The sequence below is a fragment of the Anopheles marshallii genome, chromosome 3 (assembly GCF_943734725.1).
Source record: "Anopheles marshallii chromosome 3, idAnoMarsDA_429_01, whole genome shotgun sequence".
Classification (NCBI taxonomy): Eukaryota; Metazoa; Arthropoda; class Insecta; order Diptera; family Culicidae; genus Anopheles; species Anopheles marshallii.
In genome coordinates, this window is record NC_071327.1 from 15,679,819 (window position 1) to 16,190,506 (window position 510,688).

General features: G+C 44.4%; 28 protein-coding genes across 28 annotated transcripts; 13 read left to right on the forward strand and 15 right to left on the reverse strand.

The window, feature by feature from the left end:
• Positions 1-15,063: 15,063 nt before the first annotated feature.
• LOC128711089 (uncharacterized) lies at positions 15,064-16,761 on the reverse strand. The gene has a single exon (XM_053805952.1). The coding sequence runs from the start codon at positions 16,759-16,761 to the stop codon at positions 15,064-15,066; it is 1,698 nt and encodes a 565-aa protein (XP_053661927.1).
• Positions 16,762-17,542: 781 nt separating this feature from the next.
• On the reverse strand, positions 17,543-18,740 carry LOC128714517 (secretion-regulating guanine nucleotide exchange factor). Its single transcript, XM_053809392.1, has 3 exons — positions 18,729-18,740; positions 17,697-18,637; positions 17,543-17,624 (listed from the first exon to the last, which is right to left on the reverse strand). The coding sequence occupies exons 1-3, from the start codon at positions 18,738-18,740 to the stop codon at positions 17,543-17,545; spliced, it is 1,035 nt and encodes a 344-aa protein (XP_053665367.1).
• A 439-nt stretch (positions 18,741-19,179) lies between these two features.
• Positions 19,180-19,989, forward strand: LOC128711092 (uncharacterized). The gene is made up of 2 exons (XM_053805955.1): positions 19,180-19,402; positions 19,469-19,989. Exons 1-2 carry the CDS (start codon positions 19,180-19,182, stop codon positions 19,987-19,989), a joined length of 744 nt encoding a protein of 247 aa, XP_053661930.1.
• A 347-nt stretch (positions 19,990-20,336) lies between these two features.
• Positions 20,337-21,750, reverse strand: LOC128711095 (zinc finger protein 268-like). The gene is made up of 2 exons (XM_053805958.1): positions 21,631-21,750; positions 20,337-21,551 (listed from the first exon to the last, which is right to left on the reverse strand). The coding sequence occupies exons 1-2, from the start codon at positions 21,748-21,750 to the stop codon at positions 20,337-20,339; spliced, it is 1,335 nt and encodes a 444-aa protein (XP_053661933.1).
• A 919-nt stretch (positions 21,751-22,669) lies between these two features.
• On the forward strand, positions 22,670-33,108 carry LOC128711207 (protein pelota). The gene is made up of 8 exons (XM_053806073.1): positions 22,670-22,710; positions 22,794-22,890; positions 22,951-23,097; positions 23,178-23,585; positions 23,651-23,720; positions 23,798-23,990; positions 32,831-32,937; positions 33,008-33,108. The coding sequence occupies exons 1-8, from the start codon at positions 22,670-22,672 to the stop codon at positions 33,106-33,108; spliced, it is 1,164 nt and encodes a 387-aa protein (XP_053662048.1).
• Positions 24,142-27,299, reverse strand: LOC128711208 (uncharacterized). The gene is made up of 2 exons (XM_053806075.1): positions 26,647-27,299; positions 24,142-24,262 (listed from the first exon to the last, which is right to left on the reverse strand). The coding sequence occupies exons 1-2, from the start codon at positions 27,297-27,299 to the stop codon at positions 24,142-24,144; spliced, it is 774 nt and encodes a 257-aa protein (XP_053662050.1).
• A 2,431-nt stretch (positions 33,109-35,539) lies between the features above and the next one.
• LOC128711652 (maternal protein tudor) lies at positions 35,540-41,513 on the reverse strand. Its single transcript, XM_053806535.1, has 6 exons — positions 39,634-41,513; positions 39,410-39,550; positions 38,658-39,334; positions 38,362-38,590; positions 37,526-38,288; positions 35,540-37,432 (listed from the first exon to the last, which is right to left on the reverse strand). The coding sequence occupies exons 1-6, from the start codon at positions 41,511-41,513 to the stop codon at positions 35,540-35,542; spliced, it is 5,583 nt and encodes a 1,860-aa protein (XP_053662510.1).
• A 1,541-nt stretch (positions 41,514-43,054) lies between these two features.
• Positions 43,055-44,992, forward strand: LOC128713481 (ran GTPase-activating protein). The gene is made up of 3 exons (XM_053808341.1): positions 43,055-43,160; positions 43,280-43,602; positions 43,670-44,992. The coding sequence occupies exons 1-3, from the start codon at positions 43,055-43,057 to the stop codon at positions 44,990-44,992; spliced, it is 1,752 nt and encodes a 583-aa protein (XP_053664316.1).
• A 171-nt stretch (positions 44,993-45,163) lies between these two features.
• LOC128715385 (uncharacterized) lies at positions 45,164-45,841 on the reverse strand. The gene is made up of 2 exons (XM_053810277.1): positions 45,546-45,841; positions 45,164-45,479 (listed from the first exon to the last, which is right to left on the reverse strand). The coding sequence occupies exons 1-2, from the start codon at positions 45,839-45,841 to the stop codon at positions 45,164-45,166; spliced, it is 612 nt and encodes a 203-aa protein (XP_053666252.1).
• A 493-nt stretch (positions 45,842-46,334) lies between these two features.
• On the reverse strand, positions 46,335-50,198 carry LOC128711098 (uncharacterized). Its single transcript, XM_053805961.1, has 4 exons — positions 49,876-50,198; positions 49,669-49,804; positions 48,040-49,601; positions 46,335-47,982 (listed from the first exon to the last, which is right to left on the reverse strand). Exons 1-4 carry the CDS (start codon positions 50,196-50,198, stop codon positions 46,335-46,337), a joined length of 3,669 nt encoding a protein of 1,222 aa, XP_053661936.1.
• A 789-nt stretch (positions 50,199-50,987) lies between these two features.
• LOC128713617 (uncharacterized) lies at positions 50,988-54,002 on the forward strand. The gene is made up of 7 exons (XM_053808476.1): positions 50,988-51,266; positions 51,336-51,482; positions 51,553-51,705; positions 51,768-51,909; positions 51,976-53,306; positions 53,379-53,481; positions 53,545-54,002. Exons 1-7 carry the CDS (start codon positions 50,988-50,990, stop codon positions 54,000-54,002), a joined length of 2,613 nt encoding a protein of 870 aa, XP_053664451.1.
• Positions 54,003-54,371: 369 nt separating this feature from the next.
• On the forward strand, positions 54,372-55,951 carry LOC128711936 (serine--tRNA ligase, cytoplasmic). The gene is made up of 2 exons (XM_053806826.1): positions 54,372-55,730; positions 55,799-55,951. The coding sequence occupies exons 1-2, from the start codon at positions 54,372-54,374 to the stop codon at positions 55,949-55,951; spliced, it is 1,512 nt and encodes a 503-aa protein (XP_053662801.1).
• An 893-nt stretch (positions 55,952-56,844) lies between these two features.
• Positions 56,845-58,031, reverse strand: LOC128713535 (palmitoyltransferase ZDHHC23-B). Its single transcript, XM_053808396.1, has 4 exons — positions 57,826-58,031; positions 57,170-57,757; positions 57,022-57,097; positions 56,845-56,952 (listed from the first exon to the last, which is right to left on the reverse strand). Exons 1-4 carry the CDS (start codon positions 58,029-58,031, stop codon positions 56,845-56,847), a joined length of 978 nt encoding a protein of 325 aa, XP_053664371.1.
• Positions 58,032-59,642: 1,611 nt separating this feature from the next.
• Positions 59,643-62,476, forward strand: LOC128711575 (pre-mRNA-processing factor 40 homolog A). The gene is made up of 3 exons (XM_053806457.1): positions 59,643-61,781; positions 61,863-62,177; positions 62,255-62,476. The coding sequence occupies exons 1-3, from the start codon at positions 59,643-59,645 to the stop codon at positions 62,474-62,476; spliced, it is 2,676 nt and encodes an 891-aa protein (XP_053662432.1).
• A 271-nt stretch (positions 62,477-62,747) lies between these two features.
• Positions 62,748-65,667, reverse strand: LOC128713821 (uncharacterized). Its single transcript, XM_053808690.1, is given in 4 exon segments — positions 62,748-62,895; positions 62,952-63,106; positions 63,180-65,517; positions 65,519-65,667. Coding segments are annotated over 4 exon segments (2,790 nt in total).
• Positions 65,668-65,781: 114 nt separating this feature from the next.
• Positions 65,782-66,887, reverse strand: LOC128715115 (lactosylceramide 4-alpha-galactosyltransferase-like). Its single transcript, XM_053809997.1, has 2 exons — positions 66,202-66,887; positions 65,782-66,142 (listed from the first exon to the last, which is right to left on the reverse strand). The coding sequence occupies exons 1-2, from the start codon at positions 66,885-66,887 to the stop codon at positions 65,782-65,784; spliced, it is 1,047 nt and encodes a 348-aa protein (XP_053665972.1).
• A 1,746-nt stretch (positions 66,888-68,633) lies between these two features.
• LOC128713670 (lactosylceramide 4-alpha-galactosyltransferase-like) lies at positions 68,634-69,768 on the reverse strand. Its single transcript, XM_053808532.1, has 2 exons — positions 69,065-69,768; positions 68,634-68,997 (listed from the first exon to the last, which is right to left on the reverse strand). The coding sequence occupies exons 1-2, from the start codon at positions 69,766-69,768 to the stop codon at positions 68,634-68,636; spliced, it is 1,068 nt and encodes a 355-aa protein (XP_053664507.1).
• Positions 69,769-105,217: 35,449 nt separating this feature from the next.
• Positions 105,218-154,524, forward strand: LOC128711768 (nitric oxide synthase). Its single transcript, XM_053806654.1, has 19 exons — positions 105,218-105,613; positions 121,748-121,884; positions 134,006-134,168; positions 137,574-137,665; positions 138,465-138,606; positions 138,711-139,025; positions 139,119-139,300; positions 139,418-139,532; positions 140,152-140,246; positions 145,354-145,498; positions 148,621-148,725; positions 150,578-150,985; positions 151,049-151,303; positions 151,761-151,908; positions 151,975-152,144; positions 152,228-152,659; positions 152,728-152,865; positions 152,945-153,136; positions 154,417-154,524. The coding sequence occupies exons 1-19, from the start codon at positions 105,518-105,520 to the stop codon at positions 154,522-154,524; spliced, it is 3,438 nt and encodes a 1,145-aa protein (XP_053662629.1). The 5' UTR covers positions 105,218-105,517.
• A 22,230-nt stretch (positions 154,525-176,754) lies between these two features.
• Positions 176,755-185,456, forward strand: LOC128714654 (uncharacterized). The gene is made up of 6 exons (XM_053809529.1): positions 176,755-176,896; positions 181,942-182,058; positions 182,281-182,406; positions 182,589-182,672; positions 182,852-182,959; positions 183,088-185,456. Exons 1-6 carry the CDS (start codon positions 176,755-176,757, stop codon positions 185,454-185,456), a joined length of 2,946 nt encoding a protein of 981 aa, XP_053665504.1.
• An 8,419-nt stretch (positions 185,457-193,875) lies between these two features.
• On the forward strand, positions 193,876-194,160 carry LOC128713600 (uncharacterized). Its single transcript, XM_053808460.1, has one exon. It carries the CDS (start codon positions 193,876-193,878, stop codon positions 194,158-194,160), a length of 285 nt encoding a protein of 94 aa, XP_053664435.1.
• A 3,253-nt stretch (positions 194,161-197,413) lies between these two features.
• On the forward strand, positions 197,414-200,321 carry LOC128714292 (spermatogenesis-associated protein 20). The gene is made up of 4 exons (XM_053809168.1): positions 197,414-197,655; positions 197,860-199,470; positions 199,550-199,758; positions 199,843-200,321. Exons 1-4 carry the CDS (start codon positions 197,414-197,416, stop codon positions 200,319-200,321), a joined length of 2,541 nt encoding a protein of 846 aa, XP_053665143.1.
• Positions 200,322-205,158: 4,837 nt separating this feature from the next.
• LOC128715117 (AP-1 complex subunit gamma-1) lies at positions 205,159-220,405 on the reverse strand. Its single transcript, XM_053809999.1, has 16 exons — positions 220,386-220,405; positions 215,077-215,138; positions 213,992-214,322; positions 213,662-213,900; positions 212,852-212,928; positions 211,373-211,390; positions 208,294-208,389; positions 208,015-208,175; positions 207,551-207,935; positions 207,277-207,487; positions 206,695-206,833; positions 206,337-206,634; positions 205,718-206,257; positions 205,518-205,658; positions 205,326-205,433; positions 205,159-205,260 (listed from the first exon to the last, which is right to left on the reverse strand). The coding sequence occupies exons 1-16, from the start codon at positions 220,403-220,405 to the stop codon at positions 205,159-205,161; spliced, it is 2,928 nt and encodes a 975-aa protein (XP_053665974.1).
• Positions 220,406-224,053: 3,648 nt separating this feature from the next.
• LOC128711440 (T-complex protein 1 subunit epsilon) lies at positions 224,054-225,960 on the reverse strand. The gene is made up of 2 exons (XM_053806316.1): positions 225,853-225,960; positions 224,054-225,568 (listed from the first exon to the last, which is right to left on the reverse strand). Exons 1-2 carry the CDS (start codon positions 225,958-225,960, stop codon positions 224,054-224,056), a joined length of 1,623 nt encoding a protein of 540 aa, XP_053662291.1.
• Positions 225,961-227,018: 1,058 nt separating this feature from the next.
• LOC128711102 (TGF-beta receptor type-1) lies at positions 227,019-294,023 on the forward strand. Its single transcript, XM_053805965.1, has 9 exons — positions 227,019-227,042; positions 229,856-230,243; positions 258,439-258,654; positions 261,174-261,291; positions 267,467-267,612; positions 292,631-292,864; positions 292,942-293,175; positions 293,263-293,786; positions 293,862-294,023. The coding sequence occupies exons 1-9, from the start codon at positions 227,019-227,021 to the stop codon at positions 294,021-294,023; spliced, it is 2,046 nt and encodes a 681-aa protein (XP_053661940.1).
• A 9,367-nt stretch (positions 294,024-303,390) lies between these two features.
• LOC128711105 (gamma-butyrobetaine dioxygenase-like) lies at positions 303,391-305,234 on the forward strand. The gene is made up of 3 exons (XM_053805969.1): positions 303,391-304,220; positions 304,536-304,847; positions 304,919-305,234. Exons 1-3 carry the CDS (start codon positions 303,391-303,393, stop codon positions 305,232-305,234), a joined length of 1,458 nt encoding a protein of 485 aa, XP_053661944.1.
• A 1,653-nt stretch (positions 305,235-306,887) lies between these two features.
• On the reverse strand, positions 306,888-471,493 carry LOC128710817 (protein Shroom). The gene is made up of 12 exons (XM_053805670.1): positions 471,047-471,493; positions 415,744-416,240; positions 396,406-396,626; positions 386,184-386,778; positions 385,101-386,120; positions 383,959-385,032; positions 320,466-320,786; positions 312,387-314,149; positions 310,412-310,541; positions 310,149-310,278; positions 307,233-307,499; positions 306,888-307,151 (listed from the first exon to the last, which is right to left on the reverse strand). Exons 1-12 carry the CDS (start codon positions 471,491-471,493, stop codon positions 306,888-306,890), a joined length of 6,729 nt encoding a protein of 2,242 aa, XP_053661645.1.
• Positions 471,494-484,384: 12,891 nt separating this feature from the next.
• LOC128713622 (spatacsin) lies at positions 484,385-492,957 on the forward strand. Its single transcript, XM_053808484.1, has 5 exons — positions 484,385-484,582; positions 485,037-485,421; positions 486,422-488,136; positions 488,953-490,911; positions 490,978-492,957. The coding sequence occupies exons 1-5, from the start codon at positions 484,385-484,387 to the stop codon at positions 492,955-492,957; spliced, it is 6,237 nt and encodes a 2,078-aa protein (XP_053664459.1).
• Positions 492,958-500,334: 7,377 nt separating this feature from the next.
• LOC128711665 (dual specificity tyrosine-phosphorylation-regulated kinase mbk-2-like) lies at positions 500,335-503,520 on the reverse strand. Its single transcript, XM_053806548.1, has one exon. The coding sequence runs from the start codon at positions 503,518-503,520 to the stop codon at positions 500,335-500,337; it is 3,186 nt and encodes a 1,061-aa protein (XP_053662523.1).
• Positions 503,521-510,688: the final 7,168 nt, after the last annotated feature.

The window sequence follows — 510,688 nt, forward strand, 5'->3', positions numbered from 1 at the left end:
TCTCGTTCACGGTGGATGTGTTTTTATTTCCCGGAAGAGGGTTTCCTCTCAACAGCTGCGTATGCGTAAAAGATTCTTCGCCGATGATAAGATGCGCAGTCCATAAATAATGGTCCATGCTGTTCACACTGTATGCCCCTTTTAAGGCAGCGAGCTAAAAGTGAACAGAAGAGGCTTGTTGGGCTTGTTTTTCTAATTCTAGTCTTTTTTATTTGTTTTTATTGGGTTACCCAAACATCGGGATGTTTACGTGAAAACCTTTGCAATTTCTTTGGTGTAGGCGTTTAAGCCTCTCAATTTCGGGACCACTTTTGGTCCATGATTCTTTTCTCCGTTGTTGTGGCCCATTGTTAACGAATTTGTCGTAGACTGTTGTTTGGGCGAAAAATTATTTATACAACGTATTGTCCAGCATTTTTATTCAAAGTGAACTATTTAGATTTTTTTGTCATGTTTCGCTTCTCAATTGCCAGCCCTCTGTGCAGCAAAATTGATAAATACCGGCTGCTACTAAAAGCTCTCTGTTATTTCCATTTCAATCTTCCCTCCCCAATGCAATGAAGGCTCTAGAGAGATTTGTCGCTCCTTGGGGATGCGGACCGGAATCCATCAATTCCATGTTTATCATACCAACCACACCCTGCCAGCAACAAGTTTCTGTTCCATCGTAAATAAGCTGAAATTACGACCGTGGCACGGCTCTTATCCCTACGCCCAATATCGCTAACTGCACTTCCGGCCACGGCAACTCACACGGCGTAATGCAGTGGCTGTTGTACGGTGCAAAACGCACACCGCACAACCAGAACCGGTGCCATTTGATAGCCCGCAGCCACCATCATCATCATTATCATCATCATCATCATCATCTTCTTCTCCGCCATCATCATCGTGAAACATTGGCTATATCCGTACGAAGACATTACTACCAGCTCCTGCCAGCGCTCCTGAGCTATTGGAAACGCATCACCTCCCCCCAAACAAGAAGCAGACCTTTTAAGCGAAAACGAAAAGAAATAACAGGCCCTCCCTGTCCGCGAAGATAAACTTTACCATCCAAATCTGCGTACATCCGTGGCATTCGTGCGGAATGCCATCATCGGTATGCGCTGCCGCTTAATGGCACATGAAAAATGAATATCCAATCTTTCACTAGCAGTTCACTTCACGGCGAGCGAGCACGGCCCTCGCTGCAGGATACGCATTTTGCGGAAGTAGCGAATGGCGCTCGCTCGCTTCGCACGGTTGTTTGTGCACCAGTGTGCTACGGGTTCGAATTACCATTTCCCAACGATACGGTTTACGGCCGTTATAGGCCAGGGATGGATGAGCGAAAACACAGCCGTAAATCGATATCTGCTCGGTGTGCACACTCACAAACCGGCGCTAGATAAGGCACAGCCCGAGCGCAAAGATTATATCGATGAGTTAATTCTTTTCCCTGGCACTGGCCCTGGTCTGGCCCTAGTCTGGATGAGCGAATCTGCCTACTGTCAAACAGTGAATGTCGAACTTACTTTCACGAGCTGCCGGTGGCATTTTGCCCCGGGTCGGGTCCAATTATTTTCTTTCGAATTTTGATTTATAAAAATGTGCCTTCCGGTGAAGTCGGAGCCAGACAAGAGCGGAAGCACACCATTAGTGGAACTTAATGCCTACGCACATAAGAAGCACAACGGCTGGCACATTGTGACGTCCTATTCAATTAGGATTTAAGCAGCAAGATGATGGCAAAGTCATAAAAATGGTTTGATTGATTGACATTCATTCCCGGTTGCTCTGGGTAACTGTCTGGGTAGGGCCTCGAGCAATTCATGTCCCCAAGCGGTACAACAACAACAAACCATCGTAATAATCTACAGCCATACACACACACAGCCACAAGCTCCACAAGACAAAAAAGGGGTTGCGGTACAAAAAATAAAGCAGCTTTCCACATCATTTACTCTTCGAAAAATTTCAAGAAAGTAAGGTTATGTGCTCAAACCCTCCGTCACTTCATCGCTTCCCCCCCGCACTTCGATAATCGACCACCACGCGGAAAGTCGGATGAAAGCATAGTGGAACCCGGGGACGGAAACTCTCAGACCCGGCGAAAATTTATCATTTACAGACAACAAAGAATGACAGCGTGTCAGCGTGGCACTGACAAACATTGTGTCCTGGCGGTGGGCTGTGTGTCTGCCGGAGCGCACAACCCGGAAGCACTGGCACTGGCATACACGGTGGTGTGGCGAAACTGTATCATGAGCATCGTGAGCAGCGATAATGGGTGGAAGTAGAATTTTCCACCGAAAAAAAAAATAAACATTAAAGAGACCTATGGTGGGTGGCTTCTGGGGGGGGGGGGGGGGGGATGGTTTACGCCGTCTGGACGAGACGAGGGAAGTTTATTATAACTGAGATGAAGGAGAGAGAAAAAATCTCAATTCTCCCTTCGCTATACACGTCCCCGAACAAATTCATCCGTGAGGTTCTTTTTTTCTGTTTGTTTCGTCGTCTATTTGTTTCACTGTCCTTTTTTCCCAACTCCTACAAACACACACACACACACACACACGTCAGGATATTATTGGGCGGCTTTATCGTTGCTCATTTGGCTGGGCATTAAATGGGGATTTTTTTTTTGTGTGTGCCGTTCTGTGATGCTGTGAGCCCGTTTTTCCGGCTTCTTTGCAAAAAAAACTTTGGAAAAATACAAACTGTCTGAAAAAACTGTCGAAACGGCGGTGTGAGGATGAGCTGATTTCGACGATGACGCGCCCGTATGATGTGGTCGCCTGGTGGAAATGACATATTTTTCTTATCCGTGCGATTGCCGCTTGTTCGCCAATCTTGCTGCTGCGTTTGCTAAACGAATATAGTAGGCCACACATCGAAGAGGGGCGTACTTATGGAAATGTAACGCTTTTGTGTGGTGTTATTAGACAGTTAATAAGATTTTGCAATGTGGAAGCTATTTGCAAAGGAAATTCTTTCACTTCTCGTGAAAATATCGTTCGTTGGAGATAAAGACTAATCGTCGACTTGGGTGAGGATTAACGATAAGAGGATTATCTTGAAGGTTTGAAATATTTAGGGAAATATTCAAGCAGGCATTGAACAATAAACGGGAGCACTTTTTACAATCTTTAGCAATTAAATTGGGCTACAAGAGCTTTACTGCAGCAAAAACTGTGCTTCTTACAACTATGGATGAACCCCTAATTCTTCTCAAAGTTGTTGAAAAACATGTTGTACCTTCAACCTTCAACATGTTGGAAAACAATTTCCATGTTTTCTGCTCCGTATCTCGTGATTCCACGAACTACCTGCATGAAATCAGGCCCACAGAACAGTGAAAAGTGCATGTACAAAATGCAGCATGGTAATAAAACTTTCCAACCAAATTATTCCTCGAACACGATACCACTATCATCATCATCGTGATATCGGAAACCTTCTCGAAAAACTTCCACCCTGCCATCGCGCTTGTGGGCAATTTATTAATACTAACACCGCCCTACTAAACGACGACCTCAGCACGCAACGGATAAGTTCAGTCTCTAATAATCTTCTTCTTTATCTCACCATTTTTTTTTTTTTTGGGTGCGCACGCTTGGATGATCAACACTGCTCATCCCACGTAAAGGGTAACTGGTTCCACCCAAATCAATGCTACTGCTACTGAACCATTGAGTGTTTCCCTACATCAACCGGATGTCGAACCAACCACCTCCAAATAGGCGAACTCCTGGAGCAAACGTACGGACGTAGTGGGGCGGTTGCCATGCCGCCATTTTCCCATGGCTTCACTGAACCGTACCATCTCGGGGAAGGATTCCGTGACGGAGAAATTAACTGAACTGTGTAGCGCAACTTCATCCACAGCTCCATCGTCTCAACCCCCACGTGGTTGTGGGTGCAGCGCATTCACTGGCCATAAAAAGGGATATCCGAGGAGTTTCGCAGCCTATCCGCCAACTTCAGAACTTTGAACCTGCCTGTCTCGTATGGGGGGGCGGGGGCCCTTATCGATGACTCCCCCTGTATGGTGGGCGATACGATGGCGATGATATTTGCAATATCCGTTTTTTGTCCGATCGTTAGCTAAGGTTCCACATCGGAGAGTTCCCACACGACGTAACCCTTGCTACGAAGAAAGGCATCGTTCGCCCCCAGCACGATGCACACCGTGTACACATGGCCCTGGAAGGTACGGCGACGCTATAATCGATGGCAGCACACATACCAACCGCAGACGCGACGAACACCCGTACCCATCTGTTTGTACAAGGAATTACCGGGATTGTAGTCTGGGATCTTGCTACAGCTCCTTTTTTCTTTTAGCTTATGCCGGCACGGTGACTAAAACACCACCTGACAGGCACGCCGATAAAGGGCAACGCCAACTCTCAGCCCACTCGGTGGTTTTTGTAACCGAAACGGAGGGGGGGGGGGGGGGGGGGTATTGGGATCCATGGAGGAGTTTCAGAGGAGTTGCAAAAGTCGTCGCAACTCGAGACTAAATTTAGCGTTCTTCGCCCTACTACACATGGACGAACACGGCGAGGCGCTGCTGTGTGCAAACCGTGGTGCTTGGCCAAGGTTTCTTCCACCCATTCAACGTTCCACTGCTAACCGCCCGGTGCTGACGTGGCGGAAACAGTGGTAGAGGATTATCATTCCGAGATCGAAATGTAATATCTTATCAAAATAAACCGTAAGCCGTTTTTATGAACTTCGATCCGTGTCATCTTTGGAGAACTCTTCTCCAAAAAGAGAAAAAAAAACAATCACGAGCCTCCCTGCTGCGTTACGAGACGAGAATTTCCTGGAGAGCACAAAAAAAATGGCTTAGCTGACATACATGCCCCTAAAGATAGCATAAGCCGTCTCGCAAACCATAGGTGTACAAATAGGCCCGGCGGATTGGTAGAATTATAATACGCGAGCACGAGCGCCATCTCGCCGTACGGCTTATGGTTCGAGTTTTGATATTCGTATGACGGATTAGACTCCACCAGTAGGCAGATTTCCCAGGCGATGTTTCATGCGCGACATGAATAGGTAACACTGACAGAAACCACAAATGTCAGGATGAGAGTTTGGTTTTGTTAAGCTCCCTCTCCGCTGCTCGCTGGATAAAGGGGTGGGTGAATAAAGGTCCCAAAGGGAATATCATAATTCACTCCCCACATCCGGCAGACTATTTTGGGTGAATGTGTAGATGATGGAACGTTTATTAAAATTTTAATTCATCATCTTCATCGCTTCATCCATCCGACCGAGCGGGATGGGACTGCCTAGCCTACTCCACCAACCTGTCAACTGATTATCAAAAGAGAATTTCCATTCAATTTCAAGAAATGCATAATGATAACCTCTCCCCCAACACCGGTAGGCCCGGTAGTCGCCCGATCCAATCATCAAAAACCATTTCCCACCCGGGGATGGGCTCGGAATGGTGGGATTTAGTTTTGGTGCGTTGTATTTGCTTCCGCACTTTATCTTGCACACCCTTTAGTGTACGGTACAGCCAGCAAGCTTTCCCAAAACCTTTCCACAGAAATGCATTTTTGCAGGGGGGTAACACATTTTGGCTTTCCACCAGTAAGTCCTTACGCCCGCATGCATTGGAGCATGCGGTGGATGTTCGTTTTTTGGAGACAGTAGAATCGGTATGCTTTGTGCGGTACATTTCGGTGGTGCACATATGTATGTTCAGTCATTACGAATATTTATTCATATGATGATGGGATGCAGGAGTGCAACGGAACAGGGCAACGAGATGAAGCTCGTAATCTGACACCGAACAGCAACCGCCAACCATGCATTTGGGACGCAAGATTTGGGTAGTGCTACACCTTCACATGACTGCTGCATGGCTACCCCAAAAATGAGTGAATGAGTTGCAGCGTTCGGGAATGAATGCAGATGGCTAAAACTGTCAGTAGACAAACGTTGATACAAAAGGCAAAATTTGGCCAAGCCAAGACCCAAATGTGAGCTTTCCGTGCTCCGTGCTCACTGTCTCCGAGGTTTACCGTGTGCGGACGGCATAGAAATATGCATCCGGTACCGAGCAGTTAAAGTAATATGTAAAATAGTTTTACCTTTCCATCTTTGTTTCACTCACCTCGCCGAGTTCATGCTTTGTTTTCTTTCGCTTCCTGCATGTACAACTAACGCCCATTGTGAATGCATTTCCCGCCCCAGCAACACATCCACACGGACCGGCAGCACCGGGACATTTGGCTATTTCCTTTACGAAAAACCCGGAAGAAAAAATCATAAATCTCCCACAGCAACAGCAACACACGGCACACCGTTGGTGGCAACGATGGGATACACTGGCTGGGTTAAGCCGTGTCCCGTAGATGGACTCCACCTGGACCATTTCGATGTCTACCGGTGTAGACGATGAGACCTGTCCTGACTGCCAGTCATCCTTAAGTAATAAATGACGTTGATACGTTGGAATCTTAGCACCGCGTGTGTGTGTGTGTGTGGGATCTTTCCAAGTGTTCCGACTGTGAGAGAAACATTGTGGTGACGTAAGGGGAAATGCTAGTTGCACCAACCATTTGCATTGCCGCATCTTGTTGCTCCCCAAACCGTACATCGAGTGATATTTCATATGCATAAATCTAATGAACGAAAAGGAAGAATGCGGGAGGTGTAGGAAGAGTGGGTCTGCCCAACACTACACATGACACCACCGCTAACGTGAGCGTGCTGTGTACACGCCAACATACGACCCGCCTGTCGTAGACGAATGTGTAAAACAGTACTTACTTCTTAAATGCATACTAAATCGTTGCACAACAAGACGAAAACAAGCCCATTTTAACGATCGAGCCTTAGAGATCCTGGTACCGTTGAAGGGATGTGCGGGAGGTAATTCTATCGCACTGTTAACATCGTCCACCTTCACCTACTCCGCGCTAGGGTCCTTTGCTTTCCCACTGCCCAGCAAACGAAAAGCAACCATCCGCAAAAATCGCTCCCAGTGCACGGTGACTCGCTCGAGTTTATCGGCCAGTTATCAAAAACATGTTCGGAAGATGTAATCCCACGGACCCCAAATCGGCCTCCCATAATCTCGCCCGTTGCACAACAGAGCGCAAGTGACTGCGACATGTGGGCCACATTGTGAGATTATTTATGGCTTCGAGGGATTATACTGTTACGATTTTGGTACGAGCACCGGCAATACCGAACACCAAACACTACGTAAATGTACTTGGATTACTGTAGCACTGAGTCGGAGTGGTAGCCTCCCGTAGGCTGTGGTTTGGACCGGGATGGCACATCCCGAACAGCAACAATGCTCCGGGTACGGAAATGTTATAGTACATCCATCGAGGTTACTCGATTCGATTGAACATGGACATTGTGATTTTATTGTTTTACACTAGTGGTGGCCGTGTCGGAATGCCTACAACAATTAAAGCTTACAGCTATTCTGTCGTGTAGGTACAGAATGGTGTCGGATAAATTTTTATCATGCACTTTAGACCGATTGCACTACACCCCGGTGTTTGATTTATCAACTTTAATTACTACTGACACTTCCCTTCCGACTACGCATCAGATTCCAATATGCAAATATTTTGCCATGTGCCGCTAGCTAGAGATACTGCTGGGTGCTATGCTGCGTATTGTTGAACATGACAACAATAACAAAAAAAACGGATTTGTTGGTGCTGTGTTTTCCCTACATTTCTGTCGGGCCAATATTTGTGGTACAATATCCATCAGCATAGTCCCATCTATTGCCCAGAATAGGAACAATTTCATAACGTGCCCAGTACAACACAATGGTTTCGATTCTTTGCAATCGATATACCAAAATGTGACAAACGAATGAATAAACCGGCAAAACGAGGCCTCCCATCGATTCCAATCTGGGAGACCTTTGCTGGCGTAATCCTATTCCGTCGCGAAATTCCACACCCTGGACCATCGGTCAGCAAGCAATAAATGGTCGACTAGCGACTCCGAACAAACCCGCACAGAATCGAAATGAATGGATTAACCGGGATTGTGGAGGGGAATGGGGAGTTTCGGTCGGAACCCTACGAGAAAGATGGTTCGGCCCAAGAGAGCGACCAATATAAACCCACGGCCATTGGTGGCACTTACAGCATGATTTACGGCCCCGTCCACTTCCACCACCACGAAGGTCGGCCAACGCAGCAAAGCAATCAAAGAAGGCGATGTCTACAGCGGGGTCCACAATCGCTCTAATCCGCGTCTAAAATTTGGCCGTCTATTTTTGGCAACAAACGATTGCGCAGTTATGAATTTCGGAAAATTCTCGCCCTTGGCTGGTCCTCCGTCCCGTTGTTCATTTATTGTTCCGCAAATGCAAAGAAAATTCGCCACATAGGTGGGGACTCCGGTGAACTCCGGTGCAGTGTGAGCACATCTCGTTCGGACATTCTGGATGCCGAAATTTATGACGGATGATGAAAACGACAACAAAACCATCCCCGGACATCTCTGCTCAGCTCACATGCGAGTGGTCGGTGGCGATAGCGGATGCTTGGAACTCCTACCCCCGTTGCATCCCATCGCTGAACGACCGGTCGGGCTGGACAACGCACGTCAATCCTTTCCGAACGACACTCTACACGACATGCGACTTAATCATAGTGCCGTTTTCTGGAAAACAGTACTAAAAAACACGGACCACGGTCCCGGTACGCACACACGTGTGCCGTAGAGCCAATGCCAACACTCCATCATTGGAGGACAGCCAGCCAGATCCGGTGTGGCAACAATGTCATCCCGTACGCTGCTCGACGATAAAGCGACTAAACTTTCGGTTGCGAAACTGTCTGGACGATCCAACGGCAACGTCCTCTCGAATCCGTAATCCTAAGTGTGACATGCTCGGCAGTTTCCAGCCCCGAAGAAGATGAGTTTGAGTAAACAAAACCTCCCTCCCGCTGCCCGTGGATGGGTATGGGCCAAAAACCAGGCACGGTCGTGTGAACCTCACCGGTAAAGGGATTCAACCAGGCAAAGAACTGAGGAAAAAAAACACATCCAGCGACGACTGACGAGTAGCTCCACGGAACCCATTCGCAAACGGAACCTTCACGTACACGTTCGATTTTGATTTATAACCCGTGACGGGCGCACGCGACCCTCCTTTTTTTTTGGTGCGCCAATGTTTGGTGAAGAAAATTAAATTGAACAGTATATATGCATTTTACCCCGTTTTGACAGACACACAGAGATTCCACAGATCTTCCCGTACCGGAATTGGTACGAGGCACGGGTGAAGTTTGGGAAGGTAGCCTCGGGTTTGCGTCGGAGTGGATAGTGACCGGGCGGAAGAGGGGCAGTACATCATCACCGTCTACTTTCACATCCCGATAGATCAAATGGCAGCATTTTGATGGATTTACGCTTGTGAATGCATCTACAGATTATAGTGATAAGCTTCAAGATTATCGAGAAGCGTCTGAGCTTTGATGGATTTGATGGAGCTTTAAGCAAACATGCTTGTATCTACACCATTTCCAACATCGAATGCCAACAAACATCAAGTTTAATTAAAGATATATTTCGCAGTATCGCTTGGCCAAACGTTTCGCACAGCAGACGTAATGACGCTACTATCTCTCATTTTTACTGGAGCACAAAAAAAAACCCAAAGCCAATTCACGTGTTTCTTCCCATTGCCATCCTGTCAACATGCCAATTTTCTCGTTTCCAAGTGATCCATCAAGGACACCCTTTCGAATCGTCAGCGCTGTCCTTAATTTGTGTCATTTCGCTTTGACGTTTCATTCCGTGCCTACTTCCACAAACCGGAGCTACCCCGTTTCTAGTCACCGCACCCGGCGATCCTCCTGCCCGCGTTGGGGGGTATTTTGCACTGTGAAGTAATTGGACATTCTCGCCCACACTGCTGCACCCACACTTGAACGGCAAAGGTACTCGGTATCGATAAGAGCAGAAGGCACTTTACAGCAAACCGTACATCAGCCCCGTTGCATATACCGGTGTTTGCCGAGGTTGCACACCGCCTGCAGTACGAAATCCTCCCCATGACTTCCGAAACACACGGTCGTACACAGAGGTCGATGCGAAATTGATTACGCTCTGGGTAAATATTTCCCAAGTCGCCCAATGCCCGACATGCGGTCCGGGTATGTCCGGTCTCGAGTATTGTAGTTGTAGCGACCGACTGCATCCTTATCGATGGAATCTCCCAACGCTTCCGGTGCACCACAAGTTCGATGCAATTATCTCGAAATGCTTACCTTACGTGGCCCGCCTTGGGGTGAAGTATTCTTACTGGATGAAATTGAAGTACCCAATTTCCAAAAAAAAACATCCTTGGTAGTTTGTGAGGACCATCAGCTGGAGCTCGACACATTCACTACAACAAAGCAGCTCAAAACAACTGTGAGGTAACTGGTCTATATTATCAGAAACTACACCAACAATCCAAAAGTCCCCATGTCCTTCCTGCACACTCCGAGATGTCAACTATCACGAACAACGCGCTCAGGTTGCGAGGACATCCACTAGCAACATCCACTTGTCACGACTGTTACAGGACGACTAACCGAAACAAACTACGAACAGATGAACCATTATCATCCGTCACGGGAAGGAATTCTCTGCCCCAGTCGGGAAAATTGAGAGCAATATCTCAAAAGGGGAAATACCCATGGCAAGGATCCAGCTGCTGAACGAGATGGAGCATATCACATCGGTGCGCTAGAAGAACAAGGACACAACGCGTGGTGAAACAGGTGGCAGTTAACATTTGCGAGCATTTCCAGCATTTTCTCTTCTGGAAAAGGGGATCCTCTCGCGCGGGTTTTCCTCAGTTCCCGGACACACCGAGGTGTGCCGGGTGGGGCTTTGTTGATGTAAAACCATATGTTCCGGCAGCCCTCTCAAAACGGTCCCACGGAGAGAAAATAGCCACAACAACAGGACAGCAACGCATACAAGGGGATGGTACAATTTCGGCAAACCGGCTTACCACGCGGCCTTTTTCGTGCGTTTGCGCAAAAGAAGGTAGGGGCACGAGAACGCATATTTACCTACTCCTTAGCACGCGCGTTTCGCGACGTTTTTCATTCACAAGAAAAACCCGGTGGTTCCGGATTCAGACCCTTTTTTTTTTGTTGCTGCTTTGCTCGTACGTGGAGACGAACTACCTCTCGTCTTTAATCGCTTCGTGAACTCGTTCACCCTCCTCAGAATTGCATTATTTATACATGTGCTTCAGCGTTTCAATGACCATATGGGTGAAAATGACACTTTAAAGCTCCACTTTGCTACAAAACGCATCGCCAAATAAAACGTCCTGTGGAAAATAGGCCGGAAAAGTCAAACCGATTTCAATTTCTCCGATAAGCGACAGCATGCAGACGTTAAGAGTCGTTTTTAGACCTACAAATTTATGTGTGTATGTGTGCGTGTGTGTAGTTTTTTTTTGGTCTCTCTACCTCTCATTCAAACCTGGACACCCAACCCCGGAAATGATGTTCCCGATTCAATTTCCTGCATCATGCTGCCACCGTTTTTCCAATACCAATCCCGCCACGGCACACACCACGGTTGACAGTTTCCATTTCGGCGACACGGGGACCGAACACATTTCAAACGGAAGCTGTCAACCGCGCAAGATAAAAAGGAAGTCCGTGTTGCTATTTGCTTCCTGTGCCTCGCTCTGCCGACCGATCAGCAACATCCACATTGTTGGGCCAGGCCGGATATCGCAACTCCCTTTGCGTAACGCGCCATTATGCTAATTGAAATTGGGTCGAAGCGTTTTCTGTGGCCGGCAGAATTGGGTGGCACGGCCCACGGCTTTATGCTCGATAAGCCGCAATGAGTATGGCGAACGGTGCATTTAGAGCCTCATTAGAGGTCCATTAGCACATGATCCTGTCAGCCCGGTGCACGATTAGGTTGAATGTTTGCTGTAAACGCTTTGGTATAATGAAAGATGCTCTACGAGAAATTCTCATTGATCCAGCGACCAACAAACTGACAGGAACAGGCATTTTAGGTCGCATTCTTCAATAATATGTTCAAATTGTTTCAATTTTCCCGGCTTTTCCGGGTGGTTTTCAGCTATCTTGTGCTGAAACATCCTTATGAGTATTAATGAGCTTAGCGCCTCAAAGATAGGCAATCCTCATTACAGAACGTTCACTCCACGCGTATTCCTAGTCAGTCCCACGTGTGTTACAGCAAAAATGCCTTCAATTGTTGTAAAACTTCTCAAGATCCTAATGAAAAATGCACCCCCGTCACTGTAGAACCGAAACCGAATTTCCACCCTCCACTAATTGTGCTTAATAACTGTTAATTGGAAATCAATGATGCAAGGGCCGATGAAAACCAAACAAAAAACAACAGTCCCCTAATCGTGATGGTACACTTAACATGAATAAATGAGAGCGACAAATTAACGAACCGAACGACAAAACCGTTCCAAATGCAAGCGAGGGGATCAACGGGGTCGTTACCATCAGTTTTGTCGCCCCCTTTGCGACTAGACGGACAGACGGACAGACAGATTCTTACCCACATTAGCGCCAAGCGAGCAGCATAAACGGAATCGTCTTCACAAAGAGCAAATTAATACTACGCCCAATGGTAGTCTGAGATGGTGGGGTGAGTTTTGCTGTTAGTCCTTTTTTTTTACATTCATTTCCATTGTAAAGAAATTCAAATCAAGCCGATGTCTGAACTTTTACTGTAATACAAAAAAAACAACAACAACAATACACTAAACCAAGCACCGTTTTATTTGTTTGCAGATGGTCATTGTTGTTGTTTTTTTTCTCTCTGCCTCCTTCGATTAAAGTTCCATTTCTTCTCGAAACCAATCGTAAACCTTTCGATTTTCATCGTGGTTTTTGTTTCCGCATCATGATTACTACAAAAGCTACACCCTCCAACCAGCGCGGCCGGAAAACAGATTGGAAATATCTTCCCGGTTTACGGTCCGGTGTGCCGATAATGTTCGCAGAATATGCAATCGAAGAGGGAAAATGCGAATAATTAGAGAACCCAACGTGAATTAATTTTGCTTTTATCGACAGCAGCGTCCGGAGTACGAAAGTACGGTTAGGGAGAGAATGAAGTAAAACGAGAAAAAAACAGCGGAAAAGATCGATTCCTTTACCGTGGAAGGAGATAGCATCCCATTGCTGGACGAAAACGTGGAAGTGTTATCAGCAATCTCGGCACGGAACGGGAAGGAATCCAAGTGCTGGACAGGGTAGGACGAAAGAATTCTAAATCTGTGTCAATACACTGGAGCAGTATCAGCCGCATCGGAATCCTTTCACTCGAAAGCTTTGAGGTCCCGGCGAGAAAGATTGCTGCCGCCCGATAGTCGGGCAACGTCGCGTGATTAAACGTTTATCTTACAGCTCTGAATAAGCGAGATACGAAAGATAGTGATAAGGGACATTAATTTAGCAGTGTTAATCATTGCGAATTCTTCAAGTCCAGCGTTTTGAAGCTATTTTTAACATATTATTTATCAAACAATGGTTTTCCTGGTCTCGGTACGATAATCTTTTCAATATATTTTACGCCTGAAAGTATGCCATTTAAGACAACAGTGGATTATTATGCCCTGAAGCGGTATTTCTTGCTAACGTGAAAACAACCGTGTAACTTAAAACATCATATTTATTCTTGAATAATTACAAATAAATTCTTAAAACCCAAACGCCAACACAACTAACTGGTGGCAGATGACCATATCTGCAATGGCCATTTGGTAACGGATGTAAAACACTGCCCACCACCCGTTTACAGAGAAATATTCAAAAAAAACCCTCACGCTGCCCTCTAAAAAAACACTGTCCAAATGACACAAACGCCTTTTCCATCCCCAAAAAAAGGAATGATTTTGTAATTAGAGCACAAAACCTCTACTAATCGCCCGGAAGCGAAAGGGTTGTGTGCTTCAAAGGCAAAGAAAATCGATTCCGACCTAATTCTATTAACCACCGGAGAGGTTTGTGCTTACGTTTTAACGCAACTGTCGTCGGTAAACAAGTACGTGAAAAGCGAGTTGGAATTTTTGGATTAAAAACACTGTTTCCGGTAACATACCGGCAGTAGCGCAGAACGAAACCACCGCACCAGGAAGAGAAAAAATCAATCGTCATGTTTTACGATGCAACCGGGCAGGGTTATCAATTAAAACACATCAACCAATCGGGCGCTATTCACCCGGAAAGCGAACTCAATTGATCGTGAATCTCGTCCGACAGGCCGAAGCCCGGAACGAATGGTGCTCCGGCGAGTGGTGCCAAAAAAAACAACTACATGCTACATAAATAAATAAACAGAAAAAAATACATTCCCCGGTAGTTAGGTTGCCAGAATTCAAAAGGTTTGCTGTACGTCTGCTGTGGCCCTACCGTTTACAGCTACCGTACGCGTTACCTGCCTGCGTGTCGTCGCTTTCACTACGTACGCGTTTTCCCGTAACCCAAAATCCGTTTGGTTTTATGTTCGATTTGGCCTCGGCAAAACTGAATTGAAGCTTTTATAACCAATTGCTAGCAAAATCACACCGGTATGGAAGCTAGCGAGAAAAAAAAAGCTAGCATACTTCACTAACGAAAGGCTGCACCCATTCACTAGCGGCGTCTGGGTACCGGTAAGGATGGAGGGATGTAGGATGTTGAATGTATTTTCCAATTAAACAACACCTTTATGAACATGGTGAGCGGGTTCGAAGAATGGAGATGAGGGTTCAATACCAATTTTCAAATGGAGATAAATTTCCTACCGCTGAGTTTTATCACGGACATGTCCAGAAAAACCCTGTCCTAAAATATTAAATAAAAGATATAAAACCATCATATACCAATTTTTTTTTCATCCTCATCTTTATGTTTTATTACTTCCTTCTCTCCTTCCATCGAATGAAATTACTTATATTGCATCGTCATATTCCTTTTATCACATTAATTTATTCATCCCTATACCTAAAACATGATCAGAAAGCCTCTAGCTCTTTGTCAATTATAACTTTCCCGCAAAACCGAATCCCTATCTACTTATCGTCTACAAATTAACCGTCCCTGGTGTCGCGTAGTACATGCCGACATCGTTCATGGGTGTTGCTGCCGGTGGTGGTACCTGGCTGTAGTACGGTGGATGCGATACCACCGGCTGTCCCACTGCAACTGGCCGACTATAGCTCGGCACCGGTTGCACCATGCCCTGGTACGGCATGTGTGGATGATGATCGATGCTGGCGTACTTCGGTGGATAGTAATCGGGTGCAATGCTGGGAGAGATGGTGGTGGCTGCCGGTGAGGCAACCGTTGTCGGATTGTGCCGTATGTGGTGATGGATGAAGTTTTTGCTCGGCGAACGTCCCTTCGTTGGTGATGACTTTTTACTGCGATCGGGAAACTTGCGTGAAAGCTTCTGGCAGAACAGTAACCACAGTGGCGTTGAAGCGGATGTCGGTGAGGGTGGTGTTGGTTCCCGCGGTGGTATCGATGCCATCGGTTGATAGCCGAGTGAATAGCCGGGATGGAGGTAACCGTCGTGATACACTGGGACTGGCGCGTAACCAATCGGTGTGACGTAGTGTTGCTGCGGCAGATGCTGATGAGGTTGATGACCGGTGTAGTAGGTTCCGTGGTAGTAGTAAGCAGATGGATGATGCATTTGCTGCATGTAATCACCGGCTACCTGTGTGTTGGGCTGTGGATGGTACTGTTGCTGGATGAACGGAGTTCCGGAAATTCCCAAAGTCGTCGGACAACCTTCACACTTGCGTCCATGTCGACAGGCGGCTGTATCATGAGAATGCACCTGTTGCTGTTGCTGCTGCTGCTGCTGTTGATGATGGTACAGACGATAGAGGTCTTGCTGGTGCTGTTGAAGATACTGCTGGTAGGGTGTTGGCCGTTCCTGTGTAGCCTGATTCATGAGCTGATACTCGTGCCCATAGCCCACGATGGGATAGTAGTACTGACGCATAAAAACTGCCGGCAGTGGTGGATTTTTCTCCAACATTTTCTGCTTGATCGCTTCCGGCTTGGTGTAGGTGTAGGCCGGGAACCAGAACGGTGTACTGTTGCCCGACACCGCCTCCGGAATCTTCGGGATGTACTGGGGCCTTACGGTCGGATTCTCCAGATCACGCTTCCAGCGCGAATAGTACGGTCCATCCTCCGGTTTATCGCCCACGTACAGACAGCAACGTTCCCGATGATCATGATCACAGTGAAAGCAGTAAGCCGGGCTCGGCGTCGAGCAGCGCGCCATCGGGATATTGTTGTTCTCACTCAACATCCGACCCTCCATGCGCAGATTTTCCTCCACCCGGCGAATGTCACTAATGCAAGCGTCCGCCGCATTCACCATCGGTTCACCGTCGGCAAAAGAATTGTTAAGACGCGAATCGATCAGATGACGATGCCGAGACCGCGATTGACGGTGACTCGTATGACCCAGCGGTGCCTCCATGCTCTGCCAGTTGTTACTGTGCGCTGTGTTGTACTCAACGAATCCACTGCCTATCGGTACCGTACTCGTCGCCATGCCGCTGGAAAACACTTCCGTGAACTGCGGTTGAAACAGGGTGCCATTCGTCATTGTTCCGACGCGTTGAAGATCACTTTGCTTTGCTTCAAGCGTACACTGTTGTTGGTCTAGCTGCGGTTGCCGTTGCTGTGAGCCTATTAACTCCGAACTTGTCTTTATATTACACTTGGGCGAGGCTATCACACTGCTTCCTAGGCCCATCTAGTTAGCAAACGAAGATCACACACGGACCAAAGAGCGGTCGAGATGTTTCTCGAATAACGATCACGAGAGGAATGGTGCTGTCGTCCTCCAAGGCACTGGCTATTAAATCAAACCCCGTACGCTCTACCTTTCCGGACGATATGCTACCTGTGGGACGACGTATGCAAAATTCGGCACACAGGTTCCATCGAGCACAGTCTCCTGCATCCTAGGTAGCGGAGGTACAAAAACACAGCCATAGAGGTAGATTCTCCAAACAACAACGGAGGAAAAAGGAGTTAGCTAACTTCTCCACTCCAAGGTAATAGAAAATCAATTCTACCAACATCGAAGGCGTGCCCGTTGTTGTTCTTTACTAAAAATTGCCATCACGTTCAATATTGCCCCCGTGGGTGAACGATCCAACATTACGATGTCCACGAGTTAGGTGATCAACAAATCTCCAAATATTTGCTATATTGGCTTTTCTTATGCCTATTGTGTGCCTTGTTCGAAATTTCGTTAACACACACTGGTGTCATAAAGCGGTAATGGGCCCGTACTCCGTTCAAACCCTATAAACGATCGTATTCTCGGGCACAAAAAAAGGCGTTCCGTGGGTTATTACGAGCGTACGAACTATTCACTCGGAGAATTGTGCTAATGGTGGGTTATTTTGATAGTTCTGTGTACCTTTTTATTGCTTTCAGATTCATCGCTGTATTCATGCCCGTTAATAAATGGGTTCGATGGTTCGTAAATGTCTCGTGGCTCAACGACGGTCAACAATGAATGATTGTTACGTGAATGCCATCGTAAAACCAGCACCACATGCTACTCTCGATACAGGCAAGGGAAGATCTATCGCCTTTGGTACCCATCTGTAAAATGAAAGTAAGAGAATATAAATATTGGAAGTGGAGATTTATTTTAATGAGATTATTCTAACTTACACATTTTCTGTTCCTCCCGTACCGCAGTTACCATGCTCGTTCCAGCCCCAACAGTACACACGTCCATCGTTCGTCAGTGCAACGCCATGTTGCGATCCTAATCGTATGTCCTTCACTTCCAAATCATTCATTTCCAGTCGCAGCTTTTCAGGAATTGCAGATCCTGCTCGTCCGAGTTGCCCATAATCGTTTCTCCCCCATAAATATATCGTACCACTCGCGGTGAGACAGCCGGAGTGTGTCCACCCCGATTCTAGTTTAACAATATCTTCCGGCAGCATGTGTGCATCCAAGCATTGGTTGTGTTTGTTGTCTCCGAGGCAATTAATTCTCCGGTCGCCGATGAGCAGTACTAAATGATTATCTCCACTGACCACATCACGAACTAATCCTATGTCCGAAAGACATCGTATCGTTAACATTGTGTCCGGTTCTAATGGGTAATGCTTTGATACGAATTTACATTTTCCCAACACCCATACTTTTCCACTCTCCATCAACACAGCCATGTACTGTAAACCGAATGCGACCCTCAAAACTTGTCCTTCCACGGGTAGGGTAAGTCGCGTTGGTATCGGTATATTTTTCACACCTGATTCTGCTATCTGTTGCCAAACGTTCGATCCCCAGACAAATAGCTCTCCAAAACCATTGATCCCAGCCGAAACATCCCATCCGGCGAACAACTTTCGAAAGCCATATTCACCAACAGGCTGAAAGTGGATACAGTCATCCAAATGGCCCACTCCTAGCTGTCCACGATTGTTCCAGCCACAGGCATACAACCGCCCGTCGGTTGTTGCTATCAATGTATGACCTCCACCAGCAGCTACACTTTCAATTTCATCGGTACGAAACGGTACACCATCGGTCAATGGTTGTGGTTTGTCACATTGCTCCGTTGCATAGCCGAAACCCAGCTGGGCATGGCTATTAGCTCCCTGCGAAAAGAAAAAGCATAATTCAATTAAATCACACGTAAAAATCAATAAACTTAAACAAGAAATCCGGGTTTCTTGCAGAATATCCTACCCAGGCGAACATGCGTTTTGTTTTGCAAACCGTTTGTTGTGATTCTACCATTCGTTAAAAGTGTCAAAAGTACCAAATTCAAATTAGTCAAAAGGGGCTGGCAAGGCGTTAAAAAGCACGACAGAAAATGTACCTTTACTTCTTTTTTAACACTCGTTCAGGACTAAATCAAGTCCTTTTACCCGTGAATAAGCTTAAAATTAAAGATTAACTCTTTTCCTACCTTGTTTAGTACCTGTGCGCTTAGTGCTTCGTAAAATTGCACGTACCGTGTGCGCCAAACAAGCCCTTTTTGTAACCCTGTTAAAACCATCTGTTTGTTTACATTTGGTGGTTCAAGCAGGAAAGTAAACAAAAACCAATTCGAACATTTTTCTTCGTCGGCTGGACTTTTGATTTGTACACTTTCTCTAAAATACGTACTCCATTTGGTGGTATATTTTCCATTAAAATGCCCTGCATGTTCGAGAGCTGTAAAACAAACCATCAAACGATAAAGCAAAATAATCAGGATAAAATTCGCTTCATATCATTCCCCACGACGGATTTCGCAAATGATGAGATGAGAAAACTGGCCAAAAAGCGGCTTTATTGGTGGTGTCGAGTGTGTGGGGTAGATTACACTACGACGCTCATCAATCAGCTTCATATATGTTCACGGCACTTCTTGAAAGGTAAGGCTCTTAGCAATTGGAATAGCTTGGTTCGGCTGTAAGTAATTGAATGATATTCTCCCGCAGGAAATTGTGCTCCGCTCTGGGACGTACACAATCCGGACTGGATACCAAGTTTGTACATTCCCCAACAAGCTCGTCAATCAGTAAATGTAACTACGGAAGAAAATTGTGTAGAATTCTTACGAAACGAGCAGCTTACAGAGCAATTGATCGCAAACCCACTGCTGGACCAAAACCCCGATAGTTCCGCGCTTCGATCGCTGTTAATTGATGAGATCATTGCATACCCGATCGGACGAACATATTTCCTGTTAGACAATGAAAGCAATGAGTTGAAAACTGCCCCATACGACGCCAAGCAATTGTCGAAAGAGCTAAAGAAATGCCTATCAAAATCAACACCAATTGGGCGCATGGTACTGGAACCGCATGCACCGGACTGTCCACCGCGAATGTTTTCTTTCAATGACACGATCACAGAATTGGACCTATCCATACCACCCCGGTGGGAAACGGAAAAGATCATCATGCGACTGCAAAACAGTGTGCTGGAGCTGATCAATGTGTTGAATGAGGAATGTTAATCGACGATAAACCGTTGACCAGCTTGAAATCGATTTATTATTTTGCTGAAATTTTATTTAAAAAATAAAAGAGAAATGCGATAAAGCGTGTGAGTATTATGTTTTGTGCTTGCTGATAACGAACGACACAGGGAAACATTGTACACACTATTTACGATATTAGTACGAACGTAACGTGGGGCTACTGTTTCCCTAGCGGAACTCGTTTCCCCCCCGATCTACAACATCTAGATCTTCAGCCTGCCCAGCCACAACAAGCCAATACGCGGCAACACTATGCTTTTTTTTCTTCTGACACTTTACTTCAATACAAAATAGTACTATTCGGCAAAGCTTCTACTCACGCATCAATCTGAACGATTCCTATGCTGATCGAGGGAATGAAAGTATAATTTTCCTCGCGAGACAAACGTTTCCGCACAATCCTGGCAACGGTACGCTTTGATGCCGGAGTGCGTACGTTCGTGCACGAGCAAATCCGCCCGAAATCGAAATCGTTTCGAGCAATTCGAACATGTATATTTTGCTTCCAAATGGTCCGATGGAAACTCAACTTGCTGCTGAACATTGCAGGCTTCAACTTCATCATCCATGACTTCTTCCTTAATCTCCTGCTTGACCATCGTCACTGGTGGTTGCTCATCGATGGGTTCCTCCTTAATTATCACATCTTTCTCTTGCTTTACTACCACCGTTGGTTGGCACTCGGATTGATTGACTATTCGTGTAACGGCCGCATTGTCGTCTTTCCTATCCCTCTCCTCTCTTTCCCTTACCATGTGGCACAGTGGATGCTCTTTTACCTGGGGCAACTCTTTCTCACCACTTACCGATCGCCTAGGGATGATGCAATACTCGAGCATTATACCTGTACCGGTCGCAAGTCTACCATCGGTCGAACAGTCGATCGTACCGCTGCTATGCTCGATAATATCATTCACATCCAGCGCCTCGTAAAAGCTGTCGTCCAGTGTCATGGTGCTCTCTTCAATCCGGGGCGACCGAATAATGTTGATGCTCGGCTCAATGTTGGCAATGTCGAATGACTTCTCGTGTTCCAGCTCGTGCAGCTTTAAGTATTCCGCCGAATAGAACTGCTTCGAACAGTGTTCACACTTGCCTACCGGTTCCTTCTTCACCTTGTACTTCATCGTGTACGTCTTCTCGCACTTTGTACGATCAAACGTAATGTCGAAGATGTCTTCGCCTTCCTCTACCGTACAGTCGAGCTGCACGATGTGTTCCCCGTCACCGCCCTCTTCATCACCTTCCTCACCAAAGTCATTCACAAACCAAGCATTCTGCTTGAGATTCATTTCTGAATCGGCCGGTTCCTGGCGCAGATCGATGTCACATTTACCCTGCTCTGTGTGCGATTTTTCATGCAGCTCAAGAAAGTCCGAATTGGCGAAGCATCTGCCACAGTCAAAGCACCTGTACAGCAGACTTTTTCGTAGACGCAGCTTTACATTATAGGTGCGGACCTTCGTCCGATCGATACCATCCGTTTTTTCGGAGCTTTTCTGCAGCGATGCTATCTTGGCAAGCACTTCCGCCAGTTTCTAGCAAAATGCAAAAGAAAAACATCTTTTTAACACCTCGGTTCCAGCAACACAACATTCCATTCCGATCGCTTCTTACCTCCTCTCCCGTCTTCAGCGTTCGCTTCGATCGGTTCCGATACTGTCGGATGGGGTTGACCAGTGGTTCGAAACTTTCGAGCGATTCCATCCTGAAGTCCGTGCACGGTTCCTTTGCCATTGTTTGGACGGCGGTGGGTGTTGCAGGTGCAGTTGTTTAACGCGACCCAGCGCTGTGTTGTAATTCGTGTGCGTCTGCTCTTTCTTATCTTTTTTTTTTCTTTTTGTTCCTCACGTCACACCAATCAACCAAGGATCGGGCAAGGATTTGCAATCGAGAAGAAGCAACACATCAAAACCAGATGTAAACAACGCTCGTTGTCACAAAAGTGCATTTTAAATGCCACAAAAGCTGGGTGATTATGGTCGATGATCCGATTCTTCGACTTATTTATGCCCGTTTGGAACGGACCCAATGGAAGAAGATGCACGTAAATTTACTTCCATATCTGGTTTGGTTCGAATTGCAATAATTATCGGTGTAAAGTTGTGGCAAAAGAATTTTGTAAGGAAAAAAGTTCTCACAAATCGGTTGTCTTCCACGCGACTCTTTTTGATCCCGGATCATGGTACATCAATTTGCAACGACCACACTATCCGCAAAGTTCGTCGGCTCTTTGCGGACCATTCTCTTCAATAAACCGACTAATTAGTGATGAAAAAATACTTTAAAATACCAAAAACACTCAATATCTTTGCAATACAAACTCCAATAAGTTAAATAGCCAATGCTGGGCAAATAATCCATAAACTATCCCAACATGCGAACTGCCTTGTCTCAAATGAAACGTCAAACAAAACTGCAGCATACTGTGGTCGCCGCTTTACGTCCTGCTGACATTTTACCAAAACAGCAAATATTTTCGAACGTGGAAAGTTTCGGTCGACGTGCTCTTGATGCGATCAAAACAAATTACCGGCAAAAATGTGCAGAACTTTACCGAGAGCAGCCTACCGCCAGCACTATTTGTGACCGCCTAATGACTAACCGTAACTAGAACCTAAACTAGCAAGCCGACACACACAGTGTATCTTCAACGATGAAGCTTGTTCGAAAGAACGTCGACAAAACGGGTGATGGGTGCGTATTTACCTGCATCATTGAATGCTGTATGAGCAGAGCTTGTGCTAAAACATCCCATTTGTTTCATTAATATATTGCAGCAGTGTAACCCTGGTACCCGAAGAACCGGAAGATATGTGGCATGCGTACAATCTCATCGCTGAAGGCGATCAAGTTCGTAGCAGCACTATTCGGAAGGTATGATTTGGATTTGGGACTGTTAGGGAGGAAATGTGACCAACGCTTCCTTTTCCATAGGTACAAAATGAAACCGCTACAGGATCGTCTAGCAGCAGCCGCGTTCGAACGACACTAACGATTGCAGTTGAAACGATATACTTCGACACGCTGGCACAGGTACTGCGCTTAAAGGGTCGCAACATAGAGGAAAACCAATTCGTAAAGGTATGATCAATAAGTGGAAAACTATGAATTGTTGTAACCTTTTCTCCAATCACCAATTACGCTTCATACCATGCCTGCAGATGGGAGCATACCATACTATCGATCTCGAGTTGAACCGTGCATTCACACTCATGAAGCCAGAATGGGACACGATCGCGCTGGAACGCATCGAAATGGCTTGTGACGTAACGCAGAATGCGGACGTAGCCGCGGTGATCATGCAGGACGGTTTGGCCCACGTCTGCCTGATAACGGCCAGCATGACGCTGGTACGGAGCAAGATCGACGTGGCGATTCCGCGTAAACGAAAGGGAAACGTCCAGCAGCACGAGAAGGGTCTGAACAAATTCTATGACGCCGTCATGCAGGGTATACTGCGGCATGTAAACTTCGACGTGGTAAAGTGCATCCTAATCGCGTCACCCGGGTTTGTGAAGGATCAGTTCTACGAGTATATGTTCCAGCAGGCTGTAAAGACTGACAACAAGGTAAGTGTTGGAAACGAATTCGCACATACGCAGATGATTCGATCAGTTTGTTATTCCCTTCCCAGGTGCTGATAGATAATAAAAGTAAATTTATGCTGGTTCATTCGTCCTCAGGATTCAAGCATTCTCTCAAAGGTACAGCAAAAAAAAACCCCAACTGCAACTGCATGTTTTTTTTACTAATGATTCATGATTTTTCGTTACTATTTCAGAGGTGCTACAAGATCCAGCCGTGATCGCAAAAATGTCCGACACTAAGGCGGCAGGTGAGGTGAAAGCGCTGGAAACTTTCTACTCTACGTTGCAGTTCGAACCGGCAAAGGCTTTTTACGGCAAAAAACACGTTTGCAAGGCGGCCGACGCGCAAGCCATCGAAATGTTGCTGATTTCGGACAATCTTTTCAGGTCAGTGAATCGCTTTTGTTTTGGATTTATTTTTATTAATACGTTATTCTTGCTCTACGAGATGCTTCGTATCCGTGGAGAGGGATTCTAAAGCTAGTACTTATAAAATAGGCGTAGGAAGTGTTTGATATCATTCATTAAGTTTCACGATTTAAATTTGCAATGGTGGCAGTACGAACTGATCCATGCGCTGATCGTACCCAAAGATGTTCCGATCGTAGCTTCGCTGATTTGTTAACCGATTGTCGAGCAATTTGTAATGATTGGAATATCTGAAAAGATAGTAAAGCATTTAAATTGGTTAATGCATTGATTAAAACACGTCTAGTAATCAAAGAATAGTAAATTCTTTATCAATTTCTTGACAATAAATTAAATTACATGCTTTCAACCAAATATTTATATAAGCCAAATATAAGAATAGAATGCTTCAACCAAAGATTTATTGGCTGTATAGCAGTTTCTTTCCCTACCAAGGACATCGGACACATCGGAGGGAATTAACAGAAGTTTAATATACCGTGGCCTTATCGTCTTATGCTACTCACCAACGGTACATATAAGGGCACGCTTAAACGGCGGGTGTGCGATCAATTGTTATTCAATATCAGTTCGCTCTTCCTATCATGGCCGTTTCACGGCAATGTCTTGCCCGAACGCTGCTTGCGCCCATAAAAGGCTACAGCTGTTTCGCGTCCCAAAATTAAAGTGCCAACGAAAAACAAAACTGCTAGCGAATTTTGTTTCATGTATCGCATCCGCAAAAGGGAAACACCACTCTCCCGATATCCCTCCTTCCCCGCTTGAAGATGAAGAACCAATTTACCATTAACCAATCGCAATTGATTGAATGTCTTATGCACTTAATTTGATTACCGACTCGGCGTGGGAGACGTATCGATTGTTTCGGTCACGCTAGGATTGTTCGAGTTGTATTTTAGAACCCCCCCGTCACCACCTCTATGGAGGATAGTTTCGCTTTGCGGGGAAGTAATCGTTGCTTTTGAATTGATTGGGAACACTACACACCCTGCAATTATTGTTTCGCGAAAGATTCGCTACCCTTAAGCTTGTGTGTGTCTGTTGAGGCATATTGGCGAGTAATAAGCATACGTCATGATGGCAAATAAATTGATCAATTGACCGGAGCAAGAAGAGATTCTCTTCTGCACTAGACGGACGGACCTCCAAAATAAAGAACGAGACATCCAATAAACACGCTGAAGTGATCCACTTCGAGCAAAGGCACACACCCGGCGGAGGAAACCTCAAGTACTCTCGCAAATCTTAAGCACGTTGGATCGATAAGTCACTGAAGTAGCTGTTCTATTAGCTCAATTACTGTACGGTGCTTATCACCAAATCCAACTCGAAGCCAAGCCGAAAGCAAGAAAGACAGATGCAACCTTAATAGACCGAAATGTTCAATTGGTATCAGTGCAAAACAGGCGATAAGAAATGAGCAAACAGTTAGTCGAATATACAAAATAAGGACGGGGGATAGTGAGGGCAACATTAAGCCTTTCCTTATCATTTCAGTTGTCTGCTTTGGACGACATACGACCAGAAAGTGAGCCCCGTTTTTCCAGCTCAGTACGATACATACTTCCGCTATTTCTTGATTTAGCATTTGTCGTTACGTCATCACTGTTCGATAAGGCACTGCTTTGCACGGTGGCAGTTACGCTATCGGTGCATGTTTTTTTGCAGTACCGCAAGCTTTGGGCGGCCCTCCTGGCAATTCTTCCTCGTTGGGTATCGTTTGAAGTGTTGATAGTGCGGTACTTGCCATTGGAATTGTTGGAATTTGAGCAATTTGCTGGTCCTATTAGTAAAGGTGTCCGGGATATCATTAACAATCCACAGATAGCTTTTAAAAGCAAACAAGTAGTGTAATTTCTTTTCAACAACTTTGAGGAATGCAGGAAGATGTACAGCGCATGATACTCCAGTAATGCGCCAGGAAGAAATAGGTTCGCTTCATAATCGAAAACGTCGATGTTTTTCATCATTTCAAACAAACAAACACTTCGTTCATTTGCCATTGAAGCAAACCAATCTTCTGGGTCACTTTCAAATATGGGTTTGTTGATGGACCATGTTGAAAACAATGACGGGACCACCCTCTTCCAACTTATTATGCAAAAAGCCTGACTGTTTAGTGCGATTTAAAGCAAAACCCCCAGCAGTAGCCACGCTGAACGGGCACCACCATATACACTACACTAACCTAATCCACCATCTGTGTTGTGTGACCCATTTGCATACTTGCCAGCAGTGTTTTTTGCGCTTTGTTTTTTTTATGTGCCAATGATACTGCACCTGCCTAGGCACATTTGTTGCGCGCACGATTTAAACTGGTTCATCCCCCCGTGCCACGGTGGGGTTTGGTTGAGCACTGGGTGTAAAATTGAAGTTGTTCTACTTAGAAGCCAGTAGGTATTTGAATGCAAATTGATTCACAATCGAATTCCTCACAGTGCTATCAAAACTCTTCCACGTTTATAATTGTGTGACCACCACGATCAATCAAAACCCCACCGTATCTTGTGTGAGTGTGTCTACGTCTTATCTAAATAAATAGTAGTTGGGGTGAGAAAGGGAAAAGGTGTTTTCCCTGTGGATTGCTTGGTGCCACTCCGTGCACGTTACTCACCTGCACGGTTGTTGTAGAACGAGCGAACTGTCGGCGACTTCTGGAGATCCCCTACTGGACCGTTTTGTGCTGGTGGTATTTGGCCGGTACTGCTGCATACTGCTCCGAGCGGCAAGCAACCGCGCAGAAGTCGGTGACGTAGATGATCGACTTCGATCAGTCGGCGACCCACAGTACGAACCGGATTTTTGATGAGCGTTAGCTATGGAACACCACCCGCTGGCTGGTCCAATTGAGTACCGACCGGCATCACTCGCACGAGTTGATCCTGAAATGTGTGGGAGCGCTACACTACAGCGACCTCCGGTGGTGCTGTACTTGGGTATCGTTGTTATATCATTTTCGTTTTTATTGCTAACTCTCCTGCTGCTGGTGACGATGGATCCGTGACGATCGCTATTACCGATGGGAATTGCTCCTCCTCCTCCTCCTCCACCATTCCGTACCTTGAGATTGTGTAAGCATTTGTTGAGCTTGCTATTTGTAACTACATTGTCCGATTTGCTCTCGTTTAAACGATCGGTTCGATGCATCGCAGTGAAATGGGATGTTAAAATGGGCCGTCCGGTAGTACCGATGAAGTAGTCCGGCTTTCGTTCCGGTATTGGTAGTTGACTGACTGCTCCTCCACTGGCCTGTGTGCTGGAAGGCATACTTTCAACCGGTAGAATCGTCCACCACCTTAGCGGAAGAATGGAATTCTTTCGGAACTTCAAATGGTTTCCCTCCGCTTCTGGTACTTAACTTCAGCTCACTGACTCCAAGGTCATCGACTCCACGAGATCTCGGGCGTGTTGTGCATCGGAGTTGCCCGGCCAAATCTTTTCCGTTGCGGTGTCTTATTGTTGTAGCTCACTGTTCGCTCGAAGCGACTCTCTTGCCGACAGTGTGTGCTATGCCGTGGAGAAAAGGTTGAATTCGCCTCTGGTGAGCTTTGGGAAAGAATAATGGGAGCAAAAGAAAAGGTAATTCAGCATTATTAAGCTGGTGAATCGTGGGAAGGATGGAATGGGTGCGAGATGCGCACTGTTCACCGTCAACTGTTGGGCGGTCAGATTTGCCTTAACTTAACAATATCTCGCGCTTTTGTTCTGCCATAATATTTAAAGACTAAGATCATTTGTGACTTGAAATAACCATAACAAAATACTCAAGTTCCGGAAACCCTCTTGTTAAAGAGAATGCGTGCTCCGTTGACTCGCAACCATGGACGATCGAATGAAAATGTATCGAGAGTAAGGGAGATGCTTAAACTCATTGATGCAAAACAGACCCCTCTCAACCATAGACACGCTATCTTTAATATCTCTAATTACAGTGTTACGATCTTTGCTGGTCCAATTATACGTCTCCCTTTTGCGTCGGTCTACGTCTAACGGCACCTTGCTGTTTGTGTCGTATTGAATATTCGTTTTTATCAACCGCTCCCTTCCGTATGGTGCAGTTGGATGATAAGGGCACGGCAACAGTGGAAATAAAACTTCTTCTCTTGTACAAGAAATTCAAAATGTGATCTACCCCCTCTCGAGAGCTTTACAACTGGACGCAAAAGAGAAACAGTCATCCTTTCCCACGTATTTGTCACCATGCTGCGTTCAGCTGCGATCATTACATTACCGGTTGACTCAACACCTTTTACTTCGCATCTCAACACGAATTTTACACGAACGTTGTGCACGTTGTGGAATTCCAACAGACCTTGACAGAGAGAATTTAACCCGTGAGAGACACTAAAGGACGCGATAAGAATTTTAATCTATCATCTGTATACACATCAAATCCGCAGCTACCCAACAACAAATCACGGGCAAAAAGCTGTTACCTACACGCTATGCTGCTCTAGTGTAGGCTGCAGGACGTGCGGGCAAACACACCACAACAAAAAAAAAGACAAGCAAAAAACCTGATCGTCGAATCTGAGTGACTTTTTAATGGAGCTATGACACGGCAAGAGCGTGGAATGTGTAACCGAATTGTGTGGGGTTGTTCTATCTCGAGCGTGTAGCTCTCACCTTTGTATGTCCAAGATTGGACAGGATTTGCGTACTCCCACTGCGTCACTCTTGGGGCGGACATGATTCTAGAATCACGCACCAAACGGTACCAAGAACATGAAGAATTTGTTCACCCTCTGTGTGGTGATCATATATCGTTGCAAGAGCACTAGAAGAAACTCCCTTCGCGCATAGAAAGAGACACGAAGTAGTAGGCCATGATGCATTCTATCACGGAGGTTCTATTTGTTTCTACTGGGCAGATACGTTTCGTTGGACGTTAAGTACGGAAAGAAACGCGGCCATTTGTCGAACCGGGTACAGTTGCAGTTAATTACCAGTTCCAGTGGTCTGCGGCCTCCTACGACTAATTACAAGCCGTAATGTGATAAATCTCCGCTCGATCTTCGATTCATCAGTGGTGGAGGTATGAGAGTGGGATTAACGTGCCATTTGCGCATAAGTCCACAGTTCCAGTTGTCTTTCATATGAGACATATTCAAAATGGAATTACAACTTCCTTCAAACCCGGTGGTGTATTAGTATCGGCGCAAAGAAATTCACTATCTTGCTCTCCGTCTGTGGTAAATAAAGTCTAATTAGCCAGAATTTGGCCCAAACAATTGAAGAACTTTGAAGTTAAACTTTGGGGGAGTTTCAAAAGCTCCCTTTTCACGACCCACTATGAAGAAAATACACTACCGTCTCTTTGTGTTGTTTTGTAGGTCGTTATTACGGAATCGTGCTGGTTTCCGCACCTTTCCCGCAGAGAAAGCCCCAGCGTGACAGATCGCTTTTTATGGGTTGGTTGTTTTTCCGCTGTGCTGGTTGCCAGTATACAACAATTAACCAACGATCGGGCGACGAAATCTCGCTCGGGGTGCAATTGAAACCCATAAGCGCGCATCATTAGCCGCCTGGGAACCGCGGAAGGGAGAAAAAGAGACAACCCAGCAGCATAGGAAAGCATGAAGGAACCATGCGGCGCACGCGACTTTCTCCACTCTGGCGCATTAAAACTCCTCACTCTCTACAGACACACGGGTGGTGGTGTTTGATCGCCACCCAAGACGTGCGCACAATAGAGCAACAAAGTGGGCGACGAAAATACACCACACACCGCACAGTTCCTCTCTTGGTGGTGCTGCTGCAACTGTGTGTTTTTTTAGTGTTCCTTCACACGAATTTAAATCGTAATACGTGACTTTCGCGACATCCGCGTTTTGAGAAACATTTTTGTTTACCTGTTCTTTTTTTTCTGTTGTTTGATGCAACTTTTACTTTTCTTGACTTGGTAAAGGTTATTTACTCATTTAACACACTCTTTCTTTCTTGCTGTTTCTTGCGGCAGTTTGAGTTTCTTGTTTCACTTTTCGATGAATTTAATGTTGTCACCGAACTGGCAATTCACTGTGAGGCGCTTTAACGTGCTGTTATGAAACCCGGAGTAAAAAGACTGGAGCTTTGTCTCACGATAGGCTCCCGCGGCGCGTTTAACCGGTTGGTACGATCCCGCGTCCGTCACTGTTGTTGATGTACAGCGGAAAAGTACGCGCGTACGCAAGCGGCCCAAGCGCAGTATTTGCTAGTGATGGGCATTCGGTCGACTCAGTGAAATGAACGATGCGGACTGCGAAGAATAATAATATGATCCAATGTTTATAATTATTTCCATTCTGAGAGTTATGAATGTTGTACAAAAAAGAATATAAATTGAAGGAAAAAATATTGTATTGGAAAATACTATTATTATGTTCACAATGTGATTTATATTCTTTGGATTCGACTTGCCCATCTCTAGTACCCGCTCAAATCGGTAGTTGCAGACGAGAGAAGATATGAACCGAACCGGTTCGCTCACGGAATTTTCTCACTCTCGCTGTTTCTCGCGCTCATCCAACGGAGACCGGTTTTCGGAATGTATGTGGCGGTAAACCGGTTCAACAGTGGATTCCCGTTGATCCACACATAGAAATCGTGTGGCTGTGATCTTTCATATATAAGAAAAGGTAAAAAGGGCATTATGATGCTCAAGAATCTTCATACTTTTATCTTCGAAGATCTTCATTAATGTAAAGTAAGAAGCTAAATTGCTTCTTTTGAAGATCTAAGCCTGTCTCAATAGACTTGGGCTATGATTTAAATGTTTTCCATCACCCGGGCCGGGAGACCCTGGGCAGTCATTGAATCAGTGCTGATCTAAATGGCATGATTTGGTCGAGATTCCACTTGATCTGACTATAGAGAAAATCAACTATGATCTTCAATCAAAATAAAAAGTTTGCCAAAATAAATGCTTTCCTATTTGCTGTTACCCGCGAATCTGCGCTACCCGCTAACGCGTTAAGCAAACATACCTCACAATCAATTACTATCCCATTTTTAACGGTCACATCCCGCATAAAACCGGTCTCTGCAGCAAAAACAGAGGGACCCTTGCTTCTCCAGCATGTAGTGCGTAGCGGCTACTAGCGCAACGGTATTATGTTTTGTTCAACGAGAGCATCACCGTGCGAGTAGCCCACTGACCACTGCAAAAAGAGGGTAGCTTCTCTCGCTTTTGCTGGACCACACAACCTCCAAGGTGACGGCACAGAAGATATCACCTCGCGTTCGCACACGGTTGGGAAATGCAGGTGTACCGAGGGCTATAATTGCTTCAGCCAACAATCCGCGCGCTGCAAGACTCTCGCCCCGTAATCTTCTTTTCGGCCGCACACGTACACCCCGCCCGGGTGTCCGAAAATGGTATCCAAATTATTTGAGACCATATTCGAAGATGCCGTTGCACTTTGTCGCCGCGAAGGTGTGGATGCTGAGTACGGGAGTCTGTGGCAGATTAACAAAGAATGGATTGTGTGTCATTTAAGTGTGTCAGTTTCTTCTGTGGTCCAACGGTGGATTAATAGGAGCGAGTGTTGCGTTTAATGAATCTTTTGAGAAGAGTTAGCGAGGAGTCATTCAGATTCAGAAATCGACTCTCAAAAGATACATGAATCCTCAGAGCAGTGGCGGATTAAACCCCATGCCGCTCATAGGTGGAGATCATAAATCTTAGAGAAATAGAGATTTTGATTCATTCATTCCGACTCGCAGATTCATGAATCCGAATCAGATTCACTCAACACCAATAGGAACATCTGGACACTAGCATCCGACAGCATCAGAATGCATCGTGAGGAATGCAATGCTCTCTGCTAAAGTAGGCTGTTTCACCATCCACACAAACACACCCACACACACGCACACACTTTCGCTTTTAAATCGATTGCTGTAAACAAATTAAATCTGTTCGCTTTCTGTAAGATTTACGCGACCAGTGTTCCCCGCCAAGCAGAAGATCGCGACTCGCGTTGTTTATCCGCTTCTAGCGAGGATCGATTTTATGGAGAAGAAACACACCGGCAGAAACCTGAAGACACACGGTTTGATGCCATAAAGCACATGGTGTGGTGGTTTCGTCCACCTCCATCACCACACCACCGATTGGGCGACGAACGTGTCTCGTGTGTGCACCTCTTCTGCATGGTCGGAAAAATGGAAACGCTAGCAAGAAGAAAATGGGGTTGAAATTTGAAAATGACGGGTGTTATAAATAGAACCGTGTCTACCCCGCCAAAAAAAAAAAAAAAAACAACACCGCTCATAAATCGTCATCGTTGCGATGGTCACGTTTTCCGTGTTTACTAGATTGCGAGCTAAGAGTTCTATGCTACCGAAAGGGTGGAGAGATCAGGTGATCCATGCCCTGGTTCCTCATAAATCGATTTCTAGCTCCTTTATCAGGCATGAAATGAATGCAGCAACATCTGTGCGAATAATACACCTGTTTTATTTGCAGGAACATTAAAAGAAACGCTCTTTCAAGACAACATTTTGGGTGTAACCTTTAAAAGTGATTCATCGCTTAAATGGCTGTTTCGACGCAGCGTCGGCTTCCCTATTTTTAGAAGATCTTGACTTGCTTGCTTTCCTCGATTTGTAATGTCTAAATGGCGTCTAAGACGTGATGGCGTCTGGGTAGTTGAAATCCCCGTTGGACGTGCCAGATTTCGTCACAAACACACGCCGTAAACATTGGCCCAATCACTGATGCTACTAATAATTGGGGCGCGTTGATCATCTGCACCCCGATTTGATACTTTCCTAAAACGTTTTCTCACCTCTTAAAATCTCTTCCCATTTTATAGATGCCAGGACGTGGCTACGCGCAAGGAATATGTCCAGCTGGTGGAATCGGTCCGTGACTCGGGTGGTGAGGTTAAAATATTCTCCAGCATGCACGTCTCAGGCGAACGTAAGCGCGATCATCACTTTTATGGCTGTATTGTGCGGAAATGTAATGAAAATCCGTTCTCTGGTTTTAGAACTCGCTCAGCTAACCGGTGTGGCGGCAATTCTGCGATTTCCTATGCCAGAACTTGAGGACAGCGATAATGAAGGCAGCGACGGTTCGGATTCCGATTGAACGGGGAGCAGAAGATTGGTTTCCAGACACGAATGTCCTCGCCGCCCGTATGCGTATATGTGTGTGGATGGCTTAATTGTCTTGTATTCGTTTGGAGTGTAATTATGCGAGGTCAGATTATTAGGCGTCCATTGGCTTAGAAGAGGGGTTTGTTTTTTTTTTTATATTTTTGATGGCAGCAATGTAATACTTTTAATATTCAAACCACTTGCGGATAAAGCTCCTTTTACAACTTGAGCGGAATATTAGCCAGGGCCCACCAATAGTCGAATGAACGGTTGACAGGAAGGACATCAGAAAGAAGAAACCCCACTAACAAAACAAAGAGGGATAGTGGACGGGCTGAACTGTTATAAACCTTTTTTTTCCTCTCGCCTCGGTCTCTCCCTACCGCTTAAGTATCTACTGGTTGTTGGCAAGCAACCATCAGGCCGCTTATTCCTCTCTTAGGAAGGTCCGTCTTTGATGTTTATACGCTACATTTTTTCATCAACACACTAATCAAGAAAATAGAAAAGAAAAAAATCATAATTGCTGACTACGGATTAACTTCAGGGACACAAGCAATATATTAGCTAGGTATTACATCCACTAGACGACAAGCTCTGTTACGGTTTTAAAATTCCTGTTGGTGTAAAAGTATTCTTTGGCCCTATTAAGAAATCAAATTTATGTATCCTTTTCCTGTTCTATCTTTGCCAATCATTAAAAAGAAGTGACGGATGTGAGCAAAAGCGCGTTGAACCCATTCAAAACTCCATGCTGCAACTATTGATATTATACGCGACCGCAGCAAAGGGGGATGCAAAACGTTGTAGGGTATTAGGGGAATAATATTGAAACGACACATCAGGATGATAGCTGCACAGAATGCGCTTATTATCTTGTCTGTACTGTAAATAAATGTACCGTTCCGAACAAAATGGAAACACTCAAAACGATAGCTCAATGTTGCAGCCTATTAAACTATGGAAAAATGCTTGAAAGAGATCATAATACCCAAAACATGAATAGTAATGTACAGAGCTCTACTCACACACGCACACGTAACAGTTTTATAACGACCAGTAGGTGGAATTAATTGCGCGAAAAGAAAACATTCGTCCAACTTCAATAGCCAAGCTTGTTTCTCTGTTTTTTTTTGTTACAAAGCATTTGAGAAATTGTATCTCCTTAATTTCTTAAATTTCTGTTCACTTTGATACAATAACTTTATTAACGATGTTTTTTGGACGTGGTTTAGTACAACAGTGCTGAGTATAATTGTAACGAGCGATTGATAAACAATTTGATTTGCGTTTTAGTGCGTCTCACGCATGATTAATCTTTTTCGCGATGGTTTCCTTATTCCGTTGCGGGCCTACCAGCTGCCTACCGGACAGTATTAATTGTATCCAGCAATGCTGCAACAACAGAGTTGAAACGGGCAGAAGTAGTTGGTGACATTTGGTTCCCGTTTGAAACATTCCCTTTTGTAAGGCACTTCTTCTTCTTGCACATTTATATAATTGTCGTTTTATAAAAATATTGGTGCCGTTCAACGTAGCAAAAAGTAGAATAATAATAGGTAGAGATTTATTCTCAACTACCTCACATGCTGCCCGTGGAAAACATCGACCTAGACACATATGTAATGTAAAAAATAGAAGATTAAGGCTGGATGCTCTTAGCTGCCTCCTTCATGCTGTATTATCTAGAGGTAGCTGGATGTATGAGTTATTGGAAGGCACATTTTCTATCCATTTGAGTTTGCAGTTCGCGAAAAGATTTTTCTCTTTGTTATATGCTGCGTTATGCACCATTCCGATTCATAGTTAATAAATTGGTTTAATGCAACATAACCTCTTATCCACCGACTGAGAGTACAATTCATTAATAATTGTGACATTAATTGTTCCTTTTTTTTGTTACTTTTGAACGTTTTTGCTCCCATTTCTAATCACGTTTTGCAATGTTCGACTAGGTGATAAATAGAGTAGCTAGTTCAGTATTGTAGTGAGTAACAGGATAACAATGTGCATTAAAAAATCGTGATATGAAATTGGGATGCATATGCGTTCATGTAAATTCGTTCGAGTCTATTAATTCGTTTCAGTAAGCAGGAGAAAAAGGCTAAACGATAAGAAAAAAACCAACGTTACGCGTATGAGCGCATATAGTGATTTAAACAAAACAAAACACATAAACAACTACGTAACTACTTATACTGGGGTTTCGATTCCTAATGTTATGCGTAGAGAATTATTTTTCGATTCATCGTTACCGTGTGGAAAGGGAAGAATGTTAAAACGAAACCATCATTACCCGTTCTCCTCTTGGTGGTTTGAAGCATCTTGCAACTTCAAGCAGGAAACGGAATGATCGATCCATTCCCCTCGGTAACGGTCGTTTCGCATTTCACAGCATGCCATCGTACAACACGCGCAACAGATCAGTTGTCTGCATTCGTAAACTGCTGACCCAACGATGTTGGGGCGGACTCACAGTTCTCCAGAAACTCCAGGTCGCTGTGTGCCCTGAAGAACACCTGTTTCGGTTTGGCTCGCCGTAGCGTTTCTCCCGCACTACTACTGCTGCTGCTATTTTCCGGCGTGACGAGATTGCAGAACGAGTCCTCACCCACAATGTCGTCGACGTCTTTCTCCCGTAACAGATCTTCCACGTTAACGCCATTGGGCGTAAACAATCGTATGATGAGTGGATCGCAATCGTTACGCACAATTTCAAACGTGAACACTACCTTTCCCAAGTCGGCCAGCTCCGTAAGACGACTGCGCAGCCGGCTCCAACGGGCTGCACCGAGCGTCACCTCATCCGTTGGCAAATAGTGCTCCAGGCAGCACTTCTTTGCCAGCCGGGACATTTCCTCAATGCTGGGAGGCATCTTGCGCAGATCCGTTGCTGCCGCACGATATCCGTAGTCGACCAGCAGCACTAGATGGTACGTGGCCTGCCCACCGTGCACCTCCGACAGGACCAGCGCACGGCAATACTTACCGTTGTGTACTAGCTGCGCCAAACAAAACAACCCATTTCTAATATCACCCTCAGCGATCGATTCACAGTGCTTTGCTTTGGCCGCTAGCAATTCGTCCATGTTGCGCAGCGCATCGAAACTGTTGTTGAACTGGATGAAAAACTCGGCCGGTGAGTTCACATGGCTAATGTGCACCTTGTCGTCTTCTAGCTGGTAGCTGTCATCGAGCCTGTTATCGTCACCCAGGAAGAAACTGGAGCTCATCGCATCGGTCGACGAACCGGGTCCTTTCTCGCACAGCGCAACCAACTGGTCCACAATATTCCGCCCTTCGAGGAACAGTTCAACTGTAGCAAACGATGGTCCGGGGCTGTGCAGCTGTACGGTGAACACGGTCTGGCCCATGGCCGTCAGCTCGATAAACTTTTCTTGTGCCGCTGCCGACCAACTCTTCACGTTTTCCGGCAACCGTAGCGCACACTTCGTACAGAGTCGCGTCAGCTCGGCGATGCTAGGTTCCAGCTGTTTCAGCTTCTGCACCGTAGCACCATTTCCATAGTCCAGAAACAGTACCTCGTATGTGCCCGGTTGCGGTATGGACAATACCTGTACCCGGTACCACAGACCATCGTCTGCAAACTCCGCCAGACATATCATGTCCACCTTTGGATCGTCGATATCGGCAAACTTGCTCACATCCGCCAAATAGTTGGCCATCATATCGAGTGGATTAACATCGCGCTCCAGCTGCAGGTAGAACTCGTCGATGGATTCCGTGTGGCTCGTAAAGCATCGCTGACCGGAAGGAACGTACAGCAAACGGGTGGCCAGCTTTTTCTCTACCAGCATCTCGGCAATGTCTTTCTCACTGCTACGCACACTGATGTAGTGCACGCCTTGCGCTTCGGCCAGAAACTGCACCTCAACCTCAACCAGTGCACGCAGTATTGTTGTGGCAACCTCCTTCCATGCAGCCATTTTCTTACGTCCTCTGGATGAACCAGCACTCGCTGAAGCACCATCAGCACTGACAACTTCCAAGGACATGGGTTGTACAAGCATGGCGCACTGTTTCGCGTAAATTTTCCACTTCATCAGATCATCGTTAATGTCGCGCAGTGTACTCTTCTTGTTGCTTGTCACGATATCCGTGTGGCCAAAATCCACAAACTGTATGATCAGATCATCGTGACTGTCGATTATGAGGGCCCGGTACCAGAGATCGTCGGCCGAATATTGGGCGATGCAGTAACGGTCGGCAGAAAAGTCACGCAAGGGTGGTAAGGATGAGGCAATGATTTGAAGAGTCTCTTGCAGTTGGTTTAGATCTTTTTGATCACTTTCGAGCTGTTTAGGTGAAAGGGAAACAGCGAGAGAAAGACATTATTAGTATCCGCGTTAAAAATTGTTCCAAACATGAAGATCACTCCCAGCACTCACCTGTATAAACAACTGGCTCGGATTATCGACGTGACATATTCTAGCCTTAATCTTCTGATGCTTCGCCTCATGATCCTCGATCGATGGCCGTACGGGAGCTCCGGGTGTTGGTGTCGACGATTGGCGCTGATTGAGTATGGTCTCATAGTCCAAATCCGCCACCAACTGGCGATCCTTCAGCACGCTCACAATGCTATAGTCGTTCGAGGTGATGTCCACGATCCAAATTCCATTTCGAAACTCGACCACTTTAAGCGACAGCTCGTGCGATTCGGTCAGTTTACCGATTTCCGTCTTAATATGCTCCTCATTCTCGTCAGCGATTGCTGCCATTGGTAAATACACCCGATGGGCAAACGCACTGTATTCGAGGAACTTAGGTTCAAGCACCTTCAGCTCACTGTGCTTCACCTGCTCGCGATACCCATAGTCTACCAGCAGCACTTCGATCTTTTCGATATCTTGCAACGATACGATTTTTACACGATACCAGTTACCGTCGTCTTGTGATTTGGCGGCACACATTTCATTAATCGCCAGATTCGCCACAGGCACTAACTCTTGTTGTTTTTCGTAAAACTCAAACAGATCGTTCGCCATGTTGGTGATCTGCTCATTCCAGCGCGCATTCTGCACGTACAGGCAGTTCGTGCTTTCTACGTGGGTAACGTACACGTTAAAGGCACTCATCAGCACTGGCATTTCGGCTATCGTTGGTTCAGGTTGGCCCGTTAGCGATGGTATCAACAAAGACAGTATCAATCTACAATTACAGAAATGACCGTCAATAGAAGGGTATAATAGAAACAGTGTAATTTTTGTTCCAACGTACGCACTTTTCATCATTCGATACATCGACCACTTGTGCCAAGCAGTGCTGATTGAGCCATTGTTCACGAAACTTCACCATAGCATCCGCCGTAACAAGGGATGTATCACAGCCATCATGTCGGCAACTGAAGATCGCCTGATGTCCGAGCAATTTCACGCGGAAATCGTTTAGACTTTTTAGCTCTACTAGCTGCACCTTTAATGTTTGTCCCTTTAAACGACCGAGATCTATGTCTGTAACATTAGCGGAAAAAAAGCTTTAAAACACTATTGCATCTTGGGCATCGCTTCGAAACCTTACCAACATAAACCTGTGCGATGAGATCATCTTCCAGCAGATGCTCCTTGAGATCACGTCCGAGCGAGTCCACCTCACAGTAATACTTGCCCTCAACACGCTCCAAAAACACTGTTCCGAACTGTTTATCGTTGCTGATGTACGAATCGATGCGGTTCTGCAGTTCCTTCACCTCGCAGCGCAATCTAACGTCGGGCAGAGCACAGGCAATAGCCATTGGGGCGAGCCGGGTAAAGCGACGCTCCACCAGCCACAGATCGTTTATCGATAGGGCCAGTTTGTTGCCCCCGTCGACCAACTCTACCTTGTACTTTTGAACGGACTCGTTGTACTTCAACACACGGCCACGATAGAACGCATTGTGTTTGGGGTGACGTACGACAACGATTGAACCGGTGGAGGGTTTTGCGGCCTTTCCGCTGGTTTGTTGTTGCTGTTGTAGCTGTTGCTGATGTAGCTGCTGATTGCTCTTGTTTCGATAGTACTTTTGCAGCTGCTTCATCATATCATGGTACTTATCCTCATCCGATCGTAATCTTACGTAGAATTGTTCCGGCGAGTACCACCAAGAGAGAACGACTTCGAGCTTACTGTTCATCGTTACTACTTGTTCCGGCAAGGTACTACGATACGGCATAAACTCATCTGAAGATTGCGCGCTGCTGGAGACCACCGGGTTGCTAGGAATAGAAATGAAATAGAAATGGAAGGGAAAGCTTGAGAGTACGTAGTTTAATCAAATATTTCAACCTTACCTTTCCGTAGCAGCCACTGGAGCGTCCATTCTGTTTCGTTCGTTTCGCTTCGCTTCATTACCGGCCAACCCTACATTCGCTGGAGGGCTGTTTGGATCTGCAAACCGATCATCGTGTTCGTAATAGTACGGCATTTGGACGCTGTAAACGAGATTGAGTGTGTGAGTACACAATTCCTGCTTATGAATGAAACTTATGATTTCATTCCACACGATTTCCCTTACCGGTCCTTGTTGAACCTTGGAATGTCATTACGGACCCCTGCCGTTGTTCCTACATTGTTGGCAATTCCCGGATTTCGCTTTGCCTCCTGTTTGTTGTTGCCTGTCGAATGGTCACGGCTGCTATGGTTACTATCACGCCCATATCCGACACCACCACCCGAACGAGTATTGTGCGGAGGAGTTTGCACATTGCCACCCGTTTGCAGATCGTACCCCGAACTTTGATTTCCCGGCAGTGGTGGACCACCGCTCCATTCGTCGTTAGTCAGATCGATACAGTCTCCATGGCCAGACGAAATGCCACTTGACGAAAGAGGCGCCTTGGCTGAGTCGACAGTCGTCCCCAATGGATCAACACCATTCGCAGCAATTCCGCCAGACAGTCGTTTGTTTTGCTGCTTCTGAGTATTGCTTAGAGGTTCCTTTAAGAATTTTCCCGGCGTGTTCAACTTCAGCAGCTTCTTCGACACGTTCAGTACGGGCGTTTCCGATTCATCCAGCAGGTTTACGATTGTTTTCCCGTCCCGTATATCGCACACGATCAACTTGAACGGTTTACGCTCTCGATCCGCACCTTCCGCCAACATTTCCAGCTGATCCGTCGACAGATCAACGCTGGTAGATCCTTCGAACCCTTCCAGACAGCACTCGATCGCTTCCGGCCGCTGATGGAGAAAGTCCGGCGACAGACGCTTTAGCTGCCCACGTTGCGTCGTGATGCTAGTGCCATAGTCGACTAAGCGCACCTTAATTTTAGGGTTCGTTTCAAGCACCTCCGCCCGGTAGATATCGTTCGGATCGAGGCTGACCGCGTAAACATCGCCAACGTTCACAACGCCCGGTACGACACTGCCACTGCCCTGATAATGCACTATCAAATCATCCATCATTTTATCAAACGTAGCCACATTGTCCAGTCGATGGACGAAGAATTTCGCGCAAGATTCAATGTAACGGATAACCACCCGATAACTGGATCCCCGTTGCAAAATCCCCGCTGGAGGATACTTGTAAACCTGATCCTGGCATAGTTTTTGCAATCGTAAGAAAAGATTGTCGCCATTTTCGTACAGCTCACAGTACGACACGAATGCTGCACCCTCCGGGGGAGTAACTTTCAGCTTCAGTACCTTGCCTGCGATCATCTTGGAGAAGATACCAGCAACGTCAGCATTTAAATCCTCGAGCCGGCGCACATTTGAGAGCGCAAAGCGTGTGGAAAAGATCTCGTAACGCAGGAACTCGGGTGGAATTTCGTACAAACTGCTTGGATGCACCGTTTCCGAATGGCCATAATCAACGTACGAAACGGTACAGTTTCCATCCTGTCCTAGCGCTGTGATGAGCGCACGGTAGATCGTATGGTTGTGCGAATAGCGTGCCAAACAGGCCATTCCGAGCTGCAGCTTTCGATTGATGGAACGTAACGGCACCCGTGCCAACGCAACCATCATTTGCTTCAGTGCGGCTTCCGCTGAATGTAGCTGCACCATGAACTGCTTCGGACCATTCTGCACGTACGAAACGGTCACCTCATACAGAGAGCCGACAGTGAGCGTACTGGCGTTGAATGTTAAACTTCCCGGAGAGAATGCAGCACTTGACCGACCCGCACTGGAACCGTGCGATCCATGGGTCGGCGGCGTACGTAGCACATCGTGTTTGCGCGACTGACTGCTCGATCGTTGGTGAGTTTGTGCTGGCAAATTTCCGTGCTGATTCCCATTGTGCATGTGACCCCCACGGGCCTGGTTGGAGGTGTCCACCAGATGGGGCGGATAGCCAAAGTCGCCGAGCGCATTCCGGCCGGCATTTGGTGCGGTACGTAGCGAACGTGCCGGTTGCAGATTTTTTGCCGCCTGGTAACGATTAATATTCATATTCACGAAAACGTTCGGCAATGTCGTTGTGCAACTATGAAATGTACTGCTCTAAAACGAAAAACAAAAGCAAAATGCATCGGAAATGAACGACGTGACTCTTTGCGTGGTAGATGAACGGTACGCAACCCAAATCAGGACTTACATAGCCAACCGCGATTCACGGACGGAAATCGAATACTACAAATCAAGGTGTTGCCGCAGTCTCTTCACTGGCGATACATTTTCCACCGAGCTTTCGGAAGGAGATGGTTTCCCTCCCTGCTCTCTTATTCCTTCGCTTCGTTGGCTGGTGACTGCTAATATGAAATCGAGAAAAGCAAACACAGTGCGTAACTAGGGTGCAACACTACAATGCGAATGTAATCAAACGAATGCGAAGAGAAAACTGTAAACGATTGAGATTTTTTGTTGCTTGTTGCTCCTTTGAACGCATCACTTCTCTTCTGTTCGTTTTGAACGCTTTTCCACAATTGCTTGCACTTCAGTATTCCGGGCAAAAGCGAAGGTATCGACGAATGCCACCATGAGGAACAAAAGAAGAAATTAACCAAAGCAACATGTACCGTTATCATGCTTCGTACCGATTTCTTTAAATGATCACTGAAAGCAACATTCAATCGATTACGGGGGCGGAAGGCCTTTCTATCGTTTAATTTCCTTGCATATCATTGTTCTTAATCGGCAATGCCTTACGCTATTGTAATCTTTTTAACATTCGATTGAATTATAGATCGCACAGAACAAAACGTGGCGCATGGCCTACTGCATATTGTACGCATTCCAATGCCGGAGCCATTGTACTTTTTCATACCCTGAGTATCATACCAGTCTCCGTTTTTTTTTCTTCATTGCACTATCATACGGTTTTGTTGACTAATTGCCGTAGTCATACTCTGGGGTATTTGGTTTACTTACCAGAAAGTTACGAGTGATGATGAGCACAAACGTTTTCGTAACTTGATTGCTTCAATTCCGACTGCCACCTGGTTATAGTTCTGCACCTATATTCCGCACAAACGTTTCTTCGAAATGCGCCTATTCGATGGAATGCAACAAATGATAGTGAAGAAAATGAAGTAAGCAAATCTGCCAACCACCGAGTCGCAATTGTTGGAACGAGATAGCAATACGAGGGTGGAATTGGTTTGAAAAGGGTTATGTGTATCAAATATATAGAGGCTTAGTTTAATAAATGGAAAATGGCTTGAAAAACACATTGCTTAGCAAAGCGCACTATAAAATCCTGAGAATTGTAGCAAAATAGTGGATATAATGATAATGAATTCATTGAATTTCGGCCAAGAAACCGAACCACAGGCATGGCTCATTCAAATGTCAGTCATAGCGGCAAACGGCCATAAATTTGACAGCTGCAACATCAAACAAAAGGAATCAACCGTAAACATAACCTCCCGCTCGTTTTGTACCGAAGAAAAGCATCCATCGATCTACCTACAGCATAATAGTTGTTTTGCATATCGTGAAGATAGTGCATTATAGTGAAAGTGTAGTAACTGTTCAGGAGGCTCACTCGACAAATGGCGTCCTTTAATTTTACTTCCATAACGAGCGCACTGTCCGATCTCGATCAGCACGGCGTTAAATGGGTTGGCAAAGCGTCAAAATGGGGAACGGAAGCGGAAGGTAAATGCACACCTGCCGGTTGGCGGTAAAGGCGCAATTGCAATGATGGATCGATTTATTAAGATTTCTGCATGTTGTTTTTTTTACATGTTTTGCATTGCAATAATGGCCTTCTGCAGCGAAAGACTTGATAGATGCGATAAATGCCTGCAAGGATATGCGTTTCCTGAATCTGGAAGGAAACACATTGGGCGTGGAGGCGGCAAAAGGAATCGGCAAAGCGCTGGAAAAACATCCCGAGCTGAAACAAGCGCTTTGGAAAGATCTATTTACCGGGCGCATGAAGGAGGAAATTCCGATTGCACTGAAGGCACTGGGGCAGGGTATGATTACGGCTGGTGCACAGCTTACCGTGCTCGATTGTTCCGATAATGCGCTCGGTCCGAACGGAATGGTTGGATTGGTGGACCTGTTAAAGAGTTCCACATGCTACACGCTAGAGGTTTGTATGGTAGCATATTGTCGCTGCTTTCCAAGTTCGGTATAATAATGTGTCCCTTTCATTGTAGGAATTAAAGCTGAACAATTGTGGGCTGGGTATTCAAGGTGGAACAATGCTCGCCGAAGCGCTACTCGAAGGGCATAAAGCCAGCAAGAAGGTGGGCAAACCACTCGCACTGAGAGTGTTCATTGCAGGAAGAAATCGGTTGGAAAACGCGGGCGCTAAAGCACTGTCGGAAACGTTTGCCACCATCGGTACGCTGGAGCAAATCGAAACACCGCAGAATGGTATCTATCATGTGGGAATAACCGCACTGTCCGAAGCATTCAAGATGAACAAGAATCTGCGGATTCTGAACCTAAACGATAATACAATTGGCCCGAAGGGAGCCGCGGCATTATCGGTCGCACTACAGGATCTGCCCAATTTGCGGGAACTTAACTTTGGCGATTGCCTGCTGAAAACTAAGGGAGCAACCCTGATTGGAGAGGCTCTGCACGAAGGACACACTGAGCTGGAAGTGATGGACTTTGGATTCAACGAAATCGGTCCCGATGGTGGTTTTACGCTGGTGAACGCGGCCGCCAATAAGGATAAACTTCGCTCGCTCGTTCTGAACGGTAATCAGTTTGGTGACGAATGCTGCGATCAGTTGCAGGAACTGATGCGGGACTATGAGCGCAACGGTGTGATGGAGCTGGAAGAGGACGCGGGTGACATGGAGGAAGAAGAAGAGGAGGAAGAGGAAGACGAGGAAGATGAGGATGAAGAGGAAGGAAGCGAGGAGGAGGACGATGAAACGGTTGACCAGGACGATGAGGAAGACACCGACGAGGAGGAAGATGCGGAAGAAGCTCTTCTAGCCCGATTGAAGGAACGCAGCACAAAGGCGAACGGCACCAGTAACGACTCCGCGCTCGATGTATCTACCGTGTCGATCGATCTCGATTCAACGCTCCCGAACACGGTCGATTCCTTCATCCGGCAACACTATCCCTCGGAAACGATGTTCCAATCGCTGCCGGACAAGGATAAAGTGGCCGCTTTCCGCGAGTACCTCAATGCGATTCCAAAAGACGATTATTTGGTACACACAGCATTCACCATCATCAAGTGTTCCGAACTCTGCGAAAGCCAACCTGAAGCGCTGGATGTAGCGCTAGCCCTGTACAAGGATGCTTTCGAGTTTGCGAAGACGAACAAACGGCTGAAAAGCTTGCGTGATTTCGTGCTGATTCAGCTCGGCTTGCTAAAGCCGGAAGATCGAAGCTACCAGCTGAAATACAATGTGCAAACGTGCCAGCGGGCACTACGGGCCGCTATCCAGCAGAATCTGATACCGAAAGAGGAAACCGAAGTGTTCGAGGCGTTCCTCAATCGCGTAGGATAAACCTGTTGAGGTGGGTCTGGAGTTTTGTACATGTACATGAGATTTCTTTTACTTTTTTATTATTTAAAACATGAATTCCAAAAAGAAAGTAAGAAAATGGATAAATCTCGCTTAAATGTATCCTAAGAATGACAATACTGATAACATGCGTCTCGTTACAATAATTTTCCGCTAATATTCCGAAACGTTCCAGCAAGCGTATGACGTAAAACATGGCTGCTGTTCATGATCCTCCCGGCGTTGATCGTTTTCGACTGTTTGCGTTGCTACCGGTAAATATCTGCGGCGGAACTCGATCTTCGTACAGTGGATGATCGTTTCCGTTTTCAGCTCAGGGTCGAGGCAAGCGTATGAGCTTGAAACCATAGAGACGGGAACCATGCGGGGCACGTAATACGCCATCGATGTAACGGCATTATCCTGACAGTACAGCCGTCCGATTGCTAGAAATCTTTCGGTCGACACCGATACAGTTTGCTCATTCCTGCTGTAATAAGCAAAGGATAATGACCCCAATCATGAAACTTTCGACCTGTGGGTGGAAAACACTTACAGTGTAACGGAGCATCCTTCGAACAGATGTAAAGCCAGCAGTGGGGATCGTTCGACAGCGTCCTTCGAACCTTCGTCCGGTATCGGGATTGGCTTGTAAATGCAGGCCGAAAGCTTACGACGCTTGCCCGATGGGTTGACGATCGGTAGCAGCAGCTCATTGTTGTTCTGATCTGCAAACTGGTTCGAGTTGCTGGAGAGAGTGGACGAGTAGCGTCTTCTGCGCATCCGGCTACTGAAAGGTGTTGATCGATCCACATAATTCATGCGAATCATAAACGGGTGCAGCGATGCCATAATAATGGATGATGTGCAATAACTTTAATAACAACGATAATTTAAAACAGAACAAACGTATTGCCACCGTAGACTAATCACTAATCAGGCACTAAGTACGGCTGTCAGTGATCGAGCAGCGTGGCTGATAGGAAAGGTCGGCTACATGCATCCAAAATATATGAAAGGAGCAAATATTTATCTTAACTCTTCGTATGTTTAATTGTTCAAAGTGCATTCCTTTATTTTGAACGGATTTTGTCATAATTTTGGTAATGTCTACATAGCCCCCAGCGGAAATCATGAATGAGATTATTTACTCTATTCTCCCTTGTGGTCCCCAAGTGTTGTTTGACATCTCTGGTAGTGCACAGTGTATACAGGACGCTCAACAGTTTTGCGGGACTATATAGCGAGCGAGTTAAGGTGTTTTTATTAGATATCTTTACACTAAATCATACCTCTATTATTTACATTATTTGAAAAACTTCAACTCAACATTCTACTTGAAAGTTTATACATGGTCTACCTCTGGATTTTCCTCCGTTGCGCGATCGGACGACGGAGCACGACGACGCTTGAAAATTTGCATCAACACACTATTACCACCGATCGGTGTGATTCGTCGTATTTTGCGTTCCTGTTGTCGTACACCTATCTGTGTCTGCCCAGACGGCACAGATTGACTCACTGGTATTCCATTCAAACCCGTGCCCGTGTCAGATGTAACGGGAGACGGAGCTGGCATTATGGATTCACTGGAACTGTTGGACGATAATAGTTCAAGCAAGTTCAGCCGGATAAATTTAATCTGTTCATTGCGCATATACTGCAGTCTTTCCAACTGCTGATCGATGTCCATCCGTTCTCCCTGTAGCTGCATTATTTGGGTGTCAATTTGCATCTTGCGGCTGTACAGTTCCATCGTTTGTGTCTCGAGATTTTGTACCATGCCCTCGGTAATTTCGCATAACGACTTCAACCGGTCAGCGCAGTCGGCGGGAAATGGGGTTGTAGAATGATTAGCAACATGCGGTGACTGTTCTTTTGGATGATTAACGCCAACATCAGGCAACGTTTGTCTAGAGATGCTCTTTTCCCCGGGATCATCTCCCAAGATATATTCCTCGGCTGGTATATCGGTGGTCAGTGGTTGTGGCGATACAATCCTCTCTATTCCTTCCTTACTTTCCGCGTTCGATTCAGTCGGGAGATTCCAGTCGGTCAGATTGCCATCGGAATAATTATCCGAAGGCGCACCATTTTGTACACTTTCTTCTAAAGTTTGGGGTGTTGCAATTGTTTCTTCTTTTAGCTCAGTTAGAGATATTTCCATCGGCAATTGTATGTCGGGGGTGTTCTTAGTGGTGTCTTCATTTGTTGCACTTACTGTTATGGCTGAGGTCGATGAACTCATTTCTTCTGAGCCCGAGATCGAACAAACTTTTGCAATAGTAATATGGGTTTGTGGTTCCACTATTTCTGGTGCGGGATTGGTAAGATCCTTGTTTAAATACTGATCGTACGCATTGTTCAGTATATGATCATCGTTAGGTTTTTCTTCTGTCGAATGCAATGATGGAATCCGCTCTACTGTACCCGCAGGAGGCACTACCGGCACATTGCTAGCATTTTCGATGTTATTGGCAGGTTCAAAACGACTCACCTTACGTTTTTTCTTTTTTTTGCGCAACTTTACAACCGCGGATGGATCATTGGTTTGATCATTATTAGTCTCGTCTGCTCCGAAACCTTGCTCCATATTTTGAACCTCCGTAGTAGTACTTGCCTTAGTATCATGCGATGGTACACTTGCACAAACCGTGGAAGGCAGACGATCGTTTTGCTTGGGACGCTTTCGTTTCTTAGTTTTTTTCCCTATCTTAGCAGGTAGTGGTACTGGTGGGCTGAGAACAGATAGTAACGGCTGTGTTCCTTGTACCGTTGGTTGATCTTCAAATACTGTTGGCATTGTATTATGCACCAGGGTGCCGATACCAATTTCAGCGGCTTGATCTATGCTCGTTCTTCCTCGTTTGCCATTATTTCTGTTCTTCCCTACAGGTTCCACTACAGGGTTAGAGCTTTTCTCTACCCTTAACACATTCGTAGTACGATTGATCGGATTCGTATTGCACACAGGTTCTGTTTGTTTCTTAGGTGTAGAAAATGAAGTGAACAGATGGCTGGAATCGAACATAGGGGTATCATCGTGAAATTGAACATTAGAGCAATTTGGTTGTTCCTGGTATTGCACCGTGAGTAACGCAGGACTCTGTGATCGATGAGCATTGTTATTGCAATTTTGGGTACTTTGCCAGCGAGGATCAGCGGCGTTTACTTTGCTGTTCTCACTTGAGAGCAGAAGCTCTTGAGTGAACAATCTAATTCCGGCGTCATTTGTATTGTGAATAGGAATCATGGTTGCTAATCGTTCATTGGCATTTGGAATATTTTCCTGTAATAGTCCTCTTTCCGGTACAACATTTGTTGGGTCGACTTCTGGTACCCGCTGACTTCCAAGGTTTTGCATACTCGGTTGTTCATCCAAACGTCTGTTCAACTCTTCTACCGTACTAACTCTTAGCAGTGATACATTCTTTACGCTCGAATTTGCATCTCCGGGTATAGGATCAGCATTGTTGGACGAAGATACTTTCAGAATGATATTGGTATCTTCCTTCGCAGATTGTCCGATTTGAGAAACATCTTTTAAGCTTGGAACCGACGTTATTTCAAATGGTACTGCTGCTGTAGTCTTGACTAAGTCCGAAACTTTAGTCTGTACTAAGTCCGAAGCAATATTTTCCTCGCCGGCGTTCTTCGAAAGCAAAACGAAAGTTTTTTTCTTAGGAAGCGGTTTGCTCACTTTGGACTGCAAAGTAGATGCGACTGGGTCTCGTACTACAGCACTGTTTCCGACTTTTGTATTAGACGACTTGCGCAGCATAATTTTCTTTAAGTGGCCTGGCTTCAAAGGTGGGGATTTAAGGGTATTTGTGTTCTTCGTGGACATTTTTCCCGGAGATCCAGAAACATTAGCTATATTTTGTTTCACATTACTCGCGCTAGAACTGTGTTCAGTAGAGGGGGTACACATTAACGCGTGTTGCTCATGTTCGTCCTTTGCTTCTGGCTCATTAGAATTAAAGGTTGGATTTTCCACGGCAGCCGGCAGCTGTTCATTGGATTCAATCGATTCGGTTTGTGACAGGTCAAAAAGGTCTACATCTAACGCATGTCCAATTTGTTCCAACAGTGCAGGGGGTATTTTGTTCGCATCAATTGCTTCATCCGACTCAACCGTACCATCGTCTGTTACAAATGCGCTTCCGAGCTTCCCCAAACCGAAATTTTTCAGCTGTTTCCTTACCTCGGCTCGCAGCTTGCTCTGGGCGTGTCGGTTTAAAGCCGTCTCATATTTACCGGCGGGATTATCAATCATATGCTTCAAATCGTACTTGCTCATGGTGGAAAGTTGACTAAGCAGCTTTTCCGTCACCTGTTCGGCGCTTTTTTGCAACAGTGCCGAATTGGCCGCACTGACCGTAGCAACTTTATCGCCAATTTTATTATAGATGGTATTGTTTTCTTCCTCCTGTTTAGAAGTTTCCGTTGCATCGCTTGCCGGTACATTGCTGGCTACCGCTTCAGACGCTTCGCAGGGTGTATTAAGTGACGTTGCTTCACTTGAGGAGGCAGCAGAGAGCATCCGCATCGCTTCATCAGCAATTAATCTGTCGATGAATGACATCGGTCTTTCCAGTTGCGATTGGTCATTCTGTGAATGCGGAGGAATGAATGTATCGTAAGCGGGACCACAATAAAATAGAACAAATATAACAAACCTGGTTGCAGACGGAGTTTATGTGCTGGAAAATAATACTAAAATTGGATTGCTCGGAATAAGCAGACGAACTATATGGTGCAGTAACCAGTGGGGGAGGCTGCCTAATCCATGGATGTCGTTTAGTTGTGGGCAGCCTGCAATAAATCAAACAAGCGGTGAAATGGAAAAGAAGTTATACACAAATAAAATACATGAATATACTCACACAGTGGAACTACTACTCCACGCACTTTTACTGGTGCCCTTTCCCACATCACTTTCAGTTGACGTCGGAACTTCGGATTTTTCGCCTACATGTTGCTCTTTTTCATCGGAAGCATCCGGCTTTTTTTCGTACCTATACCGGCTATGATAGGCGGAATGTAGCCCAGTGTAAGGGGTGCGGTTGTTGTAATATCTTCGGTCTTTATAAGACCGATATCCTGTAGGCGAGTCTGACATTCGGTTACGATTTCGTTCCGGAGAATCTCGGCCGCTGAACTCAGACCTGTGCGACTTCCATGGTGTTCTTTTGTCATGGGAGCTCATACTGAGGACACTTTTTAAGGGGGATTGCAAACATGAAACATTTTCATTAATAAGTTGCTTCTTAATGTTACCCAAGGTGAACAACAATATTACCGCTTTCAAACAGTACCGTGGTGCGATGCGCATCTACATTCCCGCGAAGGTTACCGTCAGAAACGTCCTTGGGGTATACACTTGCTTTTCGTAGCTAAAGTCACAAAGTAACGATGTATCACTTATTCCCAGCATTCAACTAATGTTATCACTTTCACATCAGTATTAACTATTATGCTAAAGGAGAGATATGGTAAACAAAATAAAGTTTGCAGAACTAGAACGCACCGAGCTATTGCGGAGTTTAAGAAATGTCAAATGGTAGAATGTTTACGATTATGGGAACTTCAATAGTGTGCGTGTGTGTAATCAACAATAGCGGGCACATTAACACTGCGTTCGGTCAAACTAAACGGTACAAAAAAAGGGGAAAGAGATAAAGAATAATTTATTCATAGAGATGTTCCATGCAATTCATTTATTTCATTTTAGAAGTTCATAACATTACCAAAATAATCGTGTGCAGTGCATCATATTTTCTGAGATATCTCGGAATTCGTTCGCTAGGATTTGTTTACCATGCTAAACTGACAGCCCGACCAATTAAATTGCCCCGATTCCGAAAGTTGTTCGAGAGCAGTTTTAGCCGGTGTTGTGTGGAAAAGCAGTGATTTTATCAACCGCAACAAATGATACAGACAGTTTAAAACGAGACCACTACTTATTTTACGTCTTTTGCTACTGTTTGCTGTTGGAATGCGGATGACTGGCACTATGAAACCAAGTCCGAAAAAATCCTCTTCGAAGGTGAAACAACGCACCAAGTCGTCCAGCAATAGCAGCAACAACAACAACAGCAGTAGCATCCTCGGTACCAATCAACAACTCTCGGCGGGTACGACGTTAGGTACTTCCGCCTCATCATCGAACGCCAATCAAACTCTGCAGCAGCTAAATCCACCGCAGAAGCAAACAATACCACAGAGCGATTCCTCCGGAAACGATGCATCGAACATGGGCTCTTCCAAAGAAAAGGTGTGTCGTCTAGCAGCAGTGTACAATTGCGAGCAGATTATTCAACAAGGTTCCTCCTTTACTTTTCAGTCTTCCTATAAATCGTACGCCGGGCTAAGTTCAAGATCCGTGCGCACCGCCTGGGAGCAGCACGATAAGCAGGAAACGGAGGTAGCTCCCGACGTGTACACCAAGCTAGCGGAGGATGCTACCTACAAACTTTGGGAATTGGCCAATGTAAGAATGGCGTTGCTAACCGTGTCGAAAAGCAGATAAGTTACTCATAAGCCATTGCACATGTTTACAGAACATAAAAACATACAGCCGGCATTCCAGTGGGCGAGTTACATGTGATCTGGTCAACGAAGTGCTTAAAGATTCCGATGTACCGCCGATCGTTGGGGCAAACAGTCAACCCTGGGACAAGATCGAATACGATGGAGCATACTTTTTCAATTCGGTCAGTATGATGTTGGTGCCGGTGGTAAACATACACATAAAAGACGTAACTCTTCATTATAGGATGAAGTTCTTGATTTGCGTGAGGAGTACATTAAACACATATCGTTGGAGCAACATAACGTGCCGGTTCTTACCACCACATGGATGGCCGAGGCAGACATTGCAGAGGATCTGATAGCGATGCACAACAATATATGCGATGGTAAGCGGTCAGCAATAGGGGGAAATTTGGTTTGCAATTACTTATTATTACTCGATCATTTTGTAGCAATTTTCATTGGAGATGAGGAGTGTTTTAATACGGCTATCGACATACTGCAGTACAACCAACATACACCCTCTCTGATGAAGCTGTTGCTAACGAAAGCAATCGAAATGCTAGGCTTCGAGTATACGGAGGAAACGTTACGTCGCGCATTGGAGTATTTGGAGGCGCTGGTGCAGAACTGCCACGTTGCCCATTCGGACCTAACGCTGGAGCTTAGTCTGCTGAGCCAGCTGTTTGTTAACCTGCTGCTAGGTCCTGCCGGCTTCGTTCATGCAAAATTACTGCAGTCGAACGAGCTAGTCCATAGACCGGTGTCAACACTCACCGGTACCGATCCGCAACATCAGCAAGATCAGCAGCAACAGCAGCAACAGGTACTGGACACTATTTCGCCACTTTTCACCAACCCGATGTCGCTGTTGGAAAACAATTTACCGCCAGCGGAAGATTCGAACAATTCCAACTCGAACGCAACAGAGGAACTTTTGCGCAGCATAGAAAACATAAAGGACGGTGCGGATGGGATCGATCTCAACATTAAGGACGAGTATGAAGCTCTCTTCTCGATGGTGCAAGGGCTGGGCAAGCAAGAAAGTGTGGATGAAAGTATGGTAGGCACGGAACCGCTTGCCGAAGGTGTGGTAGATGGGTTTCAGGTAAAAACCGAATACGACCCCGATTCGTATGATGCAAATGCGTCAAACTTTATTGTACAGCAGGCGGCTGGTACGGTAGTGGGATCGGGTGACCCCACCGAGCATTCGACCGCACTGCACGATACTGGTATTCTGACGAATGAAATGTTGAACTCTCTAGCGGCTAGTGCTGTCGCTGCTGCTGCTGTGTCAGGTACAGCAGTGAACAATGCTGTGACGATGTTTGATCTCAAACCGGATACAAGTAAGAGCAAGAATGATACCGGCACACCGCCCACGATCATTGACGCAGATCCGGAAGAAAACGTAAGCTTACCGATGTCGGAAAGTAGTGACGGCGGTGGCGAGGTGAACAATCCCAACTCGACCACGCTGGAAAGCGAAAACATAACAACGTTGATTTGTGAGGATTATCTCGTGGAAAGTGTCTGCCGGGTGATAGGGTTGTGTGCCAGCAAATGGGGCTTCGTCGAGCAGGAGTGCACCTTTCTGCTGGTGGAGCGTTTGCAACGGTACTTTCAGGAAAAGAAAACGGCCACAATCGATTACAACTGGTTGTCGCGCATTTTCCGAGGCTTGTGGGCGATTGGAGAGTTTGCCCTGCGAGAACTGCTGCCCTATTTCTATCACATCGACAGCCAAACGATCCCAGAGTATTTGGTACCGCATTTTTGTGTGAGTTGGATTGCAAGTGTACAACGTTAGTAAATGGGCATTGGATGTTAATAGTGCTTCTCTGTTTTATAGACTGCAGGAATTTTCATGAACGGGCGTTCCGATATCTTCTTCTACGAATATTTGTACGACATTTGTGGCGATAGTTTGATGCCGTTCATGTTTTCATACGATCGTAAGTAACAGCAGCAGCACGCTTGTATGGACACTATTGGGAACTAATTTTACTATTTTTCAGAATACATCGAAAAGCAGTACTTGAAGTATCACAAGAAAAGGTTAAAAGTTTTGGCCACCAAGGATTGTTACAAAGTCGTATCTAAGGTAATTCCGAAACGGCTTCCATCCTACACCCCACGGACGTCTTCAGCAAAGCCCACACTTCAGGCGGCTTTTGAAGATTACACTGATAAACGATTGCAGAGCCTATCTTCTTCAATACAAACTCCAATCCCACGGATGGGATTTAGATTCCCGGGCTGCCGATCGATTGCGTTGAAAACAACAGGATGCGGTCTGCCGAAAGCAACGACATTTCAGGGTGCCGAAACGAGCGTTGTTGGAGTAAAACAAAACACAGCTCTTTTGAGTGCTTTTAACTCCAAAATAGTCGTAGCCAGACGACGATTACTTGCGCCAGTTACAAACGAACCACCGAAGCAACACGTTTATAGCTTTGGAACATGCACATTGTAAAAGTTTGTTATCTTAGGTGAGCGGAAGCAGTGCACAGAAATAAGTAAACGCCCTTAATTTCAGATAATCGTTGTTAAAGATTCTTTTGCATTCGAATGGGGCTCTTGTGGTGCGTTTTGTCTTCCACGTTATCGTATGCGGCACAGAGAATTGATAGTTCTGTCATTTTAAAATCAAAACAAATGCACCCAGCTGTCAAACACGCTGGGCATGTCAGCCACGTTTATTGCAAAGCACTGCACTGTGAATTTCGGTACGGCGTTGCGGCATTTGCGTTAAAATCGGCTGAAAATTTCATCATCCCACCCGGATCCCGCAGTATTCAAGCAATAGTTCTTGCCGACCTATTTTCTTTGTAAATCGTAAAAGATGGTGCTAGATTTGGACCTGTTTCGTAGCGACAAGGGTCATGATCCAGAGAAGATCAAGGAGAACCAAACGAAGCGATTCAAGGATGTGGCACTGGTCGAGACGGTTATCGAGCAGGATAAGGAGTGGCGCCGGTGCCGCTTCAACATGGATAACTTCAACAAACTGAAGAATCTCTGCAGCAAGGAAATAGGCGATAAGATGAAAAAGAAAGAACCGCAGGGTGACGAAAACGAGCCGGTGCCGAAGGAGGTGGAGGATCAGCTGCGCGAGATGCAGCTGAACTCGCTGAAAGAGCTGACCGTGAACCAGATCAAGAAGGTCCGCACGCTGATCGATCAGGCAGTGGTGGAGAATGAGCAGCAGATGAAGGAGGTAGAGGCGAAGCGGAATGCCGCATTGCGTGAAGTGGGCAACCATCTGCACGAGAGCGTGCCCGTGAGCAACGACGAGGATGAGAACCGGGTGGAGCGTACGTACGGAAACTGCGAGACGCGACTAAAGTATTCGCACGTTGATTTGATCGTGATGATCGACGGTATGAACGGCGACAAGGGTGCCGTTGTGTCCGGTGGCCGAGGATATTTCCTCACCGGTGCGGCCGTATTTCTGGAGCAGGCGCTGATCCAGCACGCACTGCACAGTCTGTACGCCAAGGGATACACTCCACTGTATACACCGTTCTTTATGCGCAAGGAAGTGATGCAGGAGGTGGCCCAGCTGTCCCAGTTTGATGAAGAGCTGTACAAGGTGGTTGGAAAGGGTAGCGAACGGGCCGAGGATGGCACCGTGGCAGACGAGAAGTATCTGATCGCAACCTCGGAACAACCGATCGCCGCCTACCATCGGGATGAATGGGTTCCGGAAGCTTCGCTGCCTATCAAGTACGCCGGGCTTTCCACCTGCTTCAGACAGGAAGTGGGATCGCATGGCCGTGACACGAGGGGGATCTTCCGAGTGCACCAGTTCGAGAAGGTGGAACAGTTCGTGCTGACCTCGCCGCACGACAACAAGTCATGGGAGATGATGGACGAAATGATTGGCAATGCGGAAGCGTTCTGTCAGTCGCTGGGCATTCCGTACCGTGTGGTGAACATCGTGTCCGGTGCGTTGAATCATGCTGCGGCGAAAAAGCTCGACCTGGAGGCATGGTTCGCGGGTTCGGGCGCTTTCAGGGAGTTGGTATCATGCAGCAACTGTTTGGACTATCAGGCCCGTCGGCTACTCGTACGCTATGGGCAAACGAAAAAGATGAATGCGGCCGTCGACTATGTGCATATGCTGAACGCGACAATGTGCGCAACGACGCGCGTCATCTGCGCTATACTCGAAACGCATCAAACGGAAACGGGTGTCAAGGTATGTTACGGCCATCGAGACCCACGAATGGAGAGCTATTAATCGAATCCCATATTTTCTTTCCACAGGTTCCGGAAGTGCTTCAGAAGTACATGCCCGAGAAGTATCGCGAGGAAATTCCGTTCGTCAAGCCAGCACCAATCGACGTAGAACAGGCGGCCGCGGAAGCGAAAAAGGGAGCCAAGAAGGGTGGCGAGAAAAAGTCCGGAACGGCAGCATAATATGTAGGCTAATCGGAATAACTCTACTCTAGCGACAATTTAAGCACACACAAGTTGAAAACCGTCTTCGTCTAATTTATTTCAAATCTACTCAGTTCTATGAAAACCGCTGGATGCATTTAGGAGGTGCATTTGCTTTGCACGAAGCTCTATTGGAATAAAGTCTCCCGTTTGTTCTCGTGGTCGCTTTCGCAGCTGCTGCTCAAGTGAATCACTAAGCAAACATGTATGGTCGTACCCTTTTCATTCCCAGGTTCCGAAAAAAATTGAAAATGACTCACATCGTCCAAACATGAATATATGAGATTAAAATTTTATTGTGCAATTCTTATCCTACTTATCTCTTTAAACATTTCATGTTGGTAAATCACGCCCCCCTTTCTTCTGTGGATAGGGTACTACAGCTAAGTTAAGTTGGAACCAGGCAACAAGAGCTAGAAAGAATGTACACGGGAAGCTTAACCTTCGCCGCCTCATGGTGTTTTGTAGTTGTTTCGAAATTCCGAATGATGCCTAAAAAAAAAACGAATTACACTACCCTACTGCATCAATACTCAGGTTCTTATTCGCTTGTTTTTAGGGTTAGTATTAGTAAGGAATAATATCCCAAAAGTGTGTATTTGGAGAGTATGTAAACAATATCATCTTTTGTAATAACTATAATAAGTGTGAGACAAAACTTTCGCTTAACTGGCTAAGTGGAACTAAATCGGGTAAATAACTCCGTTCTACTATTCGGCATATTTGGGTAGGAAAAGTTCGACCCCCTAGCGAAGATACTACAGCTTCAATGTAAACTCAATACAGTGTTGTAAAGAGAACATAACATACGGCACACTCTCTACGTAGGACAGTGTGCGATAAGTATAAAAAGTAGGGAAAGGATTTTCCATTTACTGGCCAAGGCAAAACGCTTTCCAATTCCAAAAGCAATTCCGTCGTTTTACGTGATCTCCACGGCGCCACTCGTCGTAAGATGTGCCGAATGAAATGAAGCAGACCTGGAAAGGGCAAAGCATAATCATTAAAATGATTGAACGAAAATTGAACGCCAAGAACCATTTACAAACCTGTTTCAGTATGGCGACGCTTATAGCAAAAGCCATCATTAACGCGTACAACGACCCTGTGAAGCACAGTGCAATACTGGAAAATTTAAGAAACAGACAAGAATTAGTGCACCCATCCCTTCAATAGTGTTTGTTCCACGCAGCTTACTCATATTGGAAAAATATGTCGTTACAGTCGTTCGGCATCATCACAATTACTCCGTACACCGTAAAAATCGGAGTCGGGCGACAGACGGCCGTCATCGAGAGATTCGCAAACACCAGCAACGCCAACAGTGTAAAGATGCATCCCGCCAGATACAGTCGGTGGTTCGATTTGCCGATGCAGCAGTTCAGCCACACATTGTGATGGTCTTGCCGTACCATGCAGACCGAACAAATCTTGCAGTGGTACGTCCTAGGCGGTACGTACTTACGGCAAAGCTGGCATGCCAGCCGGCCACCTTCCGTATCGGTGGAACCATCATCCGAATCGTCGCGATCGGAAAACATAACGACCTGTGTGTCTTTCGGAATTTTACAATTTTCCATCTGTGAGTTCACTTCCGGTAGACCGGCCAAATCACCGATTGCGGCCCGTTCCTTTGCCTTGAACAGACAGAAAAAGCCCAACGTCATCAGAACGACCAGGCCGATGTTTTCCTGGGGCAATATTTCTAGCAACGGAACCGTCAGCTCGAACAATGCGAGCAGATACACACAGCTGCCGAAGAACCATACAATGAAGAATTTTGTCCTAAAACGAAACAGGAGCAGATAAGATTATTGTTGCTAACTTTCCAACCAACTAAGCGCGCTTCTTACTTGGATTGAGTCCGTCCACAAAACCGCTTAATGTACATCAGTACAAACGGAAGACAGAAGAGAAGGACCAGGCAGAACTCTTTGCTAATCGCTGTCATCAACAGTGTCGCGATCAGTACCACCAGCGTGACCACCCCGTCGAGCGTAATTTGCTTTGCGCCACCACGCCATGGAATGCGCAAACGGTCCTGGAAGGTGAGCAGCATGTTTCTGGCTGTTTTTTCGGTCAGTTTGCTGCAGGACAGAATGGAAAAAAAATGCATTAGTGGTGTTAGAGTTACGAGCCGTAATGGACACACACACACGGGAAGCGAAAAGGCGTTCTGAATGATGGACTATGTGAGAACAGTTGGAGAATAACATTCTCACCTACGAGGCAGCAGATAGTTAGTAGTAGAAAGTAGAAAGATAGTTGGAATGATAGCGTTGTTTGCTTCACAATATTTACCCTCGTTTCTACGGGAACGTGTTATCGGAATGGGGAACCGTTTGCCGAAAGAGGCTCTCGGAGGAAATGCGACGTCCTGCGTATCGGGAACAAACGCAGCGATGATGATTGAAGCCGAACACAAATGGAACTGAAGTGGTGGTAATATCAGCAGCAAGCGCGTAGCCGGCTCTCAAGTATGTGACCTTTGCCGATGATACACCACAAGTTGAATGCACGAACACAACACAACGCACGCAGAAAAAGGGCTCGAAAGCAACGCTTCTTGGGCAGTACTGTACTCCGTCGCCTATCTCTCGCTATGCTCGTTCGAAAATCAATTCCTACGTATTCCTCCACCGAACCGATCGATCCCTTCTCTTAGGTGGGAGCGTTGGTTTTTTATTGTACACTTCGCAGAAGGTACATGGGCTCTGGTTTTACGGACATCTTTGTTCTGCTCTTGCTGCAATCGGAACAACTGTGCAACTAAGGGGGAAGGGAAAGATACGAATGTGCAGTTTCGACCGTACAGGAACGAACGGGTTTGGGAATGCGCTTGCACTATTTGCACACCCTGGGGCAGTTGCGGTACACTTACCTTCCCGTGTTCGTTTCGGACGTCGATACACTTTGCGGAGCGAAACAGCAGCAGCAGCACGTTACCAGCAGATGGTTCCGTTCATGGTTTCGATCGAAAAACTCACAACAGCACAGTGGATCGATATCGGTGCGGGGATCGTAATCATAAAAATCTGCCTCACTGTAGTGTGATCTCATGCTCCCCGGGAACGAAGATGTTTGACTTTTTTCGGCCACCCTCTCTAGCTCTCTCTCTCTCCTGCTCGCATCCTTCTCTTTTGTGCTAAAAAAACACAAACAAAAGATTGCCGGTCGATGAAGAAAGGTTTATGCTGCACAGTTCGGCGATCGATGCGACAGCACGGTGAGAATCCGGTGCAACGAATGTCCACTGCACAGAACATAAAATGTAGTAAAGTTGCCATTTCTCATTCAACAATCGTGAACTGTAATTTTCAAAACATTTGGCAAGTGCGTATCAAAAAAGACAAGCGTTTTCAAATCATCAATACGCACATAAACTGGATTTTTTGTTGCAATCAATTGTTTCTTGTTCCCTGATTTAAAAAAAATCATTTCCTGTCAACGAACTGACCGGTTGGCCGACCGCAGTGCGAAGTTTGAACCCCAGGCTCTGATACAACCCTGCACGCAATCTGTCAAGAGTGGAAAATCGGGACGGGACGCCTTTTTCGCGGACGAAAAGTAAAGAAATAAAATACACAACTACGGTGCGAAGGTCGAGCGCTGTATTTACGGTTCCGGCGTCGAAGCCCTGGACAAGGGACATCTTCTTCATACCAGCAACATGTCGGTGCCACCGTTGGCCGGCACCCAGCCATTTGCACCGTCGCTGGTGTCACACTTTAACATTCCCCCGCCGGGTTTCGGTGCTCCCGGTGGGGGTGCAGGTGGTCCGGTGGCTCCCGTAGCTACCGCAGTGGCCCTTGCTGCTGCGGCTGCTGCTGCAGCGGCGAATGGCACGATCGTAGATCCTGCCGCCTCTGCCGTGGCACCTGGCGCACCGCTGGCGACGGGCATCGTGAACGAATGGTCGGAACACAAGACACCAGAGGGCCGCACGTACTATTACAACAGTATCACCAAGCAGAGTTTGTGGGAGAAACCGGACGAGCTGAAAACACCGGCCGAAAAGCAACTGAGCCAATGTCCATGGAAGGAGTACCGGTCGGATTCGGGCAAGCTGTACTATCACAACACGGTCACGAAGGAATCACAATGGGTAGCACCGCCGGAATATCTGGAGCTGAAAGAGAAGGTCGCTGCAGAACAAGCAGCGGCCGAGGCAGCTAAAGCTGCCGCTCTGAAAACATCCGCCATGGCAAGCAGCATGCTGATGCAGTCCGTGGTGCTGCCCGTCGTTTCACCGGCCCTGGCCGGTGCACCGGCGGCAGCCACATCGAGCACCGTACCAGCCACCGTAAGCGAGGTGCCACTTGGGCTGAGCTCACTCTCAGGTGTAACGCCCGGGTCGGCCGAAAATTCGTCGTCCGCGCTGGATCAAGCGATGGCAGCGACCCTGGCCGCCATTGAAGTACCGGACGATCCGATTGACAAACGTGATGATGAATCACAGCCGGGCCAAACGGACGAGGAGCCGGCGATGGAGTTCAAGGACAAAAAGGAAGCGATCGAAGCGTTCAAGGAGTTCCTGAAGGAGAAAAATATTCCCTCCAGCTCATCCTGGGAGCAGTGCGTGAAAATCATTCAGAAGGATCCGAAGTTTAACGTGTTCAAGAAGCTTAGTGAGAAAAAGCAAGCGTTCAATGCATACAAAACACAGAAGCTAAAAGACGAACGCGAGGAGCAGCGACTGAAGGCGAAAAAGTCGAAGGAAGAACTGGAGAAGTTCCTCATGTCCTCGGACAAGATGAACTCCACGCTCAAGTTTTACCGGTGCGACGAGCTGTTTGCCAACCTGGACGTGTGGAAGTCGGTGCCGGAACAGGACCGGCGCGATATCTACGAAGATTGCATTTTTAACCTGGCCAAGCGGGAAAAGGAGGAAGCGCGCGTGATGAAGAAGCGCAACATGCGCGTGCTGGGCGAACTGCTCGAAGCGATGACCTCCGTCACGTACCAGACGACATGGTCGGAGGCGCAGGTCATGCTGCTGGACAATGCGTCCTTCAAGAACGACGTCAACCTGCTCGGTATGGACAAGGAGGATGCACTGATCGTGTTCGAGGAACACATCCGCGGCCTGGAGCGTGAGGAGGACGAAGAGAAGGAGCGCGAAAAGAAGCGCCTCAAGCGTCAGCAGCGCAAAAACCGCGATCAGTTCCTTGCCCTGCTGGACACACTGCACGAAGAGGGTAAGCTGACGTCGATGTCACTCTGGGTGGAACTCTATCCGCTTATATCGGCCGATTTGCGCTTCTCGGCCATGCTCGGTCAGCCCGGTTCGACGCCGCTGGATTTGTTTAAGTTCTACGTAGAAAATCTGAAAGCACGGTTCCACGACGAAAAGAAGATCATAAAGGAGATTCTTAAGGAGAAGGAATTTATTGTCGTGCGGATTACAACGTTCGAAGACTTCGCAACGGTAGTGTGCGAGGATAAGCGTTCGGCAACGCTCGACGCCGGTAACGTGAAGCTGACATACAATTCGCTGCTCGAGAAAGCGGTGGCTGCGGAGAAGGAACGGCTGAAGGAGGAGACACGCCGCATCCGGAAGATGGAGAACGAGCTGAAGGGTGTGTGGCTAGAGGCCGGTCTGACCGCGGTGGACAGTTGGGACACGGCACAGAAGCTCGTGATCGATCGCGAGGTGTACGAGCTGTACGAGAAGGAGGATAGGGTCGAGCGGCTGTGGGAGGACTATATCAAAGAGGCGGAGGATTCTTGTAGCCATCACCATTCGCGATCGAAAAAGTCGAAAAAGAGCCGAAAGCACAAGAAAAAATCCCGGTCCTCGTCCAAATCGGTAAGTCTGATTGTGAGTCGCCTCTTGAACGAAAGCTAATGATTTTTGTTTCCCCTTTTTCGGAACCGATTTGTATTCCAGCTGTCGGAAGCGTCGGATATTGAGTATGAAAAACCATCCTCTAAGAAGAAGCGTAGATCCCGCTCACGAACTCCACTTACGGCGAGCGATCTGTCGGAGAGTGAGCACGAACTGCACGACGAACCGATGCACCATCATAACGACCATCACGGTAGCGACCGGTTAGATCGTAAGCGGAAAAAGAAGAAAAAGCACCATCGTAAACCGTCCCGTTCGCCCTCCTACGAAGAAGTGCTTGTGATGGAGAAGAATGGCGGTGGTGGTGGTGGTGCGTCACGTTCGCGGACACCCTCACCGGAGATAGAGAAGAAAAAGGTATGTTAATGGAATTGGAATTGGTTTCGATTCATTGCACTGCCTCACACAATTCCTTTTTCTCTCGTTTCGCCCAGAAAAAGAAGGACAAAAAGAAAAAGGACAAACGCCGAACGTCCCGATCGATTAGCCGGGCCAGCAGCGGTGGCCGGATTCGCAGCCCGCTGGACGAGGGTCATCGGAGCCGGGGCGGCAGCAGATCGTCCAAAATGGCGGACGATGCGGCACTGAGTGAGTCGGAACTGGAATCGCAACGGGCCGCGCTGTTGGCGCAATTAAACGAACAGATGGACGAGTAGCGCGCGCGTGAAATCGCACCACGGGAATTTGCAAACACGAATGCACACAACCGACCGTGTCTTTTCTAGTTCTTGTACGAAGGATGTGGTCAAGATGGGGTGTATATTTTACGCGAAAAAGTCTATAAAAAATCAGTTCTACACAATCGTACACCGGGTGGTAGTAATTTGCGTTCTAGAAGGAAAAAGTTCAAATCGACTAGCAATAGGGAGTATATCCCTAAAGTAATGCTTGTAAAATGGTTAAAAGATCAGACTTATGTAAGTTACGTTAGATATCTTCCTCGATCGGTTTGTAGTCGGGCAGCAGCTCCCAAATCTTCATACGCCAACGCTGGCGCCGCATTTCCGTTTCCTTTTCGATGCGAAGGATAATGTGCAAACGTTGCCACCGTTCAAAGACTTTCCATTTCAGTTGCCTGTGGGAGGATGCGGTGAGTATTGTAACAAATTATGGAAAGATCATCATGCTTACCATTCATAGTGTGAAGCAGCGTGGGATATTTTGCCCTGCAGTATCATCAGCGATTGTTTCGTCTTCCCGATCCATATTGAAATCACCTTCTCAGTCATCCGCACCTCGTACCAATCGATGGCCACCTGCAGCTTACAGCGTTGCTCGTGCATGTACTGAAGGGGTAGGAATTTAGATAAGAATGCCATTTAAACTATAGATCCTAAACTATAAAACTATATCACTTACCATCTTCCAGTGCCGTACAGCCAACCGGTAAAGTTTGTACTCGTGCAACCCATCGGCCAGCGCTTTCTTACTCTCCCACAGTGCGTTCGTGTGCGACCACCATTTGCGGAAGTACTTGCGCTTGTAGTAACGCCTCCGGTACGCAATCGAACGCCGCTCATTCTCATGCCGTATGCCCAGCAGCAGCTTGAACGCGTGCATTCCAAAACGCTTCAACTTTAACAACCGGAACTCCTTCGCAATCTGGTTGTTCGCAATCCACGCCTGCCGTTCCTGCTCGCGGATAATCTTCTGCAGCTTTTCCAACTTGCGCTTTTCGCGCATCTCCCGGTAGCGACGCTTCCGGGCATCCTCATCCTCCTGGCGTTTCGCTTCCTCGGCCGCCTGCTTCGCATCCTCCCGATCTTTCTCCAACCGCATCCGGCGCTCTTTGGCCTCCTGATGCCGCTGGCTACGCTCCAGCGCACGCTGCTGCATCTTGGCCAGGAACTTCGGTATCATCAACCCCTGTGCCTGCAGCTTACGCATTTCGTCCTCCTCCGAGGTGTCCGCCTTAATGTTTCCCACTATCTGTATGCACTTCGCTTTCGCGCGCAACCGCACGTGCCCGGTACGGGCTGCCTTCAGCAGTTCGCTTTGTATCTCCATCTTGGAGATTTTGGACGCTTCGGAAAACTTGGACAGCTTCAGCTCGGTGATGATACGTTCCTGGCGCTCGAGCTTTAGCTTCTGCAGCTCAATAATGTCCTGCTGCACCTTTAGCCGGTGCTCGTACTCCTTCTTGACTGAGGCAGGCTGGACCGGGTCCGCCCCCGGTTTGCTACCACGCAGCGATCCCTTCTTCCGACTGTGCCGGATGTTGCTGATAAAATCATTGATGCGCTTTAGCTTCTGCTCGCGCGTACTCGTAACGCCCGCGCCTTTGGAAATTTTCTCCAAGATCGTGTACTGCAACCACTTGAAGAAGTACTGCTTCAGGATGGCACGATCGTGATTCTGCAGATAGCCCTCCTTCAGCGCGTTACTGATCACTTTACGCGATTCTTCCGTCAGCTCGACCCGATCGTCCTTGCTGTCCGGGTCGGGTTTGTAGTTCGTAACGCACAGCTCACTGTAATCCTTTAGGTCACACTTCCGCACCACGATCGGGTCCATTTTGGACAGCTTCTCTGCGGACGGTGCAATCTCCAGCAGTTCGGACTCTTCGTCGTCATAGTTGTAGGCCAACTTTTCACGGCTAAAGCCCGAACTGCTGTCATCCTCCTTCGAACCACTTTGGGACGTATCGAGACGGGATATTGTGAGGCATTCGCTGCTGTCCGTCGGCAGTGAGTCGCGCTTATTTCCCGCCGGTTCCTCATTCGCACCCGAGTGCTCCGCAGTACTGTCGGTTGATTGGAATTCCGTCTCATCGAACTCGTCCACGTCCGAGTCTAGCGACTCGAGGAATAGATCGTTATCGTCAAAATCATACTCCGATCCAAGCGAAAAGGAAGAATCGTCCGCCGGGAAGGTAATGACTTCGGTGTTTCCAAACCTCACGATCTTGCTATCCTCATCCTGTTCGGCAGGATCTTCTTCCGGTTCGTGGTGGTTACCGTTCAGAGGATATTCTACCACCAAATTCACCATTGTATCCTCTTTGATATCTTTCTCCACCACTTGCTCTTCACGATCAACAATCTCTTCGATCGTAGCCGCCTCTTTTAACGCCTCATACGGTTCATCCTGGATTTCCTCCAACAGCTGCTCAGTTCCCTCGATCGCACTCTGGTAAAAGTGTGTCGTGTACCGTTCACACTCCTCCAAACTCTCATATATCATCCCATTATCAATTTTCGGTATGTTTATGTACAGGATGCTACGCTTCTGGGTGCTAACCTGCGTCTTCTTGCCCTGTCCCGCACCGCCCATCTGTTCGAGCTGTTTGCGAAACTTGTTTAGCTCATTTTCGCACAGCGTCAGCTCAATCGAACGGTTGTGATTTTCCAGATTTTCCTGCTGGTACGCTTTGACCGGATCGATGGAAGACTTGGTGCGCGCTTCCTCCTTTCGGCGGATCATCTCATGCCGAATATCCATCACTAGCACCGGATCCAGAATTGGTTTCGTTGCACTGCCTGCACCCTCACCGGACATTAGCATCCGCAGCTGGTTCTCATCGACAAAGTCCATGTTGATGAACTTCTTCACCGTCTTGGACGTTACGGTCAGATTGTTCAGGTGCTTACGGCGGATACGATCCCAGCGCGTTTCTTTCGCACGTGCCTTCCGTAACAGCTTCTCCAGTATCACATCCGGATTATTATCCTGGTCGTTCTCGTTGGCGGACATGGCAAACAAAACAGAACGATGAGGAACGGTTTATGAAGGAAATGAGTTGGTGCCTTTTCTTCGTCGATTACTTTGCTGCTTCAATGTTGTCGATAAACAACAGCTTACCGGTTGCTACGGACAACGAACTTGAAAGCAGGGTCGATGGCGCCATGACAGGCGTTACGAAGCGTTACGCTGTCTACCATGTGATTACTATTGGGGTTGTTTGGTTGGAAAACGCATTTAAAAACAACTATATTTCTATACTATATCAGCCTTTCAAGTGCTAAAAATCACCACTATTATCTTCGTACACTTTTGGACAGTAAGTTTTCGCTATCATTTGATAACCCGTCATTTTGCCGACGATTCGCAGCTTCCGGCTGGTACGGTGCAGCATGTGGACGATCATCGCTTTCGAAATACGGCGCTTGGCCTCCTCCAGCTGGCCAGAATCGAACATTATGTTCACGTTCGTTTGGTCGAAGGGATGGAAGAAGCTCTGCGTGTACACCTCCAACAGTCCACCACATCCGCCGTTGATGACCTCCTCCAGGGTGAGCTTCTCGCAGGCTTGCACTATCTGGTAGGTGAGCAGAAACGAACCGTTCCGGACATTGTTTTGATTTTCAAAATATTTGAAGTTACTAAAAGAAACAAATGGTTGTATAGTAAATGATTGGAAAACGGAATAGAATTCACTTACTGGAGACATCTCTCGGCAAACGTTTGTCCGTAACCGTGCCGTTCCAGCCCTATCACCGACGAACCGACGAGCCGCGGTGTTTCAGCGCCGAAAAAGTTGGGATTGTAAAAATTGAGCGTCTTCAGCGTCACCACATCGAGATCGAGATAGATGCCACCGTATTTGTACAGCAGCACCAAGCGCAATATCTCGGACAGATATTCGGCACCGTCGGCACGCTGGTACAGTTTGTCCGATCTGATCACCTGCTCGACCGGTGTACCTTGGGCAAAATGTTCCAAGTTTAACCATCGAAAGTGAACGTTCGGCAGCTGGACGAGCGTTGCTAGATCGGGAAATCGCACCCGCCCCGGATCGGTTATTTCTTTCCACGAGGCAAACAGTACGATCACCTTCCGGCGTGGATTGGCACGTGCGGCCGATTCTATCGCACATGCCTGTCTCGGTTCGACTGTGACAACGTGCTTGAATGGTGCGGACGTTTCGATAAAGTATATGCTGCTGTACCGGTGTAACGCTTCGTCAGTGTCGTACGATCGTAGAAAGCCTGGATCTACTTTAATAATATCCGCCGGATTGTACGATCGTTTAGGATGCTGAACCGGAATGAGACGAATGAGTATAAACAACAAAAATGCACAAATCACATACCGCATATAGCGGTACCAGCAGTTGTGGGAAATCATTTCTGGCAGTGGTCAAAGTTACGGTAACTGGTTAAGAGGTACGGCTGTGCGAAGATCGTATCACCAGCTCGACATAGCTGGTTCAACTGTTCACGATACACTAACTCTGAAGTTCCATTTGGGAATACGTTGATAACCCACATTGGATTTGTTTAAACAGCTTTGTTGGAGTTCTTCCACGATCTTGATTTATCACTAGCTTAAAACTTTCTGCATGTATTGTGAAGGAGAAATTTTGTACATCTTCACGAAAATTTGGAAACACTCAAAGATGGGGAACGCTGGACGTTTCCATAAAGTGCAGTTAGTTGGTACGTTCCAGTATAAAGTTTAACCTTCGGCTGGGTACATTCAATACTTGACATGTACATGCCATCAATATGATTGTGAGTGCAAACGAGTTTAATGTAACTATATTTGTTAAAGAGATGTGATATGCGTCGATAAATAACGTTTTAAACCATGTATTACAAACTATCGATGATACAACATTGTTTTATTTTTGCTTCTTGGTTAGTTTCAAATTACTGTGTCTTTGTTGCACTAATGTTGGTCAGTTTTTCATGAAAAAATATGATATTAATTACAAAACCATCCATGCGTATTAGTGTCGGAGGTGGTGTTCAAACAATTGCAATCCATCATGTTGCATAACGATTTAAAAGAGTTCGAAAGTGATGCAAATATTTATAACCTACGGGAGCTATGCTTTGTTTACACTGTTGCATTATGTGTAAACGTAATACGAATACGAAGGAATTGCGACAGAAGATTCTATTGGTTAGGCAAACGGAGAATTTGGAGTTACTATAACGTTAGGAAAAAATGGCTGACTGTAAATCACGAAGAAAAAAAAGTTAAATAAACCTTCTAAATTGACATTGAATTCTCTAAACATTCCGTTGGCGCTTGAACCAAAACGTAAAAGTTAGCTTCTAGGTTGTGGCTAGATGAGATTCTCAGTTTTTTGGTATCTATCATGACATTTCTATCGCTCTAGCAATTTGGCGATCAAAACTGAAACAATAAAGTATATAATACAACAAAAAGAAAAAAGTTATCTCCAGTTAGCTGCAAGACGATCACGATATCACACGAACACCCACATTCACAACAGTTGCCTACATCGAAGGGAAAACATATTGTGGAATGTGAAAGCATTTCACCATATTGTCTGTTTTGAAAACAACAAAAAAAAAAACCTTAAACCTGTGCTACGACGGATTCAAATAGTTTGTAACATCAATTGCTACTAATACTAGAACAAATGCAATCATCTGTACTTACTTATTGTATGAGTGTATACAATTGGTGGTGCAAGATGAAATAAGAATAAATAAATGAAGTGATTTTAACCTATTTGTAATTTTTGTTTGTTAGTTTGATTGGATTAAGCTGCACCTGAATATCACGATTAACTGGTTGTTTCATTTTGCGGTTTCAAGTAAACCTCCGCGCAAGCTAAAACTGTGTAATTGAACAGTTCAGTCACTTGATATGCTTGAAAAACAATGTAGCACAACATGAGCACATCAAACTAGTTAATTTACTTAGGAGACCTTATTGTTTCGTTCGAGCAGTATTAGACTATTAGGCACCGGTAGTAACAATTCCCTAGCAATAGGATGCAATTTCGCAAGAAGAACGTGCAAAATTTAGTTCCCGTGTTGCAACAACTATGCTTTCGAGGTTAAAACATTGAACAAAAACTGGGAGAAATGAATAAGCACATAAATGTTGGCAATGTTAGAAAACGGTTCCACAAGATTTGTACACCTTCGGACAGTGTTTCTCGGCGAGCACACCATAGGCCACCCGGGAACCAACTCGAACCGGATGGGTCTTACTAAACTTGTTCCACACGTGCACCACTATCGATTGGTTGAGCGTCACAAGCGCCTGTTCGAGATATTGCTCTTCGAAAAATTGCTTGTAATCTTCATACCCGATCGCGTAGAATGCGTTGATCGGATACACGGTAAAATGGCGACAGCGTTCCCGCGTCATGTGGACCGTCGAGCGGGTGTGACAGTACTTCTGCAGAACGCGTGTCACTACCCCGGGACCATTGTTTCCCCAATCCTTACCGTTGAAGTTAGCTAGCAGATCTCTAAAAAACAAGCGAATACCGTGTTACAAGGCGAGGTTAAGGACAATCGTGCATGTAAAACACCTACCTAACGCACATATCCGCCAGCTCATGACCGTGCCCTTTCGGATGGAAGTTCATCACACCGGCAGCAACCCACCGAACCGATTCAGCACCAGCGTAGTTTGGTTCGAGTTTCTCAAACGATCGCTGCACGATCACGTCCAGATCAAGGTACGTTCCGCCGTACTTGTACAGGGTCAGATAACGCATTACATCGGACAGATGTGAGTTCATGTACAGTGAGCGAAATATTTCCCCGCTTTCCATCCACTCTTCTAGCGGCGTTTCGTTCGCGTACGTCGTTAAGTTAACAAAGCGCAGATGTACGTTTCGGTAATCGAGTAGCGCATCCAGTATCGGTCGTGCCGTCTGGTTTCGGAATCCCACCGGCGCCGCAAACAGCACGTAAATGTTCCAGTCAGGATTGGCACGAGCTGCCGATTCGACTGCACACGCTTGGCGAGCGTTCAGTCTAACGATACCGTCCCTGGAGCAGGAAGTTTCATGAAAGAAAACATTACGTCCGTCGTCGGTTGGTTGCGGTGCGGATTGCTGCACGTCGTCCAGCAGCTTTTCGTCCTCGAGATCGACGCCATGGACGATCTGGAAGCAGTTGTGCACCGGTGTATCTGGGAACCTGTTGTACACGACGTAGATAACACTCGCCACAAACAGCAATCCACAAGCTATCCGACGTCTGTATCGTTTTGGTTGTAGCCAGAAAGACATCGGGCGTGTTTTCGAAGATGGTGTGCGTATCTTTGCGATCAACACCGTGGCGGAGTGGTGCTGTGATTATGCTAATTAATTACATTTCTGTACAAAGAGCCAGTCAGTGTGCTGAATGTAAATAACATAAACATTGTCGGAACAAAATGATTTCGTACATGTTTATCACAGCGCTTCAGTACTTGATATCCAGCTGTTCATATTTATTATTTTCGTTTTTAAAATAGAAATGAATTAAGAAAAACGATCAAAGGAGCAACGATTTGTTGCCAATAAGAAATTTTGTAATGGAATAATTCTAGGAAAAAAACAATAATGAAATATTATGTGTATAAAACGAGCATGTAAAGATGAAATATGAAATCAAGTACTAAACGTTATGCTGTAAACATCGCCAGCATCGTTCAGACAATTAAGCTCAATTTGAACGAAGGAGAAGCTTTTTAACGAACAGTTTGATAAACCGAAATGAGTTTTGGCGCAAAAATTATTTGTGTCTATGTTTTTTCTTAATGTTTCAATAGTTGTTTTTCGTAGTTGATAAATTATCACAATAGTAAAGAAAGGCAAATTTAAAAATTCAATGGCATTGGTTTTTTTCGTAATTCATATTCGCAATTCCTAATATTTTTTTCTAATACATGGCGATGGTGGTGATAGGTAAGTGCAGCGTTGTGACAACGTCCTACGCACGCAACCTACATAAAATGAATATTTCCGCAATTAAACAACTATAAAACCAAATTTAGATCAGGATTGACATCAGTGACTAACAATGCTGATTAAATGTAAAATGTTCACCAACGATGCCGTACGGTTTATCGCCAGGATTTAATTGCTTTAATTGAATTAAAAATTGGGTTTGTTTTGAAAATAAGCAAACTCGTGGTCAGACGCTCCAAATATGGCACATTTCGTAAAAAAGATATCCTTAGTGCCATGGAGATCAAGGGAATGATGAATATTTGACGCTACCCTTTTACAGGCTTCACAAAGCCAATCAGTCATCGTAATTTCTGACCAGACAGGCCACCAAAACGAAACAGCCAAATGAGGTTTTTACGGTGACTGATGCAAAGTTCTCAACGCCATTGTTGGATTTACACTGCTGAATTTTGGGTTTACGGTGGCAAAGTGACTGTTAAGGACTGTGATGTTGACTGTAGATGTGTAAACCCTTTTAAGGTGTTTAATTCCAAGTCGAATAACCATTTGTTTTACGATGAGATTAATAGTGCTTACGATGATGTTAACAATACTCATATTCTGCACAAATACGTACAAACTATGCAAACACCATACGTTTGTTTGTGGTATGTACGAATTGTTTACAGTCTAGCAAGTTAATGTTTTGTGCGTGTTTCGCATTCTTTATGTTTCGAACTGTGTTTGTCAATATTTTCACACTTTGTTCCACATTCGCAATACTTTTACACTGTTGTGTAGTACAGCTGCTTTAAGATAAGTAGTTTTCCACTGAGCTTCTGACTTGATTTACTTTTTTGCATATCAAGTAATAAAACTGTTTTACTCTGAATTGAAGTTTTCAGCTTGAAGTCATGATACACATTTCCGTAGTAAACTTTACAAACAAAACAAACCTAACAAACGATGTGCTATTATATACTTGATAGGGTTTTACAGAGTTGAATAACTCAATAAATCATATTAATATCAAGCATCGAAGCTGAATCGAAGTGGAAAACCCTTTTGAAACAAAAAAATACTCATATATGAAGTCATGCCTGGTACAGTACGTAGCTTCCATGAAATAAATTAAAAAAAAAAAACTTAAAAAATAAAATCAGACCATTGACTTCAGTGATTAATCATTACACAAATGTGCTAAGAAGAAAATGTTTCATTTCATTATTCATTACTATAATAAGTATTTCTGCAAACTTTGTACAGATGATGCACAACCCGTACATCCCCGATCTTCTTTTGTTGAGATTTCCCGCGTGTGGGCTATTGCGAAGAACTCGGCACGAAAGGTTAGTCATGGTGATCGTAACATGTGTACAGCGAACCTATCCAACCACAGCAGCCGTGTAGCTTCCGCGGAACGTCCACAATCAGCTGTGAGTACAAACGGCTGCATCTAACCAAACATAAGTTCGAAACGTGTTGTTTTGCTGGATTTTTTGCAATGCCACTCATAAGGGAATTCCATTCCATAGTTCCTTTTCGAAGGTTTTACGTTAGCAATTAAACAATACTCATCTGCAAACGATTAGTGGCTAATTGTCAACTTCCTGTCTTGTTATCAATATCTTGATCTCCAAACATGATACCATTCCGCATTGTTTGAAGCTCTTGTAGATTTGTTGTAATGCAAATGAACATGTTATTCCTGGCACAAGATATAACCCCAGACTGAGTCATCTAGTCTAATCACGCCCAACCGGTTGGGCTTCTTCAGGCACTCCCTTCTCCAAAACGTCGGATGTGCTTAAAGTGGCAATCAAAGCCAACGATTGCGATCTTTGAAAGATACTTAAAAACGCATACTTAAGTATTATGTTTCATGACAATAACCTGTCAGCGGGCGGGTAACTAATGGCAACGGAATTTATGAGGTCAGTGTGAGCGCCATCTGTCAATCGGCTCCTAGACGCTGTTTAACATCAAAGAATAAATTATTTAAACAAACAACTACAGTGAGGTACCCATTTTATCTTCATTGCGTAGTACAACAAATAAAATTAACTCAATTGTGGAGTATTTATTTTTAGAATAATTGTTTAATTTGTGGTAAAGTTAATACTTAAGCAAATAGTTACCAGTATTAAATTTTACTCAGTAGATGCATTATATTGTGTTGGTGATTGTGCATAGGATCGAATGTAATTTATGGCACGATCGGTTGCACATCACCCGCTTTAAGGGATATTGATTATGCGTCGATCGTCTCTAGACTATCTGCAGGTGCCGGTTTGCTTTCGCATATCTCAAAAACAATAAATACACAAGACCACAACCGTCTCGCGCGGTTAAAAGTCTCCTCGAAAGTTCGGTTTTGTTTTTGTTTCTTTGCAAGCAAACTAAATCAACCCGTACGTGATCGGTGACAGGAGTCGAACAAGCCGAAAGTAGTAGTCCTTCCCGATAGCGGTAGCACGCTGAATGGAGTGCGTACACACCATTTACGAAGCCCCGTGCCACCGGTCGGTACGCACAGAGATCGCGCTAAAAAACATCTGATTCAACCGAATGGAGCCGCCGGAAAACGGTTCCAAGCAAGAGAGTGAGCGTGCGAGCGAGAACGCATCAAGCACGCGAGAGCGCAAACAGCATCCCGTTCCGCTTTTGGTGAGCTTTGCCGGGAAAAGTGACCCGCTCCATCGCGTCCACCATCCACCGATCCTGCGTCACCGGGTTGTGCCGTCGAACAGAATGGAGTAAAAGTACAGCAGTCTTTGGTTAATTTAGTCAGTTGGTTCGTGCTAGTGCTAGCGTTCGCATCGAACATCCGGAACAAGTTGGCCGGTCGTGGTGTCTCGTGGCTTTCGAGCGTTTGTTCAGTTACATTTCGAACGTCGTATCGCTAGGTGGTGTTAGACAGGTGCTGTAAAAGTTAAAAAAAAAAAATTATATTACAAACAGTGAAAAAGTCAATATTTTCTGCTAAATAAGCTACACAATTAATGAAATTGTTACATAAATTGTTCAAATATAATTTAGTAACAATAACAATTAGACATTAAGATACTTCTATTAAGTTTCAAGTGAAAATCTTCAATGTGCAGTGAACAAAACACCGATCTTGTTTATTTTTATTGCCATAATAACAGTATATAATATAATGCAAAAAAGCGAATAATTTACCATTCTTTAATGAGTTTTGCTATTCTATCGGATGCATCGGTTCATCCTACAAAGAACAGCCACGAACGCTAAATATGCAAACAGCAGAGCAAAAGCAACGGTTAGAAAATGAAACCACGAACCTGCGGTCAGTTTCGGTTTTTCGATCGCGGAAAGAAATAGTAAAATGTGGGAAAAATAGAAAAAAAATACATGTTCTAGGTGAGGAGATGGGACAAAAGTAGCCGAGCACGTGATATGCTTCCGATGGCGCTTTAGTAGTTTTTAGGCACTTCGCGGAGGATTATCACTCTGTGCAGTATTGTACGGTGTGGTTTATCGGTATATTTTTTTTAAAAGATGCACTAAATAATGTAACTGCTAAGTATCTTTTTACCCTTCGATTAATGTAACAAATAGCTTACAACTGAGGATGAAAGTTTTCGACGCGGCTGAAGAGTATAATGGATGAAAATAATAGTTTTACCTCTTTTGACAGGTCAATAAAGCAAGAAACTAACGAACCGAATTCACTGCGAAACCCGCCTGCTGTGTGCATTTGACGAGTGGATGTGGTGTGCTGGGGTGTGTTCTACTTGGTTCTAAATTAAGGAAAAGTGATTTAACGTGAGTTTTCTTCCGCAAGTAATTAATATTTCCGTACACAAAACAACAAGTGCAAATAGCTGGCCAAGACTTTTGCGTCAGTCAGTAACGAAATAGTGCGCAAAAACGGCCGGTAAAGGCCCTTCGCTCCATCGCTAGTGACTAGTTGGTGGTGAGTTCGCGTAGCAGCACGGTGGCACGGTGTAGTAGCTTGTGCATGAGTTCCGGCGTTGGCCAGTTTTAACCATCTTGCAGCAAACGAATTTCAACTCGCCGTAGCAATTCGAAGCAGGTTTGTAAGCGTTTGTTTTGTTTTGTTTGTTTTATTGACTTTATTGGTACGAATAATGCCTCAGCCTCAGGGTTCGACAGGTCGGTCAAAGTCTCGCCTAGTGGAGAGGGCAATAAAATCATGTTCAAAAGGTACACGGATTCGGACAGCTGCCGGTATGGTTTTATTGTGCTGACGGTTTGTTTTCGCCATCTCTACCGCATGTGGCCTTTTTGCTTTTGCTTTTGGGGCTCTGGTCATTTATTAACCTTCGGGTGGTTTCGGAAGGCGCATCACATTATCGAGCCGTAACGCAAGTGTGATTCCCACCGTTGCATAAAATCGGAAGACATCATTAGCTTCCCCGTCAGGTTTAAAATCGGAGTTATTGATGGTGTGTCATAAGGCGTGTAATTATGATCGATTTGGTAAAGTTATTCTAAAGACTGCAGTAAACGTTTGTTTGCTGTTTGAGTCACCTTTGACGCCCTTTGGTGCGCTTTTCCTTTGGATAATCTTGACAAATGTAGCGTGGCAATTTTTGGGGTATTTTTGTGTGTGTTTGACGTACATATGTGAGAATAAATTATATATAATTTTACTCTTGCTTCTTATTTGACTGCTGAAATACTTAAACATGGTGCTAGTGTAAAAAGTAAGAGTGATTTAATATCAATAAGTAAGCAAAGAACTTAATAGCATTTTGTTTAAAATTACTAAAAGTTTAAATGCCTTTTTTTAATGAAAAAGCAATGAATTAAAGATGTAATTCTTTATTTTAACGTTTATAAACTAGGGAAAAATAATACACGTTATTAAATAACTCTTAATTACCTTTTTAAGAAGCGTTAGTGACTAACAAATGTTTATTGCATCCTCCTTCAGTTCATCAACGTATATGAATTACACCACACAATGCACAACCGTCATTGGCTGAATTTTAATAAAAAACAATCCATTAGTAGACCGTCCATGTTGATTGTTTTGGAATTTTAATAACGAAATTCATTCGAGCCTTGCCGCGTTCGTTCACCTTATCGCTCATTTTTGAGCTTCAAACGGAATTTATGATTTTTTAAAATTGTTTACTTTATTTTCCGGATATACACCGGCGTGATCCTATTCATTTTTACCTTCATTAATTATGCATTCTCATGGAGTAAACATCACTCAAACCATTGACCTGTTCGATTGTAATCGCACATTTGGTCGCGAAGTGAAAAGCGATATACATCGGACAAATGTTTCCTCTCCGAAGGATGAAAATCACAAAATTCGGGCACCTGACGCATCCACACGTCAAAGCATGGCGCTTTTCGTGGTTTCATTCCCTGTCAGCATCTTTGGGCACATATTTAACGTGCAATTGATTTTCCCACGCAAAGTTTTCCACTCTCTACGGTTTGGGACGGGTCTGTCCCTCATGCGCTTCAGAATCCACGCCAAAAGCGAGTTGTGGTCGTGCCTACGCTACTTTGGGTAAAGGAAAATCATTCGACTGGAAAAAACAAACCATGCACAGCATCGCTGCCGACGAGCGGTGCCGGGTGAGGTGGTTGTGGCCGCATGTTGGAAAAGTCAATTTTTTTTTAGAAAATGGAACAGCATGATGGTAAATGTAAACCTTGTAATGCTTATTATGCTCCTCCCAGTCTCTGAATATTGATGCTGTGGGGCCGGAGATCACCGCCCGATTCGTCTTGGACATGTTGGTTGACTGAATTTCTTCTAGAATTTTTCAAAATCATTCGAATCTGGCTGTTCAAAGCATTCTACACATTCTATTTTAAAACAATTTTATGGACATTTTTTTTATTGTATTTTAAGGCGTATTTTGTGGCGAATTTAACTTAATTAATCCTTTTGTTACTGTTAACCGAACCGAACGAATTCACATTTCATCACTGTTATGAGTCATCTATTTCATACTGTATTCATTTAATCAATGAGTTTTTTTTTGTTCAGCAATTCCTCAAAACATTTTGACATTGCACGAAAAATTGAATTTCAATTTAATTTAACTGGTATTTGTCTTCCACCAAACGAGCAACTTTCCTTGTCGAGTTTCTTCGGGGCACGATTTATTTGAAAGAAAATCGTGCTGAAAGCATCATCCATCGAAAGCGTCTTCAAGCCGTCTTGTATTACACTGCGATCTTTCAGGGCTTTTATTTGCTTTGCACCACTGCGAACCAAAGTTGTCGTTCCTTACGCCGAAACTCACCCAAAGAATCGACAATTCTTTGAGCATTCGTACGTGGCGTAACCTTCAAGAAGTGAACGATTATTTCATGATTGAACTTTCCCGCCACATTTTTTGCCGATCGTGTTAAATCGGGAGAAGTAAAAAAAAAACAAACGGTAAAGTACACGAATGGCTGTGTAAAAAATGTTCCGTCGCAAGTGAAACAGTTGTCGAATTTATTGAGGTTAGTCTTGTTGATTGCGCGCAGCTGGTGGAAAAGAACAAACAATCAGGCAAGTAATGAATTCACAAAATGGTTCTTCCAACCGTGTAGGACCCGCGATATAGATGGGTAAATTTTACAGTCCAAACCGCATGTAGCCGAGGCAAGAAATGGCCGCTAGAGGCTCGTATTTGCTGGGAAAAGTGCAAAACTTTGTGGCAGGTGTACGGTTAAATGGCCACGGTAGTATACACCGGTTGGGGAAAAAGTAAGCCAAATGTTTACGTTAGACTTGCTACAGTTCGATGTTGATCTTTTGCTGTTGCCGAACGGAAGCAAAAGTGCCACAGAACGGAATTTACGTTTTGTGGCGAGCGAAAACGTCCCGGCAAGTTTTCTAGTGCTGTTGTGGCTATAATCGAACTCCCGTAAATTGGGAAGTTAAACAGATGAAAACCAACAAGGTGAACGTATCACTGTGCAAATCTTTATTTATTATTCGAGAACAGGGAGATTATGGGGCGAGTGTAAATAAACCAATCAATATAACACAACAAGCACACAGAAAAAATGCAAAAGACTGATTGGAAAATCATCTTGTAAACAAAAAAAGTTGCTTTCTTGTGTAAATACAATGCTTATCATTGTTGTGTGTTAGTGTGATTTGTGATTTTGAAGTTGAAACATTAGTGTGACTTTCCATTTTATTAAAAATCGTTAAATTGAGTTCAAACTATTCATAACAGCGCTCAAAACAAATCGCTCTAAGCTTATTAATCAAAACTGAGGGGAAATGCTATAATTTTTTATAGCATCATCAAGGGACGAGTTCCACGCGATCCTTAATTAATTAAAGTTACCAAAAGCTTCATTACAAAAGGCGCACGACAGTTCATGTTTTTCAATCAGCGCTGAAAATCGTTTGGCTCCGCTTTTAAACTCGCAAAAAGGGCCTTGTTTTTCGTGAGGTTTCTTTGCAGGCGTCGGCGACAAACGGACCGTTAAGATTCGTCCAAAGTAACCGCTAAGTAAATGCAAAATGTAGTCCAAAAATTCTCCAGCACGCTGTTGCCTACGCAATGTGGAAACTTCCCCGACAGAGGCCATCCACCAAAAAGGTGAAAAAGAGCTCCAACAAGAGACACAAAACGGTACTCAACCGTCGAAGGTTAATCAACAGGCAGAGTACAGTGGGGAGTTTATTAGGGAGGGAGTTGCGATTGGTCACACAGACTGAGCATAGGAAAAGGATTCTTATGTTGAAGATTCCTGAGCCGATGGAGAACCGCTTCCTGGTTGGACCCGGGGAGAACCTTTTATGCCCCGATACTTCAAGAAATGCTTTACCTCTGAGTGGGCTCATTAAATTTATTGCAAATAATGATGCTGAATCATTTCACGCACCCTGCTCCCCAGCTCTTTTTGGCATCCGGAAACAATTTGCCAATGTCCGTTCGGGAAACACTCAACCCACGCTCCATTTTTTTCTGTAGCAGCCAACCTTAAACCTTTTTTTCTCGTAAGCTTACAGCGACCCAAAAAGATTCAACCTAATTCAGTTAGTTTGCGAGCCACAGAGTAGGGCTGTGCTTTTCTTGGACGAGGATGGCATTTTTGGATGCTTCACATCGGAATGTGAACGTGATGCCAAAGAAATTCCAACGCGCTACCACACCGACAGCTTGGCCCGGTACAGCGCACATCGAGACCATGCCTCACTTGCGCGAGCTACAAAATGGACAATGGTCAGTGGTTTAAGGTGCAAAGTTTTCTCATTTTCATAAGCCGTAATATAAATCCTAATTTGCCAAGCTTTGCCGTACTGATTTGGGGTGAAAAATGATTATTAGTTAAAGTTTATTCTCGTGCTTAGGATAAAGAATGGGCATGGGAATAAGGTTGTTTGATGCAATTTTCACCAAAGCGAGCCACTTCTGGGTTTTAATTCATGCTTAGCATACTAACGAGTACTAGAGCTCCCAAATATTACTTTTCTCTGTTCTAAAAACAAAAATTACCTTATCAAATTCTATCATGCAAAACGTCCAACATTCAAATATTGTTCAGCGATTCAATGGTTTGTATACCCTTCTGTTCTTTTTAAATATTTGATCGTAACGGATTCGGATTTCCTCCCATGCAAACCCAATCCGGCGAAAGCTTAGACGGATGCAAAACCCCAAATACTCAACCCCAGCTACGCAGAAAAGGACTAATCGCAGCTGTTTACAGTATGCCTTTCTTTGCACTGTTTCCATTATCCTCTTTCGGTTGACTTCAGAAATTCTTTTACTCTAGGGCCACAAACACAACACAACCCGTTCGGTGTAAACCCTACTCGGCTGCGTAGGACAAATAATTGGATTTATCATCGGATTTGTAACGATTGAGCCTTTATTTTTCTTTCGTTTTGAGCGACATCATCGATCGGTTAAATGTCATTTTTGCATGATTGAATGGTTCGATGTTTTCATCCCCGTGGGAATCTGTATGGCGTGCGGTAAGGGCTTACAGAAACCGGGTACGGGGAATGTAAATTTTTGAACACATTTGACAGGGTAGTGATTTTTGATAGAAATGTATCACGAGAACTCTTTTATTATCCGCAGAAAAACTCGATATGTAGCAAACCTTCTGCTTTGAATCTTAAAGCTCTATCCTTTCTTGTTCTTTTCCTGTAACTTTAAGCAGTTAGCGCGAAAATACAAACCAGACAGGCATGCTTTGATCGTAAAATGAAAAAAAAACCCTTGTAACACATGGCACAAAACGGTTACGATGACCGTAATATCATCAAATTAATATAAATCATCCTAAGCTATCGCAAAGCGACATCGGCCTTCTGGTCGTTGCCGGCCCCCAGATGCAACGGTCAGTTTTGTTACGCTTTCTGACCACACCACGCAAGATGTTTGTGGTGTGGGGTTTGGAAGAATGTAAATCATAACGCTACAATCATTGGGCACATTCCTCTCAATCACGTCGACATATGCTGTGACAAGATGATTTTTTGCTCCGTCCCACTTTTCCTTCACCCGTCCGTCGTTTGCCTCGCGATCGCGCTTTAGTTCTCACCCTATCGAAACGAGCGGTGCGCTTAGAACTGTAGTAAGGGTAAGGATTCGGCTCGTAAAGTTCCGTGCTCATAAAGATATCAAGTTGCAAAGTGTTGCCAGTGCAAAATCGCTTCCCGGAGCACTTCATCATAATACGCCTCATTTTGTCGGTAATTGGGTGAAAATTAATGTCCTTTGTTTTGCTGTACCGGTAGAGGAAGCGTTCGGCGAAAAATATTAATACCGGCCACTCAAGTGGTTCCGGGGACACTGGGTTCAAGGATGAAGAATAAAAGAGGCATGATGGTATGGGATTTTCGTTGAAGCTCCCGTATCAATTAGCAATTTATGCAATTGACGGATGGATCAGCTTGGATTTATGCAGTAAAATATTACGAACTTTTGACCTTACAATGGCTTGTGGATTTTTTTTGTCAATTGCATACATTCGGGCGTTTCGTATGACGATCAAATTTGTAAATGCATTGTACAGTACCCGACATTGATGCATAAAGCAAAGAAAAAAATACTGCTCTGAAAGCAGAGTTGAACTATTGATTTTTACTTAAACAACACACCACCATTTATTACAGACTTAGATAGATAAGACTACCCTTGATAACGCTGCTTGATAAGCTTGATTGATGATTTTGCTCACTGCTGGCGTGATTAGCATCGCGCTCATATCGTATGTGATGGGAAACAATCGTACCACAAGACACTTATCCTCAAATGCTGCAAGTAACATTGTTACCCAAAGTCTGCACGGTACGCCATGCAGATGAAAGCACCGAGCCGCAACAATAATAATTAATTAATTCTGTATTAATTTCCACTGCGAACCTTGAGCCGTACGTGGCATCTGTTGGCATTTTCTCATTCCCCCCCGGAACAAAGAATAACCATCTTGCACGAACCGAATGTTTGATAAAGTTCACATTTCGACACACAAACGAGCGCGCGCCACAAACGCCGTGCCGTGCGTCACATTAGCGCGTTCGGAAAGTCACATGTTTGACATTGGCAGCCCGCCGGGCCCGACAAGCTCATCTTGCTTTCGCTTTCATCGGGTTGTTCTGCTTGCGCTATGGATTAAATTCCGATTAACCCATTAACCCACGCACAGAAACGATGGAAAGAAGCTGATGCGACAGATTAGAAATAAATTAATTATTGCATTTAGGCAAATGCTCGTGGGAGGCCTACGAGTTGTTCAGCCACATTAGAAAATGTTCAAAATTGTGCTAAATGGGCGAAAGTGTCTTAAAGACCGCAAATTAGCTTTAAATTAGCGTATTTTAGGCATGGTTAAAAGTTCTCTTTTCATGCAGATTTCATACGTGTTTGTGAGGGATATTCGCCTGAATGTATACTATTTGCATGTCACGATAAGGCTTTTAAATTATTACAATTATTTATCAAGCTAACACGAAAACTTTCATGAAAGAAGTGAGCCTACGGTTTCTTATACTGGCTCTATCAGTCTGTTAGTCATTTTCATTCATTTCATACCACTTTTTGGTATATTAAAACATATCCGTTGCGACGGGATACCAAAGTATCGATGTTCCTTTCGAACACCGTGCTGTAAAGCGTACAGAGTGGTATATGCCTTGTACCGACGTGTAGCTGTGTTGATCTTCGATAGCAAGTCAGACGTAAATCCCATCGAGAACAAGGTTTTAATCTGCCACGCTCGTGTACCGGGACCGCCCTTAGACTGTGGCGAGTGCCGTAATCCGTACGAGATTACGAGATATAGAAATGTATTATGCACTTACCTGGACGGGCGACTCCCGTACGGGTGGGCCTTCTCACCACAGTAAACCGGTGCTGCGTGTGGAAATTCGTTTCATGTGGGTTGTTCGAGGTGAGCGGCCGGCCCGTTGGTTTTTGGACCAGTCAACTCTCAAGCATACCGTAACTACATTGTACGAACATGGGATAATACGCGGGAGACAAGGGAATAACTGCCGTGCCGACCCGACCGTAACGTCAAATTCTCGTAAACGACAGCGGCTATATTTTTGCTTTACTAGCATCCCGATCTGCATCACGACGGCCTATACACGTTTCACGGTACTGCAAGGGGTTCTTTTTAGTATCCGGTTCTCCCAACCATGATAATGCCTCTCACGGGATTGAGATCAAGGACTATTTGCTATCTGACCGCAAAGACACACCAAAGGCACACCAGACCGAATCGGTGCAAATCGGCTACATTTTCCCAGAAGCGGGAGTCGATTTTCTCATTTTTTTGTTGCTGTTGTTGAGGAACAACGATAGTTTCCCACAGCGTCAAACCAACCACCACCGCAAAGCTGACAGAAAGCTTAAACCCGGTCGTTAACAGTCCATTGGGCTTGTCCGGGCAAGGAGGACCGGATTTTGTCGGATTGGTCCGGAACAAACGTGCGGCGGTCGGGGTGCGCATCGCTGTGCTTACTTTTCGGGGGTTTGTTTTGTTTTCAGGCGCAGGGAGTACAGTCCTTCCAGCGAACGACGGATCCCCCAAGGGGTGGTGATGGTAAATACTGACTAATCGTGACTAATTCGGAGCTTTCTGTTTTATGCTCGGGTTAAGCTGCAACAGGACGATGGCGCACGGTGCGGATGGTTACCGTTAAGTAGCTGTCGCTATTTCGGGTATGTGACGGTAGGGCTAATGACCTGTGAGAGTGGTAGATTAGATGCTTTAAGGTGGACGGTTTACAGGTGTTGTACATGTTTAAATGATTCATTAAATTTAATTATTTAACACTCCAATATTGAAACATGTTCCTCGAGGTGGAGTACAAGCTAGAACTAAAGGGCAATAGCTTGCTAATGGAACTCGTGACTTTTTATTCATAGTGAGATTCTGTTGCAGTTCAACTAAATTGGTGACGTCGTGAAGAAGTTCATCCCTGACTTTTGCTGGCTTACAAAGATTGTAGTGTGAAGCTGACAAGACCCAGGACATGTCAGTTGTGGTAAATGCCGCTTGTTGTTTAACAAACCAAATGACATCTTACGATTCATACTCCTCTCCACAGATGTCGCTTTCGCGAGCCAAATGTGTTGTACTCGAAGACTAGGCATAGGCATAGAAAAATGGGACATTTGATTAGGAATTCATGAAACGCACAAACTGCGACATGTCGATCAAACCGGTGTCTTGAGTTTTGTTGCTTTGCTACTCACCACGCTAAGCGCCAGCTTAAGGCACGAGCATGAGTTTCCCAACCAAACCCCGTGCCGATGAGTATGGGCGTATCTTAGGCAGAAGTTTGTTACTCGAGAAAAAAAAGCACATGAAATCGAGATCGTTAAAATGTACTTTTTGGCGAAAAACTTGCCCGTTGTGAGCGATGGACGGGAAAGAATCGTTTGATCACGCAAACAATTTTTGCGATTCGATTCTATTTTCGGTTGCGGTTGAGTTTGTGCGCTCACCGTATAAAGTAAGAAATATTAATGGGCAAAAGTGTGGCAAAATTAGACATGTAGAAGCAAAAGTTAAATGTAGCAAATCCTTACGAGTAGCGAAGCTCTTAAGGTGAGTTTTTAATGGGTGGTAGTTTTGTTCTTTTGCCGTTGCAAGCACGGCAAGCACTTACACATTCATAAATCAAACTTGTGCGTCATACATTCCGTCGATCCGTCAGTAATATTTTGTAGAACCCGAGTCTTTCCCGGTGACGTAAAGGATCGATGGTACTTGGGTGGTTTGTTAGTGGCACGGATGTGCATTTGTTACGCCCATTAAGATGGAAGTTGTTGCTTAGTGTGGTACAGATCCATTATTAGCTCGGTCTGTACAAAGAACTTGTCACGAAGCATCCAGCTCCGTAGCTCCACTACACTAGCAGTCATACACTAACCAACAACTTCCGACAATTGCATAACTTCAATGATTAAAATAACTCAATTCAACTTTGTTTTCCTGTTCCAAGAACGTTGAATCTTTTGAGAAAGATTACGTTGTGACGACTGCTTACGTTACAGGCCTATTCAGTGCTGTTTATCCACGTATCATCAAGGAAAGGTATATGTGGCAACAAGTTTGTCCCCAGTCGTAGGGCAACTAAAAGTGACCATCGTAAAGAACAGCACAACTTGAAAGAAACTATGAATACAGGACGGTCTGAATACAGAAGACGAATGTGTACCGTTTCGTCTTTGCAACACGGCTCCAGACATGAGCGACAAGCCGAAGTTTCCATCATCAAACTATTTGAGGTCTGTTACATGTACCGCACCAAAACCACCAGATGACGATGGATTGGCAGCGGCTGAGTTGCAGCAAGTGCCGGAAGTGCTCGTAATGAACGCAGATGGTATAACTTTTGCTCACATGCGCCGGATGTCTGGAACCACGCACATGTCCGCGCGAGGACCTTGCGGTATGATGGTTGTACAGCCAAAAAACATGATTCTAGAATCCATCTCTTCTCGGCGGGAGAAGTTTAATACAGCATCGTGCAAGCGAGTAGTGTACGCCAACGGGTTTAGTGATAAGGGTCTGTCAGAGCCCGACGGTAGAGGGTTTGGAGAGCTTGTAACAGCAAAAAAAAAACATATACTCCTCTTAACCAGTTGCGTCAAACTCGGGCGAAGTAAATTTATTTTGGCCAAAATTTCATTAATGTGCTAATTCTCGACCCACGACGGAAGGGTGGGTTCGCTCACACCAGGGATGAACCCCCTTGGGAGGGGTTGAGAGTGAAAATTAGTTTCTGCCTTAAATTGTTACACACTATGTCGGGTGCCGAAAAACTGGTAATCGTAGCGAACGGAACGGACAAAGTTGTATCCTTTCATTGACACCGAAAGATGGCGTGACATACGGTATCGTATGGTTGCTTCTGCTTGACGTGACTGGAAAAAGGGTAAGCATATGACAGCGACTTGGTAGTGTTTACGGTATTTTTATCAGAAAGGAGAAGTTTTCGATTGCAAGCAGTAGCTTGTTTGATAAATGTGTGGCAATGAGTAGTTGTGGCGCTTTATGAGGGATGTAGCGCGGTTATTTGTAGATTGGACTTGGCTGGAAGAGACAGTGAAGAGGATTATAATTTGTGGACGATTATCTTGTTGTTTGTTTGTATTAAGTTAATTAGTGCTATTTTTGATGAATTTTTGCAGTGTTTTTCACCTTGAAATAGCATAAAACATTTAGAAAAATTAGGTTAATTATGACATTCTTTTAAAGCCAAGCGTTTTAGAGCTACTAAGACGAGTGTTGAGCACACTAGCACCATCTTTTGGGAATGATTATAATAAAGCAAAGGTGTAGTATTTTTTAATGAACAGTGAATAATATTGTATTTTACCACCATAAAAATGCTACAACACTGCACAACATCAATTCTGCACAGTGCCTCGGAAAACTCGTTACGCTCCCGCACTAAAACTCTACCAATTAAATGCTTCAAGTTTCATTTTCGTTCCCACTATGTTGCGCTTTATACGACCGGGGAAAGTAAACCAATACTCGACACTCATGAACTACCCAGTGAAACGCATTTAAAAAGAAAACGTACCCTATCTACCGGACAGGAAAACCCCATGTTCTGCGGTTTCTGCCTCGCTTTCCCGGACACTATTTTCAGGTGTTAAAATCACAGCTCTAATAAATTTCACCTCATGCGCCGGGCGCAAAATAGTACAACAGCACCAGCTCGGATACACTTGTGGAATGTCCCTGGTCTATTTTTTTTTCTGTAGTTTGCACCCCTTTCCGTTCCCTAACGTGGTCAAACGAGCAGTATCAAAAGAACAATCCGATGATGAAGCGGTGTGTTTCGCTGCCTTCGACTCTGTTCTGTGTCGATGCACCCGGTTTCTTCGGTTACTCAACTCGCGCCGGGGTTTTTTTTTACGATCTTTCAACCCATTTGCTGCTATTCGACGAATTGCAACACTTTCGGGCTTGGGAAAGATGTGAGCAAAATGGGTGCTCGCGAATAAAGTGCAAACTTTAGTATGTCACACCGTACCATCGTGCCGTCCATTTACCGGAACAGGACAGCGACAGAACTTGGTGGTCGCGGAAATTATATCACTTTTCGCCGGTGTGCTGGAGTTTGTTGATAGACCCAGTGGTGCTGTATGCGCCATACTTTTTAGGGCCCATGTTTGCTGTACCACCGTGCAATGGACTTTACTTTCTACCGGTGGAATGTAGCAAAAACGGCAGCAAAAGAAATCGCAGCAGAACGCATTCATTTGCAGCTGGTTTACTTTTACTTCTCGAGATACGCAAAAATGGGTGGGTTTTATTTGCGGTTTATGTGTTGGACGATTTGTGTAAGGGGATTTATGTTGTTGTTGGAGTTTTGTAAATAAGCTAGAGCAATTATAGTGAGTGTTGCATGATTCTCGCTTATCCTAACGGTGCGCTTTTGTGATGAAAAAATTGGGAATTAGTAAAGTAAGTGACTAAACTGTGAAAGAATTTTGACGAGATTAATTTTATTATTTGCATTACAAAAAGAGCACTACAATAAGTGATTGCTGTACAAAAATAGCAACTGATTTCCCTTCAAGCAATTAATGAAATGTCACATTTCATTGTCGCGCTGGCTAGACGAAAAAAGATTTTATGATTGATTTCACTTTGCGCACATAACGCACTGCTTTGGTAAGAGCGTAAATGAGCAAAAGTTTTTTGGGATGTGGAAGGATAATGCTCTCCGTTAATACCCGGGAATGCAAAACCTTCATCAACGATAACGAGTTGCAGCTGATCGCGCGCGACGACGCAGGCAAAAGCGTTTTTTTTTTTTTTAAGAAGGGACATTTCTCATTCTATTATTATCATTTCCCGTTCAGACTGTTTATTTGGGATTGTTTTAAAATGCGAGGCAAATGAAACGATTTGTTAATTTGAGCTGTTTGCATAGGCGTCCCCTTTTTTTTGGAAATTTTTTCCCCTTGGTCGTGGTGCTCTTATTAACTTTTTAATTACATCAAAACTTATTTCTAGCATTAAATTGTCTTCGCAAAGTGGAGATTCCGCACGTCTCATTATGAAATTGCTCAATTATAGCTCTCAACATTGGTTGGTGCTCAGTGGCCAATTTTGAGGTGTAAAACGAGCGATCTTTCACCGTCCAGCAGCCTGTTGAATTGTTGATCCGGCTAATGGATTCGAATTTTTAAGCTCTGCACGGTACGAAGAATCTGCCCCCTTAACGCCATCCATCCGCCATCGGCGTATTAATCAATATTAGCTGCGATGGGTTGATGTTCAATTTTATCGCCTAATTCATTGCCGCGCCCAAGCTTAAAGCACGCTCAATGTGCCTGTGCAAACTGGTTCGGCTTCCGCCCAAACTACCGCACTACCGTCCCAATGGAGCCGCACTGGGATGATGCTAATGTACCGTGAAACCTTAACTCCACACAAAAGCCCCAGCTCTCCCCCCCCCCCCCCCCAACGTTCGCTTCCGCTGTAAAGTTACCTCCTGGATCATGAATATTTACCACCTCCAGGGAGTGTAGTATGGTCGACAGTCGGTCGTTGTCTCGTTTTTCCGAGCGGTAAAGATTTTCTGCCCACAGGTTTGGGTTTTAAACGTTTCCCTACATGATGACACTGATTGGAGTAGGTAATCACCGGTAAATAGCATATCGGCGCTACCGCCGCTAAGGATGTTCTGTCGCTCAGTTCCTTCCAGCGAGAGGCTGGTAGAAGACTAATCACACAAAGTGCATCGTCAGTCGGCGGCTGTAACGTTACCCTCTAATGATCTATTCTATGCCTCGTGCAGTTACAGCACAAAATGTGACTCTAGCTCAAGTTGATTGGTGTTGAGGTAGGTTTTGGTTTGTGCACTGTAAAGCAAGTGGAAGATTACGTTTCCCTTCGGTTGTAACAAATTGCCATTAATTGAAATTAATTTGATCGAAAAGCGTTTCCGACCAGGCGGAAAGGATTGAGATGGATGATTATCCTCCGGTACGGCTCCATCCATTACCGGGTTAGTCGCTGAAGTGTGTGTCAGATTTAGGGGTTTTAGCTAGAGTGCTTTAGAAAGAAGCATTCGCTTCCTGGAAGCGCTGAATGAAGTATCGTTCTATCATTCAAGCCACCTAAGAAGGCTCGTCAGAATCATCGTGTCAAGGTGCATTTATATGTTTCCCATTTGCAACAAGATCTGTTCCATTTTAAACTGCATACATGTAACGCACTGAAGTCTGCGGGAGCTGTACAGCACCAGTTGACGGTAATGAGTTTAGCTAAAGCACTTTTCAAATCTACCCCAAAAACAAAATCAAAATAATACCACACAACAGACTTTGGGTTGGATTGCTCCGAAAGTAACATACCTCGCAGCAAAATCTCGGAACGCTCCCAGCTAAGCTAACCGTAGCCGCTTCGCATTCCGATCCAACCATAAAGTGCGTTACAAACAACCGTGAAACTAATTTGCATTCATCTGAATAATCATGATCAGATTTTCGACGATACCGGTGATAGCTCGTAGCTCAAACATTCGCGCGCCCGCGTTAGACAGGACGCTAAAGCGGGTGGTTGATGTGAAGGTGCCTTCATCTCACATTACCGGGCGAGTATTTTGCGCGCTGTATCGGTTGTCTTCAATCTCTGTGGCGGGTCGGGTAGTTTGGAACTTGTTGGCTGGATCAAACCGCGGTTTGATTTGAATAATGAATGAGTGGCAGGTATTAGGTTCGGTGCTGTCCCTGTTCGGGGAACCTTTTGTAGGTTAGATGATGCGGGTAATTGTGGTCCGCTGGTTTGGGTAGTTTCGGAAAAAGGTGGTTTTGTAGCGATAAAGTTTTGGTAGATTTTTAGTTAATAGTAATTGAAGGGCGGAGATGCGTGGGTGTGTTGGGAAGGAAATCTGAAGGAATTGACCTTAACAACCTTATGGGAGCTTAATTTTAATGATAATTACATCCATTTTTCCCAAGATATCCCTATTTTCCAGGCCCTAAGTTGTTCTTCAATAAGCCATTAAATCACAAAATGGTAACGTAAATTAAAAGGTGTTTAATTATCCCAAAACAAGGAAATCAATACAGCTTTGTAATGCATTTTGCATACTTTAAGGCGAATTCATCAGCCAATTTGTCTGTTTTGCTTTTGCTTGTTATTTGCTCATAAAAGACTCGGTTTTTGGAGAGTTAATTATTGTACTAATTGAGCTGAATGAATGTTTCTATAAAACAAATTTAATAGGCTTAAAACTGAATCCGCATCCTAATTACCTTTACTTTACTATTTCAACTCTATACACAATGTTAGTCGCGACATGTCACGTGCTTATAGCACCGCGATCGGATACACGTTACCATCGATACTATTATTATTACATTTATCAACACGTTTCCGGTTCCAGCTGTCACTCGACCGGGAAACTGGGCTGCTGTGCTACCAATCGCAGCATAATTTGTATGCCCTGTGATCCAACACCGCAGTCAGTTCAGCCACCGGGACGTAGGACACATTTGGCAACTTGATTTGCAACAAATAATTAGTCGATACACGTTGATGCTATCACGCCCTTCTGTGACCTGTGGGTTGTCACTAATTCGCGACAGTTTCATCGCAGGATGGAATGGTGTGACTTTTTGCGTCAATTGTGGCTGCAATTGATTCGTCGATTCAATTAGAGCTAAATGAGGTTTTGTGAAATTGATTTCGTTGCTTCTAATCATCCACTATCGTAACGACCAATCTTCAGCTCGTGGCGCTGAGGTTGTACAAGTGCTTTGCAATTAATTGCACTTGTGATTTGAAACAAAGCCTCCTTCAGCTAAGCAGCAAGTGACTGTAAGTACTTGCGCTGTATAATCTATTGGTTTCGTAAATTATCGGTCTGCGGAGGCACACACGGGGAATGTGGCGATCGTCTCCGATATATATATGCGAGCGAAATCTTGCGTAACGTTGCGAAATGGTTACCGCAAGTGTTTAAAAAAAAAGGCTTCTTACAAAGGATTTGCTTACATCGCTACTTCCATTTCTGTTGAATGTCAATAGGCTGAGGTTGTACCCGGGCGGTGTGCCATTGCTTCACGGCTTCACTTATTTGTTTCTCGATTACGGCTCCACTCAAACAGCAGCCATTCTCTTCGTTCCGGTTGTAGCGCACGGTATTAATTTCCCCATCCGGCGTAAGCCACTTCCGACAAGGTGCTTAAGGTTGTTGAAGTTAGTATTCCTAGAGCGACTAAGGGGAGACAAGAGACGACGAACAAATAGCGCCCGGGTGTATGCAATTCGAAGTTTACATTGAACCGCTCGTGCCCGTTTATCCACAGTCGAGTGTCATCGATGCTTCGGTATTGGCTTTTCCAACTTGCCCAAAAGATTGAATGGAGAGATATCGTTTGTCTTGTGTCATGCAGCGATTTGAAGCGGGCGGGAAAAGAGAATGCCACAAAATAAATACTCGTGAAAATAAACTTCCCCACGCTAGGCGTAACCGGATGTGAGAAGGCACACGTTCGAAGACACACAGTACTCACCAGTATTAAGAACAAAAATATCGTGCCTTTGCCGTTGTTGGGAGAATGTGACTCCACGAGCAAAACAAAAAAAAGAACAGTTTGCCAAAAATAAAGGCCGGAGGTTTGTGTATGGGAGCGAAACAAAAATACTGAATTTTATTACAGCAATATTGACAGAGCGAAGATTCCACCGTTGCCGAAGACAACGGTTGACAGATCGGAGCGGAAATCGGTGATTTGACAAGGATTTGACGTGGAATTGATTTTCCGACGGTTTGTGGATGAAAGCGGGTGCTAAAATCGAACGGGTTGGGTTTGTTATTTCGATTCCTGGGAAATCGAAGCTTTAAGCAAGCGTGTGCCAGCGGTGTTCTATGTAGCGATAGCACAGTGTCACAGCATCTGGTAGAAGCGTATGGTAAATCTGGTCCGTATTGAAAAGTCTGTAACGAATGCTTATTGCTAAAGGTGACACGTTCATAAATATTTTTAAAGAGCTGTCACCGGAAGCTATAAGGCTGAGATGGAACAGCACGGTAGGCAGTCAGATTGATCCAGGTGCATTAAATTCATATTTTCTTGGAAATTGTGACAGTAGAGACACGTTTTGTCAGTGCAAATAACAGTATCAATGGACCACAGAAGCTGATAATAACAATCACAATAGATGGATTGCCTAATACGGTAACAAATCAGCCTTACAGTATGCAATCTGAACTGTATAGCGCCCAACGGTATGCAATGTGAAAGGTAAAACATTCTTATGCCTTTAAGCCTTTATTATCAATTTACTACAAGATTACAAGATCTGAAACAAAAGAAACTCTTCCGGTAAGTGTTGTGAATACAGAAAAGAAGTCGAATATTAATTACCAGACATGATGTTACACATCCAAATTGATGTTCTAGGATGAAACAACATTCTTCACAGCGGAAGGAAAGAAATATCGCTTTCGTATTATTTCGCCATAACCACCGGCATCGATGGATGGTAAGGAGATGGTACTTGAGTAATCATTCATCATGTGAAACTATAAGAACTTCTCTTCCATGCCGCGCATGAATGGTGATGAAGCATGCTCCATTAGAAAGATTCACTTACATAAATGCTCAATTCGAATAAATATCAAATATGTTATGCGTGTGAGTCCCTTCATCGACATACGCCTGCAGAGGGTTGTTATGATTCCTTTCTCGTCATGGGTTTGCTTTCAAGGATGCGTTCCTCATGAACGCTAATTGAATCACATTTATCACACACATGATGCCGCAGAGCCTGACAGCTGCCTACGCCATCACAGGACCTTTCAACACCCGTAAAAGGGCCCGAAGTCAATTAATTGCAACCATATCGGTCTCATCATCGTTCCTTTACACAATTTCCTACCTCGCAAGCATCCATCGGAGAACCACCCCGAAAAAAGGACGATTAATTGACGGGTGGCAAGCGTAGGCGTCAAATAGGTCCGCTCGTGCTATCGTTCTATCAGGGAAGGTACCGAGAATGGGGCTTTTTTCCGGTGGAAGGAAAATCATTGCAAACGAGTCGGATCTTTTGAGGTTCCGGTGGATGGTTAAAGGCAACTCGTCGATGGCATGTGTTTCGGTGGGGATAAAAGAACGCCACGAATGCTTCATTTTATCGATGAGGTGTCATCGTAGGACCGGCACGATTTCATCAGCAACGCCTACAGCAAAAGGGGGAAACGATGAGAAATTAGCCGCATCGTGGCATATCATCATCTATCATCACACCATCATCGCTTGCGAAAATGATCATGGAAATTGGATGAAAAATCACTCGAGTTGTGCTTAACATGCAATCTCAACCGTCTGTTTGGTGCAGAATTTGGACAAGATCGGCAACCATGATGACTTCCAAGTATCGACGGACATCGAAAGTCATTGGACGTGCCAGACAGTGGTAGAATGCATGAAGTGTAATGGTTGCTACACTTTCACAGATTCATAGCCGTGCTGTGACTATTTTGTTTTTCGGTGATGCTCCGTATGCTAGACAAACGCTGAACGACTCTCGACGCAATTTGCCAGCTTCCTGTCTGCGTAGCGTAGTCGTGCGTCTCGAGTACCTTCAAAAAAGTTCACCATCAATTGATGACCAAACGTCTCTCGAGGGTACTATAAATCGATAGGGCAAGTTTGTGAGTGGATTTTTTTTTGTTTTGGTTGGTGCTCCATCGTAGTCCATCGTATTTCTCCGTTCTACCGACGCAATTCACCAACGAGGGGATCTTTCATAATATGATTATCCGTATCCTTGGGCGTTTGATAGACTTCGATTCTTTGTGGAACGCTAGAAGAAAGAGAGAGCGAAGGAGAGAGTGAAAGTGTGTAAGAGACACACATGGAGTGTTGCAAAATCTGCCAATTCTTGTTTTCATTTTCTTTCTACCTATCAGTCCTTTTATGCTCCACAATTCCAGTGGTGAGGGAAACTGCAAGCCACGCGTATGTCGTAGTGCTCCAAATTGTTTCCGGACATCATTGTGCGAAGCAAATTTCGTCCCCTACCAACGGGCGTTTCGTTCCGTTCGCCGTTTGTCGTTGGATCGGATCGTTCACGGAAGCGTACCCTCGGAAGGAAAACTTATTCGGCTGCAATCATGTAAACATGGTGATAAAAAAAACCGGATTCCTTCCTCCCACTCCGCCACTTTCGGAACAGCAAACGAACGATCCGTTTTACGCCACCAGGGGGAGATGATCCCTCAAAGTTAGTGTTGCCACACTCAATTTTTTTTTTGGCTGGTTCTTGCAGCACTGGCTGTTCGGTTGACGACGTGGTGTTGAATCGGACCAGCCCTGTGTGCCGTGGGAATATGGGTGCAACTTTGTTCCCCGTTCGGTGCCATTGTGGACTTTTGTGGGATGTACGGAACTGGCCGGAAGTTTATTCTGTCAGCTACTTTCCGATTAACCTTTCCTCTTCTAGTCGAGCATGATGTAGAAGATGGTAAGAGGCATATTGTTTGCAGAGGCCAAAAAAGCATGGCAAAGTTATTCTTCTATGAGATTGACGGAACCAACTAACTGCGGACACGAAGAGGTTGGTGTGGAAAAATTTGTTTATTAAATATTACTCTTCTCGTACTGTTTGTTGGGAACATGTTTGGGTTGTTCATTTTTTTTTCTTGCTATTCCAACAGACTACCTGTTGTTTGGCAAACAGTTTCTCGTTAAAGCTGCTTTAAAAGGATGCTGTTTACCTTGCGTTTACTTTTAATGCTTTGAACTAGTTATCGACAAACTCTTGAGGAGCTCTCGATTCGGACATCGTCTTATTGTTCTTTCCGGACAAGACGGAAACATTTTCAAAATTTATTTTTATACTTTCGCTAGAGTAAACTTAACTCAGATAAGTAAAAGGTTCCTGCACACGGAAAACTTTACCTCATTCTCTCACGCTGCTGCTTGTGTTTCCAAGGAGGATGCTCTTTTTTATCTGTCCCGAGGACATGCTAATTAGGGGAGCAAAAACTTTAAAAATGCACCGGAACGAGCCCAGGAAAGGAACGGGTAACGTGCGGGGTATGAATATTTTGAACTGCATGATTTAACGAAGGTATGCCCTGGAGGAACTTCCGCGAATTCACACTGACCGTTTCGAAAGCACCGGAACGCTACCGGTGCTTCTGGGAAAGTGAACCAGCGCTTAAATTGTTTGCCTAACCCGCTAAGCCTGTGTGTGTGCTGTTGCGAGTAAAGTTTGCGGAATTTACAAAATCTTGGCGCGTCTTTGAAGTTGCAGGTTAGTGAGAGCTTTAAGGAATGTTTCCCAGGGCAGGGTCCGCTTTGGTTGCTCCGTTTCATGGCTTAAGGAATGAGCAAGGCGTTGATAGTCTCTAATGAACTTTGCACGTAGCAAATAGTTTTAATCAAGCATCACACATCGTTGCTCATAATTGGAATGGGAAACTATTTGGCGATGAAGATGTATGTACCAAACAATAGAAGATCATGGGTATTAGTGGTTTGAGATGATCTCAAAAATATTCGAATAGTTCAAATACTACTCTCTCGATTGGAATGCATGTTTATGGGGCCCTAATTTAGGAGAACTGTTAGATTATTGATGGTATGTTTACTCTAGGATGTTCCGATAACAATAGCTTGAATTGTAAATAATGGAGTTCCGGGTAGTTGTAAGGATGTATTGTGCTACATGTTAAGCCATAAAAATAAATTACATACTTTCATGCTTCTCACGTCGAAAATTCCACTTTTATTAATGTTTAAAGAAGCCGAAGTATTTTTATTGCATAGTTTCAGGCAAGATTTAAAGAAAAACGCCTAAAGTTATGCTAATAGTAAACCAATACCTTTATGTTATGAATTAGTTTGTTTTAAAACTTAATTTTGTTCAGAAAAATGGAAAAGTGTTGTGTTGTCAACATTGCCAATCCTTTATGTTACACTTTTTGTTGTAATAAATCAATTAAATTGCTTTCACATTCCCAATCGTTGGCAGTAATTTGACCCATTTGTTGAAACCGGTATGTGTGTCAAAATAGCAATGTAACATACTTCATATCTTTTGCAGTTATTTGCATACGGGCAGTGATACGTATACGTATCTAGTATTTCGCGACACTAACAATGTGCTTTGTAAATAATTGACCAACATGAGAATGTATATTGAAAAGTATGTTGCTTTCTATCAGCTGTAACTAAAATGGAATGTAGGAACGAAGTGTTAGATGGACATTGGAATTTAGATGCGCGAATGAATTGCTATAAAAGTCAATCAAACTTTGTGAGCATTTATCATGACTTTTTTTGCTCTACTCTCTTATTTTGATTTTTTTCTACTAAACGAATACGTTTCTGTACAAAAATAATAAAAAATTCGCGTTTACCCTACAGCTGTGAGTTTTGTTTGTGCATTTTGTACTCATATTTCCCGGACCATTATCAGCGAGTATTATTGCACTAAAAGAGGCTTGGTTTATGACACATTTGCTTTCAAACACTCGCCTCGCAGTAACCGTGACACGTAAGCACACCCTGCCAATCCGAAGAAATAACACATTTTCCGATGCTTTCCCCTCCAGTTACAAAACCTTTGAAAGCAAAATGGAACTTTAAACACCGTTATAAATACCGAAACAATGCCAGCGCAACCCGTACCCGGGTGTGGTTTCCTTTCGGGGATGGCAAACGATTGGTAACCTTTAGCTGTTTTTTTTCTTTGAAGCTTGGTTTGCGTCATTGGAAGCATGTTAATGCTCGCAATGTGTTACACGAGATGGAAAAGGACCGGTTGAAAACGGCGAAAAATCTCACATGTTGACAAACATCGTTTTCCAATCGCTTCACAATTTCCGGCCCGAGCACGGCCTGTGGCTGCTTGCTGGTGCTGTGTTGGTGTGTGGTTACTGGCCGTTTGCACACTCGGGTAAGGATATTCACCAGGTTGGGTGAAAGCGCTACCAACCCTACGATTCCTTTGTCGCTCTCTTTTCGCTCAAGACTGTTGCACTCAGTGTGTTGCATTCGACATGCATCGTGGTGCATGATTTAGTACGAGCAACTGTTATTTAGCAACATAATGGAACTTTGAAATGGTTTTGTGGCAGTACGAAGCTGTAGCGGCAGCTATTGTTTTAATTTTGCCCGACATTTAAAGCTATACTTTGGGCGAATTACTTCTTTCTGGTTTTTGCAATTTCATCAAATGGGTATCGATTGAATTGTGTACTGGAAGGGCTGTTGGTATACGATGTTATATACATCTTTGCTCCTTTGAATTTAAATTTGATACAACAGTTTTGTGGTTGTTTAGTTCGTTGGAGGACACATTCAGCATAGATTTAATTTTCTAGATTTATTTACATTCGATGAAATGTTTTCGTTTCGTTGCATAGTTAAAAGCTATTGCGGTGTATTTGAGGTAGTTTGTTTACTGCAATTTTGTTGTGTTTTGTTGCATTAAGCGTCATGTTAACTGATATATTTATTTAATTTATAGAATAAAATCCACACAAAGCAGCTTTAAGGTAGATTTTATGCTCTCTAATGATTCTCCCCAATTAATTTGTATGCCTTCGTTGATTGGTTTCTGATTGTTAACAATAAAATTGCTAAGCTTCCACAACACTGAACGACAAAATTGATAGAGTGATAGACGCCTGCCTCCTCCTGCTGGTCACCGTCCAGTACCAACCCGTCGCACCTACAGTACGCAACGCAGAGCTGGTTAATGAAAGCCAAAACACCGAACCGGTGGCAATACGCACCGGGGGTCCGTTCCGGTTGCGTTCAAATCAAATCGGTTTAAGTGAAATTTATTGGCCTCGTAAAACGCTACCGAAACCACCACGTGGCCGGTGGTACGCACTTTTATAGGTTTGTTTTTATTTTCTAATAAAATTTCACCCAAACGGTTGGGTTTGCGAGAGTTTTTTTTTCGACGTGGGCCTGTTAGTTCCAGGATCTTCAAATTTTCATTCCCGAACTCTGCCCGAATCGGTGAACCGTGGTAAGGATTAGATCGATTTTCGTACCGCGCGAAAGATAAATTGATTCGACCGGGTTTTGTGAGGAAAAAAGGCGAAATGGGCAAAAATCAAACAGAAGATAAAGTTAGACATGCAAATCAGCGGTTCGGTGAGTTAATGAAAGTTTGCTTTACATTACACTTACACATTTACTTTCCGGGACTTTCGGACGGATGGTTGCAAACGGTTGGGTTGCTCTTTTTCGGGTCGGAGTATTTTTGAGGTTAATTAAAGCGTTGGTAATTAAGATTTTAAATGCATTAATTAAAGATAAAGAGATATTTTAGTGCTAATTTCATATAAATCAAGGCACAGTGCCTTGTGTACCAGATTTTCCCTGAGCTTTAAATAAACATAGCATTAAATTAGGTAATCATACCACAATTTATAGCCTTCTTTTTGGAACTTTAAAACAATGCACATCAACTGCTGGTAACTAGCACACATCACATAAAACCACTTGATTGTTTTTCATACCAAGAACAAAGCAAAACGAAACTTCTTCACAAAGAATCAACATATTAAATTTTCCATTTCAACACCGAACATATTGCTCCACCTATAATCCTATCAGTGAGTTTTCCAAAACGGTATGGAAAAGTTGTACAAAGGGAACCAAAAACGAAAGAGCAGCAAAAAAAAAAACATATGTTCCGAAAGGGTGTACCACCACCCATGATCGGGCTGCTCGCAGCATACGCGATAAAGAGATGGCAAAAAAAAAGAGTTGGCATCCTTTAAACACTCACCAGTTGAACGTACCCCCAGGGGGTCTGTCGGGCAAAAAAGGCACTAAAAAAGATTCTCGCTGAGCAGATTGGCATGTCGGGGGTTCGCTAAAGTGAAGCAAAAATATTAAAAAAAAATAAAAGAAATCCCAACTGAGAATGGATATCCGATGGTAGAAGGATGAAAAATTAGGTTAAACTCCATGGAAGGACATCGACAGATGACTAACGTGGCCTGTTCGCTTCGCTGTCGTTAGTAACTTTTCGATGGAAGAATGGTCACGTTTTTATGCCTTTTTTTTGCTGTCCTGTTGAGGTCACTCGCATTGCTGTCTTTCACCAATGTTGTATGCGATCGTGAAGCTCTGCAAACTGTTGCCTTCTGTCGAATTGTGGGGTACTCTACCAACGGTAGAGAAAAAGCTGGAATAAAATGAACACACGACAGCTAACTCAACCGGGGGAAATGTCATAACGGTAGAAAATTGGATAAATGGCCGAAAATTGAACTTTACAGCCGTACATTGGTAGCAAACGGAGGAAAGGGTTTTGGAGAAACTTTCCAAAAAATACGACCGACCGATATTCTGCTTATCGACCAGGATATCATTTTTACGTGTTGCCACATCGTAAAATAACCCACGCTGGAAGGTGAACACAAAACACGTTATGATAAATGAACTTTCGCTCGCCGGAACCGTTTTTGAATGACAATCGACCACGTCCGAACCCCCCGCGTAAATGGTCAACGAGACGCTAATGGTGTTCCCATCACCACAACACCGTGTGATGAAATATGCAATGGTGTGCCGTGGTGAGTATCGGTGGGTGGAAAAATAGTGGAACATTGATTGCAACAGGACTCCTGCACGGAGGTCATAAGTGTCACGCTGTTGGATTACAAATCGATCGCAGGTGTTGAAGTTCGACCACCGTCGAACCCAACTGTTGACAGACGGAGCTGCTCCCCAACGGGCATTGATTGGACATTCTCCTCATGGAATTCTATCCTTCCCGAACCGCATGAGCATAGAGTGTGTGTGTGACTATGGGTATGTAGTTTGCGGTTAACCACGAATCGTCACCTACTGCTCTCTTGCCAGAACGTGGGAAATCAACAAGTGACGATTCGAAGTCATCCAGGGCCGGCTTTCCAACGCGTTGACTTGGTAGACTGACAGTACGCACACGAGTCGGCCTCCACACACACACACACACACATACAGAAGGGATGTTCCGCAAGACCAAAAAAGGTGTCCCAATCTCATCCCATCCACTCTGATTCTCACTTTGGAATATGCCCTCAGCGGAGTATGCTTCGATCCGTCCCTCGGGGGAACGAAGAGGATGTTTCCTGTGGTTCGTTTGTATTGAATCGTTGGTTTTGCCGTACATCCGGACCAAAGTTGGGCGTTGATGGAAATTCTTGGACAGTGGTCTGGTTCGCACCGTGGTGAAACCGTGCCAGGGTGTCTGAATAGATGTCAAACTGTCAACTGCAACAATATTGGGCATTATTGGTTAACCAAATGGCAGAACGGAACGGAGTCCAGTGTCTGTGTCGGATTGTGAGCAGGCAAGTTGTTAGCCTCTTGTGCAACTCCGATTAGATGAGGTGTGTCGATGCACGGGCTTGCACTTGTGTAGTGGAAATTTAAGCATGTCCAAGAATTGATCTGAAAGTTGGGACTACTAACGAGAGCACTTTTATGGTTCCCGGTTATGCAGCGTACTTAAAGTTGGCAAGATAAATTTATATAACGTCTTTAAGATACGTCAGGGTTGGAAGACGTTTTAGGTGTATAATTGATTTGAAGCCAACTTTAAGTCTCTCCGTAAAACCCATTAGCCGACTCAAAGGCTGCCATTGAAGACTATGTCTCAGCTCATCCGGAACCCCGTTCCAGCTTAAGCACGTAACCGAAAGTGATGTGCAAAGACACCTGGTACGACTGCACTGCACTGCTTTTTCACCACCATAAAAGAGCTCCCGCTGACCGTGAACGAATCTGGAACTGCAAGTAAAACTTTGTTTCGAGTTCTTTTTCTTTCGTGTTTTTTTTAGTGCCCGTTTCCACTCACTGGCCAGCCGATATCGGAACGTTGTAAAGGCACGTGAACATTGTTCGGTATGGACATTCAAGGACATATTCATGCAATTTTTCGGTTTCGTGCGGTAAGCGGTGCGTTCCGGTTTTGGGCAGCTCGAGAGGAAGGGACAATGTCCGGAAGCATAATATTTTCCCTGACAGTCGTGCTTCGGTGTGGGTTGCATTTCTGGTGGCTTGCTTTTTTTGTTCTTTTGGAGTTGGAGGCAGTAGTTGAGAGCCGAGTGCGCTGTTGCAAGCATGAAGGAAAGAACTTTTCTTGAAACATCGGGAAAACCCTTCGAGTGCCAGTTCTTTAAAGTGGCGATACCGTGAAGACGGTTTGGGTTAAGTCGGGACAACATTTGATGTCTGTTGCCTTTAAGATCATTTCCAGTGTATCAGTAAGTTGTATAGTTCGGGAAAATTCAAAACAAGTTCAGGAGAATTACGAAAATTGCTTTCAATGTTTAACATACGATTTTGTTGTGAAATACCTCTATCAGGTTTTCTTTCAAGTGCTATTTTTGGACGCGGTGACATCATAACATAAAAAAATGCTAAAAATACTTGAGGATAACGAGATGGATGACTTCTACACTCGACCAAGAATTTCGTCTTTCATCTTATGTCTCGCTGGAGGAGAAGCGTTCAAAGGACGGTCCCACATTTCAGATGAATTGATAATCGTATAAAGCTCAGGAAGCTGGTCGAAATCACCGTTGCTCCGTTATCATCCCGTTACGACACCGCGTTGGAACGTCAGAGATATGCCATACCGTAAAACTGAGTTGTTACGTGGTTTACTTTTATTAATATTACCCACCGAAGTAACAATAGCACCGCAGCACCATTGGCGGGTAATGCCTTCCATAGGAGAATTATTTCGGTCAGCTTCTGCGGCGGTTATCGAAACGAGCGCTTTTTTTTCGATAGCGTGTACCATTTTCTTGCACTTGGAACGAGCTTCCTTGTAGCGGTTGAAGCTTGTTTCTCGGGTGCCTTTCGGTCGCGTAGAATTTATGGGGAGAATTTTATGTACTAGTTTGGTGCTATCCATTGTGAGTATTTCAAAAGAAAGGAACGAGTTATCAAGTACAGTGCAAAACTGTTTAGAACAAGAACTTGAGCGTAACGTTAGATCTGTCTTTTGTTCATGTATCGAATGATAAGCTTTTATACATTTTTTTTACAGTTTGGGTTTAACGGCGGGAGTTATTTGTTTACTTTTTATTTCTTAAGTATCATGCTCTTTCTCTCTCTCTTCTTGGCGTAACGACCTTCTAGGTCAAGGCTGCCATTTCTGGCTTACTAGACTTAATTTTACCACGTAGCCGGATAGTCGGTCCTTGCTACAGGGAATCGCCTGGTTAATTTCAACAAGTCCGGATGGGATTGGCTGGATTCAGGCTAGATTAGTGCATTCCATACGAAAAAAAAATTAGATTACTCATTGTTGAGCGCTTTTCTCAGCTCAAGTATATGGTTTAGGTAAATTAGGAAAAAGCGAAAAAGGTTAACAGAGCAAATTAACAGAGGAGCATAAAGAATCGCTTTATGGGAAAACTTCCCAAATTAGCCTCTATCAATGGCCATGTACGATCAGTTATATTATTTGAAGTTATATTACACTTCGCTTGGCCATGCTACTTTAATGTTTCCTTGTTGTCGTGTGTCCTTGTTGAAATTTTTTAGTATGAGGTACTCATTTTTTTGGGAGTTTCTCTTGTTTCTTGTTTTAAACAATAATCCTCTTTATTGAACTGGCTTAAATTTTTTTTACCAGCCGTTCAGGAGGCTTCAAGTTTATCGAAGATTTCAAATAAAACACATAGAATTGTTCTTAAAATCTCTAAGGTTGATGAAAATACAAACAAAAAATCATTTTTTTTCTGAAATCCTCATCCTGTGCAACATCTAACACTGCGCTCGATACAAACGATGACAAGATTACAGGAATAGCATGTGCTCGCATTCCGCGAAATTATTTTCGGCCCAATATCCGGTTCAATTCAAACAAATCCAAAGCCATCAACTGTTTGCTTAATCATTGTAATGAAAACTCATTCCCACAGCCCACCCGAACAAACGACGACGAAAGCCCACAAACCGAATCCGATAATGTTTGTACGGCTTTTTTTAGCCACTTTAATTTGGTAGTTTGATACAAGTGCCTTTGTTTGTCGGAGTGTGGTCGTTTAGAGTGGTGTGTGCACGCCTGCGGATGACACTGATGATGGGCGCGATTTGAAAGGCAAACCTCCGGCACCAGGATCTCGCTTTGCATCGGTTACCGTCAAACGCACCGCGCGCGGCAGACGGCGGACGACCGCGTGTCGCGTTCGTTCGATCGCCCATTAAACGCTCGATAACAACACAAATATTTCCCCATCATTAACGGGATTCCAATCTGGGTGACGCGTGTTGCTTCTCCCTGGAGCAATGCGATTGTTGACGGAACTACAAACTCCAACCGAGATACCGCGCGTACCGTTCCCGGGTGTAAGTGAGCGAATTAGACGCACTGTTCAAACTGGCGCAACAACAACAACCCCGCCTGACCGCGGGGTGATCTTTGGCTGTGTGGAGAGGAGTGATGATGCAGGGCATCAAGATGATTTGTAGACTTTCGTTTCCCATGAAGATGTGGCATCCCTACCTGGAGGGTATGTTTGAGGGCAATGTTTACTTTGTCCCTGCAACTAGAAGACACATGCCTGCGGTGATTGTGTTGCTAGCGTAACAAGCGCGAGAAGCTGCCGATGTCGTTCGCATTACTTCGGATGACAAGGGCAATGTGTACAGAGATAAAAATGTCACGAGTTTCTCCCGATAGTTCAAGGGATACTAATAAAAATAGGTACACAGCGGAGCGCTGTTTGGAACTGCACGGTGCTACTAAACGGACCATGGTGAATTATTTTTACTTTTACGATGTCCGTCATCAAGGGCTATAGGAATCACTTAATAACGTTTCGATAGCTATCTGGATGATGATAGTATCGTGGTAATTACACGGTACATCTTGATCTACCACCTCTCCCATCCACTTTCCACGTTTGTTTTAATTTGATAACGAACTTGTAAGCTTACAGAGCTATCATAACACACAAAGCTCCATCGCAGGAGGCTTCGGTGGTGGTGTTTTCCCTGTAATGGTCTACATTAATTGAATCACCACCTGGTGATGGGTATTCGGGGAAAAAAGTCACGCAAATTTCCCACTCCCGTTCGATGCTATAAATAAGCCAACCGGCAGATATAGCAACGCAGCGCGATCCAAAACTTTGTGGCCGTGGGAGGTGTTAATTGTGGGTGACTTTTTATCGAACATTTATAATCTATTTCAAGTGCGAATTGATTGGCATTTGATGGATGGTTCGGGGAATCGACTGGAGTTGGGGCTGGACTGGCTTACGGTGCTAAAGAGATTTAAAGAAACGAGAAGAAAAATAATGACATCAAGCTGTCGGACAGGGTAGAGCAAGTTATCGGAGATAATCTTGATTTTAATGCTATTGATGGCAAGCTCCCACACTGTACAAGTGTTCTGGAATGGGGCAGCCTGCAGATTGCTTCACTGCGGTACAGTCAACTGCAGACGCTTCTTTTCATGGCATAATGACGGGTACATTGTGCTGAAGTATGCCTTCCCGAACACAAAAGAGTTCTGAAAGATGTGATGGTTGCAGGTTAACGTTGACGCTAGAGCGTTTAAGCTGATGCCACCAGGTGTAGGACGATAGGAAAGCTTTTTATCGGTTCTCGTTGAACGTCACCGTAGTACGACAAGCATCATTTTACATACTTCAATCGATCTTGCACCAAAGCTCGTGACGGGAAAGGCGCATTGCGTACTGGGCATGACACGGGTGAAGGCATGAAAAAGATTGATTCTTGATTAAAGTATGAAATTTAATCTCACTTTATTATGTTGATGTATTTGTGGAAGTTACCATACAGTGTTACGGAAGGATATGGACTTATTACTTATCAAACGTTAAAAACAATTGATTTTTTTACCGTATAACAATTTAAAAGTTGTAAAAAGTATGTTGCTTTTAAATAACATTTAATTATGTTAAATGAATGGACCCACACAGCGAAACCCTCTGCCACTAAACGCAACAAGTGTTTAATCATATTATAAAGACACTTTATCCACCAGACACAACGAATTACAACGTTAAACGCTCTCCAAACACATCCTGCCCGCAGCAAATGCCATTGACCAAATAATTGCCAAGCATGACAGCTCCGACACAGATTACGCTTTTATGCACAATATCAACATTTCGGCCTCCTGATGTGTGTGTTACTATGGTGTACCACCATAGCAACCTGGGAGAGCAACCTGACAGGCTGTTTGATTTTCATTGACATTATCGGCACGCTTTTATGCACTTATCAAACATCAAAGAAAAACAATTATGTTTTCTGCGGTGCACAAACATGTTAAGTCATAGCAGGATGAATGCAGCTGTAGGCGTAGGATAATGCCCCGGTGACACTGTTGTAATTCAATGAGAGGAGGGCTTGTTTAATTGACCTTTACGTGATTTATGTGCTTAACGTGGTTCATTTATTCTTTGATGAAGTCCGGACAGTAAATGGATTTTAAGAATTATTGGCTAAAACCAGGATACAATCCGGCGTGCATAAGCTGTCGGGTTTGATCGGTACAATTTCGCTCCTATCGATACTTTAAAACCATTTCATCAGGCAGCGCACGATTGGAATGAAATTGTAATTCACCCCCTGTAAGTTAGAATGCATTATTCATGCTACATAGTAGCGTTGCTACCCAATTCGCCACACGAACGTTCCCTACCATTGACCTCAATCGGTTCGATAATTATAACTGCATGTCACGCATTGACTAATCCGACGTATTTCTCATTATTTCAGGTACCGCACACGGTGCGGCCACAGTTCATTGCTACAGCCCTGCGAACGAGTTGCACGATTTCGGATTCCTCCAGAGTACAGGCGAAGGACCTGCTGTAGGTCGGACGACAAAATCGGACATGAGTGCTAATCGACAGCCGTCAATATCGATCCAGCAGTAGTGTGTTCCCGTTCGGTGTATTTGATATTTGGTGCGAGGTTTGTGTTGTTTGGACGTTGCCTTCCTGGTGGTATATCAAAGCATCCGGTTCTGCTTCCCTTCGTAGCGTGAAGCGTACGGCGTCGAGTGGAAAATGATGTCCCAGCATCTTAACTCGATGCTGGAGCACCTTAAGATGGGTTCGCTGATGAGCAAGGGTGGCTCGAGCGGCAAACAGCAGCAACAGGTTGCACCCGTTGCGTCCGCCGCCAATGGCAGTGTTGCCAGCGCGAGTGGTGCCCCGAACGGCAGCTGCACTAACAACAATTTGCACTGCAACCATCACGGTGGTAGTGGGAGTGCCGGGCACAATAACAACAACAACACCAGCAGCATCAATGCAAACCACAACAACAACTGCCACAACGGTGGCCCACTGGCAGGTGGCAAGCTGGCGGACACGACGGTACTGGTGGAGCGGCGTGAAGTTGCCGAAGGGCGTGAGAGTAGCAAAGCGAACCACATCGGTGAGGAGCGCCGCGGGTACGATGTGTCGCGAAAGAGGTGTAGCATATCGGTGCAGCAGCACGGCGGTGGCACGGACGGTGGCGGAAACATACGGACCAACTATCGGGAGCTGTCACCGGCCTCGTTACGGATCCATCGGAAATCGTCGCATGATATTCGCAATACGCTGCTCGGGCCGGACGGTGAGGTGTTGCATCTACATGACCCTTCGGGCAAGGGTGGTGACGGGATGGGCAAGATGCCGGCCGTCGTCAAGCCGATCAAGCTGAAGAGCATTGTCACGAAGGCGGAATCGTACGATACAATGCACGGCAAGGCGAGCGATGTAAGTAAACGTTGGTCTTAACGAATCATTACTAAAGATTGACATACAAACCATTTAAGGATGGTTTGGCATAGTTATTGGGAGTGTTCTTTCTTAGTACATCATTTAGTACTTAGTACTTCCAAGGAATTATGACAATCATTACCGACGTCTTGTGTATACTGTTCCCATTATGAATGGATGTAATGTGTGCTATCGTACAACACAATACGCACTAAGTTGTTCGATCATCAGTAGAACGCCTCGGGCCATTTAGCATGCCTGGCACATCGACAAAGGATTACTTCTTTCCTTTGATTACTCACGTTACCATTTCTGCATTCTTGTCACCGAGACTGTGCACTATTTTTTCATTTAACGATTTACATACGCTTGATGCAAACGCCACCAGTGTCGTCGGAACTTTGCTGTCCCGTTTTGCTTCCGAGATTCCGACAGCTTGCAAACAGGTCACAATGTTAGCGTCTCCACCTCCTGAACGACCTCACGCCCTATCCTGGCAGCATCATTTGCCGTTCGGTATCGGTGTACATGCAACAATTGCGGTATTGTTGATGAAAATTTATTATTTGCCCCGATGAGTTTATACGGTGACAAGTCGGATCGGGCGACGGTCACGGGAACGGGACGGGTTGATGCTTTTCACTATCGCTGATCTGGCAGCTGTTCTGGCACTGTTGACATTCTTACCCCCTTCTGCTCTTATTTTGTCAGCACCTTACGTTCAAAATGGGCCAAGTTCCCACACACACACACAGAATCCCTTCGTTGTGCTTTCATTTCGCCACGTCTAGCAAATCCTTCTTCCAGTGGGAAACCACTCGGAGTGTCTCGCTCGGATCGATCCGACGAAAGGCGTACACGGTGGCAAAATTCCATTGCTTATCTTTATCTGCGGGATAGCACATCTAGCCACCAAGCAATGTCCAAGGGGGAAAGCAGTGCAAGTAGCGAAAAAGTCCTTAGCCATCCTTCCGGTAATGTAGCGATAATCGTTTTCGACACAAATATGCCACGTTGCCCACATTAACGCATGGTTAGAAGCGGGGCAGAGGAGCAGAAATGTTGGGAATGCTAGCAGCAATGCAATGGGTTTCTGTGGCGCTGTTCTCACGATGAAAGAGTTTTAAAGTCCACATGGTGTTCTGGGTTGGCATATCTGCTGCCGCTCTCCGAATCACTGGAAGCTTTAGAAGACATCGCTTTAAATCAACAACCGGTGCGCTGCCATCCATGATGGACGTGTTTAATTTAAATATTTTGCTTTCGAACATCCAACAGGTGGTTGAAGAGTTACGACCTCGCTGAAATCCGTGCCACGAACGCTTCCATCCATGCGGACTTTAATTCGTGGTTCTGTGCGGGATTAGCGAGAAGCTGCTAAAAACTATACTTGAAACATTTGCAACCCCGTCAGACCGTCAAAAGCACATCTAGCGCTTTTTTTGATGTTCTTCGTTTAAGTTTCACTTCCTTAATGAGGAAAAGTGCGCTGCCAGTGGTGGTCCAATGAATATGGAATTGAAAAACCAACGATGGCACGATGGTTCGGGTGCGCGCAAGATAACATGAGTTGCATTTTAACTTTCGTCGACATCGGTGGGAAAACTTTTCCTCGCGACAGTTTTTCGTACCACCGAACGAGAACTTCGGAAGTTCTAGCTGAGGCCAGAAATATGTGTGTGTGTTTTTTGTTTTTTTGGTTGCTCCTTAGGAAACCATTTCCGTTCCGAGAGCCTTCATCACAAGAAGCATTTTGGACTGATGGTGATGATGATTATGATGACGACGGTGGCAGTGTTCCGGTGTTTTTTTCCGCTCTTTAAGGTGTTTTTCTCGCTTTTTTAATTACTTTTTACGATCGTGTGGGGTCAGTCGTGTCAGCTATTGGAGCGTGGGAACACTCATTGACGCTGAATGCACTCAGCGGGATTCGTTTGTTTGTTTTCCTGTGGAGACCTTGTTTTTTTTCTTCCTGATGAGCCATTAGACGAGAGGTTGGAAAAGAAGCTTATAAAACTGTCTTCTCTAATAAATTACTTGTAACAAAAGCTCTTGGGGTGAGCAAAAGAGGAAATTAAGGACATTTAGTACTCGTACCGAAATCAGAAAAATTGTCACTTTGTTCTTTGTGTTTTTAGTAGAAAAAAAAACATTGTAACAAGCTTCTTGTAAACTTTTTTTTGTAACCCGGAGCCGGTGTAATAAACGATTTAAAGATCAACAATGTCCTGGTTAAATCTTGATTGTTTATCATCCTACGGTGTGGCAACTTTATTTCACATTTTCCTGAACATTAGCCTCGCACAGTGTGGTAACATGAAGCGGAGTAAATAATAGCTTAGACGAATAGACAGTTCTGCACAATCATCGCGTACCAACGCACCTCGGTAAAGGTGAAGACGTCTATAAAAATGATGCTTCCTTTGCACAGAACGTCACTGGCAGCTCAATTTATATCGTCCGCACAAGTGATTCCGAGCGGTTCGCTTAAAGCTGCCGATGGTTTACTACTGCTACTGACAGCAGGCTGAAGTTTGTCCCCTTCAGCACCACCGAGAGCCGTTCCAAAGGACCGCAAATGAATGGTAAGTGACTGTACTTGTCGCCATTCACAAGTGCGCGCCACCATCGTTAGCGTGAAGCAGGGAAGGAAGTCGACCGGCCGCACCTGATGTTAAGGATCGCCGTTAAAAGAGAAGACACCTAAGCACACCTTTTGTGACACACGTCGGGTGGAACGACAGGAAAAAAAAATGGGGCAAAATCCCTAGAAAAAGGGCAACTGACACAGCTGGTCTCGTACCAGTGTTCGGGTAGTTGGGTAGATTGTTGGCTGCTCGTTTCACTTGCGGTGTAAACGTGTCCGAACGACGTTCGGCCTGGTGGCCGTTGGCTGATGGAAGAAACGTACCGTAACCGGCTCGTGTCATAAACGGGCGTAATCAGTTTCTTTTTCCTTGCCGACAGCAAAAGACAGCTCGTGTGTGAACAAGGGGAAATACAGATACTGGGTTGGGCTTTGTCTGGGCATCACTTACACGGTCCGCTCCGTGGTGGTAATGTGATCTGAATGCTAATTTTATGTTGCAACAACAATGTTTCCAAATTGTGAAGGATTTACACATTTTGGTGTTGCAACATTTTGGGAGTGATTTAAAAACGAGCCATCAAACATAATCTTGAGGGAGCAATAAATTTACTAAAATGATGTGCAAGATCATTCCCATACATTCTGATGGATATTAATAAAACTCTTCATTGCTTCTCTTTAATGGTTTCCCGAAAGCTCAATACTTAGCTTGCAAAACTAATGGTCCTCCTTCCAATTCGCATTATCGAGAACGGCATCATCGGGATGCTCGTATTAACATTTCACATAAATTCTGGGAAGGTCCAGCTTGGTAGCTAAAAGCGATTCGGATTTAATTAAAGCAGACATCGGTCCAAAGAGTTCCATGTCCCTGCTTTCTGTCCGGAACCTAATCGCATTGATTTAAGGATATTGTCAATTTGTACAAGCTACTCCATATCCTTCCGAGCGACGTACTACCTTCATTCAATCGTATCGTTATCCTTGTCCCCAAAACAAGGGCTCTCATATTGGTATTCACTTTCTTTGGGGACATTTCTCATCGTTCAAAAGTGATACGCTCGTCTAAATATGTCACCGGGCCATCCTTTTGAAGTTTAGAGACGTTGTACTAATACAAAGCTACCGCTCTTGAAACCATTTCAGGCAAAAGAAAATATCGTCCCGATCGGATGGGGATTGAAGTTTTTGAAAACTCCACTTCATCAATCCAACGACTATGCGTTAGTTTGTGGAGCGCTAGCGTATAGAAATATGTTCATTTACAGCAGCTCCTAAGTTTTTGCCTGTCCCTCCAGAAAGAAGACAATGGCTGCTTTCCTTTAATGCATCGGGCGGAAGAAAACGAGCCCGATCGTTATAGTTTAGTAAGTGATTTTATTACACCCGTTCCACCGTACGGCACACACCGTAAAGGATGAAGTTCCACAGTTTCTGCTACCGATAATAAATCGGTCAATCGATCGAGTAAAGCCTCCCTCTGTCACCCTTGCTACACTGGCATCGATTTATGTTAGTAACTTTATTACCAATTATGGTACTCTTTCCCAAAGTTCCGAATGCCCTTCATTCATAATCGGGTTGGAAGCTACGTCTCGGATATTGTCCAGGTTCACCGATGTATTGGGTGGGTTGAAATGTTCTTGTGAAGCGAAACTTAATGCCACAATCGGTTGTGATGACTTTCGAAGCATGCAAAATTTCTTCCTATTCGTCCCCCCTCGATGGAGGCATTTCCATCGAACATTCCTTGGTTTCCAATCAATCAGATAAATGATTACCAATTACTTGCGCCTCGAAGAGATATCGAACTGGAGGGATGGAAATGTTATACCGAACGATTATATTGGTTCTCCAACGGTATGGTATTGGACAAGAAATATGCAGCGGAGCGTTTATTCGGTCTGTGAGAGCAATTACGGTCTTTATCCTTTACTGCCTGCACTTAGCGTTATGTGCACAGCAAGCTTTAAAATTAAATTAAACGTACTACAATGATGCAGACGGCACCAGTTGACCAGCTATTTGAGATACGTTCGTTGGAGAACAATGCGACGAGAAATTCCTCCCCGGAGGAAGCCTTTATTTACAATTCCTCCAGAGTCTTTATTGTGTCTGATGATGAAATCATCTCAGGTGCTCTAGACACTGGGCATGATATTAAATGGTTCGCCTACACTGCCTTCACTCTATGAAACTGAGCCCTCGCACTTATTATTGCAATCCGGTCACGGTAGCTGGTCTCTGTTTCCAGCGTCTTTATCAGGATGGTGTCAGAGGCCAGAACTAGCATCTCACCCGGTCCCTCGGGGGACATCTTAATCTGCTCCTCTTTCTGTGCGCTTTCCTTCTTCGGTAGCACTCTGTTTACTTTTTCCCTGACCATCGGAATGCTCCCATTGAACTTCGCTCCCCAAACCCCCCCACCATTCAAGGATTATCCTGGTGGAGTTGGGCATCCTTTTGGACCGTCAGTAGATGCCGGAGATCTGTTCGGAAAGATAGCCGTATGAAGCAAACCGTTCGCCAAAGTTGCGCCATCGGATGACGGATGACGGTAGCACTTCTGGTTCTATTAGTTTGTTTACGTGTCAAATCAGGTCGAGCACGTTAGATTAGACCATTTTTCACACCGCATTTTCTTTCTTTTCGGTCGTACAAGCTTGAGCTTTTGTGGGCGGGTGGGTGGAAGGTGCGTTTGCTGCTAACGTGCTGTTCCCATTGTACGTGGAACCGGAGGTCAATGAAAGTGTACTTAGAAGTTACATCGACGATACGGGAACTGATGATGGAATCTGTGAGATGGAATCCATTTTTTCCGCCCCAACAAAAAGAAGTTCCTTGTCCACAAACAAGGTGCCGCTCACAGGCTGCTGTCGTTGCAGCAGTGTGTAGTGGAAAAGAAATTTACTTTTATCTACACGATGATGCCATTTGCTTCCGCTATCGATAATCTACCATTCTTGCGTTGGAAGAAGATACACGCCTTTTTCCAGTGCTGTTCGCAAAGGCAACAAAGAGCTCAACCGGCAGAAGTGATTGTAAAGGGGAGAAGAAAAATTATTAGTATTGTCACTTCGCTTTCACCGACGGTCGGGTTGTTCCGTCTGGTGGAGTTTACAAGACGAATACTCAACCCCTTCCACACCGAGGAAAGAACGCATTTTCTTTCGCGTTATCTTGCCAGCGTGGGAAAAGCGTGATACTTTTGCTTGTTTTACAATTCGTTATTCCAGAAAGAGAATCTCACTTCACCGGACGAATAAGTTCTGACGTTCATCTGTTTAAAAGAGGCACCACCACCGCGCACTAGCGCGTTACTTGTCGCGCTGTTTGATCTTCCCATTTAAAGGAAAGGCAATTTTTCTTTAGCTCTAAGCGATTATCGAGATTTCATGCAATACGGAACCATACTTTGGTTTGGTAGTGTAAAAATAACCCCAGGCAATAAGTGCTACGGCACGATGGATGGTATACCTTTAAGCTGATCGTGTTTGAATGCTTGTCACTGACTCGGTCGCTGACTGACGGTTAATAAATTGGATCAAATCAGTACACTTTGATGGTGTACAATTTGTCCGCAGTTTATTGTACGTTAATTTTAGAACACAGTGCGGAAGTGAAGTGGGTCGGCGGAAGTGTATTTGCTAGATGGTGACAATAAACGAAGGTAATCTTTTATTCGCTTTCAAATTTGGAATGCTGTTGTATTGGAAAGAAGGTTTAACAGAACTTATGCTTTAATATAATCGGTATTTTATTTGTTTAGGGTTTTAGATTTTCTTGAGAGAAAGTGTATTTTCCTATAATGGTTTATTTGTTGAAAGTGTCTTTAACTTGGCCGTCTGTATGTATGAAGTTTATTAAACTCCCTGAAAGTTTTGTTATTATTGGATGATTTACTTTAACAACCCTATTACTTTTATTTCTCTAATCCTAATAAAGAGTTAAAATCTACCTTGAAATGCGAATTGCATTTTTTCAGGAAAAAATCTCCATTGAATTACTGTAATAAAAAGTTTTAGCCTTTTTGCATCCTATTAAATAATGCTTCTAAAAAATATTCAAAAAATGAAACAAATTTCGATTTTCAACGAGTTTTAAGTGCTCGTTTTTATTAACAAACTTTATTACACACTCAGTGCGAAGACATACAAAGCAATGGATGACCCATTTTCTTAACTTGACACAATGTAGAATGTTTCAACCAACAATTTGTTTCCCATGTCAAGCGGGAATTAAATGTTCTACAGCATCATTTTATCGTTTTCATATTATTTTACCATCACGTCTTGGTACGGTAGAGACCAAAATAAAACTTGCCCTGTTGTGCAAAGCAGGAACCTTTCCGGTAGCGCTTTACACTTTCTTTTTTGACAAATTGAAAACAATCCTTCTACAAGCGCCACAAAACATTGTCCTTTCGCCGTCTTAGCTTATTACATGATCGTAGCACTGTTTTCGCTTTCCTTTCGCTTTCCTTGTCCTTTGTTTGGGTCATGACAAAAAGGCCAATGGCAAAGGAAGGAATAAAATACAAACACACTTCACCCTGACAGCTGCTTTTATTCGATCGTGCGGTTGTGAGGCGCCTTTTTCAAAAGCTCCCGCCAGATTTAAAGCATAAACCTTGCGAAAAGCTTGTGAATGTGAGCCGCAACGGTGTGAGAAGATTTTCCCTGAGTTTTTTTTCTTTATTTTACTTTTCCACTTTGCAACGTGAGGCTGGCAGGAAGAAATCCAACCGGAACAAGCGCTCGTACAAAGTGGATGAAAAGTGACTGGAATTTAATGAGATTGTACTTAGGCAATTACCATACGCACTTACGGCGTCTTACTACGGGTACGTCCTTCCCGCACTGGCAGTTGGTTAAGGAGATTTGTAATCATTTTGTGCAGTTCCCACACATACAAACACACGCCCTGTTCGCACCACACCACACAACCCACGCAGGGATTTGTTTGACTTTGTCGGCAAAAGCTTACGGACCAGCAATTGGGGGTTTTCCTTTTTATTTTGGCAACACAGTGCTACCGTTCGGTGTAATTCAATTATTTTCCCCATGCCACGCTTACTCAATTTGGAACGCTTATGTTAATCGTAGAATTTACATGTGCCCTTCGATGGAATGTCGGGTAAGCAAGTGAAATCCTGGCCGCATATAGGCACACCTCGGCACGATATTCATTGTCTGTTTTGCGTGTATTTACGCGCTTGAATGAAAATCTCTGACGCTTGAATGTTGTCGGAAGTCGAAGGCGATTCAATTGCAGATTAACAGTGTTATTTCCTCTGCCGTTTTTTTTCTTTGAACAGCTCGCGGATATTTCTTACACCTTCTTGTTGTATTATTCATGTGTTTGAAACCCACCAACAAAACCTCACTGATTGGGATTTTTTTCGCCAGAATTGGAGGAAATAGTAAACTTCAAAGCTTTTCTCGTTTCCTTTTCACAAATGACGTACTTGGCGTTGCTCGCTGGCAGATCTTAAAATCAGATTGTTTTTGGGAATTAACAAAGTTTCTTCAGTAAGTATCGGTTGAATAGTTCGGTATCAGTATGACTTGCATGTAAACTTTGGGGAAAAGTCGTACTAAACAGTAGTCCTTCCAAAGAATTCTAAACCCATAGAATGATAAGGCAAGTCCTGTTGAGAACCTGTACATAAGTACACGATCCTTTTGTCCCCATGATTGTCAAGTGATTTTCAAGTGTGTTTTTGCTTATAGTATCCTATGCTCCTAAATGTATACATGGGATCCAGCAAGGAGTCGGTCAGCATGGGGGGATGTACTTCCATCCTTGGCCAGAATTTCAATCTGAAACTTGCTCATGCCATATGATCCAATGGTAGAAAAACTTTGGCCAGCGAGATCGGATGACTCTCGCACACGCAGCAGCTGATACTGCTCTACCGCCAAGGAAGAGTACGTCTCGGTGCCCTAAGCATGACTTGAGTCTTAAGCAGCAATCTTGTCCACTTTAAGTTTACCAAGGTACTAAATAGTACCTTCGAGGTTGAACAACGGAAGGAAGGTAAAAGGGTAGAGCGGTGCAGGTGACGAGCATTTGTGGTGCATATGAGGTGATCAAATATGCATCATGCGCTGGTCTCATTATTTCATTCCCTTGAGGGTTACTAACGTGGTGAAGGTCTGCTAACGACACTCGTGCTGTGTTTTAAAGGCTTTCCCTTCCGTGCACCGTTCATTTGTTAACTTTAACATGTACAAGCAAATACTTGGTGCGATTGTTTGCTGCTGGAAGGATTACATTCCGTACCATAATGTGCGGTCTTATCCGGATGGAGTTTTAAATAATTTTAATCCAAAATATTACAGGTGAAAGAATAGATAAAAATCTCAGCACAAGTGCGTTTGGCAGCATCCGGAACCTGTACAAGTTTTTCATTGCCGATATCCTTGGCCTGATGCCAATAGCCTACCTGATTGTTCTCTTTTTTCCACTTGGTTTACAAGGGCTCTATTTTCTTTAAGTGGGAATCACTGCATGGAATTTTCTCAATACCGTAAGCAGTTGCGGTTTAGGAATTTACATCTGACCCGCAACCTTCCTTTGCTTAAAGCATCCTATTAATCCGATACTAAGTGAGTGAGAGAGAGAGAGAGAGAGAGAGAGAGAGAGAGAGAGGAAAAAATAGCTTGCTTAACATTAATGCTGCCAGGTAAAAATTAGATTGCTCCCCCAAGATAAAAACACCAACGAAGCGACACAGCAAGGATGTGAAATGTTCAATCGATTTTAGTACCGGTACACGAAAGCGTAACGTAAAAATTAACCCTCAAAATATGAAGACATTTTCTGCCGCGTTTGTATCGAGTGACGTTTCGGGAAATGTCCTTTTTTCCTTGAGAGGAGTTTCAAGAATTGAAGAGGAGAAAGCGTCTCATATTTCTTGATTTTCTTTTTCCACCCCAAGTTGATGTTACGTTTAGACAACATAAAATGACTGTTAAATCATTCTCCGGGACAGTTATTACCTTCCGCTGTGGTTTGCTGCCATCCAAGCACAGGAAAAACCTTCTCATACATCCAATGGAATGGAAATTTCATCTCACCCAGCATGGTTGGTACAGGTGCACATGCTATAGGGGCAGGAAGAGCTGTCTATTATTTTATCTTCATTCGCAAATCGAAACCACCGAAACGTCTAGTCGAACGGAAGAACACGGCCTAGCGCCATGTTCGGTGTGCGCTAGATAGTAAATTTAAAGCACCAAAATGGCAAGCAAATCATGAAAGATGGTTTGTAGGAAGCGAACAGACAATACGATGCCAACGTTGTAGATCACCGATGGAATGGTTTTAATTCGGTTAAAGATGGTTTAATACCATTGGAATTTTTCGGACCGGAATCGGCTCGAAGAATACTTCGCTAGGTTGTGGTGAAAGTTGAGGTGAGAGCATCATGGTAATTGCTACATCGACGCGAAATAAAAGTCCTTTGTTCGGTGGGACTGTTTTTATTCTACTCCTATTTTCTGATTCGCTATCGATTCTGGTACGCAATTAGTATTCTGGTGTGTTATTTCGGGAAGGATTAGATGAATTGAGGTCGTGGGTCATATTTTGCGACAAGCCTTGTTAAATTATTCGCGATCTTTTTCGGATTGTGGGTATCGAATGTGAATTGGAATGAATATTCAGGGAATTGTCGGCAAGGAATTCAAGGCAAAATATATTAACGTGTATTAGAAGTTATTCTGGGTGGCGTTCAATGCCATTAGCGTAATTCAACCAGGATTATAGTCCTTAATTGGACCATTTTCGTGGGATAAGGAAAGACTTTCTCAATATTTTGGCGATGGAAAAATATATTACATGATATCTAATTTCACTCTTAATAATATTCTATCCTCTGAACGTTCGTTACAAACCCTTTTCCTTTTAAACAATCTTAAAGCGATGACTTATTGCCTGTCGCTTTTCAATTCTCCAGTGGTGAGTTTCTCTTATCATCTGCAATTGCAGGTTCTTTCAAATGCTAATCAAGTTTACACTTCTGTTAGAAATATTATTCATATCGCCCGAGTCAACAACGGTGTAGAAGAGGTTTCACTCGAGGTAGAAGTATTTTATTCATGAACGATTCGGAAAGTGAAGCGTAAAGTCCTGGACCGTCTCGAGCAACAGGTCTTCTACCGCCAGTCGGTCAGGATGGTTCGGGAATGGGAGCAGAAAATTAAAATGCAACCAATGAAACACGAGCGACATTTCGTTGTGATGACAGGAAGATTCCTTTTTAACGATGAGCTACGTCTCTTGCGCTAGCGAACGGGGTTGAAGTTGTTTGACTCTAGTTGAACCATTTATTTGAACATTTTAGTATGATTGGGGAATAGCTGTAAGAACACAGAACAAGAACACGAAGCTTCTTAAATAGATGACTGTTGTGTAGTGGGACGCAGTAAAGTTTGGGTAGACTTTCTTTCTGGTTGGGTTTCCGATCTTCGTTGAATTGTGCTTAATGTGTAAACAAGAAACAGCTTTAAGACGTTGAAAGAACTAAAAACTAATTAAAGCAACGTTTTCTTAACTGGAGCGACGTTTCATTGAAGTCATGATGCAGAAACGCTATAGCTTTATTTCCCTCAAAAAAATAAATGCCTGGCGGATTATACCGTCACAAAATTCGTAGCACTTTTTGCTACATTAGAGAACGTAACATTGGGAAAGGATTTACATCCAAATCATTCGCCATTCATTCGCCATGAAGCTCTTATTCCATAACTCTGTGTGGCACATGTTTGATAATGTTGACCTCTAGTTTATGAACTTTTTCCCGACTATAACTAACAAATTAACCCCATTTACCATCGACCTCCAAGCGGTGTAATCACTTCCCTTCAGCATATAATAAGGAACTAGGAGCTGTTTCAGAAACGTCCAGTGGCGCTGAATCTTGCTGGCGCTGCAATTTTTCCTCCATTGACACGGATGACGATGGAAGTTTGTTTCCCTTTAGCGTGCATCCGACCGCACTGCAGCGATGCAATCGTAAACTATCTGTTAATGCACTTGGAGCAAGTTTTTACATCTTCCTTCCTTTCGCATGCCACGCCAATCGTACAAGCGTGTGAAAAGTTTCGCATAAACCCAAATCATAAACTGGATGAAATGAATCGAAGAAAGCACCGAGCTTACAGTAGGGTACATGCACTGCCGCTGGAAGATGTCAATCGCATCGTGCAAGGGGGCGAAAATTGTAACTGGTGTATTACGATGGGGAGGAAAAGTAATTTACACTTCAATTTAAACTTAGCCAAGCTGTGGTGTGGTCTGTCAAACGATCTTTTGCGCTTTGAGGTTTCACTAGTACTTGAGTACTCGATCGTCACTTAAAACGACTCCACCTATTTGTGGTGTAACTTCACCAAGTCCGAATGTAGTTACTAAATTGGTAGAGAACGACTCCAGTGGGGATGCTTTCCTTTTTGCGATTCATTTATTGTTGAAGATGAAATAATTAAGATAATGCACCCGGAAAAGTGGGTTGTAAAGGTCACGGTAAATGATTCCAATATGCAAAGCATCCCGGAAGGCTACTATCTTTTATAAACATAATTAGACTTTTAGACAAGGGAAACATATTTAGCTACGAAAGGAAGATTCATAGAAATTTGAAACACGATTACAAGGAAACCATAACAAAATCTGGTCAAACTGGCTCTTACACACGGTACTTAAACCTAAATTTATGATCAATTCGAACCTCTGCCCGAAGTAGAAAAACAAGTGGGGCCAAAACACCACGGGGCAGACAATGCGCATTTTATCGTCTACGACATTAAACATAATGTTTATCTTCCTTTGACCAGTGTCCCTTTTTCGCCCTTCTTTATGCTGCCATGTGAGCGAGAAAGATGCGCTAGATAGAGCTAACAAAGCGGTGACCTACGCACAGTCCTTAGGGAAGAAACGGTACGGTGGCGTCGCACGGGTCCTCCCGTCACACACTCGGCCCATCGGTGGGTTAGCAAAAGCGATAAAAAATATGCTCCCGCAAATGGAAAGTTTACGAGCGCAAATGAGCTTGCCCATTTGCTCATCATTAATAAATTATCGTACGCCTCCGGTTACCAGCCGGTTTCGTGTGATGTGGTGAGGTGTGTGGATGTTGGATTGAGCATGAGAGATGAGGTTTCTTGCCAAGCAATGAACTTTGCAAGCATGTGCTAATGTTTGTTGCTTCCAGTAGAACATACTGCGCCGTAAGGGCACGTGTTAAAGCTATGTGTGTTTTTGTTGTGCCTGTTTTTTAATGGTGTTTGGTGAATCTTTTCAACTTTTGTTGATCCGTGTGGCATTGTGGACATCGTTTAACGATACTCCTTTCTAGTAAGGGAAGAAAACAAAAATATGCATTTTTTTTAGACGAAACATTAATTTCCCACTGGAAAAATAAAGAACCTTCAATTCCCGTCTCTTCCCACTCATAAATCTAGCTTAAGCCGATTTTTTTTTATTACTTTTTACTATGAATTCGCGCACTTTCCTTTCCAACAAGAGCGTGACGAAATGGTTTGCGAGATAATAAATATTTTATTTCCAATCATTTCTCTATTAAGCTCGACTGTGATTTCATGTCGGGTGACAGATGGAAGGAATGATGGCAGATTGAGCTTTAAATAAAAGCTCATTGCTTTCTCGGCTGAAGGGTGGCAAAGGTAAAGGCAAAGGATATGGGAAAAAGTCTCAAACCCGTTAGCGTTTACCCTTGGGAAGGTTGCCACATTGAATTAAATTAAATTGAAATGATTTGATTTATAGCTTTGAGCAGAAAATAGCTGCAAATCGATTGGACGATTTGAGATTATTGTTTTGGAATTAATTTAATGGTAGTTATTTTTTAATTCGTTTGAAATACGCCAGAAGATATGTAAAAACAGAATAAAGCAACTTTTTGTGTTTGCTCTTTGCATTTGTTCTGATTTTGTCATGGGGAGTGCATACTTTGAGGCGCTTATACTTGCAGTTTATAAATTATTTGCTTTCACACCAGCTTAATGCTTAACACTGATTGAAGTACAGTTGATTACAAAACTAAAATGGAAAGTAAGTTTCTGTAACTTACTTAAGAGTATTTCTATCATATATGTAAGAAGGAGAAGAGGCCGAAGGCAGGAGAGTAAGAGAGAAAGAACGGAGAGGAGTTGATAGGTTAGGTAAGAACAAAAATTGAAATTGTTATCAGTAGCGATTTGAACTTCAATAAAGAAACAAATCTCTCTCCTTACATATATTAGATTATTTTTTCAACTACTTTAAGTTGTTTGTATTGTTAAACGTTAAAGCATACATTGCTGCATGTTTCTCATTAGATCATTGATCAGCAGTATTATCACACTCAAGCCACATATTCAAGGCTTCACATTCCCACGATAAATACCTCGGTGCTGGTAACGAGCTAATCTTTGGCATTATAGAGTCCCAACCACGTTCGAGCACATTTCCACCATCCACCGTATCGAACCACCACAAACCACCGGCATGCAAATAATCGTCCACGTCGGCACAGCTTCTCGACTATTTGTATATTCAAAACAATTTTCGCACAAAATGCGTGCCCACGTGTGCTGTGTTTGCACACGGTGCCACGGTGTGGGTTGTATTGTAGCCGGTTCGTTTGGCCCTTTCACGGAACGACTTCTTCGCTGAAGCTGAACAATGTTTATGCTAATGCTGCCGGGTTGTACCGGGTTCGTCTCTGAGCGCGTTAGAATGTGTGTAAACGGTAGAAACATCCTAGTCGCAATATTCTTCCCGAGCGCGGCTTATGTGTGCGTGGTTGTGTGGTGGTTTAGGAATTTTTAACCATTCCAACGGCCAAACTCCGAACCGGACACGGAAAACCCGGCGCCGGGTACGTTTGGCCAGATTATGTGGCAAAGGATATATGTGAGAGTGTAAACAGACCGAAATAAAAACGAATCCCAAGCATGATGACGTTGGCTTAACCCCGGTAAGCACCTGTTCTGCAGCGCAGTAGTCCTTTGGGAGATAATGTTCTACGGGCCTGGTGGTGATGGTGGTAAATTCGGGCGAGCGCTTTGCATCTCATTTTAGAACCAAGCGCGTTCCTCCTTCACCGAGGATACAGTTAATTCCAGCACCAGCTGTAGCACGGCAAGACACACCGTTGGCAGGATGGAAATAACAATAAATGAAATGAAAATTGTCATTGTTATTGGTATGGGGTCGCACACGCGAGGGAAACTTTTTCTTTACCTACACCGATGGAGACGCCCGGTTGACCCGCACAAGCAATATCCGGTGACCAGCTGTACGCCAGCGGGTGGTGTCCCGGGAAGGACACGAAAATTGAAATTATGCTCGAGAGTATTTGAACGGTTTACTTTCGTGCTTTCATTTGACCATGCGGTGTGGAAAAGGCGAAGCGTTAGTGGCGTGTTCCTGGAATTTCGTTTTTATTATTTCATGCCTGGGGAGGAAAAATGTCCTTTCTGCAGCGTGTTTGCGTATCAGATTGAGGATCGAAAAATGTTTTCACATTCACAAGCGTCAATTTGAAAATGAAGAAGTCGTCGGGTCGTTCGCGTAATATTCCGCTACCGTTGACAATACATTCGAATCGAGGCGGAAGCGTATTTTGTATATTACAAAATTATCGGCAATATTGGGAAAAAGTATCAATTGTTGTGCGACAAATCGATTAAGTTTAAATACGGAGATTAAGGTTAGTTAACTTTGTAGCACAGCTGCTCTTTAAGAGTAAAAAACAGTCAACCTTTCGTTTGACGTTTTAATCTTTCTCGACTACAAACTGTGTACGAATGTTTTTCTGCTTTGTTGTGCCCAAGATTATACGGTGTATGATAAAATGTGACAAAACACAATCCGTAACTGCCAGCATAAGCAAAGAAAATGCCATCGTTTGTATAAGTATTTGCACACACTTGCCAGAAAAAGGAGATTTAAATACGACTTCATTTCGTACTTTGCACTGGTTGCATACAATTTCACATGCGGGCTGCTGAGATTTGCTTCTGTTTCAAGTCATCAGGATACGAGCCTAGGCAGAGAACGAAAAATCATGTACACACACACAAAACTCACCACCAGTCGTTGGTGTTTTGCAGCGGAATGGTTCATCGCAAGAGCTACTGCTAAGAAAAAAAAAACGAGCGAACCGTGGAACGGTCGGATTGGTATGCGAGATTGTGTCAGTAGAAGCACCGGAAGCGATTTAACATGTCGCTGAATTTAATATTTCTCATAATTCAACCCGCTAAGTTGATGCCCCATGCTGCAGCCTGCATCACCCTACGAAAGCTCACTGTAAATTACTCCCGTTCCATACCGCCTGCACTCAAAACACAGACGGGCGGCTCAATTTTTCATCTTGAATCACCCGCGAGTGGGACTGTAATTCCCGGGATCATTTCCACCCTAGCCACGCTTTACCATAGGTGATGGGAGCACCACAAATCCCTCGAGTTGCGTCGGTTTCTGCTGGCTGGTTTTTAATATCTGATTCCTTTTTCACTATTTTGCAGGTAATGTCGTGCTCGCGGGAGGTGTGCATGGGAAGCGTTATGACACCGCACGTCATCGGCACGGAAACGCGCAAACCGGAAATAGTGCAGCAGCATGCGAAGGACTTCCTCGATCAGTACTATTCATCTATCAGACGGTACGTAAGCGATTGATTCGATTATTGGCTGATCAGAGGTTCCTGGAACTGGGAGGGAAATCAATGAAACATTCAACGCCTGCAGATAGGCTAGACGCATTACAATGGATGCTAGGCAGGTGCAAAGAGAGGAACGTGCGTGTTGTTTTCCATTTGTTTCTCGTTTGAAACATCAGCATCAATCATACATGTACCGTACAGGGTAGCATAATTCAATTGTATCCCACTCTTGTCAGAAAAATATTTGCCTTCCAATCTGTTTTCAGTGTACCGCCACATTCATGTGCTAGGCAGACCCACATCGAGCCAAACAAATGCTACGTTAGGCCTTTTTTGGGTTCCACCTTTACCTGCCAGTGTGTCTGTGCCTTGCATCCATGCCTGTTCATTCCATTCAATACCCTGAACGATGCTCAGACGATGCGCTTACCTTAAGTGATACTTTCAGTCTCGTTCCTCTCGCGTGCTGTGCGTAGCAGAGAGCCTCGCACGTGAATGATATGATAAACACTCATCCACACACATACACAAGAATGCTGGGTGTACGAAACCTTGCAGGAATTCCCATGCAAAAAGCACAAACATATTGGCAAACAGTGGGAAGGAAATGGACGATCAGCGCTCTGCGCCACATGGATGGTCCATAGTGAAGAGATCTCCATTTATGAGAAGAAAACCACGGTACGTGAGTGTATTTCTCATTGATTCTTTTGGGTATTGTAGTCGAGTCACACCGCACATCCGTCGTAGTGGATTGCTTTCACCCTCTAGCAGCATAACTGGGAATGAAAACCCGCGGGAAGCTAGGTCCTATTTCCCACGCTTGTTTAGCATGGAGCGATCCTTCCGAGCGTAGGAAGAACGCTGTTGTTTAACATGTGGGAAAGCAAAAAAGAGTAAACAGGCAAGCAGGGAGCCTTTAGTGCTCTTTTTAATATTGCCATGTTGTGCTGTCCTTTTCTGTTTTCCGAAGGGATAAAGTGTTGCAGGTTTTGTACTTTTATTTACACCATTGCTTCTTGGGTATTTGAAATCTTTCCGCTGTTGAAACGAAATACATGCATGAAAGGGTTGTCCGCAGATGGTTTGAAAGTTAATCCCGCCATTATAATGATGGGATTGTTTGGTATGAAGACTTTTAACGTACGTCATTGCTGGCCATTTGGTTTTGTAATGCGTTTCATTACATGTGGAACGATGGCGTTTTGTGTAGCGAACGAATGTAAAATGAGGTCATAAATTGTACGATTTAATGGGACAGGTTGTCTATTCTCCAACCAAGCGTTAGAGACCCTGGCATATGCTGATGACATATATGAATGACAGCAAATCCTAACTTACGCAGTGGGGACTTGCAGATAGGAGATCGCACTTTTGAAGTTGTCCAAAATGTTGCCTATCTTGGGTCAAAGGTTAGCAACAGCTTTAGTTTCAGTTCGTATAGTTCCAGTACTGACTATTAAACTAAGCAAAATTGTTTTAGCCACGTTTGAGAGGAAAATGTGTTGAAGGATTTTTTGCTAAGTATGTATGGAAGGACTCAATACGTAGCAACAACAGATAAGCAAGTAAATGACACGATCAAATGGCACGTGGGTTAGTTTAAACTCATTTACCTTCGCAAAAGCATACATTTGTTTCAAAATGATACAAAACCCATCTGATTTGGTTGCTTTACCGCCTAAAAGTATGCTATCTGAATTACAAATTGTCTTTAAAAGTGATTCAAATTATGATATTGGATTTTTAAATTATTATTTTCTCGCAGCGCATGAAACAATTAAGTTGAGTTATTGGTTGGTTAGTAAAAACCAATCCTATAGATTATAACAATCATACTTTTGTTACACAAGCATCCTTTTATTATCGCTTCATTTGTTTGCCGAATGGTAGATGCGCAGTGAAAGTTTGTCTTCAACACCAGTTTTAAACTTACCACTCACATGTAAACATACCCCAACACTTCTGAAATACAAGCAAACCCAAACAATCCGCCCAAGTATAGATTCTGTTCGTTGCGGTCGTGCTTACCCTGCAAAGCTACCGTAAAACCATCCAATGTACCATCTGGAGTGCGTCCTAACCCAGTAACCGGCTTAACCATCTGCTCATTAGCGTGTCCAATGCACCATGCTCTAGCCGCCAGCTGGATGCAACTCGTTGTGAAAGTGCACGCTCATCAAGAACCCAAACCCGTCCGTTATGTCACCGAAACCAACCACCGAATGCATCACGGTAATGATGCACCGTTCTTTCGCAAACTTCCCGAACGCACTCACACTCGTCACGGGCCAACACTTCACGCACATGCTTCCGAGCGACAGCAGGAACTTTCTCATTGAACCGAGCACCCCGAAAACGCGCGTCTTGAAATGGTGGTGAAATGTCATTTACACATCGAACGTCGGATGCGAAATGTCCCTGTGAAACCACACCGTGTGGAGGTAATGGATGGGATAGGGAGCTGAATATTGGGCAGGAAATAATTACAGGCGCGTTCGTTTCGGATATGGTAGTTCGCAATCGAATGGAGGAGTTTGTTGAAGGTGTGTTCCTTAAACAGCGACGCAGTTAGGCGGTGGTATATGGGCAGGAATAAACCCACACTATTCGGAACGCACTCGCTGTAACGTCTGATGATCAGTTGCTCGTTTACTGCTTTGTTATGGTAGGAATTATCACACGGCATGTGTGGCATGCCTGTCGGTAAATGAACTAAACCATGTTTAACCTTTGTGTAAATTGAATAGCAAATGGTTTTAATCAACGTGTAAGTTTGTCACGTTCCAACTTGTGGTACCGTAGAATCTTCACATTATCTGAGAAGAAATTATACTTTCCTTATATATTTCTAAATGACGCCTACATTTAGACAAAGAGAGGAATATTTACATAACTCCGATCTTAATCCTTTTTCAAAGTTCCTTTTAAGCTCCACTTAACCTCTACCGTACCACTCTATATTGCTCTCAACTGTAGGAGAATACGTCCCATGAGTACTTGACGAAAAAGAATCCGAAAAAGCTGCATAAAGATAGCATCACCGCTGAAGTGCACATCAAACAATGTGCAATTTGCATGGTAATTGCAAGAAAACGTACGATTTGCAAAGAATGCAGTGATGCATTTTGCGACGATGGCGTACCAAAGCGACGCCGACGAATGTAGTACCTGTAGTGATCGACATGCCCGAGATGCTGTTTTGTGCATGCGAAACGAATCGATGCCATTCGTTTTAAAAACATGGCCGAGAGGTTTTGGCGCTGGATTCCGAACGGAATAAAAGATTGGGATGCATACTTTCTAAAAGAATGAGAATGCTTCACTGGCAGTCTCGCAAAGTCTAAAGCCTTCAGCTTCTTGGAAGCGAACATTTGCTGGAGTGCACGCGTTGAAATAGTTTATTTGACATGTGTCATATTAGAATGAACATTTCCGCTTAAATCGTGTCAAGTTTTCGCACGTCGAAAGCACAGATTGCTAGAGAGATTTGCGCGTATTGAGTAATGCCGTTAATGTTATGCAATGTTTGAACAGTTGATTGAATGAACGTAGCGGAAGGTTACGTTCTCTCGAGGGGAACATTGTGTTGACGCGTATTGGAAGTTCAGGATGAGTGTCGTTAGTTTTTTATTTAGTTTTAAAATGTTTTTGAACTGTACAAGTTGCGTTTTACATAGCCTTATTTCTTACGTCTTCAAAAGGGAGCACTCGCTCATAAATCATAGCCTAACTTCAGGCGTCAACACCCTTGAACCGACATCCTTTCAAGAATATTTCCACCTACCCAAACAACAAAGGATCGATTTTCGAACGAATAATGAAACAAATTGATTATCGCACACTACCATCGAACCGTCTCGTACGTGGTCTATTGTTTCAGCCAAACTAATGTCGATAAAGAGTTCGAGCTCGAGTGGATAAAGTCACTCCAAAAAGCGGCGAGAACATTGTAGCCGATGATTTCTTCATTTCTGCCACAATCCGTATTCGAACCACGTCCAATGTTACTGGGAATGTTCGTTCGCTGTTTGTGCTTCGGTCTTGGCATCAATGGCCACCACAAAACGCTACACAGGAAGGATGCTGTGTGGGCGGTGTTGCGGGGAGGGAAGAGAATTAATTTTCATTGGCTATCCAGCCCATTGAAACGAGCGATAGGCAGCATACCCATGCAGGAGAAAATGTTATGTTTATAATATTAAATCTCTTAGTGCTTCCAGATCCCAACGTTCCTTCCAACCTGAATTCCCAACCGAAATGGAGCGGATATGTTGAAGAAACGAAAGTGAGAGTGAAAAACACCAGTCAAACACAAACAAAGCGGTAAAGCTCTATTTCCCGTCCGTGGCTATGTTTAGCTTCGGGGCCTGAACGGTACAGAAGTCACTTGCTTGCCTTTAATTTCAATCATTTGCAGTACTTTCGAACCGAATTGCGACCGATAGGGCAGTAAATAAATCACACCTGTCGACCTTCGATCGACTACAAACGGCAAAGCGGCAGGACCCTTTTCACTGATTGTTCAGCGATTTTGTCCATTCCATTCCATTGTTGTTTGGCTGTACGGAGTATTCGGTTTGACTTGGAAGGGTTCCTTTGTTGTGGTATGGTGGCAGTGCAAATTGTGAAAGTTGCTCAGCATCAGACCACGTGGAGTTTATTTACTCCCGATGCTAGTGGGCGATTGGAAAAATATTTGCTTTTGACACACCTCAACCACACGGCGCCACACGGGCACGGATTGTGGTTTGTTAATAAACGGTCTCATTTCATTTCGACAGTATGTTGCTTGTCTGGCTGTCCAGAAGGTTTTTTTGTTGTTGTTCGTCAGAAGACTTTGTTTTGTAGCAATAAATTGATTAGTAGAGAATTTTTCCGATATCTTATTTATATCAATCAAACTATGCTACATGTTTTTAAACATACTTCCATAAAAGCGCCACCGAAGTTATAGCTAAAAGTATTTTTTACAAAAATAACTGTAAAATTAAAATAATTGTATATTTTTCCGTCTGTCTGCGTTATCAACATGGGTGAATGATTTTCGATTGGTACTGATTTGCTCTATTTGTTCGTACGGAATCGTTTTTCAAAAAGCCACCAACCCGTTGGTTTGTATCTTATAAATAAATTTCCATCCGATGAACCATACCGGACAAAAAAAGGGGAAAGGATTTACGACTCTGGCCGGCATTTTTGTAGCCATCCATTTTTGCTTCCCTGCTTCGCTTTTCAGCGCCGCCACGGGTAGCTGTCACCGATTGGGGGTTTTAGAAGTAATCCACCACGAAAGCATAAAGGTATTTTCCGTCGTTTGCTTTGTGCGGTGGACCTTATTATTCCACTAGTGTGTATTGGGGTTCCCAACAGGACGGTGGGCGAAAGGCTATCGCGGATATCCAATGTGTAACTGTCGGTATTTTGGACAAATTTCATCGGGAGCTGCAATTTTCACGGTAAGGAATGGAATTTGCACTTTTGACGTATAATGGCTACTGAAGTAAACGTACAGCATAAAAAAAAAACAAACAACAATAACAATGTTTTACAAACATAGCGATGCTTTGTGTGTCGATCTGTTTAAATTCTTTCATGATATAATTTATGGAAAGGTTGAAGATCTTCACCTCGTTAATTTCATTTGACAGCCTCACTATTTGTCCGTTCTTTTAGAAATTTCTTTACTATTTTACTCGCAAACAAAAGTATTCTACCGGCAACGTAAGAGGTTTACTTGTGTTCACACCAGTCACAATCCTATTATTTTCATGTTTCCTGCTAATGCTTTTACACTCTGTTGCAATTTGAGAACAAAAATACACCGCTCCGATATAAAGCTGAAACGCAATACAAATGCGTCGTTTTCCAACTTTGGGTGTAACGCGTATGAATTATATTTGTTTAATATCATTTGGTTCGTGTTCTGGAAAGCTTTTCATTGGGCGTAGAATTCCAAATTGGTAGAACTTCATGTGAATTTACAACAGCTCAACATCACGCAAGCGCTTCGAATGGATATCATACAGATAATGTTGAGCAAATCCGATAGGATTGATGGGTTTTACTTGAAAGCGAATATTCAGTTCCATGAAGGGATTTAAGCGAAACAATTGTTGAAAGAGGATTACAATGTAGATGTAGATAAAAAATAAATGTGTACCGTTGGTAGGTTGTATTTGTGGAAAGCTTATTTACTGTAAGCAATTGCACTTTGTGTTGCTAATTGCATACTGTTAGGCGAACATCCTTCAAACTTTGAATAGAGTTTGGTAAAAATTATGATGAACCTTGTAAATCAATTGTAATATTGTGTTTAAAATTTGTTAAACCTTATTGTAAACGGTGTCGGCACAGCAGGGCATAAATTAAATAGAATTAGCTAAAATATACACTAATTGTTATGCTTGCAGCAATTGAGGTAATTGAGCGCAGACATTTTCTGCAAAAAGTTTTGTAACACCATTAACCAGAATGGGCAATCAATTCGCCGAAAGGCGTTCCCACCGTACACTCCTCTTCAGTGGACCAACGTTATCCAAATCACGCCAGTAAATACGATCGTTATCGTTTGCTCTATGCTATGCTCATTGGCGTGCGGGATGTACCGCCCCAAACATTACTGTCCAAAAACATTATATTCTATTTTCCACCGACCCTGCACTAATTCAATTTGCAACGCGTGGAAGTATTGGAGTGCGTGCTGAGTTTCATAAATTTCATGAAGTACCGTCGAAAAAGTGTTCGGTTGATTATGAATATTTCCACCGTTTTGCTAATTAGCATCCGGCTGGATGGATGGCGTCAAATCGGCATAAAATTGTGTTAAAGAGTGGATTTAATTTGTTTACAGCGATGATGCTTAGCGAGTGAGGGCATGGGATTGGAAAACAATTTTTTTGCGAAACAGTGGATGCATCTAAATTGTTTACACAATGTGTAAAAATGGAACGAGAGTGTGTGCATTGTAGAACAAACATGGATTTATTTAGACAAAAAGTTCGATAGAAATGCAAACAAAACTTATCGATGGTCCTCCAATAACGCCGATGCGATGAAGCACATTGTGCATGAATTCAGCAGAATTATACTCGAGTTTAAGTACTTAATTCAAACTCGTTACAACTTGTAAATGAGCTTTCCTCTTTTTCTTGATGCTTTCCTAGGAGTGATCCTTCCCGCATTTGTTGATCTGTATCTTATGGAAATAGCGAGCAAAGCGAGAATTATTCGAAGAGAAAACGAAATGAAAAGCGAAGTTTTCTTTGTTTAATAGAAAAACTGGGTGGAAAATGGAGTTGAAATGGAAAATGACGAGCTTACAACTTAGAACAGTCATCAAAAATTCTATAAATATTCAATGTTACCACCTGATAACATTAGCAATGTAAACAACGCTCGTTGGACTTAACAATCCTATATCCGATATATCTTGCCCACAAAAGTTGTGTGGATTTGTTTCAGTTGTGAAAGCTTTTATTTATGCAAATCTCGCGCTTTCAGCTCTCGTTCCGTGGTCCATTTAAACCACTAATCGAGCAAACGAAACGATTTTCACTTACGAATCGTCAATCGTCAACACTGTCCGTAACCGAAACCGCAGCCGTGAGCGTTGTAAATTTGTTGGTCAATTGTTCGGTTGAATGGTTTTCGGTTAGAATCGCATTTGTCAGTAACAATTAAGCCGATGCACAGCGCGGGAACAGGGAAGAGCGCGTGCGGTGTGCTTTTCCAGCCACCGGTTGATTGTGAATCAATTGCCGTTGGCTTCCGGTTTGGCTGCCGATCCGGACCGTTCGTATGTGACCATTCATTGGACAATACCGCAACACTTGTTCACACTTGCGTCGAAAAGCGCTGCGATATGCACGCTCGGTGTGAATTGCCGTACGAGCGAACACACTCCCTATCTCACGCTGGATGTGTGTTTTCTGTACGGAAACAAATTCCACACCATTCGAATGGAACAGGCAGGATTAAAATGTTATCAAACCGGTACGAGTTCCACTGCTGTGGGAGAAAACACATCTCTAAACGCATTCCGGTGCACCAAATGGTTGGATAGTGCGGTGCAGTCAGAACCGCACGAATTGCCCCGCAGCTCAACCATCAGCGCGTAGTTGGTGGAGTTTTAAAAGGGCGTTAATAATTCCCACTCCGTTGTGATGGGGGGAAAAGGGATTTACTTTTTTATCGAGGCAGCCAACAACGTAAACGAATTATTTGATGAGAAGCACAAATTGAGTAAAACATTAAGCATGGGTGGGAAAATATGTAACCAAGCTTATGATTCGTTTTGTAACATCATTTCCGCAGATTTTTTTTGCTATCCTTTTATCGTTATGACAAGCATTTTTAGCATTCTCTAAAGACCGGAAAATTAGTTGCAACAGTCAATGGTTGAAAACAAAGCTGGCGAAAGGGTAACAGGGGACCTAGATGACTGTTGTTTTCGTAGCAGGATGCATGATGCACGCTCTAATTAGCGGGTTAATGGTAGTACCCTCCCAAAAGTACGCCATGTGATGAAGGATTTGTTTTTTAGTTCTTGCATAACTCTTTTCAAACAAAATGCAACGCAACCACTATGTTAAGGCATGTTGTTTTGGGGGTATGTTTTTTTTTCGCTTCCAGTAACCAATGTAAACGAAGGAAAATAAATACACTTCTCCCTACGTGAAATGCTGGCGGCAGATTGGAAACAAGAACGGAAAACGGAAGCCTGCAAAAAACCATCAGCTCGCACTGCTTTCGTACGGGGTGTAAAGGATCAGGAAGTATAATCGTGGATAAAAAGAATGTTCACTACAGTAAACTTAAATATCCGACGGCTATAGGGGTTGCTGGTTTAGCCTGCAACAATGGTGCAAGCGAAAGAGGTATATCCCGCTCTGGTGTGTAATTATCTACCACGTAAACATCCCGGGAGATCAGTACCAAGCCTTACGTTTACTATCATGCTCTGAAATGGATACAACAACTGACGGATGGATTGTGGATTATGTAGATGGAGTTAATTTGAAGCTTCAGCTATTTAAGATAAGCTTGCCCTCTGAGACAATCAACCAAACGAACGAAATTTTTAATATTGTTACATGAATTGTTTTAAAATTATTAGTTTAACATTTATTTCTAGAAAACTTTCTTCTAACAAGTTTATACTCAAAAAGGTGTATTACCAATTGCTCTTGTGTTTTCTTGACGCTTAGCGCCTCAATGTATGCAATTCTCATTCAATTCAAAAGCAAAACTAATACATTACATGTTCACTACAGATTGTTTACAAACAAAGTCATCGCCACGAACATTGCACACATGAAAGTCTAATTAATGAAAATGCGTGCGTATCATCGACGGAATAGCATCATTTGGATTAGACATGACACACCATTAGCTTGAGTATGGTCGTCCCCCTTTACTGGAACGGTACAACAATCATTAACAAATCATCATCATTAGCAGCGATTGTTATGGTGATCGTGTCGCTGCAACAAAGCAGTTTAATATTCTAGCTCCATTACGCGGCCAGCGTTGTGCAATAAGACAGCCAAAGGACCAGGCGTGCGTGCGTCCAAACGACAAACTTTACCTTTACTACGCACCCGAAATGTACACGCTCGTCTCAATTACATCCGGCACGAAGATGCTGGTGACCGTATTCGACCGTACGTCTCGCCATCATAGCCTTCTCCCGCATCTACCCGAAAGGGATCTGTGTTATAGAGCGTGTAAACGATGACACATAGCGTCCTGCCAGGATGGTAGGCAAAACATTCCCACGGACGCAAGAAATCCTGCCCACGCTTCCCCAGAAGGGAATACCCGACGAGATCGTCACCGAGATTTAATCAGAGCTAGGAAAATTGCATACGCAAGCAGGAAGGAACGTGAAGGCGACAACATGATGTTCTGAGCCGGTGCGGTTGAAAACGCCCGAAAGTAGGCTTCACGCTGTGCACTGGGCGCGTTACGGAAACGGGACCAACACTGTGGAAAGCCGTCCCACTGAGATCTTCTCGTTCGTCGGTTACATAAACCCACCAGCCCAGTCCATTTTCCACCGGGCAATCCGGCAATCGAGACAAATAAAACCGAATGAACATGGGACGCTTCTCGCTGACCGCACCACGGTACATTCCGCCAGGGGACCTTAAGGGCTACAGGAAATCTCTTTGCGATGAGCTCCTGGATGGATTCGTCCTCGGTCTGTCATCGGGACGTTTCATTGCCCCTCGTGTTGTGCCTTTGCCTTTGATGATGCTGATGGTTACGACTGCTGGTGGGAATGACCTGTACTGCCTAGTGTTATTATGGTGGTAAAATCCGGAACGCACATGCATTGTTGATGTGTTCCTTTTTCTTCCACACCCTTTTCCCATTCGGTCGGCTAAAACCGGTATAAATATGTCAGTTATCCTTTTGCCAGCTGTAACATGGCTCGTGCCGATACAATCCTAAGGTCGCATTTAGTTGCTGGATTCAGAAGTGTCCCTTCTGAAACGTAAGCACCCTTTAAGAAACCTTCCTGAAAAGTAGCAAAAGGTATCCGTGCCGGGACTCTGTGTGGAAAATTCTTACGTGTCTTGAAAGTTTGCAAAACGTCTTAAGAAAGGTCTATTGAGTAGCATCGTAGGAGCGCAAGTATCCTTCCCCACGTTTGTTTGTTTAGTAGCGTAGCACGATAAGCATGATTAGGTAAGGAACACTCACGCAAAACTTTGTCTGGCGTTGGGTCTAGAGTGCACATCATCTGGCTGTACACACATACTGTGTCGCCTAACTCAACAAGTGCTTTCGGTACAAATCGGTATCATCAGCAGCAGAATCTATAGAAATTGTTTATTGATAGTTTTCCTTTTGCAATAGAGCAGTCTAATGGGCTCGAAAGCACAGACATCGTCAAGCAAGAGAACCATCTGTAAACGTATTCTTCAACGGTTGTTCTCTGCTTCGTCCCATTTGCGTGTTAAGGAGATTGTACGGGTAAAACACCGACTGTTGAACGTTGAGGACGTTTATAAACCGGTTAGCTGTACACATTGTCAGTTTTGTTTCGCTTCCATTTCCTTCGTAATCGTTGTAAGGATGTTATTCTGTGAAGAAGAACAATCTCTCATCTCATTAAATTCAATTGATTGAACGTTTTTTATTCCAACTCGAATGTTATTTGAAGGACATGGACGAATTACAGGATGATGGAATGGGATTTAATTTTAAATTGCATATTCTTATGCTTAAGTGAGCTAAAAAGTAAGTTAAAAAATGTTTGCAGATACTCTCCATTACATCGTTTTAAAGTTGTGTATTATTATTAAATATCGAAACTATTTTATCGCAGCACATCCATCAAAGGAACAGTTCCTCAGTAGCACAAATTTTATATCAAACTGTTTAACACCATTGCTGGAGTGCACATTCAATTTGTCAAAATTCTTACAAGCGACCGCATCACGAACAAATACGTGCCGGTGGCAATCAGTGAAATGAACGAAATGACCCAATTTCGAGTGCGAAAAACTTATATAAAAAAGCGCAGAAAAACTTTCAACAAATTATCTCCCACTTCCGACCGCCTGTTTGGTGCCCTTTTTTCCGCCTGCAAATGACCTCGAATGCCAGCGTTTAGTAAGCGAAGGAAAAATTATGCCAGATTTTTGTGCGCGTAAAAGAAAAAAAACACGCACACACACACCGTGCTGGTCTGGTTGTGGTTGGTGTGCGCGTAAAGCAAGGCATATTTAATCCGGTTTCTTGAGAAAAACGAAAGATGCGAGAAAAAAAGCTAAATGGTACAGATTTCTTCAATCTGTTTTCGAGATAGCCGACCCGTAGTCAGCCGGCTAGCCGGAGCACTAAATTGTTCGCGATAACCAGCGAAATTACGAGGCACTTGCTTCCGGTTGCGGGTTCTTTACGTTGTCTTATCGTGAGAAGGGGGATGTTTTGTTCATCTTGTTTTATTTACTGGCGAATTTCTTCGACACAACGCTGCTGCAGCGTTCTTGCTACGGTTTGGGTGGGGTTTTGCTGCCTGCATTCTTTTGTCTGGCGGACGTGTTGTCGATCTCGTGCCACACTAACTCTACTTTCTTGCTGCACTTGTCCAATCATTCTTTCGCAGATTAAAATCACCCGCACACGATAGCCGCTGGCAGCAGGTGCAGAAGGAGGTGGAAGCAACAGGCTCCTACCATCTGACGGAAACCGAGCTGATCTACGGTGCGAAGCTGGCCTGGCGCAATTCGTCCCGTTGCATCGGTCGGATACAGTGGTCCAAGCTGCAGGTAAGTCACCGACAAGAAGTCGATAGAATTATCGTTTAAACGAACCAAAACACGCCCGAGACAAACAGTGCGGATGGAGACCAATAAAAAAAAATGGCAATCGTTTTCTTCGTACAGGCAAAAGCACAACAGTGGCTTAGTAAAATAAGAGGAGAAAAAAAAACCCTCTTCAACGGTAAAGCACACAAGAGAATGCTACATCAGTTCGTTGAAAACCGAACCCAACGGACATGCAGGACACGCTTGGCAGAGGGTGATAGTTAAAGTGATTAATTATTTAAATTGAGAGTCATAGTCTTTATGTAATTAGCGTACCCCTCGTGCTCAACCGGCACCTAGAAGATAGAAGAGAGCCACCCCGACGATGCCGGTTCTTGGCGAAGACAATTTCCCTGCCACTACTAGGAAGCTCATTGAAAAGCTACAAAATGAAGCAGAAGCAATGAATGGAAATGAAAAGAGAGGGAGAAAGGAAATGAACACAAAAAAAAGCCGAACACCAAGCAAACAGCACGCGCCACCAACGATGAAAGCATGTGCTAGAACTTGGCCACCCGTGCCGAAGGCGGCAATGGGGCCACCCAACAACAAGGGTGTAAATTAAATGATGAAGGAGGAAAAATTAAATTATTTTCATTATCGCCTGCCCTGAGCATGGGACCATGGCGTGTGCACACGTCTTTTCGCACACTGTGGTAGAGAGAAGGAGAAAGAGCGAAAAGAAAGGAACGTAATTGGGTTCTCGAGGTGACGGGTTCCAACCAGTAGCGGAATGGTGAAAAATGCAAAGCAATCTAAACGTTTTGCTGTGCGAAAGATAGCCTCGGTCTGGGGGTATACGGGCGATTGTGGTTGTTTCTCTTGGGTATTGCTACACGCTTTACCATTTCCGGGTTTGGCTTTCGAAACCATGCTCGGTGGAAGTTGCCGCATTTGCGTATGCACAATTAATCATACTGCCACTGCGCTCAGGGAAATAGAGTCCGTGTTGTTCATAGATTGTAAATGATCTTTATAATGCAAGAATGTAACATTGATTTTTATGGGTGATTTGCGATCTACTACTTTGAGTACTTCCGTATGCGATTATAAGATGTTTTTGATTTATGTGAATCGTTAATCTTCGTTGATTTACCTCTTAACCGATCTTCTTTAATCGCGCAGTTTTTCAGATGGAGACGCCTAGCTCTTTGTAGTAACAAACTGGGCGTCTCCATGAACATTAAACGTCTCCATTAAACATAACATTAAACATAATTTACATGATGCATAAAATAGTCAAACAAACTTAAGCATTAGTAAAAATCCTATAGTTAAAACTTAATTTCTAAACAGACATAAATTATTTAGCATGAATTTACTAAACATTGCATCGCAGATAATTTCAACGAAATGCAAAATAATCATAAATGATTCGCTTTCATCAGCATAGTTTTCTCATGCTAATGAATTCATTTGCTTCGGCATGCTTATATTTAAATACTTTTTCCCGAGATAAGCATCCATATTTAGTACAGCAACACCACCTTCCACCTCCATGAATGATGAAGTAGTTGCGCTGGAATGATAACCAACAAATTACACCGGTCAGTGAAATCAACCGCTTTGTTTGGGCCAACTCGAAATTCTAATATCAGCTGGCGAAACGTACCGTAGCGAATGCCTAAACACAAATCCGTTGATGCTCAGAAAAAAAGGAACCAAATGCAACAAGTCCGAACTGTTTTTTTTTTGTTGGTCAGTTTCATTTATTCTAAACCTTCCCTAAACTTCTTGTCATATTTCAGCTTCAGTCGCGCAAGACGAGTGGTCAAAGTTGTGGAACTTAATTAAGTCCTTTGCTGCAATTTCATGCATCCATTCTTCTTTTGTAAACCTTAGTTTTTGTCTCCCGAAAGAAACCGGTTGCTGCTGAAAATGACAAGCCATGTAAACGGTCGGTGGTAGCTAGGTATCTGTATGTGTATCGTCTTGAGCTCCGCTTCACCTTTACCACAAACAAACTGATGGGAAAAGGAACAAATGAAACACCTTCGTTTTAAGATGGAACGGGTAAACTTCTTCTGCCCCAAAATGGCTCACTTACCGGACTTTGTATGCCACCGAGGCAGGAGTAAGCCGGTGTAATTTACATTCGCATAAGATAAACAGCTGGAAAATCGTAGCTGGACTTAGCCAAAGCCGTACAGCAAGGCAGCGGAAGAAGGGAACGGAGTGGAAAACCAGCTGACCACCTGTAAATGTGAGCGAACGTGTTTCGTATTGGGTCAATATCGTTCCACGGGACGAAACAGCTGGAAGCTTTTCCGGGAAAAACGACTCCTCGTATTTCCTGATCCGTTGCTTTGCCTGAAGGTGCAGTTGGGCTAGGGTATCCTTTTGCATAACATCCTACGAAAGGGACAAATCTGAACCTGATGGTAAAGGATTATCCTAGCAAATATACGGCATCATCTCGTCAACCACTGGTTGGTTTGGTTTTAAAGCTAACCGACAGAGGGATATTAAGGGCAACAAATGTTTTAAGCCGGTACTTCGCTTTAAGGAATTTAAAGTCGATGGTACAAAGAAAGCTTGTTCAAAAATATTAGTTTTTATTGTTTGGGAAAACTATTTTTGATGTTTGTTTAATGTTTATTACCAGAAATTAATCTGGAAATCCACTTAAAAATGTATGTTTATTAAACTCAAAATGTGTATTTGAATAATTAAATATTGGTCCTTCAATGAAAAAAGCTCCTACGATCATAACATATGGAAAAACTGGTTTATTTACTTCTGTGCATGATGTTCCTACCCTTCATAAAACCCTGAATCTAAAGATAATCTTTTAACGAGTTTGATGCTAGCAAGCACTAAACGTGCTCAATATACCATGAGCTGAAATGAAATAGCCGGAGAGCTGCACCAGACTGTATTTTCCTGTTTAACCTTTTTATCCGTAATGCACTACTGATTGGCTCATTTCGATTTTCATCACATATACAAGAAACATCAACCATTTACCAACCGGGTGTTACTCATCAATCGGTGCTACAACACCGCAATGCACTTTTGATGCTTACGGAGTATGCTTGCTTTTTCTCCCTTTGGTGCCATTTCCTTTTCGTATCGTACCTTATTCAACCGGATGCCACTACATTACGTTGCATCCGAATCGCAAACACCGGTAACGGTTGGCACGCGAATGCAATCGACTGCATAATCCGATGATCCGATCACAGCTGATGATATGGGCGATCTCGGCACCGATAATACACCGGTGTGTCGGAGAGCACGTTGGAAGTGTACTTACAATTTTTTTCTTTGCCACCACTACCGCACAATATTGCACACTTTTCTCTTCCCGCATCATCCTGTCCCGCTCTGATCCTGTCGTGCTCTTCTCCTTTCTCACCCGTACAGGTTTTCGATTGCCGATACGTTACGACCACCAGCGGTATGTTTGAAGCGATCTGCAATCACATCAAATATGCGACCAATAAAGGAAACCTCAGGTATGCTCCACGTACTTTATCGTTTGTGTATACCGACGTTAATCTTGTGACAGGGCTTGGAAATAAAGCTTGTGCTCGTGTGTGTCTGTGTGTGTATGAGTTGATTTTATTGCTCACGTCCTTACTTTAGCAGGTTCACTGTAGAAATATCTTTTGTTGAGTGGTGAAGCTCAGAATCCTTTCCCTGAGAGACGAGTGTACTTATATTGACACCTCACACACTCGGGCTGTGATTTCTTTCGCTTTTTATAATATAAAATGGAAATCTCGTTTACGACATACCTGGCTAAGTAAGTGTGGAATTGTCAATTTAGCCAATCAAGGGCAGAATATTGTATTCGTTATCTCATGCTGATGGTACTGCTATATGAATGGTAGATTATCGTATAAAAATAGAAAAAATCTATAAGCATTCGCCGTGAGTTATGCAATCGGCATGTCAAAATAAGACTATTTTAGAAAGTAAAAATAGGTCCTCCATTTGATTGATATAAAGCTTTTTAAAATTAGACATCATTAAACGCAAGCCACTACAATTCAATCAACTTTTTATCACATTGACATTGATTCCCACAAACAAAAACGGAAAATAAATACCCCTCTCCCAATTGTCAAACTAGCACCACATGCACACCTTGACCGAATTCAATAGAGCAAAATCGTTGTCACAAGATAATCGAACAGATTCAATTTTTCACTAATACCCACGTAAGCCCCTCTTGCAAGGGGACACGATAAAGCCGTCTGATCCGGTTCATCTTTTTCGCTTCACTTTCACCACTTTTTTCGCCACTTCCAGATCGGCCATCACAATTTTCCCACAGCGAACGGACGGCAAACACGACTACCGCATCTGGAACAATCAGATTATCTCGTACGCCGGCTATAAGAACGCAGACGGTAAAATTATCGGTGATCCGGCCAATGTCGAGTTTACTGATGTATGAAATCGAACCCATGGCGCTCGCCAAACCGCCCGCACGTGATGTGCACCCGTACTCATCTTTCGGTTTGTTCGCGTTTTTTCCCTCCCGTTTGATCTCAGTTCTGCGTTAAGCTTGGCTGGAAGAGTAAGCGGACGGAGTGGGACATCCTGCCGCTGGTTGTGTCGGCGAACGGGCACGATCCGGACTACTTCGACTATCCGCCCGAGCTGATCCTGGAGGTGCCGCTCAATCATCCACAGTTTAAGTGGTTTGCCGAGCTCAATCTTCGGTGGTACGCCGTGCCGATGGTATCGTCGATGCTGTTCGATTGCGGTGGCATCCAGTTTACGGCGACCGCTTTCAGCGGTTGGTACATGTCGACGGAGATCGGTTGCCGCAATCTGTGCGATGCTAATCGTCGAAATCTCCTGGAGGTAGGCAACCCGTGTAACATGTGACAAGGACGAGTAGATTAAAAAGCATCGCGAAAATTTCTTTAAAATCTCACCTTCAATGCCTTTTCCCAGCCAATTGCCATCAAGATGGGACTGGACACACGAAACCCAACGTCGCTCTGGAAGGATAAGGCGCTGGTGGAGATTAATATCGCTGTGCTGCATTCGTTCCAGATCCGCAATATTACCATCGTCGATCATCACACCGCCAGCGAGAGTTTCATGAAGCACTTTGAAAACGAAACCAAGCTAAGGTAAATGTTCCACCGTGCTGGGACACCGTACAATTGTTTCTGTCAATGGAGGAAGAAAAATAATCCGCCTTTTTGCCACAAAAAAAAAAACTGATGTTTTACACATTCTTCTTCCAGGAATGGTTGTCCGGCCGATTGGATATGGATCGTGCCGCCAATGTCGGCCTCAGTGACGCCAGTTTTTCATCAGGAAATGGCCGTCTACTATCTGCGACCATCGTTCGAGTACCAGGTAGGTAGCTTTCCAAGTGGATTGGTAGTACAATCGGTCATAAATTGTGGCGCTTCTATTAAAAGTAATAAATTGATGCTTGTTTTCCACGCACGATACAAGCTATTAGTGGTTGCAGGTGGTGATACATATATAAGTTCTCAGTTTGATACCTTGTAAAAATAAAAAAAAACTCTTTGGAATGGTCACTTACAGCTAACAAAATCTCTACAAAAAAAGGTAAAAGTTTGAACCGGAAGTTTTCCAAAAAAGGATTTAAGTCCCGAGGGCATTCAAAGGATTCGATTATTTAAACATCTCTCCGATGCTCCCTATCCACTTGAAATGACATAAAAATAATGGATCCAAATCAATGGGAGAAAACTTTTTCTACAATCTGCTAGTAATATGCGCCTCAGGATATATCCGTGCCATTTTATGTATTCCTGGATGGATTGAGAACAAAAATCAAAGTTGGTTTTTTTGCACCAACTGATTTAAAGCTTATCTTTACTTCTTATTTTTCATTTTGCCCTGCAGGGCATCTAGGGAGATATTGTTAAACTGGCAAATGACACTTTTTTTGTACTGATGATAAAATTCGGTATTTTAAAACTTTTTGGTTAACATCCTTTTACAGGAATCGGCCATGAAAACGCACATCTGGAAAAAGGGACGAGATTCGGCGAAAAATAAGAAGCCCCGCCGAAAGTTCAACTTTAAGCAAATAGCTAGGTAAGAAACTCATTGTTTACGGTATTTTAAGATGCATTTATTTATTACATGAATTAACTCACATAATTACGTTTGCTCTAAATAATCTGTTCATACAGTAAGGAAGGAATCATGCTCAACATGATTCTAGTTTTAATCTCATTTTGTTAGCTCGACCCAAATGATTTGTACGGATTCATTTCCTCCTTTATCGAAGAAAATGAAAAATAAGCACTGGATTCATAACAAAATGTGAAATGAACCAAAAAACCACACAAAATGATCATTCACGATGTTGTAATCCCATGCACTGAAAATGATAGAAGAGAAATTGAATTACCGTTTGATCACTACGACATTGAACAGGTTATGAGCAACCTGTACTAGAAGGTTTTCATTCTTTTACTGCCACAAAAAAAAAAAAAACAATCACAAATTCAATATGTCTCCAAACAATTCACCTTTTGTTGGAAGGATTACGTTGCTCTGTCCTCTTCGTTATGAAATAAGACACTGAGAATCAATAGAACAAGCAGAGAGCTGCGGAAACAATCGAAAGGACTGGAAAAGGAATTCCATTCGTTAAATAACCTAATAAAAGCCTTAAATTGTTCGGTGTAAATCGACAATGTCGCGTTATGTCTCTTGCAATCTAGTTCAATTTGCACCAAATTCCAAATAACTTCCTTAACATCAGCTATAAAATATAATTTACTGTAATACATACGTATTGTAACACATTCTTCGCTGTAATGGGATTAGAACTCGTTACACTAAAGCAATGATTAATAAACCTAACAATGATTTCCTTTATTGAATTCGGGCGAACCATCTTCTGCTTCGGACGGTACGCGAAACGCCTCGATAGCAATCGTCGAGCTGAGGAAGCAAAATTACCCGCTGGCATTAGCTTCGATTGAATTGAAACTTCACTCGTGTTAAAGGAGTTTAATCGAACGGACAGGGTTAATTTGTACCCACCAGCTCGTTTCTTGTTCGAAAATTCCAGTCAAACGCACACACCCGCACACAATCCAACATCAAACGAACCGTGGATTGTGTCGCCGGAAAATGTGCCACCCCATTGATCCCATTCATGCTACGAAAGCGACACGAAGACATTCCCGCTGCCAGAGCAAATGCGAAATCAAAGTGCAACGGGTCGGGAAAATCGGAAAAAGTCATAAATTTAATAGCCCAATCATCGGCCACAGACCGATCGATGGTGGTTTCGGCCGGTGTAGACATTGTCGGGACGGGTCTTCCGCTTACACCGGTGATGTGATCGCACAGAAATGTTCGGATTTTTTTCCTCGTTTGGCACGGTACATCAATCTCATCCCGGAACACTGCTGGTGGCAGGTTCCGATACCATTGCCACGGGTATTGGGCGAGTAAAAATTGGTACATTCTGTGCAGGGAAAATTATTCTTTCGTAACGCATCACCAGCATCATCATACTGTGGATTGGTTTGGCTTCTTTTTTAAGCCGTATGTACACGCACACTTTGTTGTCGGTCGGATGAAATGGGTGAAATTCAAATTTCTTCATATTCGATTGAGGTTACAAGGTGGCAGCACAAGGGTCACATATGTAAATACCAGAGTTCATACATTATTCATCGATATTATTTCGAATTGAATATGCTGTTGGGTTTTTGAACTTAAATGAAACCGACAGTTTTTTAATAGTATATTATGCTCATTATTTTCTGCTACAAAAATATGGAGTATTTTTTATAAGGATCAAAGTTCGTGTAAAATCTTCCCAAATTTTAAACAATTAATGTTCAAATAATCTATTGACGATTATGTTATCTACACATTACACTGTACCAAATGATCCCCGATAAGCCATATACCTTTTACGCTAATTCGAATTCATCTCCCCGAAAACTCCCCATCGGAAACATACCGTACCGGTCAACTTTGCCAAATTTGCCAATAAATATTTGCAAACTCTTCCCGCTAATGGAAATGCGTTGAGTGCAATTTCGCTTCCCACCCCGAAAAGGCCACTCAGTCGCCCGCTTTTACTGTGGCACCGTTTGCCAATAAATGTTCATCCCCAAAAAGCACCACCTCTGAGCATCATGATCAACTGTGTTGTCAGGTGCACAGTACTCCTTCCTGAACTGGTGGTGCGCGCCAACAACATGAACACGTTCCGAAAACATTCCAACCGAGTGAAAATTGTGTTTGGTGCGAGCGAAAACCACCACTGCAAGGTGACCGATCAAGCGAACGAAAAGTGTGCCGGCTTTTAACTAACGATTGGTTTTAGGTTAGCAGCTGTAATAGCAGCAAATGGACGAAGGTTACCGTACGGAACTTCCAGGTTCGATTTTACAAGTACTGCTGCAGCAGCATTCTGCTGACGATCGAATGTGCAACCGGCTGCAAAACTACGCTTCTGTTTGATATTTGAGAGGAATTTTCGTGTACCACGGATTGGGAAGGAATGGCTGTTGTGTCTCGCCCACGAAACATTCGATTGTTTGCAATCGCTTGAGTTGGGGAAATTATTTTCCTCCTCTTCTGTGAGAGCTCTTTGAAATAATGGAAATTTCAATAGAATCGTATTGAGTTAAGTTAATTTCGGATTGATTATTACGATAATTTGTAGCATATGAAGGAGTATGGAACGATAAATAATACTTCCATGAAGCATATCAATTTATAACAAATCTCCACGAACTGATAACTGACAAATCCCCCACCATCAATAAATAATTGAAGAAGATTGGCTGGCTTAAGTCTGAATGCTTCATCGAGGACCTTCAATAATCGCAATGACCCTGTAACGCTTCATGTAACGCTAATACCATTCAACACTAAGAAGAAGTGACATTTCATTATGGACGCCACCGAAAACTGGCCCTGAAGATGACTTAACCCCTTCCTCGAGCTTTGCTAATTTGGAATTCAAATTCAGTAGATAAGGTTGATCTAGGCAGGCAAAGTTGTAGAGCCCTTGTGTGGCAAACTAACTCAACACCCTATTATTAATTTATAATATAATTCGAACCTCTTCAAGTTTGTGTTGGTTTGAGACTAATTGATATTAACAGTTTTTTTTTTCTATGTCACTCAAAAACAAAACAAAACATGCCATGTAGACCCTTACAAGAACGTGTTTTCCCATTCCAAAAATTCATGGTCAACGATGCACGACTCAACCGCGCTTCAGTGACGATCGCTTAATACCCGTACTAATAGAGAGTTTAATGCTGGTCATAAAAATAATATCCACGCTACATCATTGCACGCCATGCTGAAGTACCCTGACCGGCTACACCATCGTACGCCATCATACAACCACCTGTTTCACGGCCCACGTTCAGCTTGTTGTCCGCTGCCAGAAAAAAAACACAAGCAAAAAATCAAACTAATCTACCGGTCATGAATGAATGGAAATCACTCTACATTAAAACATGAACCTTCAAACTTGTGAACTCCACTAACAAAAAAAAGGCAGAATCAAAAGACATTTTGCAAACACACGAAAAAATGATTCCAGCTTCTACGCTACTTGGGATTCTGGGTAAAAGGAGAAGAAGAAAAAAAAAGAACCCAGGCCGTGATGAGCAGGAAGTACCATGCTTCTATGCCATGTTACTGCCATCATCATCAAATTGCTAACATAACAGCCAATTTGCACCATTCATTCGTTCGCATCTGCACCGGGACCGGGGTGACACTTGCTGACCTGCTCCCGGTTTGGCAGTTGGGCGACAGTTGAAGTGACTTTCAAACAGACGGGGAAGCGTTCAGATCCACTCGCTTTCCGAACGCACTAGGGGATGGTCGTGGTGCTTCCGAGGAAAACGTTCACTTTTCCGACACGCTTCAATGGAGATGGCAATTTTTGGGGTGATTTTTTCCCATTCTTTTTTTTTTTGTCAATCCTCCTCTTCGTTTTGCTCTCTCTTCGACGAACTGTTTTTTTTTTGCTGGTTGAGATAGAATGGGTCTCTGGGCGAAAAAAAAGAACGCAAGCTTCACCATTTATGTGCTCGTAAGGAAAGCGGTCAAAAGTGAAACCAATAAAAATGTCATAATAATCAAATTCAATGACCATTTTGGGGACAAACATTGCTTCAAAGGAGGAAAAAAGTGAAATGGATAAAATGACCACTTTAGAAGCAGGAATGTGCTAGAGCGAATAGCTACCATTAAATGCATCGTTACACAAAAATGATCCTTTGCATAGCAAAACAAAGATGAAAACGGAAATGTGTAGTGTTTTTAAAGAATTTAAAACATGTTTTGATAGCGACAGAATGCGAATAAATGTGTCTGGAATGGAGAAAGCTTTACCAAAGTCGGTTTGTATGCCATTTGAGCGTCATTAATCTTGACTTAAGCACCTTTTTTGACGAAATTTTAAGAACTAGACGCTAGAATCATATCTTATTTTGGTTTCCAAAAATCACATCTTCTTGCAAAACGTTTTTACTCTCAGTTGCTAATGGAGCGCTCTCAACAAAGTTGTGAACAATAGAAACATAAATAAAAACTGCCCAACTATTTACGCTTTCCATCGTAATTCTTGCTTTAGCTCTTCGCATTTTTCTGTCGTTAAGCATGCAATTGCATCTTTAACGACGCGTTTTCTTGAATCTGGCAAAGAAAAACAAACCAGCACGGGGTAAAGATATACGCTCCAACGCTCCGATGCAGATGTGCCGATTCGTTTTACACTTTGATGATAGATGGCGCAAAACAAAAACAAAAAATAAACGAACTTTTCCACAATCGCATATGCATGCTGCACTGAACTGCACACCCGTGAGATGTGGCAAGAGTTTCGCAGTCCTTGGAAAAGAATGGAAAAATCCGTCTCCACCAAGTAGCGAGTGACACGACTATGCGACGTGCCTGCAGAGCGGACTCCATGTCCGTGTTGTGCTACTGAACACTGCCTTTAGCTGCACTGCAGGGCATTCGTTGCAATCTCATGTTCGATGTTTGCTGGTTGCGTTTTTGCGCTTGTTTTTTCTCCCTACCGATATCCCAGTAACGATCAGGATTCACATTCTTCATCTCCATTTTGTGCAGTCGCTACTTTGGCGTAGGGTTTTCTTCGTACCAGTATCACTCCATTGGTTTTTTCCTTCTCTTCCAGAGCTGTCAAATTTACATCGAAACTGTTCGGACGCGCTCTGTCCCGTCGGATCAAGGCGACGGTACTGTACGCGACGGAAACTGGACGTTCGGAACAGTACGCTCGTCAGCTAGTGGAACTGCTCGGTCACGCGTTCAACGCACAGGTAAGTCCACTTGATTGAGAAACCTTCCAGCTTGTTTGTTGCTCTATTACCCGTGCGTGTACTCGTCGATAGTTGAGTCAATTTTGGGTTGGGCCAGTTGGTTGGTTGAGATGATTGGAAAGAATGCGGATACGTGGATCGGAACGAAATAATGCCCGGTGGCATCGTGATCTGGTCGTGTAACGTGTCGGTATGGATAATCTCATCCAGTGGGACATCGGTAGCTAGGGATAGGGACGAATTCATGTTTACTAATCGATTTCGATGGAGATATCACACCAGTTTTGGTAGATAGATTGCGAGACTGATTGCCAATGAATAGAAACAGCATCTTGAAATCTCGGAGATTGATATTTAAAATCGTTTTCTTTGAATATTGCAAAATAGGATTTTAAAGTTGCTTGATTTTCAATAACCAAAGAAGATATTCAGGTCCCAAATATTCTTAAAGTTCTTCCGCAAAAGGTATCAAACCAAATAATTAAAGCCACTGCCTGAAGTACGTTCATCAATTCTCTAAACTTTGCTGATTCATAGTACGATTCAGAAGTGTTAACCTTTCACCATTTTTCACCGCATCTTTCTATCAATAAACAACAGCGGCAAACCTCACAACAGGTAACCGAGAAGGAAATAATTGAATTATCTCTACTGGGTTTCCCCGTTTCTGAGCAATATCCTCACACCGCAGCGCCGTGAAAAGAATGATTCGCTCATCCATCGCATCGCTCACAGCTCTCGAATATTCAGCGTGCACTCTTTCTCGGTTGGTGCAGCGTCAGTACAGCGAACGAAGCATTTTTGTTTCCATCCCAGCGATGCCAAGCATGCTTACAATAACATCTTCTTGAGACTCCCCCGAGATGTTCACGAAAGCTCTCGTCTCCCTGCACCGTCTTCCGTAGATATCGACTAAAAGCGAATCACCTTCACGTAAGGAAAACGCTTTACTTCAGAACTCACTGGATGTGTGTGTTTTTCACCAGAGTCACCATTTTTTTTTTGTAATGTTTTCCTTCAAAAAGTACTCGAAGATGTACAACTCACTCAGAAGGTGTTGTGATGTGCCAGCGCCCCAAAGAACGTGTACGTCTTACCGTTCTTTTGGCAAAATTTAAACTCACCGAACACTCGCTACTCGAAAGCGTACCGAACATGTTGCATGTTTTCCTGCTCCCTTCGTTTGCATGTGGAAAGCGGTACGGAAAGGACCTGTACATTCGTCCGTAAATGCTGCAAACACTAAACGGCACAGCGCAAAAGTGGAACGAGCAGAATGTTTGACGACAAGCGCAGGTTATGTTGACGTTAAAGCTTGTTTACGTTCTTGGGATGATGGGCTCCCATGGGACGGGAACACTTTCAGCAATGGGGTAAAGAATTAGCCAACTCATCGTTTTTCACCAAGAACCCTTAACTCGTTACTCGTTCCACCGTCCAGATTATTTTTGGTGCGGAGAGGAGGAAAATTTTATGTTTCCAAGCAGGAGAGCAGCATACTATTTTCCACTATTTTCCATTATCAACCGTCGCTTTTTAAACCATTACACTTTTACACGTCAAATGTTGCGTGATTCTGTGATCTCCCAAAGGGCAGAGGGGAGAGCGAGAGACGGATGCACTCAGGCAGCTTTCGTTTCGAAATTCAATCTATGTCTTGCCGGGCTATCAAGATTTTGTAAAAAGGCTTTAAATGTGTTTATAGTTACCGTTCCGCAACGTTCGTTTTTCGAACGACCAAAACCAATCATCAACAGGGTGAGTGAGTTTGTGGCGCAATATGTTTGGCTTGCAACAGCATGTTTCTAATGATGCTTGTTGTTTGGAAATGGTTTTGGGGTTTTTGTGTTTTGACAAATATTTTTTCTGCTTAAACGTTTAGCACACATTTGGGTTATCTATACTCAGACACGCCGCAGACAGCTTGCTTAGGTGTTCATGTTGGGATACTTCATGATTTTCACCATTCAGTTGAGTGTTCTGTTGTTGTTTACTATTCTACAGCCAACCGGATCATCCATGCTTGTTTGTAGGTTAATTGTTTTGCTGTGTACATGTTTTCTATAATGCACATACCGAGATATCGTCCAGTTCAAAACTCTTTCAAGTACTTTGGATTTTGATACATTGTACTTTTATGATTCAAAAAAAATTGTTCATTAGGAGGAGCACCCCCAGACTAAGGAATAAGATTCTATAGATAAAAGCAACAGAGCCCTTTCTTGTGAGAAAATTATAGACATTTCTACAACCTTTCAAGTAGAAGTAGAGTATTAAAAAGTAGATGTAGAATCCTTCCCATTTTAAGGATCTTTTTCCAAAATGAATAAGCTTCTGCCGAAGGATTCTCAACTAACACAATTGTATTGTCATAAAACTCTCCTTGTGTTTGTCTTGCAAAAACTCTAGTTGCGAAAGGTGGACAGAATCAACATCTACCTTTACACACTCCACTTGAACTTGTAAAGAATCTAGAAATGTTTCTTACTTTACTATTTCATTTATAAAACCTATTTATTTAGTAAAGTACCCCATCTTGAGTATATTTTGGAATAAAAGTATATCTGTGGATGTTGATTTTATGTACAAAATAACTCTTGCCCACGTAGTGTGAGCTAATCGCTCGGATATCTTCCTCACAATTTCCTTTTCATCTCCGCTGAATGAAAATTCATCCGCAAAACGATGATAAGCCAATATCTACGACAAAAGGGTTTTGCTACGGAGTAGTTCAATAATAGCACATCCAGCAACCAAAGCAATCATGAGTCTTCCTGGCGCATGAGTCTTCCAATCCGTCCAACGACGGAAAAGAAATGAAACAATCGTACTAAACGCTTCCATTCTCATCCCGTCCAACCGCAGACCCACCAATCCGAAGCGAATTTCAATCGAGCAGAACATTTTCCGCTTCACGAAACCTAACTACAAACACAAATCGTCGACGAAAATTGGGCCAACGTGGAGAATATTTATCGTTCGTTGTAATTTATGTTGCCAACCCACACGCGTGGTGGTAAAGGGGCTAACATGTTCATTTTCTTGCATTTATGTTTCGTCTTTCGGTTGGTTTGCTTCATTACGATTTTTCTCATGTTCTCACGTTTTGTTTTCCGTTACAGATCTACTGCATGTCGGATTACGACATCTCATCAATCGAACACGAAGCCCTACTGTTGGTGGTTGCTTCCACCTTCGGCAATGGTGATCCACCGGAGAATGGCGAGGTAAGAATGAATTGCGCCCATCAGCACCACCCACCATCAGCATCGTAACCCAGCGCTCCCAGTGCGACTAACGTGTGGCGTTTTTATTTCGTCGAACTAACGACTAATAGGGCTGTGTGTGTGAGGGACGAAGGGTATCATGCTTCTATCGAGGGTGTTTAATTAACCACACTTTCGATGTAAAATAATAACCTCAAATTAGCAGAAACGGGTCGTGTGCTATGGTACGGCCTCCTCTTAACGCTAGTTGTAAGAGCAAGCACTAACATTACCTTCCGAGAAGAATGTTCTTGGTTTGCGGTACGCATCCTTTCTGGAATCGAACGTTCGTTGCGTTGGGTTGCACCAAGTTTGACTTTTAGATGAGGAGAAATTGCAGACGTAAGACAAAAACCGCAATGATGCTGGGGATGGACTAAGCAACATATTTTGGCTACATTCGTCTTAGAAAATCGTTCTCGGGAAAACAGCTAACGAGTAAAGAGTGCTTGGTGGTAGTGAATTGTTTGTAACCGCAGCCCAATTATAGAATTTTAGAAAATGATCATTCAAAGGCATTGTGGCAAGCAAAAGGTTGCACAGCTTGATGGCAAACATTACTGACAGCATTTCGTGTTTTGAGGTTATGGTATCACTAAGTGAATTTCAGAGGCTACTAATCAATTTTAATCTTCACTACATACATTGTTTTGTTCCCCCATTGAAACAATAATCCCTCACCAACAATAGCATCAAACAGATCAAGAGAGAAAAGACCGATCGAGAGCATCATTAAAATTTGCTGTCAAAATTGACAGCACAATACAGACACCGCCATACCACAAACTTCTTGTTCAACGTGAGGTTGCTCAAATTATATTTTCATTAACGCTCGTTTCGTTTTACTACTTCACACAACTTCACACCCTTAAACTCCGGCCCACCCGTGTGGTGAATGCATAATGAATGGAGCTTTGCTAGCGACCGAAAGAGTGCCAGCAACCCAAACAATCACACGTCAACCGGTGGTTTAACATCACACGCAAGACTTCACCGTTGTGCGTACGACAAGGCAAAAGCCAGCGAACGCGGCAAAAGGATGTGTCATTTATTTTCAAACAAAGCGAGTAAAGCTTCTGCCACCAAACTTCGCCAACGGTGCCAAATTTTCCAACCCCCCGGGTCGGTCTCGATAAAGCCATCGAGCTGTGGACGCTTCGCCTTCACGACACACTGTGAGATAAATAAAACCCGATGTCGTTCTTTGCGACAGTGGCGAAAGTAAAAACAACTTCAACCAGTTGTGCCATCATCATTCCGGGGGGGGGGGGGTGGCGAGTTTATTCATCTTTATTTATGAAATGTCACCGTGTCTGATGCTTACCACGGCACGGCAGAATGTATTATGGTATCCATTAACACGCAGCTTTATACACATTCGTAAACATCTTTATTCATTTCTTAAATTCCCGAGTGTGAAGAAATCACGCACCAGATACACGTGTCGATATCAAACAAATTAACGACCATCATTTTAATCCAGTGTTTTTAACACCCATTGTACAAGAGTTTGCTTTCGTGTAATTAACAAGCTTTCTGCATGGTATGGGAGCGGATTGCAGTTCCTCCTATTAAAAGGTTATTTATGATTTAATTTCTTTTACTTTTATTTTCATGTTTTGTTTTGCAGTCTTTAAAGGCCATGTTGGATACAAAAAAGAAAAAAATGGTACAGTAATTTTAGAAGTACAGAAAGCAGCCATTGGGATTCGGATGTGATGTGAATTGTCTTAGGGCAAATCTTTCAATTTAAATTTTGATCATTCTGTTAAGAAAAGCATGAAACTGCATACCTTCCAATCTTATTTTGCAGCTTTTCGCCCAGGATCTATACGCGATGAAGCTACACGAAAGTGGCCACCATCAGGCGCACAGCGAACTGACGATTGCCGCTTCCTCCAAGTCCTTCATCAAGGCCAACTCTCGCAGCGATTTGGGCAAGTACGGTCCAATGGGTGGTCGTAAAATTGACCGACTGGATTCGCTTCGCGGCTCCACCACGGACACGCTGTCGGAGGAAACGTTTGGCCCGTTGTCGAACGTACGGTTCGCGGTGTTTGCCCTCGGTTCATCGGCCTATCCAAATTTCTGCGCCTTCGGTAAGTACATCGATAACATTCTCGGCGAGCTGGGCGGGGAGCGTCTGATGAAGATGGCGACGGGTGACGAAATTTGCGGCCAGGAGCAGGCGTTCCGTAAGTGGGCGCCGGAGGTGTTTAAGGTAGTGAGCATGCTCTGATCGTAATGGCTGTGGATGACATTCCAACCTTCTTACACCACACAGATCGCCTGCGAAACGTTCTGTCTCGACCCGGAGGAAACGCTCTCGGATGCGGCCTTTGCGCTGCAGAGCGAGCTGTCGGAAAATACGGTCCGCTATGCACCGGTCAGCGAGTACGAATCGCTTGATCGTGCCCTGTCCAAGTTCCACAACAAGAAATCCATGGAATGCTCGGTGAAACGGAATCCAATCAATCTGCACTGCGAGATGAACGGCACGGAGCGGTCAACGATTTTGGTTGAGATTATGGCCGAAGGGGTAAGTTGAGGGTGAAATGTAAATGGGGTTTGTTTTGCTTCGGAAAACTCTCTGCAGGTTTGGATTCTGCGAAAAAAGCTCTCCGGAGAGTGAGTGACCTGAGCGAGTGGATGCACTCACGTGTTGCTTTCCCAAATACACTTGTTGCTTTCTCATAAATTTCAATTAAAAAATTTGCTTTGCTTTATTGAAAACAAGTAATGAATTATAGCGATAAACAATTTAGTAAGTAATATTAAGAAAATTAAAACCTTGATCAGATTTCACCACAAACAAAAGAACAAAAATAATCGTTAAAAGCTACTTCGTTGGCACTCACCAATGAGCACCATTGAAAAGCTCTGCTCAAGTTACTTTTGCGAGAGCTTTTCGATGCAGAAAGGAACATTTGTAGGGTTCTACTGGTGTTTAACGTCAACCGCAAACTAAAAGACGGATCTCTTCCTTCCATGCACAGATTGATTACGAACCAGGAGATCATGTTGGTATTTTCCCAGCTAATCGAAAAGAAATTGTGGAAGGTATCATCGAACGTTTGACTGGTGTGAATGACCCGGATGAAGTGCTGCAACTACAAATTCTGAAGGAGAAACAAACACAAAATGGTAAATGGCTTGAGGAAGCGTTAGTTGAAGGATGATTTTTCCAATAATATAACGTCTATTCTACAGGTGTGTACAAATCATGGGATCCTCATGAGCGACTCCCCGTCTGTACGCTCCGTACACTGTTGACCCGATTCTTGGACATTACTACACCACCGACCAGACAGCTGCTCACCTATCTTGCCTCGTGCTGTGGTGATAAGGCAGATGAGGAACGACTACTGATGCTGGCTAACGTGAGTCACTTCAGACTGATTAAATACTTATTCAAAATTATCTAATATCTCTCCTCTTTATTGAACTTCATCGTTTACTCCAGGAATCTTCGGTGTACGAAGATTGGCGCTATTGGAAGCTACCACACCTGCTCGAAGTGTTGGAAGAGTTCCCCTCCTGTCGTCCCCCGGCAGCCGTCTTTGTCGCACAACTGAACGCACTACAGCCACGGTTCTACTCCATCTCTTCTTCGCCGAGAAAGTACTCGAACGAAATCCATCTCACGGTAGCCATCGTCACGTACCGTGCGGAGGACGGCGAAGGTGCCGAACACTATGGCGTGTGCTCGAACTACTTGGCCAATCTGCAATCGGACGATAAGATGTACCTGTTCGTTCGCAGTGCACCGTCGTTCCACATGTCGAAAGATCCAACCAAACCGGTCATTCTGATCGGTCCCGGTACGGGTATTGCACCGTTCCGCTCGTTCTGGCAAGAATGGGACCACATCAAGACGGAAATGGTCGACTGTAAGGTAATGGTAGAACGATGTCGGTATAATATCAACAGGGCTTAAACAAAGCGGGTGGATCTTTCTTTCAGATTCCCAAAGTATGGCTATTCTTTGGCTGTCGCACAAAGAACGTGGACCTATACAGGGACGAAAAGGAAGAGATGGTACAGCACGGGGTACTCGATCGGGTGTTTTTGGCACTGTCGCGAGAGGAAAACATTCCAAAGGTTTGTTGACCATTGCCCGTAGGCTCTTTTTGTCTGTTCTTTATAACCTCTATTGATGCTTATTTTATCAAACTTTCAGACCTACGTACAGGATCTCGCCCTCAAGGAGGCGGAATCGATCTCCGAGCTCATCCTGCAGGAAAAGGCACACATCTACGTGTGCGGCGATGTTACCATGGCCGAACACGTGTACCAGACGCTGCGCAAGATTCTGGCCACGCGCGAAAAGCGCACGGAAACGGAAATGGAGAAGTACATGCTGACGTTGCGGGTAAGTAGCGTGATCGTGATCGTATCTCATCGCATGCCATTCGTGCGCGGTTCCGTATCTTCAGTGACAGATGAGCTGTAGGAATGTTAATGCAAAACGAAGCATCTTCACTCATCGCGTCAGTTTTAATTTGTTTTGTACGGCCGATTCGTTTCTTTGCGTAACCCAACATGAACGATGCCACGTGTCCTTGCGAGACGGTGGGCTGGGCGGGTGTTTTAATAATATTGTTTACAATCGTGCACCACGAGAGATGGGACGGGTATCTGACTAGACGCCAGTTAATTGCCAGTCGTGTGATTAGATACGAGCGATAGGAAAAGATGTTTTTAGTTTAATGATCGATTGGGCTTTGTCGAGTGATCGTAATTCGAATGAGGATGGGACTGGCACTCCACTGACAAACCACCTCATGCGATGAAAGGTGAAGTTTCGAAAATCATTTATTTTTATTTTTATTTCATAGTTTCGTTACAAATTGCATTCACAAACAATTTAATTGTTAACTGTGCACCTTTCTGGTGAACGTGCGCAATAAATCTTCCCCACCGGCACTCCATTTAGCTAAATGAGTGGTTAAATTTTATGAGCTGGTAACACCTTTGCCGCCTTCACACAACCAACCTGCGCTGCGACCATTTTAAACTCACATTTGTCAGCTCGCAGTAATAATTGAACCATTTTGTTGCGACCGTCACTGAACGGCATGAACTCGGACGTTCGATTGCGTTTTCAAATCATCCCCTTGCATTTGAAATTAGTGTGCAAAAAGCTGCGAGGGGAGGAGGGTTTGTCACCCTGCCCCTCCCCCCCCTCCCTCCCCCTTCTTTCTTTCAGCATGCTCCACTGTTGGTGCTCACCGAAGGTGCCCCAAGATATTCGCCCATTGATAGAGACATACATTAGTTCATGCTTGCACCTTTTTTATTGGTTCGACCAGCGCTCATTCGATTGATCCGTGGGGTGGTTGGATCGATTCCGCCAGCATTACGATCACGTACTACTCCTGGCCGGTGAAGGTTCCCACTATCTCTAGGTCGGGATCGGGTGATTGAATGCGTTTGTTTACGGAAGAGCACCGAAGAACAATCGATCGTTGCATTGCACCGGTTAAGTCCTTCGGTTAGGTTATTGCCTTTCGATGTTGTCATAATGATCGTACTATCCGCAAATGCATTCAGAACACTCTAAAACGATTTTTTAACTAACACAACTAACATACATTTTATATAACGCTGAAAGTATTTTTCTAACACGATCCTTCTACCCTTCCGTTGCAGGATGAAAATCGTTATCACGAGGACATTTTCGGTATCACACTACGTACGGCCGAAATCCATAACAAGTCACGTGCTACTGCCCGCATTCGAATGGCTTCTCAGCCGTAAGCTTTATTCGCTTGTACTTTTATCGTTGGGGACAAGTTGTCCCACCAGAGCGATGACGCACACGGGTGCAGTGTTTAGGCATAAGCGAAAACTTTACATTAACTACTTACGACACGTGAATGCGAATGTTGATGTTGGACGTTGCTTTTTAAAGACAAATTAACGGAAACTGTTTATTCCACTCTTAACACCACGGAACGTCGCAACGAATCTATAATGCAAAACGAGTTAGTGTTGTTAAGACGTTTGATTTTCCAACAAACAAGAAAAAAAAAACAGTTTATTTCGGATAAGTTTGTGGAACATATTTAAGGATGAGCACGTTCAAGCACCAAGGACACTGAAACTGTTCTTCAAACGATACAATTACATTGGTTCTTTAACTGCTGAAAGGCGCAGTAAATCCACAAAGTTAAGCTTAAGTATTAAACCTCCAAACTTTCAGCACCCTTTCACAAAAGCTTTGTTCTCTCAAGGCACTTTCCACTGCATTTTCTCTTGATGTAAATGAATGTTTCCCTGCTAATTCCTGCACAATGCAAATGATGCGAGCAATATTAAAAACAGAGACATATTCAATACATCGAACATGACATGTGAAGCTGCTCGGCACCGCTTTTACTATCAATCGTTTCTGTTCTCTAACTGTCTGTCCATTAAAGTAAAATAATAATTGCAATTCCCAACACATTGCACAACATCTTTAAAAATGCACATCGGTTAGAAGGTTTTTAATGGCAAGTTAACAAACGTTTCACTGTTAAATTTTATCGATAAATCTATTTCAAAGCTCTAAAAAAGAAATATTAATAATTACTATAGCACACACACACACACCTTCTTGGTGTGTGGTGGTAATGGAAAATGTGGTGATACAGTAAACAGAACAAAATAAGCAGAATAAGATGTCGGTATTGTTAGGATAGGAAATCCTTTAAATGAAACAATTTGCAAAAGCAACACACACATAAACAAACTAACATAGCTAGTTACGTTTCATAAAACAAACAACCAAATTCAAACTAACTCTAATGCACAAACTGTAGTTAAATGTGGCAAGCGTTTGTAACGTGCGCAGGCCGGGCGAGGAAAGTCCTTTTGAATGAAACTTAAGAATGTGATCATGATTGTAGCGGAGCAAAGGATGAAAGGAAAATATTATCTTAACAAGTTTATTCAACACAAGTTAATCACAAATAACAGCAATAAACAAGTGTTGTTTGATTATTCGGTAATGCAAATGCAATACACAACTATAATTGATTGTTTCGTTTAATCTACTTGTTATCTAACATCATATTAATGCAACAAAAAACAAAAAACATAGTTTTTTGTTAAGAAGTATTTTAAAACTAAAGTATCCAATATTTTCCGTAAAAATCAAATATTTTAATAATAAATTTCTGATGAATAGGGAATTCAGGATGAAGGAATTTAATTCAGAACAAACGTGGAACATATTTTTTTAACTATTTTGAAAAGAAATTTTAATCATGTTTGCAACTCCCACTAAAAAAACGCAAGATTATTTACATGTTTTAGCATAACAGCAAAGCAGTTAAATCGAACAAATGTTGCGAAATGTGGTGTCGGAACACAGAATGGCACCGTACACCCAATCGCTAGTTACACCCTTGTCTATCATTCTCAGCTACTCTCAATGGATGTGTGTGATATTTGTAAACTATACTATCTGATCATTTTATCTAAAAACCAAAAAAAAAGAAGAAACACTAAAACTGGAGCCAGCATTAACTCTACCAAAACACGAGACATGAGATGCAAATAAGCCAAATCAAACAAAGCTAGCTATACAGATATATTATACATATATAGATATACACATATATACATTTCGATTATATTCTTATACACACACTCTTCAGAGGCGTCTCCGTGAAACTTTACTTACAATCGATGCACAAAGCTACGTTTGAAGCGATTGTGGAAGGAGCAACTGTTCAAAATTCCCCAAAGAAGAATGGCTACAATATTGCCAGTAAGTAGAAGGCGATCAGAATCATTATCGTTGTTCTCGTCCGATCCAACTTTCTTTACCACCTCCCGCAAAAGCGCATTGAGAATGATGAAAATTGTCTTTGAAAGATTAACAAGTGACGGTTGGTGCCATCGGCAGCAAACACCACTGAATGGTTCGAGCGAAGCGATACTTTAAAAGCAAATAAACTCACAAAAAAACACCCGGAAAGCCTAACAGTCGTATTGCAAAAGCTAAATTCATCACAATTGTGTCCGTGTGTCGCGATCGGTTTCGGAGTATGAAAGAAATTATGTACGAATGCTCCATTTTTTTTTTTGTTACATTTCGAAGCGGAACACTAGCACGGTGCACTGTGTTCCGGCACATAAAACATTGGACCCGGGTGGAATGGCTTGCAGAAATTGACCACTAGCACGAATGTTTTCTTTACCTATTTTTTTCCCAGTCGGTTTTTGGGCCCTCATTCTTCGTACTAAATATACTAGTGTACTACACCGTGCAGCTCATTTATCTTCCGCAGGGTCAGGAGCGTGCTCTGGTACATGCCGCTTTAGATGTATCGATTTTGCCTGCCGTCCATTCGGAGTACCTTCGGAAGCGGTCGTGAAATAACAGGCAACCTTGACTGTGAAGACCTGTACGCTGCTGCCCTATGCAAAGGAAGGAAACAATTTCCAACTGGCGGATTGGTTTGGAGTCCAAAAATATTCGGCAGCTTTTTTACTGTTTCAAATAGTCAATACACCCGAAGGAATAATCATAGGATAGAGACATTAATTTGAATACGTATCTAATACTTCCTTCCGATCATATCGGCCTAGTAACACAAAGCATTCTCAAACGGCAATCGTTAATATGTAACCATTTGTCATCCTGTTCATTCATGACTCCACACAACACGTCAGCACGCTTGTTTACACAACAATGTGTGGTGTAATATTGCGCAACCGTCTCGAAAAAACCGCCCTCTCTGGGAAAGCCAACCAACGGAAGCACATGTATCAGCGGGCAAAGATGCCGAAGTTCTAAACAACTACTAACCTACATTTTACAGATGCGTTGTAAGTTGATTCTGGTACCAGTTTATAGGGTAGTTACTGCTAGAGAGAGCTGTGACGATAATATACGTTCATATGCAATACTTCTAATTGAATAATTTGCAACTCTTATTCGGCAAACATTGCCAAATACACTAATATTTGATTTGAATTTCGCCATAAGCTATGCAATTCGCATCACAAAGTGTTCAATTTCGTGCATCAAAATTTTAGATTAACCATTCTAACTGGACATTGTAAAGCCTTTTACAATCCATCCCTTTGAATTGTGTCACCAGGGGAGTTGCCGGGATGTGGGAAACTTAAATCCCTCCAAAACAGGTTAAGCGTGGCAAGCATCACGTCCAGATGATCGTATGTGTATTCTCGTTGCTAAGACGGGTGGCTAAAACAATGCTCAATAACGGTGATTTGTCGCTCGGATTCTAGTTCATGTATCGTGGCATATTTCTTTGCCCATTCATTCACAACCATGCGGCATCGAATATCGAAGCGCGCCAATTTGTCGTGGGTCGTCGAATTCGTCCAACACCCCGCCGGATAGCTTCCTGTTCGGACGAAATCGGACCCCAAGACGCTACGTTTCCTTTTCCCAATCGCTGGGAACTGCACAAAACCGTCATGTCAACGTCTCGCGTGGAGAGCGTACTGCCAGATCGATGTAATTCTATGAATGGACGAACCGCATACCGTGCCGATTATGCAAAGCGATGCACTTGCAATTCGAGCGGTGGCATCGGTGGCAATGGTTTTGCTGGATGGGCGGACAACCAACCATTGGTTGTTATGCATGCGCACGAATGGACATCGGATGATTGTCCGGCTTATCTTGTGGTGTAAACCGGCGGCAAGTGCTACTATTGCAAGTTTGCGGGTTTCGCTTTTATTGTAGGTATTAAGTTCAGGACGCCACCGACGTCATACCACCGGTTCTGCTGAGCTAGCTGGGACAGTACGCACTGGAAGCTTCTCAGACACAGTTCTGCTGTCGATGTCAATTCTTTCTCCAATATTGATGAATCGAACAACAGCCGTTTGAAACGATTTCATTCAAGTTGGGGCAGTTCACTTTGCTTTTATTGTTGTCAATTGTTTCTGTTTCAGTAGACATTTTGGCAGCAACCAATCAATAGTGTCGTTCGATGATGAGGTGATTTTAGTTCCCAATTAAGTTGGGGGGAAGTTTTGGGAAACGATTCGTCAGCTAAACCTAATTGCTAAAAATAAACTGATGGAGTGGTTGTTGTCAAAAATAACAGCATTGTGTAAAAAAAGCTTCAACGGTCATCTGAAAATGGTTCGGCTGTGAAATTCTGCTAATTAAGACAAAACGACCAACGAAACCACATTTCGTAAAGCTCACTTAGCTTTTTCTTTCAAAATTACACGTGAAATTTTAATCAATTTCCATGGGCATGGTTGATTGAAGGAGCCCTGAAGGAAGATGTTACAATCAAAGCAGCACCCAATAGTCATCCGTCGGGTTCATTTATCATCCCCAAGACAACCTTTCCCACAAAAACAACCAACCTAATCGTGGCGCCAGTCACGTGCCCCAATATCCGGTAGAAAGCCATCACCAAGCGTCTGACGTCTAGCGCACCGGTACTTAGTGTCCACACTCCGTAGTGACCTCCGGCTCGATTCAATGTCATTTTGGTTGTGTATGAAAAATTAGTCTCCAGAGAGGAGAAAAGAAACAGACAGAGAGATAGCGAGAAGGAGCGATACATCGGATAAGGATCAGTTAAATACGACCCAAATCTTCGTCTTGTTCGTCAGACGTCTGACGTCAGGGTTTGACGGTTGGCGAAAGACACACAGTTTGGACCCGGAGCATCGACAACAGGAAGTGAAACCCGGTTTCGTTGGCGCCTCGACTCGATCGAAAGAATCCGGAACACGCGGCTGGATCGGACGGGTCGGGGTACGACGAGGCAAGGGAACACGTTATTCCGCTAAAAATATCCTCCGGTGTAAGATGCAGACGTCCCGAAGGCTGCCTTGCTTTCGACGGGGTAAAATAAACGAAAGAAAGAGACAGGATGGGGGATGCTTGGAATGTCCTCCAATTGAACGTTCATGCCTTTCATTCCACTCCCTTGGACCCGGGTCGCTGCCTGGAACGGAATAAGTCCGTTATAATTCTTCACTGTACAGCCGGCCAACCGCCGGTTACCGGTTCGTCTGATGTCGGTCCACGAACAGGTTTGTTTGGTGTGTCTGCCGCTTTTCTTCTTCTACAACTACCGTGTGCATTCTTCGGACCTTCCCATCCATTCGGGAGTCCTCAGACAATTAATCAACGTGATCGTGAGGTGTCTCACGCGAGGTTTCGCTCGCATACCCCTGACGACCCGGGGCGACCCGAGATCCCGGCGAGGCGCCATAAACCCTCGATCGCTGATCGAATTCCCAACTGATCGAGCATGATGCTGCAGCTTCTGCCATGCCGTGTCGTGCGGTGTACCCTCGGGTCTCGGGCGCCATTACTGATCGACATGTTTTGACACATCGGACGCCGGTTGGACGCCGGTCGATGGCACGATCATTTCGGGATGATTAATGGAATTGATCGATTCCGTCCATCATCGGGTAGCTGTTCCCGCCCGTTCCTGATCGCTTGATCGTTTGATGGCCACGTGGCTCTGGAGGAATTGATCGACATCCCTAGAGGATAATTCGTTAATTTTGTGTCATCTTCATCATTACATAAAGTTTTCAAAAAGTAATTTATGCTATTTAATACAATTTTGTCCAATTTTATCATCGTTTATCTATTTATTCCCATACAGGCCATCACATCTCCTTACTTAGGAACACAGCGAGAAGATCACTCACCTTGGGTTTTCCCTCGAGCATAGAAAATTCCGCATAAAGTCGTCAAGATTAATCGAACGACTCAAACCCCATCGCTACCTGCATTCCTGACGTTCGCCGTCGAAAGTGTAAAGTCGTGGTCTATTCGCACACCGTAAACAACCGTGACCGACAAACTGTATGTGGTCAAGATGGCGCCCACAACTGCTTTCGGTCATGGCCATTCAACATCCCATTGCAGCGGCAAAACGGGATAGCCGGATTGGAAATAACTATACCCGGTGCATCTTGTCGTCTTTCGATTCTTGGCTTCGTTTGCGCTTGTCTGTTGCTCATCCGGCTGACGGAATTAGAACTTGTGCGCCCGGGCTGGTCATTTTAACTGTAAACCCCACGTTCCCGGGGACGCGCCATTAACGCGTATCAATCAAACTTTATAATATCGATCATCAGCCACTATTCTGCACTCAATTGCACTGCATTCGCAGTGCGTACTTTGGCGCAGACTCCGGCCTCTCAGGTTGTGTCTTGTTCGGGGTATCCGCGGGCTGACATTCCTTTCGGTGTCTTGCTGATTGGGGTGTGTTTGTCTCCAAGGAGGAGCAAGCAAACAGGCAGCACCTTTCTTCCTGGTATTTAAAGCCATGAATAATCATCTAAATCAGCTAATGAAGAAAAACGAAGTTAGCACAAACCCTAAATGAACGACCATCGATACCGCCAGCGGGTTCCATCTGTTAATGAGCACACTGGCGCCCGTCGTTATTCATTCGTCGACATGGTTAGGCCGCAGTCTTTAGGCTTCTTCACTACCAGCCCGGATGGTGTGAATTCCTCTTCCCGAGCACATTTTATAATTGCCTTGCAAAGTGTGCCATTTCTTCGCACGTGGCTCGGCCACGAATGGTGCTTTGGGGTGGAAAGAATGATTTCACCCGAAGCGACACCACCGCCACGATCGGTTGGTGCAATAAAATAGAAATTCCTGTCCATCCAGTGTTCCACTCGTTCGCGAAAGCTTATTTTTGCTATTTCCGGGGAGAATTCTCGACTCTTTGAATGCTGTTGTTCGGGTATGGAATAAGCGTGTGTGTTTTTTTTTATAGTACCGGATAATTACACCGAGATTTGTTTTTCACCCTTTGACAGTGATTATATTGTTTACAGTTCGAAAATTGTTCAAATGGTTCTATGGAAATGATAGCTCCACGTGCTTGTAATAGGTGTTTGGAGATTTCGAATTAGAATGGTTAATTTATCGGCAGTATGAACGAACTCAAACAACACAAATCGCTCTTAGACAAAATTAGAATTTAATCTACCACAAACTTTTAGAATAAAAATATAATGAAATAAGATGACTAAATTATTAGTCCTATAATTCTCCGGTTATTTATTATTATAGTACAAAGGCTTCAAACATGGAGTTTTATAGCAAAACATACTCCTCTTGTAATTTGCACCTTTGCAAAATTACGATTAACGACAACAAGTTTAAGAAGTGCGAGTGCGTTCCCCTTCATTTGAAAAATCATCGGTTCGGTATCCAAGAGACTTGTGTTCGACACCCTTGACGAATGGGCAACGTGAATGAAAATGAACACGTTGCTGTGGCAACGACTGTTCCTGCGATCGAAGCCTTTGCTCAGCACAAAGCGTAGAGAGAAATGGGGCAAAATTGCGAATACGACAGAATGTTTCATTTTACATCATAAACATCGTACTGCTCTGTTTCTTTAGTTGTTAGTTAAAGTAAACTTGTCTAAATAACACATCCTCGCATTGAAGCGTGATTAATACTCTCAATACAAAACCTTATTTCCGCTACGGTTAAATACTTCAAAGCGTTTGGGAGGTATATTTTGCCCCTCGTTACTCTAGCTACAGTGGTGCTCGTAGGAATAACAATGCCTGTTATTTAATTTCTTTAAAACATTCTGCAATTTATGAAGTTAACATAGACTTTAAAAGGCCAGTGTCGTGAAACTGCAAAAAATGTAATTAAATTGTTAAAAAATATTACGATTCTTATTCGATTATTTACAGCATGATATTTAGCTATTGTAAAGAAACATAATGTCAAGTGACATGAATTATATTTTACCTCGTATTGAGGTACTGCGTATTAAGGCCATGCTTAAAATTATATGAAACCTTTAAAATTCTTATCATTAATTTTATGCCAAAAAAATATTTAAAATAAGTGCCTTAATGATGAAACTTTGAAGGCAAACATATAATAAAGATAGATAACTTTGGGTGATTTTTTACAACTTACTTTAGAGATCAAATATTGAGCAGTACCATAGCTACACCACACACTGTACCACACAACATAAAAATGCCGCAACCTTCCTACGGTGAACACAGTCGTGAAATGCAAGCCGTAGTCGAACGCAGTCGTGCTTCTTCGCGCGCGTGAACGGAATTGATTGTTCGGTTGGTCCGTCTTTCGATATTCTCGCATATTTCCTCCTATCATCAGTGCCAGTGCTTCGTACGAACGGGCCCGGTCCAACGTAAAAAAAAACGGAAGTGTACAGTAGTGAAAAACAGACAGATCAAGCAGGTTAGCTTTTTTTTCTTTTGCTTTACGTTGGATATTTTATTAATTAAAAACGATAATATTTACCGGAAATACGCGAAACGGCACGGTACGTCCCGCTGCAGGTGTGTCTTAGAAGGCTGTGGAAATTAATTCTCCATTCATTTGTCACCTCTTGCGAACGATTCATGTTGGTCGCAATCGTCCGGCTGTACTAGTGTGCCCGTACCGCGTAACGAGAAAATCGAATTCCTATCGGTTAAGCGGTGCTACTACCAAACGTGTAATCATCGCGAAATTTTAGTTTGAAGTGTTTCGGTTTTAATTTGTTTGTGTGTGTGTGTGTGGCTGTATGTGGGTGTGTTTTATAGTGCATGTGAGAGGAAAACAAAACCCTCTAAACCGGGGCAGAAGCATAGAAAAGTGCAAGCTTTCCCCACGCGCACACCGAAAACCGGCAGAAGAGAAGGAGCAATAGAGAGAGGGAGTTAGAAAAAAAAAACATCCCACCCCGCCTTTTGGGACAACGTGCATTGGAGGGTGTGTTTTACTTTTTTGTTTGCTGTTCAATTGTTGAAAGGGAAATTAGTGAAAACGCGGTGTACCTCGTACCGCGTGAGCGTGCAATGTGTGAACGGTGGGTGTGCGTGAAATAGAGAAGCGATCCTCAGGTGTGTGCGTCTGGGGGGCCGAACCGTTGCTTTGCCCGAATTCGAATTAATTTGAATTAAAACGGTTAATGAAGGTGTACAAAACGTGCATACCGCAGCAACACGACGTTCCTCCAATTCCCCGTGTTTAGATGCACCAGAGACGGAGCAGGCTACGAAAAGAAAAATCCTAAAACACTTGACATTTCGTTCCCTTCATTTGGAGGACATTGAGGACACAGAGGTTTTGCTGTTGTTCATTTTGTTGGTGAATAGTTTGGTTTGAATTTTGCATTTTCTGGTGGAAATTTGCCGAAGAACGTGGAAAAAGTCCTCTAGCGCAGCCGAAGGTGAGTGTTGTCTCCAGTCAGCGCAACTTCGGCAAAAGTTAGCAAACGCATTGCGAAAGATACAGCAGTTAACACGGCATCAGCCCCGGGGAAAAACTAGCGCAAAACTATGCTTGATTTTAAATATTTTATCGACAAAACAAACCAGCCTTTTGGTAGCCTGGTAAGCGGAGGGCTGACACCATCACCACCAACGGGTGGTTGCTATGCGCAGGAAGTTTTTCCAACATCGGCTCACCAATTCTAGCCTGGGCAGGGACGAAACAGCCCCGGTTTGGAATGTGCTGCTCAATAACTACTCAAAAAAAGGGGGCAAATATATTAACCAACCAGCAGTCAGTGTGTGCCACACCGGCAACCGAGTGTGTGGTAGTGTGCGGAGGCATAGGACTATCGCAACGGTTGAAATTCAGCGTGCGAGTGCTCGCAGCGTGTTGGTTAACTTGGCTTCAATGATTGTAGATGCATTCCTGTTGTTTTTTTTTTATTCGAGTTGTATCCGTGCGAACAGGTGTGCTACGGGTATCATCCTATCGTACGACAGCTCGATAGCCTATGAAAATGAAATTAGATTGGAAGAAAACCAATCGCGTCTTTTCCTTGTATCCTGACCATCACTGTGCCGCTGATAGCAGAAATGAGGACGAATAGAACGGCAGTATCAATCAGTCGATGGATCAGTCGTGTGGTGGTAGTAGTTGTAGTGCTCTGATGCATTTCGAGCAAATGGAAACATTCCAACCGTCATTGCATGCTCTATTTTCAATTAGTACGACCCGACCGACATTCGCTTTTGGGGGAGCCGTTTTGGGCAACTGGAACGACCCAGCGGAGTTAAGACGAGCCTGGTTTTGTTCCTACTTTACCGTGTCATGGACATTTGGGCAAGACAGTGTTTGAGATTGAATTATAAATGACTCAATTTCGATGTCTTTTTCGTCTAATCGATAGGCACGATTATTTTGCTTAGATTACGACTGTATTGTGCTTTTGGGGGTTTTTACAATTCGATGAACCTAGCGTTAAAGCGTCGCTGCAGGAAGATAGTTGTTTATGTAACTTGTGGTCACATTGAACATTCAAGTTAATACTTTTAAGTATTTATTTTTCACAATTTTTTGAGAACAACTCTATTCTCTTACTATTATATTGGGTTTTCTTGCACCACAAAAGCATGTCTTTATGAATATTATTTCGTAATTGTTTGTATAACATTTTCCCAACGATTTACTATCATCTCTACGCCTATAAACGCCATTTTAGCACATAAATTGTTCATCAACATGATTGATCCGCCTTTCCATGAGGTTTTCCAGCTTTGTCTGACGGTGGAAAATTGCTCTCCACACAAAAGCGTCAAGATGACTCAATATCACTCCCAGCCCACAAGATAATTCCAGGGCGCGCTTTGAATATTTTTGGCAGCATTGTTTTATCCTCCTCACCGTACTGCCTCACGTGGCACGCTTTTTCGCTAAATGAACAACAAAAGGTATACACCCTGCGAGCCGGCAGAGCAGTACCGGCAAAAGCCCGACTCGTCTGGAAGAGCGTAACTCCATCGTGTGTTGGGCAAAGTTTTTCCTTTACATAACTACATTAAATCGACTAGCAAAATCACCATTCGTAAGCCACCGAAACATTCCACCCGGTTCGCCGTTTTCCGTCCCTCTTTTCGGGCGTTCTCTGGAACACAACCGTTTTGCGAATTTATCATTTATTGAATCATTAACGGATAGCGTTTTTCTTTTTTCTTTCTCTGGGATTGCGCTATCTTTTTATGTATTTTTTTTTTTCGTACGGGCATGGTAACTTCTCCATCGTTTTCATTATTTTCTACTGCACCATTGTGCTTTTGCTCGTTCGGTTTTGTTTTTCTCGATCCACTGTGCTGTGGCTGTGTGCGAATCTGCTGTATGTCGCCCAAAGTTTTTGTGGTTTGTTGGACGAAAATTTTACCAACAGCGCAGTGGAAAAATTGACGTTCAACCGGGCAACGTAACTGACATGTGGGGCTGGAAGCGATGTTATTTCGTTTCGTACCATCGTAGTTGCCTTCTTTTTGGAACATCATCCTTTTGTGCATTATTCGATCCCATTTCATATCTCCACTTTCCGAGACGTCATCTGTCTCGAGAGCATCGTTCTATCCGATAGTACAGAGTGATTTTGTGTGTCGGTTGTTACTTTTTGTACAAGTACGATTGAAAATCGATGGTTTCGATTTTCCCTTTACGTTTTGTTCTTATATACTTGCTATGTACGGTCATTTACCGAGCAAAATGTGAGCAAAGTGATTAAAATATGAAAGGACGATAAAATAGTCTTTAAGCGCATTTCATAGAAAATTTTATGAAAATAAATTGTAATTAATTTGAAAAAATGAAGTTTATTACAAAACTTCAAAACTAATATCTAAAGATTAGAATAAAAGCACGCTTGGTACATGGAAATTGCATCACATTTCAAGCCATGCAATCAGCCATAGAAATATATTCTCTCCACCAGCGGCGAACTTGAGCATTCCATCAAAGATTTTGCCATCTGCCATGCTGCCGTGTACGTCACAGGAATGCACAGCTTCTACCTACCATCTCTTCGCTTCCAAGAGTGTCAAGTTCAAGTTCAGTATCCTTTTATTGCATCATCTCCCGAGGCAAGCGGACTGGCCACTTATTACTGCAATCAGTCGTCCACCCGCGGTACCATGCTCGTGCCACTACGCTGTTTTGTCGTACTGCATGAAAGATAGGTTGCATGCATACCTTTGCGATCGCGATTTATGTAAGAGATCGAGATCGGGCGAATGGCAGTGTTGGGGCCGGGGTCCTAGCTTTTCTCATTCAGCGCAATAACTACGTCCTCCATAATTCTCGTCCATTCCCGTGTGTGTGTGCTTTTTTTTATTCCCTGCTGTGGAGATTTTCCCTTTTTCCTCTTCTTGTCTAGTGGCGTACATTGCAGCAAAGGAGGGCCTCCCGTTCGATGATCGTACTGTAGTCGGGTGTTTACAACTGATGCCTACAGCATACCCACGTAACAGGCATGGTGACCACAGCCTCCGTTCGGCAACCAATCGATCCTACCGTGGACATGCGTGGTGGAGCTGTAGGCTCGATGGAAAGTTCATTGATTCCTGTACTATGTGATAATTGCCAGGTTGAAAACGAAGGAAAACGCTTCGCTGACGACGGGAACCGACGAGGAGTGGTGTCCGTCCGGGACATCCCTAGATGCTTCCCCACGTTGAACCGGGACGTGATCTTTTTCGCCAATTTTGTCCGTCTTTTTCACTCTCTCGTAACTCTTCGTCATGCTGCATTCTTCACCGTATTCCATCTAGGCAGAGGCAGTTACAGCACGGCCTGTTCTTTATGTGCGGACCGTACGCGAGCACGACCCTGACTCTGATTCTGCTACAGCTGGCTGGGATGTTTTGCACACCGCTTGCTGAAGAGATGATAATGATGTTAATGTCGAACCGAAGGTGTTTGCTACATTTTATGCCTCCGGTTTCCACCAAACCCGCCATTGCGGGCAGGTGGTCAGCTGCATCACATTACATCACCATACCTGTGTGGAAGGAATTCCCGAAGGCAAGGACCGGGCGTGAACAGTCTCACCCAGCCGCTCTCTGTTTGCCCTTTCACGGCTAGCGCATCCAGAGTTCCAGATGAAGATGACTGAACACATCAGTGCCTTTGGAAACGATACTATCTAACCGCAGTATCCAGCTCGAAGCACCGAATGAAATGCTCGCAAAGATTTGTACAAATATTCCTCATATATTTTTTGCATTCTCGGTATTCTTGGGTAGCTATTTAATGCAAGTTCGTTTATTTTGTCAAAGAATGTGTACGATACGATACATTCCAGATGGAGGAAAAGTAAAGAAGTGTACTAGGTCGTTGGCTTGATGGTGATGTGGTTACTCCTCCTTAAATCTGTTTCCCAGCTAAGATAGCTGGTCCTCACAAATATTGAAAGAGATCCTTCTCTAATTATCTCCTAACTTGCATGGCGCACTCCTATGCAATCAATCTTGGGCGTGGACGAAACATAAATTGCGTTCTATTTTTAGCATCCAATACCTTCCAGCTGTTGTACGTTATACATCCTAGCGACGGCACATTGCGACGAGTAGCACAGAATGAAGGTGTTACCTGAATGCAAGGTTCTCGCTGTTCGGACCAACTTCAAGCTACAAAAACATCGCCCATCGCCGTCTCATACCAGCTGGAACTAAATCAGACTGACAGCTGGCTAGCGACGGACGATCTGCCACGGCGCAACCTTCCACAAATCACGAAACGCTCAATGTCCTCCCGATCGGAGGCGTGCACTACACGCTATCACTGTACGGTTTCAGCTTGACGTCCGTGATTTATTCGCTCATTTCGAGGCTTGACGGTTCGAGAAAGAGATGTCGCCTGGCGGACCAAGCACTGCAACGAAATACGATTCGGTTGCAGTTCACTTGATTTGCTTTCTACTATGTTTTCCCTTCGACTTCGAGTCATTTTGCACTGTATTTTTGAGGTTTGTTTGGCGAAGAAGTTTTCTACGTTGCAACAAAAAAAACCCCAACCGTCCAGTATTTGACCTGAGGCATTTGACGGGTTGGAGCAGATAAGAATGATGAATTATGTAGATCCGATCGTACGATGTGCGAATTTCGCGGCTAGACTACTAACGATGGTCCGGTGCACAATTGTGACAGTTATCCAAGCAATGACCGTCTCGAGAAGGCTAGTAGTAGTGCTGAGGCCACAGTGTGATAATGCGTGACTGCACAAGGTTCAGATGAGAGAGCACGTCTCGCGCACAGTAATTCGGATGTAAATGTGCGTCACTCCCAGCACAGCTAGCAGCTTCTATCAAGCACACTTTGCACCACCGCCGAAGACAATTCGTACGGTCGTGGTGTCTCTGCAGTGCGTTCGGTATTGATAGGGCAGATTTCGAAAATGGGAGCATTTGAACGGTGGATAATTGGAACTATGTGTTGTGCTTGGAATCAAATTTTAATTGCATCCACGCTAGCTCTGGCCGGGTACTCTGGCGATTGCTTCGAGGTAATGGAATTTTGAAGGTGATCGTGATTGATCCCTCGTGAGCGCCCTCGCTCATAGTTCTTTTTCGAACTGAGCGCCAACAGACACTACACGTGTACAAGACAATTACAAATTGACGTTCATTAAACGGCAACTTGACTTCCTCTTTTGGAACGGTGCTATTTGATCGCGGCACCCTTCAAATGCTAGGCAAGAGCGATTGCTGTCTCGAGACGCACGACGACGTACCGTTCGTTATACCCATCATGTCCGAAAACATGTCCAGATAAGAAGCAGGACTTCCCGTACAGTACACACCCACACACAATGTCAGCAAGGTAACATCTCATTCGAGCGTAAAACAAAAATCTCACATTCAAAAGGTTCACGTACGATCGGGCAACTGATTCATTGGGCAGGAATTCGAATAATTCCCGCTGCGCAAAGCCATCTTCCGATCCAAATACCTTCGCAAAGTCATCCTCGAATCGTTGACCAAAACGGGAAACGGACGTGTGCTGTTTTGCTCGTGTTTTTTTTTCTCTTAATTCTTTTTTACGATTCCTTCTCTGCGGCAGAGGGACGATGGCGTGTGTACGTGTGTCCGGCGTGCCTTTCCGTGGGCCAGGTCTCGTACCACACGAGGGCGAATGTCAGAAGACGTGATCTAACAACACATAATTTGCCTTAACGATCACCGGTGTCGGGATGGAGATGCATGTTTAACTGCGCCACTGTGGAGGGCGGGGAAGGTTCCGTTCGTCATCTTCAGCACAATCTTCACCTTTCTGCATTCCGCTGCCTTTGGCCATGCGTCTACGCTCGTTGCGATCTTGATCTTGGCAATGAACTGAAGTGGCAATGGCAGACAAATGCCTGCGATTCTGCGCATTTTACGCGAGATTCTAATTCCAGTAGCGTTAGTCTCATTATCTGTCTTTATTCTTTGATTCAATCGCTCAAGCCCAATGGACAACCTGTCGACTCATCGCTCTGTACGATTTAGAGAGGATCGCTACGGGTAGTGGATGTTGCGAATGATTCATTCTTTTCCACCTGCTATATTTTTGTGTCGCATTATTTGTACAACAAGACTACTACAAGTTGCCTGTTCTATAGGATAGAATTCATTCCATCATGCCCTTTCTATATTATTTTTCACTGTAGGCTTGAAGTTTGGCATAAAAGTCGTTATCGCTCTGATAAAGTCCAAATAATATCTAAGATACTGTTAAGATAAACAGTTGAAGATGTTGTCACTCATAACAGACGACTGACTTGTAGCAATTACATTACTTTAGGCCTCAGAAAATTATATTAAAAATCTACATATTACGAAATCACATCTCTAAATAGGACAAACTGCGAGAAAAATGCGCATCAGTCCAACGACATCGCAATCGAGACGTCACTGGAAGCGAACGATGTCACATGCCTATGCCCTGAATAAAACAACATGTGCGTGAACGGCACATTCTTTGACCATCGAAACTGGTTCTACCGTGAAGATAGCTGCCTCACCTCCCTTACTCTTTTCATCAATTAAGACTGCAATACCCCTCCCGTACGGTCCCAGATGAGGTCGCTGAAGAAAACGCTTGACCAACTCCTCAATCCGCCCGTATTGAAATGAACTCGATCGAACTCGATCGTGCGTTGAATTCCTTCGTTCGACGTCACCGTTCCGGTTCCGACTTGGAGGTTCATTCGATCCACTTCGGTTCGTTGCTTGTTAAGCGCCGGCATACTGGAGACTCTTCCCTGACGTCACCGATGCCGATGAATTCCTTTGCCAACGCATCGCTTACATCCAATGCCAATGACACCGGCATACCTTTCTCCGTCTCGTTTGCCCAAGCTCTCCTGCTCTCCCATACGCACGAACCAACTGCACCGGGGACTGGTAACGAATTCGCAACAATTTCCTCTCAAAATAACGGCCCGCTTCTACCGTCCTGTCCGCTAGCAGCTCCTTGCTTCCAGCAGCAGTCCAACAGTACGCTCCGTATGTGTCACATTGCGTAATGCGGCCATATTTTGCAGCCTTTCTGTAATGGGTGGCGTGGCGATGGTAACGGAAAGGAAAACACACACAATCTGCGCCGAAATTTTTCATTCCCTGTGGTGCTGCTTGCAGCATGCCGTGGTTGTGTGTTGGATCTTCACCACTTTAGTTTTGTATCTGTCAGTTGGAAAACGCGTTCACGCTCTTACCAACCAAGCAGGCCATGCGATAGGCAGCTCATAAATCGATCAATCACTCACGAATTAGTCATCCGGGAATGATGATGATTTAATTAGGGAATTACGTTAGGTAATTCTGTCTGGCGGATATACACGAGATGGCGTGAAATAAACCCACGTACGCTGCACTGGTATCGTTATTGTTATCTGTCAGTAAAGTAGGAGCTTTAGTTGGTTATTTCCTTTGTATCTTTGCCCATAACAGTACATTCGTAGATAAGAGCAACGGCAGTTTTACATTTCATTGTGCCGAGATGTTTCCATTGTTGCTACGGTGCGCTTTTATGTCTTCGCTGATATCGCCTTTACGCCATTTATGATAATTAGTCTCCAGTTTGCAACGGGAAAAACGAAACAAACGTTTCAGTAAGTCTTGTCTTTGGATGCTTTTCACCAGTTTTCCCACTACATGTGGTGGTAGCTAACGATTTCACGGTAACTAATTACTCATTAATTGAAAAACCCCACAACAACATCTGACTAAACAAGAGCACGCGGTGTCTGTGCCGCTGACGATGCTGGTGATGTTTGTTCACGTTGTTAAATTTGTCCTCACAAGTTGTTTGTGTTGTTGATTCGGGAGATACTGGTGCTTTATTTCACCACCACCACACACAGGCCTCTTCCATAGCTCGACAAGCGATGAGTGCACTTAATTCAGTCAGATAACAATTGACGAACATCATTAGAATTGCACTGGATATTGCACAATGAAGAAGTGCGTACTTTGCACCTTGGTATAGTGTGTCTGAAAAAGTACCCCTCTTCGTATGCTATCAATTGAATGTCATGGAGTCATCAGAATTAGAATCTATTTCTGGAGCAAAGCAGACACGCCACTGTTGTGAGCGTTTCCTAATTGAATTGTTTCAGCACCGCAGCAGCTTCTAATCGAATTGTTGCTTAATCGTACAAACGGAAATACATGAGCGACATCGTCATTTATTGATCATCACTTGATTGATATTAAATAACTCATCAGTGAACCAGCTATAAATGGCTCGAAAGGTGGTTATTGATCGCACAATTTTGTACAGAATATGACGAACTCCTTTATTTGCGTCTATGTCCTTAGCCGAACATAACAACATGCCTTATTGTCCCGTAAATTGAGCTTACAGCCAGTCCGTTCGGGTTTAGACGTACCACATCCGTTTACCTAACTACTGTGCATAATAATCTCGTGCAAACGTGCGACTGGCGGTAGCAGACACGATCAAGAAGGTCTCCGCACATGTGGATGAAAACTCGACCATGGTTCACGAGCCGTAGCTCACATGAATTATGCATCGGCCACATCGGCTGGATTGTCGAGCAGAAGGTGTTTTGAGGACGCTAATAGACACTCGCAGATGGGTACTGACTATTCGCAGAGGGTGTGAATTACAATGGTTTTTTTTTTTATTTTCGTTTGTAATAGGAGAAATTCGCAAAGGTATTGCAAGTTTCAAGAGATCATGCAAGGATCATTAATTAGTTAGCAATCGCATTTTTTATTAAGTTAATTCCAACAGGTTAGACAGATGTGGTCTTCCAGAGCAGCATGTTGTGTGCTGTTTTTTTGTGGACATTAAAACACACTGTAACACCCGTTTAAATATGAATGAATACAGCAATGAATGGATACCGTGTGTCAAATCGTAAAAATTACATGTGAGTACTGTGTCTGCCCCAGTAGTTAGAGTGGTTATTTTCTACTTAAGAAATAACGATAGACAGCAGACGTTGGTGTGTGGTGTCTCTAGTAAGAAGTTCCCCCTACAGAAGGTGCAAACATATTCATACACGTGCGCACGATTCTGAAGTTGGCTGGGAGCATATCGCGGACACCATTCGACGAAATCCACGTCACGTAACGCAATCGTACTTCTTCTGTAATTCCGCTTTTTGGAGGTCTTGGGCTGACAGAATGCGATTAGAATTGTAGAATTGTAAGCCCTCTTTACTACTGCAATCTCTCTTGCCTACATCTAATTTTAAAGATACTTCAAGAAGTTTCCTTCCTTAATAAGTGTTTGAGTTCAATATTTTGTTTTCAAAAATGTTCGTCGCCTTATTTCACATATGCTCTGAATGCAGTAGTCTTCGGGCGGAAATGCACCCCACAATGGCACACAGCGTTTCTCACTATTGAAAACTTACCCTCACACACACACACAAACTCCCCCAAAGCAACGTGGTCATCGTCGAAGGCTAGTGGACCGAGGACCGGGCCAAACTGTACGCTTCCAAGTGGTTGTGTACGTGACCGACCACCGACCGCAATGCGTGCCCATACGCTGGCGATCAACTACGAACAACCCGGCCCGGATCGATCGCACGGTCGCGATTTCACAGGGCACAGCCTGCAGTAGTAGTAACAAAGTGCGCACACGGCAGAGAGCTGCAGGGACATAGTGACATAGACGTGGTACGCTACATATATCTTACGTTTCGCGGGGTTTATAGCATTGACCTTGCCTGCTGCTGTTGGTTGCCGGTGCCCGCTGCCGATACTCTGTCACCGGCAAACGAGTCGCGTTGGTGACGGATGTTGATGCCGCATATTTTTTTCTACTCTCCGGGGCAATCGTTACTCCACCCAATGGAACAAACGCTCGAAACGCTGGCGATATCGATGTGTGATGTATACCCATCTCGCTCCTGGCTTTCGATGTGGTGTATGACGTGCAATAACAGCGATGGAATGTAAAGGCACAGTTGATGTGCGATCCGAATTTGGAGATTGTTCCGTTAGCGGCTGTTAACAGCAGCACATGTACTTCCGCTAGCAAACTTTTCGCAACCCCTGAGCAATATCGTTCACTCCTTTTTGTTCCGTTGTGTTGTGTTGCCAAACAGTGTTTACACTTAACTCATTCCGTTTACTTATGAAAAGACACTGGCGAGGGAAATTTGTTTCATCTGATAAGTTTACCTTCACGGTGATCATTATTTACCGTGTGTCCATTGAGGATGGATGGTCTGAAAATGGGTTCCAAAAAACATTATTGAATAAACAACCAATGCGTGTGCTTCATTTGATCGATTTTGGGTGCAAAATTTCCCGAAAACATATAAACAACGGAAGAGGGCACTAAACGCTAACCACACATAAACCGAACCATACGAGCGACCCGTAATCCAAATTCGTTAGAAGGTCCTCCGTGCTAAATGCCAAGTTCAGCCGAGAGTGGTCTATTTTCGGGGTTACGATTAGTTACGATTTTCTCGTAATTAATGGGTTTCAACTTCACTTCTGCACGTGCTGCCCTCTTCATTTGACTAGTTTTGTGTTCGTGTTTGCTTCACTTTGCAACAATAGTTTGCTTGCAGTTTTCAGTGTGTTTTTTTTTTCGTCTCTTCAGTGTTACACTTCTTTTTTTGTGTCTCTGTTTGTTTATGGTTTGGCTGCCATTTACACAACCGATACCGGCGTGTTAGTGAAGACACGCAGTTATGTATGATGGTTTTCGCGCTTTAGTTTTCTTTCCTGCACACATATCTAAATGTCTATCAGCATGATTTATTTCCGACCCCCGGTACCGGGGCGGAATCCGTGTGCTCCGCCGAAGGGTTTGGTCGTCAGGTCACGCTGAAAAGTGAAGCCTTGCGCTACTCCACGTCACGAAACTATTTCATACGCGTTGATACGGATAGTTGACGGGCCGCGGGACTGCTGTCTTTGCAACGCAGTAACTTAGTATACTTCATCCTTCCGGTGCCATTACGCCCGGTTCCACCTTGCTCCAGCGGACGCGGGTTATGCAGTTTTTGGGTGTGTTTGTATCCTCACCATGGTGAGCTTTTCCATTATGGCACTTGTTTTTTTGTTCCTCGTTCGTGTAGCTGTGTTTTCCCACTTCTTGCGCACGCTGCCGATACCGTTTGCCTATCGTTCGATAGGCATTTCGATGCTTTACTTTGTTGTTGATAGTGCAGGCGATTAGATTTCAGCTTTTTTTTTACCCATCGTTTCCATAACCCTACCGTCACCATTTCGCCACGGTTCGAATAACCCTCACACCTAGATGACCTAGATTTTCACTTTTTATGTTGCTGTTTTGTTGATAATTTTTCCCGTCAGTAGGTTGCTCCTAAGCGACCTGGACGTCGGAAGTTTTCCGATGACACTCCGAGGTGATTGTTGCTACGGGCTCGTTCAACCACAAAAGCGGTCTACATTCACTTTCTAAACCACATCGCTGGTACTGAAATCATTGCCGGATTTACTGAAATGTCTTTAATAGAACATCGTAGGTTCAAGCCAGACCGCAGCATTTGCAAATTCAGACGAACAAAAGTGTCATAAAAATTGGAAATTTCGATTATTCAGCTTCAGCATCCTTTCAAGTCAATATTTCTCGATGTCATAGATGATATAGAATCTATTCCCATTCCCTTCAATTTTGAGCACTATTTTCATTCATTCCTACCACTACATCTGCCCAGCCGAATGGACAGCACATGCTTGAATGCGTCTATTTCGATCAAGTTGCCCATTGTGACATAATAAACCATCCACTGTCACGTTTCACCGGCTCATGCAGTCGGTCAGTGAGCGAACTCGTAAAACTGTGCATGTTCCCGCGAGCGACTACGATGACACTGTACGAGCGTCCCACGGGAACGGGGAACCGGGTGCAAGCCGGACCCGCCAACGCGACCCTCAACCGATGTGTGGAAAACGCAAAACTTGCCAAACTACCATCCACGGAACGGCGGGCAATAAATTCTCTTGACCTTTGGATCGTGTGCGCCATGCGTTCTTGCTGGCGTTTGATGTAGCGAGGGACGGCCAAGTTGCGGTGGTTCATTTCATGTCGCAAAGTAGCGTCATTTAGTCTCGGTGTAAGACTTTATTGGAGAGTCTTTTTTGTTTTGGTTCCTTTTGCACCGGTACTGACCACTCCTAGGTCGGGACAATGAAGGCTAGCTACAGTAACGTGCCAGAAGTAGGTGGAATGGGTGTACGTAAAACCGTCTTGTCACGACTATAACAAGAGTTTGATTTCGACGAGTGCCTTTTTTTTTGTTTGTCCACTGTTCCTGCGGTCTAGCTCCTGCCTACCTGTAACCAGCTGTATCCCGAAGCTTTCACCAGCTGTTTGCGCGCACGGGTTTGTGTAAAGGCCTCGCCCGACCGGCACTCGAAGGGTTTGGCCGTCCAAGTTCACCAACACCTTCGCCTTCGGCATAGCGGTTGTTTCATGCCATGCTTTTTTCTTTCGTACCAACTAACACCGCACTTCAACAGAACCCACCAACCACGCACCTAATTGCAGCCAATGGGTCTTTCACTTTTCGTGATCTATTTCCGACCGATTCTATTAATGCGATCGTGGCGGTGACTGCCCGCGGTACGCCTTCGATTAGGCAGCTTGCCTATTCATGCTTGCCTGCTGACAGCATTAGTATATCGTAGTTCCACATCTAAACTTTGACTTTCCATCCTGTTTCCTATCCACTTCCAGCAACGACAACCGCATCGACGGCAGCACAGCGCAGAGCCCTCGAGACCAGTGAAGATGGGACCGGTAGATAAACCGACCACCACCAGCCGCCCACCGTCGGCGGTGCACGTCCGCCGTTCCGCGACGCTAGCACAATGCGCATCGGTCGGTGTAACGATGTGTCTATTGCTTCTCACAGCGTCCGTCGTACAGACAGGTGAGTAATTGCATCAGCGTCACGCAACGCGCACTCAGTGCCTGACTGCCCCGACACCTTCGCGGCCAGGGGTGCGATTTTGAATAGAAATTAGAAATGAGAGTACGGCCGAGAGCTTTCCCGGGGTGAGGCGAGTTCTCATGATGTTTCGTGGCTGCCGCTTCTAATCAGACATACGGCTTGGGCTGCTAATGCAAAACGGACCCGATAAAAGCAACTATAGCGCGCTGCACGTGCTGACCAGGAGCCATTTCGCTGTCGGAGGCAGTAAACAACTTAATTGGGCGTGTGTTTTGTATGTACGCGAATTTGTTAAAAGGTTGTCGAGATATTGGAAAATTGGATTACCGAGCTTTTGTTTCTTTTTTCCTGTAAACAATATTACAATCATTGTATTGGTATAAAAATCGCAAACACGGATTCATATTAGAACCTCAACGCTCGACAAAATTAATCCCAACATCCTTCCAGCGACCATCAAAGGCTAATTTGTGTTTCATCGCATTCGTTTTTGATTTCCTGCTTGCACACCTCTGCGTCACTGTACTGGGGACGGTTTGCTTAACGCACACAACGCAGAATAATTTATATCCTTCAAGCTGCATCAGCCATAACTTACGTGCGGATGAATTATGCTTAATTTGAATGCAATTAACTACGCCGCGTGCACCCGTACCGGATGGGACCATTAGGAATGCGTCATCCTTGGAGGTAAAGGAGCTGCAAGAAGTCTCCAGCAAGAGTTTAATGTTTTTGTTGTGAAGAAATGCACTCATTGCACACGGTCTTTATGGTTTTGCCCAGGTTGTGGAATTTATTTGCAACTCCTCGATTTCCTGAGGAGTTTAGTGTTCCTATTAAAACCAGTGTTTCGAAAGTCTAGAGTAGATGCTTTCTTACTTGAGCAACGAATTGTTGGCTAGCATATGGTGCAAACTGTTCCGTCTGCTGTGACCTTGAACCGGGTGCGTCACAGTACCGGTGCCAAACAAACAAATGGCGCTATAAACAGAAAACGGCCATATTTATGCAGCTTTTTTTTGTCAGGTCCCCCGTGTACCGGCATCCCTAAAGACCGAACAGTCTTTCACACAGCACAACTGCACAAAGCGTTGCTGCCGCTTCTCGATTCCTGGACGAATAACCTTCGCAATAGACCCGATGGCATAGGGCAGGGCTTAATGTGTGTTTGCTAATTACGCTTGCAAGGCACATCCACACGCGCCGACTACTAGCTCTGTCTCCGATGATAATGACCGAACGACGATAGCGATGATGGGTCACAAAATTTGAAACATTGTCACGACCCTATACGAGCGGTGGCAGTACCGCACCCAAGGTTCGGTTAGCACCGCCACAGTACAACGGCACTCCGACGGTAAGGTAAAGGTCACCGGCGGGGATGACTTCCTGTTGCACGGTAGCACGCTGTTAACGATTTGCAGAGTTCAATTCAATCATTTTCGCTGACAGTGCTGATACAGTGCACTGGGAGAGTTAGTTCTTTTTTTTGGAAATTCTGGAGGACAGAATAGTTCCGGGAGTGTGCGGTAGCATCATAATCCTGAAGGTCATACGTGCCATGGTCGGTTGAGGAAGATGCCCTTGGGAAAATGAGGTTCACGAGCACTCGAATCTAAATGCATACCAGAAGAAGCAGGTTGACTCTTACCTCAAATACCTTGTGGACATTCAGCTATTGGACAGGTTACGGATATTCCATCCATTGCTAGTGAGTTAACCAAGGATACGAATTGATCACCAACACGAAGCACAACATCCTGCCTGGAAATACCAGTTGTTATTCATCGTTTGCTTAGCTCGTGTTTAAACCCACGCATCGTTTAATGGATTTGAGAGTAATTCCTAGAGATTCATTGATTCAATGACACGATGCAACGTTGTTATGACGCAGATATGCACAAGTCCGGTGACAACTCTGACTTCTAGAAGTTTGTATCTTAATGCCAGTTGCTGAAGATCGAATGTTACATAGCTATTGTACAGGCAACTCACGTAAATATATTTTTCCAACTCCTTTATGGAGCTCAGTAAATGACATTAAAGTTGCGGTTTGCGACTCGTCTTCTGAGAAAGGAATTAGAACTGAGTTTCTCAAATTGCGCCTTGTAATCAGTGACCACCAGCAAAGAAGTATGAATGAAATAAACCTTGGCAATTACACACACCAATATCATACACCCTAACTACAACGCTACAACAGCTGACCACTGCTGAAATCTGAACCTTCCTCAACAAAACACTGAAACCACCGTGCCGCTTCTTGTTGCATTTTTATTGCCACCTCGTGCAACACCGTCGCCCGCCCAGGAAGACACATCCCGGTGGGCCGACACTGGCCTGGTAACCTTGGTGTATAGGCAAGTAAACCAAGAAGCCAGCTTTCCTATCGCCGCTACTGTAGAAAGAGGAATGCAAATTATGCAAATTTCTACGACTATCTCTAACCGCCCATCAGAGGACGATGACGTCCGGATGTCGCGCACGGTTTTTTGGGGGGCTGACCGCAAGCGGTTGACGCAGGGACGGTTGTGTCTTGGGGTGTCTTGTTTCCGTTTTGCTTGAAAATAAACCCATCGTCACGGTGGATGGAAAGTTCAGCGATTCCGGGAATGCAACCTCTGTGAACTGGCTGTTCAAATTCTAGGATTTTGAAGGTGGGGGCACAAATGCCCCACCAGTTCCATTATCTGGAGGTCAATGTCAGGTGTTGAATAAACGGTACAATTTTGAGCAGGGTTGTATGCAGCTGGACTAATTATTATGCAACTTTTCGATCGATTTCGTCAGGTAACTCAAGCAACTAGAACCCTAAAATGTCATGAAGTAACTCTGATTCGCTAAATTGTGTTTTCTAAACAGTCGATGCTTTGTGTTTGGTTTATTTAAGGCGTAAACAGTAAAGGAAATTTTAAGGTTTTCCCTCTCAAGTTCATAGTCAAGCGGTTAGTTTGAAGTTTTTCATGGCTTCGAATGCGATATTTACACCTCAAACACATGGAGCTGCAAAGTGTAATGCAAAGCTTAAATAAACCTACGTCCCTTGGCATGTGGAATAGCCGCGGGAAAAAAGGATGACGATTGGCGAACATGAATGATGGCTGTTTTACCTTTAGCATGCTCCTACAGATGCTTGCCAGTCTGCAAACGCAGAATGGTCTGCAACGGCCCCCCCCGTCAGGGCGCGAACTTATTGTTATAGGTGATCTCTGATTAATGAGTTTTCAGTCACTCGCCAACGACCTCAGAGGAGTCGTTGTTGAAGAAAATCAATTTCTCTCAAACAAAACGAACCCCCTTTTTCCCTGTTTGCTGTTGCCCTGCAACCCGTATGTGACCCGGAGGTGCTTTTAATGTTGTTCTGTTTGTGCGGTGTGTGTCTTGTGTCATGGGCTCCAACCGTACTATTTGTCATCGTTCACGCGGCGTATTGTTTGCCCGTGCCGGGCCGTGTCGGCCAACCTGGCAGCATCGTCGTTCTTCATGGCCACTCTCTACTAACTTCGTGCGGGAATTGGATGCATTCGACGCGCGAATGCACAAAGCAGAATAACGCTTATGCGCGAATGCGTTAAACCATGGTTTTTGTTTGTCTATTTGCTCGCCCGGCGGATGTTTTTCTTCTTTGGCCAGTGCGAGCTATTAACGGATTTGCCGCTGTACGTTACATCCACTACACCCGGGTAATTGTGGTATGAAATTGTGGGATTTTTTTTGCATTTGAAAAATATTTGATTCCGCTTGCGACATGAGTCGATTTGATTGGACGCAACAATTTTACCGCTGATGTTCTAATTTCCCGTGGAAAATGGTTACTAGGATACGGCTGCAAAGATGCTTTTAAATGTCTAAACTATACAGCACACTTCCCTCGGCTCGGTACTCATTTAGTGACTCTGCAGATATTCAGAATCTTCGAAGTGCTACCGTTACTCGCTAGGAAAGATGATCTCATCGCTCAGATATGTCTGCTAGGTATTCAGAGGCCCTTTTTTCTGACCAATGACACAACTACCGCGACCACGATCGCCGGTAATTGTGATTAGGGAAAATTATAGGTCTTACACCCGGCAGATGCTCGAGTACCAATCAACCCTCGGCAGAACTCTGCTGTCAATGTGTTTTGCTAACCGGATCTTAGACTCCACTTGGGGCACTATTCTTTCCAACCACTCGAACCACACATTCCATACGGGATGACGGGAGTCATTTGCTAATTTTCTAATGTAAGCCCCCTCGCGGAAGTCGCGATATTAAGATCGGCTTTCGTCTCTTTTTTTGTGTGGTCCAACCCGCATGATCAAACACGAGCGAGAGATCGAGACGCGGCAGGAAGACAATAACCGGCTGCTGCGGACTACCTTGCCAAACGAATTGTGAATTAAACACCCGGCTGTGCGTGCTACTGTCGATTAATATGGCAGGTTGGGTTGAGCATGAACACAATAGCTATTTATAAGTAGCAACAGGCACAACATTGCTTCCATCCGATCTGAACACATACGGGTATTGTAAGAGTCATGATACAATGTGAAAGGTGAGAGAGATGCGTGTTCGTGACTAGATCACGTGCTGATATGAAAGCGAAAACAAGTAAAAAAGTTGATCGTCTAATTAGATGATAACAAATTCTAAATCATCGCGTCTACATCTTAATTGATCACAAGTACTGTAAACATAATTACGATAAAGGTAAAATCTTAATAAGGCGCTACCTGTATTCAGGTAGTTGTCCAAATAATCTTAGACTAGTCAATAGAAGTAATTTCTATTTCTCTGATATAATTGATACACTGCAATCTTGAATTCACACCGAGGTGACTTGAGTAGAGAGCACTGAATATCTTTGTACGTGATACACATACGTCTTTGGTCACGCAGATGTATTTTTACAGGAAAATATTAAATAAGCGAAACCGAAAATCGGTTAACGAATATCAAATAATCGGAGTAAAAGAATCAAAATTTTGAAAAACATCGATCATCACACTAAATCCTCTGGTATCTCTTTCATTTTTCTGCAGGACCTGTGATTCGATCACGACGCATGATTCGCGAGATTTACGTAGAAAACTCAGCCGCATCGCCGGCGGTACAGGAAAATACTTCCTCGGAAGTTCCCACCAGCAGTAACAACAACGGTAAGTCACAGTCGTATGCGCTACCACCCAATTCGTTTCCGTCGTGCCGCTAGTGACGGCGGGGAGCGTATCGACACGCTGAATTTGGCTTAATAAAAGTGAAAACTTTCATTAAAATTCCTTCCATCTCTATCTTTCTTTTTCGCTCCTGTGCTTTCTCCACTTCTTTTCATGCCATCTGGGGCCGATTGACCGATCAACAATCACGCTCGACGGCCACAGCGACGGCAAGTGACATGTGCCTATACGATGGTTCCTACATTGAGCGATCAGCGATAGCATGCGAGAAGAAGCACGGTTGCCGTGCGATTCAGAAGACCGGTGAATGCTGCCCGGATTATCAGTGTGGTACGTATGTGAGGGAGAAGGAGCGGAATCGTTAACAAGTTAGCGGGATTTTGGTACGGTACCGAGCCCTTAGCCCTTTACACCAGGGCCATAGAGCATGGCTGTCCATTTTATCAAGATGAACTATATTTATGTTATTAATTGGAGTGTGTTATTAAATAAGCTTTTCTTTGCATCTGCAGAGTGTCAACGAGACGGCAAAACGTACACCAATGGTGAGAAAGTCTTCGACCCGAATACGCCGTGCCGTGCCTGTTATTGCCAGGGTAAGATGAATATTGATTTTAATAAGTAGCGAGGTGATTATTTTCTAAACAATTTTCCCACCTACCGTCATTTACCAGGGGAATATGCGTTTCATCACAATACTTTGCCCATGGGCACTGAATTAACTTGTTATGTTTACACACATCATTGAACATTCATCATTTTTTCTGCTTTGCAGGCGGCGAAATAACCTGCAGTGAGGTGAGCTGCTACAAACGCAACGACTGTGACCCTAAGTACATCCCTGGCCGGTGCTGTCCGGAGTACGATAATTGTCCCCCGCTAGGTAAGTTAGGGGAAGTGCAAACGATTACTCCTAAAACTGGACCCTCCAGGCAGTATGGTCTGCTGCACTTCCAACACATCGCTGAACATCGGAATCAGTCTGAGATGTAAACCCTTTGCTTTTTACAGAAAACTTCAAAATAACTGAGTCCGGCAAGAACACAAAGGATGCAGTTGACACCGGGCGACACGATGAGGAAACGAACGAGGTGAAGGGAAACTATGCAGCCGAGGCGGAAGACCTAGCAGGACTTCAAAAGCAACAAACATCGACAACGACGACGACACTTCCACCTGCCGTTACGCCGTCGATGGCAAACGATAACCCGCTCGGTATCAAGATCAAAGAAATCACTAAAGCGGAAGAGATTCGTCTGACCGACAATCGTCCCAGTGCGGAAGAACAGCAGCAGCAGCAGCAGCAATTGATAGCTAGTCGCGAAACGACCGCCCAACCATCTTCAACGCAAAGTGAGGAGCTCGTGAATCTCGAACACTTAGACGTCAATGTGCCGGACGATGATGGCGAAAATGGCACGAAAATTGTCCGTCACACTGATGGCGACGGGATGCGATCGGATTTCGAAGAGGAGAGGAAGGAGTCCAGTGCAAGCGACGAATCGCTCAAAACTACTTCGGCGGAAAATCGACTAGAATCGAACGAAGCTTCCACCGTTGGTTCGGTGTCATCGACCTTATCCGAATCAGACGAATGGATGGATGTGAAGGAGTTTGCCGACTCGTCCGCCTGGTCTTCAAGTTCGTTCGCTATCAGCACCACCACTCAGGCGCCCTCATTGGCACCCTCAACCAGTGGACCGCCACCACGTGACGAAGAAGTCGTGTCCGAGGGTAACATGAAGCCATCGAAGCAGGATAACGCCCTGCCAGCAGTAGTACAGATTGGCGATAAACTCGTGATTGTAGATCACAACCAGCCCAAACCCATCACCGTGATACAGGTAGAGGAGGTAGAGGGCTTACAGCGAGGGGAGGACGATAGTGTGTACGACCAGGAGATGTACACTGAGCGCAATCTTCCTGCAGCAGTCGAGAGTGGACGAGAGTCATCAAAGAAACTAAAGCTGCACCATTCGGCAGATTTGGAACAGGAAACGCTTTCAACCCAGGCGGATTCTAGCGCGGCTTATGAAACGGTCTACCATTCGGGATCCACGGAACAGGCTGGAGGCGGCTCGTCTGAGGAGATTTTTGAAACGCAACTGTACACCGAAGGACCGGACGATGCCGCTGTTTCGGTGGAACGAAACGATACACAGCAGGGAGAACCATTGTCCGTGAGCAGGGAAGAGTTTCTTCACATGGGAGACTCCCAGGAACCAGCAAAGATTCAGCAGGAGGAAGAACACACGACTGCAAGTACTGCCGTCATTGGATCCAGTACGTCCTACAGCAGCATCGAGGAGGGCAGTACAACAATGTCCGATCTTCCAGTTTCCCTGAGCTCCGAAGCGTCAGGCGATGAGATGATCTACGATACACATTTTTACACCGAAGGACCAAACACATCTTCGGAGGATCATGGACCAACGCTAGGAACCGGTTCGGAAGAATCTTCAACTGCTGGTTACATCCCGCGTCATCCCGCTCCCGTAGCGGACGAATTGGCTCCTCAGCACGAAACCTACATTGAGGATAACGAGCATGAACTCATCCACCCGGGATTCCAGCCTATCCCGGAAGATTTCAGTCTACCCCAACTTGACCAACCGGCCATGGAAATGGAAATGGAACATCATGCTGCATCGCCAAAAGAGGCACCAGCGAAGCAGGAAAAAATTCTCTCAGAAGTGCTAGATTTGAAGCGCAACATGACCTCCACAACTTCGACTCCAATGAGCAGCTCGGAGTCTTCCAATGTGGAAGGCGTTCCGTCAAGTCAGGAGGAAACGTCCAACTCTCCCGCTTGGTTGAAGGAAGATCCTCAGCCTCAGCTGAGATCACCTGGCGAACCACTACTAATTCCCGAGTGGGAACGGAAGAACAGTACGGGCAGCAGTGGCAATAGCTCCTCGGAGGAAGAACTGGATCAGGAGGCCAGTGGAGCCGGTAGTGCACCCAGTGATTTCCAAATGCTTAAGATGGGATCGGAAGAGTACGTAGACGCTGGTGAGGGCAGTGGGTCTGTACCTTCAACACCTACCACTACATCGGCAAAGACATCAATGGCCGAAAACCGTTCGGAAGAAGAAGTGGACGAAGGTAAGGTGAAGGAACCAATATCTAGTGGATTGGAATTAGGCTCTGCGGCGAATTCTCTGCTCGATATCGATTCTCCAGCCTCGACAAACGCGACAGACGACCAGTCGGACAGTGTCAAGCATAATCCAAAGAACGACGTGGAGAGTTTGAAGTATGATGAAGACGAAAACAATGCCACTGCGGAAGAAGCCATCCCGAAGAAGGTACAGCAACTGGAACCAAGTGAGCGAGAAGTGACTGGCGGTGTACATGCGCCCACGCTGACTAGCGTCTGAGTGCGATGTACCCAAATCAGCGGCAATGCAGGCCATGCAAACACAAAAATCTTGGTGCCAGTTTAACATTCCCTCTTGTAACACAGTGACGCTCCTCAAACTTGGTAAGGAGCACCGACTGCTGGCTGGTGTATCTGGTAGTATTTCTGCTCCAACGTGCAGACGTGCCATCAAATTGTAGATTTCCTCTAAAACGGCAAAGCACATTCACCTCAAACATCGAGTTGTACGGGAAGGGATAGAATGTAAATCTGAAACAAAATACGCTCTTTATCCGTTTGGCCCTTTGCAAGCCTGTATGTACAGTCTTGTGTGGTGGGTTCAAATTGTTTAACGTACAACATTTTGAATATCTTGTGCAAATTATTTATTCCCGCACCACACATTGTTCCATTTGTCGTTCTTCTATGCAGTGCTTATGGCAATGGTTTGCATAAGATCGTGCTCCGGTGAATGGTACGTCAAACCGAGACGTACTGTAGATAGTGTAAGACATTATTTTATCAATGTCCACATCGGTGCCTCGTATCGGTGATGACAGTGGTAACGAAACAGAGATCGTTCTGTAGAACAGCCAGGTATGTGATAAGCGTGACGAAGGATCGGATAAGAGTTGTTGGAAGCGTTCCGTTTTGTTTTCCGTAGCCATGCATACCGGTTTTACTTTACATTTAAGAGACTGTTGTGTTAGGCGTTAGCAAGTACGTATTTATTAATTGTCATGCTATTTATATACCGCCGGTCCCGTTTCATCAACATTCATCCTGCCACGGCCATTTCCACTCACAGCAGTGGGTGGACCACAAATTTCCTTTAAACAGTTCTCCTAGGGGCTTCTCCGTGAGCAGATCGGAGCAGGAGCGAATTTCATAGACTTAAGGCTAAACTTTAGAGCAAATGATACGTGAAATCAGAAGTCATATCTTAATCTAACTGGTAGTCTCTCTGTGGGGAACGAATGGTAAGTTAGTAAAGCGATGGATCGAATGTTTCTCTCTGTTGCCTTATGCATGTATGTATGCAAAGGGTGAATGTTGCTGGCGCTGATGCTACTTCGATGAACAGTCCATGCAATTGAGGAATCATATAGACAATTTCCAGTAAAATTGGAACGGAAGTTAGTGATGAAGCATTTTTTTTTATTCTGAAAAAAGAAAACATTTCAATTAAACAAATTTTTCTAGTTTCTGGAGCATATAATATAAATTGAAGTAAAATTACATATTACAATTTCAAGTATAGTTATTATCATTAGTGCGTAAAAAAGAGGTATCTGTTGAGTGGTAAAGGAACTACATGCAGTAAATAAGCCTAAGAGCATTGTAGTGTAGACGAAGGGTAGCTAGATAGTGAAATTAGCATTATTCAAACAAACTGTAAAAACAATCTATGGCTACATGCGGAATGGAATAAATATTTCTATGACAAGGTATGACACCTATTCAAAAAGAAAAGAAATAAAACACTGTTTTAATCCACAACATTAGAAGTTAAATTGAGAAAAATAAGGGTATTCAAATTGTTAAAGAGCCCAAACGCCACATTAAGACCAGACGCCATACGACCCAAACGCCACATTATAATGTGGCGTTTGGGCCAATTACAGGCATTGCATACTTTTAGGCGTTTTCCTTCGTTGAAGAAAGTTCGTCGCTTATAAATTATGTCCAAGTCTTTCGTTTGCACTTGATTTCTAACAGAAGAATCACTGCGTAAACCAGTCATTTTGGCAATTAATTCGTTACTTTTGCCGTAGAGATTATTTTAAATGCATAGAAGAACATGTTTTAATGTTGGCGGTGTATTTTTTTCGTAATTATATTTTTATGATCGAGCGAAAATAACATTAACGCATCTACATTTATCCCTGAAAAATGACCTTAGATGAAATGCATTACACAGTGCTCATCAAATGTTTTCGCTCCAGCCGGAGGACGAAATAAATTTGACCGAAATGATCTACCCAACGTCGGCTGATGACGCCCGCTACATTATCTTTTGGGCCTGGCGTCTGTCCACAAAAGGGTAGCTGAAAACTCTTCAGCAACCACTAACGGCACTCCATCCGCCCGGTAGGAAACCGTGACTTCCGAACTTCAGTCGCACAGTCGCACGGCACCCGTCGAACCAAACCATGAAACGCTACCCTTCGAGCGGAAGGCCGTGCCTTGGGTGGGAAAAATGAGAGTGAAAGTTGACAGTTTATCACTTTTTGGATCGTGATCGAGGTACGCGATCGATCGCAGGGAGCTCGAGCGATAGGGCAACTAACACATTCAAGCAGGTTGTGGGGGGGGGGGGGGGGGGGGGGGGGGGGAAGGAAAATGAGAACGTGTGAGTGTTTTTCAACGCTGTCGAAGCATTTCCAGCAGCACGCGCCATATTTACGCGGTACGCATGCACCAACCAGTACATGCAGCGATGGGATTGCTTTGATGCTCCTCATATCCGTCGGCGCTCAATAGGCAAATCGTGACGTTTCGCTTATGTACGGGGTAGCGATCGGTGGTGTTTCGCTTTCATTCAATCGCGCCTTCGCTTCCGTTCCCGCGCAGCGATTGATTTGCCGTACCGTACAATTTCTGCGAGCTTTAATGCACGTTGCGTCCCATTTCTTTGCTTTGTGCCCCGTTGTTCCGTTGCGGTAATTGTGAACGCAGGGGAAGTATCGCAAACAGTTGCTTATAGGTTTCGGTGGCGATTGCGTATTATTTTAACAGTCATTTTTTTTCTTCCTCTGCTCAACGTCCGCCACTGAGATTATGCAACGGCCTGCCACCAATTTGGCCCGCAAGCCACTTTAATGAGGGCTAATACTACCCGAACGCAGTGCCCATTTCTTCGCTGCGCTTTTGAAGGTCAATTACAAAGATAAGCAGTTTTTGGTTGATCCACGTCGATCGATCTTTTTTGTTCGATTGGTGTTCATGGCATTAGGAGAAAACTGGACGCGATGCAGTGTAATAAAATTTCGAACATCCAACAGAAGATGATTTCTATCAAGCTATATAACCGGTCTTGACTGAGCTTTAGAGAATTGCCACAAAGAACAGGTAAACGTCTGCAGCTGACCACCAGCAGTCTAAATGCAGGCTGAACGTATCCTAATCTTACACATTTGATGGCATCCGTCAGCATGGTTTGGGTAGTTTATTTATACTTCCAATCAAAGAACATTGATTGGCAAACTTTGACTTTGAACTCAAACTTTGAAGATGACACAATCTATGGAGCGCTGCTTTGTGTGGTACATCGGGCTTCTAGCTTTTGGCGCTCCATATAAAAATTCTTCCAAAACCTGTTTACGAGTAGGAAGCAACCAGGTAAAGTGTTTGCCTGTAGTTCCAAATTTAACTCCAGATGGTGTTAGCCTTGATTTCCGATGAAATAAGAACGGTGCGCGATGCTAGGAGCGAAGAAAACTGTCCGAGAAGTGCTGAGTATCCATGTTTGACAGATATTTAAATGATAATAACATGCAAAATTCAATAGCTTCCATCCACAACACGCCCAGTCTGATTCAAAATTTCGTCCGATCCTTGCCTCGTTAACACAGGAGAGAATATTTGATTGTTGGCAAATGCAAGTCAGCCATTGGGAGGGATGGAATGGAAAATGAACAATCAAAATGGTAGTTTGAAAAAAAAGGATATCTTGAGAAGCACTCTCTAATTCCACACCCATCATGCATAGAAATAGATGATGTCACGTAGCAAGTGTTTGTTTACTTGCCGTGTATATGAGCGCTACTCTTCCGGAACAAGTCAACATCTTCGCACACCATAACGAGTTCCAGCGATAAATCATCAAGAACGTTGATCCCTACACACCACACTCACAGGGAAACGCTCAGATAAAGACGATCCTCCCAGCGGACGGCTTCGAATCGCTTTGCAGACATTCCAGAACTACAAAGCAGCGGGAAGGGAAGAACGATGAACGTTTTCGATGGAATATTTTAATTTCAGATATTTTACATCCTGCGGACCAATAAACTTTGTGCATAAGCTAACATGCAAAAAAAGGAAGATGCTGACAGGGAAAAAAATCCAGTACCCCAACAGGTTCATCGCTCAGTTCCTCTTCTTGCTCGCCACCCTAGCGCAAGACGATCGCTTCCCAAAAAGACGTACCGCGAAGTATCTAAGTCTGCGCCAAGGAGCTGCGCAGGAAAACAAGAAAAAAAAACAACATCAGCAAGGTTGAAAAAATCCACCAATGGAGCCAACCGAAGCATGTTGGTGTGGCAGCGTTGGGTTTTCATTTAAAAATCTCATCAATAAATGGTGCAAACAACAGTGGAACCCAAAAAAAACCACAAAAAGACAAACAACCTAAAACTCGCTCTAAATAGTCGTTTTTTTTTGCCTGTCCGCTTCTGCTGCTTTCGAATATTCTTCCCACTCTCGTATGCAAAATTTGTCTTCACGGTGGTTCACCGCATCGGTAGTGTTTAGCTTCGCAAGCACCCATACTGTCACAGTGTGGGTTGTTTCCCTGTGTTTTTTTTTATCTTGTTTTTAATTGATCTTGGAACGCTGAAAGATGCAAATTAACTGCCCGATCGTCTCGCTTCTGCACGCACGCTTGGCGGGAATGATCGCTGTGTTTGCTCTTTTTGGCTGCTTGATTTCGGACTCCGGTTGTTTGAACTAAAACCGTCTTCAGACGAACTCATCCTCCCAAACACACACACACGCGACCGTGATCGTATCATATCCCATACACGGCGGCATGATATCGGTATGTGATCAAGAATTTCGAGAGTGGGGAGCGATTCATATAAAGCCATCTATCGGCGAACCGCTGTTCTATCGTTTCGGATTACTGCACTGGATAAGGTAGGTATATCGTCGGGACTCGCCACCACGAAGAAAGAGCGACGGCTTGGCCATTTGCCATCGAGCGTGCGGTGTACGGTGTTTGTAACGTATCCCGGTTGTTTTCTGCTTCCCAACAGTATCCTACAGACGATGAAGGTTGCCCTTTGCCTGCTAGCAGTGCTGGCCGTCGCACTGGCTAGGCCACAAAATTACGCCCAAGAGTTCTGGCCGGAGGCACTACAACGCGCCCAACAGCAGGGTATCTTGCGTCCGGACGAAACACTCGTTACCGGGCTCCAGGTGGCGCCACTCGTCAACCAGCTCGAGAACGTGCCATTCGAACGGCCCGTGTCGATTGACCAGATCGTGGTGCCATTCGATGAGCCGCAGGTGTACTCGTCGCTGCAGCGCAGCGTGAGCGAAAACTTGGCCACCTACTAAGCCCGTCTAGAGCACGGGGAATCCTTCCCAACGCTCCACACACTCAGGTTAACTAGGCTGCAAGCTTTAACGTGCGATATGATGTGAGAGATGGTAACCAGGACGCCATCATTAAACGATCCCGATCACTGACAAACCCCGCGCAAACGTCACCCGGCCAACGAGATGGACTTATCAACCGCTAAGAAACACTCACCATACCGTTCCATACGCATCGTGTAAGGATGTGAGCGATGGTGGATACCTGCCCTTAAGGATAAATAAGGAATCGATACAACAAAAACACACGCTGGCTTCTTAACTGTAACCGTCAACTGTACAAATAAGGTGAAACGATCTCTTGCCGTACGATGGGCGCGGCAGCACTGTCGGAATGCACAGCCGGATAACATCTACACACATGCTGCCGCCGTTTATCGGCTTTTGTCGTTACGATCACTGGTTTAGTATCAAAGATAGCAAATACTAGAAAGGGAAAATAAATATATTTTAGTTGTTACTCTACTCTCGCCTCATTACTGGTTTCATTCCAAATTGCCTCCGTACCGCGGAAAGATGCGAAGTTTTGAAAGAGAAATCTTCTTTTTTGTTTGTTGTTTTCTTCTTTTCACGAAGATTTCGTGTGATATTGAATATAAATGAAGCTTAAGCTCGCTTCACGGCCATTAAGTCATTATTGTATCGTATGCTTCCCCAATATGTTTAGCGTTCTTAATGCATCACAAGGCAGTTTTTTTTTGTGTGTAGTGTATATTTTGTACAAGCTACAATCGAGAAATTTATAAATTTGCCCGTATTGAATATTGACGATTAGATTCTTAACCGCTTCGTTATCTTATCATAATTTGAAAACTGTTCTAAATGAGTATCCATCACAGAATGGGTATAAAATTCAATTCATATCGATTGTTCTTTACAGAGTTTTTTGAACAAATCGAATACTTTCTCAATTTACAAAGAAGATCCAACACAATGTATATTATACATCGAAATGATATTGATCTTTCGTCCGAACATGCTTTTAAATGAGCAAAGAACAAAACTAAACGCCCTTTTATAGCATGCTAAGTAAAAGTAAGTTTTAGTACAATTGTACTAAAAATAGCCTGCCAACAAAAGGGAAGTTGTTTACTGTTGGATAACAGAAACTATGAACGATGCAACACAAATTTAAATGATAGAAAAATCTTAAACATCCTTTTCGAAATGTCAATGTGTTATGCGAGTGTGAAAATAAACACTTTTCTCTGTGTTAAATTGATGCGTTAAGTAACTTTTACCCAAGAAGCAATGAAAGGAATCATCAATCAATAATGGCTACCGGTTTCGGAAGGTGTCATCCATTGCTGTGACGATCGGCGACTGCTACCGTGTTGCATGGATTGAACACTCATCGATCAACAAGGATTTAGAGGCTCATGTACAACTTGTTGAATTTGTCACTTAAACATCAACTCATTTGATCGTCCCGGAATGGTGGCTGTTTAGCACCGCACAGCTTCGATACCGGTTAGGCATGATGTCGGAATGATTCATGAAAAAAGCGCCACTGATGTCTTCTTGGAGACGGTTGGTGGCTTCCTAGTGCATTGTGCTTTTTTTTTTATTTGCACTACAAACAGTCAAAACACCTTCAAGCTCACAGTATCACCTTCCAATTCGTAGTTATTGTAATACTCACTTATGTGATTGATGGTTATTGGTTTCGCGGGTTGTATCCGTGGGGTCTTTGATGGTCCCAAAAAAAAAAATAAGCCACGGTCCCATCAGCGATTACAACAAAACCACACATTTTCATGTGCTCTATGTCTACAGTTCATTCCCAAAACCCTTTGGGGAGCTTCAGCTTCGAGGCGAACTCCAAACGATCATTAGCATCCAAATGAGCCGGAGATGCTGAAGGAACGATGGGATGAAGCAAAAACCACAAGCATAAGCGTTGCTATCTTGTGTGAAAGAGTGGAAGATACAAACCGGGCAGCGATGGAGGAAGCACTGGGATAGCACGTCGACGGGGAGCCATCGCTCCCTCCGAAAACCTCTACCCAAACGCACACGGTCACTGGTGCCGCGATGGTGTGGCAATGGTGGGGATCGAAGATATAAAACCAACCGTACCGATGGCGCCAACACTTTAATCGTTACCTATACCGTGCGCCGTCACAGTCATCTCGTAGTCGATCGTCTCCAGGACTTTCCACAGGTACGTATCGTTGGAGGGCAGATCAACTTCTTCAGCGCGCTGTTGGGGTAGTAACGTGGTTATATCAGGCGGTATTAGTCCAACCAACGGTGAAGTTAAGTGAAGTTATCCGTAGTGTTTGTTGCTAACGATCATGTGGACAACCCTTGTACAGCGCAGTTGATTAATGAACGGTTTGTGTGCCGGCCAGATAGGCAGAGATAGAGTGCGCAGAAATTAACTACCCTAACGTAACCCGCAACAAATCGATCGATCTGGAATCGTAGCACGGAATACAAATCCACTGCCGGGAGAGACAAAAAAAAAGCATAAGCCGCGTGAAAGCTCAATGCCATCGAAAGTGAAATTGTTAATCGTTCTCCCGTACGGACCCGGCGGGAGTTGTGCGGTGCCATGCCCAGACGAATGAACGAAAGGAAAAGGAATCGTTCGTGGCCACCGGGCACCGGGTTCAGATGGCGATGAAAGGAACAAGAAACACACTCACTTACGTCCCAATGCTGCCGTCTGTCGGCAGTGCAACATAACGGCACGATCGCAGGAAGCAACACAGGTTTTGGGTTTGGTGCTTTTTTTTGTCGTCGGATAATGATGATCGGCAAAGGAACAACACGAAGAGGAGTGGGACATCCAGCGAGTCTCGAGCGCTCGATTACGAAACTCCGTGGCCCCCAGACAGACCCGTTCGTTTGGCTGCTTCGTGCGTTCGGTGCATTGCCTTGGGGGGATGCCCGTTTCGTTCACCTTCTCGAAGAACCCTGCAGTCGATCGCGTATTCCACATTCAGCGTCGTTTTGAACATCTCGGCAACCTGTGAAGGGTTTCTGGCATCTGGCGCCATTTTTGGTGGAGCCTAATTTCGTTAGTTATAGAATCTAGTGTATCTGATGTTAAAATGATTGTTAATTCCAATTCCATATTACTGTGTTCTCTCGGCTCTGTAGGTCTCATCATGAAGGTTGCTATCTGCCTGTTCGCTGTCATTGCCCTGGCCCTGGCTGCTCCCCAGCGCGACGGAGGTGCCCTCACCGATGAAGCTATCCGGCAGGCACAGTCCCAGCAGCTGATCCCGCAGGACGCACAGATCCAGGGTGTTCAGCAGGGTATTCAGGTGGCCGCCCTTGAATCGATCCCCGGAAGCCAGCGTGTCGATCTGTTCCAGCTGCTCGGAGACCAGGTCCCGCGTGAGGTCATCACCAACCTGCAGTCGCAGGTCGATCAAGTTGGCCAGGTCTAAGGCAACTACCCCCATCCTACCATCTATCTACGAATCCCACTTTTCGGAGCACCTGCATTCTCCTCGTTCAACAAAACGGGACGGGGATGGTTCTATTGCCGAGCGCTGGCTATTCTTCCACGAAGGTGCCAACTGAAACTGTCTAATGTATAAGACCTTTTCGTACATTTGTACTACGAAAAAGGGTGTGCGTGCGTGCGTGTTTGTTTTTTTTTACTATGTTACAAATGTTGACTTTTTTACACTTAATGAGTGAGAGACAGAGAAAGGAAGGAAAAGAAATATGAAAAAAAAGTCAGAGATGAGGAAAAATTGAAGATGAAACAATAACAACAACACCGTTCAAACAACTTTCGATGTGTTTTATTTACCTCTGTGCAGAAATTACGTGATCGGATGATAATATTTACACGATACGGTCATCGGTGCAAACATCCATTTGTACAGACACTCGCTTGGCTTGGCACTCGTCGAGGACCTTGAACATAGCAAACTAACCGTTACTGGACAAACAGCAAAATCTACGAGCGCTGAGATGAACTTGACCAAGGAACTTGCTTAATATCCAGGGGTTTTTTTTGGCCCATTAGCCTGAATTTTTTCTAACAATGTCGTCTAAATAAAAAGCCTCGCAAAATTCTGCGGTTTTTTATTCAATTTCTTGCCGCTTTGTGTGTCTATATGACTCGTAATTCGTTCACTGTCATAGCACTGTTCCACGTTTAATGCTCCACTGGTGGTTAGAAAATGTCTGTTGGCGTAGTTTTACGACACCATCTTAGTCTTCATCTGAGGCATTTATAGCTCCCAACAATTCAAAACGACTGCACAGTAAAGCTAAGGGAGGTTAAGCTCATTATTGTGGTTTCATCTGAATGCCGCAACCTGAAGCATGATAGCAGTAAGTGGAAGACTGCAAGACACATTTCCAAAACTGTCACCTAGATGACGTAAATTGAGCTCCTGCCAGAATACCCGATTGGCAGACACACCGAAATGGACGGGACATCTTCATGGGGCAACAACGGATGTATTAATATGCAACTTCGTTTTTTCTTAACCGGAAATGTTACCATCCTAAGCCCAAATTCGCCCAGATTTGGTGCCATTTTGCTCTGCTACATTTAACGTGGAGATTAACATTTATTTTGCTTGAATTATGCAAAATTAGACGCCATACAAATTAGACTTTTAAATGAGCGATCGAGCGAATGAGCAAAACGATAAGGAAGTAAAACATTCAGCTCTTTCATCGTTGCAATTGCTTATCAGGGGCAGGAGTGTCAAACTGATGTTGCACAAAATGTCAAACATTTGTGAGGTTAACATCCAGCCTTAGTAGTCAAGGGAGATCACTTTCGTTTGATTGAAGTATCTTTGGTTATAGGTGGTGATGAAGTGAGAGCATGCCAATGGGAACAATATTAGAAGGAAGGCTCTAATTTCCAACGCGTAATTATCCAACCGATTGCACCGATCCCATGCAGCGAAACCATTGACGATACTTTCTATCCAATCTTTGGTGAAGGTGTTACCCGCTGTTTGTCCTTGCGATGTACCATACTTTGGCCACAAAAACGTGGTTTTATTTTTGGAAGGAAAAGCTCAGCGGGCTCTGAAAATTACCATAATCCTCATCTATCCAAGCCAAGGGCAACTCGCGCCTGGTGCCTCGATCTTTACCATTTCTCTATTTCTCCCTCCCCTCTCTTTGCAGTCGAACAAACCTACTCCACCTTTCACATGGGCAGATCGTTGAAATCAAAAGTGTTATTGTGCGCTACTGCGTCCATCAATCGTTCGGGTGTCTACGGTCACTTTTACCATTCGTAACGTTTGTTTCACCGCTCGCCAAAGGTGATGGCTTTCCCCTTGGCCGTGGCCAAAGATCTAATTAGTTGATAGAATTTTACAGACACGTCGCGTTCATCGCCGACGTCGTCCGCGGTGGTCTCATGCCGGGTGCCATATTTTATGCTAATTAGTTTTCTATCTGCGCGCAGATGTGATCGTTCACACAAAGTCAAGGAAAAACTGGCATCGTATAGTGGCATCGCAGCAGACCGAGATGGTTTAAGTGGGGGTTGAAATTTGTTCTTTTATGGTGTGGAACGTATGGGACGATACTGAAGCCGGTAGGTATCACATGAGACCGGCAGATGTTGGATCCGGTTTGGATAAGTTGTTTTTTTTTTCTGACGATAGGAATAAACTAGTTTCTTACAGCAAAAGTAGAAGATCTAGTTTTGATGCATATCTTCAAATTTCTACAGTATTCTTACGATCGTCGTCTGTACTTTAAATTTCTACATCGGGTGGATTGCTGATATGCGATCTCAATATGGAAAGAAATAGGTTGGAATTAAAATGCTTTTTCCGTTCTGAATCCGATCCCTTGAAATGAATTACATTGAAATGAAAAATTACCAGGCTTGTGGAAAACAAACAGAATCTACTAGAACATGTGATGTGATGATGCGTTGATGATCACGCTGTTCATAGCTATTTTTTTGCTATTTAAAGATTTTTGGATAAAATTTGTTGGCACTTGTTTGCCATGCGTCTGTAGGGTTGGGGTTATTTCCAATTGCACAACTGAATAGTTAATTGTGCCCTAGAGAAGCGCGTGCCATTTGAGATTCGTACTCATATCTAACGTTTTGTTGCATTACAAGCATTACCGACTATAACTTTATGGCTTAGTACATAGCGATAATATACCAAACATGATCAATAATGATAATTTTTACTATCGAATTTGAAGTAGGTCTGGTTCCTCTTGCCGGTAATTATTTGTCATCCAGCCGATCAATCGAGAGCACACCTTATTGAAACATTGAACAGTGTGCTATAAACGGATGAAAATCAGATGGCAATCGGGGTATTTTGACAACACAGAAAATAACACACAAAATTCGCAAGAAAATCGTACGGAGTCGCAAAATTTGCGAATAAACTTAGCCACAAACCAGAAATTAGAGTGCATATGGCGGCTATCTGTAGCCGATGTAAATGAAAAACTCGTTCAAAATCCCGTGACGTAAGAATTATTCACTTATCGCTTGAATTATTCGGTAAAAGTGTAATCTGAATTCCGAAACACTCGTGCGTGAGTATTGATAGCGTGATAGGTACTGCAATCGCAACAATCGATACCTTGTGGACGGTGGCCTTTAGTTAGTGCGAAGTTTCCAACGCTTGCCGGAACTCTCGAACTCGAAATAATCGCGGGGCCGACCGAGGAGCCTATGCTATGTTGCATAGCGTTGCCAGACTCCCGCTAGCGAACTATTTACGTTGCTGCACACCGACCAACCATCTGCGAAAAGTTCCCCGCACCGGCGGCTTAAGCAGCAGCCAACTCGGTTTTCAGCCTGCGACAGTTGACTGTTGTTCCCTTTCAACAAGTTCCCCGTTGCTGTTTCACTCGATTCCTTCTCCGCCGGCATCACCCCAACATCAGGCTTCCCATCCCCTAGCGACAACGCAAGTGCGGTAAGATTATGTGCACAACACCTGCGTCTGATTGACGCGTAGTTATCGATTTTTCATAACTAATCAAAACTGTTTCTGTTTTTATCTTCACCCTGTCTCGTGACCGGAACGAATTCCCAAACTAACGAACTGTGACGAAAATATGGGGCACCTGCCACGGCATTATGCAACCCGTACGTGGTGTTTTCCATTCATCGTCGCTAGCTCTTGTTCGCAGCATTCGAAAGGACCGACCAGCGGCATGGAAGCGAACTCGAGCGGTGGTGCAGCAGCTGAACCAAAGTTCACCAACCGGTTGAAGCAGGAGAAATCTCCCTATCTGCTACAGCATGCGCACAATCCCGTCGAATGGTACCCGTGGGGCGAAGAAGCGATTCAACGAGCACGGGCGGAAAACAAGCTGATTTTCCTCTCCGTCGGCTACAGCACCTGTCACTGGTGCCACGTGATGGAGAAGGAATCGTTCGAGAACGAGGAGGTTGCCAAAATTATGAACGAACACTTTATCAACATCAAAGTGGACCGGGAGGAACGGCCAGACATCGACAAGCTGTACATGATGTTCATTCTGCTGATAAACAATTCCGGCGGATGGCCAATGTCGGTGTGGCTAACACCGGAGCTGGCCCCAGTTACCGGAGGGACCTATTTTCCACCGAATGATCGCTGGGGTATGCCCGGGTTCACGACGGTTCTGACGAAGCTAGCTAGCAAGTGGTCCACCAACAAGGAGGATCTCGTATCCACGGGTCGGTCCGTAATTGAGGCGATTCGGCGCAATGTGGACCATAAGCGAGCGGACGAAGCGGATGATGTGACGAACGTGGAGACGCTGGAAGCGAAATTTAAGCAGGCGGTCAACATGTACCAGCGTAACTACGATCCGGTGTGGGGTGGGTCACTCGGTGCGCCCAAATTCCCAGAAGCATCCAAGCTCAACCTGATGTTCCATCTGCATGTGCAGGAGCCGAAGCATAAGGTGCTAGGCGTGGTGTTGAACACGCTGGACAAGATGGCGGCCGGTGGTATACACGATCACGTATTTGGAGGCTTTGCGCGATATTCTGTAGATAAGAAGTGGCACGTACCACATTTCGAAAAAATGCTGTACGATCAGGGTCAATTACTGTCCCTGTATGCAAACGGTTACCGGTTGACAAGGAAACCCTCCTATCTGACTGTGGCGGATGCAATCTATCGCTATCTGTGCAAGGACCTGCGTCACCAGGACGGTGGATTTTACAGCGGCGAAGATGCAGATTCACTGCCTACGGCGGACAGTGAGGAAAAGATCGAGGGTGCCTTCTACGCGTGGACGCACGATGAAATCAAGCAGATACTCCAAACGCACGTGGAAAAGTTTGGTGATCTGGGTGGGGTCGATCCGATGGCCGTGTATGCCGGACACTACGACGTGAAGCAAGAGGGCAACGTGAAACCGACCAGCGATCCACACGGACACTTGCTTGGCAAGAACATTCTCATCGTGTACGGATCGGTGCGAGAAACGGCCGAAAAGTGCAACACGACGGTTGAAATCGTCGAGCGTATCTTGAAGACGGCTAATGAACTGCTGCACGAGGTGCGTGACAAGCGACCGAGACCACATTTGGATACAAAAATCCTTTGCGCCTGGAACGGCCTGGTCCTTTCCGGATTGTCACAGTTGGCTTGCGTGAAGGATGCACCGGGAAGGAGCGTGTATCTTGCAACCGCCGAACAGCTGGTCAAGTTTATCCGCACAAATCTGTACGATGTACAGGCGAGAAAGTTACTTCGCTCATGCTACGGTGGTGCCGAAGAGACGTTGACATCGTAAGTTGCGTTGTTCAGACCGTTTGAGAGAGAGCAAAATTTTATGTGGATTTTATTGTTTTCTCGCTATACTTTTAAGGGAACGACCCATTTACGGGTTTATCGACGATTATGCCTTCCTGATTAAGGGGTTGATCGATTACTACGTTGCCTCGCTGGACGAACACGCACTGCACTGGGCGAAGGAGCTTCAGGACATTCAGGATGAGCTGTTCTGGGATCCAAAGCATGGTGCCTATTTCTACTCGGAAGCGAACTCTCCGAACGTGGCCGTTCGGTTGAAGGAAGGTATGTGAAGAATCGAATCCATAGCGTGAAAGGGATATACAAAATACAAGCTAATTTATGGGTTCTTTTATATTTACTCACCAGAACACGATGGTGCTGAACCGTGCGGTAACAGTGTCGCCGCACACAATCTCCTCCTGCTCAGCGATTACTTCGAGGAGGAACGGCTCAAAGAGAAAGCGCGCACACTGTTCGACTACTTTGCGCAAACGGCTCACTTCGGGTACGTGCTGCCGGAAATGATGTCAGCCGCCCTGCTGGAGGAACAGGGCCGTAACACACTGATCGTGGTCGGTCCGGAAAGCCCCGAGGCGAATGCACTCGTCGATTCGGTGCGCGAATTTTACGTGCCCGGTATGATCACCGTACAGCTAAAGATCGACCAACCGCCACACATTGTGCGGCGCCGCAAGTCGCTGGATAACTTCAAGATGGTAAAGAACATGCCGACTGCGTACATCTGCCACAACAAGGTGTGCCATCTGCCGGTGACGGAACCGGAGCGTTTAACGGAAGAGTTCCAGCCACGCTACACGTTCGACTACCAAGAGTACGAGAACTGATTCTTCGAGGCCTAAGGTTTTCCAAGCAAGTAGCATTCCACTCACCGTTTGCCGGGTTTGATGTGGGGAATCGACTTTGGATGGAGGACTGGTGGCCGCAGCTGGCGATATCAAAGGAAAAAAGGCAGACACACTTCGGTACGCGAAACGAAAAGGACGACGCAAACTGTGGACAATTAGGTTTTATAAGCAAACTATATGTGATGAATAGAAACGCGAGTCGAATATCAAACGAACGAAATCGAACCGCCAGGGGGAAAAAAGGGATTATTATGGAGATCGGAACGAGTTTCATATCAGCTAACAATCGTCAATGGTTGACAGACACACGGAGACATACAAACATTGTTAGCTGGCATGAAAAACTGCGTTAAGACTTCACAAACACAAAAGCAAAGCTTCTTCGTTCGTTAGTTAGGCTTCCGTTGCGAGTTCCCTGATTTCATTGACATTACTCAACTCAGCGAACCACAGATTACGACGGGTTTTAAAACGGTAGAATTCGCATTCCGTTGGTCTGTTTACTTTTTGTTTTGTTTTTGCTTTCACTCGGCACAGCACGAGGGAAGTAAACTCTGTTGGTCGTTACCCAAGAACGTCTTTCTGCGCTTACGGAGTGGGATTGGTTTTATCGTGTTATTGTTGATAATTTATTATGCCCTGTGCGTAGCGTGTAGAACAATGCACCGGTGTATGTTTAGTTCGTGACGAATTATCGCTTTAATTGAGCGTTCCACTTGTGTACGCATTAGTGTGCACGGGCGATGTTTTTGCACATGGGAGATTAAACCGGATTTGGTACCGGATTGTTAGGTTAGCGAAGAAAAAGAAACAACCGTTTGCTAAACATAATTCACTAGAGTAGTAGAGCAATCTGCTGACCGCTTATGTGTAGTGATCGATAATCGATTTCTTGCCCCATTTTTTATAGAGCACCCGCCTCTTCACTTATAAGCCAAACAAGCTACGATATTAAATGCGATAGATTTTACCATTTGAACCGAATTCTAACCAGGAGTTTTTTACAAGCAGAGATCCGTTTTTTAAAATACACACAATGTTCAAGTAATTAGAGGGCTTGTTAGAGTAAAGTGATGCACAATTTTGTAGTGAGTTTTAAAATTATCGAAAAAAAGTACATAATCAAAATACAGATCAAATAATGGCTTCTAGAAATCAAACCACGACACAAGGGTGAGGAATCTCTAAAGAACCAAGCACACGACGTTGCAAGCTACCGTAGCGATGCGTTTTAATCGTTTTTCAGTCAAGTTTTGTAACTTGTTATACAAACGTACAGGATACAAACGTAACAAATGTGGCAAAATGGTAAATAAGACGTTTTTGTGCGAAAGTCTCGAAAGGATTTAACGGCCAAACTAGCTGATGGTGCAACAAAAACTGTCGTTTTATCGATGGGAAAAAACAGAAAACAACCCAGTCAACACCACGCGCTGATTGATATTAAGCGATTTTATCTAGTTTTTAATCAACTTCTATTTCGACATGTGAAATAAAACCGAAACGTATGAATAAAAGAAATCAATTTAAAGTGATGGTTTATCGGGTGGTTAATTAACTCGATTGTTCATGTTGATTAATAATATTGTTAAATATTGTTGTACAAAATCGTTATCAAATACCGGATGAGTGGTTCGTTGCTTGCCAATTCGTTTAAGTCTCTGTAATGTCCTACAGTAATCAGCAGCACTCCCGCCACAACAGCAGAACATCCACAACAGGGATGACGTTTCGGACAATTTCGGAACCGTACGTAGTGATTTCTTACGTAATCCTTATTAAAACGCAATACAGAACCATTTAAACCACCACACCACCACTCAACGTTGAAAGCAGCAACAAAGGTTACAATAATGTATCATACATTTATTTATATTTTCCATCATTTGCATGCCGTTTGTTTTCTTGTTTTGTTTTTTCCAGTTCTCGTTCACGCTCTTTTTGGGGGAGGGTTATGGTAATTAGTGTTTAGTGTGTTTCGTTTGTTCCTTTACTTTACCATTTCCTACACAACATTACACACTTGCACAAGAAAACAAGAAAAAATATAAGCCATCGCAGTTAAGTAAGAATGCTTCCTCTTTTTTGCTTTCTCTCCCTCTTTTCCACTCTTGTTTACAACACTTTGTTTCATCCGTTAACATCGTTTCTCGGCGTAATTTATCCCAATAATATATAGCTAACATGTTTCGTGTTTACATGTCTGCTTGCTGTTAAGTAGTTTGCTTCTCTTACACTGTTTTTATCCCTCGATTCTATACAACCATCGGGGTAACGAGGCACAATAACCTCAAAGGAAAATACCCACAGGATAATGTTCTGCGCAACGTTGTTTTCGTTTTCTTTTATTGCTCGTTCTAAACCATCATGCGACCGTTACGCAGCAATTGCACAACGGTGGCCATTTTGTTCCATCTGTGCTTTAATTGTTAAGTACCACTTTCGTATTTACGTAACTCATTAGAGGAGGTAATGTATATGCAAAACCAATAGAAAAAAAAAAAAAACAAAAAATAAATTAAACTAAAAGAAAGACATACACAAACAGAACAGAACAAAAAGAAACCCAAGAAGGAAACAATTACTAGCGCTTACGATTATATTTTTTCGAACATGTCTTACACACGAGGGAGTAGTTAAGAAAAATGAAAAGAGAGGTGATTTTTTGTATACAGCCCTTAAGTGTATTTTTCGTCCCTGGTTACACACTGTTGCACCCTTTCCATTGAATTCTCATAATTTTCGGGGTTTTGTTTTTTCTTTGTTTTTTGGACGGAAAACAACACCAGCTCCGGTGGCGTGGCCACACTAGAACTATCCTCCTTTCAATCCGCACCGGCGCAATATCTCTTCCGTATATTCACTAACGGTTACCTCACTTTCCTCTTTGCGATTCTTATGCAATCGGCACAAATGGAACTTGGCATCCAGCGTTCATGATGCGGGATGTTACGTTGGTTTGTGTGTGTGTGGAAGATCGTTACAGAGGGATCGTGGCTTTAATGGACACTACACACAAACGCACTACACGAACACGCTAGAACCGAATGTGTGAGTGTGTGTGTCGGTGGAGCATCTAAACAATCAAGGGTGGGGGGGTCAACGCCCCCAACCCTCAGCAACACCAACAAGGACACAAAGCTGCTGCATCACAAACACGATCAACAATCAATCTTTCAAGCCTAGTGTGTAGCTCCATTCTACATGCCCTATTTCTGATTCACTTAAATCCTGTTTTTATTTCCTATTTATGTGTTTGGATGTGTGATTGATATTTATATTGTATGTTTCCCTAAATGTGTTCTGCGTATATTTTCTAGGTTAACTCATTCTGGTTTTTTTTAATATTTCTTTCACACATTTGTCTGCACTATTTCTTTTCCTTTCTAAAGCTTATATGTATAAGTTCCTTCTTATGCAATCGTTTTGTTACATTCGTTTAGTTTTCTTCTTGTTTAGTGTAACAGACTGATTATTTACAGGGTTTTCTTGTGGAGTTTCATATCAACACTTCATTTATACAACATCAATACATCTTTTTACGCTCAAAAGGTCCATTCTGATTGCAACAGTATTACATTGAGATTATACAAATGTTACGTCGATATCAAATTCCGGCATATTAAACCCCTTTTGCGTTTTTCATACAAGCTATAATGAGAGGCGTTTCAATGTCTTTTACTCTTTCACCCACACTGTTCTCACACCGTGGCGCGCTAGAACAGTATGAGTGTAGAATGTTAGGTAGGATAATAGCGTAACCAAAACCTTATTCACGTACAATTATCATTACTTGTTTTAATGTTTTCCCCCCTATTTCCATTTCTATTATGCACAGCAAATGTTGGTATGTACAAACATGTAACGCGTTGATACGTCGATTTCGCTCCAACAAACCACATTCACACAAAGACCACAACACACATACACACTCGAACAAACACTTGTACCGCTTGTTAGAATGCACATTCACACGGCACCTTGCAATCATTCCTATCATACTTTCTCTATCTATATTGCAGAGCTTTACGGTACCATCCAGAAAGCCTTTTAATGGGTTAAGAGGATTACAAAATGAATGGGGGATAGTATCAAATTACACATTAATGGCCTTTCCCTGCCGCAGTTCAATAAACGCTTTTCAACGGCACGACCACTGTTCACACCCTAAAACCGTTCCTTTTCCCGCCCCAAAAACACCTTGAGCAACCGTATCGTGTTGTCTCTTTGTCGTATTGATTTGTTCTAAATTGCTTTCTAAATAGTGGTTCCATTGCTGCGCGGCTCGCAGGAAAAGGATAGCAGGAAGTAGTGGGGAAAGCAGAGTGGCGGTGGCCTGCTCGGGGTAGCTTAGGCTTATCATCTTTCTACACAGACGCGTGCGCACGCGGAGAAAACGTTATGCATTCGCTCCATAGTTTTAGCATATTACAAATAAAATAGTATTGCGTCGAATCCTTAAAAACGTAAACTTGATGGATGGAAGTGGATAGTGAGATAAAACCTTGTTTTTTTTCGTATAAAGCTATTACAATCTATACAATTCAAAAACCCTAAGCGCGAAGCATTTGCAACAGGGCGTGGCAAAACGCTTCGCATCAAATAACACAATAACATAAATTAAGCTCTTGAATTATGAAAGACGCGCACATTCATGCCCCCGGAAGGGAGTGGGTTTTGTTTGGCAACGCAACTGCAAATGGAGAGAGAATACTTGTTTTCCCCCATCCTTTCAAACAACCGCGGGCAATAGCAATCGTGTGTGCTGCTGTAGCGCTGATGCCGTTGGTGTATCGGGCCGGTTCTCATTTATGTCTCATTCGGTAGGCTCTTCCGGAAAGCCGGACACTTCCGTTTGCTCTTGCACTGGATTGCCGTCCGACTGGTAGGATATTCGCAGACGCATCCTTAACGTAGCCTGTGTATTACACATAAAAACAGATGTATAAAAATGTATTCTATTTCATTGAGAAGCTTCATTACCTTAGCTGTGCTAGTAATACGCATTTCCTGCGTTATCGTTCCACCAGGCGGTAACGTTGAACCGGATGGCGAAAGCATCTGCAAGGAGAAACTTCTCGGAACGGCCGCCTGTAATAGAGGGAAACAGAAGTAAAGCATTTAATAAAGTTAAACCACCCTAAAACAACCTGATGGATCGTTATTGCACCATACCTGGAATAGATACTGTTCGAGGGTGGTGAGTGAATTGTTGGTTGCCGTCATGAGAATTTGCAATGCACCACCCGTATGCTTCGCGGACAGTTGCACTAGAATGCCATTTTTATCCAGTGCCGTCAGTAGCTTCGCATGTTCCTAAATAATTGACACCATGATAATTAATCAACCTTAACGCTTGTTAAATCTTTACATACATCATTATTATTGATGGCTGCTGCCGAAAAGTCACTGAACAGACTGGTGCTACCGTTCGTGGTGTTGTTCACGATCGCCGTCGGCGAGGTGGGACTGGTAAGGCTACCCAGTCCCGCCAACGGTGATCCCATACCTGGCAGGGCCGGCATTGTCGGCGAGAGGTTGGAATTTAGCAGATTATCGAGGCCACCGAAGGAGGAAGAGTTGGCCAGCAGGTTTGGTCCACCGGTACCATTTTTGATGCTATTATCATTGAGACTGTTTAGATCGAGCCCGATACCGCCTACGCCGAGTGGGGTGTTTGCACCGAGCGACGAATTAACGGCCGCCGGTGGTGTACTCGCCGGCATATCTAAGCTGCCGAGCAGATCGAGCAGATCCTGATTGTTGCCGGTTGCGGTAGGTAGACTGCCACCGACCGCCGGTTTACCGTTGGTGGTGGTGGTTGTGCTACCGGAAATTAGCACATCTGCGGTCGGGGTTAATCCAAGACCATCGATCGGATCGTCACCTCCACCGAGTAGATCGAGCAGTGCGCGCTACAAATTTAAACCAACAAACGTCGATTAAAAAAAAGTAACTTCTGAACTTTCCCATCTGAAAAAATCCCTAACTTACCGAATCTGATCCCATCTTCCCAACCATGCTACCGGTCGTGTTGATCATTAACGAGGAATCACCATCATCACCACCTTCGATCAGATCGATACTCGGGTGCGGATCGTCAAATGCGCCTCCACCGTCCACGTCGGTACCGTTTGGAAGTGTTTTCTGTATTTTGGGCATTTTTTCTAACAACGCTGGTCGCAGATGACTGTAATCCTTGAACAGCTGGGCGAATTCTACTCCCCGTTGCTGTAGATCGATGTTTAGATGGGAACCGAACGCTTCAATCATTTGCTTCACGCGCGTTTCCCTGAAAACAGTAAAGTGATGCAATTAGTTAAAGAACTGCACTCATTGCTTCGGTACTTACTCTTCCTTCGAACGGATGCGCGTGCTTAGCTTGGCCAGTGACACCAGTGCGTACTGTTTCGTCGTCGTCGAAACCGAGGTAGACCAGAGCAGTCGCTGGTAGACATCTACGAGCTGATGTTCTGCAGGGATTTCAACATCTTTGCGTGTTTAAATTCGACATATTGCGGACAACGTGTTGGTGCGAGGGAATGGTGATGAGATAGCAAGCAGTACCATACCGTATGCGGGATGTGTTGTGGTGTAACAGAGAATGGGAAAGAGAAAACACAAAACAAATACTACAGGATTCGGCAACTACAAGGTAGATAATCATCAACGGGATTGGTATCCATTCGTTTTCTTATGCACTGTAAAGCTAGTACGAATCGCAAACTGTCGCTCGGTCTAATAATAATCAAACAATTTACGCATCACAAAGGCGATATCAGCGATACTGAGAACAGCTACGAAACTATCTAAACAACGCTTCGACTATTACAGAAGCAAGTGTGGGAACGTTCCACCACCAGGGCTGTGTTGCCGATGCATTCGATGGACAAATCCACAGCTCGCTTTCCCCTCCCAGCGCACCAAAACCTACCTTCGATCCGTTCGGAACTGAGCAGTAAATCACCGTACTCTCCGATCGTCCATACGGCCACCTGCAGGAGTGGTTGCTTCTCCTCCGAATTGGCTACATTGTGTACCGAGCTCCAGAGCCGCAACCCAATGTACGCTTGCTCCTCCGGTGGACTGTTGAGAATTAGGTGGATCGTTGACGACACCACATCATCGCGCACGTAATTACCAGCCTGCGGAAATAAGCGAAGAATGTGTTTAGCGAACAGAAACCACAGTTTGCGTATTTCACTTACCGCAATCAACACACTCAGTAGCGTATCCAACCGCCAGCGAATGGAAGTTGCGTACCGTTCCGCCACGTGCACCATACGGCTACTGCACTGGGCCTTAAACTCCGGGTCAGCTTTCTCCAAAAACACGAGCAACTCCTTCGACATTGCCCGTATGTTCTGGGAGTTGATTAGCGCAAACGAAAGTTCCATCGCGCGCCTCCTAATCGAAACGTCCGGATCCTTCAGGCACTCCAGTATCGTGCTCCGGTGGCGCTGGACGGCCGAAATGTCTGCGTGCACCGTCCGCAGCAGAGTGTTGAGCGCGACGTAGCGAATGTTTTTGTCACTGTTCAGCAAGAACCGGCCAAGAATGTTGACGGCCAACACGCGAAGGCCACCTTCGGATCTGTTTCGTCGAATCGAAAGAGAAAATCAAAACGGGTCAGTAAAATAAATAATGAAAGAAACAACCAACAAGTCCTTACTTTATGTCCATAATGGAAAGCACAGTCTCGTACAGGATGGTGTTGCCAACGTTTTTGCTCGTTTCCGTGTTGGTTGCCACCTGTGCCAGAATGTCGTTCATCGCCTCCGATGCGTCCGGATCGTTGTGTCCAAGAATTCTTAACAGGCGAAGGATTTTTACCTACAAGAAAACGGGGATGAAGATTAGAATCAGAGCTCAGAATCAGAATCAGGGATGCAAAAACCCCTCGAAATGTCACAGCGAAAATAGACGTGCAGTTAAAAATGTGACGGCTTACCTGCAGGAATGGATCACTAACGCCGCTCACGTCGTGCTCCGGTGAGTATCCGGCCAGGATAAGATTTTTCAGAATTCGTACCAGATTCGGCACAATCTGCAGCCGTCGCCATAAAACGGGAAAAGAAATAACACAGAGCACGGGGAAAAAGAGAATAACGTTAGCGTTCAGTGTTGGATGGCACGTGAAGGCACACAGTTGCAGCAGGATATTGAGTCTTCCAAAAAAAAAACCGGGCATGAATGTGGGAGGGGGACAGAAACACACGTGAAGGAACAGCATTGCGCTTTTAAAGCTTTTTTTGCATTTTCTTATTGTCTTTAGACAAAAGATGCATCGACTTTTGTGTTTTAGAGTAGTGTATGATTCTTGTACCGCTACATAAGAGCCATGTGGAGCCACGATGATGACACACAGAGACAAGAATGAAGTGTCGTTTCGTTCTGTACAGAGAGGAATTATTCGTTTCTTCTCGCCGTTATCCTTCTTCTTTTGTTTTTAAGAAGGCATCAACATGCAGGTAAGGCCACAGGATATGTACATAGGATAGCGTCACGAATCACGAACGACGGACGAATAGTGTGAGGTTGTGCGAATGGAGTACGTACGAGTGTTCGTGGCACTTGGCATGAATGGGATGGATGTGAAGACGTTTAGATGTTCTGTTGGTAATGAATTTTTATAGCACATATACGGTACGGATTCGTTCGCTTTCGTCGACGGTTCTTTACGCGCGGATGGGCTACACCAAAGTGCTGCTATATATTCACATATTTCCAACAGAATTTAACGTTTCAATGTAAGTAAAAAGCAATTCATTCTTATTGAGATGCGAGAAACCATCGATTCGATTGCATACACAAATCATGCTCAATGGTTTGATTCAAGCTTTATATAAAATGGATTTTTTTTACATACAAACTGCTACACTTGTTCATTGTAAACATAAAGTGGGGTAGGCACTGACCTCCCCCAATTGACGAGGGAGAAAAGCAACATTTAAGCTACACCTAATAGAAACGTCAATATACCGGTACACTAATAGATACAGCTGACCGTTTGTCGGAAGCAAGCCAAAAATGAGCTTGCAGACAGCAAAAAAAAAAAAGAAATTGCAACCATAAAAGCAGAAAAGTGATGCAGCAGCAGCTAGCATAATGGACGAAAAGCATTAGCTTTAGGAGGAAGGTATGAACATGAATAAATCATGCTTCGAAGCAGATGCACTAGAATCGTTCAGCATGAAGCCAATGTGCACGGTTCAGCAGTGGAGAAGCGTCGCAAGAACGTCGAAAGGACGAATCGGAGGGCCGGCAACGCGATCGCAAACGAAATTTTAAAATCAAGTCACAAAATAGCACCAACACCAACAACAAACTCGTTGACCATTTCATTCGCAGGACGAAACGGAAAACCGAACCGAGCAAAGGAAAAACTAACAGAGGGAGAGGGAATAAAAAAAAAGGACGGATCAAATGAAAAATGTTTGCCCAGCGTGGAAACCTGTCTCAGAAGCCACATTGGGCCGGTAGATGAACGGACAGGCAGGGCCAAATAAATCCTGACGAACATGACGGGGTACGGACCGGTGGCTTGATGGTCACGGGTGGGGACAGACAGACCCGTTTGAGCATAACTCTTGCTGCACACACGTATGCATTATGGGAATGATGAATATTTTAAGCGCATCAGCAGCCTATACGAGCTGGGCACAACATCGAAACGATACTGAAACATACACACATGGCTGAATGGCCATGCTTATGCTTGCGAGAAGGTTGGCCGGAGAATTGGCATGCAATTGAGCGGACGGTGCACCGGAAACGCAACCAGCAGTAACGAGTAAGTGTGGAAGAAGCGTATTAAAGGGCCACTAGCATCGGTTTTGATTGATTGGCGTAAGCTATCAGTTATGACCGATCATGGAGCGTACACGGCATAAACATCAATTATCGGTGGATTTGCTAATCTGCATTTAAACAGCATTCATATTTGTATCGATAAACGATCTTTAAAGAAAAGGACAAGGAATATGTTTCTAGCGCTCATTGTAAGGGGCGTTTTTAAACCCATTTTAAATGGGTTATACCATATACCATCAACAGTTATAAAAGAGGTCCGGCCCTCGCCAAACAAACGAATCAAAATTACAAAAACCGTACGAAAAAAAAACTTTCGGAAAGTCGTCCAGCAGAAACGGATAAACAACACCATAAACAAGCATAACAAACAAGAAGTGGTACAAAGCTACGGACAACATCCACCGCCCATCCCATCCCCCCACAAACGAGTGTCCTGTTGCGTGCACTGAGTTCAAAAAAAGGAGCGAAGAAGTGTAGAAAGTTTTACAACTTTTTGGCTTAAACGAAAAGCGAAACAAACAGGAACAAAAAAAAAAACAAAACGTTAAAGCAGCTTGGAATTGGAAACAAAATTCTGTTAGTACATCGATTGTGGCACATCAAAAGCGTGTTTTTTTGTTACTGTGGAGTGTGAAAAGCATTTACGAAAACGCAACAGTTAATTTCATGGTCAGTAAATAACATCAACGTACATAGTAAAGCGTATACAAAGCTGGTGTTTGCACTAGCAGTATGAACAGCCCAAAATAAAAGAAAAAGAAAATTCTAACTTAAGATCCGATACGTTCCACAGCAATGCTCGTGGTAGGAACAATTCAGGCCAAGACAGTCTTGCACACATTCCGTTGAGTGATGGATGCAACAGTACAGCACGAAAAGCGTAGGAGAGATGGGCATCAACAGTTCGTTTGCCGTAGAACCGAAGAATGAAGATGGGTGACTATTGCTAGCGGCTATCGGCTTTAACTTCCCTGCCGGGTTTTATACACCGGGTTTTAAAGGACCACACAGTCAATGGGGGATTTTAAATGCGGGATAGTTTATAAACGAAAGCACCGCGTCTCGGGACATTACAATGAAGGTACACTAACAGATGAGAGAATGGAGATAGTATCTTGAATGAAATTAAGTAAGACCAGGGAAACTGGAAGAACGATAGTTAGCGAAAGAAGGAGAGCGAGATAGAGAAAAAATGGAAAAGATATGTGGGGCATTACCTCTTGATTTCCACTATCCTGGCAAGCAATGAGCAATGGTTCGGGGAGGGGAGTAACAGCAAGAAAACGGTTAAAATACGTAGTACGGATGATGGTTACTTGCTATTTGGTTCTGATTGTTTCGTACGATGGACACATCGCATTACGCAGGATAAATCTATTTAGCTATCGGTTAGTCTAGATCGAAGAACGGCACATGTGTAGAGCAAGGATGCTACGCATTATGGGAGCAGCAGGTTTTGTTTAACTTCTCACCAAAAAGTCACAAATTTCAAATTTTACTTTTGAAAAAATGCCAATTTTCTTTTTTGCCCCAGAGCGTGGAAGAAGTTTAAACAAAAGCACATACCAAAAAACAGTTGGTACCAAAACAAAAAAAAAACCGGAACAAAAACCCAAAAAGCCACTGAAGAATATAAATGTAAAAAGTAAAACAAAAGTACAGTTTCACTACTTTCAAACACTACTTCATTACTGTTTGCTTTACAGATGCGTCCAAAAAAAAAGGTGTATGAGTGCTTACTTTTTCGGAACAAAACGTGTCAAAAATGTATGGCAATTAGTGTGAACTAGAAAACATAGTTAGAGAAAAATCACTATTACTAAAATTACTACACTGCGTCCATACACTACAGCCCAAACATTGTTGTCGATCCTAAAGAAATGATGTAGTACATGTGCGTCTGTGTGTTGCTGGAAAAACTAAAGAGCAACCTTTTAGTGGGAAAAAAACGTACACGACAATGTTAATAAATATTGCTACTTTCAAAAACTAGCAAAAAATACAGATAAAACTAACGATATCAATTCTAACATTCGAAGGTAAGATGCTAAAACCTTTCGTTTTATAAAAGAACTGTGCAATGAAGATTCTATTCAAGTATATAAGTCTAAATACCTAATTGCTTAGCGTAGTTATCCATTCGATAAAGTGAAAACAAAACAACTAATTCTAACATTTGTACGTTATGGGGTACATGGTATGCACTAAAACGTCAACCGATTGAAGGAACGAACAATTTCCTCTAGCAGAAAACTTATATGCTCGCCAGTAGTAGCTATACTAAAATAATTCAAACGAGAGTGCTGCTATCGCACAATCATTTAGCATCACCTAATGTAAAAGTCAACTAGACTAAAAATAACAAAAGTATACCGAAAAACATGACAAAACCCAAATAAATAGGTAATGAAAGTAACAAAACAAACACAAACAAACAAATTGCAAAACAGTACTGTTCAAGTAAAGATAAAACGAAAAGTCTCCATTAAACCCAAGGGCACGATGAGTAGAGTGCTCCAATAAAAAGGTACATAACATTAAATGGGAACTCTCCTTGCAAGTGCAGCTTAACTGATAAACAGTGTGAATGGTATGCCACCCATTGGTAAACCGTGTAGCGGGATGTCGATGAATAGAGGTGTCTGTACGGCAACGGTGAATAACGCGTGTGAGATGATGTCGCCAAACATTCTTACCTTTTTAAAGTGATTCAAGGTGTCGGAACTCTTTTCGCACATCTCCGTAATAAGGGTAACGCCAGCGATGAGAATACCTGCCGATAAAGGATGAAACCGTTTAATAAATAACTTTCTAGCTCACACGTTTTAGCTATTGGTGCAAAATGTCGCTGTTTACACCGATGACTCAAACGTATGGGGAATATTATTGCCACCGATGCGCACAGCTTAAAAGGTTTCACTTGTCTTAATTAGCCAGCATATAGTCTGGGCCGCAGGCAAACACACCAGTATCTTCTCTCCCTCATGGCTTCCGTCAGCTATGCTGGCGTATTGACCTTAGCGTTAGCCACCAGTAATGCGGTGCTGTGGTTCGTTGGCTGCCGATGCACAAGCTAATTTTGCCAACCGTGCCCTAATGAATATATCAGCATAAATTACATCCCGCCTGATACGGATGGAGTCTGCTGTTTGCCGGGTGGTCACATTTTACACCAGTTCCAGAGATCCAGCTAACTTATTATCGTCCCTTGAAGGGACCTTGTTTTCTAGCTCTCTTTTGGACCGTTTGTTAATTATCGGCGTCGGTTACAACCGTAAATGGCTGTGTAAGGTAGTTACGTCACACCTTCGGTTTAGTACCATTAAGAAACAAGTTGCTTTTATTTAAATACTGTCGCAACGATTTTCTTTGAAGCGCTTCAAATTGTACTAATAGTTAGTTAAACGGACCAAATAAAATCCTAACTACCGATTTATCTCTCTATTCCTAACATGCAATACGCATTGCTACGATGTGTTGTACAGAGACAAATGCATTTCCATTACCGTGATTTTTCTCGTTCAGCAGCGACCGGGTAGCCGGAAGAAAAATTTCCATCAACTCCGGCACCCGCTTGATGATCCGGAACGCACACAGGGCCGCCTTTTTCCGGATGTATGCATTCGGTGAGCGCATTAGCTTTTCCACCTCGCCCGCCAAATCCCGGGCCATTTCCGGTGAGGCGATCGCACCGAGCGTGCAGAGCGCCAACCCCACCACGAACTGTGTCGGACTGTTGAGGTCACTGTGTGAGCAGGAGGATGAGAAAAGAGAGACGATTTTAGTAGGCGGAACATATTCAGACCGTATCTTCCGGTCGCTGGACCAGTACTTACTTCTTAAGACAGTTGGTAATCAGCAGATGAACGTCCTGTCGTTCGTCCAGCAGCAGCATCGCGCCCAGATAGCCAATACGCTTGTCGGTGAACCGTGGACTGGCGGTCAGCTTGAGGCACTCGAGCTGGCCGAAATGGGCCGGATAGCCGAGCATGTGTATGTACAGCAGCTTGGCAATGTTGCGACATCGCCACACCGAATCTTCCTCCCGGAATGTGCTACGAATGTAGGCGCACTCGCGGTTCACCACGGCACGCTCTTCGGCCGCCGTCCGGGCGGCTCGGATCTGTCGGATAAGATCTCGCAGGCGGGTTGGCGTTGGAATACGTACTGAAATAGCGAAGCGTGTAAAGGGAAATTAAATTAGAAACGGCGTTTAATATTGATTACACTTCCAGGTGCTAAGCTCCGCATCGTTGTCACCTTAAAGCGGAGATTAAATGAGTATCATCCGCGAGGGAAACTAATTTTCGAAAAATTATCCAATCTTCAATTACTTTCTATTAATAGCCCCTCGAAAGAACTTTTGTGTGTACAAACCATCCAAACTAGGAGTCTGTCGTGCTTCCGTACGCCCTACCACCGGAGAATATTAATTAGTTTCAATCGATATTATTATCAGACCTAAAACATCAACCCAAAACCTCAATACCCGGCGTATTGCATACGGGGGACAGAAAAGAACTGCCCCGCCCGGCGGTTCGGTACAACGAACTTCCGGCGTGCGTTGTTCAACGGTGGATAATGTTCATTCATTGGTTTAATGTGGAAAAGCATTCGGTGTGCCCATTGTGGTAGTGGTCGTAGCCAATGAGCCGCACCCAAAAATAAAATTCTCCATCTCCCGGTACGACAGACAGCGTTCCTTCGACAGCGCCATACGATGCTTAAAACAAGCTCATTCAACGGGTTTGACGACAAAAAGCTACCGAGAGAAAGAGTAGCAAAATTATTTTCGGTGTCATTTTTTCCCCCATATGACGGCACTGAAAATGGTTCCACAGTTCAGGCTCATCATTCCGTCCCAGGTTGACCATTGTCGTTCGTTTGGAATCATTCATCCGTGGCGCGTGTGTTTACTCACCTCGTTCTATCGTCTCGTTGATGGCTTGTCGTATGGTGGCCATATTAAACGCTGGATTGAACCTTTTGGGAGAGAACAAAGAGAGAGAAAAAAGAGACAAAAAACAATTTAAATAAGTATTTATGTAACAAAATATCGAACGGGATGGGTTCTTGGAGACGCGTCCAATTTATTCTGATTTAATAAAAAAGCAAAAGGTTTTTCCCATAAAATTGGATTTCCCATAAGAGTGCCCCATATAATTACAGTACCAGGATGTCGCATGACATCGCTAAACGGGAAGTCGAAAATGATAAATTAATAGTCTGGGATGGTAAGTAAGCTGTCGATGCACGATATGGAACAGAGGATAGCGATGCAGGGAAATAATTAGGCAATTAACACACCAGGTGAAACTATGCGGCTGCCGAGGAACGGGACCCTTTATTATCCCACAATGTGCCCTGAGGTGCCATCAACAAGCCATCATTGGCAGGTTTATTTGCAGTTTGGAATATAATTGACAATTAAATCTCGAAATTTATTCTTCAACAGTTCACTAATCGACAGAGTTGACAAGTGTTGGGTAAATTTTATTATGATTCATGAAATGGAATGAATCTTTGGAATGAGTTGAATGAATCTGAATCTCTATTCCAAAGATTTATGAATCCTCTAAGAATCATGAATCCCCCCCCCCCCCCCCCCTCTCTCCTCCCATTTAGTTATCGGTGGCCAAAGTACCATTTTGCTTCAAGGCGTTATGAGGATTCATGAATCTTTTGAGAATCAATTCCTGGGTTAAATGACTCCTCGCGTTAAAGATTCATATGAATGGCTCTTCTCAAAAGATTGATTCATTCTTCTTCTCCCCTCTGATTATCGGTTACCATAGTATCAAGTTGTTCAGGGTCTCTAAGGAGCTCTGAGGATTGAATGAATCATGAATCTTTTGAGAATCGATTCCCGATTTAAATGACTCCTCGCGCTACAGATTCTTAGGAATGACTCTTCTCAAAAGATTCATTTGGCACGACACTAGAATTTATTTTGTCAGATCGTATAAACACCAATATATTAGAGCTTTTTATAAACTAATCACCAATAGATTTTACTCTGTTCTCAGTCAATTCTTCAAAAGGTAATATCTTTCCTATTCCGCTAACCAAAGAGACAAATCACTAAATTATTATATTATAAAATACTCAATCTATTATTATATTAATAGAAATTAAAACGCCAATAGCTGTAAGTATTCTTGCTTCGTATCTAAACTCGCCAAACGCCACTGGTAATGATGGACTTCAAGAAAATGTCGACATATCAAGCGTGCTGCTAATCGGTCCGGTATGCATCATACGTATCAAAAACCCATTATTCCCTCCCATGGAGGGGAAGAGATGGTGGCTGAAAACAGCATAATATTTCAACGATAGTCATAACCCGTGTCGATGGCGCAAGATCGATTGGGTTGAGGTGTTCAAGTGGAACGGATTTCGGTTTTCCGCCAGGGTCACAAACACACGAACCCGCCGCCACGAAATGCCACACCGACGTCGCAATAGAAGGATGTCTGAGAAAGGGAGAAGTGTTAGCCTTTACTCGAACCTATATGCCCTTTTGGAGGGCTGAGCCGAACATATGCGTAAATACAGGGAGGAACCGATACGGTAACGGCCAAGGAAGCAGAAAAATTGATGTCGATACGCACGAACAAATGGTAAATAAAGGTTTCAAAATTGTGCCAACCGAAACCCGATTGACAAAGGTGTCTGTCCGCACCTGGGTGGAGTAGTTGCTGAATGTGACAAAAATGTCCCGGAAAGTAAACAACAAACCAAATTTCGAAGTGATTATTTGTGTGCTGGAGATGGTTGCTTCACGCAAGATCGGAAGGCGCTAACATGGCGGAAGGTCACGGCAGCCAGCAGATGCGCTGCACTTCAATGACATGCATGTTTGTGTTTTGGCTTCTTCGACTGATCGTAACGGTCACGATCATTATCGAGGCAATGCAAATCAGCTTAAGTGAAGGAAAGTTTTTAAGCTCATAAAACAAATTTTCTAAAGAATAAACATCAATCATTAAAACAATGTCAAGAGTCATGCTCTGCTCCAAAAATGTGGGCAAAATGCTTCCGACAAACGAAAATCTTTGTGTCAAAAATGAAACGAACCCAAGGGACCGTTTTGATGCTCCACCAGAAGTATAATACTATCCACATGGGACGGTCCTTAACCCACAACACATACACACACACAAACTTGGCTGAACGAGTACAAAACCCCGGACAAAAGCTCCACCACAAGTTGATCTAAGATTATTTTCCACTGGGACACCTCAGCCGGTGTGTGTATGTCACTTACTTAGTCTCCATCCTGCCGTCCCTTGTAATCCCTTTAGGTCACGAGGCCATCCAAACCTCACAACCAAGCGAAACACACTAGACTCGAGGACCTTTCGGCAGCGTTACTACTTGCTCCGTATGTCCTTGGAGGGCAGCAGAAAGCATTGGACGAGCACACGACGAGCTAGGGAAATTTTAATCACGAACGAATCCCCGAACTGAATCGTCCGAAATCCCAGTCAACGTCACGTACGGCACGTAAAATCAAGGTGTGTACGAGAGACGATGATGATGATGCGGTTTTGTTGGCAAAGCTGATACAAAAAAAGGGCCAACGCCACGGCCCAAAACTAGACGTCCATGCCCCATTTTCTATGCCAGGAGGTAAAATTTGATGATGATGATGAAGATTACGATGGTGGAGTTTTTGTTATTAATTTTTTAATTTTTTAGGGTTAGCCAGCTGGCGTGTTGCCCACAGCAAATTCGGTAGAATTCGGTGTCAATTCATTGAGATACGTCCCATTCTGAGCAGGGGACTGCATCGTAGAAGTTTTTGAAGATGTCTATAGTAAGGTACAGAGTAGGGTGTTTTTTGAAGGCAAAGAAGGAGTGTTTTATTAACTTTAAATATTAAAATTTTGATGATATGTCATCAGTAAGTGTCTGGAAGGGAAGTTTTCGATCCATCTGGACGTCCAGTGGATTATGTATAGTACACTTTTGTGCCGATAAGCATCAACAACAAACGGGAAAATATTTGCCTTTCAGTGGCAAATATGTAGAACAATTCTTGAAACAACCTATGATTCATTCCTAGAACCAGAAACGCAACAGACACCTCGGTATGGCTGCTACTGGTTAAACAAGTTGTTTGGGTCGTTTAAGATGCTTCAAATAAATTGCGCTAGTGTAAGGGGACAATTCTAAAGATTACATTCCATATTTCTAGCCCAATCGACTTTTAAAATCCCAATATATTGTACATGAAATCACTCATAAAATAATCTCCTGGTAGCAAAAGTGCAAACAAAAGCTTCTAGATAAGCGACGCAATAAATCACACTTGGCGTGTGATTAAATAATCGTTTTATCTCCTTTAATGCGCCCCCTTCTTCACACGATGCTCCTCACGTAGGTATCAGATAAGGTGCTCAGTTGAAACCGGAACATGCCTTTTAAATATAATCCAACAGTCTACCTCCCCGCAAGTATGGCACACGTAAGGGAGGGGAAGCTTTAAACAGGTATTCTTCTAGCTGTAGTGAGCAATCCGGTGTTAACATTGCGGCGATAAACCCTAAAAAGAAACGAAGCCACAGTGTTTGTGCACGTTTAATCCACCTTATTCATTAGCTCCCGGTGGATGCATTTAATCAGCTTCCATCCGGACCGGGGTTCCGGTGTGTAGAATATAAAACCACCAGGTACACAACACACCAGTAAAAACCGGTAGTGCATCTGCCTACTTACGCTGACAACACAAGTCGACCGAAAGTCCCGTGCTTGCTTGCTCATATTGCACAGAAAACGTAGCAACCACCGGACGCGGGTCTCTCGTTTCCCGCGTAGCAAACCCTTTCACAACACACGCACAAGTGTTGCGGTGTTGCGGGATTCACAAACACAATACATTTATGGGAGGAAAAATGGCATATGGATAGAACTATCTGACGGACAATGCCACAGTTACAGTGATATCAGTGAGCAGCAGCAGCAGCAGTTGATGTAACTATTGGAGGTTGCGTTGTGAGAAGTTGTTGTTGTACAGCATTGCAATTGAGTGATCTCGGTGAGAAATTCTATTATATTATGTGAAGCTCTGTAGCGTACACCTTACCGGGGGAGATGCATTGACGTACCTAATGAATCTTTTCAGAAGAGTCAATCATATGAATTTTTAGTGAGGATTCATTCAAATCAGGATTCGACGCTCATGCGAAAGAATGGCGGATCATGTTCCTTGGTGGATCATGGATACCTAAAGCGGAATAACAGTTAGGACCATTTTTGGCAACTGATAATGACCCAGGGGGGATGATTGGAATATTAGGATGAAATCATAAATCTTAGAGAATTCACGAATCATTCTAATCAGGATTCAGATTCCTTCATTCGATTCTATGACTCATTCAGATACTACCCGTTTCAGGGAATCACGTTTTCTACCAAATTTCTTAGTTACAAGCCCATCATATTACCCTCATTGACCATAATGGACAGTTATACTACAAACTTTGGTGAGTAGAAGAACATTAGAACTAACAAGCCTTTTGAGCGTTTTTATTAAAAATACCAAACTCCTATCCGGAGCAAACTGTTCTACGCCGGATTGACTATCCGGTTTCTGGTAAATAAAGTCAAAGTATGCCAAATGGCAGACCTAGATCTCTTGAGGTTGTTGTGCCGATAATGAAAAAGAAGTTTAAATGCATTAATCTGAATCCAGATTTGAAAGATTAATAAATCCTCTAAGATTCATGAATTATTTGCTTGTCCGTCATGTACCAATTGTTTAATCCGAAAAAATTAATCGATTAGAAGTAGCGCCAGTCTCCTAAAAGCAGATCCGGTAGTTCTAATGGTAAGCTACTCTGAATACTGAACTGAACTGAATACTCAAACAGAATAAATTTATGACGTAATCAGCAGATTCTAATATAAATCAATATAAATTAACTTTCAATACCATGAAGATAATGTTACTGTTATACATTAGGGTGTTGTGTTGGTTTGTGTTGTAGTTTACGCCAAGGAAATGTTTAACCCACTCCATCTAATAAATTGTGAATTGGTTCCTTTTCTCCAGGAAATGGGTTTCGCGAATTATAGAACATAAATATGGAACCAAATCTGGGCCAGCTCTAAATCAAAATTGTTCCGAAAGGCTCGAAATGGAGCATTCGCGTCCGTACCGAGCGGGAATTAAAACGAAATCCAATCCACCGAGACACACCCACCCACATACGTGCCCCCACTTACCCATGATCGGAGGCATTCATCCTGGCACTTGGGCCCTACAGCAGCCGTGTCTAAGTTATCGCACGATGATTAATGTCCGGCGGGGGTTTTGCGCTGAACGACTTCGCGCGGCTCTGGCCAGCTTTGCGGGGGCCAGCAGCTGAAAACAGCAGGCAGGTGAAGGTCCGTAAGATTTCCTCTCGATATATCGGACCCGTTATTTCCGTTTCACTAACTTTCACTCACTATACACACACGTGCACAGGAAAATAAATAATAACACAAAACGCAGGAAACGGAGGCACTGTGATACACTATTGGACACTTGCCACCGGAAGCGAATGATTCCGGAGCGAAATGATAACTCGTAACGAACCGAAGGTTAACACCGGCCAAGACGCTCACATGAATGAAGGGGTTTTATCTCTGTTTCGTCTCTAAGTAGGCCGGTAAAGGTTGCACTGAACTCCTTTTCGCTACAAATCAAGTGGGATGTAATATAAAAATACAATTCAATCTTTTTCTTCTCAAATTGAAATTATGTGATACAAAGTCTAGTTCCGCATAATATTCCCTTCTGGTTACACTCCAATGTGCGGTTAATTGGAATGAATATAGCATTTGTCGTAAGTTAAAAACACCCAAGGAAACCTAATAACCCTAACTGGAACTGCTTGAATTTGCCGCGTTGATGCGTACATTTTGATGCGTTTGATTGAAACTTAACGACAGCAATGAAGCAAATCAATTGCTGACGGGAACTTAAAGCGTAGTGCCATGTCTGAGATGCATCACATTTAATTGGACACAAGCAGTACCAATAGGCATCAGTGTATGACTCTCGGTGATTTGATCAGTGCACGTGACTTGATTCAACTCTTCGCATGATATTATTCAACAATTTTGACAAGGTTTTCTGGTTAACAGCATTTGGAATAATTGTGTTGTTGTATTGTTTTTGTACATAATAACTAGGTCTGTAATGTAATGGTAATAACTAGGTATAATGAAACTGAGTCAATAGACGTTAGTGAGTTGTTATTCCCTTCGCTACTTCTATGGCATGCGTGTGATGGTTGGATGTGACCGTCTCTTGTCTATTTTCACAACCTTCCTTCCCAAATTATATTTATTTAACACTCGAAAGTTCTTCTTCCAGCGCCAAATGACGTCAGGCAGCTGCTTCTGGAACTGAAACCCTTCCCGTTTGGCTTCCTTCTCCTTTCGGCTCGCAACGTCTATCCGTCCGTGCATTGTAACCCGCTCGAAGGTGACACGTTTCGCACATCAAAATGACAAATCATAAATTCTCGATCGTAGCAACACACTGCAAACATTCGGTTTGCTTCTCCATACACACTGCACTTTTGCACTGGGGAAAAGCTTTTCTTCAGCTTCAAACCTTCATACACGGACCAGATGGTTTACGCGTTAAAGGAAAGAGCTTCGTCGAGGGTTGGCTTTTGTTTGTAGTGGTTTGTCGCTTAATTTTCATTAGCGGTTAGCGAAACGAAACCACCCCAGTAAAAGAAAAGTAGCAAACGCAGCACCTGTGTCATCCTTTTTGTCGCACTTTACACTTGTTCGCTCTGTTTCTCACACAACTTCACAAAAAACACAGCGAATGACGACAATACACGCACACCGTGTTTCGCACTAATCCTTTGACCTGGGGCTATATGCTTTTGCTTTCGGCAGCACGTTATGCACATTATCGGAATGGGGTCGTTTTGCAACATTAAGCGTGGGTTGTGTATTCGAACACGTTCTCACTGCCGGTTCGAAGGATACTGCACTGAATATTGCATTTCAATATGTACAGCTAGGCGTCTGATGGACGGTGAGGTTTTTACAATGCTTAGAGAAAGTGAAGGCTATTCATTTTTCTCCAATGACTGCTTGGTGAAACACCTCCCATGCCCGAGGTCAATATTCGAATGCTTCATTGATCCTTTTGTAGTGCCCTGTGGGGGAGGTGTTCTGGGTAGGTTTATGGAAACAAACATTCTGAGCGTTAACATACACTGCCTGCTGGACACGCAAAGTAGGCCTTTGACAGCCAGCAGACACACCAACACACACGCACATGCGCGCATACCAACACACACGTCAGCACGGCAACTCTTTCCACGGAACCCCGTATGAGGTGTCTTAATTTGGAGTGATTCGTGCCTTTTCGAATCGACTTTACAATGGCCAACCTTCCTCGGGAGGGAATACCCCCAGGGTGGCCCACTTCCCTGCCGCTAACCACAGTCTCCTCTTCGTCCAATCTTCTGCTGGAAACTTCAACTACAGCAAGCAGGTCACATCTTTTCTTAGCATCCTACGGCTCCGTTGCAAGAACCTTTGCAAATCTTATGTGACCCCCAGCACCAGCAGCGTTGCAATTCGCGCACACTTACACACGAGATGCGAGATGACCGGATGGTGATGATGATGACCGAGAGAATTCCACTTCTGCCCACCGTAACTTGCTCGTGTGGAACGTTTAGTCTACACTGGCACCGAGCAAACTGCAAACTTCCGCTATTTGCTAGGACACCTGAACGCGAATCGGCCCCGGGACAACTGGGTGTTGAGCCAAGGAGCGAGCTTTTTGCAGCAACGAGACCGATTTTGGCAATAGTCCACGCAAACACACGAGAAGGCAGAAAAAAGAGGTTTCGTTTCTTTTTCTTTCCACTTTCTCCAAAGTGTGACCATGAAGGAGGCGCATACAATACTGTACTGACTGACATAAGCCTACTGTCAGTTGAATAACCCTTCGGAGCGTTTGTGAGCTGATGACAATGTGTTCAGTAGATAAAAGAAGACTTCTCTTTGCAATTTTCAATTTTGTGAGAAAATAATTTGAATAAGAATGTATTTTTGCAACCAAAGTCAATAGAATTTGGGCCATCGAAACTAATGCAATTCACCTTTATTGTCTGCTTTGGGTTTACAACATGGACCAACCTTTCGTATGGTCAACTTGCAAATTTGCAATGACGTCGAATGACAACTGTTGGCACAAAGAACGATCAACCGGACATTGTCGAGGGAAATAAAAAGACAATTAATTCATGCTTTTATTAAATTTTCATCATTGTAGATGGTAAAGCTGTAAAATAATTCCAACAGCGAAATAAAATGTATATGAAAGCTGTAAAGGCTTCAAATTATTGATTCGATGATGCAATTGGCGTATTAAACTCTGCGAAACGATTGCAAGTTCAATTTTAAAAAGAGTTGTTTTAATACTTGACTAGATAGATATGCAGCGACAAAGAGCGTTGTTTTATATTACCAACAAGTCATGTTTTCGAACTGTATCTAGATAGTACACTTGCTCAATAATGGTATGGAAACGTTTCCGTTTATTGTTTAAACGAGCATTAGGAAAGCGCTTAAGTGTTAAGTCGTTTCATCAATACGATCGACGGCGACCGTTTTTTATCCTTTAGTGCTGGTGTATGTATGTGTGTGATTTGACCATGACGGAGAGTACATTGCAGCCTCGTCTCAAAACGAAATGCAGCTGATGCAACATGAGGTAAACTTAAAAGGAAAGGAAAGAATGCTTGTTCTCCGAGCTCCGAAATGGTTTGTGTGTTAGCGAATGAAAAAACCTATCATACGTGTTGCATAGATGCGTGCGCGTTATGTGCGAAATACATAAAGAATATTCTCTCCTTCCAATTTCGAACTTAACGATCGGACGGGGTTCGCACATCATCGATTTTCAGAATCATCTTCACAAGCTGGGTCGCGAGTACAATCTGCTGTTTCTTCGAGTGCAGCGATTCGATCACGTGATGATCCTTCATGTCGGAATTGCCCGTCAGCATGCAGTCCACACCGAACGTGGAACTGTTCTCCGTTCCTTGGCGTGCCTTAAGCTCAGACAGCGTTTCAATCGGCGAAAGGCCACTGTTCTCCGCCAGAGCCAGCGGAATCGACTCGAGCGCAACACTAAATGAACGGAACGCATACTGCTCCAGCGTGGACAACTGATCGGCTTCGCGAGCCACCGCCAGGGAGCAGCTAATTTCTGCTGCACCACCACCATATACGATACGCGAGTCACGAATCAACGAACGGACCACACAGAGCGCATCGTGGATTGATCGCTTCGCTTCCTCCGTAATCATCCGATTGCCACCACGGATCAATACCGTAACGGCGCGCGTATTCTTACAGTCCTCAATCACCAGCATCTTGTTCTTGGTCGTACCGAAGCTTAGCTCCCGCACAATACCTGCCGTTCCAAGTTTATCGGGCGTCAGCTCTTCAAACCGCGGCACAATCCTTCCACCGGTCGCAATAGCAATCAGCTCAATTTCCGGTCCACCAACCCAACGGACGGCGGGCAATTGCTGCTGTAGCAACAAATGGTTCGCCTCATCATCGAAGCCCCACTGACAGATGGCCAAGGTAGCACCGGCATCCTTCACCTGCTTCACCATCTCCAGGAACTTTTCCTGCTCGTACTCGCGCAACTTACGGTAATCTTCCGCCGACGTCACATCGAGCTTATGCTTGGTCTTGGGCTTCGGTGGCTCGAACGGGCAGGTGAGAATAGCCAACTTCACGTCCTTCAGCACGGTCGGCATCTGCGAGTGACTCATCGTTTTATCCACCACCACACCCTTCACCAGACAGGTGTCCTCCATCCTTCCGCCCACCTTACACTCTAGCTTGATCAGCTCGAAATTCACATCCTTTTTCTCGAGATCGGCCACCGTCAGCACGGCATCGACCGCAATTTCTGCCATCTGCCGGTGACACTTATTCACGATCTTGCTGCCGAGCGTGGTCATGGCGACACGGATCAGAGGGTCCTTGTTGTCACGCGACACCGGGAAGGGTTGCGCGATCGTATCCAGATGCTTCACGGCACACTGTGCGGCCAGCTCAAACCCATCCGCGATACGAATCGGATGAATGCCCCGATCGAGCAAGGATTCGGCTTGTTCGAGTAAAGCTCCCGCCAGCACAACGACTCCCGTCGTACCATCGCCGATTTCGTCGTCTTGTGATTGACTGAGCTGCACCATCAGCTTACCAATTTCATGGTCCACATCCATCTCCTTCATGATTGTGGCGCCATCGTTGGTGACCATGACCTCACCGTCACCACTGACCATCATCTTGTCCAAACCCTTCGGTCCAAGCGATGAACGAATGATGGAGGCAATCTGCTTCGCTGCCAAGATGTGACTCTACGGAGATATGGGTGCGTAGGTTGAACGAGAAAACAAAGTGAGGTTAGGTTTGCTTGCGGTATTCCGGCTGTGTGTCGAAACAGAATTTTAACAAAGAAAATGACTACAAATGTGTCATTTTGCGGGGTAATTTGAAGGATATCACCGGAAAATTAAATATTATGTGAATATATACAGTAAAAACGCAACTTCTTTTGCAACACAACAGCATGATCAATTTGGGAAGAGGCGGTCACGGGGTGAATCACTGCAAGCGAAACAACACCCGGACTGAAAATTACCTTGATGGCCTCGTTGCCGGTCAACCGCTTCTGGTTCTCCTGGTCGCGGAGCACGATGAACGGACGCCCATATTCGTCACAGGCAAACGTTCCCGGTAAGGACATCATCTTGAATGATTTTCTCCGCAACAAGCACACTACAATACAGGAAGGAAAAGAATGAACCAAACCACATGAAAATAGTGCTATATTGAACACAACTGTACGAAACATGGTTAAGCGATGAAAATTTAACATACCAAAAACGAAAAACGAGGTGAGTCACACTTTTTGGGGAAATGAAAAACGAATTTTCTTTCCGGCAAAAAGCAGAGTGTGGTCTACTGGCTGTTTCCACTCTTTCGGTTCGCGTGATTCTTTTTGTTTTTCTTTTTTCCCCGCTGACGTTCGGAGGCTAAGTTTATATGACAGTGTGCAGTACTGCATTCCGGTGGTTTTCCAGTTTTATGTTTTCTTAATTTTTACTATGACCATTACCAGAATTATAAAGAACTGAAATCGTTGAAAAAGGTGTTGAAAAATATGTTGTTAGTAATTTACACTTTCATTAGAATAGAAAGAAAATGAAAATAAATGGTTCGAACATCAATACAGTGTGCCTCTCTCTCCAACGCCGTCAGTGCATCTCGCTCTTTTTCGAACATGATGACGATTTGACAGATCGAGATGATAAAAAACAAAACCTAGCGCAACGAAAAAAAAGCGACACACAAATTTGCCTTTCGGTGAAATTGGGAGGCATTTTTTCTATTGTTTTCCGATTCGTTGTTGCGTGCGGTTGCACCGTGAATGTGTGTGCTGGGCCGTACGGGTGAAGTGAAACAACATTCTTTCCATGGTTTGGTGTAAAGTGAGCAGAAAACGCGTTCGCAAAATTCAGGCGTAAAAAACGCAGAGCATAAAAAGTGAGCAAAAACCAGCATCAGTACAGAAAGGAGGAGTAGCAAAAGGTGGGTTTCCATCTTTCGTCCGGAAGAAGAAAACGAGTGTTTATTGGTGTATTTGCGTAAAGTTGTGGAAAAATTGCAACCCCATCAGCCTGCTTCGGGCCCGGGCCCCCCCTCCCGTAGAAAGTGGTTTAGTGGTACCAAAAAGGTGAAGGAAACTGCTTTTCTCGAAGCAGCGCCACGATTTCCACCCGGAATTTGGAGGGCAAAGAGCTCTCGATGTTGCTCAATGATGATGATAGGGTGAGATAGTGGCGTTTTATTGTTGGAGGTTAGTGTCGGGGTGGTTTTCAAGTGCGTATTGTGTTCTGTTTCGTAGCGAAAAGTGCGTGCGTGTGTGTGCGCGGGGGTTTAAAGAATTTATTCTTTTTGCAGTCGTTTTCGGTAAATCGCTTGAAAGAGTTGGTTGTGTGGTATTGCTTTTTGACCGTGTCCGTGCCTGTACGTGTTCGTTGTGTGAGTGTGCGCGCGTGCCCATCTTGCGGAAGATTGCATATTTCCTTTTCCACCCTCCCCAGGGTATGCTGCTGGGTTGAATTCATTCCGTAGTCCAATGTTTACTGTGGTGGTTAAGAATTTTAAAATTGTTCATTGCAAACATCCACACCAAAAGTGTTTACCCTGTTTTCAATGCATCCCTGGCGGTAGTGTGTTGGTGTTCCTTGAAGTTCCATAAATCGTAGGAACGTTTTACAAAATAGTGAATCATTTTAGTGGTAGCTATGATTGCAGTGGCAAGGTTTTAGTATTATTTATCGTTTGTTCATGTTTTAGGTAAACGGAAGCCTGAAACAAACAAATGAAGCGGTTCCAAATTTTCACGAGGAAGGGTTTCTTTTCCGTCAGCATGAGAAGGAAATTCAGCTTCGGCTGCGTACAAAAAGTAATCGAAAATTATGTGCGGAATATGTGCACAAACACTAGCAAAGTAAGAGGACTAGGCAGAATAGCAGCACCAGCAGCAGCAGAGATGGAATTTCGTACGCACGCATACCAGTTGACATTCCGCGTTTTCCGTTCTTGCAAGGGTGCAAGGGAAGGGAGGGAAATGGTGCCTTTTTTAGAGGATGGAAATACTGCCCTTTCTCTCGACCCGGTCGTTTGCATTTCCTGCGCTATGAATTTGGATAATTTTCTTTGGAGCGTTTGCTCCAAAGTGAAATTACGTTGAAGCGCGTGTGTTTGTCCACCGGTTTCGATGTGTGCGTGAAAATGGTACCAAATTTTTGGGGGAGATAAATAACATCGAGAGCTGGCAATTTTCGCCGGGGAAAAGGTCACGTTGCTAAAAGAATATTTTTCACCTTCGGAATTATTTTACTTTTGGTGTTTAACTTCAAAAATTACAATGCAAAACATATTTGTGACAAAAATACTTCCGCACCCGGCATTTCGTCCCCCGGTTTCTGATGCTTCCTTTTCCGTTTTATTCCCTTTCTATGCTAGTGTGAGTGTGTTCAAAGTCCCTCCACCCCTCATTTCAACACGCACACACACGCACACACTGGCGAAAAGCAACCCGGTATCCCCCCCTACTCCACAGCAGCAAAGAAAAAGGATACACACCACCAGCGTAGGTTTCGCGCATGTGTGTTAGTGTTGAGGGTCCCCTTGCCTGCTGCTGCTCTTGGCCGTGCGTGGTCTCCACAAAAGCACGGAGAGCAGTGAATGGTGTGAATGAAATTTTGGGAACACGGAACACGACGCGAAACAGTGCTCCGGGTTTTCCGTCTCCGGTTTCTATTTTTTGGCCTTCCGCCGCCGCCACAACGACGTTGTTGTTGTCGTCGTTGTTGGGTGGAAGAAGTTCGAAGGATACTGACGCCTGGTCCGCGATGGCGGCGTGTTAGTGTTTTGCTGCCCGCGAGAATGCGAGGACGAACAAAATTGTGATCACACAAGCCATTTGCTACCCCTGGGTGGGAAATGTTTATTTTTATAGAGAATTTATAATTTGGAATTGTTTTCTTAAATTTTGCACCCAATTTGCGTGAAGGAATTATAAAACCTAAGAATCACACGGTGGATCGCATTCCTCCACGGTGGAATGAATACGGTGGAGATTGAATAACGAGATTGATTGCAACCATTTTTGGGTGCATCAGTGTGCGTGCGTGGATAGTAAATCGAAAGTGGAAGATTAACGGTGGGCCGTGAAAATCCTTTTTTTTTTTCGGATGAGACACGTAAAAGTGAGCAAACAATACCATCACCAATCCCCAAAACCACGTAATCAGCTCACAATCCGTTTTCCGTGACGGTATCCTGTTTGATTGTGTGTACGTTACTGCACGTTACGTTCTGGGCGGTTGTATGTATGCAGGGCATTGCGTTGTTTGCAAAAAAGAAATAGATTTGTGTCCCAAATCGACCACATCCTTTATATTGTCCATCCAAGTTATTTGTGCGTGAATAATAAGGGGCGGTGTGAGAAGGGTCGGTGGTGAGATAAATATCTCACACAGTCGTTTCGGAATAAGTAATGTGATCGATTCGATGTTTAGTAAAAAGTGATGTCAAAATAGAAACTTCCAACCCCGCCGGAAGTACATCCTGTATGAGCATATTCTTTTGTTCCGCTTGGTGACTGTTGCCTCGTGAAAAAGCGTGATTTAAAATGTGAATAACAAAAATTAATGCATAAATAGTTTGTTCATTGTTCGACAGAAGTATAGAAAGTGTAAAAAAGCGTGTATTTAATTCTCAGTGAGCAGTGTGTGAAAAGTGAGATATAATTAGTTCGAATTAGTATTGCTCACACGCGGAAGCAGCTCGCGAGCAAATTGATCATGATGTTGCTATACTGATTTCCAAACGAGAAAAAAAATTGTTCGCTTTTGGAAGCCGTCCAAGTGTTGAAACCGTGCAAAAGAGCATAACAAATCTTAAAAGAATAACACGGAAAAAAGAGGTAATAAATTAGCCCACTACAGTGATACTGCACGCAAAAAAAACCATACACACATACACCGCCGGCTAGGTAGATGGGGGGGTGGGCGAAGCGAAAAAGTGGTGGCGAATAAAAATAAATAAAAGTGCTAATCTTTTCTGATGAGCAAAAATTGTCGGTGGTGCGATCGCGAGTTCGAAACGTCTTCGCCGCCGTTGCTGTGGTTCGTTTCCGGTCGCCGGTGGCCGCCGGCGAAACCGAGCCAGCAACCGTGAACCGGAGCAAAATCCCGCAAATGACGCAGATCGCAAGCATTACCACAGCGACGATCGTGATTGATCGTAAAGTGGAAAAACGTAGAGCAACCACCCGTGCCGGAACGATGTGGAACAGTGGGGACGGGTTGGACGGTACGGCGGGGCACGCGGTGGCGGCAGCGATGAGAAGACGAAGAAGGCAGAATAGTCGGCGGTTGCATCAGTGGACGGTGCTATCCGCCGCCACCATGATCCTGCTGTTGCTACCGAGCATTAGCGATCGGAGCTCTGCCAAAGGTAAGTGGACGACAGTTTTAAAACCAAGTGTTGGAGGGTTTGGAATAGAGTAGAGATTTAGAGTCCTAAGTCCTGGGTTTTGTTGTTATTTTGTTGTTGTTTTGTTGCGCCTTATTATTTATTTAACCGGCACTTACTCTTCTTAGGATGTAAGTCTGCTTAGACTAAATTAAATCGGTAAAAAGTTTAACTGTGTCTTTCCACATGTCCAATTTCGCTAGGACACACGTCATTTATGTTCACTATTTGTGGTTTGTGGAAATACCTATCCGAAGCATGACTGAAATTCTACAAAAGTTCGATAGAAGTTTCAACCTTTTAGGGAAATAGGGTGACTCAAATTTTAAAAGAGCAAGTTCGATTAGTTAAGGCAAACATTCTGCGAGTTCGTTAAGTTGATTGTAAATGCTCATTTGTGTATGCTCAATTGTGTTCACCTTTGGACATGGGCTTCAAAGATATAGAAATCTTGGATTTGGAAGTTAGAAATCCTTGGCTATGTGTTGAGGAAATAAATCTCACAGATACATGCCATCTGTTATTCGCTAACTTTAACATTTGGCTGCTCAGTAATTTTATGGCACAAAAGTCGAGTAAATGAGAATAGAAAAGACTGATATCCTTCTAATTTATGGCAATAAAAGTGATTTCAATTTGGTATTAGTTTTCTTCTGAAGAGTCGCTTGAATTGCTGAATACATTACGATCAAGGAAGGAAACTGATTCATAGTCTGTCTAGACAATCCGATTCACTACACGCCCATATGTCGTATATTTGGGATATATGGACAGATCGGATACTCGAGATATCGAGGATCTTCGTAGATCTTCACGGTTCGCCGGCATCTCGGGAACTTCCTTCACTGGGTAGTCCTCATACAGTAGCCAGCCGCTGTCTTTGATTCGAGACGATTAACTACCAAAACTGATACCTTCTCTTCTTATTTATCGGCACAACAAACTCAAGAGGACTAGGTCTGTCATTTCTGACTTTTTTTACTTTATTTACCCGTAACTGGATAGTCAGTCTTGCGTACGGAGGATTGGTCCGAATGGGATTTCGGACCGGTGCTGTCGTGTGAAGACTGGCGTCGATACCAATACACCACCGAGCCGCCCCAAAACTGATACCAATTTAACTAATTTTAAGAGCGTTCAAAATTCTACAATTACTGGACCTGTAGATTAAGTTGTTCTTGCCCTGTACGCGAATTAGTTTAATTTCGATTCTTACATCTTCAAATTTTTATTGCTTTTTGCTAAGTTATCCAAAGGCGATCCATTTCTCGATCAAAGTACATTAACACCCGTTTACCATAACCATCGATAAGCCAATGCATAAACAAACACCGATAAAATGTAAAATCCCAACCAACCATTACTACCAGCCCGATACGGTGAACACCATTGCTCGCGGTACGGTGAGCTTTATCGAAGCGCCAAATAAGTAATGACCCCATGCTAATCGCCCCCATTTTCCCTAATCAATCGCGAAGACGCGAATCGCCGTCGGACCGGAATTGGAATCGGTTTCGATTTCACTTGCTGCAGCCTCTGGCTGGCTGGCTGCCTCCACCAGCCGTCTTCCGGCAATTGAATCGGCATATCTTTCCGCTTTTCGCACGCCTGTTCTAATCCCGCCGTTGCGTCGCCAGACGTTCGCGGGTGACGATATTTTTAGCGATGACGGGTGCGCCGATGGGCACGCACATTGCGTCTCTTTCTCCACATGGAAATGGAATTGCTGATGTTGCGTGCGTGTTTGTCTGTGTGCGCCGTGTGACCCGCACACGGGCACGGCTAGCTGTCAATCAGCCGGTAAGGGGTGGTTGTTTATTGTTCGACGTTGCTCATCATTAGGTGACATGCACTTTTATTTGTTGCCCTTTTTGCGCTGCTTCGTTCCATCCACCTGTGGTCATCAATAAATTCTGTGTTGTGTTTCTGTAAGTGTAGCTTCCATTTCTGCAAAGGGGTTAACCCTCTCGAAATGACTTTTTTTTTTACTGGCTGAGCTATGTGACCAGCTACATTGTAGAGGCTATTGTGCAGAGTTTAAATAATGCATTCAAACCGTTTACTTTAACGTGTACGACTCGAGCATCTAGTTGTAGATTGTGTTCCCATCCGCCATGTTTTGGTTTTTCAAAAGCACTTCCGTTTGAGAAGTGTGTGAGATTCTTTGCCCGATTGTTTTTTTTTTTGTCCAACCAATTTGTTCATCGATAAGGATGTTGATATCTTATCTTGTGCTGTGTTTGTTGGTGGAGGAATGCGAAGCTGAGTTCGCAACATATGGCGGGGTCTGTCCAGTTTTGTCCACGCCGCACTGGTGAAGTTACCGATAAATATAAAATTTCCTCACCGTCGTGGGTCATAAATATTCCGCGATGTAGAAATTGCAATGAATCGTACGTAGACTATCCTTCAATTTAGTTTTAATCCGCTTATCGTACCTGGTCGGCGAAAATGAGGGCATGGTGGATTGTTTTGATTCATTGCTTTTTGTGCAATTTTGGCAAACTCTTAACGAGTTTTTATTAGCCATTCCACTCTGGTAGGATATAGGCAAGTCATACGCCAAAGTGACAACAACGTTTGTGCTGCTATTTATGGTGGGACCCATGGGGAGTTTTAGTACTGTGAGCTTCATGCATAATAATTCGTAAACGTTTGTGTACAACATTATGGATTCCACCACAACAATGCCTCACAGAGATGGGAAGATAATTACAATGTTAATGTTAATTTCAACTTGCTATTATTATTTATTTTGAATATCTGTTGAATCTTTCATGATCGTGCCTGGACGGAAATGGATCGAAAGCAAACCCGAGCAACGGGGCAAGAATAATAACTCAGCATTACTGATTCATCTCGCAACAGTTTCGCACCTCGTATTTTCTCTCCCCATATGGAGTAGGTACTACACGATCAGATCGGTAGTAGATGATCAGACGGTCGAAGCAAGCTGCAAGTAACCGTCCAACCGGGACGAATGAACTGCAATGACCCAGTTTCTGACGCGAACTCTCCTCGCCCGGTTGTCGAAGTGCCAGACACAGCTCTATTCTATCTTGAGATCGGTACCAACGTTCACTGGCTGGATGGTGTGAGCCGCAACTGCAGTGCGCCAGCCGGAGCCCCGGGTGGACGCGGGTGTACTTCGATTGCATCTTGCTACCAAGCACGCACGTGTCGGGTGCATGTGCATGCGTGCCAGCGCAAACGTGCCAATCGGTTTGCAAACGGAAGCGCACGATAGCAGCAACCTCATCACTAACGCGCTCTGGCGGGCGGGTTGAAGTGCAATTGAGGTGATCGTGACCAATTGTTTTGGAGGCCTTGCACCGTTGCTCGGAGTGTGTGTCGGAGTACGTTTCAATGGAGAGGAAATGATTATAATACCAATACTTTAATATCGATGGTTGGGTGCTTTCCAAAGAAGCTTGATCATGTTTTAAGTAATCTGCAGTTGGGCAAACAACTTTCGCGCCAAAAAAAAAACAAGCAAAAATATTCATCAGACAAAATTGAGAAGCAAGAAATGTCTAGCTTTACGGTGAACGAACGAAAACATTCAACAGGCGCAAACCGTATCACCGTATGCGCGGCGGCTTTCCACGTTGCTTCCCCGCCCACCGCACATTTCGTCACCGGCCCAAATTCCGACGGTATTTTATTTCCCTTCCGAACGGGTGTATGCGCGCATGTGTGTGCCGCCATGTACGGCACTGTCTAGTTCATAAATCGATCGAAATCCATCGCAGCCAAAAAATGCAAATGTCTGCAAGTTGGAACCGCTAGCGCTTGAGTCGCGAGTTCGGCGACTGTTTTTTTTTTTTTGGGACGGTTGTTGTGTAGAAAGTGATCGCCGTAACCCAGGGAGGCAGGGAGTTGATCGTCTAAATGGGAAACAGGTTTTCGGCAGACGGCAGCTGTCTGGTCTTGGTCTGCATTCACACACGCATTCGCCTCCCTGTTCGTTAGGGGTGTGTTTGTCTCGCTTTCGCTAGTCTCTCGCTAGTCTCGCTAAGGGTTTGCACCGTTTTCCCACCGTTGCCGTCGTTGTCTTTGCCAGCTGTGTCTAGCCTTGCCGTGGTGACGATCGCGCCTAGACCGGCTTTCCGAGGGCACATTTGTTATGTAGACGGTGTAGTTATGTGCGCGCAGACTGTACGGCTCTGCTGCCTGAACGCTGCGACGGAATGTAGGAAGGGTAAGCATATGATGGTAATAGGAAAATGTGGCATATTTCAACATATTCCGTCTGTGCATCACGTTAGACGATCGCGACGAGACGAAGTTGTTCTTGTTGCTCTTGATGCAATTGTGATAGGGCAGCAAGGGCTTTGTGTATGTTTGTTACGGCCGTAAGATACTCCGGTGAGGACGTTATTGTTATTAATTTTTCACGTTTACCTTAGTGACAACATTTTTTTATAGACCTCTGTTTTCGTTATTATATTCGTGTGTTTTAAGAAAATAACATGCATTTAACATATAAGAAACCTTTTTTCTAAAGTTCCAATCATACAGTGAGCATACTCAACTGAATCGCTCAAAATTATAAGATAAACGCGTCAATTGATACAGAATTGCGTGCATATTTTAGTGAATGAGATATATATAGGTGGGTTGAGATTGAAACCATGTTGGTGTTATGTACATATCGGCGTGTTTAAGAGTGGACATGATTAAAAAGAATCAACAAGATAGGAATTGAGTATTATGTTTAGTAATAAATTGCTTAATTTTTATTGCAATCCTTGTTGTTATTATGATAAAAAATGTTAGTTTATTGAAGAAATATGAATAATTGTTTCAATCTGAATCTGTCATTTACTAAACTGTGCACGCAATTCCAAATCAATTGCCGCGTTTATCATATTCGTTTTGAGATTCAGTAATGTTTGGTCGCTGTATCCCAGCCATTGTGGTACACTTTACAACTGTCCTGTTCCGTTGTGAGCAGACGCTGCCTTTCTGTAACTATCAATATTTAAGCATTGGTCGTTTTTATTATGATTCAATCTCGTGAAGACTAGCTTCCCCCTTAATCCCATTCCCAGACAGAGACAATCGAATTGAACCGTCTCTCACACGTTCCGGGTCTCGAAACCGGTAGAAGATCGAACACGTCATTTCGGTCGTCAATATACGCGGGTGATGGATTGTTTATGCACCTTGAGAAACGAGGTACGACCAACGACAACGAATTGGGGTCGCCACAATGTTTGCGCAAAGTCTGCGCAACGATGATGGATTGCACAGGAGGCGGCCGGTGAATTATTCTTACGCTCGATACTTTCTCGCCCCGGTGCGCGAGCGCTGGTAATAATTGGAAAGTGATTATTTTAAACATTTGCTTTTCATTAAATTAGATTCGACGGTGGTGGTGTTGAAAGTAAGCTGATAAAGTGGCACAAAAAATGTGTTATTTGTTGTAATCATATTTTTACCACTGGGCACCCAAGTGTGAACGTCATCATTTTGCGAAGGTAATCCACTCCGACGCGACAACGGTGGTGGGCATATGTTCAAGGATCACTTCCACTTGTCTTCAGACGTATGACAAATTGGTCGGATTGTCTGAGTACGATACGCGAATATTTCATTTTTGACCCATAAGGTTGTCGTGGGTTGAGGTAAATAATTTTGAGGTGTAAATTATTTTTTAAATTTAACAGTATTTTTGTAAACCACCAGTTCATGTTACTTTAAAGAACATTATGTTTTTTTACTGACAGCAAACATATTTTTAACAACAAACGCAAAGAAATTGCCGCTATAAATAACATAATCTTTACTTTCTTCTCCCGTAAGAGGAACGTTTGAGTGGGTCGTTTGGAAGATTAATACTAATAGCGTCTAATTAATCTCAAACCAATTACGATTACGATTGCATTCCATTCTTGGCCAACCCAAACTGCGTCCCCCCGGTCATGGCGGTACCTTTCCGCCATCCGATAGCCCACATAAATCGGCAACCCTGCCAAGGTTTAACGACCACCATCGATGCAACGCTGATGCAAATCAATTAAGCTCGCCTGCCTTCATTCGTCTTCAGCTTCCCTTTCCCGGGGGAGAAGAGTGGTACGGTGAGAAGGTTTCGGAAGGTTGCTCATTTCCTTGTTAGTACAGCCATCAATCGAAACCAATCATGAACACAAATCGCCTTCGCGCGTTGGCGTGTGCTTGTGAAGTAAAACAAAGCGAAAGCGCAAAAAAAATACACGAACGGCAAATGAACTGCTTCTTCAGGTTCTTACGCTGGGGTGTTTCATTTACCCCACTGCATTACCATCTTGATCCTATCCCTGGGCATTCCACTGGTACTAGTTTGCAATTGCTGCTTTCCTGCTTTGGTGGATGAAGGAAGAAAAAGTAAGTTGAAAATGGAATTCAGCTTACACTTGTAGATGGTTGTGTGTGGCAAGATGGAGAAGCATGGTGTGGTATAGAGAGGGTGACCTGATGATGTTGTTGGTTGTCTCTTTAGTTATTTTAGGTTGTTTATTCGCTCTTCCGACATTTTTCCGACATTTTTAGTACATCAATATAAGGGTAATGTACGTTTTGGAAGTTCATCACAAGTGAAAATGGTTATGATAAAAGTTCCGACAATTCCGACACTTCCGACACATTGTGCTATCGATCTGTCGCGAATGTGACAACCGTTTTTTTTTTGTTATCCACGCGACCTGAATATAATTTCGAGTTCTTTTGAGTAAAGAAAAGGTACATTGACAAAAGAAACATAACATTACTTTCCGTTTGCAATGCAACCCGCTAATGGTGCTCATTCATTCATACTCAATTTAGTCCTTATCTTTTTCAAGGGTACGGCTCGCCCCGGTGTTCGTGTTTCGGATTTGAAATCAATGCATTTATTGCCCTTTTATTTTGCACCCTCACCGAAACTGATGAAGGTGACTCAAAAAAAAAAACGCCACTGTTTGTGTATCGCTCGCAATCGCCCCGTTGTTTGTTCAAATTGCAACCCCTCGCCCCGCTTTCGCTTTCCACGTTCACCGTTTGTTTATTTGTTTTCATAAGGCAACGCACCGGTCCCTGCCCGTTCCTTCCCGTCTGCCCGCACCTGTTTGATCCGGTGGTAGAGAGTATTTTAATTTGCAATGCTATTTTAATTATTGCCTGTTCTTTTTGCCGGCACGCCCGTTGTATGCTGCACAAACACCGCATATGCAACAATCATGTCTCAGTTGTGTGTGTGTGGCGTCTGTACTGTATCGGGAGAGAAAATTCGCTTAAAAAAGGGCCAACAAAACGGCCACAAACACCGTGGCAGGGAGAGTAATGGAAGGTATCCCATAACGTATCAAATTATATGGCAAACTAATTGAAACAATTATTAGTCGAGTGGAGAGTGCTAGTTTGTGCGCATATATACTGGTTCGGTTGTGATTTGAGTTCAGCCGTTCTGGAGGTTGAGTGGTATTTTTACGATTTAATTGAATGCGGGATGGATTTCGAGTGCAGAAAAAAAGGTGATTTGTTTTGCGTTTCGTGTGCCGAGTGGCTGGATGGAGCACTGCCTTTTAATGCGATCGTTTTAGGTGGGTGCATTGTCGAACCATTGGGCTGTGGTTTAATTGATATCGTGCATCTCCTGGTGGTTTTAGCCGAGCTAGTAAATTAATTTTACAGCTTTAAGTGTATTGATTTAAAATGTAAATCAAGATCCTATCGTTAATTTGTGCCGTAAAATAATCTAAAGAAACATAACGTACACAGGGAAACGATCGAGTGTAGCAAACACGATGCGATCATGCGAAGAGGAAGTATCTTGCTACCCTTGGTCTTTATCCTAATTAACACTCTTTTACCGTAGTTTGGGTCGTAACTGCAGCCCTTTACAATGCAATACGAAGCATTCGAGAGCAACGTAGCATAAAACCCGGACACCGGACACAGCAAGTCGAGGGAAGGGGTGTGTTGTTTTAATCCGACCGATAACAGACGCCACTGTCGGCAGGGTGATTGATTACGTGCGTTTGTAGTACACGCACAAGAAAACGAGTTCCTTTGAGCTGTAGTTTGTTGTTGTTGTTTGGTTTCGCACCGAACACCTCGTCGGGTGGGAAACATATCACTCGGTTAAGGTAAGAGAATATGCAGCGGTTTTTCTTTTGCGACCGTTGGGAAATTGCATTCTTAGCGCAATGCAATGGCGAGGGGAAGAAAATGATGATTGGGGATGGCAGGGAAACATCAAAACAATGTTGTAATCTAGGCTTAAAACCAAACGATGCCATTAATCATGTGCTGTATGTGTGTCTGTCTGTTTGTGCTTAACAAAATCCGCTATGAAGGGTGAAATGAATAACATTTTATTCATCTGTACCGTTACCGTTGTTTGATGTAGTGTAATCGAACCGGTTTAGCATAAACTTTCTCTAACAATCTTTAAATAATTCCAACTGTTTTGTACACTTTATACTTTATGTTAGTAGCAATATTAGTCCAAATATTAAGTACTCCACTCGATGGAGCAGATAATTTAATTATTTCCTTTTCTGTCGGGTTTGTTAACTTCCAAGCCGCTTTGCTAGCTTAGTTTTCCACGATAGTTGCGTGTTCTCAAGTGTGGGTATTTGCCTCATTGCATATTCCTTCTGCTGGAACGTTTACGTGTGGTAGAGCAATTAATCATCGTTGTATTCAATGATATACTCCAGCATATTGTTTCCATTTCATTTCCTCGAATAGAAAACATTACCTTTAATTGACACGGCGCAAGTCTTAACGAGCTTTTACCTCTGTTTATTGTGTAATATTGTTGCCCTGTGGTTTTATGTTCTGTTTGCATGAATGATCATCAGACACAAACATTCATATACAATTTTTGTTCGTTCTCATGTTTAAATTCAACTTGTCTAACAAGAGCTTGGTTGATAACTTCCAGGTATTGCTTAAAAATAATATTTAAATTGAAGGAATTATTCAAATTTATTAAGACTATTGCGATTAATGCCTTAGTATCGATATCATGCTTGATTAAGTTCACAGTCATTTCCTCATATCGAACTGTCTTATACCAGCCTTATTGCAGCTTGATCCATAGCTTCAATATACGCCGGATGTTTTTGGCTCTCGTACCCGCAGTAGATGGGATGACTAATTCTCCAATAAGTTAAGGACTTCTCTCTGTTCTTCAACTTATGGCTTAATGCGTTGTGTGCAACATTACTTAGTTACTTGCCAGGCGCTACAATTACTTGAGATCTTGGCCTGCTGCAGGAGTCCTTTAATCCGTTTCTATACAGGCCTACCACACCTCTGACCATGTGAATCACCTAAAAGAGCTTTACGGGTCGTCTGGTATCATTCTATCGACATGAACATTTTGTCGGAGCCTGGCAAGTCTAATCCACTGTACGATAGTGAGTTTGTCGTATAGCTCGTCATGATAGTGGCTTCTTTATTGTCCTGTAAACAGCATTGCTCACGTATAAATCAACAGACGGTACAACACCGCTTGAAACACTAACAATAAATGAGGGTAGACAAGTTGTCTGGCGAATTTGAAGATAATTTGAAGGGATTTAATTTAGGCGATATTAAATATTAGATTCGAAATGGCGCCGGCAGTATTTATTGATCTACATGAGGTTATGTCTTCTCAACAACAAAAAGCTAACCAAAAATTAAGAAACAAGAGCTCCAACAGCAGGGAAAAATCTTCTAGACAGCGGACAGAAAGAGCACTAATACGGTCGTCCGACTAGATTCAAACTTGAGTGAAGATTCTTGGTCGAAATAAACCACCAATCTACCGGCAAATTTGTTTGAATCCGGAGAGACCTGGAATACCACCCGTTCGTTCATTCCGGTCTGTCAAACCGAATGCGGCATTCATTTCATTTTCATTTGATTGGGAAATCTCGTTCCGCTTTTGTCGACCGATCGCTGATCCTGGACCGACGCAATGGGACATTATTTTTTTTCTTTCCCTCTCTCCCGTCTAATCTCATGTTCGGCAAACTTGCGAGGGAGTGGAGTCACGAAGAAAGACGCCTTGGTGGTGATGGTGGTGAAAAACGAAAGAATCGCCACCGCTCGGATAGGAGATGTCCTTAAATCATTAAGCACACAAACATACCCCACCTACTCTGCATACACATTTTCCCGACGTAAACCGGAGGCTGGCGCCGATGGCAAGGACATCAATAAAGAAACTAAAAGCTCTGTTGAATTCCCCTGACGAGGGTCGCCATGGCTGTCCTGTGGGTTGCCTTGTGTGTGTGTGGGTGAGTGTGAGTTGTATGTGGAATCGTCTTCGGATACTCATCCTCCAACCACAGTGCGCTTTCTCTTAATTTCATGTTGTGTTTTTTTGTTTTTGTATTTTCTTGTCCCGCCAGTTTCACTGTGGCAAGTATATCGAAGATCTTGGTCCGGCAGGGTTCATACGCGTGCTTTCATTACCCGAAAAAATCCCTAATCACATTTTAGATTTCACTGGTGTAATTTCTTTCGTTTGCCACCGGGGGAGTTCTGGGGAGTTTCTGTTTCTTTCGTGGCATTTCGTTACATTTCATTCTTTTTTTTTGACGATCATCGAATGCTGACCAAAGCTACCCAAGGTATTGGCAAGCTGGTGCGTTTCCGTAATTTAGTTTCCCTGTTTCACCCTTTTTGTGGGTAGAGAAAGTTTCTTACCTTTTCATTTCTCTCCGATGGTTATTCCTTAACGTTGATGAATTAAACGCTGGAGTTTTTCACCCGAGATCATTGTACTTTGTGGGTATATTCGGTAAAGTAAAGTACCCAGGGCATCTTCTTAAAAAGTAATTAAAGAGCTTTATTTAACATTAAAGGCTTATAATCGATTCGGAGTAACGAAGACAAGAACTTTGAGGACGAACTTGTATGATAGGATCAAAGTTCTAAAGCATCGCTTAAGAGTACTTCATACTTTGATATTGAAAAGGGTATTTGTTCAAAATTAGGTAGAAGATTTACAAAATATAATGCTTCCTAAGTTATTTCTTTTAGTCTGATCCACTCAGTTATGGAACCAAGCTTCGCCTACGCTAATTCTTTCCTTTTTGTAGCGTTCGCATGTGTGTGTCTCTATCCTGCAACTTACCATGATTGTGTGTAGAATTAAAGTCTACGGTGCAGCATCATTAGCGATGTCTGATGCACAACCTCTCCATCAACTCTGTCATCCTGCAGTAATTCATTTCCTTCGCTTTTTTCCGGCATCCCAACATCCTGGTGCGTGTTTGTATCCTCAAACCGACGGATCTATCCTTGTGCGTACAATGATGCGTATGCCTCACACTTACACACCTTCAACAATACGCACACTAAACACTGTATAAGCATCGTCTACCCTCCCCCAACATGACGGATGGCGTTTGTGAAAGGTCATTTCCCTTTTGTCCCGTGCAGCTCGTGGCAGCTAGCAACGTCGTCGGGTACGGCGCTGATGGGTGACGACGTCGATGACGTCGTCGGTTGTTCCGTCCGCCTTCACAAGGAGTTTTGCTTGCGTAAACTTTTCCCTCCTTTCACACCAACCCATCCAACCGTACGGTTGTGTGTTCTGGGCTGTGGAACGCAGCTGCAGCGACGACGCGTTTTGGAGCCGTCAGCTACGGGTGCCCTTTTTCCTCCCAGGCTTCATGAGCCCTGGGTGGGGTGAAAACTGTTCATTTTTCCTGACGTGTTTCGGTTCGATTCCGTTCCCTTGATTATGCCGCCGGGCGTCTCTGAACGGTGGAGCGATTGTTTTTAGTTGTTGTTCTTGCTGGATGTGCGGGTGGGATTGTTTTTTTTTTTTTGTTGTGGATAGCGATCGTGCGTGCTGTAAGAATTTGTCTGGAGGTTGACTCTTCTGATTGTTTCGCTTCTTGGCGGGAGTGTGTGTTAGTGACACTACTGCTAACCGAGGGGAAATTTAGCTACTTTCGTTTACGTAACATTTATGCTTGTTTGTTGTAGGCTGCGAACGATCGATAAGCAACAATTTCGGATTAGTTCAAATGTGTGCTATAAAACATGTATAATTTAGAGCTCCTAAAGATGCAACCGAAACAAAGCGATTCTGCGTTGTTGGCATGCATCGCAACTCATTTGTAAGGAAAATTCCATAATCTTTTTAATGACACGCAACAAAAGCAATGCATAATGTATGAAATATGGGTTTCCATCCAAACCATACGTTGCACACACGTATTTTCCATGAATCAATAATTTGCTCCAGGGCAGAGCATAGAAGAAGCATTGCAGGAGGGCCGTCCGGACGAGATCTACTCTTAATTACTCTACATCGACTCCGGCAAATGATGCCGGTGTTCCACGTTGCGAAAACCCTTTAGCAGGATGATGAATGATGGAGAAATAATTGCTCGCATTAACACATATACGACTAAATGGCACAGGGATAGCTTCCCGATTCGGTCTAGGCCTATCACACACTATCTCTCCCACCGACGGTACGGTTTTGGTGCTGCTAGTTTTTACGCTACAGCACGTGCCTCCCGCAACACGTACTATCGTACGAATACTCACAATTCTTACCGAGTACGCGCTTATCCTTCAGCGTAGAAACGCGAGATGAAACGCTACATCCCGTGTTCCCGTTCCCGGGATTTGAATGAAAAAGGACACATACACAGTCATGTGCGTGTGTGTGCGTTTGCTTACGCTTACCGGTTCGTCGTATGCGTGTTATGATAAAGCGATTGAAAGCGATGTCTGAACGGTAAGAGATTAAAGGGAAGAGGAGAGCAAAAGAAAAAAACACCTCCCGCTCCATCCCATTGATTCGAGATGGCGTGTCTGGAGGACATTTAGATGCGCAAAGGTAACACACAGCACAGCTCAACCCACCGGAAATGGAGACGCCCGGTCGCTCACGGTGCACAAAACTTCACGTTTTGTGTGTGCGCGGAGGTGGGCCACGATAGTCGCCGCTTCGGGTTTAATTCGTTTTTATAATCATTTTCTGTTTCTTCTAATAGTTCGGCTGGTGGGAAAGCGAAACAGCATACGAACTGCTCTCGGCGGGATAAAGGAAGGTCTCGCCGTGTTGTGGTATTGGCGGACCGCGCAACCGGGCATCATCTCCGTGTCTTTGTTCGATTTATCATAGAACATAGCAACAGGGAGAGGGGAGTGAGCGCATGAGAGAGTAATGAACGGGAAATCGTTCAAATGCGGCCCGGCTTGGATCTTACTGTCTGCACGGGGTCGATTTACGCTACGGGGACGTGTTTGGAAGGGCACAGGGTAATACGTGTACACATACGTGTGCGGCCCTTTGGGGTTCGCTTTGGGGTTATCACCTCTACCGTGCCCCCGATGGGAAGGAGCACCCGTATACGATAGGTTCTAAATATTCAATCATCCGGTCCCGATGGGCGGTGGCTGGGGGAAATGGGGGGGGGGGGACTGGAAATGGAAAATTAATTATTCTTCTGATGGAGCGCTTCATTTTGCTTATGGGTGCGATTCTTAGAGTTCATTATCCGCTTTATGAATTTCCGTGGGGTTTAGCGGTTGGGCTTCTCATATTTCATTTGTTCAACATATTTACCGCTGTACCGGTCAGACAGTTTCATGGAACTTTGAGGTAGACTTTTTATATTTAAGTGTTGAAGTATTAAATATTTTATTAATTCTCAAATATATAACTAGTATTTCCCTCTAACAGTACCAATTAGTACACTTATATTGAAGGTATAAAAATGTTTGTATATTTGATTTGATGTATGTCAATTTTAGCACCCAAATTTTGAGATCCCCCCGCAATTCGGAGTTTCAATAATGGGTTTTTTTTTCTGATTGATTTAATGTTCTTTCTCTTCTCGATGGTTAAGTTAAAACTTTGAACTTAAAAAGAAAAGAAAACTAACAAACAAATAAGATACCATGATCCAATAAGCACAATCAGCATTTCGACATTTGGCCTTCATTGTTATGTTGCTACTGCAATGTCCGAAGGGAGAGGGTCCAAACGAAGGAATTTCCGTTCGAAATCGAAACAAGACACTGAGCTTCGACAGATAAAAACATATTACCATCAGCACCACAAGCGGTCCACCATCGTTCCGTCCAACCGGGCAGTCCACTGTTGGAATTCGAAAAAAAAAAATTGTCCCTCGCTCCAGAGCAACCCGATAAACCCGAAACAGCAACCAGATAAAAAAGCTCCAAGCGTCACTTTATCAGCTGTGAAAGCTGCCAGGAAGAAATCGAGTAAAACGAAAGCATAAACATGTATGTTGTAAGAAAAAATGGATTCACAATGTGTTACGGGTCCGAAACAAAAAAAAAACCCGGGATCGATCGTGGAACGAAACGGTCAAGTGGGGTGTTTGGTGAAGTGTAGGCTCTTTTATGCCCGTAGTGTCGAAAGATAAATAAAATAAAATATTTAAAGTACGGGCAGCCGTGATTTTCAGCCGATATTCCGTTGCGTTTGTTTTTGTTTCGTCGCTGTCCGTCCGTTTATGCCTGCAAACCTGGCTTATTGCGGTGTATTGCGACGTCCAACCCCGACACTGTTGTGACAATGTTACCATAACATGAACCCCGTTGACGATCTGTGAAAATGGATAGGGGGGCACCTGAAGATCGTGCGCTTGGAGCTCGGAGGGAAACCGTCAGGGGGACGGCCCTCGTTCCCTCGCTATTGAGGCGCAGCAGAGGAGTCTTCCGCGCGAAAAGCGGAAATACAAGCGGCACAATATTTTGCCACGTTTTATCTCGTCTTTCATCCCGTTTAGCGCGCGGATATCCGAGAAGATATCCTTGCGCTTTTGTTTTATTTTCTTTCCATCTTCGCCGTACCAAACCAATGTCCCGGCTCTGTGTTTGGGTAGCCTTTTTTTTGTGCCGGGGTTTTTTTTTTGGGTAAAGAACGATTGTCTTTTCATTTTTTCCACGCCCGTTTTGTTAAAAATTGGATCTTCGTTTTGGAGGGTGTTTTTTTTTTCACGCTTCTGTTGCCTTCCATTTTCCAGCAAGTGAGTGTTTGGTAGCATCAACCGTTCGAACAGGTTAAAGGTCGTGTATGTGTGAGGCGTCCATGTGTCGCACTACAGCGAAATGCGTCTGGTTTATTCATGAACCACTCCATTCCTGTTTCCGCGTTCCATGCCCCGTTCCGGTACGCTATCGGCCTCGGAAAAGGGTAGCCGGGAAATAAGTTTTCCGAGCTTTCGGTGAGAGCCCCAAGTTTTTCCTCAGATGTCGTTTTTTTTTGGTTCGCTGTTGGCATTTTTTTGCTTCTCGAGTTTTTCCTTCTTCTTTTTTTGTTGTTTTGGGAACATTTTCCTTACTTTGATCGTTGTCTGTGTAACTGTTTGCGTTGCTCGGCTCGCCACGGTTTTTGCCGGCTGCATACGCGGTCATCCGGCATATTCCGTCTCGCCTCTTTTGCGCGCCCATCAATTTGCAAGAAGTTCGGTAGCTTTTCTTGCGCTTTCCGTTCTACGCCAAAAAGTTCCTACACCAATCTCCGGGGGAAGGAACTTCAAGCGGTCTCATTTCCTTCGTCTCGTCCCCATCCCGTGGGGACCGCTTCACCACTGCCGGCGGCCCGGCATTTGCAAACATGAGCTCGGCATACCTTGGAGATGGTGTGAAAAACGGGTGCGTTGCTCAATTTGGCTTTTATGGGTGTACTTTATTATCGGACATTAAGAATACACAGATTCACTCGTGCTGCAGTTTAGCGCTTGACAGTGGGAAGCGGGGAAAGGCGATGGAGGGGTGGGGGAGTTTGATGGGGCTCGAATGGACAGAAGAATTTCGTATTTCCCTTCAAAAGTATGTACCATAATTTACTCTTGCTCTCTGCTGCTGCATATAAGCGGTGATCGCATATGCTCCACCGAGAAAGGTGATTTGTACGCGTGTGTGTGTGTGTTGAAACCGATTTGTGGGAAGGGTCGTTTTTATGTTTATGACACTGGAGTATGGTGTGGTCATTTGTGTAAAATATGAAACACGAAAAGGATAATTAATTGAGCGATGAGATGTGCTGAAGTGCGTTTTTGATAAATTTTTAACCCGGCTTGTGATTTTGAGTGTGCTGTTAGTAACATATTAACCTAAACGATGCGCTTTTTTATGTAAATGTGTAGATTTATAATGTTACGAGGTACATGTAATATTTTCTAACTTTTTTAGTTAATTTGTATCGTGTTTATTACAACTCTTAGCTAATAGGATACAGACTGCATACATCCCTTCTCCCCTCCCTCCTCCCACACCCCCACAGTCTATCTGTTTTTCACCATCGATTTTCCATACAATGCACTTCGAAGGTTTCCAATTTCTCTTCCATACGATGTACCCAAACACACACACACATGCACTCATACCGGCTTCCGACAGCCAACCTTCGGTTGGAATTCTTTGTCCTTGGTCATTGCCATCGCGGAGAAAGGGATGCCGGGGCGAGCTGTTTAGCTAGCCGTAGGGCTTCCATCGCGTGAGTGTGTGCGTCTAGGTGCAAGCACGGCCCAGACGGTCGCGTGTCAACCGTGGCGGCAAGTTCAAGTATGTTTACATGGGCCTCCCCTCTCGGTGCGGTGTGCGGTGCCGGGGAATGCATGGCTAGCGTTGCCGGTGTGCAACAATAATGCACGCCAGCGAAGAGGATTCAGCAGCACGCGGATGGCATTGTAAACAAAGCGCAACTATTGGTATTTCCAATTAATTGAGGCAATGCTAGAAAGAAATGCTCATCATGCTTTTTTATGGTGGTTTGTTTGGATTGCAATAGAAATAAATCTACTTTTTCTTGAACATTTAACATAAACATCCGACAGAAAACGATTTGGTATAATGAAATTTGCTAGATAATGAGATGAAATTTTGCCTTAAATCTGTGCTACTGAAGCAGTTCCGAAAGCGCAATGAATTAAATCTTTATTAAGAACATTTCATTACCATAAGCGTATCAAATTTAGTAAGCTTCCTCGTAAATGAAAACAACGGACCTTTTGCTTGAACGCAGTTTAATTAAACAACTCCAAGTTTCTTGCCGAGGTTAACATTATTCATGAAATATAGACGATGAAACGTTGAAAACAGCATCATAATCGTTGCATAAATTGCTTCAACCAATCAAGGGGACCCGCGAACCCGGCGGACGCCAGAAGGAACAAAAACAACCGAATCATCAAACTAACTGCTGAAACACCGCGACGCTTCCCAGCTTCTAGGGCACAAACACACCGGTGCTCGGGACTATACACCCATAACCCCCCCCGCAGGAACGGCGGACAAGCCCCAGTGCAACAAACTAATAATATCAATCAACCTAACGACTAAATCACCGCACAAACAAGACGAAACATGACGCGGATCGCAAACCTGGACGCTCCTTCTGCTCCATTTCTTATTTCCTTCGGCATTGCGGCACCGCACACCGCACCAACACTACCGCCCGCTCACGCACCGGAAGCGATACCCAGGCGGGGGGTACCCGGCGGTGGGTTTGTCTTGGTGATTTCTGCAACGCAAACATTTGCGGTATTTGCGTTTGGTTTGGGTGTTGCGATCGCCACAGTAACGTTGCTCGCTAATGGTTTCCATTTGTGTTTCCTGCCAAACGGCGGCCGAATTAGACGAGTGAAACGAGCGTGCATTGGCTGAAAGTATCGGCTGCTTTTGATAAAAGGTTTGTTGAGGGAACCTTCAAAATAATGGAGAGAAGTTTCATATTCAGTGCTTAATGAATATTTTAGGAAGAGTCATTCCTGTGAATCTTAAGTCGAATCAGCTCTCAAATCACGAATCGATTCTCAAAAGATTCTTGAATCCTCACAGCAGTGCTGGATCAAGCCCCAATAAAGGTACGGGGGGATGGGAGGTGGAAGGAGGGAATTACATGACGATCAAGCTCCTTAGATACCATAAATCTTGGATGAATCATTTGTGGTTGAGGATTCATGAGTCTTTAAAATAGCGATCCAGATTCATTCATTCAGTTCAAATCCTGTAGTTTTATAGGCGTAAAGTTCTAGTTGTGCGAATTAGTGGCGGGTGCTGATTTATGGGACGTTTTTAGAATATTACTTTTGCCGTTTAAGACTTGGTTTGATGGTGTATTGGTGCTGGTGCCGGTCTTCACACGACAGGATCGAGACAAAATCCCATGCGGACCGTCCCCCTTTCATGGGACGATTTTATCCGACTACGTGGTAAAATAAGTTAAAACATCCTGACCGTTTCAATATTAGGAGAAAATTCACACAAGAAATGTGTAAAATGTTCAATTTATATGACAACTATAAGCTACCTGTGATGTCATCCATTTTTGTTAGGTATTCCGTACGAAAGGAAACTGATTTCGTATGCAACTTCAACAACGTATCGTCAAAAATGATGCTTCAAGCGTGTTGGAGTCAGGGAAAAAAGGAACCGTCTATAAATAGCTACAACTTTTCCGTCTTCCGATGATGTTGAGCAAGCAGTCTGTCCCCTGGTTGGCTAATGTAGACGCTAGAGCGCTGCATCTAAAATGTAGCCCCCTCCCCCAGACACGACCGAAAGCAATTTTCAAATGATTTTTAATCCTGCCCATCGCCGTATGCAGGAATGGTTTGACGAAGCCAACACTTGTCGGAGAAATGTCGGATAATATCGGAGGGGGAATGATTCTACGTTAACGCCAAGCGGTCTTGTGAACTGTGTCGGGGTTAGTTTCACTTAGGTTCTTGGGAAGTTTCTATGGACTTGCACACCTCGTGCCCAGCACACTAAAACAGACACCCTCACACACTCAAGTCGCGTTTCCCACTTCGCTCCAAGCGTCACTTTCTAATGCCAAACTCCACACACGCGACGGAAGGGCCCGTGTCCCATCTTATGTCATTCACGCACACACGTGTGTGATGGTCTGGATGGTTTCTGGAGTTAGTTTGTCAAAGCGACTTTGCTCTACCGTCTCCCGTGTGCGCCTGCCTGCATCACAAAAAGGACAATATAATGCGGGAGCGAACAAGCGTGCAAAATAAATAAGAAGGCCGGGGAGGATTTATTGTTGTGCTTTATTTGCAAATTATTTGGACAAACTTTGCCGCGTGTGATGTTTGTGTGTGTATGTGCCCTCCGGTTGTACGATGTGTGGGCATGATGCTGCTACACTTACGAAGCATCTCAGGCATCAACGTTCACCGGGAACCGCGCATCGGCAAGCGCAAGACGGGTTGTGACAACGACGGGCACGGAGGACACCGAAATGGCTGGAAAGTTTTCCTAATTTACCGTTAAGCTTTTTGTAACGCATGAATGAAATGTGAAGTTCAGTGAACTTGTTGTTCATTTCAATCGTTTTTTCCCCTAATTAAAGAGGCATTTTGTGCACACACTCACGCACTTTACTAAATAGATTTTGACACAATAAATCAAACAGTGTGATTTAGGGCTTTCATCAACATCTTTCGCTTGGGTTATCAATTTTCTCGTACTGCCATCCATGACGATGTATGTGCGCGGGGAAAAAGCGTCCCCTCGCAGTGAACAAGCAAAGATCGTTAAATTAAAAATAGCTACCGGCGGTTCGCTGCATCTCCCGAAGTATGCAGCGAAATTTACGATAAAAGCCATTATTAAACAAAAAATATAAATTGCTAAACCAAATGACACTCCAATATTCTGCCTGCAGTTTGGGGGTGGTTTATGTGTTCCGGGTGGTGTGCGTGTCAACACTGTCAACTGAGGTTGGGTTTTGCCAAGTATAAGAAGTAACACCAGGGCACAGAAAAAGCAAGCAAAGCAAGTGGAGCGATACTGTGTTGGGATTCGATTTGCTCTCGGTCCCGACTTGGTCACATTGACCTTCTCATCTTTGCCACTACACGGCCATGTCGGGCATCGTTTTTTTCCGGAGGGGTCGAAGCATTATAAGTTCATGCGGATGCGCTCTCTCATGTTCTCTCATGGGTACGGGGGGGCTCAGCGTAAAATAGCATAAAAGTCATAGGTCATCGAAACAAGCGCGGCCATTCGTACTTCCTCGAATCATCGACGATGTGTCGTGAGAAGAAGGCGCGGTGGAAAAACGAATGTGGCTCACCTTTTTGAACCCACTTCGACAGTTTTGCATTTCGCTTCGACCGACAACAAGCATCCGGGTGCATCCTAGCGCATACCGAATCCGAACGAAGTGCACGAAACTGTTGCCTTCGAAAAGGACTTGTTTGATGCAGGGTGAGACATTTTTTTGTGGCGCCCACACCAATAACTCCGGCGAATGTACGACACCGTCCATGGTGCATCGGGTGAGATAGAAGGAAAATGACACGTATTTCCTTATGGTTGGGTCCACCCAAATTCACCCCCGGGGCTACTTTCGGTGCCCTTTTTTTCCTTTCGGTGCCTGCGAACTTTTTTCACATTTTGCGGCATTCTTGAGCGCTGGGCCAAAAGTTTGATTTTGGTGCCCAGGAATGACCCGGCATTTATTTATTTCTTGATTCATTTCGTTCGGGTGTTTTTTTTTCAGTCCGAAAGGTTCAACTTTCTCGTTGCGGTCGTTTGTTAGATGGACATGGTATGAAAAAGGAAAAGATACAGGGCAAATCGAGCCAAAATCGGGCAATGATTTCTGTTTAACGCGTGCCTTCCGAGAGAGTTGGCTGAACTGCTCCGGACCTGCAATATCTCTGTCCCAGCGTCGGTTGTCGTCCAGGCACGCTCTCCGGGTATCGATAGGGGTTTGTGGAAACTTCTGTCGAGTTTTCACGCCACCGGCATTTTCATGAACATCGCAAAAATCATTTCGCATCAGAACGTGCTTGCATGCGCTGACGGTACTGCCCTGACGTCAGGCCTGGTATTGCTTTGAATTTATGGATGTGTTTTAAATTATTAATTTTTTACACACGAAACACGATCTTCCCCCGGGCGTGTGGACAGGAATGGCAAAGTGTTTGCATTTTATTTAACATTCTCATGATAGCCCATCCTAATCCTTTTCCTTATTGGAATGGGCAGCGCTGGTTTGGTGTAAATTGTTACTTGAGTTTGAAATGTAATACTTTAAGTTAAAGAACTCGTGAATTATATTACTGTTTTATTTAATTCTACTTTAAACCCTCACTCGAAAAAGTAGCTTGAAAATTGCTCTTTGAATCCCGCTCTGCTTTATACATTATTTATACGTTTAAGCCAGTATTTTCCAACACCTTCTATTCATGACTGCTGTTTGCTGTGTAAAATACATCAGACTTTAAATAAAATCACAACCGCGATACGATCAGCACCAAATCATCCGTGGAAGACAAAGGCAATGCAAAAGAGCATAAAAATTCAAACAAATGGAAATCCACAATTCAAATCGTGTTCAGCAAGAAAAACAAACCCCGAAAGTGTGAGGCTCCGGGCCTGCTTCCTCATGCCCGACTTCTGACGATATGATGAACTACCGGTACGATTTGTGACGTTTGGTCCCAGCGGAACGATTTTCCCTACCGTCCGTATTCCTGCTTTCCTTCCAATTTCCCACCACGATGTTACGGTTTTGGCCTGCGAAACGGCCAAAACCAGCTCCACTCTACTATAGAGCATGAAGCTATTCGGAAGCAGGAAGTGACTTGGTGCAAAGTGGCTGCTTAAAGCGATGGCCACGTACACACTCTCAGGCTTTTATGATGTAAATCTTGTTTGACGATCGTTTTGCACGGATGCCGTGGTTCGCCCGAGTCGATGTGCGCCCGGGTAAACGGTGTTGTATTTTGAAAGTTTTATTTCCTCGGACATTCAACGTGCTTTTTTTATGACGGGTAAGGGAATGTCTTGCCCTTCCTGGTAGAAGACGATTCCCGTTTCGCAGATCCTTAACCTTTAGCGGAATGTCTGGCACAGGCGAAGATTCGTTATCGACCTGTTCGTTTTGTTTTTAAAATCGCCTGCGAAAGAGTAAACCCTTCGCGTATCGGAATGATAAAACAGCGATATAAAGATTAAGCAGCAATTTTTATGATTGTTTTCTCCTCCTGCTCGGGCCGGCTTCAGCTTCATTTTCAACCGTCGAAAGGACGAAAGATGCACACGCGCTGACAACGGTGTTATTATAATGATCGTTGTTGTTGTTAATTTTTTTTTTGTTGGCCGTTGCTTTGCGGATCCACTCATTGCTATCATTATGCGTCGACGCGTTGTTGCTTAGTCGTGTTCTCCGTGGCGACAAATTATGCTAACTGTCGGTGTTTGTGCCGTCGTCGGTTTGGTGTGATTTTTTTTTGTCGCTGCTGCTGCTGCTGCCGTCCGAATCCTTCCGCTCCTTTCCTTTGGGGTCACCTTCTGTTTGAAGAAAATATACAAGTAATACAATCTTCCGAGAGGTCACTTAGCTTTTAAGCACTGGCTTTTCCCTATCCCGGTATCGTTCCAGCCCGTCCTTCCGCAAGTGCGACAAGAAGTGTGGCACTGGGAAAAAAAGCACGATGGAAATTGTACACCACAAGAGGCAGCTGCGGGACGGTAGAAACGGAAATGTAAAGTGGTTCATTTCTATTTCGACCAAACCCCCGACCGGTTATGGTCGGTTTTATTCTTGAAGCAGTCAAAACCGAGCATTTTTGGTATGGTTTTGCATTGGGGGCGATTATCATATAACCGTAGCCATTATCATAATCATAACATTGCTCTGCGTCAGCGTTCGGGACCGATGGATGTGTTAAAGTCTTCAATTTGTTGGTAGTTTTTTACGCCGGTGTGCATGGTTGAGTAGCTGCTGCTTTACGCCGGACGCTTTTTGTTGACCATTTTGGATTCCTTGAGAATCTTGAGAGCCACTGGCCAAAGGTTTCCACAGCAGGGTAAACTTTTTATTAGCACGGGGAATTAATAGTTGAGGAGAAAACTACTTTTCATTGTGCTTTAGAGGGCTAAATTTCGTGGGCTCTTAAGGGAACTACTAAGTTGATGTCCATTCGTTGAATTTTATTTGATTTTTATCTGCTGCGTTATAGTTTTACGCTATAGAAAACACACACAGTTGGTAGAGATCTCTCTCTCGCCTACTACAGATGAATTGTTGAATAGCCCACATCTGCGAATAAAGAGAATGCATTGTTTACAAACGAGATTTGAACCCCAGCCTAGCCGTGTTTATTAGTAATGCCTTACCATTTTCCCTATTCGACCGACTCCATTCTTTCTGTCAGATTCATAATATATAACGAGCGTTTGATAGCATTTGAACCTCTGATATTGCATCACCTTATACAAACTGGAATGTAAATGTGTGTATAAAGCAAAAATTGAAAACAAATGTATTTTCTTCCTGCCTTGAATGTGCCAAATCGGATATTCAATTCGGGTAAGAAATAAAACCCCATATTCCATTACAGTTCAAAGCTCGTTGCTGAGTGTTCAGTTACGCAATGACAGTTTCGAAATAGCCATCAATTTCAAATTTATACGATCCCATCGTTAAGGTAATCTCGCACAACCCGTTTTACCGTTTGTTGAAGAGATATGCAAATCAGCTGATATATGAAGAAAACATCAAGCAAATAGAGGTAACAGGCGGGGCACAGCGTAAAGTTGTTGAGATCCAACGCTCAAGGTTCACCCCCCCGATAGTACGATCGTATGTTGTTGTCTTCACGGATTAATACAATCTATTTCGAGTTGCGAAGCGCAAACCACAAAACACACTGCATTGTGATGGAGAGGCAAACTTCTAATTCGTTTTGTCCACCGCTTTGGGCTCTGCCAACGGTACGTGCAGGCCGTGGCCGTTGAGCCAGATCAGTTGGATGGTGCTTCGTGAGAGAGGATCGTGTGTTCAAGCACCGTCTACAACGATGCTCAAATTGGCAAATATTGATCGATAGTATTTGCGCAATCCTCTGGAGGTCGTGTCACACGGAACTCATCGCCCGCACGAGCAATGAGCTTTAGTGTTGTGCAAGGTTGAGCGTCATCGAAATAGTTTGAATATGCAAATCCTTCACCTAGGTAATGGAATATGAAATGGTGTTTATGTGAAGTAGGTTTAAAATATGTGAAACTAGATGAATAAGTCATATTGAACCTGAAAATATTGACGTTTATAACGACTCTTTGCCGTATTATCAGTTGAAAATGTAGCCCCATTAAAAAAAAAACTAGCTCAATAGAATGAAATACACGGTTTCGAGTGAAAGATTATGTTTGTTTGTTAGCTTCTCGCTGTACTCTATTCCGGCTGATTATGACATCTTCCAGGCGGTATGGCACACTTCATCTTTTAATAAACCCTTCTCGCTTACAACATACTACTGGTGTCCACTGCTTAAGTGTGCTCTTATCATCAGCAAAACACGGTTCCTTATCATGTTGCCGTGAAGCAAACAAGCGATGCGCGCTAAAAACCTCAAAACACAAGTTCAAGAACAACGCACGATTAGAAATGCTCAGATGTGATCCTCAACGAAAGGAAAGGTTGCTGGAACACTGGGTCCAAATTTCCTTTACCTTAAGAGCTTCATACTAGATAGTGAGCAAGATCTATTAGCTATACCTAATATCTGCTGAAATATTTATTATTATTTCAATTAACGGGAACGATAGTTAGAATTCTTCCGACAAGTTCATTCGTAAACAGGAATTCTCTGATTGCTGCCCTTCGTACGCGTGTGTATGTGTGTGTGCGCGCGAACTGTGCACTAAGTATCACCGTTCAACGATTACAGCCACACCATAAGTGCCTTGTAATTTATGGGCGAATCCCACGATTATCTTATCACATGCCCCTTATCGCTGTGGACGGGTTTGACTAGTGATTATAAAACCATTTTGCTCCTGCAATACATACGCTCCGCTGTACGGCTCGTTGCGGAAAAATGCCCACGAAAGCGTCTTTAATCGTTTGTAGGGCGAAATAGTCGCTATGGTTGGCAGCAGCGCTATCAACAACAAGATTGTTACGCTTTTTTTTTAATTGTTGGTCATTCGAAAAACAGACTGTGGTCTGAAGTGTTGCCTTGGTCAGGGATTTATTGGTCAGATGATATCGCTTGTGAATACACACACACAGATAACTATGCAATTCAAATAGTATTGGGGAGCGACAAATTGTATCTTATTACATTTTTATTTTTTCGAAACCCATCAAATCAACAAAATAGAAATGTAACATCATTCTATACAAAAAGCAAACTAGCGTGCTTGTTGATTATCAGCGAATGTCAAGCCGTTGATGTCAGTGTTGTCATGTGTTGTTAAAAGTTAAAACAACCTGCAAGACAAACCAGGGGGGGAGCAGAACATTTATCACGAGGTATTCCATGCGCTTCTTCTGCCTCAAAACACATGCAAGCACTCCGAACGAGATAAACAAGCAATGCGCTACGATAATTGATGACCACCCTCGATCTCCAGCCAACAACCGCCGGGTGTCCAACAAGAAACGATGCATTTAAAGTTCATTATCATTCCGGTTTGGTAGTTGATGGATGTGCTTGCCTTGCCGCTCTTTCTCTCTAGCGTTTGTGTGTGTTGAAGGTGGCTACTTCTTGCGACAATGTTTTAAGTATCTTGGGAAACAGTTTCGTGTACCACCTCCCCGCCTTGGTACGGTTGATGCATTCCAGAACACTCTGCTTCTGGTTGGTCGCAAACAACCAAGCAACTATGTCAGGTGAAACGATCGTCCAGCGGAAACAGCTGCCCTTGTGGTCGGTGCGGTAGGTCGGCAGAAGGAGAAAACCAGCATAACAGGCGCCCATTTCCTGCGACCATTAATTTGTTGATGTGAAATTTATTTAAATCCCGCACAGCAAATAAAACAAAAGCGGAAAACCGACAAACAGTCGCAGCGACTCACGAACCACGAGCTTCAAAAGCATCGATTATTCCTCTACAATATCTCTCCGCTACTTTGTAGTAAACTGTTGTGCGCCCGGTTTCGAGTTTTGTCTTGCCTGTTTTGTGGTCTCGCACTAATGTTTGCGAGTAGAAATTTATTCAAATCTTGCCCCCAAGCCTTCAAAACGTTTCGAAACAATGGAAGCGGTTGAAACAAAAAAAGAAGGGAAACATACACAAAATTTCTCATTCCAAACGATCGTGTATCTGGCGCGCTATTCTCGGGAGCATTAGCCAAAACACAGACGCGCGGCAGCTTTGGCCGAAAAGTGTTGGTTTTTCGCATTTGTCGCGATTGGGTGTAATTAATTTGATTCTGCCGAGATCACCGCCACCGAACCAAGCCCCACGGTGGCGTGTTTGGCTGCAGGGAAATTGTGGCAAAACTGTGGGCACTGGTGCGCAGGAGTGTCGCTTCCGTTGCTGGGTGTAGTGTTTCGCCGAAGGAAATCGTTTTTCCTTGCGGTATGTTAGTCGTCGATGGGTTGATTGTGGGGTTTTTTTTTTGTTTGACTGGTAATGGTACGAATTTTCTTATGCGGGGTTTTCATGCGACTGTATGGTTTAAAGCACTTGCACAACTTTCTGCGTAAGATTGCAGATAAATTTTACATCGTTTCTAGCTGACAGTCGGCAGTTTATTCGTTCTAATTGCTTGGTGGAAGTTGGTAAAAACGAATCAAACGCCTCAAGTGCCGATTCTTCACGAACGCCGTCGGGGCTCAGAAATAAATCCACCAAATGAGCTCCAGCAAAGCGATTTCTCCTCTCTAGAAAATCCTCTTAGCTTTACCGATCACACCCAAAAGACTGATGACATGCTGCAAATGCTAGCATGAGGTAGAGCTTTTGCACATTTTCACCCAAAGCGTAATATGGTTTCAAATTTCCACATTTTCCACCGCCGCCGCGCACCCAGCTCATGTGTAAGTGTTGCTTGTCCGCATTGAAGTTAATTGCCATCGGGTGGCACATACACACGGAACGCTGCCGGATCATAAATTCAACGCCCCTGCAAGCTGATGAGCGAAAAGCCAAGCGGGAAACACCGTTTCGACGCTGGTTCGGGCCGGGCAGTTCTGGAACGCCCGTGGTAGACTGTTCTTCCATTTCTGGTGCCTGTCTTAAAAACGGAAACTGGGTTCCGCCTGCCATCGACACTCCTTCAAATTTGGATGTTTGAGTCGGAAAGGAAATGAGCCAAACGAGGAAAGTCATGCTGCGTGGGAGTGACGGCGAGAGAGCCCGATGCTGACGGTGGCATCGAGTTTTGATGGTTTTATCGCACGTTCACTAACCTTCTGTTGACATTGAAATTGAGCACCGAAATCGAGATGTAAAGTGGCAAATGTTGCGGTCTAGTGATGTGATGGCCATGTGATCGCATGTGATGGTACAATAGGAAAAATGAACACCCCAAAAAGTAAAGAACAGTCGCAAAGTCATCAAACTATGCTGTTGAATTTGATGGTTTTTACTTTTGAACAATGCGAGCGTTAAAATGCACGAAACAGCAAACACACGCACGTTTTCATTAGACAACGAGGAAATGCGGGGATTTTGATGGCATCTCCTGGGTTTGTGGTGTGGTGGTTGTTCTTAGGAGGGGCATTTCCCTATAGGATTTATGGTAAATGGATGTTGGAAAATGAAATTTGAATAATATCCATCCAGTCCAATGGGTAGGAAAATGACAACATGATGGCCATTCCGTTCGATGCATTGCTGTCATTATTCTAGATTTTAGTTTGAGCTCGCTGACTGGATGATCACCATAGAAAAATTGACTTCAAACATCGCTGACTAACAGCTTAACTGATAAAATTGTTCAGTACACTTTATTTTTTCAGCTTGTTTTTGAAATTTCCAACAGAACCAATTTACGGCAATACATTTCGGGGTATTGAAAAGTAGATTACGCTTTCGAGGAATACCTGCCCTTGTACCCCTAATACTCTGAGATTATGGACCGAAAATCCTATAAACTTCTAGTGTAAATTGGAGAAAATTCCAACTCAATAACCTAATCTTTTCTTCCCTGGTTTTGACGTAAAACGGCAACCGCACATCAAAGCAATTCATAACAGCAATGATTGAATTTTTCCAACAATTTACAAATTTTAGAATCCTCCCGCTTTTTGGGGTGGGTTGAACCTGGGTAAATAAAATTGATATAAATCCTGCGATCGGATCGGCTTTTTCACTTCCCATCCTCGTGCAAGCCCATGCATTGTACAACATATAATCGGTATTGATTTTCCCCCTTTTGCATTCTTTCCTCTCTCTCTCTTTTCATGTGCTACCTTCGGCCTTTTTTCGGGCACTGGCGTTAATCCATCAGCATCGACGATTCACCGACATACGGCCGATGATAACGATACGTCGTCAATGGTTCAGCAGGCGAAGGATCAACAACCGACGAACGGGAAGCATTCCAACTCGAACGAGAACTTTCCCCCGGCGGCGAACGCCAACGGTGGTGGTGCCCTGGCGCCGGCCTCCCTCCAGGCAGCATCGCCCCAAACGATGACACTGACGGCGGATAAAAATAAAACCAGTAAGTAAAATTTGCTTCCACGTCAAGCTGTACCCGGGGAACTCTGGTGGGAAAATATTTTGCACAAGTTTTGCTTCCACAAAAAAAAAGAACAGGTTGTCGGTCATACACCTAGCATTTTACACAGGGGGCCATAATTTCTTTGTTGATGTGGTGGGCTGCCAACATATTTCACACACAGTTTCACAGCCGAGTCAATGTTCCACACTCCCAATTGAGGAAGTGATACGATAGAGCCTCTCCGGGGATATCGAGCAGATGACAGGAAAGTTGTGTAACCCGCCTGAATGGGTGATTAACAACAGGTTCTGATGCGACGAGCATCAGCACAGGGTGATGGACAGGAGCGATGTGACAGTGACTCCTTGGTTCGGGCGGCTTACATTGCACTACCGTCTCCCCCGTACACAACGGCAGAGTTTCTCAGGCTGTCAAAAAAGCGTCCCCCAAAGACACAACGCACAAAAGATTCGACGGGATGTACACTGAGCGCGAGGCTGCTAGGGTCAGAATTCCGGCGAGACAGGAAACTGGATTGTGGGTATGTGAATTAACGTCGATTGAGGGCGGAAACACAGTGTGTCTGGAATTCACTCCCCGAGAATCGAGAATCCATCTTTTTTGAAGGTTGTGTAGTTGGGCGGCGGCAAAAAAGATGGTTTGGAACAGCTTCTTCGAGACCGCCACCGAGACGTTAATACTGAACCTGTGCCGGTGGAATGGAATTTTCCCGGGTCGAAAAATCGTTATTAATTAATTTCTAAAATATGCTTTTCGATTCTTAATGAGCTTTTAAATTGGAGGAGATGAGCGAACGGAATTATCATCGTAGACAACATCGTTCGCCCAGGCCAGGGGAGGGGGAGGGGGGGAGTGTGGCCTTTTGGACGATCTTTCGAGATCGCTTCATCTATAGCCATCAACCCAGCGGCAAAAGAAAGGTTGGCAGACTCATACTTTGCAAAAGAAAAAAATGCGTTGCCACAGGACATTAGCTTCAATTCATACGGAAGGGAGACAAAAAAAGGGAGAAGCTGGCACGTTATCTACACCAAGCAAAGTGTGGGCAGTAGTTTGGAATATAAATACGTTGCGTGTCCTGTTGCCGTACAGAAGAAGTTTATTAATTTAAGCCAACAGTGCAGGATTAATTTTGTATTTAGCGTTTTCGTTTTTCTTGCTTTCGTGCCGTTTGATCGCCGGCGTGCTTTAAAAGCGGTGCGGAATTACAATTACAAGACATCGTTAGAACGCATTAAGATTTCGCTCGGTTTTAAGTGAATCATGAATAGCTTAACCCCTTCAAGTGTGCTGGGTCGTTTATGGAAGGGACAGCTGCGAACCAGCGTTCAATTTTGTCCGCTAATGTACCGTACTGGAGCTCGATTAGAATTAGCGAAACGAGCGGTGCTTGTTTTTTATAGAGTGAAAGATGAAATTGTTCGGCGGGTTTTTACAGTTTGTGTGGTACTATTTGAGGCATTTGTAAAATTTGAATTCCAGGAAGTTTTGCTTAAAAATTTTGCATTACATTGTCTTTAATAAATCTTTTAAGAAGGGTCATTCATATGAATTTTTAATAATAATGATTCATGAATTCTTATGGTTTTATTTATTCTTTAATCCTTAAAGTGAATCCTCGATCTATTGTCGAATTTATGAGAAGGAATCTTTTAAATCGAAATTCAGATTCTTCTTGAAAGAATCATTCAGATCCATGAGTTTGAATCGGATTCACTCACACTCCAACACTGTACGTGATTATGTGTAACCGACTGTACGCGAGTCCGTTCACTTGTCATCCGTGCTTTTGCGCGTCATTGCACCCACCTTAAGCAGCTCGTTGCTCTGACAATTTCACTCGATTAAAACGTTAATTTAAAGCGTGTGCAATCCGGTGGAAAAGTGTCGATACCTCTTTTTTGGGGCAGGGCGATGTTGAGGATGTTGCAGAGAAAAGGGCACTTGTGTGTGTCAAAAAGGCGTCTCGGGGTTTTGTAACTCTAGTTAAGAAATAACACTTAAGCGAAGAGTGCTGCAGCAAAAGCCGGGGGGTAGATCGGCGGTCAAATACGATTAACCTTTTGCCTGCAGTGTTGCTGCTAGTGGCATATCGACATCTGTTGGCGTTGAGTCTTTGGGGGTTGGCTTTATGTAAGCCCCGAGCCCAAATGGCTTTTAGCCTGAAAGGATTGACGTCGTTTTGGGAGAAAAAGAAAACACACACTACAGCAAACAAAGAATGGAGGAATTAGTTAAATGGCCAAATGGAAGATCCTTTAAGTCGTTGGTACAAATTCTTCGGTAAATTAAAAACCATAAATTCTGCCGTACACATCGTACAGATACAGCTACATACACCCACTGCGTATGTAGCTATTTGGGATGTTCCCGAATCTTTGAAGAGGATCACATTCGTAAGACCTCCACATATCCTACCAGGACATCATATAACCTTCATCTTTCTAGCCAACCCGTTTCTAACATTCAATTCTCTTTGCTTTCTCACCTCTTTGCAGAGCTACTCAAATGTCACTGTGACATTTGCAAGGATGAAAACTTCGTGTGCGAAACGGACGGCCTTTGCTTTACCTCTCTCACGCGCGAAGCGAACGGTTCACTCAAATACTCCTACAGGTAGGGTTTTATCTGCATCCAAATATGAATCGTAACGCTCACCATTATGCTTCACATTTCATCGGATTGGTACTCGTTGATCGTGTCCGTTTTGTGTCTCGAATTTATTTGACCACCCCTTCATCATGGTTGTGTTTTCTCGGTATTGTTCGGAAGGTAACAAAGAATATCTAATGTCGCTCTAAATAACCTAGCCATTTGCCGTCTCCTTGTTGTATCGTCTGTCGTTTGTTCTGTTATTTTTCCATTCCACCACTAGCATATCTCACCGTTCCACCCGTTTCCATCATCGTGTTCGTGTCTCAGTATTTCTCACCCTTCAATGATTCGCGATCATCACTCAATTTCATACAGCCTTTCGCCTACGGTCCAGTATTTCATTTCATCCGCCACCTATACTTGCTCGACGTTTGTCGCAACCGTTTCGTTATCGAACGCTAGCAGCTACAAATCACGGCCCACTGAACCCGGGCAATGCGATGCAATATTAACCTCGCGTGGTGTCAAGCGAACGGTATCGTGAGGATCGAAAATAACACGGTTAAAACAAAAAATCATACAATTCACCATCATCTCTCGCTCATCCTTTTTTTTTGTGCCACACGATCCTTCCACTAGCAAACGCGCGCGCGTGTGTACATCTTGAAAGGAAATGGACATTTTCCTGCTTTGATTTTTCCTCCATCGAGCGCGTCACGCATTTGTTTTGTGATTTGTTTTGCAAGAGCAAAATAAGGTTTCTTGCCGCGGTTCGTCGTCTCCCGCCCATTTGTATTTACTTGCGGTGCCCTGTTTGGTGTGACTTCAACGAGGTGGTTTTCCGTGTTATCCTTTTTTGTGTTGCTGCTGTTCACCGTCAGCTCGCCGTACCGCGCGTTGGCATGGAACGTGAAACAGTCGCGCCTTTCACCGGAATCCGGTGTAATGCTTGTAAATACTCGTTTTATTTGCAATATACCCGTAAAGGGGTTGAGCAAACTGAAAGCCGGAAGAAACACACGGTTGGGAAGGATCTTCCTTTTCCTTTCGGTGCGAGTGTGAGTACACAGCAATCCGAGGGGTGAGGGATGAAGCAAAGTGGACAACAACCGGTACTACACACGCTTGGAACGGGTGTTTACGGGTGCTTTTTCCCCGGCAAGCAGATGGAAGCCGACCGAAGCAATCCTTTCCCCGTTTCGGTGGAAATCGGTCTGTTTGCCGTGACCCGTGTGTGTCGTTGTTGTGATGGTGTCCTGTGTCGAAACCATCTGCAGACGGGACTGGTTTGCAAAATCATAATGCCATCGGTCCGGAACGGACACGAGCAGGGTTTTTTGTTGTTGTTGCGCTTGTTGTTATACCATTTTTCCTTCACGAGTTGAAGTTGGGCGTCCTTTCATTTCTCCTATTTACGCGTGACGCTGAACGAAAAATCATTCCAAAACTCTTTTTATTGGGCGTTGTTTTGTAATTTTTGTTATTAGTAGTTGTTTTTTTTATTGTAATAAAAAAGTAGGAAAATTGTATGATGTTTTCTCTCGTTCCTTATGAGTTAAGTTGGAAAATTGTTCTGAAGGTAGCAAAAAATAAGCAAAGTTTTGTTAGCGTGACGAAGGCGAGGGAAAATAAGCAAAAACATTAGACGAGCTTTTTGGACACAACAACGCAATGAGGGAAAAATTAGGCAGGAAAACTGGAAAAATCTGTTGTTACCATCCGGTGCGGCCCAGGGTCTTTGTATTGTCGTTTCACGGCCATGGTATGATCCTATTACTGATGGTTTGGTGTTTCCTTTATTAGTATTCAACTACCATCGTTCCCCCGCCAGGTGTGGATGGGGCGCGTGTGTATGTGCGCGCCAAGGATCCCCGGTCTACCTCATCTCCCTTCCGCCATGTTCCGTGCTGGGTTCCGTCCTTGAGAGTACAATCCGCATCTAAATTTCCGTAGAACGCGTAGCGTTTTAATTAAATCCAATAATAATTTCAAGAAAATTCATGTCGTCATGTCCCCTTTCCTTCTCCGCCCTACTACTTGGGGCCCCTATTCGCGTCGGAAAACACTACGATTTGAATCATTATTCGTGTCTCCTACACTCGAAGAGGCGTTATCGTGGTCATTTTTTTCATTTATTTGCTGTTGTTGAACTGCGGCCGACCAACCACCCTCAACAATTCGCATTTGAGCAGAATCGAAGAAGAATGGTGCCCTTTCCCAAGTACTATTGTGTGTGTGCGCCTTCCTTGGTGTGCTCCCGGCATGTTCCAACGGCACATCAAACCCAATCCTACATCTGCTCCGTATGATTATTTCATACAGTGTGAACTGTTCTTTCTCTTAACGTTCGCCGCCCCCTCGCTTCTGTTGCCCGGCACGGGGTGTTCGTCCCTGGGCGTCGTTTCGTGCGGTAAGCTTTAACTGAAAGCGCTGACCGGAATAATGATGCGCCGTTTCGTCCACCGATGGTCAACAGATTCTTATGTGTATGTGTTGTTTTTTATTTTTGTTTTGTTCGGGTACCTTTCGCTCGGGTCCATTTTTGTATCTTATTTGGTGTGTTTCAATACCTTTGCCCTCACATACTTGGCCGTAACAAGCGGAGGCTTCTGGATATTATTGTTTTTTTTGCGATCTTTAATTCTACTGCATTTAGTTCGTCATTCGACAGAATCTTTTTTGTTTTTTTTTTCATTACTTTTACGTATATTTTTTAGTTTTTTTGTTTTTACGTCCTTTTGTTAATGTTTAAAATAAAGTTAAACTGAAATTTAGCTTTCGTTTTTATACATTAATGTCGAATGGGAGCTTGTTTATTTAACATACGTAAATTTTTGTTACGAACCACATTGTTTTTTATTTAATTTACGATTGTTTTATTAGTTGTCACATATCAAATATTTCTTTTGTTGTATTCATGAATTTATTACAGTGCGTTTTTTTTATTCGTATTGCAAGCAATGAGTCATTAGTTAATGATGTATTATCATAACAATGCCATATTGATGAAATAAACCTTTCAAGCATTACTTTTTTACTGGATTTTATCAAATTTAATAGTTCTGGCCGTAAATCGCTTCGTTCGTTTATTTCCTAGCAGTACAAAATTATAATTTTCCCGCTCCATTTTCACATCTATTTTTATGTTTCTTTATCGTATCATTCACTCGAGAGTGTTCCATTTCCCGCAGGAAAAATACCTTTCCACTTCATTTCGCTAATATTTATTTTACGAGCCCATAAAAAGGCAATGAAATTGCAAAGTTATGACACCGATTTCAGCTCGAACTGTTTCATCTTCGTTTTTTCCCCTTTTACTTCGAACGAGTTACACGAGGGACACGGGAAGATACATGTACATAAAAAAAACGTTGTAGGAAACAAACACCAAATTAACCCTTACCAATCACGACCAAAGACACAGGCCAAAACATACCAGTTTACAGAGCTACAGGACACAAACGATTACTAGGGAAAAAACGACAATTTTCCAGCCCATTCGATACATTTGTTTTTTGCCATTCTTTCGATCGCTTCGATTCTGGCCATAGCGGCGCGTTTTTTGTTGTTGTTTCCATCGTCAGCTCGACAGCAGCTTTCATCCAAACGAAAAAAAAAAGGCTTCACAGTAAGAAGCTTCTTTCACGTTCATTTCATGTCATTTGCAAACGGTGGCGTATGATCGGCATGTTTGGGGGGCGAAAAAACATCCCTAAAATAATTTCAACAAAACGCGAGGCGAGTCTTTGCTATCCAACCCGTCGGTGTAAGCATATGTGGCAACATTAAAATCATACTCCCATATCGTTGGACGTTTTCTGCCATCGTTAGTGATTTTTTTTCTTCTTCGATCGCTGTAATGGCAGTCAAAAACAAATCGAAACCGAAGATTGGGTTGGAGTTTTTAGTCAGCGAAATCCTGCTGCTGCTGAACGGTTCCGAGCCGTTTGGTAATTTTATGGCATCGTCGCAAGAGTCGCAAAATTGAATTCGAATTGTAATGGGATGATGGTGTGTGCAGAGACATCTCTGTGCCGGGGTTATATTTGGCTAGATTGTTTTCTATTCGCGTGCCCCAACAGGCAACTCGCTAAGGGAAGGTAGACGAGTGCGCAGGAATTTTGCTTAGAAGCTTTTAGTAATATGCTATTGATAGGAATCCGATACGTGCGATGGTAGGTACTTTACACGATCTGCTAGTACGAGGGTATGGACGTTTTCAAACAGACATTTATGAGTGTGTAGTTTTAGACGTTTGCGTTCGCTGGTTAGGATATAATTGTATTGTGCATGTAGAGCAACGCTCTTTCAATGATAAGCCTTATTTGCAAGAATTTATAATTACTGAATATTGAAAATCTATTAAAAATCCCAATGTTTATATTTGGTAGGATTAAATTGGCATACTGTATTATGAATTGCAGACTTGTGAATTATGATTAGACGAGAAAAAAGTGAGCCATAGTTAGAAGTAGTTCGCTGAATTGGAAATTTTTTAACTGGCACTTGAGTGCCAATACGAATCACCCAAAGTCGAAGGATTGTAAGACGCCCAGGGCAGTCCAAATGAATATGAGGCTTTTCGTGAGCAGGATGGTTCATAAAGTATCAAAGAAGGTAGCCTGAATATTTGTTTGAAAAAGCTTTAGCTAGCACCGAAACTGGTGCTTATTTTCATTTTTCAAATCGTCTTCCTCAGTTAATAATCTAATTTAGAATAGATTCCCAGTCAGAATGGGGATAGATTACTTAATTCACACGAATAGTCAACAACCAACTAAATCTAGCAGAGTCGTTTGTTGTAAAATGGACGGATCATCCATAGGTGTTGTCTCGCAGCATTACTCCGAGCTCGCAGCAATGGAGTGTGTAATTTTAACAAGAATGGTATGCTGCCGGGTGGTCAAGCCTTCGTGTTTCGTGTTCACCCTTTGAAAATAGTGCTTAACGCTTTACACTGCTGACTAGCTGTTAAAACTGTCTAATTTAATGGGGAAATTGATAGCTGTCCAGAGGCTCCGACCTGATGCTTCTGCGTTGCTTTTTACTCCGTGCAACAACCGAGGGCCCGATAAATAGTCTGCTAATTAAACGGAAAGTAGTTGCTAAACGGGGGTACGGCCAAAAACACACACCTTTGTATACACTGTATCCGTGCGAATGAAGGCTGAATGATCAGTGGAGTATTATTCCTTTCAACACGTTGAAAGCTTCGGTTTATTTAAATTAGACCAACAAAAAAAAATAACTCCTTTTGGTCAATGTTAATGATCGTTACATGCGCTGGTAAAAGTGTTTGCATGTTTACTCGCTTGACCACTGTTTATGTTTATGATAGTTATGACATTAAATTAATTGGAAGTTAATGGCGGTTGGGATTCTGCCATGTTCTCAAAACCATCAACAAATGATAGCATGTAATTGCAGCAGTTGTTGTGTGGTGGTGATGCAACAGCAAATTGCAAATCAAAACAGTTTTTCGTAGAGCTTGATGTTCCACCGTGAATTAGAAATAAATCAAATTAGATCCATTTGTGCCATTCTGAAGCAATATGAAATATGAATGGATTCCTTTTATGCAACATTTCCCCGGAAAATTGTTCTGGCTCATTATTTGCCCGTGTCCGTACACGGGCGCAACCTTTGATGATTGGTAATGAGATTTCGATCTGAAATGCGGCGAACACAGTAAATATATTCCATTTGTTTGATTCATTTTCAGCGATTTCAAACGTATTTGAAATCGTTTGTGTGTGTGTGTGTGCTTGTAGCTTTGCATAGATTTTGATTTTTGAAATGGAAGCCACACATAATGTGTACACCCGATGGTTGGATGTTTCTGGGTACAGAAATAAATGTTTTGAACCATGTGGGTTCTTTGCGGGACATGTTTTTAGTGTGTGTGGGCAGGGTGCAACCGTCGATTCGCAGAATTTTGCAAATGTATATTTGCGTTGCTGTCAAAGCTGTGCTTGAACCGGATGGAAGCTGTTTATGTGCTGTACTAAAAGGCAACAACTATTTCATGTAGGCAAATCGTCCTTAATGCGAGCTTCCGAAATTTGAATGGTAAATTACATCTCAACGACCTGCACACGAAGTGAACGACTGATTGAATACCATTAACCCAACGTGAACAACTGCACATGTACTGACAGTAGAATAATGCTAATTTCGCTCACAATCTTTCCTGAAGGTGCTTCGATCTGAAGGACCATCTCGGTCCATTTACCTGGAACTGGTGCCGTAATAAGACGGATGGTACGCCAAACGATCACTACTGTTGCTACGGACCCGACTTGTGTAATTTGTCTCTCAAACCCGCGACGCCAATGGTGGAAGGTGCGCTTTGGTCTACTTTGTTTTTACTTCTTTAGTTTTCTTATGTTACGTTTTGTTTTCTTTTGTTGTTTTTGATTGTGTTTTGATTTTTCGTTATAATATCTTTTTTGTTTTTTGTTGCTGTTTTCGATACGAATTAATAATGTTATTTTTTTCATATTTTGTTTCTGTTTCATTTTGAAAGTTTGGTATAAAAACAAAACCCATTCTGTTTTTTTTTTGTGCCTTTTTGGTTGCTTATTCTTTGAGTTCAGTTGAAGTAACATTAACATCACGCGTTTATGTTGTTTTTCGTTTTTAAAACTATCACATTTCGCATAACTTTCCCACTAATTAAATCAACAGGTTTAAAGTGTAGCATTTGACCTACGGAAACAATACGAAACTGTTGACGTTTGATTTGTTCCTTATTTGCTTATGAAGGAACTTGACATAATCCAAACTACCACCATCACCAACACCTCCACCGATTACGTACAAGTAGCTAAAACGTTTTGAGTTGTCTAATCCATCAAAGTTAGCTTTTGTTTGTGCTCGGTCTTGAATGAACTTTGTTTTGTTTTATCACGTTTATTTTATTATCTAAATTTCTTTTTCCTTGCGTTTCTCTTTCGTTTTAAGTTTGAAACACTAATTTTGTTATGTTTTCTTCATGTTTACAGCTATTGACGCTAGTACTTCCAAAATTTCTATCTGTTCCTATTTATCGTTGCTTATTACATTTGTTTACTATTATGTAACGCGCCCCCATTTAGCACTGTTACTGTTTTTACTCCCAAAAGAATATGTTAATTGATTTTTGTCGTTGTTTTTGTTGGTTGCAGAAGTGTTTTCCTGTTCTTTTTTTGTTTGTCAAGTTATATGTTTTTTTTTTTTAATTCAATTTTCTGACAAATTCTCCGCGAGTCTCCTTGCTGCTGTGCTGTGGTCCTTGGAATTCTTCGTCAAATGTTTAGAATTTTGAAGAAAGCGTCTTACATACATCCCTTGTGTCCCTTTTTGTACTACGATTTTAAACGAAATATAGTATCCCGAAAACGATCTGAAGTATTGTTATCACACTATCACTTGTTGTTCCATGTGCTCATAACATAACTATACTCTTATTCTTTTCTCTCCCCTTTTTTCTCTCTCTCTTCCCCTTGCAATGCGTTGTGTCATTAAATTCGTCCAACTAAATGATAAACATAATTGTTCGTGGTTTTTGATCCGCAAACACACGCCATTGCTCCACAATCACTGCAACGACGTGTATGGCATCATGATTTCCATCATCACCATCACCAACCACCACCAACTGTGAACCTCAACCCCACACCCCCATCATGCGATTCGGTATCGTGGCGGAATAGCTGTAAGACGAAAAAGTACGACCTGGCCGATCGGTTGCCCCTGAGTTGTCTAACCTCAAAGGAAAAGAGTACCTCCTTCATGATCGAGTGTTGTTCCACTGACTTCTGCAATAATAACAAACTCCTAACACTGCCTACACCAGGTACATTTGGAACCGTTCATTTTTAACTTAAATTTCCTGCAGTGATGTTTTAGTTCGTATTCCGTTTCCCATATTCGTTTTTCGTTTAATTGCAATGGCAGTAGAAGATGTCGTAGAATTGAAATGGGAACGATTATCCCACGACAAGCTATAGTTTTCGTGTTGTAATATAGATCCAAAATTTTCCAAAAACTCCCATACACACCGATTCTGGCGTTGGTTATGCCACGCAGAATAGTGAGAACAAATACCAGATAAACTTCGCATAACGAACAGCTTGTTGATCTTGTTGCTTACTCTTATATGTGTCTACCGTATCTAATTCGCAAAGTGGTGTATCGTTGTACAGTGTACTAATTTAAATGTTTTTTTTTTACCTCGCGTATGATATTGCTCTGACCAGAAAGCGACGGTTAAGCAGTGAAAAATTTCTATCTCTCCTACTGTATCTATGCTTGTGCTAATTTTCCTCTACTCTATCGTTAGTTTGCATACAGTGTGTTTATGATTATTGTAAAAAGTTTCTCTCCGGAATGCAGTAAATTGTTCGTTTTGTTGTTGCATTTTAGCTTTCCCTTTCTTTGCATTTTCCTTCGATAACCGTTTTCGCCGTTTCGCTTGTACAAATCTTTCGCTTTTACTTCCTAGTACGCTGTTTGTTATTTGAATGAAATGCCAGCTTGAAAATATTGCATGATTAGGTGTAGAGTGTTTTTTACATTTTGAAAATTTCTTCACCCTCTTTATTATTAGATGATTTGATCTTAGAGATGCGCATTACCGTTATTCTAGGTGAACTGGAACGACCCAGTTCTTTCTAAAAAAAAGAACGAATCGCAAACCGCGGTTCTTTCGTTCTTTTTGTATTATAGTAAATGTTATTTTATCCAACTCTTTCTTTAAGCTTTGAAAAAATAACCGTCTACTCTTTTTAACGAACCCAGTTCGTTCGTTCTTGTCAAAGAATCGCAAGAGATTCAGCGAGTTATTTTCAGCACAAACATTAACTATACTTATAATGCCTAAAGCTAACTGATATTCTATTTAACCGAATAATAAAGTCATATTTTTACAATGTTAAGCCGTATTAGAATCTATCTGGCTCCAAGCAACTTGTGGCACTAATAATTGGCCTAGCACAAATGAGCCTTTTTATTTCACCGCTCTAAAATGAAGTTGAATCTTAATGGAAAGATAAAGTCTAGCCCACCGCTACGTCCCATTTCCGATAACAACCGTGCGACTACGTTTGGTTTTGGGCGTTTGATACCCCATTTTGGCAATTCCTGACCGGCATGTGCTTGTTGCGGATTAGAGCGAGGTTAAGATGGGTGTTGAATTCGGTAAATGAAGCCAAAGTACACTTACCGATAAAGGAGGTCAGCAATGAATTCGAAATTTGATTCTACCCCTAGCCATTGGTCCGTTCATGATGCTACGGTTGATTCGATTGGACTGGAACGGAGAAAATGTGGCGAGGGGATAAAAAAAAGTTTTTGGGCGAAAAAAGGACGATGGGAAAACGTTTTACTACGTTCCTTTTTCCATCAGGCGGTGTTGAATAATTTAATCGAATTACTGTAACTAAACTTCTTAAATATTTATCGTTGATTAGGAATGCTCTTAAAATAAAGAATTTTACACTCGCCCTGTTGTTGTGTTAGTGACACCTGTACAGGTGGCGGTCGAATCGGATTTTCACGGTGAGACAAATGGTGGTCATGAACATAACATTCTTTTGATTATGATAGAAATTGTCGTTGGCTTTATTCCGACAAAGAAGAATATTGAATAGATGGAATAGAAGCAGCCTAAAAGTGTACACTGTTCAAATATGAAAATTATTAAAATTTCTAAAGATTGTTGATCATTTTTTTACGATCGCGTGTTCGTTCCAAGCTTCTGTTGATGCAAATATGTGTTCAAGAAGTTGATCTTAAAAATGACCAGGCGTCTCCATTTCTCGATCAAAAATACCATACCAGTACACAGAAACATGAACGAACATTCTCGCTTTTTCACTTGACCGTTGTTTTGTTTCGTTTATCTCTTTCTCTAGGGTCGCTCAGTTCATCGCTTTCTCTTTCTGTACGTTTTGTGCGAGGTTTTGGGATCACCTGCTTGTGCATTCCATTGGCGTTGCTTATCGTTATCGACACCCCCAAGCGATGCCGCAGATTACCGACCAAGAACGGACACAAACGAACGGACGGGCGAACGGAACTGAATTAAAATACCTGTGCCGAACGGTCGGTTGAATGTTGACAGAGAGATAGGACGGTGATGATTGGGAACGCCGGTTGAAAACACGCCAATGTCTGGTTGTTTCCTTGCCCGTTTCCGACCGATCCCTGTTGGCGTTTCTGGTCACGCAGGAGATATCGCATCGATGGTTCGGTAATTTGATAGGCAAGCGTTCACTGCGAATTCCGGTCGTGGGTTCCATCGTGGAAAAGGGTTCCGTACTTTTTTTTCTGGATTTCTATCTGGAAAACCTATTTCATCCAGTGATGTGCCCGTCTTGCGCCTGAGATGAATCGGGTTGAATGTTGTTTGATTTTGGGATTTTTTTTCCCCGCTTTTTTTCGTTTTGATTGGCTGTCTGGATGAAGATCGCTTTAAAGACTTCCGCTTTTATCAATACGGTGATTCTGAAAGAGCACGATCGTTTTGTATATAGAGTAAGTTATAAAATAAAAGAAATATTTACCGAAGGATGCCCACCTTGTGTTTATAAGCAGAAAAACCTCCTTTCCAACAGGTTCGTAATTCGTGGATTTCCTTTTTTTTGTGTCGCGTTTGCACTGAAGATAAGTGAAATGGTGAAAACAAAAATTGCGAAAACATATCCCTCCTACCTTTTTCATCTGTGAAGCCACCGTGACACAAGGAAAAATACTTTCCGCCTAGAGTTTCTACCTACAACTGTCTGCTATTGTCAGGCACCGTTAGAAACCGTCACGATCGGGGTGAAAGACGACGTGCGTTTGCGTTCTCGTGCAAGATATAACCCATTCGATTCGATTTAGTCTCTTCGTTATGCTGTGTCCTCTTGAACGCTCCTAAAAAGTCTAAAAGGGACAAACTCCCCTGATAGCACTTTGTGTGGCTGAAAAAAGGTACTTTCTTTGTCAGATTGTTGTGTTGAGGCGTTTTTTTTTCTCTTTGCACTTTGACCGGAAATAGGGTAAATGGTGATTTCGTTCTGTACTTTTTAAATAACTTTTTGAGATTGTCATCCTGGAAATGCCGTGCCTGGTAGAATTCGGTGTCCCAAGCAAGATAACAGATTAAGGAACGATCGTGAATATGGGGCTGTGGCTACGATCGTGTCAGTCGGATACCGTTGGATGTGTATAAACCTGACAACAAAGAAGTGTGGGTAAACAGTTTACAGCTATTTTAATATTTAAAACCCAAGCGTTCTTTCGGCCAACGGCGCCAAGGCAGTGTTGCGAAATGTTAAAAACAACGACACGAAAAGCATCGAAATGTAACGCGTCGTGGGTAATAAACTGTTCGCAGTAATTTCGGCAGAAACACATATAAACATTAGAAGAACATTTAAAGAACCCTTTCCATTTCGGGGTTTCGGGGTGGAATGTGTTCCCGAACCGGATCTTAACCTCGGCGAAGATGGATAACCTTTCGCGTGTATCCGCGTTTATGAGTTCGGCTGTGCGTGCCCTTTATCCGCCGAACACGTGCGTGGCTAGAGCGGACGGACATAAAGTGCAATTTGTTCATTGAAGTCGAAGTGGATGTTTTGAACTGTGTGTGTGTCGGGGGGGAGTTTCGGTGTTGGTTGCGATAATGATGTTTTGGCGCTAGCATTCAACTCCAGAAGCCAGTATTGTGGAACCGTGGTGACGGCACTGGTGTCTGGTGTGCACTGTCCCGATGCTTTTATGACGGGCACACAATCGTAAAAGTGGCTGTGAAACGAAAATGGCTACGTGCATCCAGAAGGACTCCTCTCCACTCTGGGACAGCTGGGCGAGGAAGTTGACCTAGGGTGTAGATGTTTCTTTTTTTTCTCTATTTTTGGTTCCTGTGTGGGTGTGTGCGTGTGCGTTTTGTTTGAAGAAGTCATTCCAGGAAGCAAGGGTGTGACGTACCGGATGAAGCTTCATGTAGCGGGTAGATAAAACTTCAAACTGAGCGCTTGTTTTAATGGTCAATTTTCGTTCTTCCATTTACACAAGCACCAAACACACCCACACCTCCGTCATTGGTTGATGATTGTTTACTCCCCTGCTCCAGCCGGCCTGGGTGAAGTGTTGTTTCAGTAGCATTATTTAATTCTGCTCTTGTTGCCCTCTGTGAAGCTGAGCTGTGTCACATCAAATGAAGTGGGTAAAAAAAAAGAACGCTTGTAAAGTTTTGTTTCTAACGAGAATTCTCGTAATCGAAATTGTTCAACAGGGAAGCAGAGTTCACGGGTTTGTGGGTCTGGTAACGAGGATATTGGTGTCTGGTTAATTGGTGTCTGGTTTATGGGTCCGTTAATTTTAAGCGAAATCACACGCTACGATGCATCCATGCCGAGTGAGAAATAAAATGTCTTGTCGTCTGGATTAGCCAGGATGAATGGTTTGGAAATCAACTGCAAGCTTTACGATATCATCTGCGATAAAGAATGGTGACGATCAATTTCTGCTAGCAGGTTAATAGTATCGAACAAATTTTCGGATTTAATTAGCATGGATCCTAAACGAAGATTTTATCTTACGATCTTTGTTTAGTCCAACTTTTAAATGTATGCCGGTTCTCTTCAGCGCGCTTTAGCCGTCCCACGAAATGTTTCGATTTGGTACACCAACCGATTAGCAATTTATTTATAGGTTTTGTTGTTGTTGTTTGAATCGTTTTTCAAATGGAATGTTCTGCGGCTTTTGTTGGAGTTTGGAACCAAATCTGTGCTACCATTACAACAACAACAAAAAAATGCTCCAATCTTTTTGAAGCCCCCCCTGGTGAAAGTTTTTCGCAACTCGCAAGAAAACGCAAAAAAAAAACGAAAAAAAGAAAATAATTGCGGGCTGAGTTTTCACATGATAAAACGCAAAAGCGAACACACACACACGCCGCATCGTCACCAGAAAGTGTAGGAGCAACAGCAGGTTTATCCGGCGGTTGTGTCTTGGCGGTAAGCGATCGGTACACAAGGAAAGTTTTCAGACCGTAATCTGACACTGTATCCTCCGCTGTTTTTTTTGCGTTTAGAAGGATATTGCACGGCAATGCGTTCTCGATTTGGAGGAATGTGCCATTGGCGGGACCGTACGAAGTTGGACCATTGCAGCACACAAAAGACAAACCGTAGGCGACGAACGTGTGGGCCCGATTCTACTGTTATTTTTCGAAAATATGTCCACAAACGCGCCAGGTCCGTCGGGTGTGTGTCTTCCTTGGTTGGGAGGTATAATTTCCTTCGTACCGTAGCGACAGGCGAAGATAAATTGTTACCAAAGTGTAAAACTGACACCAAACCAGATAAAGCTGAAACCCATCACAGCCCATCAAAACTACTCTCGCGACGACATTCGGTCGGTGGGGTTTTTGGGGGTAGCCGTGGTTACCGAAATGCGCAATCCAGCGGACCCATTTGCAGCGTGAAACCGAAAATATCATTCCGAAAAATCTTCCATTAATGTGTTATCCTCGCTCGATGATGGCGATATTGAATGACACGGTCGTCGCGAAGCAGGAATCCTTAGCTGAACGATGCTAGTGTGCGATGTTGTTATGCCTTACACGAGAGATATGAAGTGTGCTGTTGGTTCCAGGATCACACCAACTAACTCTTTATTTATATCGCTCCTTTTGTCGCTTCCAAGAAGCGTTCGAGAGGGTCCATTAAATGCGTTGTTGATGCTGGGATCGTATTAACCGACGCCCCAAACAGCGGAAGAGACCGCAGAAATAACCTCCCGGGCACGATTAAGCTAGTCGCGGCTGTTCCGAACGCCCGGATTTAGTTTCGTGTTCGCAGATAACCCATCTCCGCAAAGCCACCCATAATGTTCGTTATTAGTGGCATGGACGAATAGCACACAAAAAAACATCAGCACCTCCCTGTGGACGACACCGGCTGTTCCTGGCACTGGTGAAAAAGAGAGAGAGAGATCATTGACACCTTTTTTCCCACATCCGGTACCACACGCACCCAAACTCCCCGGAGGCACTCGGATACGGGGCTCCATTTTATGAGAGTGACCCATCAGAAAGATATTTTATGACTTCCCGTTTGCCGCATTTGTTGGTGGTGATCCGGTGCGAATGTTCAAAGGGCAGCATCAACTTTTCTAAATCTTCCCCAACAAAGTCGGGATGTCAGTGAGAATTCAGGTTCATCCTGGGATGGTTTGGGGGGATTTATTTTTTTGGGAGGGTCGAAAATCGACCATAAAACAGGAACAAACCTCCCCACTGCCAACGGCTTTTCGCTTTCAGTCGGCCGTTACTTTGGCATTGATCCCTCTGGCAAAGGTGGGTAGTTTTCCCGGGGTGGACTCGGTAAGTTCCCGAATTACACCCTTCCATCTTCTTCCCGGCAATCCCGGTCATGTAATGGTCCGAAGTTAATTAAATCAACACAAAGGTGTCACATTACCTTTCGGGTGTTGCTGCTTTGTGTTTTATGTACTTCGCCTTCCCGCTTTACCCATGGCTCGCTCGGTTCCCGGTTTGACCGGTGCAGTAAAATACGAGAGCTAAACGTGAACCATTTTTAGGACTCGCTGTTGTAACCCAGCGCTTCGTCCGATCCTTATCCATTAGGTCTGGTCGACAGGTCTTATCGAGCAAAATGGTCTGCGTGCCCACCGATGGAAAGTGTACCGGCGGTTGTAGGTAGAATAAAAGTTAAAGGAAGCGCAATAAAGCGTATCAAAATGCCTGATCCTCCTGTCTCGAGGCTCGCAGCAGCTCTAGTGCAAGAAATTTAATTAGCATGTCTTGCCGAGCAACTCGGCGGTCTACCGTCCGCCCGTTCGGGTAACTCACGGAAGGGGCAATAAGTCTGTAAGAGGAGATCTTTGAAGATCCTGACATTTGTTCGCTTGGCTTTTTGTACCTGGCTTCTGTGGGGATGGTACGTACATAAATGTTTCCCACCCTGCAACAGGATCAACTTCTGCTCCAAGGAAACGAACTTTGGGTAGCTTTCTTGGGAACAGCAAACAGCTCAACAAGAGGCAAGACTGTTACGATTGGTGGCCGAAATGAAATGGACGGCTAATGAAATTTCCTTTCTCAACCACCTTGGTTGCAATTTTTCGATGCACAACACAGACACACAATGGCTAGGTCGATGTGTTGCTGGTCCAGCCATGTGAAAAGGTGCATTTAAGTAAGACCCATCCTAGACGGTGGTTCATCCACACCGGGTAAACGACTGCGGCACGTCACGCCGGATATGTCCAAACACCAAACACGTGAAGGAAAGATTCGTGCAAATAACACCCACGGACGACCGCCTGGCAAATAGAAGCAGGTTCTGGCGTGTCTTGTGGCCTGTGTGTGGTGAATGGTAGAATCTTCTTTTGGCTACAATGCGAATCCTTCTCCGGATGCATCAAATCGCACTAGGGGCACTTTGAGTGTGTTTTTCTTTTTTTTTTTTTAAAGATACTCTCTTAGGTTAGCTTTTGCTGGCTTAGAGCATATATTAGAGTATCCGTTCCGTACGGTCGCTCGCAGTCGTAGACTGGTCTTCGAAAGGGCAATATCATGAAATAGACAAAACAATGGTTAGCACTTAGGAAGTTGTTAGGGTTTTATGTGCATCCTTTTTTATTTCCAGCCGGTGGTCTTTGGATGTGATTTGTCTCTTTGAATTTTAATTAAACTCTTGCAACACATGATGATGGACATATTAACCTTGGTTTAAGTATGCACAAGAGTTACAGCAAACACGTTCTATTGAAGATTGATCTCAACATATATTTTTTTTAAATTTATCACGAATTATTTTCAGTTGGGATTGTCATTGGGATAAATTTGCATACAAACTGAACTGTCCAATACGATGTTAACTGATTTCAAAACAAATATCAAAGATTACGTTCAATTGAGTTGTTCATTAAGAGAACCTCTCAAACCACCTTGGGATAGTTGCAGGCGTAAACTTCTTTGTTCCTCCGGGTGCTAACTCAATTGTTTAGGTCGTCCAATCGGGCAACCAGCCCGGGGAAGCAAATAACGATTGCTGCGGTGGTGTCTCTGTCCCAAACCAAACTTTCCACCTTTCCCTCCCAAGACGGGCAAGTACCGCGGCCGACAGTAACTTTTGTGGTTATTTTTTTGTGTGAAATTGTCCTCCCATTCTGTGTTGGAGCAATGGACTCAGTTCGCGTGTCCGATTCGCGTGCCCAGGAATCCTTAAAAGTCAACAACGCAAGCCACAGCGCTGGCGATGACGTTTTTGGGGGGTGTTATGGTGGTGGTTTTGCCGGTATCAAAATCCTGCTGGAAACTCATTCAATTTGAAATCGAGTTTAAATTTTGGAGACAATTTTCGGTACACATCCCCCACCAGACCCGGCGGGGCTAACACCCTGCGAAGCCGGACGGTAAATGTTAGCCCCCAGCGAGAGTGGTAGCCGTGTTGTCGAGTATCTTCTAATTCCAAAGTGGTATCTCGTTAGCTGCTTGTTGAGTCATTGCGACCTACGGTGCTGGGCACGGCACGTTCCCTCGCTCTCGTGCTCTCCGTCACCGGCCCGGAACGATGTGAAGTCGTGCGTTGTTCTGCGGTATTAACGGCGTGCCGCAGTACAAACCACACGCAGAAGTACCTAGAATAAGCGGGGTAGAAGTTTGCTCTTTTCGGTGGAACAAGCAGGGCACAAGAGACGGTTTCCTTGTTCTTGCCGCAGCCCCAAACCATCCCTAATAGTGCTCACCTACCTAGTGCGGTTTCCATTTCGTCAATGTTGAAACATGGTATCGAAGAAAGTGAAAAAAGGGGGAGAAAGGAACAAGCTCATAAGAAAGCGAACTCTTCCGCACCCCCATCCTGCCTGCCTTTCCGAAGCCGGAAAACTTCACGGCAGTGATGAAAATGCGTGATCAGAATCTCTTATCAAATCGAGCCATCGTTGATTCAATTAACCCGAGTTAAGCCGGGAGCTTTCCGGTACGTCCGGTTTTCTTTATTCCCAGAAAGTATGTTTTCCGCTCTGAATATATATATATATATGTGTGTGTATATATAGGGGGGTTGAGTATAGAAGAGTTTACTTTAGTGTTTTCGACTTGACTTTCGTGCTTGGTAACTGCCAGTCGTCTTTGTTGCAACCTTGGGGGTGGGACTTAGAACGATTGGACCGATCGGTAGTTCATTTCCATTCCGTCCATCAGTAGCAATGGGTTTTGCCTGTTCGTTTTGGCAAGCACTTTAAAAAAAATGAGGAAACTTTCCATTCCACCAACACTTTTCCGGACGAGGGGGGTGGTTGTTAAGCCGAACAGCATCGACTTCGAGTTTGACTTTGAGCGGCAATCTTCTTGGGCACAACGATAATCGGTCTCCCGTTGGTGTTGGGCAGTCGAAAAGAAATTTGTTTCACACGACCGTAGCCGACCGGTGGGAAATTACTTATCTTGATCCTATACCAACACCGATCGTGAAAGGATTTGTTTGGATAAGGGATTTTTTTCCCCTATCTTGCACTTCAATCATTTATTGGGCTCTTACAGGGAGCCTTTTTACAAGGTTTTTTTCATATGTAGTTTGATAACGGGCTGCAGAAATATGGCTACAAATTGATATGTTCCTCCAAATGTTGCTCAAAACACGAAAATCGAGCAACTTTCTTCACTCGAAGTGTATTGATTTGACCTTGCCGTACAATCCAACTGCTAGTGGCAATGGTAGGAGGGAAATTGGATGCGTCAATCGCATAGACGAAATTCATTCCGAGTTCGGATACGACAGCAACATCTGCCCCGTGCTATCATTAACCGGTAAAAAGAAAGTTTTTTGTATGACAAACCTTTTATCTATCCTAAATCGTTTGGAAAAGTTATATGCCAAAAGAGAACGTTACGTCTAATATGTCAAAGACCTCCAAACCAGATGAGGGGGGAAAAAAAAGGTCACAAACTCTTAATTTTCTTGATTTGAACGCTAAAAAAAAGATTCTACAAAGCCAAAACCCTTCAGAACTTCACCTATTAGTTACTGCCGACTTCCATTGCAGCTCTGTTTTTATACGGATGCGCTACCCATCATCGTCACACGTCGCCCTTTTTTTTTTGGTCTGCAAGCTGACGCCCGCAAAACGCCCCCATCTTTTGTGTGTTAAGGATTTGGCTTTTTGTTTCTCCACACGACATATGTATCGCTGGCGATCGGTCATACAGGATCGAGAAGAAAATGGATGGGTGGAGTTGAATGTTTCACTTTCAGGATCTTTTTTTTTGTTGAAAGCAGCAAATATGCTCTGTTAGACATTGGAACTTTATGGAAGCTGAGCTACCCTTTAAAGGCTTTTTTTGGTCAATGTAATAGAGTGATCCAATTGCCTTCTGTAAGAAGCATACCACAATTAGCAATAATATAAAACCAAGACCCCACGTAAGGAACCAAAAATGGAACAAACGAACATTCGACCAATACCATCAATTTCCTGCTCGTGGACCTTTAAACCACCTCTCAAGCACCTTTTCCAGGGTGGTCTCGCCAAATCGTTCCTTATTTCATCGAGCACACACTCCTTTCCGGTCGTTTTGTTGTGGCTACGATGGGACCATTCCGGCGCGCTACTGCAGGCAAAGAGTGTATGCAAAGTTGGGGTGACCTCCCCCTCCCAAAATCGATGGGCATAAATAAGGAGTGAAGTAAAAATTGCCGTGTGATAAAAATTAACGATACAGTTGCCCGATCGTCACCGTCGTCGTCGCCGTTGCCACGGTATAAATGGCACGCAACCAGACCGCAGAGGGGGTCGGTGTTAAAGCAGAGACGATGCGCATGCATACAGTTTGCGCAGGCGTATCTCTTCTCGGCTAAGAAGAAGTAGCGGCAGCGGTCGTATTGAAATCGATTAATGTTGACGATGACGACGATAATGGCAATAACAGTAATAAGCTATGGCGATGATAAAAATCAATAAATGTGATGTGAGATCATCTTCTGTGCAAACCGTTTGGGCCAGGAGGAACGAGATGCGCTCGATCTTGTCAGTCGATGTCTGGTTTGTTGTTGAACGTTGGTCAAGCTTGAAGAGATTCAAGTTATTAATTCAACTCCGCAATTGATTTGAGATACATTAGAGATGCAAGATAACATTAATATCATTTCTCGTTTCACAATTTTTTACACATCATAATCAATCGAATATTCTTGGTTCTTCTAATCTATGTCAAGAATTACAGTCTAATCTCTCTAAGATAGTATCTCTCAAAGATAGCAAGTCTCGCTAAGATGAACATTTTTGACAGTCCCTTTATTTTCAATACATTGTATGTCTCTCAAAGCTGCAAAGTCTCGCAAGAACATCACTTTCTCTAAGCTGCACAAGATTTTTGTACACTAATGCCTCTGCGAGGTAGTCGTGTTTTGGGGTTTGCCAATGACAGCTCGGGATGGCTGCGTTTACATAGTATGATTTAATACTTTTGCCATTGGCATCCAAGTGTTTTTGTTTCCCAAAGCTGCAAGTCTCTCTAAAATAGCGAACTCTTCAGCTTGCAGTTTAGAGAGACTTGACTGTATTTAGTTTCTGGCTAAGTATGCGTCGTGTAGGTTGTTTTATTTATTAGATCGATTTGTGCTCTAAAAATAAAATATGTCTCAGTAATTCAAGACACCGATGGTAACACGCTTCTCGTAACTCAACACGAAATAGAAATGAACCGAAACTATGAAATATCTCTGTTGAGACTGAGACTAAAGCAAGCTTGAAATAATGTCCAACAGTTTGTTTGTTTATCTTTCCACCTGCAATTGCGCTTCCCCCAGGGGGTGTTGACTCCAATGCGCGTATAACGGGTGATTATTGATGGTAATTTTTCTTTTCGTTCACTTTCACCACATTACGCTCGGAGATCTCCTCCCGAGGGATGTGCAGGGCGATGACGCAAGAGGTCGTCCGTACGAATGTCATCATTGCGTCTTTCTGCAAGGTTAAACCCATGAGAGCATACGGGAGACAATGGTAATAAAGATTAATGATAAAGATTACAGAGAAGGGTGTAGTTCCACCATTTCTTCTCGGATGGTTTGCACAGTGCTAGATCTTTTCCCCGTAAGTAAACTCCCAAATACATCGAGCCGGCTGCTCTGTTGCATTTCCTTTGCTTCGAGACGAATGTTGGCACACCGGTGTCATCCTGCTTTGCTAGGTTCAAATGTGGAAACTAAGTAACAATATATTGAACCATCTTTTGGATATGCATAAGCTCGACTTTGCCAATGTAAAGAACGCAATGAGAAAGCTCGTTATTTGTACTGTTCACTGGCGCTCCAGCAGTACGGTGGAGTACGCTAAGGTGTTTGATGAAACAGTGTGCCGAAGCTGGTGATGTTAGTGCCTTTTGGCATCTACCAAACATGGTCAAGGTCTTACGTAAATGTTGCTCGTTACCAATCAGACATTCTTGTGCATTTTTATTGTTGTTTTGCTGCTTCCGATTGCTATCGAACAACATGTTGAAGCGAAGATATTGCATTTAAGAGCCAACACGCATTTGCTGGAGGAACGACAGTAGAGCAGGGTTTAGGTCCTCATGGTGCCACTATCGACACCGGAACTTGTTTTACTTTAATCGCGATTGGGAAGATACGGACGGATACCTCATTTATCAAAACCGGTCATTTGTCAACGGGTCGTTAAGCGGTGCGGATAGCTTGCAATCGCCGATGGCAGCAGACGGCAACGCTGATCCAGTTTCAGCTGCTGTCTAATGATCCGTTATAAACTTGTTTGACAGGATCAACAGTGTGAGCTGATTAATAGCACATTAAAGCCTTGATGTAGCGAGAAGTTTTTGCAACATTATCGTAGACAGAAACAAAAAATCTCCGACTAGAGCTACCGATAAGCTGATTAAGGTTGGGAGCGTTATCGGATTTGAGGAAGTCTTGCAGTTCCCAAGTACTCGCGTTCCAAGAATCACCTAACGTCAAATATCATGCTGACGTCCATCGCCGGTCGCTCACTGGGCGAAGCTGTTTGAAATTATGCTGATGTAATGCCGGATCGACAAACAAAGTTAGCAAACATCATCGTCCGGTACCTGGGTGCAATGTACTGAGCCTGATTCCTAACACATTAATGCATTCTCATTGAACAGGAGTGCGTCTGTGGAAGTTCTAATGGAGTCTGCGGAAGAATAGGAACACAATACCAAGAAGGTGCCATTCAAACCACTTCAAAAACACGCTTGTCTATCGTATTTTTGCTGAGCGATGACTTTTCGTTTCGATCTCATGAAGATGGAGCCTTGTGCGGGGTATATGCTCGTATACAGGAGGTCTAAAACCAGATCTAAGTTGGACAGGCAGAATCCCCGAGGTTATGAATAATACAGTGGGTTGGGTTCTTAAACGTTTTAGATCACATTCCTGTTAAAAAAAAGCTGATTTCTGTTGACATTCTTCTCGGAGTTGGTGGCGCATCTCAAAGCTAATCCCTCCAAATGTCTAGACTTGTAAGGAAACGAACACAAAATTGGATGTGAAATGTAGGGAATCACACTTGAATGCTCACACACGGTCGGGATAGCAAACGATATGATAAGACACTAGAGCAACCGGCCGGTTTGGGGAACCGCCAGCAGAGGCAGCAGTGATTCTCGTAATTTCAATTTTCAATTCGTTCTCGTTACCCTTCAGACCGGTCAGCTACCTTCGGCGAGCGGCATCCCGAGCTTCTTTCCGGTCGGTTGCGCGTTCCACATCGACCACCGACATCTCCCCCTTGCCCAAATCACCGGTTCCAATCGGTTTCAGCCCTGTCATAGTCACGCTCTCGCATAATGCACGGTGGGTTGGTTGGTTAGTGTCCGTGCCGGTTGTCGATTACCGTCGCTCTATCGGTACCGCCCGTTCCAAAGCTCGTTCAGTCATTCAGCAAGGAATTGCGTTGTAATGTATCGCTCTCCCGCTTGCATCACACGACCGGCAGCAGTTTTGTTCTGGACCATGCCTATTTGTTTCAAGCCGCGCGTGATTTCAGGGCGTTCTGGCTATAAAATTCAAATTCGAAATAATTTGCACGCATATAAATTTCATGATCCTCTTGCACATGGGCATCCGCACAAGCAACGAGTTTTGCTGCCAAAAGCAGCACCCCCAGTCTTTTGGCAAGTGATGAGATTTAGATGACGCGAAAAAAAAAACAATTCGAGTCAAGAAGCAAACGCAATGTATTTTGAGCGTAGGCTTCACTAGCAGATGGGTCTTTGTTGTTGAGCGTAGAACTTCCACTCCGGAATGGTATGCTTCCATCACAGCAAAATTCCGGACCCGCCCGTGGGGGTAAAAGTGGAGTGCACAGTACCCCCAGGGCGGGTGTCTTTTGTCAGAATCATCTAATTTGCTTCTCACGTGCCAATGATTGAAATTTGCCCATCGGCAATAAGAAAAAAGCAGCCACGCGCAGCAAACGAACATCATAACAAGCATAATTGTTTCCATAGTTTACGGTTGTCGAAGTCTCCCGCCGACCACACGGTGTGCGGCGGCGGCTGGTTGAAAGCGCGTGGTACACTAGTGATTCTTCCACTTTGGTAGGCGATAGTCATCCCGCCAAAGCACAACACTGCCGGATGGTGTGCGGTATCTTCGGTGTGGCGGTAGTGTGCACCGAATTCGACAAGCTTTTCAGCGGGCTTATGGCCAAATATGGCAATCATCATGATCATCATCATCATCATTACACACGGAGAAAAGGAAGGCGACCGTGTTCGAACCGTATCGAAGTCAAAGTTTTTCGCCTTAGGTTGTGTGTTTCTCATCGTGGCAAGACACACAGCGGCAAAGGTTTGCTATAAAGTTGCACCTTTTTTGAAACACTTTAATTAGCGACTGTTTTGGAAGGGGGGAAGGAAGGAGGAGGGGGGGGGGGAATTTTGCATGTGTGGGTTTTTTTCTATTAATGATAGTTTTAGGCAACCGCCAACATCAAGCGGATGGAAATGGGATGGGGGAGTATTTAATATTTTAATGAGACCATAAAGCGGGAAGCTCTTTTACAGTACAGAAGTCGGCTATAGTTGGTGAATGACTAATTTATGCGAAGCATCAGATGTCTCAAGAACAGATTAGTGTCTTATATTTCTAAACACTCAAGGTGTCTTACAGCTAATATCAGCTACAGATAAATTAATATTTCGCACCGTACAAAATAAGACGAATTCTTGTTGCTTTTGGCACCCAAAAACTCACAAAAGCCCAATGAAATCCATTAATAACGTTAAGCTACCTTCGCGGATAAAACGTAATGTTAAGTAACTCTTTCGCTTCTTCTAATTGATCGTGAGTGCTTCGTCCTTTTCGCGACGCTTATCCCCGTTTAATTTGATTGCCAAACTTTCCCTCAAGTCTTCAAACTTCACAAAGAGGCTTTTTCGGACTGCATTTATCTTATCGCTTCGGCTCCTTCCAAGCACCGAATGCTTGGAGCTCGCTTTCCTTCATCATCATTTATCATGGGCCATTTCTCCAAGGAAAACGAATGGATTCGGCGAAAAGAAAAAACAGTCTCTTAACAAGATTTTTGGAAAACCGCTATAAAAATCACGCTCGTAACTCATCTGGATTTTGTTTTCCTCTTTGACTCATCTTGAACAACCATTTTTGATCATCTTAGCCTTCATTGATCAGCGCAAAGATCATCAACTACTTTCATCTTCATCATCATCATCATCATCAACGTACCTGTTGTGTGCTATGGGTAGTCATCCTATTCCATGAACGGTGATGGATGGTAGCGGTTGATAGCAATGTAAGCTCGTTCAGAGTTCGGTGTCCAGTAGGACTCCTGGTCAGTAGTGCATGATGTGCAGCAAGGGTGTGCGGTCAACAGCGCGCACCCCTAAGTAAGCAGCTAGTAAACTTCCAAATTTCCCCTTTATTTTTCCGATCCATACCTCTTCAACACATTCGCCACTGGAACGGTGGTTTGTTTGCTGTGCCCCGTGCCTTCCTCTGTCGCTTCCGGCTACCACACTCTTTGGTGACATCAAACAAAAAAAAAACCAAAAATCCCACCTCCTTACAAATCCTGTACGACGGTGTGTGCTGTGCGGGGTGCAAAATCGCTCCCCCCTCGTGTAGGTGCGTGGAACGTAAAGCGCTTAATCTGAAGCATGATCCTCTCTGGTGCCGGCAGAAGACTACCACCGAACCACACTGGATGGGTTGTTGCAAGGAAGACTTGTGCAATCGGGAGATCGTGTTTAGCTATCTGGCGCCAGGTGAGCATGGGCAGATGGTTTCCGGACTTCTCACACTCACTGTCTCTCACGCGGGACCGGATGTCCTGCGGTGGTTGTCGCATTATGAAGAAACTATAATCGGTGGGGACTGATGTACTGTTTTTTTTTTGTTTTTGCTGGTTACGGATAACGGGCCTACCATGTCCTCTGTGTGTGTGTCTCTATTCTCTGTCCCTATCAGTGTGGTTTTGTTGCAAGTACGAAACATCGTCGGGTTTGGTTTGGTGATCGTCCTGTCATCGTTCTTGCTATAGGCTACAAGATATAGGGACATTACTGTTGTTGGTGGGGTGAAGTCATCATCTGCATCCTTGGTAACGTCCAAACTACTTAACTGTCAAACCATATTCCAGGTATTTAATCCGCATTCGGTCTTAATTTTATATGTGTACTCGTTTATTTACATTTCTACTTGAAAGCGATGTGTTTGTGCGTGCGTATGTAAGTGTGTGTATGTGTTGTGCGTGTGCGTCGTTCATCCATAATCGAGGAGTTGGGATTCATTAAAGCTATTCTGCTCCTTAATCATACTCCAATTCTGGGGGGGGGCGTATTGCCACCCTTAACTCCCTTTCTCTAACTCCTCCCCGCACCACCAGCCCAAGCGTTCCAAGAATAAACACCGAAAGAAGGCGAAACCGGCCACGAAATGAGATCCATCCATTGCCATCGGTGATAAACCTTCATGGATGTGTCCCACTGGCCGCACCAGCTGGGCACCAGCCACCCATCCTGCGGGAAATCAATTCCACGGAATTTGCTGCCCAACAACTTACAAACAATGCGCTATAAATCCATAACCGTCAACCGGGCACAGTCGCCTTCATCAACTAGATAAATATCGTTGGTTTACTTGCGTCATGCTACTGGGGGCCCCGCGAAGTGGTGGCCACCCCATCTTTCTCCCTTCAGCCCCCGTCCCGGTCTAGGCTCGGATAGGAGGACCTTCGAAGCCGCGCAAAACGGCAACCGTCATCGGAAGCTCTTTTCCCGGGTTTATATTTGCGTGTGCGGATTCGACATTGTGTCCTTCCAGGAACGAAGCAAAAAGGTTATCGTCGCTACGAATTTTGGCGGTGCAGTTAGCCGCATTGGGATATCCGGATCGTGGCGACCTTTGCCGTTCGGAAATAGCATTGACTTATGCTTTTTTTTTACTACAGCAAAACAGTATTCTTGGACACGAAAATGTTCATCCGATGCTTTGTTTTTCTGGTACGATCCGGTGGTTTTGCAGAAGAAGTAGGTTTTTCTTAACGGGGCCATTGGATATCAATGCCACTCGTGGAATGCATTCAAAAGCAGGCAAAATTTAAATTGATTGATTTGTGTCTGCACAAGCATTTTGGGGAAGGGGAAAAACGGATAGTGCCAGTTAAAAATAATCGTACAACATATAATCTGATCATTTTGGGATTTGTTTCAATCATTCACGTGTTCCCAAGAATCATATGCATGTTTTGATTGCATGTAACACGAACCTGTTTCGATGTATACATGTTTTTCTTTACCTTGCATCGTTTTTACCCTTACAAACACACAATGCCCCATGTTATGCGCGTTTTCGTTGTTCGTAGAGTGGCCTGACCGCATACAATATTTTATCGAGTTTACGAGCATGCCGAAAATCAGCTTCCCTTTCGTTGCCTTTCAGGGGTTGTTGATTTTGTTTCTTGGGGGGAGGGTTTTGTTTTATTCGAAATCCGTGTTTGTTATTTATCGATACATTTGGCCAACACGGGAAAGTAATCATTTATCTGAAGGTTTCTTCTTTGCGGCGCACTGTGGAAAGAGGAATATGGCTGGCTTGGGACAGGATACACTGGAACTGCCCTGTGGTAAATAATGGACCATTCGACTGCTGCTGGGGGTAAACTAATGGGTTGTCGTGAATAGTTTTGTTCGGGTGTCGCTCGAGAATGCGAACCAAGGATATTTGCAAATTAATGAGCATTTCAGTGCAATCGAGTAGGAATTGTAATTTCCACCCAACTGAAGGGTAAATGTGGTGCTGGTTTTGTGTGGGTGCGTGTTTTTGTTTTCCAATCCTATAACAATCATCTCATTTAACCACAAAACGGTAATACACAATCGTACATAATTATGGTCGTCATTTGTTTATTCTTTTTTTTTGGTTCGGTTAAAAAACGCCCCACCTTCTGTCAAATGTTTTTCACAAAAGTGTATTAAATTGCATAGCTTCAGGCGCAATTACAGATCCTGCCGTACGTACAAGTGCTTATTACTGTGGCTGAACGGCAGCCATTGCTTTGTTTTTGCTGCTCACCATTGGAAGAGGATTAGTTTATGGTATGTGTTTTGCTTCTTTCGATCGACTTTTCCTTAAGCGGCTTCGGTTTGTGGCTGGATTGGGGCAGTTTGGCATAAAACGAGGTTTGTAAAAGTTACCCCATAATCGTTATGCTAAACGCGCGATTCATCGGAAGAGAAAAGTGTCACACGCATTACACGTGTATTGGAGTGTTTGTGTGTGCACACGCTTGTATGTGCGACGCATTGGGAGCATTTTTGTTGTTGGTTTTCAATGTCAATTCTGTGCTCCTTAATCTAACTTCTCACAAAAACAAAACGCAAAAGTGTGTCGAGAGATGGAGAGCGTGCTATTAATGATGCCTATTTACTGTTAGTAATGTCCACTACTCGGTTTTTCGGCTGTGGACCACACAAAGTTGGTGCGTAGTTGTTTTTGGTGTCACTCGAACGGAAACAGCGTTCTCACTTGGGACATATTTATGAAGTTTACCGGTGGTCACACCGTGTGTCTGTATTTCGCTTGATGGTGGCATATTTTAATGTTGATGTAAGCATGTTTTAAGCGGTCTCTTTCTCCCAGACGGACCCAATCAAACAGTGGACACTGGCAGCAATTGGGCATCGTTACCGGTTATGGGTTAGTGTGTCCCATTAGTGAGGCAACTGTAGACGTAATACGTTGAATAATCCTGGTGGAGCATTGTGTAAGATTTCTCCTCCCATCTTAAAGCGGAGTTGGGAAGTTTTTGTACTTCTCGTCTAAGAGCTGACGGTGTGTGGTTCAAGTAGCAAGTGTTTATACTCTGGTGGCTCTACGAGTGTCATGTTGCTGTTAGTGTATCATTTATCTTACTTTCTTTCGAGCAGCAAATGGAGGAAAGCGTAGAAAAACAAAAGCGTTGTCCACGTACAACACCAAACCCACAGGTCTTGTGGTAAGCCCCAGTAGACATCAATCACAAGTCATCCGGTAGGAACAAACATACTGACATATGGACTTCCTACGCTCCGTAGTAGGTGCTGTTCTCTTGGTTCTGGTTTTTTTTTGATGCCGCGCGTTTTTTTTCTCCACCATTTTGTCACTTCCGAGTGGAGATTGTTTCCAGTGGGGAAAGCGTAGAAAATTATATGCTATGAGTAGATTCGGCTCCTAAGCTCCAAGGTTCTGAGCGCTTGAGCATCTCAACCAAGTCTGATGATGATTAATAGAGGTGCGTGTGTGTATTTGGGCTCATCTTAGACGGTGCGTCGGGCTAGTAATGTCCGAAGAATTTTGCTTAAATTTTTTGTTCATTTTTTTGTCGAGAAATGAACAAATTTATTATACTGAAAAACAATAAAACACCATCTGCATGATGTAATCAAATAGATCACTATTTTGGGTGAAAAAAATCGTATCGAAGCTATGGCACAGAGATACAACAATAAGCACCTTTTTCTTAAACTTCACGCCTAATTCGTACATATCCTTTTACGAAGAATCCATCTAGAATCGTCCCTAGGTCGGGTGGACGAAAGCACTAAAAATCGAACAAAGCCGAAAAGGGCAAACTAATTCTGACCTCTGCTCGAATATGCTAATGAGGCTTACGAAACTAATAGTCTGCTCACAAGAAAAGCACTTCATTTCCTTTCCATAACTTGCCCGTCTTCCGTCTTCGGTCGCTGTCGGCGCCTTGGCGATGAGGAATTTTTCCTTCTTGTGGAAAAGACCACAAAAAAAAAAAATATATATATTAAGCATCAACTCGATGAAATCTCAGACGGCCATAAAGCTTACATCTTCATTCGAGCGCGGGGTAATTGAGTGGGGTTTTGTGGGGGGGGTGGGGGGAACGTTGAGAGTGCGTGCTGGGAGTAAGTTTTTTTTCCCTTCTCCACTCCGTTGAATGTTATGAAAAAAAAAGGTGAGTGAAATCGGCAGGAAGCGGGCTAATAATGTTGTTGATGAAACAATGCGATACTGTAGTGGGATTCTTCTTTGCAAGATAGTTCTTATGGTGTTTGAATATTCTTTGTTGGAACATTCGGTATACTTGCCTCTCGGTTTTCCTTCTTTTTGATGTTAAATTGCTGCTGTACGATTTTATTGGCGTACATTTTGTTTTGTGCCCGTTCTCTAAGCTTTCTTTGCATTGAGTTTCCCAAGAAAGTTTAACACAAAGTTTTCTCAGTGTTCTTTTTATTTTCCTTTATGAAAGTGTATGTTTGTATTATTTTAATGTCGAGCTTTTGTTATAAGTTCTTTTCTATTTTCTTTCTTTTTTGTTATCAAATGTTTGCTTTTTTCATTTTTTATTCTTTTGTTTAAATGTTTGTTTGTACTGTTGTTATGTTTTATTTTCTGTTGTGTGTTGTATTAAAGCAATCTTTTACTCTCATTCTTCCTGCTTAGCATGATTTTATTCACGTTCTTCCTGGAACTGGTTTATTTACGCCATTTTGGATCCGTTTGTTTACGCGCGTTTCGCCATGGCGAAGAAAGATCGAAAATATATGAGCAGGAAAACTGTTCCTTCATAACACAGCGCCCACTAGCGCGCGTTCCACGGAAAACCTTATGTTGTTTATGCACGCTTCGTTTTATTAGTTTATATGTGGCTTGCCTTTTTACTTCCATTGCTGCTTTCTTTACCGCCTGTTTTTTTTTGTTTTGCCTAAAACGGTACGACGATGTTAACTTTCCGGGGTTTTTCCTATGCCATACCATGCATGGGTTATAAAAATAAGATGCTGAATAAATATTAAACCCAACCACTCCGAACACTTTTGCGCCGCACTGGGGAGAGGGTTGTGTGGGATGTGCGGAAGTGGGATGGTTTCGACATTTTTCCAAACCATGGCCAGATAATCGTTCTTCAGCTTGCTCACGCGTCAGAATGATTTTTCTCAACCCTTGCTGGCTGGAAAAACTCTGCCCCAGCATCGTTCCCATCCCATCGGTTGATAGTTTCGGGGCAAAGGCTTACACTATCTATCGTACCAGAGCACAACCATGTACCGTGTGCCGGTTTTCCTGTTTTATTTTTTTGCGTTGCACTACTTGCGTCTTCTGCAACCCTTGACAGGGTGAAATGACGCGGAGGTTGGTGGTGAAAATATTAGCATTTTTATTTTTACTGGAAGCGATTATATATATTTTTTTATTGTTTTAAAAGCGCGAACGCACGGTACGTTTTACGGCGAGCACTGAAGGTTCAAGAAATATGTTTATAGAACATACTGTATAAATAATTTATTTCGCGTGCACATCACTGTATACGCTTATCACATTCTTCCCCAACTGCTGCTGCAACGCACTGTTTTCCTATTTTGCGGGAAAACTTTACTGTTTGCGCTTTTCCGAGCGCACACACACACACAACCCCTTCCATTGAAGGGTGAATTTTCACCCGCATTTCCTTGATGCTGTTTGCCTTCCTATTTTTCTCCTTTATTTTTTGTTTTTTGCCACCCAACATAACAAACAAGGGGGAGAGCTTTTGCAGTGTAGGGGTGTTGTGTGTGTGTGTGATGGATGAAGCCCCCACAGCCACCTCATGTTTTTGGCTTCAACCTAGTCCCCACGGCTTCAACCTAGTGCACATTGGACTCTCGTTGCAAGCACGAGAAAAATGCGTTCTACAGAATGTGAATACAATTTTCCAACCCAACAACCTATCCATTATCTACTTTTACTTATTGCTCTTTTTCTGCGCAACACGTATTTTCTGACACAAAAATGGCTTGTTCGTTGGAGGCCGTGCTTCTTATTGCAACCGGCCCATCCTGCACTGTTACTTACGCTTTACTATTAACGGCTTATGCATGTTTTTAATCTATTTTCGAAACTATTGCCTTCCCTGAGCGCATCTAATATGGCTTTTTTTGTTGTTGTTGCTGCATGAGCTTCTGATTGAGTTCCACTTGCATGCGGGAACGGAGAAGAAAAGAAAGTGCAAATGTGTATGTGTGCGTGCGTGTGTCTGCATGTGTGTGTTTGTACGTGTATTTGTGTGTGTGTCACTAACTGTTGGGTGTATAATTTCGGTGATGGTGGTTATCGTCGTCCTGTCGGTGTCACGGTCGTTGTCCGTCGTAAAAACACGTGAATAATACTAATCCGCTTGTTTTGCCCTGTATCTCGCCCGCCCTTCGTCCGCTACGAGGGGTTTAGTTTTTATTTTAACGCTTCACTAACTTCGAATAGGATTTGCACAACTTTTTCGCTTGTCGTCTGTGCCTTTCGTCTATTGGGCCACTGTACTGTGTTCCTATACGCTTCTAACCAGGACTGAGGTGGTAATCTGCTTGTGCTGTGTAGCTTTATGTTAGTTAGTTTATGCGTGTGTGTGTGTGGGATTTTTTGTTTTTTTTTTTTTTGTAGAACTTGTGTCTTCTGGGATCGGTATTCGCAAGTGTGTTCATAATTTTACTAGCGCCATCCAATGAGGTTAGCAAAATTATGTGAAACAATTTACGCCCATCCATAAAGAATGACAAAAAACGTGCAAGTTTTAACTATTCTACGACCTCGGCTGCGAAGGCTACGGAGGGCCAGACAAAATTAAATGATTTTCTACTGCCTCCCTTTTTTTATTTACCCCTCCCCATCATCCTTTTCCTTCTCCTCCCCAAGGATATGAATAGTTATGATCCTTTCCACGCACACTGGTTTTTATTTTCGCAACAATTTCTAATAAAACTTTTCCCATTTCCGATGCCGATGTATTCCACCGTCTCCACCAACACCCGTCCACAATCGCACCGCACTATTGATTTGCATTTGGCAAACGCGCGCGTTTGTGTGTGCAACAGCCCAAGAGGACGAAAAGCTATCACGCTCGGTATTCATCACACTGACAGTGATCATAATCTTGCTGTTGGTCGTGTTTGTCACCTTCCTGATCTTCTACGGACGCCGCAAGCGTAACAGTGGCGCACGGCAAATTCTGCCAGAAGATTCGGTGTGCGGTGCAAGCTATCCGATCCTGAACGGGCATACCACCATACAGGATTTCATTGAGATGACCACATCCGGATCGGGCTCTGGTATGTAACTTGTTGGTGCTTTGAATGAAGCACTTGCTGGAGAACGGTAGGACTAATGGTGTTCTCTTTCCTTGCAGCTGGACTCCCATTGTTGGTGCAGCGCTCAATCGCTCGCCAGATACAGCTGGTCGAGGTGATCGGCAAGGGGCGCTTCGGTGAGGTGTGGCGCGGTAGATGGCGTGGCGAGAATGTGGCCGTGAAAATATTCTCCAGCCGTGAGGAATGCTCCTGGTTCCGGGAAGCCGAAATCTATCAGACCATCATGTTGCGCCATGAGAACATTCTTGGCTTTATCGCTGCTGATAACAAAGGTGAGGTTGTGTGATTGACGAAGAGCAAAATCTATGTGCAAAGCAAGTTACAATATTGTTTTTTTTTGTTGTTTTGCATCATTTTAGATAATGGCACCTGGACACAGTTGTGGCTGGTAACGGATTATCATGAGAATGGTTCACTGTTCGATTTCCTCACCGCACGCTGCGTCGATCCGGACACGATGCTGGAAATGGCGTACTCGATAGCGACCGGACTGGCCCATCTGCACATGGATATTGTCGGGACGCGCGGTAAACCCGCGATCGCTCATCGTGATCTAAAGTCGAAGAACATTCTGGTCAAATCGAACCTCACGTGCTGCATCGGAGATCTCGGGCTGGCGGTGCGTCACATTGTGGCCACCGATACGGTTGATATACCGTCGACGCATCGTGTCGGTACCAAGCGCTACATGGCGCCGGAAGTGCTGGACGAAACGATCAATGTGTATCAGTTCGATTCGTTCAAGCGGGCGGACGTGTACGCCCTGGGGTTGGTACTGTGGGAGATCGCCCGGCGGTGTAATGTCGACGGCATCTACGACGAGTATCAGCTGCCTTTCTACGATGTGGTGCAACCAGATCCCACCATTGAAGAAATGCGAAAGGTGTGTTTAGTTGTGGTGTTTAACCCAGTTATTAAAGTTTATTTCTTAAACAATATTTTAATGCCCGGTTTACAGGTAGTCTGTGTGGATCAGCAACGTCCTAGCATACCCAGCCGATGGATTGCCTGCGAAACACTGCACGCAATCTCGAAGGTGATGAAGGAATGCTGGTATCAGCATCCAGCCGCCCGTCTATCAGCCCTCAGGATCAAGAAAACGTTGGCGAATCTGCGCTAAAACGCGTGCAGGATCACAGGCCAACCACAGGAGAAAACACTGTTTTTAAAATCGTACTATTAAACATAATAACGCCCGTGTGGGTGCGCGATACAGCAGCAAATGGAAACGAATACAGAAACGAATGAGCAAAAGTTTCGCGAAAAAACGATGATAAAGAAACAAAAAACTAGTGACAGAGTGAAAACAAAAACACAGCTAAGCTAACTATAAAATCCATTTTTAATCGTAAGCAAGTTTAGTTGGATAAGTAACGTGGAGTAGTGGTATATGTTTCGTATAAGTACATAAGGCAAACATAACAAAGCAGTGCATGAGTGGGAAGTGTGTGTTTGTGTAAAGCAGCATGGAAACGAGTAATGAATGACCGGTATTGGGTGAATGAGGGTGATTGAGAGAATTAAAAAAAAAACAGAGGCATATTGCCAATCTATATATACACAGATACACTTGCAACTAGCGACGGGGCGAGGAAAGATTCGAATGCTGTAATCGAAAGTACGCCGCGTGCATTATTATCGAAATAATTTTCTTTCTTGTGCATTGTCGCCAATCTTTGATTCGTGTAAAAGATAACTATTGATTTTTTGTGTACAGTATGTTTTGACGGAAAACAATTGTTTGCCTTTAGTTTTAGCATCCTATTTGCTTGTATTACAACAGTCATCATGATTGAATTTAAAGAACAAAGACTAGAAACATATCCACTCCTTTTTTTAACAAACCGTCAACCTTAATAACAAAGTGCAGGCAACTAAATTTAAGGATTTTGCAACACACAATGAAGTAAACGAACAGAACAGGATAACAAGTTAACGAATCAATGCCACCAAATGGCACATAAAGTCAAATACCCACACACATACACACACCGAAAAACAGACACACACACAAATCTAAAACGGCCAATTAAACGCAGCAACGGCTACAAGGAATATTGAACAAAAAGAGAAGAAAACGAAGAAAACACTTCAATACCTCCAGTTTTGTTTAAGCAGATACAGTATCATCAATCGAATGACGAAAAACGGTCCCATTGACAAATGGACGTTTTGAGGAAAAAAGGTAGATTTAACTATTAAAGTGAGGTAGTATTGGTAGGATATAGCATGCGTTAGCAAAACTTGAATTTATCAAAAACTTACACTATCCAAACGCTTTTTGTTGGTGCATACTAAAACTGCGTGCAAAATTCCTTGTATGTGAATCCACCGAGTTGCATTGGGCCGAGCTACCGTGGAGTGCCAGAGAGCTTTTGTTGTGTGATTTATCCATTTTGTTGGCTTTTGTATTTAGTCCACCCTCCCCACAAATAAACGGGTTTTGTGTTGCTAACATTTCGTGAGGCACGCACACATAAGTATAAGCATCGGAACCTAAAGCGAAATGATGTATGTGGATCATTTCCCTGATAAAAGATACCTGGTGTAAAGAAAATTTGTTCACTCTGCAATTGAATTGCAGATTTGCGTCAGAAAGCTATCGAACGTGTGTGTTTGTGTGTAGCGGTAAAGAGAGAAGTCGTGTAGGGTAGGTGAGGAATGGAAAGATACAAAACTCTTTACAAAAGTCTACAAATCTAAACAAAACCGGAACATTACCTGTATCGATTGCTTCCACAGAACATACATAAATACACACTCAAAAAAAGAAGTTAAAAATAAACACAAAAGTGCACAATACAAAAGAAGGGAAAGAGAAAAGTTTAAAAAAGAAGTCTAACAATGCAATATAGAAACACTCTAGAGTACTTTAGATGGTGAGGGTGTAAAAAATGGAGCAAATTATTAAAACAAAGATGAAACAATACCAGTGAGCAAAGGAAGAAGAGATCTAACTACTAAAATTGTACCACGTACCATAATGGTGTCGCCGATACGGGTGACCCCAGGAAGTAAAGCTGAAATCTGCTCAGATGCCCATCAGGTTCAGGTTCAATCCTACCCCTACATACATATGCCCTATGTGTGGGTGGTGTAGAACGAAACAGAAGTTCATAAACTGCAACATGATACTGCCGTTTGCATCAAACACGCAAACAAACACTAATCCAAACCCCCAAAAGCACACGTACACGTATGAGATTATTGAGGAATGGCACTGAAGGGAGAAACCGTAAAAAGACAGATATTGGCAGGTTTTTCGTAGTGTTGCAGTGTAGTGAGATGTGCAGAAACACACTGCAATGTTCAGTGCATTCTTCCCCTTATTCCGTTCAGGTTATTCAGTTCAAACGTAATAGATAAGTAAATTCGCGTACTCACGGCCATCATGACGGTGTGTCGAGAGCGGCAGCTCAACTCTTTTTCCGCCATCCAGCGATAATAGGGTATGAAGAGAGATAGGGGAAAACAAGACACATTTTTGCAAAGACACCTATGTTCGATGGAAGGAACAAGCGTGAGCATTGCTAGTGGACGCTAGAACCAGTGAACAATCAAACCGTTTGCCAAACATTCTTCCAGATCAACAACATGAAACCCTCCCGTTCTGCAATCCACACAATTCCTGCCACGCCACACCAGGAGTTGTTTGAGTGTGTTTTTATTTGCATGTTTATTCCTGGAGACAGTCACATATACAAATAACAAACGCTACTAAAATGTTCCGAAGCAGTAGTAGAAGTAAGCAGAGAGAAAGAGAGAGAGAGAGAGAGAGAGAGAGTGAAAGAGTACAAGAAAACAAAAGCGAGTGAAAGTAATCGACATGGGGTTTGGCAACTAAAAGCGATAGATTTTTCAGGGTTTGATTGATGAAGGGCGTGTAAAGGGCGCGAAAGTCTATCGGTAGAATGTAATACGATCCAACCGCTACAGCATTTAATCGTTAAATATCGACAGGAATGGAGTGCAGCTCGATAGAGACACAGCAGTTATGTATAGGAACGCAGGTGAAGTTGGATGGTACTGTTAAGGTGGAAAAGATGGTAAGGATAAGCGCGATCAGTGCGTGTTACAAGACAGGATAGGCATTCATCCTTCATATACTAGTATAAGCTAGCCGGTACACACCTACACTCGTATGATTCCAATAACGTTTAACATTTATTATGTTAGAATTTTCATCCCAAAACAACACGAACGCATGCGTTACGCTTTCTTACCCTCACACACCAAATATGTTCGACAGCTCCATTGTCACAACTCGTAGTGTAGCAGTAACTCATCCGTATGAGGGAACGGTCGTACATGGTTTGTTTGGTGAGGAAAACTGGTCGGAAAACAGCACGTTTAAAGCTACCTCCAGATGTACGAAACAGGAGCGTACATTACAAAGGCTTAATACTTTGCTGAAGTTAAGTTCTCGTTGAGTAACTGGTGAATTGAACCATTTTATTGCATTAACATTCTGAGCACAATCCTGAGTCGTTATAGAGAGTAATGTTTGCTTTTCCGTTTTTCTTTCGTTCTAAAGATTCTCCAAGCCAATTTGCTTATCTGTTTTGTTAAGAAGTTTATGTATCGGTTTGTGTATTTTGCTTGCATTGTTTTTGAAGCCTTACACCGATCGGTACAAAGCTGTAGTTCAAATAGATGTTGGTGTGTGATAGCAATATTCAACTGTTGAACAACTAGACGAATGAACGGAAAAGGGGAAATACAAAAGAAGGCGATAATATATGTGCCAGAGCGCTGACCAGATGTTCCGCACAAGGACAAACCACTGTACGACATCGTACGACACACGGTAGACAATGGGGCTATGTATGTTTCGAACACCGGATACCATACACTACACACTCACACAGCCACAAATACACCAACAAACAAACTAACCAAGCAATAGTATTAGGTGTGAAGCACACCGTCCACATACCAATAGAGCAACCATAACACTTCCACCACAGCATTACCATATTCTACAATATACAAGCACATGAACCAATACCAATAAGCACCTAACCGCCCATAGCCAAACACACAACCGAAACAATAGTTTTTGAATCTTTATTTTGTTTGTGTTTTTGTGTTTACCAAGCAATTTTCGTTCCAAATGAAAGTGTGATCAATCAATTTTTTTAATAATCTAAGTTCATTCGTTGCCTTTCACACATCTTTGTAATATTGTAAGCAACTTTCCCCTATTACACCGTTAATTAGCTGTGGTCAATCGATGGCGAAAGGAAGATAATCCTTTCCGAGCTATTATAAGTTTATTAATACCCACTACACACACACACGTGTGTGTTTGTCAAGTTTCCTTTAGTTTGAAAGGGGAATAATATTGTTCACATGCAGTAAAATCCAACTTCACAAAAGAATGAAAGAGATTTTCTTGTAACATTTACAAGAATCCAAATGAAAGTACCTTTTTGAGTTGAATCCTTTTTTTAAGCGTAAACCTTTAAGAAATAGTTTCTAACTTTCTTTACAATCTGAGAATACATTGTGTAACTTTTGGAGGTAACAATGAGAGAAAGGCGCTGCGCAACACAAATAGACCTGATGTTCATTAACTGTTCTAAACGAGTGTTTGTGTAATAAAAGAGGAAAAAAATGAAGATTAAAGCAAAAGAAACAAAAAACAAAAGACGGTTGAAGAAAAAACATAATAAAAAAATGAATTTTCATATTTGAGAAGGAGGGAAGGGAGAGAGGAATGAATTAAAAAAGAAAAGTTAGTAGGAATTGAGTTGGTACGCGGAAGCGCAGAAAAGGGCGTGCAGTTGTGAAAAAAAAAACGGCAGAAGAAAAGTATAATTTATGATAATACAGTTTGCCCTTTTCCCGACCCGTTTCCTTCCTCCGCTCCGTATCCCTTTCTCCCCAGAGCATCTAAACCCCGTGTGTTAAACAAACAACAACAAAAAGTCTACAAAACAAATCTAACTTAAACACAAAGAAAGCAAGCAAGATACAAACAAAAAAAAAACATGAAAAGAATGTAAAGCTAATGTCCACATGCAAAATAGACAAAAACAAAATGGAGAAAGTGAAACGGTAGAAGTGGAAGGAACGCAAAGTGGGACAGGGAAATTATATAACAAGCAAATGTAACACAAACAAACACACAGAGCAAGCTACAAAGTTGTTAAGAGAGTAAGAGAAATTTTGAATGGTAAAAGGAAAAGGTGGGAGAGAGAAAAGGAAATCATTACGCTCGAAGCTATTTAATGTGGGGAAATGCTGCGGACACGGAAGCATACATTTGAATGTGAGGTTAAACTACCTTTTTGCTTAAACTAGAACTTGCTAAGAAGAAACTGCTGTTGATACGGTTAGAAGAAGGCGGAGGGGGAAGCTTGTCAGTGTTTAATGATTATCATTACCTTACTTACATTGGAATGTTTCTAACGCGAAGATGAAGGGAGCGATGTACAAGAAGCGATGGTAGGAACAGAAAATGTACTCAGTTTGCTCAAATAATAACCGCCATTTTGAATGAAATGAACCTTCGCCGTTTGGTAAACCCTGCCCAGTCGTGATTAAGTTCAATTTCCTTCCATCTGTTCAGCTAAGTTTTGAAGCAATTCAAACTACCTTTAATACACACATACAGAACGATTCGATTGTTTTTGGGTTAGTTAATCAAATAATACCCCAACACCCACAATACCCCCCGTGCGTCATATCTCGCCCGCGAGTGCCATCAGTGTGCGTGTTATTGTCGCAGTACTGAAACCATGAAACCCCGCAAATAATGTTATGTTCACATTGGCAGACGATATATAGAAGAAAGTAGCAGCACCTAGAGGGGAAGGAAAACGGAACTGCATTGAAAGATGGCGAAACGAAAGATGTGTCCCACGTTTGGTACTTTGCTACTTTGGGTAGTTGTTTTTTGTCCGCTAGCGTTTTAGAGTGGCAGATTAGGCACTGCTGCACACTTCTCGTAAGAATGTGTCCCCTAGAAGGAAGCAACATTAGTTTGGAAACCTAACCTATCGCTTAGAGGACAGTGCTGCGACACAGCGCGTAATCGTAACTAATTTAATGTTAATATTGCAGTACGGCAATGGTTTATTATCGTCCTTGGTTTGGTTTTGTAAGGTAACGAAACAAAACATACAACACTAGAAGGAGAAGGGAGTGTAGCGTTAAGCGTAGACTGTAGTACACGTACACGTCGATTATAATTTTCTACCTCATTTGTTTGATAATTACTGTGGTACGTTCTTTCGGGTCGTACGGTTGTGTTTTGCAGAGTGTGACGAAAAGCGAAAACGGAAGACGGCAGCACGACAATGTTTTCTTTAACGTTATGTTAAAAAACCTTGAGCATATAAGCCACATACATAACCACACGTATACAGCATACCCTCATTCGCATCTATAAGTATGTTCATATCATTCATTGTGGAATAAGTTAGTATGAGTTAATTTCTTAAAGAAACTAAAACCATTTAATTCATATAAAAAAAACCCTCCTCATTCATTAAAAGCAAACAGCACGGTTTTGGAGGAAGAAAGCAAAGCAAACACAATGAGAAAAAAAATCAAAATTGACGGATTTGGCTATGAATAATGGAAATGTTTGTGTAAAACCAAGAAGTAAATAAAACAAAACGTACAAAGTACGTTGTGCTTGACATAATAACCACAACGCAGAGGAAAACAAAGTGATTAACTCAGCAAAAACAAGGGAAACTCCAACTAAAAGAATGAGTAAAAGGAATAAAGAAAAACAATAGAAGCGAAGCTTTGGATGAGAGGGTGTCAGAAAAATTAAGTCTGCAAAAACAAAAGAAGGAAATAGCTGAAAGCAAAAAAAAAATAGCATTTAGATAAGCGACGGTTGGACAGAATCGTTTACCAAAAAGAATTCTTAAAGGATTTTGTAAGTGGGGTGTGTGCCGTGAAAGATATTTTTGCTTTGCTGTTATTTTTTTTTTTTGGAACCGTCTCTAGATTGTAGGACGACCAGCCAAGGATTGACAATGGAACCACAATCCCCTACTGATTTATGATTAAATAAAGCGCACTGATTACGATGAACCGGTTAAGCGTGCAGATATAAACTGTGCTGCGAGTGTGTGCGACTATGAAGGAGAGGATAGTTGTTCTGCCTCTACCTTTTGTTTCTGCTGGTGGCAGATAAAACACTGTTTCCCCGGCACTGCTTATTATAATTAGCTTATCAGTACGGTTTGAATATTATAATTATGGAAATTATGATTAAACTCTTACACGGTATAATGATTGCATTACGTGTACACTCAACACACCCTACACTACTGTGAACCCCAACAATATACTACTCTATATTATTGTCATGATTATTCTAATTATATTATAATCCTATATTTAGGTATGAGAGATACAGAAAGAGGTGAAATGAGAGAGAGAGAGAGAGAAAAAAGAAAGATAGCAAACAAATGGAGTAACTCTTGGTAAAATGCAAATTTACACACGGCAGACTCGCCAAGGTGCGCATGCAAAACGAACTATTCTCTTATTAGCGTAAGCGAGACAAAACAAAAAAAAACACAAAAAGAAGAAGAAAAAAAACAACAACAGATATACAAAAAAACAAACATAAACACGTAAAACATGTATGTTTGACGGAGTAATACGGGAAAATGGAAGATAAAGGAGAAAACAAAACCGAACGGACACTAAACACAAACACTACAAGACAAAGAGCGAAGCAAACAATTACAAATGATAAAACCAAGGTGGGGATGGCCGATGGCGGTTTGCTGATTGCCGTCAGTTTGTGTACCGGTTGCATATTGAATCTGCCGTACTGTTTTGTTTCTTTCATCCTCTTCCTTCACCAAAACAGAAACACACATACATACAGATAAATTGCTTACAATAAAGCAAGAAACATGTAAAGAAAACTAAGTAAGGCGTAATACAGCACATTTAGAAATACGGTCGGTATGTGACAGTGATGAAAGAAATGAAAGATAAATATTAACATAGACTATAGCGTAAGGGAGAAAGATCGAACACATAAGTTAATGAACGAAAAACAAAAGGGATAGGAAACGAAAACATTAAAATAAAAAGGTAACACAAAAAACACACACACACACACAAACACACCGAGAAACGGAAATAAACAAACTCGACATTAAGCGAAAATAGTAAAAAAGAAAACCAACACGAACAATGGAGCACTATTGAAATGAATAGTGTGGGAGAAAATACAACACAAACACACACACACACCTTTGCGAGGTGTAATACAGAGTTAAGGATGATAAGAAATAACACATACACACAGACGTACACAAGAATGAAAACCGTGATCGATTATTGTCTTTTTGTAACAAAAAATGATTAAAAAATGTGGAACATCCAAACATCCGGACGTGTTTTTTTTTTTTTGCAGACGGGACTTGCATTCGAAAAATCTGTTTTGCTGTGGTTACCACTACTTGCGAAAGTGGTTAAAAGTTTTGTGCTATCTGTTGGAAACAAACATAGATAAGCGATAACGAAGGTTCGCAACGCGCCCGAGCCGTCGGTTGCACGAGGCAAGAAAAGAAGATTCCCGTCGATCGACGAAACGACTAATTTCGGCGTTTCTGGTACCAGGAGAGCATCCACGGAAGAGGAAACACCAGATACGCTATAAAACCCCTAAAGGTATGCACTGAAAACGCCTAATAGTATGCAATATTGTTGAGGCAACAACTTTTGTACTAAGAATCAATTTTAGTACACCAATACTAATTAGTGTCGCTGGTAGCAATTTCTCAGCGATGGGTAGTTGACCATTTAAAATACAAAGAGCGCATCATCGGAAGAGGTAACACCTGGTACTGGAATTCGAAAAAAAACGCAGTACGCCGAAAGGTATGCAATGATTAAACGCCTGCAACCCCGTCGATCGAGAAGAATTTCTTCGAAAACTACCAGTACCAGGATTTCTGGCACCAGGAGATCATCCACGGAAGAGGTAACACGTATCTACTAAACTACACAAAAAAAAACGCCAAAAGTTATGCAATTTATAAACATTTATTTTAAAAGCGCCTAGGCGTTATGCAATTGAGTAATTTTATAATGTACTAAAGAACGAAATTTTATAGTCAAATCTAAATTATAGCAGATTATTTACTTGTCATATTTGTTCGGGAAAAGTATAGAAAAGAGACAGTGGTGTGTGTATTTTTTTCACATTTCTTGCATCTACTGCGCTTGGGAGCGCGCTGGGTGGATTTAGAGATTACGAAGTCGAGAGTTTGTAGATGATTTGTGTTTGAATGTCGGCGCCTTGGCATCGTTTGTTCCCAGTTGACGCGCAGTGTTCTCCGATCATTTACCGTCGGTTCTTCGTTTGTGCAGCACGTACGGACCGTGGTTGGCATTCAACACCCGTTTAAACTCTAGTGTTTACTTACACGTAATCTACACCTACATTAGTGACTTGCAGTGATTTCAAACAACCAGTGAAACATAACGCTTGTCGAACGATGTCACTTCTTCGCTGCGTAACCAAGCTAACCAGAGCAATCGGCGCATCAACACACTTCGCAAATCAATCGACCGTCAGTGCTTGTTATAATTTTAGCAATCTCAAACGCAATCACAGCACACACCATCCATTCGGCAGTTCCGGCACGCATCGGAAAGCATCATCATCACCTCTGCCCGTTGATCGCGAGACCTCCGAAAATCGGCTACACAACAGTGCGAGGGTAAAGTCCGTCGCAGAATCATCACCGCACCGCAATCCACCGTCGACGTCACAGATAAGTGAAGCCACCTTCGATGTGGACCGGTCGCGTGTTGTGCTGTGCGTCGGGACGGAACGGTACGAGTTCCCGGCGGTTTGGTTGCGCGATAACTGTCAGTGTGTGCGGTGCTTTCACGGGGGTTCTTCCAGCCGGGTGTTGAACTGGGAACGGTTCGATGTGGACCGCGTGAACGTGGCGCAGGTGAGCGTGCTGGATCGTGGTCAATCGTTGCAGGTAATGTGGAGTGAAGATGATGGCGGAGAAGCACATCGATCGGTTTACGATCTGCGATGGCTGTTAAGCAGAAGCTTCAAGCAGGAGGACACTGAACGATATCTCAAGGAATGGTACCGTCCGGAACCGATCGTTTGGGGCGTCAATGCGTTCGGTGCGGTGTTGCGGGAGTTTTCGTTCGAGCAGGTGTTGCGAGACGACACGGTACTGAGGCAGTGGATTGAAGCGTTGATTGCGTATGGCGTTGTGATGATCAAGGATGCACCATTGACGGAGAACGAGTGCCGTCGGCTGGCCGATCGGGTTGGCTTCATACGCAAAACACATTACGGGTGAGTTATTTGACAACATAGAAATGATTAAAACCCGTTAAGAGGTGATATTTTAACTAAACTTCCTTACCCATTTTTGCTAATCGACGCGTACCTCTGTGTCCGATCCCTAAATGGTCGTGTGACTGCTCGTACACACGTTGAGATAGGTCAGTGAAAGTGAGAGACATATAGTGCCGTTTCATGCATTGCCATGGATGCTTAAGCTGTGCTTACACGTCCAACCGCTCTCTTCAGCGGCTAGCGCCATCTGTTGCAGAGTAGCAGTACTAAAATATTTAAACTATTTCTTTCTGCTTCGCTGTGCTCAACTAGGGAGGAATTCGTCGTAAAAGCAAAAGAAGGCACCAGTAATGTGGCCTACCTTTCCACACCGCTCCAAATGCACACGGATTTACCCTACTACGACTACAAACCGGGTTGCAATCTACTGCACTGTCTCGTGCAATCAACCAATCTCATCGGAGGTGAAAATCTAATCGCGGATGGGTTTTACGTCGCGGAACAGCTGCGCCAACACTACCCGGACGAGTTCCGACTGCTGAGTGAAACGCTCGTAGATTGGAGTGACTTGGGTGCGGATGAGGCAGGAACCTTTCACAGCATTTATCGCGCACCAGTCATCTGGTAAGAATCTGCGATCGTCTTCCCTGTTGTGATCCACTTCCAGATCACATTCGAATGGTTACATTTTACAGCGTCGGTCGTGATGGTCGGTTGGAGAGGATCAATCACAGCGTGCCGCAGCGCGATAGCCATTTCAGTGTGGCGATCGAACGCGTTGAGCCGTGGTACCGAGCGATGCAACGATTCGTCACCATCCTACACCGGGAAGCGGTAAGCTTCAAGACATCGCCAGGTGACATTCTTACGTTCAGCAACGTACGCATGGTACACGGACGGACCGGATACACCGACACGGCGGCGAACACACGCCACATCGTCGGTGCGTACCTCGACTGGGATGAGATCTACTCCAAGCTACGCGTCCTTAAGGCTACTTCGGATCAGTAAATCGACAGCAAAATGCTACACACAACCGGCTCTTTTTCATAGCGTTTTTAAATTGATATTTCGCATTCCTGTTTCGATAATGTATTGATCTTCCCCAATGTTCAGGGGGGGAGATTCGTCGACGATATAAGCTCGTGTAATAAGTAAACATGCATCATGTCCGCGCTTGGGTGGACGCTATTACGATCACTAAAGAAACCGAAGGATACGGATATTGCGTTGCGTCCCGGGACGAACCTAAAACACGGGACGACAGATAAACCCCGAACGGGGATATTTTCCTATAATGCTTAAACTAGCAGTAGACAGTGAGATGAAAGTGTGAAACGGCAAACAAATTATAAAAAAAACGCACTAAATACAAAGGATGGGGAAAACGCACATTCCCGACAATGGGGCAGGCAAACATTACGGTCGGACGAGTCGACGAGAAGGATAATTAAGGTATAAAACTAAGATAATCTAACAACTCGCCACTGTAGTCGCTAAGCTCGTGTTTCTGCTTTCTGATGCTTTCTAAATTGATGTTAACTTTACGGTTTAAAACTAGCTAATGCTATAACAACTAACCTTTCCGAATGCGCAATACGCACACGGTTTAGCCAGTAGCACACACATGCACACGCACACGAATCAAATAATTATTTTCGATAAAATCACATTTTCTTCCCGCTCGTTCGCTCGTTTGCCGTGCTTCGTTTCGATTCTTTTTCGTCTAAATGTTGTGTTTTTTTTTCTTTGCTTTAAAAAAGACGAGCGCAGTTCGTAAGGGGTAGTAACACAGAAGCTGTAAAAAATTGCCTTTTTTCTCCTACTTCTAGCCAAATAAAACCGTAATTTTCTCTTTCATTTTGTTTCTCTTCCTAAGGTGAGCTGTGATTTCTTTTGATTTTTTACATTTCCTAAGGATCAGGAATGAACGATATGTTCCTTACTGCTAGTTTAAGACCGCTCGCATAGTTGCAACATCGCAAAGCACCATTATTGCGTAGGGAAGAGTTGAAGATACACTCGTTATTATCGGTTACTTCGAAAGCATACGTGGAACATGACTTACAATTGTAAAAAAAAGAACAAAAAACACACGCGCTAATAATCACACGAAACTGGGCGGAATATAAACTACTCGTAGGAAGAAAAGGAAACACAGTAGACGGTGCATTTTGGACAAACAATTTTGGGGGAAAAAAAAACCCCTGGTTACGGGAGTAGATTGTTTGGAAAGCGGTGCAGCACTCATTGAATTTCAACTTCACACCGTTGAAATGCAAGAGAATTTGATCCGATGGCGCAGGAGAAATGGAAGAGGAGTATGAACTGAACAGCAATAGGAATGGAAGATAATTAGAACACTACGACTTAAACCTATCGAATTCTCTGCCTCTCTCTCTCTCTCACTCAAGTGTAAGCTAGTCCGACCCAGACTTTGACTAATTTACATCCAAAAACAAAGCAGTTGCTTTTCCTATTCCTTACGTTTGTTCCTTTTCTTTTCTATATACAAAATGCACGTTACGCTGGTTTCGGCCTCTAGACACCGAGAACCAGGTACTAACTTTTCCTCTTAAAAGTACTCACACACGCACACGGGAAGCAAAAACAGCCAAAAGTAAACCATAACACGCGGCTCCAACCACATGCAGGTGTCGTTCACTAGCATTCGCTCTGCACTAGCGTATCCTTCAGGGCGACCAGTTGCTCCTCGCCGAGCTTAATCTTGTCGGCGATTTCGCGCGAATCGACGATCAGCTTTGCCTTCATGTTGATGAAGTAATCGTAATCCGCGTACTCCTCGATCGTGAGCGACTGCTCGAGGATGCGGGCGATCGTGGAGCCGCGCTGGTCGATGTCATCCTTCAGCTGCTTCGCCTCGTCTAGCTGCTCGAGCAATCGTTCCCGCTTCGCTTCCAGAATCTTCTAAACGCAACGAAAGGGCAGAAAGGGGGGAAATTAGTAAACGGAACACGGCACACCTACAAAGGATAAAGCAACACGTACCTTATCCGGATGGTTAGCATCGATCATGTGCAGGGCGTTCTCGGTACGGGCAAGCCGCCCGGACAGGGACAGGAGCAGCATCGTAATGTACCCAACGTCGTCCACGTACGAGCGGAACTTGGAGGCGTCAGTGGGGCGTACCTTCTGTGCCACCTTCAGCGCGACATCGTTGCCGAGTAGATCGTTCGCGTTGCTCTCCTCCGCGATGTTGGTTTGCTCGTTGGTTAGGACTAGTAGCTTCTTGCCGAGCCGTTGGACAAGTTCCTCCTGTGAACGGAAAAGCGGCGTGAACGTGATTAATGTATTACTCTTGTTCAGCTGATCGAAGCGGCGTCACGGTTAGGCTCATTAACACCCGTGTTGGAATTGGGGAAACTGTGCAGTTTGGGCGATTGGGCGAAAGAAAAAAAAACCTTTTGGAAGTGTATCCAATTTGGCGAGACGATGTAAATCAAGTGCTTCAAAAAGGGGGTCTACGGTTATGTAAGTTGTATACGTGTTAATCTAACATTAGGGAGGAGATTTATATAAGCCGTGTCTAATAACACCTTTACTATTCATTTGATATCTTCTTCTTAACTGACACCACCACAATTATCGTGGTCAGAGTTGACTATCTGAGAATTAGAATTACTCAAAACTGAACGGATTTTTGCTGCGTGTGGGTCTCCCTTCCAATATTCAAGAATTGTGCTTGATCGCGTTCGACTTATTCGCAATGCAAACTTTTCTCGATATCTAAAACTGAACAGCTATACATTCATTATAAGGATTGCACAACCGCTTCGCATTCTTGGCCTGCTGCAGGGGACTTCTAAACCCGCTCAAGGTTGAGCGGTGTTGTCTGTCCATCCATTATCTCAGGCCTTTCTGGCGGACGTATCATCGACAACACTCCATCTCAATTTGGGTTCATCACGCCTCCTCTATCCATGTGGACGATCTAAAAGGACTTTACTTTACATGGGCCGGGCAGTTCGGTGTCATTCTTATGACGTGACCAGCCCACCGAAGCCTCTCGAGTCTAAGACCGCTGTACGACAGTGAGTTCGCCATACGCGGCTTTTCCATTGTCCTTCCACACATACTCAGGGCCAAAAATGCTTCTCAACATCTTCCTCTCGAACGCGGCTAAGAGAGTTTCGTCAGTGTTGGACAACGTCCATGTCTCAGAGACGCATGTGAGTACTGGAACTATATAAGATAGTCCCAGCTTTGGTCGTCGTGACAGGTATTTTTTATACCAAACGGTACAATAACCTCTACATTATGCACTTGTCAGAACTCAAAAAAACTAGTAACTTCATGTGAAAGGCTCCAAAAGATCTGAGTTTCTTTAAAAGCCCTCCATCCGCAGTAACTTCTGATTATACGCTTATTACTACAAGATCCCATTTGAATTTTATGTTAATTGTTGTTTGACTGAAAGTTAATCAATCTGTTATGAAAGGAATCATAAAACACTGGATACTTTCGCTGTTGCACTGCTTGGTATATGGAATTCTAAGATTTAGAGCCTTCTCTTTCATCACTTAAAAAGCCAAATTTAATGTTAGATACACGATATAACTCTGCCCAGTACTCTATCCGAAAAGCTGAACGGTTGTTACAAACTTATTTCCTTGAACTATTCCTTCACTGATCACTAGTTCGAAGGTTCGAACAGGTAAACACTTCAAGTGCGTGGTCTATCATTTATCAAACATTACATCACACATCAAACAGATCGTGCTTCCTAAAAGCCGCACAGAAACTTCAATACACGCACACCTCGGAAGCAACGTTTCCACAAACAGCTCAGCCGAAGGTGACAACATCCTACACAAAAACGGAAAAAAAGCTCGCGCGCTCGAAGTGTCTCCGAAGTGGAAGAACACACCAGTAGCAGCAGGTTTGCGTTTGCTTTACATTGTTTTGACAGCTGCTGCGCCTGCTAGTATTTGCACAACACTTTTTCAGCACCAAATCACTGCACGGGCAAGTGCTTCTTAGGGCGGACTCTTCCGGTTTTCAATTTTACCAACTGTTGTCGCTGGGATGCTGTAATCGATAAAGATCGACGTTTGGCGTTCGGTTTCGATGACATCGGGAACGGATGATCACGGGCATGATCTAGTTGACGGCGTTTATCTTCAACACACAAACACACCGTCCCGGGGAGAGCTAACAACCAACAACACCTCTCACCTTCTGCCCGTTCGGAAGCGAACTGAGCAAGAAAGTGAACGCGCGTTCCTATCTGCACCCCTGCCACGGGGTTATGCACGACAATGCGTGGCGCGTGTGTAGGTTGGCTAGTCTTGAAGCAAACCTTCATTCACGTATCTTGCGCCGGATTCACGCTCTCAGCACACTCAACACGTGACCCATATGCCACACGCAGCCGATATAGCGCAGGCTTCACTCGTTCGTTTGCTACCACCAGGAAGATTGTGTCCGGACAGATTTGAAGCGATCCGAGAGTGTCGTATCTATCATTAAAGGGCGTATTTGAGTGCTCCAAAGCGGTCCATCTGCACAGCTGTTACGCATTTCCGATCGAGCAGCGTGAGAGATTAACTTTCGCTCACTATCTTGTGGTGCAGGGGTTGATGTGATGGATGCCATTAAAGATATTAAGCTTTAAAGTTGGAATGGAATGTTACAATTACGGCTGTCCTCGCATTGGTCAGTGATCGCTTGCAGTGATCAGATAGAAAAAAAAACACACAAACTCAACCGTGTGTGACCATTCGCTGTACTTCTAAAGGCAATTACTTTCCAGTAAAGCACGATAATTGTAGTTCACTTTCCATTTCTACCAAAGCTTACCATCTCGCACACAAGGACGTCGGAACCTCCTTCTTCGCCTGTAAGTAACCTCGCACGGGGTGGTGTACAGTTCATTCTATCACCCAACCGCTTGCACACACTTACCTTCTTCTTGGTCAGATCACAGCAATCACCATTGATCAGGGTCATTTCACGGCTGTAGCGCGTCATCAGCTTCGCCTTCGGTTCGGAGATTTGAAAGTAGGTCGAACTGGACGTCAGAATACCGAGCGGGCTGGTCGGATGGAGAGTAATTGGAACAGAAAAAAAGAAAGAACCGAACCGGAAACAGGTTAATTAAGATGCCAGAAAAAAAAAACAAACGAAACGCAGCTAGATGGAGGGATTCATTAGAACGGGCGCCTTACCTTTTCGGTGTTCCGCCACACGACTCCGTCGGTGTTGCGGTCGATGCATCCTTCTTGAGCGGCCGGGGTGCAATCTGGATGTTGAACAGGTCGGACACGTAGTCCGACGTGGATTTGAATGTTTTCGGCGCTGTCATAAGAGTGGAAGGTATGCGGTTAAACGAGGCTAGTAGTTTTTATGTCGTACGCGCGGCTCGGCGATCACCACTGCCCTGTCGAGTCGGAAGTGATGTGACGACTAAGGTGGAAACTCTCCCCAGCACTGTTTTGATTCATTGCTCTCCCACGTAACTTCGAAATTCAAACGGACCACCACACTTTGCATAATACACCCAATACTCAAACAAAAACACTTTCTCACCACCGTTCCGTTTTGAGCGTTTTGGGAGAAGTGCATTATGGGTGTCTAGTGCTCACACGATCTTTATCGCGCAAGAGGAACAATAGCGCGTACCGAGTGCCTTACGTTGCGTGGTTTGGGTTTCGCAAAAAAAAACACTGTAGAACCATTATTGCAACTCCAGTGATTTCATTCCGAGCTAGTGGGAAGCTGCGTGAGGTGATAAAATTTGCTCATTACCCATGATTTCGATATCGCCAGAGTGCCATGAATGAAAAGAAGCAAATCATGGGTTGCTTTGTTAGCAAACAGATTAGAAGTTTTTGGATTGGTCACGTACAGAGTTCTCTGATTAAAGGGTGCTTTTTATCATTAACTTTTCCACATCCCGGAAGTAAGAGAAGATAAAAAAATCAGGTTTCCGAATTATAGCCGATATTCGTAAATCACCCTGTCCTTCTGCACAAAACAAACAAAAAACCCAATTGCACCCCTACTTTCTCTGCCATTTCGGTACAGTTTTCCATTTTCCTCATTTTCCCCTTCCCTTCGCAACTGCTAATCAGTGTAGTTGTTGTTTACAATTTTTCTTGCTGTAAAAGGGTTTTTCCTACACCTGCTCGCGGAGAGTTATTATTCCTATTAAAGCCATCTTTCAAAACAAACTTTCGATTTTATCGCACCATGATGCTGGTGGCTCGTTTCATGCTTGTTTAGCGATCGGACGATCATAATGGTGGTTGTACGTAGCACACAAAAAAACGACACACATACACACTAGAGGCACCCCATCATTCACACCCTGCGGAAGAGGTGGGAAAACTACCTCTTGTGGAGAGAGGAAAAAAAAAAACAACAACATTGTTTCTATCAAGCAAGTTAGTGCGTCTGTTATGAGCTTCTTTTTGCCCCAATGGGGACCAAAATTCACCGGGTGAGATCATCTTGATCTTCCCCACCCATTGACGGGAGATGGTGGAAAATTGGACGAAATCTTTAATTGCCCCTTTGGATCTTTTGAGGTTCGTCGTCTTGAGAGGGATGGGAGAAGGTATTTGGTCAAGCTAAAATTTTCCATTTGTTCCACTTTTGCACCAGCATGGATTGGTACGGTGGGACAGTTTTATAGCACCGAGTTTGGGAGGCGGTCCAGGTTTGGGTCCATAAATATCGCTGTTATGTACCACCGATGGGTTGTAATTATAAAGCCGTTTCGGAGGGAAACGATCGGATGAGAAAATTGGGACGGTTTCAAATTTTGTAGAACTTTTATAGCCGAATTCTAATACACGAGAGTCTTGAATCTGAATAAATCTTTCTACTGATTGAATTATTCTGAATTTTTATACCTCAATCCAAGATTTATAATCTCCTCACTTGAGCCGGGGGTCCTACTACTAATTCACTTAGAGCCACTAAAGAACTTGATTTCTCCGCCAGTTGATTCTTGATTTGAATGGCTCCGCAATAAAGATTCACATGAATGACTCTTCTCAAAAGATTCATTAAGCTCAACATTAACACATTCATCACTTCACACATATCATCCCTTAACAAATGTCCTTCAATGTCCAGAGCTTTGAATGTCCTGCTTTGAGATGTCCCACACGTATCCTACAAAACGCACTATCTTACCCAGTATGGTGTGGAGCTTATCCGATGGTGACAGTTGACTGACGAGATCGTGCGACAGCTTATCGCAATCGATCTCCTCCGGGTGAAGCTTACGCGGTGTCGGCGGTGGTGGTGGGGACGGCACAGGTGCAAAGAACTTTTGCGCCTGCTCCTTACCGCTCGGTGGCGTTCCGGGTGGTGTTGCGGCCGGGCTGGATGTGGTGGATGTCGCAACCGACGTGACCGTACCGTTGGATGACTGCTGACTGGAGCTAACCTGGGTCACTTCGGGATCCGTACGCTTCCGGCCACAATCGATCGTTAGCTCGGCGATACCACGGCTCAGAATCGACCCGGTATCGTTACTGTCTGTCTGTGAGGCCGCTTCAGATGTTGGTGCTTGTACGCGCAGTACTATTTCAGTCCGTTGCAGTGGCGTTGTGCTGGCGGGAAGCTCACTCACAACCGCTTCGCCGTCGGCTGACGGCGTCAGGTTGATCTCTTTCGTGACGCGTTCTAGACCCGGTACCGGCGAACCACTGGATGGGCTGGACGCGGTGGAATTACACACCGAATGATGCTCACTACCACCAACACCGTTCACAATCACATCGGACCCGCTAGGGCAACTTTCTCCTTCCTGCTCTTTGGCCACGACAACTTCGACTGGGACTGTTGCTTCCGTTGCGGTTGTTGTTGTTGCGTCGATCGACGGCAACGCATCGTCGCGTGCGGACGTGCTGGCGGGCGAAACTTCACTGTCGGTGGCTGCCTCCGTCACGGCCCGTTCGGAGCTGGCACACGCGGAACCAACGGTACCCGTGCTTTCGTGCTGGTGGTGTTGGTGTTGCTGCTGTTGCTCGAAATTGGTCAGATTTTCGGAATTTTCATTGCAATTATTTACAGTTTGTGCCGGTGGCCACACCAGACAGCTGGACGGACCGTTGCTGAGTGCCGGTGAGGGTGTGGAGGGAAGCGGCGGCGGTACACTATCGTCGGGCGTGGTATGCGCCGTCGATACCTCGTCCGATTCCGTCTCCTCCACCACGGTGTGGTTGATGGACGCGATCGAGGTCAGCGTGGCGGTGGCGCTCATGTTTGTGGTGGGAGTCGTCGGCAGACCAAGAATGCCGTTCCCGCCAACGGTGCCGTTGTGGAGATGGTAGACATTGCAGTGTGCATCGCCAGTGTCCAGAATTTGTGTTTTCTTCAGATCGAACGATGACTGGGAGGTGTACTTCGGCGAGGTGGCTTGAATCTGCGCTAGCGGGGGACTCACATTGCCATTGAACATCAGTGCCGGTGGAGTGTTGGGTATTACGGGCCCATCACGGTCCTTCGTGTCGGACGATGAGTTGGTGCTGAAGTTAAACAGTGACTTCAGACTATTGGCCGTCGAAATGATCGGTGCGGAGTGGGGACCACCGTGCTTCGGCTTGATAATACCGACGCCATTATGATGATTGTTGATGCTGTTGTTGTTGTTCACGTTATTGTTGTTATTGTTGTTGGTGGAGTAAATGGAATATTTCACACCGGGCGGAAGCACATCCGGTAGATTGCATTTGGGCGACGAGGAGATGATCTCCTCCGGGAACCCATCATGTCCGCCACTCGCTCCACCCGTGCTGGGCGTGGTCGTTGTGGTGGTGGCGCCGGTGTTACTGTTGTGATTGATGCAGTCCTCGTTCGATGTCAGTGTTAGCTTGTAGCTACCATGGTCGGGGTCAGAGTGCAGCTTGTCACGTGGCTGCCTCGGTAGGTAGGAAGCCTTCGAGTTGCTCCTGAGAAAGAGAGTGAAATCGAAAGAAAAGGAAACGATAAGAAAACCTTTCCAAGAGCATTAATATTAAACAGAATTACAGCAACAGTACATCTAAAGCACGATCCACACGATCCGAGTCTGCTGCTGCTAAGGTACAAGCAACAAATGTGAATGAGAGAAACAAGAACACAGGATGACTATCGTTTTGGGAGAAATTCAAACCGGATCCGACCCGGTAACCGACCCACCGAATCAACAAACACACACAAATACAACCTTTGCATCCCTTTCTTCATTCGAAGTTGGTTTCCTCTTTGGTTTCCAAAACACTACAACCTTGCAAACGTTTTTTTTTTTTTTGTTGCCCGAAGCTTCCGAAAACACTTCGGTGCAGCGATTTCCTTCCCAACTTCCGACAATTAACCGTTTTCGCATGTTCGCATTTGCTACATCATCATCAGCAGCGGCGAACGCGAAAAGCGAACAAAAAAAAACTATACATTTATTGGCAGATTTTAGTTTTTTCTCCCTTGTGCCTTCCAATCTCCAAAAGCTCTCCCAGAAGGGCTGATCGAGCGAACCGTGATCACAATGAGATTCGTGTATAATTTTAATGCCACAGATGGTTAAAGCGAAGGAAACCGAACAGAAACAGATTAACGGGATTCGTTGTGGTTCGAATTAGGTGATTGAAGAGGCTGGTTTCGGACTGGGAGGAGGGGTTGTGTGGTCCGCATCTTAATGAGCTGAATGGAATTAAATTATTGACGGTCCAACGCTAAACCGAGACACATGGGGGAAGTGTTTTTGCCCCTCCTTACCAGTAGATGGTTATTACAACAATTAATTGAGTTGTGGGTTTGTGATTGAGGAAGATGAACGAATTCTGTTGTGAAACAATTCTTGTCCTACAGAACGGAAACGATGTTGAACACGCCTATTAACCACCTGATTTGCATAATTTTGAGATGTGATTGGTAGATATTCATAAATATTTTTCCTTCATGAATGTTATAAGATTTAAGGTAAAAATAGCACAAGAATTATACTTTTTAACTCCAATACATACTGACAACAAACACTTCATAACGCACGTTACAGTTAAGTAAAACTATAAATTATTAAAAAGGTCTAAGTTATTGCTTTCATTACGTTTACAACCTAAATTGGAAGTACGATCAACAATTCAGCAAAACAAAACCCACCAAAGCAGTGCCGGCTGCCAAAGCTGTACCACCGATTGCATACCTTGTGGCGCAAAACTAAAAAAATCAACACATCACAGAGTTGAACGTTGCGACTGATAGATGGCGCTACCATATTTTCAACTTCGAGATGTAGATGGCTCTAGCGTCTGAAACGTACATTTTGAATTTGGATAACACGTGTTTTGAATATAAATTAATGGTCTGATGTTTCTAACATAAATAATTACAGTTAACTGAGTAAAAGAACTAGAAAAATATAGATTGTAGGATTAGTTTTAATGGTTTTAATTACTATTTGTCTAATGCAATAGTATGTTTAAGACTATTTTTACCTACGCAATTAAAATCTACAAATAGTTCAGTACTATGTTTTGAATTAATAAGGAAAATCAATATTTATAACAAACATAGACATTGAAGTAGCAGCAACGTTATACTGAAGAGGCACAATATCATTCATGTCCGCTCGTTCCGAGTAAAAGACTTAACGTTTGCTACGAAACATTATCATCAGTAAAGAAGGAAAACCCTCTTGTGAAAAGTTTGCAATAGAAGATGATTGAAAAAGTGCGACTATGACAAATCAATCTTTAAACAAACGATTGTGATGAGTCCTACCAGTCGAGCTGATAGTATTTTTATCAGTGACCAGGGGAAACACAGATGGCATGTAAACAAACTTGTAATTTTATCTGAACGACACGATACGAGTTTTCTTTTCATGAATAATCGCACAGCAATGAATACGATTGGAAATGTGTAATAAAGTACCAAATATTTCAGCAAGTACGCGGTAGATACTAGCTCAACTATTGAATGGGGCTCTTTTTAACACATTTTCATGTTAAAATAGCAACAGCTAGCTAATGGCTACGTGCGGCAGAAAAAGCAACACGATGCTTAATTTAAAACACAGTGTGAAATGATGAGAAAGTGATCATCCGAAAGGCGGCACAGCGAAGAAAGGCGCAAGGATGGTGCTGGTGTGAACTGAAACTGTCTATACATATGTGATGAAGCATAAACACCGATCAGCTGCCGGCCGCGTTGATGGCATTGCTTTGTGTGGGCCATTTATTCAATGCCTTCCCGGAATGGTATATTTTTCTCCCGGCAGCGGGTGTGTGGACTTTTTTTTTCAGCACGGTTTAACCCTTTTTTTATTCATTTAAAGAAACGAACAAACGCGAAGAACGGTTCGAATGGTTGATTAGTGTCAGGAAGCCAGGTCCGACGCGTTTCGAAGACAGTAAAATGGACGCAATTGTAGTGACACATTTACTACTGACATGGGAGAGAAATATTTTCATGAAGCGAAAAAAAAAAAACAGTCAACCTACTGCCCCCTCCGACGCTAATCCCGACCGACGGAGTTTGACCTTAATATCCCCAATGCTGGCGCGGGAATGCAGAGAGGAAGTAGCTATCAGACAGCACACACTGCCACGGTTTGATCATACACGGTCACGAATTGGTTCGGGTTAAAACGCACGAAATAAATCAACATTTCGTCGGGAGTACTACATGCATTTACCTCGATTCTGTTTCATTGTCACGATTAAAACAATGTGCTAAAAGTAGGATACACCATCACCTTTCCGGCATGTTATTGTACAGGGAGGGGGGTGTGTGTAACGTACAACTTATCAATGATCACGTTGCATTGCATATTACTTTCCAATTGAATTTTTGTTTCAACGTTCCACACACAACGCATCGGACGGGTTCGGCGTGCCAAAGCCCGGTTAATGAAGTGCTTCGTCCGCTAGTATGACGATATTTGGGATGGCATATTTGTACACTCACGATTCACGCGGCACTCGATGGGCAAACGAGAGTAAATGTGATGATAAAGGCCCACTGTTTATCAAAACATTATCTTCTTTCCACTTGAAACATCATTTGGTGTGCGTTTGTTGATATATTTTCTAACAGACTCTTTACTATATAAAAGGAAGCCCGAACGTTCCACATCGGGCAAATTCAATGCGAGTGGGACCTGAAGCGTGACAAGCATCAACAGGAAACAGGAATAAAAACACCAAGGAATAAGTGATACAAAGTGTGCTTGAGTCCTCCAATAAATGGTACAGTGTTGCAAAGTGTAAATAGAAGTTTACAAAAAACGAACAAAATGCATAATCAACGAACATTCCTAGTGTTAAGCGTCGCATTTTATTTGAATGTGGCTGCTACTTTCATTTGCCCAAAGTACGTTGCAGATAGTTCAAGACAGCAGTCCTCACTATATGCAATACCGCACAGCCCGACGGGTTACGTGACCTGTGTTGGAAGGATCAAAATCGAAGCACACTGCCCGGAAGGTGCAGTGTGGAGTGATAGTGTAAAAACGTGTGTTCGGCAGCCGTCATCGACGGGCATGATTGAACGATCAAGACGAAACACTGCTATCGATACGGAAACCATTTGTGCCACGGTTTGCCCGCAAGTGTTCGATCCGCGCAAGCTAGTTTTAGTGGAACATGCTGCCTGTACGAAATACAACCTGTGCGTGCTAGGACTGCTGTTGACCGTATCGTGCCCAAATAATTTGAGATTTAACAAAGAACTATGCCAGTGTGATTTTAAGGAAAATGTATACTGTGAAGGGGAGGATCCAGCGACAACAACAGTTGATTACGAATCTACTACAACTGAAGAAAGTATATCAACCACAACAGAAGAGCCTACCACTGAAGTTACAGCATCCGAGACTACAACAGAAGAGCCTACCACTGAAGTCACAGAATCGGAGACTACAACGGAAGAGTCCACTACAGAAGAGACCACAACAGAAGAACCTACCACTGAAGTCACAGCAACGGAGACTACAACGGAAGAGTCCACAACAGAAGAACCTACCACTGAAATCACGGTAACTGAGTCGACAACGGAAGAGTCCACAACAGAAGAGCCTACCACTGAAGTCACAGCATCGGAGACTACAACGGAAGAGTCCACAACAGAGGAGTCCACAACAGAAGAACCTACCACTGAAGTCACAGCAACGGAGACTACAACGGAAGAGTCTACAACAGAAGAATCCGAGGCTACAACGGAAGAGTCTACAACAGAAGGGTCCACAACAGAAGAACCTACCACTGAAGTCACAGCAACGGAGACTACAACGGAAGAGTCCACAACAGAAGAACCTACCACTGAAATCACGGTAACTGAGTCGACAACAGAAGAGTCCACAACACAAGAACCTACCACTGAAGTCACAGCATCCGAGTCCACAACGGAAGAGTCTACAACAGAAGAATCCGAGGCTACAACGGAAGAGTCCACAACAGAAGAACCCACCACTGAAGTCACAGCATCCGAGACTACAACGGAAGAGCCCACAACAGAAGAGACCGCAACAGAAGAACCTACCACTGAAGTCACAGCAACGGAGACTACAACGGAAGAGTCCACAACAGAAGAGCCTACCTCTGAAATCACGTTAACTGAGTCGACAACGGAAGAGTCCACAACAGAGGAGCCCACCACTGAAGTTACAGCATCCGAGTCCACAACGGAAGAGTCTACAACAGAAGAATCCGAGGCTACAACGGAAGAGTCCACAACAAAAGAACCTACCACTGAAGTCACAGCATCCGAGTCCACAACGGAAGAGTCTACAACAGAAGAATCCGAGGCTACAACGGAAGAGTCCACAACAGAAGAGACCACAACAGAAGAGCCTACCACTGCAGTCACAGCATCGGAGACTACAACGGAAGAGTCCACAACAGAAGAATCCGAGGCTACAACGGAAGAGTCCACAACGGAAGAACCCACCACTGAAGTCACAGCATCGGAGACTACAACGGAAGAGTCCACAACGGAAGAACCCACCACTGAAGTCACAGCATCGGAGACTACAACGGAAGTGTCCACAACAGAAGAATCTACCACTGAAGTCACAGCATCGGAGTCCACAACGGAAGAGTCTACAACTGAAGAATCCGAGGCTACAACGGAAGAACCCACCACTGAAGTCACAGCATCGGAGACTACAACGGAAGAGTCCACAACAGAAGAATCCGAGGCTACAACGGTAGAGTCCACAACAGAAGAGCCTACCACTGAAGTCACAGCATCCGAGTCCACAACGGAAGAGTCTACAACACAAGAATCCGAGGCTACAACGGAAGAGTCCACAACGGAAGAACCTACCACTGAAGTCACAGCATCCGAGTCCACAACGGAAAAGTCTACAACTGAAGAATCCGAGGCTACAACGGAAGAGTCCACAACGGAAGAACCCACCACTGAAGTCACAGCATCGGAGACTACAACGGAAGAGTCTACAACTGAAGAATCCGAGGCTACAACGGAAGAGTCCACAACAGAAGAGCCTACCACTGAAGTCACAGCATCCGAGTCCACAACGGAAGAGTCTACAACTGAAGAATCCGAGGCTACAACGGAAGAGTCCACAACTGAAGAATCCACCACTGAAGTCACAGCATCGGAGACTACAACGGAAGTGTCCACAACAGAAGAATCTACCACTGAAGTCACAGCAACGGAGTCGACAACGGAAGAGCCTTCAACAGAAGAACCTACCACTGAAGTCACAGCATCAGAGACTACTACGGAAGTGTCCACAACAGAAGAATCTACCACTGAATTCACATCCACATCCACAGAGACTTCATCTGATCCGATTACATTATCTACCATTGAAGTAACTGAGGAAGAAACAACGTTAAGTACATCAGCCCCAGAGACAACAACAATCCCGCCAACGTCTTCCAGTACAGAGAGAACACCAGTGACAGGTTCCGAAATAGTAACTCAAATATCGAAAGCATTCGAAAAAATTTCGAGCATATTTGAAACTCTGGCAAAAATGTTTTCCTCTAGCATCACAAACAATTAAATAGAATTGGTAAATGTTCCAAAAACCTAATTTATAGTACAGCAAGTAGCTGATTTGAATAAGTAAACCTGTAAAATGACATTGGTTTGGTAAAAAAAGAAATAAAACAACACCCAAGCAAAAGCCACATAAATCTTCAAACGAAACTCCCATCAGCGCCGCATTTAGACGCAAGCAGGCTGCACAAAGCAAAACGCACACGCAAAACACGTACAACGCACACAGACACGCAGTATGGACAGTGTTGGACTTACGTCAACGCAATGGTGCGTTTCATCCTGAAAGGACTAGGAATTCTCGGACTCAGCAATTCCAGCCAGTTGCGTGTAGCCGAATGGCCAGAGGAAGAGGAAGAGGAGATAACGGAGCAGGTGGTAGAGGTGGACACTGTTCCATCAGTGTCATCGTCGTCGTCATCACTGCTAATCGCGTCACTTCCACCATGACGACAGTTCAGTGTATACACCGAGCTAATGCTTCTGCTGTCAGTGCGTTTTCCATCGTCATCCTTTGCGATCGAAGTAACCGTTTCGGGACTCGTTACATGGTAGATGTAGTAGTCCTTGCTCGTGCAGCTATAAATGCATGTGCATGTGTTCATGCGGGTGACGTGTATCGGTGAGATGTTGTTAAGAGTGATCATTTGTTTGCCGGGATGTAAAGTGAGCGTTGAAAAGTGGATGTGAATTAATTGAATGAATGATGAAAGTAGCAGAAAACGGAAACCAATCATAGGGAAACAAAACAAAATCAATCGGTTATTATTGTTAGAGAATGTAAATATGAACGAAGTTTTTGTAACGTAGAGTACATTTCAAATCAATCCTATGCTTAATCCTCTATTGTTTAGGAAAAAGTGGCCTACATAGTCCATAAATAAAAGCACATTTCAAACGTCCTTCTAGGTCGTCTTGAAGGAAACAAACAGCACGAAGAGAGGGTTTTTAGGCTCCCTTTACTTTCAATTTCATTCATACAACCTTGCTGTGGCGGCCTCAAGGGGAGAATGAGTTAGAGCTTTGTGTACACAAATCCAAGCTCAAGTTCCAATGCTTAGCTTTGCAAACGAGACATCAATAACTGCACTCCCGCCATACATGGGTGTTTCATTTTGTGTTTTGCCATCTTACGCCGGGAATTGGTAGAGTGTTATTATTTCTTCGATGTTGATTGTTTGTATTTTCATAAACTTAGCCTCCAGTAGCATCCATGTATTGCGTCTACAAGCTTCGAATGTACTGTATCACCCCCACTAGCGGCGATGAAAGAAGCTCAAGTGCCGACATCGACATGGTACAGCTGCAGCAAACTGACCTCGTTAACAACCTTCCAGGCGTAGTTTGAGCAGCGTACTAGTGGTCCGCATTCCGCGGTGTGTTTATCCTTCTCAATTATTTAGACACTTTTGTTTTTGTTTTCACGATCACAAAGCTGTTTTCAGTTCGATTTCGGCGCGGTTTTCGGTGGCATCTGTCTGTGCCCTGCTGAAGCCACTCCCAAATTGCACGTGTGTAAACGCCTTTCTCGTGTACGCATATGGAAACTTCAATAAAGGAGCGATCAAGTGATAGCGATTTGAGCACCTTCCAATGCCGGATACTTCAATGCTAGATACACTCGAACTGTTGATCTTCTTCCGTAGTAACCGTGAAAAGCAAAACGAGACCCCGTGTTGCTGAAACAGCTGCGGTAAGGTTAGCTGCAAAGGCCACCGAAAACACATTGTCACACAACCCGGGAAAGAAAGTTGCCCGAGATGGAAAATTTTCTCACCAGTGCACCGCTTCTCGCGGTATACCTTCCTTTGACGTGTGGCTGTGAGATTTAGCGCCTTTCGATGGTTGTGAAATCTGCCAATTGGTGAATGTGTCACTGTGGAACCGGTAGTAAACGTGGCCCCTATACATGCTTGGTGGGACAATCAATTATCTTTACGGCTAATCTGCCGCGATTGCCGGTATCATCATCACGTGTTTTTTTTTTTGGTTTGTTTTCTTTCTTCACACGACAGTATCCAACTGGTCCATGTGGTACCAGAGTCGCAAATAACGATCCTGTCAGATTAAGCGGAACCAATTTCGACGAACGTCAGTTTCCGCAGCCAGCAAAATAGAGAACGGGTGTGTGCGCGAGCGGACGCACACAGATCAGTTCACTTGGCATTAACTCATGCACTCACTCACTCACTGCTCGCACTAAAGTGACAGCTGTACGTCAACATTTTGGGTGAGCTCCGTCTTAGACGGGATGTGAAAATGCTCAATCCTCAGCATAACTGCATTTCGGGCTGGATAATAAAACGCATGAATGAGCCTACCAACTCTCTGTCATCCTGCGCTGAAGTTACCCGAAGAGATTCGCAGACTAGCAGCGGTCGGGAGAGGAAATACACTGTTGTAAACGATGCTACAAATCGTTCGCTAATTTGACCGCTAGACCCATGGGGAGCTTTCAAACTGTGCCGCCGGAGGCTCTTATGCCATCGGTTTGGTTCGGCGCCTCAGTTGCGCTATTGGGGAGCGTGTTATTTTTTAACGGTTGCCTTGAACGCGCCTTCGGTTTTGATTTTTTGGTTGCAAGTGTGTAAAAAGCACTGCCAGGTCGACTTGAGTACAATAAATGTAGTACAAATTACGTCTACAAATAAGCTCATTTGCTATTCTGTTATAAATTAGATACAGGAGTAGCTTAACTTTGAACATTAAAGCCAATTAATATGGCATTAAATTTGGTTCAAGTGAAGTTGTGTTGTGAAGTTGGATCAATTGAATGAACTAATTATTAAGAGTTGTCCAATTTCCATGTAAATCTAGCAAATATTTGTCTAGACCAGTTGATCTTGGACAAACACGGACAAGAGTAACTCCGATGGTTGTGATGTGTCAAAGCGCGATTGTTACTTGTCATATGCGTTTTTTTACCTTCAGATGATGACTGGAATTCTTTGAAGAACCCTGCAGTTTGCCATAAACGATATATAATTTCATAAATGCATTTTTCTTAAAGTTTAAAACGATGAACGAATTAAAACGCAATTTTGTTTGCACGACGTAATTGGGAAGGTGCAAAACGATGGGGATGTCGTTACCTTCTGAAAACCCATTAGGCACAATCCAAGATTAGATAAATCACAACTATGCGCGTTCCAACCTCTCGTACGGTTCTATTCTATGTCTCGCCAGCCTCATGTGCTTCGCATCATCTCGCACCTCGCCTACCGAAGGCCACACACTGGTCAATGTCGCTGGGTTTATGTGCACACGACCATCATCCAACAACTGCCGCCAAACCGGATCAGGCTATCTGCTCTTGAATCGCATCGAGAAGTTCTTAGATACGCGTGAGCCTAGATCGAACGATAGTGTGTATGCACCAGTGCCGTATAATAGATGTTTGGCGTGTTTGTGGGAGGATTTAAAGCGAAGCTGTGTAAGCCTGTTACACTGTTGCGCCATGCTGGATGGAGGCTCCAGGGTGTAACGAGAGAACAAAAAGGCATACGTAAAGGTGGCACACCACACCGATCGTGACCGGTTAATGAGATTATGTTGCTTCCCCCCGTGCAGTTGGTTTAGTTCTGCTACGGTAAGCTACGGTCACGCTAAGAACCCCACGCACGCAATCGCTTCGGGCTCGCGTATCCAACGTGTAAAACGATGGAAAATTGATGGAAGACGGGGTTGAAAAACTGCTCGGTAGCGAGAGTTTAACCTGCTAATATTTTAGAACATGTAGCTAGGAATGCCTTATGCGGTGAGTTACGGTAAACCGAAATCACACACGCAAGATTACTTTACCGCGCAGGAAAACAATCTGTCAGTATGGTACAACACGCTGCTGTAACAGTGGGGCCGTTTTAATGCTGCATACAAGCATACCTGCAAAAGACACGAGCAAAAAATAATCAATTAGTGATGGAGGCACGCTAAATTCAATTAAGAACCGATCATTTGGCTAATGGATGGTTTAGTGTTGATGCGTAGTGCTGATGCTACTACTGGTGCTGGTATAGGTTAAATGCTAGATTGAACAAAGCCCGAACCGGTACTGTGATGTGAATTTGTGGTCAGGAAAAAAGAAAAGGTGTGCACAAGTGTCTTGTACTCCCCCCGGTAAAGGTGTAACGTTGATACCTTTTCGGGTAATACCGACTAGTTCGGGTTATAAGTCCCAATCCCTTTGGAGATCGAATAGTTACCCAAATATGCCCAAAATCCACACCACTTCATCCACTATAAGAGCCACTCAATTGGAGGTACTCGCTACAGTTAACTTGTCAAATATCGGTCCACGGTTGCCACTGCACCCTTAATTAACTGCTCTCTTCAAGTGCAAACGCTCCAAATCCAGTAGCAACTCCATTATCGCAAAACAGTACTCGAATATCGCGGCCCACAAAGCGGCGTGTTAATCTCCTTAAGTGTGCAATCCACTCGAACTACACCGAAGACCTCCGAGACCGTCGAAAGGTAAGACCTCTGTGTCGCATATTGTGCCGCCTTGGTTTGACCTTTTACGACGATTCACCACCATCATCCTTGCGCGAACGGGCGCCGTTTCGCTGATCCATATTTTGCTGGAGCGAAATATTAAGGCGTGGTTCGTCACGCGGTACACGTTCGCAAGAGCGCAGAAGTTTAACGGTTCGAGAGCCCACCAAAGGTGATGCCGAATGAAATGGGCTGCCTCAAGAACGGGTCCATTTAACCTCTGCTAGCCAGCATGGTCGGGAGCGATTGGAAAGGTGTGAAGTGCGGCTGGGGTAACTCCTTATTGAGGCGAATCTAACTCAAATGTCATCGGTGTTATAGCATTGGTAAACAATTCCGTTTGCGTTCATCTTGATACGGTTGCTATGGTTTAGATAATAGATTTCTGATGATCTACCATGAAGGTTGCTCCATTGGATTAGATTGATACGTACGTTGTAGTGTTTGATATTTAACAATTTTGTAGTAAAGTCTTTGTCATGACACTGACTAAAGTTAATTAACGCCGCGCTTATTTAAATCTCAATTAAACCCTTTCTTTCTGAGGTGCATAATAATTTATTCTCAAGTGATCCTCAAGGTGATAAATCATCGCGCTACAGCCTAGGCGTGCCTCGATCATGAATAATACGATGAATAGTAATGATTATTTTATAGTTGTCTTTATGACTTTGGCCACTTTATGCAAAGTAATAACTCTGCGATGTACTAACGGATTTCTTAGAGCTTCCACGACTACCAGTGGGTACTTAGCCAGTTCCCGAACGCACCTTGACGTTTGATGACAACAAAGAGATACTCTCAAGAATTCTACAAGCAAGCATGCAATTTTTTAAAAACTCAAAACCGATTATGACTTCGCTCATATAGACTTTTTCGAGCTTCCAACAATACCACCGGGATTACCCAACTCTCGAAAGGGATACATGTCTTAATTCCGATCGTGAGCATGCTCACGAACACTACGGTATCATCGATGCTTTAACCTCCCCATACAACCCGTGTTCCTTCTCACGCTGTCTGTGAGTAGAGGTAAAAGTAGTCCACCGAAGTTTCTTGCGCTCCGAAAGAACGGCGTTGGTAAATCATTTAAAATCGGATCATCACCAAGTCATGCACCCGAAACCTCTACTGAGCGATCGATCCAGCATACGATCCGCTCTTGGAAGCACACTTTTGGGGGGTCACAGCAACTGTATTGGCATATTTGGCATAAGGGTTGAGGATGAAAGACAGCGGTGCAGCTTTAGGCCTTTCAGTCGTGAGGTATGTTCCGCTAAGCTGGCTTTACCGCATGACTAAGGGATGAAATATTAACCTAATAATTATTGATGTGTCTTCGGAACTGTGCAAAAAAAAAAAAAATATTCGAAAGCTAGATTGCCCTCAGGAGGTCTCAGCCATGGACAGGGTAACGATCGTGTTGGAGACGCTTGAAGACTAAGCAGATCATTAAACCACTGTCGACACACAGCGATATCCAGAGAAGGATGTTTCGTGAGTTTAGTACCAACTTCATCGGAACACTACCAGAGAAAATTGATGAAGAACTACGGGGTCATCTTTGTAACTGACGGACATCGGACCATTGACTTGTGTAGTGCGCAATCGTAACTCACACCGACTAACCTTTGAAAGGGAAAAGGAAAGTGAACCATCACAGCCACAGGCTCGCAGGGTGAACTGATGTCAATTTAACGCGTGTCGTTAAAACGCATTATTCACCCCTGCAAGCACATCACGATCTTCTGCAATCGGCGACCGAATAAGGAAAAAAAAACATCCCCTCCAGACACCTACAAAACTGTAACAACGACCAGCATCATCGTGCCGTGTCAGTGTGCTGTGCGTACGTCGTAGATGAAAAAAAAAAAAACACCCGGAGATCGTTGCTTTGTCCGCATCTTTTCCTTGTTTCACACATTGATTAATTACTTATTTACGTCGCGTCTTCTGGTTGTCTCTCTGACGCTCTTCACTTTTAATAAAGCGTCACGCAACACACTAAAGCGCCAACGATTGTCTGGTGTAATGGAAAAGTTTCCGGAACTCTGCGCAAGAAAAAAATGGATGATATGGAAGAGCGTTCTGGTTCAACACCTTCGACAAATGCGTATGGTCAAGTGGCTCAATCCCCTGTTTGGGTGCGACAAGGTGTGATTTGCATTTTAAATTTTTGCTGCAGGTGAACACAACGCGACAGAGTAATGACCGATGCATTTATCCCGTACGGTGAGGTTTGAAATGGGTTGTAAAACGACGAACAATATATGCAAATGTATATGCCTTCTGCTAATTTTATGCTTGTGTGACTAAACGTCATTGTGGATTATAGAATTGAGTTCTAAGTATTAAATTAGTTAATTTATCTGGTGAAGTGTTATAAAGTTTATACTGCTTTCCAACAGATGGCGCTAGTACTGACTGTCGAGCAATTGGGAACGAATAGGTCCAGTCATTCCTAGTAACATTCAATGTGATAACTTCATTTCTGTTCTCGTCGGCAGATTCCATTTCCACTACCAATGCAACAAACAAAACGTTTTCTCACATAACTCGCAACCGAGCGGCAGCCGTAACGTAAGCAGAAAAAGCCCTTCCGGTAGGGCTAATTTATGTCGCTTTTAATTGTACTCATTTTGCAAACGCCCGCATTCGCTCGGCTGCATTTTCCCACACGCTCGCAACAGCCAGCGTACTAGACAGCCAGCAAACAGCCACGATCATTATCGTAACGAAGATCCGAACCCCTAAGACCGGGCGTTCAAAATGTCACTTGCCGGGTGCCTTTCGCTTACGGGGCACTGTCCCATCACCACCCTTCGTTGCTAGACAATGCGATCTCTTTTTCTTTCTCTCTTTCTCTTTCGCAAACACTTTGTACGCTTCTGCATCGTCTGGTTGCAGCTGCAAACCCGTACCCGGAATGCATCCTACTAACACTGTGGGGCCATCTTCCGGTAGAAAGTAAAAGCCGCGATCGGCAGCAAAAGATCGATCGATGCCACACACTACCGGTCGGTCGGTCGTGTACACTGACCGTGTCGCACACGCTCATCGACAATCGGCATAATCTGCATCGTAAATTAGTAAGATTTATCGATCTTCAGCAGTGCGATCGTTGAGCGATGGATGAGGCGTTACGTTTGAAAAGAAGGTGATGCATTCTTGCGGCGTAGAAGAAGAGTTTACCATCCGTTCGTACAGAGAGAAGTGGGCCGGTGGTGTTGATGTGGTTAAACAAATAAATAAAACATATCCAACACTAAGCTGCACCGAATGCGCTACCGACAGACATGGAAGAAGAGTCCGGGAAAGCAAAAGCATTCCATCACAGAGAGATGTGCGCGTAAGAGCCAAAGGGCGCTTGCCCTTTACAATGATCGTTATTTATGACGGAAATGAAGCTCGTTTGCTTCGGGTGTATCTTGCAGGTTGGCTACATTATTCAAATCGATCTTTATGAATCGGCCGTGTCATTTGCACGCTGATGCTGTGCTGGTTCTACCGATGATCTTATCTTGCTTGGTGGAAAAATTGCGTAAAACAATGAAACAAAATATGCAACAAACCAACTACCAAAATGAAACGAGGATCGATTACGTGCATCCACCCATTCGCAAATAAAAACGTGGGAGAACGGGGGAACGAATTCCAAAACAAAATTACTACCATGTCATCACTTCCTGCAGCGGCAAGATAAGCAAACAAACTGTCCATACCCAGTGCATACGCCGCGTACCGCCGCATCGAATGCACCAAAATGGCTTTTAATTACTTTCAATAAATTTTATCCGCCTCGCAGACTGACTGCAGTCGCCAACGCTCATCAATTTCACTCCACGTGGTGTACGAAACGCGGATGCAACGGCCCCATCTCCCGCTAGCGGTTTGCAAGCATTGCCGATGCACTGCACTCTCTTCTTTTCTTTCGCGTCTCGCGGGGAGATTTGTTTTTTTTTTCTACTGCGTGATACTTGGTGCGTTTGGTGGATTCGACACTGGGACGCGATTTAGATCCAGCTTCGACAGATAAAGTCGCGGGTTGTGGATGATGCCGGATAAAAAAGGGTCGTTCGGATTGGCATTCCACGTAGTGGAGATGCCACTAACATGGCAACTCACTCGGCGGGACCCATGGGTTTTGCAGTTTGTAAGGGTAATGTGCAATCGTTTCCGCTTCCTCGTGATGTAAGCGTTACACCGGCGTTACAAGCAAGCAGCGGGATCATATTTATGATAAGAAATTAAGAAACTTATGTTAACCAAGAACGCCATGTTACTACAGCCATGTTCAAAATATTTCTTGCTGTATTATAGCAGGAAACTAATTCTTCTCGAGAGCCCTATCTAATTGAATCATTTCTCACACATTAGCGGCCCCACAGACAGAGGATTGAGCAATTGCGGTTTCCAGTAGCGAACGCCACCAATATGATATGCACTTTTTACTTCGTGTCTATAACTTGAAGGTCAGCCAGCAAGCAGCAGGCGGATAGATGCATTGGTTTGGTTTTATCTCGGGATCTTTCAGCTCGGCGAACGGGGGTTCGGTTTGTGGTCAAAGACACCTGCACACTCCGCACCCTTCGCGTTATTGGCTTGTGAAGATTGCGTAACCCAACCCGAATGGTGGGCGATCTTGTTGGGTGTGATTTCTGACTCTGGAACTCTGGCGAGCGACATGGAAAAAGGAATTCGCATAAAGCCACATAAAATCACCCACCACCTGCTGCGGTTGGGAATAGAAGGGAGTTTGTAATGTTCAATTTACTCTCATTTTGTTTGGAACTTACAACTCGTGTGTGTGTTTTCCACTCAAGCAAACTAAAGAGCTAGATGATCGTTACTGATAGTTAGGTATTCGATCTGTTCAAACATAAGGAGGACGGGCGATCTGTCTGCGAGTGTGCACAAGGCAGAAATTAAAACACCTTATCTACAGGAAACATTCATTTTCTACAGGTTCGCCAAAGCTGTTTTCATGAAAATGATAAGAGAGATATGGTAGAGGCGCGGGGCGGGAGTCGTATCATTGCTCACACGTTTGGCGTTGTAAGCGACCGCTTAATCGCACACGCGAACGATAATGCTCGAGCACCCAAACGATCTTCCAATCATCATCATCTCCCACATCACCAACCCACAGCTGCAATGGCTTTCCCTGACAAGCTAACCTAATACTGCTGTAGCTGTTTCTGTGAGGTATTTTCCACGTCCTACTGGACGGAAATGCAGATCGTTGGTGTTAATTTCCCAGCTCCCCTCCAGCACCATGGGGTTGGGTGCTTAACAGCTTAAGCTGCTCACACGCAGAACGTAACGCTTCGGAGAGCTGTCTGTCCACAATTGCTGGACAAGTCGTCGTTGGATTGCGTGAGCAATAATCAGGGAGCTAGCCACCAACTACATTTCCTCCAGCATTTTGCAAACCGCCCGTCCTATGCATCTCGTTGCAATTTGAAGATGCAATCAGGGGCTACTGTGGTGACTGTCGCTCTGGGTGATGTAAAAATGTGTGTGAACCCATTACACAATGCGCTTTTTTCTGGTGGGATTGAGTGATCACTCAGCGAAACAGCATACACACACACACATAACCGGTGTGTGACACTTCACGTAATGAGCCTGACAATCACACATCATAAACTCGAGGGAGAACATATGTGGTGGTGCTCGAACACGTTAGAGAATTAGAGGAGGAAACAGTGATTGGTTCTATTAAATATTTCGTTAATTTGATGTCATGTGAAACCCGGTGCCACTGGGAGTATTATCCACTTCCAGTCGTGGAAGAATTGTGATGTAAGGTATGGGGAATAGTTTTAAAAGAGATTCATGTGTAGGTGTGTGTGGGACGCGTTTTCGAGATTATTGTAACGGTGATGTAGAGCAAAGAGTGTGGAAAAGTGAGCGAGAATGGGAACATGATCGCACGCCGCCTGAGTGATAACTGACTCCGCTAACGGGTAGGAAATGCAGGGCGTTGTCAGAAGCAGAGGTAAATCTTCATCAGTATCTGCACGATCAACTGGTGCATAAAATCTAATGACCCGAACACGACCGACCAGAAAGCGTGATAATGGTTTTATATCAGTTACACATTCCAAATTTGTTTAAATGTCACCGGTACATATTTGTTCGATGAAAATGAATATTCCAACTTTCTGAAGCACAGTTTCAGGGCAGCAAACCTTTTCCGCAAAGGGAAATTCAGTTTCAGTGCGAGATTTCGTACGGGTTTGATTTGCAATGGAAAGTAATTTTCCTGTACACACCTCGATCGCGCCGCAGCTGTGGAAAATTCGCTTGTTAGTAAAATGTTTACCATAAAACTAGCAGCATATTGGAGACACTCTACTATCGTTGTGAAACTATTATTAGCATTAGATAGGGCATTGAGCCGCAACATTGTAGCGAAATGATGATGCTCGGGCAAGTACGTTCGTCAGACGCTATGTAATCAGTTGGCTATCTCTATTTGCCGGGTTTCACCGCTTCGGCTGTCGGTTGTGTTTTCCAATACTTTGGCCACACGCGGACGAAACATGCCGAACAGATAGCTGGAGCTGCTAATAGCGACCTGGTTAGGGCGCACGGGCACGAAAGATCATCCACAGAAACAGTTCTCTGAACCGATTAACATCTCAATGAAGCTGGAATGGTGCAACACCGCGCCACGGTGTGCATGGAATTTACATGCACGAGCAATGATCATCGTTTGTAAGAAAATGCTAATTTTCACCACCCAGCGATAGTATGTCTTCTAAGCCAAACGACCGCGCTTACTAAGTAGCGTGTACGTAGGCTGCACTTTCTTCTGCTGTATCTCTTTACACCCAACAAACGCCCATACTTTGCAAGCACCGCACGAAACAAGCCGTAACAAGGTCTGGGGCCAATTTTTCCGGCTTAATCTAGCTCTCCCCAAGATAAGGCACTGCGCTGCTTTGACGGCAAATGATCACTTTTCACCCGTTCGAGGTCTTCTCGGTGGCGTTGTTTGCCACTATCTCGTGTACCACTCCATTCCCCACCGTGTCAGAAGAGATTCTCACGATCCGTTGCGTGTCCACCGCGAAGGTCGTCTCGGCTCGCTGTCGCCCCGAGCGGTAGGTCACCCTTGCCGGTACGTGGCAGAGGAAAAAAAAAAAGACATCCAGAAGAAGGTAAATCCTTCGTTGGATTGATGTCGCGGATTTTGCGATTGGATTTATGTTCCAGGTGGCCCCAGGCTACAGGCTTGTCTTTAAACAACCGAAACATCATTAGCATGCTGCTATCTCTGTGGCAGTTCTGTCCTTTCGGTTCGTTTGAACAGATTTAATTTGAATTTATTTCATACACTGTTGTTGCTTGGGCGAAATGATAAGCGAAGGTTAGGAGGCAAAGAAGAATATTTACACTCGGTGATTTTGGATCGTTAAATCAGTGTCCAATCGATGGAAAACGTTAGTGAAGCGATGGCGCCACGCCCTTTGGTGATTATAATAAACGACCGCGAAGAGGGGGAACTGGCAGAACATAATTGCAATCGTAATCTGATGCTGATTGCCTTACCATTAGCTAAAATCTGAACGTTTTCTTTTAAAGTACCGCAATTTGTAACGATTTCGATGGTACCAGGAATATTCGGATCTTGCTAAATTTGGTCGGACATATTACATTCCCTTATCGAAGCGAATGCTAATTGCAGACGAACGAACCTCATATTTCTTGCCATTAAATCTTTTGCCCCCATCTCTCTGTGTGACTCAAAGTCCCGATACTCTTAATCCCACAGAACAAAACCATGATTCCGATGGAGACACGGACTGCATCACCACAATTATACGATTCATTCGCGTGCAGTAATTGCGGATGATTGGAAACAGATGGCTTCATCGCACGGTCGTGCCCCGTGTTGGCCGTATACAACCGATCGAGAAATTACTTCATTCGTCAGTATTTTTAGATCCTTGCCGACGTCTCCCAACTCCGGGTTGGCGCAGATGATGACGACAGTTATTTCCTTCTTTTCGCTCCGATTGCAAGCATCGTGTAAATGTGAGCTCCAAACCCCAGCACCAGTGGGGTTTTGAGGCATCATTCTCGAAATTGCACTCCGATTCCGCAAGCGCGATGACACCTCACGATCGCATTCCACGACCAAACCACCAACCCCGTCCATCCCTTGCTTAGATTGGAATTCGTAACCTGCCCCGCATTTGCTTCCCGGTAGTGTAAGAATTCTTGTGAATTTCGCTCATTTAAAAGCAGTAGTAGTGCAGCAGCCCCCGAGACCTGCCATCAAACTTTTCATTATGATTTATAGCGGACACACGCGGTATCCGATTGGCAAGGCGTGGTGGTGTTTGCGCATACGCCGTACACACACTCGGTGGAGGTAAAATAATCGCGCCATTATTTTTATGATTCGTTCGCTTCGCAGCGCGTAATTGGAAGTGGAATGCGGAATGCACGAGCGCGTCTTCCTATGTCTGGGGCGACCAGGCGACATCTGTCCATCATCGGCACATCGGCGGATCAAGCGGAGATGGTGCTGCCGTCCAGACGCGTGGTACGCCTAGAGAGCATCCCCACCGTTCGGAATGTTAACTGCTTAATTGTTTAATTTCCTACTTTTTTGAGTCTAACCAGACCGATACGGTGCTTAAGAGGTTTAGTACGGTGATGGTAGGAAGATACGCGGTACGACGATATACAACTTCGAAAGAAATGACCTTTTGGGCTGAGAACGTAGTCCCAGACCCAGCCGTCTACAACAAACAAGGTCACGCTGACCAGTTTGGAGCTAACGGGCGCCGTGCCTTTAATGGACAACACTAATTCAACGACACTATGAAATGGTTCTTTTGCCGAACCCACGGACTTTCGAGTGCCCCCAGAAGCTACTCAACTCATTCGGATGTAATCAATCAATTTAAAAACGCTTTAGTGAGAAGATTTTGATTTTGATCAAATAAAAATAGCAAGAAAATGACCAGTCGTCACTTGTACGGGTGAAAAAATGCTTGAATCGAAACTGATTGCCAATGTGAAAGTCAGTGCAAACATCATTAATTTAATTTCAGATTCCAAACACAATGGGACTACGTGCTACGGGAAGGAAGAATAATTAATTCACCTTTTTTTTTGCAAACGGATCCAATAAAAGATATGAAAGCTGACCGTTGTTCTAACCATTCGCGTCATTAATTTTAAGTACTTCAACCACCCGTTTTGCTCCTTAGTTGCCCCTTAGTTTGACTTCAGTATACATGATAAGGGTTCTATTTGCTAACTCCCTATTTTGCAGTGGAATGTATTCTGCCCGTAATGGCATGGTTTCACTCCTTTGCAGAGATTTCTTGAACTCCTATCACTAATCTCCATAGCGAATGTATCGGAATGCTTCCTAACGAACAAACTGCTTTCGAGCTACAAACGAATGCATCTTCTACATCCAGCGGTCCTGTTTGCTGCTGGCGAGCCTGGACCATCCATTCCCCGTGTGGTTTAAAACGACTGCTTATGACCCTCCCCCGTAAATGTTGAATTCATCGCCAACACTCCACACCAACCATTGCCTGGTCTTTAATTAGTTAGTTTTCGCCTTCCATCGATAATATTCTACATTCGCCTTCGGTTCTTTCTTCCCGCTCCCGTGTACGGGTGGCGTTGCTCCAGTTACGGTGCTCAGAACGTTGGAAGATACATATTTTCTACCCACTGGACCTCGAGTTGACCCTGAACGGTGCACACCTCGCTTAGCTTGTCAGCGCGATTAGCCGATCAGCCATTACGCCTAGAAACAGGGGGTCGCGCACAAGAAACCAGCACAGAAGTACCGCCATAGCTAACCAAACCCGCGCTCTCCACAAGAACACATTTCACCCCTTCGGGGGGCATCCTTATCGCGCCGTATGTTCGAGGGTCGAGGTGTAATTTAATATCCCGACACGATTCGCATCCCGTTCGACCGATTGCTACCATTTGGCTGCAGTTGGATGCAGCCAGGAGACTATTTATTTGCCTGCTACATTCCACGGACAGAAGCACGGACACAAAAAAAAAATGGTTGAGCATGCAAAAAAAAGCACACAGTAGAATAAATTGCAGAGAGCAAAACCACAGTCCGCCAAGAATGTGGCAGTCGTTCTCGGGGTGGCAATTATTTTCTCGTTTGTATCAAAAATTCTGCCACTCCCAATCGCGAACAGAGAGCGTAGAAAGGTTGACCCAATCGATGGGCGCTTGCCTGGCTAGCACGGGGCGTGTTTCGACAGAGATCGACATTGAGGTATGGGCGAAAAGAAGGTTAAAAATTGCACTATAATGGCTACATGTCAGATGATACAGTTCACGCTAGCATCGCTGTTGAAATACGCTGGGTGGAGGCGCCAGTTCAGTATATCATCCTAGACATTCTGATCACTGTTGAGAAGATAAAGGACTTGAGCATGAGACGGCTATACACATAACGTATGAGACAATACAAGGTGAGGAGAGCTTAGAGAAGTAAATGAAGCAGTGTAGTTACCGTTACCCATACGCAACACGTAACACAAGGGCAGTAAAAATATGGAGCAGATCTTCCAAACTTAAAGCCCCCAAAACTTATGCAACCTTCTCCATTTGACACTTCGCTGCCGTGAAAGCATAGCGCACTATAGAGACACTTACGATCGCTTTATTACCCATTCGAGATCCGTGTTCGAACTCGTGACTATTTTCTCTGGCGTGACGCGCTTTAAATCAAAGACCGAGACACGCATCATAAACAATTCGTGCGACGGGCAGGAATGATGATCGTAAAATTTTCGGTACGAAGAAAAGAAACCCGGTTTAGTTATTAAAAGACTGAAACAATAAGGCTCACACACGGAACGGATAAGCTGTGAGCTGTGATGGAATGTGGCATTGCGATTTTATGTGCGCTTTTATATGACAATGGCCAGGTCTACACGCTCCGGGTGGGAAAGGGCATAATCCTAGTTTGCAGGATTATGATACAAAATTGACAGTAACGATGACGTTTAGGTCACAAACAACTTCGTTCTGTGGTGCTAAAATTAGTTCGGAAATTAAAATAATATATTCCAGCAAATGATTTCCATGCTGGGTTGTTGTTTTCTAAAAGCTTTTGTCTGCCCCAAACACCACTACACAGGAGGAGGTTTAAAATATGAGCAACCGGAGTAGTTTCCAGTCCGATCGCAAAGGCGTGTACACACTGGGCACCCGTAATCGATTTACATAAACATGAATGATATGCATGTTAATCGTAGTTTTGCGTGTGACTTAAACGGTCACTTTTTACCAAACTCGACATTTAACGGTGTTTGTTTTTGCTTCGGGTCTCCGCGCCCAATCGATCATGCTTTTATCTGGAGCAAAATGGCAAAAGCCACCCGGGCGTACAAGCGGGTGACATTATATAAATGACCCAGCGATCGATAAAAATGATGAGGTGCCAAACCGATGGCGATATGTAAGGGGTGCGTTTACAGGGTGGGGAAATCGGAGAGACAACGAGTGCGTGGTAGAAGAGAAGCGACCGATGCTCACTAATTCCGCGTGACCTTTTTTCTCCCCCAGCTGCGATGGCGGTTTCGGTAGCAGACGGTAACGCCAGCTGGTCGTAGGGAGATTGTAATTACTCTGCCAGGCGTTGATGGAGCCTGCGATGCTAATGCTACAATCAGGGATCTTTTTTTTTTGCTGTTCCTTTACCACCCTGACTTTCAACACCTCATTTTCGTGCATCGAGGGAAAAGATCCGTGCCCGAGCATGCGCGGTAAACCTTTAAGCTTTCCAATTAACTCAAGGTCACAGCCATAGCAATTATTGTGCGCGAGCTGATGAGATGCAGCAATGTGTAAGGCATTGGTAAAGCATCTGTACAAAGCTTTCTAGCGTGTGCTATGCGCACAGTGCTAAGTACCGTGCGCATCTTATCGATAGCCTTTCGAGATAAATGATAAAAAATGGCTTTTGCTACCGTTCGCTGCCACAAACGCCGACGAAACAGTGGCCATTACGAAACATTATTGCACACGGGGTCATCGCACAATAGTACGAGTGTGCGGCCGGGAGCCGCATTCTGAAAGCAACATCTACTGCTGGAAGCCATCGGGACGAAAGAAAATATACATGACATAACACTTGCTACCTTGGTTGACCTCTGATTTGCTTACTTTTCATCTGCCTTCCCAGCCGAAAGCAATCAATGAGGGGAAAAGAAAAATGGATATTATGGAAAGGCCAGAAAACTGCAACCAAAATCGATGCATAAATTATGCTTTACACTTACGGATGTCATGGCATGTCAAGTGTAAACGGTACTTTGAACCAAAACGACACAACAACGCGGTGTCAGTGTGAAGAAAAGGCAATTTAAAGTGCCACGGGAGCGGCGTGTGGAGGGAATTGGGAAGCATGGGGTAAGCCGCTGGGAGGTGTGGTATGATCACGAAACGAATCTGTGGCCGAATAATTGATCGATCGATCGATCGATCATTAAATTACCGAAAACGACCTATATTCAACGATCGGTTTTGTTTTGCCTCCAGACAATAGAGGGCGCTACACGACCGTATGACATTTATCAAGCACTGCCCGCAAAGAATTGGGAGCAGAGCTGACAGGAACATTATAAAGGTTTCAGAAAGTGAAGATAAAAAAACCAAAAACTAAACAAAGAAAAAACATACCCTTATAGCCTTGGGCGCATCTTAACGGGGCGTCATGGCATGCTGCATGCTCATGATATGAGTTATGAGGTATCGTAAAAATTACAAACAATTAACGCTGATTGCAACGCATCACAAAAATGTGATGGAAACACGTGAAGGGTCGCTCGATGTACGGTGATTTAGGTCACTGTCTCTAACCCAGTAGCCACTGTTGATAGGTCATTACCATGAGGAGAACTTTTTCTCCACGGCGGAACTATTTCACCAGGGGTTGTAAAATTTACAACTTCGAAAAGGTTCGTTTCAGGTTTCAGTGTAGGGCCACTAGCAACGTTAATTTGTTCGTTTGATAAAACGGTTTTTTGTGGACCGCCTCAAAGGGCACTGGCCCTGACACTTTTTGAAGGGGATATATACTGCATGCAAGCTCCGAAGATATACTCCGCTCAGCTTAGAGGTTCATAAGTATATAAGTGTGTTGCAAGTGGCAAAGACCTCAAAAGACCCACAAATAAAGTTGCGATGGATCGGTTAACATAAACAGAACAGCACGATAGTTCGGAAGTGAATTTAATCGGCTCATCAAGCCATACGCTGACGGTAGATACATGTTTAATACAGCTTGTCGATCTACGAATGAACAATGTTTCACTTATACTCTTATAAAAAAAAAAACACAATCAGAAAGCAATAAGGAACTCTGCACACTGAAAGCCACCACGATTATGACCGCAATTATGCTGACAGCGCCGTTTGTTCTGTTTGGCAGGCACATTTGTCAACTTGACACACTCGGTTCTGCAAACCGCAAGATCGCCCATTTCTCCATTCGAGGTCTTATAACAAACAAAAAAACATGCTCACCTCCGCCAGGTTATCGACGATGTTCCATTGTTGATGGGTTGCATCTTTCGATTTGATCTTGCCAAGACGAGTGCAGGGCATTGTACAGAGGGACCCAGAGAGTTCAACGTACAATGCAATTACATTAAATTGTCGTTGATGCACAGAGTGGAAGAAAGGATTAATGATCATTATTGGGTTGATTGAGTTTTAATGCTCTCCGTTAAGGCTATTGTCATGTATGTATGCTCAGTGATAAATTTGGTTTAGTTCGTCCATCTTCTGTACCTTCCGTCTAGTAGTTTCGTGCAGTAAAACATACCTTACAAAACACCTTATTGCAAAATAAAAGATCGAAACATTTCAATAAAACTATAAATAATTTCAATTTTTAATGATCGAACAGTTAGACCATGACCTGAACAGTGCAATTAAAAGAGCTGCTAAGCCATTAACAGGAATGTCATCATTAGACGGTGTCCCACATGTCCAAATATGTAGCATACTTTTTCTTTAAATTGAGATACCTTGAGATATTCGATGCTTAATAACTTTCTAACGGCTGAGATACGTTTGACCTTAACACAACCTCATTAATGGAGAGATCGCACAAATTAACCTTAAATACGAAAATGAAACTACGCTTCCACCTGGATCAATAGCAGTAGCAGTGAGTATCGGATTTAAATGAATGTTCTACCATGCTGAGCTTCTGTAATATGCTTTGCGTCATAAATATGTTTCACCCCCACTGGTGCTAATTTGTAATCACCGCTCCAAGTACAACGTAGGACAGAATTAATAAGCTCCCAAAGTGCAGTGTGATATCGTCTTGGTAAAAATCACCTAACTACCGTTATTTGTACGCCATCCTTTTGCACTCCTCCTCCTGCAGCGACATGCTTTTAAAGGGCTTTGTGTGTAGAATAAAAAATGATAATTTGACAAGCCACCTCACAGGTCTCGACTTCGGAGATCACGGGCGATCGTCGCGCTCAATCAACTCCATTGCAGCGCGGGGGCAATAATGGCGACCGCAGCGCGCGCGCCGGTTGTAATTTTCGCTCCGATATGCATTTATTTAAATTGATAATGCACACACTCGCTCGCTCCGCTGGTCCGCGATCCACCCCGCTCGTTGAGTACGTCCGTTTGTCAGCGAAAAACTGTGCTACAAAATAATGTGCAACTCGAGCAGTGTCTGAAGAATGAATGGAAAGAATATCGCGGCACGGTAGCATAGGGCAGCGATGGCGTTGACCACACCTTTGGGTCGTGTATTTGCAGATACCGATGTGTAGGAAGCGGCCAAACGACCGAACGGTACATTCGGCGAGTCGAAACCCTGCTATGGTGTTGCGGTGGAGAAAACATGTACTGTCCACGACACACCTAACCGCTCCCCAATGGGTTCCACACGACACGCGCTTGATAGCATCCGCAATCGATCCAGTTTCTGCGTTCTACCGTGCTTCTAAAAATGTATTTCGAACTTCGCTAAAGGTGATCCTTCTTGTGCGAGTCACTGTGACGGGGTCATATGGTTCTGGCAAGTAATGCCGCCTAACTGTCCCTTCGAGATTGGATCTCCGCAGGGGTGCTTAAAGTGGTTTTGCCACGATGCACCGCACACAGTGTGGTGTGTACTTCCATTTAGAATGCGGGCAATTCGAAACGACCAGAATTCCATTGCCTGTACGGTTAGGGTCGGTAACGGTTTTTTGTCCGGTTCTTTGTAAGGAGATTTGGAGGAACAAAGTCGTACATTGTACGTATAGTTACTTCTATAGAAAATAGAGCAAAGGTGTCGTTGGAGTTCCTGGTTAATGATATATTAAAAAAGCTGCTAACAAACCTGACAATAAAAGCTACACAATGCGCCTAAAATATCTCATAAATCCGCAACTAAATTCAACTTTATACCGATACAAATTTACAGAACACGTTGCTCTGCTATGTTGAATCGAATTTTTCACCTCAATTGCTGATTACTTGCAGCTCACACTGTGCAAAACAAATGAAATTACTGTTGTGTAAGAGTTACGAATGAAAAAAAAAAAAAATGAATCTCTTTCCAAACACATCACATCGCGTATCACAGTGTGAAAAATGGAACGCGAAAGCCACATGCATCAAAGCCCATTAACCTGGCCCCTGGTATCTCCTTAGCCGAGGTGCGGACAGCTCACCGGGCTCGCTAAGGAAGAGTTGCCATTGATTAATGAGCATGCTCCAATTTAGACGTGCGCCGTCCACTTCAAAACTAATCTCACGCGCGAACACACGGGTGGACACAGCATTTGCATTCCTACAAAATCACATACACACACACACACATGTTCCAATTCCGCATCTGTCACATAAATGCGATTTGTGAAAGATAGTGTCATTGTTATTTATTTATGCGACCGGTGCTACCGGTACTAGCGCGGCGTTGTGTCTATTTCGCGCTGGTCGGCATCGAACAGTGTGGAACAGGTTATTTGTACTAATGTCACAAAGAAAATCAGGGGGGACAGTGCAAAAAAAAACCTGGTGAGTACGAATCAATCATGTTGCGCTCGTATGAATTATCGTGACTTGTGGATTCATGGATTGGAGCATATTAAATGCATCATTTGCGTACAAAGAAGCGTATTGCCACATCGCTGGGATATTGAAAAGCAATATCGTGACGTAAAAAGATGGGTTGAAAACGATGGAAAGATAAGATTTGGAACAACTTTAGAATATTTAAGACTGATGAATAAAGGTTTTTACAAAAAATAACCTTCAAATGTGAAGATCTTTGTGAAGACGACAAGCTGTAAGAGATTATCAAAACACTAGAACAAAAAATAAAACAATTTGCTATGGTAATTCATCACTTCAGTCTGTACTCTACGGCGGAATTGAGATGTTCACTTCAAGATAAATTAGGACATCTGAAATGAATACCTTTCTTCAACCATTTTTTTCAACCCCAACCATTGAATAATTAAGTCATCCTTGAGACGGACGAGATACAACCAAACACTTCAAACTCCCATCTCCAGTGGAAAATGTCAAAAGCGCTCTGTTTCAATGTCTCCAGTGCTCTTCAAGCTACTACAGAGAACTAAAACAACGCTTTTTTGTCACAACGCTGGCCGGATGTGTACACATTTTAATCTGACAACAACCACGTCCAACGTATCAGAAACACAAATTGGCGCATACAAATTGCTAAAGGAAATGGACCATCCGCTGTTGTGATGTTGAGTTGTTGGGTTGGCTTAAGACCCGTACCAAACTCCAGCAGTGTTTGATGTGCCGGTCACAACAGGGTGGAAATTTAAATTCAATGCAAGGTCACACATTTGGACTTTTGGACTAGCAAGACTTTGAACAACACCTAACCCTGAGTTAACTCTGGAACAATCTTCGTGGAGTCGTTTGGCTGATGATTTTCTAAACGATTCTCACCGAATCATTAAAACTGAATTTAAGTAAACTGCGCCGCAGAAGTAAAAGAACTCGCACAGCATTGGTCAGGTAACAAATAGACCAGGAGAGTGCAGAGCAACGGCCAAGAGTCCATTGGCCTAAGATCACAACATCTGCAGGTTCCGGCAAGGTGCTCAAATGGCCAACTAATCGTGAAGATTGCACGCTCTCTCGCTCTTCGGTAGTTCGGTAATTGATTTTATACTGTTCCGCTTGTCCAGCCAAGCGAGCGTTCTGACGGAGGTAGCCTAGTGGTGAACTTACCACCCGTAACAGTGCCCCAGCGAGCCATCACATCCGACATCACAGAACCGTGGAAAGTTCTATCACCTAAACCATAATTACCCATCGTTGCCTTTAGCCGGTAAAGAAATGGAGTCACTCACCTGAGAAAATAAGGGAAGAAAAGAAGGAAATAAAACACATTAAAATGATGATCCAATCGCACTCGGAAAAAAGAAGACATTTTTTGCCCTATTTGCTCTGGATGTAATGCAGCGAAGTACGGCACTGGTACAGCCGCTGATAGAAGACTAATTTTTAATTAAAAAGCCACCTCGAAAAGGTGAGAAAAGTGAAATAAAACAGCTGTAAAACAACTGCGCAGCTTCTAATTACGTGCAGAAATAGAACGAATAGACGCGCAAGGTCTGAGAAAGGTCGCTTATCGTCCCCAGCTGAACCGCGGGCTTAACATACTTCCCTTACAGCCGACAATGCTGTTGTCGGATTGCATTGGATCTCGGCAGGAAGCATGATTTAAGAGAGCCAGTTTCTGATTTAATGCTCGTTCCGAGGGGCTCAAAACTCAAAACATTCATAACGCCACGAGAAAGAAGAATTCTCACGACCCTAAGATGTGACAAAACATGGTTGTGTCGCTTGTTGTTCAAGACACCAACAGACTTAGGTACATGTGTCTAAAATTGTGTAGGCTCACGCATAACGGTTCTTCAAATTAAATTACAACCCTCCGCTTCACATCATGTTGTGTCGCACTGTTAGATCTTTGCAGCGAAATAGCACGATTCATCACTTTGTGGAGCATCTTCACATCCGGGGCTACGAAATAAAGAAAAATGGAGGTGGTGTTTGGCCATAAAACACCAACATCATCATCATCATCATCATCATCACCGAAAAAAAGCGACAAGTTTCCTTATCACATAGATGGCACACTGATTTACATACCTAACCTAACCGCACCGGGCACAGGAACGCGATCGTTAAATCATGAAATTGGGACAGTTTTTGCTTTGCTTAAAAGGCGAGAATAAATGGCCGGAACAAGAGTGGACAACAGTTAGCGGTGCTAGAAAAGTCCCATCTGGCGCAAAGTAGGCCGAGAAGACTTATTTTGACTGCCAGATCTGCTTGTTTTATGGCAAAGCTCAATCCATTTCGCAGTTTGCACCTACACAGCGGGATAGCTTAACCAACCATTTATTTTCGTCGGTTTTCAAATTGCTCGAAAGCGGAAAGACATCTTCTCAAACTATTTGATTTGGGAAGGCTCCCAAACTGCATTGATGAGGCCTGTTGGATATTAGATAATAATCTATTTACATTTTTCCAAACACCTTTCTCCCAATAGCCGTCCATTGGATCTCTCTTCATTTTACGATTCCTACGTTTCCTTTTAACCCATTTGACCATACACAAACGATATGGATATGGTTTTTTTTGCTTTGTTCATGAAATTTCATCCCCCAACAGTGACGACCATCGATCCTTCCCCTTTCGCTCCCCCCGGTCGGTCAAACGAACTGTGCGGGAGCTCGTTCCACGCAATCCCATCTCAAACATGACCAGCTGTTGTTACTCTGCGTTTGCACGAAGAAGCGAACGTTTCGGTAGGTAAACAAATTTAATCCATCCAAACAGACAACTTCCTATATGCCGGAGAGGTATGGGTTTTCGGATTTCGTGTATGCAAGATTGTAGGAACAAATTTGGAGATGCTATAAATATCGCAAAATGCTGGACATGTGTCCGTCGAACGGGTGAACACACGGGACGCGTTTCGGGTGTAAAAGACAAATGTTGACGTACGCGCGTATTGGCAGAGAGTTGGCACGGTGCCAATATGACGCGATGTTGCTAGCGGATTCACAAACAGAAAAAAAAGAACATCTTGGCCAAACAAGTCGTGAAACAATAATGATGTAAATATCTTGTAGGTCAGCTGATGATCACGAATTCACTTTAGTGCGCCTGTCCGTACGAGGTTAATCCGATTCTTCCACTTTCTCTTACCGAGTCACACTGGGGTTCTTCGCGAGTGATAGTGGAATTGTAACGCCCCACAAGTGATTTAAAAATAACTGACAACGGGGTGTATTTTGTTGAAATATTATTAGTGACATCTCCTACAGCAAACACAGCTAATGCACCAGGAAACTTTCTAAGCTTCAACATCTCGTACGTCAACACAAGACTCCACTAACAAATGAACCGTGACACATCCGATTAATTTTGTAATAGCCATCACCCTATGCACACATAAAGATGCGAGTTCCAAACCGGATGTTCCCTTAAATCTAGCCGTTATCAACTGGGGAACCGAACTCTTCCTACGAACGTCCAAAAGCTGCAACACGAAAAAGGAGTGAAGAAAACACTTTCATCACTCTTCACTACCGCATTTCGTATCTACGAGGCTGCTCCTCCTGTCCAAAAATGGAGAATGTGAAACAAATTTTCAGCTCGCTTTAATTATATCCACCCTTTCCAAATCAACTGCTCAACAACCGCGTCCAAAGAACGGCCCTGTGTAACGATCTTGCACCTGCACATAAACCGGTGATAAGTCTATCAGCTTCAACTCCTAGCTGCAAGTGTGCCTGAACGCTTGGCGCACTACGATCAGCGTCGCGTTATGTAAAAGCTCAAGCCAAGATTCCGGTCTGATCCTATTAACCCTTGGCCAACCCAGCCGTTTCGCCTTGTCAAGTCCCCGGGGATAGCAAAAACAAAAAAAAAACAGCTATAGCCCTTTTGCCGTGGCGAGGATTTTGATAGCTTAATCAGTGGGTTATCTATTTCTGGAGCAGTTAGTTAGTGGATCGGGTTCGAGTCTTCGGTCATCATCAATCAACTTGAACCGGAAGTTATTAGTGTGCGATAGAGCAAGATCAAATGGTCTCGGATTGGTGGATGTAGCGGAAGACAAAAAGGTTTCCAATAAAAGGAGTGGATAAATAAGGATCAAATAATATTTTATAAAGCTTTTACAATTCTTTGTTGGGGTTTTGGGTACATCACAAGAAAGTCCAAAGTGATACCTGTACATACAAGCACTTCCCATGAGTTCCTAACGTTCCCAGTGGGGGTACAAACACACACTCCGGAATGAGGATCACGTACGCTACACGGCGCGGAAGATTTTCCATACTTTTGGTAGAACGCGGTACAGAACCATACGTTTAAGTATGTCATCCACCTCCACGCGTGATGTCATTGAACCTTTAAACTACCAGAATTATTTTCAAAGTTCCACGAAATTCTTCCACCCTTTGTGTTTCAACTCCCCGAAAGCAGCATAACGACCGGCACACTACGCGCGGAACCACTGCCGAACAGGCCGGTTGTACTAATTACGAAAAAAAAGCTACGCACGCACGATGCGCTCACGCATGTGCCATCACCAAACAGTTCCGTGCGGTGTGTTTCACTTGGCCGAATCGGTAGGAAAGTTTTGAAATTTTCCCACAACACACATCACGCGTCTGAAAGGAAGTACTTGCTTATGATTTGATGTTGTCGATGTGTTTTTTTATTTGTTCGCTTCGATATGTTCGCAAATTAGTTCCGAGTGTTTTGTACACCACAAGGGGCTCAACGACCGATTAACCTTGGAGGGCGCCACACTGCTTTCCTTCCAAGGTAGGAAGATGTTCACAAATGGATACACATTTCAACAGCAGAGCGGTTTCCGTCTTTGGAGCATTTTTGCGGTTTCGAAATTTTAGTTTGTTCATTAACATTTCGATTTTGCAAATACAAATCAACCACATTTCTGCAACCATCGCCTTCCGTGTTTTGCATGCTAAGGTTTGCCCGTTCGTAAAACTCATAAAAATTCTCAGCTCAAAGAGTTCGGCGTGCGTAGAGGAAGGCTGCAAATGAAGGTATCTTGACAACTCCAAAAATGCACCAACTTGTCACCGCGTTTCTTGTCCACTCGGTTAGCTCTCGTGCGCCGGTAAGAAGTGACCGGGTAACAATTGAGCAAGGTTCGGTGTACACGGGTAAGGCACCGATCAGTCAAGGTTGTGTATGGAGTTTTTTGTACAGTAAAGGAAGAACTTGTCCACTCGGAATGCGATACCGGCCAACGTTGGAGGTTGAGATTTGTGTAAAATAAATTACAATAAATTGTCTGATTCACGTACGTTCAGTGGTTTGAGGTGATGGTTTTTTGCACATACCTCTAGAAGCAAGAAACAATATCGTGGAAAATGTCTGCGAAGAAGCGTGTGCTTTGCGTTGCACGATGGCAAAACTCTTGAAACACTTGAACTTGACACTCCGAGGGACTGAATGTCTGACGTAGGTAACCATAACCAAAATACGCTTCTCTTCGATTGCAGCTCAAACGCTGAACGAAAGCTGACTCAACGGAGATAATGTTCAACCGTTTGCTTCAATCTACTTCGGTAGCACTCCAAAGCCGGCCGTGAACCGTCCAACGGGCCAATGGGAGGGAAGAAAATTGCACGTTGCTTTGGCTAGAAAATTAACTTTTGGATTGGAAGAAGACGCTGCCGCTACAGACGTCTGCGGTTTGGCAGAACGCGATACCGAATCGGTCATGCTGTCGGACATGAAATACTCGAGATTGATGAGATGTCTTCCGCTTTATGGGATCTTCCCGAGCGAGTTGCATGTTGGTAAATGCAATAAAATAAACATACAATGTATTGAACTAATTTTAAATGCGGTAAATATAAGATAAAGCTGCAGTTAATCAATAATGAAGATAACTTGTTCATAAACGATTTTCATAATGAGTCTCTTTCGTTCCAAAACACCTCCAGCGTACCGCAACATTCACCGATCGATTTATTGATACACCAGGAGCTGTGAAAAGATGGTTTTAATTTAATTATCCACAATCGCTCTATTAGCGCTAATATCACAGCGCAAATATCCTGCCCTTTCGAGCAGGGGTTGATTCGCTCCAACTCACCCAATTGCCCTGCACTGTAGCCCCAAAGCACATAAGCGCATGAAGGGAAACATGTGATTTCGTACAAATAGGAGATATCTGATCCCTGCATCATGCAATCATTTTCCAACCAGTAACACACATACACACAAGCTCAAACATCTCTCCTACTCCTTGTGGTCGCTAAATTGCATGGTAGCAGTGGGCCCCGATCACGTCTAGACGAGACAGAACCGTTACATTTGCATCCCAAATGCAGCCTTCCATGAGGGTCTCGGATGCCGGATGGATACAGGGTGAACCAGGAAGTAAGCCAGCCCGTCGTAGCAGCCGCCCGGAGGTCTCGGTGCATAATAATATATTAATTGCCCCACTCATCTAAACTCCATTGAAATGATGGTGCCGGCACTAAATGCATCACAACAACAAAAAGCGCTACTTCCAACGAGGATAAAACCGTGCCGTGTAGATCCACGAGGCACAAACCAATTTTCTAAAACGGAGTCCAAAACAGAGAGATTGTGGTGCGTTCGTTTCTTAGTTTCAAGACGTTTACTGATTGGATCCGGTGGTTCGAATGCAACAAACTGCCCAGCCAAATCATTGCGACCGCAGTCGATCTCTATTCCCGTTCGTGCCCCCGTGTCTATCAGATTAAAACCGTGCGATTTCGATCCCGGGCGCTACCGTGCAACGCAAAGTCCACCGGGGGCTATTTCGTTGAAGAACGCCCTGCAAAAGTGCTTTTGATTCAATTTTCACCATCAAACGTTTGAAAGCAGCAAATACGTCGTACGTGCGTCCGTCTGTGGGAAGATGGAGCAAGAGGAGATGGGAGCGGGGTGTTGGATCCCCAACAAGGGGTAAGACCACTTGTGCGTGTAATAAAACAACACCCTGTGGTGAGCGCGCGACAGGCGCACGTAAAACTATAATTAAAGTGAAATTATAATTTCACCTCCAAAACTCCCACTTTTCGTACACTTTTTTCACATCCGACCGCCGGAGGGTTGTTCCACTGGTAAGTCGCCCCAAAACGGATGAATAGATCTTTTTAGCATGGCGCCGTCATACGGCTGCATGTGTCGCATGCCATGGTCGCGGTCTTTTCCTTCTCGCCCCGTAAACGCCCCGCCTCACACCCAAACCTACCCACCATGAGATCGTTCGGTAAGTGTTCCCTGCTGCACAGAAGGATTATTACATAGGTACGTCGTACAATATACAAAGCCAAGTCGTTGCAGAGATCGGGCAAAAAAAAACGAGTACTTCCAATTTTTTTTTTGTATTGTGTACGTGAAGGATTTGTGTTGGACGGCTCGGCATGATCACCAGTGCTCTTTCCCTCAGTGCACGATCGGGCGGGGCGGGAAAAGTGAGCTTCTAATCCTAAACAGGTTTCTGCTGCATCATTCGAGGTACCCTCGGGCGACTCCTCATCATCATATCAGCTGGTGCTGGATGCCTCCGGACACCCGGTTATTACCAGGTGATCCCTTCCCGCCGCGTTGCGATCCGCGCTTCTGCGCACGGTCGGAGCACAATCTTGTTTACAGCGTCGTAACCTGCGGCGTCACCTTCTGCGCGGTGAGCGACTCCCAAACTTGATCGAGCGGAAAGATGGCCACCTTACCTTCCGTTCGACACGTTCGGGATCCCCTTTGGAGAGTGGCGCACACATAGACGCACACACACACACACACAGTAAGACAACCTGTTGCCGATTGCATGGCCATCGGATCGCGTTGCCACTTTTGTAACCCGTCACTTTAGGGTTCCGCCACGCTTCTGGCCGGTTGCAGTTTTATGTTTCACTGCAGCCAATTCCAGTCGGTTTTCGTCGTTAGGACGGTCCACTCGTTTGGAGTTTTCCCTTGTTTCCCTTTCTCCATAAAAGCCGATTTTTTTTTCGGACAGAGTTTTGATGGCTTTAGATGTTCCGATCTGCAAAAGAGGGAACCTGCACATAATTTCTCGCCACATCACTCGCGAGAAAGAGTAGCGTCAAAGATAACTTGGAAGGTATGCATACACACATACACGAAGGGTAAGTCCTGCTTCTTCCATTTTTCCCCTGAAGAAAGTTTGTGAGCGACCACGATGTTGGTGACGACTTCAACCATCCAGTTTGTATTCAGCGTGGCAATCCGCAGCGCTATACCGAAGGGGTGGGGGGGCCGGTTTTGTCATCTACCCATACTCGATCCCACCTGCTTCTCGCACACCCATCCCAAAATTCATCCCAACCCCCGGATGGTGATTTTACTTTCATCGGAATGTAGGAAAACTGGATTTCGGCAATCGATGAAGTAACAGCAATTAGTTGTGGTAATGCCGTTAAGTTTATGATCACCAACAACATCTCATCCTCGTTCAAACAACTACCACCCGGTTGGTGCTAGAAACGGAAAGAAGCGTCTCCATTTGTCAGGGCTAAAAAGGGATGAATTTATGTGCATCTTTTATCGTCCGTTACCCACCCGATGGTATAGTGTTTAATTTCTCGTGCCGTTTGTGTTTTCGTTTGTTTGTGCATTTGTTGGAGGGATTTTAGTTGGTCCTGTTATTTATGCTCGCACGCGAGATGGAAGCTATGAGAAAACAAGTGACAAGCATTGGAAGTGATGCTTCTTGTATGCAGTCGTCGGTGAAAGGTCTGAAACAAACACTTGATAGGATGATAAACTCTTGCCCTATCGTATGGTGCGTACCGTGATGATAAGATGCTTTTAAACGATGCTCAAGTATCAGCTGGTTGATTAACAATTGCATAATTGAAAAGGTGCCTTGACTTAAGTGAACTTTGACACACTTGAGAATCCCAGTACGATGAGAGCCCGGTGAGAAATATGCCTACAAAATGAAAGTGACAAGACCCAATTGTACCCGTGATCTCGGTACGTCAGACTGGTGACGTGACCAGGATAGAACAGCTAAAGAGAATAACTCATCAATCATACACGCTAAACATTTAGTACAGCGTTTCAAGGTTTTTCTCATCGATATCATCAGCGAAATGGCTACATCTGGTTCTGTAATTTGCACAAGATGAACGGTATCTCATAGATCTGCACCCTGTTAATGAGTTTGAATAAATCATCATTGCTTTACGGAACTCAGAGAGCACTTTGGAATCGTTTCATGGATCGATTTATCTGGCTTCTCCACACAACATTGCTGCAATACAGAAAGGTTTTATTCGAATTATTCAAAATATTCCCAAAATTATCACATTCTCGCGGAACTTCTCCATAACTCACAGTATGTAAATTTTGGTGGAAATGGATAAATTAATTATACACACTTGTATTACGGAAACTCAACTCTCTCCCTATATTCGATACGCCCGTTGTCCGGTATTTTTAACAATACCCACACAAATCATCAACCTAATCTGCTTAGCCTGTGTCAAGCTGTGTGATTATCTTTGATCATATCTCACGATTGATCAATCGATCGCTCATCACCTCGGCCCGAGCTGTATCGTAAAACAAAACACCTTAATCATGCCCAACGCACCAGCGGAAATCGAGCACATCGAAATCGAACGATCGATCGTATTAAAATATCTTTTTCCGTTTTCTTCCGTCCGTTTATTCTTTTTTTTTCGACCATTCTTCCGGTTCGAGCACAAACTCTCCGGACCCGAATTTCTCCCTTCACAGCGCACAATGGTCGTCCACGACAGCGCGACAGGGAACGGAAGTGTTAAATTTGTAATAACATCGATCGACCGCATTCCGGAACGATCGGGGTGGTGTCGACGAGGGAAGAAAACGTCTGTTAAAGTGACGTTTGAATCAAGATCGGATGATCGTTTGTTTACAGCTAATCGAATCGTGAGTTCCGATGCTGTGAAATGGAAGTGATGAATCGAGGGATCGTTTAAATGTAGTTCAATGACTGCATCACAGCAAACAAAATGGGTAATAACAATTAATAGGAACGAAAAGGGTATAAGAAAAGCTCAGACACCCAGTGGAAAACGTGTGTATTAAACAGTTGCTGAAATAAATAGTTTAAAACTGAAATATAAGCGAGACATTGATGAAATAAATAAAAACTCCTACCCAAATGACTATATGCACAAGCTGATACAACCAATGTTTTCTCCAGCTTGTTTAATGCCCGTAAATAATCGTATGTCACGATCTACATCGATCTCAGCAATAACGCCTTTACGGACAAGGTTGGAACCAGAACTTAATCGAAGGATACCCTAATCCGGAACGAAACCAATCACAACTACATAAATAAACAACCGTCCAGATCGGGTAACTATTGCCATCGAGCGAAGGTCGCACGGGAATAAAATATCCTCCCGATCGGTTCCTTCAACCACCCAACGAACGCCACCCAAAAGCTCCCTTACTGTTAACGAACGCCGTCATCTTGGCGTCTTCCGATGGTTCACTCTATTGGTCTTCCTTCGGTCGCTTGCGCAACCAAATCGTACCGAAAAACCCATGTTCGTCCACACGTCAACCTTCGACGAGAGTAACGGCCAAAGGGCACACAGCAACTGTGGTGGCTGTTCCGGATTGGGAGTCCGGTTCGTTAGGGCGTGAAATGGTAAGCTAAGTGCATGAAAGTGTATTGGTACGAGATCCGTAAGCGCGTAATTGGAATGGATTATGAAATATTTTCGTAAGGATATCGCAGACACGTACTTTGCATTATTCGGTGTTTTTCACCACCCAGTCGCAATGGAGCGATATTTAAAAGAAATGGAGTGAAAGTATTTTTTTTTGTCTCTGTTCAACGTCTGAAGGACGTTCAAATTGGGTCCAAAATTCTCTAAAGGCTGTTCTTTTCATGACACTTTGCTTACAGTTTCACGCAAACATGCACGCTGCTCCAGGGTGACGGGCGAGTTTTGTTGGAGCTGAAATTGCATGCAGGTGAAGCATAAAATAAATCTGTTGTCCTTTCATTTTGCTGTATCTCACCAACCACGCACCAGGCTGAAGCCTTGGAATGCACAAACAAAACGTCAAGAAGGAAGGGAGAAACCTGTTTCAAAGTTTGAAACGTACGGCGATGCCGCACGAAGGAGTATAAATTTCGTTGTCACGAAAAACGGGACTGGAAATAATTTTTGCATTCGATTTATGCACTTCCAAAACATTACACATTCACGTCAAGGTGGGTGTCCCGGTAAACCTCGTTAGAAACGAATTTGTAACATGAACCAACTCCAAAAGGTCCCAAAAATTACGTCCAAAGGTCATATTTAATTAAAACATCTTTCACCGGCTCCGTTGGCGTGATCTACGTTTCTGGTTAGCACGCAAACACGCAGATACGGATCCGTATATGGGAACGTAAATGGGAGAACCCAACTGATTTCACAAACATTACGCGAATATTTCTTGTGCAACATGATACAATTTAAAAATACCTTCACGTTAACGTCTTATCGCAAAACATGCGATTAAAAGTGACGTCAGCTCATCAGCCGCTGTCCGCAGCTAATCAAACGGTTTTGCAAATGCTACCCCTAAAAGAACCGTTTTCCCTGGGGAAACGAACTAACAAAGCTGAGGATAGAAGAAACAAATACGTCCGCATCGTGTGACGCTGTGTAAGCCTGGCGGACTGCAAACCCAAATCGTCCATTAGCCCATTAAAAAGTCATAAAACAAAATCCTCATCATCAAATCATGCGCTGTCATCGCCTCATGGTTGTCCAATTCCGGGCGTCATTAGAAAGAGTTGTCATTTGATGTGGACGTGGATTATCTCATGTTGCTGGCAGGGGAAGAGGAAGGCTACTTTAATTCTTCTTCATTTCCTTAAACTTCTGAAGTAACCTTTAGATCGTTTTATCGGAATGGAACATTTATGATCCATGTGTTTCTTGAAGACGCGAAGATCATCTGTTGGAGAACGGGGATTCATGGAAGTATCTGCCACTATCTTGCTAACTATATCTGAAGCGTCTAACGTTTCTATTTGGCTATCACCTTTTTCGTTTACGCCACACCGATTTATTCACCCTGATTATTGAAAATTTCTCCTCTGAGCTACATACATCCAGAATGTTCTGCCGGGGATTGTTTCCCGCTGCGACCTTGCTGCGGATGGTGTGTCGGAACCGAGAAGCTGCATAATTCGAAGCGCCTCTCAGCAGCAACACATGGTTCAATCGATGGAGACACATAATTTGGATGATGATTCCGAACCATTGTTAGAATCGGTAGTGGTAGAGTTTAAATGGTGATCTTCCTGCTCCAGAGCGGTGATCCCGTAACAAGCACCGTTTGGTTGAAGGCAACCCCAGGAAACAGCTGATCACCGTAGTTGATCGTCTCATGAATTTTTCGTAGGTATTTCATTAGTTTCGGGGCAGCCACATCAATGCGCCGCTCATTAGCTTCATTAGATTAGCGCGATTCTCGAAACGTTCTGAGAAAATGGGTTTGGATGATTTTCATGGATTTCTAACGGGGCTTCTCTTATCCACCGATGGCGAAGGAAAACAGAATCATTAGAAGACTTCTTTCGAGACAGATCGGTTAAACGATTGTTTTGCAATAAATTGCGAAACATATTTTTGACCCCACTCTCGTTGTCGTCCGAGGAGTTTCAAAATTATCCATCATCATCATCTCCAACGCGATCACTATCATTTCCATCAACGCGTTGACCTCCTTCAGGGCAAATCGTTCGTAATTTGATTGTCAGCATTTAATTGCGTCGGGGGCTTAGATTAGATGGATATCCGGGAGGGCTTGGACCGCGCGCAGTTCTCCGCAGCGGCACCGACTAGACAACCGATACCGGCGTCCGTTTAGTCGATTACCCTTTCACCCTCGGTGTTAGGGGCGCGAAGGCAATGCGCGAACTTATCCGTTAGCTGACCTCCAACAGGTAGATAGCAATCTTCTTCTCCCGCGGGGGCACACCGATTGGTAGGACACTTTTGCGATGTCTATCTACTCGCTCTCTTTGTATCGACCGAATCGAAGAGGAAAGCGAACAGAAAAAAAGGAAAACATCAGATTAAATCGTTAACCATATGGTGTGATGGGATTTGGAGGGGGGTTGTTGTTGTGATACAATCGTTTCATCGAAAAGTTTTTCATCAATCTCGAAATTAAAACGCTTTGTGGCACATGGGGATTATGGTGAGCTTGATACAATTCACACATTCTTTTCGTATCCGAGGGTAATGCAGTTAGGAAAGACGATTGAGATTTGAGTTTGAAAAAAAAAGAAAATAAAACATAAACCACTGCCCGTACTAGGTAGGGGTAAAAGGTAACATTATAGTTCATTTCATTTACCGTAGATGGCAGCAGCAACCTGATAACTACCGATCTCAAAAATATTAGTATGGAAGGTCTTAAAGAAAAACGTATATTTTCAATCTTAAAACATGCAATTCGCACCGTTTCCTCAATGAAATTCATTAAATTTAGTGTTTGTAACAATAGAAAAATAACGTTAACCATCACTCGATCGTACAAAACATGCGAAAACGAAACTGTGAACATCGCATCGAAATGTTTATTATGCGACAGGAGCACACAACGCCAGCGCCGGTCGGGATTTAGGCATAGAAAAACCAGTCTACCGGGCACAACCGAAACGAAGCGCGGATGTGTTGCGCAATTCGAACAGGCCCGATCGCTCATCCTTTGGTATGTGCCCTTGCCGCACATAAGCGACCCCCGAGAGAAGAAGCTCCCATGTCGAAAAGGTGAAATAGCCGGCGGTTGGGAGGCGCCTTGCTGCAACGCCATGATTTACATCTGATTATATTGTTTTTGCCTTTATCAACTCGCTCTTCTCTCTTTTCACTTCCCACAGCAACCCAACACCCGCCGGGAATGGTTGATAGTGTGTTGTTTTGTTATTTCAAATCCAACGCCTTTTTTTGTCTGTGCTCTAGGAGTTGGATTGAATTGATCATTTAGTATGTGTTTTTTTTTCCTTCCGCCAGCTTTATGTTGCCACGTTTTAGCGTCTCGAGGCAGAAGAAGGAAGAGACCTATCTTTGGCGCCTGTGTTAACGGCAAACCGCAGACCCAACGGAAGACGCCTTCGCAAGAGGAAAGTTTGTCTCCTTTGGCCATTACCGGAGCCTCCACATGAGCCATTGGTGAGGGTTTTATGTTTACCGTACGCTTCCGCTGAGTGATAACATTGCTGTATCTACCTTTTTTTTTTGCTCCCGCTCCTGCTATTTCAATGCATTTTGATGGAAGTGTCACTTCTTGAGTGCTAAAGGAAAGAAGTAAAAAAAATAACAAACTTCCAAATAAGATGCGCATCGAGGCGTACCCGGTTGTTCCGGTTTGTGGTGTCGGATAAATCACCTTCCAGATACGCCAAAGCAGCGCTATTGTAACCAACTCCCAAATGCATATCACAACAGCAACAGCGTGAGGTTAAGTGAGCAAGGAACCAAGCTAACAATTTCCGTTTTTAACCAAAATGTAATTTTCTGCGTAAGAAAGTGTATGAAAATTTCCATTCAAAAGACGATTCAAGGCGTTTCGCTTCCGAGGTTAGTTCGTTGGTGGTTTGCAACCCATCACTCACCTACCGTGAACCATAATGCACACAGTGTGGGATCGGGTTGCGTTTTTTTGTGTAAATCATCTTGATTTGTTTCAAACATCAGCACCCGGAGGTCCCGCTTAGCACTGTGGCATGATTTGGCACGGATAAAAAAAAACTGCCCGCGAAAAAAAAAACAACAATGCCACCATTCCTCAAGGAGTGCCAACACAAGCGGTCGGTCTGCATGGAACGCAGCTGCATTTTCATCGCGATAAATCTTTGTTCCTTATGCGTGAACCGCCCGAACGCAAAATGAAGGAACAAGGGGGGCATTGAAAGCTTCTCCGGAAGGTGAGAAAAACCCCGTACCAAACCGGACTGACAAATGAATGGACAAATGGAGTGCATTATGTACGAATCAGCTGAAACGTCGCTGGCGGATGGCGTGTTTTTCTTCACTTTAGAAGGTGACAATTTACACGCACATTAACGTGGTACCAATTTTTCCCTTAAAGGCAATGGGAGAAAAACATATTTTATTTTCCCCTTTTAAAATGCACTTAAAATGGATGTAATTTTCGGAAGAGAAGCAGTCGACAACCTTTGGTACCAAGAAAAAGCAAAACCCTTTTGGTGGCCATTAATCACATAACACTGGTGGATGAGATGGATGTCGCTGTAAGTGGTTCAAAATACAATTAGCAAGTTGTTTAGATGATTTCGATCAAAGATTCATCAGCAAAGATAGAAATTAAGCTTGTTGCTTAATGTGTGAGTTTTCCTTCACCTTATGTAAGTAGTTGACAACCGTTGAATCATAATAACTAACGACTTTTGTGTGTAAAGCGACAAATTTTCTGCTTCCCACACGTACACACAGTGAACTAATATCAATAAACAAGCAAAATGATACAGCAGAAAACAAAACCCATCGACCAGAGCAAGTGCAATAAAGTACGGTTCCTATAGAACAGGAAACTCCGCTTGGACAACTCGTTTGACTAATGACGAAGCCTCCGCTAGATAATTGCACCCCAACTGATGATAAGGGATGAGTTTAGGAAGACATAAAACCACACTGTTTACGGACAAGCCTCGGCACTTCAGTACAATAAACCTCAAACCTGTGTTACCTAACCTTCCCGGCGGTGTCAGTAAATGAGTTATTTGCATTTTCAAGAAGGTATGGTGTCATCGGACTGGACGAGTTCTACCACACCATAGGCATACAATGTTGAATAAAGTTGTGGATGCTGGAATGTGAGTAAAATCATTCAACAGCGAGAAGCGCCTTGTTTGTATTAATAAACATGCAGCTAATAGGTTTTCCAGCGGGACGCACAAGCTTTATTTGATAGTTTATCTCTGCGGTCGAACTACCGGTTTTGTATAATTATCAAATCAACACCTTTACGCCACCCTCAAAAACGATTCCCAAACATGAACTTTAGTTAGGCGCCATCCTTATCCGCAATGTAAATATTCAAAAAAGTGGAATTTCTGGACGGTGTGGTAGAATTTTCTTCACCTTGTCTCGGTTGCTAAAGAAACCACTTACTCGGGTGTCTTTATTCTGTGAACAACACACCTCTATCGTCACCGTTATACCAGGAGCTGACCCGTATTATTCGACGTACTTAATAATGGGCTGCACCTGCCGTGAAATTCTTTCATTCTAGCAAAAAAAAAGCGGGTCAACCCCTATGGTCTACCCTTGAAGTACACCCACCACCCTCCCATCCCGCTCCCGAAATACAAACGGTTGACTAGCGGGCCCTTCTGGATGCAAGCAACTGGGGAGTTAATTGTCGCCTTTTGTTATCATAACTCGCTCCCGTTGGGGATGCCAAGTAGGAACGGGTTTGGGAAAATCGGGAGCATAAGCGGGTAACAAAAGACTAAAAATAAATGGAATAACTCTATACCCCACTGCTACATTACATTTCGGTTGGAACGGTGTACGGTTGGAGGGGTAGCTTCCCTTTATTTGAACCTTACACTTTTAAGCTGGTTTTGTGCCAGGCAGCTAACGGCAGCAGCGCAAGTCTTACCGATTGTCTAACGTGCTAAGTGAGGTGCCATTGTGGCAGTTGAGTTCTAACGCCACAAAACAGAAAAGAGGCCAAGCGGAAATAGAAACTGAATACCATTTAAGCATTATCTACATAATAAAAATAGAATTGTTTTGGTGTTGCCTGCCACACTATTGTGGGTTCCCCAATTCGAACGTGTAAAATGTTTAAATATCTTTATTTAAGTAAAAAGGATTCAAAAATGTTCAAATGTCAAAATGTTTGAAGATATAAAGCACACCATGCCATATTAGATCGCTTGCTACCAAAAACTAACCGCAGCTGAAGCATGACATTACTCAATTATTATTATTCCGAAACAATAAAAAAGTTATCAATAAAACAGAAAAGTTTATCCGGGTGATTAATTGCTCGGTGACAACAAACCGTCAACATTGTGGCACAACGAATGCTAAAAGTGACAGCAAAGGAAACTCCAACAATCGTAATACCGATTGCGGTCCGATTTTCCCACCAATTACCAAATGTGCTCGCTGTGCTAAAACTGTGTCATCGGTTGTGTGATCGGTGTCATGACACCTTACATGTGCGACGAAGCCATACGGAACACGCACAAATGGGGGGGAGGGGTGCTGAATGCACCCGTATCGCACGCAGCCATTGCAACGCACACCCCTGTAAAATAATGGCCAGTTTTTGGTGAACCGTAAAACTGTAACCGGCAGGCGGTGTGCGTTGAAACCCCTTGTGAGTGGGGCAGGTAGTGTCCGGAGGCACGTGAGAAAGGGGTTGCACGGTTTAACCATCGAAGCTCGTCATTTTGGCAGCTGCCAAAAACGGGTGTAATGACTGAATTAATTAAATCACCGCGATGATGATCGCGATTGGCCAAGGATCTGGTATGTATGGTGGGAGAGTGAATATTTTGCAACCGTTTTCATATACATACATATATAAAAGATAGGCAATAAAAAGAGGGCAAAACGCTGGTGCAAAAAAAAACGACACTCCACATAAAACTCGGACTACCTGCTGTCGCTTGATAGAAGAAATGGAAAGCGGTACGTATGGTTTTATGCTACGCACGACACCTCACCACGGCAGCTTCCAGCGTGGTGAATAATAATGAGGAAAAATCTCCCACTCACAGCAACGAAGGAAGTATGCTTTTATGCTTCATTTCGAAGACCCCGTGATCAATCGAAATTGTGGAAGCAAATCGAACTGTTCATGGGAGCGCTACAACATGATACTTGTTTTCGATTTCTTTCGGCACCACTGGCGGTATACGCACTATGTGCGAGGGGGATTAGTTTCCAAAAGAAAATGAACAGCTCTAACAAGTGAAGGTATTTGTGAGGTTGGACGTTGGAAATCATCTACTGCCCAGAGCAAAACGGTAGATCGGGAAACTGCGCAACTCGCACAGAAATAACTCATTTTAGGAAGTTTCTTTCCTCTGCTTGTTCCATTCTTGGCAGCAATTTAAATCGCTCCACATTGGCGGTTTGGTTGTGATAAGTGCCACTTTGAAGTGGGGATGATGGTTTTGACCTGAACTCACAAGCTGAAGCCTTGTGGGGGATTTTTCCCACGGCGTGCAAATATGGCACATACACACACTGTTGACCTACCTAGGACAGAAATGATTGGTCGAGAGGAGAAAAGGAGAAATTATCCACCATTGAAGAGCGGTGAAATTGTTTGATGCACTGTTCCTGGTTATACTTAATTTGGTGATAGTGAAAAGCTTTAAAATATTAAAATCAATTTTCTACAGCATTCGTAGTATTTTAAAGAAATCAATGAATTAAGTAAACAAAAATAATATTTGATCACTTCAAACAACTCCTACTTAAAATTTCATGAAACTTATTAATGCACTCGCAAGGAAAACCACCTACAATGCAATCAATTATACAAACCAAATAATGCATCTCGCTTTCCTTATCGGAACGGGAGCGAAAACGACACAGTAGATTGAATGCAATTTGCAGCTAAATATGGACCCGTGCACGGTTTGCCCGGTTTTTCTCCGAACGTACAAACGACCTTGGTGTGTTCCACTTTCAGCATCCACAAGAGACGCGTCTCACACGTACCGGGCGGCGTATGTACCCGATTTTAACCGAAAGGAAAACTCGACTCCATTTTCCCACATCGCCCAGCACCGTGTGCGTGCCATGTTGGAATTCTTTTGCTGCCGTTTAGCTAAACAAACAGTGGGTTTTAGAAAAATGGACCCCTTTTTTACCGGTATGCCCGCGAAACCGACGATAAACGGAACATCATTCCCGCGGTGTGTGAGAGCTGTCTGCGTAGACGAAATAGAAATCACAGACGTTGGAAAATGTGCTCACACGCGGGGGAAAAACAGGGGGAAAAAAGTCTCGTGTCACAACATCTACACACAACACTCTCGTTGGTGTTAGATCGTTTAAGGCATTTGATACAATTAGCGCTCGTTTTGCAGTGGAGCTGAGAGTTGAAGTGTAGAAAATAAATCGAAAAACAACTTTCCTTTGAGCGTGGTTTCGTTCTTGCCCGGGTGCAGCAGGAAAAGCTGCGGCATGCACCGCGCAAAACATTTTTGCCGATCGTGTGGGCAATGGGAAAGTAACTGCAACTGCGTTCCGGTAAATGCGGCAACACTTTCATGTGCGATTGGTGCCGAAATGGTCCAACTATCATTTTCGGCAAGCGTGTACGAATACACGGTTCGATGCATTTTTCGAACAGCAATCAAAGCGCATCCTTCGTTACTTCCCAAAGAGGTGAACGGGCGCTATGGAGAGCAACAAACAGCAAACAAGAAAAGAAAAAAAAAGCATTCCGTTGCATAACTTCCTGTGATAACCGAACACGAAACAGCCCGAAACACAAGTTTAATTTGCAACGCAAAATGCAATAAAATTAACATCTTTTATTCAACAACGAAATCGATCAGTGTTGAAAGCAGTGTGTTTTTTTGCTGTAGTAATATTTTAACATCAGTTCCTATCCACTTGGAGTCCTATCATGAAACGTCAATTTCAGATAGGGTACAACCATAAATATTTATTGCGAAGAATTTAACACCTGCTGATTACAGAAACCGCAGTGCTAAATGTTGCATCAATTGAACTTTAAGGTTAATCTGTGCTGCATTGAAAATAAAAAAACATCCTACCAGAGTTGTGTAAGTGTTTGAGCAAACATTCGATTTAAGGCACAATAATGCAGAACGCGCATGCCTCGATCGTGGCCCCGTACCGCCCCACAATTGCTTTGTAGTGTGCCTTTTTTATATTGGTGAAAGAATTGAATTAACGATTGGCTACGCCGATTCAACAATCGCGTATTAGCCCGATTTGAATGGAAGGCGCAATGCAACGTCGAAATAGACGAGTACAGGGATCGAAACACACACACAAAAAAAAAACGCGCCATAAACAAGAAATAGACCAAATCGTGGCATTTTTTAAGGTGCTACAACAACCACCATCACATTGGGGGTTTGTTTGGTTTGAATTGGTACGTCGATTTTTTTTTTTTTGCTTTTCCCCGCATTTCATTATCTTTCATCGCATAATCGAATCGATCAACAATTGAGCAACAACATAGAGGGGCAAAAAAGAACCCGGCAAAGCTACACATTGTAGGTGAAAATTCAATTGCTGCTTCATCTCAGATTCAATTGTTGTGCGGGAGCACGTACATTTGACATTTAAGCCTCGACCGATTGCGAACGTAATGTAAACAAACGAACTGTCAAAACTAAGTGAACAAATGTCAAAGGTTACTACTGAATGCGATCCTAGAGGATCTTTTCTATTCTGTATTGTTTCCATCTCAGCCATCTTGCATCAAGCAGTATATGGTCGGCAATATGACTTACAATTTGCAACGGATATCAATTTCGTCACGCCACATTCCAACTAGAATCCGTTACTGGACGACATTGACAAAAATGTGAGTACAGGAGGGGGGGTGAAAAGGAACACAGCCACCGCTGCGGTTTTACCGATTGTACAGCTGCAAAGTACATCTCATCAGCAAGTGCAATGTCGCACACACTTCCCCTAGCTCAAACACGCTAGCTGTTGCCAACGACACAAAGGTAAGCGTTGTGCGTTACTGCCAGACGCCAGCAAGTATTCGGAAGAATGTGGAACATTCACTTTTTCACGTGATACCCTTTAGAGACAGCTTTAGGTTTGTCGAGAGGACGACAACAGGTGCCTAAGTAGTTTTAAGGTCCTTCAAGGTCGTCTGGAGTGGAGCGTGCAGTTGTGAGATCTAGCAAACCATAAGTCAAGGCATCTTCGAACGATTCTTTTGAAGTACACCATTCTTTTTGAGGGTTGCTTTTTGTTGCTGGAAGCTTGGTAATATTCATGAACGATTATTTGTCTTCTTTGACAACATCCTGCGGAGTCGCATGACAAAGAGACACATGTTCGATTTGATAAATCAATATAAATAACGAACGCCTAACGTACACGGCCACACACACCGGGGTGTTGCCAGCCAAAGGTAGCCCTACATTAGGCAACAGAGCAAACATTGTACGCAGCGCACCATGATTGACTTCCAACTCCAAATAAAACGACTTTGCGAATTCAGTGTGGTACCGGACACACCCCGGACTTTGGCGGCGAACAATTTGTTACATTTCGAAATCTAATTTTAAAACCCTCGCCTCCGAACGTTTTGTATGCCTGCACCGAACCGATATTGGCTTGGTGGGCAACGTTCTCGTACGCCGTGTGCTGTATAAAAAGCCGTGCACAACAGGGATTGTCTTTCGGTGTGGCCTTTACCGGCAAAAGTAAACTGATTCGATGCGATACCACTGGTGCAAATCTTAGATCAATAGTTCGCAAAGCACCTAAGGGAGGGAGTTTGAGAAGCGACCACGACACGGTAGACAATCTCTCCCCCCCGCTTAGAAGACGCACTCACGTGGTGCCTCCACCTGGTTCGTCTCCAGCAAAACCGCGCGGTGGCGTTGAAGTCGTTAATCTGATCTCATTTACCGTGTGCCATTTGATGGAGCCCAACTCCCCCGTCTTACCCCTCTCTCTCTCTCCCTCTCAAGTCACAGTGGTGTGACGATGGCGACAGCACCAACCGGTCGCTTGGCTAGCAGCGGCACAGTATCTCGCGATCGCTTCGGTGACCGATGATTGCGATCTCTGTCGCTGATCTCACATAAATCATACTCGATCGAACTATTATTGGACGATGGTGGCGGTACCGCAACGACATTGCGGCTGATGGGATTTATGCCGTCGGGTACAAACTGATCGGTCGATCAGTGTCGTGCAGTTCAAGATCACTCTCAGGCATCGGCGGTCCATCACCGTGGTCCACCCGGCAAATGGGAGACAGTGACGGTTGGCGAGTGATCGATGGAAGCAGACGACGCGCAGAATGTCGATACGGTTTCACAGGTCCGCATTCCAGACCACAGACATTGCGATCGTCTCGCTGTGAAGAATAACGCCGTTTATGAGAAGAAGGATGAAGACTCGAAGAAGATCTCTCAATGCACTTTTTTTTTCAGCTCCATCATTGACTATTATAAAAGATTATTCTTGTAAAAAGGCTTCGCAAGATATTTGCATCAAAGTTTCTCCAAGCAAGAACCCATCATTATAACGATCAGCAACTCTAAGGTAAGATACTCCAAACGGCATAAAAATGAGCAAAGGCACATACTATTGTTGATGGTGTCGATCATCTTCCCTACTTCACCACCTACACACACACACACACGGAACCGGTCGTACGTTCCCAGAGAAAACCGGACCTTCCGGTTCGTCTACGGGTGACAGTCACGGCAAGAATACTAAGCGGATCTTCTTCTTTCCTCCATTTCACTCGGTACGTACCGGTTGATTTCCCCACATTTTCTCTTCACTAAGGGCTTATGTACCAACATAACAAATGGGTAGACGATTGACACGTGAAGCGTACGAAAAACGAGTTATTTAGCAATGTTTTCAAACAGGAAATTAACATGGCAAAAAGTTTTCCGACACAGCTGCCAATAAAAGCTTATTTTATTGGTGTAAGCTTTGTTGCCGTGGGGGCGTGCTGATTCCGCCGTTGATTAATGGATGGTCTGTCACTTCCAAGATATAAATTTGTGAGGAATTTGTGAGAGAAAGTGCCTAAAATATGTGAAAGACTGTGCGTGATTTGCTGTAAACATTATGTAGCTAACGTTATCTATGAATTTTGTTTTGGTTACGTTGAAAATCATGGAGGTTGCGGTCTACAATTTCAGAATAAAGATCCGAATTATGACCTTTTTGAAATCTGCGATGAGTTACATCACAATACAAATTATTAATTTGGAGAGGTTAAAGGGCAGATCACATATAAGGCACATACCTATGCGAATTGTATAGCCAAAGAAGATTTTAAATTAATACATAAGAAACATAATAAATAATATTAACTAAAAATAAACGAAAGAAATTACAGCTCCTATAAATGGAGACGGATACGAAAATTAGCAAACACTTCGACTCGCCATCGATTCAATCTCATCCGGTGCTGATGTTGGCCAACGGGTTTGCAATGTACTGGATGCCGTTTTCACATACTGACCCATCCAGTAGCAGTAGTATGGCACAAGCCCGTAGAGCGATACGGCGGAAAAGAGAGATTGGAGAACTGGTTCCCCCGCTCGCACGAGCGTTATGGGAAAAGGGGATGAAAAAATGAGATGAAAAACGGTGAAACATACGCGTGCGGGGCAAGAAACCGGAGCTCCAGTTGACATTATTGTTATGTCGTTTGACTAAATAAAGTCACGCGTAAGCAAAAGTGGTTTTTCCTGTGAAACTACGCACCAGCACCTGGCAGGAAGGGTTGGCAGTGGGGCGGTAGGCATGCAATGCATGGGGAAAGCGAAAAAGGTCGTGCCGCACCTATGCAGGGCTGTGCAGCAGTGTGGCGATCGATTCTGTGTGGTTGATCGCATTTTTCTCACATTGCTGATGAGAAGATTCGTAGAATTAGATTCAACGAGTTGAGCGTCACAACGATGCAGCGGTTGGAATGAAAATGAAAGCTGTACTGGTCTTCTTGAATATCAGATAAAACACTTCGAACTGGTTCCTAATTAAGTTGAATTTGCAACCATTTTTTTAGCATTATCTTAGGCTTGCTAAGCAGTAGAGAAATGTTTGTACAACGATTTAGCTTTGGTTGGCATTTGCTCATCTGCTTGTCTAGAAAAAAATGTTAGCACACTTTTTTTCTCTAATGAAAAACGGTTCTTTAGCTTAAGGTCGATTAAAATAGATGATTTCCATGGTAAACTTCCCCTGTACACCACGTTTTTTCCTCCATGATTGCTCTTGAATACAATGATTCGCAGAAAAACAATCTTGCAATCATTAATAATCAACACAGGCCACCGAAATTCCTAAATCAATGCAGCAAAAACCAACCAGCCAGTAGCGGTATTTTAATTTACGACTAGCTGCTTCTTCTCCAAAATCGCACAGGCCCCAGCAGCAGCAGCAGCAGCATCAGCTTTGCGATGGTCGGTTAAGGAGATCGAGATCCGGATCCAAAAGCCTCCCTAAGAAAAACAGGACGCGACGCGCGTGTTCATAGCCTCAAGGAACGAACCACACGGCTTATAATCTTTCGAACGGATGGATTCAATCGACCTTGATTGCCTCCCAAGATTTCGTGATCGTATTATATAGTGCCTCCAGCTTCTTTTGTCCCTACTCACAGCTACTCTTTTTGGAACATTCCGCAAGCTAACCTCGCCGTTTTCATCCCCCGAACGTTCGTATTCTGATCATCCTGCCCTTAAGCTATTTCGTGTCCATCTCCGCTGAATGATCGACACAGATGTTGCTGGTAAGCCTGGACGACCTCCGGTCCTTCCAACCCTTGCGTTGGTGAGAGGCCTTTGTGATTGACAGAATTTGTCGCTTGAAGCCTCTAATGCTTTAATTGAATTCTTTTCCAACTCTCTTGTTTCATTTCGCCGTTTCGAAACCGGCGTAGCCAAATGATGTTGCGTTTGCCAAAGGTTTCACAGCAACGAAACGTCAAGCTCGCAGAACATTCACTGACCAATAAAATCGACCTCCCGATAACCATCGACGGAGTGTGCTGATTTGTCTATAAGGGAGACCGCCGTAATGCGCGATGGCTTTGCTCCGATATCGTTGACAGCTGACTAATGACGGTCAACAAGCTACCGAGCACAGGTCTCGGTATTTACCCTTTGCCACGTATTTACCCAGAAAGCCGACATCAAATTGAATTAGTTTGAAAAATTCGCGTCGTTGGAGGCTCGCAGCACAATCCGGAAGGTCAATGAATGGGTTCCGCTTTTATGTTGGATAGCGTGGAACATGGGACGAAACAAGCACGGGCAAAGGCTAATAATAAAGCGAACTAATATCTCAAATGCAAATCGAGGTTATCGGCTCAATGCTGCTCTTGATGTTGATCCACTCGGCGGAGGCCTTACGGATATTCGACAGAAGGACGCTTACAGAGCACTGAAGCACAAGAACTTTTGAGACTTTGAGGTGGAATTTTATCAATTTTTTAATCGACAGAAGCAAACCTTTCAAAATATGCTACAGGAATCACCTACGCCCATTTAAATCTGGAACATTTTCAGAATCAGAGGGAATTTTGAAGGATCGAAAATAAGCGTAGGAAATTAACAATTAATTTCTTTAAAGGTGTGGATTTTAGGTGTGATACTTTGTCCCATTCATTGCGGTTTCATTTATCACACACAAAATGGACATTTTGTATTCTATCTTTTATACAGATTCATGCTTTTCTTTAAATTGATACTTAGGGATTTGATGAATCGCTTAGAGTAAACAATTATACAGACAGTGGCCATATCGCCGGGCATGAAATTCCTTTTCTACGCGTTACTTAAAATATGTAGTTCTTGTGGAATTCATACAACCAACACTTTCTACGAATTTGGTTTCACAAACAGCAGAGAAGAATTCCTATAAATGCAACCCATCATGCGTGAAAACCCCAATTTCCAATTCCCTTTCCATTGCTTACAACCACCATTCTTCACACACATTGCAGCGTAAAGGCGAGAAATATTTTCTACGCAGAACTGCTGCAAACCATGCAGAGTGACTGTGGAATGCAAAATAAAATAAAACCCCTTTGGCCGAAGAAGAATGAGTTGATTATCTTCTCGTTTCGGTTGACCGCTGGCTTGGATGTATCTCCAGCGAGGCTTACTTCATTCCAGACGGATTCACCATCGGATGGCAAAAGGTAAATACACGGTAGCTTCCAGTAAAATTGTATCCAAGTTGCGGTTGAGTGCATCAAGGCGAAACACTCAAAGTTGCCAAAAAATTACCCAACGTACCCGAACGAGTCACGATGGTGGTCGTGCACAGAGAGGTAGAAGTAGCGCTCCTTCTTACGGATCGTGTAACTTTCTTTAATTTTCAGAAGCCAAACTAGAGTCTGCAGCGAATGAAAAACACACTGATGAACTTTGGATGTGGCAAAAGGGATGGCAGTAAAAAAAAAAGTCGAAGGTCACCGACAGTCCAACCGAGACAGATCGCATATCAGTTCCAGGGCGCACGAACCGCGAACCGGAAGTACGCTCGAGCAATCACTCCCGCGCACCACCTTCATATGGGCCCCTTCCCACCAATACACTTCAGGTTTTGCGTAAAAGTGAAGGAAAGTTATTTCTCTTTTATTAGGTCATTCCTCGGTCGAACCGACCGGCCATCGAACCAATGGCGAAAAAAAACCCCCGGACTGGATAAAGTAAAATCATGTTCTTCGTGAGGATCGTAACATTTTAATTGCGCCCCGGATTCGAACGGCCTGAGGTGCGCGCACAACATTTGAAACACGATGGAACCGCATTAACAAGCGCGATTGTTTAGAAATGGTGCTCCAAACAAATGCCAGCGAAACAAAACGGTGGTAGGACTCGTTCTAACACCGACCGACCGGTAGAACTTTCGCAAGGTGAATGAATTCAACGCACCGCACAGACACGTTCCAGCTGAGTAAACGTGGTGTCAATGTGCTTTCCCGGTTTTACGAACAGATTCCGTGGAACACGTCTTGACGGTAATGCGTCCCCCTTAAAGCCTGTCGGAATTTGTAGCTAACCTTCCACCACCGCCCCCTAACACCAGCAGCAGTTCTTCGAGTGCACTCTGCTGGAAGTGCCACTCCGAGGCGGCGGGGTGTGTTTACGAGCTGCCAGAATAATTTCCTACCCAGCAGTATGCAGCTAATGAGAATTTTATGTTTCAAAAAGTGTTCTGCGATCACGGAATGCCCGCCGGGTGGAATTATTATGATTCGAACGAAAAACCGACCGGCGATCAATCACGCGATGGGAAATATATGGGCTTTGCGCCGCAAACGTCAAGGCATTGTGGCTGCGTTTAGAAGCTCTGATGATAGTTATGGCTCATTAATCATACGAGCACAATAAGACGTACGAAAAACGCACCAAAAAACGATGACTGTTTCTGTCTTGGGTTTGTAATGGACGCTCCATTTGCATTGGCGAGTACTTCATATGGCCAAAAATAGACGTCATGTTCCGGATGGTTGAGCCGCGATCTTCAGAATTTGATCTTGAGTCTTGACTTTGGCCGGCTCTTGACTGCTTGTGACTGAGCATTGCTTGTTGCAGTACCGTCTCAAGGAATTCCATCACCCAACAACTCTCCTCCGCTGCTGCTCAAAACTAGCTCCCACATCTGAAAGCTGCCCCGGTGATGATGTGACTCAACTCCCTCTCATGGAGCGCGTGCGCGCATCATTCGAGCGTGTGGTTTGTTGAACTCTTGACATCTTCAACTGCCTGCCAACGAGAGTAGCGCATGGCGACGCAAACCTCCCACCAACCACGTGCGACGGCCACACTGCAAAGGCAAACGAACTGCAGTGTGGCGGTCGGGCGTCGTGCCTAATGTGTTGCGGCCCAAATGCGCACGTCCATCCCGCTTAGCTTAGAACAAGCGAGAAAATTAGATCAACGCCGTTAGTTGTGTGTTGCTTAAGTGTGCTGATGGCGTCACAGTTCTAGGCACGGTCGGGTGCACTTTGGAAGACTGCGATTGTTGGAACCGAACCGATTGAAGATGTGCCGATGCCGGGCGCATCGAGCATGCTCATCACCAGAAAATACCGCAAAGGGAAGTGAAACAGTACAATAAAATGGATGTATCTTCCACATCCCATTCGCTACCCTTGATCATTCTGCTTTTACCATCCGCCAGCATTGGAGCAGTTCTGAGGTATAAAAGATAAAACATAAAAAGAATCACACAGATCGCGACGTTCTTGTGTTCATCATTCGTGATCGTGGGTTTTGCGGTGGTTTCGGTTATTTGCTTCCTCTGTGGCACTTGCCGTAGCGATCGTGCCTGCTACGAGTAAGTGTTAAGTAATCCGAAAGCCGCAAATATCATGAGTCATAACAGCGAGTGCGGGAGCTCCATCCTGGCTCCGATTCCGGACAAAAGGTGACAAATCGAAAGAGCTGCCTCCCAGAGCGATCTCGTGTTCGTACGTCCGTAGTGCATATACAACCGGTAGAACTACGGCGTAGTACCCAACACGACTGGGAGACAAATGGCGCACAACATCAGCAACAGCGGCAGACGGAACCCACGGGACCAGCTGGTCGTTCGGGAAGGTGGTGACTGTAACTGGTCCGCTTCTTTGTTTAAGTTCGGCAGGCTCGTGTGTAAACCGTTATACCGGGGTGGCAAGAAAACACAATTAAAGTAAAGCACCGCCGACCACGACACGGTCCGCGGTGTTACGAGATGGTGATTGCGTCGCAGTGCAACCCGACAAAGGCACGACAGTTACTCCCGTACGAGGCACCAACCTACCAGACCGGGAGCAGTTGATGCGGTTTGGGGGTTTTAATAAAGGGACAATGACGTTAGTTAGGGCTGGATACAACAGCACTTCCAAAACACTTTCAGCACTTGAAGAGTTTCAGAAGTACTGCACAGTCGGCATTGCGACATTTGGGGCTTCGACATTTAAATTATTCCGAACCTGGTGAATTCTCAATTGTCAGGTCTAATTCTGGTTTTAACTCCAATTTGATATTTTGCTTTCGTTAGTCACATAATTTTACAGCGAACTTGCGTTTCTACGGAGAGCACACGTGTACTATTTAATAGGTCAGGTTGGAACAATAGATCCCGATGGTAAACTCACGAATTTATTGGGGACGTTTTAAACCGTGATTCAGAGTTGTGTTGGGGTAAATAACACTCTTAAGACTCTTAGATATACGATTAGGCATAGTATCGGATACATAGTTTATGCATTAGCTAATGTCGTTTTAAACAAAGTGTGATGCTATTGGATATTGAACCTTCAATATTGGCACAATTTATTTCACATACTCCTCTTTCAAAGGTGAACTCCACTGTCTTAAAATACATCTTGAATCGAAGTAAATTTCTAGTATAGCCCTGTCTCTAGCGTATATTCACTGTAAATAATCGCAAAACGTTGGGCTAATTATTTCAAATCGCTACCGCTTGCCGTCCGGCGTCATAATTCATCACCGCACAACGTAAAAACGGTCCCGCCAATCTTTCCACCCAGCTTGTGCGCGGTGCAATTTCGGTGTACACTGCGGAGACCATAATGAAGCATAATGAAACATAGTAGCCTCAGCAGTTCGGTTTCGTCTCCTACCGTCTGCCGGCAATCAATTATGGTCAGCATCAAACGTGAGCTAAGCTGCGTACCAAAAACACAACCATTTCACCCCGAGGGAGTGAGGGAAAACTTTACCGTCGAAGGCCGATCGTGCCGGAGCGAAATGTGATGCTACCTTCCGACGTACTTGTCGTTGCCGCGGCCAGGGCTTAGGAGAAAATAATCACATCACCAAAATGTGGTACGGAAAATGCGATACGCGAAATGTTGTTTGGTGGAGTTTTGAGTGAAAGAAGAAAAATATAAAATTGCCTTGCAACAGGAAGAAGGAACTGCAGCCTCCGTCTGGTTCGGCAACAGCTTCTTCGGTCCGGTCCAGATGGGATGGTGGGTAAGTGAAAGTACCAACACGGTCTATCTTTTCCATTCGGTGGCGGAACAGTGTCGGCAGAAAACCCCTGCTATTGTGTAACTGCACTATGGATGCATGCGAAGAACGCGGTGAATCTTGCAAAACTTCGCGATATATCCCTGCGCAGTGGGAATGAAACGGTTTGTATTACCTTGCCTTATCGGTCCGATCACCAGCCGCTGGTAAGCGTTCGCATATGTACGGACAACCTTTCTAAAAAAAATAAAAACACTACTCTTCCATACGCACGCGCACCGTAAAGGAAGAATTGACGGTGACTTCGGTTCCGCCAAAGTAAAACAATCTACAATGGGACATCTCGCTAAGCTGGGAAAGATTGTTATCGGGATGTAAGAACACAACGAGTCGCATCTAACCTTGCGGTAGTTTATACGTGATCCAGATGTTATGTGTAGATACTAACCAGTTACGGTTTCTACCTGTTCGGACCTAATTCCCAGGATCTTGCACACTGCTAGGTAGTGCGTCGAACATTGTGTGAATTATGCAACGCAATCCAATCCCACGGATATCCTGTCCCAAGCGAATAATTGTACGAATTCTCGACATTCGGCCAAACCTTACCTTCCTATACGAAATCGGCTTCCAAACACCATTTTGAAGTTTGCGAAGGTACTTCTAGTGCTTCACCGGAACCTGCTTTGACGTCGTCGGTGTGACCCTGATAGATGGGCAGTTCCGGATGTTTTTTTGGACCCTGAGGAACCACACCAGCAGATATGAGCCGGATAGCAAACACGCGCAAGCTATTGTAGCTGTACGCACTGACACAATCTCTCGCCACGATCGATCTCTCGACCTGCGAGATGAAACACATATACACGTTCTGCTAACCCAATTCGCGATGTGTGGCCTGCCCGGAGGCTAAGGAGGGTTATATTTGCTGCACACACCAACGCGCACTGTCGCCGCCAGTAAGGGGGAGATCCGCCACTGAGCATAGACACTACCACCAGGCAAGTACACGATAATGATAGATCAGCCCGATAATTTTTCACATTAGAGGCTTTCACCGGCAACGGATAATCTTCTTGCAGAAAATCAGCTGATTCTCACTAGACGTTTTATTTTATACGAAGCGATGGTTTCTTTACATCCCTAAACTACATTCTACTGATCAAGTAGTGTGGACTATGTTTTTCTTTTGCGTTGAACACTGCTTAATACAACACTGCACGACATGCGGTTCTTAGCAATCCCCATGAATTTTAACCTCAATGAGTAAGGTTTCGCAAACAACATCCACCTGAGCACACGACTCGTCGATTACACTTTTGCCCTTCTTTCGTTTTCTCGACGAGTACAAGGGATGATCACCAGTGCCACGCATAGAAACTCCAAACGCAAACACTTGCACTTTCCCCCTCTCTTTCTCAAGCTTCGCACAATCAAACCGGGAACATGTTGGTTAGGTTCTACGTTGCATTTCTACCCTTGTGCACTATGCCAAAGCAAGGTCATCCCCTCATACAGGAGGGTTGCCGTTCAAGTTACATCAGGCGTAACAGGCGGGTACGTTTCTTCCAGCTCTCACCTTACGGTCCCCGTACTGGGCGGACCACAGTTATGCACTGTTACCATTTAGGGAAATATGGCAAACTAACTTCCAGGTGATGGTATGTAAAAATGTAAACTCACTACCTTTCAATTTAATGCACGCACACAAATAGGAATCAGAGCACACGAGAGATAGAAAGCGAATTATCACCACACTTGCCAAGTCACGCGCAAATAAAATGGAAAACACGACTGCAAATTGCCACAACGATCTAGTGCGCGACGTACACCGGTACGTCCGTACGCTACGCAATCCAGCGATCAATTGACGTGTGTTTGCGTTCTCTCGCAGGAAACTCTGGGAGACTCTGGATCCCCACCCCACGTGAGAGTGATCGTTCGTATGCTCTTCATACCAGCGAATTATGCTTTGACTACACTCTTTATAACGGTTTAAACCGATAGCTCTCGCTCTCCATCCAGTACGAGACCGGCGTAAGAGCTAAGTTGCGAGAGTTAAGTCAACGTGGAGAGTTAAGTCGACGAATGGTCGATCAAAACAGAAATGATCAAAACATGTCTTCTGAGTTGGCTGGTGGTGTAAACGGACACTCTGCGTTGCAATTCGTTGTGTGGTGTAACGACGATTATGCGAGCTACAACACAAAACAAGAGAATCAAGCTTCTCTCTCCCCGAAAGCGGGGAAAAACGACTGGGCAAGATTACTTCCAGGGTTTCTAAATTTTGGAAAATGACGGGAAATAAATATTGTCGAAAAAGCGATAATATAGTGGTCAATGGAACAGTGGATCATTTCAATTCTTCCTCTTACAAAAAAAGTATTGTTCTCCCTACGATACTGTATAATAACACTACAAATATTGTAATTATTAACCGCTGCAATTTACGCCATCCCCAACTATCTCCCGTTGTTAGTGCACTGTTTTTGAGCTGCAGTATCTCCATGAATGATTCGCTACCCATTTTTCTACGTTTTATCTTAAGGTGCGACAGCCTTAACCCGTCATGTCGACCCGGGCTGTGCGATTAATCGACCACCATGGTGTGTTGTTAGCCCTCGCACATTCGCGTTGTAGTAGGTCATCCTGTCGGGTTTCATTTTTTGCCTTCTAGATGCCTCAAGCTGGCGTACGGCCGTAAGTTTGTAACAAGGGAAAATCAACAAGAATGAGCGTTACACAAACGAATCCACGGGTACGATTGTAGCCACACCGCATCCCGTCCACCAACGTGCCGCTTTGCCTTCGTCGTTTTGGAATATCACGTTTGTTTGCAACCTTTTGCAGCTCCCCAAGCAACGGACGCGTCTAGGTTGATCGTTTAAAGTCCACAGAAAAAGCGACTAGCACTGCCGAAACGGGACTCGTCACATTTTTTTTTCGGGCATAAAAGGCCATACCACCCGCGCTTGCATGGGAGACGGACGTCTTCACGGTGGCTCTGGTAGTTTCCGAGTGGGTGCATTCGTCTAGCAATAGCCACCCAGCTGCACCTGGAACTCGATCTGTCACTCGGCACCCCTCTACCGTGCGGGGCTCTCCGCTGGGCTCGAATATTTTATCCGAACTTTGCGGACTAGGCTAATGTACGGCACCGACATCCCAGGGCTCCCAATCGTGGTTGTCGCATGAGTGACCCAAAAACGCAAGCCTCGGACAGCCCACCAACTTCTTGCAATTTGAAGTCCTACACAAACGGCCGCCGCAAAGGTAATCGCACATGATTGATGGACGCATGGTGGCGAAATCGCACCCGAACGTTACGCTTTTGAAAATATACCGAATTAGCGGGGGCCGTGATGCTATTGTGCGTGTGTTTGTATCTGAAGGAAAAAGGGCTTGCACTCGGCTCGGGATCAACCCTCCCTCGAGGAGGGATTGGATAGATTTTATGGGTACGAAAAAAAACTCCTGCCCTGACAACCTTTTACAGGTGAACGATGAATGGATGGATTAGCTTAAAGCTATCATTGGACGCATTTGTTGCTCGCAGGTTCTCTGGCCACAAGGTAATCGTGCTACCAGTGGCCCATATTGTCACTGATCTGAGGCAAGATTGTCCTAGGTGTCAATGCACCAGTTTGTGACCGTAACAAGCCGAACGGCACCCAGTAATAGTTGCGTAAAGTACACCGCTAATCCAGCTACTCCTTCTCAGTGTTTTATAATACATTTTATACATTTTTTATCAGTAACTATCCACATAAACGTAAAGCCTTGGTCACCTTGAGGCAAAAAAATGAAGCTGTCAGAATGGAATAGGTTAGTTGAATTAACATGAGCAATCAAACTCGTAAACTACTCTCCCCGGGTGCATCACCATTGAGGAAGTCATCTTCGGTGGCACACCGTTGGAGACAAGCGCCATAAAAGGTTGATTTCTTACACACCGTGCTAAATTGCGGTAATTCCCACCGACATGGGAATCGTTACTAGACGCGTTGGACCTTGCCCGTCAATTCGCCCACAACTTCAACTCCTTTCCGATGTTGACCATCCTTTACATGCGATTTCAGATTTTGAGGAGGAAAGTGAAACATGAAGTTTATTTTTTCCTTCTTCCGACAACCCATCCCTGTAACCTCCGGTCGATGCTGTGTAGACGACGAGTTGGGCCAAGATTATCCCGATTTGGAAAGTTTCACTTTCGTCTAGTGGGGCTTTTCTAGAGCACTTCAAGATGCCCGTTCGATGCAACACAAATGCGACAGCTTCGATCGTGTTCTTCCCTTCGTGTGCTTTACTGATACGCTTCAGAGCGGAATAGTTGGGATAGGGAGGGGGGAATGCGGGACAGTCTACCCAATTCCAATCCGGGTGCGATCTCCCCTCACAGTTTGGGACACCACACTGGTCAGATCGTCGAGTGCTAGGGGTTTCGTTTGCATCCAAACGAAACGGCATAACAAGCCAATTTTCCGCCAGACACTCGAAGCAACCGCGCAAGTTCGCGGTGTGACTAGCTCGGATCGCACCGATGCCATCTGGAGCGTCTAGCGTTGACCTATCCTGGGTTTTCGCTTTCAACTCGTGCCGGGGCTAACAGCTTGCCAGACGTTATTGCACTCTCCAGTCAAATCAAACTCCACTAAAGGTTCATCTAAATTGGATGTTTCACCATCCTTAGTGGACTGTGGTGAACAGACAACCTGACGAGGAATTGGTACTTCAAGCGTTTTGAATGAGGCTGAAAACGATCGTATTTTTTCGTGAGGCTTAGAGACGCTGTAAAAGTTCACAACGAGCATCCCCCCTATTAGAGCCCCCTTGCATGCATTCAATCTGCTCTACAAACAAAGGCGACGGGATCAGTATGGGGGTTTTCTCCTGAAGGTGGTTCCGTTCTATAGCCGCCCGGAGGTCACCAGCCAACTACGGGTGTGAAGGTGCGATCCATCGGATCAGCTGCATAAACTGAACATTTTAATGAAAGCTCCAGTTACCCGGACGGCTTTCAGCCGTGCTCCAACGAAAGTGGAGTAACTTTGCTCCGAGCCGGGCCTGAATTCAGTCATTATTGCCGGAGCACACTGACTATCTGATCGAAATTGATCCATCGATGCTTCAATTTATGATGTTCCGTTTTCGTTTTCGTCTCCCTATGCCGTACGCCCATAAAAGTTGGCAGTTGTGCGGTGTTTTATTGATTTATGGAGTTCATTCTTTGATTGGAAGTTTGCAGTCGATCCTAGACGAACGCGAACGTTTTTTTTTTTTACATTTTTGTTTTACTACGCTGTGCGGTGTGCTATACTTTCGTGCGATCACTACTGGAATGAGCCCTGCAGGCTGCTTTCGCGCGCGAGTACACGATCGATTTCTGCATTGGTTTAACTTCGTTTGTTATGGTAATGCGTAGTCGTCGTCGTCGCCGTCGTCTAGCTTGGAGTAGGTCGTTATTGGCAGATAGCCAACAGTCGATAGGCACACGGGTGGCGCATACTTTTTCTTGCCAATTGGGCGGATTGTTGAACGATTTCGCCCAGGTTAGCAGATTGCAACGCGCTGCCCCCCTCCCAAAAAGCAAAAGAAACAGAAACCAAAAACCCTTTCTTCGGGCGGTAAAATCTCACTTTCAATCTGGTTGGCGAGTCTGCGCCGGAATAGTAACAAGTAACGGGTAGCACATGCCGTGGTGCATTACAATTCCCGTGGGCCGTCTCGCAACAGGTGATGAAATTAAATTTCAACCAACGAACACAGTTTCGGTACTTTTTAGTTGCTTCAATGACGAAGCGATAATGTGCGGATTGGGGGAAGGGTCGTAAGGAGTTTATGTAGGATGACAGGGCTATCCCCCGTGGTCAAAATGAGACATAGGAAGTGACAGAAGGGTTTCGTCAAGGAGCAAGAAAGAAGAGGAAGTTGGTGGAAGAACGTCGAAGAACGAATTACGAAGTGCGTAAAAAATCCACTGCATTTCATAAGTACAGCTTATTTCCATAAATATTCTTACACGGGCGCTCAACCGGGATTGAACAAAACACATATAATATACAGTGAACGTCATATGAAGATCGAAATATTGACGATTATCAACTGTGCGAAAATTTTACGAAGATCGGCCTTTTCCGCAAATGTGAGAGTAGTGATGACCGGCGTATAGAGATAAATTGTCAAAAGAATCATGGATCCAATCCAAACAATTCCAAAGTCCTGTATCTGCCCAAAATCTAAAGCTTTATTAGAAAGACACAAGGAAGAGGTTAAGGCAACTGAGGAAATAGCCGTCCTCTTGGCTCAGTTCAGGAAAAAGAGCAGCTCGTCCAACGTATGCAAATAATGCAAAAAGAGAGAAGGAAACATTCCGAGTAAAACTCCAAATTGTCAAAACAGATTGTCGACAATTCAGTACAACTAAACAAACAAATTGCTAACCTAGCAGAAGAAAACAAAAAGCTCGCTTTGCACTTGAACGAATTAGTTGAAAAGTTAGCAAAAAACCAGGACAGTCAAGTTCACCAGGTGGCGGAAAATGGAGACGTCAGAGAGCTAAAAGGCGAAGTAGACCAATTGAGATACCAGCTAGAAGAAATGATGCCAATTGGTTAGTTTGATGGTATCGGCAGAAATGTTTGTTTCCGTATGCAAAATTCTGTGATGAGTTGAATTTTAAAAACCGCCTTTGTGTGCATCCGAGTATATCTGGTGCCGTGTATTTTGGGAACTGCCTGTACAGTTTTCATCTACAAATGCATAGCCAAGGATATCTAACTTTCAAAATTAAAACTAAGATGTCAACATAAACATTGGCTGTTACGAGTGATTTATAGGTTCCGCTAGTAACAGGTAAAGGCTACTAACAACTTTCCAGAGTGGGGCAGGAAACGAACGATTGTATTCAAGCTTATAAAGAGAGAAGCCGCACGGTTGACCTCACAGCATCCAAAAAGATGCAAGCACTTTTGATTACACTTTTTGAGTAAGGCCAGTGCAATGGAAATTGGGAAATTAGTCCCTATCATATCCTTACTGGATGTGACAACAGGGTTTTCCGTTGCACCGATTTCTTAAATGATGAAACTGAAAATATAATAAGACACGAACTCATGGACAGTAACATGTCTAGGATCTTTGCCAGATTTTGCTCATAACTAGGTCTTTTGAGCTCCCGTTGTAGTTCTGAAATCGACATCGACTACCAATCAAATATCCATAAAAATTCGAAACCACAAATTACAACAACAACAAAAAGAACACTGAACCCACAGCAAACTGTGCTACAGTTGCACAAGCGCACTAATAAATTCCAGTATCTTATTATCATCCTCCTCATCCCGCGGTACAGGATGCTCTCTGCACTAACGGGTCTGAGACGGCATTTCATTCAACCCGACCCGAAGAGCTGCAGCGAGCCTTAAGAGCCTCAATCGAAAACCGTTGCTTCACCACAGAAATAATGTAACCTCGATTTCTTTCCATCTCCAAGCACCCGGTCAGAGTTGAAACCGACGAAATAGTTGCACGTTTCCGAAACATACCGCAACGCTGCAGAAAAAGTACCACCCAAAGAAGAAAAAATAAACCTGACTAAATGATACCGAGTACCATCGGCTAGGTGCGAATTATGGTCTTAAAATCGCAGTTTCTGCCGTTGATTACCGAACGCTCCTTTGTCGGTCGGAAAAAGCAAAAGCGTAGCAAATCGTGATCTTATTGCGGTTATGACAAAAATATTTCACCCCAAGCGCGTAAGCGCGCTGTTATTTTCCTTTTCAGGGGGGGGGGGGGGGGGGGGGGGGGGATATTTATCATGCATATTTTAATATTGTGTTTCTTGGGCTACGCGTTAAGGGGTGTGGCAAGTAGCCTAAAATGTGTCATGGTCGATAAATTTGACACACTGTGCTGCTGTATTTATCGATCGTGCTTTTACGCATCAAGGTTGCGTTCTGCGTAACGAGGAGATTATTAATTATTATCCTGCTGTACTGTAACAATCCTAGATGTCGATTAAACGGTTCTATGTGTAAGAGGTTATTATGTTAACAGTAATGAAAAAGAGTAGTAGTAACATGAGAGAAATATAGAATAAAGTTATTCGTGTTCACACCATCAAAATCTGCTGGTCATGGTTTTAATTGCACTCTGCCAACAATTATGACACCACTCATGTGTGGTTACGAGTCCTATCGTGGGCAGTACAAATATTCTTGAAATACACCAACAAACGCATTAAATCATGCTCGGCAGTATTCCCCGAGACGTGCTTAACTCTGAGTTCAAGCTACATTACGTCCTTGAAGTTGGGGTTTGCATGATGATCTCCATTTAACCATCTCCTCCACCAGTGTTAAATGACCATTACCTAGAGGAATTTCCCAAGCGTTTACCATGGGTCGTTTACACATGGATGAATGTCGGTTCATCTTCCCTCCACATGGGGAAAACAGATTTAAAAGTCATTACACAAGAAGAAGAATGATTCTTCTTCCATTTCACCTTTGCTAGCATGGTGATTCTTCTCATGAAGCTGAGCTAGTTTTATGCGCAATACCATTCCACTAGATAGGAGCACCATTTCAAAATAAGAGATATTGTTCGCAGTTTCTATTCAATTGTTGCGATACTGATTAAATAAATGTTTCTCTCGCCCAAACAGTTTTGCGGTATCGACTGTCATAAAATGACTTGTGAAGCTTTCAAACCAACCGACCTGCATGGCTCATTAGCTTGGCCAGGTGTTGAGCATGGCTTCCAAATGAAAAAAAGGCAAACCTAGCTAATGCTTCTATATCATCAATTTGTTGTGGCTAATTTTTTTGCGCCCCATAATCACCACACTAACGCCTTCTGCCCACGATAATCTAGTGCGGCAACACCGCCAACCGAAAGACACCCACCAGAAATCTTCAAAGGTTCCTAATAGCCGATCGGTTACGATCCTCCAAAATGCCACCAGTGACGTATTGCTAGGCTAAAAGTGAGAGCAAACCGTGCAGATATACAAAAGCGGGGGGGAAATAATACACACTCTCAAACCGCGTCGCGATTGCTCAAACAAACGAAACGAAACCGTCGCTTAAGCATCGCATAACCACTCACCGGGCACCCCCGAACACGTTAAGAGCCCTTCGTTGATAGGCTTGTTCGATTCGGTGCAGTCGCGCATCGGTTCCAGTAAATTGCAGTTGCAATATGTTTACAATTTACCCGCAACACTTCATAAAACATGTTACGCTATCAATGAGGGTGTGCAGACCCGCGCAATGTGTGCCGGCCGGGCGACCGGACGCAGGCGATTTATTTTGGCGCCAGCTTCAGCTCTAATGCTGTTTTGAAAGTGAGAATGCCAATGGCGATCGGTAATAATTTACTGTGGGACACCGGGAAAGGAGTTCCTCCCGGTACATGCCCAGTTTGATCGACCGAAGGTACCTCCTGTTGGTCACTTGTTTTGTTTTCCTCTTTGCACGCGGTTAAGGTGTGAATATTGCCATTATTCAGCAAGCCTTAGCTCAGTTCTTTGTGTGGTAACCTCCAGCTTGAGAGGGGTGTATGATCGTGAATGAATAACTCGGTGTCCATCCGTAGCCTAATGAGCATGAGCATAAAGTGCTATTTTTCCAAAGAACAACAAAGCAAAAGCTATACCTCATTTTGTGCAAACATACACCCACCTTCAAGAGAGCTTACATGACAAGCTTGAAAGTATTCGCGTTAAGCGGTGAAGCTTTGCTTGGAAGCTTTCCGTCTGCCTCTCGAAAGAAGAGAAAAGCTTTCAGTGGAAGCTGCGGAGGCCGTTAACATCAATCAGTATTTTCTATGCAGCAATGGAAAATACAACAAAAAAGCATTCAAAAAAAGCTGGCTTCATGTAATGTGCTTCATATTTTTTAATGATCGAATATAGTTCATAAGTTATAAAAAAAATCTATTCACGAAATTTCGCGTGACTCGAATTCCCTTTATAACATCGTTTAAAGTTAATATTCTATGATCAAATTTTTCTTTTCACGTTACGAAGTACATCAATAATTAATATTTTTACGTTTATTTCGACAATCAGAACAAGGTGAAACGAAGAAATCGTGCTCTGAATACAGCTCTAAATATTGACGATATTATAAAGAAAATCCTAGATACGTGAATTTCTCTGGCACGCATTATTCGCGTAACTCAGGAAAAGACTGCACGCGATTTTTGAAAATTTTGCAACTGAGTTAATCTAAGCAAAAAGTTGAAAATTTGGTCGAAAATACGGATACTAAATTAGTATTTCTAATTAGTAATTGAAAATAAAAAACAGAAAAATATTTAAGGGTTTATTTAATTAGCATCGTTTAGTAGTTCATATAGCCCCTGCTTTGTAAACAGTTTTGCTACATTGTAGCTACCCTTTCGGTACACAACATGCGTACACTCTCTTATTTTACGAGAGTGTTCCGCGTCCCGCAAAATGTCATCGGATTCATGTCGGTAAAAACCGATGGCCTTTTCCACCCAACGAAATCTGAACGACAACAACGTTTACTGTTTGGGTGCGCTCCAGTTCCATAAATATCGTCCACCGCCCGATGTCGGGCATGAGACGATGAAAGAAATCGTGTACACCGCAAACAGTATTATTGGACCCGACCCGAGATGGTACGGGAAAATACCTAATGTCACACCGTGCTGTCCTGGAAGGCTTGCAAATCGAACCACGAACCCCGAGGTGGTCAAACAAGCTTTCCCGCGTGTCACGTCAATCGTTTTCCGAAGCAATTGATGCTAGAATTGAACATTTAAAAAAATCTGTACCATTTACCCTCCCTGGGGTTTGTTTGCTAGTTTTCTAGCGCACAGCGAGTTGATTCATTATATCATTTGTGACAAGGGGTAGTAAAACTACCGTCCATTTTGACACCGAACACGACCCGAAACGTGCTGACGCTTCTTAAACGGGCGTTGCTTTGTGGCCTGATGGAAGCGCTGTCCCGCGAAAATTGTCCATCCGAGCACGTTGCTCGATCACCACAAGAAACACGAATCACAACTGTCTGAATGGGGCGCAAAGTAAAAAGGGGTTTTCCCCACAGTCACGACCCCCGTTTGAGGTAGCAAAAAACAAATACTTTATTCCCCACGCCATCCAACCGGTCAGATTATGTAAAGAATGAAATAAAGCACCATTCTTCGGTGTGGATTACTTGTGCTCCGGCGAGAAGGTGATGAAATCGGTGATCAAACCTAGCGGAAAAATGTTCACGAAGCGAAGCGTCCCGATTGTTCTTGCCAGATTCGAGCGAAAACCGACAGTAAATCTACCGACAAAGGTTTGGTTCGGCGTGACAGCAATAAACACGCCCCATTCTATGCTGCTGTATCGCTTTTTGCAAGATGAGAATATTGCAGGTGATCTTGGTTGAATGCGATCGTCCACAAGCGCTGATTTTTATTATAAATTAAATCTTCTCAATTTAGTTCAAATCTATCCGAAAGGTAAGGCTCATGCCAGTAGTTCGAAATGATCTCATTTAAAACGATTTATTCTAATGACATTTACTCAAAAGTGGGTGGCATAAAAAGTGCCCCCATTGCCATCGCATGCATTTATCAATAAACCATCCATCAATCCATCCGCTTCACCGTCGATACAAAGTGGCACAGTGAAAAGAAGAGCGATACCACGAAGCTGCATCCAATCTCCACTAATGAATGCGAAGCGCGGCGATAAAGTGCAAATATGTTGCACTGCCATTAATTGCTGCGATTTTTTTTTTGCAGTTAAAGTGAAATACTTAACGCCGAAAAAGGAAAGCACCGTCCGGGTGCCCCCTAACCGCGCGAGCGCAGTGGAACGATAAAAATCTAACAGATTGCCATATAAGCTTGCGGGTGGTAACGGTTTCTGTTTTTGTGCGAAGGAACCGAGAAGGAATGAGCAGGAGGAATTGGTTGGTGATTTATTCTGCTTCTTAGTAGCTCCTCCAACTCCCAACTTCTGGCATAGGGAGACGCGCGGCTAGGGTCACCGATTCTTTTGCGAAAGGAAGTAGAAAATTGTAGGCAAAAACACCACGTTTCCTGCAATGACACGGTATCCCGCGCTCGGGGAAGGCATTGATGGGCGGTTCAGGGCGCGAGAAAGATAAAAGGTTGCTCTCGGCTTTACCCTACTAGAAGGAAAATCTAAGCAACTACTCTGTAAGGTACGCTCTCTGCACAGACGAGCCCTCCCGCATGTGTCTCTGCAGTTGATATTTATGGCAACCTAATTATCGTTGCTGCTGCTCGACGGGTGTTGTAATTAATCAGCCCGATATTCAAATGGGGTCAAAAGCTTATGGGTTCCGGAGTCGATAACAATGCCCCACACACCGGGGAAGATCGTTTCCATGACGTCCAAATCCAACATTCGCTATAGATCGTCTTTGTGCTCTAATATGGAACAATAAAAAACAGCTAAACTGCCTTCACCCATTTGTTAGGAAACGTGTTTCCAAACGTCGACTATCCCTTAGCGCCAAACGATTCAGGATCAATTAATGTCAATGTAAGGGAGACATTTTTGCTACAACATCACCCTCCGTTAGTCTGCATGGGGTGTTACAAAAACAAGAGCACAACTAAAATCATGACCGATCAAACGATCCAACATTAATAGGTACCGATACGATACGATCCCACTCAATCTTTCAAACCCGGCCACCACGAGAGTCTGCGTTGCAGAAATAAAAGCACCCAAGAGGTAACATGCGACATTGCCGCCACGGTGGAAGGTAGATTCGTGGTGGTCATAATATGATTATAATAAATTTATGCCCATTAAAAAACAGCGTTGCACGGACGCGCGTCGTACGTGCGCCGGGACTGATTTCATTACAGTACAACGATTCAACCTTCAATGTAACGGTAACGAACCACAGCTTGATTCTTCAAACGGTTGTATGGTTGTAATTGATTCAATTACAAAGCTTTGTCCAGGCATTCGGCGCGATCGGTTCGTTAGCTCTCAAGAGTTCCCCTACCTTGCAGGCGGACCGTCAAAGCGTTTAGAAGTTACCGACACTATCCGTTGGGTTGTGTCTTTGTTTTGTGGTTTACCGACGCAGTAACATTTTTCACTTGATTTGATAATTAAGGCGGCTTAGCTAGATACACTCACCTAGTTTGAGGCATTTACTAGCTTGGATTCAAATCTATTGCTAGCTAATTCCTCCCACTATCCCACACAATGATGTTGTTGGCGAACGTGTTCCATTAATTATCTCCATGTAATATCGGTACACACATTAATATTCGTCACCTTGAAAAGAGTGGAAAGCATTGTCTAAACATTGGACATACATGCTCCATAGAACGACCAAGCTTATATGATTATAAGGTAATAATTTTACCTCAAATAGCACTTTAAGGTATAGTCCCCTATATATGGCCTTTATGATTTCAATAATAAGCATTCTACTTTTCGTGTAGTAATTAAAGAGCACCAACCTTTTGCTTCCCATCGAAATGAGCTGCTGTTGCTGGAACTGCTGTTGCTGTAGCTGCTGCTGGTGTTGATGTTGCAGGAACTGTTGCTGCATTTGCTGCAGTGTAGGCTGCTGCCCATTGCATTCGGCCAGCGGTTGCACTGGCATGCGTGGTTTTAATGGTGGCGGTGGTGTAGTACCGTTTTGCGAAACTCCATTCATTTTCATCAGATACTCCGAAACAGGGATCTGCTGCGAGTTGTGAGCACGCTTACGCACGGAAATGCGTGTATCGGATTGTCGACCAGCCACAAAATTTGCCTGTTGTTGTTGCTGCTGCTGCTGCGGTGATGCATGCATCAGCAGTCCCGATTGCACGGTTGCCGTTGATGTTTGTTGTAGTGGCAACGATAGCCGATGATGTTGTTGGTCTTGAGAGAGTCTTCCGTTGGGTATCATCTGATGGGACAATCGATGATGGTGATGATGATGATGCGTTGACTGCATTCCTCCACCGTTACCATTGCTTACCGTGGAAGCCATCGAAGGAACCGTTTGTGTCTTTGCCATACTCGATGCTGGACGACGGTGAACATTCGTCGGGCCTTCCGTACCTGGTGAACACTGCTGTGGTTTCTTCGGCACCATCGGAGGCACCACGGCAACATTTTGTGGATGTTGCCCAACAGGTGGTGCATTGGCTGGAGAAAGATTCTCAAACGTGGAGGCCCGATAAAGGCTCTTTTTGTTCGTCTGACCGGCGAAACTGTTTCTACGGCTAGCGGAGTTTGATCGACAGTCTCCGGAATCGCTTAGCTGTCGCATGTGGCGTAACAACTCCGGTGGTGGCGGAGGCAACGGTTCGTCTTGATTGATCAGTAGTACGTCTTCCGTCGGTGTTAGCATCGGAGGAGGTGGCGGTAGTTCGGGACTCGGTATCCGAAGCATTGGATTTTTGGGTGGACGCTCCGGTACCCAGTCGTCGAGCGCAATAATTGGACCCATTATCATCGGTCCGAGTAAGTCCTTGGAGAGTTGCTGGCGTTGCTGAATCAGCTTGTCTCGTATGGAGGAGTATTCTGAAGCGGATGATGTCCTAAAATAAAATATAGACAAGATTGTTATTTTATGTCTCCAATACATTCTAAAAGCATACCGACTCACCTTCTCACTGTAGCCATGTGAGCTGAGGGTGAATACGGTACCGCACTACCCATTGGAAGCATTGAGGCACGGTTTCTCGGCGGAGGCGGTGGAGGTGGCGCACCATCAAGTGTCGAGATCATTTCATGACTTTCACTCATCGAATCACCCATACTAGACCCTGGGGCAGTGGGTAACCCATTTGTTGATGCCGACGCTAGAATCAACGTTGCGTTACTGATCATTTGCTGCTGATGATGTTGGTGGTGCTGATGCTGCTGCACCTCCGGTTGTATGCTAGGTGGAGGTACCACCTTGTTCAGCAGATTCATCGTATGGACCGATGCAAGTTGATTCCGCAGATTGTTCACGGCTAACTTGTCCAGTTGTTGCTGTACAGCAAGACTGCTTGGGGGTGAGTAGCTTCCCATCGATAGTGAGGCACTAGATAGCTCCATCATACTACCAGCAGCTGACGAATACGCACTCGATATGGACGATCGCTGCGAATGGGAACTGATGACGGGCGTTGATACGCCGGGTGGACTTCCACCGGGTTGAGACTTTGAGTTTGAAGCTGCACCCGGAGATGCTCCAGCATTGGTAGCGCCCCCACTATTGCCGGCGGACGTTGCCGATAGATTAAGCGAGCTCGGACGAGAGTGAATGCTTTCTCGGGCGTGTTGTTGTTGTCGCTCAAAGTACGAAATGACAGCGTTTTTCTGGAATGCCTTCAGCGATGGGTTCGACACACGGTGTGTTTTACTTGGATCGAAATAGGTGTAACGCTGTTGTTGTTGCTGGTGTTGCTTGCCAGGTGATGTTAACGAAGAATTCGAAGAACCATTGGAAATTGATGATAAATTGTGTTGATTGAGATGGGGTTTGTTTCCCTGACCGCCACCAGCTCCAGTACTACTCCCATTCAAATTCGATGTACTGCTGCTATGCAGGTTTATCCCATGATGCTGTTGCTGTTGATGCTTTTCCAGTTCGTTAATTCGCTCCGCCACCGATTGCCAGTTGTGTGAATTGAGTTGTCTGAAAGATAAAGCGACTGTAGAACAAACATCAACAAATTTATATATCTTCAAATGTACTCACTTGAAATCGAGCATCGAACCACCACCGTTGGTCTGCGGAATATTGCCAGTATTACTGCTGTTGTTGATCCCACCTCCACCACCGCCGCCTCCTCCACCACCACCACCACTTCCAGGCGGTTCCGTGTACGTGCTGATAGGAAACAATCGATTATTGCTACGACTAGAGCGAATGTTCGGGGCGGAACCGTTGCACGATTGCGTCGACGATCCCGTCGGCGATGGTTGCTGTGGAACTACTTGTGGCGGCTGGGCAGCAGAAGCCGTCGCACTTGATGCCGATCCGGTAGTTCCCGTACTCGAAGCAGATGACGGCGTATGATGGGTGTTGCCGGTGGCACCGTTCGCATGCAAATGACTGTGCCGATGTGGCTGGTGCCGATGGAAGTGATGGTTATGCTGGGGATGTGACTGCTGTTGTTGTTGTTGCTGGCGATGCGTCAGCATGTGGTTGTGATTGTGAAGCGAGCCCGTTGACTGGGACACACCGCCGAGCGTCGATTGGTCATCGTTCGACATATACAGGATGCTCTCGGAATTGTGGCGCTGAGGTGTGCGGACTCGCGAACTGTGCGCGATCAGCTGCGAGGTTGAACCTGTAGCAGCAAAAAAAAAAAGAGAAAAGAAAGAACAAAAAGATCAGTCAAAGTTTGTTTGGATTAGTCAGCACGAGATGCGTTGTTAATTTTTTGTTGTTGCGTCAAGTGATAAGTGGTTTGGGATACAAGTTCATCGTCTTATTTTAACTACGTGTGCAAATGTTTACTCATAACTTTAACGCCCAATGCGTGGGGACTTGCGGATGGGAATGAGTTTTTTTGCAATTGTGAACATTTTATCCTCACAAATTATTTACAGGAAACAGCTTTAAAGCCGTAGTTTTTTAGCCAGATATTCTAACAAACGAAAAGTGCAATCTATTCCACAATTTCCCAAGGAAAGAATAGCTCAACTGAATCAAATCCTAAAACTTGCTTCTATAAAGTGAGTTCTTGTACTGCAACAAACGATAAAATACTTAATCCCTCAGGTCACCAGTCGTTCGGTCAGTTCGCAATGGTCACGCGGCAAGTATCCTAGGGTCTATAAATTCACAATAATGTCCTCGTACGTCAACGAGTTCAATACACACAGTTTCGCATTCCGCGTGTCATTTCTGTCTCTAACGGTTTTCCTCATTCCCGGTTGCGCAAGAAATTCGATCACCACACATTGTATTGTCGAGTGTACGGTCATCAATTTAACCTTTCGACTTCTCGAATCCCGCACCATTCCAAGCGTCGGAGGCGCCATGGACATTCTGAATTCTCGCCCATGTGTCCCCCGAGGGTGACGTCTTGAAATTGGAGATTGGACTCGTTTCCTCCATCTTCCCATCTTCAGCAATTCAGCCGCCTAGCACGAACTATCCAGATCATCGATCCCGATCAGTTCTTCTCTTCCTTTGCGAGCAAAACCACCCCGCAAGGCTTATGCAAATTATCGCCACCACCAATTGTGCGCATTCTCAAGTGCGAAACCCAAACCGCCGGCTTGATTGATTCATTGTTTTTTTTGTATGCTAGCTAAGCTAGGCGGAAAGTGGATCACTTTCCGATCGATCGACAAGACAACGAGACCGATCGCGCGAAAGGGAAATTTACGTCGATCACGCAATGTGCGATTTGCATAGGAAACTCAGTCGGGCTGCCATAGCAACGGGCATACCGATGACGTACCCTTGCAAGATTGAACCGATTGCTGCGCTTTGGTTGCGATGGAATGCGAACGGCTCGTAACCAAACCCTGCCCGTGTTTCATTCCGGGGTGGTTACTTTCGGTTTCGTTACCCGGGCACTTTCAATGTCAACGCGTGTCAAATCCTTCGGGCGACGATGAAGTCAGCGTCGGCCAGACTGTGTCGGTGTGTTCGTGCACCGGGAACGGAGGCGTTTTTCAACAACGGATATTATTGAGCGAATCGAAACCTCCGGTCGCCCGCGGACGGGAAGCCAACGACTGACCGGCGTCTTGAGTGGCTGGCAACACCCGGAATAAACGAAGACATTGACTGCTCTTCCACAGTAATTCCCAATGAAGGGGGGAGATCCATAAAGCTTCGCTCATTAGCAGCAATCGATCGTAAAACAGTAAACTGACGCCGACGTCACAATTATTTCGCGGATTAACGAATCGTTTGCGCGTGTTGTTTGCTGCGGCGGGCAATGGTAGGTTTGTTTTATTGGAGACTTTGGCCAAGACGAAAGCAAAAATACCCCAAAAAAAAGCAAACGCAATGTTAAAAAAAAAGGAACTAGCGTGGAGGATTTACAACTAAAATGGTATGTTTGAGAAAAAAAGCCCTTCTAAATTACACATGGAGGCGTCTAGAATGAGCTTTACAGGCGATTCTAATTGCAATTATTGCGTTGCAAAACATCAAAGGTTAAGGAAATGCTGAAAAAAAACACGCGTGGTCGCGCACCGCAAAACGTTTAGAAGTTGTCCGTTGGATGGCCTACAGCTTCAGATAATTAAGGTTCTTCTGGGAGCTAACTCATCACAGGCGAGGCGTTTGGGCACGGGTTCCGACATGGCGTAGCCAAACAGTCTAATGTCCTCGGGCGGTTGATCGCCGTCTTCTGTGCCGTTACGTGAAGGCGTATTAAGTGGCAACTCCTTTCTTCTTTGTGTCGCGAGCGTGATGCGCGGTTGAATTATAATTGGATTTTTACGACTTATTACGGTGTCGTACGGGTGTGTGATTCAAGCTTTGCATTTCCGTAGTACCTTTATAAGCAACTGTACGCTTAAGGGTGATGATGCAAGTCCTTTTCGTTACGTCCTTGAGTGTTGAGATTTAAAAGTGGTGTGTGTATTTCCTATCAACAGATAGGAATATTCCCGCTCATTAAGCTCATGTAAGTCTATCGATGTCACTTATGTCTGTAAATCGAACATGACAGTTGTGAGCTTAAGCACCATCAGAGGTAATGATTGCGAGGTTCAAGACGTCTAAGTAAGAGACATTGGCGAAGTCCAATTTTCTTCAACCGCACGGCCACCGTCCAAAGGTAGGTCTGCCATTAGATTCAATATCCGCCCGTGCCACAGACGAGGTGACGATCGTACTTACACGATGTTGAAAACTTATGGCCGACGGTCGATACCCTTGTATCCAACGCCTAGTACCGATCGATCGCCGTGTCGCTCACCAGATAGATCTATCAGAACGTTTTATTGCGGAAATCGCGTTGATTGCAATGGCGTTCCATTCAATCGGGAGGCTTCGGCTCGTAAAGAATGGACCGTTGCGTTTCTTACCACGCACCTCGGGTCCAAGCATTTTATTGAGCGCCATTCGTAATTGTTTTCCATTCGTATCTGTCGTTCTGTACTGCAGTTCACGCCTTCGCCATTCGGTTTCTTTAGGTTCGCGCACAACGAATCGCGCGGTGAACTTATCTGAAAGTCATTTCCTACGCGTCATAAGCAGAAAATACGACAGGATTGATCATCATTCTGCGCACAGGCCCATCCGTTCACATTGAAGGGTGGAGGATTTGCGGACGATTTGTTTGTGGCGTGAAAGATGAGAACAAAAAAAAGCACAGAAAAAATGAATAAAAGTACAACCAACCCGACCGATATTCACTGCAAAAAAGGGAATTAGACATAAGGCAGCGAAAGGCCACAGCATCTTCACCGAACGGTCGTGATGATGGATCGATGATTGTTCGATTCCGTTTAATCCCATGTTACGGAAGACATAATCCGCAAAATTATGGTCTATAAAATTTACGATGAATAAACTTTGTCCGCAGTGCAAAACGGCAGAACACACGGTACTGCGCATTGCACAACATCACCCCATCACAGCTTGACGAGGAACGAAAACTTCGATTCCCTGCCGAAGCGGATCAAGAACCAAATTAAACTAAACTCAATTTCTTTTGCGTGGCGAAACAATGTTGCAGCAGGATGGATACGCATTGACGTGGCGTTGCAAGTGCCGAGTGCTGTATGCACTTTATCGCTGCGCGAACGTTCGGAGCCAAAGGAAGGGCAATGTTTCTGTAGTATTAAAAAAAAAAGTTTATGACAACCGTTTCCCGAGCAGTGAATGTTCATTCTCATTAAAAGTAATCAAACGGAAGGTGATCAGTCGCTGGTTGGTGTTTGCATCGTTAAAATGTTCGTAGTAGCATCAAGTATCAATCAGCGCCCAAGCATCAGAACGGGGTGAAGTATTTTGTTTAATTCTCACAAACATCCCGCGCTGGTAGTATGATTAAAGTTAATCTTTTCCAGTGAAGATTTAAATGAACTCGAATGTAAATTTGACGTAAGAATCCGAACAAGAGCGGTTAAAAATTAATGTATTGTTTGTATAGGATTTAATTATTACTGTCGCTTACTATTTTCATTTGAAGAAATTCCACTTGGACGAAGAATACCCTCATCACGAAACGATATTTCTGCACAGTATATTATTTTCGAATCTCCTTTAGGCTTCTAAGGTTTTTATTTGCAAAACAAAAAAAAAGCACTAAAATTGGCAAGCCCCAAATTAATCCCTACAGGTAAAAATTATTACACTATTAGTTAAAAAGCGATTTGTTTTCCTTTTACCCCCTAGGCAGGCAGCCAGGCAATGTGCTTGTGTATGTGTGTCTCTCCGAGAGACATTCATTACAAGCCAATCGCAAAAATGCATCGAAAAAAGCAACAGACGGCACACACAACAACAAAAAATAACCAGCCCTATATCACGAAAATTGCACCTGCCACAAACCGCAAACGTTAATCTCCAAGGTCGTGGCCACAAGCTGTTGATATCCTCTTCTCTGTCTCCCAGGCATGTCAAGAGGAGCAGCCAAACAAAAAACGAATGTACACAGGATCGGGAGCATACGGACGGTGAGCATCATCATCATCATCATCATCGTGAGCACCATGACCATGGAAATTTTGAGGCGAGGCCAGGTCAAACCGGGGCCTAAATATAATGCTCCAAAATCATGCAAGCTCGACCCGTTGGGCTAATCATGGCCTCGAGGTAGGAAGTTGAAAAAAAAAACGGTCCTCAGAATCGTACCAACGGACGGTCCCTCAGGGAGTAGAGAAGTTGCAAAATACCACTGACCACGTTTGCAACCACCAAGAGGATCAGGCTGGTCCCCCTTCCCGGGTTGGGCCTGAACGGATGGGTAAGGTTTTCTTTCCTTCCGCGCCTTCTTGATTGCTGATCTTTCTCCAGCTCTGTTTCTGTACGCAGGCGGCAGTGGAAGATGCTCAAGAAAGGACAGTTTGTGCACACAAAAAAAAAAACATTCGCAATCTACCAGATGTTGATGAGGCAGAGGGTGAACCCGAGAGAAGTACCATGAGCTGGAACAGAAACCCGTTCCTTTTTTCTCCCGTGGGGTGTTGTGTGTGTGTGTGCTTGAGTACATGACGCGCGCCCGCTGGCAAACCTGTTCTCGGAACCCGAATCCAAGGTGCTTAGTTCCCGGAGATATCCGGTTCTTTTTTTTTGCGGACCAATGAAGATTCCAAAGCCGCACAGAAATCGTTCTCGTGCATCAAACAAACGGATGGACTGAAGAGGAACCCGCCAGGCCTATCGCAAGTTCCAACAGTAGAACGGAACGTTCGAGGGAAGTAAGCTTTGGTCTGATCGGTACGAAAGTGCATTCACTTCTGCTTTCGATGGGACGACTTCTGCTCGTTGTTCGGTGCGCAGATGCTGCCGAAGTAAATGTATTGGAGAGAAAATTGGCTCCAAATCTGAAAGATGAGAAATTTTTATGACTAAACCTTCCGCCATCTTCGTTCAGATGCTGTAAGTGGTTTGCGAAGCGACTGTCCGAATAAGATTTTATTCATTCCTTGCCAAGGTATATATTTTTGGAGGCCATTTTCCAAGTGAACTGTTTACATTTAAAGTTGATTCAAGATTGAATCTCAATAAATGAGCAAAGATACGAGCCGACCGATGGAGTCGCCCAAAAGTTGAGCTGCATTCGACCCGAGAATCGGTCCGGGGGTAGAGGTTACAAATACTGCAAGAATGTTAAGCCACCATCTAACCGGCCGGATATTAACATTCACCACCGTTTCGTGGCGAGAACTTGCCGGGTGGACATTGAACTTTGCTGTCCAACGTTGATAATGGGGGGGGGGGGTGAAACTTCGTGACTTAATTGTGACTCGATCGCTCGGTAAGAAAACGGCTGGGCTATGATAGTGGCGCCCCGTTTATTCTAGCCCGTCCCCGCCGCCAGTGGTGGAGTTTTCGAATCGGAACCTACGAAATGTGGCTTTGTAGTTTTCGCTAGGTTCTTTCTTGTTGGTCAATGCCACTCCCTAAACCAAACCGAACGGACATGCTAACCATTAGGGATTTGCAAGGGTATTGGTAGCATTCGGCCCGCACCGTTCGGACATTGGGCAGTGGACGCGTACATTCTAAGCCTAAGAAGCCCCTGAGGGAGAACGTCGATCGAGTCTAAATCCTTTTCATACGAACGACTACGATTTCTCGATTCATGGCGAATAAAAACCAGTTTTACGTGCACGACACTACCCAATGATCAAGGCGCACTTCTTGGACACAATTTTCGTTGTCATCTAAGGGTGGAGAACTGCGCTAAAAGGGGTCGGCTCTAGAATCATGAGCAGAGTACACGCGATCGCTGGTGGAGCTGCTGACTCGTGATCTTTCAGCGGCCAGAATCCAAATTTCATGAACAATAGAATTTTGACCGTATCGTAGAACCTTTCTTATCCGCGCAACAAACTCGACCTCCGTGTAATCTCAATCATCGACTACTCTCTAGAGAACCATAACGACCGGTCGATAATCTCGACGAACCTTCAGCCTTCGATGAGGTAGTACCGCGTATTTTTTTTTTCACAAATAAAATAATTTATTGGATGCCAGATCAAATTCAAGGTTTCACAGGTATGGGAAACCACAATGCGAAATGGTGGTGCCCCTTGTCAGTCATACTCGCCACTGACCGTGCAAGGGAGTTGTCGTACACACTGTGCGGTGCAAGATTGCGACAGTATTCCAGACCAAGATAACTCCCATTTCCGTGGGCTTGGAATGAAGCGGAGGACGAGATCTGCATGCGAAACATACACACATGGACATACAGCTTTTATAAGAGCACGTATGTGGTATTTCTTGTGAAGGATAAGCGATCGAAGTGGTCAAGTGAAATAAATGCGTGATGCATTACTAAAGCGAAGCTCGGCTAAAAATATGTTACGTGGCTGCACCATGTGGTGACACACATTATGTAGGGCTTTGAATTTGTGGGCACCCGTTAAGCGGTGGCGGTGACTTGTCGTAAATATGCAAATGTGTGTACCACAACCGGGACCAGAAGGGTGCTTCAAATGTACAAACGATTCTTATGATAGTTTACAGTAGAAGACCTCGCGTGCTCCGGCCACCTCGCACTTACTGCCGTGCAAAATATTGCTGGGCGAGTCACAGATCACCACTCAATCCACTTTCAGGATGGTGGATGCGATCGTTCCCACAAACGCCCACCACGGATCGAAAGCTGATTTCCTTCTTTCCCACATCTGCTAATTCCCACTTGATGAGACATATTTAGGAAACGCACATCTATTCCACATCTTTGGCATGTACGTCAAAATTATACAGCGATGAAGTTGTCAAGATGACGCCATTCTTGGAGTGTGTGTTATCTTAGTGGTGTTTTTGTTTCACGCCAGTTATTTTTGTTGGAAGCAAATCCTTGCTTCTGTTTGCCTTATACAGCAGGTGACCCAGTGACTGTTGCCCTATACGCTAATGGAACGCTACGCATGCCAACCAAGTGCTCGCTTATGACGCTAAGTATTTTGATTGCTGTTGTGAAATGCTTGTTTTCTTTATATTCGTATTGATGTGTATAATGAAGTATTAAACAACATTGTATACAATTTTATAACTTCACTAACTAATGTTGTAATGAGGATTGAACGTCTCATATTTTTTAAATATTTAATAATACATTTGCATGCCAACAGCTATGATACCAGCGAGTTCCAACCGATTAACCGTCTGACAAACTCCACCGAACCACTCCAGAACTATCGATATTCGCTTAAACGTACTTTTCCCACCCAGCTCCCACTATAAAGTCGTTTCGCTTGAGGATACTTGCACGCTAGACTTTGTCCAGTCTTCCAGAAAAAGACTTGCTGACGCTCTCCTTCGGCAGAGTAACCTTTATGGACCATAACCTTTTCATCGTTACATACTGCCGCAGCAACAGCAGCATTGGCAATCACAATAAATCCATCACAGAATAAATAGTAAATAATTCAACTACGAAACTAAACAAAGCAGGCTACGCGCAACGAGCAACACCCTGCAGGCGTCGAACAGATCAGTTCGCTTCCTGGTTCTCAATCAAAGCATCTTCCAACTCCCAGGACAGAAGCAATCGCGCAAGGATGGCCACGGTAATGTACCGCGCTGGTGGTACCATGTTTACCATCCATGCTGATGGATGCAGTGGACGAACAAAATAAGATCGGCTTAAAGAATGGCAGCCCTGCAGTACAGTGCGCACGAAGAGGTGATTTGATTTACTTCCCTTACAGCAAAAGCGCGAGGCCAAAATAAACATCGCAATAATATTGCACCCTGTGCCTGTGTTTATCTTTTTCGACCGCGACCGCACCCGTACTCAGTCACCAAGTCGCCGGATCTAAGTGGACAAAAGTGATCGTAATTGCACGGTTGGGCGAAAGATTATTATCCAGCCACGCTACACACACACACACCACATCGTGGCATCAGAGCACGTCTGTGAGTTCCGGCTGTAAAGATGCATCCACTTTGACAACACACCTGGCACCTGGAATGCCCGCTTAATGGGCGTTGAAACGGACGTAAACGAATCGGAAGAACGTTCCTGCTACACCAAGCAACCACCCACTAAATGCACCCACACACCTGGGAGGGGGTGTTGTCCCCTACCTGGGCACCTTCCGCGGTAATAAACGACACCGACAAGGACGTCGACCTTTTCCGGGCCCCGGGGTTTACCACACGGGTATGGTGAGTAATTTGCGCGAGTAAATCGTCTTTCGCACTTGAAACGTAAATAATCGGACAACTTCGCTTTCCGTTGCAGGGTACCAGTGTGTACGGTTTAGGTTATCGTCCTATGATGCTCACGGCAGAGCAAACGTAAGGGTGATCAATTGTACATAGTTTTGTTCTCGAGGGTGCGTTATGGGATTTTTTTTTAACGATTACTTCCGTGACGAAGTAGCAGGCAGCAGTCAAGAGTGAATAATTTCACATCTTAATGTGAACAATTTTTCTGACAACCCCTTTCCAGACCTATTTTCCCATCTTCATTCTGCTACGCATCATATATTTGCATAAAAATAGTTCTTCTTGGGTTCATTCAGACGCCCCATGGAAAGCTATAAAATAATATTTTCAGTTCTTTAACTATCTCCACCCTCAGAATTGCCACTTAACCGATCGATGATCACTTGCTGTGATTTAAATTGAAATGCAAAGAGCACGCACAATGAAAGTAGCAACCATTTCATTCAATACGTCAGTGGCCCGCTCGACCAGGCATTGGAACATGGTTCGCTTCTGTGCACATATGGCATGTTCACACTTCGCAAAAGGGTGTGTTTTAGGTCTGCTGCCCGTGCGCATGGACGTTCTTTCCCCGTCGCCATTCGGAGACAGGCTAAACAATAATCAACTTCGTCTAGACGGTGTGCAAGAGAACGCTGTCCGATGATAAATCACGAAATTAAATAGAAATATGTAGGAACTATCCATTGCCACAGAATGGCAAGGATACAGTCCCCACATCGCAAGGCAAAGGTCCAATCAACCACCCACCGAAAGGGCACACACATACATAACCGCCCTTCATCGCCTCAAGACAGAGCGAATGAAGCGAGAGCAAAAGGTCATCGACGCCCGAGCGCAACCCGTCTATCGAAGAGACGAAAGACTTCAATCGTGAGCAAGCGGCGGCAAGGCAAGCGACGAACCCGGCATTCATTATTTAGTTTTCATTACGAACGCGATTGAAATTGAGTAAAGCTCAGACACATTTTTACACGCATCGTACCCTGCTCTCGAGGGTACAATATAATGAGCGCTCTTTAGCAAAGTAACGCCAAGCGCCATAAATTGATTATTTTAATTTGAATAGCAGGTAGCACATATTACTTACCGGCACTGGATAAAGCGGACGTGCTCGTCGCATGGCTCGCCACAGATACGTCGCTCATCGAGCCGAGCCATTTGAGCGTTTCCGTCGAGGAACTGTTACTTTCGGCCGAGCTATGATTATCGCCGATGTTGCTACTCGTCGAGGACGTTAGCTGCTGCAGGTCCTGCTGGGACCAGTTGTGGGACGATCGGGACAGAAGCAGCTCACTGTCCTGCCGCAGCCTGCAAGGGGAAACGATAGAAAAGCTATATAAATTAATCTGTTTTGCAAACATTAGCCGGTTGCAACCACTCGGAACAACGTAACCGACGTATGGCCACAGCCTCCGAGTGGAACGCTTTCGGAGTTTGTTGTAATAAATAATTTGATCGGAGCGGTGTTACACATTTAACTCTCCCCGGGCTTGTTATACACGGACCCGGCCACGCCGCTTCACATTATTGATGGGCTTTGGTGGCAAATTTCGAAACGGTTGTCACCTTTTCCGACACAGCAAATGGCACGCCAACAGCATCCACACCCAGTGCGCGCAGGCCAAAGAACGCGTCCGAACAAGTAAACAAAAGGGTGGCAGTAGCAAATGTAACCCGGACAACATGCGGACATCATGCGCCGTATGACGTGTGTATTGGACGGGGCCGGGTTGAAATATATATCGTCGGTGGCAAATGTGGCGGAATAATAAACCATTCCATCGTGATCCCGCGCGCGATACGGTTCCCTTCGCTCGGGTTCAGGAGCGTGATAAACTTTGACTAATGGTCGGCGGAAGATTATTTATATTTGAGGGTGTTGCACCAGTAGCAAACACCAACGGTGGGCATGTTGCACCGCTCGCTGTATATGTATAACCACCCCGAACGGCGGCTTAAGTGGCTTGGAACTTATTTTCGATCATGAATTGACCATTGTTAAGCAATTGTGTTGCATTCAAAAATCGGCCAAGCCACTGAAAAGAAGATGAATAGAAGCAAACAGCAAGATGTGTGTGTGTGTGTGTGTGATTGAGGATGTGTTTTTAACTATGCAAAGAAGACACGAAACATCTTTGCAAATAAAGGAAATTTTGTTTGCTCTTATGTTCGGTTTGGGGCAGCTGAGTGTTAAACAAAAGTATGCTTGGCGCATTATTTATTTCTTCGCCTGTACAACAGCTGATTCTTTACAATGCTTCACCCGATTGAGAAAGGGGGTGGTTGATTTACAGCGCTAAATGCGAACAGTAAGGATCGAAATAAATGGGCCTATTTGTTGGTGAATCTAAGGGGAATGCAATTAATAAGAAAATGGATTCAATATCCATTGCACAAGTGAATACCATTTGTTATGGAAGTGAAAACGGGTTTCAGATAAGATAGGTGATACAAGATAAAGATACATGAAAAAAACATGTGTTTCTTTTGCAAGGCTTTATGTATGACTTTTTGTAAGATACAATCACTTCACCCAAAGCAGGTCGTGTTTCATTAGGTCATCCAACAACCTGCAAACATTAGGCTACATTCAACGATTTCCTTCACACAACCCATTCAATACGGTTCGATCACGGCCTCACGACCTTTTAGATTAACATCCAATGAAAACGGAAATAATGTTACGCATGTGGAAAAATGAGCTCATTTCCGATTTCAATCGGGTCCATACCAGGTCGGATATAAAGATGACGCCAGTTGTGTCATACATCTAAGGAAATTATTTGTGACTACCGTGGAAGAGTCATCTAATAAACAAAGATGTATAAAATATAAAAAAAAGTATCTTATAAACAGTTATTATAAACAGAATTATAAATGCAAGCAAATTGTCTAAAAAAGGGGTGGAAAGTTTATCATTAAGATAGAATTTGATATTGGAAAGAGTGTAGAGAGAGTAGAGATCCAGTCTGCTTTAGGTGTTCTAAATGTTTGATTGAAACTTTCAATTTCGCATGCATGGGAATGTTACACAACACAAGTTTCTCGTATTGGGTCATCTTCAGAATCAGATAAATGAATACTTATTTCTCACTCCCTACTATCCCGAAGAAAACTGAGCAAAACTAGTAGACAGTCTTATTCACAATACCCACCGGAAGTAGAGGTCAAAGAAGAAGAACCAACACACGATTTGCCATCCACAAATCCCTATTGTTACCGTGACGTAATAGAATATAGTTCGCCCGCTCCGTGTGTGCCCGCTCTTCTGCCGACAGCAGTTTTCCTTCACCTCTAACCTCGCAACAAAACCTTCGCGGACGTCATCCCCACGCAAGTAGCAATTTGCGCACGCCTCTAGCTGCGGTTTGTTTTAGGCATCCTCCGCGCTGTAGGTGGTACGATTATGCACGAGCCGTTTTAGGCGTAGTGAATGTGATGGAAGCGCATCCTCTGGAGCTTCGGGGAGTTTAAACCAAGCCAACTACTGACTGCATCATTGAACCTGTGTATGTGTGTAGGTTTTCCGCCAACCAGCAGCAAAGGAAGTTACGCAAATTGTGTTTCTAACCTCGCGTTCGAGTGCCCTAAACGCCTTTCCTGAGAGAATATGTTGTAGAAAAAGAAACATAGACGCACTCGAGTGGATGTAACGGTAACGACGGGTTTTTTTTTATTTCGTTGCATGGCTGCATTGTGACTGCAGCGTTTGAAAAGGAAGTAGCGCATTATCACATTGTCGTCACGACGCACGGGATGATCGATTGGGAATGGATTGGATACGATTTTTCACACGCCATTACACAATTAGTCGAAAAGGAGGTCAGCTAGTGTCGTTTACGAGCTAAGGGTCGTTTACGTTTTTCCAGCTGATTGAAAATGGTGATTATTGTTTTACTAGCTGAGCCAAGTATATCTATCTGTACCCGTAAAACTAATTCTAGCCTTACTATATTATTTTTCTTTTAGTTTGTTTTTATTGTTAACCTTTCTCAAAAGATCAAATTAACACGTTGCCTGCCATGGCTATCATTTTTGATAGCCACAAGTATACGAGCAGTTCAATGTAAATCATATGAAGATGATTTGCATGCATGAAACGTGTGGCAGCCAACGGGTTAAGTAGTGTATGAAGTTCATATACATGTGTGTACGGTGTGTGCTTTCATCTATTATTTCGTATTAACTGTACAGTAGACAAAAAATGGTATGGTTACTATGATTTTATGGAATATTCCAGCGAGCAAAGTTCAAAGGAATGACTTTGTTCACAGTCTACTTAGGGACATGAACAGTACTTAACAACCTTAGGTATCTACCGAATTCTAATCTTTGGCAAATCGATTTTGGCAAATTTTGGCAAAAAACACCATGACATGAGTTATTTCCGTTTAAATAATCTTCCATCAACTAAATCATTGAATTAAAGGCTATTTTTTGAAAATAATAATTGTTTAGCAATATCTGGACAACAACTAAATGGCAAAATAGTGTAAAAACATATGAAAATTGAGTTCACCAGTATTACAAAAAAATGGCTACATGGGTTACCTTCAACCAGGATGTTCGTACACTGATCCGGTATGATACAACAGCAAACCCTTTAACGCTTTCTGACATTCAGCACTTTAATTTCATTTCCACGCAACTTAAGTGTTCGATTCGATTCAGAGCTTTCGGTTGGATTTGTGGTGGGTTCCTCCCCTAACCCTCCTCCAGCCCTCTCCCCCTCTCAATTCCTCCTCCCTCCTTCATAGATCGTACGTGTTTTGTGCGATATTTGTGAGATTCAATTTCACTTCAGTTCACACGCATGTTCCGATTCGACTGTCTTCTTTGTTAATCAACATCAACACCAACCCCTGTGGCCCACCCCTTCACAAAAGATGGATACTAAAGGGAGCTGGCCAGGCCAGCCATTCGCGTTCCTGGCATATATGGTTTTCAATTTCGATTTTTAGCCGTTTAAAAAGGATACTGAAAATAAAAGAAGGAAACCGTTTTATGCTGCAAGATGCGATTTATAGTTTTAATCCTTTTCCACCGATTCATTGATCGGTGTACCCGGAGGAGAGGTTAAGCCTGACTGCAGTATTTTTGCGATCGTTTACCTCCGCAACATCTCTTTTTTAAGCACGCGATCGAGTGATGAAGGAACGCGAAACGGACCCACCGGTATTTTATTACCGAGGTCATGCACTTCTCACTTTCCACTCGACTTTTTTTTGCCTGCTTTTTCAACTGCTTGTTATTATTATCATTCAAATTACAAATGTGCGATGTTGCTGTTTTATTGTTCATATGCACAAAAACCCATCTCTCATGGGAGGTTCGAAGGCGTTATTTGTGATATGAAATCCGACACCCACGCCCTTTCTCGTGCGAACCGGCCGGAGCAGCATAAGCAAAGATGCTTCTTTATGCTGCTCGCGAGTACCGACCCTTTTCACCGTCTTTCGTGGTAGTGAAACATATGAAGAAGATGATTATTTTTATTACCATCTCCCACAAGCTAAACAAAGGAGAATCTAGCAGTGGGTACTTCAATAAGTGCAAAACAAAAAAAAAGGAACAAAACAAAAAGTTATTTACATTTATGACAAGGAAAAATTACTTACATACAAATAACATAAGTGAGCAGTGCATCTTTAACGCTTGCTTAGTTGTAAAGCTTTTCACTTTCGTGAGCACCTATCAATACAGTGGTATGATGATGATCAGCGTAACATACGATCGGTAGCCATTGGAATGAGAACTAGCACTTGCAGTATTGGAGATTGAATGTAATTACCATGGGCAAAAAGCAACTTTGTTACTATCCCTTTTTATTGATAAATGAGAAGGGCTAAGCATCTGAATAGTTGTTGTTGAAATTGATGGAAATAAAATACAATATATTCGATGAGTGTTGTTTGTCATGAATGTTTTAATAACAATGATAGCTGCATTTGGCACTATTTCGCCTTAAGAAAAATTCAAACGTCAGGATCTAAAGTATAAAAAGCACGTAACCTCAAGATTCCTTAACCATTCAAGAATCTTTGAAGATCCATGAATTTATGTGGCTCCATCAAGCATCAGGTCATTTAAGAAACTTTAGGATTCGTCAATATTCACAAAAACATACTGCTCATTAATCTACAGGAAAGAAATTCACAGCCATTCATTCAGTGTAAATATTCAATAAGACTTATCTGCATTAGATTCAGCTATCGATGGATATTAAGAAATTAATATTGATACAATACTTCCACAACAAATATCGTCACATGCACCTCATCTTTCCCACAACATTTCAATAATGATGTAAGGTTTAAACAGAATATGAACAATGCTAATCACCATTGTATTTGGTTATGCTCAATTGCATTAAACCATCCATGAAACATCCAACCCCAACACCGTATATTCGCTGTTTCAAGCAGTTTTCAATCAAAAAAAAAAATACATCCCAAGTTAAAAAGGAAAATTGATTCAGCATTCCGACCTAGAAAAAGAAACGGCCCGGGGATGCCGGCCAAAGAATGCTACCACGGTCCCGAACATAGACCGATAATACCAGTTGTAAGTTGCAGGTCCATACCACTTTCCCTTCGCATACCAATTGCAATACCAAGGCAATGTTCGCGCACTCATCTCTGACACATCTGTGCCATTTCGCGATGGAAATGAGGAAAAATGGAAGTGCATACACACACCGGATCGAACCGCGAGCGGCAAGAGCAAGTGCCGCAGCGAATGGAAATTGAACGATCGTGTAACGATCGTAATCGTTTCGTTGTTTGGTACGCTGCGTTTGTAATCGGATGTGCGGAGCTGCAGAGCGAGCATGCCCGAGGTAATGCCTCTCGATATTCGCTAACCTAGATGCTCGGGGGCTGCCGCCGCCACACGGGTAAGGCCCGAAAAATAAACCGTGAAAATTTTTCCCCACGCTAAGGGGGGAGATTTTGTTTCTCGTAAAGCGCGTAACACGCTTTTCCGACTGACCATCGCGAAGGGTTGCCCTTTCCATTTCATCACGGCGTGTGAACGGCGCAAGACCACACGTGAAGATGGGGCGCGATTTCAAATCACGCCGCTGCAAACAAGAAGCATGCGGGGGCTCCCGTAACGTAGGTTCGTTTGATCGTAAAAAAGGGCCACCGACATAAAGGTTTACTTGTGTTGCGAGAAGAAGTAGACGTGACCTAGTTTCGTATGGTGCAGAGTGTGGTTTAGACTTTCAGGCGACTAAGAACAATGACGAATCATCGCATCGAAAACACTCAATTCGAATAATATACCTTCCAGTGATTCAGCCCGGGAACTTTACAGAACATGCTCGGGACCCTTCGCTTCGCGCTTAGTTTTGATTGCTCAACAGCCCCGAACGACGGTTCACTTTCACGCAGTACGGCTACTTGACAGGTACGATTTATGGAGAGTGAGCTGCTTTAGAATCGTAAAATCGAACCACCGTCGCAATGCTACCACGGCGCGTATCGGTTCGGACAGATTGGAAAGGATGAAACTTTATTTACAACAACTTTACAGTTTGTTGAAGAAGCACCGACAAAGCACGACCCAAGTGAAACAGTTTATGAGTAGTTTTAATCGCATTATCTATCTATAAGCGCTATATGGTACAGGGTGTTCCGAGGCTCGAGCTCCCCATCTGCATCAACAATCTATCTTTTGAATCTACTAAAAAAATATCCCGACCTACGCTTGGACACGCTCGAGTGGAGAGCTCTCACCCACAAAGCGACATCTAGTGAGGAATACGCTGAACTTCATTCGTCATTAGTGAGCGATCGCATGTGTGTTGATTTCGTTTCATTCATTCCATGTCCAAACGAGTAGCTTGCCATTGTCACGACCGCGAGCGTTCTCTTGTAACGTAACCCTAATCCCTCAATTTGTGCTCTCACACAAACAAATGGGTTAAAAACGTCCCAAAAGCCGTACACGCTTTCTGCACGCTTGAGATTGTTATGATTTTCGACGAGGCTTACGCGAACATCGCATGAATCAGGGCGAACGCGCAAGCTTTATGTAAGCGGCAGCAGATTAGAAGCGTGCGCTACATTAGAAGACGCCCTCCTGCAATCGTGTACCAGCCGGACAGATTTCTTGAAAGTTATTCGGATGGCAATGATGACAGCTGCGACAGACGGTGGCGCAATGTCGGTTTTGTAAATGATCGCTATCGTACATCAACAACACTCCGGGAGATCCCGAGACGATGATTGATTAGAACAGATACGACACAAATGGAGTGTGGATAAGATTCGGAGCTAAATAGATTACCCAAAACGAAACAGTGCAACTACTGTGGGATTTTAATGCGAGCGATCACAACACTAAGCAGAAGTGACAGACATCAGCCGGCAATCCGCGACCATTACTGTAGATTATCTTGGTCACCTTACCATACAGCAGGCATGATTTGCTTGCAGAATTATTTGGCAATCTCTGCAACCCATCAAGTGCAACCTACACAAAGACGCTAAATTATGCATTCAAGATATCATTAGATGCGGAGTGCCCTGATAGCAGATGACCCTGATTAAAATTGAAGTGCAATCATTTTCAAACAGCAGAAGACACAGTTCGTTAGAGAGTACAGTGTAACAAAAAAAATGAAAGGTAACCCTTTCCGAAACAGCTACGATCACAATAAAAAATGTGAATTCCTCTTACCAACATTGTATTGATAGACGCCTAGACAACAGCGATGCTCATATACTCGTAGAAGATAAACGCACAAATAAAGAATCCAATCAACCGATCTTGGTGTTGTTTTGCCCTCTTTGTAGGAATACCCAACGCGAAAGCAGGACGGTTAGTTGGTTGCACTTTTCAAGGTCCTCCAGATCCTGCTCGATTGCTTGATCAGGCGCGAGAACAATTGAACTGCGTGTCCACGGACTGATACGCCCCCCGTTCGAGCACCCGGACCCAGGAAACCCAGAAGAAGCCGTTCATCTCATTGGCACTTGCCATGTTTACACTCGGTAAGCAAATGGGCAATCACCGCACGAACAACAGAAGCCCCATTATTAACCCATCGAGATGGGAAGAAGGGATGTGTCTTAATGCCTGCTCGTATCGTTTAAGTGCTCTATTAATTAAGTATACCGAGTCGATCTGTTGCGCTCGTCCGGTGGTTATGACCCTTCCAATCAGAACACCCCAAAGATGTCAAGATAACATGAAAGCAATGGTATTAATTCTCATGGTAAGATCTTCCCATTTTCAATTGTTTCATTAAAACAATCGCGTTTTAAGACGTCTTGAGCTGTCCACGAGTCAGGACCTTCATGTCAAGTAGCCCACGCTTCCTGGTACGAACATTCCGGGAAACGGTCATCCATAGGCGCAACAAAGTTGCAATCACGTCAAGAAATCGGCCTGTGGTCTGCGGTTCTGACTGCTCACGAGCACGAGCCTGCGTAGGAGCACACACTGCTGCACTGATTTGTGTATGCCTTCTCGGTGGCAAACGATGGTCGAAATGGCAACAATATCGGTGACAACATTGTTGCCAACAACGGTGGGATACTATCCCGTATCGCCTTCAGGTAAGAAAGCACCGTGTCGACGATGACCACGACCTGCGGTCCACGATAAAGTCGCAATCTGCGTAAATTACGATCGCTAATGATCGCTCGCTCGCGCATTGGATCGCTTCAGCACGAACCGCGGGAACCGAGTGGGCCAACAGACTGCAGAAATCAATCCCACTTGGTGCCGGAGATTTCTGTCTGGAACGTGTCGTGTTTTCCCTGTGTGATGCTTCGCAACGGCCTCGAGGCCGCCAGCAAAAAGAGGTCCTGAAAGATCTTTAAAAAAACGAAACCCGGGTATGATGGCTTCCGCATTACCGGGTTGACCTGGTGTAAGACGAGTAGAAAGTGAGATGCTTCCTGGCGGGAGATCTTGCCCCTTAAAGAACTAATGATGCTTTTGTAACTGTAACTTGCCACATAAACGTACCGAGCACGAGAAAGTACTTGAAGCTACACGGCAACCGAAAAAAAGGTCATCGAGAGTGAGAAATATTGAACACTTTTTCGTTCCTCGTCCGGTGGTACGCAAAAATAGGATACCGGACGCCGTCGGGGTTATGAAAGTTGTGGTCCACGATATGTCCGCCACGCGAACCGTCTAGCCCGGCGAGGAGGGGGTTCACCCCATCTCCACCTTTGCCTAATTAGTTTGCGTCTGACTGTAAGTCACGAAATAGAACCTTTCCCAGCGCGGTGTGAACCGCCGAGTCTTCACGACCGAGTCGTCGTCGTTGTGATGTCGCTGTCTCATCATCACCATCAATCGATCGATCGACAACGATTCGGTACGGAAACATCGCAGCTCCGGACACGGACGGGTTCAAATGAATAAGGCACCGTTGTTACTAGCTGACAGCGGAGTTTGTAACGTAGATTTGTAGCTTTATTTTGTGGTTCTCCTACACACCGTATAACCCGCGGGAGAGCTGACCCAGTAGGTACACCGTTTGGAGCACAGTCATAGTCAGGCCTTTCTCTACTCACGATTCTTGACGATTTGCGTCAAAACTTCCGCCAATTTCTGCGATCGCTCGAGGCGATGCGAAATGATCTACCCCGCACGGTCGAGCTACATACGATGTTTTTGATGCTTGTTAGCATAGTTTGGGTGAGGACTTACAGATGAGGTGAAGAATTGTATACTAAAAATGGGAATATGGTTGCTCATTGTAAATGTTGTAACGTTTTTATAATAATTTTGCTATTCAACGAAGTAGAGGATTTTATTAATCTTTCGTATTACTTCGCTAACATAAATTAATTGTAATGTCCATGAGATATGGAAAAGAAACATCTATTGCTGGTACATTCGGTAGCGTATCGTTACTATTCCCTAAGGCGTTGACAAAATTGGGTCACCAGTGTCGGAGGACCATCACGAGCTCGTGAACACCGCGAATGCCAGCGACTAAGACAGGAAGGTAGACCACGTAATTGACTGGGTCATCCCCAAGCATACTATTGCCGTTCCCTCCGAATGGCTTCGTAACTACAGCAGCACCAACACATTCTATTCCAAGATGGAAATTCCTCGCGGGTGATCCGCGGACGGATGGATGATATAATCGAGCTCAGATTTCTCAGCCAACCCGCTCGGGAAAGGAAAAAAAAAACTTTAGCGCTGCAACATCACCGAGAGCAGTTCTCATTGATTCGATTGTGGATTCGGACATTGCGATTCAGAAGTGATCGTATTCGACCCACAATGGTACCGACTGTCATGAGAAACTGAAAAGTTTGACACAACCAAAACCACGTGATGAAATCGTCGGGAGCATGTCTCTGATGTCGTTAGAATGTCTGTTTCCAATCACGGGTCACATACAAGTGTTAAATGAAACTGAAATTTATCATTCGTAGATGTTTAGAGGACAACCCATTCCAATACAGCAACCATAAGTCACCACAATCCTTTCCTTCCATTTCGCCCATCGCATCGCAAATCTCAATCGCAAAGAATCCTCCAGGACCAGGATCAGATACCGGCGGGAGAAAGTTGCTAAAAACATGTGCTCTTCCATCCACCCGAAACATTGCTGCGTACGGTTCACTTTCATCCGGCACCCGTAAAGTTCCAATAAATCTGCATCGCCGATGCGGTTCTGGGTGCTTTCGGTTTCAATGCCTAAACCGCTTCGTTGCCCCGTGGTCCACTTATGCTAACGAATCACCAACCGCTCCGTTTTTGCCCCGTTTTCCCTACTCATACGTGACCATCGTGACGGACGCCGATACAATCGACTTCTTTATACGTGGACACAGCAGCCGGGGCACAGCCTCTTTGCAAGCTCCGTCGATACACGGACACGGCAGGGCCAGGAGAAGCACAACACCCGTGGGCTTTTCGTGGGCTGTAGGCGATCTTTAACAGGTCAAATCCGTGGGCTACCGGTGTTTATGGGTGGACGGGTTTTTTTGTTGTTGTTTGGCTTATTTGGTTCTCTTTTTTTCCCAGTGGCACTGTGCCAAACTTCTTCTAAGAGCGTTGAGGTTTATTGCCCTTGGGGAGAAATTTTCCCTCAATCGGTATACGATCGAACGTCTGATCAGGCGCTGATAAAATGTGCAGGCGGATATTTTACGATACGCCGTGTCGTAAAAGAAATTATTTTATTTATATTCGAGCCACTGACCTTCGATGAAGTTTGTCATAAAATAAAAGTAACCAAAATGCATGCAAGCAATATACCTGCATGGTGATAGCGAAGGTATTTCTCAAGAGCACCCAATTTCCCTAAAGAAGAATACGTTTAATACAGTCTTTCTTTTTTTCCATCCCATTTCATCCTAGATCCTACTAGAAAGTGAAATCGCACTTCCTCTAATCGCAGTAACCGTTTTTCAGTTATTATAGACGATTACACGTCGTCTGGAAACCGTTGTCAAGGAGCCTATGATGGGCACTCAGGTCAGCTGAAACTTGCGCTGACATCTACAACCCACCAACCCCAAGCTTACTGATGGTACACCACGTTACCATGTGCCTCGTGGGGACGGTTCGACGGTTTGATGACAGCAAACGGCAAACCCCATCAGCCCGGGAAACTCCATTGAGAACCCAACGAGCGTTGTGCAATTACGGCATTCAGTGCAGCGCGCCCGGTAACTGCGACCTCACAAGAGTTCAGTGCACAAAACTGTGCATCTATAGACACCGCCGTCTAAATTACAGTGTCGTGGCCATTGACAATCGTCACCTGGAATGTCGCAGATGTGGAAAATCATCGTCTCCGACTCCGATTACAACCGATTTGTACCCGGTGGCGTGATGCACGATACAAAAATGCATCCCTTTGCTTCGCCCTTGCCCATTTTGATTCTATGCGGCTAGTTCGGGTCGGCGGTAACAGCAGCAACAACAACTAAAAAAGCGAAAACGGAAAGCGTACGAAACCGAAAGTATAAACCCATTGGCAAGAACACGGCGGGCACGGAATCATGATGATGATGCTGTGTGCAATTCAAATGTTTCGTGATCACAAACGACAACCGATCTGCGTCGTTTCCTTTGTCCCGCGGTTTACAATTCAGATCAAAATGGTTCGTCTTGGGGGCAGCAACACAGAAAATGGGGAATACTTCCGACTGTCACCCAGGTTGAATTGAACTGCTGGGGGGCAACCAAACAAAAAAAGAGGAAAACTCACTTGAATGATACGGATCGCCCAATGCGGTGCGATATGGAGAAGATGCATAACGAGATCGAACAATAGGAGTGGAAGTTTTTCCTTAACCGGACGACACCGGGTAAAGGTCTACCGGAAGACGTATTTGACAAACAAAACTAGAGAAAGAGAGCAGTCGTGTCGTTCTGTTCAGCTTTCACTTTTTTTTCCAAAGACAGACAAAGGACTCGGGCCAGGCAGATTGATCCGCCGCTTTTGATTCGTGTTGACGACGAGATCACTTATAGCGCTAGGTTAAGCCAAACCCCTCGAGAACACATGGCAAACACTGGATGTGATGTGTACAAATTCCGTTCAGTGGGGAAAGGGCTCTTTAATGGCAACTACAATACCTGCTCAAATGGAGCGCCGAGATTTCTTTTTCCAATTGCCATTTAGCTGATATGCAAATGCTAGGTCCGGTCAATCAGTGACTTGTGACCGAAAAAAAAAAAACGGAACAGAAAGTGCTCCGTACGGCAACAATGGCAGCACACAACCGATGGACAGGGGTGGCTCAAGAATTTCACCTCCTTAATTCTACACACCCAGTACATGTGTTACTGTGAGCGATCGGATCTCGATCGTGTTACATGAAACCAGTGCAGGAACGCGAGGTGAAAGAGCCGTGCAACGAATACGCATCCGGATACGCGATATCCAGGGGTATGGCATTCCGGCTTCCTGTACGCCTGTCAGTCTCGCTCTACCAGCGCAACGCTGCATGCCGCTCGAGATCATTAATTTGGCTGTCAGTTGAGTATCGAACGATCAGCGTCCACCTGGAGTGGGTGAGAGTGTTCCGATTCTTGAAATCGAGTATCTCCTTCCTGCTATTCCTGCCGGTCGGATGCAAAACACACCTCGCTCGGTCAAGCCAATCTGTCGGTCCTCCCGATGGGGTTATTTTTTTTGTTGAAAATTGCAACCAAAAAGGGAAACTGTGCATGTTTCCTTCAGCCGTCGCGTTCGTGTCCGGCTCGGAAGGGACAATCATCTGTTGTAGACTCATTAAAAGTGATATTTTAAAAAGTCACTGTTTGATGAGACGCTTCGTGGTTTGACCGGTGGAAAAGAAAGGCTAAGGCGAGACACCTCAAACATAAACACACACACATGCTGAGCGTACACTCGGTACGGAATCTAGGCCAAACGCAATTTGCCAAATGAAAATGACAGCCGCACAGATGGTACGCGCCAGAAGCGCAATGAGCAACGGAATATGCGCACCAGCGAAGCGCATTGAGGAATTGAATGATGGTTGGCTCCATGAGCTGTCGGTCGACCACCCCCCATCCTCGCCGTCGGCATGGCATGGAGGTCGCGAGCGCAAAGAGACTTCTTTTGCAAATACGTACAGTGTGTGCGCCATTTCAAACGATCGATGCGCATTCGGGGCCGTTAATTACATTCCCATGTTTTCAATTCTCACCCCCTGTGTTTGGCGGATGAGTTGGGCGCCGTCACTACCTACTACTACCACTACTACTTAAGGAGCTCCCAAACTGACGAGCTGCCTGTAGAGCCGAGACGGAGGGGCCTGGAATGATGCTTAGATTTAATGTACGCAAATGAACACTCGTACCGGGCGGGTGCGAGCATGATCGATCGTACGATGAACAATTAGACGACAGCTTCGTGGCAGACGACCACCAGGGTAGACCCGCGGTGGCGTACCTTTGCACATTTCCCATATGCAACAGATGGCGGTAACGCTATTGCAAGATATAAATGACTTTTGTGCGGTCGGCATCCGTTTTGTTGATCTCTTTTATGACAGGTCAGTGTCAGGAGACGAGGCATGGCACGGGGACTCCATGTGACCTATTAAAGGTGAGATGTCAATAAATCACAATGTTTGACAGCGGAATAAATGTTTGGTTGGAAAAATGTAAGCCTACTCTAATGAGCTCGCTTAGAGCTCTCTCTGTTAGGTTAACTGTTCCACTGCAGTATGAGAAAATAGCCTAGCCTTCAGAAAATTGAGGTTAGAATTCGTGCTTCTTTAATTGAGGAAGAAGCTTTTGAAGGTAATTTTCAAGCTGGTTGCAATGGTTTCGAAATGCGCGTACGGTTCAAATATAATAAACATTTCCGTTTCCGATGTATGTACGCAATTAGAGAGCATCATCCCGTATAAAATTAAGGTACATCCAGTACCAGTAGTTATGTACCGTCCATTGACTCGTCGTTCATTCGGTGTAGCCCACCGATTTGAGTACTTTGGGGCCGGGCGTCGAGCGAGAACCGTACCGTAATACGTTATTTATTCTGGTAGCTATTTCCATCCCTTGCGATCCCGGCGTACGGTGGGTTGCTCATTACGTTCTCGATTCTATATTAAGTTCATCGCAATCTACCGTCAAACAAGATCTTCTTGAAAGATTTCTTAAAGCATACTTCCCGCTCGGGGAAAGTTCTCCAAAACTAAATAAACAAACATACTGTAACTAAAGCGTGCAAATGGCTTCAGAGCAAATTTCAGTGGGAGTGGAGTTCCTGAGGAACTGAATGATTTTCACTCATATTTAGTTATACTTCTTTTATTTGCTTCTTCTCATTTGTTTCATGCTATTCAATTCCCAAAGCCAAATCGTAACAAAAAACCGTTTAAATTTGGCGCAGCTCTTCAATCATACGGAGACCTTCGAAGTAGAGATCCTCCAAAGTCTATCCACGAATGCATAGATCACACAATCCGGCTACAGAGATATAAAGATCTAATGCGAACAAAAAAGCAGCGAGGAGTGTTTTGCATTGCGCTATCGATCGATCGACTTTTCCTCGGTGACCTTTGAACAGTGTTCCCCATTGAAGGAACGACTGTCTTCGTGTGGAGTATCTCTTTCGGTGGAGGAAAGTGAATAACACACGCCAAGTAAAAATAAAACGTTGCAAATGTTTTTTGACTCTCCTCACAAGAGATGCTGAAGAGGTGATATGAGATTGAAGTTCATTCAAGTATAAACTAGCCCACGGTTTGAAGTTCGTTCCGACCACAGATTGATGCTCATTGCTTGCTTGTATCTCATTGCTTTGCCGGGACAAGGCTTGCCAAAATCACGGACGCTAGTTGCTTACAAACAAAAAGAGTATTTGTGTCTATAAGAGCATTGACATTGCGGCTTTTGACTTACAAAATCTAAGTTACACGTGAAATGTTAATTAAATCGTTATTAATTAATATTGCTATCAATTTCAAGGTAGCCACATTCCAGATAGAACTGTTATAATAAAAAACATTCCAAGAAATTTAACTAAGAGATATATTTCTCGAAAAGTATTCCTTCCTCTTTCATTGATTTGGCCCGTTCTCAAGTCCATTCAAGTCAGCGGGAAACGCCTCCGATCTTCGTCAGGGTCAGGTCATAGGACGGTGTTACGAGATGCGACCTCGTTCGCGCTAAGCAGCTGAAGAAACGGGGTTAGATTTTATCAAATTTATCCCGAACTTCCATACCGTCGGTCTAATACTGCGGAGGTCTGGCGAAACTGGAACGTCCGAGTTTCTGGCGACGTGCTGCTCTGGAGCACAATCCTGAGCGTGAGCGAAAGTTTTATGGGTCACTGCCTTCTTGGACCGAAACCGAAAACGTTTCGACTACTGCATGGTCCCTTTCCGGAAGAGGAAAGTGAAAGGGACGGGATCGATCGTGCGGATGTTGCTGATCTTGACCCGAAACACTGTCTAGCTGCTTCCTGGGCGTTAGTGTACTGCTCGTTAGAAGGCTTAGATGCAAGTTGTCAGATAACAGCGACGCGTGATATGCTTTTCCGCTTAAAAGAATTATTTACATTAAGCGAGACATCAAATAATAACTTTTAAAACTCCACTTCCAATGCGGTTTCGTAAGCTATTGTTTGTTGTGAGTTCATTAGTTTACAGCAGCCTAACTTTTGAACTTTCCTCAGCTACAAAGAATCATCAAAAATACTCCATCAATCATACCGCTAACGTGCCAGCTTCGACGTCCTCCACGATGCTTACATCAAGCATTTCCTTCACCCGAATAGACGATAATTCCAACAAGCACAGAACTTGGCATAACATTGAAAACCTCCTCACCACAAGCGAAAGGTGGTGTGTGATTTTGGAGTTTCTTCAATAAGAATCAAATCAACGAGGTTTTACGAAGCGGCAACTGTGTATTGTTTGCTCCATTAAATGGGAACCTATAGCTAGGGGCGATTACACCCCGAAGGCGATTTGTTAATCAAACCCGAATTGAAATCCAACTGCAACCCAACTACCACTGCTCAATATTGCTTATGCAGCCCCTGAACCCCACGCGGATTGATGCTGGAGGAACAGACCCAACGGGTATAAACGTACTCCGTAAGGCTTTTAACCGTATCGTTTATAATGATTCTTAATACTTTAATTATGACTTCATATGCCACCATCATCAGTTTGAGCACAAATTTAGCCGGACATGCGTGGAATGAATCCCAAAAGGTGTCGGAAATCGAATCTCAAAATTCAACCCTATACCATTATATCATCGCCCAAATGTGAACTTCATGCGTAACACGACGCTAGCTACCTTGCGCTTATTTTACGCCACCCAGCGCTGGATGATTCGTTTCTTGCGCGCGCGGAAAATCGATCTCAAAACCATCGATCATAGCATTGATTGAGCACTGCGGGGCGAAACCAGCCAGCCAGCGGTGTGCTTCTTCTAAATATAATATTCGATTCGTTTCATTCGCTCATCGTTTGCATCGGATGCGGATTAGATGGAATGGGGCCACTTTTGGGCTGTGCCGGTTTTGTGTAATATTTCAAAACGCCCCAAAACTTCTTCCGCTACTTCCTCGCGCGCGCGCGCGTTCACGCTGGGAACTTTTGGAAGTTCATTAGCGACGGTTTTCATATGGTGGTAATTTTGTGTGGAGCGAGGATGATTGTATCAGTTGAGGGGGGAACGGAGATGGACGAGGTGCCCTGAAAACGATACACCTTTTTCCCACTCACACACACATGCAGATGTAACACAACCGTAATGGATCTGGTTCGAGGTGCCTCGGTCGTTCTGGCCATTTTCACGCCTTGGCGGAATGATGCCGGAATCAATCATAAGATTGAAGGATGTTTCTTCACAGTTGTACCTTTGGCACCATTCGCAATCGGCGCAAAGAAGCGGTTGAGTTTTGGGCTCCAGAAATATGGCAACCCATACAAGCACTTCTTGATAACGATAACAGCGCAATCATCTCCGATCCAATCTTATCCTCATTTTGTTTTGCTAAAATGCACACATATTTGGGAAATTAATGCAAATCACACACAGCTCAATCTTCGTTCCTGCATGCATTTGCGTCATCGTCAGCAACATTTAAGCATGATTTATGAATTACAGTTCTCTTTCACCCCTTTTTGTACGAAAGCTTCCCTAACTAGGACTTCGCGCCGTGAAGGATGGTAAAATCTATGCTCCACATTTTACGCTACTTAGGGTTGTATTTATGAGCTGATTCCTTCCATCTTTATGCCACGTTGTTCATACCATCCTACCGTAAAGATGATTGCTCTATTTCGCCATTCCCACACATCAAACATGTTGCATATCAAGATCTCCGACTCGAGCGCTCGCGTAGAGGTTGAAGTTTTCCATCGTCCGCGAAATCTTGATGAAATACAGCGCGCATCCGAACACTAAAGCCGACGGGTATGGGTGAACGAAAAAAAAAAACACAACAAAAATCCTCATACAACATGGATACCACCCACCCACCCATCGTGTCTAATAGAAATTTTGGATTTTGTCTGCTTCTTTTACTTCTGTTTCTTGTACCGCACCGAAGATTGTTTCTTCAAGCGCACACACATTGCGCCGTTTCGTCTATTCAATTTACGAAAACTCAATTTGTGAGCTTCAAGCAGACATTTTCTTTTTTTGCTGTACGGCTCATGCACTCTAAGCATCTCATCCGTACAGATTGTTTGTGTAATAATTATATGCATCCTTCTTTTGTTGGTTTATGTGGAGCAAATAAGCTTCACATGAGTTTTTTTTTCTTTGGAGAATGAATTTTCCATACTGCTGAACGGTAAGAGCAAAAACAAACGATTGAAAAATGATGGTTGGTTATGCTCTCAAAAGATGCTAATTTCATTTTTTCCTACAGTATCAGGAAGTAATTAGATTTTTTCTTGTGTGAAAGATTTATTCGACAACTGAAGAGAGATCAATGTATTAGATTTTTTCTTATATCGATAGAAATATTATTGCCGATCCACTGAGGTTATGGATAAGGGCGAAATAATAAAAGGGTAAGGGTAGTTTCCTTTATATGAAACTCCAACAGAAGAAAGTCATCTTCATTTCCAGAGCAACACCAACAATCCGCAATAAACGTCACAACACTGTTTACATTTAACATTGAAAAGAAAGTTTTAACACTTTCTACCACGCGTACGCATTAGCAATCACCCTTTTTTGGGTTCTGGTGGAAATCTTCCTCTCCGCACTAAGGAAATCATCCGCTGCACGAAATCCGCCACGTGTTGTGCAGGGGAAAAGGGTGGATTTGCATTAAAAAATACGCTCCAAAAACACGAAGAACATGCACCGAAAAAAACAAAAACCCTCCGGCGAACAAAAGGATTTCCTAGTGTTGCTTCTTTTTCAACCCTCTCTACAGCACAACTCACCGACAAAAATATGCCCACAAATCCATTGACAACATGGAAACGCAGCTTTGGATGTCGAAACAAAAAAAAAACAGGAACCTTCCGCTTTTAAGTGTATTGTCGTGTCTTCCGGAAATTAACGCGATCGACGGATGGCAGAGCACGATGCATTGGGCGATCTTTTCACCTCTGTTCGAAGATATTTGGTATTTCTTCCCTGTTGCCTTACCAGCCAAAGCCGTCACACACCGCTCGGTCAGCTGGCCAGCCCCGATACTTCAACCCTGACCGAGTGAGCGAAACATGCTATAAACGTATGCACCTGCTACAAACCTAATAGCCCCGTGAACCGTGCTGTTACCGATGCGATGACACAGCCACATTAAGGCTCGATCGAGCGTTAAATTAATGGCCATTCTACTGACCTACAGAAGAGATCACGCGTCGGGTAGCTTCTTTCATGTTGGCGGGTTAGTATAACGTGTTTGAATTGCTTATCGCTATCGAGCAGTTCTTGGTACTGCCACATTGCTTGCCCCATAGCTCATAGTGCTCGCGCTTATTCAACTTACCGATCAAGGAACGGCGTGGAGCTTGAGTCAGAGCTCGACACGTAGCTATGATAACCCTCCGATTGTGCGTAGGACGATTGCTTCTGATGATGGTACATCGTCGTCTGCTCGTAGTACGCCCGGCTGTACTCCTCCAGACCGGCCTGCGTTAGAATGCTGTTGCCGTTGGTGTTGTTGCCCCCGCCGGGGACAATCGTCGGTGTTGGCGTCTGATTGCCGTTGGTGCTGTTGCTGTTGTTGTTGCTAGCGTTTCCGTTAACGGAGGTCACCCCGCTCATCAGCATCCGTTCCGGGCCGCCGGACGTCGGGCTACCATTACCGCTTCCCATCAGCAGCTTGCCGTTGCTGTGCTGCGGATGATGCTGTTGCTGCTGCTGCTGCTGCTGAAGCTGCATTAGGGCGGGATGCAAATTGGCAGCACCATTGCTAGCAGTACCATTAGCACCAGCACCATTCCCTAGGGCACCTCCCGGAGCACCGTTGTACCGTGCGTCCTCCTGGTTGATGGAAGGGAAAAAAGAATAAAAGTGTAAATAGACAACAGTAAATTCAATTAGTGTAAGTAGTGAAAATTAAGGCTATGGTAAAAACTGAAGACAAGGCTAATGATAGAGCCAGCGAGAATGCCGTTTCATTGAGGAGTTCCTAAAGCAGTACATGAAGTTCCCAGACCTGACAGTTGCGAAAGAATTGTCACTCAATTTAGAACCTATAATTCCGATGTTTAGCTTAGTAATTCTGTAATTTACGACATGTCTTTTCCATGATCTGTGTCAACGAAACCAAGGAATTCTTGACACAAATCAAAAACTGGATATCGTTTACATGATTTTTGTAGAAATTGACTGGTTCATCAAAATCATGCAATTCTTGGAGAAGTGAGCAAAATTTCTAAATTAGATACATCAAATATCCTTAATATCAGTTCAAACTATTTTTAAATTTTCACCCAATTAAGATTCATTGAAAGCAGATTTCTCCTTCGATTTTTCTTCAGTCTTGTGCATTCCCAGTGCCGTAGATCAGTGCTAATTTTCTCACGAGCCAGCGACACGATCCCACCCTGCAGGAGGGAAAGCCATCCCGGTTCCAGATTTAACTGCAGAAGCATCAATCGTCCATATCAGCGAGAGGAGCATTGCAGTAATAGCAACAACAACAAAAAAAGAACACCCATAGGCACAGCCACTTTCGTGAGGCGCCATCTCCGGAACCGTAAAACAAATTAACCGCACTCCGAATCGGCCGGGAAGCGCGCAAAAAAAAACCTCGTGCAAGTCGTGGGTTCGCGCAGTTGACAGAATTGACTCATCTATTCGCGGGGATGGGCTTGAGTGAGCCCAGGTTTTTGTTTTCTCCACCTTCAACCTTCCCCAGCCAGCTCCGTTTGGGTGGTAGAAGAAAGTTGACTGGTGCGAAATTTGTGCAAAACGGCAAACAAATTATCTCATTACCACCCAATCCGGAGGGGAGGAGGCGCGCAAGTGCAATGGTGGCACGACTCGCAATTATGGGGACGGTACAAATGGTTGGGGTGTCCTTTCTACGTCGTGTCTGCGTCTGCCGTGGAAAATGCTCCCACTGCAACTGAAATCTTGGTGCAGCACTGTTTTTTTTTTTTTTTTTGTTGACTCGTTGCGCTCGGGAACGATACTTGCTCACCAATTCCCACAGTTATTATTTTGTATTATTTGTGCAGTTTCCTCAATTCTATCAAGGGGTGACGAGCTGGTTCCAAATTGTCATCCAATTGAGGTGGCCGGTGGAAGAGGTACGGAGGAAAGGATGAAAACGTCTCGGAAGCCGGGCCAAGATGACCACTTCTAGCTGAGGTTGCGCTTTATCGTAATGAACCAAACATTATGTTTATTTAGCTTTTCCTCGCTTTTCTGGGTCATCTTATTAGACAGATTGGGAGATATTTCTGCTTCTGGATATAATTGGGTACTGCTTACTGATCGCTTACCGAGCCCTGTCAAGACTGTGATCTTATCCGCTTGGACCAATAAATAAATAAGAATAATTTCATTTTGCAGATATGTTATCTACTTCGCATATGGTTTATAATTTATTTAACGAGTTCCATTTACAAAATATAGCTTTATTTAAAACAAGCTTAAAACAAGCTCAAAACAAGCTCTTTTTCATTTCAAGCGTCAATGAAATCAAGATACAAAAAAGGTTCGAATCTGCTTCGTATATTGTTTCAACACTTGTGCGCCATTCGTTTTCCGCACATGCCCCGATAACTGTGGCAATAAATTTATCGACCCGAATCGAAATCTACGTACAGCCACGCACTGACAGCTACTCAACCTCGCGCTGATACTTGGCCTCTGCCGCACGAATCCGCCAATGGGCCCGGAACATAAGATACGGCCCTATCGAAAAAGACTCACGGTGTTGCCCTTTCGGTGGTTCGTCCAGTAGGATGGAGAGATCGACCACACCCCGCACTCGCGAGTGTGTGTGCCCTCGTTTTTTCCCTCGCATGGGTAGGAAAGGATGTCAATGCACGACAGGCGACGACAGGACCGTTGGAAGCATTTGCCTCTCCCATCCACGTATGTTGCGTCCTTTTCGTGCAACCGGGTAACCTGACCCGTTGAAGCGTGCTGTGTCTCCTGGAGGTTGACCAGTCTCACCCTTTCCTCCTCCTTCCTCCTTCCTTCATCATTCCTCCGCTCTCCCCAACCCTTCCCGTTTGTTGGTGTGTGCCGGAATAAAATTATTGCAAACCGTCCGTGCCGCGTGATGCTACTGCTGGGCGCAAAAGCATTCCAAGGCAGCCCTACTTAGCACGATATTCAAATTGTAAAAAAGCCCCTTTTTGTTTTACATCCGTTAGCCCTGCCACCATCAGCAGGGAGCAGCGCGAGCACGTCCGGCGTGCTGTCGAGTGCCGGGGATGAAGTATCCTTTTCGCGCACGATCGTGAGATCGCGTGCAGGGACGCTGTTTGCTCTATCAGGAAGTTAATTAATCTCTCCCTTTTATATCGAAGTCTGTGTGTGTGTGTGCGCGCGCGCGGGTTTCTTGCCCGTTTGTTGCGCTCCTCGCAAGAACCCGATCCCACATCGCCCTCTAGGTTACGTGCCTCATGAAACCTCGAGGTCGCGGAATGTATCCCTCGCCCTTTTCCCCGGTGAGGAAAGTGAAGATCAATTTCAAACCACGACCTCGAACCGCACGGACGCGGACCCAATGGACCCGTGGCACATTCCCAACTCCCACTCCCGCAGAACAACCCGCGCCCGGAGGCGTATCTTGTTACCTATTTGCAATTTTAATTGCAACTATCTATCCGTTTTATATGCGAATGGGAAGCGCGATACGCGTGCAATGCGCTTTGCATGATTTACATCTCGTGTGCAATCGTTCCAACAGGACGGTTGCTGTGCGCGAAAGAATGTGCGACCGAACGGGATGCTGCTGCAGCGGCCGAAGAGATGTCAGAATTTTCTGCACCTTTGCTGCGGCCAGCAGCTACCGGGCTTACGTGTGGTGCCATGATAATAATCGCCGCTTAAAAGGGCGGACAGTCGCACCACACCGTGGAATGTGGAATTAATCGTACATCTTCCGTCGGGCGGGGGCCGAACGACACGAAGATTGCTTGTTTGCCGCTGTTGCTACCGTTTTCAGTTTTTTTTTGTTTGTTTGTTATTCCTTCCCGCCAATAACGCGAAGGATGTTCTTTTTTCGGGCTTCCGTGTTTTGCATGGGAGCCTATGAGTTCCATGCGATGAGTGGGTGGTACCGTGTAGAAATCAAAAATACATGCGAAACATACAAGCGAGCAATAAATTACCAGAGTGTACAAAATGACTATACAACAACAACAACAAAACAACTGAAACATAATCTAAGATTGGGGGTTATATTTTGCATAAAGGATAATAAATTGTTTACAGCAAACAACATGACTTTGAACTATTCTTAAACTCGATTGGTAAGAAACATTGCCCATGTTTTGCACGTACGAAAGCTGCATTGAATGTCAAACGATCACAAATTAAGCTTAAATGTCCAAATAAGAGAAAAACGTAGTGATTCGACACGGGTTTCGCACGGAGAGTAAATCGAGATCATTTCGGGTCTTATTTTGCGAAGTTTTCGAAATGTTTTTTTCTTTGCCTGTCTGGTGTGTCTTGTTTCGTATGTTCAAGAAAGATGTTGAAGATCTTTCTCTGTGTAGCCTGTAAATTCGCCCACTCGAAGTCCCTCAACGACGGATTAAGCACAGTATGAATTACCTAACCGAAGTGTTGCGGTAATTTTGACGAGAAAAGTCACCAACCATTAACAGCTTGGTTGAAATATGCAAATGGAGCTTGTAAGACTACACACATTTATTAATTTAAAGGAACTGATTAATAGCACAGTTCCTAGCCGCATGATTACTTTGTTTTCATCTGGTGGTGGGCCTCGATGACGGTCAGCTTTCAATCTTCATCAGCGACAAAGTCCACCAATAAAATGGTGCTGCAAACGAAAACAGACGACAAATTCCATGGAATCGATCAGTCTATTCGATCGGGGGGACGTTTTCCTCTTGGTTGATCAAGAATTGACAAAATACGGGCAGGTTCAATTAGCAATCAGCAAAAACAACGACCTCTGAATGTGTTTGATATGGGAATGAATTGATTATTCGTTTAAATACGAACTTCTTCAAAATTCCTCCCATACATACTGAGCGCACCTTCTAAGCAATGAAACATGTTCGACCTTTTTTTTGCACAAAACTATGCGTAGCCCACCGTGAAATGAGAAAGTACATGTCCGCCCAGTAATCTCCAGCGATACGTTTCGATTAGTGAGAACCACCACCATCGCGCGCGCCCTCGCCTGGCCGACAGCAAATCTCTCTCCAAACGACCCATCCCCAACTGCATCCAAACGAACAAACGCATCCCCAAACACTCACACACCGCGGGAAAGCCAGAACCGGTTGGTCCAATCGATAGTTGATGCATCGATCATGGTTAATGCCATTCCTGCGATGTACCAGCCGCCCGCCAACGACAACTCATCGATCTGTCTGCCAAGTCATCGCGACATGATAAAGAAAACCGTCCCACAAACGTCCAGGGGATGAGCGTTTGCATTTCTAAAGCTATGGTCTCGCGTGGAACGTAAGCCGGGAAAGAAAATTTGTTTGTCCAAAACGGGTTCGCACCGCACGCGCATCGGATCCATCAATAATCAACGAAATACATCCGTGTGGCCGGAGGGTGGGCAGGGTGACGTTCCTCTGCCCGGCGATAGGAGAGCAGGTGAAATGTGCATCGATGCTTCACGGTTGAACGTTGGGGAACGAATTGACAAATTGATGCCTTCCTACGTAGCAATAACGACAGTTTCCATTCCCTCGATGTTTCACTCATGTGGAAAGCAGCGCGGTGAAGAAAGTCATCGTTGGTAGAGGAGGCTGATGTTGATTGCGACAGCGGCAAGGTAACGAGAGGCAGACGCACCAAACGGTAGCTGGCAAACGGACCAATGCGCGCTTCTTTCATGTGACGGGCGACGGTGTGGCCTAATCGTGCCTGATTGACAGATTAAACATGTTGAGCGATCATGTAACGGACAGACCAGACGGTCCAGAACCAAGTCCGGGAGCTGCGTTTTTCCGTCGTGGATCGGGCCGCTAATGAGCTGCCGTTAAATCATTATTAAAGCGAACGATAGGGAATACAACTGATCGAGGTGGTGGTTGCAGCGGCGGGCAAAGCCACTCGTAACTGGGTATGAATCATAAAAACGCATCCATAGCACCAATATACCTCTCCAGAAGGCTGTACATTCGGAGCTATCTTCACAGGTAATCCATCACCCGAAGGAAATTAACCTGCCCCAATTGGTAGCGACGTTCAGAATTTGGATTGGAGAGATATTGTGGGACCGGCAACCCAAAACCTAACAGCACAACATTACTCAACCGATTGGAATGCTTCTAAGTCACCTCCTTAAGACACATCTCAGTATCTCCTGCTCAGACCTGGCCAACGCGCCGAATAAAGACACCACCAAGATCGAACCACTTACAAATCCAATCATGTGTTCCGGACAACCAAGACTTATATTGTATTCCACGTTAAACGTGTCGGACACACGATAATGCCGTCCCTGGCTAGTGGAATGTTTTCAAAATCGATGAACTCCAATTAGCCACGTGACAAGAAGCAAATGGAGTACCTAAAACCAGAAGGCATACGATGTCAAACAAGCGAGCAGCTGACACACGGACGACGGTAAACCTCAAACGATGTGTCTTGGAGTACACATGCTAGGAATAGCAAATCAGGAACCGAGTTGTTTACCGGGATACTCGAGAACTGAAAAGAATTTATAGCGAGCGTTGGATGTGTTTTTAACAACTATTTGAAAAGGACACACTTACAACATGTCACCTTCTCACGGTCTCCCGACAATGTACATAATTTGATGAAAGGTTAACTTTGTTAATCCGTGCGAGCGACAGATGTAGGAGACACCACTCCGAAGGCGTCACGCACGACTCGCGTATCTCATCGCCGCCTCCGTACTGACCTCACCACGCGGATGGTGGCAAACGGCCAACGCCACTCCGCGATCCAAAGCCGCACGTACAAAATCATTCACGCCCGGAACGATTGATGGAATTTTCGTGTAAAACGAGGAACGATTGGTGGAACCTTTTTTTTTTTTTTTGAGTGTTTCGCCGTTAGTTGGTTTGGATGTGAGTTTGGGACAATTTTTTACGCCAACAACCCCAACAAACAAGACATTGTAATGACAATACAATAAAATACAAAAAATAGCCACTCACACACACACATGCTCCTCAGAGGTAAATTAAATTATGCAACTCTCTTCACTGCGTCTGCGTGACTTTCCGGTCGATTCTGGTGACGGTAAACCGAGCGGAGTTACACTATTTCCATACGGCCATTTGCGTCGCCAAAGGTGTTCGATCGTGTGTTACGCTTCAATGGATTGTGCCTCGGGGAGAGGTTTGCTGAACATGTGCAGTATATACAGATCGGAACTACGCGCCACCGTCACGAGTGCACAACACACTCTCTTCGCCTGTGAGTTGCTGACAAGATCGATCAGCTGCTGATACGGTAAAGGAACCCCCCGCATGTCAGGTGAGGGTCGATAAAATGTATTACGAATCGAAGGAATGGTGGTTGAAGCTGACGACCTTGGTAGTGGAGGTAACAACAAGAACGCACATATGTGTCTTCATGGTACGTAACTCCACACGAACCCATATGAAGTAACCTACCGCTTGGGACTTCCAAAAGGGGTCAGGAAAGATCGGCAACTCGTTATCATTTTAACGAGAATTGTGAGATAATTTATTTGTCAGCTTTTATAAGCTGTACCGCTCGTATATTTGAAGCTTAAATTGAAGTAATCTTTACTGCATCTTTCGACAGTTCGATAATATAACCTTCTTTGGGTGTCCAACACCCTGTTTACGGAGAACGATTTAATTGAAACACACGCACATTTTGCAGTTCTTCTGACAGCGGGCTCATAATTTCGGTCCCGATTGGTTTCCCAATAATGTACGAGGTGGTCAAAACAGCTCGAGAAAACAATTTAAACACTCCCGAGCAGAGCGACGGGTAAAATACTTCCGTCAGACGCACACGGCAAGTGGTTCATAATTCTATCCCGCATACCTTCTCCAGTCAAAGGGCTCTCGCTCGTTAGCGGACGTCTGTATCTCACCGGAGGAACTTGGGCTTTTCCTTAAGCTCCCTCCTTTAACCAAGCGAACTGCACGCCACGCTATCGAACGCTGCACCATTTCAATAAGACCATATCCGGTGCTGTAACACGCCACTCACGCAGGCTACAATGTGTACTCGTGGCCATTGGTCGAAAATATACGATCACTTCAAGGCGTTCCCGGCGAACGATCATATTTTAGGCTAACAAATTGCCCAGTCAAAGCGCACAAGATTTACCAGCAGAAGAAACACGATGCCACTACCGTTTGCTGGTGCTGCCGGCTGTCCGGTAGGGTCTTTAATTCTTTTCTTTTTTCTTTCTTTCTTCGATCACTTCTGATGCCCAAGTTGGTTTCGGACCAAACACGCAAACAAGACACTTCCGGTATCGGAACCGTTCGGACAGTTGTCTGCTGGGCAGGCTAATTTCTTCGTCGTCTTGTAATGTCCACCCGAACGAGAGCGACGGAACGCAACCTGGAAAAGGCATACGCCCGGGGGAGTACAAGGAAGTGGGCACCGGTTGCGTGCGAAGTGTTGTAAGGCGCACATTCCTTGTAATATTCGTTTCATGCTTTTCTGCAATCAATCGATAGGTATATCAGCGGAAAATAGCGAAAGCTGCTAATGCGCCAATGTCGACCACTGGGGGTGATGATTGATGGCATGAGTTGCCTTTTTAAAAAAAGAGTTTTGCTATTTCCGGAGGTACTTGGTCTTCTCTGTCGCTCTGTCCAAAATATGTCAAAAACAGGCAGAAGATAATCCCATTTCGCAACCAAACGTAGCTCTCTGAATGTTGGGCACCTTTCCAGCGTACACTGCAAAACATTGTTCAATGGAACTTCTGCTAGACCACAGTCTACTAGATATAGCATGTTTACCCAAGACCAGCTGTACAAATGGGATCTTCGCGTCGCTTGAAGCTCTCGGAACCAACCAACACGAACACGTGACGCGAGAACATAAAGTATGTCGCATCCAGATAACGATTGACCGTGCGTCTGCCCTGTACGGCTTCCTTTCCGCCCTGGTGTTCATGGGCACGGGCAAACACGCACCTCGGCAAACGGTGCTCACCCAACCTAACTATCTCCCGGCATCGATCGCAATATCGGTCGCTTCGAAGGAATTCTTATTTTGGAAAATTGTTTTTACTGTTAGCATTGTCGCTTGTGTCGCGGCCCGATCATTCCGACAAAGTAACGGGGGTTGTGTGTCTCACGGCCGGGCCGTCGATGACGCGAACGTAATAAACTTCTGAAAGGCGCTGAAATTTCCCTCTTTTGTACGTGGTGAGAAAAGCGATGCTAAGCTGCCGGCCAATCGTAGAATCGTTCTCCATCGTGGGGTACCATTTCCGCACACACCTCCATTAACTGCCACCAACCGAACGATTCGATGGGTTCGGTTTTGGACAGCCAGAAGTCTAGAAGACCCCAGCTGGACACCCTGGGCATACCCTGCAAACTGGAGCACTCGCGAACAAACACATACACGCGGCGCGTGTGGCTCCAAAACTGCTCCAGCGCAAGATACAGTTAATTGTAATAGTAGGTTACACGCGACGCTGTCCGTCAGTCGGCGGCACCGAGAGCCATGCTTTTGGGACGTGCAGTGCAGTGTGTGTGTGTGTGTGCAGGAGAAGAGTTTGATTTGCTCATCGTCAAAAATGGGCAAACTCGGGGGAAGTTATCCGTTTTGCTTTTTATGGTATCGCTTCTGGGGCACCTCTATTCATCAAAAGATCGGTGGTTAAGGAGGTGGGGAAAATTCTTTGCTGGAGCGTGTTTTTTTTTGTTTTCGGTTGCTTCTCCTTTTTTTTGCACAAATAACAACACAATCACACCAAATCGCGGCAGTAAAACAATTCATTTTAAGAGCACGCCACAGTCCAATTTCAAATCGAGCATCCGTCCGTCCGTTGGTGGCGCTCGGGTGATGGCGATGATGGGAGAATGAAAGGAGTTTTCGGCCCGGTATGGAGGTAATAATTTTGCCTCCACATTAATGATTTATGACCTAGTAAAATCAATTCACCCCGTACACGGTGCGTCCACCATGGCGAACGGCCGGCCGAAAGAATACGGTAACAAATTAGTTTTCATTGGTTCTGTTTTGTACGTGTCGCTGTCGGCTACTCCACTTTTCCAGTGGTGCCCATCGTTTGCACGGCATACAAAGGAATAGGTCACTCCTGACCGAAACCATTCTCACACAGAGTGCGGGGGGGGTGGATGTGTAATTGTGTTAAGATGGAGCATAAACGAAAATGGGTTTTATTATTCGCAAAAGGCCGCCCGAACTTACCCGCACCAAATCACCATCATCCATGCACGTTTTGTGGATGCACAATTTAATTAGAGAAAGTTTGTTACGGCATAACACGGGTAGACGACACTCATCGAATCTTGCTGGTGAGCTGGTACGATGTGTTGAAGTGTAGCGAGCGTGGTGAACGAAATAAATTCTTACCAACGGTGTACGATCGTTCGGACGAGGATACAGCATGGATAGAGTTTCAGCTTAAACGTATTAGTCTGAATACCAACACGAAGCCATACGGGTCAGCATAAATGGATAGATTTTAGCAGGTCTCATGTGCATGTCCACTATGTCTAGGTTCCCGTCTTTGACCAAAGATTAGGATTAACACTCATTAGCAGGCGGACAGACGTTTGGTGTTGCTCGCCGAATAAGCCAACTATTCGATAATGTACACCCGCCTATTCCTGGGCACTGTTAATCTTATGCAAAGTATTTACGTCAGAAGTACCCAATGAGACCCAATTCGTAATCCGGTGTTACAACAATTGGAGGTAGGTCATTGCACTCATATTTACTTCTGCAATAAATACACATAAATTTGAGTTGAAACAAGTTCTGGAGTTAAAAACAAATCTGTATCAATGTACACGATCAGTTAAATGAATATGTTTACGATCAATTTTGTGCGCGAGTTTGTGCCCACAAACTTGCGAAAGTTTGTGTGATGTCTAGGGTGAAATATTACAGGTATCTTCACTCTCAACCGTTGAACATCACCATCTACTGCCATCCGTGTGCCACTCCTACTGTCCAGTAGATAAAACAACCCATAGCAGGTTCTCATCACCTACCTCAGGAGTTTTGCAGGAATTCTTCCAGCAAACCCATTGCATTCTCCGACGTCCCGTATACACACCCGTGTATCATCGGTCTCACGTTTCACCCCAGAGAAATATGATATACTAAGAGTTCCTCCACACCTCACCCCGTCCCGTTATGTCCCGAAATTCGCACAACCGGTAGGTTGGTGGGTTCAATTAATCAATAAAAGGCAAGAATGTCTATCATTTACAATTCAATAAAAATAAGTCAAACGGAAACGGTAGGACGACTCCGTTGAATGCGGGAGATCCACACACACGCCACAGTACGGTGACTGTGTGGCTCCCAGCACTTGAAGAAAGATGAAGTTTCCCGTTGGTCCAGAACCGGTCCCCGGAAAAGGTGAAGGTTGGTGGGCTGGAATCAAGGGCGTTCACAAGATGCTCGTGATGATGTTGATGGGAGGATGGATATGGTTTGCCGGAGCAATCGATAGAACCCAACCCCAACGAGGAAGGCTCCGGTACATTGGCACCAGCTTGCAACCTATAAATCATTTGACGTACCGATCGGGGAATGCGGGATTGCTGGGTAACCGTTCCGGTTGCAAAATGTCACCCAAGCACATACCGCAAATACGGTCCCGGGTCGGAATTCTACGGGTGTTCCCGGATCATTATCAAACCTAACTGTAGCATCTCCGCAAACAGATGCTGGCCAACGTCTGCCAATGCCCGTTGATGTGCAATAATTCCTTCCGCACCAGGCCGATTCTAACCTCCAACCGGAAAGTTACGTACGAGCGCGGTAGCAGGTTAACCGTGGCAGCGCCGTATCTTCTGCACTCCTAATCGCAAACACGCTTAAACGCAGCCGTTAGCCACGTAAACATTTGCTCGACCGTTTCACCCTGCCGCACACCAGCGTCGCAAACTGCACCAGCACGCGATACAATTAAGAGATAATAAATTGAAATCGCCTTTTTTCACCTGATGCACGCACAGGCAACCGGGTACACCACGGGCCTGGGTAACTGCGTACGATACGGCAGTATACGGAGCGGAGCCGAGGGGAACAGTTTTAATCGCCCGCGGAAGACGATTCTTTGCGATGGCGATGATGAAGATCGTACCGGGAATGGGTTGACGATCCCGTTTTGCTTCAAGATTGTGCCTTCCATCAATCTTGGGAAAGCGGGTCCCGTTTCCCAGCTCGACCTTCTCACATACGTGTGCGTATCTGGTGGAGAATTTTTTGTTGTCTTATAGCTTGCGTAGACAAGTTTGCTACGTGAAGCCATCCCAAGCGGCCCCGAAGTAGAGGTGTTGTGCAGAATTTTCCTTCGATTGTTTGTGCTACCCATCGCACCGAACGGGGCGGTCTGCCAGAGCCAGAGCGCGGCATTGCACACAGAGACCTGTTTTATTAGATCGTTCAAGGTCACATGATCAGCTTGCCGTCCGAGCTGCTTCGCATCCCGGGAGACGTATCGCATCCCGCCGATACCGTTAGCGGTGGCAGCAAAACGAAAGATTTCAATCCAACCCAAAGCGACGAACCGACCCAGACACATACGCGAACGCGCCCGCTAATGGTGGTGACGGGCACATACCATCATTGGGTACATGATTTCCTTTGCCACAATTCGCAAACAGCCGTTTTTTTTTTTAATTTTTTCCGCCGGCTTTATGGCCATCGTGTAAAAGCAAACGATACACCCGGGATGGTTCAATACCGTTATGGGTAAAGCGAAACACTTGCAGCAGGGGACCTGCGCCTTCCAAAAACGCCAGCGTACCAAACCGACGTTAAAGGTAATCTTTTCGTTTCCATCATCAAACCGCATGTGTGTGTGTGTGTGTGCCCTTCGGCACACAATGCTACAATTTTGTTGTTGTTCCTCTCATCTCTCGCGGGAAAGGTGTACATACACACACGCCACCTTAATGGAATGATTAACCCTCGGCTAGCGCTGCACCGGTGGTACGGCACATCATAAAGTGGGCCCACAGTTAATAAGCTCGGGCGACGATCGAGGACAAGCAAATAAAATTAGCTAAATAATTCAAAGCGCTTTCCGTTGCTGATGATGAGATGCTGACGAAGGGGCGCAGCAATATTTCGGGTCTCAAACGTGGAAATGGGTGTATTTTGTCTATTGAACGTTCCATTTCGACCGGCCAAATGCTGAATTGCGGAATAAATTATTTACTAAATTATGCTAATGATTGACACGTTTAGCTGCAAATTATGAGACACTCAACATTGGCAAAAAAAAAAAGGTTTGTCAAGCCTTTGGCTTGAACGGGGGCATCAGGTAATGATTTTTTGTGCATTTTATATTCAGCAGATGCGAAATCACTCTTCGATTGACAGGTTAATTGCATCCGAGCATCAGAAGTGATAATTCTTTCCCTTCATGCCAACTGCACGCACGCAATCCATCAGCGACACAAAGGCAAAGTGATGCAATAAGCGTTTAAGCATCGAGTTCACTGGTTCCTTTATTGACCCTGGGGGATTGGAAAATGCCACCGAATAAGATTTTATTTCTATTAAAAATTGGAATCACTTTGAAGCCGCAATCAAAAGGCCTTCATGAGTGTTTTAACGGACAGCAAAAATAAATAAAATAAAATGGTGTCATATATTTCCCACTGTCACTTTCTGTCACTTTTAGCAATAGGATCTCAACCCACTGAACACGGGGTCGTAATGGATTGAAGCAGTTAATTGTTCCTCTCCAGTATTGTAAATGAAAAGAAAATCACTAACCATTAACAAACGGAACCATCTATCTCGATCTTGGCACAAAAAAAAACGAAAAGAGTTTACATCATTTTTCTTCTCACAATCGGAAAATCTAGTCGTGGGGCAAAAGAAAACAGAAAGCCTTTCGGAAACCTGCCAAATTGGCCGCCCGGGCCCGGTCCAACTTTCGAAGCCGATCGATCTGCAATCTTTCTGCGCTTTTGCGATCACATCTACTAAAAACACAATTTAGTGCAACATCTAGCGTTTTTGTTTGTTTGCTTCACTTCCATCCATTATCTGCTAGTGCTTTAAACGGATTTAAATTGGATTCGATTTTTACTTTCGTGAGAAATTTTACTCCCTGTAAGGAACAGCACCATCACCGCACCGCAACGGGCGCTAATCGAAAAACAACAAGCGCTACTAATCGATCATAATTTAATTAATTCAACGAAAGTAAACTTTAATTTTATCCACCTCGTCCATTCGCTGCACCATGCTTCCCTTTGGTTTCCCGCCAGCTCATACGCATCTTCCATCCGTTACACGCAGCCCCACCCGTGAGCGTCGTGGTTCCCGTTCGTGGCTAGTGAACCATGCACTATCGTTTAACCGTAGGTACTCAAACTATTTTTCGATTTTTGGTTGTTTCGTTTTCACTCTTCCGTCGCCGTCCGCTACAGTTCCACAAACCGTGTTTGCCCTTGCACTCGTAAATGGTGTTTCCGGTGTGCAATTTTTGCTGCCACCTCTTCTTTTCAACCCATGGTTAATTCGCCCTCTTCCTCGGCGCACGAAATCGGAAGGAAAAGGTTAACGGCAATCGATTCAATTCCCGTGCGCACGGTGGTGCGCCTTGTGCTGCACCGATTGTTTTAGCTGCAATTTAATTGCGCACGGCATGAGGAAAGTGGAATTAATTTCAATTTTACCGCAACTGTACTGTCATGGCGGTAGATGGAGGCACACGAAAATGGTTTCTATTTTTGGCACATTTTTCGGTACGTTATGTATTGTTTTGGATTTAGTTAATGTGGCAGCAACAAACGATCCACTTATGCGTTATGTATTTATTTTGAGCAAGGAAAAAACATAACACTTTAAAGCTCGTGATTTTTTCTTCCCCCCAAATTGCCAAACTTCACTTTTCAAACCAATTTAAAGTTGAAAAGCCACGCTTATGTAATACATTTCATCTCATAAGTACGACCCAACTTGCAAAATCTCAAAAACATCAAATATTGAAAAGAATATTTTATTAACCTAATTTTTTCTTCGAATCGTGTCAAACATCAAACACTAAACATCCCAATTAGGTCGAACTGCTGCAAATAAACACCCAAAACCAAAACAAAGCAAACAAATAATTATCAAACAACGACAAAATATTGAAAAGAAGAGAAAAAAAAGAAAATTTAATCTATCAAAAAACGCGACGGCTACATTTCAACACTTCCCGCCGGTAATAAGACGATCCTTCACGCAACGGTGGCAAACCTAAAACAACCAAACAACCGTTTAACAACCCAAGCTACGCCCGATCGACGATCATTATCAGCTGCTCGGACGGGCTTAACAATCTGTTAATCTGTTGCCCGTGTGCAGCCAGATCGGTATCACGCTGCAAGAATTGAGACAGAAAGCGCCATGCACACATCCGTCCACTTTCCATCCCTTTTGTCGGGTCAATAAATATCACACAAAAAAACTGGAGGAAAATTGAGTAACCGAAGTATCGCCGCGTGTATTACTGTAATATACAGCCCCATTCGGAGGTTACGCGAACAGTTTTCCAATTTCATAAAGCAATAACCGTTTACTGTTAAGGTAGTTTTCTTTATCATTTATGTCCAGTTGGTAATGATGCGACCAGGCTCCTAAAAGCTTGTGCTCGATAAAGCTTAAATTTCACGATCGTCTAACGGCCCGAAGCTACCAGGAAATGGAACGATGCAAAGCGGGCGAAACCATAATATACCATTTTCGGTATCCAAATATATGGTTCACTAGGCCCCATTGGCCAACAGAGTTCGATCATTCGTGGTAATAATTTAGCAGAAATTACGACCCAACTTCAATCTCCGAACCCGAACCAGTAGTAGCGCCTGTTGTAAATCAACCGCCAAACGCAAGGGATAACCTTTTTCCCGTTCAATTTCCAACGCCCGAACCACCACCGGCTCATATGACAACCGCGCCTCCTAATCGCGTGTCACATTGCCGCACTGAAGGAGACAGTCCCAGAGACAGAGTTCCCGCCAAACGAACACGTTACGTCGCGCGGGTTGGCCCCTTTTTTTACTGGGCGTTCTCTCCCATGTGCGCCTCATAACGAGACTGCGGGGCACTGTGGACCGAAAGCGCTGAAACAAATCTCGGCCCTTCTGGCTCGGTGGACGCTGCTCGGGTACGTCTTGATCCTCCCTCCCGGTGTTACATAAGTGACACTTTCGCGGCAGGCACCCCACAATATCCCACATCGGGGGTGCTTTGTGGTCGCGTGGCTACCAAGTCGTTTGCGTGGGCAGGAGAAGGTTAGCCTGGAGCTGGAACTGCTATACCTGTCAGTTTGAGTCACTCGATGTATTGGTCCAGTTGTATTGCAACTTGGTAGACTACTTTCTGGAGCAAGTAGGGTACACAGCGCAGGTTGTCCAGCCCAGATGGTCTAGACAGGCCAAACACCAGACAGTAAGGTTCTTGCAAAATGTAGATTTCTAATGCATCAACTTCTGCTTCGTTAGAATATGGTAGATATAACATTTGCCACAACACACTTAACTCCTACCTTGTGTTTCCTTCTAAAGGAACACGGACAATATAATGTGACTCTACGCGAAGAATTGAGGTTAACTTCGCTTGGCATTTTGCCGGGTTCCAACTCCAAAAATAGAAAAACTCCTCGTGTGTGTCATTTGCGCCCATTTATGGAAAACGCGTCACCAAACTACCGCAAACAGCACTTTAGAACCGGGTCGACATTGATCGAACGGGTGGAACTCTACTGGAGATCCCGAACCCGAAGAAAGAATCAATTCGCAGTTTGCACTACCAATATCTTGGACACTGTCAGCTGTGGGGGGGGGGAGTTATAAGTTGACTGATCCCTAGACGTAGATTAGATTGATCGAACGGTTCTAACACACATGGCACGTCTGCACAACGGCTGAATGCATCCAAAATACTGCTGAAGTGTCTGATCGTGTCCTGCCATCTACAACCATCTCGCAGGCAGCGTTGGTGACATTGCATCACTGGCGCATTTAACCCCCGTTGGGGCAGACTGAAGTGCAGCAATCAACAAATTAAACATTGCGACACAAACCATGCGTACGGTTCCCAAACCGTCGCCCAGGTCCAGTTGCAACTGACAGGTCAAAAGTTCGACCTGCAGTGATGTGCGGTGTTCGGGGTGGGGACCAACAAAAAAACAGGCAATCAAATGTTTGGTCCGCGCCAATAATTGTCCACGCAAAGTCACCATCAGACCTTAACGCAGATCTCTGCACGGGCGTACGGTGACAGCGCTGCATCGTGGCTACTAAACATTTTATTTTTATTAACCTCTTGATACAGATTTATCATATGACTCACGCACACACCATACCGTCGCGGTTCTCTGTCGCGTTCCCCGAATGAATCATAATTTTGATTTTATGTTACGTCCGCAAAATTGTATTTTTATTACCTCTCAAACACAATAATCAATGGGTCGCTTGAACGTTCTCAATGATCCAATAACAGAGCCGTGTTATACTAGGTCACACCCCTAGCAGACACACACAGAAAACAACTGAATTGCTTACAGATTGATATGCCACCATAAGAGACGAGCGTCGTAAAATTGTGCTCAGAACCACCCGCTGTACTTGGCAAATCGTTTCGCGAATCAAAAGCATTTTATAACCCATTTTTTCCGAATTTATAACCCACTTTGTTAAAACATTCATCCCGCGTGACATGGACACGTGCGTAGGTTGATGGAGTCGCACGCATATTATTGAAAAATCATTAGGCGACATTTAACGCCAAAATGGTATATGGTGCTGTAAATCATGCACAATGCAGGGTGGCGTGTCGGGGCACCAATTCCACATTCTTCTGATGCACTAATGTGCTCGCTAAAACCTTCAATCATTGTGTCTCCTAAATCTATCACCTTGATATTGAAGTAGTAAGCTGCGTAATTTGGACGCAAATAATCAAAACGCTCATGCTCTATTCCAACGAATCGTGCACCTGATCTCCTAAATACCTTTCAGTTTTTCGAACTTTTTTATCCAAAATGATGTTGTCTCGCATGTTGCACACGGTCACTCTACGTTGCATTCTGACCGGTTGGGAAACGCATTCAATTAACACTCCATCATTTCTATGATTATGCGCCGTGCTTGCACGCGAATGTTTATGACTCCACCAGGCATAATAAGCCTACCCTCGGGTTCCTTCTTTCTTCTCCCTTCCAACTCTCTCGCACTCAATCTCAAACGAACTCATATTAAACTCAATTTCCAACCCTCTTCAGGGTGGACGAAAAAAAAATAGAAGCACACCACTCCACTCTCGAAGAGGTGGTGTTGTACCAACCGAAGCACAAGAAGTGTGTGTGTGTTTACTTAATGCAAACAAATTACCCAAAAAATCAACCAATCCAACCCGACCTTCCCTAAGTAGACCTTCCAGGGGAGCAACGCTACTCCCATCCACCTCCTGCGCGCACCCTCCCGAACTCCTGCCGAACCGATAGGTACGGCTGGTTCTTCCCTTTCCAAGGTGTAACCCGTGTGCGCTACGCAAAGGTCAGTGCTTTCCCATTATGGCGCCCGATCCGCGTGTGCCGCGGCGGTACCACAAAAATCACATTACCAGCGCAGGCGAAAAAAAGAAACCAACGCATGCTAAAACAAAAGCGCACGGCCTGCTTATGCTGCGTTCGAAAGGGAAAAAAACTGAACCCTGCGTTGCTGCGTACGAATTGAAATCGAGACCGATCGCGTTCGCGAATCGTTTGCGAAAACAAATCCCAAAAATACGTTACGGTCAAATATCAGTTCCTCCACAAAGGCTTTTATGTGAAGGTGGGAGTTGAGTGACGTCTTTCTGACATTTCTCGGGTTTGGAAAAATAGGTACGTATTAATTTTCCACCCACTTATTAGGCAATCCCTAGAATGAATGATGATGTTTTGTGAGGAAGATACGCTAAGTCAACTTAATGGCACGGTTTGTGGGCTAAATCATTTGTCTACCAGCGAAACGTTTAATATTAACCTAAAGCAAAGCACTATAAAACTCTCAACACAATTGTACTTTATTTTTAGTACATTACACATAACAATTCAACAAAAAGCCAACGTGTAAATAAATCTTAACTACACAATGTCCGCATTCACAAGTGACGACCTTCAGGAACTTCAACATGCGCACACACGGTTCTTAATCTTTCTCTTCACGCTGCCCCCATCCAGCTCCGTCGCATCCAACCGCAACGGAGGCACGTTTTCCACCTTACGGTGTGTGCCATGATAGAGCCACGTTTTGTTCCACGCACTTCCGCTACTGTGCCACGCGTTGTGTTTCTTGGAGTAATATTTAAATAAAGTGTGTGCAAGAGTCTTTTCTGCACAATTCTATCGCGCGTATCCATCGCGCAATGCACAATTCGACTGTAAGCTTTCAATTACCGAGCATCACATCAAACTTAAATGAATAAACAATAACATAATGGTGGTATGGTGCTTGTACGTGTTTCACGGTAAGATTTTACGATATCCGGCTAAGCCTCACCATGCTCTGCACCGTTACACCACCCGCTTAACTTAAGCGTATGATTAAAAAGATAAGAAGTGCTTGATTTAAGTAGATTCAAAAATTCCTTTTCATGCTTAACGCTTCACCGCGCAAAGAATGATGAGCTCAGCAGGAACATGACGTAACTTTACAAGTAACCAAAGAAGCCCATGTAGCATTATCATGTTGGTACAACTTTCACTGCCTTATGCAATGTAAAAGCACAAATGCAACAGCCATCTTCCAAGTACCGATTAATAATCTAATACTTCCCTCAGAGTTGTCCAACAAGTTCTGCGCGATCGTTAGACCAAGATCTATTGCTCACAGAGGCAAGCTTCCAGCTGATAAAACGGAAACAATGCTACGTATGGCCGGGTACAAATCGTCGCCAATCGTCGCATCCGTGTCTGGAGGTGTCCCGGCAACCAACAACCTCTTAATCACATGCAATAACTCATATCTACCGAGGGCATCGCTTATTTTCACATGTGCGGTTGTCCACCGTTTAGTAAAATGTCGGTTTTTCCCGGTACGTTGACAATCGCATCCTCTCGCATTTGCTGCATCCGGCGGGGAACAGATGGAAGAGATTTATTTATAAGACCCATCGGATTTAACCAAGAAAGCGTGTGCTTGCACGCTTAATGCTTCCCGAGGTGAAGAAGTCGTTGTCATTTAACGTTCAATCCTGGAGTGTTTGTGTGGATTTTTTTTTTCAAATCCACCACATGTGACAAGGATTTCCGATTGGTACGCTACATCATTTCACGATTCTCGACCCGATCAGACAGCTTCTAGTTCGGTTATTGTAACGGACGTAATAGAAAGTGGATCGTCCATGGGCCCCTGTCCGTGTTTACCTATTGCTCCCTGGGGAGAGTTCAATGTGATGGGTGATGGCGTCCCCCGTTTATAGGTGAGTTGCTCGTGCGTACGCAAATGTACGATGTACACTTCCTTCTTTTTCTCTCCATTTTCCCATTCACGTCAAACGCGGACAGGTTGAGGGACTTTGGGTTTTAATTGAAACTTCCCTTTTTTTGCTTCTGCTACCAGCAGTTGCGATTAGTATCCCTAGTATCTTTCCCCATTTTTTTTTTCATCAAAACGTCAGGCTTAAAAGCTCGAAGAAAGAAAACGCCTTGAACCGTGCACAGCCACGCTTCTCCATGGGTCCGTAAAATAAGATACAACAACAACAAAAAATGTATGTGTATGCACCCAATGCACCCTAACTGCGGACGATAAGTTTTTCCTTTTGGCCGATAATTCCCGGTTGCGGAGCAGAGGAAGAGGAGCGCTTTTTTATTATTAAATACTAAACATGCTTTTTCCGCCCGGCCGTCCATTAAAATCACAGCTGGAAATGAAAATGCATAATCAGGCGAACGGAAAAGTACAGGTTCCTGCAAACCCAAACACTGCGCGCGGCTCGTAAGCTGTTGTGGATGGACAGGGCCCAACACCAGACGTACCTAGACCACCCCCATCGTTTGGAAAGCGGCTTAACACGCAGAACTTCCAGCCCAGCTGCGATGGAATTATTTCTTTACCATTTTCCACGACCGGAGCAAGTACTTTTCAGATCGCGCAAAAGCCTTGGTTGAGATGCTTAGTTCATCGTGGAGGAAAATTAAATCTTCTGCAACCCGCAACTCGGCTGTTTGTCTAGGCGTGTGACCCCAGCTGCGAGGTAGCTATCGAGGCGTCAATTGCATTAGCGAAGCAATTATGATTAGATGTGTGGCACGTATGTATGGGATTGGGTAGGCTTAAAAGTGCCTGTTGCCACTCAGAACGCCACTCAGGCTCATTGTAATGGAAATTGCTCTTTAAACACAACGATGGGAAGGCACGTATGAGTGGATCCCGGTGTAAGTGATTGGTCTTTTGAGGCGTCACGAAACACCTCCAATGAGCAATAGTCGTCTACTGCATCAATCTGAAACCGTTACTGAATCGTGGACACTTAAACTTCTGTCCGAGGGATTGCTGATCTGAAATGTATTTAATTTATCATTTCAACTTACAACTTACCAGAATATCCACGAGGAATAAATTAGTAAACTTTGCCTCCGAACTCTAACTGAGCATGATAATTATGCACTGCATGATGGGAAAATACAAACAAACTAACCCCTCCTAAGCTAATGGGAGCTAAAAACCACACACAAACTGTTTACGTCCACGGGCACAGCACTGCATAATAATACAACTTTCTAGGGTTTGCCATTGAGCTGGCGCTTGTGGGTGGTTCGTTTTGGGCATCTTGCTCCTAATTTTAATTTTTAACCTCCCAGCAACATGAAGTACGATTTCTAATCGCTCCAGTGTTGAGTTCGTTTTTTTTTCCTTTCTTCTCAACGATTGCAATAGTTGGGAGTTTTGTGCGAGAGTCCCAGACAGCCTCAGTTGCGCATCATAATCAAATCCTCCCACCAAAAGTTCCAAATTGTGGACTCTTTTTTGCCGATTCAATCAGTCTACTAGTTGCTGGCAGGTTGCGAAGACCTCCAAATCAGATAAAAATCGTGACTGAGATGGATTCGGTATTAACTCGCACGTGCTCAGGAAGTCGCTATCTACGACTTTTGGATTAGAAAAATATATTTGAAAAATGAGTTTCCTCGACAAGTCAACATAATAATAATAATGATTTTTGAATTTGGTACCTCGTATAATTTGGGATTCGAACTCACACTATGTACAATGAATTAAACAGCTTCTGATGTTGAAGCTGTCGGCTATTTGCTAGTAACTTAGCTATCGTGAGTACAAATAGTCGTCCAAAATTTCACCTTGCTCGGGTCGAAAGTCAACATCGACAATTACATTAATGTCTGCCAAACGGTATCTTTCTGCAGTCTGAAGAAACTTCTCTACTCAAAACACCGATCGCGATGCGTCATGGCTGTTATAAAACTTATATATAGTTCCAGTACTCACATACGCCTCTGATCCGAAAGGAAGATGTTCAGAAGGATTTTAGGTTCCATATGTGTGGAAGGTCCATGAAGGAGCCTCTACAATGACGAGCTCTATGAGCCTTACGAAGAACTCACTGTCGCACAGTGGATTAGATTCACCAGGCTCCGGTGGGCTGGTCACGCTAGCCCCGGATAAGTAAGGAAATACCTATCGTTAGCGGACCACCGATGCAAACAACTATATTTTTTTATAAAAAGACACTGATATTTACAATCCTCTTACCCTGGAATATAGGTTTTCTAATGCATCCACTGCACCGTCTTAAGCAAATCAATAAAACAAAATCTCTTATAACGGCTCCCGTGCGAACTCAAATTTGAATATTGATTTTTGCCCCAAGCATCGACATTCGTCTCAGTATCGTTACAACGGTAGCTAGGTCATTGATTGGCGTTGCATATGTTTTTTCCCCATTTTTCCATTAATTTGATTGAACGGCTCGCTTTCAGCAAGCAGCTAACTAAGGGAAAGCCATCTCATCGCTTGCAAAACATTCTCCCGGATGATTGTTTATTTAAATTTTATAGCACTTTGGCGAGTGAGCAAAACGGCTACCAGAACACCGCGTACTCCTGCCGCGCGTCAATTGTTTATTTATGCAGCTGCAGCTGCACACTTATGGTAGGTGAATCTTTGTGCTGTGGTTGAAGCGATCCGTGGCCAACGGGATGATCAGTTCCATCGATTGCTTGGTTTCTCCTCAGTTGCCTAGACGTAGGATTGGATCATACATTGTAACGATCGTGCCCCGGTTTGTCTGTTCTCTGGAGTGGCTTTGCAACCATACATATGCATTAAAGAAAACACCCAAGAAAAGTGCCTGCAATTTACTTCTTCCTTTCACGAGCATCACGGTTTACATGTTGTTTTGCTATTCTTGCCTACTTTCTGAAGTTATCCGCCCTAGCGCACGTCTCCTTCCCTTCATATCGTCCACCCCCTTCCTAGGGGGAAGCTTATCTGGGGAGGCGCGTCTGTAGTCAGCGTTCTTAGGCCTTACCTGATTTTGTCGGTGTTTTTCTTGCGAATCATTCTCCCCCTTTTTTTCAATGAGCCCACTTTTCCTCGCTTTTCTATTCGCTCCCTACAGTTGCCTTGCTAAACCCACCAGTCGCGATCTCGCTAGAATCCATCTCCACCCATGGGGCAGCAACTGTTGAATATTCAAACATGCACAGAGAGGAAATACGCGAAATGATGGGAGAAAACACTTAAAAACTGCAACCGAACCAAAGAACCGTCCCGCCTATCCCCTCCCGTTATTGCATCATACCGAAAAGTGCATAAATTGTACTACCTACTTGTGCTTTTCCGTGGCACCCTCCACCGAAATCCTGGACAAACGGGTGGACGGATGCGGACGGACGGGAAAATAAAAATAGGACAGAAGCCTATCGACCGATCGTGTGCGCTATACTAGAAGGAAAACGGTACTTGCACGAAGACAAACTTCCCAAACAAAAAAAAAACTCCTCAAGAACAACAGCTCGGTGCACAGGCGCGATTTGGCGATTTGACTAATGCTAAATAATGCGCCGCAAAAGTTTTCGCTTTATTTTCCGCAGCCTCGGCGACATGCTGGGAAAATTACCGCCCGATGCAGTAATACACGAAAGAAAAGCATACCTCCTCGGGGGGCCATTTGGATTTCCACATCCGGAAAAAGAAGTTGGCTGCCGAATCGAGAAAGTCACTCTTTGCACGGCCTACGGGCTGTGCAAAAGGAGGCTTGGGAGGAAGGGTGTGGGGGTTCCTATTTTGCATTTTTATGTAATTTTTCTACTGCCACTGGGCTCGCACTGCTGCATCAACGTTTGACTTCCCCGATCTACACCGTATCATTATGATTGCTCCGTTTTTTTTGTCTTATTTTCTATTTTGGTTTTCCTCCATTTTTTATGGACACTTTTCACGATCATGCGCGCGGGCGGTGGATCATTTCCATTTTGTTTTGTGTGTTTTCTTTTCTTGAATTCCTCCAATGCGCTCGGTGTTTGGTGAGTATTGTTGTTTCGTGCGATCTAAGATGAGACGCCGTAACAATCCCCGGCGCCAGAAGTCGATATAGTTCGCGCATATCGTCATGCGCGCACTTGCTGCCATCCGCCTTCCACAACCAGTGCAACGACCTGTGGCAGCATTCGGCATCATATCGGCAAACATTTCCTTACCTTGCCCCGTCGCGCTGTGGCACGGATCTTGTAATTCGAAACGATGGAAGCATGCAATTAAAGTCATATCATTTGCACTTTTATGGCTTTATTTTGTTCACCACAGCTTTCGTTCCAATTTGATGCTGTTTCTGTTTACTTCTCGCACTGCTTGGCTGCCGCGATTTGGTGCGAGATGAGAAAATATCAAGCATATCTTTCAGCTACATCTTTCCGCAGCCGATGTGGGGTACTGTCCTAAGGAACACCATCACACAACCAGCTGGATGTCATTCTTCGTGACTCAAATCCCCAACGTGAAGGTGAAGATACACCAATTTGACACTTGAAGTGAAAACAACATCACAACAATTTGATAAGCATACAACAACAACAAAAAATACGAAAAATATCACCAATCCGAAACTATTGTGTTGTGACAAAATGGTCTCAACTGCAGAAAATAATGAGCTTCAATTTACTGTTTCTCGCTCTCTCTCTCTCATTCTCTCGCCACATCAATTTAACGATGTAACCCTGGGAAAGCAACCAGTCCATAGTTCACGCACAGCAAACGGAACGAAATGATTCAATTGTTGGAGGCAACGGTGCGCCTAGAGAGGGAATTATTAGTCCTCGACCTAGGAGGAAAATGTCTCATCCACGTCCACGGAAAATTAAAAAACAAAAAAAAAACATAAAACATCATTTTCCCATTGCATCGTTTGCAAAGAAAGTGATGATGCAGCAAAGAAAGCTGCTGGCAGAGACAGTTGCTTGACTTGCATAAAATTACTACATTGAAATGTCGTCAAATTCAATTTTCTCTCAGTTGCTTTGATGACAGAAAAGGGAAAATTGTAGCGTTGTACTCATTGAATCTGTTTTGAGAAGAGTCATTCATAATAATCTTTAGTGAGGAATCATTCAAATCAGAAGACAGCTCTTTCAAAATTGATGAATCTTTGAAGATTGATGACTCCTCAAATATAAATGAATCATCAAAGATTCATGAATCCCCTTAGATTCATAATTCCTCAGACATCCGATACGAAACACTCATAGATATGAGGATGCACGAATCTTTGAGGATTCATGAATCTTTAAGGAATCATGAATCTTTGAGGATTCATTTACCTGCGAGGATTCAAGAATCTTTGGAGATGGATATTCAGTAGCAGTCATACAGTTCAAAGATTGATTCAAGGATTCATGAATCTGAATCTGATTCATCCAGCATTAGAAAATTATAATAAATAAAGAAAAAAACCCCACAACTCAAACCTTCTCAAACACGTCCAACAGTTCACACAAACTGCTAATCATTGCAAAACCGATTGATTCAATTAAAGGCCCACAAAACATACGCGCAAAACATGTTTCAATTGTTTTGCTATTAACCCCAATTAGACAATTCTCCCTCTGCAAATGGTCCATCAAGCCGCACACTACCCGACGGGTGGAAAAGACCAATCTTCACCATCAACAGGCCTCTCGCTCGGATGCAATAAACGAATCGCGACAGTCTAATTGCTCGCAAATGATGAAACGCTCGGTTTCGATTTGCATTCCCCATTACGGTTGAAGTTGCTTGGGCACCACAATTTGATGCACATCGCTTCATTTATCGATCCTTCGGGCCTGATCAACGTGTGGGCGCGCCAGCCAAATGCGAACGATCAATTACAAAGCGAACCAACCGATCAACTCGTAATCGAAACTGATTTTACCACCCAGAAGAACACACCGGGTTTCCTTAGACATTTGTTCGATTGATATCGAGTCAATGGCGAGAGTGACACACAGACACACCAAAAAAAACAAACATCCGCATGTCCACAAGCCGCTCTAAGTCGAACTAATTAGCGGTGATAGGCCGTGTCCCGGGTGGTGAGGAAAGTAATGGCGATGTTGGCGTTTTGGGTGGGCGTAAAATCAACCCCCTTTCGAGACTCGTTTGACGTTGGGTGACAGCAAAAACGGAAAGAAAATCGTGGCAAGGATTGCCACATTTCCATCCTCATCTTTTCATCTCCCTTCTTCGTATTGTTATATTTTTGCTTGCTGTGAAATATCATGCTGCTTTGCTTCTTTTTGTGTCTCGTTTTTCCATCCATTTCTCATCAGTTTTGATTTTATCCAACTCCTTTGCTCGAACAGTGCATACAGCAAACAACGTTTCTCATTACCATATATTTGCGGTCTCTAATTAGCAACAGACAAAATTGACTTACGGGGCCAATTATCGGAAAGGTTTTAAGAGGAGGGGGTGGGGTTTTCATCAATCGAACGGGATACTTTCCCCCGGACCTGCCCAAAAAGGGTGGAAATTCGATCGACAAGTCGAGCAAACATCAATCTAGCGGATAGATTGATTACCCGCGTGCAATATCTCACCCACTCAGCAAGTCACCCGACGTTCCCAGGGGTAGCAATCAACCAAAAGACCCCATCGTCCCGCGCACTGTGGGGAAAAAATTAAAGACGGGGTTTTTTTTTTTGTTTAATTTTGCCTATTTTTTTATTCAAATTTTCCCAAACACACTCTGCAAGAGGGCTCATGTGAACCTTCCGACAAGGCGGCAGCCTTGTTTTATTCGCTCAATTTCGGAAAGTGCTCTTGGTGCTCCACCCAACACCGGAACAAAGCTAACGGATTGTGTCGGTGTTACCGATTGCGCGAGATGCATTACAACATAATTAAGACGAAAAAACAAAATGGGCACAACACACGCACACATGCCCTCCTCTCCCCCATGTCAAAATGTTTGAGATCTGCATGTAGCGAGCGTTTGTAAGATGAAAACCGAGGCAGCATGCAATTAAACCCCGGTCGATTTTGATGAATCGATACTTGAATCAAAGCAAGCGTTATTCAGGGCGAATAAACATTAATTCTTTCTGTTTTTTGTTGCAAATCGAACTTCAAAAAACACAACCGGCATCATCAAAGCAACCCGTCTTGATCTTCTCAACTTCGGAAAACTATTAAAATTTCCAATCAACCTAAAAGTTGGGTAAGAAATGTTACAAGGGACATGTTCCTGTACCCTCGACATTAACAAGAAACCACATATTCCAACCGCGTTAAGTCACCGCACACGGTGTTGTGTATGGGCTAAAATTCCCTACCAATTTCATATCCGCCATCATAAAACATTCCGCTGATAAATCAATTTTATTACTTCACTAATTCCCGGCTTAATCCTTCCACTGAAGTGTTCCTGCCGGCTTCGATATTGTTCGGCCAATATCGGCACGTTTTTCATGTGACTGATCACACTCAGCGTTCCGCCCGCTAGCCATCCTTAGCCGCGGTCGAACATCCTTTTATTGCTTTTCTGGCGATACAGAACTCATAAAAGCTGGACGAATTTTGTGGCAAAGTTAATTCTTTTGCGGTACAAAATTAGCTCTTCAAGGTAACCGCAACCGTGTGGCTTGGGTATGCCAAGCCGAGTAATTATCCCAGACCGCATTAATGACCACATTAGGTTCAAATTCTGGTGAAGTATTAATTTTTGACCCGATAACCCGACATCCCGATTGATTTACGATGGTTGATCAACAGATATGAAGGATCACTATGTTTCAAACTTGAAAATATTGGAAGAATTGGTCCTAAACACTCTTTTTTTGGATATTTTTTTTTAAATTTTGTGCAAATCTCACAGCCGTACCATCTTCTTTTGTAGTCCAATTTTCACCGTCGTCTACAAATGTTACGAGATTTCGAGAACAACTAAATTCCAACGCAACCTCAGACCATGCTCACACCACGCGACACCGTCTCCAAAACGTCGTTGGTGGATTTTGGTCGGTGCCTCGTTATTATTCAATCGTCACATTAAATTGGATTAGACACGGCGGCATTCACAACCAACACTCATGCACCCCAAAGAACCTGCCCCAGCAGGCAAAGCAACCAAGCAGTTTGCGGTGGCGTTGACGGTGGTGTGGTGGTCGGCATTTTTGTTTTCCTCTCAATTCGTTTTATTTCCACGTTTTTGACCCACACTCAAAACTGTCACCTTGGGGCACCTTGAACACGTCACGCACAAATGGAGCCTTCGAACGATTTACCAAACGTCCCGGTTGGAATGATGGGGGCTCGCAAGGGAGGAGGTGCAGTGCTGGTGCTCAAAGATACACCACCATGAAAAGCCACCGCTCGCAGCTCAGTGCCGAACAGATTCGTACCGATCCATAGCTAGGTGTCTTTGTCATAGACACCCGTACCCATAAGCGATAAATGACCATTTGGAGGTGCGTTTTACGAGCTCTTGAAGTCTTCATAGCTTTTCCATCGCGCAGCTCAGCCTCACTCGCACGCAAACGGCACGATTCCCAAGGTAGCACGGTACGCGGCTTTTTCAGGCCATATCAAACCGGGAGAGTTGCTGTGCGCGCTGGACGGAGTTCACCTACCTTACGGCACCGGTTTTGGGCACGTGTCACCGTTGCTGGAAATAGGGTTCGGCCGTTGTGGCAGTAGTCCCGCCGGTCCTAGTGACCGGATGACCGATAGAGTAGGGCATCCGTGGGTGGAAGAGACCCTTTTTTGGAGGCGACAATCATTTCCAGTTACACCGACACCGCACAGTGCGACCGATTGATCGACTCGGATAACGAAAACACACACTTGCAGAAGCAGTATTTATGCACCCGGGAAAGCACCGGGCGCGACTACTGTGTTTAGCGTTTCCAGCGGGACGGATCTGCACTCGGCCACTGCGCACGTCATACTTAATTTGGATCGATCGTTACCCGGCGAATGGGGCCCTGAGACTGTCACGGACGAGCGAACTTCATATGTTCCGAACGCACCGACAATGTGTCACAATACTTTTTTGTTGTCTCTTTAGAGTGGCAACTGAAATGAAACATTACTTTTCCTCTCTGCGTCCATTACGCGTGACAGTTGAATGTCACTGGCAGTAATTAGTGATCAAGTGTTAATTTCCAGCAGGTTAGTGATGTCCAATTATGGTGCAAAAAAAAATCAAAAAAGATGTTAAAAATGATAACTTCTTACAAACACTGTAACGCCACACAGGTGGCGTTATTAATTAGCAGCGTTATGAAACGCTGTAACAGTATGTTAACGAATTTCACAATGCAATTTTTGTACTAAACACAAACATTTTAGTTTTTATTAAAGCCCAGAACCCATAATTACTAATCTTCCCCAAAAAAACCACTAATGCTCACAGTCTCATCGCACCTCATCCCAACTGATCCAGAAAACATAACGGCTCACAAATAGGCACAAGCAGCTACGCTGCGCCTGGTGTGTTTTTGATTAATACATTAATTGCACCCTTCTCATCTGGTTCGCCAAAAAAACAGTGCCCCCCCAATAAAGCAATAATGATAGGACTACGCAAAAAAAAACACACGCGAAACTACTGCCAAAGTGCCTGCGGACATTAAAACGTCTACCGCGAACCGCTGGATAATTATGGACAAACCAGACGACCAGACTGTTGCTTTGCTAAGAATTTTTATAGTCCCTTCTGTCTAACATCTGCCTTCCAAAAAGGGAACGATAGACATTCGCACATGTAGCGAAGGGGGGGGGGAGGTCGAAGAAATGATAGCAAAGGCATACTAACACAGTTTTGATGATGAAAAATGGCAGCGCGGTTTGGCGTTGGTCAGGATTAGCTCAGTGGTGTAAAGACGGCGCTAGCCAAACGGACGGTGATTAACTCATTGCAGATTGGCCAAAAATTAATTGATCCAGCACATCACGGAGGGCTATTGGATATTGAGGTCTTTTTTTATCTTGGTACAAAAATTCTCCTATACAGCTATTTTGAGAACTGACCGTAAAGAGCATAACCAGGAATTACATTAACCTATATCTTCAGGGGTAACCTCATTTTTTTGGCAAACGATAAGTAGTAATCCAATGTTGACCTGCGGTAAAGTGTACTGGAATCGAACATCGGTACAATAAAATATCAGCGCAAGCAAAGACCCGCAAAGATCACAACAAAAGCAGATACTCTCTAGGGAGTATCACCGGACTTGGGTTTATGATGTTGCGTTTCGCAATACGCATCTTTACAGCTACCGAAAATCATAAAGCAAACGATTCTTCGGAACTGTGTTTTGACCGGTAGGCCAACAGTTTTACGGCCCACCATAATCCATACAGCTCCAGCGATAACCAACGGAAGGGCATCTGCCGAGGACGATAGTAGACTCTCATCAAGATCGACATGGTGATGATGATGAAGCTTTACATTATGCAACCAGAACGCAACGCGATGATTGACGAACGAAATAATAAAATAGTTCAGCTCAAGATTGCAGAGGCCCTGTGACGGTGGGAGATCGTGGGAGATCTGAATGTGGTCAACTTATTGGTTAGATTCCCTTAACGTAGCCTTAACGTGAAGGATTTTTTTTTATTCAAATGCCTCATTACTCAGCAATGTGATCACGTCCCGGCGTGCGGAGAAGAGTTCTCCTCCTATCCGGTTCACTTCATTACGCATACCGCAAGATACGCAGGGCGTGTGTCTTTGCAAACGAGCCACCCAAATTTGATTGCGCATGACATTTGGGAGGATTTTGGGCCCCAAAAAAGCCTTCAACGCAGCTGCGTGTTGGGTCACAAAATCAAGGTCACCAGTTACGCGCCCCGTTTCAGCATGATGAAGCGCTCGACGGTACGCGCTTGTTGTTCTGTTTCTCTGCAGCACGTGCAAACCACTCGCTAATTAGTCTAAGAACTGCCACGGAAATGGGGTGGACGAGATGGCGCACGCAAACGCTGCTCCCTCATTATGCCGAAAAGAAGAGCAGCATCATCATAAACCAACGCCCGCTCCGTCCCGTTGCGTGTAACCATTGTGTAACGATTGCGTGGCTTTCTTCTTGGCGAGGCGATTCTTTGCCCGCTTACACTTCCGGTAGCTTTGCCGCCGGATGGTTGGTGGATTTTCTTCTTCTAATGAGCATATCCGCCCCGTCCGGAGGGTTGGCACTGGGGGGCCGGGAATCGATTAAAAGCAGAACCAGAGCTGCAGAAGCAGAAGGTTGCAAACCCCGGGCAAGCAGCTGGGATTGTATTGATGGAGTGTTATGTGACGTTTGCCACGGTGAAGGTCGCCATATCCGGCGCGCTGGCGTTTGGTTGCGCATTGCAAATAACCTAGCGGTGCCTAATTCTTCCCGTCCTTTTTGGTAAACTCATGATGAAGCGAGTGTGCTCGGTAAAGAACAACAACAACGGAGAAGAAAACACTAGACTAGGTCACTCAGCAAGCATCCCGAAAAAATTGGAAAGACTAGACGAGGTTCCTCCCTCAAAAACCCGACCGGGAAGACGTGCTCGCTTAACCGTCACAAAGATTGGACCTAGTTTCGGGGACGTGTGTATGGGGGTTAGCATACGCGGATAGAAACGGATCAAACGATGAGAAATGTAATGAAGCTCGTGCGAAATATAAGCGCACGCATCAGCGCCTGACAAACGAAAGAGTTCGGTTCACATACCGATACCGTTGGGGGACACAGCAGCAGGGGTAGAATGGGCACCAGCCTCCGTTTTCCACATTTTGTTTGTCACATTTCGCAAACGTACCTGAGAAAGAGAAAGAGAAAAAGCATGAAGTAAGTGGGACAATCATAATACTATACTTTAAAACTTAATTGTACAAAGAAACTGAAATTTGTTTACCTATCAAATCGGAAAAAAACTTTGATAAATAACTAGATTAAACTAAATGATCCACTTGGATATCAAATTGTTATCTCAATGAGCGGGAAGTACTTAAGTAGAACCAGTGCTTAATGAATCATATTTAGCGTAGAGTCATTCATATGAGTTTTTAGGTGAAGAGTCATTCAAATCAGAAGTCGACTCTCAAAAGATTCATGAATCACCAGAGATTAACGCTCGATTTCTTCGGAAATAACATTTCTTATTTCGGAAGCAAAACTAGACATGAATCTTACTGTAATTTTCCTGAGAATTTTATGAATAAAAATTCAAATTCATTCGTTCGTTTACAGATTTATACAAAAATCTCATTCTGATTCATCCAACACAAAACGATGTTCGGACACTTCAACAGAATACCTTTAAGACCATCGAAATCGCCACAAAAACGATTTAAGAATCGATAAATACTACCGAGTGAAGAAGGAAAGGAATAAAGTAAATATATTTGCCCATTAGTACAGGATAATGTGACAATTTATTTTACTGCCCGATATAGTGGGCAGGACATCTCCAAAACTGGAGGCAACACAAGTTATTTAGTGGTTTTATCTCCGGAATGGCATTCCTTCCGTTTGAAATTGCTGCTACCATTGGGTCGACGCTACGGTGGTGTCAGAGAGAAGCCAAACTTAATACGTCAAGTACCTTTGTGTCCAAATCCTAATATCCGCTTAACTATACTAAATCACCACCGAAATGCAAACCGCAACACGCAACTCGACCGATAGTGAAAATATGGACAAACGCTGTAGATAATTTAGGGGCCTCACACCAATTGGCGTTCCACTACGAACATTTCTATCTGGGCAGCTGCACTCAATTTAAAAATTAAACTATCTCAATCGATCATGAAGGTAAATTACGGTCACCTAAATTAAATGGGCAATATACGCAGGAAGTGTAAACGCCTCTTCTCCGTTCCCTGAAAACTTCCCCTGGTTTGAACCGTGGTTAGTGTATTAAGCTGAAGATGCTCAGTTTATCTATACCACCCACTCAAGCAGCTTCTTCGCGCATATGGAACAACGGAAAAGATAAGGAGGCATCGTACGCCGTACCGACCGATGTGCAGTAAATAAAATTGGACCACTCTATGCACATATCTCGAATGATGTTCATCGACGGGTTGTTACCGAAACACATCGTACACATCGCACATCTTCATATACATATGAGGTAAAGAGTTCAGGTCTGTCTGTTTTCCGCAACCGCTCCTTCTCCCCCACCCGCCCCAGCTAATCCGATTCGTGTTGAAATTTTCCGTCCTGGGGTGAAACATCTGCCAGGTTGGTTGAATTCAGATGCACACACACTTCACACCGAACGTCGCACGTTAGATGCGAACGGCAAGTGACCTGCTTTCATTTCATGTGCTCGCGCGTATGTTCGTCTCATTTTTTTTTTATTAATTTTTGTTTCGTCGGCTCATTTCGTATTTTCTCTTTGAGGCTGCTGTGTAATAGCGGGAAGGGGGGAAAAAATAACAACACACGATGGCACTCCCCCCCAAGTTTAGTGTGTGCGCACACTTGAATTGACTTCAATTTATAGTATCGAATAAGAGGAAGAAAAAAAAAGCTGGGACACATCTCTTACGGGCGGTTCTTCCCAAATTCACCAACGCAACTCGCCGTGAAAGGAAAGTGGTGAAAAGTGTCGATCTCTTACCACTTCAATATTTCAGTGGTGCGGCCCCCCACCCCCTAGCCTTTCGCTCCGGTCGCACCAGAATTGATTCGCGTAATCAATCGAAAGACCATTCGAAGCGTGCGTTCGAGGCAGCCCCTGCTATTGTTGTGAGGTTCCCTTCCACTCCCAACGTGAAAAGATCAAAGATCGAGGATGCTCTCTAAGTGACAGCCAAACATCGATGAGCTGCGCTCGAGATGGGTTTTAGAGGAGCCGCGCTAACTACCCTTCCCAAACCATTTTACGAGATGACATTGGATGAAGGTCGCTCAAGGAATAGGAAGCGGGAGAAAACTGGCCTCGTCATCGCGATCACCCGCTGGGCCCGCCAGCTAACCGGCAGCTCATCCGTGGCCCAATTTCGTCATTGTTTCCAACGCGCACTGATCATGACCTTATTTTCCCCCGTAGCCCTCATATATTGCTGTTGTAAGACATTCGGGTGTGCTGTGGAGTTTGACGCCACGGGGTTGCTTCTGGCTAGTACTTATGGATGTAGGTGCTTGAACTTCAAAATGTTGATATCCAAAATTGGAGGCATCTAAAACTGCACCTAAAAACCCCCAAACGATCGTGAATTCTCGGAACCTCATCAACGGTTTAAAGAAGCTCATAAATCTAACCCCTGAACAATGTGCTAAATGTTATCCCGTCGTCATGCTTAACCAAAAACATCACGCGATACTATGAGCACAACATGCATTCATTGGCTAGTGCCTCAAGTCTAAACACCATGAGGTACGAATGAGAGAGAAGGAGAGATAGAGCACGGGAAGCCACATCCAAGGCAAAATAGGACCATCATAAAGGAAAAGTTACACAAAACAAACATCAAACAGCGAGCGTCATCTTCATCTTGATGGTACGATTCCCGTTTAGTCTGGAATGGCATTTCCACAAATAAACCCCCCCCCCCCCCCCCCCCCCCCCCTAGACACACGCTTCACTCATCGCGAGAGACGATATTCTAGACACCGGAGAAGCGCACTGATCCATGCAATTCCCGGACCGTGGTCGCTACACTTGGAAACTATCAAAACATGCGCCACTACGCGAGAAAATGTGCAGCGCGATCCAACGCGAGCGACTTCCAGGAGAACCGCAAGACAAAGCAAACCAACACAAATCTGAACCATTAAACATCCAAAACCCATGACCTCTCTTCCCATCTAGGTTTGTGGGATTTTTGTTTCACATGAAGCGGAAAACCAAGCAGCCTGGAGTGAGGTTAGAAGATCGCTACCTTCTGGCTTGGTGCGGTTGAGATCTCCACCACACGACATTTCTGGAGCCGTGTGTCGGCCGGCCGCCGGCCCGGGGTGTGCCTTATCTGATATCTCATTAGAACGCGACCCCGAAACAGCGGCTCATAACGACAGTGTGCTTACACGACGGTATACATCCTCTCTTCCCAGTCAACCATATCTGGACACCGTAACCATTGGTAACCATGCACCATGAAACGTCAAACGAGCAGTGTCATAAAGTCACCCTTTACGCCGACATCTACCACATTCCATCTACGTTTCCGAACGCGTACGCAGCGAAAGCAGGGGAAGAAATTCGCCTGCAAAAACGATAGTTCTCACGCCCGGTGACAGACTGCACGTTTAATGACCGATCGGAACGAACGAAAGAATCCAGGAATTGGGATCTGGAAGCAAATGAACTGCTGACTGGTCGTTAAAACGATACGGTAGATCCATCAGCTTCAAACCCACGGATAGCCGATGGGGATTCGTTAATAGTTCATGCATTCCCTATTCCTAAGCGGTCACTTGCAAACACTTTTGGTGATGCTAAGCATATACTGCCCAGTGTCTATAAACGTCGGCAAAGGCGTTATCTTAATCATAGCGCGAAGAACGCCCGGAATTTATGGGAGGATTGGTAAATGATGTGCGAAAATTCACGAATGCTACTCACGTCATTATTCTCCGTTTGTGAGGCGCTCGTTTTCCACAAATAACACTTCAAAGCAGGCCTTGAAAATTTGAGTGTCACGTTAGCGGCATTCTTAAGCGACCAACTGCTGCCAATACATTAGGGATTAGGATCTTGAAGTAATTCTTCCAGATATCCAGACTAATAGCTTACAGACTGGAATCTTATTTCGCAAATAGACGAATTCTTATCCTCCGAAAGACATCCACAACGATTATCAGTATCACTGAGCTTGTACCTGAGTATCTGCCCACTTTACAGTTCAGTTCAAATTCTATTGTACCCATGATCATATTCATACGTAACGGTGTCAAGTCTACTCCATTCCAACGACATCTTGTTAGTTCCACTACACTTATGACGCCCGCTTAACCTTACTCCGGCCGACGAGACTGCTCCATCGACATGGAGCCGTTTCTTTCGTCTCTTTATGCTCCCGGTAACCTACTTCCAAACGTTCCCGGGCAATATATTTTGACATTTTGCCAAGCCACTGGCTGACACAGTGCGCTGCCACATGAGTCAAATAATAGCAGCAACAAAAAAAAAAGCCCCGTGCGCAAAATGAACGCACCCCGCCGCACGATGTCCGCTCGATTAACATTACCGGCTACGGTGCGGGCTCCACTGGAGCAGATGGTTGGTGTACTGTTGAGCCTCTTTTTTTTGTCGTATCAGTCCGTGCAAACGGTTCCTATTCCAGAAGGTTCGCCGAAAACCGCAAACAGGCGAAGCTTGCAAAACAGTGACTTCGAGACAACCACAAGGCTTCCATCAAGACTGTCCAGGTGATTGTCAGCCGGTAAACGATGAGTCACGGTTTTACGTGCGTCTCGAAAAAGTGGGCTTGCTGGACCTGATCGATCTCACCGCAAACGCCAATACCGGACAATTCCCATACCTTTGGAAGCTTTCTTTAACACGGGCAGCACAACATCAACAACATCTTGGAAGATGTGAAGGTCATTCGAAAGCGGCAAATTGCTACGAACTGCTACTACTACACTACCTGTCTGCCGGTAAACAGAAGCTACGGTTGAGTTGAGGAAATGAAACATGATTCCGTGTCACTGGGGCCTCCACAAAAGGCTGTAGTCGGCGGAACTGCATAGATCGGTTGGGTGACCTAAGGGTGTCTAATGCAGGAAGGAAGCCTATTTTATGCGTATCCAGAGCACGGTAGGTAAATCAAAACTACAGTTCAGAGATGTTAAATAGAATGCCTGTGAATAAAATGTTTCTCTATTCTTCTTCTAGCAATCTCTATTGGCTATTTGAAGTGAACCTCCTACAGCACTAAATTCAGATCCGTCATCACCCCAACTATAATCGATTTATGAAAAATATTTTCAATAATCTACAATATCTTGGGAATTTCTATAGATTCCTAAGACCTCAACACTCAAATGTTCGTCATCACTGTTGTGGGAGAATAAAAACACAGGAAAACAACTGCCACCACTTGACGGACTTCATTCATCAACAAGGGGTGTGTGTGCTGTGCACGCCAAAGGCACACGGAATATTACGCTACGGTTGAATTCCACCGTCACCAAGAAGGTGACCATGACGGAATAGAACGGTGCGCACTTTGGCTAAGCTTTTCGGCAATGGTGGTTACTATGGTGAAGTCGTCAAACGTACACCATCACCCAGACCCAACACTCTGTGGTTGGAAGCTGATTCATGCTACCATGGTTTCTTTTCTGCTCGCAAGCGCCTTTCTTATCGATGCATTGCACCCATTGTAAACGTGTTCCATCGGACATAAACACATTCCGTAAAGGAAAATTGGACGTGATTGGAATTTTCTCCCTGCCCGCCCCAAAGTGCTAATGGAATGCAGTGTTTTACGGTCCAATTTGCACCAACATTAGGAAGGGAAACGTTAATGGGTGGGCTTAGGGACACTGCCGAAAGCTCTCAAGGTTCTTACGCTGAAAGCAGAAACATAAATAAAACCCACCAACCACGTGCGGAAGATTCGATAAAGATGGCCATTCAAAAATGAATTTGCGTAAGATCAATGACCGGTTGGAGCTTTCGTTCGGTTCTTGTTTCAAGGTGTGGTGTCTTTTTGGGGGTGTAAAGTAAGCCAGCTGTGGTGTTTGAGGAGTGTTCTCATGATATTTAGAATGATGTCCTCCGAGCTTGACCCACTTGGGAGAGCAAGTGTGGGTATAGCAGCATGCTTCATCCCCGAAAAATGCTCCAACACCACCTAAATTTCTTGTTTCCCTGATCTGATTGGGTAATAACCACACTTGTGAAAGCACTCGTCATATACCAAAACCTTCACAAAAACACAGCGCAGCATAATCTTCCTAATTATTATTGATGCCACACCATAGTGTCCCCTTTTGTGTCCACGTCGTGGGCACGTTTTAAAGCAATGTTTGCGCTTGCGTTTTTTGTTTGAAGAAGAAGCACTGAAAAACGAGATCAACAACTTTCGCATGTCCATCACTATCATCCATCACCCTACTCCCATCCCGCAAGACAATGAGGAAAGGGTTTTGAGTGGTCAAACTTCTTCCATGAGGTGAGACTCGAAACATTGGAAGTAAAAGTAAAACTGATTTTCCCATCCGCTTTTTCCCGAGGAAAGCAAACGATCGCAAAGACTGAGCGATGCTTGCTGCTGGCTGGTGCACGTGTCCAGCGTTACACCGATCGTGTCGTACGCTTGTTTGATAGATCTGCCCGACCATTCTAATAATCGTCACCACTAGCGCGCACCAAACGCTTATGTAATCTCGTTCGCCTCACCGCCTGTGGTGCGAGTACAAATTTCACATGGATATGCAGCGCAATTGAGATTAGTTTACCACCCTCAACCCTCTTATGCTATTTATATTTTCCTATCGTCTTCAAACACTGAAGGCTAAGTACAACCGCTCGTGCCTCATGCAACAACAACTTCAGGCAGAGCCCTTAAGAGAATGGGGCGATCGGTGATTGTGGCGCCCTTTTCTTCGCCATCAGCAGTCGAAAAACAATAAAGGATCACCGAGCGCAAACCAAAACCTTCCATCAAAACTCATCCGTCAAACAATCTGTCAAAACCCTGTCCCGGCCGCATGACAACCATGGAAAGTGAAAATTAACGACAATGGGTCCCGCCGGCTTTGTTATTAGCTCCCTACCCCGCTACCAAAGCGGACGCCTGCTGTTGTTGGGTTGCCTTTCTGATAATAGCAACAAGCGTACGCGTCCTGCAGAGTGTGCGCTCATGTCCTCCCACGGCCATAGATGATTCATTAGCTTCACTACCAACACTTAACCACCGGTGGGATGCGCATCATTCGGGACGCGAGTCAGCGACGGGGTGGGTTGGTTTGCACCTATCCGCGCGGGATGCGCAACAGAAAACCGCAACACAAAAGTTGTGGGGTTATGAAGCGTCCGTTATGATTGTTTATGACAAAGTAAAGCTTCCCCGCGATTTACTCTTATGTAGCAAGCGAATGGGTTGCGCAATGCCGTTTGAGACCTCACAAAAACCTATCACCAGAATAGCCGGGGACGACCTTGGGCCTGGGTGCGCGATGCGATGGTGATGAAGAGATAAAAAAAACACTGCACAATGTATTCTGAAATGGAAAGTGGCTTAGTTGTGGCAGCTTGGTTAAGGTAAGAAATAAATGAAGTGTCAACACCGTTTGGATCTGCGATGTGCAATTTGTAGCTTCCTGAGCTCTATAGGAGTGTCGTGTAATGTTTCCTTGAAGAGTGAGATCTTCAATTGATGAAAATTCAATGAGGATTAAGGATGACTTCCATATCATACATATGTCTTCATGTTTAAATAGCATCGACCAACAAATTAAGTGAACAATAATCTAAAATTTAATATATACAAATTAAATATATAAGGTGGAACCTAAATGGAGTTGTATATTAAGAGTTCCTCTTTGGATTGAGAGTCTGCAGGGATGTCAACGTATGTCAAATGCTGATAAAACACTGACACCAACTGTCGTCTTGAGTTCTAAACGTTTCAACAACTATTTCCAAAAGTATTTTACGTCTGGAAACACTCTTTTTCGATAGGAAATCACTCCAATCAATTCAAAATAACACCCATAAACAACCTCACTTAAAATATGACCCAATTCTGCTCCCAATTACGGGCTCGAGTACCGTTTCTATTGCACCAATTGCTACCACGTTATCTTCATTTATGCTATTCGCTCGACTTTTCTTTCTCTCAACGGTACTCGGCGGCCATCCGCCGGTCTAGATCTTTAACGAGAGCTATTGAATTGTTTAAAACAAAATCATCACCCACAGAAGGATAAGAAACAAAACATCAATACCGGTAAACCCTCTTCCAAAATCTTCTAAAATGAAAACAGTTAAACCGCCTTGAAACAGCTGGCATTCATTAGGAAGGAAAACATTAATATATGGTGTTTTAAACGTTGTTACGGTTCCAACTGAGGGAATAGAGTGTTAATTGAATTGAATTAAGGTACGTTTCTATCTTGACGCTTCTCGAGCTGGAACCAAACATTCACCTCTACCAAAGCCAAACAGTACTGTTGCAAAGTAAATCAATCATGTAGGATAGCTGGCTTTTCCGTTAGAACATGATGACACATTAAAGTCTGCTCACTGGAACGGATAAAAGATAGCATCTGCGAGCAGGGAACGTACGCAACGGCCACCGGACCGCCACTCAGTACGCACCCATGCAGGTCAATCTGACTCATCGGTCCGTAAAGGTAATTTGATGATGAAAACGAATTGCCACACCGTTTCGCAGACGGACCTCTCCGCTTCGTTCGGTGGCGTTTTTCGAACCGAAATTTCTAGCCCCGAAAATTTCTTCGCACACATATGTTGCACGTGTCTCGGAGCGACATGAACGTCATGTTTGCGCTACGGCGAGGGCCACAGTTTCTCTCCAAGCTAACACACAAAGAGATCCATAACTCAATTACGGTAATGTGGTACAACGTTCGCTCGCGCACACCTTCATCGGCCACAGCGACGTCCCGAAGTAATTTGAATGTAATTATTATTGATTATAATTATTACCCCTTTTTCTATCCTTCCCGCTCCGTCTCGGTTCGCGCTGTGTGTATGAGCTGTTGGGCGCAAAATTCGCACCACCAATTATTAATCACGGCTCGCCCCGACTCGAAGTCAGGCTGGCGCCGCGCTACAGAACGCACCATCTCACACGCGGCCGACCCTGACTACTGCGTGTCCGGGGCAGCGGTGTGTGCACTTGCAGAAACGAACACACCAGCAGACGCAGCCGATCACCCGTGGTACTGGTACGTCACACGCGGCGGTGATATTTGTATGCTACCGACAGGTTTATGATTTATTCTGTCTGCAACTTCAAGTCAAGATCACGTCCAGTCCGTGGCTAAATTAAGCGTTTCACAAGAACCTGATCTCCTGGGAAGATCTGGAGGGTGGTAACAGGGAAGTTATAATATCTTCGTTTTTAGTGGTAAAAACCATCACATCCACCTGCAATTAATACACACCGTACGCATACTTGCTTAAGCAACTAACATTATTTACCTTGCAACAATTATACGAGCAATTTCTGCTTCCTCGCGGGGTGCTTGGGGCCTGGGGTCCGAGTCCGCAAAACACATAACATCGCCTCAGTTTACAGACGCACACGCTTTGTGCATTCCAGGCGAACCGTGCTGCCGTGTTGCTGCCAAGAAGCCCAATCCTACCGTACCCAGACACTGTACCGCGACGTGATCGCAAACCGCACGTCGTCTGGTGCTATCTGTTGCACACATACGCACACACACACACCCTGCCACAGCCCGGTGGATAGGTGAGATAGGTGACATGGCTGGCAGTGCTCGTGACGCCACAGCTCCGTTAAGCCGGTACGCCCCAACGTGTCTAAAACGGGTTTGTTCGTCCCTACCCGGGGAGGTGGGAGGAAAAAAAGGGGCAACGAGCAAGAGAGCTTTCGTACAGTTTAGCTTCTAATCTAATTTATTACATTTCATTATTGGATTGTGGATTGGGAATAGAAGGGACAGGATGGGCGAGTGAGGCACCTTTGTGGCGGTGACCTGCACCTGGGACACAGCTCGATATTAACGGTGTCCATACTCAGCACCTGAGTGCGATCGATTCCCCTATTGCAGCGGGACATTACCTTCAAGCCCCATTTACACACCGGAACTCCCTCCGGAGCAATGCAACCCCGAACGCGAAACTCTCATTATCTTCCCTCACACATCGGGATGATCCCGACCGACCGGCACTCGCTACCGGATCTGGAGTTACTGTCAAAAATGGAAAATCAACCGATCCGGTAATTTCTGTCGTGATGACAGACTAAACGATCGATGATAGCGTTTCGAAAAGAAAAGTGTTACCATCGAGCCGACTCTTTATCACTCTCGCTTCCATACATGGAACCCCCTACGATCGCACCATTCCACGGCGATCCGTCCCAAGGGAGGTCTAATGTCCCTAAGACGATTAGAGAACACATTTGGGAGCGATCATGCGATTAGAAATTTTACAAATAAAGAAAAAGAAAACACCAGACATTAACTTACCTTTGGGAGGTGAAGACAGCGATAAAAAACAAACTGTCTCACCTGCCTTTTACAGCCACATAAAGGGAGAAGACCACACACGCCAGCTGTCTGGCTTGAAGGTCAAACGAAACGATGACAGCAAATAGTCCAGAAGTGGAGCAGGCCAGAAGTGAGTTTCCAATGGCTTTGCAAATTCCTTTCTACAGTGCGTGTGTGTGTGTGTGTTGGGGGGGGGGGAGTTAACAAAAAATGAGACACAAAACCATACCGACACAGAATTGAAGTATAAAAAAAACCAGAACAAACGATCAACCCATCATCAAGTGCGTCGTGTGGGGTGTACCTTACTTCAACGCTACGAAAGTATCCAATTCCACGCTGGACAGCTGGGCATGTGAGAAGCACACTATCGACAGAAAATGTTGACGATGGGGAGGTTGGGGCCAGTGGATAGGAAAGGTTGCAAAAGGTGGAAAGTAAAAACAATATTTTAGGGGTTGCGTATATTTGGCGCAAGGGAAAAACAATAATTCCCACCAGGCACGACTTAATTTACCTCATGCCAGCGTTCGTAAACAGCAAAATAAGGTGTCGTACCGTACGGGAAAGACGATATCTTTGACGATGGTAAAGGAGGGAAAAAAATTCGCACACAATGTCGTTTGTTGATAAAGAGAATATTTACTTTGCAAGAACCCGGGCTGTAATGCTCATATATGTTTCGTCAAAAAGAAAATCCAAACGGGGTTACAAATTCCTTAAAACCCGTTCCTATGAAGGCAGCTTCCGTGTGTCCTGCTCTTGGCCATCGTCCAAGGCCTTTATCCATCCACGCATAATTTTTGCAAGTGAAAAAGTCAATGCACCCTCCGGTTTTAACAGGTTTCGCAATAACAAACAAATAAATTCCAACGGCAAATGATGTAATTCACTGTCAAACTGGAGCAGCTTAAGAGCATTGTTTATAAAAGTGCACACTTGGCAGGACTCTGCGTGCCACCCCTGCCCGGGCTGTACGCTTCTCTTCATTCGATACCGCCTCACTGCAGTCGGCGTTTCCATTTCCATTTAGCAAACCCATCACCGTTTGCACTGGTAGGTGGTGTAGGAGTGTAACGTAAGAATATCCGATCCGAAATGGCGAACCGTGTTCGGTACGCGCAAAAACCGCCAACCCGCGGCCTGCTGATGCTGGTTAACGGTGACAGTTTAACTGTTATTCTGGCCCCTTTCGCAGCAGGACACTGTGGCAAATCCCCTTTCCAGCTGGGTGCCTGGATTCGGAGCACAAACAAACAAACAAAAAAAAACAATTCTGACATTCTCGGCCCGCTTTTTAAGCTGCACGGAACAGCCCGATAATCTAAACAAATTGCAACCTGTATCACGTTGCTACGGGAGCAGTAGTAGCAGAGCATGATAAAAGCATGGCCCCACTGTAAGAAGTTAAGTCGCAGGCACTCAGCAGCTCAATGGCAGATAAGTAAAACAAACAAAAACGGCAACAAATGTGCTGCTCATAAAAGCCGCTTAAGGATTACGTTAAGACAGTGCCTGCCAAACGAATCGCATTCGTCTTCATTTTCCTCTTTTCGCTGTTGCAAAAAAAAAATAGTTGCTTTCCAAGCCCACGCAAGAATGTTAAAGAACGTTCTATTAATGCCTATTACCTATCTTAAAGTTTGTTCGTACTTCTGCCTTATCGTGGAACGCCATAGCCATTCCATCAACATCCATTCCACTTCACGCCACCATTTTCTAACGCCTTCTCGGGTGGTCTTCATGTCATCGAGCACACGTCAACCCAAACAATTGAACCCGCACACCAGTGCGATCCGGGAGACGGTGCCGGGAACCGGCGACCAAGCTTGCAAAAAAACTTCATTTATCTTTCGATATTGGACACTTCGCTTCGGGGCTGTTCAATTCCTTCCCTAAGAATGCAAGAAATCCCACCCAAAAACCCGCTCCCTTGTGCCGGGAAAGTCCCCCCTCCCGTTGGAATACATCTCTCATCACCGAACGGCCACAGCTAGCGGAATCGCACACGCAACAGAAACACTTTATCATCCCGCATATTTTGAGCACACTTTGTAGTTTGTTCGTGAGCTTGCGGCTGCCTCCCCCGGGTCGGCGAATTCTTTCACCCAATGGAGGCCGGCGTGTCATTGCGTTTGAGACTGGCCCCGTCAGTCGAACGGAAATCATCGTTGGTTTTGGGGGAAAAGGGAAGGGAGCGGGAAAGAAACGAGTGCCACGTGTGTCACTGACCTGACCTCCACAAGCCGTACACCAGCGCGTGTGTCACAATTCTTGGCAGTTTCATCACGAACATTGTCGTCTGTTCTGGCCTGGAGCGCTCGGTAAAGCAACCTTCTTGCAGCATCATACGGTCCCCCGGGTTCAACGCCAGCTGGATAACTGGACTTCGTCTAATGCCTCGCGAAATCGTTTATCAATTCCCGATATTGTCAGGTATTGCGGAGCTCTGCAGGCGCTTTTTCATCTACGAGAATTGATCATTGTGATCAGCACTGGCCGCAAGGCATAGAACGAACGTGATCATCCGCTTCTAGAACCTACTAATAATGTCACCTCCATCCAGTGGTAGATTCCCTTCGACATAAACTAACTAGCCCGGACAGCTGTACACGAACCGGCAGCTCCGTCCAATGGGCAAGGTGCCAAGCAAGCGAACACTTCCAGCAGAGGCAAAAGCTTTGAAGGGCGATAGTCCGCTAACAAGCATCACCCCAACGCGTACGACGATGAAGATGACGACGTGGGCAACCGGACGGTCCCCTTCTTTGTTGCTGCGCTCCGATCGAACAGCAAGAACGGACATCGCAAAACGGCGTTGTGGACGACAACTAGCGATCGTGTCCAACGTCACCAAGCGTTTCCACAAGTTCGCCCCGAACGCACCGTGCAAACGATCGCCACAGACGGCTCCACGATTGTCGCGCTGGACGGGACGCGCTGCGAATTATTGTTGCCATTACTGTTCCTCCGTTCGCTGTGCATTCTTCCTTCGCCTTCTTATCGTCATTCTTCCCCGGCCCACTGTACCACCTCATCCCCAAAACACTAACTGACCCAAGGCAGTGTTGAGCTCTTCTTGTACACTCCAAGACGCGGCGATCGGCTAGTTCCTCGCTCGGTGGTGGGCACAACATAAAATATTGATCTTTGATGTTGTAGCTATTCATCCGAACTAACGTTGCCAGCGTACAACCGGCTGGGCCGGCTCGTTTCGCTGCTCTCCTTCTGGAACGCCCGCCCAGGTGACAGCAACCTTCAATCGCGGGGGTCCACTTTCAATCGCTCTCTCCCATCTATACACATATTTATGATAGCTTGTAGCCATGTTTGCAGAACTAGACAATGGCACACAGCGTCCGCAGCGATGGAAGAACAAATCTGAGCATATTCTTCTTCTTGCCGTCCCCATTCCCGCGTGACCTCTGCAATGGCTGGTTTGATCTTCGGCTCGCGAAACCCCGCGTATGGTTGGGATTACTGTTTCCCATTGGTGGTTTCGGTCGTGACCCAAGTGTGTCTTATTTGAGGAACCTTGCGTTTGCTTAAGACAAATTATCATATTTCATGCGTTTGAAGCTCTTAATTATATCTACCAATTTTTACTTAAGAAAGCAATGCTTCAAGAACATATCAGTATGATAATTTTGTCTTATTATACTGACGCCGTTACCACTCTGTCCTACATTGAAATCTTGCATTCATCACCCAAATTACATCTTCGCACAGCGAATCGAAATAATTCGATACAAATTGATTCGTATCTCACCTGGAAACCCGACGCCGCCGGAAAATCCCACCCTCCCGCTGATATTAGCTAGCGATTGGGGCGAATCAGTTTGAAGGAAATCAAACATTTCCTGCTAACCTATATCGCGTCCCACTTGCACTCAGTAACTTCCGGCAGTAGAACCGTCGAGCAAACAAACGACCAATATAAGGCAACACAATAATTGGATTAAAACGTAATTCACTCTAGCATCCGGCGTCTATCCGGACGATGGATATGGCGCCTGGCATGTTACACGCCGGTTTTTCATTACCATGTGGGATGGAAGCTATCGGAAGTGGCTAGTTTTGGTCAAACTCCACATGAGGGAGAATGGGAAATGGAGTTGTTTCTAGGATAAGTTTGATGAGCAGTCGATAAAGATAACCATGTTGAAGATAAAGTAGGTGGAAATAAATATAAGCTTAACATTTCGCTGTACCACTACTGCATGGAAGTGGAACCGAAGGATTGCTTAACGATTTATTGAGCTTACTATATCAACAGTTTAGCTGCCGTCTTTCGAGCTGTTACTCAATACACTCTCAAACCGCACCATTAAGCAAACGGAAGGAAGTTATGTTCGATGCAGGAACTCCACCCAGCAATTCTGCAACTAACCTTCCCACCGCCAAACGGTGGACTTACTGGGAGACTCTCCTATAAACCCCCTCCGTCTCAGCACCCCCCCCTCAGCCCCACAACACAAAAGTGGGTCCCGAAACAATACCCACCCCTAAACCGACAATAAGTTCGATCTACAGTTAGACCTCGGTCTTGTGTTCTTTCGGACATAATGATAGGGCAGGAGTTCTCCAACGTTTCCACAATTGGGGAAAGGCATTACGGAGGTTACGGCGAAACGTAACAACTAAAGAAAAAGAAAAAAAACAACAACAACAACAACAACATGCCTAAAATCCCGTCTCCGATCCAATCCCCTTCGAAACGCAACCCAGCAGCACAACCAGTAACTTCCACCATCTTCGACTACTCACTCGTCGTCTCCATCTCGATCGTAAGGAGCCTGTCCTAAAATACCCCTTCATAACGTGCCATTCGTAACATACACAGACACAACACAACGCACAAGCAAAACCTGACCTGCCCTTCCGTTAGCCACGTCAATCTGGCATCAAAAAAAAAGCGATGGAAAACACCATGTCCACGGGTTCAAATCTGATAACAGTGAAGCAGAGCACATTTCGCAAGCGAGCATCCCGCTAGCTCTACCAAACACAGCACACCCAGTGGCCAAAGCACATACGGGCGTGTGATGAATCGATCTACGAAGCGGAGTGGCATCTCGGTGCTGCTAGACGAAAACTAGCCCATGATCACAAACTAGCGAAGGAGGGCGCGTAAGAACCCCCGAGTTCTTTCCAGCTCTTCGTTAGCGTCCACACCACGGCACGTCGGAACCGCATCCAGAATCGGAGCCTGTTTTATCGATACAACAACCCGAAACGAAATGGTTTTCTATTCTATCACCTGAGAAGATCAACGGTGCCTGGGGGGGAACTAATGTCTAAGGGCGGGTGAAGCGAAGCGATGTGTACAACAACTGCCAAACCTTCCATTGCGAAGTAATGCCGGCCGGGGCAAAGAGATGAAATCAAACCGATATGCAAATGAGATTAAGATAAAGGTCAACCCTTCACAGATGGAAGCAGAAAAAGGATCATGGCAGGTGGCAGTAAAACGGGCAATCGGGCTTTCCCTGGTATCTCTCGCTAGGGGAAAGATGATGGAACAGACATGTGCTCTATCTCCGACTGCTTCTTGCCGTCGCCGTTTGGGGGTCTTTAGGCTCACATAAAGCAACCCATCAATGCTTTCACGAAGGAGTTTAGATGTGAAGGGAATGTGAGTCTAGATCCCGTAACTTAAGCGAACGATAGGAATAAAGGGTTTGAGAGTGGGAGCGAATGAAGATCACAGCGAGTAGAAAATCCAACGAAAGAACCTTCAGCATGTCGGTCCCCAACCTCCGCGTACGTTGCAGCTTTCTGCGGGGCGATCGTACAGGTGCGATTGTCTGCAACACTCCGTTGCACGTGCACATCCAGAATCTGATCCCAACGGCTTGGCCACCTCTGGACGGCAGTGCAGCGGACGTGGTCAGATAAGCTTGCGGTTGGCTGTTGTTAATCACTTCATTTACTATTGCTGCCAATGCAGCCACGCTAACCCTCCCTTCCGAGGTGGGTTTTAGATGCAGCAATCGGTGAAGCGTGATCGATCCATCCGTTCCTTTGGCTTAGGGAAGCCCTGGGTAATGCGATGCAATAAACGTACGGCCAAGGTTCTTTGCACCGACACAAACACATCGTACCCCAGTGGTCATCCACTGTGCGATCCGCGATGTTTTGTGATCCTTCTCCATTCCGAAGTGATTCGTCTGTAAGATCACCACCAGCAGATAGTGTCACCGGAAGGAAGGTTTGCGCGGCAGGTTTAATAGATTCATCCTGTTGTCCAAACCAATCGGATAAGGTTCACGTAGCGTTGAAATGGTTCATCGAGGAAGAGAAAAGAACTCACAACACAACCTTTTCAGGAATCTTCATCAAAAACCTCTTCTTCAAACATCGAGCGTTGTTGAGTTGATTCAATTCCGAAAAATAAAGTATTTTCTCCGACGTCATTATCACTTTAGTCGCGATCTACAATGATCCTTCAGGTTAATTTATCCGTATGGCGCATCGAAAGGAACTTTTACGCAATCAAAAGGAACACAGCCCAACAGGAACATTCTACAACACACCCCACGGCAGGTTGTTAGAATTTTGCCCTGAAGAAGACGTGCGAGAAGCGTTGTGTTAATAAAAGCGCTATCACTGTATCCATCGAACGAACGAACTTTCCAAGAGAAACTAGGCAATGAAATGGTAAACTCGGTGCTTCTTGAATGTTTCTGTAACATTCTCAACCGCACATCCAGCTACAACCTTCAAGAAATGAAGTGAAGTCGAGTTCTGCCTAGTCATTCCAAAAAAAAAAAAAGGTTTCCCGTAACCGTGTCTACTGGAGGATGCAGTTCTAACAGTTCCATTAGAACCCACGGAACATAGCATGAGGCAGCAGAATTACTGAATAAGGGACACAATCAAACACCACCTCTCCCACACACTCGCAACTCCATTCGATCGCCACACGATCGGAAGGAAGGCTGCGTAATTTTGATAATAAAGTTTTTCTCACATTTCCTTCACGGATGCCCGTATTACGATGGAAAGCCGTTGGAAATCGAAAGGATTGAGCCGTGAGAAATGATGCGCGCAGGAATTAGGCGTGCAATTACCGAAAACCCTTGAGAGTTGTTGCGTTTGGGGGTGCTTTAATGTGTGTAAGGAGCGCAGGGGAAAAGGTTTTAATCAGGATTAAATTTCTGTCTAATGTCCTTAAGTGGAGTTGCCTATTTTATTATTTCATTAGCAGTGCCTGCCGTTCTTGGACAAAAACCCGCGCGATAAAGAGCTCCATTCGCTTTCATGTTCGCAATCTTCGCCAACTTTCTGCTTCCTGTTTTCCAAATCTAACCAACCAAACCATCAACACGAACGCTTCATCAAACTCAAAAGACTTCAACCGGCGATCGGTGACGAACCCCGGGACAAACAATGGGATGGGAGCGCAACGAAGGAAACGCAGCACTGAGATGTAAGGCGGTGCGCGGAAGGAGTTCATTGACTCCGTACCACACCATTCGCCATTCGCCAAACGTTCTTTCTCTCTTTCGCGCGCGCGCAAAAACCTGGCCACAGCCGAGCATTTCGCTGCAAAGTTCTTCTGCTGCAGCGAATTATTATCCCCTTCGCTTTGAACCGGGCGGGCGAACGAGCGGGAAGATTCGAGTTTTTGCTTGCAAGTCCAAGGAAAAATGTGCTCACAGGGGGAGGGCGTGAGGGGGTTCGCGCGGAAGGTCCGGCACAGAACGGGGCCGAGGTTTCTGTATGAAATTGCAAAAAGGAGAACGTTTAGCCGGAGACCGGAGTTCATCTCCCGCATCTTCCGCACCGACCAGTTCCACCGCCGCATTTGCCTTCGGCCGCGGAACAAGAGCGCGTTCAGATTGGCAGACGCAGAGTGAGTGAGTTTGTGTGTGAAGCTGTGAACTTGTTCTCGTTTCCGTTCATCACTTTCGTAAATTGGGGCTCTTGATGGGCGTATTAGGAGCTAACCGCACTGGCGACTTTATGAATTTATGAAAAAACAACTATCATTTTTCACCCAAAGCGGTAGTTTGGAAGGTAGAAAAGTTGGTCTGTTAAGATAAAAACTAAACCTCAATAGTGTGCTTCACTCGTTCCAAATGAAGATCTTAACCGTGCCCATTAAAAAAATGACTCTCTCTCTAACGCACTACATTGTTGCAAAATAATAAAAAAGCAACGATACACAGGTATGATTAAAGTCCAGCACAGTGTGTAGTGATGCGATCGCGATCATGATGACGATGCCGTTTCAACCCGCTTTATTATTCTTGTGCTGTTCCCTATTGTACTGAGGGCTGTAAGAATACTCGTATTATGTAAAGCAAGAACTCTTTTTTATGCTCGAAAATGTGAAGCGAGAAAAAAGGGGAGCATTATGTACGGTGGGCCATGCCGGAAGGTAGGCAAAAAAAACGCGACCTTGAAGCGGATGGTTTGTTTGCACAGGTGATGCAAAAGGTTTCGGCGGAGGAATGTAAACACAGCACCGAATGAGATCAGAACAAACAATAGAACGTGTACGTGTACTTGTTCGTATGCAGCATCGACACTAAGAAGAGCTACACTTGCAATAACAACAAATGATAGAATAATCTTTAATCATTTAAGTAAAAATAGAACTTTTCAAATTCCCACATAAATTTACCCAAAGATCGCCCCATCACCTAAATTATCCAGCATCTGATGAAACCGGGCAAAACACGATAAAATAGACACACAACACGATGATCGTTTACGCTTTTGGGGTTGAAGTGGTGATTTTTTATCGACTCATAACCATCATAAACTCTGCTACCCCTTGCGTTCTAAATGAGTTCCAGTGAAATATTCAAATTTTCAAACCCCAAAAAACCCTTTATCGGCCATCGATCGTCTATCGTCCTAGGTACGAATGAGCAAGAACTCGTTAAGATCGGCATGTGCGGAAGAAAATAAATAATTCGCAAACCCTAAAACTTGACCGATCGATCGACGAGTGCGAGTTTCCCGCACATTCTTAACATCAACCCTCGGCGACGGTAAATCTGGCTGAACCGGTTCCTCGGACGGACCCCCGCCATTGACGGTGACGCCAAAACTAACGCGGACAATCGAGACGAACGGGAAGAATGATTGTGAAGCAGATTTCATTCCTGTGTGATTTTTTTTTCGGCGGCGGCTGCGGTATTTATATTAGCTCAAGCTCAAGCTGCTTACACCGTCGCCTTCATTTTGTTTGCTATCCTTATTTAGTTTTCTTTTTTTTCTGTTGGCATCTTGGCTGTGAGCTAATTTATTCAACTAGATTCTTGCAGAGGAAAAAGCACATCAAAACCTCTATCTAATGCTAATTGATTGCTAGATTAAACGCAACGCTCACGATGGCTGGCACAGGCACGCTCAAGTGCTGTGCCTGCCTTCCCCAGCCTTACGTTATCTTGATTCTGATACGGATTTTTTAGAGGAAACTCTATTCTTTTCGTTAAGTTGTCTTGCACGAATCCGGCACGAGACGGCACACGTACCGCTCCGTGACACTAATCTGCATACTGCACACGACGACGACGGCATCGTGTTGGTTGTTTTCCCTCGCTTCAGGGAATGTGGCTTGTTCGCAACCGAACTGTGGAAACAGGCTGAACCGTTCAATGATCTTCGTAGCTGGTTTGCCTTCGAATTGATTTATCGATATCGGTTACGCGCGTCTGAATATCGAAACAAAACAAAAAACAACCCTCTTCCCCCCCTGAAAGCCTGTTGGTGCGTTTTGTTTCGTTCGTCTTCGGTATCTTGTCATCTTTCTCGTACGAAAAATAAATCAACAACACATCAATATCACCATCCTGCCCGGGCGTGAGATCGTCGGAGAAGGATAAGATGATGGAATATTTTATTGCATATAGAACATATTCCAATGGCCGTTGCTGAAAGAAGCTGCTGGAGTGTTGGCCGAGTACCCTTTGCGAATTCGCTGTAGAAGGTGGAAAACATTTGATTTTCTAATCAACCATTCGCCTAACTGCCCACGAATCGTTTGGACGGGCTGAGGCTTATTTAATGTATAGCTTGCTCATGCTCAGCCACGCTGACGTCCGCTTAGATAATACCTGTCCGCTAATGGTTCTCCTTTTCATCACCTCCATAAATCACCATTTTCACCCCTCTTGAACCCCCCCAACGCTCGGAAAAGCAAATCCGCGACCGGGTCCTCGGAACGGAACTGTCCCCCAGGTGGGCACACACAACCATCAACACCTTTCTCGTGATTAGCTGTGTGCTTCTGTGTGCGCCGGCCGCTACCTTGTCGCATGTCTTGCCTGCACACGCTACCACTGCAAGTAGCTGCAAAACCGATTGTTTAAGTGCTTTCGGGAGATTACACGACAAGCCACGGAGAAAAAAAAATCCGTTCGACAGGGGGATATAAAGGACGGATCCCGTTATGAACCCACTGTAAGGGACCCATTGCCACTCACGGTGCGGAACCGTTGTTATCGGCGATGGTTCCCGCCGTAAGCTCAAAAGTTCGTGCTGCGCTTTCGATTAGGTCAAGCCGCTCAAGGCATCCTTTTTTTCTCTCGACGCTAACGTAACTTTTTTCTTCCGCACTTTCAATAAAACGTGAACCATCGTTAACGCCTACGAAATCCTTCCGGGATTATCGAACCGGTTCCGGTATTGAATGGAAGCGCCCAACAAGAGACATCTCGCCGGGATTGGTTGCGCGTTTCACGCAACTTCGCTAAGAGTTCACATCCACTTTTATCGCTGACATTAGCGAACGCGTCTAAGATAGTGGAGGTACTTATCGTACACCGCTTACAATTTGCTACAAAATAGGTGTAAGTCTTCCCGCTAAAGGCATTCTGTCTAGATCCGATGCCATCCCCGCTTCTAGATAACGCCAAACCGCCACATACTACCCAACCGCGATCATATATGCCGTGTGTCTGCAGCCGGATCAGATTTGCCCATTTTGCAAATGTTCTTTCAATGTACCATCTAGATGGCTATCGCCATCGTCCAGACACTCCGCCGGCACTTTCAGCCGATGTTGGCACCGCGAGCCACATTACCATGCGGTCCGAAAATAGCACGCGCAATCCTTCAACTGATCAAGCCAGCTCGATCGGGATAAGATTAGCTGGAGCTAAATTTACACCTTGCACGAGAAGCTAAAATGTTCGCCGCAGTGGCACAGTGTTGCTGCACCTTTCTGGAGGTGGTTGTAAACAAGGGGCCTATTCTCCTGATGTGTATCTCTAAAAGCGCGTAGAATGTGGTGAATATACTATACGCGGTTCAAGGTTAATGGAAAAATGCAACAGAAACGAGATCGATAAAGCTAGATCGAGATCAATGTCAATGCTTTTAACATAGAGCAATGTACGGTTTGAATCATATTGAAACTTCTAAGCTCAAATCTATTTTGTACTTCGATCGAATATTCTTCAAGGAATTCACCTAAACAACTAAGTGTTTGTTTAAAAAACAACTTGTTTTGACGTATCTGATTGAGGCATCGAGTGTTCAAGAATGGAGAAGGAAAATCGATCAATCTTATACAGCGGCGATAGAAATCCGAACTGTCTTTAATACAACCTCCTGGTCATGTTCCAAATGTGGATGTGAACTGTAATATTTAGTAGCTAATTTTTATACTCCTTTTTTTAATGATTATGTAATAAGTTTTAAGTCATATATTTAAGAAAGACTAAATTATCTTGAAGATCTTCGAACTCTCTTACACATGACTCCATACAATTCCAACATTTAAACTTCCATGTACTAAATCCCCAGTGTTCGTTAAAGAAGTCTGCCGAGTACCATTTGGTTTTTCGGGAATGTTCCAGGCATATGACCATGCGGATCTTTACTGGTATCCTATCGTACATTTGTATTGGAGAATAAAGAGTTTCTAGCCCTCTGGGAAATCATTTGTGAAATTCTTGACGCATCAGCATTGCGTGGGCAGTGTCGATGAACGTATGAACCAAGCACTATTCTTTTCCCCAACTGTCCTGACAGCATACCCTTTAAGAGCATGTGTTTAAAGGTCATAGTTAGGGACACTATCCCTTGTTCAACCGACATCCATTGCAGGATATTTAGCATCACGTCAGACGATGTACTTCGACCACAACCTAGCACAAGCCTCATTGCACGATTGAGATCATGGCTAAGCCTATGTAAGCATCGAATTTCAACTTGTCGTCCAAAGACCCCCAGGTATCTTTGTTTCGTTTTGTTTGTCTTCTGTCACCTTGTAAATAGTGTTTTGGTTAAATTTGCTATGTTTGCGGTTCGTTTCTAATTAGTCATTTTTTTACCAAATTTTAAAAGCCTTAAATTAAAACAAATTTTATTAACTATTTGTCATTCAAATTAAATTTATTTGATCCTATTAATTCTTTTTCTTCGTCAAATAACCTACTTTGCAGATATTTATCTACCCAACCTTGAGGAAACCGTGTTCGGTCGATACGATCCGACAAAAAATTCAAGCGCCACCAACCAAAGAATCTCAAGCCCCATTAAAATTAGTGCCAACCTTTATCGAATCTCTTAGCACTTCATCAATGTCCGACACATCCGGCGGTACGGTGTGTGTGCGCTGTAACCTCCAAGAAAATTATTCATCGTGAAGGGTGCCATATTAACTTGCCAAATCACTCTCAACCGATTCGGATATGTTACATTTGTTGATGCAATAAATTGGACAAAACCTTCAACGAAGGGTGTGAGAAGGATATAGGCATCGGCAAACACACGACCGGAAACGGAAGCAGCGAGGCACACACGCTTCTTTACATGTGCTGCCTAACCCTTCGCGCTCTAGCCGCGTACGCCTTGTAAATAGTGTTATCGGTTAAAAGCCTGCACATACCTGTAGCGCCGCATCCGGATACGGTCGTCGGTGATAGGACACGGTTGAGGCGACGGTGTCGATGACCGCGGTTGCCGTTGAAGACGTGGTTGATGCTGTTGCAGCCACCGTACCAGCTGCAGGTGCCGCTGACGATGCACCCACCCCGACGGCGACGGCGGCGGGCGTTGATGCGGACGGGGCGGCGGATGGCGCCCCATTCGCGATAAGCCGCATACTGCTTCGCTTCAGATTGTTCGCACTATTGTTACCGGCGGTGCCGTTATTGCTGGTGTTGCTGGTGTTCGGTGCGGTCGGAAGGCTCGAACTCTCACCGGACGACGGCCCACTACTACCCGTGGCCGACGGTGGTACTGGGACGCCAACTCCACCCGCACCACCACCTCCATTGGCGTATCGTGCCGTCGTGGTCGTCGCCAATTCCATTGTGCTGTCGCCAATAGACATCGCCACAGCGCACTCACAACACTACACTCAAACACACACACACGCACGCGCGCACCCTCCCCCCAAACACTCACTCACTCACCAAGCGAATGTACGAAACCACCGAATGCGTGTTTTCTTGTTGGCATCGGGCACGGAAAACGAAAAGAAAGAAATAAAAAAACATTCAAACACGCTGGCGCTACCATTCGGTGCCCACACACCTACAGCACGCCGCGGGGATGCGTTTTCCGTTCGACACCATCAGCCGACACACACACCAACACTCTCACGCACCCTCTTTCCGTGAGTGTTTTTTTTTTATTCTCCTTTTAGCGAGCGGGAAAGAAAAAGAGTGATATATACATTTGTAACTTTTCCACCCAATTTTCCACCTTCGTTTTAATTCAACCCTTTTCCCTCTACCCCACCCCCCACTTCGACGCCCCCTTCTCTGCGCAAAAAAAAACACACGCACACGATCGCACACTCGACCTCGGATCGTTACACTGCTTCAAAAGCACGGCGGGCGGCCTCTTTCTTATGCTTCAACATCAACATGATCATCATCTTCTTCACCTGCTCATCATCATCAGCATCATTCACTGTGTTTCACTTTTGACCTGCCAGCCCCCGCGTTGTTGTTTTCACTGTGCTGCATGGGCAAGAGGGCGAGGGGGAGGGGTGCCTTCTTTTCTCGCTTTTTGCTATGCAATTTTCCCCCAAAACAACAAAACGCGCATCGAATAATACGTCGCTTCACACACTATCCTTACCCTCACCTCCTAATACCGACACCGTCACAATGCACCCCCTCAAGCCCGTGACACGCGCACTGGGATTTTCGTGGTTGACTTTTTATCTCTATTTCTAAGTTGTTTCTCTCTCTCCCTCTCTCTTTCTCTGTTTTCCCTTAAGTAATCACACGGCGGGAAAAATTCAGTGGGGAAAATTTTGCAGCAGCAGCTCCCCTTTTCCGAACCCTATGTCACGGGAAAACAAATCACAAATCACACCAGGCGCTTACAAAACCGTGCACCAAGTCACAATGGAAGCGTCATGTTTTCTACTGCTGCTGAAAAAGCGGGAAAATAATGAAAGAAAAGAAAGATTAGAAAACGTCACAAAAGGGTAGGGAGGGGGAGGATATGAGATAGGAAGGGGGGTGCACGAAAAGCACAATGCTCATCATCTCGCAATGTGAGCGCATGTTCTTGTTGTGCTGTTCCTGCATGCCTTGGGAGGAGAAACTCATGCACCACTATATCAATGACCTTTCACACCTAACTTCGCATAAATTCACTATCAAAAAGCACGCCTGGTTTGGGATCAAATGTCTCACTGGAGATCAGCCATGCCATGATCAACCTGGCCATGACAGGTCATGTCATTAGAATGGCACCGAACAACCCAGCGTTTAAGGTCTTTTTAGGTTATCTACATGGACTGAGGAGGCATTTTATTCATCTTTAATGGCACAACCACCTCAAGAGGTCTAAGCCTGCCAATACTGGTATTCTTGACTTTATTTACCCGTAGTCCTGCGAACGAGCGATCGGTCTGTATGGGATTTTGTACCAGTCTGGTCGTGTGAAAACTGGCGCCTCTACCAGCACCAGGAGAAGACATTGTATGTCCAAATTGAGATGATCTTGACCCCCAAAGGATTGTAGCACCAGAAATGTAAACTGACAAATATATGTTATTAAGCTAATAAAACTAAGAATAAAGTTATTAAATTAACCATACGCTTCGGTGATGATATAAAGCCGAAAATCCAAATAACAAACAACTTTCTGATAATCGATTCAGCTTTCATCGATCGATTACACAGCCATTGAATCACATTAGGTTGATAGACGCCGATTATGTGTAATGCAGACTATTAAGAAAACAATTTGAACTGTTTTTGGTGTTTTTAACACTAAAAACCACTTTCAAGAAACTGCCAAAATTGAATAGTACAAACACATTAGAAAACATTCCCCCTTTATTGTGATAAAGAAGAAAAAACAGCCCCACTACAACCACCCGGAAACATTTCGTTCGACCCGGTGGCATCCACGTATCAATATCCAATATCGGGAGCACTTTCCAAATCAACCGCCACCTTTTGCACCACCCCGCGGTGGAGTATTTCGGAAACTAGGTGCCAAAAAAAAAGAAAATTTCCACGCACCTTTTTTTTCGCGGCAAATGCAAACAACAAGCCCACAACAACTTCTCGATCGGTGGAAAATTAGTTCGGTAATCGGTGCTCGGTGCTGCACCGATATCCGGACTGACATCGCACTACTCAGTAGGCTGCCATTTTGTTTTGTTGTTTTTTTTTCACCTTTCCTGTCCGGTTGGCTACCGATTTCACAACCGTTGTGCACGGCCTTTGACCGAACCGCGCTCCGGTATCGAATTTTGGACCCGCCAATGCTTTTAAGCCTGGGCACACACATTCGGGTGTGGATTCAATCATAATTGCGTACCGTGAGCCGTGAGTAATGAGGGAAAATCGTACACTCCACCAGGAGCTTCTGCGCTCCTGCATTGAGTTCCGGCCGTCTCGGAGGGGTAAGCGCGGCCACAAGCAGCCATTACCTTCCTGGTGTCCATTAGACATCTGATCATGAAAGCAAAATAGCTTACAGACAGAAAGGGAAAAACAATTGCGGCGATGGAGGAACCGATGGAACATATGATAACAGCAAAAAAATACTTTAAAAAAACATGTGTACATCCACACATACACAAATCAACCATTTGCATCCACTTTTATGGAAATTGATACCTCCCATCTGTGCGCACTTCGATAGCAATGTGGTAGCGTTTGATCAATTTGGATTCCTTTTTTTTTTGTTCCTCACTTGTTATGTTAGCTTGTTTCGGTTTCGACCATGAATCGAACGGTTCGATTGCGATAACTATACGTAGGTTTGCTTAAAAAACAGCCTTTCTTCTTGATCATGTGAGCCTAAACTTGTGAGGTTCTTGGAGATTCATGTAATCTGCTCATTAGAATGATAAAGGATTGCCTATTCGACCATTGTTGGTTTGACGTCTAGAACGTCTGCTTCCAAAACTTCCAACACAGGACTGAGATTTTAAGTCACGGATGGCCAACAATTACAAGCACATGACGTCTTCTGCAATATCGATCAGAAATTCGAAGTTCTCGAGTTCGGAAAACGTCACCTAAAAAGAAAGAAAACGAAAAGCAATTAGTACTGAATGTAGTGAGCACATAAACATAACATTTACGAACGTTATTTAACGTACCGACTGAAGTTTAAACGATTTGTTTTAATATTATTCCTCCTCACTTACTCCACCTTCGATTCATCTAGCATAAACCACTCTAAAACAATATGTCAAACAATGTTTGACGAGTATATTGAGCGTTAATCCCCATCAAAAATCAATCGAAAATCGTCTCCTCTACCTGTGCGGCAGAAAGACCTTTCCGTTCGTTCTCGAGTGCAACAGTTCAAAAGATTTCAACGGTTCCCCGGCATACAGCGACGAACCTCGTGCTGAACTGTTGATAAGACCGTTTCGTTCTCGCTCTCAACCGTTTTTGTTTGGGCTTTGTGTGTGTTTTTCTTTCCTTTTCTCTTTATTTTCCTTTTTTCGGTTAGTCCGCTCGCTGCAGGCTACCATTGTTTGCGTTGATCTTTTTCACCTAGGAGAGATTTTTTGTTGTTGTTTTTAGATGGTCCTTTTATTGTTGTTGTACCTTTTTCTCTGTCTCTATCTTTTTCACCCTTTACGATGGGCTACGGTGGTAGAGCAGGACAATAAAGGGCTTTCTTATTTTCCTCGGCATTTCTTCGTTTCATATTGTCCTTCTCACATTAGCAGGTTATTCCCGGTTACCGGAACGACATGGCAGCATCATACCATATCCCATATATCTATTTCAACGAGCAGGCATGACATGCGTTCGGGAAGTCCTTTTTCAATTGAAATCCTTATCCCTGACCCGGCCTAATCGCTGACTCTCGAACCAAACATGTTTCGATGTTGCCGTTTAAATATGTAGCAACCGTGAGCGTGGAACTTGAAGGTGCTTCGATACTAACCCTTCCAAAATTTACCTTAATGCTTCTGGAGGTTTCTTTTCTAATGGAAGGTAAAAGAATTCCCGTAGAACAGCAAAACATTGAAGTGCCTAAAACTAACAAACGGAAGCAGTAAAAGCAGATCTATTAGGAAGGAAATAACAACCCCATTCGGACCCCCCGAAAATTGAAGATCTTCCATAATTACTATGCCCCGATGGGATGATCGTTTAACGGCAACCACCCAGGAAAAAAAAACCCTCCCCTAAAATGCAGTTTATTTCGCTTTCGCTTGTTAAACCGCTCCTAATCGTCTCCCGTCTACACCGAAATACGTTGCTTCTTTGTTTAACCTAATCTCTCTCTCCTGATTTATTTTATCCCGGCAATAAAACACACGCACTCAGCGAGGGAGGTTTTTTTTCTCCATTCTTCCAACCCTCTACCGACAAGCGCAGTTCAAACAATTGCAAGTGATAGAATTTTACGATCTTTGTCAGCGGATTTTCGGGTACGCAAGCAGCTGGATGCTAGAAAGACCCAAACGTAACACCAGGAGGCTTTGGCATGTATCGGACCAGTGTTGCAGTGCATGCAGAGGCATGGTATAAGACGCGAAGGTTTCGTTCCGTAAAATGGTTAACAATTTTTAACACGCATTTAATGACAGGTAGAGCCCACCGGAACGAGATTTTCCTAATGCTAGTGTTTTTTTTTTCCTTTTAATTTCCCTCCGTCGACTGGAAAGCCCACACACCCCGCACCTCACACGCAGTAAATGGGTTGGCGCCGCTCGGTCGAGGTTAAGGGACCGCAGGGCAACTGTTTCCATGCTTAATCATAAAATCAAATTGTTGGAACGAAGGTTTTTATCCCCCTTGAAAGTGAGTATTCAAGGTGATTCGTGAATTGTAATTACAGACGCAAGTTGTAGCACAAAAAATAGCATATTAAATACAATAATGTTTACGATGTACTCTGAACATAAAAAAATTATTCTCCAAACTTAAACGTTGCCGTGAATACATTTTGAATTGATCTTTACGCTACAAGCGCGATGTCAAATCCCACCCGGATCATATTCTCATCTACATCACGCCTTATTCAACATAGAATATCTATGGTCAAGAAGACCCAAAAAAGAGAGGTCAAAACTTCGCAATGTTGGAGTGACTTCCCACATTATTTAATTAAAATTTTGTTAAAAAAAATGCTCACATTGAAGAAACTTCCATCGTAAATAAAATAAATACTACAGCTATTTACATACAAACGGTTAATATTGTAAGTTTAAGTGTTTTGTAAACTGTTCCAAATCGTACACACAGTAAAAACAACAATATCACTATCGATCTTCTAGCCAAGAGGAAACATTAGACCGGAACACTGGGAATCTTAAGAACAAAGCATAGACTATGTGACAATAAATCTCGTCTACTAATCGGCGGTTTCTTTTTTCAACCGAGAAAGGGAAACATAAACTTTAGCCGTAACAAGGCAGCATAAATTATGCCCTTGCTATGTTATGTTTAGAACGAAATTGTTATTGTATGAGAAACATTCATTTGCGTATTGGGTCAAGTAAGTTTGGGTTTATTAGGTTTGAATGTTGAGAGTCAAATTCTAAGCTAACTTTCTCTCTCTTAGTTAACTCATTCATGAGTTTGAGCAACTTGCAAAGGAATCCTTCAAATTCATAACGAATTCTTAGTGGAGATTTAACTTAACTCACTCATTCGTAAGATTTACACTCGCTCCTTCATGCCGATTTCTTATCAACATCACAAGAATAAACTAATAAAATCTTTAACAGAATCTACAAGAAACCACAACGGCAAACATCACCACGCGTTTCCCAGGCTGGTGACGACAATCTAAAGCCCATTGGCCGCAGAGGGGCAGCAGCAGATGATGATGATGAATTGCCATCTCACCAACCGCGCACGAGGGTGGAAAATAAATCATCAATCTATTCGCAGATAACGAGCTTAGTAACAGCAGTTTTTGTGTCGTTTTTTTATTTTTATTGCTGAGGTGGAAAGTAGTAGTTCCACCTCAGCGGCTCGCCACACACTGAAGCCGGGGCTGGGGCACATCTCACTTTCTGGTCGGTTTTCGCTAGCGTACCTCAGAATGCTCAAACGCCGTGTGTTGCGCGAAAGCGAACAAAAGTGAAGGAATGTCGGTGCGTTTTGTTTTTACTGCGTGTGTTCTATGTGAGCAATTTCACTGCTGGCCGCGTTGCGATTCCGCCATGGAAGCGGTGGAAAGGTTTTAGAATTAATTGTGCTTCGCTCGCGAAACGAAACAACCTTCCAGCGATAATCTGACCGTGAAGGTCTCAGCCACAGACCGGACAGCCGGACGCGCAAGATATCTTCGGCCCGGCGGAGTGAATTATCGCAAAAGCTCCATCATTCGCCACGCCAAGCCCGGTGGTAAGCATGTCGGGAGTGAAACACACCAGAACGCACACACACACGCGCAGAGGAGTAAAATGTTTTACCGAAACCGGAAAGAACTTCCCTTTTGCTTCCCATTTCTAAGCCAGGAGGGGCGGGCCGCAAGATTCCTCCTGACCTGTTGCTTCGGCCATTCTCCTTAACACCTGCCATCTCGGTAGGGGCGATGTGGAATAGTACTGTGGAACGATTTGCTGAGCGAGTGGCTGCTGAAATGCTTACGCACGACGGTAGATGAGCAACAGCAGAAGACAACCGATGTCACAAAGTGTATCCATAAAAGCTTGTTTCCTGCTTTACGTTTCGGCGGAGATGTGAATGTAATAAATTAATAAATAAGAACCGCGATCTGGTTGTGGTTTGCTGTTGCTCCGAAAGAATGTGCGCCCTTTTAGGAATTCTTTGGGGTTTTTGGGAGAATTTATGGAAAAAGATGCGCCATGACGATGTCTGAAACGAGGTCTTCAAGTACTCCGTTCTGGTGCTTCATAAATCATAATTAGAAATTAAGTTTCAGCCATCCAGCGTAAGCATTATTCTCAACCTAAAAGACCCAATCTCAAGTACGATTGACAAATGATGATACGATTGATCAAGCTATTTTTCAAGGATGTTACTCAAAATGTACATTAAATTACAGTGCCCGTAATGAATTCCCATCAAACTTGGTCCAATTAAAACAACTCTACTCGTACATGTAGAAGCAAGTCATAAAACACATTTCCTATCCATATTAATCGCCCAACATCCATCTCGGACGACGATAGCTTATCAAGGTGATGAGTTGGTCGATTGAATTCGTATCGTTAATTCACCTCGAAGAGATAACAAAGTCGGCACATCATCAAGTGATAATCTTGTTAAAACACGAGTTCAGAATTGATTACACTGCGCCTATTAACAACTTCCTTTCTACAAGCACTACAGCAGGCGGATGATACTTCCGATGTTGTCTATATTACTCCTTCTCACCACTCTCCAACCTTCCGTCCTTCCGGAGTTGGTTGATTCGAGAACCGGAGTGCACCAGCAGCTGCAGCATGCAAACTATTTGACTAACCGTGAAAACGTCGTGTTTTTCCGGAATGACGAGCGACCAAGGTTAGTCACGCCTACCACCATGTGTAGCGATACATGATCGTCCTCTATGTCGCAAGGCAAACAATTCACCAGACTTGAAATTACTATTACCGTACAACAATTTGCACCAGTGGCTTCTTTTCACATGTCGAAGCGAGATATTGTAGCACTTGCTTATTTTAGCTCTTTTGACATGGAAGTTACTCAAAGCGAGAAATGGTGAGGAGAAATAAAGGACTTTATTCCTAACTCTGACACCTTTATTACTCTCATAAAACTCAGCGTGCAGGAGGAAATAGAATAGCATGGTTTATTTAACAGAAAGTTTAACAAAAAACTTCACAAAATTTGTGTACAAAAGCTGCAAAAACTGCACAGTTCTCGTACTATAAAACCCTTTTTTTGTTCAACATTACAAACGCTATTTTCTCACACCAACAAAAAAAAAGTTATCTTATACATTTACATATTCACATAACCAAAGATTCTGTAAATTGGTCCGTTTGTGCACCCAGAAACCTGCAATCGTTTTGGTACCCTGGGAGGACTGTTTTTCGTACCCCGTATAATTACCAAACCGTACCGATGGAACGTGTACGAGCAATACCTGATGCTGCACACACCTTACCGTGCGGAGAAAGATTCGACCTCGACGCAAGCGACGAACCCGGACGGAGGTGTGGTAAAGGTAAAGGTTCTCACTTTCCGTTTCACATGATCGATGATGAATATTTATGAAGTGGAATGATATTTTCATGTCCGGAGCAAACACATCACCCAAACTCACCCGTCCACGGAGCAAACACAGCACGGAGCGGGCACAAATAAAGCACGCCAAAAAGGTACGTGGTGTCCGTGTGTCGTTTGCCTGATATGCCGGAGCGGAAGAGTAAAGATTGACCGGAGTTATTTGAGCTGGTCAATTGGTATTTGCATTTCTTTCCAGGGGGGGTATTACTTTTCCCACTTTCCAGGACTCGAAGAATTGGAAAAATTAGAACCTGTCTTCGAGTTCCGTGGTGCGCGTGTACTTGTACCTCGTGGTGTGGGTTTTGTGAGGTCCCAAAAGTTCAATCGAACCTCCTTTTGACGTGGGTCGAGCAGTGAGGGAAATGGTCGTTGGAAATGAGACCAAATACCAGAGGGTGTTTGTTGTGTCGGGGGCTTATGTTGCTGTGAGGAGTAATATCAACAAGTTCGTCTATCATGAGCTTGAAGAAGTTGAGTTTTTTGGGAGGTGGAAGAGAGATTGATTCTTGATATATTCCACAATAGGCCTGTTTTAATTCAAAAAGATTTTCTTTTCTGTTTAAAGCAGATGAAGTATGTTTAGTTGTCGGTATATGGCTATAAAAGTATACGACTTCATGTCAAAGTTCTAGAAAATGGAGCTGCTGTAGGTCGCACAAATGCAGTAATCTTTTAAAAATAGTGTTATAAATAAAGCACACGTCACTTTCAGCCGGAATGAAACGTCAACCATCGTCAAGGTGAAGAAAATAAACCAAACCAAAGTTCATCAAACGAAACAGAAATAAAAATCAACGCGAATTCCTAAGGCTGTATTATTTCCTCCGCGATCGATTCGCGCAAGAGCCTTTCGCGATCTAAAGCACCACTCACTGCACCCCTCCCCCCAACAGAGGGTTGTGCGTACCCCTTTTCTAACGATCGTTGGGGCACTACGTTCACTACCACCAACGATCAGATATGCCGGTGTAGCAGTGACCAAAAACCGACTGGTGTGCGTTGTTGTTCAGTCCGATCATTCCTTTTCCTTCGATCGTTCTTGCATTCTGCTGCCTGGGATGGTGGGTTTTTTTTTGTGGTGGAAGAAGATGGGGAGTTTCTGTGCGGTGATGTTCTTTTATTTCTTTTTTGGCGCGTGTACACAGCGAACAAACACTCATACACGCGGCCAGAAAGGCCTCGTTTGGAGTTCTAGCGAGAGTAGTCCCCGGCTGGAGAACGATGTTGTGGAGATGATTCGTTATTTTCTTACAACCCTTTCCCCCCCGCCGACCCATTCGGGGGATGAGAGAGGATGAAAGAGAGCAAGTGACTCGACTCCCCCCAGAAACTTCACTTTATAGAGACAAGTGGAAGCCCGGTGGAAGCTGCCGTGAAGAGCAACCGATCGTCGTCCACGGCGAAGGAAAATACGAAAATGAACGGGGAATAAAAACAGCGTTCGGTCAGCTTTTACCAACACACGAACGAATCGAATCCATCGAAAAGGCCGGTTCGCTTCCTTCTCCAATATATGCTGCGAGAACGGGCAGCCCAGCAACAACATCCCTCCCCCAACCGCTGATTGCCACCACGGCCACAACCATCCGCAACTTGCCCACTTTTCCCAACCCGTACACAGGTTGTGCCGAGACGCAACCGGGCAAGAATTTCTCGATCTTCGACGAATGTGTTTGTGTGTGGCTGTGTGTGTGCGCACGTGTTGGTGAGGTTGCCACCGCGTGAAAGCAAACGCAAAGGAACAAAACACGTTGAACTCTGCTCTCGCGCAAGAAGAATGTGCAGCCACACACACTTGATCTTATACCGAGAAGTGTAAGCTTTCGAAGATGCTTTTCGATCGTACACCTTCTAATAGTTGTGCAGCAAGAGATTGTCTTAAAACTAGCACGAATTGAATCGAATTTCACACTTACCAAGGTTTTATTCCCCAAATCGGGCGTTTATATTTTAACCGAAAAAAAACACACACAGCACACACATATATTCCCCATTCATCAATTATGCATGCTTGAAAATCACATGAAAACCATTATCACACATGCTTCAGGTGAAGCGAAAGCTTTAATATCTTCCCAAACTGTTAAAATGTGACGAACAAAACGCAATACGAACACACATGGGGACAACTATTGCGATTCTTAAGACGATTAAGAAGAATTTCATCGGAAGTTTTTATATGCACATATTAAAACACACACACACAAAAGCACAACATTCTTCCAAAATCTGATGAAGAACAACACACACACCGCGAGGAAGGCGAAGAAAAACATACTTCCAAATGGCAACGCTTCCCACATTCTTACCGGGTTTCTGTTTTCCGTGTTGCAAAACCCGGCATAAAGAAAAATGCACTTGCACTTGTCTGTAGCGCAGGAACGGGTGTAACATTTTATGCACCTTAATGTTGAACGTTCACCGCGTGAAAAGATCACCGTAGGGAAACATGTTTGGCATTTTCTTTTTTGTTTGTTCCAACCCAATAAATAACGCACTTTATACAACAAAACAAAACAATGAACAACCATGTGTCACTTAACCTTTGGTGTTCGGTCTTTGGCCTTTGGTTGAACGGGTTGAATGCTAATGTTATGTATGAAGGAGAATTTAAATCTCCAATAAAATAGAATAACCTTAACACTACTCTGATGTTAATCTCTCCAATGGCGATCATGGATTAAAATTATTAATGAAAAGCTCAACTCTCTTTCCTACACATGCACACCTTTTCACTTGTCACGAGGTGACGATACTTTTTCCCAAAACGAAACATTCAATCGCACGATCCAGAACGCAACTCTACCTTTGTTTGATTATTTTGCACACGGACGCTCTTTTCGGAGGAATGCAGATTAAAGGCGAAATAAGACCAGCAGTAAAAGAAGCACATAAGCCGCTAGTTTCGCTGAATTGGAATTGGCACTGGAAGCACTACAAACTGTTTGCGCAAGTTGTTCTTTCTGCCTGTTTCTATTATCAGTAAACGTTTGCCTCATGCTACCATTTCGTATTTTTCTCTTTTACAACAATTCAAAAATACAACACAAAGCAACGTGATTCCTTTGCACTCATACACTGTGTACTCAGGGGGCTAAGTTGCTTGTATTCTATTGATCCGTACACTTTAATTTCCTACGTAACGCGCTGCGGAGACGAGACACACACCCGACGTTGCTGAAAGTTCACTTTTTTTAAATCAACCTTTTCAAACCAACGGCTGTGGAACCCCCGGTGCAGTGAGCGCACGAGAAGAGAAAGAAAGAGATATCAAACATTTGCACCTTTCCTTCACACTACCGTACGATGCAAAGAGAATGAAAGAGCCAACACATTTGCTCTGCTTATGCTGCCGCCCAAGGAACAATTTGTAGCGACTCATGGTAAGATATTATACCCATCCCTTTCGTACATTGCACTGCTTCTTGTATCTCGCTCTTTTGAGACTTTACCGCAGTTGTTAAAGGCGGCGTCGAAAAGCAGTGTGCTTGTAGATTATTTGAGCATTATTCTGGATTAACCTACGATATCGGTTTAAAATGGTAAGTAAATCAAATATAATTGATCAAGCACCGTTTATTTATAATGTCTATTCAAAAGTTGCATCATTCAGCAGGAAACTCATCGCAAAAGCATTCTACCGGCGAAGTGTCGCAAGAATTTGCATAGCATTTTGCTGTATTAAAAGTGCTTAAAATAGAAAACTGTTGCTAAATGTTGCTGCTACCAGGACGTCTTAATTAAATCCCAGAGCAAGGAGCAGAAATTATACGCGTGGCCATTGCAGGAAGAGCACCAAAAAAGTGCAGAAAAAAAGGGTGTGTGTATGCGTTAATCAATTTTAATTGTGTTCTTATGATAAATGAAATGAAACCTCATTTGATGCACTAGAAAATGTACATCAAGTAATATAAAAAATGTTGCGTAGCGTGTTTCTATTCATACTCGAAAACAGCTGTGATGGATGCGTAACCATTGAGACTGCTGTCCCGAGAGAGTCAGATACCGCCCGGCCTCTTCCTCGTTCTTTCCTCCTTCCTTTCACACCCCTTCAATGGGCCGAACAATCTTGCTATCCGGCCGATTATCCGGTCCAAAAAAGGGCCAATCTTTTGCTTCGTGCCAACTTCGTAGCTGCTCCCGGGGGCTCGGTTGAAGCACCCGCAGCCGAGCTGCTTGAATCTGTTCGAGCTTTTTCAATTTGACAATGCGCTGCTCGAACTGCTGGAAAGCGCCGTCGTGGACGGTAGCGCAACTACGATGACAGTATGAAATGTAAACAACAACAAACTGATTCATATTCGCTTTCTTTTGCATTATCATCGTTTTGTGTGCAGTAGCATTTTAGCTGCAATCGTTTTGCACTTTACTCGTTTTCTGTGTTATTTTGTGTTTGTTTCGTTAATTAAGTAGGAATAATACATGTAAGCGTTGCTCAAAAGAAGTGCACTGAAACCACCCAACCAACCCGACAGTATTGTGTGAATGGTTCGCAAAGTCATCAGCAACCGTACAGTTTGGCGTTCCAATTTCACGCCCAATCCGGTACGTAGACGCAACCAACCCAGATGGCTTCTGTTCCCGGAGATAGTCCAAGCATCCCGCCAGAGAAAAGCATTGTGCTGAAGGGTTGGGAAAAGCTGGACGATGATGTCATCATTAAGGAGGTGTCTACCAAGGGCAAACACGTCAACCTTTGCATCCAATATCTTGCCGAACGGAACGAGCTTTCCATGAAGGAGGCCAAGAACTACTTTCTCCAGAAGGTACCGTATCCAGCAGATGTTTTTATTTATCTACTATGCGAGCGGAACAATAGCTTGACGGGGGGAGGACACGGGTTCTGTATTGAAAAGGGCACTTATCGATTTGTCCAGCTGAGCAAAAGGCTTTACAACCGGGCTACTTATCACTGTGTACACTGCAAACAGACGGTCCATGTAGGAAGCGGGTGGATTAGGTCTAATCCCCCGTCGAGCGTTGACCATTCTTTTCTATTTCGTCCACTGGTAAGAATAGTGCTCCGTAACATAATCTCTGCCGAGTGACGAAGTAACTTGAGTCCGCGTCCTTATCGCATTACGAACCCACACGCAGATCGACGAACGTTCTGTGTCAAGCTGTACTCGCAAATGCACGCTCGCCAGTAACGATCCGATCGTTTGATCGGACACACACGGTTTTAAACTATTTCTCTCTGCTGTATCTGTGTCATTGTAGGTGAATGCGTACGTCTATCGGTTACTGTCGAACCGGCAGCTGTACAAAGCGCACCACATCCTGACGAATATCGATCGCGTTCCGCGGTACGTATTTTACCAGATCGCAGCCGAAACGACCGATCACGGTTTGCGGGACTACATACGGGAGCATCTGGCCCGGACGGTCGAAAACTACAGCAACGGTGAGGAGGAACGGATCGCGGCCAGCTGGCGGGTTTACACACAGCTAAAAGCGAACGTGCGCCAGATGGCCGAGGTTCTGAATGAGGTGACGACCGGGTACACGGTGCTCGAGATCGAAACGATGTCGTTCAACACGTTCTGCATGAAGGAGGACGTCTACCGGAACTCGGTCGCTGTGGATTTGTTCTTTAAAAACCAAGGTATTAAAATCAGTGATCAGTGCAGGGCGGTAAGATTATTGGCAAGGACTTGGACTTTGACTGATTGCTCGTAGCGTGTATGTTTAATCAAAACCTCCCGTATGTGTATGTGCTACGCTTGTTAAAGATGCTGACGTACAGCTGATTTCGTAAATCCCGATCGTGCGTAGCAAAAGTTTACTGTTCAGTTCTGAGTAAAATGAATCATCAGTTTGTAGCTTGCGATTCCCGAGCGGCATCATCTTATTTAATCTTGCATCTGTATAGTGAATTCATTCGAGTGTGATCTGCTGTTTGAAAATAGCTTATTTTTGCCTTGCAAAAATAATACTTGGACATTTGATAACACCAAAGCCGCTTGCTAGTGTGAATGCAACGATGCATCACCATCGATTTGCCCTTCACAATGAAATAGTACCTTGGGTTGGAGCGAGTTGTAGGGAAGATTTCCTGATTGCCCGTACAGATGCGTTCCAGATGATCGATCTTTCCTTTGAACATCAATCACGAATAGGGCACAGTTTGTCCCACGTGATGTGGGACAAGAGTCTAATAATATTGACATAAGATTAGATGGTGTAATTTTTGTCTGTTGATGGTCTATGGTCTATCGTCTATGGTTGGAGGAGTAGCTTTTTCCTCAGTTATGACATAGTTATGTAAATTTGGATTAGATTTTTTCTTCTTCTTCAAATACTGTTTTCATCCACGATTGATCCAAGGCCGCCAGTAGTTCCTATTTCCATGGAGTTGAGCGACAGTTTTTACAAACGCAAGCAGACATACGCAAAGACCTCGATTCATATGCTCACAATCAGTTTGATTTCGATTGCATGAAACGTTCGCTCAAAAGAGAGTAAAATGATTTGTGAATGAGGATTGATAAGCATCCACGCTTTAAGCATCGGGCACAGCGATTATTGTCTGTGTTTTTACTGTGACCTACCCAAACTTACGTATTAATCTTTTTCCCATTTCTTACCCTCCCATTTTCAACCAGAAACTGAAATCTCGCCCATCCTCGACCGGTACACCGTATGGAGCTATCTGCTGAAAAACAACATTGCCAACTTGGTGAAGATATGGATTCAGCTTAACAGTTGCCTGCGACGCTGCTTCCACGAGGGCACCGATCCAACGCCACATTTGTTGCGCATCAAAATTGACATATACGATGATCCGCGCTTTAACGAGCGTCTGCGCCAGCTTTTTCAGCGATGGGAAATTGATGATTTCATGCTGTCACAGCTATCGCACCACCGATCGCTCTCACGCAACGACATCCTGCTGAACGAATTGGCCCGTCTTGGGAAATTTCTCGACCACGAACGCAACGATGCGGTTGCCATCCTTCGCCGGCTGTTCACCACCGAATCCGTCAAGCAGCACCGCGAATGGACGGAAGCGAAATGGTTCCGCGTGCAGCTAACGCGCCAGATGGTGGATAATCGATTCTTTACCATGCTTGGATTGCCGATCGTGTGCAAAGAGTTGCTCGATCAGATAGCGTCGGATCCGGGAGCACAGCATCAGGATGAGGTGAATCTGTTTTTGCAACTCCAAAAGTTGAAAGATCGCGCAATCACCGGGAAGGAGCTGCTAAACGTATCGCGCACCACCTCCGCTTATATACTGCAGCACAATCGTGCCTTTTACGAGGAAAACCCCATTGTGTATCTGTTTGAGTATGGTTTGGATGAGACTCACACACAATTTGATGAGGACAATTCGTGTCTCGCTAAGTTGCCACATCTTCAAAATTTCATTATCCGCTGTAAGGCTGGCTTTGGTGTAGGTGAAACGAATGGTCTCATTATTAGCAAACTGCTTGCGATCGCCGGCGTCCCGCATTCGTCTAAAGTGAAACAGTTTCTCTTTCACGGTACGCGTACCGATGCAAATGGTGCAGTTGAGGAAGAGGATGAACGTGCGTCTCAGCTGGAACTGCTCGAGCAGTATGGTACCATTCCACACTTTAACCATCCGCTGCTGGTGAGCAAGTACGGGCAACCGGTCACACTGCGTTACATGCACTACATCCGACTGCATCGCGCCTGCCACGCTGTGTACGAGTTCTATCGTGAACAGCTGCAAAACTATTCGCAGATATCCGCACGCCAGTTGAACAGTGCGGCCCAGACTGTGGCCCAGATGGCAATCGAAACCTACTGGGATAGGGCACTTGCCACACATGCTGTCGCTTTCATTGAAATGATCGGTGTGAGTAGTGTACCGACACGGGCCTATCTTCGCTGCTTGTCTCTAGTCAGTGGCGCCGCTCAGGACATGCAACGGCAAGACGATGACGCCACACCGATCAGGCTTACTGTGGCCAATCTGTTGCGGCGCTGTGAGGAAGCAATCTGTGACAAATCACTCGATGATCCCGAGCTGCTAATCGATCTCGAAGCGATGACGATCGTTGCAAAAGCGAACGGACTGCCCTATCCGGAATCATATCTGCGGGAACAATTGCTGGCTAGAAACGATTGGTATCGTTTTCTGCTGTTGGTTGATTATCTCTGCTACCCGCAGGAGCAAATAGTTGAGCTGTGTCGGACGGGTTTCGGGGAAACACGCATCGGCAGAAATCTTATGACGGCGCTGCTACACCAACCAAGACCGATCGAGAGTGGCCGGGATGGGCAGACAAGCTCAAGCTCCTTCACCTCCATCAAGAGACGCTCGAGTTTAACACCTCGCCGTAGAAGAAGGGTAAGTGAACCGTATTGTAATGCGATGCCCTTTAATTCCATCCTTCTTGGTTCTTGTTGAGAATTCGCGTAATTGTGTTAAGCAACGCAGTAGCGCAAACATGGCTTAATCTCGTTACTCGCGCCGGTTTTATGACGGTAGTATATAATTGCACTGGTTGCGTTTTTCTTGCGTCTAGCTGGAGATAATTCATCCACACTCTTGTTTGTTTTGCTATTTCATTTCCATCCATTCCATTTCCTCGTACCGTATTGCGCAATATAACGGCACGAAGGAAAGGGGCAGACGTATGAGAGGGGAGTTTTAAGATGAACTCAATTTTCCGTCCGGCTTATCAAATGTGTCCCATATCAAACAAACGATGCGAGGCTAACCTTTGACTGTAGTACCGTGGGTGCCGTGCGGTTTTGTGATTGTATTGTGCGAAAGTGTTCAGTCATGCTTGCAAGAAAGTTGGGAACCGGTTTCGGGCCAACCTGTCACCGTGCTGGAATCGGATCGGGTCGGCGACCCTGCGATAAATGCGCGGATTGCGCCGCTTTATGTTCTAGTTCTTCTAGTTATCTGCATTTGAGTAGCGGTGGCATTTAAAAATAGAAGAAGACTCCCAAACAAACTAGCCTAGGTTGCTTCTTTTGATTGTTGCCTTTGTTGCTTCTTTACAAACTAATCTCACACAGAATGATCCCCGAAGTTTCTATATCTGGCTCTCTTTAGCGCTTTCACTTCATCTGTAGACATCCATCAACTGACACTATGACGTTAGTCATGTCACTATAACTATAATTAATTCCTTATCATTCTTCAATTTCACAGGCAAGCAGTACAACTGCCGATTCTAGCGGTCATTCCAGTATATCCAGCGAAACCGATGCCACTTCGATCGGACGCAGCACGTCCGGTATCGGTGGACATACCAGCACTTCATCGCCACCTCTTCAGCTACCAGCCACAGACATCTCCACCAGCTCATCTTGCTCGCTTTACGATGGGGCCGGATTCCTTTCCGAACGGTACGACACGGACCTCGTCTCCATGGTGTTACTGTGCTCGAATGAATCCAACCCCTACACAGCAACCACAGTTCAGCTACCGTGCGATTTCGATGCCTTCAAGCGTCTCACCATGCAGGCCACTACCAATCGGCAATCATCTCAACGCTACCCATACACGTACCAAAACTTGCTCGATCGTGCAATCCGCTACCAGTGGCCGCTGTTGGCTCTGCTCGCCGGTGACGTGTGTCCGGAAGGCAGCGAAAGTCGTCGATACTGTTGGATAGTGTGGGCAATGTTAGCCGGCGAGTTCCCGTTCCGGGACAAACTGCCGCACGAACAAAGGGAACGAGAACTTGATCCCGAACGGACATTTGTATGCGGTTTGATAGAGCACCTGGTACGGACGGGTCGACTCTGTACGCTCGCTAGCTCACTGGCGGTTTTCTATCCCGAGTCCGGTTGGTACCATCTAGCAGCGTACCTCAGCCTAACCGAAGACGTGCTGTTCGACGGGAATCAGGCGGCCGATTTGCTAACTAGCTTTCTCGCACGTTCTGCCAGCGCCGGGGTTGAATGTTTCCTGCTGCACATACCGAAGTACGAAATGTTTAACTTTTGCGCCCGTCTGCTCATGATACATCTCGATCGTCGGTCCTCGCTGCACCACCAGTTTTTACTGCTGCAGTCGTACGTGCGATGTGATTTTCAGTGCTTTCTCGTCCCTGGGACGGATTTCGAACGGATGCTGCGCATATGCGAGATCGTCCGCCACTGCGATGTAACGATTGAGTTTCTTGCGCTGCACGAATGTTCTAGAGGTGGTAAAGAGCAACAGCTGGGTGTGTATGAGTCGTTGTGTGAGCAGCTCGTCGCTAGGAAGCACCACGAGGCAGCTATTGCCGTGGCGGAAGAGGCGGGCCTTCCACGTGAAAGTATTATCTTCGAGCACTGGGTGAGTGGATTTGAATCAAGCGGTTCGGTTGGATCGTTTGAGCGTTACCGAGTAGAGAGCGAGCGCTATGGACTGGGACCGGTACTACGTATCAGCTTCTTTACGCACATTGCTAATCGGCTTGAGTACGGTGACCGCCAGCGGTACGATTTGCTGCGATGTGCGCTGGAGTTGATCCGGGAGCATGGGCTCTATCCGAGTGAAACGTTCGATCGTGATCGGTTAGAGTACGAGCTGGCGCTGAGCTATATACGCTGCACGGACGAACGTCCAGAAGTGCTCGAACTTTACTGCTCCCAGTACTGGTGCAACACACAGCAGCAGCCACATTCACCATCGACAGCAGCCGTCCTGTATCATACGTTTCTCGAGCTAAAAGAGGTCGCTGGAATTGATGATCTCACCCTGTCCAACGTTCCGCTAACACAACCTGAAGAGCGACTACGACTAGACGCGCTCATCAACCGGCTGCTCGACTGTGGGGACATTGTACAAGCGTTGCGTTATCAAGCGATTTTCGAACAGCGCCCGCTGGATCTACATTTTATCGTGTTCTGTATGGCGCTAGCGGAAGGGCTTGTCAGCTTGTACAACCTTTCGAAGGAGGAACGGATGTTGCTGAACGAGGATAGTGCTCGTTCGTCTGGACGATTTCAACGTCGTACCTTACGGTTCAGTCGCGTCAGTCAAAGCAGCCAGATCGGTGGCTCACCCATGAAGAGTGGCCCGGCGCAGTTAGATTCATCCGATACGAGCACCACGGCAATGTCCGATTTTGAGGAAGTGCCATCCCGTGAGCGTCAAGATATTTTCGAAGCTGTTAGTGTAAGTATTCTCGTACTAATGGGAGGAATTTAACGCATCTTATACACACTTTCATCTCGCTTGCAGGCCCTTGGTAATCGCATCACACACGGACAGGAGCTTGCTCAGCGTGTTGTCCTCACGTACCGTGTTGCCATGTATCTTGACCGAGAGTACAATGAGCTGCTAAAGTTACGCGATCCACTCGCCTTCCTGCCGGAGGTAGTGCGGGAAGATTGTGTCCACAAGCTGGAGGTGATCAGCGACATCGTTACGGCGACACGCATGAGCATCGAAAGCTTTACCGATTTTCTTGCATCGGAAATCGTGTCGGCGGTGGTACGTTCGAAGTTTTATCTGTTTCAACGGCAACAATCGCAGTCGACCCATGTGTCCGATGAGCTGCTGTGGGGTTACAACATTGATCGCGAGTTTCATCTGTTTCTCGAGCTCGCACCAAGCACCACGGCGTTAGGCAATGTGCTGCTGCGTTACTGCAATGCATTTCGACTCTATCGCAAACGTCGCGATACGGCAGGAGACGGCGCGGGTGTGCAGGATGCATTGGAATCGTTTGCTTCCCTTCCCGCCTTAAGGTTGAACGTGTCCGGCACTGATCTCGTGGATCGTTTGGATCAAATCCTGCAAGGACAAGTGCTGTCGCTGAAGAAGCAAAACACGATCATAGTGGCGTTACTGGTGAAAGCGCATGATTGTTTCGTGCACGAATGTTCGATGGAAGGTATTATGGAGGTGTTGGCATGCTGCAAGGCCCTCACCGTCATCCTGACGGCGGCAAAATCTTGGAACTTGATCGTCAAACTGCTCGTTGGAATAGGCCGCTATCGTGATATGTACTACTGCTTCGAGACACTGATCGGACACGAACAGTTTGAATCACTGCTAGGTCAGTTTGATGATCGTGCCACTAATGGACGGCGACTGCAGTCCGCCATCATTACCTACCTGAACGAACACTGTCCCGAACGGCGTGACTATTTCCGCCTAGCAGCACTCCATTTCCGCATGTACAGAGAAATCGCCGAACTGTGGGAAACGGAAGCGCACAGTACGATCGATGCGATTGTCAAGACGTACGAGATTAGGCAGGCAATTCCTACGAAAGCGCAATCCACCACAACTGCTGCGTACAGTCATCGTCTGCAGGTGACAGCGCTCGTCCAGACGGAACTAACAAGCGCTATGGACGCCTTTACACACGCGACCGAAAACTATCTGCTTGATAACAATCTCACACTCGCACAACGTGCCGCTGCCAATGCAGAGCTGATAGCGTTACAAATCTGCTACGTGCGGCAAGCACTGGCCGCGTCGGAAAAGGGACAAAGTGAGTCAAGTCCTTCGAGCAGCGGCACAGCAAGCAAACAAACGACACCTACCTGTCTTTCCGTGTTGAACATTCGTCCACCGAGTGACGATACTCGCCGCGGAGGAACTATGCAGGAAATCACAGGCACCAACACTGCCACCGGCACGTTGCTCTACTACATCAACTTTTTACTCAGCGTCCCGCAAGCTCTCATCGTGGGTCGAGCCTACGGGATCGAAATCAACTGGCCCGGTGCTATCTATCAGCACTACATCATCCAGGGCGAGACGGCCTACCTCGAGGACTATCTCGATCGTCTCCCGCTAACCGATGGCATGATTGAAACATTGGTGAAACTGTTCCAGCTAGAACCATCGCTTACACCGCGCATGGAACAAGCGATCGGAACATTTATCGATCGTATCCAATCGGTGACGCTCAAATATCGCTTATCGTCACTGCTCGGGTTGAAGAAAACTATACACGTATTAATAAACGGTAGCGCTGCCTACTATCTGAAGGACACCAACTATGGCAAGAACGATGTGGAGGCGAGTGGTGGTGGTGGCGGTAGCGGAGGAAGCAGTGGTGGTGGAAACAGTGCAGCATCAAGCATAATGGGTGGAAGCAGTGCTGCTGCAGGGGCTGCCATGGGTGTTAGCATGACGAACAGCTTGGTAGGAAGTGCCAGCATCACAAGCAATACCGTGTCCCTGCACACCATGTCCAGTTCGTGAAAATGACGGGGGCCCCAACACTGGGTGGTGGCGAATTTGTGATAGTTCTAGGGCTTTTACGGAAACGATTTAAGATAGATAGCGGTTTAAGAAGGAATGTATTTATTTTGCTTCCATGGCATTATGGCAATAAACACGTTTTTCTCTCTTGAGGATTGTTACTGACGGTTGTTGTAATAGTTATTGTCGCTGCGACATGTTCAGAGTGTTTAGACACGAAAGGGTAAACTCGTTACCTTTTTTTGATTCTTTTCTAGTTGAAGTGAAACATGTAAAGGTAGAGGTGGAATCTATATAATGGGTGGATTTATGGATCTACTTTTACATATTCCACTTAATCGTGAAAAGAATTCAGAACTAATGACTCGTAAATCCTGTGGGGCATACCGTGACAATCACAATATATAAAGATAAAAATCAAAGAATAAAGACTTTTGATATACTTACATGCTTATTTACTTACTTTACTCAATCGTCGCTACAATTGTCGAACAATCTTGACTTGATTCGAAAGTTCTTGAGATGAGTTGGCTTATAATCGAGCGTTAATTTCGCCATTTAGTTTACCTTTACATAAATGCCTTGATGCCATTATTTGGTTTTCGAGTTCTTGTGTTAAAGTTGTGACCCTTTACAAATTATGTTCAAGTTAAAAAGATAGGTTTAAGGTAAGGGATACATTTTGAACAAAACTTTTAAAAATGGAAAACAACTGCCAAATACATTCCAGTTTATCTTAAAAGGCACCCAGCAAATGTTTCAGTTTTAATACTTGAACATGAATTTGAAAACTCCGTGGTGATATCATCAAAAATCTCTTATCAAGAATCATGGTAAAGGCTTAATGAACCTTGTTAGTCGACGAATTTCCAATCTCCATGCAACCCATTTCGGAATCTCGGCCATGCACTTCTTCTTCATCTTCTCACAATCGCGTTTGTTTATATGTTTTTTTTTTGTATTTCATTTTTACTATACATACTTTACTTTTCTCGGTTTTTGTTATCTTTCGCCATGCCTCCTTCATGCCTATGACTATGATTTTTTCATGCTTATAGATTATATTTACTGTTTTTTTGCTGTTATTATTATTAATTTTGTTTCATTAACGCATCGTCTTGGTTTTTCTCCTCCAGCTGCACATGAGATGCTGCTTGCATCAAATTGCTGATGTCGGTTTTGTTTTTATTCGATCCCTTGAAGGATTCCCCTATCTTCGCTACGTTCAATAGCCTTTCTCCTTCGTTTTTGTTTACTTTTCCATATCGTTAGGATTATATTCCAAATCACGTTTATGCTCTTGTATTAGCTAGCACAAAACACTTGCCATTTCGCGGTTCAAGCTGATTGCTGGTTGCATTTTGGTCTTTTCTTTCCATTAGCGCTGGTGCATTTAAGTCCACTCTTTGTCCTTCTTTAAACCATTTACCGTTATTGCGTGATCAGTTGGGATTGTTTAGTTGTTGCTGTTCTTGTAACATTATCAAATTGCGTTTTCTTGTGTAGTTTTGTATGTGCTTATGGTTTTGTGAAGCATTCTATCCATCTTTTGTGACTTTACAATCAATTTATTTTACTTGTATCTTTGTTTTTTGCTAACATAGTTTGATTGGTTGGTATTGCTATCTGTGCGCCTATTGGTTTTGTATTTGCTAAATTTTAACGCTTGTTAAAAATGTTCTTGTTGTGTGTGTTTGTGTGCATTCCAGGTGTATGATTAAATTAAGGAGTTTCTGTCCACAAGCGATGCAAATTCAGTTTGTAATGGCGGCTGCCGCTCGCATCAATGATACTTGGTGCACTTCAGAATTACAATTTTGATACTCTTTCTACGTTTTCTTGCAAAACGCAGCCCTCCGATTTGGTGTTGGGATGGGTTCTGGGGTAGATTAATTTAGATATTATTTGTCAATTCTAAATGGTTTCCTTTACTTCACACTCCATATCGCCATATTCAAGCCATTTGGTGCTCTTTTTGCGTACACATGTATGCCAAACAGTTGTATAATAGTAGTTTTTTGTAGTGTAGTATTAGAAGTAGATATCAGCCAAACAGTAGTGCATTCAACAACATTAACAAAGCATTTAAGCAACAGGTTTTTGCACCCTCCCTTCATTTATTTGTTGTTCACTTTAACGCAACAAGACGTCGAAACGCAAAACGAAACTAAGGCATGTGCGATTTAATCGACCTCTTAAAATGATGAGGAATTGGGACTTTTCGCGTGGGGTGGTTTGTGTGTATGTGTGTGTGTGTGTGTGTATGGATGTGTATGTGCTAGTTATCAAAAATCAACGATGTACTTATGTTTTCTATACATTTCGTAGGGTTCATGATTATAGAGTATTTTCATTATCCTCGCAGCTTAGTGACGGGAATTTTACTTTCATCACACCTTTAAATGGATGTTTACAACACATTCTCGTTAGATTCAAGCACCTCAAATTTTTCACATGAGTCGGTTACGATACAGCATCTTAATCAGTACAAATAACCAAACGATAGCCGAAAATGAAACATAAAGAAACAAAAATGATCACGCATCAACACATGTACAGAATTAACACTAACCGGAGTGGAAATTAAATTGGTAAGCAGTGTTGCACAGACAGTGTTTCAAAGGACATTTAGCTAATTTACGATAAGCGAATACAACACACATGCAGTTCGTTTGCTCGCTTGCACCCCCGCACGATGAGCCAGTCTCTTCTGCCGAGTCGAGTGCAGTGGAATCGTACCGTGGAACGAAAGCACACCGAAGCTAGAATGTTACAATTAAAATGCTAACCTTAAACTAATGCACATACAATCTAAAGATCACGCTGCAAAAGATCATACTGTTTCTACGTAGTTGAATTAGTTAACTTATAGGTAGCGGATTCGAGACTATGGGGAGCCACGCTTTCAAAACAGAAGCTGTGCTGAGAAAGCACACAGTCCGTAGCCTATTCGTTAAATGGAATCGTAATCATTCTATTCGTTTTCTTTTAGCATGATGAACATTCTTGAGTGCGAAAACAAGCAGAAATTATCATCCTAGGCAGTGGTTGAGCTGAACGAACGAATGTGTTAGCAATTGGGGTTTGAGATGCAATCGGAACAGGATAACGTTAAGAGTTAGTTATCACAATAGAGAACGGAAATAAATGTCTCTTTCTGTCTGGTGTCCGCAACAAGACCCAAGAAATCAAGAGAAGAAAATATGGAATAATATTTTCGTTACGATTATAGAAATTAATTCCCTATTCGAAACACGAACACAATGTAGGAAGAGATAAGAAAGCTAATAATTATGCGAATTCGTCACCTCATATTGTACAACTCCCACCACTATATCTATTTCACAATTTGTGTTTTTTTTCGCTTCGTTGAGATTATTCTTGTCACATCTTCGAATTAATCTAACTCTTGTCTTTTTGTTTAAACATTAAGGCTTTCAATTATGTTTTTTGTTCTCTTGCTTCCTTCCTTCTGTCTATTTATGCACTTTCCATTTGCAAAACGGCTGTACCATACAGGGAGCCGGCGCGTGTGCAATGTTTTGTTTTGCTTTATGTTTTACTTGAAATATTTGCACTAAAGTAGTCTACGTTTTGTATATGTACAAATCTTGCTTTTGCAACTTAGCAGCTAACATAACTTTATCTTGCGCATTACAAACAAATGTTGCCTTTGTTCGTGGTTCTGTGTCTAAATTAGCTAATGTGTCTTACGGTTATAACATCGCTCATTCGATGCTTCTTTTTCCAACACACGCTGGAAGGGGTTTTTACGTGTTGTTACAATTCATTGTATGCACTATTACCTAACAAAGGAGGAGTGGTTGAGACGTACGTTCTCTACAGGGTTTCTAGCTGCACTCGCATCGATACCGCCGGTGCGTGAAAGTGTTTAGCTTCTCCGTGCATCTGTTTATTTGTTTATAATTTTACTATTCCATTCCACTCGCCTGGGGGGAAACTTTTCTCCCATCAATCTATGCGCTAGCGTTATCATTATTACTATTAATAGCTTACAATGTGCAGTCCTTTTGATTTCATAGTTTCATACATTTTCGCTAGAAAATCTTCCCTCGCACAGCACGCACACAGCGCACAGGGGACGTAAACATACACCACACAACACGTTCACAGCAATACAGACAATATTCCTTTACACATCATCCTCACGAAGCGGTTCGGAGCTATTACATATGATGCTAGTCAGGGCTAAAAGTATAATTTGATCGGTATGTTTTTTTTTCGGGTGTACTTTTGTCGCTACGCAATCGAATGATCATCTTCCTCCTGTTTGTTATTCCCTTTTCATCATCTATCATACCAGTTCACGGTTTACGGTTTATCATATGCGGTGCGATCAGTTAAGGAGATACCAGTTTCACAATGATTATGTTATACGATGTTGTTTTAAGCAAATAAACAAATTTGGTTACACACATCTTTGCTATCTTTTGCAACAAACGCGCAAAAACAAAAACGGAAAGAATAACACGATATTGCTTTTACATAAACTAGAACCATAATAATTTTGCACGGCTTACGACCTACGGTGCAACAAGTGGGACTATACTTTTTGTGTATCATTCGGCAAACGAAAACGCTTTACAAAAAGGGACACATAAGTACAAACATACAGATAAAGAGAACAAAAACAGCTATTGTACAAGAATACGAAATCTATTATTGCTGGCAACCACGTAGTAATAGTGCAACACCACATGGGGGTTAAATATTCTGCACATGCTTAACCGGTTGTGTAACCTCACGATTTGTACAGTTGTAGAAAATATGGAGGAATGAATCGTCATAATTACTTGTCGTATTAGGATCTGTGTTCTACTAAAGGGTAATTTCTGTTCCTAAACGTTAATTGGCAGTTAGTTTCGCTTTCTCCGGGTTCATCACTTACGTCCTACCATGTGTGTTTGTGTAGTGATTGATTTTGGATAATATTTGAGCATTTTAAGGTTGACCATTAGAAATGGAACAGCTTTCCAGCTACGGGATACATGCGTTTGAATGTCTTCTTTCGCTATATGCTCTCTGTTTTGACTTTGACGATTGATGATTGTAAAGTATATTCCATGTATCATTGTGTTTTACCGTGCGCACCGGAATCCCTTCTGGAAGCTGTGTGCAGGGATAACGGCCGATAGGAATGAATTAGACTAAAATAAACTACACATTTTACTCCCTACACGTTTGCTCTAGCTAGATGATAAGCATTCATAGTTATAGGCTTCGACTAATAACACCCACCATTTTGTTCTTCAGTCTAATTTTGCTACCAAGCAGCGAATACAATCCGCCTCTAGGACAATGATTGACAACAATGTGATTCCCAAAAAAAAAACCGTGTCTACCACTAAATGATATCGATCATCTCGGATGTGTGTTAATTTCTATCCTGATCCTTAGCCTGTACCGTCAAATAAGTTCAAAGCGCACTATTACCACATGTGGCCCAGTACTATCGTCAATCGGTTACAATCGTCACAACTTTTACACTTTTTTGGTATCGGTTCGCAGTAGCGTTGGCGCCTCGAAGCAACATACACTATCGATATTTTGAGTACGTTCCCCACAAACATTCGCTGATTACTTCCCCCGCCCGATTTGCTACAATAGGTTGTTAATTTTTAACCAGTCTCTCGCGTCTATGCTAAACATGCTAAAGATCCCCTTGCACCTTTTATCCTATCTCTCTTATCGCTTTGTTTGAGACACATTTCTGCAAACTTCCGTGGCCAAGCGAAATATGATATGATTAAATGCAACGCATATCTGTGCTGATACATTCGCAAACCACAACCCAACTATCGTCTAAATCAATTTGTCTAAACAGTTTTGTAGGAATTTAAATGGGCAGTATGTGTGAGCGCGGCCTAATAAACCAATAATGGTTGTAGAACCTAACTCCAAAAAGGAATTGCATCTTTACTTGAACGAATCCTTTCACCTTTCACTGATTCTCCGCTCTTGCAAAAGTAGATAAACGTCACAAATAATTATAAGACAGACCAGTTCCTGCTACATTTTAATGGGCCATTTTCCAAGCAGATATTTCATTGCAGATTTTTTGCAAAAACAAAACAAAATCTTCTTCAACTCTTTTTGCACAACAACCACGGAGGTGTTGTTCTGCCATTTACTAGTTTTATATTTACCACGTAGCCAGATAGTCAGTCCTTGATACGGAGACGCGTTCCCGGATGGGATTTAGGCCCAGTCCTGTCATGTAGGCGTAGAGAAACCTCAAAAGAAAAACTACCAATCAAAAAACCTCAAAAGAAAAACTACCAATCAAAATACATGAACTTCAATGGTTCATACATGAAAAGCACAACTTTTTGCTGGTATATTCGAAGGTATATAAAACTATAAAAAATATGCCCCTTCAAAAAAAAGTCAAACGTTACTTAATCAAAGAAAGTAACAAGAAAAGTTCACAGGCGTCAAATCACACATTTCACTTTAGCTAATAATCTGTTAATAAGTCAGTTACCTAGAAATTCTTCTAATCTCTAGACCGTCAAATCCAAAATCCAAACCTATCAGACTCATGATGCCGATCCAATTTATCTATCTATATTCCTTCCTTTGTTCAGATGTCAAATATCCGAACCTATCCACAATGCTATACACTGTTGCTTGATGCACCATCGTAACACGTTGTTTGCTTACAGTATCTAACAATCTAAGACAACCCAAACGCCCACACGGCGCACCACAGTTCAGTTCCCTCAGCGAAAGTGCAGACGAGATGTGTGCCGTGTGCTGTCAACGCGATTCAATCTATCCTATATACTCTATGAAAGACGACGATGATGGAACTGCGGAGACCGTATTACTGTTCTCGTTGGAACTGCCACCAAATTCACCGCTGGTGGGACCGCTGTGATGGTGTGACGAAGGAGCCGGTAGATTGCCACTGCTGTTACTATCCACTGCACCGAGTGCCAGCGCTGCAAGCTGTGCCGTTGCTGACGGTTGATGTTCTGAGACGGTCGATTGATGATGTCTTCTTCGGTCGCTGTCACCTTTAGAACCACTCTTGCCATGAATTACCGAGGCAGAATCTAACCCCAAGGAAGCTACGGTACGACTGGTAGCCAATATTCTTCCCTCGAGTAGCGCTTGTAAGGATGTCGCGTGTCGCTGACATGTTGACTGTTGCAGAGAACCGGCAAGCGTTATCATCGAACTGGAATAGCCGGACGAAAGGAGCGAAGACACGGTCGTTGGCGATGTTTTACTGATACCGGTAAAGCCACTGCCAGCCGGTAGCGATAGTGCCGATGAAACCTTCTTCAAAGACACCGGCATACCGGAGGAAGCGGTTGCAACGGAAGAGGATGTTGTGAGTGATTTTCTCTGCTAGGATCCCATCGAAATGCCTCCTATACCGGCCGCACCGGCGGCAGCAAGACTTCCCCCGGGATTGCTTTCCATACCACCAACACCAACACCAACACCACCACCACCGCTCACCATCGATGAGCTGAGTTGCTTGCTGATTGAAGTTGCCGTCGAATGGGAAGAACTGCCACCAGCCGTCGTCCCGGTGCTAACCGTCGTAGAGGCAGCTGATTCGGACCCTCCATCGCTAACGACCTTCACAACCTGCGGCGATTGAGGTAACATCCGATGGAACCAATTGTGATTGAGCGCTTCCTGTGGCGTCATGCGCCGCTTTGGATCCCACCGGAGGCAGTGCTTTACAAAGTCGAGAAACAGATCGTCACAATAGTTCAGCACCTTGGCCAGATCACGCGTCCCGGGTGCACCACGGTAACGGCCACGTTTACTGTAGCTACCCTGGATCTCTTCCCGTCCATCCTCGCGGAAGCTTAGCGAGCAGTAGTGCGGGAATTGGTCGTCCCCATCGTACGCAAAGTAGCGCGATGGCCACCTTGCATTGTGCAGCAGCTTCAGCGGCGGCATCCCTAGCAACTCGATGATGCACGCCATCTGATCGTACTCGTCCTCACCGGGCAGCAACGCCGACCCGGTGTACAGTTCCGCCACAATACACCCGAGCGACCACATATCGATCGCCATGTCGTACTTTGCGCCGAGGATCACTTCTGGCGCGCGATAGAACCGCGACTGTATGTAGGTATAGACGCGCTCGTTCTCGAAGCAGGACGATCCGAAATCAATCACCTTTATGCCCGAGCGGCCCTGCTGCTTGAGCAGTATGTTCTCCGGCTTCATATCACAATGGATGATCTTGTTCTTGTACAGCGCGTCCAGGCACTTGAGCAGCGAGTGGGTAAACTTGCGCACCAGCTGCATACTGAACCCTTTGAACTTGTTCTTCTTTATCAGCTCGTACAGATTGATGTACAGCAGCTCGAACGTGATACACATGTGGTTGCGAAACACAAAGCTATCGTACATGTGGATGATGTTCATCGAGTTGTACCGATCTTGCGCCCGCAGGTGCTTCAGTATGCGAATTTCTTCCTGCGCTTGCCGATGGAAACGCTGCTCGTTACGGATCATCTTCAGCGCTACGTGCTGAAAGTTTCGATGGTCGTACGCTTTCACCACCTGCCCAAAGCTACCCTTGCCAATGATCTTCAGCACCTCGTACCGGTACGCTATATGATCGTGGGCGATATGAATGTACGAGCCCTGCTCGTTGTCGTAGTCAGAGTTACCGGCGCCCCGTCGCTTCTTGGCGTTCGCACCGATAAAGTAAATGCGCGGATAGTTGTAGATCTCGTGATGCTCGTACTGCGTCAACTTGTCCATGTACAACCGTAACACCTCGAACGGTGCTAAGCTCTCCGTTATCCGCACTTCCTCACCACCATTTCCCTGTTCCTTTTGCTGTTGCTGCTGTTGCTGCTGATGCTGCGAATGTTGCTTTTGGGTTCCCTGCTGTTGTTGTTGCTGCTGCTGCTGCTGTTGCTGTTGCATCTGCTGCAGTTGGTGTTGATGATGCTGAAGAAAATGTTGCTGCAAATCGCACACTTTCTGATCGACCGAATGTCCCAGCTTGGCCACCTTGGTAAGGCTTACCTCGTCTTTCTTCATTGTGTTATTGCTGCTACTACCACCGCTACTACCGCCCGTAGTGCTACTGTTGCTGCTGTTACCCAGCATGTGCGATTGTAGCATGGTTTGATCTTCCGGATCGAGTAACGTGATGTTACCGATACGCGTTACCTTGCAGTAACTTGCAGCCGCAGATGTGTCATTGCCCTTCGCCACATTGCCACTACTGCCACCGACCGCACTGCGTAGATGATGCAGCTGCTGTTTGTGGAGTGCTTGCTGCTGTGCCTGTTGCACCGCGGACGAAGATGATGTGGGCAATATCGATACGGACGCCGAACTGTCATGATGATGGTGATGGTGGTGATGCTGATGCTGATGTGCACCATCCGCACTAAGTCCCATTTTGCTGATACGCGTCATTTTACTATAGTTAATGGGTACATCACTGCCAGCGGCTATTGCAGCGCTATTATTACTACTGCTACTGCTAGTATTGCTACTGTGTTGCTGCTGTTGCTGTTGCAGATGATGCTGGGCCGCGACGGTAGCTACCATTTTTTGCTGGTGTTGATGATCATGGGAAGCGTACGAATGTCGCTCGCCTCCACCGGTATTCATCGCGGAGGAATGTGACTGTTTCCCGCTACCGGCCTGTGAGGGCACCACCATCAAGATGCTGCCCCCGCCCGTACTTCCATTCGAGGCGGCACCATTGCTCGCCCCATTGCCACCGGCAGCACCGTTCGGGTTGGACATGGTGCTGCTCACCGCACCGTCCACATCGCACAACCGAAAGGTAAGACTGTCGAGCATGTTGCTACCGTTGTTGCCACTGGTGGTCACCGGTAAGCTATGATGATGATGATGCTGCGAATGAACCTGCTGTTGCTGCTGCTGCGACAGATGTGGATGATGATGTTTGTTCTGATGCTGTAGCAAATGCAACTGCTGTTGCTGTTGTTGCTGCTGCTGCTGCGGATGTTGGAAGTGAAGTTGTTGATTTAATTTACTGCTGCTGCCACTGCTGTAACCGATCGAGGTAGCACCATCACACAGCGATCCGATCCACTTATGCGTACCGCCCGATTTTCCGGCCAAGCTGCTCAAATTCCCACTACTCCCACCGAACAGGATAGCGGACGAAGTGAGCGAGGACGTTTTGAGGGCCGCCGACGGTGGTGCGATCAGCGTGGGCTGGAACGTTGCAAGCCCACCCGTACCGATGCTGCTAATATTGTTGCTGCTGCCCCCGCCGATACTGTTGCCGCCCAGTATCGAGGTTGAGTTTCCGTTCACCTTGTCGCACCGCAGCGACGTGGTGGTGATGGTGTTGGGTGGCACGATCGTTGAACCACTTGCTGTGCCGTTTGCCAACAGCAGGGCGTACCCGTTACCGCCCGACAGTGAATGCTGGCGGGTGAAGATGTTACTAACGCCACTGACGCCGTTAGCACCGTTACTGTTGCTGCCGTTGCCACCGTTACTGTTGCCAGCGTTACAGTCCATATCTACGACATCACAGTGCGCGAACAGTCGACTGCTCGCAACCAACATGCTCCTCGGAAGGTGCCGCCGAACGTTGACCGGATGCCGCTGGACCAGCTACCGGAAGCACGCACCTCGTGGACGTACAGCAAACGACACCCGGAAAAATACACGTGCGATAACTGTTGCCAGCATTAACGGTCATAGTGTTGGTGTGTAAATTGCGAAGGTGGTGTTCGTCTGGTTCTTGAGTTTGTAGGGGGCGATTGTAGTCCCTTATCGTGGTTTTACTGCGCAACGTTGGGGAAATCTTCGTTTTACCTAAAATAAAAAAGGAAAATAATTAGCATAATGTTCTGATTTACACTATGCGTAGTGTAGCCAAATTGATTCCATATTTTCACACTAAATAGCAATTAATATTTTCTATTTTTTGTACACTCAATACATGTTATATATGCGTAACATCAATTTGTGGGACTTTTCAGCGGATATAACACAAACATAAAACTATTGAAACGGCTATAAACCATCGCGAACTGTTATGAAACAAGATTTGATCGTAGAAATTTCATTACGTCGGCACAATTCGAAACCTCAACCGAAATAAAGTCGTCAGTCACCAAACAAACAATAAAATACAAACTCGCTCGTTCTACATGAGAAGTTGTCGAACGGTTTTCGATCGGTTTAATTGTACCCTTTTCGGGGCGAACGATGAGAATGACCAACGATGGGAGTGTATCGTTGTCTTGCGTGTGTCTTGCGTGCCCCGCTCGCTACCGATGCCCTTCCATAATTTGGACCAAAGAATCGATCTTCCGGTAATGGTGGGGGGGGACACACATTCTAATATTTGGTGTTTAGTTTTTTTTTCTCTGCAGGTTATTAATACTAGAATTATTGGAGCAGTGTTTTTAAGTGGTTCGGTTTCTTCCCATCGCAATTAAATTTGGGAGTTTTACAATTTTAATTCGCGAATCCGAAATACAAATTCCAAAATTGATTAAAACCAGTTGCAGATGTTTGAAATTGTTTATAAAGTAATCTTTAATACAAATGCATAAACATTCTGACAGTTTAGTACACATCATGTTAGTGAAGAATACAGCGTCAAATTAAAAGTTATAAGTTCACATCGTAAAGCTTACAATTTTAATAGCATTAACACATGAATATAAAACCAAATACAGCTGAGAAATGGTGCTCTTTCACTGTTTGGAGAAGGAAATGTTTCCAAACTATTATGAAATGTAGCTTAGTTTAACCTTCCAATAACTATAATCAAAACGATCAGGCCGTGCGCTTCAATAAATAAAAAAGAACACATAAATATAACCATAATAATCAAATCGTATTAACAAAACTAGAATGAATTAAACACACAATAAATGACAGTGTGCCAGATCAAGCTGTGCGTCATGGGCTGGAGAATTCTAACCCCTGTTTGGCAATTGTCCAAGCTGTGGCCCAAACACCAATGCAATCTAAGCGTATTCAAACCACGGGATGTAAATCGATCGGGAAATAGCTTCCAATTTTCACACAACATTAAATCATCGGCATTTGATAATTTTGCCATAATCCAATCAATAGTGGCAAATGTGTCTCCGCCTTACCGTATGCAAAATATTGCGTTTGTTGTAAATCGTCGTGCTATTATTGAGGGCGACCCCACCGTGTTTGTACCGCGTAGAAATAGTTTGGAAAATTGTAACCTATCAAACAAACAGTGGCAAAGCAAAAGGCTGTGCATTAACGGTAAACGATCTTACAACAACACATAAAACCGCCCGGGAATGCACGCACAAACCCGTACACATTCGGCTGGATTGCATTTTCTCGCTGAATGAAAAATAGCCCTCCTTAAGCAGCCCCTGTTAAAGAGCAACGAAAAATCGCTTATGACCGCCTGCCTTAAACAGGCCCACGAGAGACCGGCGACGTTAAAAAAAGCGAACCGATCGTATAAAAAAAAAATCGGGAGCAATAATAAAAGCGTTACGGCGGCGCGCAGTGAGTGCGCGCAAATAGCGAACCGAACCGCGCTGCAGGAAGGAAGCGGCAAAAACACAAAAAGTTCCGTAAGTCGCGACGCTTTACCGATATTCACTGAAGCATCCCATTTCTTTCATTTTTTCTCTCCTCCACATACTCCTCCTCCCCCAAGAACGTCTCGTCACACGCAGCAAATCCCCAGTTGTTGCTGGGCAGGCAGCATTGGCGTTGTTTGCCGAAGTGAAAGAAAAATAATAAAACCTTCGAATGCCTATCGATGGATCACCGGATCGAAACATAAAACACACATCGCCATCTAACGGGGTTCCGGCTGCTCCGGGGCCGGACTTACCGACTGTTATTGGAGGCGAACCAAGAAGACTTGTGTGTTGCAGCACCAGCAGCATCTGCGCGATTCGTTCGCTCTGGAGCAGCCACACTAAACCGATCAATTAGAAAGCTTAACTGGGTTTAAACGGTTTTGTGTGTGTTTTTCGTAAAAAAAATACTATCAACAATATTTAATAATCAATATCTGGATGCTAAAGCAACCGGACATGCCCGGGATGAGGCAATAGACAAGGCAGAAATGCCTTGAGAGATTTGTACTCTTCTTAACCAATAGATGGCTGATACAACGGCAAAGCGCCATCATAACTGTGGATGTTAAAACCAGATCAGTAGAAAGGTTTTCTGGATAAATCTATTAAGATTCATGAATGTATGAGGATTTATTAAACATTCTATGATTATGATATTTATTAAATCTATGAGAAGTTATGAACCTCGACGACTTATGCATCTTTGAGGATCCAAGAATCTTTGAGGAGTTATGAATCTTGAGAATTCACAAACTTTTGAAAATTAGAGAATCTTGAAGATTCGTTAATCTTTGAGGATTTCTGAATCTTTGGAATAGATATTCAGATCAGTTAATCATCATCAACACTCAACACTAGTCTATATTCAACAAATTATCCATTTCGATATAAATGGAATTTTTTTTATCAAAAACTGCTCCAAAAAGCCAAAATTTTTAACATTTTGTGTCAGTAAAACATGTTGTTAGTAAGTAAGTGACACCTATATCCATTACTTACATACATAAAGTCGAAAATCCCGCCAGGAAAAAGGTTAGTATGTAGGCGCGTTTGTTAGTGGTGTTGGACGTCTTGGTGGACGAATCGAAGAAGTACATGACATTCGTAAGGACTCATTAGATCCTCATTAGATAGAGAATTCGATGAGTATAGTTGAATGCATTTATGGTTATACTTGGCAACGGTGGCAAGTCCAAGCGAGTAGCAGTACCCTGGAAGTTTGCGTGAGTCCCCAGAATTCCTTGAAGTTTGATTATGTCCCCAGAATTAGCTTCAAGTCATTAATTGGTTTAATTTAACGAGTGTGTTTAACGAGAGCGAATCTTCACTAAAGATTAAAACCTACTTAAAGTTATATGAACTCAAAGTGCACTTAATACCAAGAGGACTTTATTGTGTTGTAGAGTTGGATTGTTCTGAATGAATGTTTGAAGTGATTGATTACATCTTTAGGTCTATTTCATGAATTCCCAATGAATTCCCAAGAATGAATCACCAAATGATTCATCCAAGAATCATGAATCTTTCGAAAGCCGATTCCTGATTTGAATGACTCTCCGCTCAAGATGAATATGAACGAATCTTTTCACAAAATTCAATAAGCACTTCACAATTGTGTTAATACTTAATCCATGGCAAAACGAAAATCAGTGCTTGTAGCAATAATTATTGAGGAATGGTTGAAGCGTCCACCCATTAGCGTGAGCTGGACCACCGTTCATTGACTTTTATTGACCAAAACAGCAAGATGTCGATAAAAGGGATGATCATCTATTGCTGTTCTGACCGACACACATCCCTTTCGCTGGAGCACACACATACACACACACACCTACCACCAGGTGGGCAAACATTCCCCGATAATATTGCACACCGTTCGTTTCCCGACGCCCGCGACACCAAGCGTCGCGGCAACACACCCTGGAGCGCCCGGTTCGCCCAGTTAGGGCCGGAATCAGTGCTGATCATGGGCACACAACACATATCATCTCTCGCATTCGCGTTACTCCCTTGCTCGCTAGAGCACTTGCTCGCTCCGTTTCCGTGGCGTGGTGGTAATGGATGCGCGATGCTGCTGGCATACGGACGCGGGTTCGGACCAAACCGAATTCCAGCCATTCGAGTCCACCGCCCAGTGCAGTTCGCGCTCGCCAACGAGTGGTTCCCGTTCCCGTTCGATGTTCTACTATTGCGTGTCGGTGTGGTGGTTGCCTGTGCATATGGGCGGCCGGCCGGCTGTTGAGGGTTTTCTAATTTTTATGATTGCAACTGAGATGTTTCACATTTTAACGTGCGTGTGTGTGTGGGGGAGGATCGCGGGTACGGAAGGAAACGTCGTTCCCAAAGCAAACGAAATGAAGGAAATTGAAAAGCCGGTTCGGGTGTAGGCAGAGATGTACAAATTGTTTTTCCTTTGCGTTAACAAATGTACAACATAATCATCAACGTTTTGAAGAGTCAATAAATCTCAATCGTTGGGTATGACATGTCACGAGAATTGACACCAAACAGTCTTTTAATGCTGCATGTTCTCCATTACTCCATTCGACACCTCAAAGTGTCGTGTCGCACAAGAGTAATTAAATAAATTCTTTGGGTCTTCGGGTTGAAAGATCAACAGGACAATTCGCTTATTGTATTTCTTCGATTCGTCCTCCAAGACATCGACACTACTCAAAAATGCGCCTCCGCACTAACCTTTTCCCGGCGGGGTTTTCGGCCAAACTGACGCATACGTTACGTTTACGGCTGTCACCAGTCAGCTGGGATGAGTGGGAAACAAAGGAAAAGACACGGATGAAGCGAACCGCAGTGTTGGCAATGAACCTCGCCCGTCGACACCTCGCGGTGAGCAAATTTGAGATGACGAAGATGTAAGCAAAAAAAAAACCCCTCCCCAAAAGACAGAAAGAAACACATCTCGAGCAGATCACGGACAACTGACCGCACGTGTCCTTCACGTACCGTGCACACACCCAGCGGTCGGCTGCTGGATTTATTGGATTTATTTATCTTTCACCTCAAGTCGGTCGGTCACTTTGTCGCAAAGCCTCGACTTTTCGAAGACGGAGCCGCCGTGAAAGTGGAGTCGCTGCCTGTACGGCATGTAACATGGCCCAGTGGCGAGGCTGTCAAAACATGGGCAACGACGTGCGATTGATTGGCAATGAACCAAATACACCCAATCCGGATGGTGCAAATTTCATTGCCACGCCAATTCGCGCGGCACGCAACGTTTAATGAGTCGATTCTTTTTGCGTATTTCATGGGATGTGAGCAACGTGGACTAATTTTCTTCATTTTGCGGAGGTCTTTTTTACGCATCTTTCACCATTCGCTTCCTACAGATTGTGCCCCAACAAAGTGCATCCGAGTTCAAATGATCAAGTAATGATCACATTCCATCGAATGAACAAACAAAAAACAAACAAACTAAGCATTATTATTGATTTAACCGATCGAGTAAAAGCTTCAATTTCACCGTCGTTTCGTTGTGTTTCTTCTCATTTTCTTATCTCATTTAAGTTGTTTTTTTTTGCCGTTTCATTGTTTGTATATACGCTTTTACACACATTTTCGCACATCTTTTATCGTGATTTACATTTTTTTCTCATTCCGTTTCAGTTTCTCTTTTGTTGCTCGTTATACAATTTTTGATACAGTTTTTGTTTGTTTGTTTGGAAATTCCAACCCCGTCCGGCGTTAATCGCTCTATTTGCATGCATGCGCTAGCGACATTCGCTTCTAAAATGTCTGACTTTTACTTGATACTTTCTTGTATTTCTTGTTTTTTTTTATCTGGGTGTGAACGATGGGGGCTAGACATTTCAGCATCTTCATTCCCAGTGGCACGCGATCCCTCGGCCGCAGGTAACAAAGAACGTCAGAAGAACGAGCGTGAGCACAGTCTGCAGTCGCTAAATGCACTAATGCAATACAACTCCGGATCGATACCGGGGGCGAAACTAACAAAAAAAAGGGGGTCGCGGGACAAAATTGGCCACCAACCGTTCGGCTGTTCATTTGTTCCAGTTCAGGGAACAACGCCGGACATTCACTTTTTTCGTTTCACAAATTTGCGCTTCAAAAAGCTTCCCCCTGCTCAGCGGACACGGTGTGTATATAAGATATAGCGAAATAAGGGGGCAACAAAACTGATACATGATATGTTTAGCATGTGTCCACAGTACCCGGATTGAGTAGATCACACACCAACATGCGCCAGCACGCTGCATGATGGGTTTACACGGAGCTGCTAATGCTGCCACTCCAAAACAGATGATAAGGCTTCGGCCATGCGACTTGGAAAAATATTTTTAAACCGTGCGCTACGTACGTCATTAGTCACCCGATCATGCACATTCAAAAGCAACGCAATAAAAAACAAGGAAGCAATAACTACACGGCTTATTTATAACTTTTGTTTTGTGATAAGGAAATAATTCTTGAACGAATTCAATTAAATTCATAAAGGTGAAAGATCAACCGTACCCCGTTCGCCCTTATAAATGCTTTACATCAGCTGGCGCCCCATAGACTGGCCCCCCCTTTTCAGAGGTGTGTCGCTCCCAACGGCACCTGCCCTACACCCCCTTGACAAGCGCTATCACACGCTATCCTTTTTTTAAACCAAACCTTAAAAATCAATGCCATCCAGCGCCACGAACACCGCAACGCCAAACGCTAAGGGCAGCATTAACCAGCCGGAAAATGACCGCGTACTTGCAAACCGGGTGAAAACAGAAGAAAAACGTCGAAGAAAAAGCAGCGGTCACAACAAGCGTCGAATATAATTGGTCCCGTTTGGCTCGTTCCCTTCGCTCGCACGGGTCGGGTTTTCTTGCTTTGCAACCGCAGTCCAACGGCTGAATGAATGGCCATGGGGTCGGTCGGTCGGTCGGTCGGTGGGTCTTCTCCCCATAACCACCACACTGCATAGTGTCGCCGATGAAAAACTCTCGGGACGGCATGAAAAGTGTCCAACAAAAGGAACAAAAAGAAAGCAAAAAAACAACAACAAATACGCGACCGATGAACCACATCAAAAATCGAACCCAAATGATAAGCCAAAGGGTTACGGTTGGAGGCAGGGCTGTCAAACGGGGATGGTCAGAGGGAGAGAGAGCGGCACAGAGAAT

Excerpts from the sequence above, each read along its gene's own strand:
- LOC128711089 (XM_053805952.1), bottom strand. The coding sequence starts at position 16,761 with ATGGGCCTAGGAAGCAGTGTGATAGCCTCGCCCAAGTGTAATATAAAG.
- LOC128714517 (XM_053809392.1), bottom strand. Across the intron at positions 17,625-17,696 it reads ACGGGAGGAACAGAAAATGT|ATGGGTACCAAAGGCGATAG; the intron begins GTAAGTTAGAAT and ends TTCATTTTACAG.
- LOC128711092 (XM_053805955.1), top strand. The coding sequence starts at position 19,180 with ATGCCCTGCATGTTCGAGAGCTGTAAAACAAACCATCAAACGATAAAG. Across the intron at positions 19,403-19,468 it reads TTCACGGCACTTCTTGAAAG|GAAATTGTGCTCCGCTCTGG; the intron begins GTAAGGCTCTTA and ends ATTCTCCCGCAG.
- LOC128711095 (XM_053805958.1), bottom strand. The coding sequence starts at position 21,750 with ATGGCAAAGGAACCGTGCACGGACTTCAGGATGGAATCGCTCGAAAGT. Across the intron at positions 21,552-21,630 it reads CGCTGAAGACGGGAGAGGAG|AAACTGGCGGAAGTGCTTGC; the intron begins GTAAGAAGCGAT and ends GCATTTTGCTAG.
- LOC128711207 (XM_053806073.1), top strand. The coding sequence starts at position 22,670 with ATGAAGCTTGTTCGAAAGAACGTCGACAAAACGGGTGATGG. Across the intron at positions 23,586-23,650 it reads CTGTAAAGACTGACAACAAG|GTGCTGATAGATAATAAAAG; the intron begins GTAAGTGTTGGA and ends TTCCCTTCCCAG. Across the intron at positions 23,991-32,830 it reads ATTTCGGACAATCTTTTCAG|ATGCCAGGACGTGGCTACGC; the intron begins GTCAGTGAATCG and ends CCCATTTTATAG.
- LOC128711208 (XM_053806075.1), bottom strand. The coding sequence starts at position 27,299 with ATGCCTTCCAGCACACAGGCCAGTGGAGGAGCAGTCAGTCAACTACCA. Across the intron at positions 24,263-26,646 it reads GTTCTACAACAACCGTGCAG|ATATTCCAATCATTACAAAT; the intron begins GTGAGTAACGTG and ends CTATCTTTTCAG.
- LOC128711652 (XM_053806535.1), bottom strand. The coding sequence starts at position 41,513 with ATGAATATTAATCGTTACCAGGCGGCAAAAAATCTGCAACCGGCACGT. Across the intron at positions 38,591-38,657 it reads CATCGCACAGGTTTATGTTG|ACATAGATCTCGGTCGTTTA; the intron begins GTAAGGTTTCGA and ends CTAATGTTACAG. Across the intron at positions 37,433-37,525 it reads CGAGCCAGTTGTTTATACAG|CTCGAAAGTGATCAAAAAGA; the intron begins GTGAGTGCTGGG and ends TCACCTAAACAG.
- LOC128713481 (XM_053808341.1), top strand. The coding sequence starts at position 43,055 with ATGGCGTCCTTTAATTTTACTTCCATAACGAGCGCACTGTCCGATCTC. Across the intron at positions 43,161-43,279 it reads ATGGGGAACGGAAGCGGAAG|CGAAAGACTTGATAGATGCG; the intron begins GTAAATGCACAC and ends GGCCTTCTGCAG. Across the intron at positions 43,603-43,669 it reads CCACATGCTACACGCTAGAG|GAATTAAAGCTGAACAATTG; the intron begins GTTTGTATGGTA and ends CTTTCATTGTAG.
- LOC128715385 (XM_053810277.1), bottom strand. The coding sequence starts at position 45,841 with ATGGCATCGCTGCACCCGTTTATGATTCGCATGAATTATGTGGATCGA. Across the intron at positions 45,480-45,545 it reads GAAGGATGCTCCGTTACACT|CAGGAATGAGCAAACTGTAT; the intron begins GTAAGTGTTTTC and ends TGCTTATTACAG.
- LOC128711098 (XM_053805961.1), bottom strand. The coding sequence starts at position 50,198 with ATGAGCTCCCATGACAAAAGAACACCATGGAAGTCGCACAGGTCTGAG. Across the intron at positions 49,602-49,668 it reads TAAACTCCGTCTGCAACCAG|AATGACCAATCGCAACTGGA; the intron begins GTTTGTTATATT and ends CCGCATTCACAG. Across the intron at positions 47,983-48,039 it reads CCAAATTGCTCTAATGTTCA|ACCTAAGAAACAAACAGAAC; the intron begins ATTTCACGATGA and ends TTCATTTTCTAC.
- LOC128713617 (XM_053808476.1), top strand. The coding sequence starts at position 50,988 with ATGCGGATGACTGGCACTATGAAACCAAGTCCGAAAAAATCCTCTTCG. Across the intron at positions 51,706-51,767 it reads GAGCATACTTTTTCAATTCG|GATGAAGTTCTTGATTTGCG; the intron begins GTCAGTATGATG and ends TCTTCATTATAG. Across the intron at positions 53,307-53,378 it reads ATTTGGTACCGCATTTTTGT|ACTGCAGGAATTTTCATGAA; the intron begins GTGAGTTGGATT and ends TCTGTTTTATAG.
- LOC128711936 (XM_053806826.1), top strand. The coding sequence starts at position 54,372 with ATGGTGCTAGATTTGGACCTGTTTCGTAGCGACAAGGGTCATGATCCA. Across the intron at positions 55,731-55,798 it reads AAACGGAAACGGGTGTCAAG|GTTCCGGAAGTGCTTCAGAA; the intron begins GTATGTTACGGC and ends TTCTTTCCACAG.
- LOC128713535 (XM_053808396.1), bottom strand. The coding sequence starts at position 58,031 with ATGCTGCTCACCTTCCAGGACCGTTTGCGCATTCCATGGCGTGGTGGC. Across the intron at positions 57,758-57,825 it reads TGTGGACGGACTCAATCCAA|GACAAAATTCTTCATTGTAT; the intron begins GTAAGAAGCGCG and ends GTTTCGTTTTAG. Across the intron at positions 56,953-57,021 it reads GCGTCGCCATACTGAAACAG|GTCTGCTTCATTTCATTCGG; the intron begins GTTTGTAAATGG and ends TGCCCTTTCCAG.
- LOC128711575 (XM_053806457.1), top strand. The coding sequence starts at position 59,643 with ATGTCGGTGCCACCGTTGGCCGGCACCCAGCCATTTGCACCGTCGCTG. Across the intron at positions 61,782-61,862 it reads CCCGGTCCTCGTCCAAATCG|CTGTCGGAAGCGTCGGATAT; the intron begins GTAAGTCTGATT and ends TTTGTATTCCAG. Across the intron at positions 62,178-62,254 it reads CGGAGATAGAGAAGAAAAAG|AAAAAGAAGGACAAAAAGAA; the intron begins GTATGTTAATGG and ends CGTTTCGCCCAG.
- LOC128715115 (XM_053809997.1), bottom strand. The coding sequence starts at position 66,887 with ATGATTTCCCACAACTGCTGGTACCGCTATATGCGGTATGTGATTTGT. Across the intron at positions 66,143-66,201 it reads TTTGCCGAGAGATGTCTCCA|TAACTTCAAATATTTTGAAA; the intron begins GTAAGTGAATTC and ends TGTTTCTTTTAG.
- LOC128713670 (XM_053808532.1), bottom strand. The coding sequence starts at position 69,768 with ATGTCTTTCTGGCTACAACCAAAACGATACAGACGTCGGATAGCTTGT. Across the intron at positions 68,998-69,064 it reads CTGGCGGATATGTGCGTTAG|AGATCTGCTAGCTAACTTCA; the intron begins GTAGGTGTTTTA and ends CTTGTTTTTTAG.
- LOC128711768 (XM_053806654.1), top strand. The coding sequence starts at position 105,518 with ATGGGCAAGATGCCGGCCGTCGTCAAGCCGATCAAGCTGAAGAGCATT. Across the intron at positions 139,026-139,118 it reads ATCGTCGAAATCTCCTGGAG|CCAATTGCCATCAAGATGGG; the intron begins GTAGGCAACCCG and ends GCCTTTTCCCAG. Across the intron at positions 152,866-152,944 it reads GAGAGGAAAACATTCCAAAG|ACCTACGTACAGGATCTCGC; the intron begins GTTTGTTGACCA and ends TCAAACTTTCAG.
- LOC128714654 (XM_053809529.1), top strand. The coding sequence starts at position 176,755 with ATGGGACCGGTAGATAAACCGACCACCACCAGCCGCCCACCGTCGGCG. Across the intron at positions 176,897-181,941 it reads AGCGTCCGTCGTACAGACAG|GACCTGTGATTCGATCACGA; the intron begins GTGAGTAATTGC and ends ATTTTTCTGCAG. Across the intron at positions 182,059-182,280 it reads CACCAGCAGTAACAACAACG|CGACGGCAAGTGACATGTGC; the intron begins GTAAGTCACAGT and ends CGACGGCCACAG.
- LOC128713600 (XM_053808460.1), top strand. The coding sequence starts at position 193,876 with ATGAAGGTTGCTATCTGCCTGTTCGCTGTCATTGCCCTGGCCCTGGCT.
- LOC128714292 (XM_053809168.1), top strand. The coding sequence starts at position 197,414 with ATGTTGCATAGCGTTGCCAGACTCCCGCTAGCGAACTATTTACGTTGC. Across the intron at positions 197,656-197,859 it reads CTAGCGACAACGCAAGTGCG|CTCTTGTTCGCAGCATTCGA; the intron begins GTAAGATTATGT and ends CATCGTCGCTAG. Across the intron at positions 199,471-199,549 it reads GCCGAAGAGACGTTGACATC|GGAACGACCCATTTACGGGT; the intron begins GTAAGTTGCGTT and ends TATACTTTTAAG.
- LOC128715117 (XM_053809999.1), bottom strand. The coding sequence starts at position 220,405 with ATGAATGCCTCCGATCATGG. Across the intron at positions 206,834-207,276 it reads CAGTTCCGAACGGATCGAAG|ATGTTGAAATCCCTGCAGAA; the intron begins GTAGGTTTTGGT and ends AAACACGCAAAG. Across the intron at positions 206,635-206,694 it reads CGCATCCGTTCGAAGGAAGA|GGAAACGCGCGTGAAGCAAA; the intron begins GTAAGTACCGAA and ends TACTGTTTTCAG.
- LOC128711440 (XM_053806316.1), bottom strand. The coding sequence starts at position 225,960 with ATGATGTCCTTACCGGGAACGTTTGCCTGTGACGAATATGGGCGTCCG. Across the intron at positions 225,569-225,852 it reads CCGGCAACGAGGCCATCAAG|AGTCACATCTTGGCAGCGAA; the intron begins GTAATTTTCAGT and ends ATATCTCCGTAG.
- LOC128711102 (XM_053805965.1), top strand. The coding sequence starts at position 227,019 with ATGTTGCTCAATGATGATGATAGG. Across the intron at positions 230,244-258,438 it reads CGATCGGAGCTCTGCCAAAG|CATCGACGATTCACCGACAT; the intron begins GTAAGTGGACGA and ends TTAATCCATCAG. Across the intron at positions 267,613-292,630 it reads CGCGACGCCAATGGTGGAAG|CCCAAGAGGACGAAAAGCTA; the intron begins GTGCGCTTTGGT and ends TGTGTGCAACAG.
- LOC128711105 (XM_053805969.1), top strand. The coding sequence starts at position 303,391 with ATGTCACTTCTTCGCTGCGTAACCAAGCTAACCAGAGCAATCGGCGCA. Across the intron at positions 304,221-304,535 it reads ATACGCAAAACACATTACGG|GGAGGAATTCGTCGTAAAAG; the intron begins GTGAGTTATTTG and ends GTGCTCAACTAG. Across the intron at positions 304,848-304,918 it reads TATCGCGCACCAGTCATCTG|CGTCGGTCGTGATGGTCGGT; the intron begins GTAAGAATCTGC and ends TACATTTTACAG.
- LOC128710817 (XM_053805670.1), bottom strand. The coding sequence starts at position 471,493 with ATGTCTATTGGCGACAGCACAATGGAATTGGCGACGACCACGACGGCA. Across the intron at positions 320,787-383,958 it reads ATTTCGATGGGAAGCAAAAG|CTGCACGAGCAAGGACTACT; the intron begins GTTGGTGCTCTT and ends ATGCATTTATAG. Across the intron at positions 307,152-307,232 it reads ATGCTAACCATCCGGATAAG|AAGATTCTGGAAGCGAAGCG; the intron begins GTACGTGTTGCT and ends CGTTGCGTTTAG.
- LOC128713622 (XM_053808484.1), top strand. The coding sequence starts at position 484,385 with ATGGCTTCTGTTCCCGGAGATAGTCCAAGCATCCCGCCAGAGAAAAGC. Across the intron at positions 484,583-485,036 it reads AGAACTACTTTCTCCAGAAG|GTGAATGCGTACGTCTATCG; the intron begins GTACCGTATCCA and ends GTGTCATTGTAG. Across the intron at positions 488,137-488,952 it reads CACCTCGCCGTAGAAGAAGG|GCAAGCAGTACAACTGCCGA; the intron begins GTAAGTGAACCG and ends TCAATTTCACAG.
- LOC128711665 (XM_053806548.1), bottom strand. The coding sequence starts at position 503,520 with ATGTTGGTTGCGAGCAGTCGACTGTTCGCGCACTGTGATGTCGTAGAT.